Below are 573,607 nucleotides of genomic sequence, written 5' to 3'. Positions count from 1 at the left end.
GAGTAGGGAGGTTAGCTTTGGGAGCACATGGCAATACACCAAATCAGGGGGTACAGGGGGATATGGGATGGGCGTCTTTCGAGAGCAGAGAGGCTAGCAGTAAGATAGCATTTGAGGAACGATTGAGAAGGATGGAGGAAAAGCGGTGGGCTAGGAAAGTTTTCAGACACCTGTATATAAAGAATGTTGACACGAAATGGAGAAAGCGAACTAGAAAATTGACAAGCAAATATCTGGACAGCAGTAAGGGGGCAAATCAGCATTTATCGGTTAAGAAAAAGGTTAAAGGAACTGAGAGAGAGTTGTGGAAAACAGGGATGCTGACGAAATCGGCACTGGAAACATACCGGACCTTTAAACAGGAAATTGTCAAAGAAAATATCTATGATAATTGTAGGGGAAGTTCTTTGCTGTTTGAGGCCAGGACTGGAGTTTTGCGGACTAAGACGTATAGAGTCAGGTACCAGGAGATAGACACTTTGTGCATTGCGTGCGGAGAGGAGGAGGAAACGGCTGAACACTTGATACTTTTCTGTAAAGGGCTTCACCCTACAGTGGAAGGCAGCGGGGCTGACTTACCCAAGGCATTGGGGTTTAGGGATAGTGAAGGGAAAGTGGATTTTAAGAGGTTAGAAGTAACCAAGCGAAGGTTATCTGATTGGTGGCTAAAAGCAAGACAGGAGTAAAATTTCACAAGACATGGCTAGGTGGCTTGAGCCACCGCCCGATGTAAAGGGTTCAGCCGTATCCATCCATCCTTCGCAAAGTGGATAGGCTGATTACCTGGATTTCGAAGTTGAATTTCTCAACTCTTAAAATGAAAGAGCTCTGACGAATAACTAGCTTATTATGAACAGGGTGATGCAGTGGTTGATGGATATCGCTTGACTCAAAATTCCTGGCAAACGAGGTTCTAGAGTCGCAGAACAAAATAAAGAACGCACAGCTGACTTCGGGCCGGCGGACAGCACAGAGCGAGGTTCAGAATGCCGGAGCAGTCGAGCATGGTGGCGTTACCGTGTATCACGTAACGCATTTAGAGTGCAGTCGAGAGGAGGGGGGGGGGGGGGGGTTATCCGCCGGAAAAAGAAGACACCAGTCTACATTTTCGAAGAGCAGACGATGAACGGATAGAGGAATTATACTACAGAAAAAAAAAATTAAAGAAAAAACGCCTTTTTTGACGCCACTGCCAGCTAGCTAGCCAGGTGGGAACGTGAGCGAGGAAAATTGGGGGAAAAAAATTAATAGCGTCCCACCGACGCATTCAAGGCGAAAACTAGAAAGCAAAAGGAGCGGACGCCTGGCAACACTGGTTGGTGGCTGTGGTGTCGTCTGCTCGGCGCTCGTCGTCTGCCGTCACGTAATCGGGTCGCCTGCTTTTCGACGCGGGGCTTTCGAAAGGGGAGTGCTAAGCCTGTTTTTGGAAACGCTTCGGCCTTTTCGTTTGACCTTTTATTTCACAGAAGAAAAGAACAGAACAAAGAAAGTGTTACACTTTCGTTCGCTTGGACACGCATTTTCGCTTTTCTTATTGTTGTCTCCACGAAGCCTCTCATTTGCACTGCTGTTTTCCTGTTTCCTGACTCTGCTTTGCCACGTTGTCTAGTTGAATGCTGCGGAATTGCATAAGTTAGCTGCGGGTTGTAGCTCACTGAGCAACTCTCAAAACATAAAAAGATACAGAAGTTCGTGGCTACTAGTTGCAAGGAGGGATGTTTGCGTTCTTTGTCTTAAAATTGGCCTTTTAGCCATGGGACTTCGTCTTCGACTACATGCGGCGCGAGGCTTAAAGCGTATGGCATCAGTTGCGTGGCCGCTACTTGAGTCCATTATATCCGAGGTGGCACACTAAGGTTCGTTACATCGCAGGTACTAGACTAAGTTCGAGCGTGGCCCGGTGGGCAGGCTTCCCCCTGCCGCTGGCTACTGACAGACGGCGGTCGCCATTTCCGCTCCCTTACAAAAATGATATATAGACAGTCTATAGACTTCTTATCGATTGTATTGCCGTCCTATAGACATTTCTATTTATCTATCCATAGTCTATAGACTGTCTATGGACAACAGTCTAATCAAAGTGTATGACCATAAATCTAGAGATGGTCTATAGACTGTCTATAGAATCTGTATTGCCTATAGACTGTCCTCCAGGGTTTGTGTATAGAAAGTCTGTAGACATTACAGACAGAAGCCTATGGACAGTCTATAGACTGTACAAAGAAATTTTTGTAAGGGCTCGCAAACACCCTTCTGATGCTAACACGTCAATAAATAATAGACGCACTTACATTTACTAGGCAAGAAGGCACTCGCCACAGTCCCGATTCAAAGTGGATGGCAGTAAAATCCATTCATCCATTCAGGGTTCAATGGTGCCTCTAATGGACTTCCTAAAGGCCCCTGAGCGAAAACCATGCGAATACTGCACTCAACCGCTGGGGAACATTTAGGCAACACCTAAGTCTGCATTATATATTCCCCATTGACCATATTGAACCTCGGTTCTGTGTGACTTCAAGAATCAGTGCGGTACCAAAACTTTTCAGTTACATAACTTTTCCTATAACAGTCGCCAGCAAACACCCTCTCGACTTCTCGACTACCACCTCCCCCCCTCCCTTTCTCGCCGGGACGTACTCTAGAAACACGTACCTAAGTCACGTGACCACGAGCGTCCTATTCTCATCGTCGAGCAGGCCGCACACTGCAATGCTGTATCCTCATTTGTCGCACAAGGGTATATAACGTGATGTGGCAGTGGCGACTTCATTTTTTTTTTTACTGCCACATGCGTAAGCAAGCGTAGGAGGGGGCGGCAGAAGGTTAGGTGGGCGGATGAGATTAGGAAGTTTGCAAGCATAGGGTGGGTGCAGGTGGCAAAGGACAGGGTTTAATTGGAGAGACATGAGAGAGGCCTTTGCCCTGCAGTGGGTGTAGTCAGGCTGCTGATGATGATGACGTACTGCAGTTAGTGCGGTGACAACGATTCTGCAACCCCTGCAAAGCCTTCCTGGTACTTCTGTCGCCCTAAACGTTCACGTCGCGAAACAACATTCGAAACCTCCGTCGAAAAATCTCTCATCTTTCTCAGACACTACGGCACCTGCTTCTTCCTTTCTTCTTTCACTCCCTCCTTTACCCTTCCCTTACGGCGCGGTTCAGGTGTCCAACGATATATGAGACAGATACTGCGCTATTTCCTTTCCCCAAAAAAACCAATTATTATTTCTCAGACAGGTGTAAACGAAACAGCAGGAACCTTCGATCATTCGAAAGTGAAGCCACAATGGCTACGAAGAAAGACAAAAACAACCGTTCAATTTATTTCCATTAGACGCAAGCGAAAAGGTTATTTACTGCAGAAGCAAAACACAAACATCGGACTAAACTGAGCCCCGTCGACCTTCGCGGCCATCCATTAATGTGCCTCTCAAAACCAGAGCGTGAGGCATGCAGGGACGCAGCCTCGCCAGCGTTACGCGCATATTGCTCGGGGTTTCCTTGCTAAGTATCGCCGGAGGAGCGTTATATTGGGAAAGCAATATGGCTAAAAGGCTTCGCGTCCATGTCCTCCCGCGCACGGAGTGTTGACGTCGACGGGCTCCTTCGGGGCGACCCTGTGCGAGCGAGAAACAGCCGGCAAACTTGACCTGGTAGCGATCGGGCCAGCCTTTGCCCACGAAAACCGGGGACCGCCAGCGTTTTGGGTTCGAGAGTAGCGGCCGCTATGCTTATGGAAGCCCGCGTGCACGTCCTAAGCGCTCGCTGGCACGCACACTGACGGTCGATGCGTGTGCACGAGAAAGCGTCCTTTATAATGGCCCCGCGTCCTAGGAAGCCGGTTGGTATCGAGCAGAGGTCGGCTCTGGTGACGCGGTGCTTTGTTCCCGATCCCATGTATACGCAGCTATGAACTAAAAGCCGCACGGACATGCATCAATCGGTTGGGTCTCTTATGGTAGAGTTTTTTTCTATTTTCTTTTTTCTCTATTGTGTGTCAACAAATGGTAGTATTTGGACAGTCGACTATTGATTCTAATAATTTTAATGGGTCCAAATGTAGTTCATTATGCAGAGTTCACATTAATTTACACTCCTGTCCCGGTAATATGGACACTCTATAGTTCCCGAGAAAAACTGTCCATATATCGGCTCGTCATTAATAACGAAGCGTGAAGATATATAATTTTAAAAAGGACACACGCCGCGGTGGCTCAGTGGTTAGGGCACTGGGCTACTGATACGGAGTTCCCGGGCTCGAGCCCGACCGCGGCGGCTGCGTTTTTATGGAGGCGAAACGCTAAGGCGCCCGTGTGCTGTGCGATGTCAATGCACGTTGAAGATCCCCAGGTGGTCGAAACTATTCCAGAGCCCTCCACTACGGCTCCCCTTTTTTTCTTTCACTCCCTCCTTTGTCCCTTATGGCGCGGTTCAGGTGTCCGCCGAGATATATGAGACAGATACTGCGCCATTTCCTTTCCCCAAAAAACCAATTATTATTAAAAGGATGGTCTGGAATTCGGGACTACTTTTATGCGTAGTGTGGTCAGTGAAATCAAAATTAAACAATATCTTCAAAGCTCCACGAGGATAATCCGGGTATCCATTTAATGTATTACGGTGCCGCTTAAGAACCTAGCAGTCCAAGAGGCACGACATTGAGTCTCATAGAGTGATATTCTATTAGGACTGATCGCATCCCATGAACCACTAGTACATATTTGTGCTTAGTCGGCTGTTAGCTGCCCAATACTCCTTTCAACGTGGCAGTTTCCTTAGTGTCATTCGTGCAATACAGCAAATAAATAAGGCGCCTTGAGCGGACCGGCACATTCCCACTGTAAAGCATGAAACCACAAAAAAGTATTATCACTAACTGCCCCATTTGCACTTTCGCATTGCCTTTCTCTGGTGCCCGTGTGTTGTGCGATGTCAGTGCACGATAAAGATCACCAGGTGATCGAAATTATTCAGCAGCCCTCCACTACGGCACCTCTTTCTTCCTTTCTTCTCCCACTCCCTCCTTTATGCCTTATTTTATGGCGCGGTTCAGGTGTCCGCCGATATACGAGACAGATACTGCGCCATTCCCTTTCCCCAAAAACGAATTCTTCCTCCACTGGTGAATAGGATGACAGGTGACCAGTGTGCGTGGGATAGACGAGACGCCTCAAGCGTTTTTATGGAGGAAAAACGCTAAGGCGCCCCTGTGCTGTGCGATGTCAGCGCACGTTAAAGATCCCCAGGTGGTCGAAATTATTCCGGAGCCCTCCACTACGGCACCTCTTCTTCCTTTCTTCTTTCACTCCCTCCTTTATCCCTTTCCTTATGGCGCGGTTCAGGTGTCCAACAATATATGAGACAGGTACTCCGCCATTTCCTTTCTACACAAAAACCAATTATTATTATTATTATCCTCCACTGGTGTCCTCTCAAAATTCAGGGAATGAAACTTCTCTGTTTGCGGTAGTGGAGGTTTTGTTCTCATTGCTTTCCGCATTAACGCGGCAAAAAGTACATGGGTCCCAGTGTGCTCGGTGCAGGTTCCACTTAAACGAACCGTAAATACACTGAACAAGTCTTGTCCCCAAGCAAATCATTCATAATTCCAATTGTGTATATTAATGGCGGTCGTGTTTAACGGGGCACGACTGTAAACTTTCTCGATGCATTTGATGCTGATGGCGCCAGAGCATTAGTTCGTATAAACCGGTTGTTCGAATTAAGCGAGTTCTAATGATCGGGAGTGCACAGTAGGATTTGTACCGGCAGGAATTGAAGCAAGACTAGTGGATTGTCCGGATTCGTAGAGTATCTGTTACGGGTCCAAGTTCGAATTATTTTTGGAAGTGTGGCGGAGAGTTTGAAGGATGCTTCACTCCCGTCACCGGTTGGCCCGGTATTGCACTACCTCCGGGATCGGCCTTGTCTTTAGCGCGTCTTTACTATCCTGTCTTTCTATCCCCTCTTTCAACTCTCCTACTATCTGCACGTGGTCGCGATTGTGGCTCGGCTTGAGCCAGTGAGCAGGCCTGTGCACTTTCTTCCTGGCAGCATCAGACAGACAGACAAGACTAGTGGAAGTAGTAGTGGTAGGATTTGCAATATCAGCGCAACCAGAGGGTATATAAGAATATAAAGATGCTTTCCACTTTAATTTCATTGCGACTGCTTTGTTCATAGCCTTTGGCTGAAGAAAAGCCAAGCTTCCGCTTCCGTTAAGACTGGCCACTGGGCGAGTCAAATGCTAGGAATGGAACGCGTAAGAAGTGCTTTGAAGCCATTCGATCCCGGCGAAAATTGAAACCACAGATCTGGAATCTTTACCTGCGTTGGGGGGCGCTAGTCTACACGGGGCTGTGTTGCCTCCAGAGGCGCTCATCGTTCATTTTTCAAGCGGGGATAGTAGCAAACCATGCGAGCTGTTCTTTTCCCACAGTCGTTTCAGGGCAGCCTGTGACGTCAGGATAGAAGCGACCGTAACCTTCTTTTACTGTACCCTTTATTTTTGGTAATATTATTTGAATTGGAAGAAAGCTGAACAAGCTCACAAAAAGCATCTGCCTGACTACGCCCACTGCAGGACAAAGGCATCTCCCATATCTCTCCAATTAACCCTGTCCTGTGCCAACTGCGGCCACCGTATTCTCGCAAAACTTCTTAATTTCATTCGCCCACCTAAATGTCTGCCGCCCCCTGCTACGTTGGCCTTCTCTTGGAACCCACTCCGTTACCCTTAAGGACCAGGGGTTATCTTGCCTTCGCATTACATGCCCTGCCCAAGCCCATTTCTTCCTCTTGATAACAACTAGGGCGTCATTAACCCTAGTTTGACCCCTGACCTACTCTGCCCTCTTCCTGTCTCTTTACGTTACACCTATCGGTTTCCTTTCCATAGCTCGCTGTGTTGTCCTCAAATAAAGTTCAACCAGTTTCGTTAGCATCCACGTTTCTGCCCCATTGGTGAGCACCGGTATAAGATAAAGCCGTTATGTACTTTTTTCTTGAGGGGTATTGGTATACTGCAATTCATGATCTGATAAAAGCTGCAAAATGTGTTCCACCCAATTCTCATTCATCTGGTTATTTTTCGTTTGATCCGGATCTACGGTCACTACCTGCCCTAAGTACACCTATCCCCTTACCACTTTCAGTCCCTCGTCACCAGCTGTGCACTGCTGTTCCCCGACTCTTGAATATTACTTTGGTTGTCTGCATATTAAATTTTAGCCCAACTGTTCCATTCTGCCTGTCCAAGTCATTGATCATGCATTGTAATTCGTCCCCTGAATGACTTATCAAGACAATGTCATCCGCGAATCGCAGATTGCTAAGGTTCTCTCTATTAACTATTATGCCCAGCTGTTCCCAATCACGCCTCTGTATATCTCCTGTAAACAGGCGGTGAATAGCATTGGCGAGATCGCCTCTCCCTGCCTGGCGCCCTTCCTTATCCGAATATCAGTGCTGAATTTGTGGAGGACCGGGCTAGCTATGCAGCCTTTACAGATATATTCCAGTATCTTTTGCATAAGGCTCATCTACACCCTGATTCCGCAATGCCTCTATAACTGCTGAGTTTTCGAGTGAGTGAACTGTTTTCTCGTAATTTATAAAGGCTATGTATAGGGGTCGGTTATAGTCTGCGCATTTTTCTACCACCTGATTGACAGTGCGAATATGTGCTTTTGTCGAGTAGCCTTTACGAAATCCTGTCTGATCAAATGGGTGATTGAAGTCTAAGGTAGTCCTGACTCTATTAGTGATTACCGACAGTAAGCTGTCCGTTGCATACAATCGGTAATCGGTCTACAATTTTTCAAGCCCTTGACGTCCCTTCTTTTATGAAGTGAATTAATTTTAGCGTTCTACTAAGCTTCCGGTACGCTCGAAAACATAAGGCATTGCATATACAAGGTGGCCAGTTTTTGTAGCACAATCTCCCCACCCTCCTTCAACAGATCTACTGTTACAGCGATAGCGTAGAGGCAGAGCATCCGCCTCGCGTGCAAGAGGACCGGGGTTCGAATCCCGGGGCCGCGCAATTCTCCAGCGGGTTTGAGAAAAAAAAATAAACTCCGCGTGCCGATAGAATTGCATAGCAAGGCCTGGAGTGCGGCCTGATTTCGGTGACCAGGCGCCGTAGTACGGAACTTTCAAATAACAATGTTGTCAAAAACTTGCCAAAAACGGGTCAATTAGCGTCGCTCCGATTGGTCGATCGTGGCCGGCGACCATATTGCTTTTTTTGCGTCATCGGTGGCTGCAGATTACGTCACGGATGTGGCAGAAGTGATGACGTTGCACGCCTAATTAGGCAGGCGCAAACTGACAGCTTTTTGTGATCCCCTCGAGGCGGTCAATTCGACCGTTGCGTTTGTGACAGAAAATGGCGGCGGTGTACGGGGCAATACGACTGAGGTGGCTGCGCCGCCGCGAGCAACGGCGCAGGAGGGCGCACGAAGACGCGTTTGACTTGACGGACGAGCTGTTTCGACGCCTTTTTCGACTGGAGAGACAGACTGTGGAGTGGCTGTGCGATCAAGTCGCCGATTAACTGGGACGTGCGCGTGCGAGCGCGTTGTCGGTGCTGCGCATGCGTACTGCGGTTCTTTGCTACCGGCGGCTTTCAAGCAGCCGCTGATAATGAGGCGTATGTCTGCATCGCACAACCGGCGGTGAGAAAATGCGTGCAGCGGGTGTTTGAGGCAATTTGTAAAGTTAGTGCGCGGAAGGGGTGGGTGCCGTCGTCACCTCTGTGACACACAGATACATATAAATAAGACACGCTTATAAATATATGCTGGCAAACCACTTTATTTTTTCCCAGCAAATGGCACTTCGCGGTCGTCTTCTGTTTCCCAAGGGAAAATAAACAGATAAGCACACATCACATGTTGCAACACCTCACCTTTTGGCATTTTGTCGTCGATCGAAAGAGCAGAACAACACACACTTCAACAAGTTGTCTTCGTCGATTTCGTTCCATGCGCTCCTTGCAAGTTCGCTCGGCAGGCACGTAGCCTTCACTGCATTCGTTCAAATTTTTTCGCGCACTTAGGTCAACCGCGCAGTAGCTTGGTTTCAGACGCCGCGTAAAAAACAATAAACACGGCGCGGAATCGGGTGCTTTCGTGCAAAGCGGCTTGACGTTTTACCGCCGTCAGCGCATCCCCGCGCCAGCAAAAGTTACCCACCAGCAAATTTATTCGCACAACTTGGAATGCTTTTTGTTTTGCTTAATATTTCCCAACTTTAAACGCAATGTTTTGACGAAGTAAAATATTAGTTATTTTCCTCGTCGCGTACTTCTTAAGTCTTTTTATAAAAATTTAGCAGACGGTCCCTCGCCGTGAAAATAACAGCTCTCGGGGCGTCGCCCTGCTGTAATTGGCTGATTCCTCGTTGCGTCACGCGGCGACGTCGCTTCGTTTCGCCATTTTGACGTGACTGTCAATAACTTTTGACAGAATTTGTGACAGTTCCGTAATACGGCTGCTGAACCGACAACGCACTCCCTCACCAGAACAGGATTTGGCCACCCTGGTGTAGTACTTAGTCACAACCTCCTACATGATTGCACCAAGTAGCTCACAAGGAGTCGTCTAATGCCTAGAAAAAACACACTGCGGGTCGTTACTACGTAGCAGCCAACGTAATGCCAGACGTTACCCACCATTTCAGCCAATGGGAGCACGCGTACCGCAGTCCATTAAGAGGCACTGACGTCCGATGCGAGCTCTTCTGAGACCCTTGTGTTCCAAACATAGTAAAGCGTTTGTCATTACCCTGTTTACACTGTTGCAATACTGACTGCTCTTGCGTTGCCAGGACTGGCGCATTGCTCCGGATCGCTTTTCGTTAAATGGCGAATGCTCTCTACGATGACGCCAGCAGTGACCGGGCGGTTTGTCGATGCCTGTCTGTTCAAAGCAGTGACGGAATTACGAAACGGCCGGCGATCTCCCCTCCGCGGGCTGCCTTTCGTGACCGCCTTGGGCCTGAGACGGTGACGTCGAGAAGAGAGTTTTTTTTCTTTCACGTACGGTATTTCTTTAGGAAAAGACGTGGGTGTGACGACGTTTCTCGGGCAGTGACGTGGCCTTAAGTCTACGGCGAGGCTGAGCTAGGTAGGCCGATAATCGCGAGGCTCTCAATATGGATCTGGACTGACTGTTCAGTCGACAAAGGGAAAAAAAATAAAAACGGCACCGATTGTTTTCCTTAGCTTGACTGATTAATTGGTTCATTGGATTATTAGCTGATTCGTTTACTGATTGGCTGACAGCCTGAATAATTCATTTATTCATTGCTGACAGACAGACAGACAGACAGACAGACAGACAGACAGACAGACAGACAGACAGACAGACAGTCAGAGTCAATCAGTCAGTCACAGTCAGTCACAGTCAGTCACAGTCAGTCACAGTCAGTCAGTCAGTCACAGTCAGTCAGTCAGTCACAGTCAGTCACAGTTAGTCACAGTCAGTCACAGTCAGTCACAGTCACAGTCAGTCACAGTCAGTCACAGTCAGTCACAGTCAGTCACTGTCAGTCAGTCACAGTCAGTCAGTCACAGTCAGTCACAGTCAGTCAGTCACAGTCAGTCAGTCAAAGACCGTGAAACCGCTATTCTAGCATGAATGACCAAATCTTGGGCGGTTTCTTCAATGAGGACGCAGCCTCAGTACTTTGCATAAACCTTTCTTTCTTCTGCTTGCGGTAAGGCAGCAAATTAGAGATACTACTCAAGGCCGGAGCTCTATGTGCGAAAGACTAAAATTCTCTCTTTTTGAACTGAAAGCGCAAAAATTCACGAAACCTGCTGCTAAAAATAATATGCCCGAAGTTATTATCAAAGCTCTTTTTTTTTTCGCGACAGCGATCGTTTGGACACGTGTCGTTTTCTTTTCTACCGTCCCTGTGCACACCGTACTCTCCGCGTCAGTTCCTAGCCCTCCAGGATGGTTCGGGTGCCCACTGGTCAGTGAGAGAGCTACCAGTGCCGGCTCCCTTTTAGCGCGATCCCCGCCGCGGTGGCTCAGTGGTTAGCGCGCTCGACTACTGATCCGGAGTTCCCGGGTTCGAACCCGACCGCGGCGGCTGCGTTTTTATGGAGGAAAAACGCTAAGGCGCCCGTGTGCTGTGCGATGTCAGTAAAGATCCCCAGGTGGTCGAAATTATTCCGGAGCCCTCCACTACGGCACCTATTCTTCCTTTCTTCTTTCACTCCCTCCTTTATCCCTTCCCTTACGGCGCGGTTCAGGTGTCCAAAGATATATGAGACAGATACTGCGCCATTTCCTTTCCCCAAAAAAACCAATTATTATTATTATTATTATTATTATTATTATTATTATTATTATTATTATTTTAGCGCGATAGCGTTACAGGCCCCGTTCGCCAGAAAATTCGGCGTCGGCGATGTCGGCGTTCGTGTTCTGAGCGAAAAATCACGAGTATGGCTCTGGCGGGTGGTCCCCAGAGAGCAGCCTGTAAGAGGCTGGTGTGCCACCTAGGTCACGTGACCTTGCGGCGTCATCACAACCTGCTCACGGAACAGTGAGCAAACTGTCCTCCCCTGGAATGTGGCAGTTAAATTAATGATTCGTCTCCCGGGAAGAGCACAGCCAGGGCAGCCCACCGCTGGGAGCCCCTGCCATCGCAGGGGCAGTGGCGCATCGCTTAGCCGCTGCACCATGGACTGCGCCAGAAGTGGTATTAGAACTCCCAGGGATGTGTGATTGTAGAGTAGAGAATGGCCTTGTGCATATATGGGAATTAATGCACTGCGCCATCGCGTCACACCCTAAGGGCAGAGCTTAAGTGTCTCCTCCAATTTTGTGCGCCCCGCCGCGGTGGCTCAGTGGTTAGGGCGCTCGACTACTGATCCGGAGTTCCCGGGTTCGAACCCGACCGCGGCGGCTGCGTTTTTATGGAGGAAAAACGCTAAGGCGCCCGTGTGCTGTGCGATGTCAGTGCACGTTAAAGATCCCCAGGTGGTCGAAATTATTCCGGAGCCCTCCACTACGGCACCTCTTCTTCCTTTCTTCTTTCACTCCCTCCTTTATCCCTTCCCTTACGGCGCGGTTCAGGCGTCCAACGATATATGAGACAGATACTGCGCCATTTCCTTTCCCCCAGAACCAATTATTATTATTATTAATTTTGTGCCAATTAAGGTTTTACCTTTGTGAAGGCACGCACGCATTTAAAGTGCTGCCAACACTTGCGGGCTGCCAGAGTGCCCTGTTTTACCAGCTGCTGGTGCAACAAGATTGGATTACAAGTTTTCTGAGCCCTAAAAAATGAAACCGCGAAAGAAAGAAGTGCCAATCACTTCACCCACAGGAAAGTAGACAATAAGTGACGCCTCGACCCAAGAACGTCAGGATACAAGAAAGAAAAACAAGAAAATAGACGGAACAACAAATAAGCAGCAAAAAAGAAAAAGCATCGCGGACCCCGCCCGAACCAATCAGCTTATACGAGCCCCGAGACAGCCAGGCAGTGACGAAACGCCGGCTATCGTGATCGATTTAATATGCAGCGAGACGTCGACGTCAACGGGGTTCCGCTTGCTATGTACACGGCTTCTTTTGTGTGGGTGCTTGTCCTCCCGAACTTCATCGCTCGACCTGCTAGTAGTGCTGGGTGTAACCACACTACGCAGTCCAGGCTAGATTCTGACACAAGGAGAAAAAAATAAATATATACGTACAGACAAAGCGAAGACAAGAAAAACCGCCAGTCTTATGCGGAGCATGTACTTCTTTGTTCACCACAATGGAAAGAAGAGGAGAAATCGCGCAGGGAGTAGGGGAGTGAAAGAGAAAGAGCGAAGAAAACCGCCAGTATTATGACGAGCGTGTTGCGCTCGAAACAAAATAAAGAGAGAAAGTGGGGGCAAATGTTGATTACCGCTGAGCCCGTTACCACGGTGGGTTTTTTTTTTTTATTCCGTTAACATTAAGTGGGGGTAGACTAATCAAATTTGTCTCTTTTTTTTTGCGCGAAGATGAAAAAAATGTGCAATATGAGAAAGTAGCAGAAAGGCTAGTGGTCTATATAGTGGGTAGGCGAGAAGGAAAGTGGGTGAGAGGTTGACCCCGCGAGCGCAGATTACTGGCGCGTCTTGCCAAACGCAGAGACGGTTGCTCCACCCGTGTGGTGAAATCAGCTCATTAGGTGCGCGTCCTCGTTAATCGGTGACCGCCCAAGGGTGACGTCATGGAAACTCGGATGGCTAGGCGTCGAGACGCAGTGGTGGCGCTGGCATCGCTGCGTGTGTTGGGACCGCTGGTTGTTTCTTCGCGTCTGTCTCCCATCCTATAGCCGGCTGTTAAGGATACTGCTTCAAGTGTGATTCTAAGCGTTAGTGTTGTATTTCCATTCCTTTTATACAGTGACTCCGCCGCGGTGGCTCAGTGATTAGGGCGCTCGGCTACTGATCCGGAGTTCCCGGGCTCGAACCCCACCGCGGCGGCTGCGTTTTTACGGAGGAAAAACGCTAAGGCGCCCGTGTGCTGTGCGATGTCAGTGCACGTGAAAGATCACCAGATGGTCGGAATCTTGCCGGAGACCTCCACTACGGCACCTCTCTCTTCCTTTTTTCTTTCACTCCCTCCTTTATCCCTTCCCTTACGGCGCGGCTCAGGCGTCCAACGATATATGAGACAGATACTGCGCCATTTCCTATCCCTAAAAGCCAATTATATATATACATCCGCATGGGTCAGCTCCCTCTTCTCCCGTGACTGTCCGCTGCCCGCGGCGCCGACGCTCCTTCCGCATCGGTTGCAATGCTGCCCTTAACCAACAATGGCGCCGTTGCTATTTGCCCCATAAGTAAGCTTAGAATTGACACGTGTCTTCCGACACGCTTTTCTCAATGCATATGAGATACATGGGGCCTCTGCTCAGATTTAATTACTCTGTGTTCCAGCCAATAGGGCTTCTCATCTTTGGTGACGTCACTGATGACGTCTCCGCCGACCAGGCAATCAGGATCTTTCTGGACGGCGCCGGGTTTTTGCCCCTGTGAGGATTCTATGCTATCGCGTAACAAATTAATGAGCCTCCGCGGTGGCTCAGTGGTTATGGCGCTTGGCTGCTGACCCGAAAAGCGCGGGTTCGACTCCGGCGGCGGCGGTCAAATTTATATGGAGACGAATTGATAGAGACCCGTGTATTGTGCGATGTCAGTGCACGTCGAAGAACCGTCCCAGGTGGTCTAAATTATACTGAGCCTTCCACTTCTGCGTCCCACACAGCCTGAGTCGCTTTTGGGGCGCTAAACCGCATCAACCATTGTCTATAGACTATCATTAGGATTCGTCTATAGTAAGCCCATAGACTTTACTCACAAATTTCTATGTAAAATCGACACACTATCCGAAGAATTCTTTGTAAGGGGCGATACTGTTCTTGTAACTACAGCCGGCTGAATTTGGTTGTCCGGGAGACAAGAACCCCAACGACGATGATTTTCCACTCTCAGGCTAGCCGAGTTCATCTTCATCACTACAATCCCCCACCCCCCTCATGAAGTGCACAAACACACAAAAAAAACACGAACATTGAAACCGCTTCCCTGTAACACCTAGGTGTCCTGTCAGAAGACGAAGCACGCATCATCGATCAGTCATCGGAAGCGAAAGGAAGTGGCGAATCGAAATCTCGGCCGTCACCGTTCATCGGGGACCACGAAGTAGGGCAGACCAATATTACGAAGGGATATGGTGAAAAAATAATGAAGCAACGAATTGAATCAAACGATGCCAGGTAAGGCCGACGCCAAGCGACACCGTATGGTCAAATGCGCGATGAGTCCACGCCCTGGTCAATCAGCTGATTTGGGTGAGCGACATCGGGGAGATTAACATAACCTCTCCCTCTCTTCATCTCCTTCTCACAGCTAAGAGCGACCATTGCGCTAGAAACTTACCCCTCGCATAACCGCCCTCTCCTCATCCGTTCTTATTTATCATAAAATAAGTGTAGAGGCAAAAAAAAAAGAAAAGACTAGGTATGTTGTGGGTGACCGCGACGGTCGGGTTGAATGAACGATGACCTGACGACGCACAGATTGCCTTGTACGATCAGGAAGCGTTCCCTAGGCCTAACCGAGGGGTAAGGGAAGGGGGGGGGGGGACGATAATGTGAAAGTGAACCTACGGTCGGCTAATTTGAATGCGGGTCATCGCTTGTGCCAACAGAAGGCCCTCCCGCTCATCCGTGACTGGAATTCCGCATATATGCGGGAAAGTCTACCCTCCTCCTCATCCTAACGAAGCTTGTAACAAGCGCGGGAAAATAAGGAAAAAAAGGAACTTTTCTTTGTTCCTCCGAGCGACGTCCCTAAAGACAGGCGAAAAAGAAATAATAAAACGAAGAATAAGAAACCTTATTTCAATAAAAGGATGTGACGAGGCAATAGTAACAGAAGAAAGCTCGGAACACGATGAAGCATTGTTTGAACAACTCGGCGACAGATTCGTAATGCCGGAACGTGATTTCATTTGCTTCGCCCGGGAATATTTGGGGTGTGGACCTCTTGGCGAGGCGGCATTGCAAGCCATGTGCGCTAATCTTTTAGCGGCAGACCCGATGCAGGACCACGCTTTGTAGTTTTGTATCCTTTGCAGTGGACCAGGACGTTTTGTTTGCCTGTTCTGTTATTATACCTTGCCGGGTTTGTACGAAACCATTCGGACTCAGGGAGAGTTTGGTGGCCTGCAATACGGCGGTCATTCAAGCCCCGTGACGCTGCTAACAGTGTTGCATAGGCCTTCTATGTATAAGCACGTTTCTTTGATTCTCTGTGGTTTCCGGGCTTATGTCTTGACTCCAGAGTCAGATATGTCTAAAAAGAACTCCCGATTACCCTCCTTCATCATCATCATCATCATCATCATGAGCCTAATTACGCCCACAGCGGGACAAAGGCATCTCCCATATCCTTTCATTTAACCGTGTCCTGTGACAGCTGCAGCCACCCTATCCTCGCAAACTTCCAAATCTCGTCCGCCCATCTGACTTTCTACCGCCCTCTGCTACGCTTGCCTTCTCTTGGAATCTACACCGTTACCCTTAACGACCATCCGTCATCTTGCCTTGGCATTACATTCCCTTCCCATGCCAATGCCTTCGTCTAGCTTTGGAATAGGACGTCATTAAGTCGTGCTTGTTCCCTGACCCACTATACTCTTCTAACTTTACCCTGATTTTTTTTTTCCTTTCCGTAGCTCGCTGCGTTGCCCTTAATTTAATTTCTACCTTTTTGTTAGTCTCCACGCTTCTCCACAAGCCGAGCTACTCGCATGCTGTCAGAACAAGGCGCAGTAATGCAATCAATGTAAAAGAAATGCGACAGCAATAGCAGCTGTCGATGCCTTTACCGGCTGTGACACCACTTCCCCCCTGGTAGCGTCGCTCCTCTCCAGGCATTGGGTGAATTACATAACCGACGATGGATTTCGGCATTAAAATCATTACCCCCAGTTACACTTGTGGTCAGTGAGCAATAAATACATTGTGCTGCGGAGCACCATATCCGAGGTTCAGTTCCTCACTGCAACGAATGCATTTTAGATAGGGCAGAGAACGTACAGAAATCTTAGTGACGTTTCTGCACCTGGAAAGGGACACAAGGAAGTGTAAATACAAACTTGCAGCTAACAAGACTGGCTCTAAGACCACTGTTATTACGTGATGAAGAAACATGATGCTTATTTAACACTGCACTGTTTTTACTGAGGGCACGCTGAAGCAAGATCCGGATTACGCTTTTTTTTAATTCTGAAATCTCGAATTTTGGCACACAATTATGTGGGTCCCAAAAGTCATCACCCGTGAGTTTTTAGCCAACGAAGTGCTTTGTCTGTTTACAGAACTTCAGTGTTCCCGCGTTTTTTTTTTCTTTCCTCGCAGGTGGCGCTCAGGGTACGGCCCATACTGCCGTCGGAAGTGGACAAGGGAATGACATGCATAGCCCACAAGATCGACGACAAGGTGAGCTGCTCGAGTGGACCGCGAAGCTTAGTGTCGTCCGCACTAATTAGATTAGCCTACCGTATACTCTTTCCAGTGCAAAGCATCCACCACTGTGTCTAACAGTACGGCTTTTTAGTATGACTTAACATTAAACTGCTATTTCCCAAGAGCTTGACCTGGCCTGTTTGCCCAACCTTGTACACGCTTTCTAATCCCACAACATCGGATTAGTTTTCCTAGTCTGAAGAACAGCTACTGAGGGCCCTTCTCTGCCAGCAGCGGTCTCAACATTGAGATGGTTTGAGCTGTCGAGATAGGTACTGCGCGCATGCTATTTTCTGTCACATTAGTTTACAAATGCGGAAATGAAAACCCAACAACCCATAAGGAGCGATTTAGCGCATGCACCCCGAATCTTTTAGATGTTTTGTTACGATGGAGGTTGTCGCTGGCCACGTTTGATTCATTCCGTTCTGTTATGCGGAGCTGTTGCATGACGAACTCTTTTATTTATTCATTGCATTCTCTGTGTGTTCTTAGCGCCTGGACGTTCTCGATGGATAAAATATGGATAAAAATATTGACTGATGGTGGGCAAAAAGGGCTGCTCAGGTAATAGTATGGGCAGCTTTTCCATACTGGTAGAGAAGAAGTGAACAAAAGTTGCATAAGCTTAGAAAGCTCCATAAGCAGCTCGAAAGCTCTCGCCTTCCTTGTGGTCAAAGTGGCGTGACACAAGCGCCGAAACGATATTTCGCGGTAACAAAATTTATGCAATCAATTTAAAAAAAAAAACCTACCTGATATTTATCTCAAGAAAATGCGCTATTCTTAAATGCTGCATACGTGGCCATACATTTCTGCAACTAAATTAAAAACAGACTTTTTTCTGGCAATTAACGTATATTGTTTCAAAAATGATCGCGAATCTTATCCCATGAACATAAAACAAATTCACAGCAGCTCAAATGCGCAATTATTATGAGATGTCTTAAGCGCAGAGCACTAATACCGGTGATACTGCAATCAAGAACTTCGCAGTTATTTAAAGAAGTGGTTCTTTCAGGTCTGTTAGCCTGCGCTTCATTATTTGTACTTCAAATTACTGCAAGTTTCAGGACGTCGTTAAAGAACAAGAACGTTGTAAATCCAAGCACTTCACCTCCGGAACAAGACGAATCTTTTGAAGTTGTTCAAATCTGCAGTGAATACGGAACGAAGCATAAGGACCAAACAGCTACACTGGGCACGCCGATATCGCATTGTGTCTTCAAAAAGCAGCCCTTTAAGCTGTCTTGAGTTGCTCTTTAGCATTTTTTATTCAATAATCGTAAGTATCAGAGCGCCCCTCCTGAACAACCATGCCCTGAGCCCAAACACTTAACCTGATCTGTGAAGTTTCCCACTAAGTTCACATATACGGCTGAAATCTTAAGCTAGATATATATGTTCAAGTTACACGTGTGCGTTCTCAACAACTACGTCACTTCGCAGCAAATGTGTCACTTTTCAGCTGATACAAGCATGACACCCACGCGCGCACGCTTCTGTCCGTTCAGTCTCAAATGAGTTGGCACGACTTTTCGGCTCTCATCGCATCTCCGCGCCTGCAGCCGAACGCCCGCCAAAAGTCCGGACTGTTCCTCAGCGGCAGATTGCACTTTTCCTCGGGCGAAGTCCACCCGGCGGAGTAGAGACTCGAAAGCTTCCGCGAACAGAAACAAAAGCAACGGTTCATGAAGAACGCCTGGTCGTCCGTGAACTCGCTCTGGCCCCGGCGCCTCAACCAGCGGGGCCAGGACATCGCCCAGACCAGCCAGGCCCACAGCCCTTCTCGGTTCTTGGCGGAGAATTCCAGGTGGCGCTCGTAGGCGGCGAATGAGACGGACGTGGCCACGGCGTCGCTAATCTCGTCCCCGATGAACCACGCGTCGAACTGGTACAGGTCTTCGAGGCAGCGGACGGCTGTCGCGAAGGCGTCCCGGGTGAAGTTGCTCCACCACGGCCTCAGAGATCCGGTGTCATCGCGGAGGCTACCCTTCTGGTCGATGGCGCCGAAGAGGAGGCGCGCGAAAAGGAACGTCAAGCCGGCGTAGTTGAAGACCTCCCTGTGGGCTCCAGTCGCCTGCGGTTATAGGCACAACCGTTGTCAGCGCTGTCGGCGCGCTGGTACACGGCGTAGAACAGCTTGATCAAGGGACTCGATTCGGCTTTCACTTATTGACCAGGGAAGCTATGCTAAGTAACCAAGCACCCTGTGTTTGGTGCGGACTCGGTGACCACACTGGATGAGAGCTGTTGGAGCAGAGGGACCGAGCACTACGAGATCCACTACCGTGAATATACCGTGACCTCCCTCTGGCTCCGGCGCCTCAACCAGCGAGGCCAGGACATCGCACAGACCAGCCGTGATTAACTACCGTGAATCTTGATGCGTTTCTGATCTTGAGAGTGCAGGAATAAAATAATGCCGTGACTGTGTTTCCAACCCTCGGCGCCCCGAACAGATCAGCTTCGTTGGCCACTGCACGAGAGCACTATAGGCTATCGCCGTAGCCTATCACGCCTCGTGTTAAACTGCAACACACTCTCGCGCTGTGCATTGCACGTAGTCTTCGCCAACTTCCGTCTGCGGCGCAAGCAGATCAGACCAGCTAAACCACGGTCAGGGCTTAACCTGAATCTAATATCGTCGCCAGACGTTGCGACGACACAGCAAAGAACCGACCAGGCTAAACACGTGCTACCCTATCACTCTCGTCATTGCAGGAGGCAGTAGAGTTTGAATTTTTTTGCCTACAAAGTTGCTCGAGTTAGCTATGGTAAATAATGTCACCATCTTATAATGATGCCGGCAAGCATCAGTTGCCTTGTTTTTATGCATTTGTCTGTGATATTTCTGGACTGCTGTGCATCCGACTTCTGGTACTGTTTACATGAGCATAGGAACGCTACGCTGCCCTCAGTGTTAATGCAACGTTTGTACCCGTCGTTATTCCATCAAGATTTTTTTGCCCTCACTGCTAACGACGCCGACAACAACGCTGGCTTTCTGGGACAAGGGACCCGTAAAGCAGTCGCTTTAAAACTTACACGCATGCTAATGCAGGCCATCGCTTTTGTGTGTGTGTCGCTGGTGGTATTTTCTACTGCGACCAACTACTGGCCAACTATTGGGATGGACTTGCTTACCTCAGAGTCTCGTTAAAATTAAGCTCTAGTATTGCGAACAACATTATGCACCGACACCTGGAGGCTGACAGAAAATCTTAAGATGCAACTAGCCACAGCGCAGCTAGGTATGGAATCGGAAACGTTAGGGGATGACGTTCAAAGGGGAAGTGATGCCAGTATGGGTGATAAAAAAAACTTTGCGTCACTGATAAACAACATTTCCGAAATAATTAGGAATAAATGCATGTGCGGGTGGAGGAAGGGCTGTAATGGGGAGACAAAATTATTACAAATACAACAATTTCGAGGATAATAAAGCTCCGCCTTTAAGGGCAAAAGCGTTAATGGGTTCTGTCACTGACTCCTATTGCCCACGCAGACACGGACAGTGTTTTATCTTTCACAATCACAACCAATATGGAAGAGATTACATGGCATAACCTATACGTACGAAAATGCCTGCGTAGCCCAACGGTAATGTGTCGACTTGGAAGCGTCAGGGATTCCATTTCCATTCCCGACTAATTACCTCAATTTTCTTTCCAGTGCAATTCATTTAGTTTGTGTACCTACATGTCATATGACGTTTGAGTCATGCTGCGACCTTCTAAAATCGGCTGTTTTCTGTTTCAATCACTTTTCAATTCCGCCGTTCCACATGTGACGTAACCAGGTTTTCGACCAATACGCAGTTTCTGGACACAAAACCGACGGACTATCTACGTCGGTCTTTCCGCTGCACGGGCCTCTAACAATTAAAAAGACGCAAGTAAACTTTAAACGCTGCATATTTCAAACTGTGCACCAGCACATTGGGTGCTCTTTAAAAAGCTCTAAGTTTAAAGCACGTTAGACTTGTACTCACCTGAAAGACGGGAGGGTATAGCACGGAGCCCATGACCACGGCGCTGTTGTAGGCGTCCAGGTAGCGCACCAGGTACACCGCGGGTGACGTCCACGTGATGGTGTCCGACGAGGTCCCTCCGGTGGCCGCCGTGCTCAGGATTAGTTTGTGCTTGCACCGCTTGGCCTCCAACACGGACGGCAAGAAGAACGCCTCGCGGTCTTGCGGCATGCAGCTGTGGTCAACGGGGAGCCAACCACACAGCTGAGGTTAAGCTCGGGCCCAAGATTCATGAGTACTGTTTCGGTAATGTCTCATCATTATCATCATCATCATCATCATCATCATCATCAGCCTTATTACACCCTCTGTAGGGCAAAGGCCTCTCCCATGTCTCTCCAATTAACCCTATCCTTTGCCAGCTGCATCCACCCTTTGCCTGCAAACACCCTAACCTCATCCGCCCACCTAATTTCCTGCCGCCCCCTGCTATGCTTGCCTTCTCTTGGAATCCACTCCGTTACCTTTAAGGACCAGCGGTTACCTTGCCTTCACATTACATGCTCTGCCCACGCCCATTTCTTTCTCTTGATTTCGACTGGGATGTCATTAACCCGCGTTTGTTGCCTCACCCACTCTGCCCACTTCCGGTCTCTTAACGTTACACCTATCATTTTACTTACCATAGCTCGCTGCGTTTTCCATAAACTGAGCTGAACCCTTTTCGTTAGCCTCCACATTTCTGCCCCGTGGGTGAGTACTGGTAAGATACAGCTGTCGTACACGTTTCTCTTGAAAAATAGTGGTAAACTGCCATTCATGAGCTGAGAGATCCTGCCATATGCGCTCCACCCCATTCTTATCCTTCTAGTTATTTTCCTCTCGTGATCCGGATCAGCGGTCACTACCTGCCCTAAGTATACGTATTCCTTTACCACTTCCAGCACCTCGCTACCAATTATGAACTGTTGTTCCCTTGCTAGACTGTTGAGCATTACTTTGGTTTTCTGCATCTTCATTTTTATACCCACCGTCTACAGGTAGATATAGACGGAGCTAAAATGCACTAGCGTACATGTTATCACCACAAACTTACTAATCCCAGAGGCCGAATTGGGGAATGATCACAATCTCAAAACAGTCACAAAACTGTAAAAAAGACCCGCTCCTATTGGTCGGCATGGACTGGCCGGCATATCGACCACTAGGAGCTGGACTAATTGGTTCGTTATTGATAGGTTGGTGATTTGATCGTACCGTAATTCGGCCCCTGGCCAGGTACTTCTCTGCAGCCCTCTGCTACGTTTATCCTCTCTTGAAATCCGCTTTGTTGCCCAAAATAACCATTGGTTATTTTGGGTTATTTGGCCAACTAGATGACCTTTCAGTGTCAATTTGCATTCATTGATTTCTCTTATGGGATATGATTACCTCCCGTTTTCCAACCCACTATGATCTCTTCCCAATCATTTTCTTCACCATAGCTCGCTGCGTTGTCCTACTACTGACTGCACCAAAGTGATCACAAGAGATAACGGACAAGAACGCTTGCTTTCCATCCATCAGATGAAATGATCCGGTGTCTAGCGATAAGCAGTCAATACATCTGTACACTAAAAACTTCCCAGCTTTGGTCTACTGGAGATAAGCTCTCCTTCATTTCCGAATGCGGTCAATACCTCTCAAAGCCAGCCCGCTGTCACGTTTAAAAATAAACCTAATCGATTTTTCTCTACTTTGGTTAATCTTCCTTTTTCCATTTTTTGCTCTCTACTTATTTTAAGGCGCACACGAGGCTTCATCAAAGGCAGAGGAAAAGTTAAAGGGATTGTCTAGTCATGTATGGGGTACGTTTGTGCATTTCACTTCCGCCGCAAAATGGAGCTAAAAAAACAGGATAGGAAAGTAAATTTAATGGGTCTGCATTAAGTCAAACCAGTGTCGTGCGCGGCCTGTCAGGCACGTCGAAGTGAGGGACTTCGGATCGGTTTATGTAGACCGCTTGGCGTTTAACACGCAGCGACACCTGGGTACACATTCTTGCATTTCATCGCTACGGAAATGTGGCTGGCGCGTCCAGAATTAGACAACGCGAATTTGGGTTCAGCAGCCGAGCGATCACCCGCCGCGGTGGCTCAGTGGTTAGGCGCTCGGCCACTGATCCGGAGCACCCGGGTTCGAACCCTACCACGGCGACCGCGTTTCGATGGAGGTGAACCGCTAATGCGCCCCTGTGCAGTGCGATGTCAGTGCACGTAAAAGATAACAAGGTGGTTCAATTTTTTTCCGGAGCCCTCCACTACGGCACCACCACCTTCATTTCTTTCACTCCCTCCATTATTCCTTCCCTTACGGTGCGGTTCGGGTGTCCGCCGAGATGTGAGACAGATGCTGTGCAATTTCCTTTTCCCAAAAACGAATTCTGAAGGTGACCCGCAGGTCACGCTTGCGAGTCGCATAGGGCATCCGGCCAGCAGCAGTATGTGACCATGCAGCAGCAGCTCGACGATAATTATTATTATGATTCTCACTTGCGAGTCGCATAGGGCATCCGGCCAGCAGTAGTATGTGACCATGCAGCAGCAGCTCGACGACACCGTTGTTTACATTTACAGAATCATCAGCAAAGATAAGTTTGTTGCTCTCAAACATGCAATAAAACAGCATTTTTCAATAATAATAATAATAATTGGTTTTTTGGGGAAAGGAAATGGCGCAGTATCTGTCTCATATATCGTTGGACACCTGAACCGCGCCGTAAGGGGAGGGATAAAGGAGGGAGTGAAAGAAGAAAGGAAGAAAGAAGTGCTATAGTGGAGGGCTCCAGAATAATTTCGACCACCTGGGGATGTTTAACGTGCACTGACAACGCACAGCACACGGGCGCCTTAGCGTTTTGCCTCGATAAAAACGCAGCCGCCGCGGTCGGGTTCGAACCCGGGGACTCCGGATCAGTAGCCGATCGCTCTAACCACTGAGCCACCGCAGCGGGCTTTTCCTTCCCCAAAAAAACAATTTTCAATTTTCTTTGCAACTATAGTTCCTATGATGCGGGGCTTGTGTTCGTTTCCTCACTTGTGTTTCCGTCCGTTCCCGAGCTGACGCCAAGCAAGCAAACACAGGGGGCTCATTTTGCAAAGGCCACTCACTCGTAGACGTGCTGCAGAGCGCTGTCGTTCCACACTAGTCCCGGTGCCGGGAAGACTCCGCGCACGGATCCGATCTTGTCCTGGGCCGAGTGACGCGACGCCTCGTCCATCCACGGACAACGCCTGATGCGGTTGACGTACTCTCCCTTGGCTGCCTCGAAGAGCTCCTCGATGGTGCCCACGTCCCAGTTGGCCGAGTCGGCGTACGGCTTCCCCGCCGCCAGGGGCATGAGATCGTGCACCTAATAATAATAACAATAATTGGTGTTTGGGGAAAGGAAATGGCGCAGTAACCATCTCGCATATCGCGGTGGACACCTGAACCACGCCTTAAGGGAAGGGATAAAGGAGGGAGTGAAAGAAGAAAGGAAGAAAGAGGTGCCGTAGTGGAAGGCTCCGGAATAATTTCGACCACCTGGGGATCTTTAACAAGCACTACATCGTACAGCACACGGGCGCGTTAGTGTTTTGCCTCCATAAAAACGCAGCCGCCGCAGTCGGGTTCGAACCCGGGAACCCCGGATCAGTAGCCGAGCGCCCTAACCACTGAGCCACCGCGGCGGGTGATCGTGCACCTGCCAGGAGTGCGTTCAGAGTGGCACTCACGTGATCTAAATCATCACCAGCCGGGGCGGGAAAAGACTCTCCCGTTGAACTCATTGCTCATCATGTCTTGTTCTCACACCAGTGACCTTTCATGAGCCCTGCAGTCCTTGCTCTAATACCCATTACATAATAAATTCATTTCTGGGGAAAGGAAACGAAGCAGTACCTGTCTCACGTATCGCGGTGGACATCCGAACCGCGCCGTAAGGCAACGGATAAACGAGGGACTCAGAGAAGAAAGGAAGGAAGAAGTGCCATAGTGGAGGGCTCCGGAATATCTTCGACCACCTGGGGATCTCGAACGTGCACTGACATCGCACAGCACACGGGCGCCTTTTTGCGTTTCGCCTCCATTGAAACGCTTTAATTTCCCGTAATTATCAGTCCACTTTGCCAACGACGACGATCGTTTTTTCTCCGGTCGGTGTTCACTCTGTTATGCTGATCACAATCAATCACCAGTGTACCATGGGTGATCGGAGTCTCATTCCAGAACTTGTCATTCTCTGATTTACATTCATGGGTCCATGGGAGTCCCCTTCTTGTCCCTTTCTTCTCTCAGTCCTCCTTTATCCCTTCCTTCAAGGCGCGGTTCAGGTGTCCGTCAATATGTGAGACAGATACTGCGCCATTTGCTTTCCCCCAAAAATTAACCAATTCAATCAGTATTCATTGACAAGTGTGCGCTCGTACACATGCCACCATTCCTATCCCATACTCGGCCCGTTGTGGAGACAACAGCGCAGTCCTGTTTTCAGTCGCACATGCGCAGTTCCCACGTCAGGACACCGGTTCCGGTTGTAATTAAACTCTATTGCAGTTGTTGTTGAAACGTTTATTTCCCAAAAAGAAGACGGAAAATGAGTAGAATGGTCTTCGAAGCAGGTCAGGGTGGCACCCCTACTCCAGGACGTTACTGATTCACGCTGTCGATCAACGGAGGCTGTTCAGCCAATGGGATCGGCATATTGTCATGACGTCACGGACAATTGGCAACCACATTGTACGGCACCTCTTTCTTTCTTCCTTCTTTCACTCCCTACTCTGTCCCTTCTCTTACGGCGCGGTTCAGGTGTCCGCCGAGATGCGAGATAGATACTGCACCATTTCCTTTCCCCAAAAAGCAATTTTCAATTTGTACCTGTCCCGCCCGCCGGCAGGTGCATGCTCGCAGGTGCAGGGCGGTTGACTGCGACGTCATTACAATGCACTAACGCCATTGGTTGCAGATCCTCAGTTGAGTAACATTTCCTGCTTTGTTCCTGAGTAATATCCGAATGCAGTGTGTCCGTACCGTGCGGAAGCAGCGGTCCTGTCGCTCTGGTTCACTATCCAGCTGTAGTTCCTGCGCGTCAGGCGCTACCGTCCACGCGAGGGTGCGCAGCACGTGCCAACTGAGGTACAGCGGAACCACGTGCGGCTTGCGCGCGTTCATCTCCCCTAGGAGGCGCTGCAGCGCCACCAGGAAGCGCGCGTTGGAAACGGCGATGACTTCACTTCCGTGAACCTTGAAGAAGCCGCGCGTCACCTCGTTCATGGCGTGCATCCACAACTGCGTCTGCGATGCAAAGAAAAAAAAAATTAAAATTGGTTTTTGTGGTAGTGAAGGGCGCAGTAAATGAATCATTTCTCGGTGGACACCTCAACCGGGATACTGAGCCCACGCACGTGGGTTCGATCCCAACCGCGGCGGCCGTATTTCGATGGAGGCGAAATGCAAAAGGCAATGCTGGACAAATACAGGATGCCCCTAACATTAACATATCCAGGTAATGGTCTTCGCGCCATCGAACTGAACTCAAGTGCTCTAGTAATCATCCTCTTTCAGGTAAAATCTCCTAGCTTTGCTTTCGTTGTCTTCGCGTTTCATTTGACGTTGACTGTATCTGTAAACACGCAAGAGGCTCAAATGAATACTTTTGCAATGTCTAGTTGCAGGCTATTTCATTCAGCTTACCTTTATGAAATCAAATGATTGCAACGCTTTAAGTAGGATGGCTTAGTGGCCTAGTTATTGGGAGAGAGGAAGTTGAAAGGGAGGTCACATTCAGCCTCCGACCCCGGTAGCGCGCACAAAGGCCCACAAGGATAGGAGGAAGTTTCTTTGGCACAATCATAGTTCCAGGGCATAATGCAATCCTGCAGGCAGCGGATATCCGGGGTAATCTTCTGGGCGGTGATACGTTGTAGACCGACATATTCCTGTAAAAGGTGATACGTGGTCGGGCTCGCGCCCGTGTCGCATGTAAAACAGGTCGCCTGTAAATGCAAAGCATCATGATGCGCATTAATCTTTGTTGAACTGACGCCGAGAGCAACCGATTTTTCGATTTAAAAAACGGAAACTCGTTTTTGGGGAACGGAAATGGCGCCGCGTCAGTCCCACATATCGGCGGATACCTGAACCGGCCATAAGGGAAGGGATAAAGGAGGAGTGAAAGAAGAAAGGAAGAAAGAGGTGCCGCAGTGGAGGGCTCCGGAACAGTTTCGACCACCTGGGGGTCCATAATTCGTTCTTCGCACATCACCATGTTACCGTTTTTATCCCTATCCTCAAAGCCGAACATAGAATACTGCGAATAGCGAAGCCCACCGATTACCCAGAGATTACCCGTTTATTGGTCCTCTCAGAAAAAATACAAAAAAACAATTAAAAAGAGAGCCCGGACCAGCAACGCTTTACCGGGCTTAAAGCCAATAAAAAAAAGAAAAGGAGCTAAACGCTAAAAAAAATCTCGCCTGGAATCCCGGCGCGATCTCGGCTAGTTCGGCTATGGGCGCCGACTGCGGTCCCGCCTTGTAGACGTTGGTGACGCGCAGCACTTCGTCGTCGGCCTCGAACACGGAGTCGACCAGCGACCGCGTCACCTCGGTGGAGGAAAAGGCCTCTACGTGCCGGCGTATCCGCGTGAGGTACTCAGGCCCGAGGCGCTTGCGTTCATCTCTCCACGAGGAGAGCTGGCCGCTGGGCGACAGCCGCCAGCGGGGTCGGCCTCCGGCTGCCTTGGGCGTCGGCAGCAGTTCCAGCTCGAAGATGGCACTCAGCTCCCAGCTGCGCCGGAACGCAGAACGAGGACAAGTACAGGACAGGTCTTCGAGGGGGCTACCGAAGGGACGCGAAGTGATAGATCACTGTCCCAAGTCCCACGCGGCAGTTTCCCGCGCGCTGTACGGTGTCAGTGCATGCTTAACAAGGCTCTTTCTTGGGCTAGTTGGTTGCTCATGATTTTAACAAGAATGTTAGCGCACAAGAAGACGAGGACAAGTGAGAGATAGACGAGACTGCTTAAGGCCAGTTGGTCGAAATTATTCTGGAACCTTGCATCAAAGGCGACTCATTGTCTTCCTTCCATATTTCACTGTCTTCTTCATCCCTTGATTAGTTGTTCTTGTGGAAGGAAAGACCCGCCGCGATGGCTCAGTGGTTAGTGCTCTCGGCTAATGATCCGGAGTTCCTAGGTTCTAACCCGACCGCGGCGGCCACGATTCGCTGGAGGCGAAACGCAAAGGCACCGGTGTGCTGTGCGATGTGAGTGCACGTTGAAGATCCCCAGGTGGTCGAAATTATTCCGGAGACCTCCCCTGCGGCACATCTCTCTCTTTCTTCTTTCATTCCTACCTTCTTCCCTTCCCTTACGGCGCGGTTCGGGCGTCTATCGAGATGTTATAGTTACTGCGCCATTTCTCTTCCTCAAAAACTATTTTTTTAATTGGTTTTGGGGGAAAGGAAATGGCGCAGTATCTGTCTCATATATCGTTGGACACCTGAACCGCGCCGTAAGGCAAGGGATAAGGGAGGGAGTGAAAGAAGAAAGGAAGAAAGGTGCCGTAGTGGAGGGCTCCGGAATAATTTCGACCGCCTGGGGATCTTTAACGATGTCAGTGCACGTTAAAACTAATTTTCAAGAAATTAAATTGCGCAGAAACGGTCTTACTACTCGGTGGACACCTCAACCGCGCCATGGGGGAAGCGGAGAAGGTGGTACTGAAAGAATAGAAAGATATACCGCAGTGGAGGACTCCGGCAAAAATTTCGATCGCATGGGGATCTATAACGCGCACTGACATCGCACAGCACATGGTCCCCTTTTGCGTTTCGCCTCCGTGAAAGCGCGTCCGCCGTGGTCGGGTTCGAACCCGTGTACTCCGGATCAGTGGACGAGCGCCGTAACCACTGAGCCACCGCGGCGGGTCTGTGCACACCTGCATTAACTAATAATGGTTTTGAGTAAAAAAAGAGGGGGGTTGGGGCTCGGTCGCATTTGGAAATTAGGGCCCATTTAGGAACTGGAGTAAAGAGTCGCCTAGTGGCAATCGCTGCTCACCTGAGCGATAGCCGCACCATGAGGTTGATAAGATCCGGCGTGGCCATGGGGGTCGGTTGAGGCCAAGTGAGCCCCATGCCGGCCATGAACTGCAGCAGGAATTCCGGTCTGGGAGGCCTCCGCGATAGCAGGAGGCATTTTTCCATCAGCAGCGCTGCCTTGTGAACCGCGTCGATGGCCCCGACCGCGGGTACCTGGACGTGTCTCAAGAGCGTGGCTGCACTTCGTCGAGCAGTCAGTGCCAGCTGCATCCAAATGTGGCAGAGGAAGACGGGGATATATAGAGAAAGGAAAGGTGCAATAGCTGCGATAGTTAGAGGGGACACTTCAACCACGCCGCGAAAAGAGGATGAAAAGAGCGAGAGGGAAAGAAAGAAAATGGTAGCTTTTATACAGGGGGTTCCCAAGGACATGACAGGAATGTTCCTATGGTACCGTGTGAGGAACACACATCCTGAAACTTTTGCCGCCTTATCACCGGTCAGCCTGAACAACGAAGACGGAGCAGGATGAATCGAAAAACACTAAGTAGTCGTAAGCGTGTCGCACCTCTTCGATTACAGACACCTTCTCGCCTTCCTGTGCCAGCCAGCCGTCACAGACGAAGTGGTAGAAGTTGTGGCATGGCTCCACCGACCTGTGATCAAGCAATAAACGGCATGTTATGTGTGTTAACCTAATGCTGACAGTTTCCATGCGACGAGTCCCATAATTCCATTCTTATAGAGATTATATGAAGTACATATAGTGCATATGAAGTCGATATATACTGTGTGAAAACCGCGTATGGAAACTTACGGACTACAAAGGTGTCATGCACACTATATGGAAACCAAATGAAAATTGTATAAAAAATTATGGAAACAATACGGAAAACAATTGGATTTTCGTATACAGGGTGTTTCACCTAAGACTACGCAATTTTTAAACATAAGTTTTTGAGTTAGAAGAGCGCTTTTTTCGGCGTGGCATTGTCAGCGGTGTAGTACATCAGAATACAGCTAAGATGTGCTAACAGGCTGTTTATTTAATGTTGAATACTTCACTTTTTAACTATTGTTGTTAGGCTCCTTAATTATTGAGGCCCACATCAGATTTTAGAATTTAGAAAACGCGGTTACGCTCGAAGGCGTGGCCCAACAAATTTCGGCTAGATCGGACCAAAATGCACGCGTCTTCGAGAAGCTTACAGCCAAAGCAACCTCTCCAGTGGAAGTAGCTCGTCGAAATAGCGAAACTCGATGAACAGGTTACACCTCGTGAAGTAATGCTTTCGAGCTTAAAGGAAGTGTGTAAGGACAACACCCAGTTGCAAAGTGTACACTAGCGGAATGAGAGTTATCTGATGAAGAATGGAATGAAGACAGTGAAACATACGTGGACAGCCTGCACTTTTGCACTGCTCAAGGCAAGTCTAAAGAACAGTTGTCCAAGGAGTTCCTTCTCAAGTCTAGCTCTGTCTTCTATTTCTCTGCACTGACCTGTTCAAGGACGCGGACAGCGCCGGTTGCTCCGTGATGTCGACCGTCAGGGCGTGGTGGTGGTCACCCATGGCAAACGGCGGTTTCCCGCTGCCGGCGTAAAATGCCACGAGTCCGGTGAGCAGGGGCAGCGCGACGCAGCATGCGGTTGTACCAAAGCAGCAACAGCCGAGCGAGCGCTTGAAAAGTCGAGCGTAGTGACCGCTGGAGGCGCCGCTACTGGTCCCACTGCCACTGCTGCCCCCACTAGAATACACAACAGCGCTGAAAAAACATTGCAGTGGCTTAACTTGGCTAACCCTGGAATTCAGAGAAAAGCATGGACGCTTGCTAAGCGTCTGAGGCTCGTCCATGACAGCTCCGCTACACGCTCGCGACAGCCGTTCTGTATACACACACACACGACCACGTAGCTATGACGTGGTATGACTTGGTCTTACGACACCCCCACCGGATGTCATCACGTGGCTTCACGCCACCCCATCGGATGTTCTTAAGGTCAAAGATCAACCCGAAGGACACCCAAATGTGAAAGGTCTACTATAGGTCATGGGTCAAGGTCAGGGGTCAAGGGTTCCACACCATAAATGTACCACATATGGTCATACCTAACTTTTGTACGACCCCAGTTGTAATTCGTCTCATCTATATAGTCGCCCCATCAAATGTATCATTAAAATGCTTGAGACTATCCAAAACAGAGCTGCCCGGTACATTGTTAGTAATTAGCCGCCGCGGTGGCTCAGTGGTTATGGCGCTCGGCTGATGGCCCGAAAGACGCGGGCTCGATGCCGGCCGCGGCGGTCGAATTTCGATGGAGGCGATATTCTAGAAGTCCGTGTGCTGTGCGATGTCAGTGCACGTTAAAAAAACCCAGGTGGTCGAAATTTCCGGAGACCTTCACTACGGCGTCTCTCATAGCCTGAGTCGCTTTGGGACGTTAAACCACCATAAACCAAACCAAACCAAACATTGTTAGTAATTATAGTCCCCTCTCCAGTTGTCTCCCAGCTTAAAACCCTTAATGATTTACAGATACTCGAAATTCGTTGTTCACTTTCACTTCAGTGTTTATTTCATAAATATGTTTACACCCGCCCCTCGTTTCTGCCTCTGGAATCACCTTTCCTCTCCTCAGAGCGCTTGAATAATCGTCTCAGCTTCAATCGTATATATGGCGAAACTCAATCATTTAATTCGTCTGCATTACCTAAAGCAATCAGGCTCTGGGATGATCTTCCTGACAACATAATCTCCTGTCCTGAAATTATAGAGTTTAAAACGGCTCTATGTACGCATTTATGCCTTATGTTGTTTCAGATTCTTTTCTACAGTTTCAGTTGCTTTTAGGTTGTTCTCTAATGTACCACTGTTATTGTTTGTACATGTCTGCTACCTCTTCGCATATTAGTGTTTCGCAGTTTTTTTTTCGTATTTTCTATTGTTTTGTTCAGATGTTATTTTTGCTCCGTTTTAAATACCCGCCGCGGTGGCTCAGTGGTTAGGGCGCTCGACTACTGATCCGGAGTTCCCGGGTTCGAACCCGACCGCGGCGGCTGTGCTTTTATGGAGGCGAAACGCTAAGGCGGCCGTGTGCGGTGCGATGTCAGTGCACGCTAAAGATCCCGAGGTGGTCGAAATTATTCCGGAGCCCTCCACTACGGCACCTCTCTCTTCCTTTCTACTTTCGCTCCCTCCTTTATCCCTTCCCTTACGTCGCGGTTCAGGTGTCCAACGATATATGAGACAGATACTGCGCCATTTCTTTTCCCCCAGAACCAATTATTATTATTATTATTATTATTATTATTATTATTATTATTATTATTATTATTATTATTATTATTATTATTATTATTATTATTATTCCGTTTTAAATCATCTGTGTTCGTGTCCTTTGCCTTGTACCGCGTTCATGGTGCCGTTATTGTTGTTTATTATTTCTGCATATTTCTTTTCCTTGATGCTCTCCTCACTAAATGCTCTTCGGGGCCTGTGAGGTACCAATAAATAATAATAATATACGGCTATCCTTGGCTGGGCTGAAGGTCGTCTAAGGTCGTTGTGCTTCCTACCCGAAGACTGCTTTACCTAGCGCACTGAAGATTTTCGCTTCAACAAAAGTGGCAGGGTTTTAACGTAGTTAAAGCGAGCAGGCGTGCGAAGGTGTTTATCCTGCGTGGCTAAACGACTAGTTCGAACAGTGCCTTCGTGCAGTGGCCAGCGAAGCTGATGTTTTCGCGCCACCGCGGGTTCGAATCCCAGTTGCGGCAATATTCATTTTATTCCTGCATCCTCAAGGTCAGGGATGTCACAACATCCTTGGTTTGGTTCGACCCCTCGAAGTAGTGCTTTTGCAGTAAAAACAGCCACATGCCGCCACTGGGATTCGAACCCACGACCTATGTATGTCGCGCATGGGCGAGTGAGGAATATCAGCCACGCCTCCGCCAACCCAAGAAGGCTGTAATACATTAGACTCTGTCTACCACGCGAAGCTGCCCACCGGTAGCTTACAAGAGCAGGCTGTGTGGGATGGCGTTCAGCCGGTTTAGTTCTCTTCACGAAGCGATCTATACTCTAAACAGAGAGGAGCAAAAAGGGAGTAAGCTCCAGATGAAAGGGAGTGCGGTAGAGTACAGCTTACTCTCCTTTCACTCCCATGTACGTGTATTCGTATTTAGAGCGTACTCCAGCCCAGCTGCACGGCAGCTCGCGTGGCACACCGTTTCAACCTGGAACAAATAAGCGTCGTTTCGTGCGGATCTTCCTGTACAGCGTATACACATATCCGGCACATCATTGAACTCTCCTCTTGTGTTTACTCCTTGATTCGATAACCGCTCAGCTCTGCTCACAGCGCCCCTCCACAGAGGTTATGTTTTGCGTGAGCCACGTGGTTTCCATTATGTGAGTACTATAGCCGTTTTTCCACCCCCCGTTCCCCCGTTTCGGTTGTTGCTCCAATTCAGGCAACAGGCTGTCAAAACTTGCGTGCTATGTGGGCAGTGCCAGAACATATGTAATGCGGTCTCATCGTATACACAGTGATCGAATATCGAACTTTGTTACAGGGAGGCTCTCGTGACCACGGGGTCACTACACCGCATCCCGGCGAGCATAAATGCACTGTAAGCATTTATGGCGTGGCGTGCTGGCGATAGAAGTATTTATTCAGGGTCGATTCCTTTGCGGGTAGCAAGTGTAAATAGAAGTGGCCGGCATAGCGAGGCCATGAATGGTACATGCTGAAAGTGATCAGGAACGGGAAGTGAAAATACAAAAATACGACGTGACTGAAAAGTCTCGGCTATCCTGCTTGGAGAAGTGCGAGCGATAGATGTGTTGCATCCTATCTCCATGAAACAGGAATGTGTGCTCCCTCAGTGCATCTATTGCCGGACCAATGAGGACTTTGGAGGTCGTTAGGCGACCTCCTGTGCCTTTTCCGCAGGGTAGCAAACAGCACCCTCTATATAGGGTGTGTCAAACGTTTCCAGACCGCGGGCTGCTTTTTCAGCCATGTATTGGGACATTTACGGCACCCCTAAATCTCGGGCCTTTGCAAAGGAATAGAAGAAATGCAGTCCTCACCTCTGGGAAACTTAGCTTTATGAGCTGCTAAAGTGCTGGAATATACTGCTGAAAAGCAGACCCTCTGGCCTGTAAACTTTTGACGCACCTTGTATTTCATGCGCATTGCGTAATAAATGCCCCTTGTCTGTCACCGCCTGCACCTCATTTACAGCACCTTGTGTCGTTAAAAAATGATATATTGTGGAAATTAAATCAAGGACTGGAAAGAAGGAACGGTGTAAAAAGAAGTTATGGCAAGGTCACGTGGTCTCTGGGGAACTAACGCTAGGCCAGCACGAACCACCCGATCACGATAGCAATTGCTCGAGGTACCACTGACCATTCCACAAATGTAACCCCATATAGTTACGTCCACATGGCCGACATTCCTTTTGGTCAGAAGGTGCAGAGGCAGTGGAAAAAGTTAAAAAAAAAGCTATCGTCACCATCACCATCATGAACTGTTCAGTTTTCAACTGTATACGACCATAAGGTTTCCTCTCGACCGACTAGGACGCTTATGATGGAATCCATAAGGCCCACCCACTGTAAAGGGGACAGTCTCAAAAACGATCTAATCCAGTCTTCAGTTATGACGCCGATGTCGGAGGAAGTCCGTCATATGGATATCGTTTACTTAAAAGCCTAACTACGCTGTGCTATGCACGCCCCAGTGAAGACAGCAAAAGTTACCTTTACAAGCAATGTCCGAACATGAAGCAACAAACGGTCTTCTGTTGCCATCATTTCCTGTTAGGTGACGCTTCCTAAACCGGTTCTTACATTGTTACTCACCTGCCGTCGGCAGAAGATTCTTGGTTCAGCGATTTGTTTTTCCGCTTGGACATCTTCTTCTTCTCCTTCATTCCGCTGTTCTGGTACCTCAGAAGACGCTATTGAGCAGGCGAGGTACTCAGGCAGGGCCCCTAGAACGTATACGCAAAAATTGCCTTTTGTTTACTGTTCATACCATGTTTTTTTTTTCAGTCTTTTCAACACTCTTAGACTGATCCAAAATCTTCTTCACAGCTTCTGCATGGACATTTTCGAATGTGACCAGCATCATCACCATTGCCATACATGCGCCTCGTGCGCTTAAGAACAAGGCTTCCTGAGGAACCCGGATGCACGGCAGTACAGGGCGATCGAGACCACGTCTTCAATAGCGCCTTCGTCCGGCACGCATCTGCTGTGTTGTTAGTGTGAGCACGTTAAGCGAAACCAGCGTCGCTGATATGAGTGTCGCTTCATCCTTGGCAGCACAGCGTTAAAACGTACTCCTCCCTACTGTTCGACTTCATTTGTGGCTTCAGTACTTCACGAGCAGTACATGTCAAAGTCGTTTTGCGTCCACATAATAATTATCGTTCAAAGTCTCCGAAAGCCGCAGAGAAACTGGCAGAGATTTCTTGTGCGAACAGAACCACGGGCTTCTTTTTCTAAGAAGGCGATTTGCGGCCTGTCCAGCACAGAGCGTCATGGCCCAAGTGGCTGCGGTGACCAGCAGTGGCGACAGCACCATGGATGAGACGGAAACCGCATTTGTGACCGCCGACTGCACGGAGGTTTTCCTGGTCGGGCTGGGCCTAGTCTGCCTTGTGGCTCTCGCGACAGTCCTGGTCTGGTACTTGTTCTTCTACGCTCCCCCTGAAGAAAATGGCGGCCGGAAAGAGGTGAACTTCACGCGACTCCTCGAGCAATCACTGACCCGATCCATTCCACCGTGCATGAACTTTTACCGCTTCGTCTGCACCGGCTGGATCAATGGACGCGCCAACAGTCACCTCAGCATCGCCGAGACCGTGGCAAAGCAGACCATGCTGGACGCGCGAGACGCTCTCCAAGACTCTGCAAGACACCTTCGTGAGAAACAGGCCGCCAGGGAGTCGCTGCTCAGTCGTACCGATGACGACACGTCGATCCAGAAAAGGGATAATGTGTCTTATGAATTCCTCAAGCGGAGACGTGAGCAGGCCGGGGAGCTTTCGAGTAGAAGAACGAGACAGCCGGTGCCTTCGGAGACACGGACATCGAGCCGCTCAGCCGTGCTGAAGGCAGCCACCATGTTCGAGTCCTGCACCAGAGTCGTCGCGGAAAAGAAGTCCGACACCGAGAAACTGGCGCAGTTCATGAAGCAGTACACCAAGTTTCCGGATGTACAGGCTGCGGACGCGGCCACGCTGATTGCCATCATGGTGGAACTCTCCCTCACCTGGAAGCTGCACACAATGTTCGCGGTTGATCTCTTCGTCGACCATGACGAAGACGGACGCGTGACGGTGCACATCGGCAAGAATGACGAGCTGCTCTCCTGGCTCCTGTGGCGAAACATTCTCAAGGACTCCGGCAAGCTGGAGGAATTTTTCCTGATGCACCTTGCGGCACTACCGGGATTCCAGCTGTCCGAAGCCGAAGAACTGTCCGCTGCGATAAGCGAAGCAGACTCGAACATAATAGCGGCGCTTTATGTGGATGAGAGGCATCCGGAAGCCCTCACATACAACCAGCTACCGGCACTCGTACCGGATGTCGGGGCTCAAGTCTGGGTCGAGGCCGTAAACAAGCAAATCGAACCGCATTTCAGGGTCCAGCGCGAGCATTACGTCAAGATTGGGAACGCTGACGCCTTGAGACAGGTGGGGAAGCTGATGCAGCACGCCGATAACGCTCTGACCCTGTTTATCGGGTGGCATATTTTGCGCCAGCTCGCACCGAGAGCTTCGTACAAGGCGGCCAGCTTTGTATTCAAGGACAAGGAGAGCTACGTCGACGACTGTTTTCGGCGCGTCGTCGAAGTCATGCCGCTCGCTGCCAGCTACCCCTATCTGATCAGGAAGCCGACACCTAGTGCTGAGGTGAGGCCGAATGAGTCTCCATTGTACTAATATTTGGCTGCGCGAATAAGACAAAGAAAGAGGACACCCTATTCAAAACTGTTCATTGGTATCAATGGCTCATGTCCAACATTCTTGGACAAAGTTTTTAATATTGGAAAATTGTAAAATACTTTTGCGAATTATTGAAGGTAATGGTTCATTTTTGTTTCAAACTTACAGCGATAGTTGTTAGGCGTCCATCCCTTGGTTTCGCGTCGTCGATCCCGCCGCTGTGGCTCAGTGGTTAGGACGCTCGGCTCTTGATCCGGAGTTCCCGGGTTCGAACCCGACCCCTGCGGCTGCGCTTCTATGGAGGCGAAACGCTAAGGCGGCCGTGTGCTGTGCGATGTCAGTGCACGTTAAAGACCCCAATTGGTCGAAATTATTCCGAGGCCCTCCACTACGGCACCTCTTTCTTCCTCTCTACTTTAACTCCCTCCTTTATCCCTTCCCTTACGGCGCGGTTCAGGTGTCCGCCGAGATGTGATTCAGATACTGCGCCATTACCTTTCCACCAAAACCAATTTTCATTTTTACTTCGCATTTCGATGAAAGCGAAATGCTAGATATCCGTATACTATGCGATGTCAGTGCACGTTAAAAAACTCAAGAAGGTCGAAATTATCCAAGCCCTTCACTACGGCGACCCTCATAGCTTTAGTCGCATTAGGACGTTAAACCTATAAAACCAAACCAAATGTGTCATAATCTTTTTAGTTCACCCATTCAAACCAATACACAATTTTCAATTAGGGAAACAAGCAAGACTAACGATTCATATTTTTTTTTACTTTTCTGCGTCATTTTTCTATTTGCGCGGCCAGGTACTATTCTGTGCAAAAACTAGCCCGCCAGAAAATGCTACTTCGGTGCGCATGTCGACTGCAACTTCCTTCAATACTCAAGTATGGCAATTCCAGTGTACGCCACGGCTAGAAGTACTTGTTGCTGGGCGCGTTGAATCATGGCTACCAGTAACAACAAAAGGCGCAAAAATTAAAGACACACAGGAGGCGAAGCTGACGGGACGAGCGCAAACGTCCAATTGATGTCACTGCTTTCAAAGTTACGTCTTGCAAAGGCAGTGATAAAAAAAGGCCGCAATCACTGCCTATATAAGCTGTTACTTTGAGGGCAATAAAACCAATTGAAAGTTTGTGTTCGTGCCGTCAATCTAGTCTTCTGTGTGTGTCCTTTACGTGTATGCATTTTGTTCTTAATAGAAACTACTGTGGGGCGTATGGTTCTATATAGTATGGTTCTGTATGTCGAGGTGCGCAAAAAAAACTAGGCAGTGGCTTAGCTCTGGTTAAACCTGGATATACAAGCGAAAAGCTTCAGTTATGTTTGGTTTGACGTCATGGTTATCCTTCGTAGCTTAACCATGACGTGATATCCTTTGGCTACGTTTAGCTTTGGCTTTATCATTTTTTCGCTGTTGTGCAGTCAACTCTCAAGCGAGTGCTTCTGGATCGGACAAATTTAGTTTCTCAGCTTTTCTGCGTAGTCTAGCAGCAGCCGCACTCTCCTTCCATTCCATGTCGAGTGCGCACGCCTATTCCCTGGCAAGTACATTATACAGCCTCCCTGCGCATGCACATGACGCACATGTGCAGTAGCGCGCGGCTGCGCCGAAAGGTCAGGCGACGGAGTCGGCGGCGGCCACCTGCGCCGTTTGTGACGTCACTCGTGCTCCGACATACGCCGGCTCGCGCGAAGCGCGGTGTTGACTAGCGTAGTGAAACTTTTCGCTTCAAAAGATATGAGTTCGTGCAGCCTCTGGCAGCACTAATAAATTGTCCTACAGCGCAAACGCGCACCGCTGCCTAGAAATACCAGAACAGCAATCGTTCACTGGCCTATGCAACTGCCTTGCTACCGTACCGTTGTATTTGCTCCGAACCACGCAGTGTACAACACTCGTATCCTGTATCTTTGTCGCTGCGTCTACATTTAGGCCCAGGCGAAGAAGGTGATCAAGGATCTAAGAAAGGAGTTCACCGCCATCTTCAAAAACGTCCCGTGGATGGACAACCCGACCAAGAACTCTGCCGATCGCAAGATGGACGCCATGGACGAGGTCTTGATCAAGCCCGTCTTCCTAGTCTCCGAAGACGCGCTGGACCAGCACTACGTCGACTTCGCAACGCACGAAGACTACCTGACCACGTCACTGCAGGCTGCACGGTCCGCGACTAGGCTGTCTGTGAGTAGCCTTGCAGCTGGAGTAACCAGCGCCAGGCTCTCCTTCTCCCCGCTCGAGGTAAACGCTTTCTACGAGCGGGAACTGAACGCCATGTTCATCGCCGCCGGCATCATGCAGTCTCCGTACCTGGGCGAGAAGGCGTCCATCGCGTTCAACTACGCCGGACTGGGAGCGGTCGTGGGTCACGAAGTGATGCACGGCTTCGACGACCGCGGCAAGGACAGGGACGCCAAGGGCCGCCTCCGAGACTGGTGGTCTCCGGCGGTCCTCGATTCTTACAACGACAAGGTTGAATGCATCCAGAAGGCCTACGGCGCCCAGCAGGACTCCTCGGAAGAGATCGTCGCGGACTTCGCGTCTTTGCCGGCCGCTCTGGGCGCCTACAGGCACCGGGCGTACATCCAGGAACGCGGGCAGACCCCGACCTTCTTGGAGTTCTCGGGCGAGCAGATCTTCTACTTGAACTACTGCTTCAAGCTCTGCTCCCGGGACGTCACCGGAGGCCCGCTGCGGCAGCGCGGCCATTACAGCACCGACGAGAGCCGATGCAACGTTCCGCTGAGGCACTTGATAGAATTTGCCGACGCTTTCGATTGCTCGCCGCAAGATGAGATGGTTGCCTCGGGCAAGTGTTCCTTCTGGGACCTCGCCGTGGGCCAGGTTCACATCAATGAGGAAGTGCTGCATGACCCTGAGGCACCCCTGCACGAGAGTATAGTTACCGCGAGTGATTAATCTTTGTTCTACTCTGGGGTTTTTATGTACCAAAACCGTTTCCTGTGTGACTGAAGCAGCGGCAGCGCTTATGGTGGTTGGTCCTGACTGCGCTATAGAACTGCGCTTTCAAGTCAGCTTGATATCACGAACGTCCTCGCGCCTTGTATTATTTTCATTCGTATTAAGGGTCTTGTGTATCAATAGGTATTTGTTTGCTTTTATTCATCGCATCATGTGAAATGAATCAAGCCATACAGCTGTCGTATTTGTCTTAATGTTGTTATACCACTGTAATTACTTTCTGTGCTAATCTCTTCGAACGTTTGGACTGCATTAATGCGTATGAGCGGAGAAATATGTCACGGACTGGTCTTATCACCCCACCGCTACCGGCACCGGAAGTTTAGCGAACTTAGCTAGCATGCCTCCTTACGTACTTGTGAGCGCTCGTAACCGAAAAAGGAAAGTATGCAAAATAAATGCGTCTGTTTACAGATTGCGCGAGCTCATCTCCACTGAGCTAGTCAATGGCATTTTGTGCGCGAAGTACTTAGCGGCTTCCGGAAAACGCGTTTTCGATCAATAGCAGGAAGTTTGACACACTACCCTGTACATCTCGTGCCAGGCGCGGGGTTTCGGTCTCCAATGACGTGTCATTAGTCGTCGGGTCGATGAATCGAACCTGCCACGCTTGGCACGTTTCGTGACTGGGAGGTTCGCAGAAATTCTGCTTCTTTCTGGGACTGTAGAAGCGATGTGCCTACTTAGGTACGTGCACCACCTACACGGGCTTTGGCGCGTATAGATTCGTTGTTGTAATCCATAGATTCCTACAACTGGGCGCCTCCCTTACAAAAATGGTCTATAGACAGTCTATGGATTTGTTATAGATTCTATTGCCTTCCTATAGATGTTTCCTTTTGTATATTCACAGTCTATAGACTGTCTATAGACTGTCTATGACTGTATACAGGTCTACTAAAAGTGTATGTCCATAAATCTATAGATTGTCTGTAGACTGTCTATAGGATTTGTATTGCCTATAGGCTGTTCTCTAGGGTTTGTCTATAGAGAGTCTATAGACTTCATACAGTAGTTTATGGAAGTCTATAGCCTGTCTATAGGATTTGTATTGCCTATAAACTGTTCTCTAGGGTTTGTCTATAGAGTGTCTATAGACGTTATAGACAGAAGCCTATGGACAGTCTGTACACTGTCTAAAGAAATTTTTGTAAGTGCTCCGCCTCCAGGGTAATTTGCGATCTTTAAAGGAAATTATCGAAACGATGTCATCTAAGAAGGTAACGCGAGAGTAGGGATTCAATCACACATGAATGGACATTTAGTCTTGGAAATGTTTCGTTCTTGAACTCATGAGGGCATCTGGAAAATTTTGCCGAATAGCTACAATTCTGTTCTCCTGCTTTTCCACTAATCACGCACACAACCTGGACACATTTCTTATTGTGTAAATAGTTTGTACATATTACCTCTCCCCCTATCCTCTCTTCCTGTCCCATCACCTCTTTCATTTCATTTTTCCATTCTGCCTGCTGTCCTTTATTTCCGCTGCCCCAGCTCAGGTGCTTCAGTATCGATGGCAGATGCCGGGGCTAGCAAAAATCTTTTCCTTCCTTTTTGCTATTATTTTTAATAAAACCACTACCACCACCCAGCGATTCCCCAATTCACTTCAATTATTTACATTAAGGGGGCACAGAAAACAAACGAAATATTGCTGCAAGAGGTCCCGAAGTGTAAGATTTCCAGCAGGACTATTAGGAAAAATCGCTATTCCAGAGAAAGAGGAAGCTACGCACTGCAGACACGCTCTGCACAATACTATAACTACTTTTCCCATCAAAACGTTCCTGTTTCCAGCAATTAACCGCAAGTGTCTTGGCCACTCCCCCGTAGTGGGTATGTGCCAGCTTTATTTGAGTTTAACCAACCAACCAAGTTTGACGCTGACTACTTCGACAGAGGAAAATTTCTATTCGTATTTAATTATACGAAAAATCTCAAGTGATGAAAACGCGTAATTAAAGCCGACTGTCTAAAGCACCATGCCTCAGTTTAAATCACCATTACATGGTGTAAAGCAAAATCAGTACTGCAAAGCTTAGCACACACTATCCAAAGCCCCGTGATGCAGCCAAATTACTGGACATATTTCGATGTCGATATCTCCAAACCTTTGGTGTCATGTCTGCCGCCATTATAGGCAATTATTTCTACTGCAAACGTTCAAGTTAAAAACAAACGAACCTCTACGGCGCGATGGGAAGCCGGCAAGGACACGCATGAGTCGGAAATGCATGGCTCTGAAGTTACCTTATGGGCTTCATCGCGCGTCATTTTGCGAAAATGGCCCTTGGCACTAATGACATTTTGGGCGCTGGCATTGCTTACAGTGAAGCCTGATGCGACATACGCTTGGGCGCCTCGAGGCATGTTTTGCTACTCACTCTCGCCACTTTTGTTGATGTTTTTCAGCGAATGGCGAGGCCGATGTCTCCTCTAGCTTATATCTGTGCATCGCCATCTTTGTAGTCAGATATGAGCTTAGTCAGTCCGTTTGTCATGCACTTGCTGCTGACACGTCCGAGAGACCCGGTGGTGCTATCGGAGTGGTTGAAATAAGCCCCGCCGCGGTGGCTCAGTGGTTAGGGCGCTCGACTACTGATCCGGAGTTCCCGGGTTCGAACCCGACCGCGGCGGCTGCGTTTTTATGGAGGAAAAACGCTAAGGCGCCCGTGTGCTGTGCGATGTCAGTGCACGTTAAAGATCCCCAGGTGGTCGAAATTATTCCGGAGCCCTCCACTACGGTACCTATTCTTCCTTTCTTCTTTCACTCCCTCCCTTATCCCTTCCCTTACGGCGCTGTTCAGGTGTCCAACGATATATGAGACAGATACTGCGCCATTTCCTTTCCCCCCCAAAAAAACCAATTATTATTATGGTTGAAATAAGTGAAGTCCTGGATGGCTTGAAAAGGATCCCCAAAATATACAGTTTAAAAAGTAAAAAAACGTTAGAAACTAAATGAACCCACGCGTGGACATTGTACAGCTACAAATACCTTATTTCGATAACTTCAGAGGAGAACGTAAAAACTGAACATTGCGTCAACATAGCCTAGCACTGCCTCGTGAACACGAGATTATGGAGAACAAAAAGAAACTGCTCGCTATGCAGTTTCAAAGAAAGCTTGTTTATTTGTTGTACATAAATATTTGTGATTTTCTTAAACATAAATATGGTCATAGACATTTATGAAGTGTAAATAATTTCTCGGGTTTTCGGCTGCCTGAATAACAAGGTAAAACTTACGGCGTCCGATGGTTAAGCGACAATTTACTCTGCGGCAACTTCAGCAGCGGCATTTCTCTCGATGTTTCGTGCTCATAGTATCGGTCGAGAGGTCCTCGGGTGCAGGGTTTTCTGTTGAACAGTAGAGTGGACCTCTTGAGGCATCCGTGAGAATACCATACAGCTTCGGAAGAGTGAGAACTTGAGTTCTAGCACAACATGGACATACAGCGCTAGGCTTAGCATTCCAGCTGTATTTCACACCAAAGCAGCACTGAATTAGAAATATTTGAGGGCGTCTGAGAGTGGCTCAGGAACACAGGCTTGAATTCTCGGTGTTGCCAGCTGTCAAGGTTCGTGTGTTATCCGCGTAAGCAAAGTGTAGTGGTCAAATTACTCCGATGTCCACTGAAGAGTATTTGTACCTATCACCGGCGTGAATAATTCACGCTGAAATATAGGTGACCAACAAAAGCCCTCATCGGTTGCCTCGACACCGTTTATGAAATCATCACGGTCACACAGCTATTCCATTTCTGAAAAAAGGGTCACCGCGATGACACCAAAGCGCGAGGTTTAGCTATGACATTCGGTAAGCTGAGCTTTGGTCTTCGTACACTGTGTACACAAACTGTAGCCTGTATAGGAGCACAAAAGGAGTAATTTGTCTTCTAGCGGATTCCTTTTAAGGAGTTAAGCATGCCGCCTAAGCCCTGGGGTAGATTTTCATCACTGAAAATGCAAAAACTTATGGCTGGCAACAGAAACAGGTCAGTTCCTTCTTCAAAACACGCGAAGTTCTAGCAGTTCCGAAAATCTTAACCAAGGTTTTAATAATAATAATAATAATAATAATAATAATAATAATAATAATAATAATAATAATAATAATAATAATAATAATAATAATAATAATAATTGGTTTTGGGGGAAAGGAAATGGCGCAGTATCTGTCACATATATCGTTGGACACCTGAACCGCGCCGTAAGGGAAGGGATAAAGGAGAGAGTGAAAGAAAAAAGGAAGAAAAAGGTGCCGCAGTGGAGGTCTCCAAAATAATTTCGACCACCTGGGGATCTTTAACGTGCACTGACATCGCACAGCACACGGGCGCCTTAGCGTTTTGCCTCCATAAAAACACAGCCGCCGCGGTTGGGTTCGAACCCGGGAATTCCGGATCAGTAGCCGAGCGCTCTAACCACTCAGCCACCGCGGCCGGTACCGAGGTTTTGAATCTTCTCTATTTGCTAACCTTAACACCTCCGGTGACGCTTTTAGAAACCTCTTCCTATTCCTAATTTCATCAAGTCGCTATGCTTTGCAGTGGGAATAATGCCTCCATTGCCAAGAGTAAGCATTTCGTATATTTAGTGATTGAAATCTACTGCTGGGCTTGGAGAGCATACCCCGCTTCTGAAAGGGACTGCGCTTGAGGACAACTTCCTTCCTTTTTACTTCCATTTAGGCTCATTCGTGCTTCGAGCGCGCAAACTAGTTGACTGGGATTGCTTCTTGCTCGTCGATCTCGTCGCAGCAACATTTTACTTTCCTTTCCGTGTCCGGCGCGGCAGCGGATCTTCATGAATCAGTAACCATCCTCTCGTACAGCACGGGACGCTGTCGTCTGCCCCTGACGTCAACGAGGAAAGCCATGCAGACAGCAGGCAATCCCACTGAACTCTGTGCAGTGGTGCATGTCCGTCTGCCAGCTTCCCACTTCCGTTCGGCACGGTTTCACGTGATCACCTCGTAGAAACACGCGCAATTAAGTCACGCATTCTCAGATACCTCGCAAAGTGCCTGTCACGTGACACACGTCTTCCCCGAAGCCTGTCACGCCGGAACGCCGGCAAGCGACATCTATCGTCTCAACCCGGAAACTGCTCGTCGTTAGTTATGCACAAGCATCTCTCGTTCCCACTATAAACGAGACAACGAGAACGCTGGTTCGAAGCTCAGACGCGCGGCCCAGCTACACTTCTCCATGTCCTCGTCAAGGAATTCCTGTACCTGTTTATACTTCACTGTGGTCCGCTGTCAAATGAGTGTAGAACAGTGTTGTGATCGCTCAATTTCATTCCACCGATTGAGCCGTTAACATACGTAGCCGTCTTTCGAAGTCACTCGGTGCGGGCGGCACTGTGTCCCGAACGGTCACTGGCGCTGCATTATTGACGACAGTGACCAGCCATGCAAGACTATGGGCCGTCACCGCCATCTGGGGGCGTCTGCGCACGCTAGGCGAAGGAGGTGGGACCCCGGTGTTTGATCGGCCGTTGGCCGGCTCTGATACGTGATCCGGGTTTAGAGTGTACGTGTACATGATCCGGCGGACGACACCGCAGTGTTTATGTGCGCGGACTTGTTTTGTTGAAGTTGTTTTTTCTCCTGTGCGGACTGCTGCGATGCCGCGGCCACTGTTTCTGTTTGCAATGCGTCCCTTTTTGTGTTGTGTGTTTTTGCCATCGTCGTTGAGGCTAGCCTTTCCTGTGGACGTCCGGCTTAGGTATTGAACGCACGGCGTTCTGACACGTCACCATCGAGAAACGAAAGGGCAGAGCGCACTGGACGTCAGTGACATAACTTAGGTGGCGGTTGAAAAACTTCCGTGTAGATTGATGCCGCATCCGGTTGCCCTAAAAAGTGAATTTCAGCAAAACTTGCTGCTGGGCTGGTTGACCTTTCATGATTTTGATGAACCAGCGCAAAGAACAGAGCGAACTAGACGGGAAAGCTTCCGTCCATGTCGTCCTCCTTCATGTTCAGGTCGGCGCGCAAACCAACTAGCCGCCATTACAGCATTGCTTGATTCTCCTGCCGTCTAGAGTCCGTTGTGTTCTTTGCACTGTTTCACCAAAAACGCTCAAAAAGTGATTGCACGTCACTTATGTCATTCGTTCTGACCGCTTTTTTTGTGCCGTAACATCACGAGACTAGATGGCCGTGCTTCTGTCCAGGAATAATTTCTAAGCGGAAGGCTTTAAGATCATAGCCACGCAAGAATTCTTGAAGTCTGTGCACTAAGGAGCCTAATTTTTACAAAAAATGGACAGAAACGAGGCGTAGCTTTTTCAATTCAGTTCAGTTCATTTATTTTTCAGAGCAGTTACAAAGACAATTCTGAGTGGTCCCCTGTACGTAAAGGTATTCTTGGTAACTTGGCGACTGCCCAGGGGCCATAGTACAAGACATATCAGCCAAAGCAGCTGATAAACAGGCAAACTATAGAAACTGCTTCACATCAAAATTGAAAAAATATGTACAAAAATATTAGCATCAAAAACGCACATCCATATGAAACAACCATAAAAAAGTAAATCTGTTATAATATGGACGCACACAATGTAAATACAATTGAACTCATTTAATAACAATAATTGGTTTTTTGGGGGGAAAGGAAATGGCGCAGTATCTGTCTCATATATCGTTGGCCACCTGAACCGCGCCGGAAGGGAAAGGATAAAGGAGGGACTGAAAGAAGAAAGGAAGAAAGAGGTGCCTTAGTGGAGGGCTCCGGAATAGTTTCGACCACCTGGGGATCTTTAACGTGCACTGACATCGCACAGCACACGGGCGCCTTAGCGTTTTTTATGAAGGTCGAAATTATTCCGGAGCCCTCCACTACGGCGCCTTTTTTTCTTCTTTCACTCCCTTCTTTACCCTTCCCTTACGGCGCGGTTCAGGTGTCCAACGACATATGAGACAGATACTGCGCCATTTCTTTGCCCCCCCCCCAAAAAAAAAAACTATTATTATTAAATGAGTTCAATTGTCTTACATTGTGTGCTTCCATATTATAACATACCTCCTTTTTCATGGTTGTTTCATATGGATGTGCGTTTTTGATGCTAATATTTTTGTACATATTTTTTTTTCAATTTTGATGTACGGCAGTTTCTATTGTTTGCCTATTTTTATCATTTAACAATTCATAATCTTACCTAGGCAGGGCACACCAATAAGAGTTTTCGTTACATTAAGTTATGTTTCAAAGACTGAAACTGGCATTGGGTGCGGAAATAGGGAACTGTCCAATATGAAAGGTTTCTAATGCACACATCTGTTGTTCTCTGTTGTAATGATGCCAGGAGTTTAAGAAGATTTATAGCTCCTGCGGAGGAGAAACAGAGCCCGCTTAATAGCTGACGTTCGTAACTGTGCGTGGATCGAATAATCTCATATTTCGTAAATAGGTTTTTTTGTGGTTTTCTCTATGCCAACGTTCTCCACATGGCGCGAAACTTTTTTTTCTGGAGCACATTGATTTTATAGCTATTTCGTTTTGTGGCAGAGCTCCAAACAAGTCTACAGTAATTTTTTGAGGTGATAATAGCGCATGATATAACTGCAGTTTAATTTATTCTGATAGCATCCCATCTTAGATGAGGATTAAGAGAACACTAAAAATCTTATGCTCATCTACTAAACAGCACCAATAACGATGTTGATTACTCTTGACGCTACCCTTTACAAGGAATAAGCTTAAGAAAGCGATCTTGATTTTAATCGTCTGCGTAACTATGATATTTGAGCGCTTTTATCTATATTTAATCCGCGAAGAATCTTTACTTTCTACAGCCATTGAAATACTCCGGCACGATTAGGAAACTAGCGCGGCGGCGGCGCAAGCAGATAGGCGATGGTGTGGATTGTATTAAAAAATTGGTGGGACCTGCGGAGGAAAGATCGTCCAAAACTTTCATCTAAAAGCAACATCTATCACCTAATAATAGAAGTTGCAACCCAAGATGGAAAACTCGTTGAGAACCGTTCGTGTAAACAAAGAGATTCCAACATCGCTTCTGTCCTGGGGGCCAGTACACTGTAAACAGAGAGGTGTAAATAGGAGTAAGCTGTCCTCTAGCTAGAATGCAGTTTACTCTCTTTTTTACTCCCATATAGGTGTACTGAAGTTTAGAGTGTTCATCTCTCATTCTGGTTTCCTCCTCCTCAGACGGTGCTCCTGGTGGATCCCCAGAGCTCGGAGTCTTCCGACAAGAGCCGCAACGGAAGCAGCCAGCGCAAGGTGGTCAGCCACCGGTACACCTTCGACTGGACCTTCGACGAGAGGAGCTCGCAGGCACGTAACGTATACACAGTCGTATTTAATGAGAAATCATATCCGGAGCCCTCCACCAGGGCACCTCTTCCTTCCTTTCTTCTTTCACTACCTCCTTTATCCCTTCTCTTACGGCGCGGTTCAGGTGTCCGCCGATATATGACAGATACTGCGCCATTTCCTTTTCCCCCAAATAAACAATTATTATTATTATTATTATTATTAAATGAGTTCAATTGTATTACATTGTGTGCTTCCATATTATAATAGATTCTTTTTTGTGGTTGTTTCATATAGATGTGCGTTTGTTATGCTAATATTTTTGTACATATTTTTTTTCAATTTTGATGTGAGGCGGTTTCTATCGTTTGCCTGTTTATCAGGTGCTTTGGCTGATGTCTTGTACTATGGGCCCTGGGCAGTCGCCAAGTTACCAAGAACACCTTTACGTACAGGGGACCATTCAGAGTATTATTATTATTATTATTATTATTATTATTATTATTATTATTATTATTATTATTATTATTATTATTATTATTATTATTATTATTATTATTATTATTATTATTAAATGTGCTATGTCGGCGAAAACTGCCAGTTATTCCTCTGAAGCCTGTGTAGGTGACGTATGTGCGCGTGTATAAGGTCAAGAGGTGGAATCCAAGTTCTGATATGACTAACAATCAGTGGCTAGTAGTAAAGTGCATTCGAGCGAACTTATAACGTGAATTTCGTTCGTTAGGTCCAATGCTCGAAGTAAGTGGATTCTCTGCTTAGCAGCCAAAAATAAGTCCGCCAAAAGCGACGTTTATTTCATAAAAGGAACTGCGTTATGAACGTCTATTTCTTCACCCTAATAATGATGTTAGTTGGTTTTGGGGGAAAGGAAATGGCGCAGTATCTGTCTCATATATCGTTGGACACCTGAACCGCGCCGTAAGGGAAGGGATAAAGGAGGGAGTGAAATAAAGGAAGAAATTTCTTCATCCTACCGCTACTCTTTTCGGCTCTCCACGACGCTCATGTTCTCCGCGGCTGAAACCCTTGCTGTTAACTATCGACTTTAGGGACAGGATATATCTTATCGTGGCTGAAGCGCCCACTGGTGGCAGGTGAGCCACAGTAATTAAATCCCTACCGATAGAAGACTGCGAGTACTATAGGCGTTCAACGACTTCGTCAGAGCACGTGGTTCTGCGACATCGTGGTCCGCAGGAACGTAGTCATACTTCAGAGACTGAACCCACAACCAACTGATAAGTGCGGAAAACGGAAGCCTAATCAGTCTCTGCACGCTGTTTTCTATCCACGCAGGAGGAGGTGTACCGTCAGGTGGGCAAGCCCTTGGTGGAGAACCTCCTACAGGGCTTCAACGGAGCCGTGTTCGCCTACGGGGCCACGGGTGAGCATTTCCAGCCGAGCCACACTATAGTGCTCGCGTGCTTAATGAAAGAAACCATTAGCAAGAGAGAGAGAGCAGCACGAGGAAACTGTTGTCTTGTGAAATGTAACAAGGCAAGTCGTGCTGTGTAAAAAACAGGAAGTTTGCATCAGAGGATTGCGATGTCCACGCTAAAATGTAAGAGACAGTGCGCCAAAAGAAAAAACTTGGAGGACGCTTAAGCTTCGTCTTTAAGAGTGAGACGCGACAGCGTGTCGCAGCTAGCGTTCCCGAGGAGTTCACAGAACGCCATCGGCCGTTCCGCGTGACGCCGGCCCGTTGGACAATTTAAGGAAAGGACGCCTGTCTCGCATATCTTTGTGGACACCTGAACCGGGCCGTAAGGGAAGGAAAATAAAATGAACAATTGCTTCTAAGGAAAGGAAATGACGCCTGTCTCACAATTCTCGTTGGACACCCGTACCGCGCAGTAAGGGAAGGAAAATCCCTTCCCTTACGGGGCGGTTCAGGTGTCTACCCAAGATGCGCCATTTTTCGCTCACGGCCAACGCCGCCGACGACACCAGCTTCTCTGCGACACGAGCTCCTTAACACTGTCACGTAGGCCGCCGCGGTGGCTAAGTGGTTGCGGCGCTCGGCTGCCGGCCCGAAAGACGCGGGTTCGATCCCGGCCGCGGCGGTCGAATTTCGATGGAGACGAAATTCTAGAGGCCCGTGTACTGTGCGATGTCAGTGCACGTTAAAGGACCCCAGGTGGTCGAAATATCCGGAGCCCTTCACTACGGCGTCTCTCATAGCCTGAGTTGCTTTGGGACGTTAAACCGCTATAAACCAAACCAAACCTTAACACTGTCGCGTTAAAAATGGATGGATGGATGGATGGATGGATGGATGGATGGATGGATGGATGGATGGATGGATGGATGGATGGATGGATGGATGGACGGACGGACGGACGGACGGACGGACGGACGGACGGACGGACGGACGGACGGACGGACGGACGGACGGACGGATGGATGGATGGATGGATGGATGGATGGATGGATGGATGGATGGATGGATGGATGGATGGATGGATGGATGGATGATAATAATAATAATAATTCGTTTTGGGGGTAAGGAAATGGCGCAGTACCTGTCTCATACATCGTTGGACACCTGAACCGCGCCGCAAGGGAAGAGATAAAGGCGGGAGTGAAAGAAGGAAGAGAGAGGTGCCGTAGTGCAGGGCTCCGGAATAATTTCGACCACCTGGGGATCTTTAACGTGCACTGACATCGCACAGCACACGGGCGCCTTAGCGTTTTGCCTCCATAAAAACACGGCCGCCATGGTCGGGTTCGAACCCGTGAACTCCGGAACAGTAGCCGAGCGCCCTAACCACTGAGCCACCGTGGCGGGTAATGTGAGGCAAATTATAATAAAAAGCAACAGGAGGCCAGGGTGCAGGAATTAGCGTAACGTCGGTCCTGATACAATTAAGTCTGACGCTGCGCCTGAGCCGCTTGATAGCTCCTCTCATTTTGTGCGCATGCGCAGATGTATCAGTGGGGGTATACATATAACGGGGCACTTGCCAGTGTGGTATAGCCATGGAGAAGGAGAGCGAAATTGCTGCTCAGCGGCAATGGATGCTCAGCGTAGTTCACGCTACATATATCCTGGCATAGCCGAGCTAAACCACTGCTAATTTTTCCCATGATAGACGCTGAATTCTCATCTATTTTTCTCATGATACACGCTGAATCGATAAAGCGCACATGTAGCAAGCGCGCATCGCGTGGTACAGCGAGCCTTCTGCGCGTCTAAGTAGCACGTGTTCCGATTCTGCTATAAAGGCAACGGAAAGTATTATGGCGCTGCGTATACGCGTAAATGGCCAGTGTGAAATAGTAGCAGGGGTAATAAAGTTTATTAATGTCTGAGTATTATATGGCTCAGTTTGAGGTCATTTGTCCGCAAAACGTGCCTGCAAAATGCGTCCGCAGAAAACGGCAGCATGTCATGTGAAACGATATAATGTGGTATCATGTCGAGTTACATGACAATGATGGACAAGTCACGACACAACTATCTAATGTGGCGTCCTACCAGGTCATGTGACAATTATGTAATGTGACGTCACTACAAGTCACCTGACAACGATGTGGTGTAGTTTCACACCAAGTCACGTGCCAACAAATGTAATGTCACGTCCCAGAGCTCTGAAAATTCCAGAAATGCTGAAATAGGAATATAGGAAAAGAAAATGGCCGGCATTGGGGTTCGAACCCAGGCCCTTGCGTGCCAGGCGGGCGCGCACCCCATAGAAGGGCGCCTAGAAGGTCACCTAGAGAACGCACTGTGGTGTGTATGACTTGGTAACGTGTGTTTTTGATGTGTACCGACGTTACAGTAATGAAAACAATTAACGTGCTAATTAGGCGTCAGAAATTGCCCGTAATAAAAAGGCGGTGTTATGGTACTTTATTGTACTGAAACAAATAGAGTGGATATGTATGAGTATATAGTGGCGTAGTATGCCGTTAAGTGTAACCTAGATAGGGATTGGTCGTTGGTGAATGGTAATAGGTAATTGGGATTAATTAGTGGTAATCGGTAATGTGATCAGTAATTGTGATTGTAATCGATGACCGTGATCGGTAATGTGTTTGTGGATTGATATTCGGTGAGAAATGAGAAGGAAAAGGAATTAAAAAAAGGAAAAGGAGGCGAAGGATTTATCGCGTCTTAAGCAGCTTAAGCGTCTTCCTAATTTTCAATGCAAAGGCATTGCTGTGGTTCATTGGCAACGACCCCCCACACTGTTGATGGCAAACGTGGTCGCGAAAAATCCCAAGTGACGTCGAAGTAGCGGCGGTGGCAGAGCGGTTATGGCGCTCGCCTGCTGACCCGAAAGACGCGGGTTCAATCCCAATCGCGGCGGTCGAATTTCGATGGAGGCGAAATTCTAGAGGCCCGTGTAGTTATCCGGAGCCCTTCACTTTTATCCGGAGCCCTTCACTTTATCCGGAGCCCATAACCCGAGTCGCTTTGGAACGTTGAACCCCCAATAAACCATTAAACATTTTTCCACCGCCCTCGCACGACCCCACCAAGGCCCGTGTAGTTGTTATCCGGAGCCCTTCACTTTTATCCGGACCCCTTCACTTTATCCGGAGTCCATAGCCTGGGTCGCTTTGGGACGTTAAACCCCCAATAAACCATTAAACCTTTTTCCACCGCCCTCGCACGACCCGACCAAGGCCCGTGTAGTTGTTATCCGGAGCCCTTCACTTTTATCCGGACCCCTTCACTTTATCCGGAGCCCATAGCCTGGGTTGCTTTGGAACGTTAAACCCCAATAAACCATTGAACCTTTTTCCACCGCCCTCGCACGACCCCGTCACCTGTGCCCAGGCGCCGGCAAGACGTACACCATGGTGGGCGCGGACAAGAGTCCCGGCCTGATGGTGCGCGTGTTCGACGACATCTTCCAGTTCGCCAAGAACAACGACGCCACCACACGCACCAGCGTGCTCATCTCCTACATGGAGGCAAGTACTCCGACGACTTCTTCCCCGTGCTTGCGTGGTGCCTTTCGCCACTCGCCATGTTTCCCCGTTCAACGCGGAACGCCAACCGTTCGGGTGGTCTCCCTTTAAAAAAATGGTCTATAGACAGTTTCTAGACTCCTTATAGACTTTATTGCTTCCCTGTAGATATTTTTTTGTCTATTTACAGTTTATAGACTGCCTACAGACAAAAGTCTACTAATAGTGTATGGCCATAAATATATTGATTGTTTATACACTTTCTATAGGATTTCCATTGCCTATAGACTGTTCTCTAGGGTTTGTCCATAAAGAAGTACGGAAAGCTGAGCAAGTTGGTTACTGTTATCCTCTTTCAACTGGTGATTTATTACGCACGTGTGTACATATACTATTCCCGCCAAACACTACACAGAACAAAAAATATTCAAGAAACACTGCGTCATCACTGAACACATTAAATCTACCTTGCTGCAAATGCATGCTCCAAACAGGTGATTTCGTGGTTAGCCAATGATAATGAGGGCTTGCTATGCATGCTGCACCCCCCCTTGTCAATATGATATGCCTCTACTAGTTCCCTTACTATCTGATCTTTATGGTTGAAGATGACGGATGTCTGATGAATCAACGGGGCGCACGTGTGCTTAGGTTGCCTGCAGTGCAGCGCCAAATTCGAACAGGCTGCCCTGTCCAAAGAATTGTGATGCTCCCTCAGCCGTTCGTTAAGACATAATTGGATAATTGTCCATAAAGATTCTATAGACTTTATAAACAAAAGTCTACGGACAGTCTATAGACTGTCTAAAGAAATTTTTGTAAGGGCTGTTTTCTGAAGAGTGTCGGTGTGTCGCTTGGTAGCTGGAGCGAAGTTGAAGTGATCGATTTATGGCCATCGCTTGCCTCAAAGGCCTCAGCGGATACGACGCTCCTTACGCAGTGTAAACAAACACTTCAATTAAAATTGTCCCGTTGGCAGAGTGGAGGCGGCACTGGTAGTGGTTTATTTATTCTAAAAACCGGAGTGCTGGCTGCGGATATTTGCCGCGTTCGGGTCGGGCGTCCCAATGGCGGCCAGCGGAAAATTAAGTGATATACTGATGGCGATTAAGCAAAAAAAGGCAGTAGTTAGGAGGAGGATGGAGGATAATGGCGAGAAGTGGAGACTGCGTAACCTTTGGAAGAACACACACACACAACTCACACGCATATAAGGGCTCCATCACTGGCCGTTATGGAGTGCCGCTTTCCGATACCGCTTGTTTGTTTCTTTTTTCACAACGTCAGTTTTTTTCTCCGAAAAGTAGCAAATCATTGTGATAATAAGTAGAAATGAATAATTGATACATGCCATAAAAAAATAATAATCGTAAATACCAATTCGAATCAATTTTGAACATGGTAGCAACAAAAGCCTCGCTGGAGAAAAACATGGCGGCGTTCGCGGGTTAGTCTGTCAGAATTCGCTGATTGGTCGACGGGTGTCTGTGACGTCATGAGACCACGTAATATGGCCGAGTAGCAGGTGCGCCAGCAGTTGGCAGTTGATAGCAGGCACGGTCGTCACGTGACATGGTCGAGCGTAGTGGCAAGCTCGTATGTCAGGTTGGCATGGAGCCAGAATCGAGGCTGCGTATGAATGAATGAATTTTTCTACTTAAAAGGGGAGGGACTACAGACGGAACGCCACAACCTATGTAGCTTGAAAGTGTCTGTCAATCGTGGCCGCAAAACACTGCTATGGTAGACCCGACCACGGATGTATATGGCGCTGCCGATAGAGTATGGGCGGCTACATAAGCTGTGCGTATGCGGCGAGCAGCAATGACATAGGAAAAGAAACAAGCAGAGAGGACTTCAGGTTTCATCTATCGCATTTTCAACACATACTCTAATTAAGTGCTCCCTACATTTTTGATGACAAGCGTTAATTTGCTTTACAGAATCGGGTGAGGTCATTAATTTAACATAGCGGGTTCATCTTAATTACCTAGTAATCTCTTAACAGCGTCCAGCGAGCTGCTGCTTATTAAATATTAACAATTATTTCCATTTTTTACTAATGGCTGAGGTTTGGAAAATCAAGCACGAGCTGGACAGCGGACTGTCTTGTCTGTTGGTAAGACTGGTAGGTGATCAGCCACGGCACGAACCCAGCACTTTCTCATAGATGAAACACCTTCTGTAACACTGTCGCCGTCAAGTCTGTAGTGGAGAATAGTTTCGTGGCTTCAGGGAATCGTGCTTTCTTTTTTTTTTTCGCGCCATTTGCCATACGACGCACTGCGGACGAATATTTCAACCGCAATGTTTTTTTCTTCATGCTGAAAATTTCACCAGTGACCGTCTTCATCTCCCAAGGAATCCTGAACACATTCATTTTGTTTAGTGCTCTTCTAGGACGACACGACGTCGCAACAGTTTATTTTTACTTTATTGTTTATGATTAGCATCTGTCACGGCTAAATAATAATACACTGAAATTGTACACAGTCGAACCTCGTTATAACGAAACGGTTTAAAACGAAATACTGGATGCAACGAAGGAATGACGATTCCCGTTTAGAAGGTCGATCAACACGCTCTATAACGAAGCTACGACTATAACGAAGTAGTCGCTGTGCCCCTTCAGACTCGTTATAACGAGATTCAACTGTATGCGTACTACGGTGCCACCATCGTACTTGCGTGCTGGAAGGAGCCCGTGCCCTAATTTCTGTCTTTTGTGGCGAGCAGATCTACAATGAGAACATCCGGGACCTGCTCAACGCCTCCAACAACTTCCTCGAGCTGCGTGAGGACCCGATGGGCGGCAACCAGGTGCTCGGACTCTCCGAGGTCGAGGTCACCAACTCCTCCGAGGTGAGAACTACGAGCCTCCTCTTGTAATAATAATAATTGGTTTTGGGGGAAAGGAAATGGCGCAGTATCTGTCTCATATATCGTTGGACACCTGAACCGCGCCGTAAGGGAAGGGATAAAGGAGGGAGTGAAAGAAGAAAGCTAGAGAGGAGTGCCGTAGCGGTGGGCTCCGGAATAATTTCGACCACCTGGGGATCTTTAACGTGCACTGACATCGCACAGCACACGGGCGCCTTAGCGTTTTTCCTCCATAAAAACGCAGCCGCCGCGGTCGGGTTCGAACCCGGGAACTCCGGATCAGTAGCCGAGCGCTCTAACCACTGAGCCAACGCGGCGGGTCCTCCTCTTGTACCGTTTTTTTTTTTTTTTGACGCGATAGCGTTAGAGCGGACGCTCGGCGGTGAAAGCCTTCCGCTTTGTCACATTAATTCGGAATTGGTCGGCAGATGTCGCGACGTCACGTTAGAATAAACCAATGAGATGAAGACGCCGCTCACCACATGTGAAGACGAATGGCAGAGGAGGAGTTGGCGCGGTGGCAGTTGCGCGGCAGTCAGGGTCTGCTGAAAGTTTCCACTGCTCTACTAATCACGCGCGCAACCTGTACACATTTCTTATTGTGTAAATATTTTTTGTGCATTACTTCTCCCCCTGTCCTCTATTCCTGTCCCCTCACCTCTTTCATTTCATTTCTCCATTCTGCCTGCTATCCTTTATTTCCGCTGCCCCAGCTCAGGTGCTTCAGTATCGATGGCAGATGCCGGGGCTAGCAAACATCTTATCCTTCCTTTTTATTATTAATATTATTTTAGTAAACCACTTACAACTGCTCTGTGCTTGGCGCATCGGGTAATGTGACAGGGTTAGTGAAAGAGCTGTGGGGATAGAGGAGCGGCGAACCGGGGCCGTTTATGAGCGGAATTTGAGAGTGCAAAGCTAACAGGAGTCGCATTCGCAAAACGATCTGTGAAATGCATTTAAAGGTACGTTTCCTCCTCTTTTAAGTCGAAAGCCTTTAATGGCTCATCGTTGTCCGTTCGTCGGTCCGTCCGCTAAATCTGTCAAAAGATGACGTCATCAATGGCAAAATTGCTATAACCCATATATTCCTAGCAATTACTAAGTAATGGGCTATTCGTAATTAGTAATTATATTTTGTCATTAATTTGTAATTAGACATAATTAGCGATTAGATGAATGAAAAATAACGCAACTAGAATACAAAAGAAAATGAAAGATATTAACTGTGTTCAAATTATTTTCCTCTATCCTCCTCTCTTCGTTCACTGCCTCCTTTTCCGTGCCCTAACGGCGCGGCGAACCGCGTTACTGAGTCATTTACTTTCCTAAAAAAACCAAACCACATAAACCACAGTCGTACTAGCTATGCATGCCGTAGGCCTTACAAGAGGCTTTGATAATGACGAATAAGACCTACAGAATTTGTGCCAACCTCGGCTACCACAATGATCAGAGTGGTCACGTGCCTCGCGCTGGTCACGCGACTGTCATGTGACCAGAGGTTGATGGTCTATCTACAGTGCTCTAGAACCCAAGGTTCTTGAGCACTGTAGTCTATCCGGAGACCGTTTGCATCCATATTGGTGATAGCTTTCGCTGTATGAACAAGTTTTTTGGTTATGTTTGGCGTCTGACAGGCAAAGTATAGCAATAAAGAAATGCAGTGAAACCAGACAAGCATAACGAGCACACTACAGCATAGCGAAACGTTTATGTTGGGGGCGTTTTCCCGCCTATCGTAAAACGGACGCATGCAGTATACGAGGTAAACAAAAATGGCGTGTGCCGTTTATATATAGCGTCATATCAGCGTGATGCTTGCACGTATTGACCGGTCCCTTTGGGGAAGCACGCACCTAGTACGCCTGCCCCATGCGATTCCTCTATGTTACACGCTTCATTGTCAGAGCTGTGTACGTGTTATACCTGTAAACAAAGCACGACACGAAAATAGCGTGCCAGGGTGGCATTAAAGGCGTCACCGTGACGTCATCGCAATGATTTCTCTAAGCGCCTTTGCATTCGTTTCAATCCTACAGCTTTATAGTTCGGCCGCCGCGGTGGCTGAGTGGTTATGGCGCTCGGCTGTTGGCTCGAAAGACGCGGGCTCGATCCCAGCTGCGGCGGTCGAATTTTTATGGAGGCGAAATTCTAGAGGCCCTTGTACTGTGTGATGTCAGTGCACGTTAAAGAACCCCAGGTGGTCGAAACTTCCGGAGCCCTTCACTACGGCGTCTCTCATAGCCTGAGTCGCCTTGGGACGTTAAACCCCCATAAACCAAACCAAACAGGCCTTTATAGTTCATGCAGCGAAACAAAATAAGGAGCTATATCACACGCTAGCCCTCCAAACAAAATTTTGCATTTCGGTCAAAAAAAAAACCTGCCCGCAGCTGCAAACAAAGAAGCATAAATTTGCGTCTTAGTATGCAAAGAATTGAAAGCCATAGGTTTGCCATTTTCGTCATACAAGGCGGGACGTCGCGGAGGTGACGTAGCACAGTGTTGTGACGTTAATGATGATTACCTCGAGAGAGAAAGGAGTTTTCATTGGTCGGCATGTGGTCCATGATGTTATGGCGTCACGAATCCCACTTTTATTGGCTGGAGAAAAACGCTCCCTTCTTTAGCAGTACGGTGGCCTTGGGATGTGGAGACGTAGCAGAGGACATTCGACTACTGACTGCGACAGAGCCGCAAGTCCCCAAGGAGCTAATTCAGCTATACGTTTCTGATTAAAGCTTGCTGGCCTTGGAAAATTAAGTTCAAACGGGCCGGGCATTTTACATGTGTGCTTCCAGTAATGATCATCATCTTCAAGTTGAGTCCTCTCGTGGACAAAGGTCTCTCCCTCGGCCTTCAGTCATTTACCTGTCTATAAAGCCAGCCACAGTATTCCAGTAAATTTGACTCCATCCGTCCATCTCATTGCCTTCCGGAGGAAGTTTTAATGCTATGCAGTGAAAGCTTCTTCGGGAAAAAAAATGTTCCGTCGGTAATAAAATTCGGGTGATGGGGAGGTGACGTCATCGGACCGGATAAATATCAACCGGCCGGAGGGACGTTACGTCATTTCAGTTAAAGGCATGAACAGCGGCAAATATGCTATCGAATTGCCAGCGCATAATGTAATTAGGTGTATTAGTGATTTTTTTCTTTTTTTGGTATCCACTGTCTTCCTGCTGTAAACCCCCGGTTTAGGCCCGCGACCACAGACCTCCAGCTAATAATCACAACCATCGGGACCCTATGGAGAGAGTGGTGGCGGGTGTCACCTTGGCGTGCTCAGATCATCCGTCCACGAAAAGTGATGATGATGATGGTTCTTGCCTGTCGTCCATACTTATTCTCACTTTCTCCTCACCTCTTTCATTTCACTTCTTCAAACTGCCCGCTATCTTTTATTTCTGCTGCCTCAGCTCAGGCGCCGCCGCCACAGTGATGGCAGATGCCGGGGTTGGCAAAAATCTTTTAACTTCCATTTTTATTGTTATTTTTTAAATAAACACTTACGACTACTACTACTAGATAGATGCTCATTAAACGGTGTGTCACCAAGTACGGGGTGTCGGTAATGGTGATAGTGAGATGCAAGCGGGTTAGCACTAAAGTGATTACTATGCCAGCAGTCGGTCCGCTTGTGCCTCGTATTCCAAATAATATTGCATCCCACCCACCCGTCACCGCAACCGCCACTGCTTAACAAGGCCTATGTTCTCAAGGAACTGCGTACTCTTTATACTCGTCAAAACAGCAGCACACGACAGTGCACAGTGGCGGCGTAATGCCTACGAGCTTATCATAAAAATGGGTCTTAGTCCTACGTACAGTACGGCACACGGGGACACGACAGGACTAGTTTTATCGTGTTTCGTTACGCGTCGCTAAATCTCGGCAATATACACTCTCTATAGCTTGCAAGTTACCGCCTCGTAGCTTTCACGGCGTTTCGCTATTTTTAGTGACGCTGTACGGTATCTACTCGTAAATTACCTGCCCGTGTGCAGTCAACCGTCTGCGCAGAGTTACAAGAACAGCATATCAAACGGGGTGCGTCGTTAACTGTAGTCGTGACTTCTGTCCTCTTACTACTTCTGCGGACTTTCTGGGAGATTAGCCACATGTGCGCAAGCATAGTTTTGACTCAGGCTTATGCGAGTCGTTAGGTCGCAAGTGTTAAAACTTGTTTTATGGTCTGCATCGTCCCGTGGTTACACGATTCTCAGGACAGACGACACAACGTAAGCGCTTACAAGTCGATCTCTACGCCCGAAAGCGTGGTTTGGGGGGAAAATTGAAAGCGTTATATGTGTAATGGGAAAATGTGCAGTCATTATTAATACGTCTTCTTTACTGTGGTCTGTGACATCAGCGCTTACAGTCGTCGAACAGTGAGCATAGTTATGTCTGTCCTAACGGGTAGGTACTGATTGTGAAGTAAAGTGGTTGAGGTTGAGAGAATACTTCATTTTGCATCTTAGGTCCGGGTCGCTTGTTCAAGTGGGTGGCTGGGGCTTCGACTCGGTGTGGGTGGTTACCGTGAAGAGAAGTGCAATCACGTCTGGCCACTTCCTGAGCCCGAAAAGCCCGTAGGTAGTATCAATACGGTTCGGCCAAGCGCGTGCAGTCTTCCCCTTTTTTCGCGGTGCACCTTTTCTAAGAGTGGTTCTTCATCGGCTGTTCGGCAATAAATAAGGTGTAGAAAAAAAAAAGGATAGGGTTTTAACGTATTCCTGCCCAACAATTCTGCTGCACAAAAGCATTTTTGAACGGGAAAGAGTTTATGAACGCAGTTTGTTTTTTTTCACATATTTCAAATTTTCGATACCAACCATGACTCACCTCAGTTCCATACAACACCTGTAACTTTGTTAAAATTCCATGAAATCGGTCTGTCCGCGCACAGTGACTCTGAATGACTGTAGTTGAATGCTTTGTCAAGTTTGCGACTGCACGAGCGAAAGAATAATAATAATAATACTAATAATAATAATAATAATAATAATAATAATAATAATAATAATAATAATAATAATAATAATAATAATAATTGGTTTTTGGGAAAGGAAAGGCGCAGTATCTGCCTCACATAACGGCGGACACCTGAACCGCGCCGTAAGGGAAGGGATAAAGGAGGGAGTGAAAGAAGAAAGGAAGAAAGAGGTGCCGTAGTGGAGGGCTCCGGAATAATTTCGACCACCTGGGGATCTTTAACGCGCACTGACATCGCACAGCACACGGGCGCCTTAGCGTTTTGCCTCCATAAAGACGCAGCCGCCACGGTCGGGTTTGAACCCAGGAACTCCGGATCAGTAGCCGAGCGCCCTAACTACTGAGCCACCGCGGCTGGTACGAGCGAAAGAACATTTCACTTTTCAGAAATCCTTTAGGTGAGGACACAAACCGGAAATATTTTTTTTTCCCCGAAAAGCCGGTAGCCTGCAGCGCCACCTTGTGGGGCACTCTGTCGCAGGTCCTCCGGCTCTTGCAGAAGGGCAACAAGCGACGCACCGTGGAGCCGACGGCGGCCAACCAGACTTCGTCGCGCTCTCACGCCCTCCTGCGGGTCTCCATCCGCCAGTCGAGCAGGGACCTCCGGGACCCGGACTCGGCGAGGCATCGCGTCGGCAAGCTCTTCATGGTCGACCTGGCCGGCTCCGAGCGAGCCTCCAACACAAAGGCAAGGATATCCCTTCCAAAAAATTTTTATACTGTCTGTATACTGTCCATAGACTTCTGTATATGAAGTCTATAGACTGTCCATAGACAAATCCTAAAGAACGGTCTGTGGGCAATACAAATGCTAAAGGCAGTCTATATGCAATCTATAGATTTATTGCCAGACACTTCTAGTAGACTTTCGTCTATAGACACTGTACAGACTATGAATAGACAAAAAGAAATATCTATAGGAATGCAATAGAGTCTATAAGAAGTTTATAGACTGTCAGACCATTTTTATAAGGAATGAGCACTCCTCCTTGTATACAGTTGTGTAGAGAAGCGTCATTAGTCAAGCAGCATATACAATATCGGCACAATATTGGAAATATAATGGCAAAGGCTGGTCGTACAAAGGAGCATTGGGAAAACATCACTTTCCAATATTGGGTCAATCACCTGTGCTGCTTGGGTACCCGATTCCCGTGGCCAGAACACAGCAGCTTCTCCTGCCAATTGCGCTGTCACATAGCAATCATATATCAATGGCCTCAAGCCATAGGCTCTTCCCGGGGTGCAAGTGCGAACTATGCAGGGGTGTATTCGTGAGAATATATATTTTTTTATGTGTGTAAATGCAGCGAAGTGTGCATTATACATGTTTTACGCCACAAGAGAAATTTCCGCAATATCCGGAATGTGCTTGCTCAAGAATACTAAATTTCGTTTATTCATAAAAACGCGCACGCACCTAAATAGGATGAAAAAAAGTCATGCAGCAAGGGGTCCCGAAGTGGATTACTGCAGAGAGACCTGTAAAAAAGTAAGAAAACGAGGTTGTACCAAGGAGAGGCATCCCTGAAGACGTCATCGCAGCTGATAGCCCTAACGGCCGCTGCAGACGCGTGAAAACACACATTAAATGTTTCGAAACCTCGCATAAACTCAGTAGTGCGTTTAGCTCCAGTAAGGATGTGAACACTGTGTAAGCATTTAAGCAACGTTAACTCCGTTAAGTCTGAGCGTGGAGAACAATTTTTCCTTTGCTGCGAAAAAAGTATTTCCTTGAAGGAATAAGATCGAAACGACATTTTCTACTTCAATTCAGAATTACTGATACAATTCATCTGTGCAAACTGTCCCCCTTTTATATTCGACCTATCTGCACATGAGTGAAATTGAGTTATGTGGAATGCAATTACAAATGGCATTTTAAGAAGGACAAAAGCCAACGCCCAGAACAGGCATTCGTAGGTATTGTCAAAGGTGCCACTTTATTTGTATTTACAATGCGAAAAGATGCAGGGGGAGTGTAGGCAGAAGAATGTACAGTAACCTAATAGCCCTGCCCCTTGTAATCAGGGCTGTTTTTATCGTAGCGTAAATATTTTCGAAACCCGTTCCATTGCAGAACACCGGGCTCCGGTTAAAGGAAGGGGCCCACATCAACAAGTCTCTCCTGGCGCTTGGCAACGTCATCAACGCCTTAGGTAAGTTTCCGCTGTTTCCTCTCTTAATCTGTTATGCTCAGTTTTCTATTTCTGACATCACTGAAAGTTTATCTCTCGGTTTAGGCCTACTCCATTTTGGGGTATGAAATTTATGACGTGGAAGTTTCATCAGTATCTGCGGCGAAAACTAAAGGTTTTTCCAAATCTGGCGCATATCGGGCACGTCCTACTGTGATCCAGGGGTGAATTTAAATGGGAGAAAGAGGCCGATAGTGGGCAGTGCTCGTTCCTTGAGCGAGCAACTTTTCCTGGGCAGACAACAGTGGCCCCTATCTTTCTCGACCAAAAACATTGAGAAATTCGATGCAAGCACAAAACCGCTCCCCCCCCCCCCCCCCCCTTTAAACTCCCCTCCATGAGCTGCCCATAAATCCGCCCTTGCTGTGTCCTACCGGTATGTCGCACAACTCCTGCTGGTTCTATAACACTCCAGGTTCCGTTTGCTTTACAGCTTTTCATACAGTGGTTGCATTTTTTGTTTTTACACTGTGAATCGTGTGTTTGGTAGTAAACCATCTACAGTATAATGGCTGAGGTTTCACTCACCCAACCTGCTTCTATCGCTCAGCTGTGCAGTAAAATAGAAGCATAGGCTAATGAAGTTTTACTTGTCAAAGCGAATATTTATTTATTTATTTATTTATTTATTTATTTATTTATTTATTTATTTATTTATTTATTTATTTATTTATTCAAATACTCTAAAGGCCCCAGCGGGCAATACATAGGGGGAACAACAGTAAAAACAAAGCAACACAAGTTTGCGATAAGTACAAAATTCTTTGGCCGGGAACACCATGTTGAAAAGCATCAAACACTCAAAATATAAAGGCACATGGCAACAAACATTCAAGTTTTCTTGGAAAGCAGTGCTTCAACAGAAATGCAAAAGAAAAAAAGGAATGGAAGTACGAAGGTTACAGCTCGAAGTGGCGCTTTAGGGCGGTTACAAATGCTTCGTAATCATCGACAGTTCGTAATCATATGACAGTTCTGGAGCTACGAAGCAAGAGGTGATTGTCTCCGACCTTACAATGACCACCTGGCGTTCTTCAGCGGCCAGCGCAAATTTAGGGTACAAGGGCGTTTTCGCATTTCTTTTGTCTACAAATGGGGCCGTCATTACTGGGATCAAACCCACGGGCTCGCGCCCTTAGGTAAAAAAAAAGTGATGGGGGGGGGGGGGGGGGGGGGTGGGGGATAATAAAGGCTCTCTCAAGGTTGCCAAGTTTTCGTGTACAAGGTGGGCGAGCTAGCTGATGCGAGACCGAAATGAGTAAGGAGCATTTGTAAAGGTCTTTGACTTGCAGTGGAAGTATAATTTCGGATGGTGATGTTTCTGGTGGTGATGACGACTGTGATGATGATGATGAAGGTCGTGGTGGTGGTGGTAAAAGGCTCCTCCTCGCAGCTGCTGTTGCACGCACCGCAGCAAAAACCCGGGAAATGTTTGGAGCTAGACCAACGCGACCCCAAACGATGGCACCAACTGATATTACATCGTACTTTCTGTCCTGTAAAGCTTTACAGTGACAGTTGTTAAAGGCTCGTTCCTTTGGTTCCGCGTCGTTGCAAAAGTAGTAGTAGTAGTAGTAGTTGAATTTTAAACAAAAATAATAAAAAGGAAGTGCGCTAGAGCACAGCTTACTCCCTTTTTACTCCCATGTGGGTGTACTCGTGTTTAGAGTGCGTAGGTAGTAGGGTTAGAGCAGTTGTAAGGGTGGAGTGGTAGTAGTAGTGATTATGGTAGTAGTTGTGGTGGTAGTAGTAGTAGTAGTAGTACTAGCAGCAGCAGCAGCAGTAGTAGTAGTAGTAGTAGTAGTAGTAGTAGTAGTAGTAGTAATAGTCGGCGTAAACTGAAGGTGTCTGCCACAGGCTGCTGCAAAACGCGGCACCCAAGAATAGGCTCAGCGATGACAGCGCGGAACCGCCGCGGTGGCTCAGTGGTTCGGGCGCTCGGCTAATGATCCGGAGTTCCCGGGTTCGAACCCGACCGCGGCGGCTGCGTTTTTATGGAGGAAAAACGCTAAGGCGCCCGTGTGCTGTGCGATGTCAGTGCACGTTAAAGATCCCCAGGTGGTCGAAATTATTCCGGAGCCCTCCACTACGGCCCCTCTTTCATCCTTTCTTCTTTCACTCCCTCATTTACCCCTTCCCTTACGGCGCGGTTCAGGTGTCCAACGATATGTGAGACAGATACTGCGTCATTTCCTTTCCCCCAAAAGCCAGTTATTATTATGACGGCGCCCCGCGTGTGGAGCGGCGGACTGGAGAGGTGCGCCAGTCGAAGAACTTGTGCGTGTGGAAAAATATAGACTGCTCTGCAACCATGCACAAATGCGTGTCGCTCTGATATTCTTTACCTCAACATACCGTGATGTGAAAATACCTCAACAGCTTTCAGTGAATCTCGCGTTACACACAGGTAGCCGTCCTGTGAGTTTTTTTTTTTTAGTGCGGAAGCACTGAGTCACCGGCTCAAGCCCAACCAAGAACCTTGTGGCGTCCCTATCCTTGAAGGTGTAGAAATGAAATAAACATTGCCGCGACTGGGTTTCGAACCCGCGAAGGAGCGAACAGATCAGCTTCGCTGGCCACTGCACGAGAGCACTATATATTGCTATAGCCGCAGCCTATCACGCCTCGTGTCAAAAAGCCACACTCACTCGCGCTGTGCACTGCACATGGTCGTCTTCATCAACCTCCATCTGTGGCGGGAACAGATCAGATCAGCTTAACCTCGGTCAGAGCTTAACCTGAGTCCAATATCACAGCAAAGCAAAACCATGAGCCAACCAGGCTAAACGCATGCTTTCGCACGTCTGCTTGGTTTAACTACGTTAAAACTCTACCACTTGTTTTGTTCGGTTATCTTTGTAGTTGTATGTTAGCATATTTCTCTTCCAGATCATCTCGCTTGTGTATCTTGTTAACATATACTACCTGGCTACATTTTTCTTCCCAACTATATGCGATCCTTCCTTCAGTGTATTGGGGGCAAAAAATGTATAAGAAACTAACGATACACGACCATGCTGCAGACAGTCTCGTACCTTACTTCTTCTTTGCGTGTGTTTTTCTTTTTCTTCGGTTCTCTTCGCTACTATGGAGCGCTTGTAATCGAGAGGCACGCTCATTTTCTTTTCTTTTTTTTTTCAGCGCGAACCTCTCAGGGTCGCGCACGTGCTAAATTCACCTGATTTTCGTTAGGCAGCCACCACCGCCTCTTGTGTGGCCTGACATTCAGGAACGCTGGTGCCAGTTACGCACCACGTCATCGGCAGCGCACCCAAGCGTGGGGAGATTTTAGTTTTGCTTCTGCCCTGCAGCTTCTGCTGCGCCTTGCACGAAAAAAAAAACCACATGGCACGTGCGCCACCCTGGAACATGTTGCAGCCCACCCCCACCCCCTCCCCCTTCCTGCCTGGATTCACTTAATAAAAATTGCTGGCAGGATAGGTGGTTCATGATTTAAAAACTAGTAAATCGCTGTAACAAACTAACACAGAGGAGGGAAGTGGGCACAACACAAGCGCTTGCTTCGCGCACGGCTTTCCCTTACTATGCCCAGTCGAAAAGAAATGCTACGGTTTTAACGATGTTAAATCGAGCAGACGTGTGAAAGCATGTGCTTAGCCTGGCTGGCTCATGGGTTTCCTTTGCTGGGTCGTCGGCACATCTGGCAGCGATATTAGTTTGATAGTAGTATTAGTTGATGAAGACGACAATGTGCAATGCACACCGCGAGAGTGTGTTGTTGTTTAAAGCGAGGCGTGATCGTCTGCGGCGATAGCACAGTGCTTTCGTGCAGTGGCCAGCGAAGCTGAACTGTTCACGCCGCCGCGGGTTCAAAACTCAGTCGCGGCTATATTTATTTATTTATTCATTCAAGGTCAAGGTCAAGGATTCAGCGATGAATCGGCTTTTGCGGCCTTAGTCGAGAAGTAGAGCTTTCGCTCTAAGACTAGTAAAGCGCAGTACCAGCCCTATCGAAGAACGAAAAAAAATATCTGTTGTCGCAGCATATTTTCCTGAAGTATTTCGAGACGTTACAACAGAACCTCTTGTAGTAACAACAGGACTTTCTCGAGTACTGAGCACTCTTCTGTCGCAACGACAGTGCCAGTTCTGTCGCAACAGCAGAACACTTATCTATACTGCAGAAAAATCTGTCGTAACGACAGGGCAAGAAACATTTCTGTTGTAATTTGGGACCGGCTGTGTAGTATTTTTCAACACAAACACAGGATGGAAAAAGCCATAACACAAGCCCTTGTTCCATGCACGGCTTTCTCTTACCCTACCCAGTCGGAAAAAACTACAGAATGGTGTCAAAAATACAGCAAAATGTTTTCTAGTTCTGTCGTAACGAGAGATTTTTCTGTTCTTTAGTAGTATTTTGCTAAAGTACCGTAGTTTCCGTGGTACTTTTATGTAGTCTGTTTGGAGTACTTTGTTGTAGGAACTACACAAAAATCTGTTGTTAGAACAAGTTTATGGGCAAAAACATTACAACAATGTGTTGTGACGACAGAGACATTTCCGTTGTGTTTTTAGACCAATTTTTAACGCCTGGAGTCGGCTTGGGGCCGAATTCTTCGCGCCGTGTTAGCGGGAAAAAATAGCATTTTTCTGAAATATCAAAACGCACACCAGAATCGAGAACTTGGCGCGTTGTAATTAACTCAAATGTTTTTCTTATAGCTCGAAAAGGGAACCACTAGAGAAATTCAACAAACACGGATACCGCAGTCGGAAAAACGGAGAAATCGTGTCATAAGTACGACTAAATGTTTTGTTGTAGCGACAGACTTTTCTCATGTTTTGTAGCATTTTTCTGCAGTACTGTAATTTTATCTGTCGTAGTTTTTTGTAGTCTCTAGTTTTATATACTTTTCATAAGCAACTACACAAAATAATGTTGGTACTACAAACATTTCTTTTACTACAAGTTCACACGCAAAAAACATTATGTAAAATTTGTTGCATTTTTCTACTGAAGCGCTGGTCAAATTATTGTTCATTAAAGAAAAATAAAGCCGGCCAAATTTGACATGCAATAAATCGCAAGCAATCGAAGGCAGAAACAACAATGTCTAGCACAGAAATCGTTCTTATCTGATATATCCATGGCCGGATACACCAAGCTGGTTACACTGCGGTTCCCAATTAAGATACTTTGAAAGGTTTACTACGTTTTAGTTAACCACGTTGCTAATCAACAAGTTTCACCAATTTTCCACGTCCACCATCACTAGTATTACTCTCCCTTATAAGAATGGTGTATAGATAGTCTATAAACTTGTTATAGACTCAATTGCCTTCCTATAGACGTTTCTTTTTGTCTATCCATAGTCCATGGACTGTCCATAGACAAAAGTCAACTAAAAGTGTATGGCCATAAATTTATAGAATGTGTATCGACTGCCTATAGGATTAGTATTGCCTGCAGACTTTTCTCCAGCATTTGTCTATAGACAGTCTATAGACATTATAAACAGAAGTCTATGAACAGTCTATTGACTGTCTAAAGAAATTTTTGCAAGGGTTGCCGAAGAAGCTGTCATTTTGCCTCAGAATACCTGCTTCCGAATAAGCCCTGCAATTTCCGTTAGAACATCTAATATGTTCCGCGGCACTGCACGTAATTATAGTACGGGGGTTGTACAGGTTCCGTCGGTTCCGCATCGGCAGTCCACTTTTCCCAGTGCGGAGTTCAGGTGCTCTGCGCGGTATGGCATGCAGCGCTGTGTGTGTGGGTGTAGGCGTGTCCACGGCTGAGCTTAATTGTCTATTGTTGCCTCTGGCTGGGAGACCTAATGGCCCTACAGAGCACGGCTTTCAATGGCACGTGGCATTCTGTGGTGGCGCCACTGCGTAGAGCCGTCCTTCGGCTCTTAACAGTTAGGCATGTGCGATGCGGTGAAAGGTGCCAGCCTTTGACAACTGGTCAGGGTACTGAATTCACGAAGCTGGTCACAGTTAACAGTGGTCAACGATTCGTTGGTGTTTTGCGTGGTAGCCAATCACGACGCGATGTGGCCGCATGCAAGGGCATTAACTCTCGGTTACAGCTGACGCCAGTTCTAGCGCTTAAAACACTGCACCCTATTGCTGAGTCTTTCAGTAGGACATGCCCGAGCACCGAAGAGTTATTGCTGCGGCTTTTCGCTGTGACAAAGCGACCTCGGCGGTCTTCATGGACGATTTAACGGCCGTTCTGAAATGGGAGACCATGTTTCAGGGCCGCTTGTAACGGAAAACCCAAATGTGGTTAGTCAGGTTAGGCGGAACAGAACAAGCACATGAAGGCTGCTGTTCCCATTACCAGTGCTCACCTCAGGCGCCAAAGCTTGGAGGTTGACTAAAAAGCTTGAAATACGAGCAAAGAGGGCGCAGCGAGCTTTGGGAAGCAAATTTACGGGGTTTGCGTTAAGAGACTGAAATAGAGACGTGGATTAAAGAAAGGTGAGTTGGGGATATTCTGTAGAAAATGTGCTTGGGCGAGACATATGTAAGTAATGCTGCGTACAACGGATAACTGATGGCTCGCTAGTGTTGTTCAGCGGCGCAGTCGTGTCCTATGCTCTTCGCGACCTGACCACAGTACGCAAGGATCCCCCCCCCCCCCCCCCCGCTGTCACTCGAACCTCAGACTCATGTCAGTTGCTTTCATGACACTGTCAATCCATCTCATGCTGTGCCTTCCCCGCCTTGTACCTCTCCCATCGCCAGGTCGTTTCCTAATGAATCAGCTGCCCTTTCATTACGTGTCCGCCGTACTGGAGCTTCAGATTCAGCATTCGACCTTCTGAGAAACAGTCAGGGTTGGTTTCTTTTAGGGTGCATCGACTCATTTCGTTCGGTCCACTCCGCTAGGCTAGCTGAGTGCAAGAGATACGAGAGAAGTAAATTTGCAAGTTCGGGGTAGCCGCAGCTGCTCCAGAGCAGGGCTGCTGCTGCTGCTGTTGTTGTTGTTGTTGTTGTTGTCGTCGTCGTCGTCGTCGTCGTCGTCGTCGTCGTCGTGGTTGTTGTTGTTGTTGTTGTTGTTGTTGTTGTTGTTGTTGTTGTTGTTGTTGTTGTTGTTGTTGTTGTTGTTGTTGTTGTTGTTGTTGTTGTCCTCATGCTATGGCGACAGAGCTAATTGAAGACCAGTTGGAAAGGACTTCGTTCTTACGTAACCGGGCTCATGATGGCGATGGCAGTGGAGATGGCTGTGACGGTCGTGATGGAAATAGCTTCTTACGGAGCATTTACATTGCGTTTTCCTTCTTTCTTTAGTGGCAGGTGGTAGGTGGAGAGAAGGGAGTCCCCTTAAACACCACCTGCCACGTGTGGCAGGTGCAGGCTTCACAGAGATTCCGACGCCGACGGACAGTTCTCGCCTTCGTGGCCCTCCTAGGTCTATATCATTTATGAATAAATAAAGAACGTGAAAACGACGTAATTCTAACCTGCACATCTGTCCGTAAGGCATCTAGAAGGCTCTGCAGCTTATATTGAAAAAATTTTCTCGGCGAATTAAATGTCACCGCCACAAGAAAAGATGAATGTTCAACGCATGTCAGTATTCCAAACGGCCAACAGGCCAAGCGAACTGATATGCTTTCCAGCGCGAATGAGGCGCAAGCAAGTTTGTTTTTAGTGCGCGAGCACTAAAAGTAGTAGTAGTAGTAGTAAGTGGTTTTATTAAAATAGTAATAAAAAGGAAGGAAAAGATTTTGCTAGCCCCGTCATCTGCCATCGATACTGAAGCACCTGAGCTGGGGCAGCGGAAATACAGGATAGCAGGCAGAAATGGAGAAATGAAATAAAAGAGGTGAGGGGACAAAACTTTTTGTGGGACGATAAAAAGAACGAAAAGTGTCCCTGTCCGTGCCACTAAGTATAACGGGCTTGAGGTGAGGGGACAAAAATTATTGTGGAACGATAAAAAAGCTAAAAATAAATGGGGCAGGAAGAGAGGATAGGGGGAGAGGTAATATACACAAACTATTTACACAATAAGAAATGTCGCACTAAAACCTCTAATCTCAGATTTCGCCGACGTTTGCGTGTCCGAAGGCTCCCTAGGTGATCTTGTGACGTCATCACGACCTTCCCACTGGATTTCAAGCAAACTGCCCAACGTGGCAGGTGGCAGTTGAACTAACGATTAGTCACGAGAGGTTTTTCGGAAAGAGCAGCCTGGTTCTCACGAGCCACACCAGTGGCAGCACTTGCCATCGCAAGGCAGTCGGGTTTTGTACTTTTACACACCATCGAGGCTGTGCATTAAAGAGAGGTGTAGGTAAAGCGATAAAATAATTGAAACATGCAGCGATAATAAACGCAGTATGTTTAAGTTACGTTATCGCTGCACGTGAATACAAGCAGCGAATTCACGCTATGTGGAGCAACGCTCAGTGTATAGAGCACACGGCAGTAGAGCTGCAGCGGTTGTACTGTGCGCACGGTAGAGACCTGCAGCGTTAAACACGAGAGGGCGCTCGCTCACCTGCCTTCTCCTCCCGATTCGCAGCGACGCGCAACCCCAAGTACGTCAACTTCCGGGACAGCAAGCTGACGCGGCTGCTCAAGGAGGCGCTGTCGGGCAACTGCCGCACCGTCATGGTGGCGCACATATCGCCCGCATCGACGCACTACGACGAGTCCCGAAACACGCTCGTCTACGCCGAAAGGGCCCGAAACATCACCAACAAGGTAGTCGTATAGGCGTCGGCTCTGTAATCTTTGCGCCTGTCTTGTTACTATTCTTTTCACAAATAAGCTAAGTGGCCTCTACAAAGCAGTGTAAAGAGTGCCTAGACCACCCATGCCATCCCCTCGTGTATCAATAGACCGCTACTTTTCCCTTCCTTAACAACCCAATTCCCCAACAGCCTTGAGCCTCGCTTTAGCAGTGTAAAGAATGCCTAGACCACCCATGCCATCCCCTCGTGTATCAATAGACCGCTACTTTTCCCTTCCTTAACAACCCAATTCCCCAACAGCCTTGAGCCTCGCTTTAGCAGTGTAAAGAATGCCTAGACCACCCATGCCATCCCCTCGTGTATCAATAGACCGCTACTTTTCCCTTCCTTAACAACCCAATTCCCCAACAGCCTTGAGCCTCGCTTTAGCAGTGTAAAGAATGCCTAGACCACCCATGCCATCCCCTCGTGTATCAATAGACCGCTACTTTTCCCTTCCTTAACAACCCAATTCCCCAACAGCCTTGAGCCTCGCTTTAGCAGTGTAAAGAATGCCTAGACCACCCATGCCATCCCCTCGTGTATCAATAGACCGCTACTTTTCCCTTCCTTAACAACCCAATTCCCCAACAGCCTTGAGCCTCGCTTTAGCAGTGTAAAGAATGCCTAGACCACCCATGCCATCCCCTCGTGTATCAATAGACCGCTACTTTTCCCTTCCTTAACAACCCAATTCCCCAACAGCCTTGAGCCTCGCTTTCTAAATAAGCAGCTCATTCATTTCACAACTCATTCTTTCTATTGCTCAGACCCAATATCGGCCCGATATTGAGCCAATTGGACCCAATATTGGCCCGATATTGGGTCGATTGGGCCTAATATTGGAAATGTATTGACAAAGCAATGTCCCACACAGGGCCAGAATAAGACCATTCTTTTTCATTGTTGGCCAATGTTGAGCCAATTACCTACATGGGCAGCTTGAGGGGCCTCCCCACTTCCATATTGGAGCTGGTGAATGGCATTGCTTGTTTCGCGCTTAATGACGTCACAAGGGGCAGCTGCCGGCTGTAGACGGGCGTAAGAATGTATCGCGAAAGAAAGCGTAACAAAATGCGGGAACCTGCGCTCTCGAGCGCATGCGCTGTGCTGTCACGTGATTCGAGCGGATCTAGCCCACTTGGTACTTGTGGTAGGGGCTTGGTCACGGATGAGCTCTAAAACATATGTTTACAGCGGCAGCTGTTATGGCACGTTCCCTGGGTACGTTTGAAGTCCACTCATGTCCAACATTCTTGGGCACGAATTGTGAGTATTAAAAAATTGCAACATTCTGTTATGTGGAAATATTGAAGGTAATGGTATATTCCGTATGTATAACAACATCTCTATTTAACATGTTTCCGTAGATCACATCGAGCAGCTAAGACTGCCATAGAAAACAAATGGGAACGCTTTTGACGATAGAAAAAACGTTAAAGCAAAAAATAAGACTGCGCCGTCGGATGGTCTGCGGATATATTGATTGTTATAGTGAAATCTTACATTATATGACAAAATTGCGTTCATAAACTATTTCCCGCTCAAAACGCTTTTGCCCGGAATTTTCGGGTATGGACATAGCATAACACACCGGAGGTATCGCTCCCGTCCGCATATCGTGGAAACACTAAACGAAGGGGCACAGCGTCATCCGCGAAAATGACATCGCTGCAGGCAACAGCCTGTGGCGACGGCTTCCATGACACCCTAGTGTACTTACGGCAAGAGTGTTTCTGTATCAAGTCTGTCACCTTCGCCTATATTATGCGGAGGCATCGCGTAATTTCTGATATCAGTGCTGGCGATAGCCTGCTGGGGCGCCTGTACATACTAAACACCAATACACCTATATGGGAGTAAAAAAGGAGTAAGCTATCCTCTAGTGTAGTCTGTTCTATGAAGGGAGTGCGCTATAGGATAGCTTACTCCCTTTTGAAGCGGAAAGCTTCACTACGCTAAGTAAAGCAGGCGTCGCGTAGGCCGGAGAATGACCTTTAACGACCTTCACCCCAACCAAGGATAGCCGTGTATGACCATATGTGGTACAGTTATGGTGTCGAACCCTTGACCACTAAACTTCACCCATGGCCTTTAGTTGACCTTTGACCTTTCACATTGGGTGACCTTTGAGTTGACCTTTGGTCTCAAGAATAGTCGATGGGGTGATGTGAAGCCATGTGATGACATCCGATGGGGGTGTCGTAAGACCATGAGATACCACGTCATAGACACGAGGTCGTGTGGGTGTATATAGAACGGCTGTCGCGAGCGTGTAGCGGAGCTGCCATGGACGAGCGTCAGACGCTTGGGAAGAGTCCTTGCTTTTAGCTGAATTCCAGGGTTAGCCAAGTTTGGCTGCTGGCAATTTTTTACTCCTCTTTTGTTTACAGTGTAGTGAGGCCAAGGAGTGACGTAGGCTCGCCCTGTCTTGTGCCGCGCATGCGCAGGTCCGCTGCAACCTCGTGGACGTGTCGCACCACGTGAAGCAGTACCAGAGCATCATCACCGAGCTCCGGCAGGAGATCCAGAAGCTCCAGGACAGGATCGAGATGAACGACTCGGCCGCTTCGAGAGAGCCACCCTCTCCCTCGGTGTCCTCGCCCGACGACGCGTCAAGCGACCCCAGGACGACGACCAATGGTGTCCAGGGCCACAACGGCAATAACAACAGTTCAGTGCTTTTGCCTGTATTCTTTTTCAGCTAATGTGAAACTGTCCAGAGTAACTCTATAGTTCGTAGTAGATCGTCTACAGGAACTCTTGCATTCATCTATAGATGACATGCACTGATGTCGTGTTGGACGCCATGTTGAAGAAGCAGGAGCATGGCAAAATCCTCCTTAGTTACTAGTCGAACCTCGTAATAACGCAACAGTTTACAACGAAATAATGGATGTAACTAATGAATGACGATTCCCATTGGAAGCTTGTGGTCAACACGGGCTGTAACGAAGTAATCGCCAGACTCCTCCAACTTCGTTATAACGAGTTTAAACTGTATAACATTACTGCCCTGCTCTGCAAAAGCTTGATGGAGGCTTATGCGGGGTCCACCGTGACGCCAATGACGTCACATGCGAGCCATTCATAATTACCAACGAGAACGCGCTCTATATGTGCCATGAAGTGGGCGCTTTCATGGAGGGAGGGGAGGTCCATTTATTCCTAGTTCGTTAAACCTACCAGTTACGGAACGCCGAACCAAACTCCGGCCAGTTTCTGCGGAGTAGTGTGACGTCACCTGCGCTGTGACGTCACCGCGATCAGGCTGCCGTCCAAGCGCGCTTCCCGCTCGTAGATTACGCAACTGCTCGACGCTTCACATTGGTTGGGATATGTGTGCCCCCATTTAAATTGGTAACGTTGTTAAAGAAGAGGTCAGAACAGGCGAAAAGATGCTCGAGGGCACAACGGACTCCAGGATGGCGCAAAAGCATGCGACAGCTGCACTGGTCATATGCGTTAATAAGAAAGCATAATCGTAGATTTTTTTTTCACAGCATTCATGTTTTGAACAGCCCTGGGCGATTCATTTGAACTAGTGTTACAATCACGTAACCACGGTGTATTTAGGTGATCGAAACGACTATTAGTGTCGCAGCTGATATGGTCAGTCTTTCAGTCTGTCAGTAACTCTTTATTCCCGTCATGTACTATGGGTGAGTGAAAAGGCCATGCGGCTTGGTAGCCCTCCCCTCTCCCTTCCTTAGTGTTTCAGGTCTGCAGTGACAGGTCTAAAAAAGCGAAGTCACTTCTTCGCCTTGCAGGAAGGTGAAAAGTCAAACAGCTTTTCATCGTGCACTCGTCACGAAGGACTGCTGTGCCTGACATGGAAGTTACAGCCTTTACCGTCCTGTGGTTTGTTGTTGTCAGATGTAACCACCCAATGGGCACTGAAGCTCCCTTGGATGTCCTGTGGATGTTTAGGACATCCATGGGACGTCCAAGAGAGTTCCAGTGTCCATTGGGCAGTCACCATCACCTTTTGTTATCCTGCCGTTTTCTAATAAGCGCACTCTATCGAGAGCCCTCCTATTCACGAGTTCAATAAAACGCATCAGAAACAGTATATTTGTGTTTGTACTTTCTGCAGGCCATCGATGAGGTGTAGGCTGTAGTGATCCACCTTTTTGGCGGCCGCTTTATACGCATTTAGTCATGGAGGAAGGTGCATGCGGACCTCTCCTCTTCTGCCCGCTCTCGAGGTTCACTGGTTCTACACTGGTTTACGCTAGTTGATAGCAAACCGCTCAACGAACGCTGGTATCACGCATGTGCATTTCGAGTTGGCGTCAGGTGCAAGCAACAGATGGCGCCAGCTGCAAGCACGCACCTGAATAATAATAATTGCTTTTTTGGGGAAAGGAAATGGCGCAGTATCTGTCTCATATATCTTTGGACACCTGAACCGCGCCGTAAGGGAAGGGATATAGGAGTAATAATAATTGGTTTTTGGTGGAATGGAAATGGCGCAGTATCTGTCTCATATATCGTTGGACACCTGAACCGTGCCGTAAGGGAAGGGATAAAGGAGGGAGTGAAAGAAGATAGGAACGAATAGGTCCGTAGTGGAGGGCTCCGGAATATAGGAGGGAGTGAATTAAAAAAGGGAGAAGGAGGTGCCGTAGTGGAGGGCTCCGGAATAATTTCGACCACCTGGGGATCTTTCACTTCGCATGCTCATCTGACGCTCACATACATTTGTTTTCAATCAGTTTTCTGTGCACCGGCGAATTTACGCGCACTCCCCAGAGGCCGCTACATATTGTGAAAGGCTAAGTCCTTATCACCAGTGTCGTGAGGAGGCACCTGCTCGAGCTAACAGGCATGCGCGTGAAAGAAACAGGGTAGAAATAAACTGCCGGCGTGTGTTGGCTTTTCGGCCGCGGCGTTCGATACGGCGCGTGCCGAGAGAGGACACCACCTGCTTCGCAGTGTAACGACCATCTATCACGAAATGAGAGTCCATCGGCAGCGTCCCGCACATATCTTCCGTCGTGTAGTCGAAGCGAACGCGTGTGCTTGGTGGAGATTTAATGCGATTGATTGCCCGTATAAGCACATCACTTCGGGGCCTCATTCTGTTCTCTTTTTTTTTCTTTGGCATGCCTGTCCTCGACTTCATCGATTTTTGTCCAATGCTTCACGTCTCTTTCTGCGAACTGGGGTTCCTCCCTCCCGGTTCATGCATGCGGCGTCACGTACGCTTACTTATCGGAACGCCGGGTTGCCTTGGAGACGGAATAGATAATTATTTACTCGTATAGTGCTTTAGAAACGCTGTTTATGCCTTCTTGTTTACGAATCCCAATGTTCGGCCAAGGACACACGCAAGCGGCTTCTGTGAACGGAGTACGCAGTTCCAACGGAGTTGCAAATATAGTGCATCCATATCGTAGAACAAACGATCGACGTAAACTGCCGTGCAGAATGATGTGTGCTGCGTTTCATAAAATGGCTGCTTTAATATGTCGGACCACCATAAGCTTAGAATGACCGCAAAACACAGCGGAAAGAAATAACAGTCGGTGACGTTATGCGTAGGTGAAGTCAAAATATAGATGTTTCTTTTTCTTTTCCGTAAACAGGTGTATTGAACAACACGAAAAGTAGGCCTGTTTAAACAGTAAACAAGCAAATAAACGATATGGAGGAAGCGCACATCAGCGAAAACACTAAGCCGTGACAGCGGCCTTTCACGTAAGGCGTATGCAGTTCAGTAACAACGCTTCACAGATTTGTAAGTCGTAGACTACGAACGCCATAAAGTTCACCGAAATGGCAGTAAAATTCTGGTAGCAAAAATACACCATTCTGTTTTATATAAATGCCTGTTGTGCCCTGTTTCTTCTCTTGTCTTCGTTTCATTAAATTTATCACCTATATACACTTTAATCTATCTACGAAAGACTGTTGAATTCGACGCTCTGAAAAAATAACATGCAAGTCGACGTGCCACTATACAAAGTCACCACTGGCACCCAAAGTTAAAGGTAAAGCGTTCATATGGCATTCTCAGGTCTTATAAAATTAGAGACTTTCAGGGCACTTAAGGCACCTTAAGAGTAGAGTGCGATACGCATTGTTGCTACTTTGGAGTAGCGGAAGCCAAGAACTGGTTCTAACGGGATTTTCCCGCCATTTTTTCTTGCTTCTGTTTCTCAATTTTCTTGCTCTTCCTGCCTTCTCTTTCTTTCGTGGGCAGGTTGTGATGACGTCAGCAGGTAACGCGACCTCTCTCTAAGAATCATTCATACCTTATTTTGTTAATACCCTCTTTTCCTTTGATGTAGTTTGTAGTCTGTTTGTGTTTATTTCGAGCGGATTTGTATGCTGAGAACCGCATTGTATGTAACCTCATATACTATATGTGTAGTTTTACTCATCCACTTCTGCCATAGCACTTTATTGCGCGACAATATGTAGAATCATCAATTTAATTACCACCCGTCATGGTGGGCAGGTTGCTCACAGTCCGGTGGGCCGGTCGCCACCCGCTCCCATGGGCAAGCTGTGATGACGTCAGAGTCACGTGACCTCACTCGACCAATCAGCGAATTTCATGACACGCGCACCATTCTTGCTGAATGTGCGCTCTAATGCTAACGCATCAATGTCTTGAAATTAGAATATTTTGCAGCGATAGCCTTTTGCTTGAGCGTGGAATGCTCTATATGGCTACCCGGAGGCACCTCGCTTCGTTTTAACGGAACGTGCGACTTCCGCGCAGGGTCGACAGATGACGAGGACGACGCGCAGCGGCAGCAGCGCCACGATGCCGGCGGCGGGAAGAACGACAACAGCCCGCACCACAACGGCAGCGGCAACAACAACAGCGACCGGACGGCCAGGGAAGAACAGCGGAGAACCGACGCGGCCGTCAGGGAGCGCAACCAGCAGAACGACAAGAGCGACAACGACCGGGAGATACGCGAACTACGGGCGGCCCTCATCGACGCCTTCAACCGGCAGATGGAAGTCAGGTGCGGGTTGGCCTCAAGGAGCTTTAGGTTGTCCTGGTTGTCCATCTTTACTGGTATATCTAGTGTAGTATGTGGTATGGTATGGTATGGTATGGTATGGTGTGGTATGGTATGGTATGGTGTATAACATAGTATGTATAGCCATTTTTATACCCACTGGGATGCGTGGTATTGGACTATGGGAAAGACCGGTATGGTATGGTATGGTATGGTATGGTATGGTATGGTATGGTATGGCGTGTAACGTAGTATGTATAGCCATTTTTATGCCCACTGGGATGCGTGGTATTGGACTATGGGAAAGGCCGTGAGGGACCCCCATCGTATCCTTATTCTATCCTGTTCAAAGAGTAGGCGTTGGCAGTTGCCTTCACAGTCCAGTTTTCAATATGGCGTATGCCCTAGACATCTCTTTTCAATGCGGCGTGAGCCGTAGAGCACAGCGCATGTAGTATAGTGTAGTGTAGTATAGTACGGTATAGCAAGCCCGTTATACTTAGTGGAGAGAGAGATAAAAAAACTTTGTCATTACAATAGAATATTAAGAATAATTTGCATTCCGTCTTCTCTTGCGCCATGGTCTGCTAAAGAGAAAATTACTGGCGCTTTAGCATTTCTAAACACGAAATGCTGTGCGAAATCACGGTTTTTGGCAGGTGGACACCACCGTCACGTGCCTGAAAGCGGGACAGAGGTGCTCACTGACCCAGGAAGCCAGTTATGCGCGTGTTTAACTTTTCCATCGGCAATGCCAATTTACCCAATATACGCCGGCGGCCGATGCTCCAGTCCCGCGGTTTTGGAGCAATGTTGTCAACACCAACGCGTATTTCTCTAGTGCCGTGTTTCTACCACAACTTTGGCCACGCCAACGCATGCAACGCACATATCTCTCTCACTACCACCACATACCTCAAAGCGCGAATATTAGTTTGATGGCAGTATTAGTTGATGAAACAGACGATGTGCAATGCACAGCGTGAGAGTATGTTGCAGTTTAACGCAAGGAGTTTCGGCTGCGGCTGTAGCCTAGTGCTTTCGCGCAGTGGCCAGCGAAGCTGATCTGTTCGCGCCGCCGCGGGTTCGAATCCCAGTCGTTCATATTTATTTGATTTATATATTTCACTTTGCACAAACCCACAAATATCGCAAGATCTCGCTCGAGGTTTACCCATCGGAACAGTGGTTTCGCATTAAAAGAAATCAGTTGCTGCAAGCATGTCTGTCGCGACTAACAAACTTCTCTCCCTTTTCATTGATCTCCAACAGGCGCAAGATGATGGAAATCGACAACTTCCTGCTAGCTCTCAGTACCGACCTTGAGAAGCTGAGCATCGTCATCAATCAGTAAGCGCACCATTTCCTGCACATGCACGCTAAGCATCAGCTTTTACTCGCGCCCAAGCGTTGCATGAGAATGACTTAACCGACATGGTGGTAACGATTCATCATGAATTGTAACACGACGCACATAAACAGGCAAAAGGCAGGAAGTATAGTGGGACACGCAGAAGCAATTAAGCATATCATGTCCCCGTCCGCAAAGGAGGAAGACAAATATTATGTTTAGGCGTCCCGGAAAGAATCAAAACTGAATAGCCTCAGCCCGTAAAGGCACAGCGCAGTGTGCGTATTCTGCCTTTGTCCTGTTTGTGTGTGCGCTGCACGGTTTTGCGTTTTATAATGTGCCCAATGGTTTTCCACTGCAAAAATGCATTCATTTTGTCGTTTGTCCCACACCTATTAAGCTTGTGTGTGCATGCAAAGTAATGGAAAAGTCGATTTGAGCTCCACCTTGCGTGTATAACAGGCATTACATAGACCGGCAACGCAGCGGCTGTCACGAAAACGCCGCGGCGTGCTCGTTAAGAGACAGCGCAGAGCTCACGATATACGCACCAGTTCAAGCTGACGTATCGGCGAGTCTGTAGGTCGCGATTTGCCGACAGCTTCTACATTTACCTCCGTCTGTTTGTGACGCCTTATTCAGCGACAGGTGTACGTGAAGCTGCTAGTGCATTGATCGGCTGCGCCGTCGTAATATGTCTCAACCAAAAACTCCCGCGTTCGCCTCCTGCTCGAAAAAATGTGGCCAGGTAAGATATCAGCCACAAGGGAAAGTAGTGTTGTAAGGAGTGTGTCCCCTATTGTCATATGTTGGACAATTAAGTAGGGAGATGGATGCGGTGGGGCCACATAAATAGCTATTTAAGTAGCCTATGGTGGCAGCACATGCGGCACAGCGTTTGCTGTCCTTAACCCCCCCCCCCCACCCACCCACACACACACACACTTCAGGAAAGGCGAAAAGTCTGCTCACTTTGATGGTTGCTAGCCTACTCGTTATATGCACTGCTTTTTGATACACTCTATGCCGATTCCGAACGAACGGAATGTAGTACGATAACACCTTGGTCCGGCATGACGGGAAGGTTGAAGAGGCATTTATGTAGCCAATCATGGTGCCTCCGATATGCACACGAGTGCACCATGATGGGCTACATAAATATTTACGTGAGACCGCATAAATAGCTATTTGTATGGCCTAAAATAGTGTACCCAGGCGCTATATCGGAAGGACCATAATGGGCCCCATAAATATTTACGTGGGACTATTTGTATGGCCTATCATAGTGGACCCAGAAGCTACATCGAAAGTACCATGATAGGCCACATAAATAGCTACTTATGTGGCCTGTCACGATGGACCCATGGACTATTTATGTGATCCATCATGGCGCACCCTACATGTACCGTTCGTGCTGGGCCCGTTTATGCATGCTCATGAGCGAGCGTGTGTTATAGTGATTCAACGATCGCTTGTCTGTTCGGCAGCTTCGGCTGTCCCGAATTCTCCCACAATTTCAGGCCCGAGATTCACACAGTGAAGCTAAAGTGATGCAATGGCTTTGAATGAGCGTGTGGAGAAAGGCCTGATAGAACGTGCGACGCACACACTGACTAATCAGCTTTCGACGAGCATGCGGTGATTCTAATTTCAAGCTTCGCTTTTTCTTCTTCCTTTTCTTCAGGTGGGAAACTCAGAAGGCCAAGTATGAAGCGGCAGAAGGTGCAGGCAAGTATGCGAAGGAAAAATAGAGCACATGCTTCAGCTCTTATGCCACCTGCATTATGCTAAAACTCGCTGTTACCGTACCTGCGTAGATATAGGAGAACGAGCATGCCGAGCTGTTGGTGGATCTCGTTTTATTCAAAGTGGTCATAGCATCCGCCTCGCACTGCATTTGCCCACGCCTTCAACGTCACGGGGGCGTAATGCGGACGTTTTCTACTTCCGGTTTACCGCGCAGGCTCCCCGGAAGAGGAACCGGGCTACATCCGGCAGGCCTGGGAGGACATCGAGTACATCCAGGGCGAGCAGCAGAAGTTCCTCGCCATGCGCGAGGACGTCGAGAAGGAGTTCGAGGAAGCCAGGGAGCACACGTACAGGCTTACCGAGGTTGGGATTGATTGATTGATTGATTGATTGATTGATTGATTGATTGATTGATTGATTGATTGATTGATTGATTGATTGATTGAACTCGTTTCGCTATTCAAAACTTCCTCCGTCCACACTGACAATTCGGCTCCTTTATCACGATCTGAGAAACAGATGTCTGTGTTGATCCTTATAGTTCACATTCCTCTCTGTTCCATTTCAGAATCTGCCGAACGTGGCGAGTTCCGAGGAACAGCGAGAGCTCCTGAGGCTACTGACTCAAGTGCACAAGCTTGAAGTCGAAAGTATCCTTCACTTCCGGAAGCAGTTTTCGAAAGAGCCTTCTCTAATTCAAACAAAGTGGCCATGCAATTATGCACACGCCCATGTTCGTACCTTGCCGGATAAAATGAGATGTGATCAAAATAGAGTTCTAGAGGGGGTGTTTTAGAAGTGGAATAAAAAAAGTGAAAAATTCGCCTGACTATACTGAAAGAGTTTGGTTTCGCTTGATTAGCGTCCAGAATGTAAGCTCTCGTTCACTGTGTTAACTTCGTCTACATATTCTGTCTTAAGTGTCGGTGAAGTTAGCGCAGTGCAATGCTCGTGAACGCGGATACATTGTTTCCCTTGACTGGAACCGCCCTCCAGAGATCGAGATGCAGACTGATCAGCTGATAAGGGAGCACGAGCTCAGGCAACGAGACCTGATGATTGTGCGTTTCGATCGCCAGCGGTTGCTGTGCGACGAGATAATCGGCAAGCAGAAAGTTCTGATCGACGGTGAGTGTTCCTCAGCGCAGAATGTGCGGCAATCATCTGCTTTGCGAAGCAATTCTCGTGGGTATCTATGTCGCTAATTAAAAACTTCGTCGGAGGCACTTAGATATCTGTTAACTGCGGGAAGGCGAAAGCCATTTGCGATTCATTGCACTGATTCGCAATTTTCACCCACATTATAGGTCACGTGAGGTCACTTGACCTTAAGATCACGTGACCTAGGTAGCGATGTGATGGGCGGACTGTCACCGCGAGTATGAGCCATTAAAGAGATATCGCCTTAATATTAGTATACAATGCAGCTAACGACGAATTTTGAATTTGAATTGAGGACAGCGCAGCGTGCTTTAGAAAGGAGAATAATACGTACGTGTAACGCTTAGAGACCGGAAGAGAGTGTAGTACTGGGTGAGGCAATAAACGCGGGTTAATGACACCCCGTAATCAAGAAGAAAGCGGCCTAGGTAAGTTGCGGGGATAAGGGAGCAGCAACTGGCACAAGACAGGGTTAATTGCAGGCCTTTGTCCTTTCGCGGGGCGTAGTTAGGCTGATGATGATCGTGCTGTAATAAACCAAATATCAATAATTAGAACTCGACGAGGACCAATAATCTGTCTGAAATTATTAATAGTTTAAGTTAAGTCGAGTCAATGCGCATGATGCTGATGAAACAGAAGCGCCAGTTCGAATAAACCGATAGTTCGAGTTAGACGAATTCGAGTTAACGGAGTTTCGCTTACTGTAACCATTGGCACAACATCCCCCGTTAGTGAAAAAGGTTGGGTGGCATGACGTCGACAAATGGGGCACCGAATAATGTAGAAAGAAGCCTAGACTCCTGAGTGCTGGCGCTTGTAAACCGGAAGGTTCGTGGGGCAGGAAACTGTCCTGGAGCTGAAATCCGGTGGAGACAGACACAAGGACACATAAAATGAAACTGGTGGCAGTTGCCACCAGTTCGCTATCCGTTAAACGTGGACGCAATGTCTGTCGATGGGACGCAATGTCTGCCTGCTCCAGAAAGATCTTGGTCTATGCAAAAAACAGAAGGAAAAGAAAGAAAGGCGTATAGAAAGAAAGGAAAGGTATGGAGGCACTGGCACCCCAATAAAAAAATCGAGGCTTGCTACAGAAACTGATAATGTATAAAATTTTGAATTATCTGCATTAAATGAATGTTTGCTTCTGCTTACATGAAATTCCAAAGAGTAAATGTGCGAAACAGCTGCCCGCGAATCCTTAAGAAATATCCCACGCGGCTTTTAGCGACTGTCGTAAAGGTTAAGTGTTGCACCGACTTACTAACTGGCCAGAACTGGGGTAACAAATAAACAGGCGCATTCGTTAATGATTAAGAACTGTCGTATTTTAATTGATTTTTTTTCTAATTTTCACTCTCGTAGAACTGTCTTCCGGAATGCGACGGCGGAAAGCAAGGAATGGTAAGTTCCATCTCGAATTCTGCTGGAAATATTTCAGAGTAAACTATCTGCATTTATTCGTGAAAAAGTACCAGCTTTATCTTCACCTACATGTGTCTGTCTTTTTTTCCGCATCGTTCACTTCGAGCAGCCCAAGCCACCAGGGAACTGAACGAGCTGTACCGCATCTACCAGCAAGAGATACAGGACCTCAGCACCGGCCGTGACTCGGTCATGAAGCACCTAAACGTCAACCCCTACCGGGTGAGCATCCTCGGTTTATTCTCCATCAGGTTACAGAGTAGGTTACTATAGTTAGCTTACTCTCACGGGGGTTAAGGAGAAACGTAGATTTATCAACCATTTCGCCAACAGTCATGGACCAGCGGCCACCTAACACGGCCCTCCGGTCACCAAACTCTTCAGTTCAGAATAACCTTATTGTTTCAACCGCCCCCCACCCCACAACCTGCCCTCTCCGACACGGCACGAAGGCCTCCGGGAGAGGAGTAGGGGGTTTATTTACTACTAGACCAACACTTAAATTTAAGTGATGCTGCAGCTGCTAGTTTGGTCAGTTCCTTTTGCACCCTGGAATCTGGGCTTCTCAATGCTTCATTCCATACTCTATCATCTTCATACTTGTTTTTCCTTGAAGCTTCTTTTGGATGAAATTAAATGTTTTCCACTCGCGCGGTTGAGTTCAGATGAGAGACGACGCCGCGGTGGCTCAGTGGTTATGGCGTTCGGCTGCTGACCCGAAAGACGCGGGTTCCGACCCTGGCCGTGGGGGTCGCATTTCTATGGAGGCTAAATGCTAGAGGTACTGTGCGATGTCGGTGCACGTTAAAGAACCCCAGGTGGCCGAAGTTTCCGGAGCCCTCCACTACGGCGTCCCTCACAGCCTGAGTCACATTGGGACGTTAAACCCCCACAAACCATAATTGTACCATATGAGAGACACTAAGTCCCGGTGGCTGTCTCGTACAGTTTAAACAGAAAGGAGTAAAAAGGAGAGTGGTCTAGGTGACAGCTTACTCTCTTTTTACTCCCATGTAGGTATATTTGTGTTTAGAGTGTAGAATTTAGTCTGGGTGGAATGTCATTACTCGTTTTATAAGCTCAGTAAAATTTAAAGGAGCACGGAGTGCTAATAGAAGTTGGTCTGTATCAATACAGCACCGCGTTCACATCACAGAGGCCCCTCTCATCAAAAACTGAGCTTTTATAAGCTACAAAAGGTCACAAAATTAGATACAGGTGTCGCCACCACCGGTCGATTTCGCAAGTAAAATGCGCTCGTGGGCTCCAATCTTTGAGCTGATCCCGGGGGCTACGTTTTGCCCTATTAGCTTCAAAACGGTGGCAAGCCGTCCATTTCGGTATTGACGTCAGGAGTTTGAATCGACCCTCGGGAGGATTTCTAAATCCCACTTTCTTTGCCTTTTGCGGCTGAACAAACGTCGAAATCGTCAGAAAGAGCCTAAGAATAAATTGTTCCCGAGAACAATAATTAGATGGTATTTGTCTCACCTGTATGACTACTTCTTCAGCACTGGCTGATGTCATGCCATTTATGGCTAAGAAGTACTTGCAACTGGGCTTGTTGGTGCGTATTCGTGAAAAACATGAGAGCGCAAAATGGCAACAAGGACAAGTAAGGGACAAGTACACACCAACAAGCCCAGTTGCAAGTACTTCTTAGCCATATTGCTTCTACATCAAGCTCTCTGTTTTGTGTTCAACCCTCGCCTTCCCATGTTCCAGCAGAGCTCGTCCTGTTCCCTTACTTGTCCGTGTTGTCATTTTGCGCTCTCATGTCTTTCACGATCATGCCATTTAGGTCCGAACATGCAGGGCAATATGTTTCTTTTTTTTTGCACGCTACGAAAGTAATGCTCTAATGATGCCGCTATACTTCTTCAACACCTCTGAAGACCGGCATAACTCAAGTCAGGTCGACCAAAACAGCAGCACCGATTAGCATAAACAGCTTTTTTAGAGTTAAGCGAGATATTCATTCGTGCATTTTAACACCCACGAACCAGGCATTGTAACGAAGCGGCTGAGCTGGCACAAGGCAGAACCACCTACGACAAACGTCCAGATTTCAGCAGTCGTCGCTCTCGTGTCAACTTTACGCGCGATTCGCCGTGAGAAGTGTCTGCCAGTTTGAGAGCCTCGTGCCAGCAAAGAACTCTTCAGTGCTCACGTTTCTCAATCAACAGCGACTAAAGACAGTACAGAAGGAACGTACCCTATTGATTAAAGCGTAAAGAAAAGCTGCAGTCTCACGGAAAAATTGGAGGGAACACTTAAGGTCCGCCTTAAGCGTATGCAGGACGTCATCCCTGCCGTGACAGGTGCTCCCGGAGGTAGGCCTTGTGCGGCCCAAGATGCTCTTCCTGAGCGACTAATCATTATATTTAACTGCCACCTGCCACGGTGGTCAGTTTGCTCACTATTCCGTGGGCAGGTTGGGCTGACGCCGCGCGGTCACATGACCAGGTGGCTCACCTGCCTCCTAGGTTGCCCTCTGGGCACCCCGTGCCAGAGTCACGCTCGTGATTTTTCGCTCACAACGCCAACGCCGGAAGTTTCTGAGTAGCGGGGACTTGAACGCTGTCGCGTTAATCGGAGTCGTGTAGGGCACTGAACGTCACCTTCACTGCAGCCCAACTCTGTCCTGGGTCTTCGGCCTCTGGGTTCGAGCGAGAGCATGTGGGACCTGAGCCACATGGAGCCGCTTCGAGAGGAAGATGACCGCGCCGACCAGCAGGGTGCGCCACTGTCCAGGTTAGCCCTTCTGTTGGCGTCGGTTGTATATATGTAACTCAGTGAGCGTAATCAGGCTTACGGTGTTTCACAACGACAGCTTTGAGCGCTTCGTCTAATCCGCTCATCGCTGACTGCACCGTGGCAGCTTGGCGGAAATAGCGCATGACGCACCGATCATAGCGCCAGTGATGTGACGTGCGAGAAATCTGCATGGTACTTTGTCATGGTGTTAACTATGTCAGCTAGTGGCGTAGTGTCACCAAAAAAGAAATTCACCTGACGTTTACCACTCTAATATACAATGCGAACCTAAGCGATGGGTTGCGGTCCGAAATGGCGATACGATATGCCAGTTGGAGAGTTATATCTCTTTATACAGAAACAAATATGAGCTTCTTCAGTTGTTAGACATGTTTGCTTAGAACTCACTGTATGATTACAGCAGCTCTGGCATACTCCTTTCTTGAGATAAAGTCCTGCATAGTAGACAAAAATGTTCCTTGGGCCAGCTCGATCAATTTCGTTTTAAAAACTATACTTTTAGAACATAAAAATAGCAAGCTGCAGATTAATAAATCACATACAGTTTCAGTCTAAAAATTTGCCAGTGCCTATTGCTAATATATTTCAATTTATTCAAACCAAATTTGGCCAAAACAGCAGAGTGCGTAAGCGCGACACTTTAAATCTTCGTGATCAAAAATTTTCTTTGCTTCGAAAATTGGGGATGGGGTGCAAAACCAATTGCAGATCCCTTTATTTCAATACTCAAGCCAAGTAAATTTAAGAAGTCGATCAGCCGCCCTGCGGATGATCTTATGCGGAGCCACCCAGCTGGTTCGTAAGTTATTGACACATGTCACGCATGACTGTCACTCTCACTGAACAAGCATAAATAGCTGCATGCCTATCAGCAGTGACTGGGCGGATTCATGGCCGACGGGACTGCATCGCGGTCTGAGGTATAGGGCTTCCGGCTGTAATTCGGTTGCCCATGTGCCAGAGGCTGGTGTAGAGGGAGGGTGTACAAACCAAGGGCAGCATTTTACATACGTATGCTTTAGTTATTAAAACAATGACGGCGACTCGGGTCCATCTAATTTTCGCTGCGAGTCTTCTTACGCTAGTGTTTTCATACGCTGGGGGAAATAGGATGCGGACAGAACAATGACACCGATAACTACACGAAAGAACTCACACTAAACAATTTCGCACCCATAAGGGTGCAAATTAGCTGTCCCCAGACGAACACCCTTTTGGGTGCTAAAAAGGGTGCAGAGATCAGCACCCTTCAGGAAAGGAGCACAGCATGCAAGTTTAGAGGGTGCGCATCAATCCAAGGCTTTTGCTTCACGGGTGAATCAATGTGGAGCACCCTTCCAACATCCATTCGTAGAGGTGTTGTGGAAAAATAGTGCCCTTTTATAAGGGTGCAACTTATGCCCTCTGAAGTATCATGAAGTGCACCCTTCCTTAAGGGTGCTGATCTCTGCACCTTTTTTTAGCACCCAACAGGTGGCAATGGGTGTTCATCTGGGGACATCTGATTCGTACCCTTATGGGTGATAAATTGTTTAGTGTGCAGGCTAATACATTTAGCGCTGTAATGTCGTGCGAAACAACAAATAGCCGATGGTCCCTTATGTTAACAGTGTGGACCGGAAGAGAAGGCTAAGTAGAACTAGGCAGATGAGATTAGGAAGTTTGCAGGGACAGGGTGTTCGCAACTGGCGCAGGACAAGGTTAACTGGAGGTCAGTGGCAGACCCTGCAGCAGACGTAGTTTGAATGGTGACCATCTTTCAAACTGCGGAACAAAAGCCTCTCAACGATTCGATTACAGGCTACATATCGCCGAGGTCGTTTCAACAAACAACGAAGTGTATATAGGTGGTGGCGTATCGCTGACCACTGCGCCCCGCTGTGCCGGCCCCTCTTCCAGTCAGAGCGACAACATGGCGGACAGGAGACACGCAGCTGTGCGTGCTCACGGAGACGCCGGAGGAGGACGGAGAGGAGGAAGAGAGGGAGGAGCGCTCCGTAGCACCCGCCATGGCCAGCACCAAGGCCCCAACGGGGGCAGCAGCAGCAGCAGCAGCGACACCATCTCGGAGCCCCAGACGCCCGGAAGTCGTCTGCTGTCACACCTGCCTCCCGTGGAGGTATACGCTAGTCCATAGGTGCAGGGTATCCACCTTTTCAGTGTGTTTAGGAGCAATCCCAAATATGCGGTAGGTTTCTCCACATTGGGAGTAGGCTGTGACACCATCCGTGACGTAAGAAAAGGAAAATAGGCACTTTTAGGATAGGGTGACTCTATCGGCTGGGGGCATATGGGAATAGCGCGAATGCCCAAGACAATGACCGGGGGAGGAGGCGCTATCCTGCGCCTGCACACTGGCCCACCGCTGTTCCTCTATGCCCTTAACCGATAGCGTCACCCTGTCCTAAAGGTCTTTAATTACCAAGCGGCTGCAGAACATATAGCGTGATAAGCTGCAGCAGTGTTTTGCGCCACTGCCAGGCCGCTGTCCCGCATTCATGGTAAGGTGTGGCGTACGTAGCTTCGCATCTCCACCCAGTCGAGCTTTACAAGCAGGCGTGGGAAACTGCTCGCATAGTTCAACACTGACCATGACAAGTGATCCGACCCTAACCGGAGTGCCGTTCTGTGGGCGCAGTTGACCAACTACGTCAGCCACCGGGACGACATCGAGGCCAGCACGCGGCGCATCTCGAGCCTGGCCGCCCAGAGGCGGTTCCTGCGCACGGCCGAGCGCTCGCGCAGCCAGTGGCTCGAGAGCGCCGCGGAGCCGGGCACGCCGCAGGTGCGCCGCTACGTGGGGTCGGGCGCCAACTCGCTCTCGCCCTCGGGGCTGGCCAATGGGGGCATGTCGTCTGCGCTGGACCGCCGCATGCTGCACCCGGCATACAGGTGTGACGTCAGCAGCCGAGCTCCAAGTCGATGCTTACACACGTCGAGGAAGAAAAGCTCAGCAGAGGAGAGGTTCTTGCTATCTGAGCTGCACGCCGAAAACTGTGCCGGAAGTCACGAGCTTTTGCAAGGACTACCGGGAGTCTTTGGCCGACGGCGCGCAGCCAATAGTAGCGCTTGGCGCATCGGCGTCGTCTGCTGCATTGTCTGCTGCGCATGCGCAAGCGCGCTGAGACGGCGGCCATGTAGGGGGGAGGAGAGTGGATGCATGAGAGAGCCTTCATGGCCGACTTCAAAAAATTTGACGTAACCGCCTCTCCTGAGTTTTTTCCTTCTTTCATGAGTATACACCATTTCAAATGCGTCTTCTGGGCGCAGCCATATTGAGCTTTATCATAGCGTGTACCGCCTACCGTCACCGCTTACCGCGGCCGCCTGTCGCCAATGAACAATGAGGAGGCTCAGATGGAGCTAGCTGCCATCTAGCTGCCATCTGTCAATGCACACGCACAGATGGTGCCAGGTGCCTGCACCTGGCTCTTCGCCACCATCTGCTCACACGCACTGGCGGGTTGCGGTTGCTGTAAACGGTCGCGGCAGGCGGTACATATGCTACATGCTAAAACTCTCGAATTGCCACTGGGCTGCATCAGGAGAGTTCCAAGGGTGGATTTCACAGAGGCAGCTTACTGATGATGATGATGATGATTAATTTTTATGGCGCAAGGACGTCTATGGCCAAAGAGTGCCATGGCAGAAGGTATTTTTCGATTGCTGAAGGTGGGGTCAAGGACCCATTTTCTTACTGGGCATGTGCGGAACAGTGCACGCAAGCATACAGTCAGAATCAATATGGATGTGATGTGATTGGTCTAAAGCTGCCAAGTTTAGCCGTGACTGTTGTGCGACTCGCGGCACTCAAGGAAACTTCTCAACAGGGCCGCTCAAATATTGTTACAATAGAAAAAATAAGTACGATAGTTCTTTAACCGTAACTACTGAAGCATTACTTATGCCTTTCCCGTCAATAAACCCTCTCTCTGTACGGAAATTGTACGGAAATCCACATGTTTTCTGCATTTTATTTGTGCAGTTTCAACACGATGGGCATGTCATCATATGTAATCCGTGGGGGTTCTAACCTTTCGGAGAGTTGATCCAGTTAGTAAAGCATCTGGAAATTATAGAAAACAGACGAAAGGTGAAGCAAGCAACGGGCACCACTAGCATTGTGCTGTTCGTTCTTTGCTTCTTTTTTCTTCCGTTCGCGCTGTTATCCTCCTATATGCATTGTCCGCTTAGTCCGCATAGTTTCTGTACTTTCATTCTGAGTCATACCAAAACCACTCTTGACTAATAAGGAATTCCATGTAAGCCACCCAGAAAATATGCAGACTTTTGGCGGTTGTCATATGGAACGTTTCACCAGGAATACCAGTTAAGAAGCAGTGCATGAAAACTATTGGCCCCCAAAAAATTTTTATTCTGTTTCAGGAGGGACTCACTGGAGTCACTGCCCCAGCTGGAGGACAGATACCAAAGATCACAAAGGAAAAAAGGTACGACTCAAGCGTAACTTTCAGTATTGTGCACATGCTGTTAGGACTTGTGCATTGTTTGTGCAAGTGTAAATCTAAAAATTAATGGTGATCATCTAGGACATATATAGCTAAATTGGATTGTCGCCATAAGTGCAGCCTCCTCAGGAGGAGTATAAAGATAGTGATGCTGAATTTAGCTCCTTGTATATAACAAAAGTGTCAGTTATGAGCAGCGCATACTAGTTGCTCATCACGGTTAAAAAAGAAATAGAGCAGGGAGTTGTAAACAGCACATTGTAGTTCATTATTTTCAAACAAGCCGCAAAGTTCTGCCATCGTACAAAGTGCAGTAGTATCCTTTAATTATTTCGGTGCTTGATACATTAACCTTGTGTTTTCAAGAAATTGAATAGGAGTCTTGACTTCTAAAATTCTGTCGCTTCAGGCTCCTACATTACATGAATGCAAAGAAATTGGTAGATTTGTATTAACGCACACCAAATTATGCTAATTTTTTTATGCCCATAAAAGATAAACCTTCGCAGATGTACCTGGGTCCTACATCAGATCAATGGGATGAGTAAAAAACATTCCTCTGCATTTTGCTATATGAATGATCCCTTTCAATTTTTCACCTCAAGGTATAGCATTTTTGCTTAGTAATGAATTGCTTCTGCATCACTAAAAGCTGGCGACATTTACTTTTCTTTGAGTCAAGTGTTGGTGAATGCTGTGCGTGTAATAATACTATAAATATTAATTATCTATTGTAGCAGAAACGAAAATTACTAATTTTAGTGCTGTCTGTATCTTGTGTGATTCACAGGAAATTTCAAGGTAAATATTATCTTGTCAACAGTACATGTGACGTCGTACTGACAAGCGATCATTTTAATACTTTCAATTTGCATTTCGTCAATTGTGATGCTATCACTTGTTCACAATGGCACCTTATCGCACGAGCACACCGTATCAGGACAAGCGAAAGCATTCAGGTGCACTGGAGCACATGGCATGCACGCAACATTTCAACATCTCTCTCCGTAGCTGCGAGCAGTCACTTTTCTGTCAATTATTCATGTTGTCTTTTAATCAACTTTCTCTCCGGGAAAAAAAACAATGTAGCAAAACAGAGATTTAACACTGAAATAAGCATTTCAAAATCCTAGCTGGTGAATAGCAAGTATTTTGTTCTACAAATGACATGTTTCGCGGATGAAAGTGGAAGGCACATTTGGACCCAGTGTGTATAGCAGAGTAGTTTGTGTTTGTTGTTTTGCTTACAGGGAACTGCATGTTAGATATGCAGCCTTTGCTAATATCTGACATAAGATTCTGGTTATTTCAAAAAGACTCGCCGATAGAAAATTCGCTGTAATCTGCAAGTCCTCTAAAGCTAGCTTCTTTAATGACATAAGACTGAGGTGTAGACGACCAGGATGACCTCTTCGAAGTTGTCCTGAATAGTGTCTTCTGGACTCTACCAGGACAAAGTCCTCTGAGGTCGTCCAAGCACAATGTCTTCTGCATCTTCAAAAAAGTCAGGGCACTGTAAAACCCTGTAAGCGAAGAAGCGTTATACCATACCTCTTCTTAGACCTTCTTTAGCCATCAACACCGAGCTGCAGTATACCGTTCCGTTATCACTTCCTAATTAAAATGTTCCTCTTGTGGAATGTCTCAAGTCTGAGCACACGGGCAAACCAGACACCTAAACTGTGATAGCTGATTTAGCAAGCTGTGCCAAGTCAGCATAACATTGCGATAATGCCAACGGCCTGTCTGCACATTGCACTGGGAGCACGTTAATTTCTGCAGCCCGATCTGAGTCGTCTCTTGTTCAGTGCAGTCCAGCTGGCAACCTTCTCCGAGTTGGGACCCGCAGGTCCACACGATGTGTACTCTCACTCACTGTAACTTCGTACAGTACGTGTCGCACAAACTGGAGCTTGCTTCAACCAATCATGAGCTGAATTGATGAAACCGTTCACATGTAATAACATTGCTGATAGGCCAATGTCATCATGGTGCTGCCAACTGAGTATTCAGTGTAAAGGGAAAGTTGTCCTGGACAAGCTCTTTCAAGTTTGCCCAGCTAGAGGTTGTTCAGGAAATCATCCTGGCCATTGTCTCCTTGGTTGTCTCAGAGCATCTGCAATTGGCTGTAGGGATAGCTAACAGTACTGGACCGAGGGCACCGGACAAGCATGACCAGGTCCTTTGTGGCTTTGTAACACAAGAGTACCTGCTGACTTCCTTTGCCCTCGACATTGAAGCAGCAGGGCTGGTATAGCTATCGACCTTTCCACAAAGTGGCCAAAGGCCACCACCATAGTCGGCACTGGGCTGTGGGAGGCACTTGCCAACACACACTCGCAGAACTCGAGGGAACTTGGGTATGAATCTTCCCCACGTTCTTGTTTAAACATCACATGACCAGGCTGTCTTAAAAGGTCTTTCGCTGCCACTTCTTCGTAGCGCAGGAGAGTAAGAAGTTTGGGAGCGCTTTTTTTTTTCTTCTAACGAGGAACAGAGCATTAAGATTGCATGTATAGAACACGAGGACAGGAATAGCACCCAGTCTTAACGTTACGGTCTTCGTTGTTAAAGTATGTCTGACCAACTGGCCCCTCAGTCTTTCCTGTTAGTGTTTGTTATCTTGTTTGTTTTCAGAAACAGCGTTGTGAATACGGCGCACGAGTAAGATGGTGCGAGGTCTATATCTTCCTCGAAGGGGTGCAGTTCTGGTGCGACAGAGTACACCAAGTTACCAAGCGAGCTCTAGCTGGCAGCTACAGAGACAGATGGAAAAATGTTTCTTGCTGCAGGTGCTGACCAGTGTGTGCCTGTGTCTCTTTTCTCCCTTCCTCTCTTCGGTGTGTTTCCAGAGCAAGAGTCGTGTAGCATTCAGTAGACACGGGGCATGGTCTGTCCTCGAGGACCCATGGCGACAAAAACCCATCTAGCCGGTGGCTGGCAGCTCGCCCTTCTGTGTGTGTCTGCCTGTGTTTCCACCTCTAGATGCGCTGATCCTCCGCTCCCGCGTCCTGAGAACTGTCAGCAGCACCAGGTCTCTGCCGGCCAGGACCGCGACTGCCACCATCCGGCATCCTCACAACCAGCACGCCCACCATGGCGGCATCACGCTGCAGGATGTGCTGCGCTTCTACGTGGAACGCTGAACATTAATAATGCGGACACCTCCAGGAGAGTTAAAACACAGTGTATAGTTACTCCTTTGGCAAATGCTACTCCAGAGGAGTCAACAGAGAGTGTATAGTTACTCCCTTGGCAATTGCTACTCCAGGAGAGTCAAGAGAGAGTGTATAGTTACTCCCTTGGCAGTTGCTACCCCAGGAGAGTCAACAGAGAGTGCATAGTTACTCCCTTGGCAAATGCTACCCCAAGAAAGTCAACAGAGAGTGTATAGATACTCCCTTGGAAAATGCTACTCCAGAGGAGTCAACAGAGAGTGTATAGTTACTCCCTTGGCAATTGCTACTCCAGGAGAGTCAAGAGAGAGTGTATAGTTACTCCCTTGGCAGTTGCTACCCCAGGAGAGTCAACAGAGAGTGCATAGTTACTCCCTTGGCAAATGCTACCCCAAGAAAGTCAACAGAGAGTGTATAGATACTCCCTTGGAAAATGCTACTCCAGAGGAGTCAACAGAGAGTGTATAGTTAATCCCTTGGCGATTGCTACTCCAGACGAGTCAAGAGAGAGTGTATAGTTACTCCCTTGGTGAATGCTGCTTCATAGACCATTAGAACTGGCTTTCCAAGCAAACCCACTGCGGCCTGGGTGGTGTGTCTTTACACACTCCACGAGACAATTTCGAAGGCCGTGCATGAGATCATACGGGTCAGAACGAATGTATGGCTGACATTGTCGGTTGATCACTGTGCGAACCATTCATCGCAGCTGAGTATGATTCAAGGATACCCTCAGCCTGCCTACAGTGCTCTGTAATGGACAAAAAGTATGGTGGGGCAGCCAGAAAAAGAATGTAAACCAATATGCAGTGAATAATGCAAACTTGATGAGCGGTGTTACTTTACTGAACCCACCAAATCGTATTTTGGCGAGAACTTGCAAAAAATAGAACCGCAGTGTTTTTCGCTGAGATTTTTGTAACACAAATGGGAGTAACATACGCACAGCATTAATATGCACAAAGTGTACATAAATTTCCTTAGCTGACTAAACCAACCACTGCGAAGTGATTGATCGAGTGCTATTCAGCAGTGATCAAACGACTGTAATTATAAGAACACAAAAAACCCCTTTCGCTTGTTTGGCTCAGTGATTTACACTGCCAAGAAAGCGAAGACAACACATTATGTCAAAACAAGAGCTTTCTTAGACCATTTGAATTAAAGGGATGCAGCTGAATGATATGCAAAGGATTATCCGTGCTGGTGTCCCGTCTGCACGCTTTGTATGATACGCACCAATCACAATGATTCATCTCTTTGTAATGCACGATGACGTGCCCTACACTGTCAACGTCTGCTTATGTAGTATACGCTGCACATGGCTCACTGTCGTGCAAAATCATTAATACGCAGTATCGCTGGCTTCTTGACAAGGCTGCGCAACACCACAAGCAACTGTGGTGAGTTCCTCGAGTAATTGTGAATACATATGCAGATAACTGTTTATTAGCGTTTCTCACATCTTTTGCAAACGTTGTACGAAAATGCATTACCCATGCAACTTTTAATGGCCGGTGAATGCACAGCGACTTCAGAGTGATGAAAAAACACTAAAACGAGTTCACACGATTGAAGTTCAGTAAGTTTTGCCTTCGGGGCTGAAAGTTTGTTTTTGTATTGAGTGGCAGAGCTTAAAAAAAACTGAAGACTACACTTAAGCTCTGTCTTGAGAGCATGGCACGATAGGGTTAATGCCCATATATGCAGAATGGGTCATTCTCTACATTACATTCATATATTCTTCATACCTCCTGGCGCGGTGATGCAGTGAGTAAGCGGTTAAGCGATGCACCACTGCACTGCGATGGCAGGTGCTGCCACCACTGGGGCTTATAAGACCCAGGTTACTCTTGCTGAGCAACCTCTCATGACTGATCACTGATTTAACTGCCACCTGCCACAGTGGGCAGTTTGCTCACAATCCTGTGTGCAAGTTGGGATGACGTCACAAGGTCACGTGACCAAAGTGGTCCACCTGCCACCTAGATGGCTTCTCTGGGGATTTATTTTGGATTTCTCACTCACGGCTGGCATTTCTGTAACAAGGTGTATTGTTGGGCAAGTTGGCGAGTCTGTCTTTCTTGTCCTGTGTTTTTTGCGGTTTTCCTACAGAATTTCTGTTACTCATGACCCTTAATACTATCGCGTTAGTATTACATTTAATTGAAAGTTACAAATGTCATCTTTCACTGGAGTTTATAAGTTTTTAATGCAATACCATTAAGGAGCCCGTGTCGCAGAAAAGCCATCGTTGTCGGCGGCTTCCTTGGCCACGAGCGAAAAATCCCCAGAGAAGCAAGCTGGGTAGCAGGTGGGCAACCTAGGTCACGTGACCGCGTGTCGTCATCACAACCAGCCCACCGGATTGTGAGAAAACTGCCCACCATGGTAGGTGGCAGTTAAATTAATGGCACATCGCGAGAGGTTGCTCGGGAAGAGCAACCTGGGTCGCAAAAGTTCCACAGATGGCAGCACCTTCCATCGCAGGGCAGTGACGCATCACGTAACTGCTGCACCACTGCGCCAGGAGTGGTCTGACGACTCCCAGGAATCTATGAATCTAAAGTAGAGAATCATCAATTCCGCATATACGGGCATTAACCCACTAACGCTATCGCACCATACCCTTAAGGCGGAGCTTAAGCGTCCCATCCAATTCGGTGGCATAGCATTTCTTTCCAGCGGCAGTGCTCACATGCCAACGGTGAACAAGCTCACGGAAACAGCACCGTACACTGGTCCTTTTCATAACACCAAAACATCAGAGCCACCTCACACTGGTGTCTTTTTCGTCAGATGCAAAGCATGTACCCTTCAGACGTTCCTTCATCTTGAGACGGAGCTGAAAATTTGGTAGCAAGCTAGAGGTCTGGGCTGTTGCATGGCTGAGGCAAAACAGTCCCCTAATTCTTCTATAACAGCCTGCAGTGTGATAGACTATAGTCAGATACAACCATCAAAAACGAAGCGACGGATACCCTTCAAAAAAAGGCCCCCCAACCAACGGCATCGGCATATCGTCTTTATTAGGTTCTATCTGACTTTAGCACATTCCTGGCTTAAATGAGTCACCACGGGTAGAGAATACTGAAAATTGAAGTGCCCCTAAAAAAAAAGGTGATATTTCAGTCCTACACTTGAATTTAGCATCTTTCAATTCCATCACTCTAATGAAGTTACAGCCTTGGAGGCGAACGTTACTGAACACCCACAGTAAGGACGAGCTCTCATCAGGAGCAGGCAGCACTAATAAGGACTGCGTTTCAGTACAGAACAGGGTTTTGTGTGCTTTTCATGACATATACCTGGGAGTAATATTAGCATCAATGTACTTGAAAGTAAGCTGTTTCAATGTGAATAGTTGCTTTGTGTAAATGTGGGTGTTCCGTCTGCCACTGCGGAGATCCCTAAAACTGCACTTGCTTCTGTGGCAATGGTGATCTCAGCGTACTGAATGTTGATGGGAAACATTACAAGCTGTCTCTGACCGTCCCCTCAAAGTCTGTACCACTGAATTTTTGTTAATTATAGAAAGCTAGTTACTGAATACACTTCAGGTGGCGCTATGTATCCACCCGTCCAGTAGATTTACTGCCAAAAAAATGAAAAGGAGCGGCTGTCCAAGTTTTAAGTATATGTGCCTCTCAGGCTAAATGTTTACAAGTTTCTAAGCCTAAATTCCGGCCTCTAGTGTCCACTGCCACTTGCACCGCCCGGCAAGTGGCCCCAAAGGTTGGATACTCTGGGCAACCCACTCAGCAGCCTCAATATATAGGTCCTAATATTGTTTTTACTAGAACCAGACAGGGCCCGTATTCTTGTAGTGTCCACAAAGCTTACATATCCAAATAAGCATAAACTGGGGTGCGTTCTGTTGCTTCAAAAAAACGGCATATGCCGCCGCTGCTGCCCTATCGGATCGCATTGGCTGCGTAGAAGCTCCCAACCCCTCTACATCAAACATAGCCCCTATAGGAAGTATTCACAGACGTTATAGCAGCCGCCATTTTAATTTTTACAGCATTAGTAGCCTCATCGGAATAAAAATATGTCCTCGGTCACTGAACTCACTGATTTGCTGTAAAAAAGTGACGTCACCACACTGGAAGTGACGTCACTTCTGGTAAAGGCATCAACAATCGGCTTATGGCCACCTGTTTCAGCTTGCAGTGCAGACACTACGCGCTTAAAACATAAAAGAACGTCTTGTTGGGCTAGTTGGTACTTGTCGGTTAAAGGCGCGAAACACACACAGGCACAAGGAAAGTAGCCGCGACTGAACGCAACTCGCAGCTGCTTACAACAAAATGGCACCTGCGACGTCACGTGAATACCTCCTATATCTGCTTCCTAACACTTTAATTAATAAATATTCTAAGCTGATGTGTATTATTCACTTCTGCACTGAAATTATTGATGCAATGACAACTGCAATTTCTGCCGAGCTGAGGTAACAGGAAAGACGGGTGAGCTGTCGTTCCTCAGTCGTCTCCTCAGCATTTGGGCCTTAAACCAATTCGCGCAGACCAAAGTGAATATTCCAGTTTAGTGGACACTTCCAAAATACAGGCTCCACCCTCAACCAACTTGTGCATCTCTGCTGCTGGGCTTCTGTTTGCAATCTTATAGCCTTAAGTGTTGATAAGCCTCGTCATGTTAAATAGAAATAAGCTGTGTTATGTTTGCAAGTGAACATGCGTACTTAATTGCAAATTAACTCTACAGAATATGCAATGTCATTCACAGCAGCAATGAGCATCCATCACAGACGTCTCGTGCTGCTCATTAGCAACTTGTACGTAATTTTGGGGGGAGCAAATGCTTGACTACTGGTTAAGTGACTAGTGACGCGCCACTATTCACTCTTCATTGATTGCACTTATTATTGACAACCTTATAGGTTACTGCAAATCATTCTTTCGATCGTGTTTGGGGTATTATAGCCTTAAGGGCTGCTGCACCACAAAACCGAGAATTATACCATAACAGCTATTTTGATCAAATCATTGATTTGTTGCTTGATTAAATGTTTCATATGTCAACTTACAACTATCAAACTTTCAGTTGTTAATTGGCAATCATTCGGTGAACTAATATCGAACCAATACGTTATATGCGGCAAGTTAAAAGGCTTCGTGTTCATATTTTGCCTTGGGCAATAAAAAGCTGGCGTAACTGTGAAGAAATCAAAGTGATAGCGTCATATCACGGAGAAACAAACTGTACCAAGCGATGAAACCAATCTGAGAACTTTTTTACTGTTGTGTTACCTTATTAGAAAAAAATGCCTGACGACCAATAGTGCGTGTACGCGTCTATCCTGGAGCCACAATTATCAAATCGTCTTGCCAGCAACAAACTCTAGAATGAAATCAGACCAAGCTGAAGGCTTTGCTCTCATGTATTATAGAATAAAAAATGCAGCACTCGTCGCCACGTCTTGCGGTCAACGCTTGTGATGTACAGTGTTTGTTGGGACGCAATAAAGATTTGAAGTTCCTTTCACGGAGTCAAAATGATAAAGATAAAATCATATCTTCAGTGTTATAATTCTTGCGAAACAAAGCATTACGCGAGTCAAACCTTAGTTGTGGATGCATGGTGTTAAAAAAATTAACCGACAATTACGCTTCTCGATAATGTGATTTTTGAGTGCAGCTGCTGTGGTACTCCAACTGAAAGCGATCGTGTACGGAACATGCAGAGCCGACTGAAGGCGGTTCTGGGTTTTGAATTGGGCAGCACGCACAGCGTTCTGCCGCCAATGAGCCTCAGCTTGGATGAACGACCAGCACGCTTACAAATGCGCGCTACTCTGGCGCCATCTCTTGCAAGCGACGCATACCTTACTGATGATGTCATCAGCGAGCAGATGACGGCGCGCGCTACTCTGCTCAAACCGGGAACGAGCGCCCAAGAGCTGTGCCCTAAAAAAAAAAACGCACTGGTTTTATTTCATGTTGAACCCATTATTCAATAAGTGTTTGTTCCTAGCTTGTGCTTGTCAGCAATTAAATAACAACTGTTGTCGCAAAGTCCAAATGGTAAGAAATTACGATGTTTACGCAATCACTGTAAATCTTCACTCAGCGAACCTTGGTACGCTGAGCGTAAGAGAGCGCTGCACAGGGCACTTCATGTCTACAATGCCTCGTAGCGTTCCTTATTATCCGTTTCGTGACGTCACCCTTCTGTCCCGACCTAACCTATGTCGCCATGCAGCGTAGACCAGCGCATCTACATGGCTATTCAAACTACTTTCGTTATGTACGTATGAAGTGTAACCAAATTTGGCACAGATGTATAATCTTTTATGCTGGTTTCAGAACAGCATTTAATTTTAAGCTAGTTGGCATAGTTTTTTAAATAATTACAATTATGGTTTACGCCTTATGGGGGTTTAACGTCCTAAAGCAACTCAGGCTATGAGGGACACCCTAGTCAAGGGCTCCGGAAATTTCGACCACCTGGAGTTTTTTAAAAGACTATAGACACCAAGTTTTTGTTGTGTGTTTTCTTCTTTCAAACGACGCTCTAGACATCGGTATACACATGTACCCTGCGGTATTCACCTGCGAGCGCTAAATAATTTAGAATTAATTTCCTTCTTGACGCTGTTTTTGTTCTGGTTTCATCAACCGAACGATGGCTGTGACGTGTAGTTGATGTTTAGGTCACGTCAGGCACAAAAAAAGGCAATATATATCTGATGATACGTCGTTTGTTTTAATTCTAGCTATTGAAGCAGACTGGTTTATGTGCTGTAGTGAGTTAAAACTATGCAAAAAAATTACTGTTACATTAAAATTCTCTTTAGTTAGATGCCACTTCCACTTCCACTTTACAACCAGGATCATACCAACAACGATGACAAATCCAACCACAGCCAAGAAGAGCAGTGAGAGGGTTGTGCATAAATGTTGCAACAAATTTTAGCATAATTTGAAAGCTTGCTCAGATATCCCAAACAACACTGACTCATCAACAGAATAACAAATGTAATCTTGATGTAATAACAAATGTAATCTTAATAACAAATGTAATGTTAATCAACAGAATAACAAATATAAAATAACCAAAATATATTCATCCTTTACTAAAATCTTTGCAGACAGTTGCTTCCAAAGTTGCTCAGTTCATTAAAAAAGAGTTTCAGAAATCCTGAAGCAAGTTTTTGATTTGATGAGATACCCAATATGTTCGATACCGCAGTTAGAAAAAAATCATCGATTTCTGTATAGCACTTAATGAGAATATATCAAATGGGGTGATAGCTTGCACAAATGGCAATTAAAATACACATTTACAAACATTCTCAGCTAGACACCAGCACTTTAAATGCTGGCCATAAGTTTGTGCACCACAAATGAAAAGCCCTCCTAATGAAAGCACGAAAATTTTCATGCTTCAGAGTCACTTCCATGAGCTTCTAAAGGTCACCTGCAAGTTCATGTGACCCTCTCATCTTCAAGTTATACTATTATTGTTTTAAGATTACTATCATCATTAACAAAATTGTTAAGTTCACAAGGTCGTTATTAAATAATAATAGGTTAACTATTATAGTTATTCTCCACCCTATCCTCTAGTTGCAGTCGATAACAACAATGCCTTGCTTTTTATCAACTTCTCCGGGAAATTTCTAACACGGCAACTCTAACTCCCAAACATTGCGAGTTTTGGGATTCTCATAACAACTGTCAGTGCAGCAAACCACAGACACGCAGCTGCGTGCTTAGGACTGAGCGTTTCAAAAAAATTTTGTTGTGAAACCAAGTACAGTGCGATTACAGTGTCATATGAAAACATTGGGCAACTTCCTTCACAGCAACACAGTGCTTATAAAACACTGTTAGGTGCATGCCTGTGCCCGAAATAAAGGGAAAAGGTCGAGAACTTGCAGAAGAAACATTTAAAACAAAGATAAATGCACAAGTCTAAATACAGCATACTAACACAGACTCAACATAGTCCTGCCACGAAAGTGTGCACCAAACGTGAAAAATTGTCTTGATGAAATTATACAGCAACTGTAAAACAACTGAGAGTTGTTCTTATGATTTTGAAAAGCTGTTTGCACACAACAACCTCACCACCTTTACACATGACAAAACTGCCATTTAAGAATTCATAAGTTAACCCTCTTTCGTCTGCCACGGGTTGACGTCGACGATGTGTTTGCGGCAGAAGACGACGACGCTCTGGCTCTTCCGCGGCCTCTCCTGTTTGATGACGCTCCCCTCCCACGCGGTGGCCTCTTTTCCACGACATCATCAAGATCATCATCAAAGTCTTCGATCCGGCTGACTTCCTCGTCCTCGTCATCCGAATCTCCGCGTGCTGCTCCACGATTCGGTGGTCGCACGACCCGCTGTTCAATTTCCTCCGCGCTGATGTCAGGTTGGCTCGCAAAGCGCACTTTGAGCTGAGAGATCTCATCAATCAGCTTGCCCTCGGCAACGTCTCCCAGTTCGGTGAGTGCACGGACCTGTACAATCAGAAGCCAAGACGGAGCACACCCTTCAGCATCAACATAGAGCAGTTATTTGCTCATCTAAAAAAACACTCAACACCCTAGAAAAGAAAGGGCAAGCGGGTGCAGTCCACTGGGCTATGTGTGCAGCTGCAGATTAGTTATTGATGATGATTTACAGACACCGCAAGTGGTACATACTGACTTCCAACTGAAATTCAAACCAAAAAAAGGCTGGCTCACATCTAATAACATCAAGCTGCAATCCACAGAAACTACACTCGGTGCACAGCATTGCAAACCAGACTTGGTTTGCTGCTCTGCACTGAGCAGGCACTGTGAACCAGATAGGATGATTGTGGAAGCTGTGGAGATATGAAACGTCGGAATTTGTGCACTTGCCGTTCCGCTGCCTCAGTGAAGGTCAAACTACTGTCTTTGCTGGCTACAGTGAACCACGTGTGGTCTCTGTGGATTGTTGTTTGACATAACCAAGCTTGACCCAGCTTTATAAGTCATTTTCTCAATTAAATTTCAGTTGGAAGTGAGCATCCGTGATCACTCTTTTCGCGTCATCCTTCGATTATTTGCACCACTGCAGAACAGCATGGAGAAGATGCGGGATATTCAAAGTGCGTAAATAGCCAAATATTGAAATTGTGGAGAGCAAAAATCAAATCCGGAATGCACACTCAGTGAAAGAATGATTGAGATGCAATCCCTGTGTAATGCTTTATCACAAATACTGTATTTAACTGAGCCCAGAACAACCCCTTCTTTCCAAAAATACTGCCCATAATTAGAAGAGCGAACTCACAACCATAGCCAAACAAGGTAAACTTGCAGTTATGATTAAAGAAGGGCCACTTGCAACTGTGACCAAGCACAACCTGGCAGCATCCGGAGTTATTATTATTATTATTATTATTTAGTGTGATAACAGAGAAACAGACACATGAGATGGGGAAGAGAACAGGCCAGCAACTGCCACCTAGAGAGGTACAACATGTACATGTGCTCTTCCAGAAAAGGGAGGGGGGATGAGAAAGAATACAAAATCAGTAAAGAGGGGAAAAAGATGCTATGTGACAATGGTTGAACCACGACAAACTAGAAGGACCAAGACAGCAGCACGAAGTGCTGGTAGTATAGATTGCTCTACATTGGGAGTGATGCCAAAAGAGGCAGAGAGTACAAACTAGTACAAAAAGCACAACCTGCAGCACACAGTAACGGATGGAGGAATGTTATTAATGAACAGACTAGAGCACTCTATAAGGTTCAAACGTGCACAATGTAGTTTTGCAAAGTGCACTGGGGCACACCAGGACACAAGGCCATGTGGGAAGGAAACGTTCTCTAGGCTGGCACAAGGTGGTCCTGTAGATGCCAGCGGTGCAAAGGGCTGAGCGTTTTGTAAGTAAAATGCGAAACGCTAGAAGATTAGGTGAGTGAGCGTCTCGAGAGGAGAAGCAGTGAGGATTAAGTGCCCGCTAATGCCAGTGTCAATCTTTGTTCCGCTGCTGAAAACTTCTACCAGCACCACATTTAAAATACACATCGAAACTCGAAGTTTCAAGAAGTACTGCATTTCCAGCGTATTAGTTACGATGAAGGACTGCCTTCCTTTGGGCAGATGAATATCAAAGGGGTCTGACGCTAGCAACTTTGAAAGATCTGATCAAGCTGTCACCTATGATAGGCTCTGATGCCGTCCCAAATTCATGTCAAAGGAAAGTTTTCGAGCTTTAAAAAAAAAGCCTGTTTTATCCTCTAGAAAGTCAACTATATTCACTTTTTTTTTCTTCTTTGCCTTCACACAGCTCCTTAACTACATTCATGGCCAAAAATATGGTGCCCATACTCATTTGGGACAGTTCAGCATACATATTTGAAAATTTTCATTGGTATGCTTCATTTCGATAACATACCAGTATCACCTGATTCAAACTATGTTTCTGACTAGTCCGACTGGGACATGCAAGCACTCGGGCCAAGCCGCATGTGTGCACGTGCCACCCTGATGACAAATTCTGGCTCCGAGAGCTCTTAGCTAGAGTGGTATGTCAGTGATGAAAAGCCTCATCATGTCTGACCGTTCTTTGTGTCTGCTCGCCCTCATAATCAAAAGTAACTTCAACTCGTGAGCCATGAAAAGTACTAAAATTACCAGTGTAGCATTAAGAGACAGGAAAAGAGCGGAACTGGTTATGGAACATGAGTTGATGACATCTTGGTTGAACTCAAGAAGAGAGAATGAACATGGGCAGGGCATATATTGCCAAGTACAAATAAACCATGATCCCTTATGATTATGGAATGAATTGCAAGGGAAGGCAAGTGTAGCAGGAGGCAGCAGAGGATCAGGTGGGCAGATTAGAGGAAATTTACGGGGATAAGCTGGCGGCAACTCGTGCAAGAAGAAACCTTTCTTCTGCAGTGTTTGCAGCTGGGCTGATGATGATAAGAGGAATAGAAAGATGAAAGGAAGGTGAACCTCCATAGCCCACCTCCTGCATTTTGAGGGCCCCATTGATGGCATCCGTGCAGTCCTTGGAGACGAACAGGTTCATCGCCTGCTGCATGGCCGAGTCGGTCAGGATGGTCATGTGCAGCTCTTCGTCAACCGTCTCGAAGTACTCGCGCACGAGGTCCTCGACGCGCGACCGTGCCAGCGCCTCGGGGTTGGCCACTTCCTGGAGGCGCTCGACGTCCACCGCGCCTCCGCCGCGATCGACCGTGCCCCGGCGCTTGGTGAACAGCACAATGTCACGCGGGTTGGCCACGCGGTCCAGGAACTGGCGGGCCAGCAGGTGCGGGCTGAACGTCTCGTGCTGGTTGCCGTGCTCAACGCGGAGCCGGATCAGCGGCAGCTGGGGCTGCTGGCTGTTGCCTATACAGAAGAGACGGTGTTTTGTTAAACGAGAAACACTAATAGCGGGGCCAACCAAAGCAGTGTTCTGGCACAACGTTATATACAGTAGAACACCACAGTAACATTTTTCGTTGGACCACAGAAAAAAAAAAACATAGCAGCCGAATACAGAGAGTGAAAAATCATCGTTCACGGCCATGTTTCCCGTAAGCACAACGTGCTTCTCTGGAACTTGCATGGCACTGCTGCTCTCACGATGGCTCCACAGGGCTCAGAGGTTCTCTCTCTGCCTGAGCAGCTGTCGGTGGAACTGAGGCAGCAGCAAGGAAGAGCTTGTGGGCCTGGCGAAGTTGCGGCAAGCATATGCTTCTGCACTGTTTAAGCAGCGGCCGCTTTAACCCTACACAAACCATGCCTGTTCGAATCTACGAACTGTATATTGTAGTGATACCTACATTATGGTAGCATTTCGAGCCTTCAGCGTGGCGGCGCCGCGGCGGTGGCAGCACAGCCACCCCGTGGTTGGTCACGTCGTGCGGAGCAGCTGCCGGCGACGCAGCACTGTGGCTGGTCACGTGGTTCGTCACGTGGTTCGTCACGTGACCAGCCACGTGGTGCAGAGCAGCTGCTGCTGCCGGCGACACCGAGCTGCCACAGCTGTGCGCATGCGCCGTGTCAAGTGGGACGAAGATGAAGAAAGAATGCCCAGCGAAACGGAGCGGCGAAAGACTGACTTTGCAATTCAACTGAGCAAGTTCCACTCAGCCAGCTGTAGCTATCGCGTCACTCCAGAGTTAAACCACCAGCAATTTTTTAAGCCACACAAGGCAAGAAAAATGTGGACGATGAAAGCAAAAGGCTCGGAGACAATCTGCACAATCGTATTACATAGAGCACTGCCCGCATGCCTTCCGCCACATCTCTGGTCGCTCACGCTTGCGTCGCAGTGGCGATGGAACTGCACTCACAGGTGCAACCTCTGGAAATTGCTGGATGGGATGTTGCAGCAATTTGACATTAGGAAGGTTTGCTAGTATTTCATTCACAGTTTCCACCTACTGTCAGTTCAGTAAGTCAAAACCAAGGATTCAATTACAATGAATGCGATCCAGCTATCTGGTTTGTCAGTCAAGAATGCTGAATGAGAACACAGTTGCACTCAGTACGACTGAGAACACGCAAGATGCAGTCAGAGATTTCCTCAGGAGGCCATGAGAGCCCCATGTTGGTAAATAGCTATGAGTCTAGCTGTCAGTCAAACAGGCAAGGGCTTGCTGCGATGTATACCATGACACATTCAACTGCCATGAAGCGCGAACGGCATTAATGACACCATTTGGGTGTTGCAAGTCATAATTGCTGCAACTGTACCATTTGTAGTAAGAGTTATGGTCTGGGGAGTTTTTTTGTGATAACCCTAAATGCTGATAATTAAAATGATTTTAATTTAATACGCTTACTAGAGCGCTCGCGGATGCTCTGGTCGATTAGGTCTTCAACGTGCCGTACGCAGAAGTCGAGCGCATGCTCGGCAAAGGTCTTGTCTTGTCCTCGCCTGCCCATGGATGCGATTCGATCTTCAAGGTCAAACAGTGACACTGTCTTGATGTAGAAGGGCCGCACAGTCTTCAGAGGAATCTAGGCAGGAGAACAGAGCATACAGTGCTGTTGGTTAGTTTCAAGCATATCGAGACATGATTTCTTGAAAAAAATCGCGAGTGCTGATTTTTCGAAAAAACGTTTTTCGCATTATGTATACCTCAGACTAATATCTCCACAAAATATCAACCCTCAAAACGATCAGAAAGTGCAGAAAAAAATGAGTATTTTTAGAGTCGCAAGGCTGAAAAATGAAGTGCAAGCTTCTAAATGACATTCCAGTTCTCGCAATCGCAATTCGGAAATCGCTCCCCATATTGCCACCGTTTGAAAGCTTGTTTCGAACCCTTTCGGTTGACACTTTCCAAGGTGGCATCAGAGCAGAGCAGCCAACACTACAGCCACTTCCCCTTGACTCAATAAGTGCACATTGACTTCAAGTTTCTTTATCTCCATTTATGATTTTATAGCTACACACTCTGCTTTACGGGCTTTTTCTCTGGTTTGTCGTAGGCAACTAAGACGAGCTTGGTATCGATTTGTTCGGAAGGAATAGAGCTGTGCAGCGACGCTTTTCGCACCGGCTTTTACATTGTGCAATAAATTTATTTCGTTATATTCGTAAATTACCAGCCAAGCCAATTTTTACATTCTATTCATATAATTTTTTACCACTATATTTTCCCTGCAGCGAGTGTAATAATAGCATCACTGCACAAAGTGCACCTCGTGATGCAGTTCTGTAAATATTTCTAACAATTTATAACATTTTTTGGCTACGGAACCAAGAGCCAAATTAAAACCACAAGACACCTGATAACTCAAATTCTAGTTGAGCTATTCGAAACCTAATCGCATATTTGGACTCTAGATAAAAAAAGCACACATTCATAGTAATTATGATCAGGACTGTCCGAGAAAAAAAATTCTGAAGCCATTTAAGTCTGCTTATGTGGAGAAATGCAAAAGGATGTTTTTTGACAAAAGGAAACGGCACAGTAGCTCTCAGATCTCCACATCTCCATGGACACCTCAACCCGTACTTATAGGTACTCAGCAGCACTGGGGATTGAATCCTACACCTTCTGCATGCAAGGCGGATGCTCAAACCACTAAGACACCACTGCAGTCTTTAAGTACTGCAAAATATCATGTCTTTACAATACAATACACACTGCGTTGTAAAGATGTCATAACCTGATCAGGCTTTTTGCACAGTTTCCTGAGGCAATTAGTATGAATTTATCTAACTTAAAAAATAAAGAATAAAGGAAGAAGCTGTGACTGAGGCTTATGGCATATTCCAGTTGGCAATCCGGATCATGTCTTCTTGCTCCATGAACCGAAGAGCATGCTTCAATGGGTGATTTGGATTCAAATCCTGACTTCTTCTAGACCAGGACACGTTTTGTGCTCCTTGGCGAATTCAGGGCTTTGCTACGGATCGGCGATTAGAATACACCATTCGAAACATGCAAGCCAAGAGTCGGCAACAGCCTTTTACGCCTAACCAATCACCGTTCCTGCTCTGTTCACGCAATGGACTGTCCATGTTTCACGGACTGCTCATGCTTAAACATCAGGCCTGAACCAGTTTATGCGTCTGTGAGGCCAGCACTTTCAGCCACAAATATCACATTTCCAAACCACCATCTGTGGCAAGGAAACAAGAAATTTGATTTGTTTACTGGAAACACAATTTGTACATGACTCAACGGACCCGCCGCGGTGGCTCAGTGGTTAGGGCGCTCGGCTACTGATCCGGAGTTACCGGGTTCGAACCCGACCGCGCCGGCTGCATTTTTATGGAGGGAAAACGCCAAGGCGCCCGTGTGCTGTGCGATGTCAGTGCACATTAAAGATCCCCACGTGGTCGAAATCATTCTGGAGCCCTCCACTACGGCCCCTCTTTTTTCCTTTCTTCTTTCACTCCCTCCTTTATCTCTTCCCTTACAGCAGGGTTCAGGTGTCCAATGGTACATGAGACAGATACTGCGCCATTTCCTTTCCCCAAAAACCAATTATTATTATTGTTATTATTATTATTATTATTACATGACTCAAGAGTACAAGTGTACCTCTTCTGCCTGTTTACAAACAATGTGTCACGCACACCCATTGGTTTGGCCCCCCTCCCCCCTCGCATAGGTAGAACGACCACTGCGTATGTGTCGTGTACGAGTCGGCTGTTCAGTTTGGGGAATCAAGCTCTGAAAATCGCCTTCTTTGTGTAGATGTGTGCAGAACAGCAACGACAAGGTAGGCACAGTTGACCACAGTCCCTGCCGGGGTGAGGAGGATTGCAGGAAAGGAGGTGGTGAACAAGGCAGTCGAGTGCAGACAATGAGAAACGGGGAAAATGATGACAGGTGGTGTGCAGAGGGCCTGCACCCTGCACAAGTTGGCGTAATCATCTTGTGTGTGTACAGTGCAAGTAAACTTTGTTGTAATCAGTGAGTGACCTGGCTGAATTGAGATGATTGAGGAAAGAGTTCAGAAGAAGAGGATTCGACCCAGAGCAATGTTTACAACAACAGGAGGGCAAAGGCAAGGAACATGCACAATATTTTCTTTTTTTTCGTGGCCTGCACTTGGTTCCTTCTCAAGGAACAATATTTTGATAATGCCACGTACAAGAGTAATGCATCAAGCGTCTGAGCCAGTTGTCACAAGAGAGTCTTGCCCCAACGTACCTTGGTGAGCTTGTGTGACTTCTTTCCCTCAGTAAGGGTGATCTCCACGACGCCCACGTGCTTTGGGGCAGCTTCACCCGGGCACAGTGACGTGGCAACAGGGCTGCCTGGTTGAGTCACAAAGAACCTACAAGCACATGATAAAGTCAAAAAAACTTGTGGGCTAACCCGTGCAACACCTCGATTACCATGCTGCACAAGATGCAGCAGGGTATTTCTCCATGCAGTATAGGGAACCTTCTCATTACAATTCTCTTGCCAAATCTACTATTCTTCAAACCATTCTTCAAGTCTATCATCCATGCTCACTAATATGATGGTGCTCCTCCATTTTCTGGGTAAGCTTAGACCTGTACTCGTGAGGAAGGGGACTTCAACTGAAGCCCACGTGTATTACAGCGTCAGCTGTATTATGAACGTTGGCCCATTTCACGACGTTCGGCATCCGCACAGGTGCATAATGTTATGTGTTATGTGGGGTTTAACATCCCAAAGTGACCCAGGCTTTGAAGAGTGCTGGAGGGCTCTGGATTAATTTAGACCACCTGGGGCTCTTTAACATGCTCCGACATTGCACAGCACACAGACACTTCTCATGTTTCGCCTCCATCAGATCGTGGCTGCCACAACCAGGACTGAACTCAGGTCCTCCGGCTCAGTAGCCGACCGCCCTAACCACTGAGTCACTGCACCGGGTGCACCTGTGCACAAGATAAGTGCAGGTGCAGAGGACAGGTAGACTGACCTTTGTAAAGGTTCACATGTGCATCTGTGCACCTGAGTGGATGGATGGACAAATAATGATTGCAGATGGAAAACTGGACAAGAGAAAATCAAAATGCCACATGTAATTTTTTTTTTCAATTTTTCAATCCATTACACAGATTAAACAAACCCAAAAAATGTAGGAAAAGACAAAAGTAGAAAGTCACCCCACAAAGAGTTTAGGAATGTGGAACTCAGGGATGTAAAGTACAAAATAAGATAACAATGGCCTGTGGGACCTTTAATATTTAGCTAACTTTAACAAGCCCCTCATCCTACTATCTAAAATGAGGTACAGTGAGATTAAAGTGTTCCATCTGATTCACAAAAACTCCTGACAAGAAGAAATATAAATGGGTGAACGAATTTTTTCCACACACAACTACCTAAGAGTCCACTGAAATAAAACACCCTCTCTAGTCTTTCTTCACCGTAACGGGAAAGTGAAAACAATAACTGCACCACCCATTGCACCCTCCCCTACCATGATTGCACCGATTGCCATTCCTATTTGGAGCATAAGACCAAGGGTGGCGTATGTACAGATCCCATCAACCTTCAATTAACCCCGTCTTGCGCGAGCTGTGGTCATCCAATCCCCGCAAACTTCTTAAGCTCATCCAGCCACATGGCTTTGTCTGCCTTCTTTTAGAATATACTCAATTACTCACAGGCACCAATGAAGGACACGAATTCATCGAACTCACACACCTGCCGTTAAACTGGCAGTCTATGAGGCACTCGTGCTCGTGTCCCCAGACAACGAGGTCGAGGAACTCGTCCAGGAACGCTTCAGGGATGTAATCGGTGAGGCCGTGTTTTGCCCTGTTCTGGTGCAGCACCAGCAGGTTGAACCAGCTGTCAGTCCACTCCCGGGGACGCAGCATGCGTACCTTTCAACAATGAAAACGGCATGCTGTGTTATGACCCAAGCCAGCCACCATCTGCACCAGGGGTTCCTCATTATTTTAGCCACAGAGAACCCCAAAGCTTTCAAGAGGTGCTAAGCAACCCCAAACATGTTGGCTTCTTGCCTAACGTGTGCAAAAAAGAGCACTTTGACATACAGCCCTTAAAAAAATGTCAAAATTGCTTAACAACGAGCGGCTGTAAATTGAGAACAGTGATTCAAGCAATTATACAATATGGTAAGTCGCAAAATAAAGTGGGTGAAGAAATGGTGAGGTTTGATGCGTGCATGCATCTATGTGCTTGGGGAAGCCAGCACTTCAAGAGCCCAAGGGCTCTGCGGAACCTAATTTGAGAACCCTTGGTCTGCAGTGTTCCTCTTGAATGCAGAAACTCAAATGTTCCTTTGTTCCTGTCAGCACTGTTCTGTTCACGCGTGAAAATGTAGTGCACATAACTCCTGATCACAATCACTGTCATCATCACAACCAAGTGAGTTTAGTTCATTCCGGAACAAATGCTCACTAGTGACCGCCAATGATTCATCGTTTATGCTGGCCTTGACCTCCCTATACAGGCAAATTTCTAAAGTGCTTGCAGATGTCAGTTAAGTACCGCAAGAGGACAGTGATCCTAAATTCAAGACTAATGTCATGCAGTGTCTGCCAAGCTATTCTACATTCCTTGAAAACTCCCAACAATTTCTTTATTTTCTTACTCTCATCACTTCATTTCACCTGTTCATTCACTCACTCACTCATTCATTCATTCATAAACTAAGTTGTTCATTGATTCACTCACTTGTTCATCGACTCACTCACACGTTTGTTCATTCCTATGTTCAAATGTCCGCACAGGTTCTCTATTAAAGGGCACCAACTATTAAACATAGAGCACAATACATAACGAATTTGGGGATTATCACATACTATACATTGCACACAATGCTCCTGTATTGCAATCATGCAGTACAATACCTGTGGGGAAAAACATGGTGTACAATAAATCCTGAGCTACTGCCATGGCATTCGCCGCAGCTTATGATTCAGACTAAAGCAGAGCACCATCGTTACCTTGCCTTCACGAAACAGCCGGTGCAACCGCTCGTCCCGGATCCAGCCCAGACCGTAGAGTGCCAGAAGCATGCGTCCTTTGCGCATCAGCAGGGGTGACAGCCTCACATTCGTCAGATCCGTCACCTGAGGACGAAGAAGCAGACTTATTGACTTCTTTATTTCACCATTCTGTTATTCTCTAACGGCTGTACTACATGACCACTGCGTTAACCACACAACAAACCAAAGCTAAAACACTGCAAAAGAATAAAAATTTGGTTATGCAAGGCTTCACTCATAGTAACAACACTTTTTCAGAACAACTACCATATTTTCCAGCGGTCTATAAGTTGCATCCCCTCCCCCCTCGCAACCGGTAGCTTTCCCCCAAAAAAATCACAAATAAGTCAAAGCAGTATATAATGCACACCTGTTCACTCGGTAAGCACTATAAAAACATGCTTCCATCAGACAGCGCAATGAAAATACACGCTTGACGCAAATGCCGTGCGCAGATGATTTTCAAGCTCAGGCCAGCATGCCCTCTGGTCAATGAAGACCTCCTCAGACAGGGGCTTTCCCCTGTCTGAAGAGGGTTTCATCGACCGGACGGCCCTTGCGGTTTTGCGCCAGTCCCGGACAATTTCTTAGCTCATGTCAAACTGTTTCCCTGCCGCCCGGTTCGCATTCCACAGGACATGTTCAACAGTCCGCTACTTGAATTTTGAATTGTAGCTTCTTCGCCTGGCAGGTGGCATCATGCTGAGCAAGGACACACGATGTACACAAAGCAAAAATGTGACACTGAAATCAAACCTTGCGAGAATATGGCTGCACAAGATGTGGCAGTGGCACACACTTCGCGCTGCCGTTCGATTCACTCTGGTTGCAGCAAAAGCATGGAATTCTGTCAATTTTTTTATCGGTAAATGTCGACTGTCTAGTTCTTTCTGGCTGTGTTGACGTTTGTTCAGCAGCCAAAGATACATTTACTGCTGAGGAAATTGTACATAAAGACGGAACATTCCCGCCATTCCAGTCAAACTCCTGACATCGACGACAAAAAGGACTCCATGACTACCGACTGAAAAGTGAATGCCAGGGTAAACCAGCCGCAGAGATTTGTGCAAAAATCAGTCTTGACATCTACGCAGTTTGCTTACTAAAATGGCCAATGGCCATTACAGTTACGAATCTGTTAGTTTTCCAATGTAAAATACTTTTGACTGATTTTTTTGTTGGGATGTGCAAAATTTCATGCAAATTATCATAGCTGATGAAAACAGCAGCGTCGAAATGCCGCGACTTCTCAAATAAACATCTGAAGGACCGTGCAAATAACCGCTGTTTCGAAGGTATATGTTACAATTGAAATTGTGAGAAAAAAAAAAATGATGCTACTGCTGGTAGCAAAATATGTTTGCACAAAAATGGCAGACGATGTGTTACCCTGCTCACTGTTTCATGAAATATTATTTACTGTGCTCACCGTATGGCATAATAAACAGCTTATTTGTGACACGAAGGATATGAAATTCATCTGAAACAAAGGAATCAATGCTACGTGTAGCCCATCCTCAGAAAACACTGCACGTTCACTTTCTTTGTACACAGTTATGTATATAGCACGTCAAAGTTTAAATACACAAATATGTGCTGAATAAATTACATACGAACCCAATTCTATTCCAACCATTCAGCTACTTGGCACACATCACAGTAATATTTGTCTGACCCAAGCACAGAGAACTGGTTGCAGCACGAGAGGGAGCTACCTTTCCAAAATAGTTGACTAGCCCCGACGTAGCCAGTACGTCAATGATGCTGAGGTTCTCTGAGCCAGTTGGGTCATCGTGGTTGCCGTGAATGGTGAACACAGGAAGGGAGACATTGAGGTTGGCATCTTCGTAGTTGACGTTGGGGAAGGCACAGAAGCCAAAATTCTCTGCCTGGTCACTGAGGACCTCAAACTGCACAGGCTTGTCACCCAGACAGTACTGCCGTAGCAACCTGCAACAACAAAAGAGAAGCATTCAGTACAAGTGGCGCACAAGCAGCCTGAAAGGTCATTCAGAATTATTGTTATTTAATTTAACATCCATCAGAGCCAGTAAAGAGTAATATCGCCAGCTCAGCCCGACTCAGGTGCACTGCATGGTGCACTGACGGCTTTCTGTCTACACGAGCAATATTTTATGATCATTCATACTCATCTGAACAGAAAAAAAGAGAGGAAACGCTAAACAATGTTTCTGATGAAAAAAGACATTAGTTGGCATTTTTCTTTCTTCTGTTGAAATGAACTTACTCGCCAACCAGACGAAACTTCGTCAAACCTCAGACTTCAACCACTCATACGGCTTGTCTACTACCATACGGGCACTAAAAACAACTGCACCATCTCCTATTTATTGGCTATGTTGATGTTTGTCCAGCAGCAAAAGACATATACATAGCTGTGCAAATAGCACATAAAGATTTTACTGTCGCTCAATTCAAACTAGCGACGCCCATGTCAAAAAGGATTCCGTGACCACCATTTGAAAATTAACGGTAGAGTTGCTTAGCCTGAGGAATCTGTATGACAAATCTGTCTTGACGCACTGCAGTTTGCTTGCGAAAGCAGCTTGTGGTGACACCTGTATTTCATGTTTTTACTGCTTCCAAGTCATAAACCCTCAGTTTTCAGTGAGCCTAGCATCTTCGTCATTACGAGACGGTAGTCCACAAATACCGGTGCGGTGAAGTGCTTGACATTCACCGCCCCGTCTGTTGAAGTCATTAAACAGGCAGTATGTATATGTGGCCTTTCTACGTAGTCCTTTCTAATCCTGTGCACTGCTTAACAAATAGCTCCCACTTTGTATAGTAGCCTCCATACAGCCACATTTCTGCGAAAGCATTTTTCCCCTTCATGGTCAACACGCAGAAGGAACCAGACACAAAATGCACTGGTTTCTTCTTGATAGTGCTGAGGTTTTAAAGGTAACTCTTTACGCTAACCCCTGCATATCAGTGAACATTGAATGAAATAGGAAACTTTTGCCCCAAGCTGCTAGTTCCACTTCAAAACTCAACAGCAATGCAATGCCTTCCAACAGCGCTTTGGGTAGAAGCGGCCGTTCCACATCTCGCAGACTATGTGCAGATACTCTCCTTGAATCGCAGTGGAGAGCATCGTGTCAAAATGATAAGTTAATGAACAAATGAATAAAATGTTTTGTTTGAATGAGATCTCAAATGTTCGCAACTACTGTCAACAACCTCGCTACAGATGAGAACTATGTGTTGAAAACTGAAGTGGAACCCGTGAACCAGTCAAAAACACTATGCACACATGTGAAATCCAAAATACAACTATGAGGACTGTAATCCACATTAATGGTAATACAGCGCACACAGCACAGAGCCCCGAACACATCAAGCAATCACATACCGCAACGTCTCGTGTTCAACCCAGCGTGGAGGCTTGTTCTCGTGAAACATATCTCCGCCAAGCAGTATGAAGTCAACATTTTGTTGCGTTGCAATCTGAAGTATCTCTTCGAATGTTCTGATGGAGTCATGTTCTGAAGCAGAAAAAAGAAATACACATCGAAGTGGTTGACAGTCCCATCTCCAAACGTCATCGCGATGCCGTACGTTGCTGAAACTTTTTTCCCGCCCGATACACTACATCCGTCTATCCCGTTGAGTACACGACATGTCAGTAAGTCGAAGTTATGCATGACATGAAAAATGTTTCGAAATGTAGGCAACGGCAGCAACAGGAACTGCATTTGCAAGCCAGTACGCGAGAACAATGAACTGCGCCATGCGATCAACAAGTTTGCCGCGAACTTCAATGCAAAACTTGACGATAATACCTGCGCGATCATAGTTCTGCGGTCGTAAGCACAAGATCCTAATTTTTTGTCTGCATGAAAGTATGCCAAGCTGACTTTCAAGCCTTTTGATCGAAGCGGTGGGTTATCCGCACAGCAAGACCGGGAAAAGCATGCTTACTTCTCTCCGCGTCCTTCGCCTCAAAACCGAGGTGCAGATCGGTGGCAACGAGGATTTTGAAGACGTCGGAAGAACTCATCATTTATACTTTCGAAAGAACATTCGTAAAAAGCGGAAATATTACACGCTTTATAGAGTTGAGTCAGTGGGTCAACACGCTGCGACAAGCCTTTAGAAATCGCGGCAACCAGCAACTGACGTGTGAATAGTTCGGGTCAACATTTTGACGTCTTTTACAGAGCAACGCGGTGCTGCCTACCTTACAACGAAAAATGAAACTTTTGGCCGCATGGCCGCATCTGCAAAACTTTCGGAGGTAACGAACTTTACTGGCGCAAGCATGAAAACTTCAAAAAAATGAGTTTAGTCGGTCATACAGAAGGCACCAAACAATGGCTGGGTTATATTCTGCGTGCATTCTAAAGTTTCATAACGAGCTGGGCTTGTAAATCCTACAATCACTCCTGTGTTTTACACTACAGCGACAGCCTGCGTACCTACAAGAAAACTTTGCACTGTTTGTTTTGTGTTGGAAGGTGATCAGAACAACGCAGACAGACCACAGGATGAACGAGAGTGCTTTAATGAATAAAAAAAAAAAACGAAAACCTCCCCTCCCATCAGGCGTAGTAGTTGAGGTTGGCCTTTTTCTTGGCCTGCACTTCCATGATAGCGTCCATGTAGTCCTCGTGCGTCACTTTCTCGCCTCCGCGCCTCAGCGCAATCATGCCGGCTTCAACGCAGACCGCCTTGCACTGCGCGCCGTTGAAATCGTCCGTGCAACGGGCCAGCTCTTCAAAGTTGACGTCCTTGTCGTAGTTCATCTTGCGCGAGTGGATCTGCATGATGCGGGCCCGGGCCTCTTCGTTGGGGTGCGGGAACTCAATCTTCCTGTCCAGCCGCCCCGACCTGAGAAGCGCGGGGTCGAGGATGTCGACTCTGTTGGTGGCGGCAATGACTTTGATGTCGGCGCTTGAGCTGAAGCCGTCGAGCTGGTTGAGCAGTTCCAGCATGGTTCGCTGGACTTCTCGGTCTCCGGCCTTCTCCGAGTCGAAACGCTTGGTTCCGATGGCGTCCAGTTCGTCGATGAATATAATGGCCGGTGCCTTCTCCTTGGCTAGCGCGAACGCGTCCCTGACCAGCTTGGCTCCGTCGCCAATGAACATCTGAACGAGTTGAGGACCCGCGAGTTTGAGGAAGGTGGACTTGGTCTGCGCGGCGCAGGCTCGGGCCATAAGGGTCTTTCCCGTGCCCGGAGGTCCGTAGAGTAGCACTCCCTTCGGAGGACTGATGCCGAGGTTCACAAACTTCTCCTTGTGTGTCATGGGGAGCACGACGGCCTCGACCAGCTCTTGAATCTGCTTGTCGAGACCTCCGATGTCGCTGTACTGCTCCGTGGGCCGCTCGTCCACCTCCATGGCCTTGACACGCGAGTCATATTCCTGCGGCAGAGTCTCGAGAATGAGGTACGAGTCCTTGTTGACACCGACCAGGTCGCCTGGGCGCAGTTTCTCGGCGTCCACGAGACCGATGACTGGCAAAAAGTAGGTCTGGCGCGTCGATGTTTTGATGACGGCGCACTTGCCCTTACGCAGCGAGTCAAGGTCCACGTTGGCGCCGTCCTCTTCGCCAAGCTCCTGCGGGTCAACGTCGAGCAGTTCGATGACGTTCGACACCAGATACGGCAGCGTCTTGTTGACTTTGATCTTCTCGTTGTTCTCCTTGATCTTCTCCTTCTGGGCCTGCAGTTCGTGCGAGATGCGCATCACCTCGCTCTTCATGATCTTTATCTCGTTGTCGAGAAGCCTCGTGCGGCTGATGATCTCCTCCTGCGACATCCGCAGCACTTCTTCGCCCAAAGAATCGTCATCTTGCCACAGAGACTTGTCATCGAGCGACGGAGGGGCAGCCATTTTCTCGCCGGCAACACAAAAATTTCACGATTCACACTGATGTTGATGGCAACGTGTGCTCCGATTTACGACATCATCGAGTGTCAGTTGAGTATCCACAATGTTATTGACATAAATAAAAAAGATGTTATTTCAGAGTTAAAAAAAGTATTTTATAGCAACAGGGATGACATATACTTAGTCAGTGAAGATTAAAAACAAACTGTTCCTGGTCTTCGGGTAAATGGTTTCAGTTTCGGTTTCTGCAGCGGCTTACATGTGATTTCATGTTAATACGTAGTTTGAGGACATTAATTAGTCAGCATGATAACTTTGCTTCTTACTTTTTGTTTATAGAGTCCCAGTCCTCGATGCCCGGACATACAGGCCGTTGCAACGCTAAACACACACCATAATGCTTCTCTCGGTTAAACCGCTCGCTTATTCACGCCGGAATTTGACGCAGATATGGCATACGACGGTCTTGTTTTTTTTTTTTTTTCAATGCCAAGCTTGGTGGTGTACTTTCCTGATTTGATTAGGATTAATTATAAATTGGCGTCGTCTGCAGCATTGGCACCCCCCCCCCCCCTGACAGCAGCTTTCGTATCTTGCGCGTTAAGCGTTGCAACAGTCTAATTTTCCTCTCTCTCTCTCTCTGTGTGTGTGTGTGTGTGTGTGTGTGTGTGTGTGTGTGTGTGTGTGTGTGTGTGTGTGTGTGTGTGTGTGTGTGTGTGTGTGTGTGTGTGTGTGTGTGTGTGTGTGTGTGTGTGTGTGTGTGTGTGTGTGTGTGTGTGTGTGTGTGTGTGTGTGTGTGTGTGTGTGTGTGTGTGTGTGTGTGTGTGTGTGTGTGTGTGTGTGTGTGTGTGTGTGTGTGTGTGTGTGTGTGTGTGTGTGTGTGTGTGTGTGTGTGTGTGTGTGTGTGTGTGTGTGTGTGTGTGTGTGTGTGTGTGTGTGTGTGTGTGTGTGTGTGTGTGTGTGTGTGTGTGTGTGTGTGTGTGTGTGTGTGTGTGTGTGTGTGTGTGTGTGTGTGTGTGTGTGTGTGTGTGTGTGTGTGTGTGTGTGTGTGTGTGTGTGTGTGTGTGTGTGTGTGTGTGTGTGTGTGTGTGTGTGTGTGTGTGTGTGTGTGTGTGTGTGTGTGTGTGTGTGTGTGTGTGTGTGTGTGTGTGTGTGCAGTCTCATGTTTTCTTTCCTTTTTAGTGCGAAAACACTTCTAGCCGCACCCCCCCCGGGTTTCAGCGCTTTATGTCTGTGTATGTGCGTGAGGCCTCTGAGCAGTATAACTCGCTCACTGGGACAGTGGACACCTCAATCGAACTTTGAGGTGTCCGCCACCATTTTTCTTTTTGCAGGTGGACACCACCGCCACTACCTCAAAGTGCGATTGATGACAGTGCTCCCGACCGCGGCGGCTGCGTTTTTATGGAGGAAAAACGCTAAGGCGCCCGTGTGCTGTGCGATGTCAGTGCACGTTAAAGATCCCCAGGTGGTCGAAATTATACCGGAGCCCTCCACTACGGCACCTCTCTCTTCCCTTCTTCTTTCACTCCCTCCTTTACCCTTCCCTTACGGCGCGGTTCAGGTGTCCAACGATATATGAGGCAGATACTGCGCCATTTCCTTTCCGCCTAAAAACCAATTATTATTATTATTATTATTATTATTATTATTATTATTATTATTATTATTATTATTATTATTATTAATATTATTATGTGCTCAGCTGACCCAGGAAAACATTCCTTTCTTCAAAATCAACGGTCTAAACCTTCCGCTAGTTTTGAGGAAAGGAAAGGCGCATATATACTACCTCAAATTTATAGCTGGACATCACGCCTACTCACAGAGCGATTAAGTGGACACCTCTGGGGTCAGTGGACACTGGGTCGACGGCCTCTGAGCAGCAAGTGTGTATACACTTGTTGCTCAGAGGCTTTCGCTCGCTTACACAGACACAACTGAAACCCGGGGAATGCGAGAAGGGCTTTCGCACTGAAAATGGCTGGCGGTGTACATTGCTATGCACTAAATATGTTGTGCGAAAGCACGTTTTTTTTTTCGGAAGTCGGACACCACCACGCGCAATGTGAAACATTAAAATGAAAATTGGTTTTTGATAAAAGAAAATGGCGCAGTCCAGCGTATTCAGCATATTGTACTGACATCGGCCATACCATGCTGAATACGCCGAACTGCATGGTATTGCAATCGGCCATACCCACCGCGGTGGCTCAGTGGTTGGGGCGCTCGCCTTCCGGAGTACCCGGGTTCGAAACCCACAAAAAAAAATTTCCATCCGCCATACCATGATGAATACTAATAATAATAATTGTTTTCTTGTGGAAAGGAAATGGCGCAATGTCTGTCTCATATATCGGCGGACACATGAACCGCGCCGTAAGGGAAGGGATAAAAGAGGGAGTGAAAGAAGAAAGGATAGAAAAAGGTGCCGTAGTGGAGGGCTCCGGAATAACTTCGACCACCTGGGGATCTTAACGTGCTTTGACATCGTACAGCACACGGGCGCCTTAGCGTTTTGCCTCCATAAAAACGCAGCCGCCGCGGTCGGGTTTGAACCCGGGAACTCCGGACCAGTAGCCGAACGTCCTAACCACTGAGCCACCGCGATGGGTTGCTGAATACGCCGGTTCTCGCCACGTGCATCAAAGCGCAATTGAGGTGTCCACTGACCCAGGGAGCCAGTTATGTGCCTTGCTTTTCTCAAAATCAACGGTCAAAACCTTCTTTGTGGTTTTCAGAATTAAAAGGAGAGGAGCATAACTTGAGGCCTGGACGCACTGTATATAATCTCCCAGCGCGACTAGGCGTCCACTGGTCCAGTGAGTCAGTTAACAGTTGATACTGAGGCTTCACACGCAGATTTACACCGCTAAAACCCGGGGAGTGCAGCTAGAAGTGCCTTCGCACTAAAAGCCATTATTTCGTACAATATTTCGGGCTTAGCAATGCTAAAACCGCCGGCCACTTTTTTCGCGTTTCATCCCGAATTCCAGGCTTCACTGCGTGGTTATTCGTCATGCCGCCTTTTGAGCCATTTTGACGGGCAATGCGCGTCTCCCCATCGGATATGTATTATTTTTCGCAGCCTATATATGCAGCTGAATACGCGAATGAAAATTCGTATAACATTTAGAGTAGCAAATATGCAAATATATGTGGATATATGATGTTTCGGTCGATGCTTTAGATTCTAGTCGCTCAAGGCAAATTACATTCATACATATCAATTTCTGGAAAATGACAGGTTGGCGAAGGCATGGTAAACAAGCATCGCACACACGCTTCTACTGTAAATGTATCAGCTTGCTCAGTTCACGTGTTTGTCCTTAATCCGGTAAGCGCACTACACTTGCATGGGTTACAGTTCTTTCATATAGCCATTTTTCATTTATCCAATATCATATTCGTTTGACAGTACTACATAACTTGCTTTTCAAGTTACGCCTGCAAAGTTGTAAAGTGCGTAACGGTGTGGCAAAGGCTCAACTCCGTGTTTGGTTTCTCAGAAAGCGTCGGCGACGTCGGTTTAGCGGCGCCCGCTCATTTCCCGTTTCCGCGTAGTGCGCGCGTCATCCGCGTAGACGGCGCCCGTGGCTCAATCCGAACGTAACAACATGGCTGCCGTGTGGCTTAGGGACGAATTCCGGGAGCCCCGTGTAGCGTTGAACAAGCGACAAAATGGGCCGTGCGGGTGCGCCGAGCATCGATGAAGATCGCCGTAGTCCGTCGTCGCTGAGTGCCACGATGCTGGGCGAACGGTGCGGATAGGAAGCTGACCGCCGAAGTGCGCTTCCTAGGTCGGCTCTGTCCGCGCGTTCCTGTGTATGTGCGTGCGTGTGTTTGTGTGTGTGGATCGGTGACATTTTGGAAAACACTGGCTCCCGAAACCCGAAAAAAGATACGCAGTAAGAAAAAAGGAAGCAGCGAGTTTCACGAAGAGATGCCGCGCGGCAAAGCTGGCCCGTGGAACGTAAGCCTAACGTGGTAAGTAGCCCCGTTTTTATTTTTTTTTACTCGCAAAATTCGCGTATCCCCCCCCCCCCCCCCCCCATCGCCCCCCGCGCCTCCTCGGCTAATCGTCGACAGTCTGCGGTAAAACGGGCTTGCTCGTTCCACGGTGCGATCTGTTTAGAGGCGTGGCTGATCGCGGGTGAAGCAGTCGCGCCAGGGGCCGATAGGCGCATGTTGATTATGTATTCCGCTCTGTAACGCTTGCTTTTTCGCCCGTGTTTTTGCCTCGGTACTTTCTTGCCCCCTTTTTTTTTCTTTCGAGCGTGCGGATTCCCTGTCGCTTTGCGGAGGGGCTTCCAAGAACGCGTCTAGCTTGCGATCTTGGTATATTTGCGCGTCTAGAAGACGCGGTAGATGCGATTTGCTTCTTCTGAGTACCAAAAAAAAAAAAAAGACATCGGGCTGCGATCGCCTTCGAAGCGTTTGTGCGCGGAAACACCTGACGCTTTCTGGTCGAGGGAGGCATGCATTTTATTTGTGCGTGACCTCCGGCCGTTCGGCTCTCTCTGCATTTGATTTGAGCGTGAATGGTTTTCGGCGCGTATTATTGACCTTTGCATAGCGAAACCATTGCAGAAACCATTTGTAATTCTCTGACGAAACGGCAGTATCGACGCTGCGGCACATTGTGATCCTCTCCTGTAGTGCTTGCTCGCCTGCCGCTCGACGCCTAAGCGGCATCCTCGGTTTAATCCGTAAAGGTGCGAGCAAGGTGCGCTTAGGAGAGCCGGACTATCCTTTAGGCCTAGGTGATTCTTCGCGCTTGTTTTGGAGAGGTTTGCTTTTCGGAACAGCGGTGATCCTTGGCGCGCGCAGAAAACAAAACCGAGCTCAGTGTTTATTTTAGATCTGCCGGTGGGTGTTTGCATAAACCTTGCTGTGAAGGAGGCGCTTGCGGTTCGTCAAAGTTGTGTTGTTTGTGGCGAAGGTGGCGGTGGTTAAATATAGGAGCAACCCCCACGAGCGGTGCTAAGCTTCGCCTGCTTGGCTCTGCGTTTCCGGTTTCTAGCGAGTTTAGAACGTTGCGTGGTGTTTGTATGGCCGACCGTTGGCGCTGATTCGATCAGTCACTGGACCGAGCGGCGCAATGAATCTAGGTCAGGTGTGGCAGGCTTGTGCGAGTGGAATCTGGAGGGTGTCGGCGGTTTATCTTGGAGGATATTGCCGAAAGGGCTCGATAACGTTTCTGCCGCGGCGCTTGATAACCGGGGGCCTTGCACCTTTCGATTGCTCCTTGACAGTGTAACGGCGTAGTGTAGCGTAGGCGGAGATATGGCTTCGCATGAAGACCGTGAGGATATCCATCGCCGCTAAAGTACCTGTTGGGTGACCTAGCCGCGGATTTCCTTTTATTTTATCTTGTTTCTTTTTCGGAGAATCCTCCGAAAGAGGAACTTTTTCACTCTCGCGGTGTAATCGTGTAAGGGCTCGAGCCAAATTCGAGGGCAGTGCCATTGGAAGTGCGCGTCAAAAATAGTATTTTTAGCTCGCCGCAGATTTGCAGAGGACATTTGTCGTGTGCGGAGCTGGTAAATAATATGTTTCATATTTTTCTCTTTTTTGTTTTGCTTGGACTAAGAAAGATTTTTTTTTTTGTCTAGTTAGCGGTCTTTCGCTCGTTAAGAGCAGCTTCGTCTCAATACAGACGTGCTTAGCAGCGAAGACAGCTTGCGGTTTGATTTTGATTTTTTTTTTGTAAGGATCAGTTATAATTACAATATTGCGCACAATTTCTTTTGCGTAAAAGACGTAATAATAAATGGCAGTGCTTAACGTGTGCGCTAATTGGCTGTCGTTTCGTGCTGACCTAGTGTTTTCGAGAGTAATGTTTCACTTACAAATCGATGTGCCTTCCCGGCAAAATGCAAATGGCAGAAGCGGCGCCTGCGTGCATTTTGTGCTTTTCAGGGAATCAATTATTGACGCGTAATTTTTTGCTCCCGTGTCGCTTTTAGCGCTCGGGGCAGTCGCTTTGGTTTAATGCGCCTCGGCATCACACCGTCCTGCCTCGGCGTGCCGTTGTGTTGATTGATTTTGGAAGTACGGCACCGTCGTGCGATTTCGCCGCAGTTGCGGTTGCTGCCGGCGTTGCGATTGCTGCTTTTAGTTAAATTTTTTCTTTGCTCGATAATGTTCTCTTAACCGCGCATTAATTTGAGCTTATCGTTCTGCTGTTCCTGACGTGCAGTGCAGTTCATCCCCCGATTTTCCTTGGTAGGAGTGTGTCATTACCAAATTGGAGATTGCTGAGGTGTTCTCGTTCTCTGTTCTCTGTTAACCTTTATGTCTTCGCCGCTTAGAAACACCGCTTAGAAGAAATTAATATGAGGAAAATGTACGAGAAATGGTTGACAATATGTAGCGAGGTCCTACCAGTTGTAAGAGAATAAATCTGCCCACAGAAGAATTTCCGCCATCTGCCTTGGCCAGGCAGGGACCACAGACCCTCACCATGGGAAAGAAACTATCGGGAGAATAAGGATGGGTTCGAGCACATTTTTTAGGCACTCTAAGTTCATTAAAAGCAGCCTACTTATATCCCTCAGAAGGAGAACATTTGGAACTGTTGTATCCTGCAAAAACTTTGAGGCTGATGGGAAAGCTTGATGTTAGATTGTAATGGCAGCACAGTGAACTATGATAGTTAAAATAGTAGAGCTAACATTAGAGAACACAATGGGATCTGCATGGATTACGAAACAAAGCTTCAGTCAGTATCCATCCTAATATAAATAAAGAGGAGAAAATGGATTATTGATGTTGTTATGCGTGGATTATGAAAATTATGGATTGGGGAGATGTATGTAAAACCAGTTGTCTGTTGGGGTTACAGACAGATGCCAAGGGAAAGGAACTACAGGTGTAAGTCAGAAATTCGGGTAGGTTGATGGGATTGGGAAATTAGCTAGAATAGGGTGACTGCATCTGGTCCAGGACAGCTGATTGGAGGTCGGTGGGTGAGGTCGTTGACCTGTAGTGTTACTTACCTGGGCTGATGGTGATGAGAATGAACTGCACCTTCTGCATGGTGCCACTCACACTGCTGGCAAGTTATTTTGCATGTAGTTTAGCTCAGTTCCTTTTTTCTAATATATCCGCAAACCAAAGGGAAGCTGAGAACAGAAAGCTAGTGATGTCGTTACTTCTAATTTTGTTACCGTTTTTTGCATTGTTTTATAAAAGAAAATCTTGGTATTGTACTCTTTAATCATGAAATTTATTGCACGTATCAAAATCTGTGGCATGTATTAAGTGATTTGGGAGATGGGTGGAATTTTAACTGCTGTACGCCTTACATGGTTCAATTTGGTAAATTTCATGGAGGCCATGAAAAAGAGCAGGCACCTCAACAGAACATTGGTTGTGCCGTCAGCTGTGGTGACATTTAACATGTAGTATGAGAGCAAGCTACTGGTTTGGCTGTATGGAAATGTGGGCACTCTTGATGCATAGTGCAACATGATTAAGAGTCCAATGGCACATCACACCTGAAGAGACTGTATAAGTAAATATATCTGTTGTGGGGCAAAATATTGCTGGACAGGCTTTTGGAAAACATGTGGAATGCTGCCCTTCATAATAACATATCCATTGAACAGCAGTGTAGGTGCAGGGTTCGTCAAAGAGCCGCCACGGTGGCTGAGTCGTTATGGCGCTCGGCTGCTGGCCCGAAACACGCGGGTTCGATCCCGGCCGTGGCGGTCGAATTTCGATGGAGGCGAAATTCTAGAGGCCCGTGTACTATGCGATGTCAGTGCACGTTAAAGATCCCCAGGTGGTCGAATTTTTTTGCTCAGTAACCTGACTTGTTCCCGAATTTGTGCCAAAAAAGAATCGCGTGATTTTTACCTTCAGAATTCCAGAAGACATAAAACCAAAAAACGAAGGGTCCTAATTAAATACCCTCTCAGGTGCTAGTGATTATCTAATGGGGAGAAAATGTTAGTTTTTTTTTTAATTTTTGAACACGCATACCCAGATGGCACACAGAAAATTTTAATTTTCCCAGGCGCCTAGTTATAACATTTCTTCTGTCCAGCCCTCATATCTCCACAGCATGGCTCGGCTCCAGTTTCAAGGTTTCAGTTACTCTGAGTGTATTGATGCCTGTTATAAGAAGTTGAGATGTAAGCAAATCGGCACATTTTAGACATTTTAAAGTGCATAAGTTTGCTGAGCAAGCAAAATAAAATATATATGCAGTGGTTCCTTATGAGAGCTGTTGTAAAATGCAGAGGCACCCATCTTAAAATGATTTTTTTTTTTCATTAATATTACATGCCTGGCTTAAAATGGCTGTAAAGAAAATTTCACGCACTTTGGCACCTTGTAGTCTTCACATTAATGGACATTTCCCCTTGTATACAAGCATTTAACTGTGTTCAGATTGTGTGTACAAATGTAGACACAGCACTTGAAAGGGATAACGCACATCTGCCTTTCACAACATTTTTATAAAACTAAACCATCACTTCAGCAGCCCAAGTGACATGGGCAGTAGTAGAGGATACTTTGTTTGCTTTCGCATTGCCATCTTGCTGAAATTGTTTAGCAATATGGGAGCTCTCTGAGTAACCTGCAAAGCTGGTAGCTGTGTTTAAATCAGCTTCCTGCACCAAGGAGCAACATATCTGATAAGTTTCTGTCACCTTTTCATGAGATCATTTGTAATTTTGATATAGATATGTGTTCTGTCATCTACATATCCAACTATAAAAGTGTAATAGGATCTTTTCCCATGCTTCTGAATATACAGAGACTCAAAGTACAGAGAAAGGTCATAAACAGAAAAAGCCGCTGGACCTATTCCTGCAAAATATTTTGTCTCCGTTCATGGGAGCACTCAGATGTAAGAAATTTGTTTTAATTAATACCATAAACTAAGCTTTTGCTTTGCTTGGAAGAGGATATAAGGATGCATAGAATGGAGAGTTGAGAAATAATGAATTTTTTATTTTTTTTCAAGAACTGTAATAATAATAAATTTATAAAGAAATTTTCAAGAACTGTAATGAGAAATTTTAGTTATCATCAAAAGCAAACATGAAGGAAAAATAAAAAAGTTTAGTAATGGCACAGTAAATGTGAGAAGTCTGCTGACACCATAGTTTGTCCAAGCCCCGTTGACAACAACTTGTCTCCATCGTTTCATTTTCAGGCGAGCAACAAAATGTCTGTCGAGCCGGCTTTGTGCGAAAAGGAAGCAACATGCAAAAGTGCGTGATCGAAATAAAAGCAGTAAAGAGGATAGCCAGCCCTGGCTGTTCTGACAGCCCCGACAGAAGAAACGTTTCATTTCTGTCAACAGACTCCGTGTCTGTAACAGATGTGCTAGTGCTAACTGACATAGTAAAGGGACTCGTCAGAGTGAGTGCCGCTGCCAGCCGTGTGACATAGCCGGACGTGACACTTGTCCCAGCTGTCTTTTATTCATTCATTCGTTCATTTATTTTTTGTAACTGCCTATTTGCTCTGGCTCACCTGTTGTGGAGTGGGTGGAGCCGAAAGTGTACTGCTTCTAACCTAGATTAGGCTGGGTTCTTTTATTTGTACAGCTCTTATTTTTTTTTTCGATTCAGTCAGCTTCCGTTGCATTGTGCAGGAATTGGTTCAATACCAGTGACTTTTGAAACTCTGTAAACTTAAGTCCCTAGCGGACTTGTACAAACCAGGCTCGTCATAAACCAACTGTAATTTTTTTCATAATCATCGACAATAACAACAACAAAATACATGTGCTGATGTGGGATGCAAACAAAAAGTCGATAGTGTCTTGGCAAAGGCCAGCAGCTCAATCACGAGACAAAAGCAGTAATGGCTAAAAAAAAATGCTTATGTGCAGACCTTGCAAATAAGAGCGAGAACATAATTATGAAATTGCATTCAGGTAATAGACATCAGTACCTACACAACAACAAGAGCAAATAAGCGAGTTAAACGCCTTGGACCTTAGATTATCTTGAACTAGCATACCTAGATCTGAAAAGCAAAGCCTTGTCTATATTCAGCCCAGCTCACTTTCTGCATTATGATGTGACAAACCTGTTCCACACAGGTAAGAAAAAAAAATGGATACTTGAACTTTTAAGGTTAGTTTGTCGAGTCAGATAGCCTGTTGGGATTGAGGCTACCTAAAATGGATTTCTCTTCTTTGAAAATGCAGCTTGATTCCATGACACAAATGACTTCACATTCTAGCTAGATCTCCTGCAACAGTTGTGGTGTAACTATAATTACTGACACTTAATCAAGGAGTAAAGACCACAATCAGAAGACGTTAGATCCTGCAATGGCTACCTTTTCTTGTACAACCATTCTGTGTTTAATTTAAGACTGTTCTTTCTTTCTGTACATGGTCTTGCTTCTATTCTAACACACCGAGTTGTTTTTAGGATGCAGCTTCTATGTAGCATTGAGTGGTGTGTGTGTTTATGCTCTTGAGCTCATTGCGTGCTGTTTTGACAAGTCATCATGCCTCATGGGCTTTTTTTTTTTTTTCCTGGGTGGTGAATGTATAATCACTTAAGGACAAGCTAGCATTACATGAAATCCAGCAGACACCATCAGCAAGGCAGTGCTGGCTGTACTGGCTGGAAATGTTTGGTGTGTGGCATACTTTCAGTCTGCAAATTTTTGGGTAAATTCTGCGTTTTCGGTTTATTATGTATTTGTGGGTCGTCTTGTCCACACGTGATTTATTTGTCATGGTATTATCTTGTATACATAGAGCTTTGGAGGAAAACGACCTTTATCAGTCATTGCCCCCCAGTCTCGGCTCTTCTATGTCCTCATCTTGAGCAAACACTACAAAACTTGCGACCTTTGTCTGGCTGCATGTATTGTGTGCTTGCTTCTGCGTGAATGGAAAGGGAATGTGGGAATGGAAACTACAGTGTCAGCGATTCTCACTTTTCTCGAGCTCCTATAACATCTGTATGCTTTTCTGTCCTGTACTCATTTCCCTGTGTGTGAACGGCGCGAATCTTCTCGATCCTCGCAGGAGGCCCAGAATCCGGGGTCACCATTGACGGCGCGGCGACTTGTGCGGTCCCCTTGACATGGAGTGCCCCCCGCGGGGCCTCCGGAGGGGCCGTCTCGTTCTAGGGGGCCGACCGCCGACGCTAGACCTCATCGAGAACCCGTTATTCGAGGGCGCTCAGCTGCCTCCCGTGCCCGCACCGCGAACCCTCCCACCGGTGCGGTCGCAACAGAGGCAGCCGCTGCAGCAGACACAAAAGCCACAGCAGCAGCACCAGCAGCAGCAGCCAGCAGCCATGCACCACACATACCCACCACCATCTCAGCAGCCGTACGGCTCTCACGTGTCTTCGGCGCACTCATCAGTCTCGTCTGCCTTGGCACCACACGCGGTGGCGGCTACGTCTGCAGCGGACGATGACGACGTTGAAGTCCGAGGGAGACCCAAACTTTCTCGTAGTGAGACCATCAAGAGGCGAGTCAACTTTTCAGGTTTTTTTAGGCAGCCAACAAAGCTCAGACAAGATGTGATTAAGCATCACTTTGAGAAGTTGTAGATTAAGCCGTGTTGTCATGAAACTGGGTAGTAGTGACTCATTAGCACCCGCCTGCGCTCGCCTATATGTCTGGAAAGGAAGGCTACAGAGCTTTCTCAGAGGCTTTGCAGTTTAACAACAATTCATTCTGGTCCGAGCGTAGAACCTGGGACCACCACCAGTCCGCGGTAGTCGCTCCACCAACTAAGCTAACAGGACAGCCAGTAGATAGTAGGACCAGTTCAGTTGAACCCTCGAATCAGGACAAATTTTTTCTCACCTGTGAAGCTTCTGAGAAAGCAGTATAGTTTTCCTTTGTAGCCGTACGGCTGCACTCAGGCAAACGGTAGCGAGTAATTATGCCCTCATTACAAATCTAGTCCACCACGAAGGTTTTCCTTAAACACATTGAACCGCCATGAAACTGATGCCTTTAAAATAATGCTTCCTTCTGATAGTGGTTGAAGGCTTGAATAAGCTACTATGCCTGCCCTGTGGCATATCATGTAGTCACTGTCCCAATTTAGGCACATAAAAAGTCATCAATTTATTTTTGCATTCAAGCTGCATGTAAAGGGACTGAAAAAGCATGTGAAAGTGGTGGACAATTAAGAGTAACATACTTTCTCAAGGTCTTCTGTTCACATTGAACAAAAGACGTAATTTAGGCAACTATGCCTGACAGTTGAAACAGTGCAGTCAAAAGTACGCGGTGTACCCTCATAGCTTTCAGGAAGTCAGACAAAGATAGGCAGATATCACTAGTTTCTTTTGAAGGCTATGGTTAGCAGTGACATACCTCCTGATTGTACTTTATTTTTATTCCTTTTTTTTCTGTTTTGAATTTGTTTGTGGCTGTTAGTGGAAGCAGTTACTATAGGACATCTAGGTGAAATTAATAGCAAAAAAGGTTCTCGTTTGTGACTCTCTTCTGCCGTTTATATATCTCGCAGGTACGTGAGGAAAAGCACGGCTTCGTTCTTTGGCCTTGACGAAGAGTCTGCACCCGAGAGCTGCCAACGATGGACGCTGCGACGCAAACGGCTGCTGAGCAAGCGCTACGGCGAGATCAAGGTGGGAATCAGAGCTTGATGAAGTTTTATAAATTAATAGTTGAGGTTATATCGAATGGTAGCGGACGACTGGAGGCTGTGCAGTCAAAATATTAAATGGGACTTCCTGTGTTTAGTACTTAAGAATAAATAGGAAAAAAAGAATGCAAACAATCAGCAGTTAATGAAGAAGTTATTCTGCAAGCAATTTGTACCACCACAGAAATTAATCGTGGACGTCCAAGAGGCTGCTCAGTGTGGATTAATCGCCAACAAATTCAGAGAGTAAATGTGGAAATGCGTGTTATCTGCCCACTTGTTTTGCCCAGGTTGCAAAATACTGTATCCGCAAGTAATTGCAAAACCTTAGCTTGGAATCCAATAGCCAGGGTCAAAAAGTTGCGTAAAGTTCATTTATTTATCATTTGCTATTAATAATGTTTTAATTAGTTGGTCATTATTGATAATGAATAAAAAATTCGGTATTATTTTCCTTGATATTGAATCATTTATCATTTTATCTTCCTTATTGTGAAGTCAAAGCATAATGCAAGATGTCAGACATTATTATATGTACAGAAACTGGTAATATTGCCTTGTTACATGCACAATTCCAGTGAAGCAGAGCAGAATTAGAAGTGTATAAAGCACAGTGTGTGAACATTTGTACTTATTTAATTGAGGCCATTTTTGTATTTCTACGCTTTTGGCCAATCACCCCATATCGTCAGTAATTAAGCTTGTTAAGTAGATTTCAGCTCTTTAACCACCAAATTAATTCCTGAAAACCGTTTGAAAACCGGCAAGTTTTTTGGCGATTTTTTGTGAATATGGCATTTTTCAGGCCTAAAACATGTGCTAAAAGTTCAAAACATTTCCCATGGACAACTACCGCCCTCCAGTGTTGAAAATTGCAACGAATGCAGCTGCCAACCATAACTCATCTTTGGCAGTGGAAGCAGTGCATCATCAAGCCAGACGATTGTATCTTATCATTGGCAATTAAGCCGCCGCGGTGGCTCGGTGGTTATGGCACTGAGCTGTCGACCGGAAAGACGTGGGTTCGATCCCGGCCGCAGCGGTCAAATTTTGATGGAGGCAAAATTCTAGGGGACCATGTGCTGTGCGATGACAGTGCACATTAAGGAACCCCAAGTGGTCGAACTTTCCGGAGCCCTTCACTACGGCATCCCTCATAGCCTGAGCCTTTTTTTGGTCTTTAGACCCACCTAAACTAAACTAAACTCATCATTGGCAATTTTGGTACAATCTTCCATGACGAGTACTGCTCAGGGTTGGGGGTTAAAGGAGGGTTTTTGCGCAACTGCAGCAGTGTCACTCGCAAAACTATCCCCAGAGAATTCTTAGCGGTGGTGGCTTTCGACTGCATATTGCCTGTATGTTATCTCTATATTATCCATCCACAAATTGTGTGCCGTACTCTGTCAACAGCGGCATATCTCTGCACACTCTCATGGTCTCCTTGCTCTCGTTCAGTCTGAGCGCAAGTTCCAAACAGGAAGTTTTAAGAGAAAAAAAAACCGGCCTGCTCGTATTCCTTTTTGCTTTTTTTCGCTGCCCGTCTGTCATTTATCAAGCAGTTGCACAAAAATATTAACCGCACTGCAGCTAATACCACGTAAACCACATTTCCTTTCTCCCATCTGTGTCATTGGGTGTTTTGTTGGTGCCATCTGTGTACTTCGTTTATTACTGGAGAGCTTCACTATGCAGGTGGCAGCTGTTCAGGATTTTTTTTTTTTTTTTTCTGTAGCACCCTGTGTATGTTGGTCATGTGTTTCCGGGCTATATCTGGAGGGGTGGCAGGCATATTTCATTTTATCTGCCACCTGTGTGGCCGAGTTGTGACACAGAGAGTTGTTGTAGAGATGTTTGTGCTATGAGGAAGTGTGCCTCTTGAAGCGCCTTTTGTCCTGCGTGTGCATTCAGCGTGTGCAGTTTAGGACTGCGGCGAATATGTAACCCATAGTCGGTTTTTACCATTAAGCTGTTCGCTGTGCAAAAGTTAACGTTTTGTGGTCTACATTCTGGGAGTAGTTTCCAAGGTTGCTGTGCTGTCCTGACTCCACACTATCATTTTACGGTCTCCCGACTGTCGCTTATGTTGCAGCACAATTTACAGGGTAAGGAGCCATGTTTAAGGCCTGTGAATTTTTAAAGAAATTGAATTGCTTGTCATGAATGGGGCAGCTGGGACAGCTTTATATCTGTTTGCAGCTGCATGCAGTTGTAACCAGGAAAAGAAAAAAATGGGGTTTGGATTAGGCGTTGAAAAAGGTGCTAAAAATGTGTTGAGGTGGTGTTAGAAAAGGTAAATAAATGTGATTGGTAAGAAAAGATCTGCTTATCAGGCTAGGATGAATGCTGAAGGAACTTATCTAACATTTATTGTCAGGCGAGACCAGCGTCTGCTTGTGTGTTAAATGCAGATCAAGATTGCTTTATGTTCTAGGCTACTGTGTAGAGGCTTGACCAGAATTGCATGACATCATCTGACATCAAATACTGCTACTAACAACAGCCAAGACCTAGCAGTTCAGCGCAAACTTTAAACAAAATGTGCAGCCAGTTTAATCAATGTAGTTATAATCCTGTACTGGTATTTGAACTACATTCTGTTGCTTCCCTATTGGGCGGATTTTTTAAAAATTGGTTCTTGTTGGAATTTACTCAGGATGTGTTTTTTCATGCTGCTACTATTGACTCATGATTTGACTCCCCCATGTTGTATTGTTGGGAAGGGGGAAAAATATTCAGATACTAAGGGGACATGCGAGTGAAAAAAACTGCGGTTTGTTTGGAAAAATCACATTTTTGGTGTTTGGTTGTTTTATTATGTGCAGCAAGCCTTTCACTTTCTTGTCCAATAATACCAGCACCAAATATAGATGCGAAATTACTGAAACCTATGATGTAAACACGCCAAGTGACGGAAAAGCACAATTTAGCTACTTTCACAATGCCAACAAATTTAAATAGCGGCTTATCCCGCCTTTGTGGTGCCGCACACAGGTAAAGGAAGCCTTCCTGATTCAGATGCATTCACTGGCAGTTTCGTAGCTCGAAAACAAAAATTTAATGCATTTATTTTTTATGTCCCTAGAAGGTGCATTGCTACTGTCTCTTTAAATCACTTCGGATATGCAGCCTCAGTGCTTGTACATGACATTATTGCAGTTACTCTCATTGAATCACAGTGAAATTTGAATGGATATGCTTTACTGTATGTAAAATGCAGCTACATTATTTTTTATTGAAATTTATGATGCGAAATGGGAGTAAAATTTGCTGCAGCCATGGTAGTCCTGTCATAAAGAGGCGTTATAGAGAGTATTAATTTTTGAAAAATTCAGAAATTTTATACATTGCAAACTTATTCTCATTGCAGAAAAGGAATCATAGTGAGCAAAATGAGATATTTCTCAGAACTGTCGTGTGTCTATACTGGCAACAAATAAGCGCACGAAAGCGCTCCTATATTTCAAATGCATGGCTTGCAAAAATTGTACCAGGCAAGATAGGCAAAAATTGACAAAAGATTTAACAAAAACTGGTAAAGATCTCTCAACTATGAATTCTTTGTTGTGGAGCATGTCCCCTTAATTTGGACACCCAATACCTCATGTGTGCATTGTCCTTTTAGCATGAAGAACAGGAGCACAGCATAAAAAACTAATAAAAAGATGCCGACTTTTACTCAGCCCCTTTGACCTTCTGCTTGTCTTTTCTTGTTTTGCCAAGAAAACGCATGCACTAACCCGTGCTGCTATGCATGTCAGGCTCTTTTGAGCTTCACATTACCTTTTGTATGCGGGAAACTTCGAGTATACACTATTTATTTATTTATTTATTTATTTATTTATTTATTTATTTATTTATTTATTCAGCTAGATGAAATTAATAATAACTGACTACACCATGAAAGAATCCGATGATGATGGATATTTTTAAAGCGCAAAGGCAGCTTTGGCCAAAGACCTCCATAGCACAACGTAGCTTTAAATGCCAAAGAAAGAATCCGGTATGAGTAACTGCACTGTAGTAGGATTATTAGTCCCAAAAAGACCCACGGAATCCAAGAGCTTCGTGCAGCTCAGTTTAAGGACCTCGGATCTAGAGGATGTAGGATCAGGATTGCTGTCGGTGGAGGCAGAAAGGTGTCTCCAATTGGGCGTCCTCTTTGGTAAAAAGGTGTTAAGGCACAAGTTATTCAGTTCTAATTGTTTGCCAATTTCTGTTTCTTCTTTTCTTAAATCTTTAATCCCATGTTTAATAATTCTGATGGCTACAAAAATGAAATTATGCTCTGGGATCTGTGTGCTGACATATCTTGTTGTCTGGAAACCGCAGGAGCAGTACATGCGGTCCAAGGACTGGCACCTGTCGCACCTGCAGCCGCTGCGTGCGGACGACACCCAAGACGCGGCTGTCAGACGGAGCGCCTCCGCGAGGGAAACAACGGCGGGGCCCTTTCACCGCGACCCGGTCTACAAGATGACTTGGGATGGCCTCACCTTCCTCACAACGGTGAGGACACTCAGTGCTTTTCAAGAAACTGGTTCAGACGCACCTCACGTGTTTTGTGTTTTTGTTCCCACCACACTTTCTAAGCAAGCTCGTTTCGTTACTCTAGGTAGCTCACAAGCCTCCCTTTTTGTAAATTCATATATCACGCAGTGAAAAATCACCGGATGACCCCTCTTGTTGTGAATTGGGTACGGTTGTATTACCCTGGGCTTTGAGGATTAAAATTGGTAAGAAGAAAGCGAAAAGAGAATTACGGAAAAAATTTTGGGGTAAACTAGGTAGCCTACGACTTAGTCAGACGATTCGACGAGAGCCGTCATTGGTTGCAAATGTGACACGGAAGTGGCGGCTGCTTACTGCTAACACTTCCTGCGCTCTCACTACTGTACGACCCGTGAACCTCGTTTGAGTAGGCGAGGGTTGAGATCCGTAATAAAAGCTCATTAGAAGAGGCATGCCAATACCATATTAGGTAAAGTAGAAGGACGCCGTGGGCTAGTGTCTCACAGTAATGGTTAAGACAGAGTGAACCAGGTGCCCTTGCACAAGTTTTGAATGTTTTTTAGTTTCGGAAATGGTAGCCTGCCACCATTCACCAAGTGTGCTCACGGCGCAATGTCTTTTTTTTTAGGAGGTGCGGAAGCGTCTTTCGGGCGGAGCGCAGCTGACAAGGCGCGGTTCTCGGCGCAGCTTCATGCCTTCAATGGAGGACGTCAACATCCCCGAAGCTGTTCCCATGGACGGCAGTCTGTCTCAGGTTTGTCCGTTTTCTCTGTGGGCATGGTGCGTCCTCATGTTGCGAAAAGCCAAGTCATCATAACATTTTGGCATTGATTGAATTTTGGCCACAGTGGCTTAGCGGCTTTGGCATAAGGCTGCTGAGCCTAAGGCTACACTGTCGAGTCCTACCTGTGGAAGCCATATTCTGATTTTCTAGAAAAGCAGCGCTGAACAGACGAGGACAGAGACGAGGCGACAAGGACGGGCGCCTCGTCTCTGTCCTCGTCTGTTCAGCGCTGCTTTTCTAGAAAACTATGTACCAACACGCCCAACTCGCCGCATTAACCATATTCTGATGGAGACAAAATGCCAGATATTCCCACGTGGCATGCAATGCAGATGCACATTAAAGAACCCCAGGTGGTCAAAACTAATCTGGGACCCCCCATCTCACAGTCTCATAGCCAGCATGCAACTTTGAAACATTAAACCTCACATGTCGTACTATTGATTGCATTTTCTTTCGCTGCAGCAGTTGGTGCAGAGTCACTGTTTGCGGATTGCAGCATGAAATCTGCCGGCGTGTGATAACCTAAGAAAAACTTCTTTTTTTATTATTATTTTCTAGATAGTGATGTTGACTCTCTAATGTTTCGAGCCTCCTGCAAATGACATGGTTTTGCAACATATGGCACATTCGTAGACTATTGTCTCACTGTCGCTGTCTAGAGTGGTGATGATTTCGTTTGATGATTTCTTTGACTGGGAAGCCCACTCCTACTCAGTCGCGTTTCACATTGGCAAAGCTGAAGCTTGCGCTGCATTTGTTGTTGGGAGGAAAGCGTGCGTGCACCACGGCTTGGGAGAAATGGTCCCAGTATGCAGAGAGACGACGGCGTGCTCTGTGACCATGTCACAAAGGTGCCACAGGTGCTTTCACCCTTCCAAAAATGCTGCTCTGTCACACTGACTGCCCAACAGTTGCCTGTAAAATTTCAAGGGCTACATATAGAATACTTGCTGATGCCAAGTCTTAGCATCTCCAGAGCTATTGCTTGCATTTACTAATTAACTATGGGGCCATCGTTATTGAAATTGGAGAAAGCTGACAATGTTTAGTACAAACAAATATCCCGCAGATCTAAGCAAGTCCAATTACAGATCATCTCCTCTTACCACCTTGTATATCTTGTATATCTTTTTTTTTGTGTTTTTTAAATTTTCTTTGTGATGCTAAGATGAATAATTTTCACATTTTGTTTCCTTTTCCATATTTTGTTTCTGCAGGAATTTGTAAGAATATTAGCTAATTTCTCCTGAAAATTTCTATCTTATTGCAGTACTTTTTGTAATTGCAATGTTGTATACTGTGTAATAGGGGCTCAAATTTCTTTCAATAGTTATGGCTTTTTTTTTTTTGCCTTTACCTTCTCAATTTTCTGCAAGTTATATTTTATTTCACTCGTATATTGAGCTCCTTTCACGATAACAGGAAACAGGCGTCTGGTCTAATCTCATCATCCCCAACCGCCTTGTTTCTGATGCAGCTACCTCCTCCATTAGACGAGCTGGTAGACGACGTGTTCTTTGACAAGACACCGAGCGCCACGCCATCAGTGTCGGCCGTGGCAGCCGCGCCTGTCTGGCCGGCACCCCGCACACCCATGGAACCTCCGTCGCGCTCGGCTGTCCACCCAATGACGGCAACGGCTGCGTCCCTGTCGGGTCGGCGGAAGGACTCCACCCGGTGGAAGAGGCCGGCCTCAGTCCACGAGGATGTCACGGATGGCCGCCTTTCTGTCGGGATGAACCGCATTGGAGACAAGGTGCGGAACAATTCCTAACGCCTCACCACGGTGATGGTCTGGTGCGTTTCTGAGCGTCCATCTTGTATGGGCTGGGTTCTATCACCAGTGCCATTGGGTATCTGGCAGGTTTTTCGTTTGCTACAGGCTTTCCCCTGGCCTGGTGCTCGGCTCTTGTGGAGCGAAATTCTTGGAGAATGGGTCCTTCGCCCTACTTAGACCAATAGCTCGTTATTCATGGCGTTCTTTGGCCAAGCTTCCTTGCACCATTAAAAGTCATCATCAGTTGCTGATAGCTTCAAAGTATGATGCTGCCTGCAGCTTCTTTCCTTCGCGCAGAGATAAGATTGGCAGAAGACGACGCAGTTACAAGACGTGTTGGTTATCGCTATCTATTTATTTGCAGTACCTCAAAGTCCCCTGTGCAAAGTATTGATGAGTGAAAGGCATTAGGACTGAGTGGTGTATCCTAAAAATGCTACAGTAATTGAATAAAGAGCAACTGAGTAGTGCACGGTTCATGCGGAAAATAATTTTAAAATGGCATAGTGAAAAGTGGCTGAATCATCATAGTTGGTCCTCGGTAAGTAAAACATCATGGAACCACGTCCTGTTGTTTTCAGGAAAAGTTCTGCATATGCTTATAAGTACTGGTGCACATGGTAACGCTTGCATGGCACCTTTTTAGCAAGGGGAACACTTTAATAACTTTTATGAGTCTGCGATTGCCCCATTTAAGTCTTCCTTTCTCTTGTTGTGTTTTGCACTGCACTCTATTCAGCTTAAAAGTGTCGTTGTGAATTTTGCAAATTCTTCCACCCCGCTCCTTGCAACCTCTAATGCAGTGTGATGAAATGGTCTAAGGATATTATTACAGGAAATTACCATCTCTACTACTTAAGGCTCTTTCACTGCCTGTTCTACTTTCTCAACATACTGCGCTGCTTTCTTTCTAAGTTTGTAGCAACTATTTCTGGCCAGTGTGGGCCGTGCACTACGCCTCTAGGTCCAGGGTCGTTGAGAATTTGACTCTCTCTCGCAGCTTACGAGCCTAGTGGGTGAGTTTGCTGTTAGTGTCTAAAAAAAAAAAAAGCCGGAAAAATTGCACATGGGGAAGCATGCAAGCATGTCAAAGCATCAACAGAACTTTGTTCGTTTTTAGGTTGTACCCTTGAAGAGAATTTGTTTGAGTATATTAATCAAAATTCTCATCAACATGTCATTCCTAGTACAGTATCATAAAAAAAAAAAACGGTTTCTAACACACGCAGAATTCGGTGAGAAATACTCAAACCCCGATTTTTGGGGAATCGCAGTAATCTAGGGGCCTGCGCCATAGCAGTACGAACTCGTGTGCCGCGGCAGAGCTTCTAAGTGTGGTGTGGTATGGTATTTGGTGCTTACTGCTATTTCTGATGACGGCGTTGACAGGCAGGTTTAATTGTCATCTTCAGGTGCTCGACTGGTGTCTGGAGAACTCTGACCGACGCCAGTATGGGATGGGTGTGATAGGGAAGTTGCTACAGAGGAGCTTCCGACGCGACCGCATCACGCGTGATGTACGACAGCAACTAGAGGACATCGAGGACCATAGGTACGCCAACCCCTGCGCTCGTGTTTGATTTCCTTGTTGTTGTTTTTGTTACACTCGTTACTCGATTTAGCAGCGCAAGAAAGTGGTGAATGGTTTTCTGGGTATCGTTAGCATGTTTTCGTGTTTCAGTTAGAAAAACGGGAGTATGGTGGTATGCAATCAGTGAATTGTATGTGTGCTAGAACTGCAGCAGAGGAAATACACTGGAAGGTACACGTAAATAATTTAGCACTAATTTAAGGAGAGCTGTTGCATTTCTGACTAATAAAGTACCGTAGTGAGAAGGGGGTGTTTGATTTGCTTTTATTTTTTCCTCTCTGCACTCTTTTTTGTTTTTTAACATCATGAAATCTTTTCTCTTGCTTCAGCTGATTTACTTGTGAGGTCATGCAAAGCAGTCGGCCCCTCAGATCAATTTAAGATGAAGTGAAGATGCTGCTGCACTATTTCACTAGCTGCATGAGTTTATGAGTTGGATGTGAAGTATTTTGCATGGAAAATTTGATTGCTTTTGGTAATTTGCTGGCTGGATTTTTTGTTGGAGGCCAGCTTTTGGGCATACAGTGTTCTAAAGCTGTCTCTTCTAATCATTTTTGCTGGATGAACACGCATAAAGTCAACATATTAGACTGATTGTGTGTAAGTTATTGTTCATTTTGTTAAAGCTGAACGCTCCAGAACATACTGCATAGTTTATCTAGGGATATCAGCTCTGGCTTGTTTATCATACTCCCCAGGAGTTAGTGTTCACATCAACATACCTGTTATTTTTATTTTTTATTTTTAAATTCATTGTGGCTATATTTGTCACTGGATAGTATGGAAGGGCACATAAGCACTTCTTGGCCATAATCGCTTTTTCTCCAGGTGTGGGTACACTATAAGTGTTCTAAACTGCATAGATAAGTTGCTGATTAGTTTGTAGTCACTTAATTTTGGCCACAAAATTTCGGGCCCCAAATGGCCAATGCTGAAGCTTTTCAAAATGAGAAAAGTCGGTAGTGAAGCTTCACCTATTCAGGACCGGTGCACAGAATTCCTTCACAGCAAGAAAGTAGTCTGTTGTTGAAATTTGTCTTGTTACCTAAACAAGAAGCTAACCGCATGAAAAAAAATTATGAGCTCTAGAATTTTGATGGCTTGTTTAATATAGTGTCAAATATAAAAAAGCTGATTTCATTTACTGTTGTGATTGGCCAGCAGGACGTTGCAGACCGTGGTCCAGTGTTATCAACTTCTGTTTTTTTTTTTTTTAAGTTTTATCCTACCATAGATGCTATGCATGCTAGTTAAGTACAAACAGTCTGCAGACACTAAAGCTGCCTGTTTGTTCACCGGTTAATTTAAGGCACATCCGGGACCAAATGAAGTTACAGAAGGGAATGAAAATATCTTTACTGGCATAATAACCGCATTTTTTTTCTCCACGAAAACTGGGGATGTGCACTCATCGCGTAAGGCAGTGTGTTCAAAAAAGCTTATATTTCTTGATGAGCAAATAGTGGAGGCATCCTTTGTGCAAGTAAATAGGATAAATTTGAACAACAACAACAACAAAATTACTTTGAGCACAGAGTTGTCTTAAGTGCATTGTTCTCCCAAACCACCACTCTTTGTCCAGACCGTACTTCACCTACTGGGTGACCACAGTCCAAGTGCTGATCACCATCATCTCCTTGGCTGTGTATGGCTGTGGTCCCATTGGCTTTCACAAGACACAGAGGACGAGCTTGGTGAGACTTTTCATTTAGATTCTTCCCCCCCCCCCCCCTCTTGTTCCCTTTGTATACCCATTACACATGATCTCTTTCAATCGGCATTAAACACAGTGCCTTCAGAATCTTCAAACTTGAATGAACTTGGAGTAGTGTCGCTGTTACGTAGCAAGGTTGATCACTGTCCAGAAGTTCAGTAATCTCTCACCAAGCACTTGTGGCGCCACTGTCACTGCAGGTTTTGCACTTATGATAACAATTCGTTTTTTTTTTTTATGGGTTGTACTGTCCTGTGGGCAATGTGAAAATTTTTTTTTTTTTGCTACAGAGAAAACGGGTTGAAAACAAAACATACGAGGGCACTTCATGTATTACATGTTTCCCGGAGGCGCCTACTGGGCATGCAAAGTGGCAGGCTTGTACTTACAGCTGTCGCCATCCGTCACTTGCGCCTGTCACCAACACGAACTGCACATGCGCGGTACAAGTTGGCAGTTTGTTTTCAGTTGGCAGTGGATCTAGCTTAGGCGAGGGAAGAGGTAGCCATCCATCTGACCAGTCCAAAGTACCGTATTTACTCGAATGTAACGCGACCACGATTGTAACGCGAGGGTCGACTTTTCGGGTGTGAAAAGGGGGAAAAAAAAACTAGGATTGTAACTCAAGGGTAGACTTCGGGCGTGCAACAGAAAAACCGAAAGAACCCGAATGTGATGTGAGGAACCGACATCGCACAGTTCTGAGGGTCAAAGACAACTTTATTGAAATGCAAGCCAAACAGGCATTCCTATACACCCTCATCCTCACGGCAGTTGTCACCGTCGCAGTCATCATCACAGCTTGACTCTTCTTTGTCACTAGCTGCCTCCCACAGCAGGTCGTCCTCGCTTCCGTCTAGAGCATTTGAAATTGAGCATTTCTTGAATGCACGGTAGCCCAAATCATGAGGCAGCCCGTACCAGGCTCCTGAAGCCCAGTGGGCAACGGTAGACGCACTTGGGCATTTCAGCCTACCTGCAGGTGTTGTTGTTGATCCGCTTTCAATCCACTCCCAGTATAATTGTCACAAGCGATCCTTGAAGGGCTTGTTCATGCAAATGTCCAGAGGCTGGAGAATGGAGGTCATGCCACCCGGTATAACAACGAGATGCGTTCGGCCATGCTGTAGCTTTTGTTTGACACCGGGTGTCAGGTGACCTCGGAAAGAGTCCGGAAAGAGTCCAGAACCAATATTGCTTCCGGATGCAGCAATGCGCCTGGCCTTCGGTCCCACACACTTTGAATCCAATCTATGACAAGATTCGAGTCCATCCAACCTTTTTCGTGACAGCGCACGATAACGTCTTTCGAGAAAGTTTCCTTCGGGATCGTCTTCCGGCGAAAAATGATGAATGGAGGGAGCTTACGGCCGTCAGCCAAACATGCCTGCATAACGGTAATCCGATTTTTTTCGTTGCCTGTGCTTCTAAGGCAAACTTCATGCTCACCAGACTTGTGCACTGTTCTGGACATAGGCATGTCCAGATACAGGGGGTCTGGTCGGCATTGCCGATATGTCCAAGTGGCATGTTGGTAGAGTGACGAAGATCGATGACATAGCGCTGGAACTCTCAAAGTTTTGATTCGAAGTCCCCGGGCAGCTTCTGGCAAATAGAAGTCGTGCGTCGAAGGGAGAACCCGGCCCTTTGCATAAACTTCTGCACCCAGCCTTGTGATGCCTTGAACTGTTTTTGGGTCAAACCCGTGTCCCGCGCAAGCTCCTGTGCTTTGCACTGAAGCATTTCAATGCTTACTCCAAGTAGTCAGGAACATTGCTCGCTAATGAACTCTGCAAGGGGACGCTCCAACTCCGGGAAGCGGCCTTTCTTGGGCCCCCGAAAGCCTTTTCGCAGGCTGTTGCAGTTAAACAATTCCTCGCGATGTTTCCTCCATCCCCTGATCGTCGATTCGTTGACGTCCTGACGTCTTGCAGCCACTGAATTTCCCACTTTCTCAGCAAACAGAATAGTGTTTCGCTTGAAGCCAGCTGTATACTGAGCGCGTGAGCACGCCATTCCGCTTGAAGACAACTCGACCGTTTGATGGGGATAGGCCTAAGACTCGAAGCACGGAACGCACAAATACCGCACTGGCACCAAACACGAGAAAGAGCGAACAAAGCACGCTGCTCCATGCCCTGCTGCCTGTTAGTCACGTGGCCACGTTTTTGCATCTGTTGCAAGGATTAACAGACAGATGGCGGTGGGATCGCTCGCTCCTTTGCTGGTGCCTTGGCGGCGATTGCGAGCGCTCGGTGCCTCCGAGATGGCTGTTTCATTTTGCGGTCACGGAGGCCACACAACCTCGCTACAGGTTGCGAGCATTCGTCAGCGAGGTGGCGCCCTCTCATCGCGCCAGTGACTCTAGCTGGCGTCGACTCTTGTTGGCTTGTTCTGACTTGCGTCGTTCTTTTTTTCTTTTGCGTTTGCGATTAGGTTGCCGCTTTGTCCTAGTAGTTGTGACCTGTGGTTCGTGTACTGGTTGACCGGCGAGTTGGAGTGCGTGATTTCGAATGACCAGTACGATCAACGCACACGTTTGACACATGAAGTGATTTTAATAGTGTGTGTTTGGTGCTCTTAATCGCGCTTTTAAACCTAGTATTCGATTGTAACGCGGGGGGTGACATTTCCTTTCCACTTTCGGTAAAGAAACTCGTGTTAAATTCGAGTAAATACGGTACCAATTTGGCTGTGTGACATGGCAGGCATGCAGATAAGTTGACATTCAGTTTACTGCTTGTCCTACGATGAAGTCAGCGTAGCTAGCCAAAGTTTAGCATCGTCTCTTGCCTGGCCCACTTCACTGACTTCGATGTCCAAGGCATTTCAATGAGAGGTTGTCCTGTTTTTAGCGTACTAGTGTCAAAAAGAATGAGAATTCTTGCTATCGGTAGTGGCTGTTTGCAGTGCACCATCTTCTGAGGCTTTGATGCATAGCGGACTAGGCCTAGCTGCACCCAGCGAGCGGCACACTGCCAATACGCTTGTGGTGCGATGCGCTCACGGAACGTGTGTCTGCGAGTGTGTTCCAGACAAATCTTTTCCTCCTCTATCTTCGGCAGGCGCGGCGCAAATGCTTAGCATTACTATAGCGGCTTTACAGCACCTAATTTGCGCGATATTGCTACCCCACAGGTGATGGTGACAACGCTGACGCTGCAGCAAGTAGATTTCTATGAGCCAGACAACTTCTGGGTAGGGCCCAGAGCGGTGAGTGCACTGTCCGTTTGATTTCGTGCTTGTTCAGTTTACCTGTGTGTGCGTGCATCGCACACCCTGTCATTGTGTGGCAGGGTGCACAGGTTTTGCAGTTGGGAAAGTCTTCTTGAACAAGTATTGAAAATTTTATTCCATTATGTCAGTCTTTAGCTCTGTGACTGTAAGCAGAAAATGCCGTTAAGTGCTACTGTAGTTTCTGTAACATTGTCCCTTTCACAGTGTTAAGAAACTATCTCTCATATCAAGTGCATTTGAGACTTTTCTTTTCAGTAATCATTCTCTGTGGAAGAATACAAATTGTTTTATTTTTATTGTTTGTTATCTTATTACTCATTTCATTTCTTTTCTATTTTTGATCGTTTAAAAGGAAGACCAAATAGTCAGCACAATCGCATATGACTTACCGAGCATCTGGAGCATTATACACTCGCAGTCAGAAGTTTATGGAATGCAAGATTGGTGAAAAAACCTAATTTGATCACAGTCTTTCATGAAGCCTTCTATAGATATATAGAGCCTAATCTTGGAGATGTGAAACACGCTGCAGATAATTTCTTCACCAAGGTCATGTTCCGTAAACTTCTGATGCTAGATGCGCATGCTACACTGGGCCTTGTTCCTTGTGGAGTGATGCTGGTGCTATAGGAGAGGGTCGCGCATTCAGAAACAATGGAATGGTAGACTTTCTGCCAGAAGGTGCTTCGAACCCATTGCTGGTGCTTCCCTGACGTCTAGCGCCCGGTGAATGATGCTTGCAGGCGGACCTGGTTCACCTAGGGGCCAAGTTCACGCCATGCATGAGGAAAGACCGTCGCATCCACGACAGCATAGCCAAGGACCGACGGAAAGAACGTAACACGGCCTGCTGCGTCCGCAACGACCGCTCGGGCTGCGTGCAGACTTCCCGCGACAAGTGTTCGGTCAGTTTGGTCGACCCGATTTGTGCCCCTTCCATTTTGCATGCGTGAATTGAATGCCTGGATGCAGTATTCGTTGGGTTTTGGTGAGCAAGGCTTAACAAAGCTGTATCAAACATGGTAGTAAAGGTCAAAGTCCGTCTGGTGTTCTTGGGCAAATGAAGGTTGCTGTATGGAAAGCTTTTGTTACAAGTGTAAACTGAGTGGTTCAGTGAATCTGGCTGCACAAGCTAGGGAACCTGAATTCTCAAATCAGAAGAGCATGTACAGTCTTTGTCAAAAGTGTTAAGGCCAAAGACTTCGCTTCGGCCGCATAAGAGAGCCATTACGGCGCTATTAAAGACTGAATGGCCTTGAAAGGCTAGCAGAAGGTTTTTTCTTGCGGTAGAGAAGCTTCCTGCTCTACTTGTGCTTTGAATGATCCGCTACACAAAGCCTTCTACGAACATTCGTTTCGCTGCAGCTGAACGCTGTGGCCTTAAGACTTTTGACCAAGACTGTACATGCCAAAAACAAAGAAGCGGCTGCCACTTTATTCAACCCAGCACACACATTTGCCGCTAGTAGCATCGCTAGTAGCTAGCTACTAGCTAGTAGCATCTAGTAGCATCGCAGGCTGGCTAATAATTTCGACAAGTTTCAAGTGGTCAAATTGAAATCGCTGATTGCACTGTTGAAACTAAATCTTGAACATCAATAGAAAATGCACAGCTAAGTTGTATAGTGTAATGCTGCATGGCCCCAGGCTATTCACTGAAGATATGTCGCACTAAAATTTGGTGGTCAGCTGAACTTGGACGACGGGAAAGCCCATCAAAAACACCAGGGCTGACGGACAGCATGCTGTACAGGAGCAGGCACCACAGGCTAGTGAGAAAATGGATGGAAGGACGGGACAAAGCGCACGTCGTTCTGTTTCTGTGTTCTCTGGTTACTTCGTAGCACCTATTCGCGCAAAACATTGAGACCAGCTAGTCCATGTTTCAGCCTTTTTGTCTTATCTGAGTTTTGAGCTGACACAGTCAAATTTCAGTACTGGCACCAGGTAGGTCGGTTAAGACACTCGTTAGAAATATCGAGTACTTTTTGTGAGAAAATAGGAATTTATTTTCTGTGTCTGTCCTTCTCTGCTAGTGGCACATTTAGAAGCGTTTTTCCGGCTTTGTGTGACCTAGTTTTGGATTTAGGGACTCATTCGTCGGCTTTCTGTTTTTGCGGCAGTAGTTGTACAAGAAACTTTCTGTGGGATAAGCAGCTGCCCAAAGACAGTGTTGCTCGGATGGAAAAGTTTCCCTTGGAAAAGTGCAAAAAGTGTTGAATTCCTTTTCTGAAAGTTTGTATTCACACAGCGTGACGATGAACACACACAGCGGAGAGACACCACAAAGCCCTTTTCATTCAGAGCACTGGTGGTTTGTCTGCGGATAACTTTCTGGGATTACTTGCGACATACCGAAATCCATTTTCGCAGCTTGGGAAGGCGGCTTCGTGACTCGGCAGTACTTTGTGGTGTCTCCCCCTTGTCCGTGTTCGTCGTCGCGCTGTGCGAGTGTAAGCGTGAAATGCCAATTCGCCCAGCAACAGGTTTTAAGTAAATGTACGTGTTGTGCTGTAAATGTCGTGCATCAGAAATTGCTTTTTCTGAAAATCCAAAGATTAATGCCGGACGTTGCGGTGCGTATGAACTCATCTTGTATCAGTTCTCCATCCCTTGTCTCTTCGCAGTTCGGCCTTTGCGGTGTTGTATGAACAAAAAGACCTTGTGCGTGTGTCATTTAGGTACCAAGCAGAAAGGTCAGAAAAAAAGGGTCATGTTGTGTTTTTCCTGACAGCTGTGCTCTGTGTGTAGCCGAGCCACATGCATGCATTCTTTTATGATGCAGCCTTTTAAAGAGCTTAACATAGACGACTTCAAATAGTAACATGCAGAAAACATCTAAAATGATGCATGATTGCTTGCAAAAATTTATTTATGAGGGATCGGCTGCTTCTTTAGCTGAGGTAGTAATTAGTGTCAACCAGAACTCTTTCCTGCTTTAACGAACTGTTTTCCTGACTTGTTTGTTAAAGCAGGAAAGAGTTTTGCCTTTGAAGGACGTTGAAGAAAATGGCAGAGGCATGCTAACTAACCATTTCCTTATTGAAATCTCAGCCTTGTGAAGTGCCAACTTCGGTGCTCAAGTAGAGTTGCTCAAGAACCTATATATCATTGCCTATGGCTAACATGGACAGTGTGGTTGAGAATGACCATGCAGGGACGACATGAGTGGCTCATCATAATCAGCCTCTGATAAGTGCTAAATACATTGTGAACCCCCTGGACATATTTCAAAGGGTATCAGAAATATTCTCTTCGGAATCATTTGAAGGCCGTGACACTGTGCCTGGAAACAAAGCCGTAAATTGACGTGCATGGAAAAACGACCTCCAGGTCTTGGCAAACCAGTGACTATATGAAGTAGAAAGCGAGGTTCGGCAAGAGAGCCAAGAAGCTGCCAGTGTGCATCTCAGTCTTTAATGTGGTGCTCTGTGTTGCTGATAACTCACTCTGTGTCTCTCTTTCTCTCTTCCTTTTTGTCCTGTCCTGGCAATCTCTCTGGTGCCCTTTCTCGGCTCCCGTCCTACATGCCTTTTCCCAAAACTCTCCCTTGACCCCCTTCTTTTATTCCCTTGATGCCCCTTATCTATTCTCTTGGTGCCATTCCCTTGTTCCCTTTTTTATGCTTCCTTGGCACTACCCGTCATCAAATCCCCCATCCACCCCACCCATCACCTTCCCTCTGTTCGTCCTACGCTGCTGCTGTTAGACACGAGGAATTATGGCTGGGGTAGGCAAACATTTTTCTGTCACATCTTTTTCTGTTGCTCCAGGGGTGCACAGATGTGTCTTTGCAGTGAGCAGTCAAACTACCGAGAGGTTCTCTTTTTTTTTTTGTGTGTGTGGTAGAAGATGTTATCACCTTGAAATTTTTCAGCTGCATTTCTTCACAGTTTCTGGGCATTCCCAACCAATTTGCTATTTCTAATTGTCTATACAATGTTGAAGAGAACTCCTAGCTAGCTATTGCAGTCGTACTCTAGCTTAACAAATTCTGACAGCCACGTGTAACATGCATTCATTGTTCTGCTTATATTTTTTTTCCTTCTTTAGAACTTCACATGTTTCAGGTGAAATCTGTGCACCCCAGTGAGTCCTTGCAGTGCAGTTTGCCGTGCTTACTAACGTGCTTGGCTTCTGTGAATGCTTATTGACGCTGTCTTCTTGCATGGGCTCATGGCAGTTTATCTCATACTATACTTGTGCTTGATGTGCTGGCTTCTCCATCCTTGGCTACTTCTCAGTGAATGCCGATGTGCTGGCTGAATACATCTACTGTATATTATTGGGGGGGGGGGGTGCTTGGAGGTGCTGGCCTTGCCTTTAGATTTAACTGAAGTCAGTCGTAAACAGTGCCGAGATGGCAGCCATTTTTAAGCTCTTTATGAGCATGACTAAGATGATTTAACTGCCACAATCAGGCATTGTTGCAACAAACAAGGAAAGAATGTAATACTCCGATAAAAAGTCTCATGGGGGGAAACCTAATGTTTCGGGGCCGGCTTGGCTCGTTGTTCAGGGATGACAAGATGGGGACAAGAGAGGTGCTTTTAAGCCTTAGTACAGTCTACCGCCACAATTCCAGGACAGAGGTCATTGCCGTGTGAGTCACCCGAGTGGAGGTTGGTGGGAGTTACATGTGCACAGTGCGTGCTTGCAGGGTGGTAGTGAAGGGACCTTGCTGCATCATGAAGGCTGTGTGCATACACAAATAGTAGGTAACCATGAGACCCCTTTGCATTTTCAGATGTATTATGTGTATGCCAGGACTCTAGAAACTGTTACTTAAGTGGATTGGGATTGGGCATGCTTTCAAGTGTATTCTGTAAATGCCAGGGCTCTAGAGGTGTTACCTGAATGGATTTGGATAGGACACAGAGTCCAACCTGGACTCCGAGGACAAAAATGAAGTTGGCCTATGTCGGTAGGGTGCCATGTTCTAATAAAAAAAAGACCATTCTCACTGAAAAAGAGCTTTCATATAAGCTAGAGAAGACCAGAAAACAAAATAAAGGCGTCACCATCACTGGCTGATTTCACTTGTAAACTGCGTTGAAACCGATGTCACGAGTTTGAATCGAGTGGCAAGAAAGTTTTTAAATTCAGTTTTCTCAGCCTTTAAATGCATCTTTAGGTGATGGAAAAAACTTCACCATAATCACAAACAGCGAGAGAAGCAATTCTTGCCGAGAACATTAATTCGATGTAGTTGACCTCAATGACCCTTTAAGCAACAAGCTTTAGTCCTGGCATATCGAGAACACTCCCGGAAACGGGAACAGGTGTCAAGGTTGCCTACCATCTGCGTATGTACATGGCCTTCACAGTATAGCAAGGTTCCAATTCCTGCTGCCCCGCAAAACATGCATTGTGTGCTTGTGACTCCCACCTGCCCCCACTCGGGTAACTCACACGGCAGTGACCTCTTTTCTGGAACTGTGGCAGTCGACCAGACAAAGGCTTGATAGTTTGTCTCTTGTCCCCTTGTTGTCACCCGTGAAGAACGCACCAAGCCAGCCCCAAAATGTCGGGTTTCTTCTCATGAGACTTTCGGTCAAGGTATTACATCCTCCTCTGTCTAGTTCACATTCAGAGGAAGCACTGATGTAGCAAATTATCAGGCCTGCAGGGTAAAGAAAAAATCAAGTTTAGTTTGCCTTACTTAATTTCTGTGGGTGTTTCTCTTCTACATAAGGGCCTAAGATGTGTTAATAGATATGATAGTATAGCAGTGCCAGTTGAAATGTTTCACATTTCCATTAATATGAATGCTTTTCAAACTTTCCATAAATTCTCGCTGAGTTTTTGAGTGGTGCTCAGGACACAGTCAGATGAATTTTGTGTTGCCTCTTTGCACCAAGGCACGATCTGCGAAATTTTTGGATAAATAACAAATTTCCCAGGGTGTATCAGTCAGAGTAAAGCAGCATTTGTGTGTGCACAGTTTTTGTAATTCATCAACAAAGTCCTTCATACATGAAATCATCCAGTATACTGAAGTGCAGTCTGCTCGCAGCCACTGCGTATCCCTAGTGCCACCCTAGTGGTTACAAAGAAATGCACTGTGGGGCTTAATGTGTTATGGGCGTACCTAATGCGTTTATGGGCACACTGATGTATCAATAACATGTTTCAGTATGTTTGCGCTTTAAAGCGTCTTTTGCTGGCCTGATTCCAGATTTGAGTGCACCAATAGTCGTGCCTGCTTTTATGACAAATACAGGACTTAATGTAGCCATTCTTCCTCTGTGTAGTACTTCATTGCAACAAGGCTCTACAGTATAATTAAGGTATCTTTAGCACCTTTCTACAGCAGCAGGAATGCTTTAATGGGCCTGATGGGCAAAGACACTTGCTAGCTGTAACTACAGTTATACATTATGTGTGCCATGGTGAAACCCTTGTGGTGTGAACTTATCAAGATTACTCAGATGTTTTGTATTAAATAATCTTTTAGTATATGGAAATCAATAGGTCATTAGTTTGTAGTCTTACAAGACATGGATCAATGTATCTGTTGCTAGTGGTTGTTGCACAGACATTCATGGGTTGTTCACCTGGCAGTTTACTATGTTCTTAATGTTCATTTATGGCTAAGCTTTAGAACAATGTTAAAAATATGCATCTAGAGGAATTTCTATAACTTCTGCAAGATCCTTTGAGAATTAATTTTTAAGAATTGAATGTTGTGATTAGCCAGCATTCCCTTGTGAGTTTCGTACTGTTTAACCTGTGTTCCTTACTGTTTAACCTGTGTTCCTAAACCATATGTTTTAGTTGTTCGATTTTGTCTGCTTTTTGGTTTCTGTCAGGCCACTGACCATTTCTTTGACCTTTCTGTTTGGTTCCTGCACATTGATAGCATGAAGCGGTTTTTCTAATGCTCTGATCTGGCTGGATTCACTGTCACAAACTAAGGTTTTGATTGCCTTGATTTGTGTGCGTTGATTTATGTGCATTAATTTGTTTACATTAATTTGTTTGCATTGATTGTATACAACAGCTGGTGACTAAACTTTGTGCCCCAACCGTGGATGCTGCTCAGCAGATTGTGACAAGGCATTTGGCATTTTAGCATGGCTGAGAGTGTTGTGTCGAAAACTGACTTGTATTTTTGTATTCATCTGTTTTATACTTCGTGTTTGTTTATGTAGCGGCATAATGTTTGTTTCATATACCGTAAAAACCCGCTTATAATACGAACCCGAATATAATGCGAGGTGAAGTTTTAGAGACGCGAAATGGAAAAAAAAATTTGCCCGCATATAATACGAGTGACGAAAGCTCAGAGAAGACGTGTATTTAAATCACATCCCGCGCTTCACTTCAATCACTTTCATCTTCAGCACTGCTTTCTTCGGACATTTCTTTGTCCAACAAATCATCCCAAATGTACTCATCTTCCGTGCCATCGAGGGCGTTCAAGATGCCGCACTTCTTAAAAGAACGACGCACAGGATCTTCTGGGATGGCCGCCCACGCTTCCACGATCCATTTGCGCAGCATGGCTGGCGAAGCCCGCTTCAGCCACCCAGTTGGCGTCACTGCACGCTCACCTGAGCGCGTCCACTGTGCGTAGCAATGCTTGACTGCGTCCTTGAAGCGTTTGTTTACATGAACATCAAGGGGCTGTAGTTGTGGTGTCATCCTACCCAGAATCACAACGAGTTGTTTTGCAGTCGCGTAGCAGCCTCTTCACCGAGTCGGCCAAATGGCCACGAAACGCATCCAGCACAAGGATGGACGGCAGAGACAACAGTGCACCACGTCGCCTACACCACGCGGACTTTACCCAGTTCAAGACTAGATCCTCATTCATCCACCCTTTCTCATGACATCTCACGATGACATTTTTCAGCAGCTCCTCACCTTTCGGCATTGTTTTCCTCTTGAAGATCATGTAACGGGGGAGCTTGCGGCCATCTGCTGTGCACGATGACTGTAATTCGCGTCTTCTTGTAGCCAGTGGACCGGGCGCTAACTTGTTTAGACCCCTTTTCGTGCACGGTAAGGGGCGACGGCATGTCCAGGTAAACCGGCGCCTGATCGGCATTGCCTATATAGGCCAACAGAAAGTTCTTTGACTTGCGCAAAAAAATAACATGGTGCTGCAAACTCACAAGCAGATTCGAGCGCTTCAGGCAGCTTCTGTGAAATTGAGGTCCGCCGGCGTAGTGAAAAGCCTGCACAGCCCATGTAGCGATGGATCAAGTGCTTGCTCGCTTTGAAGGCAGAGTGCGGTATCCCTTTTTCTTTTGCAAGCTCTCTAGCTTTTGCCTGCATAAGCTCCACGATCACAGCTAGATGTGTGGCTCACTGTTGCTGTACGAACTCCGTCAAGCCAAGTTCAATTTCTGGGAATGCGCCAATCTTCGGGCCGCGAAAGCTTCGTCGCGTTCCGCTGCACGCGAAAAGGGCTTCTTCCTGTCGTCGCCATCCACGAATGCTTCCCTCAACGACACCAAACTCCGCAGTTAAAATCACTTTTCGCTTGAAAGCAGCCGAGTACTGTTTTCGAGACCCTGACATCTTGCTCCCCAAAAAAAAACAGCCACTCCACGAAGCGTGGATTAGATGTGAGCACGTGCATTGTCAACAGGCACACGGCACACCACGACCCCCCAGCACACCCAACGGATCACCAACGAAGAAACGAAATCGTGACTTTGTTTGTCGAGCGTAGCGAAGCCAAGCTGTAGCCACGCCGCAATAACAAAACCAAAACTTCAAGCAACTTCGAAAATTTTTGTCCAGATCCGCAAATAGTACGAGGCGGAAATTTAGGACGCTAATTATGGGAAAAAACCTTGTATTATACGCGGGTTTTTGTGGTAGTGCTGTGTTTTTATATTTGTTTTTACATTTTTGTGTATCTTATCAGCAGTACATTACTGTGCAGAAGCAAACTGCCCTTGAGCAGTCGTCTTTCCTGGAGTTGAATTTCTCCTAAAGTGTTGGGAATTGCTCCAGTCTTATTTTTAGCCTGCTTAGATTTATTACAGAGAGGATGAACATTAAATGCAAGAAATTGATCGTAGTTGCTCTTTGCATTACGAGAACAGTTATTTAAGAAAATAAATTACTAGCATTTTTTGTTCTGTTTATTTCTATCTACAAAGATATTTTGAACGTGGCTCTCCATGGGCAGTTTTAAATTGCTGCCTCTGAAGGAAAGCTGCCCCAGGCGCCTTGGGAGATGGCGTAGGTGATATATACTGTAGACTTAACGGAGACAGTTCTCTCTCTTTGTTGCTATGCCTTTTTTTTTTAACATGTTGGAACAAGCCAGGCTAGAACATGTGTGTTTCTTAGACTTGAGTACTGATGCCAACTTTCTGGCCCACAGGAAGTGATCTCGACGTGGAGGAAGTGGAATGTTAGCCAGCCGGGACCACCACGGTGGGTTGCCGACCCATCGGCCGTTGGTCAAGACCGAGGCATGACTCAGCGCCGCCTGTCAGGCTCCGTTTGCGGTCAGGACCCAAGGTCAGAGCTCATGAAGAAAGCAACTGTGCAATTTGTGTCAAGTGTGACGCTGAACTGTCTGCTTGCATGAGTTGTATCTCGGTGTATTGAACACGGTATAACGTTCTTAATTCTTAAAGCTGCAGTATTGCCATGTCAAGCATGAAATGCCCAGAGGTGATGCTCTGTATGTTCTAGGAATTCATCACAACCAGAAAATACGTTCACAACCTTCCCTCGAGACTGTAGTGCGCAGGATGTTGTTTGTGATGATGCTGATAGTGTGGCCATCCTTTTGAAACGGGCGAAAAAAACAGTAGAGGGAGCAAAGTGGCTAACACACACACACAGACAGCAACGAAACATTATCAATTGGAAACAGTCAGTTAACATCGCACTAGTGTTCACTACTCAGCCAAGTGGCACTTTGTCGCTGCGACTGCCGCTTCATTTTCTGTGCCTGTTGTGCCATCCTCTTTGGGCGAGCAGAAACCCAGAGCCTGTAGGAACAAAACACCCGCCTGCGGTGTCGTTGGTAGCTTCTCGCAGCACTGGACAATGTGTTTCGTTGTTTCATCCTGCATACCGCACACCCTACACAGGGTACATTCAACTGCAGAGTCAAAGCACTTGCGCTAAACAAGTGTTGGCGTGGTACCCGCGCATGCCTGGAACAACAAGCAGGTGCCGATGTTGTCATCATGGAGGCTCTCGATGCAGACTTCTTGCTTGCCTGTCTGGTACAACTCCAGCATCGGTTTTGTCTCCAAGGCAGCTTTTCACGATCATCATCATCATCATTTATTGATCCCTTAAGGACCCTTCACAGGGTATTACATAAGGAAGGGGGGGCGACGTACGTAGGACAATACAAGAACAAAGCCAAAGGGGTTGAAAAAAAAGAACAAATCTAGTAAAACATATATACAAACATACAATGAGGCCAATTAGGACAACGAATACAATTAGTAACATCAAATGAGAACACAATTAAAGCAGTTACGAAAAGATCAATCGAGTAGAGAAGGGGATTTACAGACGAGTTGCTCAAGCACATCAAACTAAGGGCGTTGCTCTTGCGCTCGCACTTGGGCGCCAACCGCCTTGGCTCTTTGCTTTGCGCTGTCGGCCTGTACCACATTGCTAAAGAAACCAAACTTGCGACAAAGGTGCTGGAGTTGTTTAACCAACTTTTTCTGCAGGCAGTTCTGGCTTACATGGCCAGAAACTTTGCGGGCCACTTATGCATGCGGCATAGCTTGCAGTCATAGGCTCTCTTGATCCATTTTCGCATGAGCAAGTGTGAACAGTGGTCAGGTGAATGTTGTCTTCTTTGATAAAAGGTCAAAGTGGGCAAAGTTGTGAAACAAAAAAGCTCATGTGCAGGTACTGCGAGGAGCCAGCGTCGGTGTTCCCCTTTGAGTGGCCCGATGACATCACCAAGTGGCCCGTGTGCCGCCGCTCGCATGCCAGCCGCAAGGTGCCCGACGCGCACATGTCGTGCGAGGTGGTCGGCCGGCCCTGCTGCATTGGCGTGTACGGCGAGTGCCACATCACCACCCGCGACTACTGCGACTTTGTTGGCGGGTTCTTCCACGAGGAGGCCGCCCTCTGCTCACAGGTCAGCCACCCTGCACCCACTCGAAGGCGGAGTCTCTTTGTACCCTGACTCGTAATCTGGCAGAAGGAAAAATTTAATGGCGGCTACTATCTGCGTAACGCAAGATTCAGGGACAGCTATAGTTTGCCATGCTGCATGAGCCGTTCGCTGGTCATTGAGTGTCATAACAGCTGTCGCTGTAAAACAGAGACAAAAGCTACATTCTTCTGGATACGGAAGTTGATACTGCTGTCACAGTTTCATGCAGCAGCCATGGAAGAGTGCTGCCACAGACAGAGTACAGGAAGACAGTAGCAAATCCAGCCGAATGCAGAAAGAAATGCGGTCAGTGGCGCTACAGCCATTGAGCACTAAGTGCGTGCCTGCATTGCCTCTAGCCATCAATAGATTGTCAGTGACGGCAACATTTATTGAGGAGTGAGCATTGGGGCAGTTAGTTGCTTGGTGAGAAGCTTTCCTGTGTTACTTGTTCACTTTGGTGTTTCATCACTGTTGGCATTTGGTTGATCATGCAGGTCTCCTGCCTGAACGACGTGTGCGGCATGATTCCATTCATCAACCCTGAAGTGCCTGACCAGTTCTACCGGTTGTGGACTTCGCTGTTCCTCCACGCAGGGTGTGTAGACAACCCTGCCGTCTGTCAACTTTTCTGCGCTAGTTTTACTGCGGAGTGTTGACAAGCTTAGTCTTTGTAGATGTGCAAATGCAACAATGCAGCCCATAAGTCTAATGCATTTCTGGTGCATAAATTCAGCTCAGATTAATGAAAGCATAAAAACCGGCTCCACCAGACACGGCTGTTGTGAGAAAGTTTAACTAAGGGAGGGCCACAATGAAATGCAGTTTTCTTTGTAGCAGTAATTCTGTATTTTTGTACTTCGTGTCATGATTGTGTTTACTGAACTCCCCATGCAATATTTTACTTTTGTTTTACATTTCTGCTTTATTTCCTCATTGATGCAGGTGTATTCTGTGGTGTATCTGATGCAATTCCCTGATGAATTTAAACCGTGTTTGTAAAGTTTGCCAGAGTGAGTAAAATTAAAAGATAAGCTGTACATATGCAAATGACAAAAGAGCAGTGTTCCACAGGACACTCAAAAGCCTGCAGGTATGTTTCAATGCACTGGCTAGGCATGCAGCAGAGCTGACTTCTGTTGTATTCTGTTGTGTATCTGTTGTGTATCTGTTGTGTATTCTGTTGTGTTGTATTCTGTTGTGTATCTGATGCAATTCCCTGATGAATTTAAACCATGTTTGTAAAGTTTGCCAGAGTGAGTAAAATTAAAAGATAAGCTGTATGTATGCAAATGACAAAAGAGCAGTGTTCCACAGGACACTCAAAAGCCTACAGGTATGTTTCAATGCACTGGCTAGGCATGCAGCAGAGCTGACTTCTGTTGTATTCTGTTGTGTACCTGTTGTGTATCTGATGCAATTCTCTGATGAATTTAAACTGTGTTTATAAAGTCAGCCAGAGTGAGTAAAATTAAAAGACAAGCTGTGCATATGCAAATGACAAAGAGCGGTGTTCTACAGGACACTCAAAAGCCTGCAGGTCTGTTTCACTGCACTGGCTAGGCATGCAGCAGAGCTGACTTCCATCCACTTTCTCTGGTTACAGGATCTTCCACCTGTTGATAACTGTGATAGTGCAGCTGTTTGTGATGCGTGACCTGGAGAAACTGGCGGGCCCCGTGCGCACAGCGGTCATCTACATGTGCTCCGGTGTTGCTGGCAACCTGGCCAGCGCCATATTTGTTCCCTACAGGGCCGAGGTACGCCACTTGTTTCTGCTTTTCTCTGTTCCTTCTCGATGCCTTTTTGCCTCCTTGCTTCTTGTAGAGGGGACACCTGATGGCGACTTCGTTCAAGTTCTTCTTGTTCTTTGTGAAGTTTGGTTGTTAGAATTGTTGCAGCTTGTTGACGTTCATCCGGCGGCAAAAGACATACTTACTGCTGTGAAATTTGGAGTTGAGCACGGAATTCACCGCGTGTAAAGGGATGGACTGTGGTGTAGCCCGAGATTCTCAAAACAAAGAATTACTAGACGTCATCATAGCTTGTGTGTGAAAATTCCCAGTGCCAACAATACCTGTATTCCATTTTTTGGTCTTTTATAGCTTATAAACGCTCTCTTCAGTCGCTTTGTCATTAGAATGTGGTAATCAGTCATTATAGACCAACTAGTCCCAAGACCAAAGCTAGCCCCACCTGTAGCCAGGAACCACCTCGGCCTCAATCGCAACGCATTCCATATCATTGCCCCGCAGGTGGGTCCGGCGGGCTCCCAGTTCGGCCTGCTGGCCTGCCTTTTCGTCGAGGTGATCCACTGCTGGCAGATGCTGAAGCGACCCAGCGCGGCACTGCTCAAGCTGGGTGTGGGCGCCGCCGTGCTCTTCCTGCTCGGCCTGCTGCCCTGGGTGGACAACTACGCGCACGTGTTCGGCTTTGTGTTCGGCTTCCTGCTGTCGTACGCGCTGCTGCCATACGTGTCGTTTGGCAGCTACGACCGGACGGCGAAGGTGGCGCTCATCTGGGCCTGCCTCATCGTGTCAGTGGCGCTGTTTGTGGGGCTCGTGCTGCTCTTCTACGTGCACCCCATCTACGAGTGCTCCTTCTGCCACTATCTCAACTGCCTGCCGCTCACCCGGGACCTCTGCGACAGCCACCGCATAAACATCACCCGTCAGGACACGTGATCATGGCCCCCCCTCCTCCTTTTGTTGAGCCACCGCCGCGGCTGGCAGTGAGGTTTACCGCGACTCCGCGTGATCACCGGAGCCTGCGTCCGGACGATGTGTGGCAGCACCCCCGCACGGGGGGCTCCACTGAGGGCCACAGTGTGAAAACGGGGCCCACACGACGGCACCCGAGCAGCAACTCACCTGACAACGGTCGATGAAAGCATGCGTGGGGTGGGACGACAACCGTTACTTGTCTCTCTCTGCCACGCATGTGCTTGGGTGCAGCAATATGGCAAAAGCATTATGGGAAATAGAGAAGATGCCTGCCTGCCGTCAGGGCCAAGCTACCATAAGCAGCTTGTGCAACTGAGTAGCTCTGGGAATCGACTATGACAGTTTGGACATGGGCTTTGTAGTGAAAAGACAAGAATCATAGGGCCAAACAGTCTGAGTCAGTTTGAAGATGATCCGTTTTTTTTTGCTTAGTCTGAAGGGGTTAAGCTGCTCCATCATCACAGCTTATTTTAATGAAGAATGTCATCCTTACACCTCCTCCATGTTGAACCATCGCTTTCATATGCCACTAAAAATACGTCACTCTTTCACGATCAAAATGCACTGGTAATCTTCAAATTGCTTCAGACTGTGCAGCCTGACGACAAAAGAGCCAACAGGTACCACCTGCCTAGATAGCGCATTGGTGACCTGCTTTGCCCTGCCTTCAGAACGTTCATGGCTTGGCTTTGCCCAATAGGGTCTTGTCACCATTGAACATGAGCCAATTGTTTCAAACGAAAGGAAAGGAACTCGCGTGAACCTCTAGGAAGCAGTCAGGAGAAGTGTTCACAAGTATGTTCAGATACTAGCAGTCATTTCCTTGCTTTTAAGCAGTATTGGTGTTGCACACAGGAGCGCAGCTGTCGCCAGAAGGTAGGGAGAGGTCTTTGGCCATTCTTCGTTTAAGGCGGAGTCTTGGCAGGGGACGCAAGTTGGTCACATGCTAGAGAGCAAGCTCGAGAGAGCGCTGTTGGCGAGATTGTTGAGAAGGGAGTTTCTAGAATCCCGAAGAGAAGAGGAGGAACAGTTTGCACCTTGTGTTCAGTATTTCGGTTTGAATGAGAAATGCCGCAAGGAGACGTTGACAGACCGGTGTCACAACTTAGCAGTGTTGTAACTAGTTTTCCACCAGCATCCACGACTGACAGGGTTGCATTCCAGACTGTTTGATGGACAGGCAGTGATGGAGTCTGTGTAGTTGCTGTTGTTTACGCAGTGTGTGATGGTGAGTCTGCAAAGTGGATGGTGTTGTTGTTGTTTTCGTGGACTTTTTCCATTGCTTTTTACTTTTGAGGAACTGTTGTTTGGGGAGCCGACAAAAACTGCTGGTTAGGTTGACAAGGACACGGAAGAAAAAAAGAAAGAACCCCTGCACTAGCCTGCTGCTTTGAAGAGAGAGTTAGTTCAGGCTAGAACGACGCATGAACCGTCAAGGTCCTGAGGCAAGGGAAGTGCTTTTGATGTCGAAGACGATGATGCAATTCGTCTTCCAGAAAAAAAAACGCCATCCAGCAGTTAACCGCAGTGAGAGCAGCTGTTGCTCGGCTGAAGGGTGTGTGTGTGAGAAGGGACTTGTTGCCGTGGTGTTTTTCGCTGGGACGTGCGTCTCTGTGCAAATATTATTGCCTATAGCTTTGTGTTCAGGGGTTGAGAGGGAAATGTTTAAAAATCCCCTCTGGCTGTCTGCTTCCTTCATTTTTTTTTCGTGTGGTTGTGCAGAGCAGAAGATTGTAGTTGAGGAGATGATGTGGTGCTGGGTTTAAAAAAAAAAAGAGGGAAGAAAAACTCCATGATACATTACTCGTTTTTCTCCTCTTTATTTTGCTGCGGATGTTTTTTCTAATGTGTGGTTGACATGTTGGCTCTTATATTCTGCGCTTGTTTTGAGAGGCAGTGGTGCTCCTTCATTTGTAATGACGTGCTGGCGTCAACACATCCCGCGTTGTGGTATTGCTTGGCTCAACACCTGTGAGCCGCTTTTTCTGTCTTTTTTTTTTTTTGCGGATGAATATAATGTGCTTTATGGGTGGATTGTTACTTTCCGTGCCTGCCATTTTGATTTCTGTCTTCCTAGTGCGGATAAACAACTCTTTTTACTTTTCTTTTATGACAACTTTTACTCTATATTACAATGACTCACAAGCGAATTGTGGCCACTCTCCTTTTCTTATCCACCTGTACCAATATTGAAAAGAATTTAAAGTCTCGTTAAGTGTCAAATTAGGTCACATGAGTGTGATTGTTTTGCATTATTGTTTAGAGTGTAGTTGTGATAGTGTTTATTTAGTTGATGTTCCCATCTTTTAGATGTTTATTTAGAACTTTTTTTCTTTTAATCTAGTCAGACAAACACTGACCTTGCAATTTTCCCCGATTAACATGCCATGTCCTGGGCGTCGGTATGCATTGTCAATCATTTGTCTTTTTGAACGGTGGTTGGGTTGAACTTTGAACGCGGAAGAAAGAAAAAGACTCGATACTATGTTTTTCAACTTGTCGCACAGCAAACTTTACAGCTGTAGCCATCCCATTCCATTGCTGAAGCAGTAATTTTGGCTTCTAGTTGTTTTGTTTTTGGGAGAATTGGTTTGTATTTGCTAATTAGTGTGGTTTGTCTACCTCATACAAGTAGTTTGTTTAATAAGCAGACTAGCTACTTATCCGGAGGGAGCCCTGCTTAAATTGTCGCCCTGCTGATTTTCAGAATGCTTGTCAAGGCATCTTCAGTTGCATCACAAATGCTTTGCGTACCATTTTGTACAAATGTGTTCAAATTTGTTCCTTAGTTTCGTGTTCACACATGGTCTATGAAATGCATGCTCCTTTTGAGAAATCTTTTCAATTGTAGGCCCTGCAATTTTAGTTTTACTAGTTTTAGTCATTTTTTATTATTACGGTGTTTTGTTGAATATGGCACGAGGATGGCATGTGAAAATGGCCTAGCTGTTCACACATTTCGCTTACTTGCCGTGTGGTCATGACTTTGAATAAGGATTTTGGTCTGAACTAGTTGGTTCATTGCTATCAACGTATTAAACTAGCTACAAGGAATGAAAACACGAAAAGAACGCACACAACACAGGACGGGCACTGTGTCGTGTGTCCAGTGCCGGTCCTGTGTTGTGTGTACTCTTGTTGTGTCCTTGTTTCTTAGCACTGGTTTAATCTGTCATCATCACAGCTGGGAAATTAATTTACATGGCGTGTTCACGTGAAGGGCCATTACCAAATGTAATCTTGCCCAGTGTCGACAGTTTGGTGTCAGACTTGTGAGACATTTGCGCTCAAGTAAGCGAAGGGTTTAATCAGCGAAAGCATTTATGGTTGCTTACATTGCCGTCACAGGTCTCGTTACAGCATTGCTATTCGGTGGATAGATTACATTTTGCAACCATTAGCGTCTTTGTTTTCTCTTGTCACTAGCTGCAGTAAATTGTTGTTCAACAGAAATACTGATAAAAATATGTTAGCATTGTTGCTTGTTTCTCGTTAACGATTTATTTACTCGGGTAATGATATTCCGACTTGCCAGTATATCGAGTGTCGTACAAAATGTCACAGATACGGAAGCACATATGGCTGCTCATGTGACCTGCGCTCTTTATGATGGTTGTGCCCTTTGTCGTGACAGATTGTTGAAATTATCAATGCCATGTTTGTTTATGGTTATCTTAATATGTGTGCAAGGCACTGCACGATGTACAGTACACCCAAAGGTGTTTAATGACAAGGCCTTGTTGCGGGCCAATGGCAATTTAGTTACAAGACCTGCAAAAAGGGAGGTGGCCTTTTTTTTTTAATATATATTCTTCTTGTGGCATTAAGGAGGGACCCTAAAGAGATTTTTTTAATGTTGCAGAGTAGTATGCGCATTCAGCTTACCTATACTCTGCTTTTGTCCATCTTGGCCATCAACGACCTAGAGCCACAGGCTAATCCCACACTGGAAGTATAGTTTCTCAACCTTTGCGTGTTGTCACTCAATACTTTAGGTGTACTCTGATGATGGACTATTTTTGCCAGAAGTTAAGCGGAAATCATTACTTTTCACATTTTTCAGTGCATCTTTTTTTGTTGTGCAATGACTGTGCCTGGCTGGTATCTCAGTGAACAGGTTTTTGCTGGCTGGCATTTTAAGACAGTTTTCAAACAATCCTTGGAGAATCTTTTCAGGGTGGTCCCTCTGACAGAACCTGCAGTTGTATGACTTTAAAGGGGTCTCAACCGATCCCCGACCTCGTCCCTATTCCTGCTTGCCAGTAATCTTTTGTTACTTTTTGTTTTTGTTGTCCCAGTGTTGCTTCATACCAATGACCTGAGATTGAAGCTGTTGTTGTGATTGGCTATTGGAGCACGGATGTAGACGCAACGATGGCAACGTTTATGTTTACCCCGTTTTTTTTTTTTTTTTGCGGCAATTGTGTGAAAAGATGTGATTGGCTCTTGGAGTAGGGACATAGATACAATGTTGGCAACGTTTCTGCTTGGCCTTTCTTTTTCAGCAATTGTGAGAAAAGGAAATGTTCAAAGATGGAATGGGGGAGCAAGAAAGAAAACAGTTGTTTTTCTCTGTCGTGTGAATGGGATGTGTGGTGGGTATGTATAAAACATGTACACAGTGTAAATAGTGAACCGACGTAACTAACCAAAGCGAGAAAAAAAAAAAGAAACCTTTCTCCCTTTCCCACCATCCCACAAGGGCACACCAGAGCAACACGACGAAAGCCAGTTGGCGTGCCAAGGAAGCAACACGGACGACAAGACTGCGCTGGTGAATGTTTTTTTACCTTTCTATGTACACACGGCAGCAAGGAAGCGTGTTGCACTTGTTGCCTAACAGTGACGATGACCTGCACTGATGATGATGGTGACGACTCTGCATGTATTTTTTCCCCCCCCATCCAAGTTGTCTGGCTGTGTACCGGCAATTGCTAGCAACAACAACAAAAAATATTGGGCAGAGGTAAAAATGCGATGCTGGTGAAAAAAAAAAAATCCCTCTTCCCCGAAAACCGCCTCTCTCTCTCCTGAGAAATGTTCTCGGTTGTAATAAATATATTTTAATAAATGCACACAATTCAAAGCAGCACTGGTGACTTGGGGCTCCCGTGTGTCATTATTTAACTGTCGCTGCCACCCAAGAACAAGAAGCAAGAAAGAACAGGGCTGGCAACTTGACTTTAGGTTCGGGTGCCTGGATGTGGTGCTAATATCTGCCATGAGCTATTCAACTAAGAATGCCTTTAAGCACACAGAGACACCATGAAGCATCTAACGTTATGTTTTTTCTACTGTTCTTGGAATGAAACCAAGTACTGGAGGGTTGCATCCTGCACTGGTTTGCGGTGCACCGTGTGCCATACTTATCTTGTCGCAGACCTCGGTTCATCACCATGCAACCTGAACAAGTGTGAGGCCATGAGTCTGTCCATGGCACGCATGTAGAGCTGCATGCCATCATCACTGCTGTGTAGATTGGCACAGACTTCACTTGAACAGTTTAATGTAGCACTACCTATTCCTTGACCGTCAAACATTTCATGCTTTTGGTCTCCATCTGCCAAGGCGGTTCCCCTTGAAGGAAAACGCCTCATGAGCAAAATGTACTGTTTGAATGGTTACCAGCCCCAGGTTTTTTGAAGCCAAGAAATTTTTATTCAGTGTGCAGATAGCATAAAACAGAGTTCACAGCCACAAGCGGCACTTCTTAACACAGCAGTGCAACGGTTCAGGCTAGTGGGTTATCCATTTGAGCATCACTAGCACTAAGGGAAGAATACTCGTACGGGTGCAAGAAATATAGAAGGAGACAATCTCTTCTTATTCGCATGCAGAAAACGGTTACTTGCCATATAAGATTAGGAAGTGTTTTTTTTTTTTTAACATGGTTTTTCTCTCTGAAGATATCCATTTCATCTCCCTTGTACCGGTACATTTTCGATTAAACAAAATATTTGTCATGGTAAATACTGCACTAGAAAAACTCGAATAAGATGCAGTAATTTCTTGTGGGGGCATCGACATTTTTCCAAACCGGCATGCAATATCCTAGTGGCTTTGGTGTTATTTCCCTATCATTGTACTTTAAAGGCACCAAAATCACATGCGCACACACACACGAGAGAAGAGAATGGGACAGGGTGCCAATCACAACTGGTTTCATTTGCAGAAACCACATACATGCATATATATACAGCCAGCCAGTGCTTGCGCAAGGAACATATTCACACATCAAGTCGTACACAGTAAGCATCGCTCAAAAAATTGTTTTTCCGCCTTGTGCAAAGATATTGATGTTTCGCTGATGTACAAACTGCTTTTTTTGCTGATATAGAACGCTTCGATCAGTCCTCTTGCTTTTACATTGCTACTCCTGGCAAGAATCCGCACCATTGAAAAACATGGCTCACAAGAGCGTGGAGGGCAGGATCTAATATGCTTAGGTAAATTTGGGCCCTCTTTATTTTGTTCCATGTTTCTTTCATGTTCCCTGATTCGCTCATTGACACAGCGCCCGGTTTGTCCTATATAGGAACGATCGCACGAGAGGGGAATTTCATAAACTACCCCTTCGGTACATCTCATGGATGATCGCCCATGCTTGGTTCTGCAACCTCTTTCTTTTTGCTTTCTTTTTTGCATCGAGGGCAAAGACTTCCGAGCTTCAGGGGGGGGGGGGGGGGGCTGAGAAGACAAGCGGAACACCATGACTGCTCGCAACCTTTTTCAGGTTTTGGGCCAACTTGTGCACATACGGCACTAGTGGCCACAGGTCTCACCTCTTCTCGAGGGACCTTTGCCCCAGCTTTCACTGCCCTAGACCATCTTCTGCAAGAGGCTTTCGGTGACCCCTGTCACGAGCGAACCAGGGAATCCGGCTGAAGCCAGCCAGGCCAATTGGTTGTCAAAACTCTGTTGCATCTTGTGAACGCATGACTTCCTTACCGCAGACTCGAGACACAGTGAAGCAATGCTTCTTTTCACTAACTTGGAATGCGAGGAGTCAAATGGCAGGAGCTAAGCTCGACGCACATGATCCATACAGAACTCAATCTTAAGATCTAAAAACTAAAAAATTTTCCACAGGCAGTTCACATGTGAAATCCAAGCCTTTTCCATGTTGTCTAAATAGGGATAAAACAGTGGGAGCAGCTTCAGCAAAGTTCAAGCTTGCGTCCTTGGTTAAAGTAATAAAAAAATCGTCCACGTATCTAAAAACTTTGTTAGCTGGTAAAAGCTGATGAAGGACTTCGACCATTTCTGAAAGAAAAATGTTACATAATACTGGCGCGACACATTATCCCATACAAATGCCCGCATTCTGCAAAAAATCTCGCTGGCCAAATGTTATAAAAGTGGACTCCAAGTAAAACTTTAAAATAGTTAAAAATCATCAGTAGAAATACCGGCAGAGTCCTGGAAGGAAACGGGATCATTTCTTTCAATACATTCCCTGACTGCAGTAAATAGGGCAGCGTGGGGTACAGAATAAAATAAATACAACATCCACAGAAAAGGCACTTCCAACCTCAACTCCAGAAATTCACAAACTTCTTCGGATATTTTCATTATAAACGGATCTCCTACATCTAGTTCGCTCAAATGCTTCAACAAAAAAAAAAGACTAATCTGCTTCTGCCACGAACCCTTTTTTGTAGCTATCGTTCTGAATGGGAAGCCTTGCTTGTGCATTTTAACCGCAAAGCGCTTTATTTTTGCTTTTGTCAATTTCTATAGCAAGGCTGACCAAACCCGGACGTTCACACATTGCCACTGCGCGGCTTTTAACTTTTGTAGACTTTACAGGGATAAGTGAAAAATTCTTCTTAATCGCTTGAGCTGCTCTTATCGAGAAGTTATCCTCAGACATAACTACAAAACAGCCCTCCTTGTCTGCTTGAAGGAGCGTCAGTGAATTATTGCTAAAGTATGAATGGCTCCAACTGACATTTAAATGGGTCACGTAGACCTTGGGTACCCATATTTAAGAAGACAGTCAACGCCCTCCAGAAAGCAGATTTCTTGCTCTTCTGGATCGGCCTTCCTTGCGATACGTCTATTTACAGCTACCAGTTCACGTGGCGGCACTTTTAGCTCAATGCCGAACTTGGGTCCTTTTTTAAGCACGGACGTCACCTTATCTGGCAAATCGATGTCTCCCACAACTACCAAACCACTCGCAGCTTTCTTCATGAGCTTTCCTGTTTCTTTGAGCAGCCTCTCCAGCATGCACATCCAGAGTTGTTCTGTCATCTGGGATGCCAACCTCTTGACAGACTGAATGTTCTTTTCAGCAAGCCAGGCAGGATACTGCATTAGACACGCAGTGCGTAGAAGGTCGTTATGCAGGCGAATTTGGCGCCACAGCTCAGACCTTAGAATCTTGCTTATACGTTTCACGTGTCCCCATAAAGGTAACACTGGGCAAAAAAGGGCACTCACTTCTGCGGGAACCAATCCATTCTTGATGCAGAAGGCAACGCTTCTTGCGCGACAGGTGTTGGCGACGACACGTGTAATCCATTCGTCAATAAAGCTTGGAGACGACACACAAACAGAAGGGCCCACTGTGTTAGAAATATAGCTTAAGAGAACTTCTTGTTGGGCTACTTGTTAATTGATCATTGTACATTAAAGGTGCCAAAACCACACACACACGTGCACAAGAGAAGAGAACGGGACAGAATGCCACTCACAACTGGTTTAATATGCAGAAACCACATACATATGCATATGTATACAGTTAGCCAGCGCCTGCGCAAGGAATATATTCACACATCAAGTCGTACATGATAAGCATCGCTCAAAAAACCGTTTTTCCACCTTGTACAAAGATATCGATGTTTCGATGAAGCACAAACTGCCTTTCTTGCTGATATAGAACGCTTCGATCAGTTCTCTGGCTTTTACATTGCTACTGCTGCCAAGAATCCGCACCATTGAAAAACATGGCTCACATGAGCGTGAAGGGCAGGATCTAATATGCTTAGGTAAGTTTGGGCCCTCTTTATTTTGTTCCACGTTTCTTTCGTGTTCCCTGATTCGCTCATTGACACAGCGCCCGGATTGCCCTATATAGGAACGACCGCACCAGAGGGGAATTTCATAAACTACCCCTTCGGTACATCTCATGAATGGTCGCCCATGCTTGGTTCTGCAGCCTCTTTCTTTTTTTTTTGCATCGAGGGCAAAGACTTCAGAGCTTCAGGGGAGCTGAGAAGGCGAGCGGAACACCATGCCATGCTCGCAACCTTTTTCAGGTTGAGGGCCAACTTGTGCACATACGTGCACATACGAGCAGATAACTGCACAAGTTGTGCACATACGTGCATAACTATATAGGAATTTGTGCACATATGTGCACAAGTTCCTATATAGGACAAACCAGGCGCTGTGTCAATGAGCGAATCGGGGAACACGAAAGAAACGTGAAACAAAATAAACAGTGCCCAAACTTACCTAAGCATATCAGATCCTGCCCTTCACGCTCTTGTGAGCCATGTTTTTCAATGGTGCGGATTCTTGCCAGGAGTAACAATGTAAAAGCCATAGAACTGATCGAAGCGTTCTATATCAGCAAGAAAGGCAGTTTGTGCGTCATCCAAACATCGATACCTTTGTACAAGGCGGAAAAACAATTTTTTGAGCTATGCTTACCGTGTACGACTTGATGTGTGAATATGTTCCTCGCACAGGCGCTGTCCGATTATATATATGCATGTATGTGGTTTCTGCAAATTAAACCAGCGCTCTGTCCCGTTCTCTTCTCTCGTGCGTGCATGTGTGTGTGGTTTTGGCACCTTTAAAGTACAATGGTCAATTACAAACTAGCCCAACAAGTTCTCTTAAGTTATTTCCTTAGTTTGCAAGTTGGGATCTCTCTTCACATGGTTTTCACATGACATCGCAGGCACCATGATAGCCAACTACGCATAGCTTCCGATTGCAGGCTGGACCAGGTGGCAATGCACAGATTATACAAACGCTCGGGTTCCCGCTGTGCCATCGGTGCCAGCCATCTACTGCAATGGAGTCCCCCAACAAGCGGTTTGCATGGTACATGCAGTAATGGACTGTGGACAGCTGTGCTCCTTGTAAACAACAGTGTGTGTACAAGTAGAGGTTGCAATGCTGGGTCAGTCATATGCATTCTCGACTCCAGCGATAAGGCACGTGGCGAAGTATACCATGCACAGTCTTCGCAAGGACGTATAAATTTGAAAACTGAGTAGGAATGGCTGTCACTTTGCTAAGTTTCTAATCAACTTTTTTTTTTCTAGTGTTCCCTTTTATTTTTCCCATTCTCCAGCACACTGGTTGACAGCTACCAGTCCAGCACCGTGAGTAGCCATAGCCAGTCTGCAAAAAGGACCTTTTAAGCTCATTGGAAGCATAGACATTGGCGACAGCGTGGCTCTCGAGGAGGGTGGCTTTCGGACTGTGGCTAGAATTCAGCAGCTTTATATCTCAGCTTTACCCACTTCTCTAAGTAAGTTGCAACTCGAGAACGGAGCAACAATTGCCCCTCAAAGCGGGCCTCCAAGCAATGGAGTCAATCCGTTGTCATGATGTCGTGGTCAACCACCTTGCACTGACCAGCATGCGCCCGTTAGTGGTTGCGGCAGGCAACAGCCGGCATGGTAGCTAGTGTTCCCAAACCAGTAAGACTCCAAGCAATGGAGTCAACTTGTTTTCATAACGTCGTGGCCAACTACGTTGTACTAACCAGCATGCACCTGTTAGTGGCTGTGGCAGGCGACAGCCGCCACAGTAAGACTCGAGCAATTGAGAACTGAACCACTGTGTGACATCACAACATACTTTATGCAACACGAGCCTTTTTGGCCCTGATATGCTGACTGGGGTCCACGAGGGGAAGCTTGAGTTCTAAGTACTTGCTCCCAATGCGAACGCCGGGCGTCTTGCGAGTGCCGACATGGCAGCCGAGCGCGTAGGCCAGCGTCGTCAGCGTCCTGTCCGAGGATTTGGTGTCCAGCTGGACCGTCTTGAAGTCGTACTTGTAGTCTTCGAGGACGAGCACGATCACCATGATGTAGGCGAGCACCTTGTCCTTCATCCTCTGCGGAAAGTTTCGCGACGTCGCACCGCGCTCGGTGCGCGACGTGATTGTGAACGTGTCGAGGATAATGCTCTTGAGCGGCTCCGATATGTCCGGCAGCGGGTCCTTCTTTTTCACGTCGTTGTACTTGAGCCTGGACACGGAGATGAGCATGCAGTAGAAGACGAGAAGCCTCAGCTCGATCGCCCTGTTCTCCGGGTCTCTGGACAGGCGCTCGAGGCGGTTGATCACGTACTCCGGATAAGTCGCGTCCGACCTCCACTGCGCGATCTGGTCGGGCGTCGCGTTCAGCAAAGGTTCGGCAAGCTCGTCGAGGTAGTCGTTGTGTTCGGGCGGGATGATGTCTTCTATCTGGTACACGTCCTGCGGGATAGTTGCGTCGCGGTTTTGCGGTGGTATCGCTTCAGCGACGGACGCTGGAGTCTTGCCAGCGGGTGTGTCGTTTCGAGCGGTCGCCAGAGTGTCTTTAACTGCATCCAGCGTGCTGGCAGCGGTTTCGCGAAGCGTGCTCTCGTCCACTTGAAGCCGAAGGCGCGTTTCAACCGCTCTGCGCTTGCGCTTGCTGCCGAAAGTAGTCGCCAGCGCGTCGACCTGTTCCCGGTACGACTTGTCCTGCGCTTTCGACGCGTCGCTGATGGTCTTCGCGAAATAAGGCCGCATGGTGATCAGGTCGGCCGGGTACAGCGCGACTCTGCCCGTGCTCACATTTTCGACGGCCACGAAGTGGTTGCAGTGGGTGTTCGCCCGCAGCCCGTGCTCGCCGTAATTTTCGCCGACATACTCCAAGCCGTCGGCTTCAGACACGAGAATACGACGCGTTTTGGTGCGACCGGCGGTCGTAACATTTTTCTCGTAGACGCTGACGGGTAGCCGAGTGCTGGCACTAAGCGAACCATGCGAGAATGAGACGACGGGGACGCAAGTTGGCGTTTCGCCGGCTTTCAAACGCCACCTCTTCGGTGCCATTTTGCGCTGCTCAAAAAAACGTGGTTCCCGCTATGACATGGCTGCGCCGTTATCGATAGATAGTTTCGGTTTCTAATTCATGCAAATTGTTTAAAGCAAGTAATAATACAATTTTTATGTTTTATACATATTTAAAATTACATTGTTTAATAATTTTTATGTTTCGAAAATTTTATATTGAATATTAAAGTTAGAGTGTGAGCAGTGCTGCCCTCTATTTCTCAATGACTACTTGCTGCTCGAGGAATCGTCCTCTTTCATCGCGACGTTGCGGCAATGGTAGGTGGATCTCTCCGACTCCTATTTCTATCCTATTTCATCGGTGTCTTACCTATGACAAATAGCGTTTACTATTCGCTTGTGTTATTTTAAGAGCCTCGAAGTGGTACTGGTAAAATAAATTTTAGGCAGTGGATAGAAATAACTGCGGGATTCTCAGTTCTTTTGCGGCATCTTTTACCCTCTGTTACTTCATGGCCTCGTGTTAGATCCGTGAAATATATGGTTAGTTAACTGGTCACTATCTATAAAGTTGATGTAATTGACTAGCAGATGTGTTCTTGTGGCAGTACTGCTTTTCCCTGTTAACGTCTGAAAGCAATTCACATATTACTGCGTTGGGATAGCTTACGGCAGCCATGCAATTGCTTGCAGTCTTTAGATATGGCTCGTACCGGCGTTTCGAAGCGTGCAGTCCTTTTATGCCCCGCAAAGTTACTAATGCGAAGCAACCGCAGTTATTTGAAGCGTGTCCCCACGGCGGCAGTGCCGGCCACGTGGAGCGGAAAGACCGCTAATTGCTCATCTCCCCAAGGGTACTAACTTGGTGGTTAGTGTGCTTAATTATTGGTTGTAATTACTGTGAACAGCTTATTTACTTTCGGAGATTGGTAAAGGCCTGCGGGGTAGCGTGCTTGGTTATTCGTTGCGTCTTGACAGTTGCATTTCATATGAATCAACGTCGAAATTAACTCAGCCTGTTTTAATACTCGCCACAGTAGCTTAGCTACGTTAGAACACCGCAAGATGTTCGAGAACAGATATGAAATGCATGTTTCCATTGCTCGAATTGTAGTTTGACTTGTCCGGATTGCAGCGTTTGTAATACCCCTGTTACACGGGCGTTTTCAACGGCAGTTCAGTTGATTCTCAGTTGAACTAAACGGCAGTTAGCGGTGTTACACGGCAGTGCGAACTGCCGTTGAAATCTCAACGGCAGTTGAGTTCGACTGAGATCAGGGGTCCCAGTTGAACGGCCAACTGACAAGATGGCGACCTACAGACCGAAAAACTTGCCCTCTTACTGGATTGTCTTGGCTCAGTGTGCTTCGAACCTGCAAATTTCTACCGCAAAGCAAAAAGTACACAAAAATAATTGTCACTATAGTAAAGAATATATACACTACGATCATTTACAACAAGAAAAAATGCACGCACCGCTTTTTTTCTTATTTAAACTTCGCTCTAGACGCGAGGACATGTGGTTAGAGTGCTAACTGAACTGAACGCGAAGTGCTCGTGTAACAGCTGGCGATTCCAGTTGAGTTCAGCGGCAGTTGAAATCCTCAACTGGCGGTTAACTGAACTGTCGTTAAAAACGCCCGTGTAACACGGGTATAAGGCACGTGTACAGGGTGTGAAAACTGCCGTCTCTCTCTCGCAGTCGCACCGCAAGTTTTCGGCCCCTCGCCATGGCTCCATGGGCTTCGTGCCCAAGAAGCGGAGCAAGCGCATCCGGGGCAAGGTGAAGGCGTTCCCCAAGGATGACCCGACCAAGCCCATCCACCTGACCGCCTTCCTGGGCTTCAAGGCCGGCATGACGCACATTGTGCGCGAGGTGGACAAGCCCGGATCGAGTAAGTGCCCGCCGGACGACCGGCGCGCCCGCCCATGCGGCGGGCGGCGCACCTCTGGCCCGATGTTCGGCCACGTGCGCGCCTCCTCGGGAGGCAGCTGGCGGCTGGGTCCCCCCCTGATCTGTGTGGGCTGAGCTCTGAGGTAAAGGCCCCGCTGTCGACAGCTTGGTCTTTTAGGGTTCGTGGGGATAATGCCCATAGCTTCTCAATCACGAGGGAAGCACTGTGCGCAGGTAGCAGCAACATGTGAGCCAAGGCCAGGGCAGTCGAAACAACAAAATGCCACCTTGAAAATTGGAATAGGCTCAAACGTTAGGTGCTGCTCAAAGTTGGTTAGGACTTTGGTGTAATGTCCCGTTATAAAGGGACAAGCCCCGCATCAAATCCAATCGTTGTGGGCCAGTCTGGTAACTGGACACGAGGCCCCAACGAAGCACGATGGGGTGCCCCTCTAATTTAGGAAGAGTATGAATTATAAAGACAGACATTAATTTGAAAACCACCACAAGCATACAATTTGCCCACATTGCTACCGGCTCACATGTTCTCCTGCATATTGCTTCATCCTGTGCATTGCATGAATGTTCAGCACACTGGAAATTATTTCAGGAATATGCACACCATTAACACACTCAAGCCGCGAATAGTTTGTTGGTCATCCTTGTTTTTTCCATTAGCCTGAACGGCTGGCTAACAAGTAGTTCCACCACCTCTACGTAACCTGTGCCATGAGGTGTCTATTAAGTGACACTCCAGACCTGCTCACTGTGTTTCGGTGCACTGCTATTTGGGTGCGAGTTAGCATTTAATGAAAGTGTGCTCCAGGAGAAGTTGAGGTAGGAAAAAGTAGGCTTGAAATGCATCTGAATATATGCAAGATGTGACAATGTTTTTGAGCACAGATTAGTACTAATTCTGTGAACAACTACAGTCTGCCTATTCTGGCAATGATTGAAGTGTGGGAAGGAAGGCTGTATTCAGGATGAAAAATTGTTCTTGCACTTTAATGCTTACAGTGCAGTGGCCATGTAGCATTAAAGGGGAGCACATGGTGGTTAAAATCTAGAGCCTGTCATGTTGCCCCTCGTAGCCAATGTGTTGCTTAGGGACATTAAGCCTGGTAGTTTACTATTCAATGCTTATAGCATTGCACAGGTTGTGTACTTGAAATATTGAAAAGCTGCTGCATGACTTCATGTCCAACCCCACATTGCATAGCATATAGCATTGAGGTTTATGCTTCCCATGTGGGTTTCCAATAAACCTGCTTAGTTTGCATTGGCAAGGATTCAGCTAGTTGGCCAGTGTTGCATTCTAATTCGCGACTGCGGCATTCCTGACAAGACTGCAGTTTTAGCCCTTGGGGATGGCATTTTGGGATTCTGACAAAATGGCTGCAGTTCAGTTTTCATTTCTCCTCAGCTGTGTTGGGGAGATTGTCATTTTGAGCAAAGCAGCTGAAGTTGGTTTTCACCAAGTTGTTGAAAGGAGATTCCTGGGATAGGTGTAATAATAATAATAATTGGTTTTGGGGAGAAAGGAAATGGTGCAGTATCTGTCTCGTATATCGTTGGACACCTGAACCGCGCCGTAAGGGAACAGATAAGGGAGGGAGTGAAAGAAGAAAGGAAGAGGTGCCGTAGTGGAGGGCTCCGGAATAATTTCGACCACCTGGGGATCTTTAACGTGCACTGACATCGCACAGCACACGGGCGCCTTAGCGTTTTTCCTCCATAAAAATGCAGCCGCCGCGGTCGGGTTCGAACCCGGGAACTCCGGATCAGTAGTCGAGCGCCCTAACCACTGAGCCACCGCGGTGGGGCGATAGGTGTATTAGCAAATTTCAAAATCGGTGTGCAGCAAAACTTTTGTTGCCCCATCTGAGTTATTATTTTGGTGATGTGATGGCAAGCTGTAGCCCTTGTTGTCTTTCTCCTTTGCAGAGGTGAACAAGAAGGAGGTGGTAGAGCCGGTGACCATCCTGGAGACCCCGCCAATGATGATCGTGGGCGTGGTGGGCTACATCGAGACGCCCAAGGGCTTGCGTGCCTTCAAGACTGTCTGGGCCGAGCACCTGAGCGAGGAGTGCCGGCGACGCTTCTACAAGAACTGGTACAAGTCCAAGAAGAAGGCCTTCACCAAGAGCTGCAAGCGCTGGCAGGAGGACTTGGGCCGCCAGGAGATTGAGCGAGACTTCAAGAAAATGAAGAAGTACTGCAAGGTGATCCGCGTGCTGGCCCACACCCAGATGAAGCTCATGCACCGGCGCCAGAAGAAGGCCCACATCATGGAGATCCAGGTGGGTGGTGCACGTCAGACCAACTGTTGCATCTCTTCCATGTCTTCTCTATGGGACTTTCTTGCGTTCTTCTCTCATTCTTCGATGGCAGTGCTTTTGTGAAGAGCACATGCAGTTTAGCACACCTAGATGGTTATCGGGCTCTGATCTGAGCAGGTTAAATTTAAAGTGGAGCCATCGCTTTGGTTACAGCTCGACAGGCCTTTTCAGCTCTTGTGAGGGATCCGCAACAGTGGCAATGATTCAGCTGTGACGGCATGTAGAATGCCAGGTTAGGGTTTAGGATGTGCAGCTCAAATTTTGCGCTGATGTTAGCAGGGCTGGCCTGTGCAGTTTTGCCTGCTCCGAACTAAAGATGGGAGTCGAGGCCTTGTCAGGCTCCATGCCTTTTGCCTCGTCTTCCACTTTCAACTGAAAGGAAATAAAATGATCTGAGCTGTGTTCAGAATAGTTTTGCAAATGTTAAGTTCCCAGGCACCCATTGATTTAAATGTCGTGTTCTTGCAGGTGAACGGCGGCAGTGTGGGCGCCAAGATCAAGTGGGCCCGTGAGCACCTGGAGAAGCCTGTCCCAGTGTCCCAGGTGTTCACCCAGGATGAGATGATCGACGTCATTGGTGTGACCAAGGGCAAGGGCTTCAAGGGAGTGACCAGCCGTTGGCACACCAAGAAGCTGCCGCGGAAGACGCACAAGGGTCTGCGCAAGGTAGGCTTTGCACTGGTTCTTCGTGGTACCATTTGGGTTCTCCTGTGTGTGTAGTTTGCAGATTTCGTTCACCTTTTGTCGGGGAATCCATAGCCCATTGATCTTGAGTGTAATCTCTGCGTACCACTTGCATGGGAATTCAGTTAAACTTGTTTGGTTTGTAGACAGTTGTCTAATTGGTGGAACATTCCTTTTTGGCAGATAGGGCCTAGCTCCTTGCATGGTTCATATTGTAGTTAGTGCATAGTAGTAATTTAATCTAAGGTGACCATTGGGTTTAAACTGTTCAGTTTTGCTTATTGTGTTGTGCATCGCCTACACAGGTGGCCTGTATTGGAGCATGGCATCCGAGCCGTGTCCAGTTCACCGTGGCACGTGCTGGTCAGAAGGGCTTCCACCACCGCACAGAGATCAACAAGAAGATCTACCGCATTGGCCAGGGCGTGCACAAGAAGGACGGAAAACTGGTCATCAACAACGCCGCCACAGATTACGACACTTCCAACAAGAGCATCACTCCCATGGTGAGTGTGCCCTTGGATTGTCAGCAGCCAGCTGGCATTGGATAGCTTGGTGGTTGTTTGCTGCAGCTGCGGCTGTCATCAGGGAACCTTTTTTTCCCCCTGAAATAACAAACAGTGCACACTTTGTTTTTACATTATGCTGCATAGTGTGGGCATTTGTTTGTTTTTGCGTTGTCTACCATGCCGTGCCTTAGTGGGAGCCCACGGCTGCAGCAACAACCACTGCGCTCTTCAGTTTACATTTGAGTGATGAATGTATCTGACTTGACTCCTGAGAGTTTTTTTGGTTTGAACTAGGACGGACTGACTGCTGCCCTTGTTAGCACTTGTGCTGCAGGTAGCTGTGTGCACTGGGCTAACCGTTGGATCCTCATTTTGCTTTTCAGGGCGGCTTCCCGCACTATGGTGTGGTGAACTGCGACTATGTGATGCTCAAGGGCTGCATCATGGGTCCTAAGAAGAGGGTAATCACACTGCGCAAGGTGAGAGTTGTTCAGGAGTACCTCTTTTGGCTGTGCTTACACGAACAACCGAATTGGGTGTGAGTTTAAGAGTGGGATTGAGCAGCTTTGTGTTGAATTTGGAAATTCAACGTTTTACCTCTCTCCTTGTGAAGTTGTACGCTGTGGAAGTTGCACTTGTCGCTGACTCCATTGTTGTATTGGATAAGTGTGAAAGGCTCTAGCTGCATTCGTACGTGTGTTCATGTAAGCACGGTGCATTCTGCTTGTGATGAATTCATTTGCCGACAATATGCCGAGAGATGTTGTGGTGGATCTACAATGATAGGCCTGACGTGTTCTCTCCCAAAGTAACCCGCTACCCTGCTAGTGTGTGGGCACTTTTGTAACAAGCCACCCGTTTTTCAGTCTCTGCTGGTGCACACTAAGAGGACTGCCCTGGAGAAGATCACTCTGAAGTTCATCGACACATCATCCAAGTTCGGACATGGTCGCTTCCAGACTCCAGCCGAGAAGCACAACTTTATGGTGAGTTGGGCTTGAGTCTTTTGTGAGCTCGTGCGGTTAACGGTGATGAGAAAGTGGATATTCATCTCTGTACACAGTTGATGACTGCACCCAAATACTGCCTTCCTTCTGATCCTTCTGACCTGCATTTGCATTTCTGCTTTCCGTGCTGTGCTTCCTTTGTGTAAAAAGATTTGTTTGTGTGTGTGCAGGGCCCACTGAAGAAAGACAAGCTGAAGGAAGAAACTGCTGCCTAAGCTTAACTTCTCAGAGGTGCAATAAATTGCATTCCTGAACATCACTTGCGTGGTCATTCTGGAAATGGCAATGCAGTGCAGCTGGATTGCCATTAAATTTGCATGCAAGTCATCTGCAGCTTTGCCCTTTGCAGTGGCTCGCTGGTTTCGGTGCTTTGCCTACTGAACACCAGTATGTGGGTTCAATCCCAATAGTTTTCAATGGAGGAAAAACTCGAGGCCAGTGTACTTTGCAATGAACCCAGGTGGTTGACATTAATCTGGAACCTTCCACTGTGGTGTTCCCCATTGACCACATCTCCTTGGGATGTTGCATCCCTTATACTGACTGCAGCAATATTCTTAGATTTATGAAAGGGTGTGGCACCTTCAAATGTCTAGTAAAAAGGTTAGGTCTGCAGCATTTTCACTATAAATTTTATTTCTCAGAACCTGTCCCAGCTTTGGAAAGCAATGAGCTGCCTCAAGAGTTGGAAAAAAACGTTGTGCTCCGTTTTAAAGCTGAATTACCTTGCATTCTTCCCTTGCACCCCTTTCAGTCGGTCCCCTTATGGCCGATTCATACGATGGACTGTTCAGGGAAGTTCAAGTGCCTCTCCCCGTGTGGGAATTAGCGGACTGGCTAGCAAGACTGCCCAGGCCATTGAGGAATTGGACACACCTGCACCATTCAATCGCGGTCATGGGTCGGGATGAAAAACCAGTTTGACCAGCGTTGCCACTCTCTTTAAAATAATCTGGCAACACTGGTACACCCAGTTTGTCGTCGCTCTTTTGGTCTGTCGCATCCGCTTGACGTCATCGGATCGCAGGCCAGTTTTTAGCGGCACATGATGCGTGGGCAAACGGACAGTCATGTGAATCGGCCATTACCTGCACTAGTAATTTGCAGTATTGTAGGCATTGCCGAAAATAACTACATGCGTTACCGTCCCAAGACTGCTACAAATGCAAAAGGCAACGCGTTGCTTTTACCAAAAAAGCTGTTTCTCCATGGTCATAAACTTTATTCAGCGAGTTTTCAAGAACTCGATAATTTCATAAAGCTCATATTTCCCATGAGAATGATTTTAGACTAAATCCTATTTAAAATGAGTACTTAGCAGAAATGTGCAGAATTTGTCCATGAAAAAGTAGTCTGCTGCTTGAAACGTTTCTCGTTGCCTAAACAAAAAGCTTATCACGAAAATTATGAGCATTGCTATGAAACTTTTGTTTGGACTTCACAAAGAAATCGCTGAACTCTTCAAGTTACAGTAATTCTGAAAAAATGTGATGTTCCAAAATGCTTCGCATGCTTCCACTCTATGTGGGAGTGGTTTGGGAAGGGGAGGTAGGTGAAGGAAAGTGTGTGAATGCATGTTCCTGCACGTGTTTTGTGTGTTGTGGTTATTGTCTTTTTCTTTTAGTTGGGTGCCTCTTCATGGGCAGGTGTTTTCTGGAATGCATGGGAACCGCAACAAGGGCCGTCGAGAGCATTCTATATTGATTATTTGCAACATCACTTCAGGTGCTTTGCGCTTTTTTGTTCTAAAAGGGGGCAGGGGGGGACAATTGGAATAAGAAGTAACTAGTAACGTGACACCTCAGGTTAGCGAAAAATGTTAACGCAAGTATGTTACAGTTCTGAAATGGTAACATATGTTAAGTTACCAAAAAAAGTAACGTGTTACCGCCAGCCAACATTGGTAATTTGCTGAGCCCCATGTTGCACCTGTAAGTGCTTAGCTTTAGGGTTCTGTTTGCCCATTTTGTTTTTGTACTTTATATGTATAGATACTTGTATAGCTTTTTTCCCCACCTTGTTTCCTCCATTTCATTCTCTTGATTGTATTTCTGTTCGCTAATTGCCTCTAACTTCGAACAATGCCGTGGACTGCCTCATTCAGTGTGTTCCCATGTGCCTCGAATGCTAACCTGCCTACACTTCGTTCTATTTCTAGGCTTGATTGCACTTCCGATTTCATGCACAGGACTGCGCTACATAATGTGAGGCCTGGTACCAATATTCCTTTGCATACACCTCTAACAACCCCATACCTATATCATACCTGAATTCCTTTGTCCTTGGTAATTGTTTCATCCTTATTTTTTCCGTATGGCAAGATTTGCTAGTGCACATGGCCAATCTAGTATTTCTAGTGGGTTTCCCCTCGCATTGTTTTATACCATAATGCTAGATTTCTCTCTAATGAAATGTCCTAACTTGTTGCCCTCCCCTCCAAAGATTTTAGCTAGTTCTTGCTACCTATCCCACTTGTGTGCTAGTAGTAAAATGTTGTCCACACACATCAGTCCCGCTTGCAATTGGTTTATGCTTGCTGGCCTCCCTGCATTTAACTCGTTGACTCCTACCTTCCTGTCTTCTACCTGTTCCATTTGAGTCTTCTAACTCCTGAAAAGTAGTGGTGATAACGGACAGCCCTGTCTTAGGCCACTTCTAATTTTAACTGGTTTTGTAATTTCTCCCTCCCGTGTTACCACTACCTCATTATATTAATATGCACATTGCAGAAACTCGGATTTCCATCTAAACCGTATCGCCTCAGTTGGCCCCAAAACTTATTCACGTCGTCATGCATGCCCCCTTGGGGGTAGACGTAGGTCTTGATCAAAAAATGTGAAAATTTAGATTTCACAAAAATGGCATATTCGGAATCGATACTCTCAAGGTCTAAATTTGAGCTCCAACTACTAAAATTTATATATTTCGCGCTTGCAAAGCTCGGAAATTGCTATTTCAGTGCGAAATGCGGAATGACTTCACACCTGTTGCTTCCCTCGACCGCATCCCCAATGGCCACCATATTGGTCTTGTTTGAAAACTGGACCCCTTCCCCACTACCTGGTATTACTACTGTTAATATTTTTGGAATGTCCGCATTCCGCTGTTTTTTGAGGCCTCTACAACGACCACCAAATGACTGGTAGGCGCATTTTAAATGCAATTTTCTCAGCTTCGAGTTTTTGGTAACATAACTAGCCTTACAGAAGTTTCTATGATGTTTTTATGGTGCAGTTTCAATTAGTCTTGTACTGTTGAATTCAGAAAGAACTCAACTGGAGCTATGCTGCCTTTTTTTGTTTGAGGCAGACATTGTCACCTAACTATACTTCATAATTATGGTGCTTGGACAAAATTTAACATTTTTATATGATGTACTTCAACAACAGTATAATTAATGTAGCTTCAGATGGCAGGTCTTTGGCTGCAGCCCCATTTCAATCAAAACCAAAAAATATAGAGTGTCAACCCATAATAATTTAATTAGGCTTCAGTTATTTTCGTATAATATGGGAACTGACAGTCTAATACTAATTGTATTTTTGAAAATATGAAAAAGAAACGCACACCTAATTTCATTACGATATCTTTAATAATAACAATGTTCATTTCAAGACCAGTGTCTTCCCTTAATGTCTAAAAGTGCTATCCATAGTATGTGGCCTCCGACTTTCCTCTGCTATCTCTTTACACAGAGGTATAACAGATGGATTATCCTCTAACCTTGTGTCCTTTTGGAAACCGTTCTGCAACTCTCCTAAGATCTTTTAATACCCTGTCCATTCTTCCTGTCTCATTTTTACCATCTGCATTGCTAGCCTTTATATAACTGATGTAATTGTAATTGGCCAGTAGGATTTGATGGTGTCCTTGTTTCCTTTACCTTTGTGTATCAGTCTCATACTGCTCAATTTCAGACTGTTTGGACCTCTCTTCCCCCTATTTTTTTCAATGACTTGTCGTAATTTCAATTCGCTTTTCTTGCCCAGTATGTAAATTAATTTAAGGTACGCCATCTGGTTCTGTCGCTGTTCCCATGGGAATCTTGCTTTCTATTGTGTCCCATTCCCTTGCAGTAATCTCCCCGAGCTCTTCCTCACCAGTCCTGCTGCCGCAATTGCTTTCTATTTCATTCACTTCAGGCTCTGCAAATGCTACCGAGACTGTTTGTCCGATATATTCCTGCAATTCCTCTCCCTTTACGGTTTTCCCTGCTGTGTGGTCGGTATTGGACCAGTCTGTCCTCTTCCCCTGTAATCTTATGTGCTCCCAAAACCTCATTGCAGCATTTCTATCTTTTTTTATTTATCTTCATCATCCACTGGACCCCTGCTAATGCCGATGCTTCGTGTATTAACTGCTGTGTTTTTTTCTAAGTTGTACCCTACTATAGTCGCAAGTTGATCGTAGCGTTGCGTGCAGCCAACAATCGAACGTATCTGTAGCATCCTCCCTCCAGGCTAAATCAGTGCCACTGGCAGCGAGTTTGTATGAGGGCTAGGAGACGGGTGCCATGCATTTCATGACTGCGGCAAAAGAATGCGGAGAACTTTTATTGGCAGTCTTAATTTATGCGCATAGAATATCGCAAGTCAGACCACGGCTTGCTGTAGTACTAGTAGAAGTAGTAATAACGTTAATTATTGATCTTTTGGTGTTAACCCGGGCAGTCTTCCCAGATGCTGGATCCTGTAGTGAATGAGCTGGCACTGTAATGGTGGCTCTCTGCAAGCCAACTTTGTCTCCCACTGCTCGTAGCTAATTTTCGTGTTGTCGTAGGGTTTGAGTTGCTCTTGACAGTTCCGTACCACGTGGAGGAGAGTAGATCTCTCCACAGGCCTGGCACTCGTCTTAGGATATTTGTCTGACCAAATCTTTGTGCATCGCCTCGAGGTTGGGGAACATTCGCACCTGCAAGTTCCTCCGAACTGAGGCTGCTGTTCTTGCGAGGGCTTTGTGCAGAGGGGCAAATTTCCAGCGACTGAGTCTATGAAACTCTGCTCGCTGTCGGCCCGCTCCGCCAGCAGGTAGCCCAGGCAGGGTCAAGATAGTGTGGATGTTGGGGGAGGCAATGGGCCAAGAGAAGAAACGAGCTTCTCAGATCACGAGAGATGGATGAGCGTGATCGATTCGCCTGGCCCAGTGTGTAAGTGCGATGGATCAATACGCGATAAAGTTTAATCGAAGCTAAATCATGTCTAACCATGCTTAACAGCGCTTTCACTCGTCTTATAGGTTCAGCCGGGTTGAACCACAGCTAATTTTTTCGCAAAAGTAGTGCTTGCCCATCATGTCACTGGTCTTGCGCAGTGCGGCTGCCGCCCGGGCTAATCATATAACAAATAATTAGTCTCGGGCAATATCTTTGCTCATCATGTCTGATGTGCGACTCGGCCAAAAGATGTTGCAAGTGGCAGCATGCTGCCAGGTACTTCTACAAATTCTGTGTACGATTGGATTGTAGCTAAGTCAGTTAATTCGAACTTCCGGTTCCTTCGAAACACCTCTTTAGTCCCTTCAACATTATGTAAATTTTAAAAGACTTTCGGTATCAAGTCAACCACACCACTAATGCTGAACTGCAGTTCTTCACTACCGTACAATTCATCCTTCTGAGAACCCTGTCTTTCAGAAAGACACATAGCATGCATGCTATGTGCTTCGACACTGGAATGAGCACACGCTGTACATAACATTCGCATTGATTTTTTATTAACAGCTACTAGATTTAATGGCAGCTGTAATGCCCGATTTATACAGGCAGTAGTCCAGGACGTCGTCGCCCCCATCGTCATACGGGACAAAGGTAATGCCACAAACTGAAAATGACTGGGCGATCAGCTCGGAGGAAACTGCGGCCCAGGCAGTAGAAACCAAGTTCACGATGTCCTGCACGGAGGCCATTTTTCGGTTGTTCGCGTTGTCTCCCTGCAGAATGAACGCATCCAACGAGCTCTGCAGAGAAACTTTGAAAGGCTCGGCCCATGAAGCAACGGCTGGTTGAAGGGTGCCGTTGCAGCCGACGGGCAAGAAGACTACGTCGACGCCAGCGGCATCAAGCGCATGTTTGCAAACGGCTGTATTGTGACTGGCCGTCTGGTCAATCACTAGCAGGCGTCTGCTTTCATCCTTTTTTGGACCCAGAATGTCCGTGACCCACTTCTGGAATTTAGGAGGCGTCATCCATCCATGCTCACTGGCCGTCAGTCGGATGTTGCCTACGGGAAAGGAAAAGAAGGAAGGAAGCATTGCTATGCGATATTGTTTGGAATAATTTGGTATAAGCAGCTTCTATGCAGGAAGTCCGTTTAATTTAGGCAAGTAGATTTCAGGTGATCCATCAATACTCCAACACATTTAACTTTTCAGGTATGCGCTTTTTAATAAAAAGCGACATCCAAATCAGCACAACGATGACCGACACCGATAGTGTACCCATGGTACAATGTATTCGGAGACGAGACCTCGTCAGGCGTGTACTGAACCCTCAGTACGAGATCAAAATTTTGCCGTGATATCTCGAGCACACAGTATGACAATAAGGGAGTAATTACTCATTGGCATCCACCCAAGCGCAGCCATACGGCTACAAAGGAAAGCTGTACAGCTTTCTCAGAAACTTCGCAGTTAAAGAACAATTCGTCCTGGTCCAGGGTTCAAACCAAGCACTACCGCTTCACCAGAGCAGTCGCTCTACCAACTGAGCTAAGGCAAGCTTATGGTAGGGCGAGAACGAGTTGATCAATAACTCGAAGTGGGAAGAGTTGGTCAAATGTTTAGGGAATCCTCCAAGGTGGTATAGATATTTAATAAGGGAGTAATTACTCATTGGCATCCGCCTAAGCGCAGCCATATGGCTACAAAGTAAAGCTATACAGCTTTCTCAAACTTTGCAGTTAAAGAAAAAAATGGCCAGGCTTAGCTTGGTTAAGCCAAGAATGCGTTGCATATTGCGCGGTCTTTTTTTTTTGAGGGCGAGGTATTGCTTGGCGGCACTCGATTCTCTCGGCAATACTTGGTTATACTTGGATTTACTCGGTAATACTTGGTTTAGCTATTTTAATTCTTGGTCATTCTGTGTGCAAGTACCAGTAGTGAGGCGAGAAGTGCTGTAGCGGCTATATACGTGGTTGCCGGTGAAGCTAATGCAGAATGTACAAACGCAGCTCCAGCACCGGCTACAACGGCGTTCTTGGCACCCATGGAAAGTACATTGGAAACACCCTTGGTTACCCCACTACTCCCACTCCCTGTAGACGTACCCCCAGCAGCAGCGGCGGCTGTAGTCCCAGCGGTTGTAGCCACGTTCCCCTTCGATGTGTGAGGATGTGGTTGTACAGTAGTTTCAGCCTCTCTTACGCTAGGTCGTGGCTGAACATCAGTTTCAAGCCTACTCGGTTTAGACTTGAATGTGTAAGGTTGTATTCTGACCGGTGCTGCAAATGACAACACAGGTATCACTTTGTCTCATCCTTTATTTTCACTTATAAATACGCTTTGATGGTCTGTAAAGTAGTGGCTCTTCGTTTGTACATCACTGATTTCATACTTTCTTGCCGCATTTCTATGCAGGATCAAGTCCAAGCTGCTTCCCCAATGGGTCGTAGAGTTTGGTTGCAATGAACACAGGTCGAGGGAGTACCTGGCATCAAGGGCTTCTATGAATGCTGCATCTCTTTTGGGGTCTTTGTTGAAATCTCCTGTGCAGAACAAAGTTCTCTTGTCCATTCGTTCAGGCAGTCCATTTGCCAGGATGTTAATGGCATCTTCATAGCCAGTCTGCGGTGATATGTAGACTCCAGCCACAACAAACTCCAAGGCTGGAATCTGTATGCACAACGCTTCTCCTCGTTCTGTTGGCACTGGGGGTGTTACAATGGTTTCTTGGAGAGGTTTCCTGACATATATAGCCACTCCAGCGTTTCTAGTCTGGTTGACACGATGTGCCGAACCCACACGATGGAAACCATCTATTATCACCATCTATTATCTATTATCATCACCATCTATTATCAAGGTATGTTTCTGCAAACGGTCAAACTCTGCTATGAGAATGTTATCCACATTGGGACCTCTGTGGGTAAACTTATGGCGCCCTTCCTTGTTAGTGAGGTACAGTCCTTCTAAACTTGTGGCCCTACTCAGGGCTACATATACAAGTTTCTGCGGGTGGTTTGACGCGTACTCATACACAACAGCATCGAAAGCTACCCCTTGAGACTTGTGTATGGTCATGGCACTGGCAGGTATCAAGGGAAACTGTGTTCGTTTAACTGACATATGCTTCAGCAATTTCCCCTTGAGTTGAAATTGCATGGACACCAAATCTATGGGTACCCAACCGTTTATGTGACGGCCAAACCCACGCTGTGCAAGTTTTTTTGCCTTGGCCATTACGCCAACACCAGCTGGATACCGCAGCCAAACCCTGCATGGTTCTGATTGTGCGTCATACTCAATTAGCTTGAGTGTCCCAACCATTCCATTCACCAATCCATCCGTGATGTCTATATTCCGGAGCAACATGTACGGTTTATCCATACACAAGACAACTAGTGCAGGCAAGTTGCCCGTCTCGGCTCGACTAAAGGTCTCCATTCCCCGATTAGCCAATTCTTTCTCTTCTTGCGACCTGTGGCCCAACACCACATCTCTCGCTGGATGTTCCACTTTGTTTTGACTTAAATTGGCAACCTTTTCATTGTATGAATCCACTTCGTTGTTGCTGTAGTACAAGCGAACTGCGTCGGGACACTGCGCTGCCCCACCTAGATCGACAAACCGAGACTCCAGTAACGCAACTTCAAAGTCCTCCAACGGTGCACTGTCTCCAATCTTGGTTAAGAGATTCGAGAACACCGCGTCGCTCTGGCGGACAACTTGGGTCAGAGGAAAGTATTCCAAGTGATGCCACGGTATAACTTCAGTGATAAACACGGATGCACTCGCCTTTGGTCGCTTGAACACCTCGGCTGCTCTAACGGGTGGCAGCTGCCTCAAGTCCCCACAGAGAATGATATCAAAGCCCCCAAAGGGTTCATCCATTCTATCACACCTTATTTGGCGAAGTCGCCGATCCACATGTCTTAGTAGGTCCGATGATAACATGCTGACCTCATCTATGATGACGCACCTCACTCCTTTAAACAGGAAGCGAAATGTGTTCAGGTCCGCTGCAGAAAGGCCCCTGTCTTGTCCGGACGTCGTGCAAATCTTGAAGGCCGAGTGCACAGTTATGCCATTAAGTGCAACAGCAGCCTTTCCGGTTGTGGCACACGCAATGTAAGCATTTACCCCGGATATCTCACTATCCCCGTAGCCAATCTTCTTACTTTTGCAGTACCGATTGTAGACATCCATAATTAAACGGAGTGTGAATGTCTTGCCACACCCAGCCGGTCCCGTGAAGAATATTCGAAGAGGCTTGGCGTCCTCGTTGGTGACGCGATGTATAACTTCTTCGATTATCATTCTTTGACGATGGTTGGTCATCTTCATTCTCGCATAGAATTCTTCTAAAGGCATACAATCTTCCCTTTTCTTCACGCCTGGGCACCCGGCAGCGACGACGACGCTTGTAACTGTGCTTTCTGGTACAATGTCCGTATCGTCATTTTCTTGGACCAGTCTAGCATGTGATGACTCCCCACCATCTTCCTGTGCATTCCTAGAAGACACTTCCTGGTTATTCTCAATGTTGATTTCACAAATCTTTTCCAGTAGCTCAGCTGTCGAAACCCCCTTGTTATACTTGGTTTTCACCTCCATGATTCTTTCTTTGTTGTCGTCAAAGATGGTTTCAAACTCATTGCAATCCAGAAAGTCATTCTCTTTTCTGAATGCCAAGTATAGCATCACATGCTCTCGTTTGTAGTTGACGACATCTGAGATTTCAGAGCCCCGGCACCGAAGTATTGCCGTCTTCCTTCGCTTAGTCAGCTTGTTGATGTTGTATTCTGTTACAAACTCCGCGAGCGTGATGTCTTCCATTTCAGGAGGCCGCTCTTCATACTTTTCCACGGCACTCTTACGCCATATATTTGTACTGGACAATTCCAACTGTTCTTCATCCATTTCGCGTTTAGTCTTCCTACTTCTGATTCACTCTTCTGGCCATACAGTGTTCACTAAGATTACATCTGTACTTGTTTGGCTCATTTCAAACTGAAGCAGCATCCACGCAGCTTCTTGGGCAGACATCTCAATGCCATTCAGTGCTTGCACACCCAGTTTCCGTATCGCCTGCCCGTAAGTCATTTGAGTCTCATTATCATTGAGCAATCTCCTGATGGCTTTACCGAGAGACGATACACCGCGAGCAGCCTTATTCACATACTCGACTACATAGGCTGCGCAAGCATATTCATCCAGAATTATTTGCAGATCCATGTTCGAGTTTAGCACTTCGGCTATCCAGGGATTGAAGGCATTGATGTTGCACTGGTCTAAATCTCGCTTTAACATCATGGTAGGCCGTGAGAGTCCAGAACGTATAACCCTCAGGTAGTGGTCAAAGTCTTCGATACCATGTTGTTCCCACATCAAACATACGTCTTATAAATCGTTGTGTTCAAGGCTTCGTGAAGCGAATCTCGTTTCTCCTTCAGGATTTCAAAACGCTTGGCACCCTCGGGATCTGTTTCCTTGTCTGGAGAAACCGTTGGAGTCAAAACTTTGGTGCAAGGCATCGGCCACAACGGATAATTAAATCTACATTTCCTATTGTACCCTCTATAGCAGGTGTGGGTATGTTCGTGCCGTTGACTTCTTGGTCTTTTCAGGGCATCATGGTTCAGTGAAAGGAGTCGTTCAGCTAATGCTATCGTCTCTGGCATGCCGTCGTTGGTGATCACTTCTTCTGGTGCATCGTTCAACCAAAGGAGAATGTGAGCATGAGCACTGCCTCTGTGTTGGAATTCAATACGCTTAAAGTGTTCCACCACATGATTGGGCTTAAATGGACTAAGCTGCTTGTTACAGAGAATTTGCATTATCACCCGCACCAAATGTTCAAAGTACACAGCACACACCACCGGATCTTCGTTCACCAAGACTGCGGCATGGTAGCTGTTCATCTCACCTTCGTCTATACCGAAATCAGATGGAGATGCCTTCAAGCTCTTCAGTAATTCTAGAAGCCGTGGCCAATGTACTTCCGACGCCGAAAGAGTTAGGAACGCCGTTGGTTTGCCCAATTGGCGAATCATCGCGAAGAGTTCGGCTTTACGGGTGCACCAATATTGTACAGTGTTGGGCACACCATTTGAGAATCCCATGTCCCTGTGAATTAAACTCTCCACTTTGTCGGGGTTCTCCACATCAGCTCTGGTCAACTTCTCCACTCCTTGTTTGTTCTTGAAAGTGGCATTCAGATTATTGCACACACGGTGACGAATTACCTTCATGGCCATATAAAGAACATGCATGGGTAGAGCTCCCCGCCTATCGCTTCTCCTAATCTCGGATGTTGCCATGGACGTAATTGTGGGCCTTGCCTCAGGCTTAATGTATCTCGCATGACCAAGATAAATCTGTGGAAATGACAACTCTTCTGCGTGCGTGTCAAACAGAATGCTTATAGGCCTCTGTCCTTCACCCGGGGCCATTGTCACTGTACGACAAGCTAGAATCCTGTCCTCGTCAAACATCACAGTATGCTGATCCATCGTTAATGCAATGGCATCTGATATGGGGTCACTTCTATCCAAGGCAGCAACTGTTGACGTGAAACCTCGTCGGCCAAATACACACCTTTATCAAAGCGGCGCCTCTTTATATTCACCATGATCTGCTGTTGGTTGTGAACATCTCTGGGCAACTGCTTCAACATCAGGTCAGTGTCCACTGGCACATTCACAATTGGTCCCTTGATGCCAAACTGACCGTTTGTCCAATTCATTAGTCTTCGGATTTGCACAAACGGTATCCGAGGAGACAGACGACGCTCGGCAGCGGGATTCAGGCGCGGTAGTCGTTCTGGCATCGGCGGATATTTATAACCATTGGAAGCACTGTACAGGGGTATCTTCTGCTCTCTAAGACTAGCCTTGCAGCACGTGATACACACCACAGCACTGTGTAATGTTTCTTCATCCCACTCCGGGTAAGCCCTCAGTAAAGTAGGAAACATGAGAGCAGTCACTGACGTAGGTTTGTCTCTATGCCATAGTTGGTCGCACACTGAACACGCATAGCCAAATGGATTGTTAGTGAAACGTTCGTTGAACTCACGAGTTGTAGACTCAAACTCTTGCACTCTTCTCATGTGTTCCTCACGACGTTCTGCTTCACGTTGGGCAACATCAGCATCAGTGAAACGTCCCTGCATTTCCAGAACTGCTTCTTCAGCACGCCGTTTTCTGCGTTTCTCCTTTTGCCTCTCTCTGGTTGCACGCTCCTTTTCAAGTCGCTGCTGTCGCTGTTCGGGAGTTTCTTGTGCACGCATCTGCCGCTTGGTAGCATTCCGCCGTTCCGAACTAGTAGAAGCAGTTGGGTAAACTCATAACTTCTTCCTTCACTTCCAGTGTTGCTTCAGTAGAGGAACGTTGCCGCCGAGCTGCATACTGAGCGCGCCGTTTAGCGAGTCGTTCTTCCCGTTCTTCTGCTGTCTCCGTGGCCCGCTGAAGCTTTCGCTTTGCGCTCTGTCGAACTGCTTTACCCGTGGGCGGCATCTGGCTGCAAGACTGTCCCGGCGAAGGAGCGCAGCTCTTTTAAACATATGCTGTGACGTCAATCATAGCGCAGCGCCCCTAGCGGGAGGAGCGGGAGTCAGGTGGTGGCTGCGGCCGCGCGCGAGTTGGGGTCCAGCTTTTTCTCCGTGACGTCACGCGCCGGCGCAGCGCCCCTAGCGAGAGTCAGGTGGTGGCTGCGGCCGCGCGAGTTAGGGCTCAGCTTTTCCTCCGGCTGCCGTGACGTCACATCACGTGGTTCCGCTAAAGGTCAATGGTGGCTGCCCGGCCGCGCCCAAGGGCTGAACTGAGTGATTGCAATATGCAACGCATAAAATTCGTCCTGGTCCCTGTGGAGGTGGTTGGTTCGACTCCCGCTGCCGGACGGTGACCCACCGGCTTCCTCTAAATGGGTGCAAGCTATGGCTCGGCTTGCTAGGGTTGCATGGCTTGGCAAAGGAGCCTGCGCCTTCAAATCCCGTTCCTGTGGGCTTGGAAAAGCGCCTAAAATGGGCTTCTACCGCACGAGGCGGATTTGTTTGCTTGACGGCGGAACTGATCTCTGATCCGTCAAGGTACCAACAGTACGACAACGCAGCACTGAGTGTCACTGAACTTACTCTTTTTTTTTTAATTGAGTTTGAAGCTATGCTGCAGGCCTACAGGCACAAAAGGTCAACCGGCCTACAAGATCCGTGACAAACTACCGCGCGCGGGGCGCGCGCGCGCAAAAAAAAAAAGAACATGTAAACTCTCGTTACATTCGCGAAGTGGCGAAATCGAAACGAGAACTGTGGCGGGACGGCTGAAGCCTTTTATTTTTTTTTCTGCCGATCAAATTACTGAGTAATTTAGTCGTGTAATTTAGCCAGTTTACGGTCTAAACTGTGAGTGATCCGATGTCACTTCCTTGATTACAGCAAACGCATACTAACAGCGCCCATTTGACGGTTTTGACTGCGCGGTTGCGAATCCATCGTTATCAGAATCGGCAAATGCCGCCAAATGTAATGAAAACTACATTGTCACAGCTATTTAGAAGTAATGTGGCGGCGCGTCTTCGACCATGCTCGGTTAACTCTGTACCAAGCAAGCCAACCAAGCTCTGAAACACCGATGGTGGTGCTGCGTATCGTCAACGCCACAAGCCGGGTCACGTGGCACACATTTGGCGTTGGGCGTCTGCATAGTTACAGTTCATGTTTTCACTCGGGCAGCACTGCTTAAAAGTTGAGACAGAGCAAATGACAGTGGCTTACCTGGTACGCGAAGTTCGCGGAGAGCTTGTTCTTGAATGTGGCCGCTTTCTTCTTTCAGAATCAGGAACGCGGGAAGTTTGACACCCGAGGCACAGGCGGCCAACGCCACTGTAAACCCTATCTCAGAGCCACTGCCGGTGATGCCGATGGTAGCACAGCTGTTTTTTCCAGCTGTTCCATCATTTTCGTCCGCGGTCGGGCTTGTGATGCTCACCATTACCTCGTCCATGGCGAGAACAGCATCGAGCCGATACATGTGGCGTCTGCTCAGCGCTTGGATCGAAGCGCGGGACGCTTGCGTCGCCTCTTGCATCTCTACCGGCTCCTTGTGGTCTTCGTTCGTGTCACTGAACGTCGTCGTGCCGTGCTGCTGTCTCCAGCATTCGATGTACTGGCCCGACACCAACGTAAAGGTGTCGAGCTTCAGCTCCCGGGCAATGTCCAGCGCTTTCTCCTCCAGCTGCAGGTTGTTCACTTCGCGACCAGCGTTCGCCTCGTCTAGGAAAAACTGGAGCAGTCTCTCGTCGATCTGTTGGCTGAGCTTGACAACTCCGCTGCTCATCCTCCTCTTCGATTTGCACACGCCGACTTTCTGCAGCAGGAGCGACTCGTAGCTCTCGTCCCATCGCCGAATCTGACGTCTGTCAAGCTTGAAATGCCGGGCGGTTTTGCGCAAGACTTTGCCAGACGCCCGGTGCCACTCGAGGACTTCGAGCTTTTGCTCTGCCGTGAAGGAACGCATGGCAGCTGCCGCACCCAAAAATCGACTCCTTCCGAGCAAACCAACCGCTCTCTTTGGAACACCTTGCTGTCTCGACGCTTTACACTTTACCGACCCGAGAGCTTGCTGTCCTTCCTCTGCCTTCCTCCAGTCTTCAGAATCAAGACCTATTCAACTAGAGACCTGCACACTTGGCGCGCACCTTCTAGTTCATGCCTTTTGCCGCTAGGAAAGGGCACCTACGGGCGGCGTGGCGCTACAATTATAACCTGTTGAGCAAGATGGCGTCGCTTATTTTACTTCAAGGTTGTAATATTTTTGTCATTTGTCTACGTTTTGAGTATTCATCATTCGTCCATTGTCTTAGCAAAGATGCCAGAAAGTCTCACGCATGCATTGAACTCATGAATGGAGGCCAACGACGGTTGAACTCATCCATGGAGGCCAACGACGAAGGGGCCACGATCGACAATAGCGTTCACACTCATATGCTATTTATTACACTTGCAATTAATACACAGAGCGAGCCAGCTAGCTACAAAAACATAAACGAGGCATTCCTCGGAAATAGAAGGCTACGTAAGAAGGACTTCCGAAGAATCGGCGGCGGACATTTGGATGCGCGGACAATGGCGACCGGGTTTTCCCGTGCGCGCCGCATTCTTGGGGCAAAGCCATTCCCTAGCATTTGCTGGGGAAGGCGACCAGAGTGCGCGTTTGCTGCGCTCGCTTCGCTGCCTGGAACCAGAAGTCCAGCGGCAAGGCACAACAGACCCCCGTGCGCCTGCCGCGTAAGGTGACGAGAGCGTGCAGCTGCAACCGCTCGTGACGCTGGTCGGATCACGAAGAGAGACTGTCCGGTCCCGCAGAATTCCGCGTAACCTACGAGGTGGCGCTCCCGTCGCTGTTACTTTTCCCCCATGAGGGAGACTTCCCTCCTTGTCCAACCGGTGCTGTCCTGACTGCCGACGATGAAGATGGGCCGCGTCGAAACGGAGGGGGTTACAGATTTCCCACAAACTCGGGAAAGGGCTGCACCACTATTTTTCTGCTGTGCAGTTGATTTTATGGGGAGGGCTACCCCTGAATGACACGGCTAGTTGTTTAGGCATGCACTTTTTGTCGTTCTGTCTATATCATGCAGCATTTCTTTTCCTCCAACTTTTGCCTAGCTGGCACATATACTTAATACTTTTGGCTCGAATAGCCAGCGCATCATTCAAGGACTGTGCGGCCGAGGAAGCCGAAGAGGCTGCCATCGCCCTGGCGGCGGCGGAGGGCTACCGTATCCGAAGGTCTCTAACAATATTAACCGACTCGCAAGCAGCATGCCGAAATTACATGAATGGCAAAATAGGACGGAAACCTCTACATATCCTTAAATCGGCCAAAATGCCGCAAACCGAGGAACAACAACTGCAACACGTAATCATGTGGGTACCAGGACACACCGGGATCGCCGGGAACGTAGAGGCAGATAGGATTGCTCGAGAGCACACAAACCGAGCCTCCACTCAAACTGACCTCAACAACCCAGCAGCAGACCCGGTACCCCTGAGCTACTCAGACATTCTAAACTACCAGAGGGGAATGCGACTCAAATATCCGCCACCCCATAACAGCCTACACCAGATGCAGTAGGCTGGAGGCTGCTGCAAACAGGGACTTTCCCCAATCTAAATACCTTACGTAAAATCTACCCCATGCAATACAGCAGCAAATGTCCGTGGTGTGGAGAAAAACCCACGTTAATGCACATAATGTGGGTGTGTCAGAAAAACAAGGATCTAGCTGCAATAAACAAAAACCCGAGCGCGGAACAGTGGGAGGGGATGCTCTCCAGCGAGGACCCGGCCGTCCAGCGCGGATTGGTGCGGAGAGCCTACCTGGCGGCATACCTCAGTGGAGTCCTGGACCAGGGGCCCCAACCCTGCTAAGACGGGCTGCAATAACTCCTCGGAAGATGAAGAAGACAGCCCGTGATCGCTAATAACACATTTTAATATCAAATATAAAGTTTTTCCTCCTCTCCTTCAGCAGTCCATTTTTGCAGATGTGTCCGTGGTACTGTTCACACGTCATGTGCACATTCACTTTGAGCATCAGCATTGCTTTAAGTATTGTCACTTGAAGCTGCGTCTTTTCTGCAGACCACAGCTTACTGATAAAAAGAAAAAACACCCTCTCCACTGCTTCATTTGTTTCTGGAAAGCACATGCAGTACTCTGTAATTGCCCTAATGTTGTCACAAGGCACATCATTCATCTCAAAGTGCTGAAGAGCATCCACCCATCGTTCCGCGACCTCGTGACCGGTTTCTTCTTGCTCTTCCATTCCTCTAGTTTTCCAGTTATGACATGACGTGAAACGTTACAGGCTTCGCCAAATAAAGCATTCTCGTCAAGACGGATGTGACTGAACTCTGAAGTTATGAGAGCCTGCCTATAGCTTGTTTCTTCCATTATTTAGGCTGGTTTGGTGGAGCTAGGTAGAGCAGGTGTAGCCAATGTAGCGAAGGCAGGACAAAACACCGTCCCACAAGCATGCTGGCAGGCCAGCGGGACCATGCCCGCAAAATAGGGACATGTGCCGCCTAAATCTGGATGTCTGGTTACTTTATACTAACCCCACCACTGACATGTGCTAATCAATGCAGTTGTGGTGCTTTATGTGACAGCACGATTATCAGAAGTTTAGAAATTTGTAAGGTAACTGCGTTTATTATGTGCAACAAGGTAGAGATACTTTGTTTACCAGTGAAAATCCATCAACGTTGTGAGGTTAAACAAATGCATGGATGAGACAAGAATCCTACGTAAACAAACGCAACAAATCACGTGCAGAGTGTGCAGCCTGTACTGTTTTTAAAGTCGTTGCGTGCTCCACAGTGGCTGGCCATGAATATTTTATCTGTGTGACTAAGCAGAGAACTTGAGAATGTATGGCCTGCTATGCACTTTCTAAACCCACACCCACAATTTTGTGTTGCCAGCACTTTGAAATAGCAAAGAATGATTCACAGGTATCAGACACAGAATTCTCCAATACTGTTGAGGTCTTTTCATCCATGGTATTTACAATTAAAAGCTGAAAGCAAGGCACCATCCATATTAAGTCCTTGGAGTTCATTTCACCTGTTCTCAAATGGTGCAAGCCTGGCTCCAATAAAAAAGAATTTATTTGATGCACCTTTTGGTATTTGTGTTCAATAGACTATGAACAACAAACTCAGTACAAACTAGTACTGGCACACAGTTTGGCCTCTAGAATAGTTTTTTTTACATTTACATTATATATATAAAAAAAGAAATCACAAACTTTGGAATATAAAAAGCACACACACTACAAGTGCCTTGATAGAAATTGAGCGCTAATATTCATTCCATGGAACACAATATCAAAAAGATGGACCAGCATTACGACATAAACGCTGTTTTTCAGCACCCCACAAGCTGTCAAAGCTCTGCAGAATGACAGACCCGGAGGCAACCCAGTAACTGATTGCGGCAAGAAGCACAGGTGGCCTTTTGTTGAATGCGCAGGTGTAGTATATCAAATTCCATTAAAGTGCGGAAATGTGTATGCTGGCCAAAGTGGGAGATATGTTAACGATAGGTTAAGGGAGCACGCAAAAAATGTGAAAATTGTGCTTGAAGGAAAAGATTTTGAAGCTTCTCTGGCAATTCATTGTATGACCTGCAAGGACCGTTCACCTGACATAGATAAAACCTCCCTTATTAAGCAGAGCAAAATGGCATGTCGCACGGGAAACCATAGAATCTGAACGGAATCCTAGACCTCAGGAGGGCTACGTCAGCATGGCTGCTGTCATTATTTCTATGGAAACATGGGAAGGACGAAGAGGAAATGGAGACTGTGTTCTGCCCAACATTAGTGCACTCGCCATGGAAACACTGAACATGCAAGGTGTACAAAAAGCTGTAGGCATTAGCTCCTGTTCTTTCTTATAAATTTGCACTGATTTTAGCTGGCGCATCCTTTTCTGTCGTTTCAGTGTCACTGAAAATCGGGTGTCGCTGAACGGGATGTAAGTTGGAACACGAGCTGAGAGGTACAGAGACGCCTGATAATAATAATAATAATAATTGGTTTTTGGGGAAATGAAATGGCGCAGTATCTGTCTCATATATCTTTGGACACCTGAACCGCGCCGTAAGGGAAGGGATAAAGGAGGGAGTGAAAGAAGAAAAGACGAATAGGTGCTGTAGTGGAGGGCTCTGGAATAATTTCGACCACATGGGGATCTTTAACGTGCACTGACATCGCACAGCACACGGGCGCCTTAGCGTTTTTCCTCCATAAAAACGCAGCCGCCGCGGTCGGGTTCGAACCCGGGAACTCCGGATCAGTAGTCGAGCGCCCTAACCACTGAGCCACCGCGGCGGGGCGACGCCTGATGCCAGAATAAGACATCAGTGCAGATAACAATCATCGCGGTACGAGAAATGCTTCCAATACTGTAAGCTGTGGTCTGAAATGAAAATGAAAATTTTTGATCCTCTGTCTGCACCTGTGCCAGATGTGCAGCCTTTTGTCAAAAACAGAGCCTGGGGAGAAGGTTAATTCAAAGCCGTGTAGTGGGGCTCATGCAGCATCCGTGGAATTCCTAAATTCAGGAGGGTTGATGAGGGTGAAATGTCCTTTCACCTTGAAAGAAGAGATCCGGAATGCTGGCAATGCACAACAAGCCCCACAGCATGGCCCATGTGTAAACACCTTGGCCTCTATAAATTTTTACTAGGGCCATTAATGCAGAAATGCAGCAGCAGCAATCCTCTGAACCTACCCGTACCTTATGCAACCCTCACTGTTCATTAACTTTAGTACTACTGCTATGTTCCTAAGGTAGCATCACACTTTGGACAGGCACACTAGATGACTTGCACTTACAAAAAGAGCCTTTATTAACAGAATAGTAAGCACTCTCACAAAAAACTGCTGCAGCTTCTACAGCACATAATGGAATACTGAGAAATTTACGCTTGGAACAATTAAAGCAGTAGCTACGGTGTGCATACAGTACAATGAAGAAATCAGGTGCTTTAACAAGAAGAGAGTGGTTAAGAGGAAACTGTCTGCAGTTAGCTGAGGATGTTAGGGCAGCAGAGGCACAGAGTTGACTGCTTATCTTTCGTAAATACCAAGCAAAGCACTGCCACCGTGACCTGCAGTGACAGTACCACGCTATTTTTAGCTGAAAGCAAAGCTGGCGCGGTAAACAACGTTAAAACTCGGCACCAAATCAGCCGTTTCAAGTTTTAATGTAGACAACAACAAACTACAGCAGCAGCCACGTTGGCTAACCTACACGTTAACAGCAGATCATGCACCACAACGCGCGTTAACATGCAGATCAAAAAAAGCGCTTCAACTAGGAAAGGCCGCGCGCAAGACAAGCATTAGGAAACCACGCTCACAAACGCTGTGCCCAGGGTTGATGCGTGTATTGGACAGGTGCAACGCTGTGGAAAACGAAACTTCACAGACAGGCTATGTCACGCTGTTGTGGGGAGCCGCCGCCGTCCGTCAGTTCTGGAACGGCGCTGTGCGCCCGCAGCTACGCGTCTTGAATAATCCACAGAGAGCCGCTCCAAAACGTGACTCCGCACAGATCGCGCTCCTGACGAGCACAACAAACCTCCGCTCACGTCGCCGGGATCTTGGGCAGGCCGAACTCGTCGACCAGGACTCCTTCCTGGTTGGCCGGAAGGCTCTCGGCGCCGGGCTCCTTGGTCGGGATCCTGGGCGTGCTCGCCTCATCCAGGTACGAGGTGTCCTCGTCCAACGCAATCTCGTCTCCCAACGCGTTCAGCTCCGCCTCCAGCTCCTCGTCGTCCACCTCGGGCATGCCGTAGCTACGACCCAGGGCCTCCTGCACCTCGTTCGCCTGGTCCATCATGTCCTCCAGCTCATCCTGCAGGTCGTCGATGCCGTCCAGGTTCACCTTCTTGTATTCGCGCTTCATCTCGCGGACGCCCAGCCGCATCGCATCCATGGTGATCTTGGTGTCTTTCAGTGTTTGAGTGGCGAAGTTGGCCTGCTCCATGTTGAACGACTGCTGCATCAGGTTGTCTCGCTGTTGCTCGTACATCTTGCGCTGCTTGAGAACCCGCAGAGCCTTCTGTTTGACCATGTTCTTGGACGGTCCGTCGCGCATCTTGGCCATCTGGTCCTTGTACTTCTTGAGCTCGGCGTCGAGCTTGGCGATCTTTTTGTCAACTGACTCGGCACGCCCGTCAACGCTGGCGATGCAGTCCGTCAGGTTCGGCGGCGGCTCCTTGGGCTTGGTGCGGCCGAAAAGCCGGTTCATCTTGGACGTACTCGCAGTGACTTCTCAGCTGACAGCAAAGTGAAACAACAGTCGCGCAATGGCGAAGAATGTCGCGCAGTTATCGAACGACAAGGGGAGGATGACTTCTCAGTATGCTTCTGCGCATGCGTTAGGAGAAATCGGCGAGGGAGCCGAGAGAGAAAACTAACCGGACATTACGCATGCTCCCTCCCCAGCCTTTTCTTCTCTCTCTTCACGACAAAAAATAATGAATATCAATTTCATAATTATATAAATAACAGCACTACATGTTATTGAAAAATAGTCATTAAAGTAATATTTTGGTGCAACAATGAACAGCACAATCAGCGCGCGCTTTTTTGGCAGCACCAGCACTAACGTCATCATCTTTCTGGAGCGCCAAAATCAGCTGTTCACAGGCATAGGAGGAAAGGAGTATAAAGGAGGCTGTGTGACAGGTAAGCACAATGTGGTGGTTACTACTTTATTGCCACAAACGGGAAGAGATTAGCTGGGGCTGGTGCGAGTTCAAAGTGGCCTCCAGTCGCAGGCGACCTCTTAAGCTCGTGTGATGAGGGCCAGCTGCGTTGTTTTTCTTTAACTGGCCAAGAGCCTGTCCGATTCCTCCGCCGAGGGAGCTCAGCCTTTTGGCTAAGATCAAAGTGTAAGAAAGCAGAAGAGAATATTATTCTTTGCAGTGCTGATTACAGAAGAAGTTAACAGAGCATTCATTACAAATAGGAAATAACTTTTCATAAGGTACAAGGAAAGGCAGCCACTGTAGGCTGTAGCTCTGTAGCTTGTGGGCTCAGCTCCCACCACAGCGGAACGCAACTGTCTTTTAATCTATTTATTCACCGTACAGGTATGCCTCAGTTAAAAACATCGCACAGAAAAAAAAAATCAGCATTTCCCAATGCTTTCCTAGGTCTTAGACTAGCTGTTCTTTCAAATACTTCCTCATGTACCGTATTTTGTCTTATCAAGCACAAAACAAGCTGCTGAATATGCTGAGACGTGCTACTACGTCGCTCACTGCAAAAGCTTGCCATCGGATTTCGAAAATTTTACCTGCCATACGGTTGTATTAAGCAGTGAATTATTCTCTCCATGTACGTGCCTGAGTAAAAAAAAGGGGGGGGGTGAGGGGGGGACCACTTGGGTTTACACCTGGTTTCAATTAGATAATTCAAATGGACTCCCAATCGGTCAAATTTAGTTCTCAAATGGTTACAGTTGGGATATTTGCTGCTCCATTTGGGACGTCTAAATAGACTGCCAGTTGGACACAGTGTTGGTCCAATCGGTAGGTCGTATGTTCCTACTGGACTCTCAGTTTAATCAGTCTTGGCAACCAGGTGAGGATTTGAACATTAGTTTATCTAGTTTATCTGACAAAAAAATGGAAAAACTAATGCTGTTCTCATAATAAGAACTATTCTCAGCATATTCCGCTGAATTGATCATTTGCGCTATCTCTGCAGTCATTTCTGTGGATATGTGTTTGGCTTGGATAGCAGTGTCAGACTGTATACTGCTCCTTGAGCATGATGTATGCTTGGCTTGATTTCCACAAAAGCATGGAGTTGTCTTAAGTTCGAATGCTTTCTAAAAAACTTGGCACAAGGTAGAGTCGAATGTCTCTGGGCAGTTCTAAAAAATCAGTTTTTCTTTTGCACCTTAATAACTCTGACAGTGTACATTTTGCACTACTTAATTTGGAGGTACATTTTATGAACGTTTCCATAGCTGCAACAATTGCCCGGATGGGACCTAATGGGTACAATGGGAGAGTTCCAGTTGGACTCAATGGGCCCAATTGTGTACTAATTTATCACTGGAAAATTCAATTGGTTCCAATTAAAAATAGCTCTTTTTTTTTTACTTGCTGCACATGTGCATAATATTGAATTGATATGTTGGGTAGTTGGTTCAGCTTGACAGCATTCCAACTCAGTGATACTAACACTTTAGTTCATTTATTGCATTGATTATACATACAATCTACAAACCACAAATATGTTCACAATTTTATTCATCTCAAAATTTCATCTCACACCATTTTATTGGTGATACAGTACCGAGGAACACCTTCATACAATGCAGTTTTCTCAAAAAGTTTCTCCTTGTGCCAATTCAACAATGACAGCTTTTAACAAAGACCTTGCATCCAGAATTCCCGACCTGCACAATGCACAAATGTTGCCCACAAGTGTTGCGCTGAATGCTAGAAGAACAAGCCACTGCTTTACGGAAGTGTGAATCCTTCAGGGTGACAGTTCTGCTTGTGGTGTTTCATGGCAATTTTGTGTGTAAATGCCTTAGAGCAAAAGTGACAGTGGAACTGTTTTTCACTTGAGTGGGTTCTCATGTGCTGTTTCAAGGCCGAGTTCTGTGCGAAGGTCATGGGACACAGGTGGCAGTGGTAGGGCTTCTCGCCTGTATGGATGCGAATGTGCTTTACCAGGTCATCTCTCTTCATGAAGCTCTTGCTGCATTGGCTGGATTGGTATGACTTTTCACCCGTGTGTATACGAAGGTGATTTGACAGAGAGGTCAAATTTGACAGAGAGGTCTCTTTGTGAAGGTCTTGCCACAGTGGTCGCACTGAAAGGGGAGTTCGCTGGTGTGAACCTTTTGATGTTCTTCGAAGCTGGTGTGAAAAACTGCGGCACAGTCACATTCGTCACACATGAACCACTGCTCTCCTCCTGCCTGCAGTTCTTGTAGAGGTGGCAAGAAAGCCAGTCAGGAGTGGAGACAGAGCCTGTGCAGTTCAAGATTTCATAAATTGCCTCAAATGGAAGGGATATGCCTCCATGCACAGGTGAGAGTGGGCACACCAACTCTGAGTTTTTAACTAATTTTAGCCTTTGCACTGTAGTCAGATACAACTCAAGAACACGACGGCTTTTCCCCGTCAAAGGACCCCCTTCCAGCCAATGGCGTCGGCTGATTCTCATGACCCTGCTAGCGTGGTAATGCAGGGAGCAGTGTCACAATGGAGAGAAGGGTCTCTCCCAAACCATGAAGGGAAAGTACTATCTGCTTTCATCTACCACTTTCCACTTTTTCACACTAGCAGGGTCATGAGAATCAGCCGACGCCATTGGCTGGAAGGGGGTCCTTTGACGGGGAAAAGCCGTCGTGTTCTTAAGTTGTATCCAACTATAAATATGTCAGCATTTTCTTTGTGTTGAATGTCTGTTCAATAAAGCTATTAAAGCCACATTCTCAGCAGCTGTACTTTCGCCCTGCTCGATGAGTCTGTCAAAGCATTTTTGAAGATGCTGTCGGAAACATATTAGCATTTACGAAGTATAAATGTGCAAGTAAGTTGTAAGCAATTAAATTATTTGCTCCTAAAATGAGGGACTAAAGATTCTGCAACATACACGCCTTGTAGGAACATCACTGCTGGTCCTTCACATAGCCTGACACCCTTCTACCACGACTGCCGCTGGTCCCTTCCTACTCCAGGCATAAAGATGCTCTTATTTTGCAACCACAAAATGCCCCACGGTTTCCCAGAGTTTGAATGCAGAGTATAGCACAAAACTTTTTCTAGACAACAGCAAGTCGTGCGGCTCCTTGACACAATTGCAAGCGTTGCGTCTCACTTTGTCAACAAAACTGGACAGGACACTTAGACTCCGCCTTAAGATAGCATTAATGGGTTAATGCCCGTATATGTGGAATTAGTCATTGTCTACTTGCAATCATAGATCCCTGGGAGTCGTTATACCACTCTTGGTGCACTGGTCGGCAAGGTACTCGCCAAGCACTAGGGACACCAGGTGATGTGCTGATGCAACTTAGCCTAGAGCCGCTTGTAGCACAATCCTACTGTCGGTGGCTATTAAGCTGAATGGTCCACGTATGACAGGAAATATTTTCACCATACATAACCAACTTGATGGCGATGAGCACAGTTGGACCTCAGAAATATTCTGGCGTGCAGTTTGAATGTCACAAGGAACAGGAAGCACGAAATGATGGCATAGTTACTCTTCACGTGAAACTGAAATGAAATTATCTGTAGCAAATGCATGTCAATATGGGAAAAATGGCAAAGCATCATGTCAGGTGCAAAACGAAAAAGCCACAGTCCTGTTGCATCAGTCTGTGAATATGCAGTGCATGTGATGGTGAACACTGCGAGCGGCGCTTTTCAGTGAGCTGTATGAGAAGGCCGGGTAGACAACAGTGGCTTGTTAATGAGTAATTCCCACGTTGGTGCAGTGGAGACTTGCATTTCATTGAAGTTAGTAGAATATAGACTTCCGATCTGAAAAACAAAAAGGAAAAAACGCATTCTATGCTATGACTTCTCATCTGTTGTCATGCTTCTGAATTTTTCCAGTACAGACACAGCAGATAATGCGAGAAACTGGGGTTGCTGAGTGCAACCGCAGAATGGAAGAGCAGAAGAACAATTGGCTAACTTGACTGTTTGCATGCTGAAGGGTTCAGACACCAAAAAAACTGGGTCAGTCCAGGGCACGTTAAAAGGATTCGGACATCTGTCTCATGTAGGCTAGCCCCTTCCAGGAACTTCACTCACTTGAAAACTGCCTTTCTTTTACATACTTGTATTGGCTTTTTTAACTCGCAAAATGCACACGACAGTGCGCAACCATGGCACTCTTGAGACCTTAGATGACAGGCACATTATATTTCAAACAAAAATGAGAGACAGTAAAAAAAAAAAGACGTCTAATTTGCCTCTTTCAAATGCATAGAGCATGACAGCTGCAAAACATTAAAAGCATTTGTCTCACTTGTGTTCATTGTTGAAGTGAAGTATTTTGAACATTCAGAATAGGTAATAAACACAAGTATGACACGAGAAGTGTTGGAGAAGTGTTGAAAATGAGCCACAACACAAGGCTTATCACAAGCTTATCAAGTCTTATCACAAGAAGCTGATACTCAAGGTAGCAGCTTCTGTGCTGTGTCCTTCACAACATAGGAGCTCGTTCTATCATGCGAGAGAAGTCCTCTAAAAGTCAAGGTCTTTGCTTTTCTGTGATTATTCACAAACTCCAATGTATACTTATTTATTTGTATCAAAGTTCAGAGCGTAAATATGAGGCGAGGAAGAAACTATCAGGACAATCATATGCAAAACAAACTTGGTAACAGGGTATGACAATCGCAATGAGTCAGCAAGGCAGCCATTTATGCAAATGGCAGTAGCAGCAGCAATACAAGCAAGGTAAAACATTTAAATGCAAATTGAGGACAAACTGATGCTGGTCTGTATCAATAGATTGCCATGTCCTCATCACAAAAAGACCACCTCTCAATGAAAACAGAGCTCCTGTTAACTAGAAAAAACTGAAAGGTGATTTACACGTATCACCACTATTGGTCGTTTTCGCAAGTAACTGCCAATGACATCAAGGCCAGATTGCACTATCAACTACCCTCAGGCAGTGATCACGAAGTACTTTTCAGTGCTCACATTAAGAGTTTAAATCGAATGGTGGCAAAATTTCTAAATTCAATTTCCTGGAAATAAATGCATCGTTCGCTACTGAAAAAACGTAAACATAGCCAGAAAAATTCATAGAATAGATTTTTACTCAGAATGAAAATTTACTGGAGTTCTTCTCAGTGTTTGTTTAAGCCAAGGCACCACCAAGACTTGTAATGCTTTAGGTAAGAAATACAAACACTATGAAAAACAGTGACTGACTGGGATAGTGTGCTATTCATATCCAAGAATAAAAGAATACAGAGCACAAAAAAGACGCTGGGTCATAGAAAAGAGAAACACTGCTGCGCTGACTTCAGATTATTTTATCTCGAGAAATGGCAAATAAATAGGTAGAAAAAGGTGGCATGAACAAAACGAAGACCACTGAGTTCACTTGATAAGACAGGAGGCCAGATACAGAAGGATGCAAATGGTGAGATAAACAATGATAACAAGTGTTGACCAGCGTCATTCCGTATTTATATATGCTAGTTTAGTGACCAGAATTTTCCCGCCGAAAACTTTGGAAGTTTAATGCTTTAGAATAATTTCATTCTATTATATTGTAGTAATCATAAAATAGTAATCATAAAATGTAATATTTTTCCGAAACAGCACATACAGCACACCCACAATAATGTAAGCATAAGGAAGGGAAAATCGCAGTGCACAAACAGGAAGCAAGGCAAGAGATTGCAGAACAAGCACTTGTCTTGCATCCTCTTGTCATATATATGTCCCGTTTGTGTGCGACGTTTTTCTCTCGTCCATGGGTCACCAACTGCTCACTCAATCTTGTTTCCTCTCAGCGGAAGAAGTTTCTTGCAGTAACTTATTCCACTGCTATGCATGAGCTTTGCTCTAGCAAAGGCGATGCTTGGTTACATTTTTCTTCTGTGGCTTTCTCAGGATTGGCCACGTACAGGCAGTTTTTTAGCTTTGCACAGACACATGACAGCGGTAGTGACGTAGGTCTGCTGGTAGTAGATCAGTCTAGTTGATGAAGGGCCACACAGCATGTGCAGGGACACAGGAGAAGCACTGACAATTTGTTTCACATGCATTGAACATCTGCACTAGATTCTGTGCCTTCAGCCTCCTCAGCAATCTGGCGCCTGGTCTCATCCAAATTCACCATCGGTTCACACTTCTGAAGCAATGTCTTCTTAAATGACAACTGCAGAGGTTAAAGGATTCAACGAGCTTAAAGGGGTTCAATATGTGAAACATGGAGGTAAAACGTGAAGTCCTTTTGGGTTAGCATTTGAAATGGCGACGTAATCGCGACGGCCTTCAAGTTTCTCCGCAGTGCACAATGACATCATCTAGGGTACTGGTACATTTCCGACACATAAACGCTCGCTTTGAACGAAGAAAACCGACGCCACCCAAAACAAAGTGTGCCAAGCGTTGTCTGACAGCATCCAACGATGCACGGCAGGGTGTGGGTAACAGCAATGGAGATTTGAAATATTAACATCCGTGATGTCACATTGAGCTTCTCTGCACTTTTTCAGTGCTCTGAAGAGAAGCCTAAAATTTAATCGTCGATTGAGTCTCCATTTTAAATGCTAATGTGAAAAAACCTGGCATGCTTTACCTACAGCCTATATGGATTTGAATCCTTGAATACCGCGGAATTCTCAAAAACTAGTGCGGTTGCCCATTAAAGACTGCTGTTCCACTTGGCCATCTCAAGTACAAAAAACAAACTGTGCGAGCTAAGCAACATGTGTAAACAAGTACCTTGGTCAAAGCTCCCCATTGCAAACAATCTGTTCTTATGCAAAAAATGAAAACCAGCTCACTAACGAAAAACCACTAGCTCTACAAAAGGTTGGAAAAGCTCAAAGCATCCAAAAAAAGAGCTTACCACTTGGTTGATCATGATTTTCCAACAGAACCCGTGAGGAAATACATCCATATGGCTCCGTGCCTCTGACTATGTCATAGTGTCATATACACGTGAAGCGCAACGAAACTTCGTGCTGCACCCAGATGAGGCACATGCTCCACTCCTGTCAGTTTTTCTTGATGGTAGTGGATAAACCTGAGCAACCTCTCTCCTCAGTGTTCTCATTGGAACATGTAACGCATTGTTACATAGAGGTGTTGCTAGTGTGACCTGCACATGAATGGAGCCCTGCACACTATGAAAATTAATGTGCAAACACCAGCTTGTAAGATACACTGAAGTTTTCAGATAGTTTAGCTATGCAACTATCATCCGTGGAACTGGATCATTAGGTTTGATTTATGGTTTATGTGGGCTTAACGTCCCAAAGCGACTCAGGCTATGAGAGACGCTGTAGTGAAGGGCTCCGGAAATTTCGGCCACCTGGGGTTCTTTAACTTGCACTGATATCGCACAGTACACGGGCCTCTAGAATTTCGCCTCCATCGAAATTCGACCGCCGCGGCCGGGATCGAACCCGCGTCTTTCGGGCCAGCAGCCGAGCGCCGTAACCACTCAGCCACCGTGGCGGCTCAACTGGATCATTAGGATAAGTCATATAAGAGTGCACCAAGTAGTTATGGCTTTTTTTACCAACCACGTAATATATATATGTAATGCACACAAGGAAAATGCAGGGACTTTAATAAAAGTTCTCTTTTATTGCAACAGTTTGTGAACAGCACTGAAGAAGCTACTTCAAACCATCTTAATCATCTGAAGCACTCACAACTACACAAACTGTGACTAAGAACTGCGTGCATAGAGATGCGTCCAACAGGCCAGAGACCTTGCCGTCATTAGAAGCCAGCACTACAGGACTTGACCTGAAACATGGGCATTCTTTCATACAATCAAACTGCAGATTGAATGACACAAGCTAGCTAGAACAAGATGAGCTGCGATACCAAAAACCTTCAGCAATGACCAGGATGTAAAATGTGTCAGCAAAACTGTAGCTTCATTTTAGTTGGGACAGCACGAGCAGTGAACAAATAACAGACACCTAAATATGCTAAGTGCAGAGTGGAAAAATAAGAATGGCTGCTTCCTTCTTGTTGCTGTTTATTAATACCGAGAAACTCCTTCATTATGAAATTAGGTAATTTCTTACGGGTCGATAAGACATTTTCCCTTAATATTTTTTGGTTCCAATCGAAATAGAGCTGCAGCCAAAGACCTGCCCTGTGAAGCTAAGCTATTTACATGTTACTGAGTTACATCCTCATATGAAAATGTTCAGTTATGCCGAAGCACCATAATTATGAAATATAATTAGACGTTGTTGATTACTAAATCTGATATGTTCGAATCGGCCATAAAAAAAAAATTAGCATAACTACATAGCTTAGTTCTTTCTGAATTCATCGGTATAAGATAAATTGAAACTGCACCATAAAAAACATGACGAAAACTTCCGTAAGGCTAGCCATGTTGGCAGAGACGCGAAGATAAGAAAAGCGCATTTGACGTGCACGCACAAGCCAATTGGAGGTAGTTGTAGAGTCCTCAGAAAACAGCAAAATGCGAACATACCTAGAGGATTTTACAGTAGTGGGTCATATCAGGAATGTTGAGAAGAGTGCTTCATTTCGAATAAGACCAAGATTGTAGCCATCAGGGATGTAGTTGCGGGAAGCAACGAGCGTGTTCTGCTGCACTTTCCTACAAAATCACCATTTCGATGCTTCAGAGGTGTCAAATATATTGTTTTTTATTAGTTGGAGGTCAAATTATACCTTGAAACTTCATAGGTAGGTACTTTAACGTACACTGAATATGAATATGCCGTTTCTGAAAAATCAAAACTTTCGGACTTTTTCGACCATTTCAAGGCCTGTGTCTACCCTTAAGTGAAACTCTGAATGATGGTAGAAGACATGGCATAGTTTATTGAAACAAAGGATGCCTTTAATGATTTTTCCATTCTTTGTGTTTCAGGTCAGCATGGGCACAAATTGCACTATGATAGTTTCCCACTCTTGTGGGACCACACATGGCGCCCAAGGTGTGCCTTCTGTGTGAAGGCCATGGGACACAGGTGGCATTTGTACGGCCTCTCACCCGTGTGAATACGAAGATGCTTTGTCAGGTCATCCTTCTTGAGGAAGCCCTTGCTGCATTGGCTGCACTGGTATGGCTTCTCATCGGTGTGGATGCGAAAGTGCCTTCTCAGGTCTCTCCTGCTTTTGAAGGCCTTGCCACAGTGACTGCAGCAAAACGGCCGCTCTCCGGTGTGAATCCTCTGGTGCAGCATGAAGTGGGAGTGAATAGACGTGGCGGCGTAGCTGCACTCGCTGCACATGAACGACAGCTCTCCTGCTTGCAGTTCTTGTCGAGGTGGAGAGCCGAGCCATTTAGAAGTGATGGGTGAGTCTGCGCAGTACAAAAAAAAGTATGTTTCCTCAACTTGTACTCAACATGTACAGGCATGTGAAAATGCATCCATGAAAGGTCGCCCACCATTCAAAGAGATTACAAACGGTAAGGGCGCTGTCTAACCCAGGACTTAATACGTAGCTGGCACACGTGATGTACAATTCAGTAAGACAAAGTTTAAGACAACTAGGCCTTGAAATAAAAGATTTTCTGCTAATGCAAATGCATGTCAATATGGGAAAAATGGCAAAGCATCATGTCAGGTGCAAAACGAAAAAGCCACAGTCCTGCTGCATCAGTCTGTGAATATGCAGTGCATGTGATAGTGAACACTGCGAGCGGCGCTTTTCAGTGAGCTGTATGAGAAGGCCGGGTAGACAACAGTGGCTTGTTAATGAGTAATTCCCACGTTGGTGCAGTGGAGACTTGCATTTCATTGAAATTAGTAGAATAGAGACTTCCGATCTGAAAAAACAAAAAGGAAAAAACGCATTCTTAGCTATGACTTCTCATCTGTTGTCATGCTTCTTTCAGATTTTTCCAGTACAGACACAGCAGATAATGCGAGAAACTGACGTTGCTGAGTGCAACCGCAGAATGGAAGAGCAGAAAAAGCATTGGCTAACTTGACTGTTTGCATGCTGAAGGGTTCAGACACCGAAAAAACTGGGTCAGTCCAGGGCACGTTAAAAGGATTCGGATATCTGTCTCATGTAGGCTAGCCCCTTCCAGGAACTTCACTCACTTGAAAACTGCCTTTCTTTTACATACTTGTATTGGCTTTTTTAACTCGCAAAATGCACACGACAGTGCGCAACCATGGCACTCTTGAGACCTTAGATGACAGGCACATTATATTTCAAACAAAAATGAGAGACAGTAAAAAAAAAAAAGACGTCTAATTTGCCTCTTTCAAATGCATAGAGCATGACAGTTGCAAAACATTAAAACCATTTGTCTCACTAGTGCTCATTGTTGAAGTGAAGTATTTTGAGCATTCAGAATAGGTAACAAACACAAGTATGACATGAGAAGTGTTGGAGAAGTGTTGAAAATGAGCCACAACACAAGGCTTATCACAAGCTTATCAAGTCTTATCACAAGAAGCTGATACTCAAGGTAGCAGCTTCTGTGCTGTGTCCTTCACAACATAGGAGCTCGTTCTATCATGCGAGAGAAGTCCTCTAAAAGTCAAGGTCTTTGCTTTTCTGTGATTATTCACAAACTCCAATGTATACATATTTATTTGTATCAAAGTTCAGAGCGTAAATATGAGGCCAGGAAGAAACTCTCAGGACAATCATATGCAAAACAAACTTGGTAACAGGGTATGACAATCGCAACGAATCAGCAAGGCAGCTATTTTGAAAATGGCAGTAGCAGCAGCAATACAAGCAGGCAAAACATTTAAATGCAAATTGAGGACGAACTGATGTTCATCCGTATCAATAGATTGCCATGTCCTCATCACAAAAAGACCACCTCTCAATGAAAACAGAGTTCCTGTTAACTAGAAAAAACTGAAAGCGGTTTACACGTATCGCCACTATTGGTCGTTTTCGCAAGTAACCGCCGGTGACATCAAGGCCAGGTTGCATTGTCAACCACCCTAAGGCAGTGATCACGAAGTACTTTTCAGTGCTCACATTAAGAGTTTAAATTGAATGGTGGCAAAATTTCTAAATTCAATTTCCTGGAAATAAATGCATCGTTCGCTACTGAAAAAACATAAACATAGCCAGAAAAATTCATAGAATAGATTTTTACTCGGAAGGAAAATTTACTGGAGTTCTTCTCAGTGTTTGTTTAAGCCAAGGCACCACCAAGACTTGTAATGCTTTAGGTAAGAAATACAAGCACTATGAAAAACAGTGACTGACTGTTATAGTGTGCTATTCATATCCAAGATTAAAAGAAGACAGAGCACAAAAAAGACGCTGGGTCATAGAAAAGAGAAACACTGCTGCGCTGACTTCAGATTATTTGATCTCGAGAAATGGCAATAAATAGGTAGAAAAAGGTGGCATGAACAAAACGAAGACCACTGAGTTCACTTGACAAGACAGGAGGCCAGATACAGAAGGATGCAAATGGTGAGATAAACAATGATAACAAGTGTTGACCAGCGTCATTCCGTATTTAATTATGCTAGTTTAGTGACCAGAATTTTTCCGCCGAAAACTTTGGAAGTTTAATGCTTTAGAATAATTTCATTCTATTATATTGTAGTAATCATAAAATGTAATATTTTTCCGAAGCAGTGCATACAGCACACCCGCAATAATGGAAGCATAAGGAAGGGAAAATCGCAGTGCACAAACAGGAAGCAAGGCAAGAGATTGCAGAACAAGCACTTGTCTTGCATCCTCTTGTCTTATATGTGTCCCGTTTGTGTGCGACATTTTTCTCTCGTCCATGGGTCACCAACTGCTCACTCAATCTTGTTTCCTCTCAGCGGAAGAAGTTTCTTGCAGTAACTTATTCCACTGCTATGCATGAGCTTTGCTCTAGCAAAGGCGATGCTTGGTTACATTTTTCTTCTGTGGCTTTCTCAGTCTCTCTACTCAGGATTGGCGACGTACAGGCAGCTTTTTAGCTTTGCACAGACACATGACAGGGGCAGTGACGTACGTTTGCTGGTAGTAGATCAGGCTGGTTGATGAAGGGCCGCACAGCATGTGCAGGGACACAGGAGAAGCACTGACAATTTATTTCACACGCATTGAACATCTGCACTAGATTCTGTGCCTTCAGCCTCCTCAGCAATCTGGCGCCTGGTCTCATCCAAATTCACCATCGGTTCACACTCCTGAAGCAGTTTCTTCTTAAATGATAATTGCAGAGGTTAAAGGATTCAACGAGCTTTTCATTTATTTCATTTCATTTATTTACCCTCAGGGCCGTTAGGCGTTACAGAGGGGAGTGGGAATAACATATAAGTACAAAAAACAAAAACAGCAGCTAAAAAATTTGAATATAGTTACAGCACACACTGATTTAAGATTAGTAACAGCACTAGCAAAAGGTAGCATTACACAAAACAAACCACAAAAGAAAACAGCAGCAAATAAAATAAAACATAGATATAGACAGAGACTTATATAAAATTAGTAACAGCGTTTCGAAAGGCAACAGTATCGGTAATTTCAACAATATCGTGGGGAAGGTTATTCCAGCTGACACAAGTTCTGGGTATGAATGAATCGTGAAAACATCTCGTGCGACAAGGAGGGATCCAAACTTTGTGGCGGTGATCCATGCGTGCTGATATATATGATGGTCTTTTTAACAACCTCTCTTTAAGATAAGGATTATGATAATTTTTGTGAAAAGTACATAATGAAGCTATTGACCTGCGATGGGAAAGAAGCGGTAGGGAAAGGTTAGCTTTCATGGCAGTTACACTACTAGTACGATGATAGTTGGAAAGTATGAAACGACAACCGCGGTCTTGAACTGATTCTAAGTCAGAAATGAGAGATTCGACCCCAGGGTTCCACACAGATGAAGCATATTCCAATTTAGAGCGGACCAAAGTTTTGTAAAGTAGTAGTTTTAATGAACTCAGTGCACATGAAAAATTTCTGCGAAGGTATCCAAGGATGCGGTTAGCGTTATTTATAATGTAGTCAACATGAGGTTTCCAAGACAGGTTAGAAGAGACATGAACACCCAGATATTTATAAGACGACACAGTTTCAAGAGTGATGCCATTAATGTAGTAGGTAGAGTGTGTAGTAGACAGACGAGAAATGGGCAAATGCTTGCATTTAGTAATGTTTAGCTTCATATTCCACAGGTTACACCAATCCAGTACCTTGTTAAAGGGGTTCAATATGTGAAACGTGCAGGTAAAACATGAAGTCCTTTTGGGTTAGCATTTGAAATGGCGACGTAAACGCGACGGCCTTCAAGTTTCTCCGCAGTGCACAATGACATCATCTAGGGTACTGGTACATTTCCGACGTGTAAACACTCGCTTTGAACGAAGAAAACCGACGCCACCCAAAACAAAGTGTGCCAAGCGTTGTTTGACAGCATCCAACGATGCACGGCAGGGTGCGGGTAACAGCAATGGAGATTTGAAATATTAACATCCGTGACGTCACATTGAGCTTCTCTGCACTTTTTCAGTGCTCTGAAGAGAAGCCTAAAATTTAATCGTCGATTGAGCCTCCATTTTAAATGCTGATGTGAAAAAACCCGGCATGCTTTACCTACAGCCTATATGGATTTGAATCCTTGAATACCGCGGAATTCTCAAGAACTAGTGTGGTTGCCCGTTAAAGACTGCTGTTCCACTCGGCCATCTCAAGTACAAAAAACAAACTGTGCAAGCTAAGCAACATGTGTAAACAAGTACCTTGGTCAAAGCTCCCCATTGCAAACAATCTGTTCTTATGCAAGAAATGAAAACCAGCTCACTAAAGAAAAACCACTAGCTCTACAAAAGGTTGGAAAAGCTCAAAACATCAAAAAAAAACTTATCACTTGGTTGATCATGATTTTCTGACAGAACCCGTGAGGAAATACATCCATATGGCTCCGTGCCTCTGACTATGTCATAGTGTCATATACACGTGAAGCTCAACGAAACTTCATGCTGCACCCAGATGAGGCACTAGCCACATGCTCCACTCCTGTCAGTTTTTCTTGATGGTAGTGGATAAACCTGAGCAACCTCTCTCCTCAGTGTTCTCATTGGAACATGTAACGCATTGTTACATAGAGGTGCTGCTAGTGTGACCTGCGCACGAATGGAGCCCTGCACACTATGAAAATTAATGTGCAAACACCAGCTTGTAAGATACACTGAAGTGTGCAGATAGTTTAGCTATGCAACTATCATCCGTGGAACTGGATCATTAGGTTTGGTTTATGGTTTATGTGGGTTTAACGTCCCAAAGTGACTCAGGCTATGAGAGATGCCGTAGTAAAGGGCTCCAGAAATTTCGACCACCTGGGGTTCTTTAACGTGCACTGACATCGCACAGTACACGGGCCTCTAGAATTTCGCCTCCATCGAAATTCGACCGCCGCGGCCGGGATCGAACCCGCGTCTTTCGGGCCAGCAGCTGAGCGCCGTAACCACTCAGCCACCGCGGCGGCTCAACTGGATCATTATGACAAGTCATATAAGAGTGCACCAAGTAGTTATGGCTTTTTTTACCAACCACGTAATATATATGTAATGCACACAAGGAAAATGCAGGGATTTTAATAAAAGTTTTTTTTAGCTGCAATAGTTTGTGAACACAACTGAAGAAGCTACTTCAAACCATCTTAATAGTCTGAAGCACTCACAACAGCACAAACTGTGACTAAGAACTGCGTGCATAGAGATGCGTCCAACAGGCCAGAGACCTTGCCGTCATTAGAAGCCAGCACTACAGGACTTGACCTGAAACATGGGCATTCTTCCATACAATCAAACTGCAGATTGAATGACACTCACAAGCTAGAACAAGATGAGCTGCGATACCAAAACCCTCAATAATGACCAGGATGTAAAATGTGTCAGCAAAAGTGTAGCTTCATTATAGTCAGGACAGCACGAGCAGTGAACAAATAACAGACACCTAAATATGCTAAGTGCAGAGTGGAAAAATAAGAATGTCTGCTTCCTACTTGTTGCTGTTTACTAATACCGAGAAACTCCTTCATTATGAAATTAGGTAATTTCTTACGGGTCGATAAGACATTTTCCCTTAATATTTTTTGGTTCCGATTGAAATAGAGCTGCAGCCAAAGACCTGCCATGTGAAGCGAAATGCGGACATACCTAGAGGATTTTACAGTAGTGGGTAATATCAGGAATGTTGAGAAGAGTGCTTCATTTCGAATAAGACCAAGATTGTAGCCATCGGGGATGTAGTTGCGGGAAGCAACGAGCGTGTTCTGCTGCACTTTGCTACAAAATCACCATTTCGATGCTTCAGAGGTGTCAAATATATTGTTTTTTATTAGTTGGAGGTCAAATTATACCTTGAAACTTCATAGGTAGGTACTTTAACGTACACTGAATAGGAATATGCCGTTTCTGAAAAATCAAAACTTTTGCACTTTTTCGACCATTTCAAGACCCGCGTCTCCCCTAAAGTGAAACTCTGAATGATGGTAGAAGACATGGCATAGTTTATTGAAACAAAGGATGCCTTTAATGATTCTTCCGTTCTTTGTGTTTCAGGTCAGCATGGGCACAAATTGCACTATGACAGTTTCCCACTCTTGTGGGACCACACATGGCGCCCAAGGTGTGCCTTCTGTGTGAAGGCCATGGGACACAGGTGGCATTTGTACGGCCTCTCACCCGTGTGAATACGAAGATGCTTTGTCAGGTCATCCTTCTTGAGGAAGCCCTTGCTGCATTGGCTGCACTGGTATGGCTTCTCATCGGTGTGGATGCGAAAGTGCTTTCTCAGGTCTCTCCTGCTTTTGAAGGCCTTGCCACAGTGACTGCAGCAAAACGGCCGCTCTCCGGTGTGAATCCTCTGGTGCAGTATGAAGTGGGAGTGAATAGACGTGGCGTAGCTGCACTCGCTGCACATGAACGACAGCTCTCCTGCTTGCAGTTCTTGTCGAGGTGGAGAGCCGAGCCATTTAGAAGTGATGCGTGAGTCTGCGCAGTACAAAAAAAAGTGTGTTTCCTCAACTTGTACTCAACATGTACAGGCATGTGAAAATGCATCCATCAAAGGTCGCCTACCATTCAAAGAGATCACAAACGGTAAGGGCGCTCTCTAACCCAGGACTTATTACGTAGCTGGCACACGTGATGTACAATTCAGTAAGACAAAGTTTAAGACAACTAGGCCTTGAAATAAAAGATTTTCTGCTTGGAAGTTGGCATACACTTTGCATCAAAATGACAGGTCACAAAAAACCAACCACTGCAAAAAGATATAGAAGCTTTTTGTAGAAGGGAAAAATGTTCAAACCACTATGTCATTTACAGTCAGTGCTGTCCAGGTAGAAAACCCCATACTGCAGCACACACAACTCTGCCTATCACATATGCACCATGTTACCAGCTCTATCTCACGAAAATATGCAATGACAAAAAACATCCGACAAGATTCTTTTTACATGTGAGAGGCATACATCACAATTTGTAAGCCATTCTATGTGCTCTTAAGACTTCTAGCTTGCAATGCATGTATTCCAGTTTGCTATATATGTAAAGGCAGAATTCCACTTAATAAACGAGAGATACGCAGCACGCTACCATAAAATATGAATCTGTGTGCCTCATGTAGACCTGAATATTAAGCGATAGCTTAAGGATCTTGTCAGCCAGCCAAGTTGACGTGCACCATAACTCTTGGTTTGGCGAAATGTACAGCTGCAACAGAGTTCTGCCGCTAAATTTAGCGGGCAAGGTGGCGCCCCCTAGAGAAAGCTTTACGAGCTAGTTGGCTCACCAAGTTGATGTGCGACGTAATATTTGGGCCGGTGCTGCTGCTCTGGCAATATGTCCGCTGCTAAATCTAGCAGGCACATGGTGCCCTCGTGGGCACTCCGTAAAATAGCGGCGTGCACCAAATTCAAACGACGAGACGCGAAACATCACAATTAATCAACTTCCATTCATGTGTGCAGCACGTATGAATGCGCTAGATTGCACTTGGCGAGCCCTGCGAGATCCTTGCGCTGTCGCCGAACCAGACTGGCCATTGCCTAGGCATCCACCGCCATGTAACTATGAATGCGATTTCAAGAAATACACCATCATTCCGATCAGACCAGTGTGGGCCACAACAACTCACAGCATTAGCCAAAAAACTGTGACGCAGAATTCAAATCATGATGGCCGGCATACAGGAAAAGTTGGGGATTAACAAAGAAGGCACAAAATGGCTTATTTTCACAACACACAAGCTGAAATTTTCATAATGAAGCCGAGTATTATCTTAATGATAATTTTTGCTTCAGGTTATGCCTAGAAGTCTGCTTTGCAAATGATACCAAAACAAAACAAATAACAGGAAAGCACAGAGGCAACACCAAGAAACTTGGAAAAGGCAAGAAAAGAAAAAAGTCAATTTTTCATATCTGGACGCCAGCAGGAATAGGCACTGCTCACACATCACAAGCATTACCGCTTGTTACTTTTTTTTGTGCAATGTGTACAAATGCAAAACATCAGGTAGGAGCGAAAACATCACGGGAATGACCACTTATAACCAATATCAACTGCAAATGCAACTGGGACCAATGGGTTTCAGTGGGGATTAATTGGCACCAAAAGAGACTTCAGAATATCATCCCTTAGAGGCATCATAAAATGAATTTGTAATCGTTACCATAAATTTTATTCTTACACAAACAACTCGTTATCAGCCAGTGTGGTCTTTGCACCAGATCTAACAGTATTTCCCTTCTATGAAAAATCTCTGCTCTTTAAAGCCATTAAGAGTGCATCTTCATGGTTCAGCTCAAACGTATGTGTGACTACAGTTTACAAGTGATTAAACATCAGCTGAAATGTATCTGTGACTACAGTTTACAATTGATTAAACAATCTAATAAAGCAGAGTAGAGTATTTCGATACCTATGAATTTACAGACTGAACAAACTATGATCACCTGAATAATTGGCAGGTACTATGCGGGCTAATATTCCGGAACGTTCATGTGCCGTACACAAGGGCATTTTGATAACTTTAAATCCACAAACTTCACACGCATTCAGAACAGAACATGCAAGACATGCATATTTCTTATACATCGGTATTATGACAACTACAAATGTGCTAACTCTACCAACTTAGACGGACGACTTAATATATTCAAATATACTATGAGGCATAATGGATTCTGGAACAAGCACACAGCAGGGCACCCTGCTGCTAGGTGTGGGACCGGTGCACCTCTGTCATATCCACAAAAACACTTGTTTTGCTTTCACAAAATCCCCTTCCATTTCCTGGCCACAAATGCCGAGTACAGCATGAAACCTTGCATGACAAGCCTCTTGAGAACCTTGATCAACTTTATGGAAAGCGTCACTTCTCACACCACACTAGGTAAAGATGCAGCCACCTTGCCAACACTTTTCTAAGAAGCATTTTTAAGTACATGATATAGACACTGCAACAGCAGACTCAGCAGCTGGGCGCAGGGCTATCAATGCAGCAAAGATGCAATTCAGCCAAAACTTGCACGTCCCGCAATCTTCGGTCTGGTCATTACAGATGCACTCTGGAGAGTGTTCAATGAATTCAGTGTCCCTGGTAGAAAACCGTGGCACAGTAATTGTTTGTGTGAACATACAGTGAGAGTATAAATAAGGGGAAAGTTAAAGCATTTATGTGAACGCAATACAGAATGGCCACATTTTTGGTGCAACACCCTATTAAATTGCAGTAGACATGATTGTAAGTGCTGAAGCACTCTTTGACAAGATGTGCTGGAGCGACAGCAGGAATGTTAACGACTTGGCCACGAGTATTCCAGAGATTGATGCAGTGCAGACTTGTCAATTTGTCGTAAATTCAAGAAAGTATAGATTCCAACCTGAAAGACAAAGAAAATATTTACAGGATGGTTACCACTGGTGAAGAAGAGTTTCAGCAACAGCTGTTCAGGTATTTGTACTTTATGACATGTTATGGTAGAGAATATGACACCGACCTCACATCTGCCAGTACAGTACTAAGACACTTTTTTCAGCTTTCCAACCATATAGGAATCAATTAGAGATTCCAGTTGGTTCCAATTGGATTTTCCACTTGGAACCAGTGTGTTCCAGTTGTGTTTTTAGCCACCCAATCAATTGGACCCATTATGCCAGGCAGTTATTACATCCAGAAAATATTTACAAAATATACCGCACATTTAAGTTGTACAAAGTACACAGTGTGAGAAACAGTTCTACAACTTAACGTATTATTAATATGCAAAAGAAAAACTGATTTGTGAGGATTGCAACGAACACTCCATCTGGTGCCAATCAACATTTTTACTACGGAATTAAAATTCACATGCTTTCATGGAAATCAAGGCCAACAGACAAGCACACATCACACGCAAGAAACACGTTCAGACACTGGTAGCAAATATTAGCTCGATATGTACTTACATCCAGAGAACACACTTCTGCACTCCAACTTATATACCCCATTTATGAGGTTCTCATACTGGGGTCAATGGTGCTTGCCCTCTGAGCACAGTTGTTTAATTTCAATGGCAGTGATGGTGCAGATGATTAATACAATTTAGTAATTTAAGCCGCTGTTAGCTCTTACAAGGCAGAACTAATATGATCCTTATAATATTATAAGAACCACATTATGTAGTTCTGCCTTGTTTGTCAAATACGCAAACATTCATATGGATACATAGGGTGCAGTCGGGCAGGCCAATTGGATTCAACTGGTATTGGTGCAACTGGAAACTGAACTGGTCCAATTGGAACCAGTTGGAAATCCAATTGGTTCCAATGTTGTTTTTTCACTGCGTAACTCTCTCGCCCGATGCCATTGTCTAGGTCCCAAACACGCTGCATCAAGTTTGCCATGCAGTTCAGAATATGAAACGTCTGCTGCTCAAACGACTCTGAAAATTGAAGGAATTCTCGCGGAGTGTTTCGAAATTAAGCAGCAGCAACTTAAAGCACAGGTTGCTTGCTTATAAAGCCCGCTCTTGGATCCGTTGAGCAAACTGTTTAACGCGCGTTAAAGCCAGCAATTGCCGCATATCGATTACCACATCAGAGAGGGACGTATTCGTTCACGCGACCGCAAAGAACCATCGTCGCACAAGAACGAGTACTCACTGCCATTGCAATTATAACAGCTATAGTCTACACAACAGTTAAACATGTTGCGTTTACGCGGAGAATGCGAGTGTCACATGAAATCGGCCACAAGCAGCTCGACTCAATCCCGAGTAAATTCGCGTCTTTTGCGCTAACATGCAATATGGCAACTCCACCGACATGCACTTTTGATTTCGCCGGTGTCCAGTGAGGGCACAGCTGGTTCAGTGACTTTTCATGCTGCAACCAAAGACACAGAAACCTCACCACTACGGCTGCTCTTCGCGAAAGTGTGCTGCTGCGCGTTTCGCGCGCTGTTCTTTTGAAGCGACGATGCGACGTCAATCGGATGTTTCGCGCGCGAGTGCCAAATCACTATTTCACTGCCTAAAGCTTTTGATATTCCCCTAAATTTTTGTAAGTGAAACTGTAAATGCTGTACAACAGTAATCGTTCACAATGACTTTTTTTTTTATCACGTAACGGAACAGTGGAGAGGAGGCTGCGCTGACCAAAGACGCTAAATTTGAACAAAATTTGAAAGGCGCTAAATTTACCGCCCTGTGTTGTCGCCTGCCTCAGTCCCGTCCTGTTTTGCGGTTTTGCTCTTCACGATGTCATACCAACTGGCCTACACCAAAGTCCTTCTAGGTTAGTTAGGCCGCATTTATACATACAACCGCGGCCGGATTGAAGGAAGGCAGCGTCATGGATCTAGAGTTTCTTTATATTACCAACTCTATGTCTATGAGGCAGCGGCATAGAGTATCTAAATATGTTAAACTCTAGGCAGCGGTGCTTTCTTCTAGAGTTAGCACGTATGGCTCCTCTCCAGCCTGGCGGTGACAACACGGATATATTATGATGAACCGAGAGTGTAATTAATTGCTGTCGCGAATTGGTAGCGCGTCCACGACCCTCCGAAGGGTTCAAACAAGAGAAGAGTTCAAAGAGATCAAACAAAACGAAGCCGTATTTATGAATTAAAGGAAAAGAGTAAATAATAAAGGAAAACAAAGAAAAAAATTAATGTGGATTAGCTCAGCCAAACCAGGATATACAAGCGAAAGATATCGGCGTTAGGGCGCATAACTGGCTCCCTGGATATGCGGACGCCTCATTCGTGCTTTGGTAAATGTGGCGGTGGTGACTGAGAGATGTGGCCTGAATGCATTAGCGCTGACAGCGTTGTGGCTGATATGCGGCACTGCAGCGACAGCTAGGCCGCAGCGTTCATTTAATGATCAATCTCTCGCGATCAACCATTAACTGCATGCCACCTCCAAGGGCGGCAGGGAGGGCGCGCTGCCTATCCAGTGTGCGGAACACAAAGCAGGCTTTTGCAGTTGGACACCAACGCAATGCACATGAAAGCGAGATTGAGGTCTCCACTGACCCACGTGCCAGTTCTGTTGGGAGGTGTCTGACACCTTCCACATGGTTTGGGCGTGTCAATCTAACCCATCTATCCCCCCCAACCCCAACCCCACCAGAGAGGACTGGGAGGCGGCCCTGCTCGGCTGTCAAGACCTGAAGAGCCAAAAGGCCTTGGTTCAACGGACGCGGGCGGCGTTGCTTGCCAATGGGGCCCCGGAATAGGGGCTCCACCTAGTACTGTGAGGGGAAAGGGCCAATAGGGTCCTACCCCAATCACCTTTCTGTAAAAATTTAATTGCTTATAAATGTTTTTCACCACCACCACCCACGGAGCCGGTTGTGCGCCTTTCCTTTCCTGAAAATGAACGGCCTTTGCAAAGTTGTCAACAGCAATGAACTCTAAGAACGGCCTCGGCTCACTTGTTTTGTTTCGGTTTTGAGGAAAGGAAATGGCACAGTAACCGTCTCACATATGTCGGTGGACACCCGAACCGCGCCGTAAAGGAAGGGATAATGGAGGGGGGAAAGAAGAAAGAGAAAATTGGAAGTTGGATTTTGAGGAAAGTCGCGGCGCTACGCAGCGGCGGAACACCTGTGGCTCGGTGCTACTAGTGGCGCATGCGCAGTAGTGACTAAGGAGCGAGATAGAAATAATAATTGGTTTTTGGGGAAAGAAATGGCGCAGTATCTGTCTCATATATCGTTGGACACCTGAACCACGCCGTAAGGGAAGGGATAGAGGAGGGAGTGAAGGAAGGAAGAGTTGCCGTAGTGGAGGGCTGCGGAATAATTTCGACCACCTGGGGATCTTTAACATGCATTGACATCGCACAGCGCACAGGCGCCTTAGCGTTTTTCCTCCATAATATCCGCGGCGAGGCGCGTGTTGTGACGTCATGTGCCTCCTCGAAGCACCGCCACGGCGAAATCGCAAGTTCGCGGCCAGTAAAGCGTTCGCTTTAAAACACACACTCAACACGCGTACAACACTACAGAGTAAAGGAAATTGTGTTCAGGTACTGAGCGTCCCACGTGAAGCGGGGATGCCTTGCAGACAGGGCGGACGCGGGTGGTTGTAGTGCGACGCTTCGCTAGCGCTGCGCCGAAGGAAGCGACGGAAGGGTGCCAGGTGGTATTAGGAGTGGAGAGGAACACAGGGAGACGCCGGTGGTCTCCCGCAAAGATCCCGAAGCACTTGGCAGCAGCAGGAAAAACGTAGCCAGGTCCCGTCGACGACGTCACGAAACACCAGAGGCTTAAGCAGGCTATACCAAGGGTGCCTTTAGGCAGCACGGACCCTTAGTCCATCGGCTGCTAGCTCCATACATTGCGAAGAACGCAGGAGGCTTACGTCGGTGATCCAAGGGAGGTCACGGCAGCATGGACCCAACGTCCGACGGCTGCCACTTCCACGCTTGAATGACCCGATCTCCGCTGCGCTGCCTTCCTTTACACCTCGGTTTTATGACACGTCAGCTTTTCGCTCCTCGTGCTCGCCACGCTTTGTAGCCGTCGCCTCGCACACACCCTTCGCACGCGCAACGCTGGGCTAGCCACGCGCAGCGCTCCGCTATCCGACGCACCACTGTCGACGCACCGCATTTACAAATCCTCCAAGGATCTTTTGTGCACATCTTAATTGCTCATCGTGACAACGAATGTTACTCTCCACGGCGACACAGTGGCAGATCGTTCTGCGAACGAGCACAGCCACCATAAAAATTAATTGCAGACACAGTCCATCAAATTACGTCAAATTTATTCGTATACCGACCGGCTGGACTGGTTTGGTTTGTCAAATCAGAATATCATATGCTTCCGAATGTACGATTTCTGTCTCTAAAAGCTGTAATTACAGTGGAAATAATGTTCACGTGTTCGCCGATGTCCGCAGTGTGCACGCGCTGATTGGTCCCGATGCGGCAGGTACGCGCCCGGCAGCCATCTTGCTCCACGAAGGCAATCTGCGCATGCGCAATGACCGCGCGCGGGCTCCCGCGGTTCTCTGGTAATCGTAACGGTAGCACGGCACACGGTATGCTAAAGGTGTTCAACGTCGTATTCGGCTGCGCTCTGGAAAAGACTGAAAACTACGTCGATCTAAGCTTTTCCAGGTCTCGCAAATACAGGAATAAGCTGAATATTAAAACCCTGTCATGAGAAATTTCCGCGCTGTGCCGTGCATAATGAACGTGTTGCACTAACGGCCGCAAAAAGATTAAAATAACACTGCTGTGGAGACCACTAGCACGCACCCCCGCATCTATAGCCGGCGCTGAAGTAAGGTACGTGGTGTTTGGTGTGTGTGAAAATTCTGTCTTTTTATTTACACCATCGACGATTTTTCATATTCCTAAACATTCTACAGACAACCAATTGAGCTTAACGCATGATGACCTTAGCTGCCTATGTGTCATAAAACCCAACACAAACACATCTTCTTTTTATTTATTCATTTATCACTTTACCCATAGCGCCACGTTGGGGGGGGGGGGGGGGGGGCTTAAAATAATAAAAAAAAAATGGTGGTGAATTGTCATGACACAACATTCTATACATTTAAAAAAAAGCATCGCAAGAACGAACCACAAAAATAGAGAGCAATATTTCTGGCATAAACACACACAAGTCACAGGGCGCAACAATTACAAAACACATTCCTTGAATTCAAGAGAACAAAAAAAAATCTTTTTCGCATATTCACTTTACGCACACACCTATGTACACTACACAGCAACGAAAAAAAAAAAGCGATCATTTCCAGTGCTGGTGGCGGTGCAGCAGCTCATAGACGATCTATGAAAAGCAAGCATAAATTTGCAAGGCAGCTCTCGGAAACGGTGGCATTAAAGCCGCGGTTCTAAAAACTCCCTCGACATTCGCACTCAAGTTATCCAGTAGCGACAGTAGCGTTAGTAGTGGTTGTAGTAGCAGGCATGTGAGGATGTGAGCGAGCGCACACCTCGTGCGCTCATAGTTTCTTAAAAATCATAGTTTCTTAATATGCAAAATATAGGTAAAAACTGGTCGCGTGACATGCCTGAAAATTTTTTTTACTGCTTACGTGAAAAACCAAAGCATCAGTGCGCAGCGCTCCACTCGGAACCGGCCGTGGATCAACCAAGTTAAACCAACTGTGCAATTCACTTACCGCCATAGATGGCACTACAATCTGTTAGGCTTTTTTCTTGATTGAATAGGTGTATCGGATTTTGGTGCGTAAATTAGTAGGTAGTTTCGCGACTGACGTTAAAAGAGCTCTAGTCGTCGGTCGTGTGGTGCGCTGTTACAGTAGTTTCCGAGCTTTCTTTACCTTGCAAAAATGGGTGTGGATGATCGCCCGCCTATACATGGGTTTGAACGGTTCATGAACGGGGTCCACGCTCTGTTTGAAGTCCCTGTAACTTGGGTCCGAGGTAAGCGTTGCGTTAAAGGTCACTCCAGGGCAGTCCTCTACGCTTGCTTCACGGAAGCATGTGTGCCGACCTGCACTCGTATTACGTTGGTTTCTGCCGAGAGAGCAGAAGAATAATGCTGCTGTAACACACTCCCTATAACCATGTTTTCTTCCAGAGACTATTGTTGCGCCAAACAGGGCTGAGTACAACTGGTACCACCGCAAGTACCGAAGGGTACCCACCATCGACGAATGCTACACCGACGACTTGATGTGCAAGTTCGAAGCTGACGAGCAGTACAAGAGAGACAGGTGCGTCCGTTCACTGTGATAGTTGAGCTGGTAACGCTTGCATTTGTTCTGCCGAATAGTATTCGTGCTTGTTCACTATGAGGTGACCGGTGGGTTCAAGATGAGGTGGTTGTGGTTACAGCGCGAGCATTCAAAACATCACGCTGCCTGCCTCCTCTCGAACTTTTTAATTAATATTGCATATTAGTCTCTGCGTGGGCACCAAGTGTGCTGGGCAAAAAGAAAAAAAAAATCTGAAAAGACGTCGGAAAATTGAGAAATAACGCAGCAATGGTACGTGGGCTGCACATATGCTAAGAAAAGGGTCTTTAGAATGCAAGAAAGGAGGAGGAGCTAGGTTACTTTCCTATGCTAACGTTTTCCAACCGTTTTAGGCAATCGCAAAACCAGTTTAAACTTTTAAGAGTACAGTGGAACTCTGCAACAAAGGAAAAAAGCATGATATGCTGACTGGTGTGCAGTACGTAAATTAGTGTAAAAGTAAAGCATGAAGGCTGATCTGGGATTAGGAAAGAAATTATGGCCCCTTCAACCATATTTATGACAAACGCTTGCTTCGTGAAAACATTTCTGTGGCGGTCCGTGCTGACTTATTGTCACGAAAAACGACTGCAAGTTGGGCATATTGGTATTGCTATTGGTAAGCAGTATCAATAATACGAAAAGGCTTGGATTCTCGCACAGTATGATGCTCTAGACATAAATCCCACATCTGGAAGAAAACCAACTCTTCTGCCCACTGCAATAAGATGTGATAATGGTGGATGTTTAATTCTTGCCATGCAGGATGCCATATAGCTAATGCTGATACCTGGATTACACTGACTGTAAGGTTAAAGCACATTCTGTGTCGTACCTTACTAGTGGTCGTGTGATGCCATGACGTAATTGTTTGCAATTGTGCTGCTTCTAGTTGACCAATAATCAGAAGGTGTCACATGATGTTATGATGTCATATGTCATATTATTCAGTTTCTGTCACTACAACCTGGGTCCTGCATGCAGTCTTTCACCTGAATTAGGTTAACTTGGCTGGTGATGACAGTGACAATTCTGGTAGCGCTTCACATCTTAAAAGCTTCTCTAATGTGGCTATTGCTACGGGACTGAAATTTTGTTGTATTATGCATGTTTTTTGTGTGCCTGTCTGTGTTCTTCACTTTATTTGAGTGCACCTTATTGTCATTGGCATAGGTTTTTTTAATTAGCAAGCCCAGGTTGTCTGCAGTGCTTATTCAAGGCATTTTGACTTAGTGCAAGTTTTGCTATTCTATTTTTTTATAGGGAGGTGGACGCAAAGATAGTCAACCTGCTTGCTCGTCGCCGTGATGACTGCATGATATACGAGTTTACGAGTGAAGAGAAGTGCCAGCCCATTATCGATCAGTACAAGGAAGCCGAGCTTAACTGGTTCATCAAATGTAAGATATATCCCGGGTTTAACTGCCTGAATTCCTGTTAAAGTTTTGAATTGGTGACTGCATTAAATTCCTTGGCATACCCTTTCTTCATTGCTACGATGTTTTTAAGGATACTGAGTGAAATAATGCTAAAACAGCGAAAAGAGTTCACTGAAATCGAAACTTGGCTTCATGGCTGGAGGCTGTGCATTGCTGACAATTCTTCACATTAGCACAGGGCACAAAATACAAGCACGGAAGAACAGAATGACACCACAGAAGCGCTGCTGGGTCCAGTCGGCTGTCGAATGACAGTCTGCTCAATGCTTCTGATGCGGAGATGTGTTATTTTGTTCGTGATGTGGGCTTATCACATAAGTGGTTCGTCACCGCTGTCAAGGAAGGACATGAACATCGCTTCAATCTTTGTGTTTTTTTCTCCTGTGTCTGATTATGCACTGACAGTGCTTTTGTGCTATCTTTCTGTCCATCCTCGTCAGTTTTTTGTGTGCTGTGATGATGTGAAGCATGTGGAACTAACTAGCCCAGAAATTCTTTGTCAGTGATGTTTCTAATGCAGTGATGTCACAATCATTATTGAAAAAACTCGCATACATTCTCCAAGTGGCTGAAGTATTGACTGCAAAAGATGGATGGCTCCAGTTATGAAATGTCATAAATGACCGTGTACATGCCTAACATTTGGTTGAACATCTGGGAAGCACATACCAAAGTTTAGGTAATGTTTGTGAAGTCACGAATGCAGTGTTGCTCATAGAAATCGCAGTAACTGATGTCACGAAAATGGCAAACTTCATAAGTATTTTGAGAAGCCATCTGTGCCAAAATTGGTAACAAAAATTAATAAAATGGAGATTAGAGCCCAAAAGTAAAGTTTGTTAAAATATATGAAACAAAGAAATCTTCTCGAGTTTCCTGGTAAAAAGACTGTGACATTGAATTGAATTTGCTTTGTATTGATTGATTACCGTGTTCTTCTTATGGCAGAAAGGCTCCTTTCTTTGAAAATTGAGCTTTTATAAGCCTAAGAAGATCAGTAAGTTAAAGGCTGGTATTGCTTTCACATTGGCATTCTCGCAATTAGAAGGGCTCTGGGCGGGGCTCTCAGTAATGCTGCGATATGCCTAGGGTGTTAAAGGAAGCCGCTTCACAAATATCCTCCAGCGAGAATTTCTTCAATGCGTCTTGTGGAAGCTCGGTTATCTGTGGCCAAAATTTGAATTCCCGCATCTTTGCACCTTTCCCTCTTCTTGAGTCACTTTTTGTGCGCTGAAATGTCGGCGTTTCTCCGCCAGCTGCAGATGCGCGCGAGAATTCCCCACGGGGCGGAGTTGGCGCGAAAAACCAATGTTAGCAGCCTGCCGCTGATGTAACGAGCGCTGCATGATGCATTGCGCGCAGATTCGGGCAACAGCTTGACACCACTGGTCGGCATGAGGCGCGGAATCGGGAGTTTCTAAAATGTATTGTAAATTATCAGCTTGCCTTTGTACGTGGTATGAACGCTTGGTCGCCTGTACTCTACATAATGGAAGCAGTTTATAGCCAACCTCAAACACCTTTTCCAGGACCTTTTAACTGTGATGATGTTGAGCGAAGTTTCTTTTGGAGATGATCTCTGAGGCTAGGCTGCATTGTCAGCCATGTCATGTTGCTGATCATAGAGTCCTTCATGCACTGTTTATAAAACCTCTGTTCTCAGTGAATCTAGCTTCTTTGTCATTGAAACGCGCTGAGGATGGCAAATGCCTGTCCTCAGGCTAGGTGGTGTATCGACGGCCATGCACGCAAAGCCCAGTAAACAGACTGTGATCATTGCTTGACCAGCCGCAGTTGTACATGAATGCTATTGCATCAGATGGCTTTTGCGATGCCGAGGAGCTGCATGACTTTTTCTTTATATGCCTGTAGCCCAATGGTGTCCTGTTTCTTCATTTTTAGATGGTGACCTGACCCCTCACTCGACTGTAGTGGCTGCTTTCATGAAGCAAAAGCATAGACTTATCGCCGAACGACGTCGGGCATTGAAGGCACAGCAGACTGCCGAGTTGGAGTGACTGAGCAATGTGCACAGGTGGTCGATGTTCTCTAGTTTCACACTGTGCTGTCTTGTTGGATGTAATAAAGTAGCCTGCCTTCCTATTAATGAAACTCAATCTTTTGTTTGACACTGTCAAAAAATGAACCAGGCGGAGTGGCTCACTGGCTCTGCCATTCGGCTTCTGGTCGCGAATTCGGCCATGGTCACAGTAGCTGCATTTCGATTGAGGCGAAACACAAAAGGTGGCTGTGTGTTGTGTGATGTCGGCATGTGATAAAGAACCCCAGGCAGTCTAAATTAATCCGGAGACTTTCACTAAGCCGTCCCTCAGCCACGCATTTATTGCTTAGGGACGTTAAACCTCACAATTTCTATGCAAAAATGAAAGGGCAGGAGATCTTGACTATGAAAGGAACACTTAGAAATGATTTCGACTTGTGCAGTTTCAGAGGAGTACCATAAGAACCCATTTATTGCCTGTAATAGAACATAATGTGACAGGTGACAGCAAACAGGAAAAACAATTTTAATGTTTAGGTTTTGCAGCTGGGAACACTGGGAACCAAGCATTTATTACTGCTAGCATGTCGAGCTAGATGCTTTACGGTCCAGGGAGATTCCGCATTGAGCTGAAAGATCAAAACCTCGCAAAATCTGAAGACCCACGTGTGGGTCCTAAAATCTCCACCAAGTCCATGTACTATGAGCAGATTATTACAATACAGTAGCCTCCCATTAAGACGAACTCGGTTAAATCGAATTCTCAGATAAGGTTAACAATGCGAGACCGTTTGGTTGGTTCCCTTATAGGATTCAATGCTTTAAAAAATCCGCTTAATGCAAACTGTTCCGTGTATAATTCGGTTGAGAACTTATGTGACCGCGAATGCCGGCGACCCTGCGCATTGGCACTCACGAGGTGTGCATGTCAGTGGTGAGTAAAGGGAAAATATAAAATCGTTTCCGCGCAAGAAAGCACATTCCATGAGATAGCTTTTGCGCAAATTTGTGCTGTTGTACGGCGAAGCTATCTTGTGGGGCCATGCCTCCTTGCGAAGAAGCTTTCTTGCCATGCGGAAAAGGCAGGACACCTTCGCTCCTGCCTGTGCGTGTCGCAGAGATGCCAGATTTCGGTATCGTGTGCTCGCTGCCACCGGTACATTGAAAGGCACATAGGCATGGATAATACCTGCTCGTTGACTTGGAACTTTAACAGTTGAGAGCCAAATTTTAACTGACATGAAGTCGCAATATGTTATTGCGATGTCGGGCACCTTCAGAGCACTCGGAGCCTCAAAAATAAAGGTAGAAAAAAAAATGAAGCAAATCACGGTCGCTGCAGAAAAGAGTGAAAAAGAGACGATGAAAAGTAGAAAATTAGACCAATGCTGCTTTAAAGTAGCATGACGGGACTTTGTTTCATGTCCTCACTGTTCAGCTCACCACACATAGAGCCATATATGTTCGATTTGCAATTATCCTCTCAATACAAGGTCATTTTATTTGTTGTTTTCATGTAGTGCATACTTGGACATGCATAGCATTCTTGAATATTTTTTTTTTTGGAGGGGGGGGGCAGACACTTCTGTTATGATGAACTCCTGATAAGGCTAACAAATTTTCTGGTCCTTTCAGGTTTATCTGGAGTCTACTGTATGTGAATATGTACAGAAGTTGTCAGTTGCAGGCTTCCCTTTTCCAACTTGAATATTTTCCTCTCCACGGCTGACTGCACTACCCTCATTCGAAGCCTAAGTTATGCGACGTATTTACTATTCAAAATTCAAAAGCAAACCGTGGCACCTGCTCAGAAACATGCGAATACAACTCAGTAAAATAGCACAGAGGCAATAGTATTTTCATAAATCATGAGGGTTATTTTTTATTTCTGCTTTTCATCTGCTGAACTTTGAGCTTGACTGAGCTGGCCAGAGAGGACAATGATTGCCGGCTCGGTTTAGGTGCTGCTACAGGTTCGGGCGATGGTGCCAAGTCAGGTTCTTGTGACGCTGGCAACGCCCGTGGTGCATTGCTGGTAGTAGCAGCTTTCGGGACCGCCTCCTCTGGGGCAGCCAGTCTCCTTTTCTGCTTCTCGGCCAGCAGTGCCTCCATGCCCTTGGTCTTCTTGAAGTGCGAATCAGTTGGGTCAACGTTGAAATGGTGAGAGTCGTACAGCGCTGAGAACCTGGGGTCAGCCAGATCCACCTGCAACAGGCGTGCATTTTGCCAGCGAGTGAGTGCTCTCCGTTTTCCACACATGCTGCATTAGCACAAACACCCACTATTCGCCAAGTGAGTCTACAGCATTCAAAACATGCTGTGTTTGCTCACGAGCATAGACGTTTACATGTGCAGGAAGTGCTCTCAATACTATCATCAGCCTGGGCTAACAAAAGCCTTTTCTCACCGAATGCCAAGTAGCCTTGTCTTGGACCAGCTGCGGCCACCCTATACTAAATACTTTTGTAATTTCATCTTACCATTCAGACGCCCATCCCTGGCCGCATTTTCTTTTTTCACTGAATCCACTCCACTACACAGACAGACTGATGGTTATCTGTTCTCTGTATTACATATTGCTATCTACATTTCACTATTTAGACCTTTCACTATCTCTGCTCAGCACTGTGCTCACTATCTACACTTTTCCAGCACCACAAGCAGCATCATAGGATACCCCAGTTTAAGAGGTATTCACACGGATGATGCAATCCCTCTCTAATACCCCTGTCACACGGGCACTTGTAAGGCCTTAGAAATTAAGGTCCTTTGCCCCAAAGGCGCGTGACGCGCATCTACACGGCAAAGCGTCGAGACCTTTGCGATAAAGTTCCGTAGCAATAAAGGCGGCCGTCAGCGGCCTTAAAGTTGCTTAAAGGAGCAACCCAGACGGCAGCGCCAGCTAGCGAGCTCAAAGAATAAAAAATTGACGCAATTTTTAGTTTTGAAACCGTAAGAAATATCTAATTTATCTTATTCAATGGTTAATTTTGCGTTACAGTGCACTTAACCGTAGAGGAGGCTATGACTAAAGACATCCACACTGCTAAGAAAGGACTTGGACGCTTTTCAGCAGCCGCATCGACACACACGTGCTTCCCCTTCTCGCTTTGCTGTTTTTTCTTCGTTTGCTCTTTGTTGAGTGCGTGTTTTGAGTTTGCTTGTGTGCACAAAGACACAAGCAACAAAGCACGCTTCTCAAACACAACGAGGAGCCGAACGGAAAAGTGCGCCTACCGTGGTCGGACCGAGAACGATGAAAAAAAAAAGAAACTTTGTTTCAAGATATCCGCTTCTCACCATCAGAACGCTCGTTTATTATCGTGATAGCTACTTTTTCCAACATAAACGAATGCACTCTTAGCTGAAGTGCTACCGTCTGCTTTAATTTCATAATGTTACTAGCGCCGCTTCACACACAGCGGTGACTTTTGGCATTCACAGAGGCCGCGTTCTAGCTCCTTTGGATTTGCCGTGTAGCAGCGTCGCTGCTCCTTTTTGGTTTTCCTCCTTTAGTGCAATAAGACTTTACGGCAAAGGCCGAGAAGAAGTCCCGTGTTACAGGGGTATAAGTGACCGCGGCTGCGTACACGCCACGCCTTCGAGAGTGCTCACGGGAACGCAGCTTCCGGTTTTGCTCCGGCGGCTGCCACAGACCCCTTGACAACTTAATCACTAAGTGGCTTTTGTACTTTTACTGAACGCTGCACAAAAGGCATGCAGAATAGCGAAGGAATTTTGCGTTGTTATCTTGCAAACAATTGGTGCGCAGGTGCACCCACCTGGAATTCGTCTCCGTCCGGTTTTCCCTGCTTGGATGCCTTGTCCACCTTCTCTGCTTTTCTCTTGCGTTTCTTGTTCCGTCCCGCCTGGTTCTCCTCGAGCAGTTTGTTGAGACTGAAGTGGTGTCGGCCGTCGTCTTCTTCGTCCATGAGGAGCAACTCGAGCTCCGCCTGCATTTGGCAGGGAGGTTGAGGTGGAGAAAATGCAATAAGGATCAATAAGAATTTCTGTCATCTACACTCCTTTCAGGAGTCTGTGAGAGACACTTGCCTTGCTTTTGGTGGTCTCTTCATCCTCAGCCTTCTCTTCAACGACGCCTTTGCGCTTCTTCTTCTTGTTCTTGGCACCTTCTTTGGACACTGCGTGTTGATAGTAGTAAAGACAACACAGCACTCTCGTACTGGCTAACATTTAAGGCACAAAAGATGCATGGTGAAAATCGCTGGCCACTCTCATCATCGGGTGCAAGTGTGAAACATGAAATGCCTTCTCCCTGTGGCTAGCACCGACTGCAAAAAGTTGCGGTATTTAACACGTTACAGCACCACCATCTGCTGCAGCTTGCACAAGACTTGTGACACCACGTACTAGTGAGGTTGGTGCAACTTGCAATGCATGAAAGGGGGGCCGCAGTGCTTCCTGGATGCATGGTGGCACCGACAAGTGGCGCACTTCAAAACAAAGAGGAAAAGATTGTGCCATTCCAACAACCAGCAGCCTCCCCTGCGTTGCCTGCTCTTCGCAATCTGATGGCGTCATTCCGCCCAGGCACCATTGCACCTACATTGTCGCAGGCATGCTTTCATGCTGAGGCTGAAGACCCCTCAAGGTAGTGACGGGGTTAGCCTTGCAGTTATACTGCCGGCAACTGCTCCACTGTAAAGACGCTTTAATATTAATTAAATGCAAGAGTCTGGGCATAGATCAGTGCCCTAGTAGTGCTATGCTGTCATACATACAAGCACCTACAACAGAACCGCTACTGTTACTATTTATAAAGTCCAGAACAGCGTCTAAGAAGGAGGCAGGGAGCCACATTGGCTATGCTTGCATCCTAGAGTGGACGTGCAAGACTGATCTGGCATCGCCACCGCTGTGTATATCGTGTGATGCACGTGGGGGAGGCGGGGGCAAAGTGATTTTTTTTTTGAAGTTCATGGATTTTTCAGATTGTTTGATTGTTTAGACTATTTTTGGGGTCCTGTTGACTTTGAAAAATTTTTCGGTGACTGCATAAGCCAGAAAGTCTGACAGCATATAAATCGTCACGCCGGGAAGTGATAATGCTTTGCTGGTACCAAAAGCTGATGACGCAAGGGAGGTTGCTGATTGTTGGAACAGTGGAATCCTTTTCCACTTGTTTTCAAGTGAGCCGCTTGTCTGCACCATCGTGCATCCGTGAAGTGCTGTGCCCACCCAGTCACCGACTGCGAGTCGCATTCAACATGACAGTACAAATGCTGTGCATTTCAAGGTTCTTGAACCGAGGTAAAACCTGTCAGGGATAACCAACATGAACTCCACAATGTACTGATGCTTGAAACGACTTGCAACAGAACTTAGTCATTAAAATGTTACTTTAAAATGTAAAAGAAGGAATCCTGCTGTTAATTCGCCTCAAAGCGATTCACCTTCACAATGCTTCAGTGACAGCACGGCAGTTCAGCCTTCATTGTGCATGAGAGGATTGGGTGAGCATAGCTTACTTTTGGGAGGTGCGTTTCGATTGAAGAAATCGTCACCCAGGTCCACGTCCGAGGGGAGTTCGTCATCTGAGAAGGCCTGCTCTGGTTGGCCGTTCTCAGCGTCATCGTGCTGTTCCTTGTCCTCACCAGAGTCCCCTGCTTGGGCACCCTGTTGCACCACAAGATGGTGATGTTGCAGGCAGGAAAACTGACTGATTTAGTTTCACCTGTGCAGTAGCTAGTCAGTGCTTAAGAGAAATTGGCAAACTATTTTCATGCTTAAGCACGTTATGGCTCAAAACAAGAAGTGGTTTGACTGAATTTGATGACGCAGTGCTTCAATGTTGCTAAACAACAGTTGGCAATAGACGTAAATTTTCAAGAAGTTTTGAAAGCTCGGAAAAGTTTATTTTCTCCAGAAAAATATGAAATTCTGGAAAAAAAAACCCCCGAGAATGCACAGTTTCATTAAGCACATATATTTCGTGACTCAGAAATAGGAAAACGGTCTTCTACACCAAAACACAGATATTGCAAAGCCTTTTTTCAAGAAAACATAACATACTGCAAACGATACAATCAATGCAAAAAACTGCATCAGTCTGATTCGTCAGAATGCAACGCTTGCTTGTGCACGTTTTATGCGCATTACCAAACTGCGAGCAGTTTCTTTCATATAACGCAGACGATGGGAGAATTGGGAGTAGCCGTGACATGCTACTGATGTCAGCAGTTCGTTGCTATAAAGGCCTTAAAATGCTAAGCTGACTCCCAAATGGCTTGCGTAGTGAGGTGATACTGTGGAGAAAATTTCGTTAGGAAATTCTTTTTTTTAAAATTCTTGTGGACAATAAAGAAACGCAAAAACATTTTCCCCCAAATTTTTCAAGGTCTTTTTTTAGGCACTCGCATCTCTAGTTGGCAATAGCTAGTCACGACTAAACTGTTTCTACAGCTGCCACATCAGCCCACATTTGGGAAGCACCTTGGATGCCAGGTTGTAGACTCCTACTAAAGGCTGTTCACCTTGATCTTTTGAACACAGATGCTGTGTTACCAAAGTATATTATAACCCTGGCTGAGAAAACAAACCCATAATTTCAGTGGCTTAAAAATACGGTAAAAACAAAGCACACGAACCCATGCTGGCTTGTTCTATTGCACAATCCTCAGTTGGTGAGGCTAAGGTTAATGGGAAAATGGCGACGCTGCCGCAACGCATCTAATCCCAAGTTTACAACGATACAGGCAAGTGGCCAAACTGCTGACCTGCTTGTTGAGGCTTCGTTTGAGCTTCCGCTTCTCCTTGCGTTTCTCGAGGAATTCCTGGAACGGAGTCTTTTCCTCGGGCTGCTCCTGTTTCTTCTTGATGAGGTTTTCAACCTGCTTGTTGAGACCTACGAGCATATGAGGGCATCGATGGATGTAGGCCAGATAATCAGGCAACGAGCTCAGTCCTCATCTCAAGACATCAGCACGAACTGCTCGAGCAGTTGTAAGAGTTTAAGTACATGATGAGACTTTGGTTTTCTTGGAATCTGTTATATCTGCGTTTGTGCGCACTGAACGCATTGACAAAATGTCAAGGCATTCAAGACTATCATATGGGAGGGGAAGCTGTTCCCTTTCTTTTTTCTTTCAAATAAGGCGATTTCATCATTTAAGTATTTCTGCTCCTTTTGTTTCAGCTATAAAGGATATACATATGTGGGCACCATGATTGCACTGTCGAGAAAGAATGCCTGTAAGTTGATAGAAGTGCGATTTGGTGGTCAGTGAAGGTAATGGAGAGAATATGGCATTTGGTGATGCGTTAATGATGCACTAATTCTGCACACATCTTGAGGAGCATGGTAGCATGGGAGAAGAAACACTATATACCATATTTACTCACACATAATAACAAGCATACATGCACAATAAGTCCACCCCCCCCCCCCCCCCCCCTCCCGCCACTCAACATTTTGGCACAATTTCGGGAAAGAAAGAGCATTCATAATGTGAGTAAACAGAGTAAACAGAAACAGCAAGGTGCAATGGTTGGCCGCACAAGGTGATGCACTCACCAGGATTCCACGTGACCTCCATCTCAACGTCGTCGTCGTCGTTGTCGGCCTTCTTTTCTCCTTCATCGATGCTCTTCAACAGGTCGCGGTACTTCTGGATTTGGGCTTCCATGGAGGCCTTTTTCCCTGCACCCTGCTTATCATCACCTGTCAATGGGGCATACACAATGGTCTACTTTACGACAAGGCAAAAGTGAGACAGACATACAAAAGTGTCAGGAGAAAAAAAAAAGCTGACCCACAGAAGACTAATGGATGACAGCCCCAAGTCTTTGAAAAACAAACAAACAAAATAAAACTTGGTTATAATGCAGGCTAGATGAATGGAGTGGCAATTACATGCAGCAACAGTGCAAACTTTAAGTGTCTGGCAATGTGCTACTGAGTGGTGTAGCTTGGTGCCACCTGGTTCTGCTTGAAGTAACTTGGCAGCACGGTGTCTGCCAACACTACTACACTGCATTTTCCACTGCTCAATGCATCAACTTTCTGCACAGCAGGTTAGTGGTTTGAGCCCACTAATTTATTACCCTAGACACCAACCTTACTTCCCTAGGTCTACCCTGGTCTCTCTAATCAAGCAGGCTAGGTAAAAAATAGGAATTGAATGCTAACGTCAAGTTCCTAGAATTTACCTTAAAATGATCCTTATGGCACTCCTGAAATGCCGTCTTTAGACATTCTACGCAGTAGGGGCTAACAGTACTCACCTTGTTCTTGGTTTTCTTCATCTTCTGAAGATGATGAAGCTAGGTATACGTTGAGGTCATCATGGTCGCCATCATCCTTGAAGGCTCGCTGCATAGCCTCTGACCTACGGGGGTCATCCTCATCCCAAGTTAACTCTGGGTTGACTGACATGAGTGCAGACGTCACAAATGTCAGTGGCTTGTAGCTCTGGGGATCAGGAAGGCTTTCAGCGACGCTGCTTGGTTCCTGCAACAGACAATTTTGTAATAAGTAACGTCTTGCAAAGCACAGCATCGCGAACAACCAGCGGTACAGTCCAGGCACAGACCAGAGGCAGCGTTCAGTCCAGAGCACGCACGAGCGACCGAGCATTCGGCGCTCAAGCTTCGGAGCATTCGGCGCTTCTCGTCGTCTTCTTCGTTAAGCGCCAGCCTCTGAAGATTCCAAAGCCGAAGGCCAGCCTTACAATTTAAACAAGTAACTGTTGTGTAAACAATTTAAACAGCAAACAGCTCCTGCACAAGGCAATATTATGCAACCACGTGCCCGAGCAGTGGCCTAGTGGTTTGAGCATCTGCCTCATATGCGGGAAGTGCGGGGCACACTCAATCCTCACTTCCACTGGCTACCCACTGAATTTCCGCTGGGTGCAAGGTTTTAATGCTCTTGCAGGAAATCTCCTATTATGCAGAAAATCCCGCTCTGCTGTCAGCAGTGGTGGTGCGACAAAAATAAGATGACAATCATGCTTCTTGTTAATGCGTTTTTGTGCGCAGCTGCTGCGGTACTTGCGAACTGTAGGCGACCGCGTATGGAACACGCAGTGCCGAACGGAGGCAGCTCTGGATTTCTGCTTGGGCAGCGTCCAGAGCAATCTGCCGTTGCCTCGCCTCGCCTTCGGTGAACGGACGACGCTGGACGCTACTCTTAGCAGGTTGTCACCACGAAGCACATCTTAATGCTGCCGCCTACTGTCACTGTACCCTCCTCCTCGTGCTGTCTAATTCTTTAATTCTTCTCCGCATTCTACGTTCACTTAGGGCTAGGGTGGGGAGGCAGGTGGTTGCAGAGGATGGGTGGGACGTGGCTGGTGCTTCTGAAGGGTCGAGGCTTCACTCTCTGAAGCTACAGACACATGCAGGCATTTTTGCCGGTACTGTTTTTGCAGTTAAGTAAAACAACAAAAGTCAACAGTGAGGATGAGCCTTTTGTCCGTACAGAAATAACAGACTCTGCTCCAGCATCCCGGATAATGCTGACCATGCAGGGCTGCGAAATTGCAAAATTTTTTGTAGTGCTTAGAAAAACAAGAAGGATGCTCTCCAAAGAAAACAGACATTATGCAACCTCATGACTTCATGGTTTGTACACTTGGTCCCTGCAGGTTATTTACTGGGTGTCGACAGTCTTGTAAAAAAAAAAATTTGGTTTTTCAGTGAGAACTGAGTTCTGCGAACTGTCATACGCCTTGTGTGGACTATAGTCCGGGAACATTCGGCACACGGCAATCCCAGAATAAAGTAAGCGGTCAGACTTCAGATTGCGCTTACATCAGTGAAGGTCATGTCGTCGGGTACAAAGCGCAGGTCCAAGCAAGTACCGCTGCTCTCGTACTCGCGGCCATCCAGCTCTCGGTACAGGTGGTCAGCCGTCTCGGCCGAATCACACTCTGCGATGGCGTAGTAGTATCGCAGTCGACTGAGCTGATACTGTCGCAGTGCTTCCCTGTCAAATAGTAATGAAAACATGGACACTTATGCCAAGCCAGATTTCTTTAATTACTCTCCAGACACACTGTTAACAACAAATAAAAACAAAAAAAGATCAGGTGTATGCAGGCCAAATTGACACTCTTGTATTAGTAATAGTCAGTTCTCATCTTGCATTAGGCAGCGGTTAATGCACACAGAAACACATGTAGCACGCACTGAAAATTGGTTTTCGAGGAAAGAAACTGTCGCTGTAATTGTCTCACATCCCGGTGGACACTGGAACCGAACCTAACCACACAGTAAGGGAAAGGAGGAAGGTGGGAGGGAAGCCTAGAATAGTTTCGGTTGCCTGTGGATCTTTAATGTGTACTGACATCGCATAGCACATGGGCACCTTTGTGTTCTGCCTCTATCAAAATGCGGCCTGTTTTTACTTTAAGGACAACTTCACCCAAGTATGACTCTCAGTAAAAATTTATTCTCTGGCTTTTTATGTTTATGTTAACATTTATCCTGTTAAACACCCCACTCACACCATCCAGCTTATCTGTACCCCCACACATTCCTCCCTCCCAGGAAATGAGGCGGACCCCTCACGCGCCCGAGGCATTACTATCCGGTCGGGGCCCAGCTCACACCCCCACCACGTAACGAGGTCAGCGAGGGACCAGTTGATCGCTTATCAGGACATCACCCTAAATTGCGGGCTTGACCGACGCCTTTACGCATCGGCCGACAGGTCCCTATCCGCTGCATGCACAAAATCTCCTGGCGCCAGCTTCAAATGCACGCCTTCCCAAATTCCGCAGTTCTGTCCCATATCTATCCTGCCCTCTACTATCCCAACTGAAGATTCTGCGGTGGGCACGCTACCCTATCCCGCATCATGAGGGCCTTCCCTAGCACCCTCTTCCGCTTAATCACTACTGAGGAGCAGTGAGAGACCACGGTGCGCAGCTCGGAGCTGAGTCTTCAGGCTCGGCTTGTCTAACGGGCTGACTGGGTCACTGAGGTGCAAAAGCTCTTGACCATCCGGCAGGGTTGACCAGCTGCGTTATGAGCGATTCCGCTCCTCCCACTCAGCTAATAAAGTTTACTGTCTGTCTGCAGAAAGAAAAAATGTTTTTGGCTGAAAAAATTGAATTTAAAAGTTTTCCCGCAATTTGATTCAAATTCGTGATGTCCACACAGAGAAGGACTGGTTGCTGTAATTTTGAAGTGAATGGTATTGTAGCATAGCCTCAGGGATCCACGAAGAATATCTGATGTCGTCACATGCAATTTACTTGCAAAACTGGGCAGTGATGGGAACATCTGCACCATTATTTCTTTTCTTGGTCTTCTCTAGTTTAGGAAAGCTCCGTTTTACGGCGAGAGTGGTCTCTGTGCAATCAGAATGCAGTGCCCTATCGATCACCAAATTGTAAGACTGGCCTTCGGCTTTGGAATCTTCAGAGGCTGGCGCTTAACGAAGAAGACGACGAGAAGCGCCGAATGCTTGGTCCCATGTGCGTGTTCTGGACTGAACGCTGCCGCTGGTCTGTGCCGGGACTGTACCGCTGGTTGTTCGTTACGCTGTGCTTTGCTAGACGTCTCTTATTACAAAATTTTTACTGCATTCTAATAAAAAACAGGCTACCTTCATTAAAGGCAGAGCTTTTAGGAGTTAGAAGAAGCCAATTAAATAAAGATATTGCTGCCACTGGCCAGTATCACAAGCAAACTGCAATGTTGTCAATGAAAAATTGAAAACTGGTTGTTAGGGACAGGAAATAGCGCAGTATCTGTCTCACATCTCAGCGGACACCTAAACTCAGCATAAGGGAAGGGATAAAGGAGGGACTGAGAGAAGAAAGGAAGAAAGCGGTGCTGGAATAATTTCGACCACCTGGGGATCTTTAACGTGCACTGACATCGCACAGCACACGGGCGCCTTAGCGTTTCGCCTCCATCGAAACACGGCCGCGCGGTCGGGTTCGAACCCAGGTACTCCGGATCAGTAACCAGTGAGCCACTGCAGCGGGTCAATGCCGATTTTTTTGTTTTAGATGTCTGAGGCTCTACACTGAAACATGACTATTCCCCATGGCCATATATCACAGAGGTTAACAGTCGGCGGCACCAGCAGGCAGTGGCAAATAAAAAATGCTGCCACTTGTCAATAATTTTGGAACCACTGCAACGTTTCACTTGTTCTAGCGTCTATCTGTCAAACTGTTATATGTAACAAATGTTTTGCTACTGCATCTCTTTCACAGATTCTGTTGCTAGGTGCCATGGCACCATCATGGTTATCAACCATCCTGGAGTCTGTAACCTGTTTATCTGTACCCAGTTTATCTGACTGCCCACAGGCATAGCTACAGTTAACTAATCTCCATGCTTGGGCTTAATAAGACAGCCAAATTTCGATACATGGGCTCTGCGAGGAGTTTAACCAACTGGTGTGACCAAAGAGCTCGGGCTGTGATAGGCACAAATGGCACTGCACCTCTTCTTCTTGGCGTCGACTTCCTCCTCATCCTCGGCAATCTTGGAGGAAGAGGCCTGCTTGTCACCATGATGGGCAGCCTCGACCAACTCCGTGGGACCACTCACTTGCTCGTGTGCCATGCGCTCCTTGCCAAACTCGGACGGGTAGACGCTGACCCGGTGGATGACTCCACCGGGTGGCTTGAACGAGTCGAGTAGCACGAACAAGTCCTGGGCACGCAGCTTATCCCAGTCGAGGTTGCACAATGCCAGCCGCCGGCTCACGTGGTCCGACTGCGGGGCATCTCGGTCGAGCTCTCCCCAGGCCACCTCGTCGTCATCGGCGCCCTCTGCCTCATCTGCACAAGAACCAGCACTGAGCCTTGGTATGAAGCACTGCTATATAAAATAACTGCCTTCTGGCACATGCAAACAGCGACTCTTCAATTAAAGGTGGGTTTCTTCCTTTCTTAATTTTTGAAAAGTTATTTTTAAAATAATTTTTGAACAGATATTTCACAACTGTAAATATGGGACGGGAAAATCTTTCAAAAACTGAAAAAGTGAACTTTATTGGTCTTTACAGAAAACATACTAGCACAGCAATCATTTTGGAACAGAATCCAAAATTGTGTAGACGCTAGAATGATCTTCGTGAAAGACATGAGAGCGCAAAAATGGCAACATGGATGAATAAGGGAACAGGACGAGCGCTGTTCCATGAGGCAGCGCTCGTCCTGTTCCCTTACTCGTCCCTGTTGCCATTTTTGCACTCTCATGTCTTTCACGAATACACACCAACAAGCCCAGTTGCAAGTACTTCTTAGAATGATCTTTTCTCAGTACATAAACTAAATGACCAGCAGAATTATTAGCAGGTTAGGTCAGGTTAGACATTGTGCCAGAAGCTATCCTCTTTTTATATCAACCACTGAATTCATAGTTCCAAGCATCTGTGTAGATCTTTCTGTGTTTGCCAAGAAAAGCAAGCCCAATGAGCATGCTACACAACAAGAAACGATCACAGCAGTGTCATACTGAGATGAAAGAAAATGAAAAATGCACTACTTTTGACACTTATGCCATAAAGCACTGTTTTTTTATGAGATACATGGCGTTCATAGTGGGAATTCCGTGTTTTCTTACCAAGGTGTATTTTAGAGTCCCGTTTAAAGGCACTATCAAATGATATCTACTCAGGTTAGGAAAAGTGCATCAGTGATCGGTATTCCATCTTAATTAAGGCACCACGCCGTAAAAATTTTTTTATCTAGCTCCATTAGCACCAAAGATGTCAGCGATTAAAAATGATGCTCCTCTTCTTCCCCATCAACTTTCACACGCCGAGGTGTCAAAAGAAAAAAAAATAAAGAAAACAGGTCAGGCCAGGACTGCACCCTGTCGTGCCCTATCCTGCCCCTGTCACTTGGACACAGGCAACCTGAAGGCTCCCCCAGACTGCCTGCCTATGTTATAGAGGTAGGGGTGGCCATGAACACATGATGTGGTGTCTCCCTAATTGGTTAGAAGCAGCAATTGCAGCAATTGAAAACAATTTTCTGTATATTATAGGGTCTATGCAGAGCTTTGGAATTTGACTCAAACACTTGCAAAGACCACCATTACAGATTTCTTGTTTTAGATTATGACCATCAAAACCATTTCAGTGTCCCCTTAAGATGTGAAGTACTTAACTATGTCCAAGCTTTCCAAGCAGTACTATTTAATTCAAAGCCTGAACCGAATCAATGTTACTGAATCCAATGTTTCAAATGTTAAATTTTTTCCGGCTTTGCAGGCATTACGTTTTGTTCTGTGATCTTGGTTAACAAAATGTAAGTTAAGATCAATCTAAGCTTGTGAAAATGGCCGATTGCAGCAACACATGTATTTAATCTTCTTGCCTTTTCTAGGTTATGAGAGCTCAGATTTTAATGAGAGTTCTTCATCACCAGAATCTGGTAATCTATCGATACATGCCAACTTCATTTCCCACTTGTTGTCCCTTTAAACACAATAGTACTTAAGTAAAAACACACAGGTAGAAGTGAAAGTTGCTGATTCTAAATACCTTCGCTGCTTTCGTCTTCCTCAGAGCTTGTCTCGACGTTGCCGATGCCTCGTGCTGGATCCCTCTCAGGCTCTTCTTCATCAGGGCTCTCCACTTCTTCATCAGGGCTCTCCAAAGATTCGTTATCTGCAGAGAAAACAAAATATGGTCCAACAACATGTGCGGGTGGTTTCAAGTCATCACAAGAAAGGAGCTCAAGTTGAATAAGCTGAAATGAGGATGTGTCTCAGAGCAAGGACAGAGTTCACTGTGCTGGTAAGGACTGGTTTATGCACACGGGAGAAATAAGCCATAGTTAAGGTTGTTGACGCTACTACAAGTGAAAGTTATGCTCTTGTGTTTGAAAAGCAGAGATGTAGGCTGCGACGCAGCCTGCCAAATATAATACTTGAGCTCATGGCTGACAGGAGCGGTCATAACAAAAAAAATTACGCACTGTTTGTTTCTTACGATTCTCTTTGTTTATTTCTGTCTCTAGTGCGTTGTGCAGTATGTGAGACAGTGGCATTACACATTTTTGTGCGATACACACTGCATAACATCAACTTTGTTGGCTATTGTCCTAAGTTGTTATTTTTGATGTGTCGTTCGTTTTCTGGTATTGTACATATATATCTTTCACTTACATTCCTGTAGAAGCCCTTCTGAAGGCTGACAGGATTACGAATAAGCAAACAAAAACCGAAAAGCAAAAGGAATATGGAAAGTATCTGTGAGATATGCAAATGAAAGAGAGGGGCAAAAATTACGCAAAGCAGCTGATCCAACGATTTTTTTTACCTTCCTCCTCATCTTCAGAATCTTCGGTCGCGTCTGTATCTTCGGCGTCTTCTCCTTCGGAAGCGACGTCCTCAGCTGATCGTGGCTTTGAATCCTGGTGCTCCACCTTCGACTCCTGAGGGTCCTCGACATTATCTTTCTCCTCTTCAGAGTTCTCCACATTCTCGACCTCGCCCTCGTTTTCAGACTCGGACGATGTTACAGCGTAGTATTTCTTCAGGTCCTCCGTCGTGGTGCTGTGAATCGGCCGACCGCGCTTGTCCATGACGTACTTGAGTTTGAAGCGCTTGTCGTCGAACATAGCAGCGAAGCGGCTGTCAATCTTGACCTTCCGTTGCGATCGCGGAACGCCGCGGAATCGCGGGTCCGTGGCGATGTGCTTGAAGCGCTCATCCTCGATTTTTCTGCCACCCTTGCGCCTCATGTTTAAAACCACTCACGTGGAGACCCGGTTAACCGAAAGTGCGTCGACGGGTCGCACGTTCTGCTGTGGATTCCTCTTGCTCTAAAAGCGATCACGTCCTCGACCAGGTCTGCACTGCCTACTGTTTGAAAGCTACATCAAAACAATCGTTTTCACTACCTTTAACAGCGCGAGGCAATCTGAAACAAGACACGAACTGCGCCGTACCGTCACGACTGTCACTGCGTGCTCGCTTTCCATGAGGGCAGCCATGTTCAATCTGCTTTGTTTGCTTTTTCTTGCTGAAGGCCCTTAAAAAAAAAAAGGTGGTCTCCAAAAGCAAACACGTTTTGTAAAAAAACTACAATTTCGTAATTTTAAAATACAAATATTTGTTATTTACTGTCTTTCTTAGTAAAGTATTGTTTCAATGAACAGTTAACGGAAAAGAAACCGAAACTAGTACTTCGTGGGCGCGTTTGTAGAGATGCCCATGTTCTAAGCCACCTTGTAGAGTCTGAAAGCTTATAATGGCGATAATTTTTCGTAGTTGAAGATAACGAAACGATTAATTGTGCTGCATCAGCCGTTGCCAGTGGGTCGATCAAAACCCAACGACAATGATCACCACCGTATCAAGGATAAAAAGAAGCAAGAAACCGCAGCTATTACCAAAAAAAAATTGTATAGCTCTGGCCTAATTTTTTTGCAGATAGTTTTAGGCTCACGGTTTTTGTGAAACTGCAAAACGTTAAAAATCCAGTTCAAAAGATGCTGACACTTCTTGTTTGATTTAAAACAAGTTTTTACATACCTTGCAACCGTTGGCCTGCTAGCTCAGTCGGTTAGAGCGTCGTGCTAATAACGCGAAGGTCGTAGGTTCGATCCCTGCGCAGGCCACTTTTTTTTCCCTTTGTTATTTTTTTTTTGTTGTATGCTTGCAGCAGCTTCGGAGAAAGGCAAGCATCAACGTAGTTCTGCCACTTTAAAGGCCGGTTAGAATTTCGGTCATACACGTCCGTCGATTCTCACTATCATGAACGCAAATATATCAAGGGATTTAGTGGGCCGCATGACCCATTAACGTGACCGAACGAGGGGTCCTACGTGGAGGGGGTCACGTGACTGATAGGTCACATGCTTCATTTACAGCAAGTCACATGAAAATTAAATAGTCACATAGCCCACTAACGTGACTGATGACTAGGGGTCCTGCGACCCACTGGTCACGTGACTGATGAATCGCATTATTCACTGACCGCGGTGGGCGACATGAGAATTAATGAGACACGGGACCGATGACGAGGGGTCCTGTGATCTATTGGCAACTGGATTGATGGGTCACATGGCTGACGATGACATTACAGGCGGTGGTCACATGATACGTCACTTCATGCGAACGACACGATAGCCGCGCAACGAAAGGGTTAAGAGCCGACGCCGCAAAACAGGTGTGACCAACCTGTGACCGTGGAAACGAGCCAGTGACAAAAGAAGACGATCAGAAACAGAAGAAGAAAGTGGCTCGCTTGACGAAAGGCCTACGCAACTGTCCTTGAACCGGAAAGTGAGTACGACTGCATTTCGTCGCACGCCCCTAACGTCTCGAATTCTCAGACCCACCGTGAAATCCACTGACCCAACTCTTAGCGACCGTTATCAGCAAGAAATCCTGAAGCAACCACCCTCCTTGTTTAGATCCGCCTGGCTGCTACCACTGGCGTGGAATCGCCAATAAGTACCACCTCAACCAGGGCTCGGAGGAAATCTTTGCGCCCGGAAAAGGCCTCCAGGCAGCCTTGGTTTTAAACATCGACTTACCTCAAGGCCCGTTGAGGCACTGGAAGCCTAGAACGTACGCGACAAATCTGATGGAATCTTCCACGAATCCCACCGGAACCGCACAGCCAAGAGGTTCACTAGACTCGAAGGCCACATCCGGTCGCAAGAACTCCAAAAGGACCAACAAACCTGAACTGCGTATTCGGAGGTCGATCAGTTCTTCCCAGTTAAGAGGATCGAAGTTGTCGACGATTCCCAATGACGCCAACGTCGACAAACGTCGGAAAATGATTGACGGCACATCGAGCCCGGGAGCTGTGACATATTTTCAGAAGGCTCACAAAAAAGCCAAAAGCAAGACAGGGATCGACAGTCCAGGGGGCTCCGATGGAAGGAACAAACGCCTAAGTCGTCGCAAAAAATCCGCTGGCTCAAAGCAGGCAAAGAAGCCGGACAGAACCGCAGCTGTCGCAAGCAACTGCACTGCCGTGTCGGGGACGAGGAACCAAGATCATGAAAGTGCCATCGGTCATGAAGGTCGCAACGAGTCGCAGTGTCGCGCGACTGGTGCCAGCCGGCGCTATTTTTCCTACGTAGATGCAACCAGCAATCCGGGTTCTTCAGCCAGCACCGAAGGTGCGACGTCCACCAAGCGATGTACTAACGAGGGAACAACCCCAAATCCCAGCGTCGGTGCCACAGGTCAAAAGAAGTCTCCCACTGCTGGAAGCAAAATGTCAGGTTTTCTAAAAGTTAAGAAAGCGTTGTCAGATTTTCGAAAAGCTAGGAAATCCCAGGAGCCCAAGACTTCTAAGGCATGTAGTGCAGAATGTCCCAAAGAAGATTACGTCCTCCAGAAGTCTGAAAAACAAAAATCGGAGGTGCCTGTCACAAATCTGCCTCCAGCTGTGGAATACACCAAACGCCACGACGTGCCTGAGGAAGCAGGGAAGCTTGTAACTTCTGAACGTCTGGAAGGCGCAGAGAAAGATGTAAAAGGAGAGGAGGCTGCCACAAGCCAACCTAAAGTAAGCCGTAAGACGCCAAAACCACATGAAGGGCCCAAGGACGCCACAGGAATTGCTGGCATTTCGAGAATACGAAGGGTTGCGCAAAAACCAGCGTCGCCCAAAAGGGGAAGTCTGATTCGTGGTACCTCCGCTTTGACTGGTGCTTTCCGGGTGAGTTCATCGAGCCGTGGCAGTAGTTCCTCTAGTGGCAAGCCGAGTCCGACTCGCCCGGTAAGGACTGGCCCGCCGGATAGTTGTACGCGCGAGCAGGTGACTGGTGTCCAGGAGGCAAGCGGCTCGAGTTCCACATCTGTGGCACCAAAACCGTGAGTCAACCTCGTCGGTCCTCTGCGGCGATAAAACGATTCGGGATCAACTAAGCTCCCCCTTAAGGGTATGACACTGTACTGTTCACAGGTCCCTTCAGAGGCCTGGAGTCCTTTGACACTTCGCAGATTGAAACTTTTTTTATCTCTCTTTCTCTCTCTCGCACACACACACACACACACACACACACACACACACACACACACACACACACACACACACACACACACACACACACACACACACACACACACACACACACACGCCTATGCGGTATGAGGTCATCGCATCAAGTCCCTAAACGAACGTTCCTCTGTGGTCGATGGGTAGTGCGCCCAGCTCACGACCCAAGGGGCAGCGGCCCGATTTGCGGCTCGAACAATATTTTTTTCAGCACAGTTGCTTTTCTTTCTTAGGCACTACGTATCCGACGGCGTCCCGACCTGCAGACCAATGAGGAATCGTGTAGTGACGTCATCACTCGCGTACTGTGTGATCTTTGTGGGGGGAGGGGTGTTGGATTGCCTGTGTGACGTCATGTGGTGACGACCTCCACGACCCTATTCTTATTATTAGTAAAGCAAATAAACATGAAATCAGAGTACGTACATAACACCATGCGAACTAGATGGCAAGCAAGATATAATTATATCTATTGTGACGAAGACGACGACGAACTGTGCAGTGGCGCGGGCAGCAGCGCTCGCGCTAGGCCAGCAGCCATTAAATCACCCCATTGCCATTGATCATCGTGTCTCATTCTTCAACTGGCCGCCACGTAACAGTATATACCTGCAGACCAATGAGGAATCGTGTAGTGACGTCATCATTCTTGTTCTGTGTGATCGTTGTGGCGGGAGGGAGGTTGAATTATGCGCGCGGCGTCATGTGGTTATGACGTCACGACTCTTATTGTTATTATTGAAGCTAAAAACTTGAAAGCGGTGTACACGCATAACACCGGGCGAACTACATGGCTAGCAAGATTTGATATCGGAACCGACGAATGACTCTGCTTGTTTATCTGCCATTCATGACATTGCAGTCGGTGTAGTGGGAATGCATTTGAGCAGATGTTATACACAAAGCTTTGGGTAATTGACTCTACTTTTTTTTTTCTACTTTCCATAATCCCCACCTCCATCCCTTCCGCTGACATGCAGCGGAGGCGTCCAGGATATGAGCACGACCTCTGTGGGCCAGGCCAACCGGCTCTGGCGCACCGGGGCGGGCGTGATGTTCGCGGTGGTGGTGGTGTCGTTGCTCACCCTGAACATGGTGCGCGCATTCAAGAGGCAGCTGGGCCCGCTCCACCTGCCGCCGGTGTCGCCAACCAAGATGGGTGTCTTCTCCAGCTGGGGAATCGTGGGCCACCGGGAATGCGCGAGCACCACTAGGTATGTCGTGTTATGCGTAGTGTTGTGTACACTGACCTTCGAAGCGTCCGTTGAGTGAACTTGCTGATGATTCAGTTTTATAGGAAAATAATGTGCCCTTATACAGGGCACTCAAGTTACGCAAACACTGAGCGTGCATTGTTCTTTGCATCAATGGATATATAAACGCACGCATTTCGAGCAGTGTTGGGCTGCCAGTGCTTCCAGAACTGACCTCCGGCCAAGCTCCTGTGTTGCAGCTAATATTGAGAGCGATAGTATGTGTGGAATGTTAATTAACGGTTAACTAAACTTAGCCGTCCCCCATCGCCATACCGTACCATACCATACCAAAGAAATGGAAAACCGGAGAAAGTGATTCGAAATAAGCGGTATTTCGAATGAAGTGACCTTGTTATAACGATACTCATGGGCGCGAATGCCATCGTACATGCAAACTGACTATGCAAACCGTCTTGGGAAGCTGCCGGAGGTGGCAGGTTCGAAACCCACCGACGGGTACCCACCGAATGGGTACAGGCGCACCCCGACCTGGCGACCAGTTCGTCCGTGGGGTGCAGTTCTGGGAGAGGCTCCGTATATCCCGCTGCGCTCTTGAGAGCACCCATTCTGTTTCTGTTTCGGCAAACTAACAGCGTGTAGAACATAGAACAAAGTGCTTCGAAATAAGCGATATTTCGAATGAAACGAGTTTATTATAACGCTACTGCAGTGCGCGAATACCTTCGTGTATGCGAAGCGACAAAGCGAACGGTTCACGACGCAGCGGAAGTATTGTGCTCACAATACAGCAAAGGGCTTTGAATTAGGTGATACTTTGCATGAAGCGAGATCCTAACCCCATACGAGCAGTGGGAGGCACAGATCTGGGGATCTGGGAGGCACAGATTTGGGGAGAACACATCAGGAAATACGCTGTGGCATTGCGGCCAAGACTAGCATGAGACAGGGATTGTAGTTAATAGATGGCTGGATTATAGAGGCATTTTTCTAGCGTTGCCTGGGTGTTAATGACGACGATGACGGTGGTCTGTGTTCGATGCAGGAACATCCTGCGCAAGAACGGCACCGTGGGTGACGTAGCGGTGGCGGTGACCCTGTGCATGTGCGTTGCACTGCCCAATCGCTGCGGGATCGGTGGAGGCCTCTTTGCCATCTACTACAAGGCGTCAGTGTGTCCTTCCTTCCTTCACGCGCTCAGCCCCGGCGGCCGCATATCTGCGGTGCTCGGCGAAAACTCCCTAGTAGCTGAAGTTTCAGGGCGTGCTAGTATATATACAGGTTAAGTGAAGTAGGCACTTCTACAAAGACACATTTAATTATTGTCGACGTTGAGACCGCTGGGCGGTCTTCTGAGTCCTGATGAACACTGCGTCGCGGTCGAAACGTTGACAATAAATGTGTCTTTCTAGAAGTGCCTACTTCACTTAACCCTTTCCCTGCGGAAGCCAGCGGAACCTACTTTCGTAACCGTATGTATGTATGTATGTATGTATGTATGTATGTATGTATGTATGTATGTATGTATGTATGTATGCATGCATGCATGCATGCATGCATGCATGTGTGTATGTGTGTATGTATGCATGCATGCATGCATGCATGCATGCATGTATGTATGTATGTATGTATGTATGTATGTATGTATGTATGTATGTATACATGCATGCATGCATGCATGTATGTATGTGTGTGTATGTACGCATATATATATATATATATATATATATATATATATATATATATATATATATATATATATATATATATATGTATATATATATATATATATGTATATATATATATATATATATATATATATATATATATATATATATATATATATATATATATATATATATATATATGTGTATATATATATATATATATATATATATATATATATATATATATATATATATATATATATATATATATATATATATATATATATATATATATATATATATATATATATATAGAGAGAGAGAGAGAGAGAGAGAGAGAGAGAGAGAAATTAGGTCGAAAGTCAGTCCGGAACGCACCACTGCTGCGGCCTGTCTCGCAGAATCAGAATTTTGGTCGTGGCTAGTTGGTTCATGGATACAAATTAATCCAGAAGATCGAAGGTTCCAGGACTGCTTCCAGAACTGATCTCCAGACACAGATCCTGTGTTGCAGCTCATGTTGAGCGCGGTAGTGCGTGCGGAATATTAATTAACGGCTAACTAAACAAAGGTGCGTCAAAGAACCCTGGTGGTTGAAATCGTCTGCAGCCCTTCACTTTGGCATCTCTCGACGCTCACGTGCCAGCTCAACACCTGCACACCATGCAAAAGGAAAACCCGAGAAAGTGATTCGAAATAAGCGATATTGCGAATGAAGCCACATTGTTGTAAGGATACTGGTGGGCGCGAATGCCATCGTGTGCATGCGAACTGACTACGCGCCCGTCAGTGCCTGCACAATCAGCGCCCGTTCTGTCATGCGTGTTTTGTATTGTCCTCGTACCTTAGTGCTGGATTAATTTGCTGCCTCATAGCCCAGAGGATTGCTTAAGCACGCCTAATTTCATTAACCACATCCCTTTTTTTGTGCTTCTTTTCCATCTCAACTTTGATGCTACCTCTCTTCAGGGTCAGTTGTGCCGCTTAAGTCTTGACCCGTAGCTGCCTATCCCTTACAAAAATTTCTTTTGACAGTCTGTAGACTGTCCATAGACTTTTGTCTATAAAGTCTATAGGCTCTCTATAGACAAATCCTAGAGAATAGTCTACAAGCAATACAAATCCTACAGACAGTCTATAGACAATCTATAGACTTATGGACATGCACTTTTAGTAGAATTTTGTCTAGAAACTGTATATAGACTATGAATAGACGAAAAGAAATATCTATAGGAAGGCAACTGAGTCTACAAGAAGTCTATAGACTGTCTATAGACCATTTTTTATTGGATATGCAGGGCGTAGCTTGTCCTTAGCAAAGCATCTAGTTTGGCGAGGACACAGGACAGCGCTTGCCCCGTGTCTTCCTTTCTTATTGTCCATCGTTCTTTTTTTGTGTGTGTTGCTTTGCCAGTGCGTAACATATGTTCTTCCTTGCTTTGTAGGGGTTGTGTCCAATTCTTTCGTCTCACTTCGTAACTTCGTCTTGTTACGTAATCACTGCTTCTGCTAATTATGATAACTGCACATTTTGCTCACATAACACTCTAATCACTGCAGCCTTTGAAGTGCTGAAGAATATACAAACAAAAACGATATAAGTACATGTTAAATCATCCTTATTTTATCACAGTGTACAACCTTTGTCAAAAGTATTTATACCACAAGATGAGGATTAGAGTTCTCCTCACACCAAGAGATTTAAAGCATCAGAGGTGTCTCAACTGCTGTCGACTGAAGACTTTATATTAAGGGTGTACAGTCTTGGTCAAAAGTCTTAAGGCCACAGCGTTAGGCTGTAAAGAAATGAATGCTCCTAGAGTGCTCCGCGTAACGGATCGTTCAAAACACAAGTCAAGCAGGAAGCTTCTCTACTTCAGGAAAAAACCTTCTGCTAGTGTTTAAAGGTCATTCGGTTTCTAATAGTGCCGTGATGGCTCTGTTATGCGGCTGAAGCAAAAAGCTTATGACCTTAAGACTTTTTACCAAGACTGTACATGCAGTCTGATACGCGTGCAGCAGCTTTTTACTTAAACGCCTGCAGGTGGACGCAGCTTGGTTGTTGTTGATGATGATGATGATGATGATGATCTGGGACTTGTTGACCATTACACCCAGTGAAAGAGGAGGGTCATGCGTTTTCAGCGATACTAAATACTTGCGATGCAGGAAGACAGGGCGTGCGGTCGTCATCGATGGTCGAGAAACGGCTCCAGCTGACACGAACTGGAAGGTCTTCGACAAAAAGTACAAACCATCCGAAGGTGACCTCCTTAGATATCTTCGGAAGTGACGGTGCAGACATGGAGGAAGGAAAAAAAAATAGGAGAGCCGGTGACGTCACTTAATGTGAGGCTGGGAAAGAGTGCGGAGCCATCTTGTCCTGGCACGTTACTCTCATCATTTTAAATCTTCTATAGCTTACCTCTCCCTGCATGCCAGCAGTGCCCTCGTATTCTGGCGTGGCGAGATGTATAGAACTTCTTCCGGAAGACGCTACAGGCTCCTATGCCATAGCAACAACAACGTTGCTACGAATGCCTGGACAAGATGGCTTCAAAAACCGTGCAAGTCGCATATTCGTCGCACTTTTTCTTATAAGTGTGCAGCGTTGGGATACGGCGTCTTTTCGTTCCTCCATGGATGGGTTGCCATGAAAAGAGTTACGGCCGTACTCTGATGAACACCCGATGCGGATATTTGCTAACCACGGGGGCAGCCGTTATGGTAACGCCTCTTGATAGCCAGCCGTTATACTCTGCGGGCAAAATGCCTACTGTTGCGTCGCTCAGGTCGTAGCCGAAGGCGGCAGGAAGTCAAGGGAGAATATGTAAAGCAGTATGCCGGAATAGACATGGACAAAAATTTTGACCGCTACAATACGGGGCTGAACTGGAAGTTGTTGGGAGGGGCATTTGTTCAGCAGCAGACGTAATCCTGCTGTTCTGCAGGCTTACGATCTGTACTGCAGTAGAATGCCAGCAGTGCAGTGCAATTTCGATTATGGTGATAGTTGATTTTTAAGGCGTAAGGGATCTCTGGCAAAAGAGCGACAGACACTGTCCGACTCAGGTCCATGACATGTGCTGTAGGTCGAGTTTCTAGCGCCTTCTAGCGGCGGGTAGAGGCGGCCGGGCAAGAAGTAGACGCAACTTAACAAAGGCGGGTTTACGATGTCTTAGCCGGAATCAAGAAAGGGAACGGGACTTAGGAGGGGAATGCAATGCAACGAATAGATAATCCATGATCCGTTAGGGTAGCGAAGAGGATTCTGAGATAAGGAAAACGGCAGGGGACGCCAGAAAGCCGGAGGAGATCCAGAATATATCGAGGGATACATGGTGGCAGCAGTTTGCGCAAAACTGGGCTAATTTGAGACCTGTTGGAGATGCCTGTGTCTTGCTGTGGATTTAAACGGGCTGCTGTTGCTTCTGATGACGATGGCGATCATTTGCTCTCCTCTGCGTCTTGCCGTCGTGCCCAGCCGTCTACGTCGGTGTGCCAGGCCAGATGATCGCCCTGGAGACACTGCTCAACCTTACCGGCACTGCCGTGCCTTGGGCGGACCTCTTCACCGACGCCATCAATCTGGCGGAAAGAGGCTTCCCCATCGGCCGAGAGCTGGCCGACATCATTGCCTCCGAAGTGAACATGGAAACCAGCCACCTGCAGTATGTGTGCGCAGTCGCAGTCGGACCAGTCCGTGAACTCCGCGTTGGTTTAGTTGTTATGGCGTTCGACCACTGGGAACGAAGTCGTGTTATCAAGTTCAGGTCGCGGGTTTGATCCAGGTTTGATGCAGGTGAAAGGCGAAATACGCCCGTGTGCTGTGCGGGATGAAGGAGGGAGTAAAAGAAGGAAGGGATAAAGAGGCTTCGCAGTGAAGGGCTCCCGATAAATTTTGACCGCCCAGGGTTGTTTAAAATGCCCTGTTGTCGCACAGTACACGGGCGCCTTTCGCGTCAGTGATCTTCAAAGAAACCCAGGTGGTCGAATTGAATACGGAGCCCTCAACTGCGGTTCCTGTTTCTCGCCATCCCTTCACACCATGTATATCTTCTTGGGCCCGGTCCACGTGACCGCCATGAGTGAACCAGTTATTGCGCCTTTCCTCTCATCGTAACCAATTATAGTGACAACATAGTCCATGGGTGTAGGACGCCTCCGTGCCAGCGCGTCTGTTTATGCTGGTGACTGTTTGGTCGAGAGACGTCATTTTGGGTCACAAGGACTCCGCAGGTCTTTGATCGAGACACGAAGCTTCTTAACGTCTACCTGAAACGAGACTTCTGTAGCTGGCAGCTGTGTTAGTTGATCTGGCTACCCAGGCAGCTGGAAATGCGTCCTTCAGGAGTAATAAACGGGCGCCTACAGTTTAGCTTATGAAACAAAATGGCGCAGTTGTCACCGCCCTAGGCAACAAAGATGACTCCATGATATCGAAGCACCCTACCATATTGTAGAGTCACTGGATCCAGTGACTCTGACATACTGATATACGCAGCGACATCTTCTGGCGCAACGGGCGGCCATTGAAGGCAGGCGAGGTGCTTGTGCAGAGGGCCCTGGCCGGAACGCTGCGAGAGCTGGCCCAGAAGAACGCTTCCGTCTACGGGGGAACGCTGGCCAGAGCACTCGTCAAGGACCTGCGAGCTGCAGGTAACCAGCAGAGACTACTGCGTGCAAGAGTTTTGAACGACAGTCAGCGCTGGTTACTAGTTAACTGAATTCTCTGGGTGGGGTTTTCGCTAGCTAGCGACAAAGCCTGTAAGGGCCGCGACTTCTTGAAAGATAGCGTTTTGTGTCTCCACGCCCTGAGCGAATTGCGCGAAACACTGAAAGGATGCATGGATGAAAGGATGCCTGCATGGATCAACATCTGCTTTCAATAAGTCATTTCTACCAATTGCAATACAGGAATGGAATGAATTGCCAGATTCTACTGTCATGGAAAGTGGCCCTGTCAAATTCAAATACCGGTTACTGTCTGTCTTTGAACATTAAATTTGTCTATATTTCTTTTATCGCCCTTAGTTTGATGTGCTTGAGCAACTCGTTTGTAAATCCCCTTCTCAACTCGATTGATTTTTTGTAACTGTTTTAATTGTGTTCTCATTTGATGTTACTGATTGTATTCGTTGTCCTAATTGCCCTCATTTTATATATATATATATATAAAAATGTGTGTGTGTGTGTGTTGTGTGTGTGTGTGTGTGTGTGCGCGCGCGCGCGTGTGTGTGTGTGTGTGTGTGTGTGTGTGTGTTTTACTAGATTTGTTCTTTTTTTCAACCTCTTTGGCTTTGTTCTTGTATTGTTCTACGTAAGTCGCCCCCCCCCCTCCTTATGTAATACCCTGTGAAGGGTCCTTAAGGGATCAATAAATGATGATGCTGATCCCAGGGTCGCCATCGCCGCAGGCAGCCACATGACCTTGGAGGACCTGGGCACGTACAGGGTCAACGTGACCGATCCCATTCACTTTCCACTGGCCGGGGGATATACATTGCTGGCGCCCAGACCTCCGGCTGGAGGCATCTACTTGGGCCTCGTGCTCAGTGAGTATAAACTAAATTGATGCCGGCTCAATTTAGGCGGCATTATTTCCAAAGAGCGAGCTTATGTCCTTATTACGAATTAATAGTTTATCTCATCACATCTAAGAAGCACTCGCGCACGTCTTGTCAGTACATCTATCTAACCAGTTCGTCCTGTGCAATCATCCTCTCGGTTATATCTCTGCTATTTCACACTACAAGGGAAGCATCGAGGTCAAACTGATTAGGCACACCGGACGAAAGTGCGCGAGTGTTATTCCTTCGATAACGGTTAAGCTGGATTACGGCGAAGTAACGTTTGACTGCAGAATAAGGTGTTTTACGCGGTAGCTTATACGCCCCGTTCGGTCGAAAAGCCGTCGGCGTAGTAATAGGGGGGCAGCGTAAAAAAAATGATTTCATGGTAATTTGAGGTCGTAGTGATTGATGATTTGTTGGTGTGTGATAGGCGATGACTTGTTAATGAAACCATTGTAATTAATCGATTAATGTAAATCCCTCAAGGGCCCTTGAGCTATCTATAATAAAAAAATAAATAAGGAAAGAAATTAGAAAAGTGGGTTCAGAAGTGTCAAAATGCCCAGAATGAAAAGCCAATGCTTGATTATGCTAATTAAGAAAATTGAGGATGCGTATGACCATATGTGGTACAGTTATGGTGTCGAACCCTTTACCTCAGACCTTGACCCATGACCTTTAGTTTAACTTTGACCTTTAACATTGGTTGACCTTTGGGTCGACCTTTGACCTTGAGAACATCCGATGGGGTGATGTGAAGCCACCTGATGAGTTGAAAAAAAAGAAAAATGTGTTCAGAGGTGTCGAACTGCTGAGAATAGAAAGCTATATAACCCACTACGCTATGGCGTCATATGCTTAAGACGGAGCTGAAGTGTAGGCGCCCGTGTGCTGTGCGATGTCAGTGAACGTTAAAGATCCCAGGTGGTCGAAATTATTCCGGAGTCCTCCACTGCGGCACCTCTTTCTTCTTTTCTTCTTTCACTCCCTCCTTGATCCCTTCCCTTACGGCGCGGTTCAGGTGTCCAACGATATATGAGACAGATACTGCGCCATTTCCTTTCCCCAGAAACCAATTATTATCATTATTAATTTTTGTGTAACTGTAAAATGTTTTCCGCTTTATGTGCAGACTTCAGTGTGTGTCGGTTGCCTGTAGGTGGCGCACTGTGGCGTTCTTTTTTTTCTTCACGTCTGCGTCCAGCCTGCGCTTGCCAATTGCGTTCGAGAGTAGGGTGATATCGCTTGAACAGCATCGAGGATAAAACGGATCGTCCCGAAACAATCGCGGCACACCATTTCTGGTCCTCTGCGCAGGCGTGTTGAGTCGGTTCGTGGAGCAGCACCACGACAGTGTGCTACCCGACGACGGCACGACAGCGCACCGTCTGGTCGAGGCGCTCAAGTTCGCCTTCGGACGACGCAGCGTTCTGGGAGACCCGCACTACACCGACATGGATGGGGTGCGATCGCACGCAGCGAAACACACGAAGCCGCCGGAAGCCATGCATTGTTTTCAGTCTTTCTTCCATGGGTTCTGATGGGGTGTAAAAAGCGGCTGACATGTGGCGAACACCGTTTTGGAGCGAAAGCTTTACTAGCCTAGCGGCTTCGATTTCGCCGTGGGCTGCAGTTTGACCTTGAACGTCCTTGCTGCGCCGCTGCCATAGCAACGCATAACGTGACTTCGCCGCGCCACTGAGCCGAGTCCAATGACCATGAGACCGCCTCCTTTCAATGGAGGTAGTGCCTTGAATGTACGGTATACCCGCCACTGGCACTGCCATAGAGCTTCTGAAAATTACCTATAGAGTAGAAAGTGGCGCCATCATCTATATATGCGAGTTTCTCAAAACACGCTTCATCCATCGCGGGGATGCCGGGATCTGTATTTAGTATTTAGCTTAGCCATAGTGCTATTGCTGAAGACGTGCATTCGGCCACCATAGCCGCGATGCTCTCCGCAGTGTGCAGATCAAATCCGTTTAATAGAGAGTTTCTCACTTATTTCACTTCACATGATGTAAGCGAATGTTCAGTATTAGGCTCGTAGAAATTATCGAAGCATTTATTCGAGGGTTGCCTTAATAAAAGTTGTGCCGAAACGACTTAATCCACGTTTTCGCTTCAACACTAGCCAAGGCAATTACGAAGCCACCCATTCACGGCATTCCTGCGGTAGGTGAGGTGCCGCGTCGTCATTTCTATGGTCGCTGGCGCAGATATTGCTCGATAGCGGTAATGATCACATAGTGTTTTGTTTTTTACATAAATCCCGCCGAGAACCGCTCGCTCTCAACTGTATGCATGCATTTTGTTATCGCCCGCTCTTTTGCAGGTGGTCGCCGAGGCCGCGTCTCCGGCGACCGGGGCCAAGATAGCGCGCACTATCGCCAGCCACCTGGGGCCTTCGTCAGAGCCCAGATACTATGGGTCGCCTTTCAGCGGCTCGCTGGGTGCGGGCACTGCACACTTCGGCTTCCTGGCACCCAACGGGGACGCCGTCGTGCTATCCTCCTCGCTCAACTCCATGTGAGCCGCGCACAACGAACTGCCGCTGTAACGAAATCGCGTAGTCAGAGAAACACACCTTTGCTTGCAGTTATCTTCGTAGTCCACGGATGTTCGCAATAGATGTCACTTCGATGTAGAGAGTTGCATCGCAGTCGAGACGTATTAGCATAGACAGGGAAGCCGTAGTGGAGAGCCCCGAAATTAATCCGGAACCCTCCACTACGTTGCCCCTTATAGCTCCTGCCGCATTGGGACGTTAAACTCCATATACCATACCGTATACATACCGGAGGAACCGGAAGCCTTTTGCGCACGAACAAGTTCCAGGCTGGTCCGGTAAATGTGTGCGCTAGTTCCTGGTCGCTGGTTCAAGTGTATGTGCTGAGGCAGCTGCTCGCCGCAGTGTGGTGATTATACCTAACACGTGGGTGATGTGGGCCCCCATAAGCGGTCATAGTGTTGGGTGTATAGTGCGGCGCGAGGAATGGCCAAACTCTCCCTGGAGTAGGGTACGTGGACGTGGATGGAGGGGGGGGGGAATATAAATTTACATTGGAGGTAATGCGACGACTATGCGGCGCATGGACATATCGAGTATGTGGGCATATTGCCAGCGTAGACACCACATATTTGACAGCGAGAGGGCAGGGGGGGGAGGGGTTACATCATGCCGGTTGAGTATATATGGAGTGGTTGTAGAGGTTACTAGGTAAGGAATTATACTGCGCTTGTGTGATTTAAGTAGATTTGCGGCAAGATGTGAAGTGGAGGGGGAGGCTGCGGAGGTGTGTTCGAGGTGAATGTATACCGCTAACACAGAAGACAGACTAAAGAAAACACGTCACTCTCGCATACCAGGTGGCAGACACGTACCGAAGGGGAGACCCGAGCTACATAGATAAAACAGCTGCAGGATGTCACCGATAGGTGGCGGCAGAACGCATTGGTGGCGCCCTCATTTCTCAAACCCCCGCACTAACCTCCGAAAGGTAGCCACGAGATATGCATGGCTTTTCAACTGGGTGTTTTACCGCTAATGTACGATTGAAGAGATTTTTTGTCGAAATCGCTTGTACGCTTGTCCATGACGTCCTCACAGGTTCGGCTCTGCGGTGCTGTCCACTGGGACTGGCGTGCTCTTCAATGACGTCATGCGTGACTTTGACCTGCCGCACGGGTTCGACCAGTACAACTTGACGAGGGGGCTGCGAAACCAGGTACGCCGGATCAGAGCTCTTTGATCCTAGTTGAAAAACTTCCCCATTGGCCCCATGTCTCAAAATCCCGCGCCTAATATACCGTGAAATCGTCCATGTGATTCTGTATACCGGGTGGGGACTTTACACTGGGTCCGGACAGCGTAGTGAAAATTTTTTTTCAACCCAAAATTGAGCCCCGCGGACTGTATTCCAAAATTGCGTTAGTGGTTGTTTTAATATGTCTTTTTGTTAAAATAATAACTAAAATAGACGATAAAAATTTGCAGCCTGTCGCGCAAACTGCCCATGTTCCTCGGACATCTCATATGCAGCAGGCGGAAATAGAACAGTAGTGTATAGTGAGAGAAATGATTGAGGGGGAAAAAAATGTCAGGAGAAATGACTGAGGGGGAAAAAATGTCAGGAAAAAAAAACAGAAAAAGGAGAGTTTGAAAAGTAAAGTACAACAACGACAACAACCCGCTGCGGTGGCTCAGTGGTTAGGGCGCTGGGCTACTGATCCCGAGTTCCCGGGTTCGAACCCGACCGCGGCGGCTGCGTCTTTATGGAGGAAAAACGCTAAGGCGCCCGTGTGCTGTGCGATGTCAGTGCACGTTAAAGATCTCCAGGTGGTCGAAATTATTCCGGAGCCCTCCACTACGGCACCTCTTTCTTCCTTTCTTATTTCAATCCCCCCTTTATCCCTTCCCTTACGGCGCGGTTCAGATGTCCAACGATATTTGAAACAGATACTGCGCCATTTCCTTTCCCCAAAAATCAATTATTGATATTACAACAACGACTACAACTCTTCGCATGCTATGACACCTTCACATAAACGGAAACAGACGAGCAAAAAGAAATTAAAAACTTCATGAGCATAAATGCCAAGTCACAAGCCTCTCTCGCGAGAGTTCACGGTCAGAATATATATATATATATATATATATATATATATATATATATATATATATATATATATATATATATATATATATATATATATATATATATATATATATATATATATATATATATATATATATACGAGAACATGTGGTTTCTTCAGAGATGTTAGTGTATGTTATATGCGCAATGTGCAAGTTTTGAGCCTTCGTAAAGCTTTTTGAATATATTTTAGTTCAGATGACAATCCACTCCCTGGGAAGCAAAATTTAATTTGATTTGCATGGTTCTCTGCACGGCATTATGTCGCCGCCTTTAGTGCGACTTGCTCTCTAAAAAAGCTTGCTGGCAGGACATAGTTTGGCGGAGCTTTAGCACGGCGTCACGTCCACGATGAGCGCGCTGAGAGCGACTATGCTTAATTTCAGCTTGTTTTCCCACGTTAGCGAGTTAGTCACTTACTATAATTATTTGCGAAAACGAATTATGTTTTAGCAACATCTATTATTTTTTATAAATAGCTTGAAATTAAATTTTAACCTTATCTGCCACGGAAGTCAAGGAGGAATTTTGGATATATTTGCCCCTAGATCCACTAATTCGATCAAAAAAAATGAAATGAACGATTGCTGGGATTCGAATCGCGTGGCAAATAAACCAAGCTTCGTTTCGATGGAGGCGAAGCGCACAGAAGACTCCCACTCCCTCATGTAATGTCTCAACATGAGACCCTTGAGGAAACAAAGACTCGCATGTTCTGTGCGTTGTCAGAGCACGTTCAAGAACCCCACGTGGTCGAAATTAATCCAGCTCCCCCCCCCCCTCTTCTGGCGAATCTTTCTTTTATTCTATCCTTTCCCTCAAGGCGTGGTTGAGTTGTTAACCTAGAAGTGAGACAGTTGAAGCCGCGTTCAGATGTAGGCGAAACGCAAAAGGCGCCCGTGTGCTGTGCGATGTCAGTGCACGTTAAAGATCCCCAGGTGGTAAAAATTATTCCGGAGTCCCCCACAACGGCACCTCTTTCTCTCTTTCCTCTTTCACTGCCACCTCTGTCCCTTCCCTCTCGGCGCGGTTCAGGTGTCCACCGGTATATGTGTGACAGTTAATGCGCCGTTTCCTTTCCTCAAGGCAACAAAACCAAAAAGAGACATTTGCTGCACCTTCGCTTTTTTTCATAAAATATCTTCATTTTTTTAAAATCAGTCTTCTCCGCAGAGCACAAACGCGCAAAAACTCACTTGCAATCTCAAGTGTCCTTAGCACGGAGGAAGGGAAAGCTCAGGAGAGGCCCTCGCTATCCGAGCTACACGCCACAAGGTGTGCCGGAAGTCACGCGCTTTCGCAAGGACTACTGGGAGTCTTTGGGCGATGGCGCAGCCAATGGTAACGCTGGACGCAACGGCGTCGTCTGCTACAATTGTCTGCTACGCATGCGCAAGCCTTCTGATACGGCGGCCAGGTATGGGGGGGGGGGGGGGGGGAGCCGCCTTCATGCCCGGATTAAAAAAATGTGACATGACTGCCTCTCCCGAATTATTTCCTTCTTCCATGGTCCTTAGTAAGAATACAGTAAAGAACCGTACGGCCGTTTACGCCATCTTTCTCGTGTACAGTCGCCGAAAGTAGCCAGGCCGCACAGTTTGCTTCTCACTCGTATAGTGCAGCCCCTACGGCTTCCCTAAAGAGGAAAAGGTATTCGAAGGTGAGGAAAAGGGTTCTCCTTACCTCACGGAGATTAACAGCTTGATGGATGCAATAAGTGTTCCGCTATACAACTGAGAAGCAAACCGGGCAGCCTGGCTACTTTGGCAGACGGTACAAGTAGTGCAGCAGAGGTATCGGACAGAAATGGCACCTAAGGTAGTTTTGAAGTAGATCAATAAAAAGCATCGCGCACGTAATCAATCAATCAATCAATCAATCAATCAAGTGAAGTGCGTGACCGTATCCTGCAGGCGGCTCCTGGACGCAGACCTATCTCTTCGCTGGCACCGTCCCTGGTCGTCAGGGAGGGAGAGGGCGTTGTCATGGCCTTGTCTGCCAGTGGCGGTGGACGCATCATCTCCGGCATTGCGCAGGTGACGTCAGAGCACGCTCGGTTCTCAAATCACGCCAGTTAAGGAACCTCGTAGGCATTACGTGCTGAAATCCGGCGCTCTGATTAGTTTAAATATATGACAACCGCCCATAGGTGATGCAACGATGACATACTTTCATCTTGAGTGATACTGATGACGTGCTCTCAGGACATGAACGACACGTTAGCAACATTCCTCAGGAGGACAGTATGTAATAGTTATATCCTGCCAGTAATCGCCTATGGGGCAGAAACGTGGAGGCTAACGAAAAGGGTTGAACTTAAATCGAGGGCAGGGCAACGAGCTTTGAAAAGAAAAACGTTAAGGGGCAGGAAAATAGCAGAGTGGGTTAATGGACAAACTCGAGTTGATGACATCCTAGTTAAGATGAAGAATAAATTGGCATGGGCTGTACATGTAATGCGAAGCCACGGTAGCCGATGGTCTCTGAAGGTAACGGAATGGTAGTGGAACGGTAGCGGTGGCGGCAGAAGGTCAGGTGGGCGTGTGAAATTAAGAAGTTTGCGGAGATAAGGAGGCCGCGGCTGGCGCGTACGACAGGGTTATTATTGAAGGCCCATGGGAAAGGCCCTTGTACAGCAGTGTAAATAGTTGGGCTAGCGATGGTGATGATAATGACGGAGCCGCTCGTTATATCGGGTGGTCGGTTATTCGTTTTGTTTCTTTGTGCTTTCACGGGGCAGGTGGAATTGAGCGCGTGCGCATGTACTCATGAGGGGGAGTATGGTACAAAAATTCTCAATTATTCGCCCCGTGGTAGCGTTAAAAGTTCGCTCATTTTTTTTTTCTTGGAGTGAAGTACCCCTAAATACTAATAAACCGCGTACCGCGACCACTGACACTGTGACGCTCATATCACGACTTGCCGGCTGGCAGCTTCCGCAATTGCGCAAGAGATGGCGCTATAATTGGGGCCGGCGTGGCCGTCGCGTAGGCGGCGTAGGCGCAGGGAAGCCTTGCTGCACACCCGGTTTACATGGTGTTAAAAGGCGAATGATGGTGTCAGGAAATTTTAAGATGTGTCCTTCCCGTGCGCAGGTGGTGATGCGGGTGTTGTGGATGGGCCAGACGGTGAAGCAGGCCGTCGACTGGGGTCGTCTGCACCACCAGCTCATACCGGAGACGCTGTATGCTGAGAAGCTGGTCAGCCGCGTAAGTTCCGTCTCAATGTAGAAAACTTTTTGAAAAGAATCGACACTGAGGTAGGCCTCACAACTAACTTATGCTTTCAGTAAACTTCGATGGCTTGTATTTTCGTGACTCATTTGGCGTTGGTCCGCACAAAAAGATATATTTTATGGCTGAGAAAATTAGTTGAATTTTCAATACTTTTTTTTTCTTGCCGCTTGATTCAAGCTCATGCCGTTGATAATGACTGATGATGACGTCGAGTGCGTTAGCGACTTTGTGATCGCCACGTATAGTTGGCGGCACGTTTTAGCCCCCGAGATCCTCGTTTAGAGTATTTGACGTCACCGCAGTTTAGTTAGTGGAAACGGCTTGTTGTGGCCACACCTGTCTTTCAGGTTTCGATAGTTTCTAGCTCACAAAGGCTTTGCTTGCAGCGAAAGCAGTCTCACCGTCATCAGAAAGACAGTCAGTCCTCAGTGTCCCTTTAATTGTTCGAGGCGGTCGTATGGGTATTGAGACTGTTCAAAATGAAGTGCTGAATACACGGCTGCGCGCATGCGCACTCCACGCGCAGGAGATCGTGGACACGCTGAGGTTCCTCGGCCACTTCACCGAGTTGCAGGATTCGTGGCCCAATGACGTCATGGCCATGGAGCGCCGCTTGGGGCGCATCTACGCCACCTACGACTACAGGCGCCAGACGAACAACTTTGTGGACGGGGAGTGAGCTTCATATGAAGCGATCACTTTCTTGTCCACTATCTGCTATACGTGTAAATAAGGACTATGGGCGCTTCTGACCACCACCAGAGACCGCCCTAGTCGGTGTATCCCTTCGAGGAGCACTTATGCACATGCTTGAGAAATGCCGGAATATAATTTTCCCGTTTATTTCTGGACGTATTTTAAAACTATCTATTTGTCTTCAAGCGGCCTCTTTGGTCCAATGTTTTGCGGGGTCCTTCAATGTGGAGTAGATTTATAAAAGGGAGCGATTATTCATTAGCGTGTTGTGTTGTGTTTTACGGCACATAGGCAGCTAAGGCCATCATGCGCCAAGCACAAGGTATAGAGTTGCTTTTCTACAGAATGTTTTGGAGTATGAAAAAGAGGCGATGGTGCAGATGACTTAAAAAGATTGTACTGCCTAGTAATAAAAGAAGGGAATAAATTTGGAAATGGCTAATGGTAAAAGCCTTAAAGAAAGTTAGGCAGCCTTAGTGACTTTCCTTGGCTAGCAAGGATCCTGAGGCTCCCAACCAATCAAATAAACAGCCTCAGCCTACTTCTCAAGAATGAGAAAGTGGCTGAGGTGTATCATGTATAAATGCGATCCAGTGGTTAAAAAATTACAGCTTTTCAAGTACGCCTGCTTTTTTTAAAAAGCTAAAAATGGAAGGTATGTTAACAATGGCATTATCAACTAAAAGCAATGTACGGTGGAAAGGAATGCATTCACGATAAAATCCAGTGAAGTACATTTTTCTTAGTTTTTCTAGTTTCATATATGAGAATAAAATGTCGTTAACCGTAAGTTCATCTCCGAATTCTTCGCAAACAGGTTCATCTTGTTTTGTTAGCAGGAAGTTGTGCGTAAGGTGCGTGTGGCCTATCTGAGACGGCATAAAATCACTTCTTTAAAACGTTCTTGGTGCACACATGACTTAAATTCACCCAAAATCGGCTTTACTAAGTGTAGTTTATTATTCAATTCGCTGTTCCAAGCCGATTGCCATTTTTTCTTAACTTCCTTTGTACTAATTTCATGCATTATTATTCATTAGCATACACCCACACGCAGCCATTCGATCGAGTACAAAGGAAATCTATGTATAGTAGCTATGTATGTACATAGCTATGTATATATGTATGTACATGTATGTACGTGGCCATTGGTAAATGGCGTGAAAGTAGAGCATCCGCCTCGCGTGCAAGAGGACCAGGGCTCGAATCCCGGAGCCGGCAATTCTCCACTGGGTTAAAAAAAACTCCGCGTGTCGATGGAATTGCACAGTAAGGCTTGGGTTGCGGCCTGATCTCGGTGACTACATCCGCGACAACGTACTCCCTCCCCAGAACAGGACTTGACCACCCTGGTTGTACTTGGCCACAACCTTCTATGAACAAACCAATTAACCTTCGGCCCTCAGTCCCTAGCGGCCGAGGAGCAACTGACCAAGGCGGCAGTCAGACCTGTAACGAGCGGAGGGTGCTAAGAATCTCCGGCTCCGGACAGGCCGCCATTGGAAACTGAACCAAGCAACGTTCAACGTTAGAACCTTATCCAGTGAGGCTAGTCTAACAATGGTGTTCGAGGAACTAGCGGGTATTAAATGGGATGTCGGATGTCGATGGAGTGAGGTTAGGAGGACAGATGAGGCGCATACATTACTAAGGGGCGGGCACGTACTGTGCTAAGATGGATGAAAGGACAGACGAGAACTAGGTGAGGGACGTCATCAATAGGTGGGCGGATGAGATGATTAATAAAACTTGTTGCTGGGCTAGTTAGTGACACATACTTGAATAAAATGTAGCGCAAAAGAGAACAACACGGGAAGAAGACACCACAAACATGAATGCTACTAACAACTGTTTGTGGTGTCTCCCTCCCGTGCTGGTCTCATGACGGTCTCGTGAAGGATGAGATGAATTTGCGAGGATATGGTGGCCGCCGCTGACAAAGGACATGTTTAGTTGGAAAGACACGGAAGAGGCCTTTTTCCTGCAGTGGGCGTAGTCAGGCTGATGATGATGGTGACAAGGTCGGTTTGATGCAACTATTCTATCCTCTTTCTATTACTGTCATCTCTTTGTATGTGCCTGCAGCGCCACCAGGTGCTAGTTATCGCCTGGATCGGCAAATCTTCGGGGCGATTCTGACGAAGTGTAGAATAGAATAGAATGAACTTCGACTCAAATGGTCGAAGCTCCTTCAATTTCCTTCTGTGAAGTCGCTTTCTCCACCGTCTTTTTTTTTCCTTTATATCGCGTAGGTGGCGCTCGCATCGCAGCTAGGAAGCCAGTCATACGTCACGGGCGATACGCGAGCACGGTATCTCGTATAGAGATCATATTGCCTCCGTTCTTGTAGTCGAGGAATCGTGGCGCTTTCTCGAGGAAGCCTTGGTATCTCCGTCTCTCCATTCTCCACAGGTTGCGGAGAGCTGTTTCTCTCTAAGACAGATGACGAGGCGCTTTTCTTCAAAAAGACGAGCTTGAAAGGCAGCAGCGGGGATTCGGAGCTTGGGAAAGCGTCGCTGAAGGAGGAGATATTTCGACCTCCCCGGGGATAATCGCGAAATTGCAGCCGCCACCGCCGCTGAAATCGAAATTCGATCCGCTTCTTCGAAAAGAGTCCGGGGGGGGGGGGGGGGGGGGTTGTTTCTCTTTCTCCTCGAGATGAATAACAATAACAATGAAAGGAAGACAGTATCTTCCGCAACCGGAACAACATTGTACGCGCGAGACGCCATTGCAAGCCTTCGTTGCGCGGACCGGTGACGATTGGGGCCGGCTCAAAACTCGTTCACACAGGCGCTGTCAGCGGCAATTCTTTCTTTCCTTTCGTTCGTTCGCTCATTCTTTGCTGCCTTGCTTTCATCGTTCTTCGCTCTTCGCTGTCGGCTCCCTTTCAAGTCGCATCCCGGAACTAGTTTCGATACCAGTTCACGCGTGATTCGCCGCTGTTGGCGCGCGCAGCGTTCCGCGAACGCCGCCCGGTAACGTCTTCGGCGGCGGCGTTGGCCTGCGACTGTATACAGAGCACCCGCTTGCGCGGACGGCAAAGTTCACTTTCCCACGGCTTGGCCCGTTGTAGGCGAGGGCTGTCAGGTCAGCGTCGGTTCGGCTTAACGAGCATCCTGAAGAAAGGCAAACACAGGGATGACCGCTGGTGGTCTCCCGACTGAAAGCATGTAACCTCTTTGAAGGTGGCGTGGAGTGAATAGCGAAGGTCATGTAGGATGTTACCGACTGGAACCATGTTACATGGGGGCAGAGGAACGCTGGTTTACTGAAGGTCCCGCCGAAATTCGTCGAGTCATGTGACCGCATAATTTATTTGTTTAAGGACTGGCGGTTAAGTGGATCAGATGCCGAACGCGGCGTCTTTGTGCACTTTGTACCCGCCGCGGTGGCTCAGTGGTTAGGGCGCTCGACTACTGATCCGGAGTTCCCGGGTTCGAACCCGACCGCGGCGGCTGCGTTTTTATGGAGGAAAAACGCTAAGGCGCCCGTGTGCTGTGCGATGTCAGTGCACGTTAAAGATGCCCACGTGGTCGAAATTATTCCGGAACCCTCCACTACGGCGCCCCTTTCTTCCTTTCTTCTGTCACTCCCTCCTTTATCCCTTCCCTTACGGCGCGGTTCAGGTGTCCAGCGATATACGAGACAGATACTGCGCCATTTCCTTTCCCCCAAAACCAATTATTATTATTATTATTATTATTATTATTATTATTATTATTATTATTATTATTATTATTATTATTATTATTATTATTATTATTATTATTACTGCGCACTTTGTCTCCCGCACACATACAAAAAATATAAAAAATCTCAGAAAGTAAAAATATCAGGCACTGAGGAGAGGCAGCGCTTCGGGCACGAAACGGGCAAGGTTAAGCGGAAGTAAATATATGCCAAAGATGTGACTGATTTTATTGAGAAACATACAGGATTTATATACGGTCGGACGAGCATGACAGTGGAGAGTTTTAACATAGCGTGATCTGTGGTACGGTTTCATGTGTGGTGTGGTGGACCATGCGCACGTGTGGTGGACCATGCGCATGTGTGGCTCGCGCCTCGCGGTAAAGGAACCTGGCATGTTAAAACCGGATTCATGCGATAAAAATCAACTGTGGTGTACCTAGGCAGTTATTCGTATGCCTTCTGAGGCACGGATTTCGCATTAAAGCGTCCCTGAAAGTGTTAATAGCGAGGGTAAGAAAAGCAGGAAACTGATAGAAGTTGTGTGATCCATCGTAATCCCGCAAAAATTTTCTATCTTGCTCATGCGGCACCAGATGTATCGAAGATTAAATATCACTAAAGGGGTGTGAATAATAGCTGTTGAAATGAAGTTGAGTACGAATAATATAGCCTTGTTAGCGAATTGAATACGAATAATGTAGCTAACATCCTAGTCGAGTACAAACGGATTAAAGAAAGAATCGAATCGAATACGAATAGAATGCTTTGGAGGTAATGTTCATATTGCTTTTAAGCTAATTATGAAAGATGTAAAATGAAATAGAATTTTATTTAAAATGCTGTGTGATAAATAGTTGAGAGTACTACTCCGTGATGCTTGGCTGCAGATTAGATCAAATATCAGAAAGCAGTAAGATTGCGCACTGTCGTAATGAGAAGAAAACAATATTCAGTAATGTCAAGTAGAGTTGACGAGGGTTAATAGCAAAATTTCAAGAAGCTTGGCTAGATCCAGGCTGGCACACTATAGAATGCGCCACTGTTAAGATGGGAATGTCATGCTGGCGTCAGTCCAACAACATAACCTCAGCTAAGGCAATGTTTTCATAGACTACCCATCAAAAATAAACAAATGATTTTGATTAAAATATTAGCACTGCTGAGATATGCCAGAGAAAACTTAGAGACAAAACTATAATAACGTGCAGCTATTACTTAAGCAAATGAATAGGAATATAACTTCTTATATGGGTTATGAGAAACGACCGTTTAAAAAGAGTAACATCTGGTGTCTCAAAAGGTGGAATATTAGAGGTTTTGCACAAGTTAAACAATGCACATTTCAAAAATGCTTTAATGGGCGGATCCGGACTTCCCGGGTTCGAACCCGACCGCGGCGGCTGCGTTTTTATGGAGGAAAAACGCTAAGGCGCCCGTGTGCTATGCGATGTCAGTGCACGTTAAAGATCCCCAGGTGGACGAAATTATTCCGGAGCCCTCCACTACGGCACCTCTTTCTTCCGTTCTTCTTTCACGCCCTCCTTTATCCATTTTCTTACGGTGTGGTTCAGGTGTCCGCCGATATATGAGACAGATACTGCGCCATTTCCTTTCCCCAAAAACCAATTATTGTTATTATTTTAATGGGCGTACGGAATACTGCACATGTTTTGAAGGCACCACTGTGTACAAAAAGAGACTTTCAACTATGACAACAGCGCAAGGCACCCTTGAACCTCATAACAATGCAACAAGGGATATTCAGCAACAAGTTGATCTGGCCTCCAAAGTTGCCCACCTGTATGCCTGTTGAGAGATGTGCATGCAAGATGAACATCCCCTTTGAAACGGAGTAATGGCAGTTGCCACCATGCTTGGCTTTTTTCTTTATATTTCTTTAACGGTGTAACAAATTGGTCTATAAATGCTATACTATACTATAATGCACTATGCTATGCTACACTATAGTAAACTAAACTATACTATACTATCTATACTACCTATACTATACTAAACTATAACCTATACTATACTATACAATTCTACACTATAGGCGAAATTCTGGAGGAAGCCCGTGTACTGTGAGATGTTAGTGCACGTTAAAGAAGCGCAGATGGTCGAAATTTCCGGAGCCCTTCACTATGGTGTTCCTCATAGCCTGAGTCGCTTTGGCACGTTAAAACTACATAAACCTATACTATACTATACCATACTATACTATACTATACGATACTGTACTATACTATACTATACTATACTATACTATACTATACTATACTATACTATACTATACTATACTATACTATACTATACTATACTATACCATACTATGCTGTACACAAAGTATATCTTGTTTCACCACACTCTGAGTGTTAATCCGCTGATACTGTTCACGACGGACAACCGATCAGGTTGCTTAATTGTCACCAGTTCTGCAAAAATGTCTCTAACGATTCACTGTGTGTTGGGTTAATTTCTCTCTTGACAAAGGCTATGCTTTGAAATGCCGGCTCCCTGGGCGTCGCCACGTTGCACGCTGGACAGTTGCCTGCACCTGGCGATAGCACGGTGTAATTGGCAGCGAAGGCCTTCTGCATCTACTTGCTTGCAAAGGTATACAAAGTCTATAGTTGTTTTGACATATTCGTGTGCCCGATAGAACGCTCTACATTGCCTTTAAACAGAACAGCATAGTCGGTCTACGCATTTAGGTCGATTCATTGCTTGCGTAACAGTTAGCGGGGCATGAAGAGGTATTACGTGTTCAGAGTCAGACTCGATGGTGAAGCAATGTCTTACGCAGTCCAGCGGGCGGGAAAACAAATATTGCCTTCTATGAACGGTGAAACTGCTCGGTGTATTGATTCATAATGACTTTCCCCGGATGGAATGGCGTTGACGTTGTGGTATTTAACGCAACGGGAATACCACGGATGCCAATAATGTCCGCCCCGCCGCGGTGGCTCAGTGGTTAGGGCGCTCGACTACTGATCCGGAGTTCCCGGGTTCGAACCCGACCGCGGCGGCTGCGTTTTAATGGAGGCAAATCGCTAAGGCGCCCGTGTGCTGTGCGATGTCAGTGCACGTTAAAGATCCCCAGGTGGTCGAAATTATTCCGGAGCCCTCCACTATGGCACCTCTCTCTTCCTTTCTTCTTTCACTCCCTCCTTTACCCTTCCCTTACGGCGCGGTTCAGGTGTCCAACGATATATGAGACAGATACCGCGCCATTTCCTTTCCCTCCAAAAACCAATTATTATTATTATTATTATTATTATTATTATTATTATTATTATTATTATTATTATTATTATTATTATTAATAATGTCCTTCTGAGCGGTTTTCTGAATACTATATTTGGAATTTCAGTGTTTGTTTCCAATTCACAATTTGCAGTGTATAAAGGCTTAATTGTCTGCATGTTTGTTTGGGAGCAGTATGTGTATAAGATTTTATTATTATCCCCGCTACCGACAGCAGTGGCTTAGTGGTTAAGGACCCGGGTTCAATCCTGGCCGCGGCGGCCGCGTTTGATGAAGGCGAAACGCAAAAGGCACCCGTGTGCTGTGCGATGTCAGTGCACTTTAAAAATACCCAGGTGGTCGAAATTATTCCGGAGCCCTCCACTATGGTGTCCCTCATAGGCAGATTCACTTACGGGGAGTTAAACCTTGCATACCACTACCATATTATCACTCCTATAAAGTAAGACCGGTTGCCTAAAAATTCAGCGCTTTACCAAGTGCAGGAACAACCTTGGGAAAAACGGGAAGCGGATGCACGTAGGAATATTGAGCAAACAGCTCCATCGCGCGGCTTGTAGCAGCGAAACCTCGTGGTGTCTTTCAAGTACATAGGTACAAGACAAAAACTTCGTCAACGAGGAAGGCATAGAGGACCTTTCAGAGAGACCCTGGAAACCATCTATACCCTAATGGTGGTTGCGCAGCTATAGCGTGTCTTTTGAGCTTACTGATACGACCACGCGGACCGACGCTAAAAGCATGGCATTTGCTTCAAACGAATATCACGTTCCCCTGTCGACGCGGACTCTTCCAATGCATTCAACATCGTGAAAAAAGGTGTATGGCAGTCATTGTGTCTGCGAGTACCCATGTGCTGGTATCGAACACACAAGAAAGCGAGAAGCATACTGTTACGTGCCATTTTGTACCGTCCTCTGAAATCCCTACAAAATGCCGTCACGAAACATGACGTTTAAGTTATACTCCTGGTCCGCTCTCGCCTTCAACGCGACAACTACGGCCTGCGAAGACATTCCGCCGCTCTTTTTTTTTTTTTTAATTCCAGCCGCAATTTGTCTACTTATTCACCGGTTTTGTATTTCGAAAGTCACGACCACAGCCATCCATCATCCGTTCCGTTCCAACAGAAAACGCACTGCAACGTGAGAGAAGATTCCAGCCAATTTCCACCGCGCATCCGCCAGGCAGAGCACCGATAATGACCGCGCCGCACAAACGGCGACCTCTGCGGCCAGCGCCGCCTGGCGAACACAACAGAGAGATAAGCGCCCCGAGATTTCATTCTCGAAGTCAAGTCTGGCATTCTGATGCTGACTCTCCGTCGGCGGCGGCGGCCTCGAGCCCGCCAGAGCGTGACGTGCGGTGTAGCGTGTGGGTTGCTTAGCGTAGCGCGACGCACGCCGGCGCAGCCGCGAGTAGCGGGTCGCGTCGGGCAGCAGCTCAGTTTTCGAAGGCAACGTACTTACGCGAACGGGCGCCGGATCTCTTTTTATTTTTTTCAGCTCCGAGAGCCTCTTCCTACTCGGAATGATATCGTCCGCCGCCTCCCGTTACGATGCAAACCCTCCTTTCGCTTTTTTCATTCTTCCCTCGCGCTCTCGTTATTGTTTCCGCGAGCAGCGCGCATGCGCCATGCGGCGGGCACCGAGCGCGCGCTCTTGCATTGTTCCAAAGGTATAGTGAGACAACGGAGAGGAGCGCTTGCGCTTGTCGCTGAACGTGCCGCTAGAGGCGCCGCAGTCAGTTAGACGAGAAGTGGCGGTCGCTAAGGTGCTCCGCTGAGCACTTTGCAGCGAGGTGTTTATATTTCTTAGCTATATGTTACTTGAAGGAAAAAATATGCGTTAGCTTAACTGACAATGGGACCTAACACAATCTATAACGACGGCGTCTGGGGCGAACTAACTAAATGTGTGCCGGATAGTTTTTTCCTCCATGGTTTAAGTTGGTTAGGTATGGTTTACGTGCTGCTTCGGTACGTTTGATGCTCTGTCATTTCGCGTAATTTTGTTTTTTCGTGTTTGCTAATTTTCCTAGTAATTATATGCGAGCCAGTAAATTATAGATATTTTCTTCTGCTTTTCATGGGAAAGAAAAAAAAATAGCTAGGTGTGTAGCGGCTTCAAAAAATTACGTACATACGGGTGGCAAACGCAAAACAAAGCGCCGGTTCTTTGCCGGGCACTTTCCGAATTAGATTCAATTGGGGATACTCGTGATACTGGTGATACTTTGTTTGAAGCAGAGCGCGCACACTTTAAGAACATTTCAGAGCTTGTGCACACTATGCCATAAGAAATATGGTTTAGAAACAGCGCTTGTTCTGTCCCCTTCTTTTGTCCGGTCTTTCGCGCTGTTTTATGCATGAACCTTCACCGACGAGCCCAGTTCGCCACACTTGTGAAGAAATATTGATTTACAAGCCGCCGCGGTGGCTCGGTGGTTATGGCGCTCGGCTGATGACCCGAGAGATAAGGGTTCGATGGAGGCGAACTTCTAGAGACCCGTGTACTGTGCGATGTCAGTGCACGTTACAGAACCCCAGATGGCCGAAGTTTCCGGAACCTTTCACTACGGTGTCTCTCATAGCCTGAGGCGTTTTCGGACGTTCAGCTCCCGTAAACCAAACCAAATATTGATTTGCTGGCAAGTGATATTATATGCAAAAAAAAAGATAGAAAAACGACGGTACTCAAACGAAATGGAGTTAAACGGGAAAGCAGTGTTGGGTAACCAGATCGAGCATGGAATCTGGGTCCCAGGTGTGTACTCAATTACCGGTGCGTCCTTCGGTCCATAGGTCGAGCCCCCACCCCAATCTCCCTTAATATTATGAAGCACTAGCTTCTGCTGTTCGATGCATCTCCGCGCATGTGTTGGTTACAAGAGAGAAGTTTAACTGCAGCGTGAATCCATTTAATTTAATTTCTTTATTTCAGTTTTTCGAGTAATGCACCAGGCTGAGAACGGCAAGAAAAAAACAGTGTTGCACCATTGCTTGAGCAGCGTCGGCGCCCCTGAGGGCTCTGCAACGAGCTTTTATGGTGAAATTTGTAACAGATTATGAGTATTCTCAGACTGGAACGTGAACTCCCGTATGAAGGACGGCATTTGCTCACGCTCATAAACTTGCACAATACATCCGTGAATGTTTTTTTTTTAAATCTTAGCTTATGCGCTAACGCTCACTTCCTCCGTAAGAAAAGCCACGTGAGCGCAGTGGGCCCTTCCGCTTCCTGGATGATAGATCAATGCAAGCAAAATAACCTTGTCGGCCTTCTTTCACCCTTTTTTTTTCACCTTTCATACCTTCCGTCAAGACGTGATGCAGGTCGTCACCCAGAGAAGGCAGTTATTGCACTTTAGCATTTCTGAAATAAATTCATTCATTCATTCATTCATTCATTCATTCATTCATTCATTCATTCATTCATTCATAACTTACCTTCTCTTCCTCGTCTCATGCAGAAAACCTCGTCCGTACCTGGACACATTACTTATTGTGTAAATAGTTTGTACATATTACTTCTCCCCCTGTCCTCTATTCCTGTCCCCTCACCTCTTTCATTTCATTTCTCCATTCTGCCTGCTGTCCTTTATTTCCGCTGCCCCAGCTCAGGTGCTTCAGTATCGATGGCAGATGCCGGGGCTAGCAAAAATCTTTTCCTTCCTTTTTACTATTATTTTTAATATAACCACTACCACCACCACCACATAGAATGCTCGCTAGCGACTGTAGCGCCAATTCACGCCAAGCGGAATTCTTTAGCAGCGCTTCGTCCCGACAACGCGCGCCGGTTGCGCCGCTGAAGTACTGCACGCACACAAATAGGCCACTCGCCCAACTCGCATCACGCCGTCTGCGGCGAGCGGGTGCTCTCCGGCGGCTGCTCGGGCGCGTTCCCTTTTTGTGCTTGCTTGGAGCTGGGATCGGCTCGGGGCCCTGCTCGCAATTTGGCTTCCCGAGGGCCTGCACCGTCGCTGCTGCCATTAAATTATGACTCACGCCGAGAGGAGAGTTTGGTGCGGGAGCAGCCGCGGCTCGGGCGAGCTGCCCCTGCTGCAGTTTTCCACGACGTCCTCGCACGGCGACTCTTCCACCACTGACTCTGCTTCGCATGGCATCCCAGTTGGCGGCGGCGCGCGCTGGCAGTGAAGAGAGCCAGTTGCGGAATCCGCGCCTTTGATTTGCTGTCCTCGCGTGTCGGTGCTCGTGTGTGTGGTCCGCGAGTGAGTCCCCGCTTTTCGGACGTCGCGCGGACCTTGACGAATTCCCGCCGTCCGAAGAACCCGCGTGTGGAGGTGCCGCACCAATGCTGCCATCGATTGTGACGGGATGTTGACGGAAGAAGCCTGAGCGGTAAGTGTGGGAGCGCGATCGGAGAAGATGCGTTCCATCATCCTCTTCGACCCTCCTCCTCTTGAACCACTTTCGCCGCTCCCGGGCTGTGCTGCAACAACTAGCGCGTTTCGCTGTGCGCGGACAACCCTGTGTCTGTTTTCGAGCATTTTGCGCGAATGTGTTCGCGTGAACTTTCTAAACGGCGACGGTAAAAAATCTTGCTCACGCATTTTGCTGCGACGAGTAAGCGAGCTTATGGGTTTATCGCTGTTTCAATAAACGCTATCAAGGCCAAGTTTCTAGGCTTCCCAATGGGGTTTTGTCCTTGAGGTCGATTCTCTCTTAAGACCGTGACTTCCCGAATTTGACTGTTGCAGCTTAAATTGTTGCGATGACAGTATTGCGTTGCGAACGTTTATCTCTCGTTAACGCAACGCAACAAACTTTCGTGTCTACATATGCGATAGACAGGAAGATGCTTTATGCATGGACGCTAATGTTCGAGTGCCTGAAGGGAACAAATTCAAAAACATTTTAAAGAACGAGCAATAACTGGGCGTACGTGCATATTTTCCTATACACCGCGCGCTCACGATCATTTTTTTTTTTGTGATCATGCAGAGGTTCCTGTTGCAATGCAACACTTGAAGGGGCTTTCGGGAAATGTTCGTTACTAACAAGCACATTTTTTGTTGCTACATAGCTTACAATGACTACATTGTTCAATCGTTCGTTTACGATATATGTAACGTGACGTGTCGACGGACCCATGTTTCTGTGGTCTTTGTAGCAATTGGGATGACACATGATCCGGGACCGTGTACTTTGTGTTTGGGAACTTCGATCTGGTGCAGGTATCAGTGTTGATCGATGTCTTTGGGCGCGATTGATATGGCATGGAAGTTGGCATTTAGCCTTCCGCAGGAGCAGATCTGTACCACGAGGGACGCCTTATTTTCGGCCATCTGGGGTTGTGCACTGGCATTTCGTACGGGTTATGGGTGCTTTTACATTTAACCCCTCTCCCCCTCCTTCCCTCCCTCCCTGTTGTCGCAATGTGGCCGCAGCGGCCGGAAGACGTTCCCGCGACCTTGAGTTCATTGTTCAAAAGAGCGAGGTGTCGGGCTAGTTGGTACTTCGTAACGAACCAAGCAGCGCTAGGAACGGAGTCAAGCACTAATAATTAGACACAGACGAGCGCTCGTGTGTGCCTCATTATCGGTGTTTGCCTCTCTCTTCCTCGCGCGCTGGTTTGTATCATTATCGAGTATGATTGCTATACTGTGTTAGAGCAGTGGCTGAAGTTGTGCCCGTATTACCGATGAATTAGCACGGTGCCACGATGATGCACATCGTCAGAGCTGTGACAAACTGCATTGGAACGGGAGTTAAAAGGTTATCATTCTACACTGACAGGTGTGTATGTATTTTTGAAGTTCATTTTGCGGCACCCCCTGGGTCGAAGCATTTCAGTGGGGATTTATCTTGGAGGGATAACGGAAAAACAGCTGAAAGACGTATACTTTTTGATATAGCGGGAATGTTGAGTGGAATAGGAGCAATTAACAAATGACAGGAAATGTAGCAGGTCGTACAAGAAGCAAAAAATTCAATCAAAAAGGGGGGGGGGGGTACTTTCCTTGGGCTAAATGAAGGAATCGGCGCAGTAGATCGTAACGCATAACTGCTTAATAATAATAATAATAATAATAATAATAATAATAATTGGCTTTTTGGGGAAAGGAAATGGCGCAGTATCTGTCCCATATATCGACGGACACCAGAACCACGCCGTAAGGGAAGGGATAAAGGAGGGAGTGAAAGAAGAAAGGAAGAGAGGGGTGCCGTAGTGGAGGGCTCCGGAATAATTTCGACCACCTGGGGATCTTTAACGTGCACTGACATCGCACAGCACACGGGCGCCTTAGCGTTTTTCCTCCATAAAAACGCAGCCGCCGCGGTCGGGTTCGAACCCGGGTACTCCGGATCTGTAGTCGAGCGCCCTAACCACTGAGCCACCGCGGCGGGTCCACCTTTCAGTTTGCACAGACGAATTTTAGTCTTATTCGTGCATTGATGGTGAACATCCCTAGTCGATTGTTCTTCATCCGGACGGAAACTATCTAGAAAAGGGGCAAAATCAATCCCGTACTTAGGGACTAATCGTTCCTTGAATGCTCGTAATGTGTCTGCGTTCATGTCGCCGCTAAGCGCACTCTCAGTAGGCGTACCACACAGTTCGAATTTCTCGCACTGAGAAAATATCCGCGCGCGCCCAGCCCTCTAAAAGCTCTGTTCGCAGAGGAACCGTACGGGCCTGGCACGCCATAAAAGCTCGCGGAAGGCGGTGTGCGATGGCAGCGCAAAGTTACGGGGCTCGGCACGCCGAAGGGCGCTGGCTTGTAGCGTGCCTGCGTGCGCAGTCTTCCTTACAATAACACGTCTGGCGCGGCCTTTCCTCGGCGGTCTTGGTCATCGATAAGGAGGGGGGTTGTAGAAGCTTCCGTGTTTCTCGGCGGCGCGCTCGGTGTGGCACGCATCCGGCCGGCCTTTTTCTTCTCATACATTCGGTGCGCTTTTCAGTACGGCTCTGCTGCTGTTGTGGGAGGCCGACTACACGGGCAGGGCGCGGAAGGATCGGACAGCGCGCGTTTGTCACCGGGGCGCGCGGGCTCGGAGAGAGTTGTCTTTACTTGTCCCTTTCCTTTTACGCCTTTCTTTATTCGGAGGCAGTTACCGCGCCATTTCGTTTCCTCAAAACCACTAATTTCTTTCTTTCCTTCCTTCTTACTCTCTTTCTTTCTTTCTTTCTTTCCTTCTTTCTGTTTCTTTCTTTTCTCTTTCTTTCGTTCTTCATTTCTGTTCTTCTTTATTTCCTTCTTTCTTTCATTCTTTTTCTTTTTTTATTATCCTTTCCTTCCTTCCTTCCTTCCTTCCTTCCTTCCTTCCTTCCTTCCTTTCCCTTCCTTCCTTCTTTCTTTCCTTCCTTCCTTTCTTTCTTTTCCTTCCTTCCTTTCTTTCTTTCCCTTCCTTCCTTCCTTTCTTTCCCTTCCTTCCTTCCTTTCTTTCCCTTCCTTCCTTCCTTCCTTTCTTTCCCTTCCTTCCTTCCTTCTTTCCCTTCCTTCCTTTTTTCCCTTCCTTCCTTCCTTCTTTCCTTCCTTCCTTCTTTCCTTCCTTCCTTCCTTTTCCTTCCTTTCTTTCCCTTCCTTTCTTTCCCTTCCTTCCTTCCTTCCTTCCTTTCCCCTTCCTTCCTTCCTTCCTTCCTTCCTTTCCCTTCCTTCCTTCCTTTCTTTCCCTTCCTTTCTTTCTTTTCCTTCCTTCCTTCCTTTCTTTCCCTTCCTTCCTTCTTTCCTTCCTTCCTTTCTTTCCCTTCCTTCCTTCCTTCCTTTTTTCCCTTCCTTCCTTCCTTCCTTCTTTCCTTCCTTCCTTCCTTTTCCTTCCTTTCTTTCCCTTCCTTCCTTCCTTTTCCTTCCTTTCTCTTCCTTCCTTCCTTCCTTCCTTCCTTCCTTTCTCTTCCTTCCTTCCTTCCTTCCTTCCTTCCTTCCTTCCTTCCTTCCTTCCTTCCTTCCTTCCTTCCTTCCTTCCTGTCTTTCTTTGCATGCTTGTGTTTCCAATCTTTCCTTGCGGTGGTCCAGATGAGCACCATCTTCTTAAACGAAAGAAGCTTGGATTGTAAGCCAACTCGGGATGGATATATCTTGGCCCAAATTGAGGGGAGGGAATGGACTTAAGAAGAACATGTAATGCGGAGGACAGATAACGGACAGCCTTGTGTTCGTAGTGGGGTGCTTAGGCGGGAAACGGCTGGCGAAGAACAGGGCTTACCGCAAGTCATTGGGAGTGTCTTTGTCCTGCAGTAAACATCATCTGGATGATCATAATGATGACGACGAGGAGAAAGGATCGGGCGGCTCAGATATGCTTCCCCAGCCCACTCCATCTCACTTGATGTTTTAGCTGGATACGAATTCTCTAGTCTTCTAGGGTTGCTCGCAGTGCGTAAGCCTCAATGTGCATTTGAAGAGTGTCGTTACTGATCTGCGCCGCGTCTCCGGTAGTGGGCGCTACTCAGCTGTCGCTGACATCCCCCCCCCCCCCCAAATTCCTTCCTTCTCCCGAGCGAAGGAAGGGGGAGCAGCAAATATTCGTAAAAAAAAAATAACGTTCAGTTCGGCTCTCTCGATATTCGATTTGTATTCGATTCGGTGTTAGGCTACACTGTTCGTATTGGGTGCGGAAGCAATGCTACTCCATCCGTATTCGATTCGATTTTGATAGAGTACTATTCGCACACCCCTACGAAGTAGTAGTAGAAAAAAGATAGCCTCAGTAAAAGACACATGGGAACAGGGTACAGTACTGCATACAAAAATACCACACCGCATTTCATACAGAAGCGTAGTACAAAATTGACCGCAAGCTTCTTTTCCTGTCGACTCGGGGACGTCGTACCCCCGCTCCCCTTTCGACCGCCAAGCGCGAAACGAGAGAGAGAGAGAGAGAGAGAGAGAGAGAGAGAGAGAGAGAGAGAGAGAGAGAGAGAGAAAAGAGGGGCCCAGAAGACTCGGGAAGAAGCAACGTGGTTTTCCCCCTCAGATTTGACTGCACGTAGCTCGGAGTGCATCGTTAGGGATGGTAGGGAAACGCAGCCGGCTGAGCCTTTTTTTTTGTGGAGTGTCTTCGGGACAAGCGCAGGACTAGCTCGAAATAACTGGGACGAGGACACGAGAGACGACGGGGCCAACGATCGATTGTGCTCGTCTTGGTGGAGCGGTGGTTTTGGCTTGTATGCTTGGATCGTCGTATGGATGGGAGCTACGTTTTCAAGAGTGAGTGAGTGAGTGAGTGAGTGAGTGAGTGAGTGAGTGAGTGAGTGAGTGAGTGAGTGAGTGAGTGAGTGAGTGAGTGAGTGTGTGAGTGAGTGAGTGAGTGAGTGATTCAGCCAACCAACGATTGAATCACGAATCACTGGATTGACTGAATGAAATAAGGAAACAGATATAAAGGAAGGAAGGAAGAACGAAAGAAAAGAAAGATGCCGAAAGAAATGACGAAAGAAATAATGAAAGAAGGAGAACGAAGAAAGAAAGAAAGAATGAAAAGGGAAATAAAAGAAAAAGAAAGAGAGAGTCGATAAATACGCTGAGTGAACGATTACAATGAATTACTTGAGTGAGGGAATGACCAAGTTGATTGATTGATTTAATGAAGAAATAAATGAATGAGTTTAATCAACGAATGAAATAAACCAATGGAAAGAAGGGAAGAAAACAGAATTAAATGAGGAAGCAACTGGACCGAATGAATCCCAACCAGGAGAGCCGCATAATCCCATCCCACGGGCCAAACCATGCACGAAGCATCGAGTGCATTCTCGGAGGCAGCGCCTCCGTATAACGGCCTCTGGGGAAAATAAAAAGAAAGAAAAAAAAACCCTCCGCCAAATCTGCAGGCTCACTTCGTTCTCGCTGTGCAGCCGTTGTTAACCAGGCTTCCCCCCCCCCCCCTTCTTTCCTTCCCGGGTTGACGGCCCCACTCCGTATATAGTTAACGTGGCAGCAGCGAAACTGTGTAGCTTTCCTGCGCGCGGAGTCCTTGCTTGGAGCGCTCCGTGTGCCCTGCCGTTTATTCCTGCGGCCTAACCGCCTCCCTTTCTTTCTTCCTTCCTTGCCGGGCCGTTTACACGCTCGGCTGACCCCCGGTGACGTTCACCTCTGCTCGAGGCGGCAGCAGCCGGTGGCAGCAGGAAACTCCGCTGCGTGTGCACCTGCCCCCCTCCCCCTCCTCCTCCTCTTTCCACTCCCCTCTGTCGTCTTCCGAAAGACAGGGGCCCGGGAAGAAAACTAAAGAGAGAGTAAGGACCAGTTGCTGCAGAATGAGGTCATAAATAGCTCCTTTCTCCTCTGCGTTGCCCCCCTGGTGGTTCCCGCGGGATCTTCTTTTTTTTGTTTTTTTTTGTACCGGCATTGCCGCGGCGAAGAAACCCGAAACCTCGTTTGGTAATGCGATGGAATCAGAGTTGTCGTCGCGCGGAAGAACTCCGCCGATTTTCGAAAAGAAATTCGCTGATTGGTCGAGAGGAGTCACGTGAGCTCGTGGCTTCATCGCAACCTACCCACCGTGGCAGGCGGCGACCTGCCTACCGGATGGTGAGCAACCTGCCCGCCATGGCAGGTGGTATTAAATTAATGATTGGTTGATGTGTGTCACGTGACCTTGTGACGTCATCACAACCTGCCCACCGGGTTGCGGGCATTCTAGTTTCCAGGGAGCAGCCTATATACTGAATCGAAATTTAAAAAATCAGAAAGAAAAGTGATGTATGCCCAGGATTTCACGCACTGCCACTCATTACACTGTGAAGGAACTGCAGACAGGGGAATGGAAAGAGGCGCTCGTTATGACATATATGACCGAAGCCAACAGTCGTCGAAAATCACGGGCTCGCTTACACTACACATAAATACCCGCGAAGGCAGAAGATTGGGCAGCCGTCGCCGTGGCTCACTTGGTAGAACACCGGACGCGAAATTAGAAGGTCGTGGGTTCGGATCCCACCGAAGACATGTGGTTGTTTTTCCCTCCGCTTTCAAGGCGAAAGCCTTTAATGGCTCATATATACTCGCGTCCGTCCGTTACATCCTAGGTCACGTGATCACCACCTGCCAACTGGACTGTGAGCAAACTGCCCACTGTGGCGGGTGGTGTGATCCGCCGCCAAGCAACAACTGCGCATGTGCAGCGTGACGTCACCGCTCAAATTCAAATCAGTGCAATGAGTCCCAAACGGCTTTCGCCTTCCCGCAGATATCTAGGGGCCTCCGACGAACTTTTTATTAATCTCCCATTTATAAAAGCTACAAGATTAAAAACAAAGACATCCACTATGCTCCTTGGTTTCGGTGACTGTTGGCTTCCGTCATGTGTGTCAAAACGAGCACCTTTTTTCAATCCTTTGTGTACTGTTTCTTCAGTGGCACGGCGTGAAATCCTGGACAATACATGCGCATTTCGATCGAGCTTGGAGCGAAAGGCTAAGCAGCTGATTAACTGACGCGGAGTTAAAAAGACACGCACAGTCTTTGTCGCAAATGAACAGCCCGAGGGATTTGCTCCCAGGCATCCTAGTGACTCTTCTGTAGCATCCCTTGAAGTCCCATTACCCGCAGTGGTGAGGACAAGAATTCCTCTCAACTTCTGTAGCATCCGCGGAAATCCAATCAGCTTTCGCTGATTAATGCGCTAAGCCGGTAAGCTTAGATCTAATGATTGTTTTCTTGTTTTTCCTGAATACGCGATAACAAGCTCCGCAAGGACGCAACGAAAAAGGGCAGGGACGACGGACTGAAGGTGATTATTGGCTCTAATGCTTTCCGCAGAACTGAGTTCCCGGGTTCGAACCCTGCCACGGCGGCCCATTTCCGATGGAGGAGAAACGCAAAAGGCACCCGTGTGCTTTGCGGTGTCAGTGCACGCTAAAGATTCCCAGGTGGTCGAAATTATTCCGGAGCCCTCCACTACGGCCACCTCTCACTTCCTTTCTTCTTTCACTCCCTCCTTTCTCCCTTCACTCCCTCCTTTCTCCCTTCCCTTACGGCGCGGTTCAGGTGTCCAACAATATATGAGACAGATACCGCGCCTTTTCCTTTCCCCAACAACCAGTTTTCAATTTTTTTATATATGCAGTTGACAGTCACTGCTTGTTGTTTTTACCCTCACACATTCCTGCGTGTTTCCCTCTTCTGAGTATTGTCATTACGCTCAAAAATGCCGCCCTTGCTAAGCTGCAGCTTAGCGGCGGCGGAGGCGATGATGGTGATGATAGTTATCATTATCATTACGCTGGTTACGTCCATTCTGTCATGCTAACCAGCGATCTTCTCTCCTCCGCATTACATATTACACTCAGTTCAATTTCGTTTTCTTAATTGTCCCATAATCACTAAATATTTTGTAGTAATTCTCTGTCTTCTCCAAAGCACAGGTTGTTAGCGGGGCCTGTAGTCAACTGACGTACATTACTGAGTGTTGTAAAAATAAAATACAAAAATACGAACGTACAAATACCCGCGGTTCCTTTTTCTGTCTGTGGAAGGGAGTGACAACAGAGGGGGCTAAAGACGTCCGGCTGCCTAACGAGACGCAGTCTTAGGTCTCGAGGAAGGTAAGGACCTTTGTTTACGTGTTTTTTTTTTCTGGTCCTTTCTGATCATGGTGATTTTTAACGGGCATAACGGCTCTAACGAAGCTAGCTGTGCAGGAACAAGTTTATGTGCAGGAAGTTTCTGGCACACGTAGTAACTGTCAAGTCTAAAGCAGTCTTGTGTAAAGCGGGCTAAAATGGTGTGACGGCGGAACAGAGAAAGGGGAACCCTAGCCCAGCTGCTGCGTCACTGGTGCCGTCATGGAGGAAATAATTGGTTATGGGGGAAAGGAAATGGCGCAGTATCTGTCTCATATTTCGGCGGACACCTGAACCGCGCCTTAAGGGAAGGGATAAATGAGGGAGTGAAAGAAGAAAAGATGAAAGAGGTGCCCGTAGTGGAGGGCTCCGGAATATTTTCGACTTCCTGGGTACCTTTAACGTGCACTGACATCGCACAGCACACGGGAATGAAATAGAAGAGAGGCCATGACGTCACTGTTCGCTAAGTCACCCACTAGCCCCGCTTCCGGAAGATGCGGTCGCGCCATCTATGCATAAGCAGCTCCCTCCATTCCCTTGCCTCTCCGTTGCTTGCGCCGTCCGCCATGCTGCCCTTTAGCAGCAGTGACTCCGTTGCTATTTACCCCATAAAGAAGGCTTAGCAGTGACACGTGATTTCTGGAGGAGGAAGAAAACGTAGACAAGGTAGATTCCTGTGCTAGAATGTTAATTTTCAACTTTTTTCATTTCTGTTTTCTTTACTCTATTTTTAATCAAAATTCGAGTCTTGTTCACAAAATTATCCGGTTACTCCACTACTTGTGTGCGTTGGTATCTGCAGTGCACCCTGGCTGGCCAATCCCATCATCATCATCATCAACCATAAGAGAAAATTGCTGTGGATCTTGGCAGGTGGCTTCCTCGTTCCGGGACTCCACCTGCCTTGGCCGCCCGGCAAACTTGCTGAACAAGTGCTTCTTGAATATGTGCCAGGGTATCGCCGGTCAGCTGTACCTCCCACCGCTCAAATGACGTGCACTGCCTCCTATTTTCTGGCTTGCTCCAGCACCCACAAGAAATGTTAAACAGTGTGGAATGGCCCCGCACCAGGGACAAGTGCTGCAATATTTTGTTGGGTATAATACTACATCCGTAGACATATAGGAAGGTGTTTGTCTGTATTAGTCCAAGTGCTACTGCATGCTCTGTCCTGAGCTTCCCATGAGATGTTTTATAGGTCCTCCGGTTCAGCCGCTGCTCCTCGCGGTGGACAAGAGGGGTAAATAAGTGGGTGATCTGGTTGCCTTGCTCGGTTGGTTAGCGCACGGGCTAAGGCGTTCGCTCTGTCGTACCCCTCATAGTACCGCGTGGCCTGGAGTCTACTCTTCCAGCGCCGGCCCTAGTATCTGAGTCTTCTGGCGTGCTTTTTGCAATGCATCCGTGGTGCATTGGGGCCCACTTCTGACTGTTCCTTTCTCCGTGGGTACGGTGCTTATGCCAGTGCAGTTTGTATGTATAAGGGCATTCGCTCCAGCGCAAGATTTGTCTGGGGAATCCTGTACAGTACGGTGCACTGTTAAAGGAAACATGCGATCGCGTGGCCTTTTTCGCTTCGCGAAGCCCTGCTGCCTAGATTCGGCGAGAATGGGTGGCATCAGGCGCATGCGCGGAAAGACCAGCCGCCATGCTTACGGAGCATGCGTCTTGTGCCTTCAATTACGGCAAGTCCTCGGCGGTAGAGCTTTGCGAAGAGTGGAGGCCGCGCGATCGCATGTTTCCTTTAACAGGGCACCGTACTGTACACGCTTGAATATTTCGCTTGCGTTCCGCCAGCGAACGACACTCAAGCTCTCTACGTAGGTATGTGAAAACTCTATTGATGAGCCTTATGGATGAGTCACTGCCTAGGGTTGGTCTGGCTCTTGATCCCGGGTGGTGGCCAACAGTCCATGACGTGCGGCGACCTCTCCAGCCCACTCTACCAGCCGCCTTTGTGAGGCCGGTTCGGAGCTGGAGACCGCGATCTCCCAACCCTCTTTGTCCGTGAGGTTCCAGCGAGATGGTGGTTGGAATTCTCGGCAGAGAATTCAGACAAGCTTAATTTATTAGCGTTTTTTTTTAATTGGAGAAGTAACTGTCTCACTTTTCGGTGGACACCTTGACCGCACCGTGAGGGAAGGTAGGACGGTGGGAGTTAAAGCACCCGTAGTAGAGGGCCCCGGAATAATTGCTCGTGGCTGCTCGCGTTTCTAGTTGAAAGGAGCATTGAGTGGTGTATGAAAAGCGATTACGTCTCCAGCGCCATTCTATAAGGCCAGTGCTCTCCATAAAAACGGGAAGACTGATCGTGACACTTATCATCGAATCATGCGCCACCCGCCGCGGTGGCTCAGTGGTTAGGGCGCTCGTCTACTGATCCGGAGTTCCCAGGCACGAACCCCACCACGGCGACCGCGTTTCGATAGAGGCGAAACACAAAAGGCGCCCGTGTACTGTGCGATGTCAGTGCACGTTAAAGATCCGCAGGTGGTCCAAATGATTCCGGAGCCCTCCACTACGGCACCACTTTCTTCCTTTCCTCTTTCACTCCCTCCTTTATCCCTTCCCTTACGGCGCGGTTCAGGTGTCCGCCGAGATGTGAGGCATATTGCACCGTTTCCTTTCCCCCACAACCAATTTTCATTTTCATTCGTGGCTGAACTAAGCCCACACGCAAAGCGGTGACGCACGCACACATTATTATATATCCGTTGGCTCTTCCGTTCCAAACAAGAACGATCTAAGAGAGAACACAACAGAGAGAAAAAATTATAAAAGAACAGCTGAACGTGACGCGTTACCTCGCCAAAAAGTCGACCGCACGTGCGGGACAGACGACCCGAGATTCGCTGTTCGAGGCTCGTATAACAGCAGCCAGCCTGCAGCATCTTTACGTAAAGGATATCGCCGGAGAACACGTGAAGAAAAAAAGAAGGGCGAAGCGTACACGTGTTTCGTAATGACCGGTGTCCGATTTCGGCCCAACCGTTTCCCGTCGACGCTGTCGGCGATGGATTGAACTGATTACGGCACGCAGACCGAAAGCTGGAGACGCCGAAGCCACGAGGGGAGGTTGGAAGGGGGGGGGGGGGGGGTGCATGGCGTGCGGCTGAGCGGCATCTTCGGTTTCCTTGGGGGGGGGGGGGGGGGGGGGGGTGCGCGGAAAAGCGTGGGCACTGTGCTTGCCGCACGGTGATCGTGACTCATGGCGGAGTGGTGCACGCGACCACGCGGGCGTATCTTGCCTGACTCTGTGGGCGCGATTTTTATCTCGTGCAGCGCGTCAGGGTAGACGGTTGCAGTATGCGTCGAAGCTGCGCGCGTGTAGGCCCCGACGTCTGGGACGGCAGAGCACGTGGTTCACCAAGCCTTTAAAAGGAGCCCTGCATCTGCGTTCATCTTCAGTGGGCTCGGCAGCAGCGCATCGGAAACGATGTTCAGGAGCCATTTTTGCTTCATTCTTCAGGTTTGTTCTTATATGCCTACTAAATGCTTCCGCAGCGATAACCGCTGCCTATTGCTGCTGCCTTGCCCACTATGCATTGCGTACTTTTTATCTGATGTCCGGTCATTCACAGAAGATCTATTGTCATGCGGTGACATTGAATCTAACCCCGGTCCAACACAGGAGGATTTGTTGCTTCAGCTTGTTTCAGGCCAAACTAATATGACTGCCTCTATTAACCAGTTGCTGGAAAAACAGACTACGCTGGAGGATAAAATCGGAGGTTTATCTGTTCGCATTACCAACCTGGAAGACAAACTATCCTGTCTGGCATCTATAAGCAAAGTGGTCAGTGATCTAAAAGAAACGGTAGCTCAACTTGAGCAAGATAATTCATACATGCTAAAAAAAATTGATGATTTAGAAAACAGGAGTAGGAGAAATAACTTGATTGTTTATGGTTTGGAGGAGGGTGACGAAGAAACTCCTACCAGTCTTCAGAATGCGATCCGGAAAGAACTCTTTGAAGAAAAATTGAAAGTTGAAATCAATAGCATAGAGAGGTGTCACAGGCTGGGAAAAAAGAAGAAAGATCAAAGCCGCCCCGTAATTATGAAGTTTCAGGACTACAGAGAAAAACTTTCGGTGTTACAGGCTTGTTCGGGGCTTAAAGGAACCAAATTCTCTGTGGCTGAAGACTTTTCCAGCCGAGTTCGTGAAATTAGAAAAAAGCTGTGGCAAAGCTGTGCAGTGGAGAAGGCTAACGGCGCTAAAGCCAAACTGATATTTGATAAGCTGGTTATCGACGGTGCTATGTTCGGATGGGACGAAGTGAAGAATGAGCCCTATCGTATATCTAAAAAGAGGGAATGACAGACGCATATTATGAACAAAAGGTTCACACTGATAAACGTCAACTGTCGAAGTATTGTCTGCAAAGCTACGCAACTTGAGGGCCTGCTGTTGACGTATGATGTAGAAATCGCTGCACTCACTGAAACCTGGTTGGGAAAAAATATTTTTGACAGCGAATTCGTACCACAAAACTACAAAGTTTTTCGCAAAGACCGAGATGGAAGGGGCGGTGGAGTGGCCATACTGTTCAAATCTTCACTGCAAGTCTTTAGAATGCCAGATATTGACGATGTAGAAGGCATCTTTTGTAAATTTTACAAAAACAATGTTCGTTACGTTTTAGGAGCCGTGTACAGGCCACCCAATTCCTCTGTAGCACTCCTAGTGAATCTAAAAAAATATATTGAGCGCCATATAAAACAGAATGATAGGCTAATGTTGACTGGCGATTTTAATTTACCAAACATAGACTGGACTGCCTTTTCGCATTCTAATAACATCATTGAGCAAACTATGCTTGATATTTCTATTGCCTTTGACCTGCTTCAGGTAGTTAAAGATCCTACTAGAGTCCACAATGGTTCATATTCAATTCTTGATCTATTTTTTGTAAATGGTACTGTCAAAGAAAATGTCGAATGCTATGTAACGACCGGTATTTCTGATCACAAAGCTGTTGTACTGACATTGATAAATGCAAACTTTTATCGCCGAAATACTGTCTGTTTCTTTCCTAATTTTTCTCGTGCACATGATGAATCTATTCTTGATATGCTCGACTTTCATTATGACCGCTTTATGAATTTTAATGGAAATGTGAATGACTTATGGCTATTTTTCAAAAGTGTTGTCTTTCAGTGTATTGAACGCTTCGTTCCAAAAATTGTAAAAAAGTCCCCAAAATGTAACCCTTGGATAACACGAGAGACATTACGCTCACAACGAAAGCTAAAAAGAATGAAAAAAAGGTTAAAAGCAGGAAACTATTCCCAAACGATCATTGATGAACAAACAGAAAAACTCAAACAGCTGATTGCCCATGACAAGGAAAAGTACTTTTCTACTCAGCTACCTACCTTCATTAAAACATGCCCTGAGAAATTCTGGAGGCAGATAACTCCAGCTTCACGATCTCATGATACTTTCAAAGTAAATGGAATATGTGAGCGTGATGATGCTTTGGTGTCCACGGCTTTCAATGACTACTTCAAATCGGTGTTTACGCAGGATGACAGCTCTCTTCCCTGCTATTCCGTGAATTTGCCTTCAATTCCTGATGTTGTGATTTCCGAGGCAGGTGTTCTCAATTTATTATTGAAGCTTGATGTAAAAAAATCTCCCGGACCAGATGACATTCCCAACGCATTCCTGAAGCGTTATGCAGAATGGTGTGCCAAGTACTTATGCATCTTATTTAACAAATCACTAAATGAAGGATCATTACCGGATGACTGGAGAACGGCAAGAATCAAACCAATTCACAAAACTGGAGACAAAGCATCTATTCAGAATTACCGTCCGATATCGTTAACATCTACAGCATGCAAGGTCTTGGAACACATCATTCATAAACATATAGCAGATTTTCTTGAACAAAACAATTTTCTAACTAATGCACAGCATGGCTTCAGACGAGGATTTTCCACTGCCACTCAGCTAGTACAAACTATACATGATTTTGCGCAGGCAATAAATGAAGGAAAGCAGACTGACGCTATATTTATGGACTTTAAAAAAGCATTTGATAAAGTTTCGCATAACAAACTTCTTCACAAATTAGGTAATGTACTAAAAAATGACAAATTACTTGCATGGATTACAGCCTACTTAAGAAACCGTCGTCAGTTTGTAGTAGTAAATAATTCCCCTTCCCCTCCAGTTCCTGTTGATTCCGGCGTTCCCCAAGGATCTGTTCTTGGGCCACTCCTCTTCTTGATTTTTATTAATGACATTGTCGATAACATCTCAGTTTCTGTTAGATTATATGCTGACGATTGTGTGTTATATGAAAAGATTACTACTACTGAGGACCAAGTACGGTTAAATAACGATTTCACTAAGATAATAACATGGTGTGACCAATGGCAAATGTGCGTTAATTATGATAAAACAGTGTTCATGCGTATAACCCAGAAAAAGAAGCCTCTTTTGTTTAACTATACTGCTAAAAACAAAGTTCTCTCTCAAGTGAATACTTACAAATACCTAGGTCTGCGGATCTGCAATAACCTCTCCTGGACAGAGCACATTGACAACGTTACAGCTAATGCCCTACGCAAACTATTTTTCCTCCGACGTGCTCTGAAGCTCGGCCCCCCCAGTGTACGTTCACTTTCGTATAACACTATTATTCGCCCTATGTTAGAATATGCCGTCATAATCTGGGATCCTTTCACTAAATCTAACATTGCTAAATTAGACAGAGTCCGAAAGAAAGCAGCACGGTTTATTTACAATTCATATAACCGCACATCTATCACTGCACTTCTTAATCAAAGTGGTTTGCTTCCAGTCTCTCATAGAAATCGCATCTGTCGTCTAAAATTTTTATTTCAGTTAATCAAAGGTCAGTACAATATTGACACATCCAATATTATATCGTTCTCCTCAGGGTACAACACAAGACAACGCCATGATTTTACAGTAACACCATTAAACGCACGAAATAACACCTTTAAGTACTCTTTTTTCCCCAGAACGATTACAGACTGGAATAATCTAACTAATGATGCAGTAACCCAAACTTCACTAAAAAGGTTTGAAAGCCACCTTTAACTTTTTTTATAATGTCGTACCGCTACATTTCTTTGTTTCATTGTTTCTTGATCTTAAATTGTTGATCAATTGTTCTTGACTGTTTGCTTGTTCCTGAGGTCGTTTTTGTTGTTTCCAGAATTTATGTATTGTGTGCCCACCCCTGCGAAGGTCTTGTAAAGGATCGCAGTATCAATAAATAAAAATAAAAAAAAATAGTTGAAAAATGAAAACTGGTTTTGGGGGAAAGGAAATGACACAGTATCTGTCTCGCAGCTCGGCGGACACCTGAAGTGGACCGCAAGGGAAGGGATAAAGGAGGGACTGAGAGAACAAAGGAAGAAAGAGGTGCCGTTGTGGAGGACTCCGGAATAATTTCGACCACCTGGGGATCTTTAACGTGCACTGACATCGCACAGCACGTCTGTCGGTGTCGTATCCCGCCTAAGTTTAATAAGAGTAATAATTGGTTTGGGGGGGGGGGGGGGGAAGGAAATGGCGCAGTATCTGTTTCATATATCGGCGGACACCTGAACCGCGCCCTAATTGAAGAGATAAAGGAGGGAGCGAAAGTTTCGTTCGAAAGTTTCAGTTTCGTTCTTTCTGCGCGCTGTATATATTGTGGAGGTCGCCCAGGAGGGAAACCGCGGCCACGTTTATTGAGGGCTGCCGTAGAGGAGACAGCTGTGGAGCGGCAGCGGCAGCGTCCGGCCCTGGCCAAGGTCCCGAGCGTTCTCACCAGCGCGTGCTGGGGAATAATAATAATAATTGGTTTTGGGGGGAAAGGAAATGGCGCAGTATCTGTCTCATATATCGTTGGACACCTGAACCGCGCCGCAAGGGAAGGGACAAGGGAGGGAGTGAAAGAAGAAAGGAAGAGAGAGGTGCCGTAGTGGAGGGCTCCGGAATAATTTCGACCACCTGGGTATCTTTAACGTGCACTGACATCGCACAGCACACGGGCGCCTTAGCGTTTTTCCTCCATAAGAACGCAGCCGCCGCGGTCGGGTGCGTTTTTATGGAGGAAAAACGCTAAGGCTCCCGTGTGCTGTGCGATGTCAGTGCACGTTACACTTCGTCCTTTCCGGCATCACGCGCACTGCCAGCCGCGCGGGTCGCTACACTATCATTGTCGAAACTTCTGTCTCTTCTCTGGAACCAACGCATTCTGCTGGAAACAGTCTGCAATGAGCAACCGTCAGCTGCTTTTCCTTCCATCCGTCCGGGGTAACTCCATCCCACTGTTTGCCACGTACAGCCTGCTACATTTTTCCTTCTCAAAATGCCCTTCTTTGATAGGCTGTCATTTGTCAGGTCTGCTCGTTTCATGTCTTGCCCATGTCATTTTCCTTTTTTCTTCTTTTATTTCAGATAATCGCCAGTTGAAGTGTGAACACGAAAAACAGAAGGGGTTAATTTCAGCGAGATGAATTGTTCACTAGGATTTAAAATAAAACGAGGTAATAATCAGTCGTTATTATTGCTCCCAGTGCCGACGAATGAAGTCCTTGTACTGCTCACTGGCTCACTGAGTGCGGGCCGAGGCTGTCGAAACTGGGCGGTTACTAGCCTGATCGATGCGCGAGACACGTCGCCATGCGTACTCGATCGCGATGAAACCACGCCTGCGTTCTAGGAAGGAAGGAAGGCCTCGTTCTTCGCGTTAACTTGCCTTACGCTCTCGCCTTTCTTCTTCTTTCTTCTTTGGTTTGTGCAGATCTGGTGGTGCGATAATGAAATGGCTGAACGTGCACTTTCTTTCTCACTCTCTCTCTTTCAGTGCGCGTGCACGCTTGCGCCGCGCGGTGGCGTGCGTGGCTCCTTCGTTCGCTCTGGTCCTTTCCCCCGTTCACGAAATCGTGCGTAGAGGAAGGGGCTTGTTGTGTCCGCTCTGCTTTGGGCTGCGGCGGTCTGTCATTATTACCGTGGAAAGGTGAAAACGCCGTGTCGGATGGGAGCGTGCTGGAAGAGGGTCCCTTTGTCTGCGGCTAGTTTTGATGGTGCGATTTTGCCTCGTCGTTTTGCAGGAAAACCAAAATAGGAAGGGATAGCATTCGGGGGGGGGGGGGGGGGGGGGAACCTGAAAGAGGCCGATAATCGTGAAATCGTGGGTGCTCACGGTTCGTCATGGGCATATAGTACGCCCGCCTTTCTCTCTTTCTATCTGTCGTGCTTTGACCTTTCCGTTGTCTTTTTGTTTTTGCTTTTTTTTGTCGTGAAGATGAGGTCTGCGGTGGGCGCTAGCTTTCAGGTCCAGCTGAAACGCGAGGTATATCCCCGACGCTGTCATTCGAGCTGATTGGCCGCTTACGTGGTCGTCGCCGTTGTAATCCCAGCGTCTCTCCGACTCTGTTGTTTGTTTGTAATTCCAAACGCGGCTGCGTCCTAGTGATTTGAGCGTCTGCCCCGTGCGTGGAAGGTGCGGGGTTCGATCCCCAGGGCCGCCGCCGGATACCCAGAGGTTCTTCAGTCGATGCGAGGGAAGGGCGTTTGAACAAACTGTTGCTTTAGTACAAACCGTTTTTCAAGTGTTTTGTCGATTTAAAGCTGAGCACCGGGCAAAAAGAAGGTTTGTGTCCATTCGAAATCCGGAGCGTACCCGGAGGCACTGGGTTCGAACCTGGTAAAGCTATTATTATTATTATTGCCGCCTGCGATCGAGGCGGGATAGGCTGAAGCCACTAGGCCTCCGCTGCCTCATTTACTAGTCAAATAGTCGTTGGAACAAGCAGCATCTTGCCGAACAGACAGAACTATGTAAACGGGCTCGATTTCCTCGTGGCTCATGTTTCTAACATCCTGAACTAACACACAGAACAACCTAACTTGGCAGCTCAAGTATGTTTAAGGAAGCTCAAAATTCGGCAGCCGCCCTTCCGGGCCGGCGATAACAACCGTGGAATGAGGAAACGCTAGCGCAAATATGGCTACAGCTCGCTGCCCACATGCTAAACATTGGGTGGTGCATTCGCGGGGACATTTTTTCGCTAAACGTCGGAAAATGCACGAAGCAGAGAGGCTAGGTAATTGCGCTGAATTTCGCCTCTGCTACGTTAACACCGCCGTGGTGGCTCAGTGGTTAGAGCGTTCGGCTACTGATGCGGACTTCCCGGGTTCTAACCCGACCGCGGCGGCTGCGTTTTTATGGAGGAAAAACGCTAAGGCGCCCGTGTTCTGTGCGATGTCAGTGCACGTTAAAGATCCCCAGGTGGTCGAAATTATTCCGGAGCCCTCCACTACGGCACCTCTATTTTCCTTTCTTCTTTCACTCCCTCATTTACCCTTCCCTTACGGCGCGGTTCAGGTGTCCAACGATATATGAGATGGATACTGCGCCATTTCCTTTCTCCCAAACCAATTATTATTATTATTATTATTATTATTATTATTATTATTATTATTATTATTATTATTATTATTATTATTATTATTATTATTATTATTAAGTTGAGCTGCCCCGAAGCTAATCTACATTGATTGAAAGAAGTGTTTTGGCCAATCTTTCGGCCCAGCTGTCGCATAACATAAGATTTTCCGGCTCGAATTTTTTGCACATCGGAAAGGAAGTGTTCTGGCTGATTCGGAGTGTCCGCCAGAGGCGCCAGCGGAGTGGTTTGGATGCGACGTTGAGATAGTGCCGGAGATTGGGTGATGTTTATGGATGCCGATACGAGCAATGACAGAGCGCCCCCGGGACACGAAACTGCGCCTGTACGTGACATTTGTCGTAGTTACGGTACATATGCAAAAACACTCATGCGTACAGAACAAGCATAAGTACGTACAAAACAGTCACAGTTACACTATACTTACGCACAAATACTATGGCAGCTGCCGGACGTGTTAGTCATAATATATCTTCGATATCGCGCTGACACACGTAACTTGTGTCCAGCGAAGTGACCCGCCGCGGTGGCTCAGTGGTTAAGGCGTTCGGCTACTGATGCGGAGTTCCCGGGTTCGAACCCGACCACGGCGGCTGCTGTTTATGGAGACAAAACGCTAGGGCGCCCGTGTGCTATGCGATGTCAGTGCGCGTTTAAGATCCTCAGGTGGTCGAAATTATTCCGGATCCCTCCACAGCGGCACCTCTTTCTTCCTTTCTTCTTTCGCTCCTTTATCCCGTCCCTTACGGCGCGGTTCGGGTGTCCAACGATATATGAGACAGATACTGCGCCATTTCCTTTCGCTTCATTTTTATTTCCCAAATTTTTTTCTCCTACTTACGCGAAGGGGATCCGGGCCTTTGTGCTGCCAGGACCGACCACGACAATGCCTACATACTCCGGTTCGAGAGGGCATTGTGCCGTGCGGGACGTGGTCCGAGGAATGCGCTTCGAGACGCCCGAGGGCACCGTGCGAATCATCGTGCCTCGGGCGTAGTCCTCATTGCTCGCTCGAGGGAAAGGGTGAGTAAAGGAAGGAGGAGGGGGGACTCGGTCGCGTGGAAGACGCGTGACGCACACCGCCCGCGGGGCCCCCAGAGCAAGCCCGGGGCTCTCATCGCGCGCATGCGCGGTCGGGGGGCGACTCGATTAGGTACGCGTCATTTCGGACCGCACCACTGCCTGGCGCAGGGCGCGTTTTTGAAAAGAACCCCACCGCACGGCGTCGTTTGTGGTCGTGCGATATGCGCATCGGCTCTGGAATGCGCCCGGGGCCGCTCTCACGTCGTCATATCGCCCTTTCCTACTCCCCCCCCCCCCCCCCCATCCAAATTTCTTCCGACATTATTCCGCCTTTGTCGGTCCGTTCTCGCACGGTTCATTTTGGAGCGGACATTAATCGCTTGCCGTGGTCATCGTGCGTGAGCAAATGCATCTGTTATTGTTCCGCCCCTCGCGAAACGACCGCGGCACGGACGCGGGGTTCATCGCCCCGATGTTGTCTAGGGCGGCGGCACGCGTTTCATCTTTTGTCATCATCGGGCGCGAACGACTGAGGGTAGGTGTCTAGCGTTGTAGATGACCGCCGACGCATTTTGCGGCGATGGCGTGTGTGTATAGTCGGATACAACTCAAGAATGCTGCGGCTGGCTCTTACAAAAATATTTTTGCTAGACAGTCTACAGACTGTCCATAGACTTCTGTCTATAAATTCTATAGACTGTCGATAAAAAACCCTAGAGAACAGTGTATAGGCAGTACAAACGCTATAGACAGTCTATAGAGCCGCCGGGGTGGCTCAGTGGTTATGGCGCTCGGCTGCTGACCCGAAAGACGCGGGTTCGACGACGGCCGCGGCGGCCGTATTTCTATGAAGGGGAAATTCTAGAGGCCCGTGTACTGTGCGATGTCAGAGCACGTTAAAGATTCCCAAGTGGTCGAAATTTCTGGAGCCTTTCACTACGGCGTCTCTCATAGCTTGAGTCGCTTTGGGACGTAAACCATAAACCCCTAAACCATAAACCAAACAGTCTATAGATAATCTATATATTTATGGCCATACACTTCTAGTAGACCTTTGTGTATACGCAGTTTATAGACTATATAGAGGCAAATAGAAATGTCTATAGGACGGCATAGAGTCTATAAGAAGTCTATAGACTAGTATATAGACCATTTTGATAAGGGAAGTACCGCTCAATAGAGGCCGTCCAATCAGTGGCGTCGACCGATTGTCGTGATATTGCGGTTAATAACGTTTCACGAAGATCCCTGTCAGTTACGTGCGATTTCACGCCAGGGGATTAACCGGCGATATCGTGAGAACGGCAGCCGAAGCCATCGGCTAGGGAGGAGGGGGGGGGGGGGGGGGCTCCTTTGAGCGGCATTTGCCGCTGCTTTCTTGAGTTGAATCCGATTATAGGGGGCCAGCAGTGTCGCCAGTTGTCATATGTCTCAATGTCTCAAGAAAAGTCGGGTGTTCACCTCAAGCCTGCCGACGCGGGTCCTTTGGTACCCTGCCCTTATTAATTGTCTCTGCAGTGTGTTCTAGAGGGATCTTTAGATCTGTCTGTCTGCTGTACCCAGGAAGAAAGAAAAGGAGAGTGCACAGGCCTGCTCACTGGCTCAAGCCGAGCCACGATCGCTACCACGTGCAGATAGTAGGAGAGTTGAAAGATGGGACAGAAAGACAGGATAGAAAAGACGCGCAGTATAATGACCAAGGCCGATCCCGGAGGCAGTGCAATACCGGGCCAACCGGTGGCGGGAGTGAAGCATCCTTCAAACTCTCAGCCACATTTCCAAAATTAAGTCCAGTTGGACCCGTATCAGATACTCTACGGGGTCCGGACATTCGCAGTGGGCTCTGAAGTGGTCCCCAGAGTGTCCCTAAAAATTGTCCCTAGAGGGGTTCTAAAGTGATCCCCAAAGTTTCCGTAGAATGGGCATTAGAATTGTTCCTATAGTTGCGCCTTATAACGTGTTCTAGCGTTCCCTTTACAGTAGATGGGTGGTCCTGGAGGAGGTGTGGGGCTCTCTGGTGTGCGTGAATATTATTTTGGACCAGTAAGGCTTGAAATAGGCTAATGAAATGGAAGTCAAGTGGGACTGGCCACATTATAGGTGGGAAACTTGCCTCATATGCCCCCCCCCTTCCCCCCTCCGTCCCCCCGTCCCCATTCAAGTGAGAAATATTGTATTGTGAGACCACACGGCGCTTCGTTCCTCTTTTTCATCGAACAAGGTTCAAGAAACGTGTTTAGCTTATGAGATCCCTTCCAACTGGCATGTTCCAGGTGGGATTGTGCCCCCATCTGTAAATTTACAGGGTCGCTCAATATGAGAGGGAAATTGGGAGAGCGTGGACTCCGCATTTCGCGAAGCGCTAGCTGCCGGCGAGAGCCGGCGAGAGTGAGCTGCACCAGGCGCATGTAGAGCAGCCGGCCGTGCTTACCGCGCATGCGCTGCCGATTCTCCACGCGCATGTTCCAGGTGTGTTAACTTTCGTTTCGTGTCGCGATGGTGAACACTCTCAAGGTTCGCTTACACGCAATAAACATAAATACCAACGAGAGCAGCAGATTGGACAGCCGTCGCCGTAGCTAAGTTGGTAAGAGCACCGGAAGCGATATTCGGATGTCGTGGGTTTGGATCCCACCGGCGGCATGGTTGTTTTTTCTGCTGCTTTATAAGAAATTGTCTTTACGCGATAGATTAAAATAAGTATTATTATCCCACTGATCAGCACTACACATTGAAAAAATATATAAAGATTCCCCTATGCACCTTGGTTTCGGTGACTGTTGGCTCCCTTCATAAGTTTGTCAAACGAGCCCCTCATTTCCTTAACATTGTCTGCTAATATATATATATATATATATATATATATTAGCAGCATCTCTATTCTGTTATCTTCACATAACTTCAGTTACCTTATTTCATCGTGATTACATGTTCCACCCAAGTCTATTTATCGACCTTGATTTCCGCAAGGATATCATCAACTCGAGTTCGTTCCCTAATTCAAGCTGCTCTCCCTCTCTTTCCTGGTTTAGACTTTACACATCTTATCATTTCTATTGCCCGATTCGCTGCCCTTAATTTGATTTCGTTCTGCTTTCCTCCGCCTTGAAGTCACCGCCGTGCGGATGAGTCAACGTGCCCATGCATTCCCTATTGCAACAACAGAGAATGCATGGATATTCTCGGAATATGCGCGCCTATCCGCCACGGCATTGGCCTAAAGAAAGCAAAAACAAAAGCCACATTATTCACTTTATGGGGACCTTTTTTCTCCTTGTCCAAGATAATCGTTGAATGTGCCCGCTCCGTGACCTCGCTGCAGTGTGGACACTTTCACCGCAGGCGCGAGCTTCACGGCCTTGGAAAACTCAATTAGGCGCCTCATCGTTCAGGCGCACGCTTTCGCCGAATGACCGCGTTGGGCTCGTGCGCTGCGGTTGTTTGGGGAGGAGGCTGGAGCGCGCTGCTTTGGCGCCGCAGTTTGTTGAACTTGGAAACTTTGTGAAGGCGACTCTCCTCTTGTAGCGCCTTCCACTTCTGCTTCCCTTAGTTCTGCATGTTTCTCTCTCTCTCCCTTTCTTTCTTTCTTTCTTTCTTTCTTTCTTTCTTTCTTTCTTTCTTTCTTTCTTTCTTTCTTTCTTTCTTTCTTTCTTTCTTTCTTTCTTTCTTTCTTTCCTATGGAGAAAAGTTAAATAATAATTAATCGAATTTAAGATTTATCATCGTTGCACACTTGAAGTTGGAAACAAAATATAACTAAGGTAAATGTTTTCAGTCCTAACTGCCCACATGGGAACCATAGGTGTCGCAGAGTGTTGTATAAAAAAAAATTGGTTGTTGGGGAAAGGAAATGGCGCAGTATCTGTCTCATATATCGGTGGACACCTGAACCGCGCCGTAAGGGGAGGGATAAAGGAGAGAGTGAAAGAAGAAAGGAAGAAGAGGTGCCGTAGTGGAGGGCTCCGGAATAATTTCGACCACCTGCGGATCTTTAACGTGCACCGACATCGCACAGCACACGGGCGCCTTAGCGTTTTGCCTTCATAAAAACGCAGCCGCCGCGGTCGGGTTCGAACCTGGGTACTCCGGCTCAGTAACCGAGCGCGCTAACCACTGAGCCGTGGCACGCGGCGGGTAGCGTTGTATACTATCTAACTTCTCTGCAGTATCCGCTGTTGTGGCTTGTGAATATTTTTGTTCGTCGCTGCCGTTCCTATACTCTGTTTCATACTTAGCTGTCTACGCAGCCAAGGCTACGGTGCCTGTTTGCGATCCTCGTCCGCATCATAATATAGTGCGTCAAAAATAAAAATAGAAATGAATTGACAAGCAAAGTGAACAGTAGTTGATATTATAGTAGACCGATGGAAGTGTTTTATTTTGCAAATAGATTGATTTTTCTTTTATGTTTTCCAGAACCGAGTGACGCAGATTTTTCGTTTTCTCAGGCGCCTGCTGTATCAGGTTTTCGCAGCTGAGCCGGCAGGTCTGTTTGTGAAAATGGCGTCGCTGTCACCTGCTCGCTTGTTTTCATCCCCCGCTTCGACTTCGAAAACATCTCCTGTTCGCCTCTTTTCCAAGGTGAAGTCTCCAAAGTTTTCTAAAGACTGCAAGGCGGTGATAGTTAATGTCTACGCAAGCATAAGGAAGCTCCACCCCGAGAAGACTGTGCGTGACGTTCTCGCAATTGTGGGCGAGATGACCGGAGTGAGCCCTCGGACAGTTGTGAGGTTTAAGAAAGAAGCTCTTTCTGGCGGAGTAAAATAATTGAAGCCACACTGAATTCTATCACCCCACAATTAATGATTCATTGTGTGCAGCATGCGAAAAAATCCGTGAACACCGAAAAACAGCGCCTCTCAGCACGTCCGTTGCCAACTCTCACTTCACTTTCGTTTCCCTGCGGAAAAAGTTAACAGCACGCTTCTTATTAAAGAAGTCATTTCATTTTGATAACAAAAAAGGCCACTTATATATGGCTCGCATTTAGACTTTCTATCTAGAGATTCGCCGAAAAAAGATAAAAAAAGAACAAACCTACGCTGAGGATCGAACCTGGGCCCCCTCACAAAATGAACAAACATGCCCGCGCTTCGTACCACTTAGCCACGACGCGAGGCGGAGTGACACATTTTGTTAGTTTTTTTTTTGACGGACTACTTCCGTACCTTTGGCTGTGTAGACAGCTATGTATGAAACGGAGTATAAATTCACGAATGTTTACTTTTTTTTCGCGATGAACGCCTAATGATTTTCAGCCACAATACCTCTTATTGTATTTGCGTACCAGTTATCTCTACAAATCCACCACACAGTGGTTGTTGTAATGCATAGCAGTGCGGCTGCCATTCCAATTAATCCTAGCCTTTCGGATCTTCCAAAGCGCCGATGTACTTGCGCCGTCATATCTCCGGAGCTTCGCAGCGCGTGGGGTCAAGTGGGAGAGAGGGCGCTGTAGAAACTCCACTGCTCGGCTCGGCAGCGAATACTTTGGCTTGGAGACTTTTCACCAACACTGTCTATGACTCGGCGTATTTCCAAATGGACACAAGAGAAAGAAAGGCATCGCCTGATTCATTTCGAAGCGAGATGTAACCTCGAGACGCTCCGCTGGAGGCGCTGCTCGCCGTAGTTCGTTCGCTGCTGCAGGATTTCGCCGACCTGTTGCAGCTCGCAAGAAGCTTAAGGGATCGAATTTCGTGCTTACCGCGTATTTTTCTTTCGAAGACGCGGTGTTAGCGCTAAGCCGTTTCGTTCTGTTCCAATTACCTGACGGCGACGAGGCTGGGAGCTTAATACTTTTTTTTCTACGAAAAACAAACACCAAAACAGAGCGAGCGAGAAAGAAAATAACGCGCTAAACTCGATGTGCGAACCGAGTTGTTTCAGAATCCGGGCCTTTCATCACCGGCGCCGCCGCCTTAGGTGAAGGGGAGTCGCTGTTTTCCCGCCTCGTTGGAAGCGCGAGGAAATGGAGAGAGGGAGATAGAGAGAGAGAAGAGAGAGAGAGAGAGAGGTCGGAAGATAAACGCAGGCCGAAATGGGGTCACGGCGAGGCCAGTCCTTTTTTATAGTCACCGGACTGGCGGTCGCCGCGGCGGTGGCAGAGGCAGGTGTTTTCCGAGGCGCGGCTCCATGTGTCCCGAAGGAAGGGGGGGGGGGGGGGGGGTCGTTCGTTGGGCTCGAATTGTTCTGTTCATTTTGCGCCACATTCTCTTCTCGTCGGCGTCCCGGGACGGCCTCGTCACGAGCGGCCGGACAAAATTGTGGGCGCTGTGCAATGGCCCGTGCCTCCGAGCTTTAAAACGGTGCAGCGTATTAGAGGCTGCATACGTCGCTCTAAATACAAAGGAGTAAGAAGGGAGTAAGTTGTCCCCTAGCGCTCTGCTTTTTAGCCTACTCACTCTTTACTCCCATATGGGCGTATTTGTGTTGAGAGTGGTATACTCTGTGCCACAGTTTCTTGCCACTGAAGCGGAGGCTATGGGGTGAATGACTGGTTAAGTTAGCGCTGCCTGTGTTGTAAAGTAGGCAGCCACGAGCCGGACAAGACGCGAGACGAGAATATATGTTGGATTCGAGCGTCAGCAGCCGTCGGTTGGAATGCGCGTGGCATTCGTGTCAGCTTCTCGGCCTTGATTGGCGTCGTCTACTTTACAAGGTCTGGGAGTTTGCAGCGGTAGCGGGGCAAACTGGAGGTCGATTCAGGCAATAGGGTGTCCAGCTTAAGCCGACTTAGTGCAATAAAAAGACAGGACGCAAGAAGAAAGACAGCACGTTCAGAAGCGAGTTGTTTTAAACATACGCACATCCAACTCGCCTAGTAGCATATTTTGCTGAAAAGTTTTCTGAACACTCCATTCTAATGTTTATAATCAGCCGAACTGAGAGTTCACTTTAGTACAAATGCTTTTCCAATTAACCCTCTCCTGCGTCAGCATTATCCCATTAGCCGCCAATAATGACAGCCTGTCAGCGTGGCTAATATCTTAATGAGCTCGTTATGCTTGGCTCCATTTTTAACCTGACGGAGTTAAGGGTCCCTTTCAGCAGAAAACCCAACGTCTGTCGGGGGTGGCATGTGCGAAAAATTTCTAGTAAAGCACCTGCCACCTAGTTCACGTGACGTCATCACAATGTGCCTCCCCGTGGAAGGTGGCAGTTAAACGAGTGATTGGTCGTGAGAGGTTGCTTAGGGACAGCAACCTGGGTCTCACAAACCCCATCGGTGGCTGTGTTTGAAACGGCCAGCTGCCGGAGAACTGGCGCATCGCTTAACGCTGCACCACTGCGGCTGTAGTGGTGTGAGGACTGTCCACAATGTATAAATGCAAAGCAAAGAAGGAACAATTCCTCATATATGGACACTAACTCCAATTAAGTCTATCGAGTCATACACTTAACGCCGACCTTAAGTGTCCCCGACAGTTTCTTTTTTTTAGTTTGCAAGTGCTGTTGAGCGTAAGGCGACCGTTACCGGGGTAAGGCTCAAGCCAGAAAGAACACTGCAAACATTTCCGTATCTTATGCAAAAGGGACAAATTTCACCATAGTTCTCTAATGTAAGTTTCATACCCGTAATATACTGCACATTGTTTGTCATTGCTAGTTTATGAATGCGTGGTTCATAAATTCAACGCTTCAAAAAACTGTCGTAAATAATGACTGGGAAATGAAGAGCATGCGAGCACCTAGCAGGTAATACGTGATAATCATTATTTATCTCTTCTTTGTTTTATTTTTCTTGTGCCATCAGCTTCCTTCGAGCCGGTGCGTGAAGGTTGTCATTTGGAGTCTATTTACGGGTCTGGTGCTAAGCTCCGCTTATTGAAATTAGTTTTAACCTTAATTCATTCTTCACTGAAAAATTCTTTGCGCCCTGTTAGCGCCGCTGTGACCTTGCAGCTGCGGCGTTTTTCTCCTTAGCACGGTGTCGCGGGTTTGGTGTTTATTATGCCCTGCAGTAACATAATTTCTGCTCTTGTTTCGCTGTCATTTGAACAACGCAGTGTCATCCACTCTTGCTTGGTTGTATGACAAAGGTGCTGTATTAGTTTACCGGCATTCGCGGTTATAGATCCATGAACCAGAAGGTAATTTGCTTCGGGCATTCGTAAAAAGTGTACATCTTTCCTTTGTACGCATAAGTGCGAGTAACGCCAGAGGTAGCATCAGTCTGAAGGTAACTGCGATGGGGCAGACGCTTTTAACATCAGCCGGGTGTTAATTTTATTTCGTATAGCCACTGGCACGCAAGTACCGTTTGTGACTGGTAGGCAGCGTATTGCCTTATGATTGGCTTAATAGATATGGAATTGTTTTACGGTCTTATGGCTCGGCTTATAAGCTGCGACGGACCGGCACTGGCCAGTGAATTAGGTGGCTCCAGTTTCGCGCCTTCCACAAGGCTGCACGGTTATAGCTACAGCAGGCAACGCGGCATTCGCCCGTACACCGGTCTGAGGTCGTCGGCGCCGCACCCGTTTGGAACAGCAGGTGGTTTTTCTGTTTCTGACCCCGCTCTCTCTGTCGTTCACTCTGTGTTTATCTCGTCCCTCCGCTCCGCTTTCTTTTTCCCTCTCTCTCTCTCGAACGCGCGTCGGGCGTCGCTGCGTTTTCAGCCACGGACGTCATTTCCTGTCTCGCGAATTGGTTCACTGCCCCTCGCCTGCGTTCCCTTCTCCTCTCTGTCCTGTTTCCCCTTGGACGTTTTGATTGCGCTTTGTCGCAAGGCCTCTGTGTCGCGCAGGCAAAGCACGCTCTACAGGGGAGCGGTCTGAAGGCCGGGATGCCCTACTTCGTTTTTGCTTGTGACCGTACGCGTGGAAAGTGATTTCCACCTGTAGCTGCAGGTTACTGACCACAGTGGTAGAAGGGCAGGTACTCCGAAGGTGGCGACGAATACTTCTAATTTTTTAGCCGTTAAGAGGCTGTAGGCGTTCCGAGAAGTTTGGTGTCATCAGGAGAGCGGCATAGGAGAGTGTGCACTTGCCTGTATTTATTTCCTTGCAGTTGTTTGTTTTTAGGGAAATTATGAAACGCGAGCGGTATGATAGAAACGTGAACATCTTAATTATGGTATTCTAGTTGAGGGAGCATAAATAGTTGCCTGCTACTTCGAAATTGCCAACGGACGTGTTTTCCTGAACTGTAGGCTTGCATCACCGCCCGCAATACTTTTGGCTTGTAATATCGGTTGCCCGGCCGGCCGGCACTGCCGATCTAACTGGAATCTCCGATGACTTTGAAAAAAATAAAAAATCAGTGCTCAAGAGACGAAGTACACAAGAGAAGTACACGGGATGCAAGTATGTATATATATATATATATATATATATATATATATATATATATATATATATATATATATATATATATATATATATATATATATATATATATATATATATATATATTTCTTCCCTTGCGTCTTTCGTCTTTAGTGCTGTGTTTATTTCCCAGGATGAATCCTAAACAACCAGCTCGCTCCTTCAATCTCCCGGAGTTTTGAACACTTTCTTGTTGCGAGATAGGGCTGTATTGATTAGCGCTTTAAAAAAAATCCGCCACGCGGGTCGTTGTCGTGTATATATATCCCGTCGTGCCCCTTCCCCTCTGCGTCTTTCCTCCTGGAACGCTTACGCGATGCATTTTTGTGCCGCGTGAGTAAAGCTCTATAGTGCTTAAATCCGAAGAGATTACGGCCGCAATTTTAGGCCTTTTCCTTTCGCTGGAGTTTTCAGCGCGCGCGTCCCGCGTGTTGGGGATTACGGTTTGGGGAGGAAAAACACCGCAGTTTCCCGCAGGTGCCTCTGCAAATTGGATTAGCTGTCGGTGGACGCACGCGGGGGTAATCGATGTCACCCTTAGTTGGGTCCCGTAATTAATGCTGTTAGTTTTGCGCAGACCAAGTTTTTTTAGGAGAATGTCAGTTTGCTTAGCTTTTATTGATCGCTTGTCGCAGTTTCCCATCGCCTGATCGTGAATTCATCTTGTTTCTCTGTGCGCTTTCTTTGGAAATAGGCGCGACTTTGGAAGATCAGGCCGGTACTAGGTGAGCGCTGTAAGTGGGCTTAAAAGATGAGAACGCTTTAATGTAACTTCGAACATGTTCGGCTGTAGAGATGTACGACATTAGGGATCAGACAGGGAGCGTAGGGAGCGAAACGGAAACAAGATTAGATCGATGGAGCGATCAGACTGCAAAGAATGGTAGGGGTGGTGATCAAGCCGGTGATGACGAAGGGGCCACGGACAGCATGGCTGTAACAGGACATACACAGGACATACTAAAAAGAGAGGTTGTTGCTGCTGCCGCACGAAACCCTACAAACCCCTTTCGTTGCTTTGGCCTTTCCGCATCCTGTATTCTGGTATTAAAGTTAATAAAGTATTATTGTTATTTGCTCTTACTTCACTTACACGCACTCTCACTGTTGGCTGCACTTGTATACTTTTTGCATGTGCTAATGCTACTGCTACAACAACAACAACAACAACATCAACATAATCAACATCATCATCATCAACAACATAATCAACATCATCAACAACATAATCAACATCATCAACATCAACAACATAATCAACATCATCAACAACAACATCAACAACAACAACAACATCAACAACAACAACATCATCAACATCAACATCAACAACATCATCAGCATCAACAACATCAACAACAACATCATCAACAACAACAACAACAACAACAACAACAACAACAACAACAACAACAACAACAACAACAACAACAACAACAACAACAACAACAACAACAACAACCTCACCGAGGGGGAGGGGGGATATAGGCGGTATAGGCGGGGTTGGCTGCAAAAGATGAGCACTTGCTGCGACAGTGTTCCGAGTAGGGTCTTCCAGTTACTGGAAGAGTCAGTGGACTCTAGTTACAAGCTACGGTGCCTCTATTTACGAGCCAAACGTGTATCTTCTTCGGATTTCGCCCTGGAACAACTTCCTCTGTAGAAAAGTGCATACGCACAGGCGACGAGAGTTGCGTTGGCCCTGTGCATATGAAGCACCGCAGCAGGCGTCACGTTGCTCTTTGTGCCACTCATCGATCACGCTGACGCTGCTCGTATATGCTGATAATATTACCATGGCATTTACGCGTAAGGTTATTTCGAGCGTCACAGACTCCGCAGAGATATTACGCCTTTTGTAGCCAGCATCCCTGCCTGAGAGAAAAGGAGAAGGCGTTTACGAGCCTGTCGTAAACGCGCGCAGTCAAGGACGCGCCGTTCTTACTCGTGATTGGCCCACCTCCGGTGGGCACGTCACGCGTGCCGCGGAATGGCTGCGGTGGGCGAGCTCCATTGGACGTAAAATGGGGCAAAATTGGTTGTTAGGGAGGGAAAGTCGCAGTAAATATTTCACTCTCGGCGGACATCTTATTTCGTGGCAAGCGAATGGCGCTCTGTCTCACTTGCGGGCTGGCTATATTATAGGAGTGCTCGCTTACGCGAGATTGTGGCCTTTCGGCTATGCAGCCTGTGTGAGATAGTTGAAAGGCTGAAAACCTTCTTCTGGCGCCTTGCAAACAACGGTAGGCTACAGGGTAGGATAGCCTTCGTTTCCCAACTCACTTGTAGAGTAAGACAAAGAGTGTCGGACTGTGTCAGCATAACTCTGGGTACTTATGTTTATGTTGTCAGGTGCATTTATTGGTGCGCTTTATGTGATGATTCAGGCCTTCCCAAATGTGTGCCGTGCATGGTCAGTGTACGCGTTTCTTTTATAGGCCGCTAACGTCGCCCTTGTTCGTTTTTTTTTTTTTTGTGCGCAGGAGTCAAGCGGGACCCGACCGATGGCTGATGATTGAGACAACACTGAGGAAGCGGAGGTATTCGAGAGTGCAAGGCCCAGCCACGAAGAATGCAGCTAGTGCACAATTAGCGGAGCTCGGCTGGCCAGCCACTGCTTCTATGGCGTGAGGGTTTTAGCGTCGCTGATGCACTCTGCTACACAACACTGCCCGACGTATTTTGAAAGGTGCCCTCGTCCTAGAGAGACCATAATGCGGAGACCGCTTCGGTTTTCATCGTTCATCGACGGGGAGCAGTGCTGCCCGGATGTGGAGCTTCCTCTGAACGTCAACATCTGGGAGTTGGATGCGTTCAGCAGGGCCTCTTCGTTTTTCGAGGGCGAGGCTTGAGTTCCACTGGGCTTGTAAACGTGCGCAAGAAGAAGAAGAAAAAAAAAACGAAGGAGCAAGAAAAGCGTGTTTTGTTTGTTGAGTGGATTTGCAAACAACTCTTCACTGCCAGCAGCCACATTGTTTGCTGTCTCCTGAAGCGTTCAGGACTGTGAGCGCCGGTGAAGTTTTTTCCATAGACCTCCTCGAACCAACGCTGCGGCTTTGATCGTGTCCTAGAAAGAGCAGGAGCCTTTGAGCAAGGTCCAGGGGAAAATAAATAAAAGTAAAAGGTTGTGGCCATCACCCTTTCAAGAAACTTCCTTCGACTTCCGGTTCGAAATAAGTGCTTCCCGTCGCTTCCTTCCCGTTCTGTTTAGAGCGAGGATTCTTCAGCCAGAAACCGGATGTGGAAACTTCCCAGGACTCGTCTGATGGTAGCGAATAATTTTTGAACGCGGATTTGGGTCAAGTCGACGACCTCAGTGACTTTGTTGGTGAGTAGTAACAGCTGTTCACGCTGGAGCGGAGCGCAAGAAAAGAAAAGCTAGAACGCTGACGTCATCCGCGACAGATCACCCACGTAATCAATCACTTCAGTGTGCAACTTGGAAGTGACGTCCACTAGTATATCCCAACCTCTGACGTCACCGCGGCGTTCACGACAACTTCCGGTTTGACGGGACTCGGAGAGAGAAACAGCCCATGCGGCATCGACGGCGAAGCTTCCAAGTAATCAATCAAATCAATCACTTCCTGTGCAAGTTCTGGTAGGAAACGTGTCTATAGGTTCTGCAGTTGTCTTTAGCAGAAGGTCTTTAGCAGAAGGATCACAAGTGCTGACGTCATCGCGACGTCAATCAAAGCGACTTCCGGTTCGACGAGACCCCGTGGAGAGAAGACGCCCGTGCATCGCCTTCCGCAGCGCTGGGTCTCGACAGGGGAGAGCGCGGTCCCTGGGCAGAGGCGACGACCGGTAACGCTGTCGCGTCGGCGTCGTCTCCGCCCTCTCCGCCGTCGCCTCCTTCGTCGGAGGGCTCTTCGTCGTCGACAGCCGTGGTCGTCGTGGTCGCGTCGCCGGGCCCGGGCCGGCGCCCGGGACCCGCGCGGCGACCATCGGGATCGGTTGCCGTCATCGGAGAAGGGGAGCTCGACGCTGGCGGCGGATTGCAGCGGGGCGCCCGCGACGACGTTGGCGGCCATGGATGCGAGGACGAGGGCCTGTTCGTCGAAGAGGTGCTCGTTGTAGCCGGAGAACTCGAGTCGCCGTTGCGCCGCACCCTGCTCCTGAACGATGTAAGTGCGCGATGGCACCTGCAGAATTTACTGATCAATGCGATAGCATTAGATGGCTATGTCGCGTCAGCAAAAGCTTCACCACACGATTTTGTCATTCTGCAAAGATATATGTGCAAAAGTTTGGTTGCGTTAGGTAGTGTGTGATGAGATCTCGCTGTGGGAAAATTTCGTGGTTTAATTGGGTAATTGAACGGGAAAATTACACTTGGACGTCACAATAGCCATGGACGTCGACATAGCACCTGGGCATCAAAACTAAAGTAAACAAAATTAAAAATAAAATAATTGAAAAATAAAAATATGAAAATAAAAAATGAATAGAACGCGTACTGGCGTCGTGGAAAAAACCCGCGTTCTAGAAAGTTCCATGACTTCGCATCCGCTGACGTCACTGCATGTCTGTACATAAAAAGCAACGCTTTCGAATTTCTCCAGTGCGGGTCGCCGCAGTGATCCCAGTTTTTTTTATTTACTTTCTTGATCGTTTATGACACCGGGACGACTGCGAAACCAATAGGTGTCAAAGTTACGATTGACAGGCTCAGTTCGAAAAAAGGAAATGAGCAGGGATCGCAAGAGCTTAAGAGTTTCAGTTGTCGGGCCAGAGTGTCAGAGGGTCACGATCGCGTAGCTTAACCTTTCAAGGCGCGTAACGCTCAGAGCCATTCTTTCAGTGGCTTGCGTTCATTGTCTGCGTTTATCTTGCGTGCGTTGCTTGCATTTGTGGCGGAGACTGTCAGGTGCTCGAGCAGGTTTAGGCAAGTTGATTCAGGGTGTTAAAAGGACTAGTGGTGCCGGCGTACGCACAGATGAAAAAGTGAGAGGTGAATGTGAACCTTTTGTTGCCATTACAGCTGACATGAAGGTGGGCTATTGCAAGCCATGTCGGGCATGGACGCACTGTGGTGTTCATGGCGCTCCATTCAGTATTCAGCGAACGTTTTGGCTTTCTTTTCTCATGGCGTCAGCAGCAGGAAATGACTTGATTTGACATCTCACGAATTGGTGCATTGCCTTTGATGTTTTTTTGCCACACTTTCTCATCATTTTTTCTACGGCCGTGTTTAAGGAAGTCGAATTTTCAAGAAATTTAGTCAACGTCAATTTGGGTGTTGCTTGACAGTTATGACGGTAAGCTGTATTCTGCTTTTCCACATTGGGATGTCAGAAATAGATCGGTGTTAATTAGCACTGCGCGTTAATTAATTATCAGTCATGCTAATGACTTTACGGCTGGAACTCATTTCGCAAGACTAGTATGATGCGGACGAGGGGAAATGACATTCGTTATAGTAGGCGTACGGCTGTTTACAAGGAGCATGCACCGTAAGTGTGTGTTGTTCGAACTTATGACATGATTTCAGTTAGCGCTTTGTTAAATTCTGTTCTAATTTTTTGTAGTTGTTATGGCATATTATATTATAATGATATTTTTTCGTTGAGTTTGACTTGATCTGTTCTCATTTTTTTCTCCTTCTCTTACAGAAATGGCGCAGGCTCTTCGACAAAGTAAGTTTCCGGTTACACTGGCGAGATTCGTGTTATCTGGTCGGAGCACGCTTGTTTTATGACTCAAGCGGTGGAGGGGCCATGACCTATGAATTGTCATTAGAAAAGTTCACCTCTGGCCAAAACGTATATCCGCATAGCACTCCATTTCTGCCCCTTTCCTTAATACATAGAGGCGAACTGTTAACACTGTATGCGCGAGTCCGGTCGAAGGTCCTAGCCTGCGAGGTAAAACTGCATTGCAACTTCCTCGAACTTCGCAATGTGCGGACTAAAACTAGAAATCGTGGTTGATCGGCATGAACTGCAAATATTGGATATGAAAGTTGTCTACCCGCCGCGGTGGCTCAGTGTTTAGGGCGTTCGGCTACTGATCCGGAGTTCCCGGGTTGGAACCCGACCGCGGCGCCCGCGTTTTTATGGAGGCAGAACGCTAAGGCACCCGTGTGCTGTGCGATGTCAGTGCACGTTGAAGATCCCCAGGTGGTCGAAATTATTCCGGAGCCCTCCACTACGGCTCCCCTTTCTTCCTTTCTTCTTTCACTCCCTCCTATATCCCTTCCCTTACGGCGCGGTTCAGGTGTCCGCCGATATGTGAGACAGGTACTGCTCCATTTCCTTTCTAAAAAAAACAATTATTATTATTATTATTAAAGTTGTCTACTTCGGCGTTTTCACACACTCTGATCAGCGGTCAAAATCGGACCGGAAATTTTCAGACTGTGATGTTTGGGCCCAGGAAAAAAAATGTGAGAAAAATTTTTTCGAGGAGGAGAATAGTCACTTCATCGCTTCGTCGAATATGAAGTTGGTCGTGCATAATGAGATGTTCTTTGAGATGTTCAGAATATTTACCTCGTTGGAGGCAGCGCACTAGCTATCTGAAGCATGGATCGATGTTTATATACTGCCACGTAGTATTGCCAAGTTTGTTCAGTTGTCCTGGAAGACGTAGGTGAAGTGTTTGCGCTGTCTCATAACGGTCGTCAGCTACTGGCCATCCTGCCTGATGCAAGGTGTTGAAATAGGCTGTTTGACAAGTACGTTACTATATTTCAAGGCCACACCAGGGCTTTGAGAGATGCTAATAATAGGGCAAAGTGTGAGTATATGAACATTCCAGCATTCCTTTTTCATTAGAGGCCCGTGTACTGTGCGGTGTCAGTGCACGTTAAAGAACCCCAGGTGGTCGAAATTTCCACAACCCTTCACTACGGCGTCCCTCAGAGCCTGAGTCGCTTTGGGACGTTAAGCCCTCATAAACCAAACCAAACCTAATTGAGACTGGCAACTGTGGTGTGTGCAGGCTAGTAGTAGACGATAATTCGCTTCCTCATGAACAAATGATGTTTCTTCATGTCCTATAGGAAAGGGGAGATTGCAATTAGAACGGATTGGAATGCTACGTTCACTTATGTCCGCGCCTGCACGTACAACTCTGGTAATCCTTCTCTGTTGTGATACGAAAAATGCCTAAAGCTGATAGGCAACCAGATTTTTATTGATTTTCCTTTCATTACCTTATAATTGCCTTTTTTTTAAAGCTGCTTCGGATTGCATTCGTGACCACTTCCGATTTCACGCCATGAGAGATCATAGGAGTCTGCTCGTATTTGCAGGCAGCTAGCTGGCAGTGCAGACTTGACCTTGCTCTCGTAGATGAATGGCTCTCTGCCGTGTCTTGTGCTGCTTTTCTAGCGGACGCCGCCACGTGCGCTGCCCGGACATCGCGCAGGCACGGTAATTACTGTCGACGGCCTCGCGAAGACGATGACGAGCCGTAAATGGTTGGACACGGTTTAGGACAAGGCTTCGACCCCTGCCTCTTCTTCTATCCACACGCTTCCGATAAGACGGCAATTACCGGTACTATTCCTCGCTGAGACGAGCCATTCGAGTCAGCGCGATAAAAGCCCCTCTCCGATGGCCCCTGCGCCGTCATCGTCATATTCCTGCTCTACACATCCCTAGCGGGTCGTTATTGAAGCGCGAGCCGTGTTATTGCATTGGGCGCGGCTGTCGTAAGGCGGTGCAGTTTGCGTTCAGGGTGTTTGACGTCTCCTATTTTATCTGTCATTTTGCGCGGATCACGCGATCAGGACCCGTTTATATCTTAGCTGTGCGCGGGCCGTCACAGCCGCGGTCGTAACTGGAGGTCGGTCGTCAACGGGTCGTCGATATGAAAGGAACGATATCAAGGGGGCACTCCCTTACATGAATTTTGTTAGACAGTCTATAGACTGTCCATAGGCTTTTGTCTATAAATTCTATAGACTCTCTATAGACAAACCCTAGAGACCGTCTATAGGCAATACAAATCCCATAGACAGTCTAGAGACAATCTATACATTTATCGCCATACACTTTTAGTAGACTTTTGTCTAGTCTATACACTACGAATAGACAAAATAATAATAATAATAATAATAATAATAATAATAATAATAATAATAATAATAATTGGTTTTTGGGGGAAAGGAAATGGCGCAGTATCTGTCTCATATATCGTTGGACACCTGAACCGCGCCGTAAGGGAAGGGATAAAGGAGGGGGTGAAAGAAGAAAGGAAGAGATAGGTGCCGTAGTGGAGGGCTCCGGATTAATTTCGACCACCTGGGGATCTTTAACGTGCACTGACATCGCACAGCACACGGGCGCCTCAGGCCTCTGCTCACTCTATACGTACTAATAGACAAAAAGAAATATTTATAGGAAGGAAATTGCCTATGAGAAGTCTATAGACTTTCTATAGATCATATCTGTAAGAGCTGAGCGAAAAAATAATGACGCTGAAGGCACCGCGCGGCTTGTGAGGCGCTGCCTGGCAGCGTTGTTAACTTTCCATAGATTTAGTGTTTTGCTTTCCACCATCTCTTTATCTCGAGACATTCACGCAGTTTTTTTTAAGCCAGTGCTGCTTAATCGTGCCATTTTCAAAACCCTCTTTTCGGGGGCTGCGGCGGTCTCTTTTCGGGGGAATTCATTTAGCGAGCCTCCGCTCTTTATTCCGAGCGCAGCCCGGAACATAGAGCGTGGTCCGAGACAGAGACGAGCGATAACTTTAACAGCGACAACATGAGAGGCTGGCTGAAAATTCACCTCTAATTCCCTTACTTTCTATTAATTCTCATTGGTTGGCAAGTAACAAAGCAGAGAGAGAAATATCCCACTCTCCACTTCTAGGGGAGAGGAGGGAGAGGGTAGTGAAAGAGAGGGTGGAAGGCGACAGGTGGTGACAGGTGGCTCGGCCGTATGACTCGGCTGGAGAAGGTGGTTGGTTCGAATCCCACCGCCGGACAAGGATGGGTACAAGCGTCTCTAGGCCCGGCTCCCGGCTTTCTTGTGCGTTTGGAAGTGGCTCCGCAAACCCCGCTGCAACCTTTCGGAGGCAAACTCAGTTTCGAACGCCGCAGCATTCAAAGGTGGTTCGTGCTACCGTGTTCACGTGGGCTTTCAAGTTCAAGCTCGTAGGTTTAAGCAGCATGTCTAAACAGGCGCGCATGTTAAACGTCAGTGCTGTAAGTGATCTTTCTAAGTTTAACTTCCGAGTATCACTGCAGTCCTGTGCAAGTACGGATTCACCTACAGCTGTTTGATTTTGGGAGGGGAAAAAACAAGTCGTCTGTGAAAAATTCTTTGCTCTGACACCACAGCTAAAGCTCAAACATTTGTGTTACACACTCGGAACCGTCCTTCAAGGTTTTTATTTTTTCTTTGCTGGGGTGTCTCATAGAGGCACAGACATGACTTATATGACCCAGCACTTCCACCAAACGTGAGGTCGGATTTATTGCCGATTATTGTCGTTCGCAGGCGGAGCGATGATTTAACTTCTATGGCCATGATCAGCTTTTGGTACCTTGCGTGAGCGACGCTTGCTTTCTTCGTCTTGGTCACATGCTGTAGGCCAAACTTCGATAGTTTTCTCTCATTTTTGTTTTTTTGTTATGTATCGACACCTGCACTTCTTGTTTTCCCATTTGCTTCACAAATAAGCTTGCATGGTAAATTTGGTGAGCGTCCTGTAATTTCTTTCTCCCCGTTCCTGTTTTCGTGGTTTCCTGAGGTGAGCATGTACAGTGTGAACAAGTTCGATGATGCTCACTTTAAGGCCAGCCTACTCGGATAAAGGACTCTACAGCAGTTCATATTTGCGCGAAGATCAGATGAAATACGTGAAAATAGCTGGCTGTGTCGCATTTTGCCGGCACTTCAATCTTTTTTTTTTTACAGAATGAGGGATGGTCACAGCAGAAAAACATTATTAATGCGAAAGCATTGCTAGGCTATCTCGGCATCGGAAGTGTCCGAAAAAAGTGTGTCCGCAAAACGAGGAAGCAAGAGTGGTGTAGTGAAGTATATAATATCATGAGTGATTAAACAATATCGAATCAGTCATTAGGCATTAACATTAGCCATTACTTAATGACCCTAATTAACCTTCATAAATATTAACACTGCGCAGTGGCATTAATTATTTAGAATAATCACTGTGGCAATCAATAAGTGTAATAAACGAAGTTGATTAGTTATGCTTCCGGAGTAGCATGCCAGGCCGACAACCAGGCAGACCTGTCCTGTTCCACTAAAGTTCTTTTCCTCCTCCTAGTTATGCTTATTAATGAGTGTAATTAGTGACGTCACGGGTTGTGACGTCATCTCATACGTCTGATGATGTCACGCCTACAACTAATTAGAGTAAAGCAAATAATGGAGCCCTGAATGTCGGTGTCCGAGAAGTAGGATGATATGCAGGTTTTCAAATAGGTCTAGAACATTCCATATGACGTCATATGGACAAGAGCTGTACCAAAATCGTCTAGGAGCCACCAACGTCGCGGCAAACACTAACGCTTTCGCATTTCTCCAATGCAGTCTCTGCAGTGCTCTCTAAGTTTTTTGGGGGGGTCCACCGGCACAAAAGCGACCGCCTTTATATTGACGCTGACCGCACCAATATAGGCGAAATCGCTGCTTTACGACTACAACTGGGCTGCGTGCACTAAGCCACTGCAGAGAGCCCGAAGGAGCTGTTTCTTGACCACGTCCTCAGGCTGTGCCGTGGCGTGTTCGCAGTTCGACCCGGAGGGCTTCGGCGAGATTCCGTGGGCGGATTTTCTGCGCGCCCTGGAGAGTCCGGAGTTCTGCCAGGCCGTGGGCCCGGCCAAGCGCGAGATCCTAACTGCCAAGGCGCACCGCAGCCGCACGTCGGCTATCACCTTCGACGACTTCGTCGCAGTGGTGAGTCCTTTCTTTCTCCTCCTCTTCCCGAGCAGCATGGATGATCGGCCCAATATTGGAGATACATTGTTTAACAATGACCCTTTGTAGGACCAGCATTTGCCAATGAACTCGACTGCAGAAGGTGGTTGGTTCGAAACCCACCGCCGGATGGGTACAAGGATGGGTACAAGCGTCTACCGGCCCGGCTCCCGGCTTTCTTAGCACAGATAATTGGCCCAATATTGGAAAGAGATATTTTCACAATGGTCTTTTGTATGGCCAGCATTTGCCAATATATGTCCAATATTGGGCCAATTACCCGTGCTGCTTGGGTTCTGCTCTCTTCACAGCCGTCAATTCTTTCCCGAAACCAAATGATATGCCTGCACCGCGACCAACCAGTGACCGGCAACAACTCGATCTCTCGCTGACCTGCACGGCATCTTAGGTTTGGTGGACAAAGGGACAAGGACTCCGTCATCGTTTTGGGCTGAACTTCGTTCAGCAGACTTGCTGCAACATATCAAATTCTTTTTTTTTACAGCGACTTTTGTTAGTGAATCATTTCTCACGCAGCCGGCATAGTCGTCATCGGCGTTGTTGAAGCATGAAGCGCCACTGGACGGATGTGACCCGCTTGACGAACGTTCGTTAAAGAACCATCTCCTCACTCGGCGTCTCCAACCGAACATTGCGCGCTATTTTCCCGGTAAATGGCTCTTTGCTCGGTGTGGATGACGTCTTCGTGCGTATTATGATGTTTCCATGACAAAACCTCGACACAAGAAATTCGCGGGAGTTTTATGATACAGACAAATGTTACGGGATAAAAAAACGGCAGTGTGTCTCCGTCCGCGCTGCTTTTACGACCTGGACCGGTCGCATAGAACCACTGAAGTACGAAAATTGGGGGAGGTTCCTCTTTCCCACGCAGACCCGGACACTTTTTCCTCTTTCACAGTCGCAGTCACTGTGTGTGTGAAAGACCACATGACATACATATAAAGCACGAACGTGTCTGCGTGTAGTAGTGGTAGCGTGTCTGACTCGCATCCCGAGGGCCCGAGGGTCAGAGCTTTCCGATGCGTCGCTGGTGTGGCTGGCGCCATCTATGGGAGCCTCTTCTAACTGATTAGTCGTAACTTTTATGTCACGCCAACGCCAACGCCGACACTGACTTTTCTACGGCAGGTGGCCTTCACTCTAACGCGTGAAAATGCGGCAGCTGTCACGCGTTTTTCACAACTGAAAGCCACGGGCGAGCGGTGGTATCGGTGGTCATCATCATAATCGCCGGCCTGACTACGCTCACTGCAGGGCAAAGACCTCTCCCGTGTCTCTCCAATTAACCCTGTCTTTTGCCAGCTGCGGCCACCGTATCCTCGCAAACTACTTGTTCGCATACGCCCACCTAACTTTCTGCCGCCCCCTGCTACGCTTGCCTTCTCTCGGAATACAGTCCGTTACCCTTAAGGACCAGCGGTTATCTTGCCTTCGCATTAAATTGCAACAAAGTAATATTGGATACTATTTTTATTATGTGGCAAGTTTGACAGAGAGACTCATATAACTTGCGTGCAAGTAATGCGAAATTATATTCTCCTATTCTGTTACCATTCTATAGCTTTTCTATTTTAATTCTATTCCCATTCTGTTCTAATTTTATTCGAATTCTATTCTAATCCTTTGTAGTTGGTGTAGTCGTAAGTGCTAGCATTGACTTTTACAGGTTAACATTTCGTACTTTCCCGCATTTTATGACGTCACATCGTTTCGACCAGTCGCGAGCTTTGTAGCGCAGCCACTATTTTGGCGACGCCGGATTTTCGTGTCGGTAAGGTAGCTAATGCTTTCGCATTAAAGACCGATTCGTAGTTGCTCTACGTGCGAACTTAATCTTCTGCGTCTGTATGTTGTATTTTTCTGTCAAAACATAGCGCATTACTAATATAGTGTTTAGTACAGCGGTGTACACCAGTGAATTGTCGCCGGTCTAGACCACGTTTCACTTGTTTCTATCTTTTTTTAGCGCACAACTCTTGCGTGCCATCGCGATAAAGTACGGAGGCACTTTAGATTCTGTATGCTATATCGGCCTGGGCGGTAAGCTTCCACTAGCTGTAAAGCTTGTCCTTATGGCTAAGTACTGAAAGAGAATTGATGTATGTATGTTGGACTCCCGGCGTAGATTTCTGCTTGTCTATGATTGCGATGATTAGCGGGATGGTGTAAATTCGTTTATTATTGTGATAATTTATTTCCTGCTGTGCTGTTGTTGCCCTGCATATAGAGGGCTGTGGGTCCGTGTCACGCTGCGGCTCTGTTCGCGCAACTTTTCCAAGAGCTCCATTGGATTCGATGAAAATAACGGACATATTGAATTGTTCTCATCACCACGATTTATCTATCATTACAAGGCTAGACGTGCGGGCTAGTTGGTGGTTCATACTTCTTTTAGACAGCGCAAAACACGCGGACGCAAATGGGACTGACAGGACACACACACCTATCATTGGGGCAGACAGATATCGGGTGAAGATACATTGTCGCATTTGTTTTTGCTATTTTTGCTTTCTTGGCACTGTTCTTGAAATTTCAGATAGCGCCTGCTCTTTAGTTCAATGAGTTTTTCCTGTGTAATATTGGAACTTCATTATTTGTGCATTTCTCAACTTTGTCGTTTTTGTCTCATCACCCGTCGCGGTGGCTCAGTGGTTAGGGCGCTCGGCTACTGATCCGGAGCTCCCGGGTTCGAACCCGACCGCGGCGGCTGCGTTTTTATGGAGGCAAAACGCTAAGGCGCCCGTGTGCTGTGCGTTGTCAGTGCACGTTAAATACCCCCCAAGTGGTCGAAATTATTCCGGAGGCCTCCACTACGGCACCTCTTTCTTCTTTCACGCCCTACTTTATCCCTTCCTTTATAGAGTGGTTTAGGTGTCCGCCGATATGTGAGACAGATACTGCGCCATTTCCTTTCCCCAGAAAAACAAATTTTCTAATTTTTCATCTTTAGTGCCGCCCTACTGACGCTGGCTTTTCCGCATCAAGTGTGCTTTTGTGGCAGAGCACGCTTTCCAGGATGTTGCTCGCGTCCGTTTATGCCTCGTGGATGCGGTGCCCTTACAGACCGGTGCCTTTGTCGTTATTATCCATCACCATGAAGCCTTTCTAGTGGCCCCCAAGCAACAATAGTTAGATCGTAAAGCTGTCAGAAGCGCGCGCCAGCGTCAATAACCGTGGTTTGCCGTTGGCACTGGCGCCATCTCCCGCCGCCCCTTGTAACAGCTTGGGTGCAGCGGCTGCCCGAGAGATGGCGGCACGAGCGGAGGTGCGGAGCTCGCCGCAGTTTCTCGCCGAAGTGGGACTCCCGTACACGGAAGCTGCTTCCGGGCAACGTTTAGGGCTTGTGTATGGCCTATGTAGGGCTGTTTTCACTCACAAAATAAAATCGCCTGCTCGCAGCTCTGTCACTCTAGAGGGAAGCTACACCGACTCATGAGTTTCGGAGTTGAAGAGAAATAAATAAACGTCTATCAGATCCGGAGGGCGGTGATTGAAACAGAAAACAACAACAACGACAACAACAAGCGGGATTGGTGGGTCTATCAGTCCAAGACCTCAGTGGCCCTGGCTGACTCGGTGGCGATGGTGATGAGAGCCTCCTTGGTCTCCAGGGTGGCGCTGGTCAGCTATACCTCCTAAGTCACTTCCCGTTCCGGTGACTTTAGTACCTCTCACTGCTCCAAGGCCATGTTGGGCGACTTTAAGTGTTGTGGTTTGCGGGGTCATGTCCAAGTAATGTGTGTTACAGTAGGCATGACTCCACGCCATGGGAATGTGTCAGAATAGTGTGTAGGGTCGATATGGCCTGGTGTATGGTGGATATGGACATCGGCATGGTGCGAGTGGTGATTTTGTAATCTTACTCTGTATGCGGCGGTCATAGGCTACCGCAGAAGATTGGTGTTTGGGGGGGGGGGGGGGGATATAGGCGGATTTTCTTCGGATTGACTTGTCTTCACCTTTGAAACCCAGCTGAAAAATTAGACCGAGAAGAATTTTCCTTCTTCGAATATTTGAGGAAGTTGCGTAGCGGTCATTTGCAGCCGCACAGCAGCGCTCGGGTGGGTCTTAAATTTAAATATTTTCTCGTGGGTAGTGAGATGTAGCCCGGATGGTAAGCACTTCGCGGTTACCCCTGTCACGGCTCACAAGGAGAAGAAAGGTCCAGAATTTTTTTTCTAGCCTCTAGGCTGCTCACCGTGAAAAGACCTGCGCTTTTCAGCTGTGATAGCACAGTCATCTTTGGTTTTGTTTTCCTCGGCTTATATGGAAAAGAGCGTAAGCGTTTACCCCCCCCCCCTTCCCCTGTTGCACTGTGTTCCGCTGGTGTTCCAGTTCGTAACACTGCACTTCTCATACTGGTGGTCAACTGTAACCCACTCTTGCACAGATACTGCACAGATGCTCCTCATGTGTTACTACTCTGTGTCCACTGAAATACACTCTTTTATGGGTGTTATGGGTATAACGGTAATTGCGCTGCACAGGTGAAAAACAGTGAAATTTTAGTGAAGCAGTGAAGAATGATATAGTGATATGATGTTTAACTTATAAGCGGCATCGCGGAGTGTATTTCATACAATTTCTCCACGCCTCAGATGCCAAAACTTCAACCCAACTGGTTGGTTGGTTCTACGAAGACTGCTTCATTTGCCGGGTCACTAATCTCTAGCGTAGTGAAGCAGAAAGCGTGAGGAGTGGTGGTTATAACTTATACTTCGTTTTCTGTCACGACCTCTGCGACCACTGTTCAAGGTTAAGGGCATACGCTTCTACTTTTTGCTTCATCTCGTTTGTCACGTCTGTGGCGGCGCTAACGAGACCAGCGGGGCGGAAGTGGGGCTTGCGTGACGTCACCCGGCGGCGCGTGTCTCCGGTTCCTGTGGCCCCCGGCCGGAACACGCTCTCCACCCTGCGGCAATGACCGCTACGGGGCGCTCTTCGCGGTCCACTTCACCTGGCGGCCTCCTGGGCGTGGTTGGAGTGTAGCGGTCGCGCCGGTCGAAACTTTTATGGCTTTTGTGTCTTTATTCGACGATCTTGTCATCATAAGAAAAGGGGCATGAGTTAGGCGTAGGTCAGGAAGGGTGAAGTCGATGCTGGAGAAAGTTATATAAAGGAATATAGTTAGGTTTCAGGAAGAAACTTTTGGAGGCACTTCGTGGTGTGTGTTTTTTTGCGTCCGTTTATTTGCAGTCAAACAGCTCGTTGTGGAAAAGGTGCACTAATGAATAATGGGCAATGAATTACGTGGACTGGCAGTAGAAGGGTTTTAAAATAGCTAACGCGAGTTAGTGATATTCTGGCTGAGGTCAGGGAGAGGAAATGGATCTGGGCAGGGCATGTAGTAATGCGGAGAATAGTGGTAATAATAATAATAGTAATTGGTTTTGGGAAAGGAAATGGCACAGTATCTGTCTCATTATCGTTGGACACCTGAACCGCGCCGTAAGGGAAGGGATACAGGAGGGAGTGAAAGAAGAAAGGAAGAAAGAGGTGCCGTAGTGGAGGGCTCCGGAATAATTTCGGCCACCCGGGGATCTTTAACGTGCACTGACATCGCACAGCACATGGGCGCCTTAGCGTTTTTCCTCCATAAACTGGCGTGCCTTATTAATATTTTACGCCTTTTTTTTGCAGCCTTATGACAAGTCCTGTATTGTGAATTTCATTTTTGTTTTGTAGCGACTGCTTTGTTGATGTGTCTAAGGCTTGTTACGCAACTTTCTTATTATCAATGATGTCAAATCGCCGAGTATGAGGAATGGGTTCCAAGAGCAGGTAGATGCAGCAAAGGGTGGTAGAGAGTCAGACGGGGCAGCATGAAATTAGCAAAATCGGCAGCGTTAAGGCAACCGCAGTTGGAGCAGGACAGGGCTAATTAGTGGTAAGTGGGAGAAGCCTTTGTCCTGCAGTGGACCTGGTTTGGGTGATGATGATGAATTTCCTCGGCTAAAATATTGAACAGAGCAACTCTTCACGATGCGCAAGCTTATCCTGACTTCGCGCTTATATCGAAGCACCCTTCGAAGCACCCTTAGCAATTAGCCTTTGTAACTAGCGTGCAATAAAAAAAAAAACCACCGGAGTGATGTCCTTCGGCTGGGAAATAAAGTGATGCAGCTGATCGTGCTCCATTTCCAGCATTCATACCGAGATATGGCTTGGACCGGCTATAGCTTCGACATCTTGATTCGTCTATACTGACACTACTTGGACAAACACAAGGAGGTGATAGTTACCCAGAGCTTGTTTCAGACCTTACGCTTGTGCTTTGAGTTGTATGTTAATGAACTGCCTGAGCATTAGCATCTGGTATTTCTGCTGAACTGAGTTACTGGAGCGACTTTCAGTATGTTTGACTGTAGTTCCGGGTTTTATTTTCCGGGCCAATGCAAATTTTCTTTCTGATACTAAGTTTTCGAGGAAGCTGGACAAGTTTCCTAGTATCCGTAAGCTGCGTCCACTTAGGCCTGAAATGCAATCGGTGCCGGACTGAACATTCGCGTCCTTTATTCATTGAGTTAATTATTATTTTACAGGCTGGGGCTACAATATGTGAGGAGAACCGTTGTGGAAAGCTCCGGATAAATTTCGACCTGCTGCTGCGCCCTTTAATTAATGTGGTGGTGGTAGGGGTGAAAAACTTTTGCTTCATTAAAAAGGAGGGTTGACTGGGCGACCGGTCTTCACGGTCAAGACCCTTAGCCCAGTACTCCGATAGCGTCTGCTGTTATTTAACGTGCTCCTGCCCTACCGTGTCCATGCTGACCTCCAAGTCTGCGTGTCTGTACTAACGCGCCTCGCCTCTGGAACCCAACAGCTGCGGATACACTCCAAAAACAGGAAGGAGTAAAAACGGAGTAAGCTGTCTACACGCGGACATATTACTTCCTTTTTACTCCTACATAGGCGTATTAGTGTTTAGAGTGCAACACGGCGCTCGGGCACCATTCCCAAGCCCTGACGGCGCCAGTACATTTGCAGCTCACGGCGCCGTCGTCGAATGCGTTGCCGTTGCGTTTGCCGGAAGGGTCGTGTAAACACTGTTTCCTCCAGGACAACGAGGGAGGTTGGAGGGGGGGGGGGGGGGGGGGGTCGGTCGTTGTTTGTGTTTATTTAAACGGCTTTGTGTGTGTACGCGTGCGAGTCGACGCGTCCGGGCTTCGCAAGTGTAGCGCGCCGTGGCGAACTGTGACCGAAAATCGGTTCGACGGTCTCCGCCCCCCCCCCCCCCCCCCCTCCCCGTTGCTCGCGGAGTCATGAGCACTAGGCCGGAACGGTCGTTGGTATAAGCGTTTTACAACCTGCGCAAGTCAGGGGGGGAAGGGGGGGTGGAGGACAGGGTCGGCGATGTGGGTTGGTCGGGAGGAGAGCTCGTCGTCACGCCTGTGATACGCTTGTTCCGGTTAACGATCCCCGAAGCCACCGATGGGTCGGGGGGGGGGGGGGGGGGGGACCGTGTGGTGCAACGGTGAGGTGGTGAGCTGCACGCTGTGAGTGTGCGCGGTGCGTGAATGAAGTTGCGGGCTGCCTTGAGAGTTGTATAGTTTCTGAGATTGATACGGCGTGGCGCTGTGGGCGGGGCAGAAATGAGCGAACGTGTGTCGGGTCGGTGCGCATGTATAACATACAGTTAGGGGAGGGAAAGCGGACAGACGGGGGAGGGTTAAGCGGGTGATCGACTTTTTCACGGTCGACTTGGTCGTAGTAATTAGCAAAGCAGCTTTGCGGTCGCACACCTGCGCGCGATCTCGTGGGAACGTGCTGTATCGTGCATTGCAGTTGACGTTCTATGATGCTGTAATATCAGAGTTGAGTTGAGGTGTTGAATGCTACAGGTGGGATTAGCCTTGTTTATTCTGCCGGCAACTGCTCCACCGTAGCGTCACTTCTATGTTAATAATGTCTTAAAACCTGTCGGATCTACCCCGCTATGCGCACAGTCTCTTATAATAGCACATACTCCACTCTCGCAGTCACCATCTATGCACACAATCACTCCACACAGTCCACATCACAGTCCACTCCAGAAGTCACCATCTATGCACATATTTAGTCACAGTAGAACATAGGCCATTGTAGTGCCACAATTCATACACACGTTCACTCACAGTATAACGTAGTCCACTCCGGAAGACACCATGTACGCTCACATTCAATCACAGTAGGCCATAGTCCGTTCCTGCTGTCAGCATTTAGAAACAAGATCCGTGTCCTGCAGAAATGTTAAAAGAAGGCGTGCAGCCTCCCTTCTGCATGTCTGGTTTCCACTCGGGTAGAAAATGTCCTGAACTGTACTGTGAAGGGTTCCTGTCTTCTTGAAGGAAGCGAACATCACATACCTTTCCGGGTTGTGCTCTGGGCAGTACATAATATAATGTTCGATATCCCCGCACACACCACATAAAGAGCAGAGCGGAGACGATGCTATGCCGGTCTTATGCATCCAAGCAGGAGTGCGAGCAGAGACCGTGCGAATTCGATGTAGTAGAGTGGCCTGGGATCTTCTCAGTTCCTTGGTCACACATGGCTTGTGGGGCGCACTCCACAGGGTACTGAAATGATCGAGCACCGTTTTCTTGTAGAGACTTTTTCTATCTTGAGGTGCTTTTTTTATGGGTTCCTTGACAGAGCTTTATGGGCGAGACTGTCTGCCACCTCATTGCGTCTGACTCCTATGTGAGAGGGCACAATTGGAAATGTAGAGTAAAGCCTCTGCTGTGCAGATTCTGCACCAAGCGCTAAGAGCTTAGAGACAAGGCGTCAGTAGGGAATCCGCGCTCTAACCTCTGAAGGGCAGATTTCGAATCAGTTAGGATGACAACAGGTTGAGCCGGACAAGACCCTCACTTCCGTAAAGCCGCCTCAATAGCGACACTTTCAGCTGTTGTGAAGGATACGACAGCAGTAAAGCGTACAGACCACTTACAGTCCAAAGAAGGAATGTAAAAAGCCGCTGCGCTAGCTTGTTTGACCTTGTCCACAGAACCATCCGTGAAAATTTGAAGATGGCGGGCATACTCTGTTTCCAAATGTTCAAGCACGAGCGAACGTGTTGCTGCCAAAGGAGAGCTGCGCTTTGCGCTCACATCGTCCAGCTGCCGCCTCTCCTAGGCGGCCAAGATGCATTAGTAGTCTCTGAGAAGCGACAAGTCTTAAGAGGTTTCGACAGAGACTCATGAAGTACTGCCTTGTTCGCAGCCGCCTGAGGAACTCCAATGGCGCTTCTAATAATTGTTTTTTTTGGGGAAAGGAAATGGCGCAGTATCTGTCTCATATATCGTTGGACACCTGAACCGCGCCGTAAGGGAAGGGATAAAGGAGGGAGTGAAAAAAAAAGGAAGAAAGAGGTGCCGTAGGGGAGGGCTCCGGAATAATTTCGGCCACTTAGGGATCTTTAACGTGCACTGACATCGCACGTCACACGGGCGCCTTAGCGTGTTTCCACCATAAAAACGCAGCCGCCGCGGTCGGGTTCGAACCCGGGAACTCCGGATCAGTAGTCGAGCGCCCTATAGCCACGGAGCCACCGCGGCGGGTCCCAATGGCTCTTCTTAGGCCCTTTCTGGGGGCAACTTCGAGACGTTCAAGCTGTGATGCCGAAGGGGAAATTAAAGGCAATTGATACATATGCGACTGACCACCAGCGCTTCATGAAGTTTGTCTATTGAAGAAGGATGGTTTCCCCATTGCTCACGTGCAATTCTACGGATCACATTGAGACGAGAAGATACAGATGAAACAATCGCGTCGACAGCTTTTCACCACTGTAGACGGGAGTCAATAATGACGCCCAGGAAACGCGCGTGGTTGAATTGGCGGATGCGAGAGTGACCGAGGTCTATCTTCAACTGCGCTTGACGTCTTCCTACACCGAGACGCTATCAAATTCAATATCACTGTAATATCAAATTCAATTGTGCGAACTGAAGGCACGCCACAGGACACATGGTAGATTGCGTGGACAACCTACTGTGTGTTGTGTGGTATGCCTTCAGTTTGCGCTGTTGGATGTTCTACTGAGTGTTCTATTATAAGTTCTGTTATGAGTTTCCTGTGTTGGGTTTGATATTTTATTTCGGGGGCCAACGGCGTGCAGTATGTGGTAAAGGGGTAGATAAATAAATGACTGCAACTTTTCGTGAATGGCGGGTTCTGGAAGGAGGGTGCAATTGCGGTCAAAAGAGCAAGTTTAAAATTTCAGCGCCGCTATCGAATCTCCTGAAATTTCTAGAAAGTGCTCTAAACGAAAGGCTCCTGCAAGCAGTAAGAGATGAAAGGGATAGAAGCATCGCGCGCTTAGACGCAGAGCGTGGCAAATCGAAAAAGGTTTTAAGGAAGAAGAGGGGTATTTATATATATTTAACGTACTGCTCGTATTCACGCGTACGCCTTCGATAAACAGGAGCAATATGGTGATTATTACAAAGAACAGTGTTGTACAAACCTGGAAGACAGGCAATTGTTCAGCGTCAGGCGTTTTATCGATTGTTTCTAAATTTACTTCGCTAGAGTCTAACTGAAGTATTATGACAATACTTATTATGACGTATTATGACAATGTATGACTACCGACCGAGTTAGCTTTATAAACAGGAAATAAAGAATGGTGGTACATTCTTATAACAGTTAGCGAACCTATAAAACAACACACCGAGTCACGTCACGCGTTACAGCGAATACTGGAATGTAAAAACATACCGCTCAACATATGGCCATCAAACACTTCAAAATCGTTTGCTGAGGTTACTATATAAACTGAACAGAGAAAATGTACGGTTAAAATTATATGCATTTAAAGAAATCAGAAAATACCGCGTGTCCAAATGATCATGCCTGATTGTCACTGACAATCCGCAATTACACTTCTTTTTTTCTGTTTCTTAATACTTGAGTTTGTTTCTACACCGATATCCTTTTCAATTGAATCATTTCTCATTGCTACAAGGGACCATGTTTACCTACCGGTTTTTTATTGTATTGCACCCATGCTATTTCCCCCTGGCGAGTGAACTGTAATTATGACTTTCTTTTCTTGCCTTACTAGACTGTAACCGCATATGCATTTTTTTTTCTTATCAGTTCATAGAATTTGATTTGTCATTGTTTCATGCCTTAAATCACGATAATTTCATGTTCTATCCAGCAGTTTGTATGTTCTATTCTATGTTCTATCTATTAATTTAGGCCGTATATCACAAAACGTTATCTTGTATCCTGTCTTGAAAAATTGAATTTATTTATCAGGGTGTGCTGTGAGCTGTACTGCTTAAGCATTGCATATAAGCATTGCGTATAAGCATTGCGTATAAGCACTGCGTATTAGCACTGCGTATAAGCACTGCGTATAAGTATTGCATATAAGCATTGCGTGTAAGCATTGCCGCTGCACCGTTGCCAAGTGCATGCGGGCCTGCGGCTCTGTCAAGCTGTCGTTTGTGACAGCTTTTACTGCCGGCCTCCAGTGTCCATCGTGTACCCTACGACACAAATAAAGGCATTATTATTAAGTCTGGCCTATACAAGTGAAACATCAGGTTAGCGCCAACAACCGCCACCGACGTCAAAGCGCTCGAACGAACTTGCTCGAATACTAACCCCCCTTTTTTGTTGGTTTTTGAAGTCCGACATCGTTAAAGTATGCAGGCCGGCGTTGTTTGCTGCCAGTTCTCGGAAACAGCGAACACAGGAGCACCACCTCCGAGCACAGAGAGAGATGGGAGAGAGAGAGAGAGAGAGAGAGATGGGAGAGATGGGAGAGGAGGAACGAAAGAAAGAAACCAGAGCCTTCGGAATGTCGGTGGCAACACCGCGGCAAGGTGCTGCCCGAAACTGTACACTTTACAACGCCTCACCAAAGAGCGCTCGAAAGAAGCACAACTCAAAACTGCCAGAGAGAAAAGAAACAGAAGGATGGAGCGATCCCCTGAAGAAGAAGCACCACTTCTCGTGGAGAGATGAGCCTGAAAGTGCTTCGGGCACTGGACACCACCGCGGCCACCAACAACCGCGGCTGCTGCTGCTGCTGTTGGCGCGTGCTGACTCTCGCGGTATCCCGCGGTGCGCGCGACGGCGCGGGTTCTTTAGTTTTGTTCGCTCTTTTTTTGTCGGGTTCTCGTCCCTTGGCGGCGGGCTTTGGTCTTTTTCTTCGACGGAGCCAATTAAGTCCTGCACTAGCACTGACCGACCGACCGCCCGAGATGCCGGCAGATGGCTCTGCTTAGTACAGCCTCGTCTGAGTCGTCTGCTCGGTGCTGTTTGCGACTCGGTCGCAGGTGGAGCTGAGAACGAGTTCGTCCCTCACGTCTCTGAAAGCCCCCGGCTTGGAAACATTGCCTCGTGCGCGTAGAGCTGTAGTTATTCGGATGACGTGCTTCACTACTTTAGCCGATTTGAACGATTTCTCGCTGCAGGTTAACGTACTTCACGAAAAATACGAAACACACCAAACGATACTACGTGATGCGGCCTTCAAGAACGCGTTAACAGCGCAGCCAATCGGGAACGACAACAACAACGATAGAACTTGTGTGTTAGGACAGGGTTCGGTATTTCAAAACGGCCGCACCTATCGACTGAAATCTAAACGATTTGTGCAATAAAATAACGGTGTAAGCGCGTGCGACCACTCTATACCCCCTTCGTCTTTAGTCTTCGTACTCGCGTAATCGTGCGTGGTTGTAATCCACATATCGGAAGAGTTCCCACGGAATTTGAGCAACTTTGGGTTTCTTCAGATCGTTGCGCCACCTATGGTCATGGAATAAACTTAATGAATCTGCATAAAATCTACAAGGAGCCGCTACTAGCGGCCGTTTGAAGAACCCGCCGCTAATTTTTTAGAGATAGGCTTGGGAGGCTTAGGATGGCGTCTGCAGCATGCTAATACCAGTGCTTGTGGACATCATAAAACAGGATAACCATGTTAACTAGTAAGCTTGTTAGCTAATTTCTGATAGTTAACTTGTTAACCATTGCCGTTAAGCGCCTGGTTGCAACTGGAGATTGTAGCTAACCGTTAATGACAGCCATGTCAGCTTTTTCGACTAGTTACGTGCACTGGAGGGGTTGCTTTGCCTGGATGCTTTGGAAAGCGCATGTATTTTCGCACCATGCAGCCTTTATCTCCTGCTTTATTGCGCGTTTGTTACCTGTTATCAATGAATAAACTTCAAACTTCAGATTTTGTTGAGCCACAGCAGTGAGGGTAATCGCGTTTTAGAAATTCTAAAAACTGATGCGGCTATTACTAACCGGCTGCGTTTCGATGGAGGCAAAACGCTAAGGCGCCCGTGTGCTGTGCGATGTCAGTGCATGTTAAAGATCCCCAGGTGGCCGAAATTATTCCGGAGCCCTCCACTACGCCACCTCTTCGTTCCTTTCTTCTTTCACCCTCTTCTTTGTCCCTTCCCTTACGGCGCGGTTCAGGTGTCCGCCGATATATGAGGGGGATACTGCGCTTCTTCCTTTCCCCCAAAACCAATTATTGTTATTATTACTATCACTAACGACCGTCTACAAGTTTCTAATTGCAACTAGTAGCCTAAGTGTTAAAGAAGTTAATTATCAGAAATCAGGTAAACGGTTAACTAGTTACAATTATTTACGTGTTTTCTGATGTCTGCCAACGCAGGTATTATTGTGTCGCAGAGGCCTCCTTCATGCTTGAAAAAGCCTATTAAAAAAAATTGGTTCACTTAAGTTCAAACACCTGGCATAATAAGCACTTTTCGAGCAGGTACCCAGCTCCCCCCAATCTAAGTACATTCGCACGAGCGACCGTAACGTATATGGAAGTAGTCTGTTGGCAACTACGCTGTTTTGTTTCACAGACCCAGTTTTTCGGCTGCGTAAAATTGTTCTGCTTTCTGAAAGGCTGCATTTTCGGCTCCCTGGGGGCGCCACGAAGTCATTCAGTAGAGATGCGAGACAGAGAAGTTGTATTTCAAACATAAAATTTACCAGAGTGATAACCGTACTAGTGGTCTGCGCAATCACCGAAAAACAAGAGGGCGTTTCCGAACCGAACAGCGACGTTCCCCCCCCCCCACCCCACCCCCCCAACCGGACGATCAGAGCTGCAATCTCAGCAGCACGGAAAGCAGCTTGCGGCTTCGTCCAGGACTTCAGTCTCGCCCACAGTGCCGCACAGCTGTTCCGTCCGCTCGCACTGTTTGTGAAGCCAGCAAAGAAGCAGCCTCAGAGCAAGGGGCAGCCGATTGTGCAATCTCCGCTGCAGCAAGGCTGCTCCTTCGAAACCACGCGAGGCTGCGGTAAAAAGGAAAGGGGGTCCAAAAAATGGAGGAGGAGGGAAGAGGGCAATAAAAGAAGGCGATCTTTCGCAAAGGTGTGGCGTGTAGCATTCGTCCGCCGTGTGGCCGTGATTTAGGGATTTGTAGAAAGGATGTGGCTCTTATTCTTTTTCTAGGTAGGTCGGAGGGGGGGGGGGGGGGTGAGCACAAGGAGAGGGGAAAGGAGGACGGGGAGAGTATCCCCCAAAAGAATCGGAGGGAACCTCTCCCCTTTCTTGCGTTCGTGACAAAGGGATTCGTATACCGAGGTGGTGCATTTCGAAACTTGGAACTGCTGTTGGAAGGAGAGGTGGAAAGGATAGGGATGTGTGTTGGGGGGGGGGGGGGGGGGCGTCGTCGAAGGGCTGGCACCTATATAGAATGGGGAGATGGGGAAGGTATATACTACGACTGTTTGCAGTAGCCACGTTCGCCATATGCGCGGCGTCGCAGCAGCCTTCGTGGGTCCTTGTACGCTAGGGGGCTCTGGTGGCCGTCTCATTTCCGTCGTTTTTATTTTTTTTTCTTTCGGATCGTGGCGGCGTACGTACGTATATATCCCGGGACCCGAATCTCGGCTCCGGCGCCCCGTACATAATACGCGACTCGCGGCGGAAGGAAGGACGGCTGTTCTCCTCATCTTGGATCTTTCTGTGCGCGCGAAATCCGGGACATCCGGCCTCTCTGTTTCTCTCCTCCTCTTTCCGTTTTCTTTTCGTCTTCTTTTTTTCTGTCCTTTTGACTCGGAAGAGAAAAGCTTGGCGCAGTGTGCTTGTGTATGGTATAACTATAGAGAAAGGGGGAGGGGGATTGTGGGATGGACCCCGGATTCCGTCGGTCCTCCCGACTTCCGGTCGCGTGTCTCCATCTGGCCCAAAGGTGTGTGGAAGGTGTGGCCGTGGGTCGTGAGTCCCTTTGCACGGAAGGCTGGCGCACTTCTTGCTGTGTATGGTACGTGGCGCAGGGCTCGCGATGAGTTTGTACTCGTCGCCCGGGCCTGTAACGGCGCCTGGTGGCTGTGGGTGCTATTACTGGGGGGTTGAAGGAGCAGCTACAGCGTCACCCAGTCCCCCCCCCCCCCCCTCTTTCCCCCCTCCCCCGCCACCTCCTCTTCTTTTTTTAGCCAGCTTTTCGCCGCCTTTGTTTCTGAGTCGGTTTTTTTGTGGGCTCGCGCTTTGTCTAGACGCCGGTGAATTATGATGTCTTCGGATTGGGAGGACGTCCTGCTCACGCGTGCTTCCGAAAGGTGAAAAAACAAAAAAAAAACGTGGCGTTGGGTTTTTGTGCAGATATGGAGGTGAGGTCGCCGCTTTCTTTGTTTAAGAAATGAGGTTCCTCGACATCTTTGTTGAAGGCTTGCGGTGCCTGAGCTGGATGCCGGCACCCGAGTTGGATTGAGGTGTGCTCGAGTTTCACTGCGGACATGGTCCTTTCGTTAAGCCTGCTTGTTGTGGACTAAATTTGTAGTGTTCGTTGCTTGGCGCCGGTGATTAGTTTGCATTGGCTTGGCTTTGCGTTGAAGGTGCAATTAGGAGGGTGAATGATTTTAATCAGTTTTGCTTCGTTATAGATTGCACATGCGCGTACACTGTTATCGTTTGTCAATTTCTGCTGCACCATTGTTCTTAAAAATGACGATCAATCTTGGACGAATTGTGGAGAGGAACTGCTGCCTCTAGCTTAACGAACAACATCCACGAGTCCTTCACATGTGCCCCGTGTTGAGCTTAGATAATATTAATTTCGCGCGTGATCGCATCCTTTTTACTGTTTGTTGTAAATGTATGTTTTGGTGGCTGAGGTAGAATAAGTTCGCGTTATCGTTAGTCTGTTCTTTTAATACAGGGCCGACTGTACACGAATAAAAAGAAACACCAGGCTGTTATAGTGGCTAAAGCAACATATTTTGAGTAACAATATTTGCGTTAGCAGAGGTACAGGTTGCCGGTGTGGGAGGTTACTCGCAAACTTGTCGTTTGTTATTAGCCACTCCGCCGACCGAGTCATTTCGTAGCTGTGTGAAAAAAATCGCTCTGTTGCTGAAACCGTGATCCCGGAGCTTTATTCAGCCATCTGCTGTTGTGCTTAGATACCGATTGCACCGGAGGTGCACAGCACTACGGTGAGAGAAAACGACACATTAGGACTTCGCCATTGCAAAGCGTGATTACTGCCGATCAAGACGCAAACAGAACATGACTGCATGAACTCCCTGCATCGTCCTACCTGCACCCTGACCTGTCCGGACCTATTTGCATCGTCTCCGAGTTACCCTAGCCTGTCCTAACTGGCCTGGACCTTACGCGAACCTAGAGCGTTGCCTCTGCGCATGCCCGATCGCGTACAATCCCCCTTCTCCTTTTCCTTACCAACCCCCGCCCTCCTGGAGTGCCTGGTTGGCCTCGGATCAGTTTGAGGATCGACTGACACTAGGGGAACAAGGTCGTTCCATCTTCGGCGGCTAAAACATTGTTGCCAAATAAAGTGCCGTCTCTTTCTCTCCTCTTCTCTTGAAGAAACTAGAATAGACGACGGCGCCAGCTTTCTGTCTGGGTAGGTTTAAAAAACTCTGTGACTTGAATGACCTGTCCGTTTACCGACGCGGCCGTGTATGCAGTTCACGCATATGCAGACATTGGGGAGTTTTTATTTGTTTTAGGAAGTGAACGGCGCGGTAAGTCTTTCACTTGTTGGTGGACACCTGAACCACGCCTTGGGGGAAGAGAGGAGGGAGGGCGTGAAAGAACAAATAGAGATAGAGGCCGACGCGGCCATAGATACAGTTCACGCATATGCAGACAGGGGGCAGTTTTTGCTTGTTTTAGGAAATGAACGGCGCAGTAAGACTTTCACTTGTTGGTGGACACCTGAACCACGCCTTGAGGGAAGATACGAGGGAGGGAGTGAAAGAACGAATAGAGATAAAGGCCGACGCGGCCATAGATGCAGTTCACGCATATGCAGACAGGGGGCAGTTTTTACTTGTTTTAGGAAATGAACGGCGCAGTAAGTCTTTCACTTGTTGGTGGACACCTGAACCACGCCTTGAGGGAAGAGAGGAGGGAGGGAGTGAAAGAACAAATAGAGGTAGAGGTGTCCTGGTAGAGGGCTCCGGAGTAAGTTCGACTATCCGGGGATCTTTAAAGTGCACTTACATCGGACAGCACACGGGCGCCTTTTGCGTTTCGCCTCCATCGAAACGCAGCCTCCGCAGCCGGGGGTACTCCGGCTCAGTAGCCGAGCGCCGTAACAAACGTGTTATCGCCTGAGTGCGGACCCAGAAGTAAGTGAAATTCGAGTGTGAAAACTCCCAGAATGCACTAAAGGTATCGCTCTGCCAGCATTGTTGTTTGTTCTTTACTGGTCGATGACGTTTCATAAGGAGCTTGGTCTTCTGTAGAACTCTTATCGTTCGGTCAGTACGCGCCTACGGCCTAGGAGTTATGAAGCTTTAAAGGAACAAACTCAAGCGTTAAGAACGGGCACTAATTGTTTCCAGGTGCAACCGGGGCAGAAGAGGGCGCCGTTTTCAGCTTTCTAAAATTAAACGAACATTACGTCTTCTCGAGAAGAAACGGAGACGTTTCTTGCGGGAACGGCTCGGCTGCTCCAAGTTTTCGTATGCATTTATTTCACAACGTGCTCTTCATCCTTTTGAATTCGCACCGACAGGAAACAGTGGAATTGTCGACGTATCTCTCTCCCTCTCTCCTCCTGTACATTTTCCTTTTGTTTTTCTTTTATATTCTTAGTTTTTTTAAGTTATTATTCTGCTTCTGTATACGATTTCCTGGCGAGTCTCAAGGTTCTTCTCTTGCCGAGTTTCCGTTTCCGCTTCTGAACAATCCAATCCGAGCAGACGACGGCCGACCAACCGACCCCGCGTAGCAGACGACACACAGACGGAAGCACTCTCGACAGCAGACGGCGACACTGCGAGATGAAAAAGAAAATATTCAAAAGGAGGCAAATAACCGAAAACGTCTGCGTACGAATTTAAAAATCCAAGGCTGAAAGAGAGATTTCTCAAAACCCGAAAGAAACGTCTTGCGGGTGGGTGCAAGAAAGCGGCACGGCGTCTCAGAAGGGGCCGGGGAGGTGCAAGAGCCGCAAGAAAAAAAAAAATAAAAGCAGATATGAAGCAATACGAAACCTTAGCTCCAGATTAGGGGCGGCGATGCGCAAACGAGTAGAGGTGCGTGCGGTGGGTCGTATCTGATTCTGTAGAGGGTGGGGGAGGGGGGAGGGTGCAGGCGCGGGGAGGGAGCTTTAGCAGTTAGTCTTAAGGCACCTCGGCGAAGTTCCGCTTTCGACCGCCAGGTGCGCTGCCAGCCTCCTGGGCGCCAGATGGCACTGCGGGCTACCACTCCTGCTGGTGCTTTCGACCCCCCTCCCCCCTTCCAAAACGCCCCCTTCGGCCCCCCTTTCAAACTCCGCCTTCCTTCCAAGGCTTTTCATCGGCGCGCGCTTCGGCGCGTGCAGAACTCGTGCGGGGCGCCCGCCGCTTCTTCTTTCTATTACTTTCCTTTGGATCCCCCGACCCCGCGAACATTTTTCTCGAAGCAGGTCAGGCCCAAGCTAGCTTTCCTAGGCTAAAATTTTGTTTTCTTTTTTTTTCTCCGGCTCCAAACTCGAAGGAAGCTAGAAACTAAAAAAAAAAGGAAAGGAGGGCGCCCCTAATAATAACGTTGTCGTCTGCTGTTACCTGCGCGCGCGCGCGCTTCTGTCGTCTGCGTCTTTTACTTGGTCGTCTGCTACGGTTTATTTCCCCTCCCTTCCATGGCGCCTGCTTCCTTACGCATCGATGGTAGCAGGCCTTGGTTCGCGCGCTGCTGTGTTCTTTTCGCTGTCTTTACTTTCTTCTGGTTCTTGTAAACTCTGTGGATATGCTTGATGTGAAAGTATCCCCCCCCCTCCCCCCACCCCAGCGCCCCTTATTCTGAGGGATGCCGGCACTTGACTCAAGCACTGAAGGCCGACCGACGTGACCGAGATATATGAGCCTGTAAAAAATTTGACGACGGCCCGCAGTGCCGAGTTTGCAGAGCCCCTATTTCGGGTCTTTTTTAATATTAATTCGCTTTTCTTCTCTTTTTTTTGCCTGTCTTTCGCCGCACAAGCCCCGCGCGCCGCTTGCTCTGTCAACAAAAATAATTGATGACGCGCTTTTAAAAGCACTCCATTAGGGAAGTGAAGACAAAAATGGCGACACTGAAAAGTTTGGGTGTGTGACGTGTTAGTTTGGAGAGGAACGACTCCAGCGCTTGCGTTGACGCGCTGACATGTCGTCAAGCGTCCTGTCGTCGGGGGTTGTTTGTTGTTATATGGTGGCATACTTGCGAGCAAATAATGTAGGAAGGCGAAAACGGTCGATTTTTTTTTCTTTCAAGGATTGCATTGGAGAAAAGAATTGTTTTCGTGCCTCATTCTTGAGGTTCGCGGAAAATATTGTCGTCCGGAAAGCACTCTATCAAACTGCGCCTCTTTAGAGAGTCGGGAACAATATTTCGAAGTGTCAATTACTTAGGATGCACCGTGTCATCCAGTTTCATTTTTTCATAATTTTTCAAATGTCCTGCTGGTGTTCACTTTGAGTGGAAATTGTCGTTATTTTTGTAGCTGTCCTATGCTGAAACAGCGCAAGCCCACAATGTGAGACTGGAAAGATCTGGTTCTATAATCTCGAAGAAATTGACTGAATATATAGCTACTTATATGTGAAACAGTAATAGTAGAAGTCACAAAGAGGAATTTTGTTGTGAAGTTTACATAATTCTGAAAGATGGAGACAAAAAGTCCGGATGAAATTTTTAAAGAAGTTTGGACAAAGTCAGCAAACCGATCACTTGGAGGTACTGTCGTTGCTGTCAGGAAACTCGCTTGGGTGTTTCAGAGCCTAATTCTATTATTTACAGCGAAAGAGCTAAGAGCTTGTGTTAAGTGCCTTTCGACCAAAGTTGATTGTTTCGCGTCAGTATATCGCTTTTGCGGACGAAATTCACCGCAACGATTCTTTTTGCGTTAAATAATAATTAATAATTGTTTTTTTGGGGAAAGGAAATGGTGCAGTATCTGTCTCGTATATCGTTGGACACCTGAACCGCGCCGTAAGGGAATGGATAAAGGAGGGAGTGAAAGAAGAAAGGAAGAATTGGAGGTGCCGTAGTGGAGGGCTCCGGAATAATTTCGACCACCTGGGTATCTTTAACGTGCACTGACATCGCACAGCACACGGGCGCCTTAGCGTTTTTCCTCCATAAAAACGCAACCGCCGCGGTCGGGTTCGAACCCGGGAACTCCGGATCAGTAGCCGAGCGCATCGCTACTTTTTTATACGTCGCCTCATTCATTGCTTGCTTTGTTGTGACACCACGCGGACGCATTTTGTCGTCTCATTTATCCAGTTGTTTTTCTGCCTAATTTTCCATCATTATCAGTGCATGTGTCTTGAATGATTTTCTTGGACTAAAACGCTCGCACTCGAGTCACCCGACGAAGAGCACAGATATAATTCATATTGGAAAGTCCGGAAGGGGGGGGGGGGACGGTTGGTATACAGCGAGAACCGTCATTGACCGTACCCGTGTGTTAATTGCGTCTATCTAACCGTCACAGCATTAGCCATGCGGGAAGGTGAATGATAGATTATTTGCCCTCACATAATTCAATCCATGTTGTTCGAATCTGATAGTCATTGTCTCGTCAATATCGAGACAGTGCGCATTCTCATACGCCCCTTATTGAAGAGCAGGGGGCGTGTAAGCTCATTTCCAAGTAATACAAAGGTTTTGTGGTTGACCATTAAGGCGGTCAGATGTCGTAATGCCGTCACAGAGAGCCGTCACCTGCATACTTTCTTGGGAGAAAGCTATTGTCATTGCGTTTCTTTTCACCCAATGAATTTTATATGCACGCACAGCTACCGTTATCGTTGGACCGAAAGTTATCACGCGTTTTTGTGACGCTAACGAGCAGTCGGTTACCAGTGCCAGCGATGTCGTAAACGCTGCCGCCCCTATAAAAGCGACCGGAAATGTGTTCGAATTTCGCGGAATTCAACATAAGGGGAGTCTGTTTAATCCACTTGGCGCTACGCTTGCCTATTGCCCGTTCGAATAAACAGGAAATTCGAAATCAGCGAATTCGAATTACCGAGAGTTCGGTGTATTGGAACGAAATAACGTTCGTTATTGAGTTGGAGCTCCGCCGTATTGAAGAACAGGATGAGCAGGCGTCGATGAGTAACGTGAATTGACTTGTTATTAACGCACGACCATATGACGAATTAGTTTCGCTAAATTAAAAATTGATTTAAGAAAGCAGCAAAACACTCATGCCAAGGGATGCGACATCTTCGGAGGCAGTGTTCGTTGGCAGGAACGCAATGGTGGCTTCTCGCCGAAAATCCTCACCCCCCCCCCCCCCCTCCCCGCTCGCTTGATTGCCGTACGGCAGCACATCTGGAACCTTTTTCTTGACCCATCGACAAGCCGCTTGTCGGGACCAATCAGACCAATCGTCTAGATTGCATTTGAACTTAACGGTCAAATCAGAGTCGGCCATTTTCTACCCATGGATGAGGCGCTGCTCAGGGCTCACAAGGCTTTGAGTTGAGGTGAAATGTGTTGTTCAATATACAAATGCTATCCCAGCTGGAGGGATAGGAGATGAGAGACGCGTCCACACCAGGTCCCCTCTTAGATCTAATTTGGAGCAGCCGCGCTGGTACAGAGAAGCACAGGCCGCGATCCAAGCTGGCGACCTTGCGGCAGTCATATTTTTATTTAATGAAGAGCATATTCGCTGGGTACAAGGAAGACTTTCCACACCCCTCGGTCAGTGCACTGCGCATTTCACTTTCTTCAGGAATCGCGGGTCGCCTCAGCCGCCCATTTAGAAAACTAAAAACATACGAGCCACGGAAAAATGCGGAATCCCGCTTCACAACAGTCTCTTAAACGTATGCACCCCAGCGCTTCAAGCATCACTACCTCGTCAGTCGAACTTCGTTATAACGAAATGGTTTATAACGAAATAACCGATATAACGAAGGAATTGCGATTCCCCTTGATAGCGCGGTAAACGCGGGCTATAAAGAACAACGGCTATGACGAAGCAATCGCCGGTCCCCTCCAACTTCGTTATAACAAGATTCAACTGTATATTCATCACCGTCAGTCGAACCTCGTTATAACGAAATGGTTTATAACGAAATAACCGCTATAACGAAGGAATTGCGATTCCCCTTGATAGCTCGGTCAACGCGGGCTACAAAGAACAACGGCTATGACGAAGCAATCGCCGGACCCCTCCAGCTTCGTTATAACAAGATTCAACTGTATATTCATCACCGTCAGTCGAACCTCGTTATAACGAAATGGTTTATAACGAAATAACCGATATAACGAAGGAATTGCGATTCCCCTTGGAAGCTCGGTCAACGCGGGCTACAAAGAACAACGGCTATGACGAAGCAATCGCCGGGCCCCTCCAACTTCGTCACTAACAAGATTCAACTGTATATTCATCGGCGGACACCGAAGATAGCCTATAACCTTCGTACTGCACCCCTGTTACAGCCTCGAAGAGCGTGCTCCACAAACAGGAGCCGATTGCTACCGCTCGCCTGTGCCGCTAGGTGCCGCTCAGATGAAGAGGGCCAGCAGAGCACGCAGTGGGCTACCGGTGCTCAAGATAGCTCGAGGCGCCCTCCCACCACCCCAACCTTCTGACGCGGCCGAAGAAAGCGATACAATCGGACGGACGGAAGGCGCTCCCGATAATGGCGTCATCGAAGTGCTCGAAAGGAGAGAGAGAGAGAGAGGAGAGAAGATGGTGAGGGGGTGCAGGGGGGGTCCCGCTAATCGCCCGGCGATTTCGGGGAACGGGCCCTGCTAATGACCCTCCCGCTGCGTTCGGCAGCGGCAGCCTTCTCTCTTTGGCTTCGCGACCTTTGCCGCCGCCTCTCATAACCGTACACCACCGCCACCGGAGGCAGCTTCAGTGGGTAGAGGGGGTGGGAAGAAGCCGGCAGGGATGCCCCAGGCCGCGTGATGCCCTGACCAGCCGCTCGGTTGCGTCGGCACGCAAGCCAATACCGGAATCCTGGCGGCAGAAGAAGCAGGTGGTGGCGGCGGCGTTGTTGTTGCTGTCAGGGTCAGTTACCCGCGTCGTCTGCTGCATGTGGTGCGTGCGTGGAGGGGGGGTGAACGCAGACGGCTGGCCGGAAAGCAGAGGAGCAACAGTACCATAGGCACGGAGTTTAGCGCACCTTCTTGTTTTTGGCATTACGTTTTCTTTCCTTCTTTTACTGCAGATGTGCAGTGTATATCTTGTCCGGCTGATTTTTTATCCTCTTTTTTCATCTGCACTTCGCGGATATGGTCTTGCGTGTTAACCGTGTACCAGCATCATAGGAGTCGACCGAGTCTCCGTATCCCATGCAGACCGATTCCCAAACAGTTTTCTCAAATTATAGCTTACCACCGAGCAGAATGGCTTCGATAGCAACCGCCGCATCGACGCCTTATCCGTGAGGAGGTTGTGGTATGGTGCCAACTGCTGACAAACACAGACAGTTCGGCCTTCTGCACGAATTCTACCCGGCGAACTACCCCGCGAAATGCCCGTACTGTACAGCATATCCACCAACTCTGGACTTAAGATCACTGACTGCATGGTATTGAATAACGTTCCGCCTGCCTACTCACCCAATCACCCACCCACTTCGAAAACAGTAGGACTACCCAAGAGTTTAAAGCATGCCAGGTATTGCATGCTGCCCAACATAAGTTAGGAAGAATAGGATGAAGTAGTGAGTGAATGAGTGAGTGAGTGTTGGTGGCGCTGTTGATAGTGCTGAGGCTGCGAGCATCAACTGCCGTTGTTGCCATGATTGGCGGGTGATAAGAAATCATGCGAGTCGGCTTCAGACAAATATAACCTTGCATACCTGGAGGCACAATAATAATAATAATTGGTTTTTGGGGAAAGGAAATGGCGCAGTGTCTGTCTCATATATCATTGGACACCTGAACCGCGCCGTAAGGGAAGCGATAAAGGAGGGAATGAAAGAAGAACGGAAGAAAGAGGTGCCGTAGTGGAGGGCTCCGGAATAATTTCGACCACCTGGCAATCTTTAACGTGCACTGACATCGCACAGCACACGGGCGCCTTAGCGTTTTTCTTCCATAAAAACGCAGCCGCCGCGGTCGGGTTCGAGCCCGGGAACTCTGGATCAGTAGCCGAGCGCTCTAACCACTGAGCCACCGCGGCGGGTCCCTGGAGGCATAAGAAGAGCATTTGCGTTGCACCTAAGATCTTGTATTGGCTTCAGCGCTTTTGTTTGAAAAAAAAAAAACCGGGAGAGTGGGACTTGTCGAGTGCATCTTCGATGCAGGTTGATGATCTTTACCATGGTTTGGAGCTGAGCATACTTCGTAGCCTCTCGTTCACCGTTGAATACGGGTGGTTTCAATGTGCCCCGTTGGGCATGTGCCGGCGTAACTAACTGTTAGTTATTCTATCTGCCAGGATGCATGTGATCGACAGGATTGGCCGTTGACGTCCACAAAACAAAAGGAAATATAATTATCGAAAAATAACGCCCTGGTGATGCTTCATTTGAGGTCACGTAACAAGGGTCGGCTTGACTGACGGCGGGCGCTGTCATGACGTGGGCGCTCCGGTTTCCCGCCGTTTCCTCGCTGCCAGTCACCGACGATGGCTGCTGATTGGCTGCCCTTCATCCCGTAGCGTCGTCTGTGACGTCAGTGTCCGAGGGCAGTCGCTGACTGTTCTCAAACCAGCTGCCCCGTTCGGGGCCGTGGGAGGCACACGTTCTCCAAGGAGGTTAGCGCACGTGTTCTCACCAAGTGAACGACAAAGAAAACAAGAAAAAGTGAGCAACAAGCATTCGTGCCAGAGGAAGAAGACCCGGAGGCAGGAAGGGACGGTGGTGCTGGCATCCATTGTTTACACAGGTTATTGCGGCTTGGCAAAGGGGGCCGGCCGTAATTGACTTGTAGTCGTACGTGCGCGGCGGTCGCGTATATTTGCGTGCCGCGGACTATAGGCGCGCCACCTGGTATACCGTCCCGGCGCTACTATTACGGGAACCGCGCGCACGATTTGCACCGCTGCGCTTGACTGCGATTTGGCCTGTGGCTTGGCTTCGGGCTTCCTGCTTTTGTTATTTTCGCTTCGTCGTCTGGTTCGTTTTTGTTTTGTCGTCTGCTCCGACCTTTCTTTTTTTTTTTTTCAGGTGTCGTCTGCTTCTCATCCTTGCTTTTTCGTCTGCTTTGTTTTGTTTTTTTTCTTGTGTCATCTGCTTCATTCTTTTTTCTTACTGTCGTCTGCGTCCGCGAGCCCGTCCGTTCCAACCGGGCTACCGTGAGCGCGCTCGCTTCGATTAATAAATATCCCGCTGTGTTTGTCCTAGGTTTCGGGGTTGCGGTGCTCTTTTGTTTAATTGGACGTAATAGCTCGTCGTCTTTGACGTCGTTTGGCTTTTGCACGCCCTGGCTGCGCAGTTGATTGGCTCCTCGTGTTTCGTCATGGGAAGGTGGTCTTGTCCGCTTCTCGTCTGCTTCGCTAGCTGTCCGCGGTGCAGGCTGTTTTTTTTTATGATTTTGCCGCAGGGAAGCCGTGGTATTCTTTTTGGCTACTGCAAATAAGACGGATGACGTGTTTTCTTTGTTGTCTGCTTTGCTTTACCCTGGTTCATTCTCGTCGTATGCGCACAACAAATCGCGTTTTTGTTCTCTGGGTTGTGGTTTCTTTAGGCCTAACCACATGCTATCTATACAGTCTAAAGGATATTGAAGTGGCGGTGGACCTGGCTTCGTTGAGGGTTCGGACGTCAACATTCCGCCTACATTGTTCCTTTTACTGAGCCTCGCGCCCTTGGCATTGATGTGGATTGAAGTATTTACAACTCTATCAGGATACGGCGATTTATGCTTCTTGTTGAACTGTCATCAACTCAAAAGCTCGATATCGGGTTGGTGCAAGACGTTCTCTAGTAGTAACTTGTTTGCTTTGTATCGCTGCCTGTTATTTAGACAAAGGATCCTTTCACTTCTCGGGCAACTCGCCTCAAAGCGTCGCCCTAGCTTGTGTGGAAATCTTTTGTCGAAATGTTCTGTAGGAAATTCCTTTGGAATCTTCTGTAGAAAGTTCAAATCGCTCGTTCGAAGCCAAATGTTTTTCTTCAGTAACTGTTGTATCCTGTGTTACTTCGTTGCTTGATCATGTGAGGTGCCGTTCGCCTTGTTCTACTGCTCAGCGCGGTTTGTTGTTGTCAAGGCTATTCCTCGTGATTTTTCTTTGCTCTGCACTTTTAAATGACCCCGCATTTTGTTTCCGCACTTTCTTGGCGGACTGCGCCAGCTTATCTAGAAACAGATATGCACTGCTGGTATCCCGGTGTCGTCTGTGACGAGCATTGCCGTGTGTCTGGACCGTCTGCGTACACTTGAAAAACCGCGTTTATATGCAGCGACACCTCGAGACTCCCAGCGCTGCCTTAGAACGGGACAGCAACATAGATAACGCCTATCTTTCCCTCTCACTTGCGTACGGCAAAGTCTTGCTTTCCAGCCGTCCAGTCGTCGGAAAGGCGACATATTTACGCAAACCGGAAGTCAGGCAGGAAGGCAGGCCTGGAGGAAAAGAGAGGGGCGGGGGGGGGTGTACATTGCGCCCTCTACAGTCGTCGTCTGCGACTGACCGCCACGCACTCGTGCTCATTGCGCGGGGCACGTGAAGTATGTGTGTACCCCACCAAGAGAACGCGGCCGTGTATAACGGTGCAGAGAGCGAGGGAAGTCATTTTTTTTTTGTTATTAGGCTTCTTTCTCCTTTTTTTTTTTTGTGCCTCCGCCGTTTTGGAAACCGACGGAATCGGAGCAGGAGGACATCCGGTTCGTGCCCGCCTGCGCCACGCGTCGTCTGCTATACAGAGGTGAAGCAGCAGACGACGCGCGTGGATGCACTTCTTTTTTTTCCCTTTTGTCTTTAGTTTGGCTTCGGGAGCTTCTGGCTCCGAAAAGAACTGTACGTGCACTGGGGTCTCTTTAGCCGTTTAGTGTCGTGCCGCACTTCCTTTCGGCTCCGGGTTATGTACTGCGCCCTCTCCTCGCACCTTTCTTTCTTTCGTTCTTTCTTTCTTTCTTTCTTTCGCGTCGTCGTCGTCGTCTGCAATCAGAGGCAGCAGACGAAACGGAGCGTGCCTGTCGTGCTGCCGTTTTGTCGGCGCCTTCTGTTCACTCCTCTTCTGCATAAGAGGGGGCGCCCTCGTCCACGACTCCACTTCCCCCGCGAACTCCGTTCACCGCCTCGGGTCTTCTGGCGCTTCTTTCTATTTCTATGCACCTTGTTTTTTGTTTTTTCTTCCGTTTCTTGATTTTTGTATTCGTGCGTACGCTAGTTTTTGCGGCTTTTCACTTCCGCCTGAGCGAGCGCACTGCGTCTGTCTGTTTCGCTTGCGATGGTGGCTTCGGCCCTTATGCGATTGTTTCTCCCGCGCAGGAAGACGGGACTTTGGGGAAAGGAAAGGGTGTGTTCCGAAAGGGGGCCTTTCAGTAAAGGTATACATAGGCCGTGGTTTTTCGAGAGGCAGGAAGCGTGTATACGCCGTCGAGGTCGGGATTTTCCCCAAGCCGGTGCAAGTGTTCTGTTTGTGTTCCATTAACTTCCGCTCGTGCGGGGGCTTTCTTCGCCAGCGTCCGCTGTGGTGGTGGTGACCTTCCTGCGACCTCTGTCTGACCCCCGTCGGGGTCGGGGGCGACGGGGCGGAGGAAAGGCGGCTCAGGAACGGGAGACGAGGGGTCGGGAGTCAGCGGTCCGCGACTCGCATGCGACTGCTGTCTTCTCCTGAGGGGAAATGCGGCGGAGGGACGTTGTTTGGGCTGACGTGCGCACGCGTTCCGTAGATGGATGTATGGATGGATGGATGGATAGCGGATGCGGCTTGGCTGTTCCCTTCCCTTTGAAGCTCGGAGAAGCGCCGCATTGGCTGTGTTTTGTATTCTTCGCCGCGCGCTTTTTTTTTTGTATACGTGTGTTTGCTCTACGTATGTCAAAGAGTGTATCGACCCAACTGGAAACGGAAAATAGAAAAACAAAGATGTAGAAAACAGAGGCTGCAGCTTTCCAGTGGTCATACAGCGACAGGACGCGTATGCTTGGCCGTTTTCGGCCCGTTTCCCTCCCCGGTGTTTCCTGACAGTGGCCTCTTCACGTGCCGACCCCTGTCGGCAGATGTTGTAAGCTATATAGCCGCTCACAGACGACGTGGTCCGGCTGTTCAGCGAGGTGCGGAGAAGCGACCTCTGCGCGAAGGAGCCGACGACAGCAGCGGACGTTTCGGCAAGCGCAGCTGACCGCTTGCACACGCACCAGTCAGGACCGTGGGCCATACTTCCCGTTTTAACTTTGACCGCACTTGCCTGTTAGTCAGTCGCTTGCAGCTTTAGGAGAATGCTGGTGCGGGAGTATCATTTGTTTGTGGTCTGCATTTTTTTTTATTGAACGATACAAGTGGAACGCGTTGCACATTGAAATAAAATCCTTATTTCATTTCGCCGCCACCGAAACTTGGTCCCCGTGACAGTGATTCGATCGAGTGACCTTCGCGTTCTGCAGTAGCAGAACGTCCTAGTTGCCGCGTCACTGCGGAGGGCATATAGACGTCGTATCTTCGGAAGCGCACAGTCCAAGTCATGCGCTGTCCCTACTGGGCAACTTGCTTGCAGGGCTGAAGACTCAAAGCTTGTTGCGATCCCGGCCGCGGCGGTCGAATTTCGATGGAGGCGAAATTCTAGAGGCCCGTCTACTGTGCGATGTCAGTGCACGTTAAAGAACCCCAGGTGGTCGAAATTATTCCGGAGCCCTTCACTACGGCGTCTCTCATAGCCTGAGTCGCTTTGGGACGTTAAACCTCCATAAATCAAACCAAACCATCAAAGCTTGTTGCTCAGTTTTGCATTCTTTGGAATGATGCGCAAACAGTGCAGACGATGTGGTATCCACCTGCGGTCGGCTAAATAATTTATAAGTAAATTCCTACTCCTCTGTGATTTCGATGTGGACTTGGGAGCAGGCATACGTTGGTGGTGACGTCACGAGTAGCTCTGAGATCACGTGACGCACACCGAAAAAATAGTGTAATCGCTGCTTCGTCCGTTTAATTTGCTCAAACGCTTGCGCCAGCCTGCACATTCAGCCGGAATATGACAGGGAAGGGAGACAACGATCAGTTGTTAGCTGTGATATTTTTTGCGCACCTTACGTCATCTTGAACCTAACTGTCGCGTCCCAGCCACCGTTCTTTTGCTGAAACCAAAACAGAAACTGTAGTGCCGAAGAAATTCAAATATAAATTATTTAGGTGCTGTATGCAAATTGGTTGTTTAGTGATGTCTTGTGCATTGTCCCAAGACAAGAAAAGCTCAACGAAAAAAAAAAAGTGGCGTCTCTACCCCTTTTCAGACCAGCGAGTGGTCACCGGAGTTCCAGGTTACGACATACACGACCGAAGAAAGCGCCACGTAAAGCTAACATGTAACATCCACATTAGAATCCACCACTATGTGTAGACAAGCAGGTGTGTTGCCCTCTGAAGTGAGAACCTCTGAATCCGTCGAGCAATGAAAAAAGAAACAGCAGCCAATCTCTCTCTCCTCTCGCTCTTCGATTGGGCGCTGCTACCCTAACCACAAGTCTTTCATTCGGTCAGTGATTAATGCTCTGGGGAGAAAATGGTGACCAGTACAAACCGTACTCGTATGCGCAGTGCACACGTGCAACTTAATCAGTCGGGTTCGTACGCTCGGTTCGTTCCGTGAGTGCACCATCGCTCAACCAGTTGGCGAGGAGGTCTCTCCAATGGTTTCTGGACAGCTGTAGACCGCGCTCGTTAATCACGTATCGAGGGGAGCGGATATTAAGTTGGAGGATTTCTGCCACGGAGATGACCCGAGGGGTGTGCGGGAAAACTCCACGGGTATCCTCTGCGTCCGACTCTCTTGCTATTTTCTCGATGTGGCCAACCGATACTGCGAAGTACCGCATATGAGAAAAGAATTAAATCTATATGCGAGGAGAGAATCGGGTTCACTACCCTGTGCCGAGCTATAAGTTGTTGAAGACAAAGAATCGGTGTCGATGAACTGGAACGCTGCGTTCGAACCCCGATGAATCTGGCATGGAAGAAGCGGCGAGTTCTCAGTTGTTTTATTGATTTTTACGCGAAAATATACATGGACGGACGGATGGAAGATAGGAGCGTCGCCTTTGAAACGGTGTGGTGGCAGCTGCTGCCAACATGCTCGGCTATTTAGAGCGAGAGCACTACTCCTCGGCGTACAACTTCCGATTTCGACGTGAATGAGACAATGACCTTCAATTCCTCACAAGGTCAAACCAAACTTAACAGCGCGGTGGTATGGCCCAACCTATGATGGTATGATCAAGTTATCATATGACTATGAGCATTGGGTACCTGACATTGATCCTTGACCTTGGCATTTGATTTGAGACAGTGGGCACCACATCGACAATGACCTTCAATGCCTCACAAGGTCAGACCGAACTTAACTGCGTGGTGATATGGCTTAAGCTACGGTAGTATGACCGGGTAATCATATGACTATGACCACTTGGTACCCGACCTTGACCTTGGCATTCGATTTGAGACAGTGGACACCAACCACATCGACTGTGACCTTCAATGCTTCACTATGTCAAACCGAACTTAACTGCCTGATGGTATGGCCCAAGATATGGCAGTACGACAACGTGATCACATGACTATGAACATGGGATATCTGACCTTGACCTTTGATTTGAGACAGTGAGGACCATGCTTAACATAGCTTTCGCTCGTATAGCTAGGTTCAACACACGCTGAACGCCAGCCATTTTTTCTTTATCTTTATTTAACTACATGCGTTATAATTGGTCTTAAAATTTGCCATTTTCTTTAAATGTGTTTTCCAGCCCTACACTTCTGCCTCAAGTCACCTCTCTGCTTTTGAACCACCAATCTTCCAATCGCTTTTTGCTAACTTCCACCGCATGACCATTGTTATCTCTAAACCTCAGGGAGAGTAGTCTATGAGGCGCGCCCTAGCGGAAGTCTCCGAATTTATCTCCGTGCAACCGTTTTTTAAATTTTTTTTGCCTTGAAATGCGGCCGCCGCAACGGATGATGCATGCGCGAACCAGTGGTCGAAACTGTAGAACTGACAGTACTCTCGCTCGAATATCTGTAAAGGAGCTCGGTGTATTGCCAATTGTATCCGACAAGTTGCAGGAGAGCGGTTTATTATAGGCTGGGTAGCCAGGTGTGAGTCGCCTGCACATCTTACTCTCCTTGATGTACACAAAGTGAACAATCAGTCAGTCAATTCTTTATTTTTCCAGAACGAAAAGGTACATCCTGGAGAGGTTCATGGGCTAAAAGCTGTTAGCAACAACTTGACAGACCTGGGCCCATGAATCTCTAATTGGCAGACAGCGACAAGGCGCACATAAACCTAATTAAACCATACAAGGAGTTCGAGAATAAAGAACCAGCATAATCAAATAATCCACAGATACCAGTAGTATATTTGCAAACCTAAAGCAGGCGTAGATACAATTACAAAAGCAACAAGGGAGAGGAAAGCCTGTGGGTGCTTGCCAACGTTTCGACAAGGGGACCTGTCCTCGTCTGGGCAGAGCGTTCATCATTGGCGGGGTTTAAATAGGGCCCCTCACTACGAGGAGGGAGGCCCTGTGAGGGGGAGGAGGGCATGAAATGGGAAGGGTGTTACGTTGGGGAGTGTGAACCTTGTCCGGGCATGATGACAGCTAAAGAGGAGGTGCCGATTGACTTGCAAAACTCTAAAAAAAAGAATACGCCAGTCCAGTAGACTCTAATCCGGAGGCGCAGGCGAAGATAAGGAATGGATAAGGCACACAAGGGTAAGGAGGAATTGAGGGGCTCGTTAAGACACAAATGTCAAGAAAGCTATGAGCGCCACTGAAACCGAGGAATTGCGTTGTGGAATGTTCTGATTTTTTTTTTATTGGGGGGGGGGGGGGGGGGGGTTGATTTTTGGTGTTAATCAGGTTGAGGGTGGCGCTGGCGAACACTCTCAAGGTTAAGTCACATGCGACGTAAATGCCCCCGAAAGTAGAAGGTTGGACTGCCGTCTCCATAGCTGAATTGGCATAGAGCACCACAGGCGTCATGCGGTTGTTTTTTCTTAATTTATCATTAGGTAAAACATGGTTATGCACTACTAATTTATCTGATTAACACCACAAATTAAAAAAAGACAAAAGCATCCCTCTGTGCTTTCCTCGGTTCGGATGCGTGTTAGCTTCCTTGATATAGCCATACAAATGGAGACATGTCTTAAAGCTGTCTCCATGGCTCGATATAACTAAGAGCTTCGTGCACAAAATTGTTAGGCTTAGGCGCCATGTTCTGTATGTTGCCCTCGCTAATTGGACGTAAATTAATACACTCATCCGATAATTAGTGGCCGAAGACGAGCTAGGTAATTAAGTTAGGCTCGTCCAAGGATCCATCTCGCTCGACGATCTCATACGGTCCCGCCAGGGTTTGGCACTTGCTAATTACAGCGGGCAGCGCATTTATATATCCCTTCGCCTGTCTTCCACGAGCACTGGCGCCAACCTTGCATAGTCGGCGGTCAAAAGTCAAAGCATTATTAACTCGCTTCTCCGAGCCGTGCCCACGTGGGCTCCCGGGGAGGTGGCTATGGACAGCTCGGAAGAATGGTTCGCCGAGCCAAATAATCGACACCGAAAGAGGAGGAGGAGGACTTCTAAGACAGAAGAAGCAACGAAAGCGGAGGTAATGCGAAAGCTTGAAGAAAGAAAGAAAGAAAGAAAGAAAGAAAGAAAGAAAGAAAGAAAGAAATAAATAAATAAATAAATAAATAAAGAAAAGTTACATCGGAGGCTCAGAAGGGCGAGGCGCCAGGGCACAGTTCTACTTGTGCCACGCGCACAGCAGTGGAATGAGCGGTGCAAAATCATTAAGGGGTCAAGAATTTCGGCAGGCTTTGAGCGGGGCGCCGAAAAGGCCGGCTGCTGAATATCGGTGAAGGGGCAAAAGAGGCCGCAGAATGCGCGTGTCGGCGAGGGTAAAAGTGGAGAGGAGGTCCAAATGAGCTCCGGTGTTGCGTGCGCTGCTGTTCTTGCCTCACGAGGGCAAAGGGAGAGATGGTCGGCTTCTTCTCCTTTTTATTTGTTACCGCCGGTGGCGTCGTCGGTCGTCGTCTTCTTTCCGGCGGCGCCCGGGAGTCTGCGTGTCTGACCACGACCACACTTTCGCCGCCAACGCGGACGCGCCGCCGTCCACTGTCCAAAAGACGTGCGCAGCTGGCCGCTGCGAGATGGGAGGGGCGGTCGTTCTGTTTCGGAGTTTTGCACGGAGCGGCAGTACCGCTGTTTTCACAGCGCAGGACCAAGCAGAGGTGAGGCCTGACGCACTGAGTTCATGGCTGAGTCAGTTTAGCACTCATGGGACGCGATCAAAGGGGGATGGCGCATATCACACTAGGACACTAGGGAATAGCGGAGGTCGAGCGACCGTGTTTGAATCCCGACGGACACATGATTGTCGGTTTGATTGATCACTAGGCGACAGTTTTGTAGGGTAGTCGCTCACTGCTGTGGATTTTCCAGCTTTGCGAATGAAACGAGCTGGCGCAGCGACTCCGCGGACGTGACGCGCGCCACCTGTCCTGCATCCGGCTTCTCATTTCCGGCACTGTCAACCTTGGTTATTCTCGTTCTGAACTGGAGCCGGAACGGCCTCTTGCCTGTCAGTGTCATTCGCAGAGTTGATAAAAGTGCGAGTTTAAACGTGGCTCTGGCGGCGGTACAGCGAATGGAGTCTGGAGTTCAGGACGCGGTCCTAGCGGCGGTCCGGGCTTCCGTAGTAATTCTTCGAGACGATGCAGTAGCTCGCAAGTCTCTAGGTGCCGTAGTGGAGGGCTCCGGAATAATTTCGACCACCTGGGGATCTTTAACGTGCACTGACATCGCACAGCACACGGGCGCCTTAGCGTTTTTCCTCCATAAAAACGCAGGAACCCGACCGCGGCGGCTGCGTTTTTATGGGGGCAAAACACTAAGGCGCCCGTGTGCTGTGCGATGTCAGTGCACGTTAAAGATCCCCAGGTAGTCGAAATTAATCCGGAGCCCTCCACTAAGGCACCTTTTTCTATCCTTTCTTCTTTCACTCCCTCCTTTATCCCTTCCCTTAAGGCGCGGTTCAGGTGTCCAAAGATATATGAGACAGATACTGCGCCATTTACTTTCCCCCCAAAACCAATTATTAATTATTATTAAGTCTCTGCCAAGGCTTCGCTTATATCTTTAGCAGTACGCACTATTGGGCGAGTTAGCTTTTGTTCAGCATATTGATCCAGCGCGGCGAAGACAAGGCATGGAAAGAAATGATAGAGTCGCAGGTTGGGCTTGTTCGTTTATTGTTTGACAAGAGCCGAAGCACAACGAACAAAGACAAGGCACGGATAGAAGCGATGTGTAAGGGCAGTTCGTGCTAGTTCGTAAGTTGATTAATGACTAGGCCTCACGGAAATAAACGCTGTACAGTGGCAGTTCGGGCTAGTTGGTTGTGCGTTGTCTTTACTTCTGGCGTCATTGTTCGTTGCGCTACTTCGCCTTTTGTTAATGAATAAACGAACTAGCCCAAACTGCCAATCTTCGTCATTTCTTTTCGTGCCTTGTCCTTGCCAATCTGCATCATTTCTCTTAGCTTCGTCCTGCTGGATCAATATAATGAACTAATGTCTAGTTGACGCTGTCTATAGTGTGAGCGTTTCCACTGCCTCTAGCGTAACGCATGCGATAGGAGAGAAAACAGCGTGACGTTCAGAGAAGGAAAGAGATCAGCGCTGGTTAGATTAGGTATCCAGGGTTACAGTTCTTTTTCGAGCATCGAGCAACGTGCCAAACCCCTCCTCCTCTTGAAGGTTAGAGGAATTCTCGTCCTCACCCTAGGGAAGCTTGTAGTATATGCCGACGTCTGTAAGGAGGGCGCTTGTTGGGCTTCTGCAGGTCTGTACGAGTGCCCTCCAAAATGACTTAGAAACAAACATCATGGGGTGTATATCTTGACAGATGCTTTTATAGACGAGCTGCAACTATGTTTGGTGAGACTAAATGCTGGATTATGATCATAAGAAATGATTTATACATCATTTATACATGTCTGTATGAACATGAATTGTTAAGGGGCACAGACCCCGTCAAGCTCTCTTCAACTTTTTGTCTGTGCTCCAGACCTCTGTAAGGATGTCGAATAAAGATGAATGAATGAATGAATGAATGAATGAATGAATGAATGAATGAATGAATGAATGAATGAATGAATGAATATATAGACTACCCTTAACTCATTATGATGAAACGATTGAACAAGAATTCCACGTAGAAGCTCTTTCCACGATGTCACAAGCCATTACAAATTGGAAAAGCGCAAATTTTCACCACCTGACAAAACGTTGGATAAGGCTCAAGAGACCGCCTGGAGGAGACTCCAAGTGAGGTCCTTTCTTAGCCCCGATCTTTTCGCAAAGATGTACCCGGGTGACTTAACCTAGAGTGCAAGTTCTTTGGCGAAACAACGACATATGATCACATATTATGGCAATTTAAAGAAGAACGTCCACCAGAGGATCTAGTACAAACTCCTTCTCTTGAGCAATGGGAGGCCGTTCTGATAATAATAATAATAATAATAATAATAATAATAATAATAATAATAATAATAATAATAATAATAATAATAATAATAATAATAATAATAATAATAATAATAATAATAATAATAATAATAATAATAATAATAATTTGTTTTTGTGGAAAGGAAATAGCGCAGTATCTGTCTCATATATCTTTGGACACCTGAACCGCGCCGTAAGGGCAGGGATAAAGGAGGGAGTGAAAGAAGAAAGGAAGAGAGAGGTGCCGTAGTGGAGGGCTCCGGAATAATTTCGACCACGTGGGGATCTTTAACGTGCACTGAAATCGCACAGCACACGGGCCCCTTAGTGTTTTGCCTCCATAAAAACGCAGCCGTCGTGGACGGGTTCGAACCCGGGAGGCCGTTATGGTCAGCTCGAACCCGGGCATTCAAGCCTTGGCCACCGAGTGGGCCGCTAAGGTCGCAGCTAGCCATGGGCTGGAGGCCATCTAGCGCGGACGGTCTGCATTTCTACGAAATAAACCTGTTCGCAATCCAATCCAATCAACGTGCGACATAGGCGCCGAGCACCTGTTACTGTAAAGGAGTAAAACACAACGATCGGTCGACCGCAGCTCCGTGTGGTCATTGCTCCCTCCGCCTCACAGCGTGTGGCTGCGCCCGAGCGGAGCCGCCAGTGTGGTGGGTGGGGCCCAATTAAAAAAGCAGAGCGGCTCCGTGGAACGCGGACTCGCGCCCAGGGGGGTGGTGACGCCTGCTGTCCTGCACCGTTTCTTCTTCTTTTTCTCTCTCTCTCCTTTCCTTTTCTTTTACCCTGGTTGCTCACTTCGGTGGCGATGAGTTTCCGTGATGTGATTACCTGCCCCGGGGTGCCGTCCTTATGCACCACATGTAAGCGTGTGCCGCAGTGGTCGCGCACAGGCGCGTCATTGGACGCGCTCGGGCGAGCGCGCGGTTCCGCATTCCGGGAAAGCTCGTTCGTAGCGGCAGCCACGTGTGGGCTATGGATAAGCGATCGCCTGCCACGCTGGTCAGCTGCTCCTAATTATTCCCAGTATACGTGTTCTCTCTCTCTCTCTCCATCTTGTCGAGCGGGCTTTGCAACGATAGTCGTATGAGGCGCACTTTCTCCGGAGTTCACGGCGGCTGTGTCGTAATATGTTGAAACCTAAAACTATCGCCTTGGCACCTGACGCCTGAAGACGAACCCGAAACTCTCGCCATGGCACCTGGTGTCTGGAGACGAACCTAAAACTCTCGTAACCTAAAAACTCTCGCATTGGCACCTGATGCCTGAAGACGAACCCAAAACTCTCGCATTGGCACCTGATGCCTGAAGACGAACCCAAAACTCTCGCATTGGCACCTGATGCCTGAAGACGAACCCAAAACTCTCGCATTGGCACCTGATGCCCGAAGACGAACCCAAAACTCTCGCCTTGGCACCTGGTGTCTGAAGACGAACCCAAAACTCTCGCATTGGCACCTGATGCCTGAAGACGAACCCAAAACTCTCGCATTGGCAACTGATGCCTGAAGACGAACCCAAAACTCTCGGATTGGCACCTGATGCCTGAAGACGAACCCAGAACTCTCGCTTTGGCACGTGATGCCTGAAGGCGAACCCAAAACTCTCGCATTGGCACCTGATGCCTGAAGGCGAACCCAAAACTCTCGCATTGGCACCTGATGCCTGAAGACGAACCCAAAACTCTCGCATTGGCACCTGATGCCTGAAGACGAACCCAAAACTCTCGCATTGGCACCTGATGCCTGAAGACGAACCCAAAACTCTCGCATTGGCACCTGATGCCTGAAGACGAACCCAAAACTCTCGCATTGGCACCTGATGCCTGAAGGCGTACCCAGAACTCTCGCTTTGGCACGTGATGCTTGAAGGCGAACCTAAACTATTGCTTTGCATCTGATGCCTGAAGAAGGTGTTGTCCATGCGGGCCTGAATTCGAAGTGATAAGTTCGCCGGCTCACGTTACTGCTATCGACGTTGTGCCCTATCGGCGAACCTAAAACTAATCCGAGTCACTTGGGTGTGGGTGCATGCGATGAGTGTGGGGATGCAGTTCCAGCGATCGTTACCACTTCTTTGCAGCTGGGGAAGGGTCGTAAGTCTGGAGGTAAGTCTTTTTCTTTTCATCTTGGTCAGATATATCTTTGTTCAATTGCATTCACCTAGCGAGACCGTACTGTTTAGCCCCGATTCTTCCGAGCTGCTGTCTAAACTACAGCTCCAGGTAAAACTCGATCGGAATTGAACCAGAAGTTGTACTAACCGCACTTTTCAGTCTTTGCGATGAACGGTTAGTCCGTCGGCAGATGAACTGTGACTGATGTCCAATTAGTCTTTGAAGGAGTAAGTGTTCTGGCAGCGCAGTCAATCGCGAAATGACTTACCGCTGCCGCAATTTTAGTTATTTCTGGGTTGTGGCGTACAGACCTGCTGACACGAGATGAACCGCTTTCTTCCACACTACCCGCAGACAGTGAAGGTCTTCTCACGCCCTCTTCAAAAAGGGCAAAGATGCAGTAACTGTGGCCATCAACCACAAACATGATGAATTGTTCAGCGCCTCGGTTGGAAGCTCCCCGCCCCATAAATCAGACACTGTTGCGATTGCTCTAGCAGTGAGAGCAGGCAGCGGGAGAAAAACTGCGGGGGACATTATTTCGGACTCTCAGGAAGCATGCCATATTTCTGGCGCGCAGTCGATCCGCCGAGTGATGACCGTTACCACGTCATGTGGGACCCTCGGAATGGGGACCTAGGAGGGAACGAAAGGGCGGACCATATTACCCGAGATTACACCGACCGAGCCAGTCCGCCCACGTTCCAACCCCTGACCTGCAGTTCTTCAAGGAGAGGTTAGAGTTCATGCGAAAAAGTAGAGGGATGTATACCCCCACCACACAGAGCACCATGGAGGAACCCGTTGCCTGGAGAAAATTACAAACACCTTCCCGTACTTACTTATGCGCGCCAAAGTATACCGGGACGCAAACACCAACTTTATGCCACGTTACGTGGGAATGCCATCGAATGAGTGCTACTGAATCAATAGCAAATGCGAATTGGGAGAAGTAGGAGGCAGAAATGTCAAACTCGGACTTGGATGTTCAGCGGAAGTTAGTCACCCGAGTCCAGCTGAGAGCTCGGGATCAGGGGTGGTGGATTAAGGACCTGACGACTCCAGCACCAACCTCTCTCTATATATAGACCCCAGTTTCCTCACGCAACTGAGATCACTTTAGGAGTCATTTTCAATACGCTTGAACGATCGTATAGAATTACTTAAGCAAAGAGCGACTATACGCAATAATTTGCTCAATTATTTATCTGTAATGTAAAAAGTGCACGTATGGCGTGCGATTTCAGCGCACGTTAAAGATTGTCAGGCGGTCTAAATTAATCCGGAGCCCTCCACTACGGCGTTACTGGGTGTCCTGTTTGTTGCTTCGCGACGGTGATCTGTACATACCAAAACAATTGTTTTGGTATGTACAGATCACCAAAGCAATACACCAAAGATCACCAAAGCAATACAAAATGGGGGACGTTTAAGCTTCGCTTTTAAGGGTAGAACTCGGTAGCCTTTAATTTCACATAATTACCTGATTGCTAATGAACATATACCCATTACATGATTCGTAATTATCATACTCATAATTACTCATATAAGCATCATCACAGCCGCCGCGGTGGATGAGTGGTTATGGCTCTCGGCTGCTGACCCGAAAGACGCGGGTTCGATCCCGGCCGCGGCGGTCGAATTTCGATCGAGGTGAATTTCTAGAGGCCCGTGTGCTGTGCGATGTCTTTTCACGTTAAAGAACCCCAGGTGGTCGAAATTTCCGGAGCCCTCCACTACGGCGTCTCTCATAGCCTGAGTCGCTTTGGGACGTTAAATCCCCATAAACCAAACCATAAACCAATTATATAAGGATCATGCGCAGTAGGCGTCTCTAAGACACTTCACGAAGTTAAAGATCACAACACATTCATTCGGTCGGTATACCTCTATACAGCTTGCTACGCCGACGCTTCGTATAAGTTGTTGGCAGCGTGCTCGTCTGTCAATGCAAGGTTCGTGCTTTGGATTCCCGCCTAATTGATCGCCCAAATGCGATTTTCACTGCCATTACTTTTCTTCGCATTTTTAAACGCTTCCAAGACGTTTGAAACCAATTTCAATGCTCTAGCACTAATTTATCAGACTTTTCAATTGCTTTGCCTGCTTGCCGTGACTTTTGTGTTACAACAAAAACAACCACGACAGCAACACCGGCGCCAGCTTTCTGCGACGCAGGGCCCGTAACGCTGTCGTTTCAAAACGCGCGCGCGGAAAATCTGTAACTTCAAAAGAGGTGCATACGCCGTGGAAGCAGCGTTTCAACTCTTTCATCGGCAACCGAGCTTCTTCAAATCGCGTGTGTACACACACTTCGATCGTTTGCGGAAGTGTTCGGTTCAGTTTAGAGCCGAAGCACGCGCGTTGCTGCTGCCACTGCTTAACCCTCTCGGCGAAAGGGGGCTCCTCGGGCTCCCAAAATACGCGCACAGACGCACGCACAGAGCACGCCGGGCGAACAGAGAAGCGAGGCCTGGCCGAAATCCAAGAGCCCGACAGTGACGGAGCAAGCGCCGATGGTTCGTCGAACCCGAGGGGCGTAGGAAGGCGCCCCCGCCTGCGTCGGAGTCTTCGAGATGTGATTGCACCCGTGGGAGACAGTGTCACGGCGAAGAAAAAAAATCGAGGACAGGCACAACGTGCAAATGTATTCTTATAAGCGTGCTTTGTTCCGCTTCGCTGTAGTACATTAGTGTAAAAATAGGAGTTCCCGGGTTCGAACCCGACCGCGGCGGCTGCGTTTTTATGGAGGAAAAACGCTAAGGCGCCCGTGTGCTGTGCGATGTCAGTGCACGTTAGAGATCCCCAGGTGGTCGAAATTATTCCGGAGCCCTCCACTACGGCACCTCCTTCTTCCTTTCTTCTTTCACTCCCTCCCTTATCCCTTCCGTAACGGCGCGGTTCAGGTGTCCAACGATATATGAGACAGATACTGCGCCATTTCCTTTCCCCAAAAAAACCAATTATTATTATTATTATTATTAGGCTACTGCAGCGTCGTATACACTCTAAACACAACTACGCCTTTACGGGAGTAAATATGGATTAATCTGTCAACTAGCGCACTCCACTAGAGGACAGCTTACTCCTTTTTTACACCCATATAGGTGTATTTGTGTTTGTGCGCTAGAGGGCAGCATATACACTCTAAACAAAGGGAGTAAAACTGTCATCTAGCGCACACCCTTTTATAAAAGAGTATGCGCTGGAGGACACTTTACACCTTTTTTACTCCCATATCGATGTATTTGTGTTTAGAGTGTACTCACTTTTTACTCCCATATAGGCGTGTTTGGAGTGTACTCCACTATATAGGGACTCACTTTAGCTGTCCTCTAGGGCACTCCCTTTTATAAAATGGAGTGAAATAAAAGGACAGCGCACTTCTTTACTCCTTTCAAGGACAGCCTATACTTCCTCTTTGCTCCTTTGAGTTTAGGGCGTACCGTGCCCCAGTTGCCTTGGAAGCGGTTGATGTTGGGACGATGGGAACGTATACACGTTCCAAGGGTAGGCACTGTAACGCACCTAAAATACGGCCTCTTGGCACACGGCTGCGAAAGAGACAGTTTTTGGCGCAAGCAATATAGCGGTCATTCTAGTTTCTATTAAGTTTCCATTTCTATTTCTGTTAAGTTTCGCGCGGGAAACAGAAATGAAACGTGGATTTAGAGATGATTTTCGCTGTATCTCCGTCTCCACGTTTATAGTGTCCATCCACAGGAACTTATGGGCTTTGTGTCTACTGAAAAACTCTCCTGGTACAATCACAAAGTGAACAAGGAAGGGGAAAGCGTTCGTCATTGTCGGGGTTTAAATAGGGCCTTTACTCCTGAGGAGGAAGAAGGCCAGGTGAGGGAAAGGAGGGCGTGAAAGGTGGCCGGGTTTAAATAGGGCCTTTCTCCTCTTAGTGCGGGGCCCTAGTTAAACCCCGCCAATGATGAACGCTTTGCCCAGACGAAGACAAGTCCTCTTGCCGAAACGTTGTCAAGCACCAGCTGAGGCTTTCCCCTCCCTTCTTCACTTTGTGAGTGTCAAGAAACCGTCTACTTGCCCCTTCTTCTGGTACGGAGGTAGCTATGCACCAAACATTCAACCTGCTACCATTTGATCCTGATGATGGGGTTCTTCTCATCTGCGCATGCCCGCAGGAATTAGCCGAAGTGATGTGATAGGTTTGATCTGCGCATGCGCGCAGGAATAGCTGGCTGCTCCGCGCATGCGCAAGAGGGCTCCAGCCCGTACCGTGCGCCTTCGGCTCAACGTCCTCTCTTCTTAGTTTAGTGCGGGATGGCGTGGAAATTGTGCGCTTAGTATTGTAGGCAAGCGGTCTTTGCGAGAAGGTCGGGAACTAAGGTGACCCATATCTCTTGGCAACTCTGGCCAGTCGGCTTATGGGCCTTCGTGTAAGCGGTGATCGTCACCGTAAATCTATATTTACCACGAGCGTCATCGCCAAAGAGTCTCACTGACCGCCACTCTCAATCAGTGGCGAGCGCAGAAGAGTTTCGGGGTGGGTCCGACCTCGTTTCTCCTTTGATCTTTGCTGGCTTTCCTAGGCGAAAAGACGGTAAGCGGCGCTTTCTTCAGGCCGCGTGCGTCGGCCACTGCAGCCAGGTTGGGCGAGGCGGCGAGTCTTGTTTCTTCCTCTTTTCTTTCCTTCCTTCTTCTTTACTTCCTTCATCTTTTATTTCGTTTGTTTTTCCTTCTTTCTGTCTTTCTTCGCTTGCATTCTATCCGTTTCTTCTTTCTTTTGCCGTGCTTCTACGCGAGTCCTTTCCACTTACACCCACGTATACACACACTGCTCACCGACTCCTTGCGGACTGCGCGCTTCTTTCTATCTCTTTCTCCTCCTGTCTGCCCCCATCATCCCTCCGTCGCGGAGCTGATGCGCGGCAATGGCCCACCGAGAAGCAGAGCGGCGGGGGGGGGGGGGGGGGGGGGCGCAGCTCGGCGTCGTCGTACCGAAGAGCGACCGCGCCCTGGCGTTGGGTCAGCGGGGACGTGGGAAAAAATGCCGCCGCCGCCGAAGCCACACTACCGACGCCCCTGCCGCTGCCTTGCCCTCCCTTGCCTGCCTCGTCGGTCGGAGCGGCCGGCGACGACTGCTGCCGCCGAGCCGCTTCTCCTGTTTTCATCCCTCGCATCGAGAACCGGGCTCGCCGCCGCCTCCGACGCTTCGTTCTCTGCGTGCTCGCTGGCTGACAACCGGAATGCTCCGCGAGCGGCGAGGTGGCTTATGCGTGCGCGGCGCCCTCTTCAGGCTGTTCTGTTGTCTTCGACGAGGACGTCTTTGCGCCCTCCTCCTTTATGCCCGTGTACAAATGGTCTATAGACTGCCTAAATAGACTTCTTGTAGACTCTATCACCTTCCTGTAGATATTCCCTTTTTGTCTATTCGTAGTCTATAGACTGTCTATGCCCTTTATGCCCTGTCTTTATGCCCTTATAAAGATGGTGTATAGACTGCCTGACTGCCTGAAGGCAGTCGATAGACTTCTTGTAGACTCTATCACCTTCATATAGATATTCCCTTTTGTTTATTCGTAGTCTATATACTGTCTATGGACAAAAGTCAACTAAAAGTGTATGGCCATAAATCTATAGATTGTCTATAGACTGTATAGAATGCGTATTGGCTATAGACTGTCCATAGACTTCTTGTAGACTCTATCGCCTTCTTATAGATATTCCTTTTTGTATATACATAGTCTATAGACTGTCTATGGACAAAAGTCTACTAAAAGTATATACGGACATAAATCTATAGATTATATTGCCTATAGACTAGACTAAGATTTGTCTATAGAAAGTCTATAGACTTCATAGACAAAAGTCTATGGACAGTCTATAGACTGTGTAAAGAAAATTTTGTAAGGGTGGAGCGGCGAATCGTGCGGTGATTGTTTTGGCTCAGCGCAGTCCGCTTCGCAATTGGAAGTGTTGCATGAGAAAAGGCGCATTTGCTGTCTCACTCCCGCTGAGTGAGCACTTTGGGGCTTCGTGCATGGCGTCCTAATTCTGGCGAGTATTAATTGTTTTTGCACCAATAACTGGATTTCGTAATATAATCGGGATAAAATGGCATCGAAGTGGGTCTGTAGGTCGAGGACACTTGCCTCAAACCGCCGGCTAGTGACAGAGTTAACGATACAGATAAGCTGGAACCGCAAGGTTCATGTGGGCAGGAGAACGCCCCCTTCCCCCAAATCTTTCCATATGTAAACCCGTCTACCTTCCTCCCCGCCTCATATGGGTACCCATATACGCATCTCCTTGTGCCGTATGGGAAGGGTACGTGGGATAGCTTATGGAAACGTGCCATCTGCGGCTGGCATGTATCCATATGAAGCGGGCTGGGGGGGGGGGGGGGGCGATCAAGGGGGCAAGCTCTATTATGAAGCTTCCCCCGTCACCCGTCGAATACAAGAATTATCATGGACCCCTCCAGAAAAAAAAAAATAAAGCCTCCTATGCGGTCATGTGCAATACAGTCTTACCCTGATTCCATTCAGGGAACTCCGGAGCGTCCAGGCGAGTGCATGCACACATTTAAATCCGCAGTCCGACTGATAGAAAAGGTGCTTCGTCTGCAAGCTTTTTCTTTATTTCGGTACAGTGTCAATTCCTCGAGAAATTCCTACAGTGGTGGACGCAGTTGTTACAGTCGAACAGAATACAACTTTATTACGCAGCGAACAACGTTGCAGAATAGCATGCACACCGTACTGCACCGTGTCATACTGCCACGTTGTATCATTCAGCAATATATACAGCATTGTGCCACACCGTATCATACCATACCGTATTCTACCGTGTACGATGTATCATACCGTACTGTACCACGCCACACCATACCGTACCATACCATACCACACCATGTACAATACCATACCACACCATGTACCATACCATACCATACCGTACTATACCATACCATACCATACTGGCATTATTCGTAATGCAGACGAAGCAAGGCGGTTGCTGCCCTGCCCAATACCATACCACACCATGTACCATACCATACCATGTACCGTACCATACTATACCATACCATACCATAGCGTACCATGCTGGCATTATTCGTAATGCAGACGAAGCAAGGCGGTTGCTGCCCTGCCCAATACCATACCACACCATGTACCATACCATACCATGTACCATACCATACTATACCATACCATACCATAGCGTACCATACTGGCATTATTCGTAATGCAGACGAAGCAAGGCGGTTGCTGCCCTGCCCAATACCATACCACACCATGTACCATACCATACCATGTACCATACCATACTATAACATACCATACCATACCGTACTATACCATACCATACTGGCATCATTCGTAATGCAGACGAAGCAAGGCGGTTGATGCCCTGCCCGACTAAGCAGGTATACACTGCACATAGGGTCGCCCTCACTGCGTGAGGTCTCCATCGGGCGTTGGCGGCGGGCACGCCCCCCTCCGGGATGATATGCAGGTCGGGCCGCGCGGTCGAAGAACGCAGATGAAGGCAGCCCCCTCGCGGGCTTGGGGCGCAGCTTACAGGTATGCTCAGCGACGAGTTGTAGAGCGTGTGTATTACTTTCCTGAAGGTACTGCCAACTACGTCTGGGCGAGGTTTCAGGTTTTGTTTATTCCTCTTCGCAACCAGAATACAGTGCACAACAGCTTTGTACGCAGAAAGGGCTTCGAGAGTTAAGCATTGTCGGGGGACATCTTGCTAGTAAATGTACGGAGCGCAAATTGTAAAATGCAGCAAGAGCGACCATACACATATTTGGCTCTCCGATTTAAACTTGTCAGATGTCAGTTATGAATCAAAGGAATTAACTGCAAGCAAACATGTTTGCTTAGTAAGTTCTTTTTTAAATTTCAGTATCTTGTCATTTTCTAACACGAATTATTACAATAATGGATGCACTTGTAACAATCAAACAAAACGAAGTGTTAATATTGATACGCTGTAAATCGAAACGATAGTCCAGCAAAGTCGTGGCGTGGACGCCTAATAAAGAGCACTCAGGTACGCGAAAATAACAAAGTGATGTATGGGCAGCTTGCTCTAAATTCTTGAATATTTTCATTGTAAGCTTTCTGTCTCACACACTGGTGTTTATTCCACCAGAGGCACGAGTCCTGCTTCAAAGCTTTAGCCTATAATGACATTGCAACTACGGGCTGTGAAGGCAAAATAAACGGGTCATAATCAAAACAGTGTAAGAAAGGAACCGTTTTCTACCCATCTTCTAACCCTTAAAAAACTGGCCTATAAACAGTCTATAGACTTCTTATGACTCTGATTGACTGTGACTATGGATAGATATTTCCTTTTGTCTATTCACACTCTATAGAATGTCTATAGGCAAAATTCTGCTGAAAGTGTATGGACATAAATCTATGGATTGTATATAGACTGCCTATATGATTTGTATTGTCTAGACTATTCCCTAGGATTTGTGTATGGACAGTCAGAAGACGTTATAGACACAAGCCTATGGACAGTCTGTACACTCTAAAGAGAAAGGAGTAAAAAAGGGAGTAAAACTGTCTTCTAGCGCACACACCCTTTTATAAAAAGGTGTACGCTAGCTAGAGGATAGTTTACTCCCTTTTTACTCCCCTTTAGGTGTATTTGTGTTTAGAGTGTAGACTGTCTAAATAAATTTTCATAACGAAAACCAAAGAGTTGACTTGGTGGCTGATTCGAATTTCGGAACAATGGATCCAGCGTGAAGAAAGTCAGAAGAGAGAATCACCGGAACGGCTGTATGTTACAGAAAAGGTGTGCAGAATGGTGCCTCGCCGTCACGTGCCTTTATAGTTATTGTTTGTTTTCCTGCAAAACCTTTTTTCGCCAGCTGAATTTGTTTTCAGCCTTTTGTATCATGCCCAACCTCGACGTTAATCGCGGCAGCGTACTCCTTTGTGGAGTGCATCCTGTTGACCGGCGATGTAAAAATTGTCTATCGACTTGTTATAGACTATGTTGCCTTGCTATAGATATTTTATTTTCTCTAGTCATAGTATAGCCCGTCTGTAGAAAAAAGTGAACTAAATGTGTACGGACATAAATCTATAGATTGTTTATAGACACTCTGTAGAATTTTGTATTGCCTATAGGTAAGTGTATAAAATTTTTGCATAGAAAGTCTATAGAGTTTATAGACAAGTCTATGGACACTCTATAGACTGTCTACAGAAAAAAAATTTCAAAGGGCGACACGATGCGCGATGTGGACGCGCTCGCTGCGGCATGCCATCTCCGACGCTGGACGCTAGCGCTCAAAGCGCTCGCGTGCGTAGCGTCGCGGCACGATCATACCCCCCGTCCCTTCTGGAGGCTCGACGTCGACGCTCGCTTTGTGCGCCTTCTTCTCTGCTTGAGGCGCCATGATGAAAAGGGCGGGACAGCTAGGCCACGTACGATGAAGAAGGAGCAACGCGATTGTCATCTGCAGCGCGCCGCTGGTGGCAGTGGCCCGGATTCTTTTTTTGGACACTGGCAGCAGGGAGGGAGGGGGCGGTGGTGGGCGATGCGCATCCGAGCAGGCCGCTTATGCTGCTGCTGCTGCTACGCGACGATGCAGCGCCGCGGGCCACGCTGCCGCTATGTGGGAGCGCGCGCGCGTGCGTGTGTATATTGTGTGCTGGACAGACGGCGTGGCATTGTGTGGTCGCGCGCCTGGCGTCTTCTTCAGCTGTGCGTGCATGCCCCCCCCCCCCCCCCCCCCCCCAATCCCCCTTGTCTTGCCTTCTGTGGACTGGGTCGGGCACGCACGTGGCTTGGAGCAGACCGTCGTGAGTAGGGTCCTTCTCCCCCCCACCCCTCCTTCTCCTCCGTCCACCTCCCGTCTAGTCATTGTCTTGGCAGGCTGTAAGGGTACAGAGAAGAGCCCTTGATACATATACTATAAGTGTGCCCGCAGCTAGCCGGCATCAAATCGGGGTATTGGGAGCGATGCATCACGGGACAGCTAGCACAGCCTGCTGGCGCACTATATGTTCCTCTCGTCATGTTTCCGTTTTTGCGAAGGCGCCTACGCTGACGGACGCGAGAATGATGCCGCTTGGATTTCCAGGCGTTCATAGCTCCTTTTGTCCTTCGTCGGACTGCGTTGCTCCTCTTGTATCGATCTTCGAATGCAGAGTTCGAATGCGGAGAATTAGAAGCCTTGAGCACGCCTTGAGAGCGATTAATCTAGGTTTGATTTCTTCAACTATGTCCGCTGTCTCTCTAGTCGGCAGTGTAGAGCTGGACGAGCTGGTGGGACATCATGTCGAGGGAGCAATGCGGAGGTTCTTGCGTCAGTCTTCCCCTAATATGCGTCCTCTTGTTAAGTTGTTAACACGATGCCCCGCTGACCTCGCCTGTAATTCGCCAGTCGATGATTTTTCAGTGACGTGTTGTACTGCGCGAATGAAAAATTGAGATCCTGTGTATATCGTGTCGTTTCCCCTGTTGAGGTTGGTTCCTGCTGGTCGTTCAAAGGGCGCGCAATCAAATTTGCTTCTGGTCCTCAGCGAAAGGTACGACTTCGTCAGCACTTATAGCATGCTGTGAGCTATTGCCAGACGCTGTGAACAAGAAAATATTAAAAAAAACTTTCAGTCCGATTTGCTCCTGCTGAATCTTTCCGGTACTGAATGAATTTCTTTCAGGCAGGCCGATAGCGATGACGATAGTTGATTTATTGATTAATGGGCCCGAAACGCGCACATTCGCCATTACCACGTCTCATCTTAATTACGCCATAAAATTAGCCCAAGCCTAATTAAGAATTTACAGATTGCATGTTTGGACAGCGATATGAATAGACTTTATGCACATACCAGCAGCGACCACTTATAGGTATATTGGTATATACATTCCATTTTTATAGGGCTCAAAAGCGGGCACCTTTCTTCAAAACTTTCCGTTCTAGAAAACTGCGGATACCTGGAATAGAGGGCGGAGGAGGGCAGCTTATTTTTGCATTCTGTATTTAGAGAAAATGAAAATTGTTTTTTGGCGAAAGGATGGCGCAGTAACTGTCTCACATATCTCGGCGGACACCCGAACCGCGCCGTAAGGGAAGGAATAAAGGGGGGAGTGAAAGAAGAAAGGAAGAATTAGAGGTGCCCTAGTGGAGGGCTCCGGAATAATTTCGACCGCCTGGGGATCTTCAACGTGCACTGACATCGCACAGCACACGGGCGCCTCAGCTTTCGCCTCCATAAAAACGCAGCCGCCGCGGTCGGGTTCGAAGCCGGGAACTCCGGATCAGTAGCCGAGCGCCTAACCACTGAGCCACCGCGGCGGGTAATTCGGAGATAAAAATGAATAAACGCCCCGAAACGCTATAGTTTCCCCTGCGACAAGCGGAGGCGTTCTTTGCCTACCGTCAACGCTCAGGTAGCTCGTTTCCCTGCTAAGTAGCCTTCCAGGTAAGCGAAGAAAAAAATAAAGACTGACACCAGGGTAAGGGGGAGGGGTGAAAGAATAGGAGAGCGAGTCAGCCGGCCGGTGCACAGAGATAGGCTTGTGTGGACCTGCCCACTTTTGTCGTCACCCACGCTTTGCCTCTCGTCGACCGCTCCGTCTGCTTGTTTCTCCTTTTTGTTTATTCTTCCTATTGTTTGTTTGTTTACCTGTTACCTGCGCATTGTGGGCTTCTCTTCGGGGGTCGTCACGGCGGTGAAGCTTTTGATGTGCGCGCGCTCCGGCCTTCCGCGAAAAAGCCGTAAAAAATTTGCCGCCTGGGAGGACAGGATTTCGGCAGAAAGAATCGTTGGGGCGGGTCCACTGGTGTGTGTGGGAGGGCTACTGTTTTTCTTTTATGTTTTTTTTTTCTCTCTCTTTCTTTCACCGGTAGTTTGACATAGGCCAGCACAAAAGCTCAGTTGCTTTCTGGCGAAAGGACTGTAATAGCTTTGGTGTTTGAAGCTTGAAATTTCATTCGAACCCGACCGCGGCGGCTGCGTTTTTATGGAGGAAAAACGCTAAGGCGCCCGTGTGCTCTGCGATGTCAGTGCACGTTAAAGATCCCCAGGTGGTCGAAATTATTCCGGAGCCCTCCACTACGGCACCTATGCTTCCTTTCTTCTTTAACTCCCTCCTTTATCCCTTCCCTTACGGCGCGGTTCAGGTGTCCAACGATATATGAGACAGATACTGCGCCATTTCCTTTCCCCCAAAACCAATTATTCTTATTATTATTGAAATTTCAAACCCGTGTGCAGTGCTCCGCTCCGGACCATCGCCCTCAGGCAACGTTTCTAACGCGTAAAATTCTTCTCGTCTTTTTTTTGTTCTGTTTGCACAGCACTACGCGCCTCATCTCCAGTCGGCAGTAAAAGTTAGCGGGACGCTGGTGTTTGAGCGAAAAAAATATTTTGCCTCCGTCACGCTAACGCAATACCCCGAAATGCGTGAAAGTGTGAGAATACTCATATGCTCCATCTGCTTCACGGCCAGGTGACTCTTGCGACTCAGTGCTTAAGGAAAGTTGTTTCGAAGCGTCCCGTAAGTTTTTGCTGGTCACTGTACGCTATTCTGTTGCCAGAGCAGAAAAGCCTGTTTTAGAGTCGACTACTGATCCGGAGTTCCCGGGTTCGAACCCGACCGCGGCGGCTGCGTTTTTATGGAGGAAAAACGCTAAGGCGCCCGTGTGCTGTACGATGTCAGTGCACGATAAAGATCCCCAGGTGGTCTAAATTATTCCGGAGCCCTCCACTACGGAACCTATTATCCTTTCTTCTTTCACTCCCTCCTTAATCCCTTCCCTTACGGCGCGGTTCAGGTGTCCAACGATATATGAGACAGATACTGCGCCATTTCCTTTCCCCAAAAACCAATTATTATTATTATTATTATTATTATTATTTTAGAGTAGTAACACGTGTACTGTCGGAGTTTTTGGAAAGCTGCGGCAATGTGGATTTGGCAAAGAAAAGAATTTTTTTTTACTCTACTCGTAAACGAAAGAACGATAGTCGTACCGGGCTCCTCTTTAAACTTTGAAAATTTAGAGCACCTTCGCCAGTGCCCACTTTCCTATCCATGTGGATAAAATTTTCACTGGCCCGTAATGGACGTCGGAATTTTCAGGTACAGAGTGGAGCACACTTAACGGGAACACTTCAGCCCGTGGTTGTATACGCCTCGCTGAGCGCCAGCTGGGGTTGCATCGCGTAGACAGCGTGACCACGCTGTAGTATGGCATAGCCTAGATCTAACGGTGCGCCAGCTGTGCGATGCACCTGCAGTATGGCTCTGCTCGAGCCGCAGGAACCACGCGCTCAACTGTTCCCGTTAAGTGTGTTCCAGCTTGTACCTCAACAAACTTTTTGCACACACACACAAAAAAAATCGATTTATCTGGTTGTTTCTCCGTTGAATTTGAGATTGGGTTCTGAATATTACACGCCAAGAGGAAAATAATTAGAAAGCAAAAAAGAACTGCGCTTGTGTCACATAGTTATGGAATGACCGATAAATGAATGCTAAAGCTTTGTTCCCTAGCTCCCATATCAGTGTTCACGACTGTATCTACGGTTAGTCAAGTCTAGAATAGAAGTTAAGTTCTGAAATGTGGACCAGAGTAGTGTGAAATGCTACTTCAAGTAACCTTGTGGGGCACAACTATATGTCATCGGCCGGTTGCCAAGCTATCTGATGTAATTAAATGAGGGACACTACTACCGCTGCTAAGATTGCATGGAATGTATCATCACTATTAAATGTGCAGGCAGGGACGGCATGCGGTCTGAGTAAGTCTCGCAAAAATAATTAAGTCTTTTAAATAATTTGTGACATGGAGTGACATTAACTTGTGTACGCTCTTTTTCCCTTTCTTCTCTCTTCTTGCAAGATAAACAAAAAAACTTATTTTTATTTCCGAGGTCAGTTTGGTGAGAAAGGCCCGAACGGAGTTATCGCTTTAAATTAAAGCGCGGCTTCTCGCTGTCGACGCCCGTGCCTGACTCACGACACTCGTCTTCGAGTCGCCGTCCACCCCGGGCAGCCCAAATAAACGCGCATGACGTCATACGAGAGCACGTAAGAACGCAACCAAACGTATACCGTATCCATTCCCTTCTCCGAGCGTTCGCGCTTCGTCGAGGGCGTGTCACGAGGCGGTTTCCTGACGTCACGGGAGGCGTGGCTGCGCCCGCGAGCACGGTTAAACATCGTGTACGCTTTTAAGGACAGGAAGGGCGAATAATTTCCGCTCCGACGGTTTGACGCCAGGAGGCTGTACTGAGAGTCGCCTGCAACGCCCTTTATTGACTTCCTCCTTTTTTTATTTTGTTATTAGTCTTCCTTTCTTAAAAGCCGGAAAGGCGTGATTCCCTTCTTCAAACAAGTGCATGATAGAGCAATGTTGGTCGTTGTTTTTTTTTGCTTTTCGGAGCGAGAAGTGGTTTGGTGGGGGGGGGGGCAACATCCGGAATGACGTGGTGACAGCGGGCAATGAATGTTCGAGGCATTGCGTCAACCGGATCGTCGCTCCGAGCACTTCTTTACGACCCCGGGTCCTGTTGTATAAAACCTCCCGACGAATGTGCGCCGGAGGATGTTGGGGGCTGCTAGGCGCCTTTGTCCTGAACATCGATCGCTGAAGACCTCGGCCAACGTTCCGTACAGAGATAGACGCATGTTCGGTACAGATGAGCGTTCCTCGACCCCTTTGGTTGCTCATAAAGAAGACTCCTATAAAGATGCGTACTTTTTTTTCGAGCTTCCATATAGAGAGAGTGGGGCTGTCTTGCGGGGAAGCAAACGGAGTACGAGCAACTTCGACTGCGCCGTGTGACTCAGCCGCTCGCCATTCATTGCGCACGAACGGCTTTTGAGAGTTATACCCCTTGGAGATGAGATGTGCTTGAGGACTGATATAACCACTCAGTGCGACGAGGAAAGGATACAAAACTTTCCATCTTCGACGACTTCCCGCTATGAATGCGCTCGAAATAACTTATGGAGTCATTTTTCAGTGCCGAGCGGAAGCGTTTTTTTGGCTATATTACCGTTAATATGCCTGCCTTTGTTGTCTATTTTACCGTGTTGTACTGCAATGAGTCATCCACGGGAATTCTTTGCAGACGAGCGGGTTGTTCTGAAGTTCTAATACCCCTGTCACACGGGCACTAGTAAGGCCTTAGAAATTAAGGTCCTTTGCCCCAAAGGCGCGTGACGCGCATCTACACGGCAAAGCGTCGAGACCTTTGCGATAAAGTTCCGTAGCAATAAAGGCGGCCGTCAGCGGCCTTAAAGTTGCTTAAAGGAGCAACCCAGACGGCAGCGCCAGCTAGCGAGCTCAAAGAATAAAAAATTGACGCAATTTTTAGTTTTGAAACCGTAAGAAATATCTAATTTATATTATTCAGTGGTTAATTTTGCGTTACAGTGCACTTAACCGTAGAGGAGGCTATGACTAAAGACATCCACACTGCTAAGAAAGGACTTGAACGCTTTTCAGCAGCCGCATCGACACATACGTGCTTGCGCATCTCGCTTTGCTGTTTTTTCTTCGTTTGCTCTTTGCTGAGTGCGTGTTTTGAGTTTGCTTGTGTGCCCAAAGACACAAGCAACAAAGCACGCTTCTCGCACACAACGAGGAGCCGAACGGAAAAGTGCGCCTACCGTGGTCGGACCGAGAAGGATGAAAAAAAGAAACTTTGTTTCAAAATATCCGTTTCTCGCCGTCAGAACGCCCGTTTATTATCGTGATAGCTACTTTTTCCAACAAAACGAATGCACTCTTAGCTGAAGTGCTACCGTCTGCTTTAATTTCATAATGTCGCTAGCGCCGCTTCACACACAGCGGTGGCTTTTGGCATTCACGGAGGCCGCGTTCTAGCTCCTTTGGATTTGCCGTGTAGCAGCGTCGCTGCTCCTTTTCGGTTTACCTCCTTTAGTGCAATAAGACAACTTTACGGCAAAGGCCGAGAAGAAGTGCCGTGTGACAGGGGTATAAGACAATGGTAAACTCTAAAGAGGAATACGCCTGTATGGAAGCACCACGGTATAAAGCTGTCTTTTTGCTCCCGTATAAGCGTATTACAGTTTAGGGTGTACCCGTTCGCTCTCTCCTTTGTGCGAACTTTTTCTTGTATCTTGAAACTTTTAAAAAACACCTTGGAACCTGTACATTGTCTCCTCGTCTCTTTTTTGTGTGAGAATTTGTTTGCGCCAAGGTTTTTTTTTTTCATGTTTCAAGATGCTAAACCAACAAGCCCGGCAACATGCCTTACTGACCGCTTCCTTGTAGCCTTCGAGTTCTCTGGTCGCTGTCGACGGTGACGTCAGGCGCGGTTCTTGTAATACGTATGTATACTCGCTGTTTGCCTTTCGAGTGTTTATCTAAATCCCTCTTTCTCGTGCGGTCGCGTTCCCCGCGAGAAACCCCGTGTCGTCGGCGGGCGGCGCCTTGACACGGACTCGGCGCCCTGCCTCGGCCGTGCCGGCATCGATTGCTACGCGTCTGCGCGCGAAGGATGTACGCGGCGACGAGTTCCTTGACTCCCGGCTCTCTCAGTGTAGCGCGTGCCACCAGCGTTGTTGTTCACATACATCGCGTAGTCGTCGACGTGCCTCCTTTGTGTTCGGTCTTCTCAGCCTCGGATTCGCAGTTTTTGCGCTGCTTGTTCTGCTACCGAGGGCGCTTTTGTTCGCCGATGTAAACTTCCGCTTGCTGTTTGTCACTCTCGCGTTTTGTTCTGTCGTCGCCGTTATTTTTTTATTTATTTCTGTATTTTCTTACGGCATCGTTGGCTGTAGCGTGCGCGGTCACCCCTTCCAGTTCACTCGCCCTGTCGGGCTGCGCCTGAGTTAGTGGCTCCTTCGAGAACCCGCCTCGGACTTGGCGTCAATGCCCGGATGGATGTTTCCTCTTTTTTTTTGTCTTTTTTTTTCTGTCTCTATTTTCACCGCGTCCTTTGGTGTCATTCGCCTTAGTGCCTCGTTGTAAGTCCGGGAGTTGACCAAGGCCAGGGGCACTGTATTCTTATTTCCTTTCGCTCTGCAAAAAAAAGAAAGAATATTCATTCGAAGGCCTGCGCAGTATTGTTCCTTTGAGAGACAGACAGACGGATGGACGGACGAGAAAGACCCTCAAACTATACCGCCGCAGAAACAAACGCAGATTTCATTGTTAAATGCAACGTTCTTTTAGTGTGCAGCCAACGAGTACTCATTAAGGAGTTGGGGACAAGTGGTTTTAGTTTCCTTGGCGGCCGTCAAGTGGCGCATTGCTCTGAACATTAAAAAAAGTATCGCGTCGACGTCATTCGTGACGTAAGAAAGGAAGAGAATGACCGAGCGGCTGCAGAACAGAACGTGATGGGCTGCTGGGCTTTGGCTGGGCGCTGTCTCGAATTCGTGGTAAATGACGTGCGTAACGGAGAAAAGCATATTTTTTTCTTGTTTTCCACCAGACGCACAATCACTCTGATGTGCTCTCAAGTGCGCTGCGGAAGTACTAAACCCGATAATAATAATAATAATAATAATATTAATAATAATAATAATAATAATAATAATAATAATAATAATAATAATAATAATAATAATAATAATAATTGGTTTTGGGGGGGGAAAGGAAATGGCGCAGTATCTGTCTCATATATCGTTGGACACCTGAACCGCGCCGTAAGGGAAGGGATAAAGGAGGGAATGAAAGAAGAAAGGGAGAAGGAGGTGCCGTAGTGGAGGGCTCCGGAATAATTCCGACCACCTGGGGATCTTTAACGTGCACTGACATCGCACAGTACACGGGCGCCTTAGCGTTTTTCCTCCATAAAAACGCAGCCGCCGCGGTCGGGTTCGAACCCGGGAACTCCGGATCAGTAGTCGAGCGCCCTAACCACTGAGCCACCGCGGCGGGTAAACCCGATTCCTCAGTGTGGACTAAATGTTCCCGCTAATGCTGTTCGCACCAGTACCCGGAATCCGACGATGTCGTAGGCAACTAGGCATACCGTCTGGAGAGGACCTCGCCGCTCGCTGATGCGCGCAGCCGTTGGGTGGTAGCATCACCGCCGACCGGCCCTGCCTCCGAAACGAGAAGGCGCGGCTTCGGCGGTCTCTCTTCGGCGCTCGTAAAAGCGCCGGCGGTCGGTCGGTCGTCCGCCAAAGTCCATCGTGCCCCCCCCCCCCCCCCCCCCCCCCTGCCACACACGCCGCCCCCTCCCTGCAGCGGCAGCAGCAGTTCAACCCGGAGGTCTTATTTAGACGAGGCGCCCTCCGGACGTCTCTCCTCCGGCCCGTCGTCTGCTTCTCGGCCCGTAGGTACTGCGCGCGGGGGAGTCTCCTCCTGCGGCAGCAACTTCGACTGTTCGCCGAAGATGGGCTTGGAAGAGGAGGGAGGGAGAGAGGAAGACGTTTCTCGGCTGTGGTCCGGAGAGAGAGAGAGAGGAGGACTGGGAGAGGAGGTGACCTCGTACCTGTTTCCTGCTCGGTGTACGCAGAAGTGCCCGAGAAAGCCGCTTCGCCAGGCCACTGCGATACCTGTGTGTGCGTGCGTGTCGGTTTGTGGTGTGTGTACCGCTTTCGCTCGCGTATAAGCCGCTGGTCCTCGTCGTCATCGTTTTGTGTTGTTTTTTTTTAATGAGAAGGAAAAGGAGGGGGGGGGGGGGCTCTCTGCGATTGAAAGAATTCGATATATTCTGCGCACCTTGCAGTGGAAAGTGGTATACGGGGTTTATATAGGAGGCGTTATTTTGGTCAATTTGTTCAGTGCACATTATTTATTACAATTTAATTACAGGCACGGGGCACAGTTTCTGAACTGTCGTTGTGTGGCCAAGCGCATGCCTTGTTTGGGTACATTTGTAACTATCAGTTCATTGCTTACGTATACCATCGCTTACTAAATTTCTGTCCTTTTAGGCATAATGCACGTATTGAATAAAAGGAAACGCCAGGTATAGTGGGGGCGATATCGCGAAGCCAGTTGATTCAATCGCTGAAATTTCGCACTCGTGTGCCGAATAAAGTGAGGAACGTGGTGCAACCCCGTTTCGAGTCAAAGCAGCGCGACATTTTTGAAGGGCACTTTATGCACAGATTGCTTACCCGCCCCGCTTAGCTTGTCCTGTGAACTACTTGGTGAAGCACTCTGCAAGCGTTCTTCTGACGCCAGCTGTACTTGTATATGAACGCGATAGCGTCAAGCCTCCCGTCCTATGGAGAAAATACTGCGTCGTCATCGGCGCTGAGATCAAAAATCCCCAGAGAAGCGACCCATGGGGACCACCTAGGTCACGTGACCTTGTGGCGTCGTCACAACCTGCCCACTGGATTGTGAGGAAACTTACCACTGTAGCAAGCGGCAGTTAAATTAATAATTAGTCGCGAGAGGTTGCACGGGAAGGGAAATTCGGGTCGCGCAAGTCCTACAGGCGGCATGCAGCGCCTGCCAACGCAGGCGCATCGCTTAATAGCTGCGCCTCTGGGCCAGGGGTGGAATGAGGACGAGGACTCCCGGGGGTCTATGATTGTAGTGTCGAGAATGGCCAATTCAGCCTATATGAGAATTGGCCCGTTAACGGTATCGCGTCATATCCTCAAGACGGAGCTTCAGTGTCCCCTGCAATTTTTGATTCAGAGTTGTAGGTGTGGCTAAAATCAAAAGTCGTTCTTTTTTTTTTTTTTTTGGCGAAGGCAATACGTAGACTGTCTCCCTTGAAGCCTACGCAGAATTTGCCTACGTAAACTTTGCACGTAGCTGTGTAAGCTTCGCGTACGCGTACAAGGATCCTTCCTATCTGGAGTTTTCCGGAGAAGGCCTCGCAGAGGCCTCTGCCTTCACAGCCAAAGCTATGGCTACATAGATGGCGCCTGTGCCCGCATAGGCATTTCAATGCCTGCACTGACATTGCCGATGCCTTTTCTATATTTTATCTGTGCCTACAGAGACTCTGGCACCGCGCACGCAGAATCTGGCTGCGCCTACAGACACTTTGACTGCGCCACGTACTCTGCTTATGCCTTTGTATACTTTGGCTGCAGGGTTTCTCTATGCACACTGCGCATTCAGAACGGTGCCTTAACCTCCGCCGCGGTGGCTAAGTGGTTAGAGCGCTCGGCTACTGATCCGCAGTTCCCGGGTTCGAACCCGACCGCGGCGGCTGCGTTTTTGTGGAGGCAAAACGCTAAGGCGCCCGTGTGCTGTGCAATGTCAGTGCACGTTAAAGATCCCCAGGTGGTCGAAATTATTCCGGAGCCCTCCACTACGGCACCTATTCTTCCTTTCTTCTTTGACTCCCTCCTTTATCCCTTCCCTTACGGCGCGGTTCAGGTGTCCGCCGATATATGAGACAGATACTGCGCCATTTCGTTTCTCCCAAAACCAATTATTATTATTAACTGTGCCTAAACCTAAACTTTGGGCCCACGCAAGCAGGGCAGTCAGCGGACGCCTCGCACGCTTTTCCCTCGTCGGTACTGCGAAGGGCGAAGCGGTACGCACTTGTCTCCTCCACGCGTTGCGGTATACCTTTCAACGTCGCCCTCGCGTCCGCAAAGCCTCTCTCTCTCCTCCTCCTCCTCCTCCTCCTCCCGCCTTCGTTCCGTGTGGTCCGCGCTGATCGCACGTGCGGTGGTCCCCGCTCCCGGTGGGATGGACGTCTTCAGCGAGGGGCCGAGTTCGTCCGGGCGGCGCGGCCGAATGCGGTCCGCGCCCAAAAAGAGCTCCGGTCACTACCGCTGCTTCACAAATTGACGCCGGCTTTCCCGAAGAGCGCGGCGGTTGTTGAGGCCCGGCGCATCATCGGCGGCGGCGGCGGTTGGTGGTCCTCTCGTGGGACGGAGTGGGAGCTGCCCTCAGTTCCGGCTGTGCGCCGCTCCTCTCGCGGCTCCTTCGAGAGTGGAGCGCGGCGATCGCGTTGAGTGTGTAGGAGAGCGTCCGTCCCGGAATTCGTCCCACATGGCACTGACGACGACCGGACGGACGTCGGAGGAGTGGTGTGGGGTTAGGGGAGAGGTGAAGCTGTGTGTGTGTGTGTGTGTGTGTGTGTGTGTGTGTGTGTGTGTGTGTGTGTGTGTGTGTGTGTGTGTGTGTGTGTGTGTGTGTGTATATATATATATATATATATATATATATATATATATATATATATATATATATATATATATATATATATATATATATATATATATATATATATATATATATATATATATATATATATATATATATATATATATACCGTTGTGGGAACGGAGGCCCGCCCGTGCTACTCTGATTTACCGTATACTGCCCACGCAAGGTGAACGTTCGTCAGGGGCTTGGTCTGTTCAATCAGGAAAGCTTGATCCGGGGATAGGGTGGTCGCAGCTGCCACGGGACAGGGTTAATTGGAGGGATGTGGGAGAGGCCTTTGTCCCGCACTGGGCGTAGTCATGCTGATGGTGATGGACTGCGAGACAGAGAGAGAGGAGCAAGAAAACCAGGGAGGTTACCGTAGGGCGTACATGCCGCACATATATGTCAAGCTCGAAGGAGCTGACTCTTAAGTTAAGTATTAAGCAGTATTATACGCTTATGTGGTCATATGCATAGCGCAAAGGAGACAACAACGAAGTATAAGACGATGGTGTTTACAGGCGCTACTCTGCCACGAGTAGCTTGTACCAGGAGTAGCCTGCCAGATGTAATACCAGGCAAACATCTCCAGTAATCATTACAGTACATGTAAAGTCTTGGTCAAAAGTCTTAAGGCCACAGCGTTCAGCTGCAGCGAAATGAAAGTGCCTAGAATGCTCCGTGTAGCGGATAATTCAAAACACAAGTCAAGCAGGAAGCTTCTCTACATCCAGTAGAAACTTTCTCCTAGAATTTCAAGGTCCTTCGGTCTGTAATCGTGCCGTAATGGCTCTGTTATGCGGCTGAGGAGAAAATCATTTCGCCTTACGACTTTTTACCAAGACTGTACCTCATTATCATCGCGATCCTCAAGAAACAAGCAGTAATGGCTGCAGCATTACGCTGCTACTGGCACTAACGAAATCTCGCATTAACGCGGCATCTGCATATGCCTGATCTGCAGCCAACTTTCCCAGAACCATAAGACCCGCTGACTGCGCCATTTTACGGAAGCAACACCTTTTTACCGCTAAAAAAGACTAGACAGCCAGCTTCGAACGCTGCCGTGGATATCATCCCCATGCCTCCAGTGTTTACCGGAAGTCGGGCGATTTTGCTTCGCGGGAGGTGGTATATAGCTCCGCCGAAGGAAATCGCCCGTTTCCTTCCGCGTTTCGCTTTCGGCGAAGGCGATCCTTCGCGAGAACTGCATGCTTTTTTTACACACTGCGCCGACGGGTGTGAACGCAGATCGAACCGTGTTTTCCTATGTCGGCCTCCCGCCCCGAGACCCGTTTCCTGTAATACTGTGCAGTACGCCAGAAGTTAGGGTAACATGCGCGGCTCAAGAATGCGATTGCAAATGCCACTCTAAGGAAGTCTTCCAGTCAGTGGCGTCGACCGGTCGTCTTGATGTCGATGATTAATTTCCTTACACCTGCCAGACACCTACGATGTGACCAGCCTGGAGTCTGGTTGCATGTTCGAAATGTCTACCGCAATAGGGATGCTCTGGGCAGCTTTCCGAGATTGGTTACTTTGTTTGACTCAGTTTTAAATTGTTATATTGGTGGCTATGCCAGGCTACATTTCATGCGCTTCAGTGTGAAGTGCTCTGAAAGCCTTGACAAAAATGAGTGTTTTTACGCTTGGTTGATCTTTTATTTCTTTTTTTAACGAAATACGAATCCCGATAAGTTATAGCGCGAAAAAACAAATTACGGAGGGCATTTAAAACTACTTACGTGTGCTTTTAATGCGAAAACATTCATTTACATTTAATTTTTAACTGTATTTACTTTTGTTTGTTCTATTCGTTTCTAATCACACACCTACTCATTAGGATAGAGTCGAATTGTCCTCCTAACCTGGAAAATGCCGGTGTGCGGTGAAGCCTGTGAAGTTTGTCACGTGATGCGGGAAATGGCGATAAATAAACGAGAGTTTGAATGAGGGTGACTTTGGGCAGCCTGGAGAAATAAAATAAATATTGCCGCGACTGAGTTTCGAAACGCCCTCCTTTGGTGTATCCATTATTTCGTTATTACGACGTTGATTACTTCGTTATAGCCGTAGCTTCTTGATAGGCCGTGTTGACCGAGCTTCCAAGGGGAATCGTTAGTCTTTCGTTGTATCCATTATTTCGTTATAAACAGTTTCGTTATAACGAGGTTGATTACTTCGTCATAGCCGTAGCTTCCTGATAGGCCGAGCTGACCGAATTTCCAAGGGGAATCGTTAGTCTTTCGTTGTATCCATTATTTCGTTATAAACAGTTTCGTTATAACGAGGTTGATTACTTCGTCATAGCCGTAGCTTCCTGAAAGGCCGGACTGACCGATCTTCCAAGGGGAATCGTTAGTCCTTCGTTACATCCGATATTTCGTTATAAGCCGTTTCGTTATAACGGGGTCACGTGCGTTACATCCAATATTTCGTTATAAGCCGTTTCGTTACAACGAGGTCAAGTACGTTACATCCGATATTTCGTTATAAGCCGTTTCGTTATAACGAGGTTCTGCTGTATATGAGGCTTGGATGAACTCCTATACGGAACAGTGCCTTCGCTAATAATAAATAATAATTGGTTTTGGAGGGAAAGGAAATGGCGCAGTATCTGTCTCATATATCGTTGGACACCTGAACCGCGCCGTAAGGGAAGGGTAAAGGAGGGAGTGAAAGAAGAAAGGAAGAGGCCACCTGGGGATCTTTAACGTGCGCTGACATCGCACAGCACACGGGCGCCTTAGCGTTTTTCCTCCATAAAAACGCAGCCGCCGCGGTCGGGTTCGAACCCGGGAACTCCGGATCAGTAGTCGAGCGCCCTAACCACTGAGCCACCGCGGCGGGGTCAGGCCTGAAGACCGCGTAGCGGACTAGCTACACGGGCGGCTCTTCAGGCTGCCGGGGCGTTGCACGGTTCAAGCGAGACCCAGCAGCGGCGGGTGTCGTGACGCGTTCGTGTCCCGCGACTGGCATCCCAGCAGCAGCAGCTGCCCATCGCTCACGCTGGCAACGAGGAGCCGCCCGACGGCTGACGTGCGCGCGCCCTGCCTCGCCACGCGTGCCGAAGGCGGCGGCACGCCGCTGGGATTCCGAGTCACGGGGGAGGGGGGAGCCTCCTGCAAGGCCGGCGGACTGTCACGGAGCGCTGTGGGAAAGGCTGGATACTCGGAAAAGACGTGCAGAGCCCTTAGCTGCAGCCATATTGGTCTGAAAGGGCCGCGCCTTCATAATTGTAAGCTAACAGAAACATAAATCAGCAATAAAGCATACTGATCCGGAGTTCCCGGGTTCGAACCCGACAGCGGCGGCTGCGTTTTTATGGAGGAAAAACGCTAAGACGCCCGTGTGCTGTGCGATGTCAGTGCACGTTAAAGATCCTCAGGTGGTCGAAATTTTTTCCGGAGCCCTCCACTACGGCACCTCTTTGTTCTTTCACTCCCTCCTTTATCCCTTCCCTTACGGCGCGGTTGAAGTGTCCGCCGATATATGAGACAGATACTGCGCCATTTCCTTTCCCCAAAAACCAACTAATGATAATAATAATAATAATAATAATAATAATAATAATAATAATAATAATAATAATAATAATAATAATAATAAAGTATAACAAAAATTAGCACTTATTGTTTCTGAACCCGTGTAGAGGAAGAAAAAGCAGGGAAAAATTTTGGTAACGGAACAGACAGAAGGAACTAGCGCAGATTGTTTTATGTTGTTGTTTTCCTCACAAAATGGCACATACCCACAAGGGAAATTGGCCATAACCAGGCGGTGACTATTTGCAGTGCATATTGCGTGCGGCAAGCATGGGATGACCTAAAAAATTCGGCAACTCAGTTTCCGTGACAGAGGTGGTTGCAAGATTGTTTTAAACAGGCATGCTGAGCTATATTCTTTATCATCTTCTCCTGAGCTATAATCCAATTAATTTGCATAGACATTCCGCACGGGTATTTGCCATGATCAGTCTTTGGATTAGGTAATCCCTAGTTGTTAAATGCAAAGCGCATTCGCTTTAGATTAAAACCCCTTGTATTGGTGAGGGAACGAGCAATATTTTCTTATGAAATTTACTTACTATTATCACGAGGGATTTTGAATTTATTAATCGGCAGCGTTTCGTGTTCAAAGAGTAACGAGATCGCACAAGACGTGACATGGCTGAAAGCGATAGTTCCGAAAGGCTTTGTTGCCCGCACCATCTATATGAGCGTCTGGCTTCGTGCAAGACTGTCTCCTTCGAGTACCTCCGCTTCTTTCCCGCCTATGTATACCGTCACGCAGTGCGCTTGCGTGTAATAACCCCGGGTCATTACACACCACTTGTGTCTCGTTTCCAAACGGCCCTCTGCAGCCACCAGCTCCAGATGACCGTTTAACGCGAACCAGTTCCTCCAAGCGGTTCAAGGAGCGTGCGGGGACCGCCCCCACAGTTTACGCCTTCTGCTGCGGGAGGTCCTGCGCACGGCTTCGTCTGCTGCTTTTTTTTCTGCGTCGTCTGCTTTGGTTTCCCTTCTCGCTCACCGTCGTCCGCTAGGCCTCGGTTCGTCTGCTGCGGTCCTGCTTCCCGTTGTTGACCTCCCGGCGTGCATGCACCCGCTATACGGTGCATTGTCGATGTATCGGTCGGAAAGTACAAAAAGGATTCGGAAATAAATTAAAAACAAGCAGTAATGGAAGAAAAAAGAGATAAAGGCGCAGTAGGGCAAAGCAGGTCGGGTACTGAACAGAAAGGGGGAAGAAAGGATTGGGGGAACGTACGCCCCGTTTCCTTTCGGTCGCCGTCTGTGTACCGTCTGCAAGCCGCTGGAGCACGCGCCATTGCGGCCTGCTGACCGTGTGTCTCGGCTTGGCTTTCGGCTCTAGCTCGTGGCCCCACACAGAAGCCGTGAAGGAGTATGAAAAAAGGGGACGAAGCGCACAGGTACACACATAACCCAACAAAAAAAAGGGGGGGGGGGATAGAAGGGGAAATTTGGGGAGGTGGGGTTAGAAGCAGCGGATTGTCCGTCGTACCCGGCGCTTGCCTTATGCCGCTGCAGAGCTCGCGTGCTGGGCGCGCGCCGCGCCAGTCTTATTTTTTTGTGCTTCTTCAAGCCGACGTGGGGCCTGGGCCCCCCGTCGACCTCTTTGTCGTCAATTTCTTTTGTGCGCTGGTCTCATTTGTTATGCCGCACAGTTTGGGGGCCTCAAAAGGAGCTGCGGCCCGTCGACCTTTTGAGGGGGCACGAGCGTCAGTTTGGACGCCACGCCTCCCCCCCCCCCCTTTTTTTTTTCTTGGAGGGGAAAGGTGGAAAGCAGAGAAGGAGAGCGGCCCCCTTACCCTCGTGTTTTAAGCTCCCTGTCTCCGTATAATTTACGTGCAACATGCATCGTGCGGTCCTGGCGGTGCGAGCCTGTTGCTTTTGATCCATGTTATCTGTTGAGGTGTCGGAGTGGACACGAAGCCAAGGCAAACGCAATCGAGGGACGGCTGCGGGTTCGACGACTGAGCTCCGGATTGGGACGTGGTTCGAGTTTCAACGGGTGGTCCGTCGGTGTGACTTGATAATTCTGAAGCTGGGCTAATTGGTGAATCGTAAACATAGCGGAAAACGGCGCGCACAAACGGTACAAGAAAGAGACGACACGCACTGGGTGCCGTGACCGTGAGCAAGGCCCACAGCATGCGCAGTCTTGGTCGAAACTCCTGAGGCCACAGCGTTCACCTGCAGCGAAATGAATGTCACTAGAATGCTCCGTGTAGCGGATCATTCAAAACGCAAGTCAAGCAGGAAGCTTCTCTACATCTAGAAGAAGCCTTTTGCTAGAATTTCAGGGTCATTCGGTTTCTAATAGTGCCGTATTGGCTCTGTTATGCGGCTGAAGCGAACAGATTTAAGACTTGTGTCCAAGACTCTATGTCTCAACTTCAAGCCTTGCTTCTTTTGTGAACTGTCTTCCCTTTGTATGTAGCGAGGTGATTCCAAGCGAGCATTGTTTGAAAATTCTCCAGGATAGTAAGGAAGCGTAGTATTTGGGCTCTGGTTGTCGCTGGCTTCTTTGTCCTCCGGAGGTTGGACACCAGGATCTTTGCTCTCTTCATGGATGCTGCTAGCACCGACGAAAGTGGTGGCGTGTCATCAAATAGCCTTGCAGACGGACATCTTCTGATGCGTGAAATGTTACATCTCGGTGTAGGGTAGAAGGCGGATACCGTGGGTGTACCTTTGAGCGCGTTGCACCCAATTTCCGCGGGCACTGGTGTGGATACCTACCTGGGCGAATCGCTTTATGGTGGTCCGTCACAATGGTCGCCCCTGTCCTTCTGCAGCGCGGTCCCTCACAAAAAAGAGAAAAAAAAGCATAAAGGGGAGAGGGAGTGGGGGGGGGGGGGAAGGACGAGCAGCAAATGCTTCTTCTGTGTAAACCGCGGCACGAATACTTGTTGCGGCTTCTGTCGACCCAGCCTCCTCTTCTCCCTACGGTTCTCCCCAAAGGAGAAGGTACAGGAAAAGGTGGAGAACAGAGCCAGCCAGCCGTCTAGCGAGCCGCGGGGGGAAACATATATAAGAGCGATGGAGTTTTGAAAGGAACAGCAACACCCCTCCCCTTTTCTTTTCTTAGCCCCTTTGTCCCTGATGCCCATTGCCCCGTTGATAAGTGACACCTGGTGGCGGGTCTTTGAAAGAGCGCCCCCGGCTAAAGAATGAGCGACGCCGGAGCGTGCGCCCTGTGAAGCTGCCCGCCGACTATTCTTTCTGCTCTCTTCTTTCTTTCTTTCTTTCTTTCTTTCTTTCCTATGTTCGTTCTGTTCGCTGGCACCGGTGGTGGTTCTTGATGCCGGCTGCATGGGGGAGGTGAACAAAGGTCAAAAGAAGATGGAAACGTGTAGAGGAGGAGACGGAGAGGTGAAGACAACAGGAGTTGAATGAAACAAGATGGAGATGAAGAATCGAGTGCTGAAACACCGGTCGTTCTCTTTCGGTTCGCTTTTTTTTTCTCACTCTCCCAAATGCGTTCTTGTACTCCGCCATACCTGGACGTCCGAAAGCCCTCGGTGGTGGCCGATCCGAAGTTTCGAACAGGCACGGGTGCAGAGGGTAAAATTTGTCTCCGACGGGACTTTGAATTGTTCCTCTTTCCTTTTTTCTTTCTGCGATTATTCTTTTTTTTTAATTCAAGCTACAAGAACTTCTGAACTGTTCCGACTGCGCACACATGGGTGCAAGTTTGGACGTGCCGTTGACTTTATCTCCTATGTTTCGTTTGTCTTTCCTCTTCTATTCTCTCTATTTTTTCATCCAATCTGGCAGAAGTCTTCGAACTTTCCAAGCGCATTTGCGAGGTTCCTATCTCTTTTTGACGCGATGGCATTAGAATTGTCGCATCAAAACTCCGTCGATGTCCGGTGTCACGAAATTCGCTGATTGGTTGAGAGAGGTTACCTGACCTTGTGTCGTCACCACAATCTGGCCACCGGGTTGTGAACGACGTAGAGTTTCTAGGCAGCAAGCTAGATAGAAAATCGAGATAAAAAAAATCAAAGAAAACATGTGCTGCATGCAAATGTTGGCACCGTCACAGCATAGCGGATGCCTGCTACTGCAGGCATTGCCAGAAAATTGCAAGCCACTGACGCATACGCACGCAGAAGTTGCAACAGAAGCTGCAACAGATGTAAAATCTAATACTATCGCGTTTCATTCTTAGCGTGACTTAAGTGTCATCATAGTTGTTTTTTTTCGATTTGTTCTTACCGGTTCTGTGGGCGGTTCGGAAGTCGCCACCGCCAAGGGTGACCAACGGCGTTGTTGTATGCTTCGTGCGTCCTTCACGCACGTGGGCTGTTTTTGCGTGACTGGGTCCCGTTTCCTCCCCCCCCCCCCCCCCCCCCCCCCCCCCCAACGTCCGTCCGAGCTCCCGAGAGCCAAGAATCTCCGGCGCCGGGACTCGCGGGGCGAGTTCCCGAATCCTGAGACCCGATGGAGAGGAACTCGACTAAGGGGGAAGGGGGGGGGGGCGGTCAGGTGAAGGCGAGAGTGAAGGCGTGCACCTTCTGGCCGTCGCCTCACGATGCTCTGCTTATTTGTTGGTGATTTTTGTTATTTTTGTCATTACTTTCTTTGCGTCTTTCTTAAAGAACTCCGTCTCCGCATCCTATCCGCATGCGTGCGTGCGTGCGTGTCGCCCCTGAAGCGAGAGGGAGAGAGGGATGTTGTGAAAGGCTGGGGCGGCGCTCCGCCCTCTGTCGGCGGCTGCGGCAACAGCTGCGGCAGCTGCAGCGCCCCTCGCGGCCACCGCCTTGCTTCTGTCGGGCGCGTGCCGCGCTCGCGACCGGCGCGCGCCTTGCGCATGCGTGGTGCGGTAGTTCGTCACGCGATGCCGTTGCCTGCGGGTCCGTTGGTGTTGTTTTTAGCTCGTCGAGTTGTCGGTTGCATGATGTTGCCCGGACACGACCGGTACTTTGGGAAGAGGGGTCAGTGACGCCTGGCTGTCAAGGTTGCGTCAGCGCAGAGCTTTTTGAATCGCTGAAGTCGAAACTCGGGCAAAGCGCTCGGTACTCGTGTCAGGTCACCTAAAACACTACTTAGTTCTCACAGTTCACTAATGACCAACACACACTGTGTACAGGTTCCTCCTGGTCGTCGGGCTACTTTTTCATGCCGAAAACCCGAACTGCTTCGAGGTCTCCTCGCCTTTTTATGATGAAAATATTCGTATTTACGGAATACTGGTTTTACCCGCCGCGGAGGCGTAGTGGCTGTGACGCTCGGCGGCTGAGCCCCAGGACGCGGGATCGAATCCCTGCAGAAGCGGTTGCATTTCGATGGAGGCGAAGTGCAAAAATGCCTGTGCGTTGCCATGGGCTCCTGTGAAAGCTCACCCATTTTGAGCGGACCCGGACAACAGCGCACCGCTTTCTGAAAGGTCACCACACCGAGACCTTGTATTTCGACAATATGGACATTCATAGTTGAGGTTAACTTAGAGTTAAGGTTAGATTATTTTTGATACCAGGCAGCGTAAGCTTATGGCTAGGTTTAAATACTGGTTCTCACAATTTGCCGAAGAAGTTCCTACCACCGAGCTTTTGTTCTACGTTCGAGAAACGAATAGCTAAGAAAGAAAGTGGTAAAGAAAATGGGGGGAGGGGCTGTTACGCTTACCGCCGGAAAAATTCGTTAAACTCTGGTGAGCTGGCTCAGTAGATATAAGGACATTGGCGGTATTTTTTTTCTGTTCGGTATAGAGACTGGCAGGCTTTGGTGCAAAGAGCTTTTATCCTGGTTCACGAAATGAGCTATGCGGTGTTGTCCCAGTTTGTTCAGTATTGGTGAGCGTTTGTCCGCTCAACTCTTGTTCGAAATTTCCGATGTCACCACGTGTTACAGAACCTCAGGTGGTCAGAGTCACTCCGGAACCGTCCACTACGGTGTCTCTCATAGCTCATGTGCAGCTTCGAGGCGGGGACCGTACCATACCCTACTATACAGTATACTGTATACCGTACCGTTCGGTTCCGTACCATGCCATGTCATGCCATATAAATGCCATACCTCGCCATACCATAGACATACCATACCATATCAACCATACCATACCGCCGCCGCGGTGGCTGAGTGATTACGGCGCTCGGCTGCTGACCCGAAAGACGCGGGTTCCATCCCGGCCACGGCGGTCGAATTTCGTTGGAGGCGAAATTCTAGAGGCCCGTGTGCTGTGCGATGTCAGTGCACGTTAAAGGACCCCAGGTGGTGGAAATTTCCGGAGCCCTCCACTACGGCGTCCCTAATAGCCTGAGTTGCTTTGGGACGTAAAAACCTCATAAACCGAACCATACCATACCATACCAGACTATACCATGCCATACCGAACGTTGCTTTTAGGAGAAGATACGTTTGTAGGACCCCCTCCTGTCTCCAGGTTCTCAAGAGACGCGATTGTTTTAAATGGGCTGTGTACCACTTTTGAAAACGAGTTCTCTTCGAGCCCTGTGTTTGGCGTACGATGGCCGTAGTTGCTCGAGCTCTAAGAGTACGTTGTGTAACACTAACTGTCCACCTCTGTACACTGCGAGGACATCAGTGAGACCGAGGGTCCTTGCCGAACGACATGAAAGGGGGATCGAATCACAAACGATGCCGGCTGTTAGACGGTCGGCTCAGAAGGCGAGACACGTTCGGCCGCAGAAACTGAGCTGAGTGAGCGGTGTAGGTTGCGTGGCGTGACGGCAATTTGCATAGATTAAGGGCGGAAACGAGGGCGACACACCGGCCACTGATGGCAGCCGCGTCGACGACAGGTCGTGGCTCATCGGAGCGGCCGCGATAGCGGGCGCGTTCGGTTTGCATGCTGCACAAATAATAATAATAATAATAATAATAATAATAATAATAATAATAATAATAATAATAATAATAATAATAATAATAATAATAATAATAATAATAATAATAATAATAATTGGTCTTTGCGGAAAGGAGACGGCGCAGTATCTGTCTCATATATCGGCGGACATCTGAACCGCGCCGTAAGGGAAGGGATAAAGGAGGGAGTGAAAGAAGAAAGGAAGAGAGTGGTGCCGCAGTGGACGGCCCCGGAATAATTTCGACCACGTGGGGATCTTTAACGTGCGCTGACATCGCACAGCACACGGGCGCCTTAGCGTTCGTGTGCTGCGCGATGTCAGCGCACGTGAAAGATAGATGGTCAGAACTGCGCTGATCACTGCTGACGTGGAAGAGCAACTGGTTACGTGGGGGCGACCCGGACCAGTCGGTGTTCCGTGTACCAGAACTGCTTGGCGAAGACTACATAGGGACGAAGGAATCGTGAGAGTAATTAACGAGACACCCTGGTTCGAACCCGACCGCGGCGGCAGCGTTTCGATGGAGGCGAAACGCATAAGGCGCCCATGTCCTGTGAGATGTCAGTGCACGTTAAAGGGGCTGTGAAAGGGGGGTCTCAACAAAGATCAGATGTGCCTAGGATGCCGAAGGACGCCGTTTCACAAATATCCTCCAGCAAGAGTTTTTTAGATGCTCTTCGTAGAACCAGAGTTATCTGTAGTCAAAATTTGAATTTCCGCGTCTTCGCGCCTTTTCCTCTCGTCTCGTCACTTCTTGCAAGCTGGAATGCCGGCCCCTCGCACTCGCCCCCTCCGCCGGCTGCCGACGCGAGCGGACCAATGCTAGCAGTCCGCTGCTGACGTAACGAGTGCTGCTTGACGTAACAAGCGTGGATGCTGACGTAACGAGCGCGGATTCGGGCGAAAGCGCAGTACCGCAGGTCGCCGCTGGGCGCGGAAGCAGGCAGTTTTAAAATTTGTATTGTAAATAATAATAATAATAATAATAATAATAATAATAATAATAATAATAATAATAATAATAATAATAATAATTGGTATTTGGGGGGAAAGGAAATGGCGCAGTATCTGTCTCATATATCATTGGACACCTGAACCGCGCCGTAAGGGAAGGGTAAAGGAGAGAGTGAAAGAAGAAAGGAAGATAGAGGTGCCGTAGTGGAGGGCTCCGGAATAAGTTCGACCACCTGGGGATCTTTAACGTGCACTGACATCGCACAGCACACGGGCGCCTTAGCGTTTTTCCTCCATAAAAACGCAGCCGCCGCGGTCGGGTTCGAACCCGGGAACTCCGGATCAGTAGTCGAGCGCCCTGACCACTGAGCCACCGCGGCGGGGCGTAAATTATCGGCTCGCTTTCGAGGTCTCGTCCGCGGCATGAACGCTCGTCGGCCTGTGCTCGACATAATGCGGGATTTTATAGACAACCTAAAGCACACTTTTCAGGGAGCCTTTAATGATCCCCAGGTGGTCGAAATTATTCCGGAGCCCTCCACTACGGCACCTCTTTGTTCCTTTCTTCTTTCACTCCCTCCTTTATCCCTTCCCGTACGGCGCGGTTCAGGTGTCCACCAAGATATGTCAGACAGTTGCTGCGTCATTTCCTTTCCGCAAAAACCTGTTTTCATTTCTTCAATGTGTGTTGGAAGTAAACGCTGGTGCTGGTTATGGAGCGTGTTTTAGGGGAAATTCCTTAGATGGAATAGTTGCTGACAAAGAGATAAGTACCGCCAGCATTCACCTAAGTGCAACCGTGCGACCACAAACTGAGAGCTGTACAGCTGTCTGAACTTTTGAATAACATTGCTTTATAACCTTTATAATTAAAAGTTGGCCTGATTCTACGCAGTACTAAACAATTCTTCGATTCATTCATTCCCAACGGTCCAAATGCCCTCTTATTGCAATTAACGAATAACAAATATTCACTATTTCTGTCTGGCGCACGCAATATATAGTGTGCTAATAATTCTTAATATTGTGTAAAATTGCGTCGCTTTATTTGTGCGTTTCGTAAATAGATTTTGCCTTCACCCATTGTGCACTCGGAAATGTGGCAGCTGGACTTATTGTGTTATGATCTTCACCTCGCTCCACATCACGAACACGCCTAGGCATTCCACAATAATATGCATTATTGCTTATAATCTGACCCCACCTGTTATTTATGCTTTTTTATGTTTACGTTTCTTCCTGCGCATATTCTATTCAATCATCTCCCGTATGTGATGTTTATACCCTGAAGGTATCAGAAATTAAAATAAAAATAACCGTCGCTTTTGTATGTTCGAATCATCCACACTATTGTAAGGACTGCGAATGTCACCCTCAGCTGCAAAGGACACGGGTAACCGGTAGTCACGCAGGAACGTTCGAACGTGAGTTGTTTGAAGCGACAAAGATAGCTTAGAACGGCCATTGCATTAACCATGTCCTTACTGCGCCTATTCAAATCGTTCTGTTTGAACGATGGCGCGGAGTGTCCCATTCTCAGCTGTCCGGGCCGCTTCTCAACAAGTGACGTCATTCAGTACGTTGCGTTTTTCCTCAGATGATAACTCAGACGTCACGATCACGATGACATGAGACGGCCTTGATACCTATCGCGAGATCACTGAACATTGCGGGCTAGAAAGGCTAATTCCCATCTCCGCATAAAAACCTAACCAAAGAACAGGAGGTCGTGTGGAGACAACTCCAAACTAAAGCTCTCCCTAACCCCGCGGTCCTAAGTCATGCGTATACGCTGATAGATTTAAACCGGAGTACAGCAGATGCGGCTGCAAAGCCGCCGTAATGAGGCACATATTCTGGGACTGTCCTACAGATCCCCCACCAATATCAGTTCAGAGACTGGCGCATCCGGGCCTGTGGGCGACCTTGATGAGCTCTAGTCCTGAGCTGAGCTGGCTAGTGCTATGATTACGCTGAAGTAGTCCGTGTAGGCTACAGACTATTGCATTACAAAACCCGTACATCTTTCCTGCGCACGTGTCGTATAAGTGCGCATGGGTGAGTGCTAATCGTAATTATTCGTTCGATTGCGGTGGCTGCGCCACCCTCATTTGCCCCCGATTGTGCGTACTTTGGCGCCGGGCATCTCGAGCAACAGGTGGCTGGCCGGGCAGGCAACAGCCATAGAAGGAAAGAGGAGGATGGGGGGGGGGGGGGGGGGCGGTTCTGTTCCGGATCTGGCGGTTGGAAAAATCTCGGCCTTCGTCCGCTCCCTCGGCGTCTGGGTGTCGGCGGCCGCAGCTTCTTCTTCTTCTTCTTCTTCTTTTTCTCGCTCCTTCCTTTGGAGGTGGTAGGAAGAACTGCCGAAGAAAGAGTCTGCGGCGCAGTGGGACCGCTTCGCCCACGCTTCTATTTCCGCGGGCCGACCAAAGGCAAGAAGACATGCACGTGGGGAGGCAGGCAGAGGGCTGCTTGGGTTTGCCTCCGGACACTGCCGCTGTGGGGAGCCGTCGTCTCCTCCTGCATGACTCATGCCGGCCTCGTTTATTCGTTTATTTCGCTATAGTAAGGGCCGTATTCGACCTCCTCAAGCTGGGGTGGAATACGTAACCGGAAGAAGCTTTAATGAGCCGGGATTTAGAGATGATGAGGAGGGAGACATTGTGCTGCAAGCAGTAACACTTAAACCTAACAGATGCACTCGGATGGGGTTGAAGGAGTTCAGACACCTAATTTTCGTGGCAGGTTTTCTTCTCCACAGTGATGCTGAAGACACCACTACGCATGAATCACCATGTGATGTTCGCCTACGACCGCTAAATTATTTGTAATCGAATTTTTTATCTCATGCTGTTTCGGTTTCGGTTTCAGCATCCGAACGATGGCTGTGACGTCAGAGTGTGCTTTTGTGTCACGTGAAGCATGGAAAAACGTCCATATAATCTCTGCTTCATCGTTTTAATTTACCGCATTGCTGAAGCCAGCCTTCCTCAAGAGCAGGAATGACAACGAATGTGAAAGCAGCTATTGCATTTTCTCATGCCTCGCGTGACCTGTAAGCACACGTTGACGTCACAGTCTTCACCCGGCGGTTGAAACCGAAACGGAAACAGCACGAGAAAGAAATGCGATTATAAATTATTTAGTGGTCGTAGGAGAATATCAGGTGGTAATCAATGTATAACAATGGCTTACGCATCATTACAAAATAAGAAAACACGCACCCAGAAATTAGGTGTCTATACTCCTTTAACTCAGAAGCCTATGGTGCATGTGGCTCGTTTTCCCCTTTCCAACGGGAACTGTAGTCTTCGCGGGAAGTCGAGAGGGGTCAGACCAATGAGGTCGCGTCGCGCGCTTCGGACGCTGTCCAAGGCTCTGGGTTCGAATGGGAAGTGAGACCGCGAACGACCTCGTCAGGGTCGCAAAGGCCTCTTTTTTTTTCCATTGAGGAGGGTCGAGCTCTCAAGTGGGGTCGTGATTAAAGTCGACGACTTCTCAAACGGCCCGCCTATCCAGCTAAGCGATGGGCTTGTTTTCACTATCGGCGGAAACAGTAAACCCGCCGCGGTGGCTTAGTGGTTAGGGCGCTCGACTGCTGATCCGGAGTTCCCGGGTTCGAACCCGACCACGGCGGCTGCGTTTTTATGGAGGAAAAACGCTAAGGCGCCCGTGTGCTGTGCGATGTCAGTGCACGTTAAAGATTGCCAGGTGGTCGACATTTTTCCGGAGCCCTCCACTACGGCACCTCTTTCTTCCGTTCTTCTTTCACTCCCTCCTTTATCCCTTCCCTTACGGCGCGGTTCAGGTGTCCAACGATATATGAGACAGATACTGCACCTTTTCCTTTCCCCAAAAACCTATTATTATTAAACCTATTAAACAGTAAAACCGGTGCGGGGGCGCCTCGATAGGTTGCAGGTGTAGCGAGCTGCATACGCGCGAGCTACATACGCGATACCTCGCGCCCTGCACCTTCCAGGAGGTGCGGGTTCCACTGAGTCGCGCTCTGGCGAGCCCTGGACTCCGCCCGCTTGTATGTTCAGTGCCATTGCACTGCTATTAGTCGAAATTTGGCGACAGCAGGAATAGTAAAGCTCCGCCCAATTATCAGTATAATTTAAAGCCAGCTGAAATCAAGGAAGTGGAGGAGCGCGCCGGATGGCATTCTCGGCCGGATTTAAACAGCCTTTTTTTTAAACCGCCTTTTTCTCAAACCGCCTTGTGTTTTGGTCCCGTTCTTAATAAACCAGTTTTGTTTGCTTAGAAGTTGGAGTTCCTGCCCCCTACCGGCAGCGTGTCGCCGGACGAGCGGACGAAGTGCTCTTCGTACTGCTAACCGCCGTGTATGCGATGGCCGGGCAACGTGCCATCGTCATTCGTCGCTCGCGACGAACATCCGACCAGCCCAAACCGGCCATCCGACGTTCGAAAGTTTAACTGATGGCGTCATTTGGAATTAACAAGCGTAGAATGTAGGGTTAGCTGGAGTGAACTGCGGTCAGAAATATCCCCCCCCCCCAAAAAAAAAAAAAACGTGGTGCCTAGCGCTCGCCGAAATTGGGTGCAAACAAAGTTGGTGAGAATGGTGGTGGTGGTGTAAATGCACAGGCAGTATTACAGTGGCCTGTCAGCAATTGCTCTGTTTGAGTCACTGGTTTAAGTGATTGCGTCTCTACCACTGTTCCACAAGGTCAGTGTCCTCTAAGAACTGCAAGGGGGGTCGTCACACTGATCGCCCGTCAGTTCCAAGCGTCCAAGGGAACGTTCGGTCTAGACAGGTTCTCCAGGAGTGTCTCATGCTGGGCACAGAAACGTGGGCACGTTAAAAAGTAATGGGTCACATCAACCACTACATTGCAGTGTACGCACGCAGGTGAGATGGCGCAGTGAATCTCGTGCGTCCGTACCGGCATCTAGGCAGAGTTCGTGCGCAGTAGGTACACGAGAGTATATAGCTCTGTCGCGTAACGCAAGGGAGGTGCAGAGGTGGCCGAAGGGCAGAAAAGTGATGCACCACCCTTATAAAAGTGGTCTATAGACAGTATATAGACTCCATTGCCTCCCTATAGATATCTTTGTCTATTCGTAGTCTATAGACTGTCTATATACGAGTCTACTAAAAGTTTATGGTCGTAAGTCTATGATTGTCTATAGACTGTCTATAAGATTTGTATTGCCTGTAGACTGTTCTCTAATATTTGTCTATAGACAGTCTGTAGACTTTATAGTCAGAAGTTCATGGATAGTCTATGGACTTTCTAAAGAAACTTGTAAGGGTACTATAGCTGCCTAGCGAAGTTCTCCTTTGGGACAGCCACCCAACATGGATAAGACTGGACTTCTTGAGCGAGAAGGTCTGCCTCTGCTATCAGCGGCTACAGCGTGCGATGCTAGCCACTGGAAGCAAACAGTAAATCCTTTCACCTGTAGCTTCCTCAGCCAGGTGAGATTCCAGAGCTAAAATTTATTATCGAGGGTCCCTCGTTGCGGAATGGGGCGGGCACGTATTGAGATTTTTTTTTTCCGGGAGGGGCCTAATTGCCTTTTGTGTTGGGGTAGGGAAAAAGGAGAAAGCACCTTACCAAAATTTCTTTAGACAGTCTATAGACTGTCCACAGACTTCTGTCTATAAAGTCTATAGACAAACCCAAGGGAACAGTCTATAGGCGATACAAATCATATAGACAGTCTATAGACAATCTATAGATTTATGCCCGGGCACGTTTAGTAGACTTTCATTTATAGACAGTCTATAGACTATGAATAGACGGCAATAGAGTCTATAAGAAGTCTATAAACTGTCTATAGACCATTTGTATAAGGGCATGCGCGCGCAACGTAGTAACAACGACGACGCGTTACCGTATTTGCAGTACGGCAGTCCAGCAGTGTTGGAACACTGTAATAACCGGGTACACGTAGGCAACGAACGGAGCGTACGACTCCTCGAAGTGGGGCTTAATTGTATATTTGGACGCTGACGCTAGCAACGCTGCCTTTTACGACGCTGCGCTGTTGTGGTTCATAAGTGGGGCGGCGTGCCAGTTGGCCGAACAGCGCTCGTGCAGTGCAGAGTGTCGTCCTTGGGCGTCTTTTTCCTGGCTTCCTTGTTGACGCGGACTCCTTTTGGGTGATTCGACGCCCTCTTTATCTCTGCGCTCTTTTTTCAGCCGCCGACAGAGTATCTTTTCCTGACCAGGCAGCACTCAACACCTCCTCGTGTTAAAGAGAGACTGTTTTAAAGAAAGAAACATCCGGGTGCTGCACGGGCTTGTTTTCGTCTCGATGGCTGCTGCCGCAGCTTCCGCAGTCCGAGCTTGCAGTTCCTGTGTGGAAACTCCGCGCGGCTTGTATTTGCGTATGGACGGCTCTTCGGCCGATTTGCTTTTCGTATTCTTTTTTAACTCGTGTCAAGCGCTAGTTCTTCGGGGTGACGTCAGACAGCCAGTTTTGTTCGCAAAACGTCCCCGCATTGGGACGTTTTCCTCGTGGGATGCCCTCCACGTGGGAGGGGGGTGTTAAGGAGGAGAATCGTCTATAGTCGGAAATGCCGGGAATTTCCGGAAGCTCGGCTTGTGGGAGAAAATTTGCTCGCAGATAGCTGACCGTCTGTTTCCTGCGCTGTTTTTAACCACATTTCCGGGAGACTGCTTAGAAGCAAGGTGTTCTGAATTTAAGCCTTGCATGGCGGTCAAAGTCATGTAGAGAAGAGTGACGTTGAAAGTTTCTATCCCACCTTGTCTGAGCCTTTTATCTCTACCCTGCTAATGCGCGGTTCTGAAAGGATCTTTGAATACGAATGGATCTATTCGGTAGGGTGTTACTGCTAATTATCCTGCTAATTAACATCATAATGCAATACTTTATTTGCTCTGGAAGTTAGCAGGTTGTTTGTAGAAAAGGCCTCACTCTTCCGGCCGGTACTTAATGGCGCTACTTTAATGAAGATTGCTGCGTAATAAAGACAGAAGCTTTAAATACGACGAATAAAGGTCGTTGATTGGACTGGACAGCAAGCACGTAGTATTTCTTAGCATTGCGCGCAGACGTTTTGTCTTGGCAGATTTCTCATGCCCTTACAAAAACTTCCTTAGACAGTCTATAGACTGTCCATACAGTTCTGCCTATAAAGTCTACAGACTTTCTATAGACGAACCCTAGAGAGCAGTCTGTAGACAATACAAATTCTATATACAGTCTGCAGGCAATCTGTAGATTTGTGGCCATACTCTTTTAGTAGACTTTCGTCTATAGACTATGAACAAGCAAAAAGAACTATCTATTGGAAGGCAATAGAGTCTATAAGAAGTCTATAGACTGTCTATAGACCATTTTTATGACGGCGGCATTTGCTCTCCCGCCTGGATTACTTCGGAATGCAACCCGAGATGACCTTTAGCTCCCGAGTTGCCCGCTTGATGGATGCTCCGTGCTTTCTCCCTCCAACAACTAGCACTTCTTCATGCTATTTCCGGGACATTCCGAAAAGAACAAGCGAGCTCTAAAACCGTTTTGGTATCTCTGTCTCGAACAGCTTTTTTTTTTTCACTCTCCATTCGTGCACGTTCTCTTTGAGTCGTCCTGCAGCTCATACGCATCCGAGACGCTTTGCTGTCTCACTTGAGGATGTCAGCCTCACTTTGAGTCCCGACTTTCTCGGCTCCTCGACTGGCGTGCATCTCTCTATTTTCGGCGTTGTTAAAAACCACGCCGCGTGCCGCATTCCACGGACGCGCTATCCCCTTCCTTTCCGTGGGCCGCCCGGATTACCGTTACTTCAGGCCCGAAGTGGGCCCCTTAAACGCGCTTCTTTTTCTGGTCCGGTATATATACGCGTCAAGTCATTAAACCTTTCTAGGGCTTTTCAGAGTCGTGTAGTTGGCGAAGCACGCATTCCACGGCGACTTTCCTCTGGAAGATATTACTTAGCAATCGTCGACGTATAGTTGGCGCCCTGAAGTCGTGCGTTCGTGCACAATCCTGTACCTATATAGCGGCTTTATCTTGTCGGTGAGTGAAAAACTGCACCGCTGTGGTCCATGTTTCCTTCCGCGCTGGTTCATTCAGGGCGAAAAGAGCGCGCGAAATTCAAACTAGTTCTTTCCTATCGTTATAGGCCTTGTAATAGAGCAGGCCATTCCCTGTCCATTGGTCACGGGCCGTCCTGGCCGTGGCAGATTATTAGTCTCACCGTGCCAGATGTATAGCCCCGAACACAGCGGCCAACGCTAAGCGGCTCCAATGTTAGCCCAAGCCACGCGCTCGAGCTTCCATGTTAAGTTTGATTTGGTTTTGGTTTTATGGGGGTTTAACGTCCCAAAGAAACTCAGGCTATGAGGGACGCCGTAGTGAAGGGCTCCGGAAATTTCGGCCGCCTGGTGTTCTTTAACGTGCACTGACATCGCACAGCACACGGGCCTCTAGAATTTCGCCACCATCGAAATTCGACCGCCGCGGCCGGGATCGAACCCGCGTAATTCGGGTCAGCAGCCGGGCGCCGTAACCACTTAGCCACCGCGGCGGCCCATGTTAAGTTTGAGGGCTTCGGTGTACGGTGATGGGAATACTATGACTTCAGAATTATATCTTGAGTAACGCCGCAAACCGAAATATTGCTCAGGTGTGAAGAAGAAATAGCTAGAGAAAGTGACTATATCCAGTCATTTCCTCTGGAATGAGAAGGGGTTTAGTGAGTTATCAAAACAGCGTAAGTATACAGCCGGGCACAAAAGTGTCTGGACCACGCGCTCCCTAAATGAAGCCGACAGCTCTGTTATTATCCGGCGGCTGGACTTAAACCACTTGTGGAGATGAATGTCAAAATCCTGTTTTTTCACCTGCACAAGAGTGGTCTCTGTAGCCGGTGGGTTATAACAGAGCTGCCCGCTTCACTTACGGAGTACGTACGCGGTCCAGAGACTTTTGTCCCCGACTGTACACAGACGAGCAGAACAGCACACAGACAGAGCGCTGAACTAAATGTCCAGTGTCCTGTATGTCAGGTTCCTTACTCGTCTTTGTCCTTGCGTCATTTCTATAATAGGGACATATAGAATAGGGTGACTCTAGATCGGTTAGGAACATAGGTTAAATAGCGGGGGCCAGTGAGCATGCAAGGCGCAGGACAATAACGCCCCTCCCTTCCCTTACAAAAAATTTAGACAGTCTATAGACTGTCCATAGAATTCTGTCTATGAGAGTCTATAGAATCTCTATAGCCAAACCTCAGAGAACAGTCTATAGGCAATACAAATCCCATAGACAGTCTAAAGACGATCTATAGATTTATGGCCGTACACTTTTAGTAGACTTTTATCTATAGATAGATAGATAGTATATAGACTACGAATAGACAAAAAGAAATATCTACAGGAAGGTAGTAGAAGCCCATAGACCATTTCGTAAGGGTTCGGTTATTGTCCTGCGCCTCCGCACTGCCCCCCCCCCCCTTTTTTTCCATTCCCCAATGCCCCTGGTAGCGTCACCCTATCCCAAAGGTCCCTAATGTCACACGAACTTGACTCGACCAATCGTCCCCGCTTTGAGTTTAGTGCGATCTCGCCGTCGGGGGAGTCTCTTCGAGCGGCTGGCCCTGGCGTATCTTGACGCCCGACCACGCGTCACAGAGCGTTGACCCGACCTCCTCCCGCAGTGGACGTTGCGCACGCCGCGTCACAACACGCGCTGCCGCCTATGGGCCCAAGGCCAGCACAGACGGCGAGTCGCGCCCTTTTTTTCCCAACTGGTCGCGACGCCGGGGCGGCACGCGTGTGCGGCTTTCGCTTTTCAGGAGGAGCTTTCGAAAGCGGAGTGTGTGCGCGGCCAGGGGAAACGGTGCGTCGTTCCGCGCACGCTCACGATCGCGTGGGTCGCAAAAGCGTTCGCGTGCCGTCCGGTGTATCGTGTAGCGGCACGCACTCCGCGCCGCACGGAGGAGGGAGCGGACGGTGGAATTGTTCGCCGCCGCGTCTGCTCTACGTCCGGAGTCAGCAGCCGTCAGCTGCTGGCGGTGGCCACGCGACTCGCAGAGTTCCGTGCTACGCGAAGAGTTGTGCAGGGTCGTGCGCTTCTATACCGCAGGCCTCCGAGTTGTGCGCTGAGCATGGCGTTTGATTTCAGTGCCTGCTTTCTGGAACTCTTGGTGGTATCATGACTGAATAAACCGTTACTGCGCGCAACAAAGATAAGGAGTACACACGTAAGGCATGGGACAAGCGCAGGGTTGTCCTGCGCTTGTCCTGTTCCTTACGCGTGCAGGTAGTCCTCGTCTTTGCTCTGCGCAGTAACGGTTTAGTCAGTCATGAAAAGACAAGGAAAGTTTGGTTTATGCGGGTTTAACGTCCCAAAGCGACTCAGGCTATGAGGGACGGCGTAGCGAAGGGCTCCGGAAATTTCGACCACCTGGGGTTCTTTATCGTGCACTGATGTCGCACAGCACACGGGCCTCTAGAATTTCACCTCCATCGAAATTCCACCGTCGCGGCCCGGATCGAACCCGCGTCTTTCGGGCCAGCAGGCGAGCGCCATAATCACTCAACCACCGCGGCGGCCTGACAAGGAAAGTGATGCCAAAGACACTCATCACAAAAGGCAGTCCTGTTCCTTACGTGTGTAGGTAGTCCTTGTCTTTGTTCTGCACAGTAATGGTTTAGTCAGATCATGAGCCAGTACCGACTAGCCTAACTTGCTGCTCTTAATAGTCTCCCCGCTCTCCCCACTTCCGCTTGAACGGATGCTCTACAACGGCCGGATTGGATGTGGCGGCCGCCGCCGCGTCCATACCGGACTGATTCGAAGAATGGGAAAGGGATCATGATGATAATGATAGTGATGATGAAGAAGAATTAGAACGGCCAGGTATCCGACAACGGGGCTTGTTATGTTTCGCCGTAGTCGTGTTGGAAAAGCGGCGCGGCTGCAGTGGACTCTCCCACGGGCTGCCGATGAGTCAGACTAAAGTTGTAGACGCGGGTTCGACTCTCGGCATAACCACGGTGGCGGCGGCGACAGCCGACGGCATCCTTTCTCCTACATGTCTACGGGAAGAAGGACCGGCTCCACCTCGCCGGCAGGCGAACTTCGGTAGCGCGCCCACGATAGCTGAGGACCGGACGGCGTCGTGGAAAATAAACGCCCTGCTTTTCCTTGCCGGAGAACAGCGACGGCGGGTGAGGCAGGTCGTCTTATCTCACGCTGCCTGTGGATAGCAGAGGATGACCCCGGAAGTGTTGACCTTCAAAGAAGTGGTGTTCAGGGGTCAGAAGTCAAGGTCCTGGTTAAGGTGCCATCATTGACGTGACCTTCGGAACACGGGCCCTCGCCACCAGATTTCCTGCGAGGGGGAAATGATGCCCAACCCTTCTAGAAGGATCCCCCATTGGACACTCCCCAAGTACCGAGATTCCTTAGTTGGAAAACTAGCGGCATGCGAGGGTATGGAACCCGCCGAATGATTATGCTAACGAGATCCCTTAAGATACCTTCAGATACTTCTTGCTTGCCACGTACTGATGTAAAGATGTAAATAAACTCGTAAAGTCCTCTTCGGCGCCCTGTGGCTCTCTGCCTACCTCTTTCCCAATTCCACCATCCTCCCTCCGGCCCAACCATGCTGCCTGAGTTCCAACAAGCTGCTAATCTCTGGTGTCGAAAAGTCTGGAACCATTTTTTTTATCTATTTGTCTTTTCACATTTATCGTGGGGATTTTCGCCGTGGGTTTAATGTAAAAGCGTGATTCTGTGGCCTGCATTGCAAATTTTTTCACCATTTTTTTTTGCGTCCGCGCTACCGCAGCCCATCTGGATTGTAGGGAAGACCAGACATTTATTTCAAGGGGCGCCCTGTCTACATACCGCGTGCACTACACGTAAATAATCGTGTTAGTAGCAGAACGGATTACGCTTGTTTGGTAACCTTAGGAGAAGAGCAAGATGAAGAAGAAGGTATTGCTGGATCGAATACGTGTCCTCCTGGGCGTTTTTTAGGGGCATGTCTGCTTCCCTTTGCGGGCGTATCTGCGCAACATTTTTTACATTACTTACACACACACGCACGCACACAAAACTTAAATAAACAATTCGACTCCGGCTTGGTTTTTGCGTGGTTGTGCAATATCCCGAGGTCGGCCGACGCTTTCTTACGCAATCGGACAAATCTTGTACCCTGCACTGTGAACAGAAAGGAGTAAGAAAGGGAGTAAGCTGTCATCTAGAGGTTTTATAAAAGCGAGTGCGCTAGATGACAACTTATTCCCTTTCTTACTCCCATATGGGGAACCTGCGCTGCCAGGGTGGCACTGCAATTGTTCCATTCGGTGACTCAAAACTGCTTTTGTCGGCCGCTTGGGCCGCTGCAAACGCGAGAGCACATTCTGCGCGATCAGATACCCGCGTTTGGCTGACAGCATTCATTGCCTAGCTTCTCTCGGCATAGCCCAGATAGCTGACGCACGGCACGTGCGCCTTCGACAGAGCGCGGAGGCTCACGCCAAAAGCGCCTGAAGGTGGCGCGGAAAAGTACTAAGAGTACTACCCAAAACTGCTTGATCTTCTCGCTAGGCAGTGTGTAATGGCGCTTCAATCGGCACCGCAAACTTCAGCGCAAGTTCCCCTGACGTATTCGTGTTTGGAGCGTGCGTGCTCAAACGCGCTGCATCCCTCGATGGTTGCGTGTCTGGAAATCCGTTTTCGCGCCGGCCATCGGGTGGGGGGTTGGGGGGGGGGGGGGGGGAATTGAGCGCTCGATGCTGCCAATTGCCCGCATCATCGTCGACCGGTGTAGCGACTCGTGGCAGGTTGCACGCACGGGCGCTGTCGGCACGCAGCGCGGCGCCTGCTTCGAATGCGTGTGCGTTCTTTGCACGCAGGAAACGCCAGCTGTCAGCTGCGCACACACGTGCAAGAAAAAATAAGAGATAATGCGCGCGCTGTGTCTCGTGTTTGGGCGATGATTGGTGCCCGATCCTTCTTTCACTGTTGTCAGCGCCTCGCTGCGACGACTGCGACCGCTCAGCGGATACTTGGCTGCTTGGGAAGCGGGCTTCATTAGCGGGGAGAGGAGGAAGGATAGGGAAAGAGCGAAACCCAGCGTGGTTGCGTAGTTGTAGACAGGCAGACATGCAGTATTGACCACCTGGGGAAAGCTTCTGTGGCGACGTGTGCGGGGCTGCTGTTTCCAGATCTGCAATGGACATGTATAGGCAGATAAGGGTTACATTCACAGTGGGCAAACAGCGCAACAAAGGCAGGACAAAGGAAAGACAAGCGCTGTCTTGTCTTGCCTTTGTCTCGACTTTGTTGCGCTGTTCACCCACCATGAATGCTTAGCAACTCGCCCAAATTTCAGCTTTACTCAAAAGAAGGGGTACCCATGGGCACTGATAGTACCCAGGGTCACACAGGAGTACCTAGAGGTACCTAGGTGTACCCATAGAAGGGGAAACCCATGGTGACTTCAAAGAGTATAGACACCTAATTTTAGTTGCATGTTTACTTATCTCTAATGGTGCGTAAGGCATTAGAATGCATGGATGAACAGTTGGTTTTCGCGAATACGACAGCGGAATAATTTGCAATTGAATTTCTTCCTTCATATGCCGTTTAGCTTTCGGTATCATCAACCGCACGAAGGCTGTGGCGCGTCAGGTGGTGTGTGTGTGCATCGTGCGAAGATAATTGCGCTTTCGAAAAGCATGCAGGCTAAGCAACCTTTCCAATGCATGTAACTGGTCAAAACAGCTGAATTTTGTTGAGCCACAGCGCCAAGGGTAATCGTGTTTTCGAAATTCAAAACACTGATATGGCTATTACTAACGACCGGCTACAAATCTCTAATCGCAACTAGGCGCCTAACTCTAATAGCTACAAAGTTAATTAAAAATTAGTTAATCGGCTTACTACTTAAGATGATTCGCCGGTTTTCTCGTGCGCGCCAACGTTGGTCATACTATGCCACAAAGGCATATTTTTTTCACTCCCTCCTTTATCCCTTCCCTTACGGCGCGGTTCAGGTGTCCAACGATACATGAGACAGATACTGCGCCATTTCCTTTCCCCAAAAACCAATTATTATTATTATTACCCCAAAGAGCCTATTTTTGAAAGTCTTCCTTGACACACCTGCATGGTATATTGAGCGCGCCTTACATGCGTTAGAATTGCTATGCAACTTTAGATACGTGCTGAAAAAAAAATGGAGGACGCTTAAGCTTCGCCTGTAATATAGAACGCGACAGCGTGTTGCAGCGCTGCCAGGGAGTTCACGGAATGCCGTCGCCCGTTGGAAACACCCTTGAATGCATTTTTCATTTTAATTGTTTCAAGTTAATTATGTGAGCAATTACACTCTCAAAACTTTTTAATTACCATTCTCAAGCATTGAATTTTTCATTCTCAGCATTTTGTCACCTTTGAACCCTCTCCGCCTCGCATGCGGAAGGTGCGGGGTTCGATCCCCAGTGCCGCCGGGTACCCACCAGTGATACAATGGGTACAAGCTTTCCCCTGGTCTGGTGCTCGGCTTCTTTAGGGTGAAATGCTTGGGAAATGGGTATTTGACCCCACCTTGAGTAGAAGAAAAATACCTTGTGCCATGGCGCTCTTTGGCCGCAGCTGCCCTTGCACCATAAGAATCCATCACCACCTATGAACCCCAATTTTTCCATTATTTTTTCTAATTTCTTTAATTAATCGATTAATTACACTTATTTCATTAAATCGTCATCACCCGTCGCACATCATCAATGACTAAAACCACAAATTGAAAAAAAATTAAAAACTTGGTTTTGGGGGAAAGAAAATGGCGCAGTATCTGTGTCACATCACGGCGGACACCTGAACCGCGCCGTAAGGGAAGGGATAAATCAGGAACTGAGAGAAGAAAGGGGTGTCGTAGTGGAGGGCTCCGGAACAATTTCGACCATCTCGGGATCTTTAACGTTCACTGACATCGCACAGCACACGGGTGCCTTTTGCGTTTCGCCTCCATCGAAACGCGGCCTCCGCGGTCGGGTTCGAACCTGGGTACTCCGGATCAGTAGACGAGTGCACTAAGCACGGAGCCACCGCGGTGGGTATCACAAATTACCATGGTGCGATATTTTTTTAACGCAGCCCCCCTATTATTTCCGACACGCAGTGCAACAACTACTACTACGCCGACGGCTTTTCAACCGAACGAGCTGTATACGCTGTCGCGTAAAATGCGTACGCAGAATGTCAAGCCACCCCAAAGCAGCTCAGAGTACAGAGGCTGTCTCCGCCGTGAACCTCATAGGGCTGCCTATGAATGAAATTGTTTTGTCACACACCGGACGTCCGTCCGCTACGCGGCGCGCGCATCCGTTCAGGAGTGAGTTTACACATGCGCACAGAAGCTGCGGACGCGCGGCATACGCACCGAGACAAAAAGACCGCCAAAGCGTGTCCTTTCGAGCGCATTCTGTCTCTTTTCTTCTGCTTTTTCGTTTTCCTTTCGCCACTTTTCAGCGCCAATTCCAGCCGACGCGGCATGGTTTGCGTCGTCTGCTCATCCTGGCCATGTGCAGGCAGGCGTGCTTCGACACAAAGGATTTCCTCTGAAGATGCGCGCATTTATATCTGGGCATCGTCTGCTCAATGACCCCGTCGATGCTTTATTTCGTCTGCCTTTCGTGCTTTCTATCTCTTCTTTCATTCTTTCGCATGGTGGGATGCGTCTCGTGTTTTCTATGTTCTTCTGCTCGACATGTGCCTCCTGGGACGTCTCCGGGACCTGCCGCCACCAGAGCTCTTTGTTCATGCATCCTAAACAGAAATGATTAAAAAGGGAGTAAATTGTCATCTAGCAGTGTGCCCCTGAGCACGGCTTGCTCACTTTTTACACCCACGTAGGAGTATTCGTGTTTAGAGAGTGCCAGTTGGGAAAGCTCGCATATTGAATGGATTACGGAGTATGTTTTTTTCTGACTCATTTGCAGCCTGGTAAGGCCGTAGGGGGAATAACGGACACTGGACAAAAAGTCGGAGGGGACATTCAAGCTCCGCCTTGAGGGTATGACGCGGCTGTGTGAGCTGTTAATTCCCATATGTGCAGAAGGTCATTCTCTACATTACATTCACAGATACCTGGTGATCCTCATACCACTCCTGGCGCAGTGGTGCAGCGGTTAAGCGATGCGCGGTTCTTTAATTAATCGATTAATTACTGTTATTTCATTAAATCGTCATCACCCGTCGCACACCAATCAATCATCAATGACTAAAACCACAAATTGAAAAAAATTTTAAAAATGGTTTTGGGGGAAAGAAAATGGCGCAGTATCTGTCTCATATATCTTTGGACACCTGAACCGCACCGTAAGGGAAGGGATAGAGGAGGGAGTGAAAGAAGAAATAAGTGCCGTAGTGGAGGGCTCCGGAATAATTTCGACCACCTGGGGATCTTTAACGTGCACTGACATCGCACAGCACACGGGCGCCAGAACTATACAGCGAGAGTGTGCTTTTACGCGAAACACGCTCAAGAAAGAAGAGGATGAGGAGGAATGCGGCGGTAGAGAGGAGGGTGAGGAGGAGGGCGGGGAGGTGTGTAGACGCCTACATATCGCCCAACACCCTCTCAATGCTAAGGCCTCTCCACCGGCCGCGTGACGTCACGCCAAGGGACCGTGCAGGCCCCGCGCTCCGCGATTTCAGCGCGCCGCGCCCGTCTGCACTATTCGGGTACTGCCGTACGTAGCTGCCTTATAAGTGATTCCTTCATTTTCATTTTTGTCGTTGCTGCAGAAAAGAAATTCGCTAGTTTGTGCGCGCCTTAGGCTATCATTTTATCTGCTTTATATATTTTTTTTATTGCAGAACACCTTATTGTCAAGAAAGTTCGAGCTGCTAATACAGTTTTTTATAATAAACAATTTAGCATACGGCCGCCAATTTCGCATTATTGGTCATTATAATAAAAAATTGATTAGTTAATTTCAATTAATCATCTAATTATTAGGTTCTATCACGTACATGATGTCTGCCGTGCGGTAAAATCCATCCGCACAGACCGCACATGCGTATATCTAGTTGTTAAAGTAGAAGTTCGTGAACATTGAAAAAAAAAACACCGTCTACTGCGCATTGTGTTAGTTTTATTCTGTATTGTGTTTTGCTTAAAGCTTTCACACACAGCAATAATGACACTCACAATAATGTTGCGCTGTTGAGTATTTGTACAGCTAATCTGACCCTTACAATAAAAAACGACGAGACACCAGCAATGAAGTGTGCGCAAAGCATTTTTATTGCTTGGGAATAAAACTTACTTCTTCTTAAGCGTTGCTGCTTTCCGGGCTGCGGCCTTCTGCTGCGCATTGTCTTGTATGGCATCATTTCTTAGTTTGCAAAAGTTGTTTAGAACAACGTTGGTTGCAACGCGTACTACCAAGCGCAGGAGAGTTTGTGCAGTGTGGCCATTTTCACATGTCTCAATGTCGTGTTCGTCCAGGAGGGAAATCGTCTGTGAAATCACGACACCACGTTGATTTCTACAGGAGAGAAAATCTTCCGCGGTTGCTCCAAAAGACAACTTCTCTGCAACTAGTTTAGTCATCAGTACCATGTGAACTGTGCATGGCTGGGGAAACTTCAGCCCTCCTCTCGACAGGTTAGCTATCATGGCAGTATTTTCCGCTTCGATCTCTCGATTTTCAATCACCAATGTGCTGAAGCAAGCAGAACATGAAAGCTTCTTTAAAGCAGCATGAGCAGCGTATCCTGCAATGTAGACAATAGCATCCATGTCAGAGTGGGCGTGTGTAATATCGTCGTCGCTGACAGCCACAGAAAAGTTGCATGGGACAAGATCCTCACTTACGTCTTCAAACTCTGTTTCCTCGCGTGGAAATGTCAAAAGTTTTTGAAGACGAAGCTTCTTCTCACATTCGTAGAGCTGACGCACGGAAATGTGGTACTGTGATCCTGCCAGCTGGCGGTAACGGCCGAACCGGTCTTCTAGCGCATCCGTCTGAAATTTGCCCAGCAGTACGTACTTGAAGTGAAGTTCTTCTAAGCAGTAGCGCGAGAGTTCTACCAGAGAATAGCATGTCAGTCGCAAAGCACTGTGAGTCTCTTTCGTCAGCGAGCCACTGGTGATGTTTATTCTTGCCCAAGCGTCCAACCAGTCCACAACGCCGCTCAGGAAAGCTAACTGTGTGTCATCAACAGACCTTACAGGGTCTTGCATGCTGTCCCTTAGCCTCTGGCCTTTGCAAGGGGTCTTAACATTGACTATTTGCCACCATGTGAGGATAACGTCAATGAAAAGAGCAGTCGACTCAGCTTGAGGAATCTTGAACGCGGAACCATGTGTCCTGAGGGCATTTGAAACAAACTGATTAATGACGTCGAGAGCGAGCTTTACATTTTGCCGCTCCATTGAGGTTGGATTCACGGCTTTTGCGTTCAGTCTGTAAGCAGCCTTCACAAGCGACGTCTTCTCTGAAGAATAAAGCTGCCGCACAGCTGCGAAAGAAGCAGCTTTCATACGAGGAGGCCCTTCGGGCATTGCTCCACTCAAGTCCATTTCAGGGAAATAGAGGCATGTTCCAGGGTTTTTCTGGTTAATCCAATTGTTCCTAATGCACTTCAAGAGATGCGCAGGATCGACCACGTAGAAAAGAGGGCGAGCGTTATCGGCTGGATGGGGATAGACAATGCTCACCTGAGGACTTGTAGCAAATAACGACATCATCTTGCGGTTCAGAGCATTGTTGTCCGTTATCACAGCGATAATTTTGAGCCCCATTTTCTCAACATTAATGATTATGTTCTTAGCATGCTCGTGCAAAATTTCTGCGCTCAGTTTGCTCACAGGTAATATGTGAATGACGTCCTTGTTTGCAGAAAGGAGTGATTGTACCATGAACACATGGGCTGTTGTTGCTGGTTCCGTTGAATGAACCGACGATCCTACTATTGTGCCCCCTTTGTAGTCGAAGTATGGTTTTATGTGGATCTCATCGATCATCAGGGTCACTGTCTTCTCGTGGTCTTTCATTGATTTGACTCGTTCTCGGATGTAGGAGAGACAGTGCGGTTGATTTTGCTCCACAAGAGGGTCAGCTTTGTAATTTGAGCAAACACGGCGCAGTGTGGAAGGATGGGGCAGAATGATTCTTGATGCAGCTCTTGTGAAGTGATATGCGTGAGGAGAAATTGAATTCAAAATACTGGCGAATACCAGCAGCTCTGCGCTATACACATGCTGTTTCGCGAGGAGAAGCTCTATCTGCTCAACCAGAAATTTCAGCAAAGAAGACTGTTCTTTCGTCGTATCACTGTCCTCAATGAGGTCTGCAAGCAGTGAACCGACAAACTGCAATACTTTAGTATGTTTCGACTCTTTCGTCACCTCAGGTATATTATGCAAGCCTATCTCGAGTTCTTCTAGCAGCAAGGACAGGCTGGAGGTGTCGCATACTTGAGCTGGCAGAATCCTGCCTGAAGGAAGCGACAGAAGCTTCACTCCATTCAAGAAAACAGAAAGTGACAGATCAGGGAGAACTACCAAGGCGCATTTCACATTAGGTGAAGGATCATTCTCGATGAGAAGGAACCTAACGCACTGCTCATCGACAGAAACGGTCCAGAATTTCGTGTTGCAGATTCCAGGCAACTTAGATTTGAACTCCTCGTAAGATGAAACTTTGTTTCTTTTCTGTTCAAGCTCATTAGACTGAAGTGACTTCCTCATAGCCTCCTGCAAAGCAGCGTTTTCCCTTCTTGCTTTTTTCGTCTCTGGCGATTCACTCCGTCCAGGCGTTGAGGACAAGTATTTTGGGCAGTTTGGAAAAACAGAAGGCGCAGCATCAATCTTCAACTGTAGCCTGTCACGCTTCACCTCTATTATTTTCCCTGTCAGTTCATCTTGGTGTGACAACGTCGTAATGAAGTCGCCTGCGTGGAAGTGCAGTTCACACACCTGCACGAGAAAATGAAGCAAGGCCATTCGCCATGACTCTCCATTGCCTAAAACACTAAGTAAAAAGAGTCTGAATAGTGAACAGCTTTTACATATTTACACAGCTTTTACACAAGCCTTATGCACATCCACAGAACTAAATGCTTCCTGGACAATTCATACATAAGTGTAAGAAGTGATATCATTGCCTACAAAGACAGCATGCCTTTCCGGGAGCGACAGCTCACAACTAAGATAATTACCAGCGCCTATTAAGCAATATTTCAGAGTCTTACCCTCGAATGCTCTGTAGGTGTGAAATCCTTCCGTGGAATGGCTCGCAACCAGGCTTTTCTTCGTACTTCGTCTCTTGGGAAGCAATAAACACGTACTTTGGGACCATTCTGGTAGTTCCCGCGGCACCCGGGAACACAGCACCGGCCCATGTTTCACGAAGTTGCACTCGCTACACGGCAGGCAATCAGTTTCCCATTCGTGCGCTAGCACAGGTACGCACGCCACACAAGAAACGGCCACACGAAACAGACACAGCCGTGCGAGGAGCGAACGGAAATGCACCCAACGCCAGGCTGAAAGACTCAAGCAGCAGCTAGACGCTCACTGCAAGACTGCGTTCGTGTCTGTGCTTGCCCGGGCAAGCGCGAGCACATCGAGGGAGACAACCGAGCGGAGCGGAGCCGCGCTTGGTGAGCAGCCTGACCGGACACTTGGCGTGACGTAGCGCGTGTGGAAAGGAGGGCCTGGAGAGGCCTGAAGAAAGTATTTAGAGGGTGTTGTATCGCCTCCGTCGGCACGCGCCATGCGCGCGCGACGGCTTCGCCGTCATCTCCTTTCCCTCATCTCTCTCTCTCTCTCTCTCTCACCTCCTTCTCTCTATCTGAGGGTGTTGCGTGCCGCTGTGCTGTTGCGTGCCCCGACCAGGCCGGAGATCACGGAAGCGTGCTTCCGACTCGGCGGAAGCCCTACCGCTTTTTGCCTTCGCCCTCTCCCATTAAGCTAAACGTACTGCATGCCCCCTTTAATCGCTGTTATTCGCTTAATGTGTGTTTCAAGACTACGCACCCCAGAGCTGCGTCATAAGAAGCAAACGTGAACAGTTCAGCTGGGTGGGCAGGCAGCTTAAACAGCGCCGACATGCGATTTGGATTGGGGAGTGTTTCGAAGCAATTATACTATTTTTAAAACGCGAAGCATTTTTGAGTAAAGAACAAACAATCGACGTGTTTAATGCTTTATTTAACACAAGAACAGCACAGGAGCTGCTTTGTTTTGCACTGGATGTAGTTAAAATGATGATGATGAATGTTTTGAAGGAGTATTCAGTTCACGAGAAGGGGCACTGCAAGTATAAGTAGCAGCTTGTGATTTCTTCTTTGCAGTCATATTTCACGTGTGTAACGTGGTGTCGGTTCACGCATGACAGCATCAACTGCGGTTGCATAGACTACACGCTTCTCCAGGATGGGAGTCCGTGGAGCACGGGACCGTTGGATCGCTTTTGGGGTATACACTCGTCAGGGTCAACTAAGGAGAAAGCTTGTGACTTTCTATGAACCGCGCCTTTGTCTAAAATATGCGCGGCCCAGGTAGACTATTAGACAGGTCTTTGAGGCTCTTTTAGCTCCTCTGCCACTGCTAATCTTCTAGGGGGGGGCAAGGGGAAAGGAATAATATTAAGGATGATAGTTTCTATCTCCCTTGAGAGATTTGAAACTGGCGTGGACTGTATAGTTTTCACTAATACGGTACGCGCGCAGCAGGTCAGCACAAGAAACGGATTCAGCTCAATTTGTACCCGACTGTGCGTCTCTGTGTCTGGACAGGATAGACAGATCTATGCCACGCATCCCGGCGTATCGGTATAGGCGCGTGACCGGCAGGAATGGAACGAAAGAACATCGCGAGAAAGAAAAAAGAAAGTCAGAAATACTGAAAGACGCCAGAAACAAGGAAAACAGGAAAGGGAGCGAAAGGAATAGAACAGTCAAGAGTGAAACAAGAAAGGACGGAAAGAATCGAGGAGGGGGTAGAGAGCTGGTGACGGGGGCGAATTTATTGTCGCCGTCGCCTCCGGGACGCGGAGGACGGAAGCTGTGGCGCCGGTCGGGGGCATGCGGTCGAGCAGGCACGCAACACACAGCGCCACGATGACTGTTGCGACTGCGGCCGCGCGTCTGAGGCGCGCGATTCACCGGCGCTCCCGAAGTGGCGCACACGCGCGCGCATATGGACTGCGTTGGAGAGGGGGGAGGGGGGGGGGGAGGTAGACCGAGAGAGGGGCTCGACGTTGTGCTTGCGTCCCGTGGGCTGCTGTTGCCGCCGGCGCCGTTTCCGGGACTTTTGTGGCCGCATCCTCCCCGCTCCTGTGCCTGACGCTTGCCGTGCTTGCCACGAAGCAGTGGTGCGCTTTTCGTGGGACGTCCCGTAGCGGAAACCAACGACGAAAAATAAAGGAGGGGAGTGCGTATTAAGCACAGGGCACTACGTTAATTGTATCGCGATTTTTGAAAGGAAGGGCGATTTCCGATTCCTTGTTTTGCCGAAATGGCTCTACCTAAGGTTGTTTACGGGGTTAAATAACATCGCTCTAGAATGTCCTAATGGAGAACTCCCGCGCTCAGAAAGTAGCGTTGATGATGGCGTGATCACGATGGCGGTGTTTAATAATAATAGTAAATAGTTTTTCGGGAAAGGAAACGGCGCAGTATCTGTCTCATATATCGGCGGACACCTGAACCGCGCCGTAAGGGAAGAAATAAAGGAGAGAGTGAAAGAAGAAAGGAAGAAAGAGGTGCCGCAGTGGAGGGCTCCGGAATAATTTCGACCACCTGGGGATCTTTAACGTGCACTGACATCGCACAGCACACGGGCGCCTCAGCGTTTTTCCTCCATAAAAACGCTGCCGCCGCGGTCGGGTTCGAGCCCGGGAACTCCGAATCAGTAGCCGAGCGTCCTAACCGCTGAGCCACCGCGGCGCCACTATATAAAACAGGGCCCCCGAAATGAACGCTTGCATCGTACCGCTGAAGGAGAGCGACCTGTGCCAAGCCCACCTGGATCGCTTGAAGACTGAGTGACACGTTCTTAACAGTGCCCAGTCTCTTATGCATATATGGTGAGTGCGGTTCAGGTTATACCTGTACCGCACTCTCACTGGCCACCGAATTAGCGCGAATCTCGTAGCCTCACGTCCCGACCTGACTTTCTGCCTCCCCGTTTACCTTCCGCAGTAATGCACTCTTTGGTTACCCCAACAGATCCGATCGGTCGTGTTCATCCGCGTTTTGATGTTCCGCACATATGTACAGTCAGGGACTAAAGTCTCTGGACCACAAGGCCCACGAACTAAGCCTATAGCTCCACTATTATCTGTCGGCTGAAGGCCAGACTAGCACAGGTAAAATAACTTGATTCTGACTTTCATCTCCACAGTTGTGGTCTCCAACCGGCAGCTAGCGATGAAACTATAGACTTCCTTTGCAGATGGCATGGTCCACGGACTTTTGTCCCCGACTGTACGCCCACTGTGTCCTCCTGTTTTTAACGCAGAATTCTATCACACTACTTTCACCCTTCTATGTCCTCGCAGCCTTGTCCGTCCACTCTCAACTGGGAATAAGTAAAGCCCGTCTACGTCTTGCAAGCATACACTTTGTTCTCATATATGGTGACACATAGGTCACACTTAACAGCGTGTAGTCCATATATATGGACACTCGGGTAGTGGGGTAGGTTTCCTACGGTATCCAGTTGAGAGTGGAAGGACAAGAGAAACAGACAGTAGGCGAAAGAGTGGAAGATAGCCCTGTTCAGATACATGCGGCTTCTATGGAAGCTCCCGTTAGAAGAAAGACGGGTTGTCGCAATGTATTCCAGCACCTCGAACCACTGAATATACATTTCGTCTGGTTTACAATATCCCGGCGTGAGCGCGGATGTGAGAGGACGAAGAGTTCTTTGAATCATTACCTGATTCTTTATAATAATAATAATTGTTTTTTTGGGGGGGGAAAGGAAATGGCGCAGTATCTGTCTCATATATCGTTGGACACCTGAACCGCGCCGTAAGGGAAAGGATAACGGAGGGAGTGAAAGAAGAAAGGAAGAAAGGGGTGCCGTAGTGGAGGGCTCCGGAATAATTTCGACCACCTGGGGATCTTTAACGTGCACTGACATCGCACAGCACACGGGCGCCTTAGCGTTTTTGTGCTGTGCGATGTCAGTGCATGTTAAAGATCCCCAGGTGGTCGAAATTATTCCGGAGCCCTCCACTACGGCACCCCTTTCTTCCTTTCTTCTTTCACTCCCTCCGTTATCCTTTCCCTTACGGCGTGGTTTATCGCGATACGATATTTGATGTCATGGCGATCTCACACGACATGTTCGTCTTACTCGAGATCGCCGGCGTAGCGATAATCGGGGTCAAATGTGCACGGTGCAGGCCTGGCTTTGAGGTATACCGAAACACAAGATCGTGGTGGGATGGTGTGCGCTTTTTTTCCCCACATCCCTCCGTATTCTATTCCTCCAGCCGCCGCGGTGGCTGAGTGGTTATGGTACTCGGCTGCTGACCCGGAGGACGCGGGTTCGATCCCGGCCGCGGCGGTCGAATTTCGATGGAGGCGAAATTCTAGAGGCCCGTGTGCTGCGCGATATCAGTGCACGTTAAAGAACCCCAGGTGGTCGAAATTTCCGGAGCCCTCCACTACGGCGTCCCTCATAGCCTGAGTCGCTTTGGGACGTTAAACCCCCATAAACCATAAACCGCATTCTATTCCTCCTTCCGCGTCTGACTGTATGGTCTCCTCCGTCTTTACAGTGCCTCACCCTCTCCCAACGAAACCGTTTATTTCAGTGACGAAAACACGTGCCCAGCCACCCGTGGATACGCCCCAGACTAGCGGCTCACAGGCGCCCCCACTCGGCTTTAATAGGCCCTTCTTCGTTGAGAAAGAACGGTACAGAGGCAGGCACACCTTGTGCGCTGTCCGCAGCTTGCGTGTAATAGCCCCTACATAGCTGCCGGCCTCTTTCTTCGGGTTCCCACGCAAGTTCCTCAACACCGTCGTTTCTTGAATTCCTACTCTTAACTCTTTTATATTTTTTTCTCTCTTAGAGATTTTTAAGTGCGCGGCGCGTGTTTCTTCTTCTCCGCCTCACCCAGATATTCGCCCGGTCGGAGATGCCCTCTTTATCCGTCTTACTTTAGAGCGGCGCTGCTCAAATATTTGGAAGTGCGCGATAAGAGCGGTAGCTACAGCGGTGTCAGCAGCGGGTCGTCTGTATAGTGGCTCACCGCCGTGAGCTCTGTCTGGGCAACTCGCGCTTGAGGAGAACTCGCGAGATCAACACGCTCCAATTTCTCGTGTAACGAGCATCTATCGCGTCCTCCGCCTCGCCGCCGCCTTATTTTACGCGCGTGAGGAAGTAGCTCTTGCCAGGGCGTCTTTATTATCTCTCTCATTGTGCTTCTTTCTTCTCTCTCTCTCTTTCTCTCTCTCTCTCTCTCTCTCTCTCTCTCTCTCGCGTTCTCTCGCATTCTCTCGTCTGTCGGTCCCTTCGCTCCCGTGAACACCGTCACTGGACTGTGTTGTATTCACTACGCTGATATTTCCCAGCCTCTGTTATTGCGTGTTGTGGACCTTCCAGCGTGTTCCATTGTGTGGCGTTGGCCGTGTTCAGGTGTTCTCAAAATCTGTTTTTGTTGTTGTTGTTGTCGCTGCGGTTCTTTGCCGTCACTGGCCCGTCACCGCTAACACAGCATTTTGTTTACAGCATGAGCCCTCTTTTATCGCCTAGTTGCTCGCCTTAATTCGTATCTGCCCTGCCTTGTTAATTGGGTTTTTGTGGTTTGTTTGTACTGTTATTTCTTTTCTATTAGTGCGATTCGCTTCGCTCGGTGCGGTGCGTAGTACATTATTCATTCATTACTTCTCCTTCGGCATTTACGTTGAACTGCAACACACTCTCGCGCCGCGCATTGCGCATCGTAGTCGTGACCAACTAATACTATACTATCAAACTAATATCGTCGCCAGAGGTGCCGACGACCCCGCAAAGCAAAACCATGAGCAAACCAGGCTAAACCACACGAATTCGCACGTCGACTCGGTTTAACTACGTTAAAACCCTGCCACTTTTTTCTTCATGTTTATTTATTTCAAGCCCTTTCTTCTTCGGCTGCTAGGAGAAACGCCGTGCGCGCCTTTCTTAAAACTCCCGCGCACACTCACACACAGGCGACTGCCTGCCACCGCTCAGTCCCGCGCTTGTTTTCCGCGCTCGAGCTGCTGGGCGAAAGAATCGCCGTAGAAAGGATTCCTCATATATTTTTTTCTCCCTCTCGCGAGCGCTGTATTATATGGCTCGGCGAACGCGGCGCTCTGGCGTTGTATGCTCCTTTGTATGCTCCGACAGCAGCACCGGTAGCAACGGTATGGCGCGCGCGCGCTGGCTCAAACAGCGAGCGCTTCCCCCCCCCCCCCCCCCCCCCCTCCCCACGCCTCCTGGCCGAGTTCGTTTGGGGCCCGCTTGTCTGTGTATGCCGTGTGTGCAAGACGCGGCGCTGATCTCTGGCGTTGTTTGCGCCGTACCTCCCCCCCCCCCCCCTTCCCCCGTCCCCTTGTGTTTTGGGTGCGCTGCATGCCGGGAAGAAACTGGGCAGGAGAAGGAGAAGGGTTTTTTTCTCATTTTTCTCATTTCTTCTTTCTCTGAATCAGTTGTATCGTGTAGCACATATAATATACGGCGTTATGTTTATTTCCCTTTTTTTTTTCGCGTGTTCAGTGTTATGTTTTTGGGTCCATGCCCCTCCAGCAGCTGAGCCGATTCTGCGCGGCAGTATTGTGAAATAAAAATTACATTAAAAAACCCCATTTTTTCTTTGTCTCTCACTCTCTTTCTCTCGATTTGTCTCTCTCTGTCTCATCTGTTTCGCGCCTTTTTTTCTTCTGTTCTTTCTTTTCTACCGAGCTAGGAGCGTGCTCTATTGTTAATTTCCAGCGCGCAAACAGACGCGCCGCGAATATAGGTGAGCTGGCGGCTGTCTGCTTTGTCCACACCTGCGCAAGACTCGCATGCGTTGTGTATAACGCTCTTTGCACCCGCAGGGGAGTAGCCAGTGCTTTAAACCTTGCTTCCGAAGCATGTTCAGGCAAGAAGAAAAATACCCACTTTGGTTGCAATTTGCGTCGCTTTAATCACATTATTCTTATGGGTACTCTCTCTCTGTGGGCTTTACAGAATGACTGACATAGTAGGTCCTCTCATTACTCTAAATCGGGATTTGGATGTAAGTTAGGTGTAATGCACTCCAAACACGAATACGCCTGTATGGGTGTAAAAAGGGGAGTAAGCTGTCCTCTAGCGAACTCCCTTTTATAAAAGCTCTAGAGGGTAGCTTATTCCCTTTTTACTCCTTTCTGTTTAGAGTGTAGCCTTGTCACATTAGAAGGGTTGGCAGCTATGCCAGATAACCGACAAGGTTGCCATGATGGGATGGAGCAGCGCAGAAACACGACGTTGAAGATAAGTAATCCAGGTACTGTTGTTCGTGTTTTATCTCGCTCGTGCTTTTTGGTGGACCGTCTTGGTAAACTCTCTTGCAGAGGCCTCTAAATTTGTTTGACGCTGATAAAGCTACTAGGACTCCGAGTTCAGGTGCTTCAGTATCGATGGCAGATGCCGGGGCTAGCAAAAATCTTTTCCTTCCTTTTTGCTATTATTTTAATAAACAACCACTACCACCACTTCGAGTTTCCTGGCAATCTTGTTGATTCTCTGGCCGGCTTCACGGGGACCACCGCTGCCCCTGCGAGTCGATAGATATTCCGGGTGGTGCGATGCATTTTGCGCAGCTCGACAACAGCTTCGTTAAAACCGTCCGCATCCTTATCGTGTTCGTACTGGAACTGTTCCCATCTGAGCAATGCAGAAACTTCAGGAAGAACACTTTTGGACAGCTACACATATCTCGTTGTAGCGTTCGTAACTCCTTGGGGTAAATTGGTTGGTAAGCCTTACCAGCGTGGTCGTTTCGCAGCATGCGTATTACGGGGAATCCTGAAAGGCGACGTTGGGTTTTAACCACGCAGTAATCATTACCACCTGCCTGATCTTAGCCGCAAGACACATGTAGGAACCCGTAGATGTTTCTCGACTCTTGGTTTAACCGAAGGAAAATTTTCTTTGTCCGGAGCTCGAAACTGCCGGGGAGCACTGTTTTTGGGAATAGGCGGTTCCGGGGTTCATATAGCTGCTTATTTTTTCCTTCGTTCGTAAACCGTGTGGCCGTACTCAGATTGACGTCAGTGTTTATTGGTTTGGTTTATGAGTTATGGGGGTTTAACGTCCCAAAGCGACTCAGGCTATGAGAGACGCCGTAGTGAAGGGCTCCGGAAATTTCGACCGCCTGGGGTTTTTTAACGTGCACTGATTTCGCACAGTACACGGGCCTCTAGAATTTCGCCTCCATCGAAATTCGACCGCCGCGGCCGGGATCGAACCCGCGTGTTTCGAGCCGGCAGCCGAGCTCCATAACCACTCAGCCACTGCGGCGGCTGTCAGTGTTTTATTATTCCCGTCGTTCGACACTTTCAAACTTTCAATCAAGCGCCAGCAACGCCCTATTCAACTTGCGGCGGAGCGGCGAACTAGGACGGCGGCACGACGCCTGTCCTCTGTGCACACGTGATACGACGCGCTGACAAGCATCAGGATGCGTGGGGGGGTTTCGACACTTTGCTAAGGGTTCGGAAATGTTTTGTGCTGCAGCTAGCTTGTCCTCTCACAGTACCCGGCTTTCCGCCCCCCCCCCCTTTTCCTTTTGTTTTCTTTTCTTTTTCCCAGACAGTCTTGCCCCCTTCCATACCTCTTTGTGTATAGTGAAAAACACACGTGTACTACTATAGGCCTTTTTCTCCGTGTACACACGAGTACCGAGCCACCACCGCCTCGGCCATTGTCAAGCTGCAGGCTGCTGTTTTAAACGCCTACTGCGCAACCGCCTCCCCCCCCTCCCGTTTGGTGGCCCCGCTGCTACCACTGTTCCCGTGCAGTGGCCGTGTGCCGCTACTTACGGAGGAGGAATTGTTCTCCCAGGAGGCGTGCTTTATGGCCGCCACTCGAGGAGCGGCCGCCGCCACTTCGTGCGGAACAAAAAGGGCCAGGTATTTCGCAAAGCTGCTGCTGCTGCTGCTGGAAGGGACGCTGAGGGCGAGGAGGAGAGGGAAAGGGGGAGAGAGCGGCGGCCACTGGGTGAAACTCGTGTCTCTCTCGTTTCGCATGCGTATAATGTGTACACGCTTCGACCGCCCGCCTGTAGCCCTAGCGGTAATTGTGTGCAGTGCAAGTGGCGTAGTGTACAGGATCCCGAGGTGGTGGTGTGTGCGGGTGGTAATCATCATCATCATCCTCATTTATTTTCTCTTTAGAGAGTATTAATAATAATAATAATAATAATAATAATAATAATAATAATAATAATAATAATAATAATAATAATAATAATAATTGTTTTTTGAGGAAAGGAAATGGCGCAGTATCTGTCTCATATGTCGTTGGACACCTGAACCGCGCCGTAAGAGAAGGGATAAAGGAGGGAGTTAAAGAATGAAGGAAGAAGGAGGTGCCGTAGTGGAGGGCTCCGGAATAATTTCGGGCTTAGCGCCTCCGTAAAAACGCGGCCGCCGCGGAGGGAGTATTGTGATCTAACATTTGGGTAATCAATGTATAACAATCTATGTATAATGTATATATATACATATAATCTATGTATAACGAAGTAATTTATGTATAACCATGCCTTACGCATTATTACGAAGAAGAAAAAAACACGCACAGAAAAGTGAGGGAGTGTTGACAGCTAACTTTTGGGTACGTGTTTTTTTTTCTTTGCAATAATGTGTAAGGCATGGTTATACATAGATTACTTCGTGGGATTCTCATACGACCGCTAAATAAGATATAATCGAATTTCTTTCTCGTGCTGTTTCGGTTTCAACCGCCGAACGATGACTGTGACGTCAAAGTGTGGTTTTAGGTCACGCGAGACGTGAAAAAACTGCAATATAATTTGCTTATTCTGCATTCGCTCTCATTCCGGCTCTTGAGGAAGGCTGGCTTTTGCACTGCAGTGAATTAAAATGATAAACCAACGATTATATGGACGTTTTTCCATGCCTCACGAGACACAAAAAGGCTCTCTGGCGTCGCAGCCATCGTTCGGCTGTTGAAGCCGAAACCGAAACAGCATGAGAGAAAAAATTCGATTGTAAATTATTTAGCGGTCGTAGGCGAATACCACATGGTGATTCATGATTAGTAGTGTCTTTCGCATTGTTGTAGAGAAGAAAACATGCCACCACAATTAGGTGTTTATTCTCCTTTAAGGGCCATGGGTGGGGCATTGCATAAGGTGGGGGTGGAGGGTGGGAATCAACAATGTATGTTCGCAGTCATATTTTGATAAAATTAAAAGCAATCAGAAAGGCATGGTAACGTTATACGTTACTATGCAACCTTGCGTAATGTAAGTACAGTGCGATAAACATACGGACGACTTGAATGAATCCTCATTAATGCGATGCGTGCCCGCATACGTTTACAAAAAAAATTCTTACAGGCACAGTATGCACAAAATAGTACGCAGTCGATCGAATATCATGAAAGAGTTAATTCTACTACGATAATTTGATTCTAATGGCCAGAGGGCATCTGTGGCTAAAGAGCTGAGTCGCACAAATTGTCGCACGAGAACAGCCGAGCACTATAAGCGGAGCACTATAAATGCATGTGGCTGGCTGTTGTTTGGAGCAAGTACCACTATTTTTACATTCTGCTTAATTGCTTAATTAGTGAAGATTAATTCACCTACTTCGCAAGCGCAAAGTTGGGCAAAAAGTAATAATTGGAAGTTTTAGGACGGCCCACAAAACGTCCGACTGAACAGTTTCTAAATTTCTGTTCATTACTTATTAGTTGTGAACAGAAATCTAGAAACTGCTCAGTCGAACGTTTTGTGTGCCGTCCTACAACTTGCAATTCTGTTCATTACTTATTAGTTACCCGCCGCGGTGGCTCAGTGGTTAGAGCGCTCGGCTACTGATCCGGAGTTCCCGGGTTCGAACCCGACCGCGGCGACTGCGTTTTTATGGAGGCAAAACGCTAAGGCACCCGTGTGCTCTGCGATGTCAGTGCACGTTAAAGATACCCAGGAGGTCGAAATTATTCCGGAGCCCTCCACTACGGCACCTCTCTCTTCCTTTCTTCTTTCACTCCCCCCTTTATCCCTTCCCTTTCGGCGCGGTTCAGGTGTCCAACGATATATGAGACAGACACTGCGCTATTTCCTTTCCCCCAAAACCATTTATTAGCCGCCGCGGTGGCTGAGTGGTTATGGCGCTTGGCTGCCGGCCCGAAAGATGCGGGTTCGATCCCGGCAGCGGCGGTCGAATTTCGATGGAGGCGAAATTCTACAGGCCCGTGTACTGTGCGATGTCAGTGCACGTTAAAGAACCCCAGGTGGTCGAAATTTCCGGAGCCGTTCACTACGGCATCTCTCATAGCCTGAGTTGCTTTAGGACGTTAAACCCCTACAAACCAAACCAATCCAGAGCGAGCCAAACCAAAACCATTTATTATTATTATTACTTATTAGTTTTTTTCTTCCGCTTACTGTAGATTACCGCGAAAAATAAGACACACAAAACGCGTGGCATGCCTGCTTGCGCGCCGCGATTGCATGCATGCTCCCAAAGGTTCACGCGAAGCTGCAGGACGCCTTATGTTTCGTGTGACAACGACCACGTCGATGCCGCGTACACCCTTAAAGCGTGCAGTGCACAGCGGGGCTGTGGCGGTGGAAAACGCGTAACCGCGCAGCTGCACACAAGTACGCTGTGGGGCGCGTTAACTGGGGACACGAGCGAGGCCCCGCAGCGATGCACCGGCGGCCGCGAGTTCGTCGCCGAGCCACGTGACGAAGCCCCGCGCGCGCCGGTGTACGGGCGGCCGACTCGGAGGCGACGCTGTCTCTGAGCGCGCACTGCGGTCACCGTCTTTGGTCGAATATACCGCGTTTCCTGTCGTGCAGCCAGCCGGGTGCCGTTGCGGGCACACTCTGAACAGAAAGGAGTGACAAGGGATTGAGCCGTCCTCTGTGGTTCACTTTGCGGGAGAGGGAACTATCCACACTTTTCGCCTTTCTTTGTAGCATTATTAATAATAATAATAATAATAATAATAATAATAATAATAATAATAATAATAATAATAATAATAATAATAATAATAATAATAATAATAATAATTGGTTTGGGGGGAAAGGAAATGGCGCAGTATCTGTCACATATATCGGCGGACACCTGAACCGCGCCGTAAAGGAAGGGATAACGGAGGGAGTGAAAGAAGAAAGAGGTGCCGTAGTGGAGGGCTCCGGAATAGTTTCGACCGCCTGGGGATCTTTAAAGTGCACTGACATCGCACAGCACACGGGCACATTAGCGTTTTGCCTCCATAAAAACGCAGCCGCCGCGGTAGGGTTCGAACCCGGGAACTCCGAGTCAGTAGCCGAGCGCCCTAACCACTGAGCCACCGCGGCGGGTTTTCTTTGTAGCAGAGAACAGATTAGGAAGACAAGAGGAGATTAGGAAGACTTTGTCCTCTTGTGCAAAAGAGAGGCGGAAAGTGTCGGTGATAAGCTGTCCTCTAGAGCCCTTCATTTTATAAATGGGAGTCCGACAGAAGACAGTTTACTCTTTTTTTTTACTCCCAAATAGACGTATTCGTGTTTAGAGTGCTGTGTATAGCGGTTGGGCTTCAACCACCGCTAATTTAGACGAGGCAGGAGCCTCTAAAACGGAATCACCGTCGGTCGGTTTCTGTATCGACAGCACTCCACTTCACAAGTGAGACTCTTGATCTGCTGCTGTTGCCCGCCTCTGCCCTCCCCACTACACACTATAGCGGTGACCCCTGATCTTCCCTTCTATAGAGGGTTGTAACCCAAAGCGGAGGAATCCATCCTTTTTTTTTTTTGCACAGTTAAACGTTTTCTATCGACCAAAATATTGCCATCACCGACGGCATCTGCAGATTCCCACCCGGTAAATTTTGCATCCTGGGGTTAATTATAAATAATCACTGGACATTAACGGAAAGAAAGGCGGAGTAACTGCTGCCTTACTTCTCCGTGGACACCTTAACTGCGCCGTGAGGGAAGGAACGAAGAAGGGAGTGAAAGAAGGTAGAGAAAGAGGCGTGCGTCTTAGTGGAAGAGGGCTCCGGATTAATTTCGCCACCCTGGGGTTCTCTAACGTTTCCCGACATCGCACAGCACATGGGTAGACGCCTTTAGCGTTATTATCGCCTTGGAAACGCTGCCGGGATTTTTATTCTGTGCACCCATGCTCAACCAGTATCTCATAGAAAGAAAAGGCTTCCGCACTCGTCCTGTGCCTTGCCAGGATGATCAGTCGTGCCGTGGTATGATCAGCCGGGCAAGGTACGTGACGTCACAGTATACGAGTGCAGAGGCCTTGCCTTGGTATGATCAGCTGGGCAAGGTGCGTGATGCCTCAATAGGAGTGCACAAGCCTTGCCGTGGTATGATAGGCCAAGCAAGGTGCGTGGCGTCGCAGGAGGAGCGCAGAGTTCATGCCGTGGTATGACAGGCCGGGCAAGTGCGTGACGTCACAACAGGAGTTCAGAGGCCTTGCCGTGGTATGATCAACCGGGCAAGGTGCGTGACATCACAGGAGGAGCTCACAGTTCGTGCCGAGGTATGATCAGCCGGGCAAGGCGCGTGACGTCACAGGAGGAGTTTTTCTTTCTAGGAGGCACTGGTTCAGCAGCTGAGCGCCTTAACTGCCAATTCACCGCTGCGGGTCATACTCCGCTTCCAGACGAAGATAAAGCACGCGAGCAGGCAGGCTGAATGAGCGGTAACACGGTACATTGCCGAGAGCCGCGCTGGAGACGAAGAAGCCGTGGAAGGCGCTCAGCTCGGCATGCAGGGTGACCGAAACTGGGACGATGAACGCGCGCGCTCCGCCGGTAGTGGCAGCAACAGCAGCGGCTTCATTCTCCACGCCGTGAGCGACTTGCCGCTGTTTTGTGGCGTGCTGTCTCGGAGGACCCGTGTGTGTGTGTCACGCGTGCGTTTACACGTGCTCTGTTTGCGCTTGGGGTAACGAGTTAGGGGGGGGGGGGGGGCGTGAAACTTCCTGGCCCGCTTCTGTGTCGTGTTACGCATTGCGTGCTTCTCTGGAACGCGCAGTCTGCCACGCCGCTACACGGCTGTATACGTCTCAATGCTTGTGCCGTAGTCTTCCACTGCGAAGCAACTCGCCGGTAAAACCCGTTATAACGAAACGATAAGCTGTACACACTGGACAAATCGAACTTGAATAAAACTGATAAGCACGCAAGTTAAGGGAAAAGAGGTGCTCGTTATGGCATAAATGACGGAAGCCAACGACCACTTAAACCAAGAAGCATAGGGGCATGTCCTTGTTTGTTAATTTGAAGTTTTTATTAATGGAAGATTAATACAAGCACAAGAAAAATAATCATATGCCGCCGGTGGGATCCGAACCCATGATCTCCGAAATAAAACTTATGATTAAAACTCCGAAGTACAACTGATAAATAAAACTGATAATTTGTGTTAGTTACAACGATTTCGAAATGAAGAGAGGCTTCTTTTTTTTATGCTCAATGTTGACGAGACGAATTGTTCAGTTCTCATGAGCAGGAAGTTCTAGTTAACGACGCGCCTGACCTTGAAACGTGGTTTAGCGGAACAGCTAGTAGGGCGAGTTGGTAACGGTTCAAATTTGGCTACCAGCACACAGGACGAAATACTGTAGAAGCGTCTTGTCTACTCCTTTTTCGACTCTTTTGCCATCTGCGCTGTTTCCCACTATGTTCTGTTGAAATGTAACTTGAAGTACGCGTAGCTTACTGCCTATAACAAAGCAGTGGTTCGAACGAACTAAATACACAACGCTTTTTCAACTTCGTTAAACTAGATTACCTTATAGTTAAGCGCCGTTTAAATGAATTCAAGGTTTACCTGCAACACTAATCTAAAGGGGCAACGCAATGGGGAAGGCATTTTAACGAACATGGCGTGTTTGGTTTAACTTACTTGTATGAGTACCACAAACTCTTGGACTAACAGCAGCAGCACGGCTAATCGTCCAAATATTGGAAATGTATTGGCAAATGTCGATCCTACAAAGGAACAAAGTGAAACCATGTATGTGGAAATGTGTATTGGAAATATTGGAAATGTATCGGAACAATCTATTTTCAATATTGGTCCGATTACCTGTGCTGCTTGTCCCTGCTCTAAACAGCGAGCGCTGGAAAAAATAAGTTTTAAAGTTCAATTTCCTGGGCTGCCCCGCCGCGGTGGCTCAGTGGTTAGGGCGCTCGACTACTGATCCGGAGTTCCCGGGTTCGAACCCGACCGCGGCGGCTGCGTTTTTATGGAGGAAAAACGCTAAGGCGCCAGTGTGCTGTGCGATGTCAGTGCACGTTAAAGATCCCCAGATGGTCGAAATTATTCCGGAGCCCTCCACTACGGCACCTTTCTCTTGCTTTCTTCTTTCACTCCCTCCTTTATCCCCTCCCTTACGGCGCGGTTCAGGTGTCCAACGATATATGAGACCGATACTGCGACATTTCCTTTCCCCCCAAAACCAATTATTATTATTATTATTATTATTATTATTATTATTATTATTATTATTATTATTATTATTATTATTATTATTATTACTACTACTATTATTATTATTATTTCCTGGGCTGAGGGCTCCTCTACCACATCGAGAGATTGATATCTGTTTAAACTCAAGTCATTAATGTCTCCTCCTCCTCCTCCTTCTCCTTCAAAGGCAACTGCATAGGTTTTAGAATTCGACAAGCTTGAAGAGTTCCAGTGTGTGAAAGCTGCTGCTAAAGCGCGCGAAGTCTTTTTTTTTTTTGCGCTAGCGCTTAAAATGCTGACGTAATCGCCGAAAAACGGTATTGCGGCGCTTAGGATTCTCCGCAGTGCACAGCGGTGGGTCGGGAGCTGGTGATGACGTCATCAGCAGCGGCGGTGCGCTTCCAGCGCCGAAACATGTGCTCGCAGGAAGAAAACCAACGCCACCGAAGGTAGAGGCGTCGCGAAGCGTTGTTTGGCGGCATCGGACGATGCACGGCAGGATGCGGAGGCGGAGGCAGCGGAAATCTGTAACGTCGCGAACAATAGACGTTTTTAGCATACCGAAGACATATTAGCGGAGACGTATATTGGCTTACCGGACGCCTCCGACGCGTGCGCAGTGGCATAGGCGTGCGCAGCCGGCGTACGGTGAACAGATATCCAACAAGCGATATACAATACGTCTCCAGTACGCTAAAAACGTCTAATAACGCCATCGTCTATTTTCTCCGCATTCCTCCGATGCTTTGAAGAGAACCCCGAAGATATCGTCGCGAGTTTAATCCGCGATTACGTCATTAGTTGTATCGCTATAGCGCAAAACAACTTGAACTTGGTATGCTTAACCTACAAGCTTCGTCCTCGCACCTCGTCGAATTCATATAAAAGCTTTTCAGGTTCCCTTTAAGGCCGGTCAGACCATGGGGGGGGGGGGGGGGGGGGGGGGTGTCCGTAGGTCGACTACGGCGAAAGAATCTCAGGGAGGCAAGGCTTGAGAAAACGGCGCACTTAATTCTGTGCAGAGACTAGTAAAACAAGGTGAAATGCGTACAGGAAGCAAAGGGGATTTACAAAGTTAAAAAAAATAAAAGGTGACAAGGAAGAGGGAGAACACTGCTTGCAAACTTGAAACAGCGATGGCATTATACACATAGAGCGGATACAGAGTACAGAGGCACAGGTTTACAGCGTTACAAACAATAAAGAAAAAAAAAATGAAATGCCGGGTGAACAGCCGTCCCGTATGGGGTAGAGGCGACGAGGGGTAGTGTGTCGCCCGGAGGCCTCCCGGCGCCTGCTACAACTCTCTCCCCTTCGTCCCTTAAGGCCGTTTCACATGATGCGATTGTTGCCGCAGCGCAGTGCGATTTCTGCCGCTGTGCGACAGAAATGCGCGTCGTTCTCGTCGCAGGGCCACTGCGACAGACTTTCAACAAGTTGGTCGCACTGTCGCAGCGTCGGTGCGGTCGCAGCGATGGCCACAGTAGTCAGCCAATAGGAGTTCAGCGACATGACAGGAAAATCTCGAAAACGTCTTATTGAACTTAGTAACACATCACGGCTCAATAGTATTACCCATGATTACGAAATCAACGCCTGCCACGATGTTTGACATTTATTGCAGCCGAAGAATTTTCGGCCACTGAAAGGCCGCACCGACGCTAGGGCGCTGGTGCCGACGGCACCGACTGAATTCATCGTTGTCATGTGAAACGGCGGCTGCGATTACCGTCGCAACGACAGTGCGACCGGGCCGTAATTTTTCGTTCCCGTCGCACCATGTGAAACAGGCTTTAGGGGTTAATCGGGGACTTCGAGGAATGAGAGTAGTCTGCCACTCTGCGTCCTTGCCTTACCAGCTCGGATAATTGAGACCAGACCGACCGGTCACTGAGCACTGACAAGGTCGATCCGCTGGGGAAGCGAAGGACTCCGCGGTCTCCTCGTGTTTGTGGTTGCGAGTTTTTGAGAGGGGGAAACTGTACACAGGGGAAACGCATAGGGTGCCTCGATGGCCATCTAGGCACCCTCCTAGGGAAACGTGCTACACCCGTTCAACCACATGAATGAATGCGACCGGAAGAGAAAGAAAAAAAATTCCTTGGTCAGTGACATGAACGGAACTCATCATACTGCTGAAAGCACTGAGGATATATGAGTGAGTGAATAAATTTATTTAAAAGAGCAGGGCTGTGACGGTTGGATGTTTGTTTCCCTCTTCCCAGACGGGATTTCTTCACTCAGTTATAGGCTTCTATTTAAACTAGAGCATACGGATTTCTTCACTCAGTTATAGGCTTCTATTTAAACTAGAGCATACGGATTTCGTCACTCAGTTATAGGCTTCTATTTAAACTAGAGCATGGGAAGCACGCCTTTACGTACCTCGGGAAACGGTGTCAGCCTGAAAAAGTACGATGGTATCGAATCTGAGCACCAAGACTAACTTGCAGCATGCGAGCAGTCAACATCAATTTTGCTCCCTTAAAAAAATCTGATCACCGAAAATAGTATCACCGTTTTAAATTCACAAACTTCAAATTTTATGCCTCCTGTCTTATTGTCCAAATACTCGCTCTGGGAAGCAAACGTGTAGGAATGAATAAAACGAGCTTTCGGGCTAATTGGTCGCATGCTTGTATCATTACTGCGGCGAAGAAACATGTTCACATAGAGAAGAAACGAAAACCGTGTTTCTTCGCTGCAGTTACGGTACAAGGATGCGACCAACTAGTAATAATAATAATAATAATTGGTTTGGGGGAAGGAAATGACGCAGTATCTGTCGCATATCTCGGCGGACACCCGAACCGCACGGTAAGGAAAGGGATAAATAATAATAATAATAATAATAATAATAATAATAATAATAATAATAATAATTGGTTTTGGGGGAAAGGAAATGGCGCAGTATATGTCTCATATATCGTTAGACACCTGAACTACGCCGTGAGGGAAGAGATAAGGGAGGGAGTGAAAGAATAAAGGGAGAAAGAGCTGCCGTAGTGGAGGGCTCCGGAATAATTTCGACCACCTGGGGATCTTTAACGTGCACTGACATCGCACAGCACAGGGCGCCTTAGCGTTCTTCCTCCATAAAAACGCAGCCGCCGCGGTCGGGTTCGAGCCCGGGAACTCCGGATCAGTAGTCGAGCGCCCTAACCACTGAGCCACCGCGGCGGGATAAAGGAGGGAGTGAAAGAAGAAAGAAGTGCCGTAGTGGAGGGCTCCGGAATAATTTCGACCACCTGGGGATCCTTGACGTGTACTGACATGCACAGCACACGGGCGCCTTAGCGTTTTTCCTCCATAAAAACGCAGCCGCCGCGGTCGGGTTCGAACCCGGGAACTCCGGATCAGTAGCCGAGCGCCCTAACGACTGAGCCACCTCGGCGGGTAAGACCAACTAGCCCAAAAGCTCGCTTTACTTAAGTACATATCGTTTGCAGTGGCCGCATCTTTCTGTACCAACCAAACGTTTCCTTCCGTCAATTTACTTATCACCAATATTGTTTTCACGAAGTGCCGTGCCAGATACATACGGCAGCGTTCGTCCGTATGCAGGAATGAAGTCAGCAGTCAATGCTACTTCTGTACCGAGTGTCTGCAGCGCCTGTGGTGTCCGTGTTTTCGCGCCGTAAGTATTTGACGAATAATTTCCATCTCGTGGAACTTCACTTGTCGCGATTTGCTCAGTAGACAGCGATACAAGTACTGCGCCAGTACTTGTGTCTGTAGGTACTTGTCTTGTGTCTGTAGGTAGAAGGCCTGTAGTACTCCTTGCGAAGCCTTGCAGCATTTTTCCTATTCGGAGCATTGATATGGCCACCTTCGCCACTTGAAGGCAAGCCACTCTACAACTGTCACGCCTACCATGGGGCGGGGCAAAAAGGTCATCAACGATGCTTATTGCTATACGCAACAGTGTCACAGTTAAATAGCCGTGACACTCAAGCCAGCGTTCGCGCTACAGCTGTGGCTGAGCTGCTCTGTGCATGTATTTTCAGTTGTCATAGTTAGCTTGGCGCCATGCCTTTCCTCTATGCTGATCGCGTGTCTAGTCTAGTTTCTTCTATACAGTCAAGAGCAATTTGAGAGAGAACAAATTTTGAGGATTAATTTATTGATTGCTCTGTAGCTTTTCTTGACATGCACAGTGTTTTTTGTCTGTTTTATTACTGGTTTTCTTCTTGGCGTATAGTCATCAAAATTAAATCTCAAACTTAGCGAAAAAATAACCTGAAAATTCGCAATTTTGTGAAATAATGTTTGTTCCCTTTCATGTTGCTCGCGACTGTACGTATCGCTACTTTTCTTTGCTACCTTGCTTGACACCCTGGCGAAGTGCGGCTTTTCAGGTCTCAGCCGTTGGGGAGGGAACGTTTTTTTTTTTTCGTCATTCTCCTTCCTGTTATTTTCCCCCTTCCCCTTTTATGTTTTCATTCGCACCGTTCCACATTTATTCTTTGTTTTTTTTCCCTTGCCGGCAAGCGGCGATCGCTGAGATTCCTGAGCCAGCCCAGTTGTTCGGGAAAGGTGTATACACACAGTGCCATTCCATGCGTTCCGTACAGTAGATCGGGGCCATAGCTGCCAAAGTCGGCAGCCCCAGTAGGTCGCCCTTTGAAGCTTTTATGTATGAAACTGCCTTTTAGTAAACAGCCGCTCAGACCGGCTACCTCAGCAGGGCCTGTGGGTCGGCAAGCAATGTGTGTTGTCGGTGTTGCCCGTTTACAACGTTAAGCCGTAAAGTTGTTGAAATTTGACGGATTGGTTTCTCATTCCATACGGTGTAATCGCTGGTCACGTCATCGCAACGAACGGTCGCTCCGTGACGATACTAATTGTGGTTAGAGAGATTTAGCACAGCGGGCGACTTAGAATAATAGTAATAATAATAATAATAATAATAATAATAATAATAATAATAATAATAATAATAATAATAATAATAATAATAATAATAATAATAATAATAATAATTGGTTTTTGGGGAAAGTAAGTGGCCTAGTATCTGTCTCATATATCGTTGGACACCCGAACCGCGCCGTAAGGGAAGGGATAAAAGAGGGAGTGAAAGAAGAAAGGGAAAAGGAGGTGCCGTAATGGAGGGCTCCGGAATATTTTCGACCACCTGGGGATCTTTAACGTGCACTGACATCGCACAGCACACGGGCGCCTTACCTTTTTTCCTCCATAAAAACGCAGACAATACCGGATCACCGCCTACCTTCTGTAATCCGGTACACGTCACTCCTACTACGTCTCAGCTATGCTAAATCTCCCTGCTGATGAATGCTTTTCGGTTATGTGTGACCCTTGCGGTACCACTGGATGTTTCATGTCTGCCGCTATGGCTGGAGGTGGCGCTGGCGAACACTCCAAAGATTAGAATACAGGTAACATGAATATATTTGAAAGTAAAAAGGGGACACAGCCACCGCCGTAGCTCGGTTAGCGAAGCAGTGTACTCGACATGCTGAGGTAGTGGGTTAGGATCCCATTGGCGGCATGTGGGTGTCTTTTCTGCTTACTGTGAAATTATCGTCTGTCTAAATGATTACGAAACTAATTTCCCAGCCAAGTCAATGCTGCTATGAAAACAATTAAATCCTTCTTGCTTTACTTCGTTTCCTGACTCTTGGCTCCTGTTGTATGTATAGCGTCTAAGCGAATAATGTCGCTCTTTGTCGGACTAATCGTCGCAGCGAGTCACTTATTTGATCCGGTACAAGCACTGCTGGAGTTATTCGACCAGCTTTTGCCTTCTGCCTTTCCCTACCTCATGCCTCTGTCTTTATCGTTGGTTTACCAGTTTCAACACGTTGCACTAAGAAGGCCATCATTCAGGCTTGTCAAAACGAAATTCGCTACATCCGGAAATTTCGGCATCGACCTCAAGCAGGTAGTTCACTTCTTTCTGGGGTGAGTTGCATTACCCAGCATCAAAGAACGCACCCCGAACACTCCCCATTTCCACCCGAAAGGGCGCGAGAATTCGATGACACCGCCACTGCCGCGCCCTCTGGTAAAGCAGTGACCGCTTTCCGGGCCTGCCACCCACCACTACAACTCCTCCGGCTCCTCCATTCCCCTCAGTTTTCTTCTTTTCTTTTTTTTTGTTTTTGCCCTGAGTAGCACTCCCACGCCATCGAAAACGCCAACGGCCGATAAAAAACTCCGCGCAGACCCCGTCTGCGATTCGGCTGCTCATCGCACCGGAGCAGCCCGAGTCGTATGTAGTAAACGAGTTTCTCCTCCGCCTTGCCAGCGAAGCACTCTCGTTCGAAACGCCGCCACAACCAACACCCACTACATATCCTCCCTCCTCCTTCAAGCTAACCCCCCCCCCCCCCCCCCCCCCCACCCCCCTACCTCCTGTTTCTGCCATGCCTGCTTCCTCGGCCCCGTGTTTGATCTGGTAGCCGGTGCGGCGGACGAACCTACTAATGCGATTTGTTTCGTCTGCCACTTTGACCTCGCCTGTCTTGTCTCGGCTTCGGCGGCTCGTCGGATCCACTGGCCCGCGTCAGTTGTCTCTCTCTCTCTCTCTCTCTCGCTCAACGAGCTCCGCCTTTCCTCTCCGCTCTCCTCTCTTTCTTTCTTCTTTCATTTGACCTCCCCTCCCTCACTTGTACTTTCGGCTGCCTCCCGGCTCACCTGTTTCTGTTTTAGCGTTGATGGGGGTGTATGTATGGCCGCGGCGCCTGTATCAATGGAAGAAGAACGGCCGACTGACTTTCATCTCGCCTCCGCGCTGTATTCCCTCTGGTCTCTTTTTTTTTTTACGTTATTAGAAACGAGCCTCTCTTACCCGCTTTCTTCTTCTCTTCATCATGCCTCCTCTTTCGAGACGGAAGCGAAGAATAGGGGAGAAAGAAGATCGGAAAAGGGGAAAGAGAGGTGCGCTCGTTGTCTGTATTGAGGGGAAAAAAATAAACGAAAAGCATCAGCAGGCAGCCGCCTCTGGTCAATTGCTCCGGTCGTCTTGCGGCACCGCAAAAGCGAAAGGTGTGCCCGGTCTTCGTTCTATCTTTCTCCCCTCCATCCTTCCTCTCCTGTTCCTTTTCACCGCTCCTTTCCCTTGCTGCACCGTACATGGGTACTTTCTTTCCCCGCTCTAGTACCTGGGTAGTTCTTGTTTCGCGAGTCTGTGGTGCATAGGTACTTTTTCTCCTGCTCTTTAGAAGAACCAGGATGGCGCTGCCGTGTGTCGGGAAAGGGTAGGACATCGGAAAGGGGGAGGGAGCTCTCTTTCTTCTTCCTTCCTCTTCTGAAGCGGTGGGGAGAAGGAAAAGGGAGAGAGAAGCGAGAGCGACGGGCGCGCGGCTTTACCTTTGTCGCCCCTCCTTGCCGCAACCTAGTTTGGCGATAAAAAAGCGGCCCGGAAAGAAAGAACGAACGAAAGGAAAAAAAAAAGAATGCAACGCTGAAAGAGCAGGGCCGCGGCGCGCGCGCCGTACCGCTTTCGCGATCAGTTTAGTGTTGCAGTTTGTTCTTCAGTCGACGGCGGGCCGTCGGCAGACGAGGTTGGGTCTGCACCGCTCCGTTGCCCCTGCGCTCGGCTAGGCTTGGCTTCGCCGCACGACAAACAACGAGCGGAGTCAGCCGGCGCGCCGCAGTCTCGCATCCGTTTTCGGCGCTCGCGGCTTGTGTCGTCTGCTCCACTCCGCCGGCGACGAACGGCGCGGCGTGTCGTCTGCGTTGGGGACGGCGCGCGCACGAAGACTTTTCATGTCTCGGCGTGCTCTGCCGTGCACCACCGACTGACGTAGTCGGGTGCAGTTGTCCTCCGTGTTGTTTTCATTGAGAGTGCTCAAGGTGTCGGCGGCTTCGACGAGTTTTCCTTTGATCGCACGACGGATCAGCGATCGCCAGTTTCGATCAGCGAGAAGAGGGCGACCCCGCTGTGAAAGGTCGAAGACGCGGGTGTCCTCCGATACGACTCGCGTTATACTGCTCCCTGGTGTGGTGGTGTTGCGAGTGCCGAAGGCTTTAGCGACGACGACTTCACTCATCGTTTCTGAGTGCGCGTAGAGAAAGAACCCCTTGTCCCGGTCTGTCTATTTTTCTGTGTCGTTTTTTTTTGTCGTGCCGATAATTATCCGCCGCCATGATTCGGATTCAAACGGAGTGCCGGCTACGACTTCTGCGACCTGTCGGCCGATGTGCCCGATCTCCGCTCTGCAAACGCCGCTCTGCGATGTCAGGTGAGCGGCCGCTCTGTTTTTCGCTCGAGTTGTTACATTTTTTGTGCATGCCACCTTGAGCACTCGTGCAACGCGTTGACATTGACAGGTGTGATTTATTTATTTATTTTGCAAAATGCTGATAGTTTGTTTGTTCTTCACATTTATTTGGTTTTGACTCGTTGCTATCCATATAAATCGGGCTTGCCGAGTGCTCAAATATAAAGAGCTAATTTCCTCGCCAGTGCGTTTGATATCACGAAACTATAGATTAGTAAAATAGCGAACCGGTACCGTTTTAACACATAATGGTCAAATAGAGGCGGAAGACAGCCTTACCTTTGCTTCTTAGCATTCGAAATTTTTTTTTTCGTTGTTGTTGACCCTCTTTTTTGCTTGACCAGGTCGCGATTCCGAACGCTTGTCGCCCGAAATGCAAGTGTAAGCAATGAATTTCATTTTCCTTTAATGGGGACATGTTTTAGAGGTATCGCGGGTTCTATGCCTAGCGCCGAAATCGTCTCTCCCGGCCAATTTGACACCCCTGGCGAGCCAGGTAAATGTGTTGAGAGGGAAAAATGATTTAAAGTATGATACATATTTTCTGACCGATCTGGCGGAAGAGAAGTATCAAAAAATAAAAATCACGCGAGATATTTTTTCAAATTTGATTTGAGCACATTTTTAGTGCGCGTCCACGTGTTATCGCGCGTAAGATTTAACAAGTGTTCACGTCGCGCGCCCAGAAACCGATCATGATTGTCTTCGCCGAAAGGTGCAGTGGGGGTGATAAAAAGAAAGAAATCATTGCAGCTTCAACAAACCGATCGTGATTGTCTTCACTGAAAGATGCAGCGGTGGTGATAAAAAAAAGCAATTATCGCTGTGTCCACAAATGTTGACCCTGCAGTAATTTGCTTTCTTTTTATCACCACCTGTGCACCTTTCAGCGAGGACAATCACGATCGGTCTCAAACTCGCTTGCGTCCGAAAGTCGTTCGATTTGTGACCACCGTATCGCGTGGAATCAATTTTACCGAAGCATCATCGGCGCTTTTCGACACTTCTACGTCACTTGTACCACGGTACATCCCTGCTTCCTCAAAGTCCCCCTTCGACGACACGTGGTGGCAGACGACCGGCATTATAGCAGATATAGCAAGATTGCAGACGACCCGATGGTCTCTGATCGAGAGGTGAGAGCGCCTCGCTTTAAACCGGAGGAGAATGGGTAACGGGAGAGGGAGGGAACCGGCGTACAACACCGCCGTAGACAGCGGTGAAGAAATGCCCGGGCATGCCACTTCTCCGTTCCGCCGCGGGTTCAAGGTTGACCTGTTTTCTCTGCTCGGCTGCTGTACGGTACGTCCTACCAGGGCAGAGGCAACCGGGCAGCAAGCAGTCGTGTTACAACCGTTGCGTCATGCGCGCGCTGTGGTCTTCTGCGAGCCACCGGTGATCGGCGGTAGCTCTCCGCGACCATTTTTTCCGTCATGTTTTCTTTTTTTTTTTTTTACCCCGTCTTGTCTAGTGGGAAGAAGGCAGAGAAGATATGCAGCAGCTATTTATTTACTGGCCGCACTTTAAATGTAAATGCGGGGTTTTTACGGATCGCCGCGCTGCCGCGGCGATTCGGTTGTCGTCTGCTTGTGCGCCGGACTTTCAGCACGGGTTGTCTGCTACTGAAAGGCGCTGTCTTGCGAGCGCTTCGCGGTTCGTCTGCTACTGCGTACCGTTTTCTTGAAGAGTAATGGCGCGCCCGGACATGTGGCGATGAAGGCTTCGGCAGCGCTAACTTGCAGCTAGATTTATTGGTAGAAATGTAAACCTTGTATAAGCTCTAGGCTAAATAAAAAAAAAGAAGGGAGCAGACGATCTTAGCAAGCGACGACGAGAAGTGAGAAGATTCAATCATGTCTGCATGGAGCACTTTTCGAAGTACGCATGCGCACCGTGCAGTAGGAAGGTTGATTCTTGGCTTACGCAAGTTGGTGGCACGTTTGAAGATCGCACAAACGAACTAGCGCAATTAGCTGTTGGTAAACGTACTGACTGTCTGCTTCCAATTTTGCGCTTGAATCAGTTCTCGATTTGGGCAGATTTTGCGAAGGTCTACAACTCGTCTATTCATCGATGATTCTCTAGGGCTGTTGCGAAGGTAATGAGTACACTTCTGTAATACAATAAAGAATGATTGATTGATTAATTGGCTTCCATAAGAAGTCTGCCCAGGATGTCTCTTTTGTGTGGCTATGACTGAAATTGTTTTTTTTTTGTGCGATGTCAGTGCACGTTAAAGATCCCCAGGTGGTCGAAATTATTCCGGAGCCCTCCACTACGGACCTATTCGTTCCTATCTTCTTTCACTCCCTCCTTTATCCCTTCCCTTACGGCGCGGTTCAGGTGTCCAACGATGAGACAGATACTGCGCCATTTCCATTCCACCAAAAACCAATTATTATTATTATTGTTTTCTGAGACTGTTACGACACAAATCACCGCGCCGCTCTAGTGCAGTATTTATTGACTGATTAGTGACTTTTGCCACCCAAGACCGCACTGGCGGTTCCGAGAAAGTTCGTAATGGTTAACTGGTTTAATTTCGGTCACCTCGGCGTTGTTTATTGCCGAGTTCGGGATTCGATTTTACGACCAGCAGCCGATAAATCTCCTGTGCCCTCCCCACGGCAAGCTCAAAGGATGTGTTTAAAGTCGTAGATCAAAGCGGGTGAGCATATAAACTGCTCCACCTCTTATGCGTGACGCAGCTGCATACACCTTGCGGAACTCCCTCACGTCGCTGAAAACGCAGGGAAAATTTTCATCCAATGACGCAGGCCCGCGTCGGAGACTTAGGTATAAAGGAAGTCCGAATGCTGTCCTTGCTGACGCACGACAGCAGCCGCTTCCAGCGCCACCTTTTTTCTTTACTCCGCTTTTTTCCGGTCGAATTTGGCGCTGCTCGCTGGCAGGAAACCCCGCGTTCGCGTTGGTCGTTCCCTGCGAGAACCGTCGAATTTTTAAACGAGATGCAGCCTCAGATATCTGCGTTTTTCCCATGCAGCTCGTTTCTTCGTCGTGTGCTAATCTTTGTATTTATTTATTTATTTTCCGCGGACATCCCGTCTGCGCGCGCTGTTTTCGGCGATTGGCGCCAGAAAGCGTCTTCCGGTCCGCCTCGGATGCCAAGGTTTGCGCAACGAACTGTTCGCAAACACAACGCTTCACTTTTGCTTTCATTAAAACCGCGAGCAGTGTATACATATACACGAAGCCCGGAATAATTGGCGGCTCGGTCTGCTCCTTGGCACTGTACGCGTTAGGCAGGGACGCGATAATAGCCGCAAGTGCGCATGCAGGTTCCAGTGGAAGCGCTGCTATATAGGGCGCAAGGTCGTCTGGCTAAAGAGTGCTAATAACCCTTATAAAAAGGGTCTATAGACTTCTGATTGACTCTATTGCCTTCCTATAGATATATCTTTTTGTCTATTCATAGTCTATAGACTATCTATTGACAAATGTCTGCTAAATGTGTATGGCCATAAATCTATAGATTGTCTATAGACTGTCTATAGGATTTGTATTGCCTATAGACTATTCTTTGGGGTTTGCATGTAAAGAAAGAGTCTACAGACTTTACAGACAGAAGTCTATGGACAGTCTATAGACTGCCTAAATAAAGTTTTGTAAGGGAAACGCGGCAATATAATAATAATAATAATAATAATAATAATAATAATAATAATAATAATAATAATAATAATAATAATAATAATAATAATAATTGGCTTTGGGGGAAAGGAAATGGCGCAGTATCGGTCTCATATATCGTTGGACACCTGAACCGCGCCGTAAGGGAACGGATAAAGGAGGGAGTGAAAGAAGAAAGGAATAAAGAGGTGCCGTAGTGGAGGGCTCCGGAATAATTTCGACCACCTGGGGATCTTTATTGTGCACTGACATCGCACAGCACACGGGCGCCTTAGCGTTTTGCCTCCATAAAAACGCAGCCGCCGTGGTCGGGTTCGAACCCGGGAACTCCGGATCAGTAGTCGAGCGCCCTAACCACTGAGCCACCGCGGCGGGGTAAAATATACAAATGCTTGTCGGTGAGGCGCGGAACTTTTGGACTGCGCTGTATGTATTTAGCACCTCCGATACACAGGGACTTGTAAAGTACTGAAGGTCGCGTTCTCCATGCGTTTCTCAAAGGATGAAATGCTTGTAAAAGAATTAACACCACCTTTCACAGATCAGACGCGTCAGCCGTGGCGCGCTTTGGCCTTGCATCATTATGATCGAATCATTATCGCGATGTTTCGGACTTTTATTTTGCGGAAATAATAATAATAATTGGTTTTGGGGGAAGGAAATGGCACAATATCTGTCTCATATATCTTTGGACACCTGAACCGCGCCGTAAGAGAAGGGATAAAGGAGGGAGTGAAAGAAGAAAGGAATAAAGATGTGCCGTAGTGGAGGGCTCCGGAATAATTTCGACCACTTGGGGATCTTTAACGTGCACTGACGTCGCACAGCAGACGGGCGCCTTAGCGTTTTGCCTCCATAAAAACGCAGCCGCCGCGGTCGGGTTCGAACCCGGGAACTCCGGATAAGTAGTCGAGCGCCCTAACCACTGAGCCACCGCGGCGGGTCAATTATTTTGCGGAAAAAGGAGAGGTTTCAGTGAGGCTCATTAGAAAAGTAGCAATACTTTCGCCGCGAAAGTACTTTTATCACCTCACTCACTTTTCACACCTCACTTCCTCTTCTCACTTCCCAAGTATCCCCACTTCATATGTGTTGACTGATTGGTTGGCTGCCTAGAAAAAAAAAAACAATACGTAAGGGAATCGTCACTTCTGACTCACATTTTACTCCACATTTATTGCCGTGTTTCACTCCCCAGCTGCTCGCACTTCGTACGTGCGGAGTAATTGGTCTTCTGCATGTAATGAGCGTTGCGTCGCTCACAGAAAATAAAAAAAATTCTTTGAAAATTCCTTCTTTCAAAATGTCACAAAGGTGACATTTGGTACGCTTTGTTTTCATCGGGCACTTGCCTGAATCGGCGATAATGTGTGTAGCTGTTATCGCCGGCAGGAGGACAAAAACAGACGAACTTGAGAAGGGACCCTCGTAAAAATGGTCTACAGACAGTCTATAGACTTGTTATGGAGTCTATTGCCTTCCTATGGATATTTATTCGCGTCTATTCATAGTCTATAGACTGTCTATAGACAAAAACCTACTAAATGTGTATGTCCATAAATCTATGGATTGTCTATAAACTGTCTATAGGATTCGTATTGCCTATAGGCTGTCCTTTAGAGTTCGTCTATAGACAGTTCATAGACTTTGTAGACAGAAGTCCCTGGACAGTCTATAGACTTTCTGAAGAATTTTTTGTAAGGGGAAACGAAGTGCAGTCTCTGAGGGTTCACAGATGGCGCTACCTGGACGGGCGTTTTAATAAGATATTTAATAAAAAAAGCTTTAAACGACAGGTAAGAAGCGCAGAAGGTAAGAACTGTACCCGATGAACACATATCGTAAAACAAAACTTAAGCTAAATAATGCCACCTCTGTTACCGCGAACGAGCCATTGGTTTGGCCGACATAATTTTTTTTTCAACTTCTTTATCGACGCAACGCTGAAAAAAAAAGTACTCATTACTTTTTACTCCTCACTCACTCCCCAGGTACTCCTATTTGATACGATGAGAGTAAATGGTTGGCCGTATCCTCTGCAACTGTCCTTCCTGTTGATTTGTCCCTCACCTGCGTATCTGGTTGAAAATCCCTCGGATCCAAGACGGCCGATTTCTTGGAGCGCTTTAGCGTGACTTCTCCTGTAACGAGCGTGTTTTAGCCCGCATTCGTAATCTTATCTTCACCAAGTTTCTCTTGTTGTACAACACAATAATCTATCGAATTATATTAACGCTTCAGAAACGTTCAAGGTGCACTGTAGTGTTTCGCTGTATATATCTCTAAAGCGGAAGGCCGTGAAAGACGGCACCCTTCGGAGCCAAGGATTAGACCTTCGATTCGATTACACGCAGGCGACCGTGGGGGTTATCAGAAATTTCAGTAAGCCTACGCCAGTCTGGGGCTTTTTTTTTTTGCACTTGTCTCTATATATGTCCTCGAGGATATCTTCGATTAGGTAAACCTATTTACAAGTTTGTCTTATTTCACCGATAATCTCCATTGTTTTTTTTTTTCAAGATACGCGAGCTCAGTCGACTCGGAACCCTATACACCCACTCGTATGACATTGATCTGCAGTATTCTCTTTGTCTTGTGAGGAGTGAGATTAATGCAGATGTCCGAGGTCGAGGCCCCGATGCGAGTCGCTCACAACAGCCTTCTCAGTACTGGTGACCCCCAGAGATACCATATATGCTGAGGCACGATGTAGTCCCAGGAATCGTTTTTCGGTAAACAGATGTTTCCTGCACAGTTCTAATACTATTAATTTTGTTTACTGGCATGACAAACAAATCCGCAGGGTATTTACGAGCCAGCAACGCGAATTGTTGTCACCTTTATAGTTGGAGCATCAAAAAGAAAATACTGTCTTCTTATTGTTCTTAGTCTTAATCCTATTTTTGTTCTTCGTTGCGGTGACATCATACGTGACGTCACTACCATGCATGACGTCACTGTCGCAGTTTGCGCGGCTGCTTCTGGTGCGGACGCCGATAACGGCGCCGTGTAAGAGCAACTAACAGCTAACGCTGTAATGCTTAAAATCAGGCTGAGATCGGAAGTGCAGCAGGGAATGGAAATCAAAGTGATAGGTCTACCATTATTAAGGGACCCAAAGGGTGGTTAAGACAGCAAACGCGTGCTGAGGTTAAATATAGGCGAAAGTAAAAATAAACAAAAGGGCGAGGCACGCAATGCGCACCATTCCGCAACCGATATATTTACCACAATGTCAAAGTTCATACCGAGAGACTGATAAAAGTAATCAGAGGCGGCCCTCGGTAACATGCAGGGACTGACTTGGGAAGTTGATGCGGTAACGTAGCCGTCGTCAGTTCAGAACAAGAATTGTTGTAAACTATGCAGAGAGGTATTTTTCCTATAATGAACTGCACTCAGATGTGGATGGTTATGATGAAGAGTTATATGTGCGTGTATATTTTAGCTTAGTTGTCCTTATTTTCTGTCCCTGTGTCGGCTCTTTGCACGCAGCTTATCGCATATTTGCCGTTTTCTGCGCTGAAGCTTAACCTCGACCTGAGCGACTTGATCTCAAGGTACATCTCGCTACTGCATGGCCTTTAATTATGTCTCTAGTGAAGGATGGGGTTGCATCGGAAGGCCTCTAATTTTTTTCTTTAAGCTTACTTCCCGGTATCTAGGCCCTTCTCGTAAGCTAATGATCCTTATCTGACTAACGACCTAATATGCATATTCATTTGGACCACCGTTCCCGCTACCACTTCTCAACCAAATAATAATAATAATAATTGGTTTTAGGGGAAAGGAGATGGCGCAGTATGTCTCATATACCGTTGGACACCTGAACCGCGCCCTAAGGGAAGGGATAAAGGAGGGAGTGAAAGAAGAAAGGAAGAAAGGGGTACCGTAGTGGAGGGCTCCGGAATAATTTCGACCACCTGGGGATCTTTAACGTGTACTGACATCGCACAGCACACGGGGGCCTTAGCGTTTTTCCTCCATAAGAACGCAGCCGCCGCGGTCGGGTTCGAACCCGGGAACTCTCAACCAAACGCGAGTTTGGCGTTTGTAAGGACTGACTTATTGCGAGGCAGCTGGAACTGCGTAGCGTTGCTCTTACACTGCGCTGAATCTTGCCTCGAAAAAAGAGAAAACAAGAATCACTTCCTTGAACTTTCGTGACTCATGTAAAGCGTTTCTATAAGCGGTCCGGATGACAAGTCCGGAAGAATATCCTCGTTGTTCAAGGAACGACGCGTTCACGTTCATTCGTGGTGCATGAATGTACACAGGCACGCACCATTAAAGGGAACACGCGACCGCGTGCGAAAAGCGCGGTGGGGCGTGCCTCCATTCTTCGGAACAGCCAGAAGAGTGCGCCTCTGGTGCCCATCGGCACGCGCTCCCTCGTTCCCTTTAATGCCGCTTGAGTCTGTACCTCTGCCAGCTTGTGGGAGATAACTATAAACAGCGAGGCCTACTACTAGGTGCCGCTGTGTTGTTGCGTCCTTACACCTTTTAATTAGCATTGCTAATTGCGTACGCAGCGAAGCGACCATGCTGCGTTGGCGGAGAGGTTCTCTGGTACCCATATTAACAATACCTGCGCTGCTGGCGAGGGGATCCCCCTTACAAAATAGGTCTATAGACCGTCTTTAGACTTCTTATAGAGTCTGTTTCCTTCATACAGACATTTCTTTTTCTATTCATTGTCTACAGGCTATCTATAGACAAAAGTCTATTAAAAGTGTATGGCTATAAATCTATATATTGTCTACAGACTGTCTATAGGATTTGTAACTATAATAATAATAATTGGTTTTTTGGGGAAAGGAAATAGCACAGTATCTGTCTCATATATCTTTGGACACCTGAACCGCGCCGTAAGGGAAGGGATAAAGGAGGGAGTTAAAGACGAAAGGAAGTAATATGCGCCGTAGTGGAGGGCTCCGGGATGATTTCGACCACCTAGGGATCTTTAACGTGCAGTGGCATCGCACAGCACACGGGCGCCTTAGCGTTTTTCCTCCATAAAAACGCAGCCGCCGCGGTCGGGTTCGAACCCGGGAACTCCGGATCAGTAGTCGAGCGCCATAACTATAGACGATTCTCTACGGTTTGTCTATAGACTTTATAGACACAAGTCTATGGGCAGTCTACTGTTTAAAGAAATTTTTGCAAGGGGAGGCGCCAGGTAGTGTACCCGTACACCAGGTTCTTTCGCATACCAGCGCGTTGAAAAAAAATTCCTGCGCGGAGTAATAAAAGAAAAACTTGGTCGCCCTTTTGGATCCGAAACGTCCGGGTGGCGCTGTTGCTGCTGCGCCCCCGCTTCGGGGTTGACCGCGCTCGCCGCCGGCGTCGCAGCCAGCGAAGGCCGGGCCTCTCTGCGTAGACATCCGGATTCCGTATCGCGTCGGTTATACTAATTCCTTTGTCGCCGGTGCTGCGGCGAACGTCCTTGGAGCTAGACAAAAGGACGCTTGGAGAAGCGAAAACAAAGAGCAAATAGTGGCGTCGGCGTCGGCGGCTTCGTGATGGAATCCAGCTGGCGTGGGGACGAGAAAAAAAAAAGAAATAGTCGAAGGCGAGGTCCTTGTTTGCGTGTCGCTGTTTTTTTTTTTCTTTCTCGTGAGCTAAGTGGTGAGGGAGGCATGCTTTGCCCGCCGGTTACAGGTGTAATTGATTCTGAACGTCACAGCTGGGATTCGTTCCCCCAGACCGCCCCAACCGTGCTTGGTTTTGCCAGGTTTTGCCCTTCTGCACTCCTATCGCGGAGAGTGCTTATCCGCTTCTGTTATACGGGTGCCTCTCCTCTTCTTTTTGTGGTTGCTGTTTAATGTTGGCTGGAACGACCCGGCGTGTTGGGTACGTTGCTTGCCCCTTTAGGGCAGCCTGCGAAGACCTTTTTACGCATGTTTGGTGAAAATGGTATACCTGCTGGGAAAAACTAATACCCCCCTCCACGCGTAGCCGTTACAAATGCTTGCCACGTGGTGGCGTTGTTGAGCTGGAGGACAAACACTTGCCATCGCTGGGTGGTGCGTGGCAAACAAAATCTACTTTAACCGGCTCGAGGTATCGGCCTTGGCGAGATATTATCTCGACTCCCTCGCTTGCATCGCGTCGATCGACACTCAGTACAAGAAAGCTTGAGGAGCATCGGACCATGACATGTTCGATCGAGTGAGGGGTTTCAAGGTTGTCGTACACTCTTTTTTTTTAATTTAAGTATATGCTGAAGAGGTGTCGCTGTCTTTTATCGGGGAGCCAGGAGAAAAAAAAATCCGTAAATCTCAGTTTTGAAAGGGTTATTACGGGCCCTGCAGACCACGACAGAGTAGGTTGACGTCTGTAGAAAGTGCGCCGAGTTCTCGAAGTCCGTGAATTCTCGTTCTGTTGAGTGCCTTGTGGCTGCTGCCACCTTGGCTTGCGTGCTTGGCTTGTTTTCTTGTTGCTTTTCCATTGTTTAATCCACTACACAAGCTGCTCACCTTCAATGGTTCCAAAACGCCACAGATACATTGTATACAGCGGCCAGTTCTAATGTGACCCTTACAGAAATCTATTTAGACAGTCTATAGACTATCCATATACTTCTGTCTATAAAGTCTATAGACTCTCTATTGACAAACCTTAGAGAACAGTTTATAGGCAATACAAATGCTACAGATGGTCTATAGATAATCAAATAGACTTATGTCCATACACTTTTAGTAGACTTTTGTCTATAGACAGTATATAGGCTATGATTGGACTAAAAGAAGTATCTATAGGAAGGCAATAGAGTCTATAAGAAGTCAATAGACTGTTTATAGACCATTTTTATACGCGGAGATTCATTCACAGAAAAAGATAAAAAACTGCGCCGGTGAAAAGCTAACGGAAGGCAGCCGCATCTTCAGAAACACGTAAAAGCATTTCCATCCCCTTTCACAGCTGCTTCGTTAGCTCAGAATTATCATTCAGCACTCGTCTGAGCAACTCTTTTTTTTTCCCCTTTTTTCCGGGCAATTTCGTCTCGTGCCTTACAGCCCGTAAAGCTCGTATTGCGTCATCGTTGGACGGTATGCTGCGCACATTTCTACCGTCTGCTGCCGTGCCGTAACATTTCGTCGTCTGCTCGCCGTCTGCCGCAGACGACAGCCTTGAAATGCCGCGTCGTCCCGCGCATAGAAATCGATCCCAATTTGTTACATGTGCGTTTGCCTTTGCGGCCTTTATTCGTGGGCTATAGGCTTTATTGCGGGCTTTAGGAAGGCAGACAGATGCGCTTCCTTTTCTCTGGATGGATGCCCTTCGTTATGCGAGAGCTGGCAGCGGTGATAGCCAGCCTCATAAATTCGAGTCTCCCGTGTCGTCGCGTTCGGGTCTCAAGGCCTTTCAGGCAGAGCGGTGGACAAAGGGTTGTCGAGGAAGTTGAAGCCCCGACTTTCGTATCGCTTCAAGTTTGTCAGTTTGTTTCGCGCGTCTGATTGCTTCTGTTGCGTTGCATATGTAATGTGGCTTGACGAGAGATAAACACCGGTATGTCATCTGCGTTTTCGCCCGTCCCTTACAAAAATTTCTGTAGACAGTCTATAGACTGTCCTTAAACTTCTGTCTATAAAGTCTATAAACACTCTACAGACAAACCCTAGAGAGCGGTCCATAGGCACTACAAATCCTATTGACAGTCTATGGACAATCTGTAGATGTATGGCCATACACTTTTAGTAGACTTTTGTCTATACACAGTTTATAGACTGTGAATAAACAAAAAGAAATATATATAGGAAGGCAACAGAGTCTATAAGAAGTCTACAGACTGTCTATAGACCATTTTTTGTTAGAGGTATTTCATAGCGCGGCCGTATCTCGCTATCATGAACCGACATGCAAACCCCGAAACAATGGCCTTGATTAGTTAATGGAGAGATTTGGCTTAGCAGAGAGGTATTAGGGCAGACGTATACCGGGTTAACGTATGCTTGCTGTGCAGACACAGTAGCAGGATTCCTCGGCTATGCTTAAACCCTTATATATACAACCTGCCATGGAGAAAAGGAAATATGCAGGAATTCAGGGAAATGCATGAGACAATTGCGTGTTTTATGTTTTATGGCAACCCCCGGCATTTATTCGTCTGTTACCGTATGCAGGCGTCTCGCGTCGTCTGCTTTTTTGTGCGTCGTCTGCTGTCCTGTTCCGATCGCAGACGACGGCCTTGAATTACCGAGTCGTACCGCATATAACCGACCCCTAGCTATAGTTGGACGCACGAGCACTCATTACAGGCGCGTGCATTATCCGCCTTATCTATTCCTCCTTATCAGGGGGGCTTAAACCAACGCTTCCCCCCCCCCCCTTTTTTTTTCTTTCGTTTGAAAAGAAACGGTGCCTGCGTGTCACTTGGCGTAGGAAACTGGCGGCGGGGCCGAGGAAGCCGGCCTCTAAAAAGTCGAGTCTGCGTGCTCTGTCGTCGCGTTCTGTTCCCAAGGCTTTCTGGACAATTAAAGCGATAAATAAAGGGTGTGCGGCGGAGGCGGTTAGTACATTGAAGCCTACTAAGGAGGAGGAAAAAAGTTGCTTGAAGCAAGAAGGAATAACGGGCCACTAGACAGATGTACGGCGTAGAAACAATGGAAGCCCTTTTCTTTTTCTTTTTGTCGTTATGTTGAGCGAATATACTTCTCTAGTCTTTCCGGCTGGCGCAAATTTGTTATCAGCGCTCGCCAGGTGGTGTCTTTTGTGTCCGCTTGGTTGTCTGCCGCCCGATTGTGTCGTGTGTGTCACGAATTGTATAAGAGCTGTCTAGATGCCTTTTAAATTAAATGCGGTTGGGGACTGACGGCCTTGAAAACCGGCTTTATGATACAATGTTCCAGTATACGCCTCCTCCCGTTCGTGAAACTGGTTATATCGGTGTGTAAGACGTAGTGGTTGTCTCAGCAATGACTGATACGTTATCTTTCGCCCAGGGTTGTCTTGACTGCATTAAATAAGTACGCGGTCATAGAAATGTCCACACCGCCGTTTTCAGGAGCCATAGCATAGCATAGCATATGTGGCTTGATTTTACCGCCTTCGTCTAATACTGCTACTACTACTAATAATAATAATTGGTTTTTTGGGGAAAGGAAATATCTGTCTCATATATCGTTGGACACCTGAACCGCGCCGTAAGGGAAGGGATAAGGGAGGGAGTGAAAGAAGAGGCGCCGTAGTGGAGGGCTCCGGAATAATTTCGACCACCTGGGCATCTTAAACGTGCACTGACATCGCAAAGCACACGGGCGCCTTAGCGTTTTGCCTCCATAAATACGCAGCCGCCGGGGTCGGGTTCGAGCCCGGGAACTCCGGTTCAGTAGCCGAGCGCTCTAACCACTGAGCCACCGCGGCGGGTCGTCTACTAATTGCAGAATTACGTAATGAGATGTTTCGATTATTAATTCCCGCAGTTATTTTCATGGACATTTCTAACCCATAGGCTTATAAATGTTTTTTTCTCTTTAATGTGTGCTTTTGACGCATTTGTACATCTGATTACTTAAAGAAAAAGAACTGAATAGGAGGAAACAAGTTAATGTTTCGCAATCGATGTTGTGTGATTGACGGCTGCGCCCTTTGTCTGAGATCGAATTCCGCGGTAAGATGAATGCTGTGCAGATGTATTTCCACGCGTCTGAATGTTAAGCAGTTACCCGTGTAGAGCTTCGACTTGCGTAGCATGCAGTAAGTGCGAATATGTTGCACACAAAGTCGTCTGTCAAGAATGCGCCTTAGTTCCTGAACTCATTGAGTCGTCCCCTCTAAGAGGCCTCACTCAATGCATTCCTCACGGCCTGAGTAATAAACGGATTTTAACGTGCATGCAATGTGCACTGCAGACGATTTATCGTATGTGCCCAACATACTCAGGATAAAACGCAGACGTAAAAGAAAACGTGTATTAGTTGTAGCGCGTGTGAGCTAGTTGGCTTATACACATGATTTACATGATTTGCATCATGTGATAGATTTGATGATGCGAATACTAGTCGCAGGTTATCCGGATCGCACCTGTCGTCTGCTAACTCGACCGCTGTTTGGCAGTCGCCAGCTCTGCAGCACTCCCAAAGCAGCAGTTTCAATAATGGCGATACACAGTGTATCTGAGAATGTGTACGGGTGCCCACAAAAGTTTTCGGAACGCCGAAATGACACAAAAAGAGCTGAATTTCCTTGCTACGTAGAGGCACAGCCAAGCACTCAGAAGTGCATTGTTCAGGTCGCGTAGAAAAGTATACGGAACACATCCATCAGTTCGTGAGTGCATGCCTCTAGATTGGCCAGAAATGGAGCCTTCTCGTAATTTTTGCGTTCCGAAAACTTTTGTGGGCGCCTGTACGTTCGGATTTGACTATTTAGTCACATATTGAGCGCACTATTTTTCAGAAAGTTCGGTGTTAATTTCGCAGGTGCGTATGTGTTAGTCAAAAGTTTATCTTAATAATAATAATAATAATAATAATAATAATAATAATAATAATAATAATAATAATAATAATAATAATAATAATAATAATAATAATAATAATTGGTTTTGGGGGAAAGGAAATGGCGCAGTATCTGTCTCACATATCGTTGGACACCTGAACAGCGCCGTAAGGGAAGGGATAAAAAATTTATCTTCGAGAAATTAAATTTTCTCCAATTCAATGATGTCAGTGCGCGTTAAGGATCCCCAGGTGGTCGAAATTATTCCGGAGCCCTCCACTACGGCACCTCTCTTCCTTTCTTCTTTCACCCTTCCTTACGGCGCGGTTCAGGTGTCCAACGATATATGAGACAGATACTGCACTATTTCCTTCCCCCCCCAAAAAAAATACCAATTATAAAACCAATAATTCAATGACTGACGTAAGGGGGGCCTACTTATTTTGACGGTGGGGTACGCTCGTTTTGGGAGTAAACGCGCTTTATCGTGAGAGTTCACGCCAGCAAAAGACGCTGATGGCTCGCTCGTCCACCGCAGCTGGGTCGCGAAAAGGCGCATACCGGAAACGCCGGGAAAGGAAGCCTCCAAAGAAAGGCGAGAGGGAAAATGACGCCGTAGTAGTAGTAGTAGTACGCTGACGCTGCTGCTGCTGCTACTTCGACAGCGAGAACTGCTTTCGCTACTGCGTGCATACCTGTATATACCACGAGAGCGTATGCACTTCACGCCCCTCCTTCTCCTGCTCGGGGAGAGAAGTGCGTTTAGATAAAGATAGAAAGAAGAGGAGAGAGCAGAAAGAAAGAAGTAGGAAAGAGATCAGAAAAGAGAGAAAACGAAGGAGCCATCGAAAGACATCTAAAGAGAGAAAGAAAGAAGAATAAAGAAAGCGAGTGAGTCGAGAATGCAGAGTAGGATGGAGCAGGTGCAGCAGGCCTTGTGCGCCGACGTCGGCAGGCAGTGCTGCTGCTGTTGCAGCCACCGCTGCTCGCCGGCGTCTTCGTCGTCGGGGCATGCATGCGGAATGAGGCCAGTAAGGCGTCGCCGCTCGCGTCCGGTGCGATGCGGCCGCCTCGGCATCTGCCGCTGCTTCTTGTTGGTCGGCGAGGACGACGACTTAGCGAGGAGGCATTCCTCGCGCCGACGCCGATCCCCACGTGGAATGCAGCGGCGTTGTATGTGCAGCACAGTGTACGCGCGTACACCCACTTGAGATCCTCCGAAGGGGTGAAAAAAATAAAAATTAAAGATAAGGTTTTCCCGAGGGACAAGGAGGGGAGAAGCTGGAACGGTGGTTGTGACGTAGACGTGAGGAGGAGGCTCCGGAACGCTTTGCCAGGAACGCGTGATTCAGCGTGCGAGCACGTATACTTGGTATACTATGGCCTGGTTCGTGAAAGCGCTAATCTTTGCATTTGGCAGCGAAGGCGACGCCTGGTATGCGCGTTCCTCTCTGCGATGCTCGTATTGATTGATAGAAGGCTATGCCGAGTACGTGCGCCGCTTCACTGATGGACTTGGCGTGGGTCAGGGGTGGGGGCGGGGGGGGGGGGGGGGGGGGTAAGGAGTGGTGTTCTTGCTGCTTTAAACCGAGGCGACGTGCCGTAACGCTTAGCAAGAATAACGCGATGGCATGGTATCCGCAAAGGGGTGGTGAAGTGGCAACAGAAGTTGTTCTGATGCGGTCTCACCAGAGACTGCACCCTCCCTCCAAGCCCGCCAGGGTCACGTGATACCCCCTTTACCCCCTCGGCCTTGCATTCCCCTTATGGCTAGACCGGGAATGCCTTCTTGAGAAATATTTCGTTGGTGTGCTGGAGAAGTCTGCATTATTTGTACCCATAAAAGGTGACCACATGCTTGCCATCTGAAACGGATTTCGTGATTGTCATACATGCCGGCCTTCGTGCAGGTAACGGGCTCGATTTTGGCCGGACGTGTAAAGCTCCGGACGACACTGCAGAAAGTAGCGTAAAAGGGGTGTAAAAAGGGAGTGAGCTGTCATCTAGCGCACCCCTTTTTATAAAAGGCAATGTACTAGGAGAGGGCTTACTCCCTTCTTACTCCCACACTCTAAGCAAAAGGAGTAAAAAGGGAGGAAAACTGTCTTCTAGCACACACACACTTTTATAAAAGAGTGTGCGCTCTTTTTACTCCCATATAGGTGTATTTGTGCTTAGAGTGCACATAGGCATATTCGTGTTTTGGCATCATATAAGATGAACGATATCTGAGAGTCCCGTTTCGAACGGGCCGACAACGAGCGCCGCTAGGTTATCTTGACAACTTTTATTTTATCCGCAACAAGCACAGTCATAGAATTAGCCCTTCTTTCAAAGGCAAATTCTAATTACTCTTAGGCTACTCTGAATTTCAATCGTGGCCTCTGAAATAATTTTTTCATTGTTTGCGAATGCCTTCACATTTATCTAGCACGCTCCGTGTGCGCGAAATAGCCCCGCTGGAAGAACTCGGAGGGGCTCGGACAGACGCAACTCTTTCTTCGCATAATCGCTCTAAAGACGAATACCCTTTATATAGGTGTAAAAATGAGCCGCCGCGGTGGCTGAGTGGTTATGGCGCTCGGCTGCCGGCCCGAAAGACGCGGGTTCACTCCCGACCGCGGCGGTCGAATTTCGATGGAGGCGAAATTCTAGAGGCCCGTGTACTGTGCGATGTCAGTGCACGTTAAAGAAACCAAGGTGGTCGAAATTTCCGGAGCCCTTCACTATGGCGTCCCTCATAGCCTGAGTCGCTTTGGGACGTTAAACCCCCATAAACCAAACCAAACCAGGTGTAAAAATGGGAGGAAGCTGTTTATGTGGTAGTAAAAAGAGAGTAAGCTCCTACGTGGGATTAAAGAGTGTGTTTACGTGGTTGTAAAAAGGGAGTAATTTGTATGTGTGGGAGTAAAAAGTGTTTACATTGGAGTAAAAATAAGTATACGCGCTCACCCTTTTAAAAGGGTGTGCGCCCGAGGACAGTTTACTCTCTTTTTGCACCTTTCTGTTTAGAGAGTAAGTGCAGCGCTTGGGTGTTTTTTTTTTCTTTTGTGCATGCTTTTATGGCATGAGCGGCGGCGGACGCGCTGGTAAATAAATATATTTGCATGCGGAGGAGGATTCGCGTCGCTGCCGTGAGAGACGCGTGGTGCTTCGGTAAACCTGGGAAATCGATTTAGGATCGGCGAGTAATTGTTGAGTGCACCACGGCTGAAGCTACGCCGTGCAGGATCATGGGGCGATATCTTTTAGCGCAGTATACATCGCCATCCGTGATATCTTTATGGCCGTCGTCATTATAGCGACCAAGTTGAGTGCAATGCAGAACACAGTGGTCTCACCCATGACTTCTCATTGCCCCCATTACGAATGAACAGTGGCCGCGTTTCTCCAGGTCTTACCACTGTTGGGAATATTCCGCTCCAGGTGGTCGAAATTATTCCGGAGCCCTCCACTACGGCACCTCTCTCTTCCTTTCTTCTTTCACTCCCTCCTCTATCCCTTCCCTTACGGCGCGGTTCAGGTGTCCAACGATGTATGACAGATACTGCGCCATTTCCTTTCCCAAAAAAACCAATTATTATTATTAGGATGTCGTGTTCGTGATTGTTTACAGTTTCTTATTTCCAGCAGCGTATTTAAGTGAGACTTCATTTTTTTTTCCTGGCAAAACTGCATTGACCTTGATTCTGCGAGTACAGACGCTCTAAAAATGCATTCACGGAAAAGGGAACATTTTTTTCTCGGTGGAAAAAGAGTAATCATGCCTTGCTGTTTATTTATTTCTTTATTTATTTGGAATACTGCTAACCCCTCAGGGGGGTTGTTGCAGGGTGACAAATACTATAACAGCGACGAAAATATAGAAATGAAAAAAATACAAAAATTCGCGATACACAAATTTCCAGGCCAAGAAAGAAGGAACGTTATGCAGAAGCTATATACAAGCCAAGAATACAAAGAAACAAGGGTTACGCCTGAACCAGAGATGATAATTTTTCATTATCGTTTAGCTTAGGTTATATCGTCATCTAGTTTGTTTCAATCAACTACTTTGCGATAAAAGAAAGAGTATTTAAACACATCGCCTGGCAAAGACAATAGGTGTGTTTTCCTCACATTCGTTGGGTTAAGAAAACGACACGCTACACTGCACCTTCCTTGCGTGCGCTGCACGCAATTCCAGAAGGTACACACTTGCGGAGATTTGCTTCGGGTATGCGGGGAAGACACGCCCGCAGTGCAGGTGCATTGCGGCGCGACTCGTAGCAGATATCCACTTAATTACGTAATGGAATGCTCCGTCCCACTTTCGGAGCCCTGGGCTTTGTTCTTCTAGCCTTCCTCTCCCCCTTCCCTTCCGTCTCTACCCTCCTCCACCTCCTCTTCCCCTCCTCCTTGAAGCTGCGCCTTTTACAGCGCCGCTCTTTTGCAGTGCCACCCCTCCTCCTCCGCTTTCGTCATTAGGCCCGCATAGCGGAGTCATTAGCGGCGTCTTCTTCGTCGTCCCCTTTGTGTGTCAGTTGTGAGAGCTACCGTGTGTGTATTACCGCGTGCCCCTGTTTTTTCGACTCTGCCTCGCAGCGAGAGGTATTGGGAGCGTGTGTGTGTGTGTTGCGTCGTTCCTATTCGGAAGGTATACATTCGCAGTCGAGCGTAGGGCCGAGAGTAGCTCGCAAATTAACCCGAATAGCAGGTTGTACGAGCTAACGAAGTATTGCGCTTTCAAAGCCTTTGCTGCTTTTGCATCTACTTTACACGGCTTGGCAGGTCAGCCCGGTTATAGTAACAGTCTAAAATGTGCAAATAGTTCCTCGACCCGATTCCGATATATATATGTGTTCGTGCGTGCGTGTGTGTGTGTGTGTGTGTGTGTGTGTGTGTGTGTGTGTGTGTGTGTGTGTGTGTGTGTGTGTGTGTGTGTGTGTGTGTGTGTGTGTGTGTGTGTGTGTGTGTGTGTGTGTGTGTGTGTGTGTGTGTGTGTGTGTGTGTGTGTGTGTGTTTAAGGTAATGATTAATTACTCTGGTATGTAGCAAAATCTTTTCTTTTAAAGCGTTTCCAGCAATCGCTTCGAACAGTGAAGACTGCCATAGAAAATCAATAGAGCACTCTTTTGACGATAGCAAAAATGGGAATAGAAAACAAAAATACATTACTGCCGCCGGGTTATTTGCCAGTATATTGATTGTTATAGTGAAATCTTACATTATATGAAAAAATTGCCTTCATAAACGGTTTCCCGCTCAAAAATGCTTTGGTCCAGAATTGATGGGTATGACGAGGAACAAATGGGCTTGGGCAGGGCATGTAATGTGAATGCAAGATAACCGCTGGTCCTTAAGGATAACGGAGTGGATTCCAAGAGAAGGCAACCGTAGCAGGAGGCGGCAGAAGGTTAGGTGGACGGATGAGATTAAGAAATTTGCGGGCATACGGTGGCTGCAGCTGGCAAAAGATAGGGTTAATTAGAGAGACATGGGAGAGGCCTTTGCCCCGTGGTGGGCCTAGTCAGGCTGATGATGGTATATAAAGTGATAATTGAATGAAGGAAGGCTTTATAGTTGGCCTGAATGTAATCTGGGCTTCCTGCCAATCATCGGAAATGAAAGCTACAACATTGTCATATGACAGTGGTAGTGATTGATATATGTTTATTCGACGGCTGTACTAAAGGGACTACCAAGTCAATCTTGCATTTTATCTATTTTTTTTTCTTTACGCAGTCAAACTGTAAGTCCTATCGTGTTTCCCCGTGTTTTTTTCAGAACGGAACGCTGCTGTTACAGCGAAATGAAAAAGAAAAAAAACTAGTAAGTGAACGAAAGAATTAGTGGTCCGCGCCAGAGCGGTCGAATTCATTACGCTAAACGTGGCGTCACAAAACCTCGCGCCGTGATTGGTCCGGTCGTATGTGTCGACACCACTGCGTCTTTTCGTTTTCCGGCGCTTTGAATCCTGCCGGACTTTTATTTTCTCGGTCCTTCAGTGTGTCGCCTTACGTCAGAAGCTTATAGTTACTCATGCGCTGACGCTTCTCGTCCAGTCCGATCGCCTTTGTTTCACGGCCACGGAATAAATCTCATTCCTCGGACCGTCTGCGACCGTCGACAGGTGTCAGCACCGTTTAGCATATATATTGCCCGCGTCGACGTATACGTCTATGTCCTATAGAAGGAAGAAGAAGACAGTATCCATGTGTCTAGCAGTCCGCAAAACAACTGTCCTCGAAGGAACCATGGGCTATACGTCTCCGGTAATTCCGTTCCCGACCGCACTGACATACTTTTATATACAGGGTCTCTTCTTCGGCTTAAGCACAGACATCCCACCGTTGCGGCAAGAGACACTTAGCCCAACGCGTGCTTGCCTACCTGCCTGCTTTTCCTCGGTGTTTTCCTTGGTTCAAGGAGGAGGAGGAGGCCACTCGAAAAAACACAGGGGGAGACCGAAGGCGGTACGGGACGCATACGATCCACCCGCAAATGGCTCGCCATTTGTTGTCGCCAAGGTTTTCTTCGCGTCGGCCTTTCAGGTGGTCCACGCAATTCGTAATAAGCCCCTGTTCTCCAGCAGCGGTCCCCGAGGTATATAGACGTCGCGGTATACAGGTACTTATAACGCCCCCCCCCCCCCCCCCCCCCCTCTTGTTTGTCAGGGAAAAATGAAAGCTGTATCGCGCCGTCCACAGGCCGAAATAATGGATCGTTCCTGGCGCTTACGTTGTGGCCGACTAATGCTCATAGGCTGGCTCCGTTTTTATTATTTTCCCCCTTTCCTTCTGTTCTCATTCTTTCCCTCCCTCTCTTTTTCTTCGTCGTTTCTATATTTTATTTCTTCTTTTGTTCTTTGCTTTCGCGTGGGGCTTTATTGTTTACCTGCCTGCAGGAGTGTCCGTGTGTGCAATCTTCGGCGCCGAGCCGGGTATTATAATGGCGACGGCTTCGGCGGTAGACGGAGGAGGCTTCGGAGACCGGTGGCGCGTGTGGATTTGGGAGGTTTTTTTTTTTCTTTCTGTCGCTCGGCTTTGGGCGCTATATAGCTATTCGGTGTCGTCGCTGCTCGACGGTTTTTTCCCGCCGTATATCGTGCGCATTGAGCGTGGTGGCACGTGTGCCTTCGATAACTATTACGAAACGGCGGTTTTCCTCACTCCGTGCGCGTGTTTGGAGGCTCGGAACCTTCCCCGGGGTTTTCTACTTCTTTAATTGTTGTCTCTTGCATAGATTTTCTTTCCTTTTTTTCCTGGTGGTTTATGTTTTTGGTCCTATGCCCTGTGCGGGAAATACGAACCGCGGTGGCTCAGCGGTTAGCGCGCTCGGCTACTGATCCGGAGTACCCGGGTTCGAACCCGACCGCGGCGGCTGCGTTTTTATGGAGGAAAAACGCTAAGGCGCACTTTTGCTCTGCGATGTCAGTTCACGTTAAAGATCCCCAGGTGGTTGAAATTATTCCAGAGCCCTCCACTACTGCACCTCTCTCTTCCTTTCTTCTTTCACTCCCTCCTTTATCCCTTCCCTTACGGCTCGGTTCAGGTGTCCAAAGATATATGAGACGGATACTGTGCCATTTTCCCTTCCCCCCCAAAAACATTTTTATTATCATTTACTGTGGTATTACCTCCTGAAGTATACTTCGAAGTTGTGTAGAGTTTTTTAAAAACCTGCTGTTTGTCTTGTGTTTGAAATCATTTTATGGTCATTATTTGTTGTTGAAATTGCGATATACTTCAGATGGTTTGCTTTCGTTCTGTGCGTTATTTTAATGCGACAGCATTACTTGGCTCATTGTGCGAAAGCCCCACTGTGATCAGAAACCCGTGGCTGAAACGCGCACGCAAATGACGTCATCGATTGAGGTGTCCACTAACCCGGGGACCCAGTTATGCGCCTTTCCTTTCCTCAAAATCAACGGAGATGCCAGTGTACGTTAAAGATCCCCAGGTGGTGGAAATTATTCCTGAGCTCTCCACTACGGCACCTCTTTCTTCGTTTCTTCTTTCACTCCCTCCTTTATGCCTTCCCTTACGGCACGGTTCAGGTGTCCGCCGAGATGTAAGGCAGATACTGGGCCATTTTCTTTCCCCAGCAACCAATTTACTATTTAAACCACCGCTGGTTTTGAAGAAAGGAAAAGCGTCTGACTGCTTCAACATGTAGATGGACGCCACTGCCTGTGACGTCACAGCGCGATTGAGGTGTCCACAGACCCAGTGAGCCGGTGAGCTCTCGCATTTACAAATCATGGTTGCCTAGGTGTCCCCGTATTATTTTTTTTTGTTTTTTCGACTCTTGCGTGGTCGTACATGCGTGAGCTTCCATTCATCGAGCTGTTTTTGTTCGCCTCCAACAAAGGGCCGAAGGTATGGGGGTGGGGTGCTGTTTCGTTACCAACAGAGGCGGTCGAAAGCACTATATATACTTGCCATGGGCTTTTCGTTCTCTAACTGTTTCTTCACAGCGCCGATTTCGTCCGTCTGCGAAAACAGGCGAACCAAGGTCGTCCTCAAGGGCAGACGAAAACATCACGCCCGTCCGCTGTTTTGCAGTCTGCTTAACTATACACGGCAGTTCGTTGCCTCGGCGGAACCGCATTCGTCTGCGACGTTGCCTCGACTTGACTTTGTTTAACGTCTCGGGTCAACTCTAAACAGAAAAAAGCTTTAAAAAAGGAGTAAACTCTCCTCTCTCCCTTTTATAAAAAGGAATTCACTAGAGGACCCCTTACTTCCTTTTAATACCAATAATAATAATTGGTTTTTGGGGAAAGGAAATGGTGCAGTATCTGTCTCATATATCGGCGGACACCTGAACCGCGCCGTGAGGCGAATTCACACATAGGCGAATTCATAGGCGAATACCACATAGGCGAATTCATGTTTAGAGTGTACGGATTCAGCAGTCTTGTCATTTTGTATCTTCACGAACTTACCCGGATGTTGCGACCGAATTTTTAAATTGCGTACATATTCACGACCAGGCTTTCCTTTCGTTGAGATTCGATGGTCGTTGAGTCTCGATAAAGCTGCAAACATTTTAATTAAGCAGGGATTGAAATTAACGAAATACTTTTCGGACTATTCAGCCTTGAGGAATGCTATATTTGCACCGCCTGATCAAAAATGTTTGAACCGAGAACAGTAGCCAGTTGTAGCCAAACACCAAGTTCGCAATCCCCGGCGGTTGCCATGTTGGATGAACGATCGCAGCGCCGGTTTTCTACTGCGGTGCCTTTGGGAAACTGAGATGGTTATTTCCTGTTGAGACATGTTTCCCCTTGACAATGTAACCGCAGCTGTGCTGCTTGTGTCTCTAATTCGCCTCTGCGTTGTCGCATTTCCTCGTAAAATACGAGGTAGTCGCGCACACACTGTGTGGTGATACGACGCCGCCGATGGGAAAGCACCTCCTTAGCGGAGTTGAATCTGCGTGGTTTGCCTCGTAAGTTACCTCGCAGTTATCGATCACCTTTGGCCCCTGCAGAGTACAGCGACAGTGATGCATCACTTACCTTTGCGACCCGACTCCCACACTCGCATCCCCTGAAAGGTAAATTCCGAGCCCCCTCACCGCGGATCTGTATCGCATGATGACACATGATGCATTCTTACTCGCAACACAGCGGACATGGCAGCTGCTCCATTCTCGTTGGTCAGAATGCGATGACGTGATCTCTGAACGGTTACGTCATTGAGTTTTCTGTTACGAAAGGTAGATACCCTTATAAAAATGGTCTGTATAGTCTATAGACTTCTTATAGACTATATTGCCTTCATATAGATATTTCTTTTTTGTCTATTCATAGTCTGTAGACTGTCTATAGACAAAAGACTACTAGAAGTGTACGGCCATAAATCCATAGATTGTCTATAGCCTTTCTATACGATTTGTATTGCCTATAGACTATTCTCTAGCATTTGTCCATAGACGGTCTATAGACTTTATGTACAGAAGACTATTGACAGTCTATAGTCTGTCTAAAGAAACCTTTGTAAGGGTACTGCTAAGGCGCCCGTGAATTCCGAAACATTCCCTCTATACCAGTATCGTGGTAAAATCGTGAATACGTATAGAGAAGCCTTTCTAGAAATGTCCGTACAAAATCGTAGGCGCACATCGGTCGTGATTTATTTCCGGCGATAAATCAGTTGTAAATCAGCAGCGTCTGTGTTGAGCGTACTGTCGGCAGTAAAAATGAAGGGACTGCGTCAGCGCATTTAAAAATTTTGTTCATTACATCTGGCATAGCGGTAAACATTCGGTCTGTCGGTATATATTGCAAGCCATGGTAAACACAGCGCTTACCGTGTCCTTCGTTTTCTGGTTGCAGTGTTACAGTAACACGTTCCAAGTGGCTTGCATGGTCCGTTTGCTGTTTCGACTTATATTATGTATACCTTACAAGTTGTCCTTTCCGCCACAGACCTACAGTTGTGCTCGGAATGTCCGGATATGTTCTCGCTCTCAGGCGTCACTTCCTGTGTCTCATGTCTCCGCGTGCTTGACTGCTGCCGTCTGGCAGTCGTCTGACGTGGCGTGAGTCGTGCAATCCCTGCGACGGGACTCGGTACGAGGGAGGAGTGGTGGTGCTGGTGGTGGGTGTCTGCTGTGGGTGCCGTATTTTTAGCCCTACGACTCAGCCAGACGACGGCGTTCGTGAGTGCCGGGCATGTCTTCTTCGGCCCGGCGCGACCTGCGAGTCAGCGAACCCGGCGTCGGCGGCAGCCCGGAAGGCGACGTCGCCGACGTCTCGTCAGAGGGAGAGGAGGGAGCAGAGGGCCCGTTAGTGCGACGTCAACGGCATGGCTCGCGCTAAGCCACTGAGCCGCCGAGACCCCAGCGTCTTCCTCCAGACCCCCACACTGCGTTCATCTCTTGGGCTATATGACCATTGCCCGGTGGTCCGCAATCACGGCCGGCATAATGCAGTGAAAACTCGTTTAATGCGAATTTACGGTTTATTCGAAGTGACGCCTTGGCGTTATCAACATCAAGTGCAGCGAATCTGTTCCCAGCCCGGTAGTTAGCGACCAGGGCCAGTGTAGTACAGTGAAAACTCGGCTAATTCGAATTTCCGGTTTATTCGAAGTGACGCCTTGGCGTTATCATTATCAACATCAAGTGCAGCGAATCTGTTCCCAGCCCGGTAGTTAGCGACCAGGGCTGGTGTAATACAGTGAAAACTCGGTTAATTCGAATTTCCGGTTTATTCGAAGTGACGCCTTGGCGTTAGCATTATCAACATCAAGTGTAGCGAATCTGTTCCCAGCCCGGTAGTTAGCGACCAGGGCCGGTGTAATGCAGTGAAAACTCGGTTAATTCGAACCTCCGGTTTATTCGAAGTTATGCCTTGCCGCTTTATATATCAAGTGTATTGATGCTGATCCCAAGGTTTCGGAATCGAATATAGGCCACTGCGATCACAATTTGATGAAGGCAAAATGCAAAAACGCCTGTGTCATGTGCGATTCCAGCGCATGTTGAAAGAAACCTCTGGGGGTCTAAATTAATCTGGAGCCTCCCACTACGACGTCTGTCATAGCTGATGTGTCGCTCTATAGGGGACGTTAAACCTCACGTATAACCACATCAAGGACATATTGAAAAGGGTCCGTTTAATTCGAATTCCGCATAAAGCGAAATACCGTGAGATTCCCCTCGAGTTGAGAGTATAGAGAGTCGACAGTGTGGCAGATCTTTTTCACTCTGTTCTAATATCATCCTCTGTTGCATCGACGTCGCTGGTGGCAGCGATAAGAATGGCATGGACGATAACTGAGGAATCGTCTTTCCTTCGTTACGTCCATTATTTCGTTATAAACCGTTTCATTATAACGAGGTGCGAGTGTATTAGGAGCTAAGCGGCGGCAATTCCGGAGAAAGTTCTTCACAGAGCTGTCGATGCAAACAAGAAAAGAAAGAATGGTCAGAACGGTGTGTCAGCAGGAAACAAAGCCTACTCGAAAGACGTGCAGTCAGACAGGCAGACAGACAGACCGGGAGCGTACTACGACCACCCGCTGTGTCCTACCCCCCCCCCCCCCCCCCCCCCCTCCTCGCGTTCTCTTTTTTTTTTAGTTGTCGCAGCCGTGTACGACGGCGCTTTTGCAAGTGAGGCGTAACTAATTCCCGAGAGTCGAATACACCGCAGCACCCCCCCCCCCCTCCCCACCCCCCTTGCGAAACAGCGAAGAGACAAGGGCGGTACGATGCGGCTTCGGGCCGGTCTCTTGAGTCCTTTCGTAAAGAGCTCGCGGAGAGCCGTCACACACAACCTTCTTCTCCGCCTCAGCTCAGCTTCTGTCTTCTCTCATTTTCACCCGGCCGTGCTCCGACGACGGCCGTCTCCTGCGCTCCCCCGCCGCGGCTCATCGACGCGTCGTCTCCCGTTCTTCTTCTTGTTCTTTTTCGTGGCGCTCCCCCGCCGCGGCTCATCGACGCGTCGTCTCCCGTTCTTCTTCTTGTTCTTTTTCGTGGCCCCTCGGTTGTTTCTTCCCCTTTTGTAACTTCGCTGACGAGGACGCCTCATTGAGAAGACCGTTAAAAAGGGGGGATCCTCGCAGCTCGAAACCACTCTGCGAGCGACGGAAAAGTCGCAGCCGTGGTTGCTGTGTTTGTCGGACCGGAGAAGGGAACGGTAAAGGCCAGCCGCGAAGTACGCGAAACGCGTGTGAAAACGATGGAAGGAGAAGGGGGGGGGGGGGGGGGGGCACCGGTGTACGGTGTGAGAACGAATGCTACGCCGTGCCCAACCTTAGTGGCCAATGACCCAACCCGCCGCCTCCATCAGCGCAGCCAGCCATACCCCGGAATAGTTTCTCAATATTGCCGAGGGGCAAGAGAGGCGCCACCGTCTATGCGAATTTCCTAAAGGGCGTTTCGGGAAGTGCGCACTTCATGCTACTTCATGCTTCGTGCTTCTTCTTGCAAGCCGCCGCGGTGGCTGAGTGGTTACGGCGCTCGGCTGCCGGCCCGAAATGCGCGGGTTCGATCCCGGCCGCGGCGGTCGAATTTCGATGGAGGCGAAATTCTAGAGGCCCGTGTACTGTGCGATGTCAGTGCACGTTAAAGAACCCCAGGTTGGTCGAAATTTCCGGAAACACCAGGTGGTCGAAATTTCCGGAGCCCTTCACTACGACGTCCCTCATAGCCTGAGTCGCTTTGGGACGTTAAGCCCCCATAAACCAACCAACTTCAAGCTTGGCTTAATAATTGGCTGTGGTGTTGATGAGTCCGAAGCGCGTCAATTCTGCTTCGGAATAATATATATGCTCATATATAGCGCTCGGCTACTGATCCGGTGTTCCCGGGTTCGAACCCGACGGCGGCGGCAGCGTTTTCATGGAGGCAAATCGCTAAGGCGTCCGTGTGCTGTGCGATGTCAGTGCACGTTAAAGATCCCCAGGTGGTCGAAATTATTCCGGAGCCCTCCACTACGGCACCTCTCTCTTCCTTTTTTCTTTCACTCCCTCCTTTATCCCTTCCCTTACGGCGCGGTTCAGGTGTCCAACGGTATATGAGACACATACTGCGCCATCTCCTTTCTCCAAAAACCAGTTATTATTATTATTATTATTATTATTATTATTATTATTATTATTATTATTATTATTATCATCATCATCATCATCATCATCATCATCATCATCATCATCATATGTATCTGCGACGCAGTGCTCTCCACTCTACCAAAGCTTAAATTCTTCTAATAGAGTGTTTTTCCCTTGTACGATTTATTTAAAGCGAGCGATTGTTCGGCAGAGGATTGTTCGGCATTAGGTCCGCCTCGAGAAAAGTATTGTCACGGCTGAACCCACGTGTTCTGACTAGCGCTGATAGCTAGACCAAGCGCGAAGAGTCTACTTCCAAGTCATTTCTGCGCTGCCCACGGTAGACGAACGACCGCAGCGCCTCTTTAGCATTCAGGCAATTTTGAGAAGCTCTGTGCTCTGAGTCACACGCGAGCGCTGTGTATATGATGCTTTAGCCAGCTTCGCCCCCGTTGCTGTAAGGCGAAACGAAAGACACTGTCGAAATTAATGAATGCAGAAATAAAGTAAAAGGGGGGGGGGGGGGGGGGGCTGGCAGTGTTTTCACTTTCGCACCCATATACCGTTCACGATCCCGCATGTGTCAGGCACTATATGCCTCGCTATAGCCTATGTACTATTCTCACACGGCGCGGCGTATTCAAAAGGCATCTGAAACGGAGTCCCGTTAATCACGATAGATCCGCGTTCTAGAGACACGCACTCGCACACCTCCCCCCCCCCCCCCCCCCTGCTCTTTTGTATGCCTTTTGTTATACGGAGGAGGCCCTGTATACTGCGCGTCGTCGTCGGGAGGAGGGGGGAGGGGGAGATGCCTTTTGTTTCGAGCCAGTCTGGCGTGCCCGAGGGGGGGGGGGGGGGGGGGGGGGGGGTGATTCCTTTTCACGTCGGCACTCCGCCGCCGCCGCGTTCTTTTCTTGCCGCTGTCGCGAGAGAGAGGCCTTTTTTAATTCGTGCCTGCCTGCGTAGCAGAAACGCTCGGTAGGTCACGTTATGCACCGGAGGCTTGAACCTTCTGTTTATCTCTTTCCCTCTCTTTTTTTTTGTCCCCTTCCGTGACTCGGATTTTCTTTTCTCTCTCTCTCCCTCTCTCACTGGTCGTATACACTTCCTCAACCCCCCCCCCCCCCTTCCCCCCCCCCCTCTCTCTCTCTCTCTCTCTGTCTTGGTCCGGCCGCCCGCACTTCCTAGTGGTGGCAATCGGAGCGCGTCTCTTGGCATGCCGTGTTCCGGGCCGCGGGCGATACCAGCCGGAGCGCGACTGAGGCAGGAGGAGGAGGAGGAGGAGGAGCAAAGAAATGACTCTGCCTGTGCAACTCGCAAGCAGCCTCCTCTACCTTCGTGTTTGTAAACTTCTCCGGCGGTGTAAACTCCTCAGTTCTAAATATATAAACTGTGCAGCCTTGCATGGATGGGTGGATGCATAATAATGGCTTTACCCTTTGTCCGGGGCGGCTGCTTGCGCCACCTTGCCTACGTCATCCCCCCCTCCAAACTCTGTTATCTTTTTATTTTCTCATTCAGCTTTCTCTTTTGAAATGTCTTCTAATTTGACTATCTTTTTCACATTTCTAAGAAAAGCGCTCGATTTCGATGCCTGTGACGAATACTTAACGACTTGTATCAATCCTTCCTTCCTTCCTTCCTTCCTTCCTTCCTTCCTTCCTTCCTTCCTTCCTTCCTTCCTTCCTTCCTTCCTTCCTTCCTTCCTTCCTTCCTTCCTTCCTTCGTTCCTTCCTTCGTTCCTTCCTTCGTTTCTTTCTTTCTTTCTTCTTTCTTTCTCCCCCGCAGCTGCGCTCCTAACTCTCGTTAGTCCTAATCAAGTTTATTTTCTCAACTCAGTTCACGATGCGGCTGTCCTTCCTTCCTAATTTTCTTTCTCCCTCGCGTTCCTCCTTTCTCTCGTTCTCGATCGTGTCGAGCAGCCCGCCCTCTCGCGGAAGTCCAGCCACATTTCTCCACCGTCTTTCCCCCTGTACTACTTCCTTCCTTCCCTCCTTCGTTCGTTCCTTGCAAGCCTTCTTGTTCCTACACCCCTTCCTTCGAGCCCCGCTCTCTCGAGGCAATCCACAACAGAGCCTGCCCTGTTCCCGTGCATTGCGAAGGAAAACCGCGTGGGAATCCAAAGCGCCGTCCGCGCTTCTGGAGCGGGTAACGTCGCATTTCCGCGTTGCGCACGTAACGACCAAGGCGAACGGAACGAGCGAAAGACCCCGGACCTGGCGTCAACGTATAGACACCTGCACGGCATACACGCCTTAGTCCGTCTTTTCAGAGAGCTCCCATTGAAACCCCGGAACGCAAACGCAGCTTCAAAAGGTGCTTGCGGGTCGTTGAAATCGCATTAGAAGCTGCGCGAGGGGTGAAGGCGTTGAGAAACTCTCTCTCCGTTGTTGCCCTGATAGGGTTCGTGATTGTTTTTGAGGAAGAGCGGATGTCCCTTGTCCGACCTGTCTGTGAACGCATTTATTGATCCCAACCGTCTCAGCCGTCACCGCGGACTAGGAAGAGAGATGTTTGGAGTTGTATACCCTGCGGGCACGTTCTCATACTTGACCTTTCACTGCCTGAAGAGCTCTGCGAACCGGAGGAGGTGCTGTCTGTGAGCGCCTGTCGAAATGGGGCGAGGCGTGTCCGGTGTGAGAGTCATTACTGTTAAACGGCACTGGGAGCGGCTGGTGAGCCGCTTATCACTTCGCTTGTCATATCGGCGCCATCAGTGCAGTCATCGTCAGACGGGTGACGTTTCTGAAGGACAAAGACCTCGCTCAGCTATCTCCGGTTGCCTCTATCCTGCTGCTGTAATCGTGGTACCTTGTGATACCTGGTGACCTATGGGCTAGTTGTTTATTTTAGTTAGTATTTGGGTCTATAGTTAGTGCAGATTCAAAAGCATGAGAAGAAAACAGCAAGTTGGCACTGGATACATGAAGGGGCGATTACAAGGGGCCTCTTTTGTGTCCATTGTTGACTCACTTCAGTTCATGTTTTCGAACTTGTCGATTACAGCACTTCTTTCTTGATAGCGTTTAATCAAACCAATTAATTAATCGATCGATTACTTGTCATTCAGCCAGCCGATAGATCAATCCAGCAAGGAATGGATCTATTAATTACTAACTTCATAAATCGCGTGGCATTGAATAGGTGAATCAGTGAATATTTCAGTTATTCACTCAATCCCTAGATCAATCAAGGCTCACTTTCCTGGAACAATTTGTTCTCTTTACCGGTTCAGACAGAGTAGTAAATGTAACGATAACCGCAATCATGGGTGTGTTATTGAACAACAGCCCTGTTTCTCAGATTGAAGCTATATACCTGTAAGCGGGAAACGACACGCTGGCGCAGCTTATTGCGGTATATATTCAATATGATACGTCGCAAAATAGACACGTCTCGCAATGCGATCACCGGCTACTTGACCCAGATCCCGTTTCCCACCTGTGGGGAAAGTAGGTGCGTAATCACTATAATGACCCCAGTCCATACAACGGCAACAGCTGTCAAGGTACAGAGGGGGCTGACAGAAACGAAATAAGCAAGAATACCTGATAGTATAAAAAAAGGTAAAAAAATATGCTCCACGTATTGTCCGCGGAAACAGCGCCGCGCATCCAGAAAACAATGGGCCATTTCGAGATTCTATCGCCGCCTCCGTTTTGCGCGCATACTCCCCGCTAGTGGGGGAAGGAAAACTCTTTTTCTTCCTAGTAAAAACGGTGCAGTATAGCATACGCTGTTCGGTTCGCGTGATTCGCTTTACGGCTGAGCTGCAGCTGTTTCGCAATAACCGGTGTTTCGTTATACCCGTGGGAAACTGCGTTATACTTATAGATTACGTTTAACTTAAACCACTTTCGCTCATAGAGATTTCTTCGATATAGACAGTTTTCGTTGTAACGAGGAGGCTTGACTGATATTCTATTGTTTTTCCCGTCTGCGACTAATTGCAGCGCTTTTGGTTTTCTTGATCGGCTGTATAGTGCACTTGGGAGTCCGCCAATCAGGATTGCTTCCGACACAATAGGCTTTATTGCACTGGGTCCACTGCTGCTGTCTGTCACCCCTGTCCCGTGACGCCGATGTGGGCCATTTGGGGGCGATAACACTTAATAATAATAATAATAATAATAATAATAATAATAATAATAATAATAATAATAATAATAATAATAATAATAATTGGTTTTTGGGGAAAGGAAATGGCGCAGTATCTGTCTCATATATCGTTGGACACCTGAACCGCGCCGTAAGGGAAGGGATAAAGGAGGGAGTGAAAGAAGAAAGGAAGAGAGAGGTGCCGTAGTGGAGGGCTCCGGAATAATTTCGACCGCCTGGGGATCTTTAACGTGCACTGACATCGCACAGCACACGGGCGCCTTAGCGTTTTTCCTCCATAAAAACGCAGCCGCCGCGGTCGGGTACGAACCCGGGAACTCCGGATCAGTAGCCGAGCGCCCTAAGCACTGAGCCACCGCGGCGGGGCATAACACAACTCAAAAGCAGAATCAGCCTTAATCTTGGCGATGTCAGCGCACGTTAAAGATCCCCAGGTGGTCGAAATTATTCCGGAGCCCTCCACTACAGCACCTATTGTTCCTTCTTTCACTCCCTCCTTTATCCCTTCCCTTACGGCGCGGTTCAGGTGTCCAAAGATATATGAGACAGATACTGCGCCATTTCCTTTCCCAAAAACCAATTATTATTATTATTAATCTTGGCCTTGGAATGCGCAACGTTATATAGGCGCGTTGTTTCACAGCTCAACTTCCACAACACTGCACGGTTTTAACCGGACTGGGACCGTCTTTCAACGCGTATACATTATACCGTCACGGCTAAGCCTTGCTCCCTCTTTCCCAATTGAATGCATCTCCGCTAGCGGTGATTGCGGCACCGTTATCGAGAGCATGGTGAAGGAAGTTAGGGGGGGGGGGGGGGGGCGCTCTCCGTCTATTGTGCGTATAGGCTATCGGCGCTGCTCTTCCTGTAATTACACGAGCTACGGCGCCATTGCGGCGGGGTCCGGTTGGGAGGGTGAGGTGTGGGGAAGGGTATAGGAACACACACCGATATCTCCCCTTCTTTATTTCTCGATCCTTCTCTCGTTCCCTGTCTGCGTAGGGCTCCGACTGTCTGTCCTTCGCTCCGTAACGGTGTAGCGACACCTTCCTGCGTTTCTCTCGTTTTTTTTCGCCCTTTGTCTTTGCTTTTTCTTTGCGTCGCGTGCATCGATGCACGTATTACACGCTTGTTCGCGCGCTAGTCGCGGAGTTGATTGTTTCCACGAGTGTGCGTGTGTGTGTAATGTGCCACTAATGAGGCCTCCTCCTCCTCACGGAGGATTGCACCTGCCGTTATCTTTTTTTTTTTTTGTGCGTGTCTATCTACTACAGCTAATAGCGCCATTGGCCTCGAAGCGGTGATGTGATTGAGGGATGTGCGCGAGTCTGCTGCTGCTGCTGCACGCGCCGTCAAGCGGTTCATTATGTGCATTATTATACGCGTAGACAATCGGCGTGGTTGACTGTGTCAGTGCAGCGGGACAGTTTTCGGTTCCCACGTTTTCGTCCCTGTATATATATACTTTCCACTCCTTCAGTTTTCTCTCATTGGTGCTCGCTGATTGCACACATTGTGTCGGCGTATTCCGTTCGCGTCACGTCTGTGGATTCGTACTCGCTCAATTCGTCCGCTGTTTAGTCGTGACTCGATTGCGGCTGGATGGAGGGATATGTCGCGAAGGCGTGGCGTTTACGGTCGTGATTGCAGCGCTAGCAGATATGTTGTGGCAGCTAAGTGCGCTTTGGTGAATCTTTATTGTTGCGTGTGCAACTGTGCGGAGTTGGCGTTCGCATTGTTTAGGAAGCCGGGTGGGGGGCTGTGGGAAGGAAAAGACAGAAGGTTCAATCCGCTCTGAGACCAACGTGAGCCAAGCCGGATACCGTAACCACATAGGACACATCGTGGAGGACACGCTCTGTTCACGGTGTAGTATTGATCCAATGCGGGTCAAGGCAGGAGCCGAGATTCAGCTGCCGACGTAGGAGGAGGAACAAAAAAGCCTGGTTATTAGTGACAGGTTGGTCTTACGTATACAAGGGGATCACGTGACAGGTGGGATGGCATTCAACCAGAGGCCATCATCGTCATAAGACACTACGCTAGCAAGTATATAGACACCAATCCACACGTTCTGAAACTAAAGCCCTAAGCAATGTTTCATGAGGAATGAGGAATGTTTCGAATGCAATAAGGGGTAACTCTCGCTTGTATAAGCTTTATAATAATAATTGGTTTTTGGGGAAAGGAAATGGCGCAGTATCTGTCTCACATATCGTTGGACACCTGAACCGCGCCGTAAGGGAAGGGATAAAGGAGGGAGTGAAAGAAGAAACAGGTGCCGTAGTGGAGGGCTCTCGTACCTTTTCTGGGAGTTGCCTTGTGAAGACCCCAGGAGTCGATTGTGCCGCTTTTATGTCTTCTATACTTTCTTTATTCAGTCTGTACTAACTTCTGTGCCCACTCCTGTTACAATCTCTTGTGGGTATTGACAGTATCTTGGAATAAATAAATAAATAAATAAATAAATAAATAAATAATCGAATGAACGACCAGTTTTTCGGTGTTTGGTTAAGGCTTACTCCGACGACACGTTTTTCCAAGGGGAAAAAAAAAAAAAACCTCCGGAAAGAGCAGTTATCGTCGTAAAAAATAAATAAAACGAGATGGTTATAATAGTATAACGGACGCGGTCGGAGTATTGTCCTCCCTCGCCAGCCCCCAGATGTCACTGTTGCATAGCGTGACGCCGACGAACGGAGCACACACGTGGTGCCAAATGTACAGACCCGCGCAACCAAAGGCGGCGCCGCGCGGCTTGGAAGCCAAAAGCCACCGCTCGCAACAATGTATCACTCTGTGTGCTCCCCACCGAGAGCTAGGGCTAGCCAGCTACACACTCTTGTATACTGCCACCGCGCAAATGTCACCAACGCCGGCTGATTTACGACGCCGTTGCCCCGCGGAGCAACGTACGGGCCGACGGCGTGCCGGCAACCTTGAGCGCGTTGATCGACACCAACGTCGCCGTCACTCTCACGGGCGCGGCGCCGAAGCTCGCTGTGTCGTGTTTGCGCGCGCCCCGTGTTCGCAGTCCAGCTGGCTGCTGTTCGACGACACCGCCGACGCGGCCACGACGAGTGCGTCAGCAGCCGTGTGCACCCCTTTCTTGTCGCCGCCTCGCCGGAATGTTCTCTCACTAAGGAGGAATGGCCCGGACGCGGTTCATTTCTATTTCTTTCTGTCCACTCTCTGATTTCTCTCGCTCTCGCCGCGTGGGCGCGGTACGACCCAGAACACGAAGGCTCAGAAACACGCGGTGCAGAAGACCCGCCGCGGTGGCTCAGTGGTTAGGGCGCTCGACAACTGATCCGGAGTTCCCGGGTTCGAATCCGACCGAGGCGGCTGCGTTTTTATGGAGGCGAAACGCTAAGGCGCCCGTGTGCTGTGCGATGTCAGTGCACGTTAAAGATCCCCAGGTGGTCGAAATTATTCCGGAGCCCTCCAGTGCGGCGCCTCTTTCTTCCTTTCTTCTTTCACTCCCTCCTTTATCCCTTCCCTAATAATAATAATAATAATTGGTTTTGGGGTAAAGGAAATGGCGCAGTATCTGTCTCATATATCGTTCGACACCTGAACCGCGCCGTAAGGGAAGGGTAAAGGAGGGAGTGAAAGGAGAAAGGAAGAGAGAGGTGCCGTAGTGGAGGGCTCCGGAATAATTTCGACCACCTGGGGATCTTTAACGTGCACTGACATCGCACAGCACACGGGCGCCTTAGCGTTTTTCCTCCATAAAAGCGCAGCCGCTGCGGTCGGGTTCGAACCCGGGAACTCCGGATCAGTAGTCGAGCGCCCTAACCACTGAGCCACCGCGGCGGGGTATCCCTTCCCTTACGGCGCGGTTCAGGTGTCCGCCAATATATGAGACAGATACTGCGCCATTTCCGTTCCCAAGAAAACCAATTATTATTTTTAGGAGATAAAGAGTGGATGTTTCTCAAGTCCCGTGTCTTTGTCTGTCTCCGCTTTTCGGTTAAACGTCAGCCGAATTATCCGGCTTCCCTCTGTGGAAGGTAGGCAGGACCTCCGTACGCGAGCTGGATTGGTGGCTTTTGAAAGCTAGGAAACGACCTAACGGTGGCTTTTTAGGCAGCATGTTTGGTATTTTATAAAAAGAACCTGAATTTTCATTGCATGAAGGCTTGCTATTTATATAGTATACTTGTGTATTATGTTATGTTGTTATGTAGTATACCTGTATACAGGTTTACTACCGTAAAGGTGGGGAATATATTTTCGTTTTGTTTTTCAGTGGGGAAATTGCCGAGGTTCGTGGCAGCCGCCACCTGCCCGTTTAAAACGGGATCCCTCATACCACCCGTCCTAGCTAGACATTTATGTCGCTGCAGTGTTTGACATCGCGAAGGCTGCATGCTGCTGGCGCGGTTTCGTGTGAGCGCGCCCTGGCAGGAGGACTCTGCCCCGGTGTCGTCGCCTTGTGGGTGACTCAGCGTCGCTGGTTGTTCGACTCCTTTCGAACTGCTCCCGCTCACTCACTTTCTACCCTCCTCTCTCTTTTATGGCCTCTCACTCACCCTCCCCCGTCACCCATGCGGGCGCGCTTGCCTGCGTTTTTCCCACGCACATTTTGGCGCGTGAAACCCCGGGCGGTGACGGGCGTGTTAATGAACCCGGGAGCTGGCAGGCAGTTTCGAAATGCCCACTGATGCGCAGCCATCGTCACCACGCGACGAAAGAAAGACAGAAGGAAAGAAAAAGAGAAAGAAAGAAAGCAGACGCAAGACAGGAGGAAGGATGTGCCTGTCGTGAACCCGTGTTCGTTTTGTTGAGAAAGTGACTGGAAATGAGGCTGTGGCGTCAGTGTGATACAAAGAGTGCGGAAGCACGGATTCTGTTTATACCCGTGAATAGAAAAAAAAACGAGCAGTCAGCAAGAAAGGATTGTCGCGTCACCATTTCCCCGTTTTTAACAGGAACGACACCAAAGGCGGCGTTGTGTGCACTCACCACACTTGTATGTAGAAGAAACTTTTGCGGAAACCCGGCGCGCATCCGTGTGTGAGTGAAGGATAAAAACATTTCGCGTGCAGTGTTGTTTCCACGTGTCGCACCAACCGATATGTATCCGGTCTCTCCAAATGCTCGTGACAGGCCCTGCGAATTTTGCCTGTCTGAGCTTGGCACTGCTGAACGAAATAAATAAATAAATAAATTAATAAATAAATAAATAAATAAATCGTTTCATTAACTTACTAAACGGTTGGTTAGTCATTCACGCAGTCAGTCAAACTAACCAATTAAATTAGCTTTATGGGAAGACATGATCAAATGCTGACTGACAAATAAATGTTGGTCATTGACGGGACATAAATCTAGTCTTGAAATGAAATTGAAATAGGTTGTTGGGGAAAGGAAATGGCGCAGCATCTGTCTCATATATCGTTGGACACCTGAACCGCGCCGTAAGGGAGGGGATAAAGGAGGGAGTGAAAGAAAGAAAGAGGTGCCGTAGTGGAGGGCTTCGGAATAATTTCGACCTCCTGGGGATACTTAACGTGCACTGACATCGCACAGCACACGGGCGCATTTGCGTTTCGCCTCCATAAAAACGCAGCTGCCGTGGTCGGGTTCGAACCCGGGACCTCCAGCTCAGTAGCTGAGACGGAAGCCACATACCCGCCGCGGTGGCTCAGTGGTTAGGGCGCTCGGCTACTGATCCCGAGTTCCCGGGTTCGAACCCGACCGGGGCGGCTACGTTTTTATGGAGGCAAAACGCTAAGGCGCCCGTGTACTGTGCGATGTCAGTGCACGTTAAAGATCCCCAGGTGGTCGAAATTATTCCGGAGCCCTCCACTATACGCCATCTCTTTCTTCCTTTCTTCTTTCACTCCCTCTTTTATACCTTCCCTTATGGCGCGGTTCAGGTGTCCAACGATATATGAGACAGATACTGCGCCATTTCCTCTCCCCCAAAACCAATTGTTATTATTAGAGGGAGGCCACTGTCATTGAAAAACAGCGTCGCGCACTCTTCGCGCCTTTTCCCAGGGCAAAAGTGTTCGGGCGAGTACATGGAGCCCACAGTAAGCCAAAGTTCCGCCGACCCTTCCGGCTGTCTGTGGCGGCAACCCACGTGGACTGCGCCGGCCGGACCCGTAGCGCGCTCTCTCCTCGAGGCACACATGTGCCGCCCTTCGGCTTCGTGGAAGGGCCGCGTCTCACCTCACGCACGCAGCCACTCACCTCCTCCTTCCGGCGGATGCGCCCGTGGTCCCTCTCCCCTTCTCGACCCGTTCCTCCGGCGTCGGGCGCACGCCCATCGAAATGACGACGTCGCCGCGGTTGCCCCCGTGGGTCGTCGTTTTTCGGCGTTTGGCGGTGGTGAACTCGCGCCCTTTCGTCGTCGTTGGAAAGGAGCTCCCTGTCGTTTCTCCACTCGCGTGGCGGCAGCTTCCTCCTTTCTTCCTTCGTGTTGCACTTATACAACACCGCACGCGTAGTCGTTGCATCACGCGAAGATACATGGCGAGGACCACCAGGGGTTTGCTTCCGCCGTCCTCCTCACTGGAAACCACGTGCAGGCCTTTCGGTTAACCCGACCGCGGCGGCTGCGTTTTTATGGAAGAAAAACGATAAGGCGCCCGTGTGCTGTGCGATGTCAGTGCACGTTAAAGATCCCCAGGTGGTCGAAATTATTCCGGAGCTCTCTTCTTCTTCTTCTCCACTACTACCTCTTCTTCCTTTCTTCTTTCACTTCGTCCTTTATCCCTTTCCTTACGACGCGGTCCAGGTGTCCAACGATGTATGAGACAGATACTGCGCCATGTCCTTTCGCCAAAAACCTATTATTATTATTATTATTATTATTATTATTATTATTATTATTATTATTATTATTATTATTATTATTATTATTATTATTATTATTATTGAAACTCCGGCGCAGTAACGATGGCATGGCACGGAAATCTGAGGCTCAGTTCCCCCGTGAAAATCACGACGTGAACTTGAACGCGAACGCATATCAAAAACTCTCAATCAAATATTCATAGCGGCTTCCCTGGCAGGCGCATCCATGAGAGGTGCTTCGAAACTGTATTATCCCAAAGAAAAGCCTATTTTATATATCCCCCCCCCCCATCATGCATGCCACTTCATATACCTAGTGGCATGAGAGGGCTCACTTGTACGTTTGCTTTCTTAATAATAATAATAATTGTTTTTTTTGGGGGGGGGGGGGGGAGGAAATGGCGCAGTATCTGTCTCGTATACCGTTGGACATCTGAACCGCGTCGTAAGGGAAGGGATAAAGGAGGGAGTGAAAGAAGAAAGGAAGGAAGAGGTGCCGCAGTGGAGGGCTCCGGAATAATTTCGACCACCTGGGGATCTTTAACGCGCACTGACATCGCGCAGCAGACGGGCGCCTTACCTTGTCCAAATTATGGCGTTTGTCTCAAAGAGCGATGAAACCAACCAGTATACATAGCTATATCCAGACACCGCATCAGCAATTCTCTTCGTGGGAAGACACCACAAGCCGTGCCCCGCATCGCAACGAGTCTGGAAGAGCTATAGGCAAGCCCCGTCCTCCTCCCTGCCTTGTCCTCCCTGTCCTTGGCGGCCGGGCCTTTAGCTATACCGCAAAGCGAGCATCGAAGCGCCCGAAAGACACCGCGCTACCACACGTCTACCGCCCACCGCAAACACGCTCAACGAGGAGGCAAGACGAGCACGCTGTCCAGCAACGCCAAAGACAAAAGCCAAAGCCGCGTAGCTGTGCAGAGCGGCTCGCGAACAAGACGAAATAGAAAGCGGGAAGCGGCGACAAATACGTTTCGTGCCTCCACATTTCCGAAGGCGGCGGCGTCGTCGAAGACCCGCGAACAAAAGGAACCGAAACGAAAGGGGGGCGCTTCGGTTCCTTTGTTTCTTTTTTGTGTGAATGACTCGCGCGAAACGACGCGCAGAAAAGATTCACAGCAGCGTCTTCGCCAGCGCACTCGGGAGCCCGAAGAAGAATCCGACGACGTCTGACTCCCTGGTGGCGCCTTCTTCCCAACAAAGCCGCTGCCTGACAAGCGGCAGCCTGCAAAGCGGCGAACAAAAGCGCTCCCATAAACAAGCGTGCTGAAGAGGCGACCGCTCAGACGAGCCGACTGTTAAACAAAGAGTGGACGACTACTTGTGCTCCTTCTGTTACCGCCTTCTGTGTGCACGGGGCTTCTCGGCAGCTTGAGTCTCGATGACCATTAACCCCGAAAAGTAGGCCTCGTCCAACAAGAAGCGTTGTTTCGGTTTCGGCGACGTTCCGTTCCCACACACGAGTTCACAAGCCTGTTCTAAGTCAGGCCAACCGAGGTGTCCCGCAAGATGGTGAAGGTGGCTACGGCTTCGATCCTTCCTGCAGCCGTTCGAATAGGCGCCTGTCTCCTGTGTGTACTTTGACGCGGCGCCGGTGGTGGCGCTGCCAGGCTGCGGGAGCGTTCTCAAGGGAACCACGGTGCCCCCTCGCGGAGCATGCACAGCAGGATACCTCTTCAGTGCGCGCCTGTGCGCGGGCTTTGCGGTGTGGACTAGAGCGTGTTTGACCCGTCGAGTGTCGGGTCATCAGGCTTTGCTCCGGTCGTCGTTCGAAATGATGTTTGCGTTTAATATAAACCTCGGGATGGCAGAGAGGCCAGCGACGCTGCTTTTGCTACGCACCGAGATTGTGCAGCACCGTGGCCTTGGTCGGAAGCCTCGTTCGAGTTCCTTCGCTTGGAAGCTTTTATGCTTTTCGTGGGTTTGGAAGGAGGTCTGGTGGAGGTCTTTTATGGAAATCCGGGATCAGTTAGTGGTGTTTTTGTGGAGGGGGGGGGGATGCGTGGACTGATAGATGGTCGCGTGAATAACAGAGCAAGTGAAGGAATGAACGACGAAGGATACAAGTGAACGAAGGAATCAAGAAAGATGTGCAGGGGACAGCGAGCAATTGAATGAATGAATGAATGGGAACAGATGAATGAACGAACAAATGACTGAAAGAACGAATGGCTGAAGGGAGGAAGAAACAGATGCACGAATGATTGTAATCAGTAGCATATAAATGATGTAGGGATGAAATCAGCGAATTAAGGAACTTTACGCGAGTGAAACCTGTAGGGAGTGTCCTCTTTTAAAAAAGGGGGGCCGGGGGAGGGGGTTGTGGAATGCGCCTAACGTACATCGTTACGAAAATTACAATACGCAGTCCAATATAGTCTGTAAGACTAATGAAATTTTGTAAGGGTACATCGCCTGCTAATGATTTCTGCGTGTTGATCGTCTTGTTAAACGTATACTCCTCTGCTTGTTGCTGCTGTCTTTCGCTCATCTAGCGGCTTCCACTCGAGAATCTGCCAATAATCTAGAGGTGCAGAAAGGCAAAGGGGTCAGTATATTTGGAAACTAACCCGCACGTAAGTCGTCTCCTCAGCCGCGCAGTCACTGCTGCCTCATCGCCGGGATGTTTCGGAAAAGGCACGCGCTCTCAAGCCTCACGACGCGGCGAGAGGCCAAAGAGAAACGTGCTCGATCGGGCGGATGAAAATGCAGCCGAGCTTGCTTGGTTCACCGGGGTCTCTCAAAGCGTATAATACAGTCTCTCGGACGACAAGAGAGGTAGGCTCTTGCGTGAACGACGGCGAGATGACAGAGGTGAAGGAGAGAGTGCGACGCAGAGTCAAAAGGAGAAGAACGCCTGCGACCACTCATGAATGTCTTCACGATTCGGACATTCTGCCCTTCCTTCCTGGCGTGTCGGTCCCAAAGCCCCCCAGAGATCGTCAGGCAATAGAGCTTATGAGCATATACACACACCGCCGCACGATCCACGGAGTCCTCGCCGGAAGACGAAGCTGGAAGCAGGCCGGGAGGTGTTGTGTGGGTATCTCAGATCGAGCAGATATCCCTGTGTCGGTGCACGAAAAGCGAGGGGCGGGGAGGGTGGGGGGGTCAGGGTCAAACTCTAATGCGACGGCGGCAGATTCTTTCCCACAAAGGAATGGTTACCATTGACATCCACATGAGCTCAGTCATACGGCCACCGAGGAGGTTCTCTTTCTTTCTTTCTTTCTTTCTTTCTTTCTTTCTTTCTTTCTTTCTTTCTTTCTTTATTTCTTTCTTTCTTTCTTCGCGCCTTATGCACGCATCATCGTCCGCGGCTGGGATGGAGGTGGGAGGGGGAGGGATGTGGAGAGGCGGAGGCGGTGTTTTTATCGTCATCAAGCGTTTAGTCTCGGCCGGGCTACAACAATAACACAGGGGTTGGAGGGGGCGATGCATTTCGGCATTCCACGCACCGTGGTGGCTGCGGCCGCTGCGTTATGGGGTCTCCGTGTTTGCTTTAAACCCGACTTTTGCCGCCCCCTTCAATGACCGCTGGCGGGACGTTACATAAACACACGAACACAGAGAACGAGCGTGAACGCTGCATAGCCCGGCCGCGGCGGCGCAGAGTCACAGGCGCATAGCGTCGGTCTAGATCGCTCCTCGGAGCCGGACAGGCAGGCAGGCAGCCACCGTGGGAACGGGCCGAAAAGCCGCCCGCCGAGCGTAGACACATCGCGGCCGCTCTCAATCCCACTCGGCGAAAGCGCTGCCGCGAGCACCTCTCCGCACAGCGCTGGCTCGCTAATCTGTCTATTCAAGGACTGCGCATATAGACACGGCCGCCGCATGCGCGGTCGTCGCTGTTCGCCCGTGCCCAGATTGGTGGGAATGTGTGTTCTACGTGTGTACCTGTATACGTATGTATGTAGTACCTATATACATACCTGTACACATACAGGAAGAACTGGCGGTAAGCGGGCAGCGCCGTGTGGGAACAGATAGGCATGATGGGACGGCACTGACCGAATCGGTGCTGCTGCTTCTCTCCTCTTAATCTCGTCGCCGCCTCTTCGTCGATGTACAGGCCGCGGTAGTGTTAAGGGGAACACTTTATTAGCGCGCAGCGTATACCACACCGCTGCCGAATTGTGAGTGAAAAGCACCCTTTCCCTCTAGATACATGAGCCATTTAAAGTGTTCTTGAGGTAGAGAAGTGAAAATGGTTCTTGAGGCCGAGCTGTGTGTTCCCTTTTATGTTGCTCGCGAGTGTAGGTAATTGCTGACTATACGCTGTCAGTGTTTGTCCTGCTCGCATGTGGCTTTATTCCTCTTATTGTCTCTGAGTTCTTCTGTGCTCTTCTATAACTGCCGCCCCTCGCCACAGGCGGTGCCCTTATGCTATTCTTCTGGCTGCGGCCTCGACTGCTTCGTATAGAAGAGGAGCGCCAATTGTTTTCTATGTAACAATGGCGTCTCTAATCGCAGCGTTGTTTTCTTATGTTCCTTTATATATTCGGTTTCTTTACTCGACATTAGTGAGGCGATTTGCGCGGCATGCACTCTGTATAACAGGACACTCTCTCACCATGCACCCTGTTTTGCTTTTCGCACTCTGGGCGCCCCGCCGCGGTGGCTCAGTGGCTAGGGCGCTCGACTACTGATCCGGAGTTCCCGGGTTCGAACCCGACCGCGGCGGCTGCGTTTTTATGGAGGAAAAACGCTAAGGCGCCCGTGTGCTGTGCGATGTCAGTGCACGTTGAAGATCCCCAGGTGGTCGAAATTATACCGGAGACCTCCACTACGGCACCTCTCTCTTCCTTTCTTCTTTCACTCCCTCCTTCATCCCTTCCCTTACGGCGCGGTTCAGGTGTCCAACGATATATGAGACAGACACTGCGCCATTTCCTTTGCCCAAAAAAACCTATTATTATTACTCTGGGCCGTTTTTCCCTTCCGCCTTTCTCCCTCTCCATCTTTTGACGCGAAATAGCGTGTGCCATTTTCCTTTCTCCTTTTAGAGGCATTATTTCTGTTTAGCTACGGTTTACAGCTTGGCTTAACGAAAGTGCACTCTTAAAGCCACCTGCTTTGACACCTGCTTCCGCGCGCCTTACATTGGCGGGCGGATGTTTGCAAATACGCGCACACGCACGCATGCATACACATGCAAATAAGCTGATTCCTCAAACCGAGAAACTTTGTTGACGTTCTACTGATCACATTGCACAAAGACGCAAGGAAGCGTGTCCGAAAAGCTTAGGTATTTGCAACAATTAATGAAGACGACGGTGGCCTAACAGCGCCACAGCACAAGGCGTTCTCAAGACGGTGTCAAGGACCATTTTCCGAGCCTTTCACTCCACAGAAGCCGAGCACCAGGCCAGGGGAAAGCTTGTATCGTTTGTACCACCGGCACAGTACCGTGTGTCACAGGGATCGAACCCAGCACCTTCCGCATGCGAGGCGGATGCTCAAAGGACTAGGACACTGCTGCGGTTGGGCAACTATTTCCCTCCCTGTGGTTGTATGAGTGTCGGAAACGACTTTACGTAACTGTATGCTATTCCTCGATTCCTCACCTGTTATGAACTTTCACTTTTTTCTCAGCCGCGTTTTCACTGCGCTATGCTGCGGGCGAAATCGCAATGTTCTGATTGATTGATTGATTGATTGATTGATCGATCGATCAATTGATCGATCGATCAATCATTTTAGCTGCTTAAATCAATGGTGTACCCGCATACAATAAACCAAGATGTATGGTACCCATACTTGGGAGCAACCGTGAGCATCTTTCGCATAGCTTCGACCTGTGCACTCAAAAGCCCGACTTGTACCTCGAGAACGCCAGCATCTAAAGCGTGCCCGACTCGGCAACAATGTAAACTGGAGTGTGCATTGCCCTCTTTGTGTAGCTCTATATGCCTTATATATAATCTCTCTCCCTCTCTCTTCCCAACCACGTGTCTTTGTGCGCTCTCCTCTGTGGCGGCGAGATGATACGGGGGCGCTGCCGTGGGGCGTGGGAGGCTAAGAGAGCAAGAAAGCGAGCAGAGTGGGGGGGAGGGGGGGGGCGAAGCTCCGCTTTGTGATCATTGCGTGGTGGACGACGACTGCCGCGGCCTGCCCTCTTTAATTAGGCGGACGGCCGCCCGCTTATGGAGGCACTCCGGCCGACGGGGCGATTTGTGGTCTCCCCCCGCTCGTGGCTAGTGTATATATCTCTCTCTATTGTGAGCCGCCGCCGTCTATGACCCCGTAAGATGTGAACGCCATGGGGAAACAAGTATGTATACTTATACGTGCAGGTGGGTACTGGAGCGAGGGTTGACCGCGCGGTTTTCCTCCGTCTCATACACCGGTGTGTACCCGCGGAGCGGTCACTTTTTTGAGGCTCTTGGCCGACCACTCCGCGGCGCTGATGCTTTTCTTGCTGTTTATCGTAGACGGCTCTTAATCCTTTCAATTAGTAGTTGAGTTGAGGTGTTGAAAGCTACAGGTGGGGTTAGCCTTGCTTCTTCTGCCGGCAATTGCTCCACCGTAGCGTCACTTCTATGTTAACAATGTCCCAAAGCCTGTCGGATCTATCCCGCTATGCGCACAGTCACTTATAATAGCACATACTCCACTCCCGCAGTCACCATCTATGCACACATTCACTCCACACAGTCCACACCACAGACCGCTCCAGAAGTCACCATCTATGCACATATTCACTCACAGTAGAACACAGTCCATTGCAGGGCCACAATCCATACACACATTCACTCACGGTATAACGTAGTTTACTCCAGAAGACGCCATCTACGCACACTCAATGCAATTAGTAATGCGGTGCGTTACGTCGCGTTTTGCTAGGCTTTGTACGCTTGCGCAGGGTGCGCTCCGTTTTTCCGGGTTCTCTCGGCTCGGCTGCTGATCCCGAGGTCTTGGGATCGAATCCCAGACCAGGGCACTGCATTTTCCCATCGGAAGGTCGGTAAACACGTGATGTAACGAAGCTACGGCTATAACGAAGTAATCGCTTTGCTCCTTCTACTTTATTATAACGAGGTTCAACTGTACAGCTGTCGGCTACTGAGTTCGAGGTCGTGGGTTCGATCTCTGGCACACATGTTACGAGTAGGGAAGACTTAGGGAACACGTCAACTAACTCCCTTGAGGGTAACCATTGAACCCATCTTGCTTGTCATCAACGCCGATGGTGTTGCGTTTAGCGATTCAGTTCCACCACCACTTCTTATTTCGTTTTAGCGTAACGCGTACTGTGGAGAACTGACGCAACCTTTACTTATTCGCAAGCACACACACAAAAAAAGGAATCGGGTTAGTCGTGTCTATCAGCCTGTTTGGTTGTACTTTTAGATGGACAGATGACCGTAGAGTATATTAAATGGGGAGCGCGTGCGCTTCTAAGAACAGTGGAGTTGCATGTATGGTTGTGTTTTTCAATAGGGGGTTCATTTGTGAGTGTATCCCCCTTACAAATATGGTCTATACGCTGGCTATAGACTTCTTATAGCCTCTATTGCCTTCCTATACATATTTCTTTTTGTCTATTGACAGTCTGTATTCTGTCTATAGACTATAGGCAAATGTCTACTAAATGTTTGGTTTATGGTTTGGTTTATGGGGGTTTAACGTCCCAAAGCGACTCAGGCTATGAGGGACGCCGTAGTGAAGGGCTCCGGAAATTTCGACCACCTGGGGTTCCTTAACGTGCACCGCCATCGCACAGCACACGGACCTCTAGAATTTCGCCTCCATCGAAATTCGACCCGGCCGCGGCCGGGATCGAACCCGCGTCTTTCGGGCCGGCAGCCGAGCGCCGTAACCACTCAGCCACCGTGGCGGCTAGGTCTACTAAATGTGTATGACCATAATTTTATAGATTGCCTATAGACTGTCTATAGTATTTGTATTGCCTATAGACTGTCCTCTAGGGTTTGTCTGTAGAGAGTCTATAGACTGTCTAAAGAAATTATTGTAAGGATAGCGCAGTGTGTCTCTCTCGCTTTCCACTTGTTTAGTATTGATGGGGTACGGGGGTACCGTGACCCTATTATAAAAGAACTGAATACAAAGAAAATGAAACCAGGGCACAAAGGATCCCTCCGAGCGAGCATCGAGAAAGAAGCCTGCAGTGCGCGAGAGAACCCGGCACAGTCGCCAGCCGTCCACACTGGCAACCATAGGCGCGCGGCCTTCCCGTCTCGTTTCCCGATGCCGGTCGCGTCGCGTTGCGCGCGTGCGGAGGCGGTCAGTTTGTCTTGCTCGGCTGCGTCCGCACTAGCTGCCACCACGTCTCGGCGTCGTCTTCGTCGTCGGCATTCTCGGCCCGACGCCGGGCGTGGGCGGACGACGTGGGTTTGGCTCGTCCCGCTCACGTGTGCGTGTGTGCGTGCAGTATGCGTGCAGCGTAGACCACAGCGTGCATGATATGGGTAGCCTATGGATGTGGCATTAGGGCAGCCGCCACGAAGCGGCGTGCTTGGTGTACGAGCGTAATCGGATTCTGGGCCACTCAGCCGCGCTGCGGTGTGTCTCCGCTTGGGGTGGGGCAGTAGAAGCGAAGAAAGAGTGAAAGAAAGATTGAAAGAATGAAATAAAGAAGGAAGGAAGAAATGAAGAATGAAAGAAGGAAGGAGGCAGAATGAAGGAAGGAAGGAAGAAAGGAAGGAACCAAAAAAAGAAAGGAAGGAAGGGAGGAAGAAAGGAAGGAAGGAAGAAAGAAAGAAAGAAAGAAAGAAAGAAAGAAAGGAAGGAAGGAAGGAAGGAAGGAAGGAAGGAAGGAAGGAAGGAAGGAAGGAAGGAAGGAAGGAAGGAAGGAAGGGAGTGAGGGAGGGAGGAAGGCAGGAAGGAAGCAAGGAGGAAGGAAGGAAGCAAGGAAGGAAGCAACCAAGCAAGCCAGCTAGCCTGCGGAAAATAAAGGAATGACAGAAGTAAAAAAAAACAAATGAACTAAAATTGGAAATTGGTTTTTGGGGAAAGGAAATGGCGCAGTATCTGTCTCACACATCTCGGCGGACACCTGGAGAGCGCCGTAAGGGAAGGGATAAAGGAGGGATGTGAAAGATAGAAAGAGGTTCCATAGTGGAGGGCTCCGGAATAATTTCGACCGCCTGGTGATCTGGCATTGCACTGCACGCGGGTGCCTTTTTGTGTTTCGCCTCCGTCAAAACGCGGCCGCCGCAGTGCGAAACAAGAGGGAAAAGAAGAAAAACAAGAAAGTGAAAAAAGGGGAGAGGTTTACAAGGAGCGATAGGGATGACAACGACGACAATGATGATTTCGCTTCGATGGCGCAAGCACGGTGTGACCAAAAGGCGCCTTGGCTGACATGTGTTTTGGTCTGCTTAAATGGAGGGAGGAAATAAGGAAAGCATGAACGAAGGAAAGAAGGGAGGAGGTTTGCAGTATAACAGTTTTCCGCCTTTGCGCAAACTAGCGAAAGAACAACGACCGCGTCTTTTCCCAGGGTGGACTCGTACTTCCCACCTGAAGGATTTGGAAGCGCAACATGATAGTGTTGCTGGACACTGTCTTCGACTTGGTCCTGGAGGCGCGTCCACGGCGCTTCTCCGTATCAGTGTACGTGCGGGCCAGGGTTCATATTAGCACCTAGCTTAATAATAATTCGTTTTTAGGGAAAGGAAATGGCGCAGTATCTGTCTCATATATCGTTGGACACCTGAACTTCGCCGTTAGGGGAAGGGATAAAGGAGGGAGTGAAAGAAGAAAGGAAGAGAGAGGTGCCGTAGTGGAGGGCTCCGGAATAATTTCGACCACCTGGCAATCTTTAACGTGCACTGATATCGCACAGCACACGGGCGCCTTAGCGTTTCGCCTCCATTGAAACGCGGCCGCCGCGGTCCCCGAGAACTCCGGATCAGTAGCCGAGCGCCCTACTGATCCGGAGTTCCCGGTTTCGAACCCGACCGCGGCGACTTTGCTGAATGGCTTTGCTGAAGCTAAGACAGCAGAAACAACCTCATTTCCTCTCTCTTTCCCTCTTCTGCTAACCGACTCCGTTCTTATCGCTCGCTGCGCTGACTTGCAGGCTCTGACGGCCTCTAAGCAGTGTCACCGGTTGAGCCAATGGCAAGACGAAAAATAGAAAAGAGAATTGGAATAGAATGTTTACATTTGAGGTTGTCCATGTTGTTGCGTTTTGCCTCAGCAGGCTTAACGAACGCGCCTTTGATCTGACGATCGCTCATACACTGAGCCGAGGTTACGAACGTTTCGAATACAGGAAGCAGCAATTGCACTCGCCATCACCCAGCAGAGTGACGAGCCCCATGCACACATCATTACAGACTCGCAAGAGGCGTGCAGAAGATACAGCAGTGGACGCATATCCAATGCAGCCATTCACATACTCAAGGCGAGGACAATCACTTTTACGAGATGCTTCATCACGTGGACACCAGGCCATGAGGCTGTCAAAGGGAACCAATGTGCGGACGCCAATGCCCGAGCATACGCCAACCGGGAGGCGCGCACCGAAGGGGAACTGGACGCAGTCACTAGACGGTATGGAGCCATCTTAGAACACCAACGAGCCCTCCGGAGGACCTACCCGCCTCCCCACAAAGACCTTAGTAAACAGCAGTCGGTTGCCTGGAGACAACTACAGACTAATACATACCCCAATCTGAGTTTACTCAGCAAAATCTATCCATCCACTTATGAAAACAAATGCCCGCTATGCGGTGAACACGCAACGCTTTACCACGTTACATGGGCCTGTCAGAAAATGCAGGCCGCGCCGATAAACAACACACCTACACCGGATCAGTGGGAGGCTGCGCTGTCCAGCTCGAAGCTTGAAGAGCAGCTCAAGCTGATCGACAGGGCTCGCAAGACTGCAAAGGCCGCTGGGGCCCTGGACTGAGGGCTCCACCTACGCTGCGAGGAATAACCCTTATACAATAAAGTTTTTCATTCATTCATTCATTCATTCGAATACAGAGCAAATGCGTCGAGAGGAAAGGAAAAGCGCAATAACTGCCTCGCTGTACGTGGACACCGGAACCGCGCTGTGAATGGAACGGAGAAACGGGTTAAAGGAGGCAGAGAGCAGTAGGCACCGCAGTAGAGAGCTCCTGACAGAATTCGCTCACCTGGGTTTCTCCTAAGGTGCTCTGACATCCCAGTGAACAACATGGGCTTCCTTTCCCCTTCGCTCTCATCAATATGCGACCGCGCGGTCGGGATTCGATCCAGAAACATTTTGTTCTGCAGCCGAACGCCATAACCACTGATCACCGTGGCGGGTCAGCGCGCCTTCTAGCCAATGACGACCGGCTCCGCGGGCTCCAATACTGTACCCAACTGCTTACGGACTCTATTAATAATAATTGGTTGTTTTTTTTTTCGGGGGGGGGGGGGGGGTAAGGAATGACGGACTCTATGAGAACGTTAAATCGCAACTTTCGGTGATGGGGTGAATGTTGTTGTTGTTGCCTCAAAAACGATGGCGCATACCCACGGTGGGGGATTGGCCAGGGTTTGGTGCAGATCCAAAGAGGAAAAAACATCCAAGTTTATCTCAAGCGGTTCAAAAATATGGAGGAATCTGAAAAAAAAAAGAACACGAATTGTTGTTGTTGTTGTTGTCCACATACTATGGCACATGCCCACTTATGGGGATTGGCCTAGAATTTGGGGGCACAGAGAGTTTTTTAGGTAAATAATGCCTGGACGAAATTAAAATGAATGGTAAGGACGGAAGAAGTAAACACAAAGAAACAACGAAATGAAACGGGAAATGCATAACGCACGCAGGAGATCGAGACTGATGTTTATAGCCGAGTAGTTAAATGATAATGATAATTGTAAGAATAAAAATAATATTGGAAATATAAAAAAAAATTAACACGAATTCACCGCTCAGGCAGCAGCGCGCGCATTGCTTCTCCTTTGTTTTGATTGTAGCAGCGCGTTCTTCATAGCACGTGAGACGCTGGTGCCCATCGGACGATCCGCCGGCGACCAATGGCCGGCAGCCAGCCTCCGCTGGCTCGCGGGACACGTGTGTTGTCTTTTCTGTCGCGGCTGGCGATCCCACGACGACTGACCGATCTGCGGTGACCCCCGAAGCCCCCTCCGGTCTACTGGACCGAAATGTCGCTCTTGTGATCGGAGAAGCCCTGCTCTGCCAGTCCACGCTCCGAGGTTCCGAGCGGCGTCTGTGTGCATCTATTCTCCCGGAACTGTTGTTTGTGGTCGCTGCCTCGGCTTGTTGTGGTTCCACTGCTTCGCTCGCCCTGGCAGCGATTGTCGCCCCTCGCATATGGTGTGGTGGTGTCGGGAACTCGCGCGATGATGGTCGCATCGGGGCCAACCAGTAAGTGCTCGTATTTTTCGAGGACTGTGTTTACTTCGCTGGTATGCAAGGTAGTTTGCAGATAAATGTTGCCTGCCTTGTCGCTTATATCTGCCGATGGTTATATAGTTCGGCTGCATTGTTGTTGCCGTGTCTGGGTGACCGTATCTGGTGCAGGCTATCTGGAGATCAGGAGGAGTGGCCTCTGTGATGAAATGGGTGTAACAGGACTGCTGCTGATTCTGATGATTATCGGGTGGGAATAGTCATGATGATGTTTGGTACCCGCGAAGGGGACCGTGAGTTTTTTTTTACATCGCTATTCGGAAACACCCTTAGGTAAATGGCGTGTCACGCTCTTGGTGAAAGGCGGGCATTTTTACTGCCTTGTGAGAATGGCGCGCCGACTTCGAACTTGTATGAGGCGGAGCTCTCGAAGCTGAGGCTCTCCGGTCTGGAATATAGGCCGCATCATGGTTTAGCTTTTATATGCAGACCTTACTGCGGAAGAATTGTCAGGAACAGCGTGATGTGTTCTCTGCGATCTCTCGCGTATTCGAGCCTGTGCTGAGATCAACTTTGTTCTCGTTGCTGAGGCAGGGTGAGTTTCCTGCTCCTGTGTCATAATCGGGGTATCCGCATATCGAAGGATGACTGACGTCATTGATGCTTAAAGCCTGTTGGGATTGATCTTTTGGTTGATTGATATAGTACCTTAATGAGTGTGATTGATTTGTTGGTAGAATACCTTAATGAATGAAATTGATTTGATTGATTGACTGACTGTTTGATTGATTGATTGATTGAATGATTGATTGATTGATTGATTGGGTGCAAAGGCTGGATTTCGCGCTCAATCTAGGTGCTCGGTTACGGCAGTTCCCGGGTTCGAACCCGACCGCGGCGGCTGCGTTTTTATGGAGGAAAAACGCTAAGCGTCGTTTCACATGCTGCGAATTTCACCGCGCGGCACTGCGAATTCGGTCCCGCCGTTGACGCCGCAATGCGATTGCCGCTTAGTCGTTTCACATGCAACGCAGGACCTGCGAATTCGTTCCGTGTGACAGCAGGGTTGCTAGATGACTGCTCATGGAACTCGTGATTAAACGTGGCATTAATGCAACATGGAATGTGATCGTGTTGTTGTAGTCATGCGTGTTTTTAGACACAAAAAAATATTTTGAATGTTTTTTTATTAAAGTAAACAGTTCTGAATTATTCAAAAAGTACGTTGGTGCGCTGAATGAAATCATTGGACGTGAATACCAAAAGACACTGTGTTTGCCGCGGCGCCGCTTCAGCTGTGGCACGTGACCGCAAGTGACGTCAGACCCATGAGGCGTGAGTGCAAGGACAGCCATAGCTGGCCAAGCCAAGCCTGGCGGGGAGCCAAGCAAAGGTTGCTGCCTATTGGTCAGTCGCAGAGCGAACACACCGACGCTGCGTACGAATTCCAACCGGACGGAAATCGTTCGCAAGCCGTCTGCGGCAAGAGCGGCGGCCCTCTCCGCCCCAGAGCGAACGAATTCGCAGTGCCGCGCGGTGAAATTCGCAGCATGTGAAACGGCCCTAAGGCGCCCGTGTGCTGTGCAATGTCAGTGCACGTTAAAGATCCCCAGGTGGTCGAAATTATTCCGGAGCCCTCCACCACGGCACCTCTTTCTTCTTTCACTCCCTCCTTTATCCCTTCCCTTACGGCGCGGTTCAGGTGTCCAAAGATATATGAGGCAGATACTGCGCCATTTCCTTTCCCCAAAAACCAATTATTATTATTATTATTATTATTATTATTATTATTATTATTATTATTATTATTATTATTATTATTATTATTATTATTATTATTATTATTACGGCAGCCACGACGATGCCTCACATGCGACAGGTCTTGAAGCCGTATTGGCCAGTTTCAACCAACTACCGCATGTATATATGTATGTATATATATCGAGTCCATTTGCGTTCCGGGACGTAACATGCTTGTCCCATTAGCGATACCAGCTTCTCCTGCAAATCGATCGCGATGGCACCGATGATTTTTGTACCTTTATCTGTTTGGGGGGCCTGTCCTTCGACGGCAGCGTCAGCCATGGGCACGGGGACTCGCACTCTTGGATCGATTGGCACTGACCCCGATTGGTTCTGCTTCCTCCTCGGTTCGATTGCTTCAGGGGTAGGCATGTGCGCGAATTCTTCCAAAGCGATGCACACACACTCGCACACTGCCGCGCATTCGCTTGCCTGATTCCAATCTCGTATACGTTTAATGGTTTCTTTGCGCGGCTATTTTTTTTTGTGATTTGCCATTACTGTGTTCACCTTCTGCTCGGTGTAACCTTGTATTGTCCTCGAGGGGTTGTTTGTGCGTCCTCAAGAGGTCTGTCTAGTTGCTTGCATTTCTTTCTCTTTTTTGTACCTATTTTTCTTTGTGTCTTTTATCTCTCCTCTTTTTCTCCTTATTTGAGTTCGGCTGATTTTTTTCAGGGCGTACAGAAGTTAAGTCGGCCTATATATTCTAAACTGAAAGGAGTAAAAATGGTGTAAACTGTCCTCGAGCGCGCTCCTTTTTTTAGAGTGTGCTCAAGAGGTCAGCTTACTCCATTTTTTACATTTTACACTCATGTATCCGTGTTCATGTTTAGAGTGCATGGATGCAACAGTCTGCCATTTTCTATCTTCACGAACTTACCCGGACGTTGCGACAGAAGTTTTGAATTGCGTACATGTTTACGACCGGAATTTCTTTTCGTTGAAGCTCGATGAAGAAAGAGGCCTGGAGGGGAGGAGGGGGGGGGGGGGACAAGACATATGCTCTCATTTAGCTCTGTCTGAACTGACTGTCTTCCATTCAAATACAAGACTTCGCACTTGAGAAGTTGTTCCGGCTCTATACAACGCTTTACTTTTCTCATGTTAAAAAAAGCACGCGATTTACGCATGCCGTAAATTGCGCAGAGCCGTTTTCCCGTGCATGCTTTGGGGCGCGCTGTAAAAATCGCGGTAGGCTACACTGCACACTGTGCGAACGTCATTGAGCGAGCGATACAACTAATAATCAAACGAGTGGATGTCTTTTCGATTAGAGCGGAGCGAACGTCTCTTAACCTACTTAGGAGCATATTGTACTATCTCGAAGATATAAGGGTGGAAACTTGGACAAGTTTGTATCTGCGATCCGTGGCATGAGGGTTAGTGCAAACTAATACGAAGGACAAGACGCCTGTGTTGTGTGTATCTGATGTTTGTCCTTCGTCTTTGTTTCAGCTATCCCTCATTCCACGAACCTTGCTGATAGCTTTGTAGGATACAATAACACGCATATTTTGTTTACCGTCTTCTTCTCTCTGTCTGTCTGTTGTCGCCAGGAAGAAAGAAAAGGAAAGTGCACAGGCCTGCTCACTGGCTCTAGCCGAGCCACAATCGCTACCACGTGCAGAGAGTAGGAGAGTTGAAAGATGGGGCAGAAAGACAGGATAGTACAGACGCGCTAAAGACAAGGCCGATCCCGGAGGTAGTGCAATACCGGGCCAACCGGTGGCGGGAGTTAAGCATCCTTCAAACTCTCAGCCACATTTCCAAAAATAAGTCCAATTGGACCCGTAACAGATACTCTTACGGGGTCCGGACATTCGCACAGTCACTATGCGAAACCCTACCGTCTTCTTCGCCCTTGACTTGAGATGGAGTTGAGGGACACACTATTTGCTGCCAAGTTTGTCCAAAAGTTGCCACTGGTCCAAAAGCTGCCTATCCCTCATTCCACGGATCTCGCAGATAGTTTTGTGGGATACCGTAACAGGCGTATTTCTTTTACTATCTTCTTCGTCCTTGACTTGAGATGAAGTTCAGTGACACACTGTTTGCTGAAAAGTTTGTGTGAGCATGCGCCCGGACCGGCTTCGGCTACTGGTCCAAAGCTGCCTATCCCTCATTCCACAGATCTCGCAGATAGTTTTGTAGGATACCGTAACAGGCGTATTTCTTTTACCATCTTCTTCGTCCTTGACTTGAGATGGAGTTCAGTGACACACTATTTGCTGCCAAGTTCGTGTGAGCGTGCGCCCGGACCAGCTTCGGCTACTGGTCCAAAAGTTGCGCGCGCGTGTGTGTACGTGTACTGTTAATTAGTAGAATGGTGTATGATAATTCGAGGAGCGCGCATGTGTATTGATCCTCCTTTTCCCTTCGCCTTTCTCTCTCTCTCAGATGAGCGGCAAGCGCACTCGGAGCTTTAAGATCGCCGTGCACCGCCGAGACGAGCGCGACATCTGGCACCAAGCGCGGGGGCCCGGAGGAGGCAACTGCTGCCAGCGGCACGGCACGCTCAGCGCCGCCACCACTCCCGGAAGGGGATACCACGGTGAGCGAACATCCCCCCTTTATTGCCTCTTCCTTCCTATACGTACAATCCCATTATGGCAGATAGTCCGTGATTTCTACTCACGTGGATGGAGAAGGCCGCATTGGGAGCAATCCTCCGCATTGTCCCAGTCTTCCCCGGGCCGTCGTATACCGATACCTGATCCCTAGGACCACTGTAGATCCCCTGGAAAAGGGTAATGGGGTCTTTTAGGATAGGGTGACCCTGCTGCGGTTAGGGACGTAGGGGAACAGCGGAGCGCCAATGCACAGGCGCAGGACGTTAACGGCCCTCCGGTAATTTTTCTGCGCCTCCGATCTGGCACCCCGATGTTCCCCTATGTTCCTAATCGATAGAATCACTATGTTCTAAATGTCCCTGATAGTTTCCGGGCGACTATAAACACGCTGTGACGACATCTCATGACGTATAATGACATATGACAAGAGGTAATGGCGTTGAAAGCTAGGCTAATTGGAGGTCAGTGTCCCGTGGTCCTGGTGATGATTCTAATGAGACCATACACTCTAAGGTGTCCTCTAGCGCACACCCTGCTCCGGAGGACAGCCTACTCCCTTTTTACTCCCCATAGTCAGTTCCTATGCATATAGTCTAGTGTGGAACACGTGGCGTGGCATGGCATGACATAGCACGCAGTTCGGTGCAAACGACTTGTATACTCCTGGGTGCGTGCAGGCTGCGGCTCGTCTTCGTCGGCGGCCGACGAGGAGGAAGGCCCGTGGCGCCGCCCTGGCGTCGCGGAGGGAGGCGCAGGAGGCGGCTCGCTGTTCCGCACCATGGTGCGCGCCATCGCCACCGAGTTCCTGCCGGACGGCAGGGACCGCAAGTACTACGCGGACCACTACACGTGCCGGCCGCCGCCACTCTTCGTCTTCGTCGTCACGCTCATCGAGGTGAGCTGGCCCCCCAGTTTCCGTAGATGGCCTATGGAGACGTCGTCCCTACAGCTCACGGGGTGTATCTTGGGGGTCAGCCGACCTTTCTGGTCGTCGCGCCTCCTGTAGCGGTCGCCTGGAACCTGCAACAGATGGCGCTACCAGTCCTTGACCGTTTGCTCATGGAGTGTAGCTGTAGTGTCAGCCGGCCTTCTCGTTGTCGCGCCTCCTGTAGCGATCGCCTGGAACCTGCAACAGATGGAGCTACCAGTCCTTGACCTTTTGCTCATGGGGTGTAGCTGTAGTTTCAGCCGACCTTTCTAGTCGTCGCGCCTCCTGTAGCGACCGCCTGGAACCTGCAACAGATGGAGCTACCACTCCTTGACCTTTTGCTCATGGGGTGTAGCTGTAGTTTCAGCCGACCTTTCTAGTCGTCGCGCCTCCTGTAGCGACCGCCTGGAACCTGCAACAGATGGAGCTACCACTCCTTGACCTTTTGCTCATGGGGTGTAGCTGTAGTTTCAGCCGACCTTTCTAGTCGTCGCGCCTCTTGTAGCGGTCGCCGGAACCTGCAACAGATGGTGCTACCAGTCATTGACCCTTTGCTCATGGGGTGTAGCTGTAGTGTCAGCCGGCCTTCTGGTCGTCGCGTCTCCTCTGGCGGTCGCCTGGAACCTGCAACAGATAGCGCTACTAGTCATTTGACCCCCTGGTGGTGGCGAATCTAAGCCCTCTAGGAAGTTTTGAGAAATCGCTGCTATGCGCCCCCGGGCCGTTTACTGCATGAACCACTCAGCGGCAAGGAGCTGGTGCTGGATCTGTTGTTCATTGCGATTCTTTGTAGACCCGAATTAAGTTCGTTGACTGCACCGCTCGGAGACTACCGCAAACTTGGCGAAGAAAACAACGCTTAAGACGGCCGGTTATTCAATGAACTCAGAACGGGCGCTGTTCTTTTACTTCGCGATCTCATGCGCAGTTTTCTTCGCCTTGAACGCAAACCAGCTGCCCCAAATCTCGATTCCACTGCACTGCAACCGCCCGCGTAACACCGTATACTTCTAACAGCACCGCGAAGTTCACGCTGACCCGTGCGCCAGCGCACTCGAATCCGCGTCCTACGCAACTCGACCTGGCGTGGTCCGCTCGCCTATGTTTACGCGTGCAGTGCGTCTAATTAACGCTGCGTGCTTCGCCCGGTGTGCGTATATATACGACACGCTGTGTAGCTGCCGGGTCGACTTGCCTCAGTTTTTTTTTTTCTTCTTCCGGTTAATCTTCATCTTAGGCGTATACGCACCTGGCCTCCTTGGTCGATGCAGATTTTTTTCCCCTCTTCTGCCTGTCCTTTCACCGTGTTTACCCACGCACGCGTACACGACGGCGTGGTGGTTAAAGTTACTCGCGCCCACTGCCTCGGAGGTCCGAGCGTGGGCAGCCGCCGAGATCCGTTCCGTATTCTCGGCCGCCCACGGGGACCGGCCGTTGTATAACGCTCTCGGCGGCGTGAATGGGGAACGCGTACACGTACGCTCGCACAAATGCGCGAGGGCATTCCGGTTTCCCCCGTCGCCGCTCGCGTGTACGCCTTTCACGTGGCTTCCTATTTTTTGCGCCGCTTTCTGCGAACCAGAGCCCGGCTGGGTCGCGCTGGTGTATAAAACGCGGAGGTGGCGTGGTTTGGGCGTTTCGTAACCCTTCTGGAATTCAGAAAGCTGAGAAAAGCGACCGACTTTGAAGAAGATGAAGCGTTGAGCACACTGGGTAGGTGTAGTTTAAGCAGCATCGAAAAATGTTTTCTTTAATTTGGCGTAACCCGTCGCGGTGGCTCAGTGGTTAGGGCGCTCGGCTACTGATCAGGAATTCTCGGGCTCGAACCCGACCGCGGCGGCTGCGTTTTTATGGAGGCAAAACGCTAAGGCGCCCGTGTACTGTGCGATGTCAGTGCACGTTAAAGATCCCCAGGTGGTTGAAATCATTCCGGAGCCCTCCACTACGGCACCACTTTCTTCCTTTCTTCTTTCACTCCGTCCTTTATCCCTTCCCTTACGGCGCGGTTCAGGTGTCCGCCGATATACGAGACAGATACTGCGCCATTTCCTTTGCCCAAAAAACAATTATTACTATTATTGATTTGCCGTAACAGCAGCAAGCAAGCCACGTAGTAGAGGGTGGCTGAGGGTCAGGTGGGCTGAGGGTCAGGTGGGCTGAGGATCAGGTGGGCTGCGGAGATTGGGAGGTTTTCGGGGGTAATATGGCCGCAGCTGGCGTAGGACAGTGTTAATTCGAGCGATATGGAAGACGCATTTGTCCAGCAGTGGCCTTATTTAAGACGACTGATGACGATGAGCTGTAACAGACAGGTTTTTCTGGTGCTTACCGCGTCGACGTCATACGCGTCGTGTACTAATAGTCTCCGACTTCACCATTATTGTAGTTAGCGTAATTATCCTCTGGTCAGTGGAAGCAGAGCATTGCGGTTTTTGTGCGATAGCCGGTGATAACGTTTCATCTCTGGCCACGTGTCCCTAGTCTCAGATATGTGCTCGAGCGGAGTGAGTATTTTCACATCACGCTGTAGGATAGATGCCACTGCTGTCTGTTGACTGTCGCAATATTTAAGGCCCGCATCTAGCCACCCCTCCTTGGGTTCAGTCTGTGGTCGCCTACTCGAGGCGCAGCGTAAACATTGTAAACGGGAACTTCAGGGAAACACCGTTTTTTTTTCTACTTAAGTGAGCTATGCTCCGAGTACCGCTTAACGTGAGGAAGTGTCTTTCCCTGCCCGCCGCCACATATTCACAAGCCCTCGACGTGCCCGCTGCATAGCTGAGCGGAAAGTCACTGTGTACAATAATAATAATAATAATAATAATAATAATAATAATAATAATAATAATAATAATAATAATAATAATAATAATAATAATAATAATAATAATTGGTTTTGGGGGAAAGGAAATGGCGCAGTATCGGTCTGTTATATCGTTGGACACCTGAACCGCGCCGTAAAGGAATAAATAAAGGAGGGAGTGAGAGAAGAAAGGAAGAAAGAGGTGCCGTAGTGGAGGGCTCCGGAATAATTTCGACCACCTGGGGATCCTTAACGTGTACTGACGTCGCACAGCACACGGGCGCCTTAGCGTTTTTCCTCCATATAACGCAGCCGCCGCGGTCGGGTTCGAACCCGGGAACTCCACTATGTATACAATTCGAGCGATCCGGAGCCAGAAAGCTTCAGTTCATTGACATGCCGAGTGCGTGTGAAAGAGCTATGCCTGGCTCAAGCGTGCATGCTTAGCTTAGACAGGGAAGGCGGCGTCTGATCCAACAGTCGGACCATGCGACCGCACAGGAAGGGAGGCGGCCCTATACACTCGGACGTTTGGTCAGCGGTGTCCGCATCCGCTGGACTCTGCTTTGTCGCGCGCTTCTTCTATGTGCTGCCCCGCGCCATATCCGCGCGGGGCTTCTGAGCAAACTCGGCGTCACTTCCGGCCGCCATTGACTCGCTTTTTTTCTTCTTTGGCTTTTCGTTCGTCTGCAGCCGCCGCTTCCGGTTGGTTGTTGTCGCACCCCCCCCCTCCCCCCACCCACACACACACACACGTCTGTGGCGATGTGTATGCATGTGGCAGTGGCGTGGCCCACACACGCCTGCGCGTCTCACCCGTGTGTTTGACCGGATGGATAGCTGCCGCTCTACCGCCGCCGCCTCCGACGGACGGGCGACAGGACGATCTAGCCCACGCCTGGCGGAAGTCAACACCGAAAGCGCGGATGCGTTCTTCTTCTTACTTATTTTTTTTTTTTGAGCAAGGGCACGAGCGCGGAATATGTCGTTCCCTCAAGCGCGCATTTCCCCAATGAAGATGTTAACGAGCCGTGCAGAACAGGCGAGAGGGTTGGTGGTAAAGAGAAAAAAAAAAACAGCCTGCGTTGTGGCAGCTGTGGTCAGCGCTCCCTGCCGGCGCGGACTCTCGGTGGCGTTTGCGGTGGTGGAACGTTAGGAGTGAACCGACAGAAAGGTCGTTTCCCCGATGTCCGCTTCCTTTGGCCATCACTCCCTTCTGCTTAGGGTGATGATGATGACGAATTTTTATGGCGCAAGGGCTGCTTTGGCCAAAGAGCGCCATGGCACAAGGTAGTCTTCATTGCACGAGGTGAGCTGAAAGACGCATTTCCCAAGCATATAACGCTATCGTAAGCCGAGCACCAGACCAGGGGAAAGCTCGTACCCATTGTATCACCGGTGGGTACCGAGTGGGGATCGAACCCCGCACCTCCCGCATGCGAGGCGGATGCCCAAACCACGAGGCCACCGCTGCGGTACGGCGGTGCGGTACCCGTCGGTTTAGGGGTATACCGGGTACTTTCGGCCGGAAAGTAAGTAAATGGACTACGGAAGCAGTTATAAGGATTTATTTCTTGAACCTTGGCATGGCAGTAAAGGATTACACGGTTAATAATAATAATAATAATAATAATAACAATAATTGGTTTTGGGGGGAAAGGAAATGGCGCAGTATCTGTCTCATATATCGTTGGACACCTGAACCGCGCCGTAAGGGAAGGGATAAAAGAGGGAGTGATAAAAGAAAGGAAGAAAGAGGTGCCGTAATGGAGGGCTCCGGAATAATTTCGACCACCTGGGGATCTTTAACGTACACTGACATCTCATGGTAGACCGCGCTTGTCGTGCTTGTCTTTCGCTGACTTGGTGTTAGCTGCCTTGCAATAAGGTTTTTGAAGTGACAGCCCCGGTCGGTTTGTTCCTGGCATTTGTTCCTCTTGATCTGGTCGATTTGTTCCTGTCCCTGGTCGACGTCCTGGCATGAACCCCCGCGTTTGAGGAAATGATCAAGCGCAAGTCATCAAGATTCTCCTCCGCAGTGTTTAAGCAACCCCTCCTTTCTCGAAACCGGGCAGCAGAGTCCGTCCTTTTCATCCATTCATTAATTCATTCATTCATTGCCGCCACGGTGGCTGAGTGGTTATGGCGCTCGGCTGCTGACCCGAAAGACGCGGGTTCGATCCCGGCTGCTGCGGTTGAATTCGGATGGAGGCGAACTTCTAGAGGCCCGTGTACTGTGCAATGTTAGTGCACGTTAAAGAACCCCAGGTGGTTGAAATTTCCGGAGCCCTTCACTACGGCGTCCCTCATAGCATGAGTCGCTTTGGAACGTTAAGCCCCAATAAACCATTCATTCATTCATTCATTCATTCATTCATTCAGGTCGGATAGTCGCACCACCGCACTCCTCGGAAATGCATTTTTTATTCGGTTATCACTGCTAATGATAGAAGTGAAACTTCAAGCGCTTTCCAACGTGATCAATTATGCCGGCGTACAGCGCTTATGCTAACGCTGCGCGCATTCATCGCGTCGTGGGCGTCTGTTTTTGCCATCATTCACTGTGTTTATGTTGCGTTTGATTGTTTTTCGACTCGACGCTCTTCTCACCCGAGCCGGGTAGTAGTAGGTGGGCGTCCGTGGGCGAACGGGGGGAGGCTGCTAGCGCGCACTCTACTACAAACGGGCGGAGGTCCCCCCCCCCCCCCCCCCCCCCCCCCCGGACCGTTCCTGGTCTCACCCAGTGTCGTCGTCGTCTGCGGCGTTAAGCACACTTCCGGCACATCCGGTCTCACGTTACCCCGGATGTTACGCGCGTCGCCTTTTCTCTACTTTTCCTTCCGGCCCGGTTCACTTCGCGCACACCTGTTGCGGCAGCTTCGCTTCTTTAGTTTTGCTTTAAAACAGCTTATACTATATACACGCGGGCAGCCGCCTTTCGGGAACCCGGATGTAGAGAAGCAAAGCTTGGACGACGGTGTTGAACTGTGCGTGTGTCGTCTGTTAATTACAAGGGTCGAAGCTTCAGGGCGTTTCCTATATGTAACGTTCGTTCGTTGGTCAAGCGTGGCGTTCTTAGGGTTACTTATTTATTTTTTTATCCCGCTAACAGCGAGTCGTCTCACTTGAGCTGATTCAGAGAAGGGATCCGCGGTGCACGTGGCTTGTTCAAATGGCACGTAGTGCAGCACTGCGCAGCAGTTGATTTAAATCGAAGCGCAGCCACTGATGCGAAGATTGCTGGGTTGTCAACAGCATTTATCGGGTGAAAAAGACGCATCGTTTCCTTGGACTAAATTCGCCTTCTTCGGAAGGCTGCGCGTACTGCATCTGCTTTTCTGTTAATCTTCGCTGATTATGGCATCACTTTTTTCCTGTATCAGTCAAAAGGCGGATCATTCAGCTCCGGGCATGTGAGAACCTATCCAGCATCGTCATCATCATCATCATACGTGGATTGTTCTCCATTTAATCCTGCACTGAGCCAGCTGCGGCCGCAGGCGCCGCAACATGGATGATGGTGACATTAGTACGATCTATCTAGTATGACTCTGCCGAGATGTATAGCGTAATTGAAGCGAGAGAAATCGCATTTAGCATGCAGCCTTACTTGTCATCTCCTTCGTTAGCCATACACTGCTGAACCTGCGTGACCTTCGAGCTAAAATTATGCCGTCGTTTGCTTCGATGACTTCTGTGCAGGACTCCCATGGGGAACCTGCGCTGCCAAGGTGGCTCTGCAATTGTTCCATTCGGTGACTCAAAACTGCTTTTGTCAGCCGCTTGGGCCGCTGCAAACGCGAGAACACATTCTGCGCGATTAGATACCCGCGTTTGGGTGACAGCATTCATTGCCTAGCTTCTCTCGGCGTAGCCCAGATAGCTGACGCACGGCACGTGCGCCTTCGACAGAGCGCGGAGGCTCACGCCAATAAGCGCCTGAAAGTGGCGCGGAAAAGTACTAACAGTACTACCCAAAACTGCTTGCTCTTCCCGCTAGGCAGTGTGTTATGGCGCTGCAATCGGCACCGCAAACTTCAGCGCAAGTTCCCCATTGCAACCAAGAGCAAGGTGTCGCATAGATGCCGGAAACAATCGGTCCCTTGAGAGTCGTCCCTCCGTCTTGGGGGGCCCCCGGAGACATCATTAAGGAGCTGCATTCTACGTGTATCCAACGGTCGGCACGTGGCGCGCGGGCGGCGGCCACGTGTAGAGATGACTTCGGCTCCCCCTTTCTCCGTCGCCTGTCGTTGAAGCCGTGCCCGTGTTCCGGGCCGCTGTCTTGTCCCTGCACGTGTCCTCCCCTCCCACCTTCCCCTCCTCCTCCTCCTCTGGCAGTAACGGCACATAGTTGCCGGTGTTCCTGCCCGTGAAGAAGGAGGGGCGTTAGTTGACGGCTAATTGAATTCCTGCGCACGCGCCGTGTGTCGAGCGGCGCATTTGGCCCGCGGCTCATTCCTGGGCGCCAGCGCACTTCCGGTGCGCGGCGCGGGCCGCGCACGTGTTATGACGCCGAGCGCCCTGTTCCTTGGCTGTCGGCTCTTTTCATTGGGTGCCTGTGTTCCTGTGTGTGTGTGTGTGTGTGCGTGCGTGCGTGTGTGTGTGTGTGTGTGTGTGTGCGTGCGTGCGTGTGTGTGTGTGTGTGTGTGTGTGTGTGTGTGTGTGTGTGTGTGTGTGTGTGTGTGTGTGTGTGTGTGTGTGTGTGTGTGCGTGTGTGTGCGTGCGTGCGTGCGTGCGTGTGCGTGTGTGTGTGTGTGTGTTCTACTCCCTCTTCTTCCCTCCCTCCCCCTGTCTTTGTCGCGTCGAACGCTGAATCTGTCGCAACACTTCCCCGGAATAGAAAACGTTGAACGGCGTTTTCGTCGAATGGGACGGGGACTGCGAGTTTTTCTTTAGTCCCAGGTCACCCGAGGAATGTGTAGAATTGTAGGGTCGTCCAAGCAGCGCCCTTTCTGTACGCGATGTCATTCTGCAGTGTTGGTGCAAGTGGCATAAAAATAAGGACAAATAATAAAACTTACAATATAGTGCAGCAGTGCGTTTTCTAGACGACATACGCAAGTTCCTGTTCCGATTCCACGGTTCCAGCACGCAACGTGAATCGTTGCGTGTAAAAATGCGTGCATTGTACACGGGCCTTTTTTCCTGTTCGAATTGAAAGTGTAACGTACACCAACAGTACTGGTCAGTGTCAGGCGGGATACTTGAGTGAAATATGTGACAGTCATAAAAAAAGTTACCAGGGGCAATTAAGGAACTTAATACCTGTAACGCGAAAGCATTTCTATTACAATTCTGTTTCATTTGCATTCCAATTCTTTTATGATTCTAATCTTATTCTATTCTAATTTTATTCTTATTCTGTTCTTATTCCTCTGTAGCTGGTGCAGTTGTAAGTAGTAGTACTGACTACTACTGGTCAACATTTCGTATTTTCCCGCTTTTTTGATGCGACACGGTTTCGACTAGTCGCTAATTTTCTAAAACCGCAATATTTTGGGCCATGTTATGCTTTCACTTTAATAAAAAAACACAAGTTGTTCTCGATGCAGCTCTGCGTGCGCGCCTAGCTTTCTCCCTGCTCCTTCGCCGAATTCGCGCCCTGGCTGTTACGACAAAGTCGTCTCCTATCTTTTGATTCGCTGGGCTCCACACTTGAGAGGCTAATGTATGTATACATACACCGTACGCCTTGGGTGCCGGAAGTGAAAAGGGCTGGCATCTTCGTCTGTGCACGCTTCGTTTATAGCGATTCCGTTTTTAGTCCCGGCATTCTCAGTGAGGACCGACCCGGGAGATATCGGAGACGGCGCCTTCGTTCTGTAGAGGGGCAGACAGGGAAAGGAGGGGGGGGGGGGGGGGGTGTACTCGCCCACCTTTTACTATTGTGGGAAGAGACGAGTGGGCGGAAGGGGTTGTGTGAAGCAGCCCTCTTCAACCAGGGCGGGCCGGCTTGCCTTCTAATCTTTCTCACCCCCCGTCCCACTCTCCGCACACGTACACTAGGGAACAGTCGAATTAGCGTCTTTATAGCGCGTAAATGGGCTATGTTTAGCTCAGTCGTGGCCACGTTCATTCTCCATTTGCGCAGCTGGGACACTTTCGCCCGCGTTTATTTATTACAGTGCTTAACACGGTCCCAAATCAAGAATATCGTGTGGAGCCTCGGAGTAACTCGGGTAAGTTCGGGTTTGTTCGGAGTAACTCGGGTCAGCTCGGGTTTGTTCGGAGGAACTCGGGTAAGCTCGGGTTTGTTCGGAGGAACTCGGATAAGCTCGGGTTTGTTCGGAGTAACTCGGGTAAGCTCGGGTTTGTTCGGAGTAACTCGGGTAAGCTCGGATTTGTTCGGAGGAACTCGGGGACGATGCGGAAAACGAAGAGCGAGAAAGGCGGTCGCGTGCAGATGCCAGAAAGAAGAGGCGAAGAATGAACACGTGCGTTGGCAAGTCTACTCGGTTCAACTACGTTACAACCCTACCCCTTTTTTAAGCTTTGCTGGTTACGCTTGCGCCCGAGCCTATCGCTCTGTAACTAGCAGCCGCGGACTAAAGGAGCCATATATGTGCACAGTTATGCTCCGGCCAGTTGCTCACTCCGCTTTTAACCGCGTTACGAAGTCGCCTCTCGCGTATAACACCATTATATTACGTCTTCAAAGACGCCCGATCCGTCACCACTAACCCTGCTCGCCAATTTTTCCGACAACCCGGAAGAGCGCGAAACGAGCTCTCTGGGGCACGCTGAGAAAAGGAAAGGAGGTGAGGAATTATGGGATCAATAATGAAGAGCGGAACTGAGTTACTAATGCGTCCTTGATCCCGCGTGGCGTGCGCGCGCGGGACCCGGGGTTCCGCTGTCTGCCTCCTCAGGGTTGGGCCCCGGGTCCCAGAGGGCGTTGGCCGTCTGGCTCTGCATAACGAGGGCGAAGCACACCCAGCATCCCTCCATGCTTCTCTCTCTCTCTCGCCTGCCGTCACCAGCGCCCTCTTTGTCTTCGTGGCGAGAGTGGAGGTTGGTGGCAGTGGAACCACGCCTCGACGTCCCAGGCCGGATGGGAATTATTCATTCAGACCGCGATAGGCTGTGGATGCGGTGGAGCGGAGAGGCGTGTATACTGAAATAGTTGGGTGCAGCGCGTTGTCAGCAGTTCTGCCTGTCGTCTAGGTGCACTAAGACAGGTTGTCGGGCTGGTTGTTGCATCCATGTGTGATACTGCTCCATTGGTTCAGTGTGTCGTGAGTATGGTGCTTCGCAAATTGGCGCATTGCAGTGCAACGAAACGCTGCACTGCATAAACCGACCGCGGCGGCTGCGTTTTTATGGAGGAAAAACGGTAAGGCGCCCGTGTGCTGTGCGATGTCAGTGCACGTTGAAGATCCCCAGGTGGTCGAAATTATTCCGGAGCCCTCCACTACGTCACCTCTCTCTTCCTTTCTTCTTTCACTCCCTCCTTTATCTCTTCCCTTACGGCGCGGTTCAGGTGTCCAACGATAAATGAGACAGATACTGCGCCATTTCCGTTCCCCCCCAAAACCAATTATTATTATTATAAACACGCGCGGGTCATCTCTGTTCGGTGTGTCGTCCTTTAGGGCTTCGGTCTTCTCGCTCGTCAGTGTACAGACCAATAACAGTGCCTCGCGAACTGCGCACACGACAGCCCCGAGGCCGAAGTGAAAGTGTACGTACGCAAGCTTGGGAAGTTCTCCGAACAATGAGTGATGGCTGTGCTTTCACACTGCTGTCATAAGTGGGGCGTGAGCCGCGATGCCATTCGTAAGCGACAGTGTTCCGGAACAATGCCAGGCCTTCCTTTCAAGACGCTAACGCCTCGAGGCATTGAACGTGTCTGTTCGTGGGGTGGGGTGGGGGGGAGACAGACTTTGGTAACGGAACAGTGAGCTATGTGAATAGAGTCAAGCGGCCAGTTCTCTTCGTCGATGCCTTCGCTTGTTGTGCACCCCTCTTGAAGAGAACTGCAAACTGATCACCCGACGCAGTTTGCCTTCTTTCTTCCAATTGCTGCTAGACTCGCGCACACAGGCGCCGTGGGAAGCGGAAGGCGGTGTATTCTGAGCACGCACTTGAGTGTGCATTACGGTGGACCCCCGCTCCAGGTCAGCATAGATGTATCCATCCACCCGGTGCTGTTGCCCCAGTGGTCGTCTACGGAGAAGGCGGGAGAGGGCGAACAGCACCGCGCCCTTTGGATAAAGAAGAGAGTATGGGGGGGGGGGGGGGGGTTAAGTTCATCACTCGGTCGTTCGCGTGTGTGTGGCCAGCAGGAGGCGTGGGCAGAGGGCGCGATGGTGATGATGATGACGACCTGGTTTCTTGCGTTTATTCGCGTCGCCCTGTCGGAGCGGCCGCGTTCGCCTCAAGGTTTACCCAAACGCCGGTTTGAGGTCAGTGCGTTCTCGTGATTTTGACACGCCAGCCTTGCCGGGAGCACATCGTGCGCTCTCGGCACTGTCACCGTGGCTGATCATCGTCATCATCATCACTGCTGGACAAAAAAGGGGATCTGCCATATTTCTCCAATTAATCCTGTCCTGCGCCAGCTGCAGTCACCCTGTCCCCCCGCAAACACTGACTCATTAACTTTTTAACCCGCCGCGGTGGCTTAGTTGTTAGGGCGCTCGGCTGCTGATCCGGAGTTCCCGGGCTCGAACCCGACCGCGGCGGCTGCGTTTTTATGGAGGCAAAACGCTGAGGCGCCCGTGTGCTGTGCGATGTCAGTGCACGTTAAAGATCCCCAGGGGGTCGAAATTATCCCGGAGCCCTCCACTACGGCACCTCTTTCTTCCTTTCTTATTTCACTCCCTCCTTTATCCCTTCCCTTACGGCGCGGTTCAGGTGTCCAATGATATACGAGACAGATACTGCGCCATTTACTTTCCCAAAACCCGAAAAACAATTATTATTATTATTATTATTATTATTATTATTATTATTATTATTATTATTATCTTTAACGTCCACTGACATCGCACAGCACACTGGTGCCTTTTGCGTTTTGCCTCCATCGAAACTTAAAAGACCAATTATTATCATTATTATTAACTTTTTACCTCGCGCAAAAAGATGCATTCAACGCACTCGATAGGGGAATGCATGGTACCACCTTCTGCTGTCATAGCACAGTGCACCGGCGACGGCATTACTCAGAATTGTCTTTAGCGATATGTTTTCTTCTTTGCTGTTTCTTTTGTCCCCCCCACCCCCTAGAATTGAATAAATAACTAAAATAGGTATGCTCAGGGAGTGTTGTAGGTACTCTGCGTCACGTCACCCAGCATTCATGAACGCGGATGACAGGTATGACGGAGTTAGGGGGCGCACTCGCAGGTAGGGTAGCGGCAGTGGTCGCATGCGCAAAAAGCATATCTTGAACTTTCTTGGTAGCCGCCGCGGTGGCTCAGTGGTTAGGGCGCTCGACTACTGATCCGGAGTTCCCGGGCTCGAACCCGACCGCGGCGGCTGCGTTTTTATGGAGGAAAAACGCTAAGGCGCCCGTGTCCTGTGCGATGTCAGCGGACGTTAAAGATCCCCGGGTGGTCGAAATTATTCTAGAGCCCTCTACTACGGCACCTCTTTCTTTCTTTCTTCTTTCACTCCCTCCTTTATTCCTTTCCTTGCGGCGCGGTTCAGGTGTCCATCGATAAAAGAGACAGATGCTGCGCCATTTTTTCCCCCCAAAACTATTTTATTATTATCAGTCAGTGATTTCCGCGGGGGCTATGTTCGCCTTCGTCGGAGTTTGTGGGGAGGGAGCCATGGCCTCCATATTCGCCATGTCTTTTCGCTTTATATATACGCCTGTAGGTGCGAGTTGATCCTTTGCGTTAGTTGAAATAAAGTGGAGGAAGCAGGCACCTGCCTGAACTTGTAATACGGATTTGCCGCAACATCTTGCAGTCAAGTGGGAGCTCCTCTCTAAACACGAATACATTTATATGAGAGTAAAAAGGGAATAATCTGACCTCTAGCGCAATCCCTTTTATAAAAAGGAGTGATCTAGAGGACAACTTACTCTCCTTTACATAATAATAATAGTTGTTTTTTGGCGAAAGGAAATGGCCCAGTATCTGTCTCACATATCGTTGGACACCTGAACCACGCCGTAAGGGAAGGGATAAAGCAGGGAGTGAAAGAAGAAAGGAGGAAAGAGGTGCCGTAGTGGACGGCTCCGGAATAATGTCGACCACCTGGGGATCTTCAACGTGCACTGCACAGCACACGGGCGTCTTAGCGTTTTTCCTCCATAAAAACGCAGCCGCCGCGGTCGGGTTCGAACCCGGGAACTCCGGATCAGTAGTCGAGCGCCCTAACCACTGAGCCACCGCGGCGGGTACTCACTTTTTACACCTCTCTGATTTGAGCGTACGAACGTGAGACGCGTCTTATGCTAGCGCGTTTCATACCTGTCCCATTAGTGCAAGAAGAAGGCGTCAGGTGGAGTGTGTAGCTGTGCCTTGTTTGGTTGGTTGGTTTTTTGGGAAAGAAAATGGCGCAGTATCTGTCTCACATATCGGCGGACACCTGAACTACAGTGACAGCCACTGTACCTGAAACGCGCCGTAAGGGAAGGGATAAAGGAGGGAGCGAAAGAAGAAAGCAAGAAAGAGGTGCCGTAGTGGAGGGCTCCGGAATAATTTCGACCACCTGGGGATCTTTAACGTGCACTGACATCGCACAGTTCGCTAGCGTGTTTTTGTAGTACGCAATGTTTCGATTGGGCTAGATTTTTCTCGTTCGTAGAGATTTTAGGCTCAGGAACGAAACGTGGAGTTCTCGTGAAGCCTCGTATTAGACGAGGAATTTCGAAACATTGTGCTACCGAGCTGTGTTGCGTAAGTGGTATTCTTAGGAATTGTGCGCTGCGAAGAGCCTGCACGCATGTGTCTGGTCGGCGTGTGTGTATATATATATATATATATATGTTACGAACGTAGGTTGCGTTGGCTCCGCAGAATAAAGATTTAAGAGAAGTGGGCACTTCTACAAAGACACTTTTATTTATCAACGTTTCGACCGCGGTGCGGTCTTCTTCAGTCCTGAAGAAGACCGCACCGCGGTCGAAACGTTGATAAATAAAAGTGTCTTTGTAGAAGTGCCCACTTCTCTTAAATCTATATATATATATATATATATATATATATATATATATATATATATATATATATATATATATATATATATATAATATTGCCACACTGCTCACATTCTGCGAGCATATGTTGCATATATGATATTTATATATTGTCGCCCTACGTTTGTCGGCGACGATATATAAATATCATATATGCACATTCCGACCATACATACTGCCATATATGCCGATATATATGGAAGTATATGCCTGGCGCGAAACAAGCCAACGCACGGGGCGGCGAAAGCCATCTCTGTTGTCCGGATCTTTCTTTAGAGGTGAACAATTTCATGGCCTCCAGACAGTAATCTATAGCTGTCTACGCAGTTGTTTTCTTTGCTTCTCTTTTCATTATAATTTTCTCTCTAATTTTTCCTCTTCTCCGGTAATAGGTATTGCCCCAGGCACTACGTCTTTCTTTCTTTTCGTCCTTTTTGTCTCTGTTTCTACGTCTCTGGAGTGTATAGTGGACATTGCGAGATGGGCCCCGGGGCAGCAGGCGTCCGTGCGGAACGGTGCTCTCTCGGCGAGCCACACACGCGTTGAGCCTGCAGCGAGCGGACGCGCGAATTAACCGTGGCTCTCCATGGGATCACGCTGCCCCATGCCTGGCTGCCCGCGCGGCTTTTTGCTTTGTTGTCTGGGCTGCTTGGCTGCCTCCCCCGCGCAGCACATCTGGCGTCTTACGCCATCGCCAAGGTCCCCTCCGGAGAGAGCCGTGCCCAGACGTGCCCGCTAGCTCGTGCGATAATTGGTTTTTTTGGGAAAGGAAATGGCGCAGTATCTGTCTCATATATCGTAGGACACCTGAACCGCGCCGTATGGGAAGGGATAAGGGAGGGAGTGAAAGAAGAAAGGAAGAAATAGGTGCCGTAGTGGAGGGCTCCGGAATAATTTCGACCACCTGGGGATCTTTAACGTGCACTGACATCGCACAGCACACGGGCGCCTTAGCGTTTTTCCTCCATAAAAACGCAGCCGCCGCGGTCGGGTTCGAACCCGGGAACTCCGGATCAGTAGTCGAGCGCCCTAACCACTGAGCCACCGCGGCGGGTCTCGTGCGATGCAGGCGGGTGATCTATGAAGGGAGGAGGAGGAGGAGGGATTGGGCGGAGAGGAGGAAAGGGAACGGAGGGAAAGGCGACGGGCGGCTCTCCTGCTTTCCCTGCTCCCTTTAATAATAAACGGGAGAAAAGGGCGCGTCCCGGCGGCCCCCTCTGTTTAATTGAAATCCCGCCTGTCCGCCGTCTTTGACTGGCATTGCACCACACGCACTCCGACCTCCACCTCAGTTGTCTCTTTGTTCGCTGTGTTGCTGGGTGGCCGATATTAAACTGGAGCCCCGCGCTGTGTAGATGGCATGCCTGGTAGTTTATGATATATAGTGTTGAGGCGTGATATGCCGCTGACTGTCATTTAGCACTATGGGGCAGAAACTTGGAGGTTAATGAAAATATGTGAAATTAAATTGAGCGCATCGCATTGTGATATGTAAATGGACATAAGGGTAACGGTAAGATACGGGAGGACAGCAGAGTGGTAGCATTAGGGAACAAAGGAGTTAATGACATCCTAGTCGAAATCAAGAGGGAGAAATGGGCTTGGGCAGGGCATATGATGCGAAGGTCAGACAACTGCTGGTCCTTAAGGGTAACGGAGTGGATTCCAAGAGAAGGCAAGTGTAGCAGGGGGCGGCAGAAGGTTAGGTGGGCGGATGAGATTAAGAAGTTTGGGATTGGGTGGTCGCAGCAGGCACAGACATGGGACATGGGAGAGGCATACGTCCTGCATTGGAAGTAGTTGGACTGATGATGATGTTTATTATTAATGACCGATATTGCAATGCGCAAATGATGACAACTCTTAAAGGAGTGAAGGGCCTTCACCACATGGAATTTCTCTCGTACAGCAGCAGCTGTCGCTGTTTAAATGGCTTACGGAGAGGGCTACCACTGTCAGGTTATTATAGCGACGTCCGCTGTTGCTGTTCGGTATTTCTCCCTTTGTCGCCTTCTGGAAGACGCATCGCAGCTAGACCGCACATCCGAGCCAGGATCGAAACCAGCGCTAGAGAGAGGGGGGGGGGGGGGGCGGAGCCATGTTCTTTCGCCGGGAAAAAACAAGCACGCACAAAGAAAGAATGGGGGGAGGCGGACAGAGCAAGGAGATGAATTACTGCCTCCAACTTGCCGCCGGCGTTCCTTTTAAAGAGCGGGGGGAACAAGGATGCTTCGGTTTGCTGCCTGCCTCGGCGGCTGAGCCTGTGCCGCCGCCGCCGCCGACAGATGGCAGGCGCGAGCGGTGCCGGCTCACTCGACACGGTGTTGTGCAGGGATAATGCACTCGGGACGAAGGCCTGCATGCACGGGGAACACCGCTCGTGCTGTTGTTGCCTTGGTCACGTGAGCGCGGAGCCGTTCTCGCGTGGCTGGGCCCGTCTTGCGCAAAAACGTAGCTTGTTTATGTTATTTTCCGTCTTTAATTGCTCTTTGATGATCCGAGTGACGCGCTTAGTGAGCAAGGGTAACCGAGTGTGAACCTTCCGAGATGAGCCCCCCCCCCCCCCCCCCCCTATTATGCACCCTAAGTAGAAAACGCGAAGAAGAAAAGCAACGGCATAGTTTCGTTGCACCCTTGCAGCGGTAAGTGGTTTTTGAGGAACGGAAAGGGCGCATTAACTGTCTCACATACCTCGGTGGACACTTCAACTACGCCGCGAGGGAAGAGAGGAAGGAGGGAGTGAAAGGATAAAGAGAAGAAGGGATGGCGTATAGTGGAGGGGGTTCCTGAGTAATTAAGACCACCTTCGGATCTTTAACGCGCACTAATATCGCACAGCGTACGGGCACCTTTTTTCTGCATTTCGCCTGCATCGAAACGCGGCCGCCGCGGTCGGATTCGAACCCGGGTGCTCCGGCTCAGTAGCCGAGCGCATGACCACTGTGGAGCTCTAATTGTATCCACTAAAAAACTAAAGGTCTCGAAATATGAGTACGAGGGTTGTGCGATGTCAGTGCACGTTAAAGGTCCCCAGGTGGTCGAAATTATTCCGGAGCCCTCCACTACGGCACATCTCCCTTCCTTTCTTCTTCCACTCCCTTCTTTATCCCTTCCCTTACGGCGCGGTTCAGGTGTCCGCCGAGATATGTGAGACAGATACTGCGCCATTTCCTTTCCCCAAAAACCAATTATTATTCCTCTAAGCTTGCAAGTGCTTCGCTATACACGGCTGATGAACGAACCACGTTGCCAGGCTACTTTTGGCAAAGGCTACGTGCTGTGGCGTCCTTTTTCCGCGGCCGGCGTATAGCTGAATCTTATTCATTACTTACTCGTCGTCACCGGAAGACATCCGTGCATGGTTCTGCTTTCGTGTTGAGCCCCCCTCCCCCCCCCCCCCCCTTTTTTTTTTTTGTTCAGTCATAACGCAGCCCGTGATGCATGGTTCTGTTCTATACCTTCCTCACCTTCGCTTCGCCACCCTTTGCGCGTACCATGTATGGAGCGTCACACACCGCGCATTCTCGGGCATGTACAGTACTCACGGATTGAAATAGGACATTCGGAGCGCTAGCCTTGCAGTGCCACGCAGGCATGTGGTAAGCCACAGGCCGGCTCATTAGCTACTGGAAGGAACAATTCTGCTTTGTAGATGTTCTCCCTCTCGCGCCATACCACAATGCACCACCTTGGTTCCATGAGCGTCTACGGGCGGCGCTCCATGAAGCGACGGCCACGCGCTCCGAATGTCCTATTTCAATCCGTGAGTACTGTACACACGCCCTCGTGGCCTCCGCCCTGAAATTCTTGAGAAAAGCGCTGCTTTAAATGAGGACTCGCAGTCGCATGCTGATGCGGCGGCGGCTTCCTTTGGCACCGCTTCCGCTCCTGGTCGACACTGTTCCTATACTCGCAGTCATCGGGTCATCTCGCGCCCTCTGTGTACGCCATTTCGCACTTTAATATACGAATAGTAACGCGAACATGCCGCGGTCGCTACAGGGAGAACGCTTATAAAGGCATATTACCGGCCGGGGCATATTTCTGAATTTTAAGTAGAGCTGAAACGAAGCTCTTGAGCGTTGCATCTTCTCGTTCGGCATGTCAAAGGCAATGCTTCCCTATAGTGTATGTATACCTGTATATATATATATATATATATATATATATATATATATATATATATATATATATATATATATATATATATATATATATATATATATATATATATATCGATCTGTCGAGATTCTTCATGGATGCTTGTATGTCTAGAGTAGCTGCGCACTCCAAAACGCCCGATTTCGTGGAAGAGGGGGGGGGGGGGGGGGTATGCTCTTTCTGAACGAAGACGCGTCCAACCGGAAAGGCGTCAAGCAGACCCACCGCCGCGTTGACTGGAAAGATGAAGTAGCAGTACAGGAGGGAATGGTTATTAGAGTTTCGCTGTGTACTGAATGATTGGATCGCTTTCATACGTTTTTCGTGTGTATATCTATGTACTTGGAAGCGCTTCAGCGATGTGTGGGCTGAGAGAAAGGGGAGAGTACACAGGAGTCAATAATAATAATAATGGGATTTTTTTTGGGAAAGGAAATGGCGCAGTATCTGTCTCATATATCGTTGGACACCTGAACCACGCCGTAAGGGAAGGGATAAAGGAGGGAGTGAAAGAAGAAAGGAAGAATTATTGCCGTAGTGGAGGGCTCCGGAATAATTTCGACCACCCGGGGGAGTCAATGCAAGGGCCGTTTTCATTTTTTTTAGAGCGTAGTTAAACAGAAAGCCGCGCTCTAGAAAGATTTGGTAGGCTCGTTTGCATGGTCTGAGGGAGAGGGCCCAGGCTCTTTGAGGAACGCACGCTCAATACAGTGGACACATGCTGAGTGTTGAAGCGTAGGCCCCGGCTTCTTGCGCCAGAATCTTCTGAAAATTGGTTTTATGAGAAAAGAAATTCCGGGTTCGAACCCGACCGCGGCGGCTGCGTTTTTATGGAGGCTAAACGCTAGGGCACCCGTGTGCTGTGCGATGTCAGTGCACGTTCAAGATCCCCAGGTGGTCGAAGTTATTCCGGAGCCCTCCACTACGGCACCTCTCTCTTCTTTTCTTCTTTCACTTCCTCCTTTATCCCTTCCCTTACGGCGCGGTTCAGGTGTCCAACGATGTATGAGACAGATACTGCGCAATTTCCCTTTCCTCAAAGCCAATTATTATTATTATTATTATTATTATTATTATTATTATTATTATTATTATTATTATTATTATTATTATTATTATTATTATTATTATTATTATTATTATTACAAGAAATGGCACAGTATCTGTCTCACATATCGGCGGGCACCTGAACGGCGCCTTAAGGGAAGGGATAAAGGAGGGAGTAAAAGAAGAAAGAAAGAGGTACCGTAGTGGAGGGCTCCGGAACAATTCGGCCACCTGGGGATCTTTAACGTGCACTGACATCGCACAGCACACGGGCGCCTATGCGTTTTGCCTCCATCGAAACGCTGCCACCGCGGTCGGGTTCGAACCCGGGAACTCCGGATCAGTAGCCGAGCGCCTGTCTTCTGTGTCCTCGTTTCCGGGGTCTTCGGCTATCGCTTTGTATGCTAGCGTCGCCACTGTCATCGTCTTGTCCAAAGGGGAATCGGGTCAGACTAGGAGACATACTATGTGCGTGCCTCATCAGCTGCGTACGCGAGATGGTAATATTTGGCCGGGCGAGATTTTGAGCTTCACCGAAGAAAAAGTGTTCGTTTCCACGCTTTGCATCGTCTCTCAGCCTCGCTTGCCGTCGAGTCCGCTGCCGGTCCTTGCCAGGTAATCTAACGGGCAGACACTTCAGCGACTCTCCATATGTACTCACGTTTTGGTCAATGTTGTCAAGTGTTTCCGCTGCAAATGCACGGGGTGTTCTTGACGCGGTTCATCGGAGTACACCTCCGGTCCCGCATGTGTATACGGTTGTCGGCGGGTTCCACCTAAGGGTCATGCACCTAAGCGAGCAGTGGGACGCTGCCAACGTTTTCTCCCGTGTGTACGCAACCTTCGCCCTCTCCCTCTCTCGCTGTGGGCGTGTGTGCCGCGTCTGAGGAGCCGACGGCAGCAGGCCTGGCCTCCGAGGAGAAAGATGGAGCCGGGGAGGCGTGCCCCCGAGAGAGGGGGAGAGAAGATATACACACACCAGGGGTATGGCGTCTCCGGCCAGCGCCGGCGTCTCTCTCATTAGGGTCATTAGCGGTGCGTAACGCGTGCCGGCCACGCGGCTGCCAGGTGGCGGGCCTGTCCAGGCGTGACCACCGCCGTCCAGTGATCCTCGTCACGGCCGTCCTTCTTCTGCGCCGCCGGCGTGCCGCTGCGAGGAGCGACGTCTGGCGTCTGTCTTTGCGGAGCTCCGGCATGCCGGTGATGACCTCCGATCGGCCGCTAATCATCCTGCGCCCCCCCCCTCCCCCTCCTCCTTCCCTTTCGGTGTCGACCTCGGGAGGGATCATGTCGGACCAGACAAAGGACCCATCGCCGAGTGCGCGAATAATGTGTTTGCCTGTCTTTAGGAAAAGTATACGGGAAAAAACCCCGAGACGTGAGAAGAGGCACTGAAAGACTCGCCGACTAGCCCGCCAAGAAGTACTGCCTGTTTCACTTTAGGGTGAATATGCGTTCTCTGCGCCTTTATATTGCGCCTTGAGCAACGTTCGTTGAGTCGTATACGGAGGACTGTTGCTTGCCCTCTCGGGTTCTTTCTCAGAGCTGAGATTGTGTTCTGTTCTTTTACTCTGTGGTTTTGCTTTTTTCTTGATACGCGTTGTATCATGCCATGACCCCCATCACCCGCCATGTAATAGGACACGGGCTGGCCGGACTAGGCCGGCGCCTCGAACATAATGTTTTTCGTCACCTTGTCCGAGCTAAGCGGCTAAGAACCGCCGTGCGCAGCTGATGTCGTTCAATGAGGCTGTTGTCCATCGGATGGGGCCTTGGAGCAGGCGTTCTCAGAATACGAAGGGAGCTAGAGCTTACGCTAGCTTTCTCTTTCGTGAAAAAGGGAGAAACATTTGTGACTTTAGCTGCGGTGTACTCTTCGTTTTGGTGGACAGAGGAAAGCGCTTCGGCTTGGTGTCTCACTTGTAGCGGCTGCAGTCCCGGCCGCAGTCATTTTTGTTAAGTGTTACTAGGCGTGTTTGCTGCGCTATGGCTCACCTGTATTCGTATTCGTGCGGTACAGGAAGGCAGTCGCCGCACATTAAATCTTTGACTGCAGCTGCATTGTGCTGTCTTGATTGCCATGTAGACTACGGCTGCCATCAAGACGGCCTGTATACCACGCGTCATTGCGTGGTATATGTACTACACCGCTTGTGTACACTGTATGCGTACGCTCTAAGTACGTGTACTATACACTGCAACGTCGTCCTGTGTGTCTATACCGTGTCTGCATCCTTTCCGCTGGTTCTACTCTTCCAAATGCGCTGTTTAGTTGTGTGCTGTGTGTGGACTTTCAGCTGTGGCTGGGGGCGAGCGCTTTTTAACGTCGCAAGCGTCTCTCTTTCTCTGCACTTGTAGATGATGAAATACAATGCAGCAAAAGGAAATACCTAACGTCGACATTTCTTTTCTTTTTTCTTTTATCATGCGCAGCTGGGCTTCTTCACCTACTACACGGTGACCACGGGCGCCGTGACGCCCACGGGTCCGGTGCCCATCGACAGCTTCTTCATCTACAGGCCGGACAAGCGCCTACAAGTATGGCGGTTCGTGTTCTACATGGTCCTCCACGCGGGGTGAGTTCCCTCCCTTTTTCTTGCTGTTCGCGTGTGCATCAAGTTGCTGGTCGCCGGATTTCGGTACAAGCTGCGTTTCGATAAAGCGAGGTGGTGCTACAGCGGGGACTGACTTACGGGTCATTCTTGGAGGAAGCGGCTCCATGGGGGTTGATTCCATCTGAGTCATGCATTTCTTCCACTTATTTGGCCGAAAAAACGGGGTTCGGCATGGTTTCTGGATGTAAAATTTCTCGATTGTCGCCCCCCCCCCCCCCCCATCCCCCACAAATAAATCCGCCCCTATGGTACAATATGTAGTGCAACAGTGCAGCTTCCCCCGAAGACTTTGGGAGAGACACTCCGAATTGAGCGATCTCTTCTCAGCAAGGATTTGCTGCACCCGGATATGATAATCGTTATGAATTGTCTTGATTGTGTTTACTGTTTTAGGATGTAATTACTATATTTTCGACCCAGGTATTTTCTTTTGAACTTTCCAACGTTCATTTCACGTTTTGAATTTTCTCAACTTATTTGATAATTATTGGTGCTATAGCTGTGCCTTCTATTTGACTGCTACTGTCTTGTAGTGGTCTCTTGGGCCTCAGTCGAGCTGCTTGAGCAGCTTTCAGCCCAGGAGACCATACAGCTACCTTTCTGGAAAAATAAAATTGATTGATTGATTTATTTATTGAATAGCTACTCTTGATTTCTACTTTGTAAGATTAGTGAGAAATGTTTTAAAAACCCGGCAAACCTCAATGGGCGGTCCAGGTTGTTGACCTTTGTCGTTGACCCTACCTCACTTGCCCTTCAACCGTCTTTTACCCCCTCTTACGGCAACAGGTGGATCCATCTGCTGTTCAACCTGCTGGTCCAGATGTTGGTCGGCCTGCCGCTGGAGATGGTCCACGGCTCGCTTCGCATCGGCACGGTCTACATGGCCGGAGTGCTCGCAGGTGAGGGGGATCCTACATGCTCTCTCTCTCTCTCTCTCTCTCTCTCTCTCTCTCTCTCTCTCTCCCTATCTCTCTCTCTCTCTCTCTCCCTATCTCTCTCTCTCTCTCTCTCTCTCGACCTCCTCTCTCAAGAGGCGCCGTCCTGATTTGTAATCTCCATTTTCCCCTCTCGTCCCGAGTATAGAGTGTGCTGACGCTGAACTCATACCTCTCTTTTACCCTCCTTTCATCTACTATTGCCTCATTCTCTCGGGTAGCATCGTGTGAGGCTTTTCTCTCGCCTCGTGAAACGCGCTTCGCACCTGTTGCTCGGCGACCGCGACGAAGCGCGCTGGGACAGAACAGGTAGCGCCATCTGGTAGCCGCCGAGAGCAACCGCGCCCTCTGGCGGTCGTTAACACCGCGTGTCAAATCCCGGTTACCGCGAAACTATAGACGAAAAGAACGCCCGTTGCCGGTTTTCTAACTATAATATCTTAGCCTTTGGTTGTCGCTACTATTACTACACATATGTGGCGCTGCTGTGGAATCTTCGGTTACTATCAGTTCTCAATATCGGCATCCTGTCGACATTGTTTACTTTCTCGAAAATGTGCGGGCCACTTTAACGCAGGCGCGGATCTATGCGCCTCTCTTGGAGGGGCGTTTGCGGGGAGGGTGGGGGTGCTATTTTGAGTACGCAGATCTTGAGCTTTCTTTTTTTTATTGAGTTCTTCCAAGGTGTTTCTGCATAAAATTGGTCACTGAGGAGGAGGGTGACTGCCCAGCCTCTCTTCCACTCGCAAACCCCACCCTGCTTTGACGCTTACGTCGGTCCCAAGTTGTAGAGAGCCCGAAGTACAGTTGTGATCGCTATCTAGAGACACCCCGGAAACTGCTTACGTAGGTAGCACACGTATTTTGGCAAACAAAATGTGTGAAAACTTTTGTTTTTGTCTGATTACTTTGACCTTCCTCTCTCTGTGGTGCAGGCTCCCTGGGCACGTCCGTGTTCGACACGGACGTCTACCTCGTAGGTGCCTCGGGTGGCGTCTACGCGCTGCTAGCGGCCCACCTAGCCAATGTGCTACTGGTGAGTGCCACCTGGCTCCTTCTCTTCTTTCGCCTAACTGTACACCCTCGTTTGAAGCATAGTGTCTGCGGGTACTTTAAAGGGGATAGCTAAAACAATTCCGTCCAAGTGTAGTCCTCGGTAAGCATCGATTGCTGAACCGATGAAGCTCCGTCATCGCAGGGATAACTTAAAAGGAATGAACGTCGCAAAATTCCTGCAATCGTGTGCGAGCTCTGCCGCATGGCATTTTTGTCTTACAGTGAAGCGAGCTTGGTGTGCTCCTAGTGATTGTGTTTTAACATGGAGGAAGATGTTTTTTTAACCAAAAGTGAGGCTTCACTGCAATATTTTCGGTGCCTGAAGTGCTGATGTAATAAATGTGCGGCCAGTGGCTTCATCCGGCGTAGCCGTAGTCTTGTGGCTTGTTTGCCTGGTGCAGAAAGCGAGCGTGCCTGCATGCCTTGCGTACTGTGCAGTGAAGCAAACTGTACAAGCCGAATAAATCTATTGAACACTGTACATAGCAAAAAGTTGTCGACTTGCCGCTGTATTGTGCAAGATTTGAGTAGTGGCACGTCACTTTCTAGTTGTATTTTCAGCTCACTAATTTCTGCTTTCATCCTTCGTATCAATATTTTGATGGTAGGAATAAGAGAGGAATTTTGAGATTGTATTTTTGCGAGTGCAACCATTTATTTATTTTCAATTTGTTGTTTTGCAGAACTACAACCAGATGCAGTTCGGTCTCGTGAGGCTGGTGGGCGTATTTGTGATCGGTAAGTGGTGCCTTGTTTTTTTCTTTCTTTTAGAATAAATTGTGTCCCTCGCAGTCTGAAGCAGTGCTGTTGCTTTATTCAGCTCTGCGCCAGTCTGAGTCGCCTTGCATTTTTCTACGTGTGGTGGATTCCAAGCGCATTAACGTGTCAACGTTTCTGAAATATTATGGCTGAAATGCACCCTTCCCGCATCAGGACTTATCCGCACGGAAAGTCTCGCTGCCCTCACAGCTTTGCTTTGCTGTGTAAACAGCTGTGGAACTCTGGTGTGCATAATGCCCGAATGTACGTGATATTGGCAGGTTGTGAGAAGGAGGTCTAAAAAGAGAGACCTCGCTCGTACCACCTACATATCGCGGGTTGTGTTATCGGCATCACAAGTTTACTGGATTCGTGTCATAGGGGGAAAGCTTATTACAGCGCTCCCTCACAACCCATTCACTTGATATTATTCCCAGCGGGTTAATCATGAGCACGTTTCCTCACACATGCAGAAAGTTCAGGCAACTGGCTTACCTGACTGGGTCACAATAAATATTTACGGCTTACCCGCATCGCATATACTTTTTTCTGCAGATAGACAGTACAATGCTGCTAATTCTGCTAATGGTGCTGAATTACTTTACTATTGTCTCATTACTTTTAACACAGAGTCAAACTTTGGCTGTTTGTTTACCAACATTAGAAAACATAAACCGCCAGGTGGAACATGACTATGCCTCTAAATAATTAATAATCAAGTTTCTTCGGTCATGCTGTTTTCGTTTTAAATAGGCATACAGTGGCTGTGATGTCATCTTGTACTGCAGCTCACATGAGGTGTAATAAAACGGCGATATATCGCTGCTTACCCATTTGTGATCAATCAGGTTGTTGGTGCAAGAGTTGGAGAGTATCAAAATGAGGACTGAAGCAGTGACTGTACTGCACTGTTTTATGCTTCACATGACCTGACGGTCAAGATTACATCATAGGAACCGTTCAGCTTCGAAAGTGAAACGACACGAGAGAAGAAATTCGTTTATAAATTATTTGCTGCACGTAAGCAAATTCAACGTGGTGATCTTTATGTAATAATGTCTTACGCATCGTTCCAGAGAACAAAACGCGTAACCAAAAATGTCAGTTATGCTAGTCACTGGCTATCAGAACAACCTTAACATAATAATGCGAGCTACCATATCATGCACATCTCCGTCTTTAGTTTCCAAAATTCACAAACACTACTTGTAAATAACATCCAGCTATTCCACTGATCTTACTGCACAGCAGTATTATAATGTAGTAATGTCATTGTTTTTGTTTCAACTGCTGCTACAGCGCATTTGTCTTATTTGTTCTCTGTTCTTCCTTTATGCAGCCTCTGCGGACGTCGGCTTCGCAGTCTACGACCGGTACGCCGCCGAACCTCACGGGCCGCCGGTATCATATGTGGCGCACCTGACGGGTGCACTAGCGGGCCTCACCATCGGTTTGCTGGTGCTCAAAAACTTTGAACAAAAGCTGCACGAACAGTTACTGTGGTGGGTGGCACTAGGTGTGTACGCGGCCTGCACACTCTTCGCTGTGCTCTTCAACATCTTCAACTACTGAGTGCGCAAGAGTGGCAACACGGCTTTTTAACGACCTCAAGTCTGGCAGCTGCCTGTCACCAGCAGCTGCTGGTCAAGCACGCCCTGTGTTTTTAGAGCAGCTTTTCATCAAAACATCAAGCATCGAGGAAGCGAGGAAGACCACATGCTGTGGCTGGCAAAGATCATGGCACAAAAGAGCTCCCAAGACACGCACAAAGAGGATGCATAAATGGTGCTTCCTAACTTGTTTTCCAGTCACCAATGAAGAAATGTGAGCTCACATTTCAGTGAGTCTGAGGACACGAGAAAGCTTCTGAAGACAGTCTGTAGCAGTTTTCACTGTGCATTTGGGATTCATTCAAGACAAAACAGTGAGCTGAAAAAAAAATCGGTCATGCACCCTGTCCTGGAAACATTTTGAAGCCAGTTATGCAATTGGAATCATTTATGTCATACTATGATTTCTGGAATTGTACCATTTTGTGCACAAAGCAGTGATATATGCGTGTCTGTTTCATGTATTTCAATGACTTTAACGGATATGGGAAAGTGCTGCATGTCTTCAAAAAGCCAAGAATGAGCCTTCCGACGATGGCAACAGCACCAAGCCACAAGAAGCTCCAAACCAAAGAGTCTGAAAACTGTTTTTGCCCACATTTCTGGTGACTCTCATGACTGCTGTGGAAAATAGTTTCGTCGGATTAGATCATGGCTTGAACTTCACAGCTGTGTTGGAGTAAGGCCAACACCTGAGGCACCACCGTAACATGGATCAGCACACACTGCCGTGAAAGTAGCGTATGCGACGCCGGAGCACCAGCCACTATGGCTACAGAGGAGTTCACAGCACGAGCCCACTGCCAAGCCAAGACAAGACTGCCGCACATTTGCTCGCAGCTCAAATCCTGCCACATGAAAGGAAGGAGGCGTCGTACAATTGCACAATGAAGCTCCTCAGGGATCGACGGAGACCTTCTTTAGACACAGGGCAGCTACTGTACAAGCAGCTGGGACTTTTTACACTAATACACCCACTTGTGTGGGACAACTTCGTGCAGGGTTGTGCAAATGAAAGCAAACATACTGTACTTTGCCGGTGGCATTCAGAAAGATTCTGCAGGGAAAGTCAGCTGGTCCTCAACTTTGCAGAAAGAATGAGTGGCTCTTTACATGCTTGGCCACAGACCCAACTTCTGGCATCCATCTGTGCTCTTCTGGACTGGCACGTGTGTGTTTCGGTAGGCGTGCCCAATGCGTGTCATCTGGGACTTTTCTTTAGATGACAAATATGATCTGACTGCTTTAATGTGGCTTGTCTGTACAGCACCATTCTTTGTAAGCTCGTGCACAAATAGTCTATATTTCCTCGAGGCATGCTAGAGCAGACGGTGAGAGTATATTTATTTAGATGCGCCCAGATATCTATAGATTTTTTACAACCTCCATGTCATGTACTATTCCAGATTGTAGTTATAAATCGAAAAGACTCTGTAGTTAGAAGCATGCTGTGTATATTATATTATATTTATTTATGAATTGGGGCTTGCTTCGTTTAGGAGCATAAAATGTAAACACTTCATGTCCGCAGTCCAGTTTTTGTTATCGTTCCAAATGACGTAGCTGTGTTATTGGATTGTTATCTTTCCAAATGATGTAGCTGTGCTATTGCATTGTTAGAAGGGGACAGGTTCACAAACCATTTAACATAATTAGTTAATAAAGTGTCTCACTTTGGAACGTTGACTAAAAAGAAAGCTTCCGTGCATGCAATTGAAAGCTAGCAAATTTTGTCGTTTGCTGTGAATATGTTCTTTTTGTCGTTCAATTTTTTTTACACTTCATGCTTTTTTGCTCATGTCCACAACTTCAATTACCTCATTTGCCTTTTTTTATGGCACAACATTTATAGCTTCCACATGTGACTGCCCTTTGTAGTTATTCCTGAATTGCTGACAAGACAGCCTAGATATTTTATAGACAAGCATCAGGCCGTGACGTCAAAGAGATGCAGTGCCGCTGGCGTCAGCAGCGACTTTCATTGTGTAGGCAAAAAGCGGGACCTTCCGCATTGGGTGTGCCATGCTTGCGTGTTTTTGGGCACAATTCACGACGTGCCGACAAATCGTGGTGCAGTTGGTTGAGCCGCAATGCAGAAGAGAGGAAGCGGCATAAGTATCACAAGTTTACTGCAGTCATATAGGCGAGAAAGCTACGGGCAGGGTTCGAGGAGCAAGACAGGCTCGGCGACGGACCGGCTTCGCGGCTAATTATTACCGCAGAGCTCGTGGCTTATTACACCGAGCTCACTTCGCCCCTTGGGTTATTATATGGCGTGTCTGCATTCAAATCTAATAAGTTGGTTTGTGTCTCTGACTTCGCATCATTGCTGTTCGGTCGCGTGGTGAACTGTGCAAAAATCAAGTAATGCCTGCAACTCGTTCTCATTCTGTCGTGCTCTCAGCGTAAGTTTAGACGCAATATTCTATGTGCTTGGGATCGTAAGTTGAACACAGGGGGCCATTTTCAGACGATTATCACTCGGACAACATACCGAGCATCACTTCACATGCAAAAAAAAAAAACAAAAAGCTGCTGCCAGTCGCCTTCAGCGTTCACACCGTGCCGCACTTGAAGCAGCTGACTCGGGTAGTAGCATGCACGACGGTTTTTTTCTCCGTTTTCATTTTCGCGAATTTCAACAAGTGTGTCGTTTCAACACTGGCCCAACGACGCTAGGATCTCGGCAAAGTCTCGTAGTGTTATTTCCCAAATTATCTGAATTTTCACATTGTAGGTCAATCAGAACCTGGCGAACACAGCAGATTTCATGCAGATCTAGCAGAATGTGCACACATGAATAAATTATAAAATAAGAAGCAAAATTTTATAGCTTAGCATAGTAAGCTTAATTTCATATTGAGCTCGAGGAAAACGTCTATGCATGCATTCGCGGAGCTCTCGGATCACATTTGCCTTGTTCAAAGCAGCTATAGTGTTAATTTCCATGACCTCCGGAGTGAAGCGGCTCAGTGAAAATACGAAGCACATTAAAGTTCGAAGGCAGTTTCGCTTGGCGCAGTGTAAGCGTGCTGTGTTTTGCCTGCACCTCACGTCGGTGCCGACCGCAGCGCCACCTTTGTTTGCAAACATGACGCTTGTCTATAATATAATTGTTGAAATGGCTCATAGAACACTTCTTGTGTAGCTACCGGTTTTAGGCTTCTTCAAACTTTTGCCCAGTGCAAGCTTTACAGGCGAGTATAGCGTAAACTACAATAAACTGCTTGGCACTGAGTGCAAAAATTGGTCGTTTAATATGCATGAAATTTCAGGTGCCTGCATAGTGCAGCTGATAAGGACATACTGGTTTTCTAGAATGTTCTTGGAAAAGGGCGATTTTGCCACACAGTCACACACTTCTGATTTCGTGTCATTCCTCAGATTTTGGTGCAAGCAAGTTACCACTATAGTTCTCTCATTTTTCTCAGTGACTGCTGGCCTAACTGGGCCTCTTGTGCAGGTGGACGCAATTTTCACAAGTTTCGGCAGGAATCGAAAGCTGTTGCATGCTTCGCTCTGTGGTACACGACACTGCAGTGCCCGCAGCTTGGTGTACACGAGGAAATGCATGTCTCCACTGGTGTACATAATACAGCACCACGCAGTCTGTTTTGCACAGCGCACATTCCCAAATGTTCCATTCACCAGTATGTCCTGCACTTACTGAGTAAGAGTTACTATTCTTTTTGTCATGCCGTTCCATTTTATCTTTTCAAGATACAGACGTGGCAGGTTTTTTAGTGGTTTCCAAATGTACACTGGTGTCAGCCTCCTTCACAGCTTCTCGCACTGGTTGATACCACCCAAACACACCATTTTTGCAGAGTTAGCACCAGGATTACCTGGAACATCCCTCATTTGCCGAGCTGTCTTCAGCAGTACATGCCAAGCAACGTTGCCAACAGTTTCTCTCAGTTTCTTGCAATCGCAAATAGTGTTTGCCATAAGCTATGTACTTTATATATTGACAGCAACAGCCTGAGCATCCTAACTTTGTGATTCATTATGACTACTTTTGCACAGTTTGCAGTACATGCCAGAAAACAAATAGTTATAGGTCAGACAATCTCTTTTCTTGACACAAGTTATCATGCATTAGTTACAATTGTGAGATCTGTTGAAGGCAATGACAACAGCAGTGATCTGTGTACACTGAGAACGATAAGTTCTGAGTGGATTAACAGGCTGAACTCTTGGCAGTTAAAGAAGTGTACTGTCACAACTGTCCTAGGCAGTGCCGGCATTCTGTGGTGCCCTGGGTACTCTTGGCACTAACTGTGCCCGCACTTTGTTGCTGGAGTCACACCCAAAATGTGCTATTGAGCTTTCTACTACATTCTGTTTATTTGGGCGCAACTGCTACTGGAGCACTATTGCTTTGTCTTGGTGCTGCTGTGTGTTAGACCTTGCGCCCATTGTCATTCCAGGTGTTTTCCTCATGGCACTAATGCATTCGCTCATGCGTCATGTATGCGTCAATTATTTGTTCATGTGTGTCGTGTTTGTACAGCTGTAGATGACAGAGTTTTTTTTTTTAAGCCTATTGTACAAAGTATTTATTTGAAAAAAGATTTGCAACTTTATTAAAGTTTTTTTTTCCCTTAACATGATTCTTGTGTGATTTTGTTGTTTGCCCTGTGGGTGCCTTTCGACGCAATTAAAGGAGAAGTGTTTTGGAATTGGAGTGAGAAACTTGCTGAAAGTATTTTAAAGAAAAAATGCAATAAGTAATCCTAACTCCATTACTAACTGGATCTTTGGGCAGCATGTGGACTTGAAGTCAGTACTAGATGGCTCTGGGCATGATTGCTTTGGTAATGCCAGCATATGTGCATGGTAACGGCAAACCCACTACGTCTCATATAACCGCAGATGTAATATCAGTACAGAAATGCATGCTCTTTCACGATCTGGTGGACGAAAAACATGGGTCCCGAGTATGTCTTCAACACGCCTAGTACAGCCATAGGTATAAAGTAATATTTAGAGTTGATACATCACAAAAAACCCATTTCGCAGGTCGTGCAAGTCTGTGCTAAACATTCTAGGCAGTCACCAATCAGAGCAGGCGCGCGTATGCTCAATTGTTTCCCATAGCAGCGGTCCCGATAGTGTATCAAGACAGCACTGTAGATTTTGAGGAAAGGAAATGGCACAGTAACTGTGCAATCCTCGATGGACACCTCAACTGCGCCATGAAAGAAAGGATATAAAGCGAGTGAAAAAAAATAGGTGCCGAGGTGGAGGGCTCCGGTACAATGTCGACCACATGGGGGATCTTTAACGTGCCCTGACATCGCACAGCACATGGGCTCCTTTTGACTTTCACCATCGCGGCCGCTGCGGATGGGTTCGAACCCGGGCACTCGGCTCATGTAGCCGAGCGGCCTGCCCACTGAGCCACCGTTGCGGGTACAGCACTGCATGTGGGTCTGCGTCTTTTGCGAACACCTGCCGCGGTGACTTAGCGGCATGGTCACTGGATCGGTTGCCGTCTGTAGCGGCTCATTTCGACGAAGCCGAAATGCCAGAACGTTGTACGGTGTCCCTCAAAATTCGCATGTACGGTTTCGTGGCGCTAAAAGAGCTGTCTACTGGATTTTATCGACTATTTTTTCTCTGCGGCTGTAGTAAGATATTTGCCCAAATAAACGAATATACGCTGAGGGACCAGTCAGAAATTGAGACTTTTTTCAGGTTTTTTGCGGGGAAAGTAAATGGCACAGTATGTCTCGCATCTCGGCAGACACCTGAATCACGCCGGACACCTGAACCGCGCCGTAAGGTAAGGGTTTAAGGAGGGACTGAAAAAGAGAGAGGTGCAGAGACATCGCACAGCACACGAGCGCCTTCGCATTTCGCCTCCATCGAAACGCGGCCGCCGCAGTCGGGTTAGAACCCGGGTACTCCGGATCAGGGTACTCCGGACCGAGCCAACGCGGAGGCTTACGTTAAAATGAAAACTCAGGATTCAGAGTTGGTGTGGCATAAAGGCTGTGCTTAAAAGGGATAAATTTCCAATAGTATAGCTTCAGCACAGCCAGACAGCCGTAAGGCCCAAATAGTAACGCGCTGTCGTTGCTACCGCTGGCGTGTTTGCCTTTCGTAGTTAACGTTAGATGTGGTGCTACCCCCCCCCCCCTTCCCGCCCAGTAAAGATTCGAGAACGACAATCCACTAGACGGTTGCTCTTGTGGTAAAGCGAGTTTCGGCGAATCCTAGACTGACGCGAAATTCGGAATGAAACTCTACTTATCAATTTATATGGAACACAATAAAGCCATAGAGTGAAGTCACTGAGCTCGGTCCAATCAGCGATTGGCATTTTTGCCAATCAGTGCGGCGCGTTGCCATGACGTGACTATATATATATATTCTACCAATCACCGTGACTCATTGCAGCTGGTGGGCTACGCCGGCGTCAACGTCGCATAAACGGGAAACGTGGCCTTAAGGGGTAGACACACCAAAAACGTTTATAGGCTCCCCGCCGGGGTGGCTCAGTGGTTAGGGCGCTCGACTACTGTTCCTTAGTTCCCGGGTTCGAACCCGACCGCGGCGGCTGCGTTTTTATGGAGGAAAAACGCTAAGGCGCCCGTGTGCTGTGCGATGTCAGTGCACGTTAAAGATCCCCAGGTGGTCGAAATTATTCCCGAGCCCTTCACTACGGCTCCTCTTTCTTCCTTTCTTCTTTCACTCCCTCCTTTATCCCTTCCCTTAGGGCGCGGTTCAGGTGTCCAACGATATGGGACAGATACTGCGCCATTTCCTTTCCCCAAAAACCAATTATTATTATTATTATTAGGCTAGGTGGCTAGGTAGCGAAAGCTGCCGCCCGATACAAAGGGTAAAGCCATTATCATCCATCCATTCATGCAAAAGCATCACATGGCATCACCGACAGTTGGCCGCCCCTCGTTCGTGGAATGGAGCAGCAAACTGCGGGTGAGTACGTTACTCTGTTGCGAGGCCGTGTGGAAGCCCTTTTATTGTTTCACGACCGCAAAAATGGCGGCGGCGGCACCCCCCGACGGAAGCGCCTACAGGAGGCCCAACGTCGGCGTCGACAGGTGCGCTTTCCCGTCTCTTCCTTGCGGCTGTGCTTTGCTGCCCCGCGGCCACCGCAGAAAGCGCTTAGGACGCAAGCTCGCCTGGAAGCCACGCGTGGACGAAAACTTATTTCTTCATCTATTAACGCGCTGCCCTGTTCGCCGTTGCCGTGCTTCGGGCGGGGCAGCGACGTTGTAACGGCACACCCGGCGCCGCAGGGTTGCCAGGCAGACGGCAGGCATGGCGAAACGACGCGAGACAGGACGACGGAAAGGCGGCAGGGGTCGCGGCGCCTGGGAAAGCTGGCGATACTGGGCAAGAGAGATAGGAGGCGTGTTCTGCGGTCCCTCGATGGCAGTGTCCGGGCTTCGGGCAGCACCGTCCCATCCTCGCCCTCCTCTCTGCGACCCCTGCGGTGGTGGTGACGTGCCAATTGTCGTCGTCGCCGTCGTCCGTCGCCGTGCCAGCTCATCTGCGCAGAAGGAAAGATAAAATGATGTAACCAGATTGCGCAACATGGTAGTGATAAGCAGTGATTGGATGCTGGAACGGAAGAAAAAAAAATGCTTCCTCTAGTCTGGTGCGCGTTAACTTTACAAACGTTCTTTGCGCAGATCATTCCAAAATAAGCGCTCCTTGAATTGTTGCGTGCACCTGAGGGAAGCTGAGAGCGATAGCGCGAGCTCTCGGCACTTGTTTTCAACAGCCAAAAGAGAAAGTGTTTTGGCATGTGTGTGTACAAGATAGAAAAGTCTCATGGATGATGATGTTTTTAAGGCGCAAGGGCAGCTTTTGGCCAATGAGCGCCGTGGTACAAAGTATTTCTTTTTGTAGCGATAGCTACACTACGCTGGCACTTCGAGCCTTCTGCGTGGCACCCCTTGAGCTCCGTGGCGGTGCCGTGGCTGGTCACGTGTTTGGTCACGTGGTGCGGAGCAGCTGCCAGCGCACCCGAAACCGAGTGGGGGAGAGAGCGAATCCACGTCCAGGGACGAAGATGAAGAAGGAACGCCCAGCGAAACGGAGCGGCGAAAGACTGACTTTGCAGTTCGACTGAGCGAGTTCCACTCGGCCAGGTGTAGCTATCGCGTCGCTCCAGGTTTAACCAGAGCTAAACCACAGCCATTTTTTTTTCACTCTACACAAGGTGGAGACATTCCGAAGAGAAGCCGGGCAACAGGTCATGGGAAAGTTTGTACCCCCTGTATCGCCGAAGGAACCCTGCGGCACTGTGCATTGGGCCCCGCACTTTCGCATACGAGGCGGATGCTCAAACCACTATGCCACAGCTACGGTACAGTCGCTTACGTGTGTCCACACACGTAAGCGTCAGATGAAACTCGAACAGGATTAATGAAACCGAAAATCAAAAGTACAAAAATATTGGTCGCTGGATAAGAATAGAGACGATGTGCATTAAAACTTCGACGTAGTGGTCTTCACACCATAAAAGTGTAACTCTAGTGCGCTAGTGTTCATTTTCCATCGGCTAAGGACAGGGGTAACTGGAGAGACATGGGAGAGAGGCCTTTGCCCTGCAGTGGGCGCAGTCAGGCTGTGATGATGATGATCTTATTTTGCTATTCCCGCGGCAGTGTTCTCCGCGTTTCTTTTCACGTTGATAGCAGTGATGTTGAACTGTGAAGCACGCTGTATTCATATCTTCTATGTCTAGTGAAATTGTCTGCAGCGCTAGAGCGTCGCGTCACGTTCCTAGCAGTAAATCAGCTACTACTACTACCGCGAGCCACGAGGTTCAAGACAGCTTTCTGAGCGCATAGCGAACGCGTCGACTTGGATAGCCAATCATTCAGAGAACGCGTAACCCATTAAGCATGGCCGACGACAGCTTACGTCCAGTCTGTGATTATCATCATCAGCCTGACTACGCCCACTGCGGGGCAAAGGCCTCTCCCATGTCTCTCCAGTTAACCCTGTCCATTGCCAGCTGCGGTATCTCATCCGCCCACCTAACCTTCTGCCGCCTCCTGCTACGGTTGCCTTCTGTTGGAATCCACTACGTTACCCTTAAGGACCAGCGGTTACATTGCCTTCGCATTACATGCCCTGCCCAAGCCAATTTCTTCCTCCTGATTTTGACTAGGATGTCACTAACGCGCGTTTGTTCCCTCACCAGCGCCATGAAAACCTTCAGCGTGCAGTTGGGAGCCGCAGCGCTCCCTAAATATAAGTTCCTCTCATGGTAACTGTCCAGTGCAGTGACCTCTGAATTTCATCCACTCAACTGTCTTTTCTGGTCACACACATTTTCATAGCACAGCAGGGGTTTTTTCCACAAAAGAAAAGCAGTGCAATGCAACTCCAAGAGCTGCTCATAAGTCCTCGAACAATACCTATCTACTAAAAAAAAGAAATAGGAAGGAGCACCTGCGGGCGGTGGCCCTATGGCGCGGCGGACGGGGTAGCGGCGGGCTCGCCCGCTCCGGCGACGTCCACGGCGTCGGCCGTCGGCGGCGCTGGGGCGTCCTTGGGCGGCGCGCCGAGCCCCATGCGCTTGATATCCGAGATCTTGGCGAGCACCACCTCCTCGTCCTGGTCGCGGGGCACGCCCTTGTACAGGAGCCAGTTGTCGTCCTCGAGCACGGCCAGCGCGTACGCGGCCGCCACGTGCAGGCCCAGGTGCTTGCGCAGCGTGGTCGCCGCCTCGGGCAGGTTCAGCAGCTTCATGTACGGCCCGTCCGCGCCCAGCCGCTGGTACGCCCACAGGAACGCCTGCGCATCGCGGTGGACGGCACAACAGAGGCTGCAATTAAACGCGAGTCAGTGATACTCCACTTGAGTTCCAGAGGAGAAAAGACAACCGAAGGTCTGTGTACGGTAACAAGAAGGGTAGCAAGGGGCGGGCATAGCGTAACCGCGGACAGCAGAGTCAAGTGCGTAGGTGAGGGAATCATGATGGGATAAGGTAGCCAAGGCTGGTGCGGGACAAAGCTGGGTGCTTGTGACGAAAGCCCTCTCTTGCATCTGTAGCCAGTGATGACGTGTACTACATTGTGAGATAGCGTTGCTACAGAAAAGAGAACAGTGGATACTGTAGCTAAATATAGCTGAAGCAGGTCTTGCAAGTTTTATGCACAAAGGCGCAGCAAAGATTGGAGTTGACTGTCTCAAAGTCTACTCCATTGAATCTGTTGCTAAGAAGTCTCAGGGAGGAACTAAGGTCACCAGGAGAGATCAGTGTCTTGTCACCCTTTACGTGCCATGCACCCAGCCAGAATTGCGCACACTGCTCTTGATTGGCACCGCCAACGGTACTGACAGTTCGGGCACGCACCTGCAGGCGATCGCCCCTGGCGCGCAGCTCGGGGATGACGTCGAGCACCCAGGAGTTTCGTCCTCCCAGGAACTCGAGTATGAGGTGCACGTGCTTCATGCCCGCGAAGCGCCATCCCACGGACACGTACTCCTGCACCTGCTGCATCGGGCCCTGCGACCGGGACCAAAGGCAGAAGGGATATGTCACTCAACAAAACACAGCCTGTTGGCCGAGTGATAGATCCACAGAGGAACTGCATAACGAATGCAAGTATGGATCGATACATGAATCCATATAAGATCCAGTACAAATGGTTCTCTACACAGGATACGCGTGCCCTTTGCGGCGGGCGAGAACATACTGTGTATCTGACCGGAAAACAAATAACAAAGAAGGAAGAGAGGATGAGAAAAAAAAAAACTTGGACGTACAAAACCCTGGCTTCCCACGTGCTTGACGCCCGCGGTTTGTCAGGGTCCCTCACCGCGCGCTGAAAGCTCTCTCCTCCCCACCCCCTCCCCTTACTCTTACCCACACCACTACGCCACACTGCTGTATGCTTCCATTACTGCGCCAGAGTGAGAACTGAAAGATGTCCAATGGTCACAGACTGTACTGCCAGTGCTATAAGAAAGTACGAAACTCCTCCAGCTTGCTTGAGAAAGAGAAGTCCTCTTGTGAAGAGGTGCTCATCCTTCAGTGCGCATTTCTCGTATACTATCCCACCATTTGCTGGCGCGCGGGCAAGCGTAGCGGTGGGCGGCAGAAACTTAGGTGGGCGGATACGATTAAGTCTGCGGGGATACGGTGACCGCAGCTGGCAAAGGACAGAGTTACCGAAGAGACCTGGGAGAGACATTTGCCCTGCAGTGGGAGTGGTCAGGCTGATGATGATGATGCCAAGGTGGGCAGTTTGCTCGCAATCCGGTGGGCAGGTGGTGATGGCATCACAAGGTCACGTGGCTTAGGTGGCTTCTCTGGGAATTTTTCGTGGATTTTTCGCGCACGGCCAACGACGACGACATTTCGGTGACACGGGGCCCTTAACGCTGTCGCGTTAACAAGAGATGCCCCCTTTTGAAGCACCCAGAAGCTGTCCGGCAGCTCGCGACGAGCAGTGTGTGCGGCGTACATACGTATACGGACATACCTGGAACTGCGTCTTGAGCAGGGCCCTGCACAGCGCCGCCCTGGTGTGGGGCCACTGCTCGCCGAAGCGCGAGATGGCGTCCGTCTGCTCCTCGCCGTAAAGCGGCACACGCGGCGGCTCCGAGACGCCCGGAAAGAGCTCGACCAGGTCGTTGACGCGGTTCTGAAACCAGTCGGTGCACAGCCTGGAGCCCCGCGCCCGCGGCAGGTTGCACAGCATCAGGCTCAGCAGCAGGTAGAAGTCGTCCATGGTGGCCTCCGGCGGGCCATCCGCCCCCAGGGAGCGCAGCTGGCGCCGCACGAACGCCGAGCTCACGTGCACCTCGTCCAGCCACACGCCGTCCAAGTCGCTGGCGCGCAACACCTTGGAGCGGGAGCGTTGCCTTCCATGAGTCTCACTTAACCCAAAGCAAGATGGGTGGTCGCGCTCTGCAAACAATCGCAACTCAAGTGCACTGTTTTATTTCGACCACCTGGGGATCTTTAACGTGCACTGACATCACACAGCACATGAACGCTAAGGCGCCCGTGTGCTGTGCGATGTCAGTGCACGTTAAAGATCCCCAGGCGGCCGAAATTATTCCGGAGCCCTCCACTACGGCACCTTTCTTCTTTCACTCCCTCCTTTATCCCTTCCCTTACGGCGCGGTGCAGGTGTCCGCCGATATATGAGACAGATACTGCGCCATTGCCTTTCCCCAGAAACCTACTACTACTACTACTACTACTACTATTATTATTATTATTATTATTATTATTATTATTATTATTATTATTATTATTATTATTATTATTATTTGATCCTTCATAAATAAGTTTGCAATGCGTTTCAGGACGAGCATCACACCCTTTCTGATCGTACTGTAACCCTCGCACCTCTTTTAGTGAGAGTTGCTTTCGCCATTTTAATACGGAAACATTAGGAGGATCATGAAGGCGAGAACTGTCCGAAGGCGTCAGTGTGAAGCCTTTCTTTGAAACAGGTCAGCGCTAAAAAATACGAACGCAAGGCGAAAGAACGAAGACACGTGTTATTCTTTTTTAGCGCTGACCTGTTTCAAAGAAATGCTTAACCAACTAGCCCAACACCAAGTTTTACTAAAGTGTAAAGCCTGGTCCATAGCCTCCTATATTTGCTATGCCTGGACTCAATCTTCAAATTTCCGGGGGTGGGCCTGCCCAATTTTTGGATGTGGGCCAATTCCATTTTGAGACTAGGTCAAGCGCCTGTCGTCCACCCGAACACACCCAGATTCACCGGCAGTCAAATTCGGCCAAGGTCATGGCAAGGGCAAATTTCAGGTGTTCAGGGCAAGGGCCCCGTAGGAGATGCGCCACATACTACTTTTCAGGAACCGACCACACTTTTGTCGATTATTGCCAAGGTTACTTCAAGGTGAAATTTCGGGTGGTCCGTTCCATATCTGGGCTCGGGCCACGCTGGGGACGTGCCGTACTACCTCTAAGGAACGCACAATTCAAATTTAGTCGATTTCGGCCAAGGTCCCTTCAAAGTTTTTTTTTGGGTGGTCCATGCCATATTTGGACATGGACCACGTTGGGGACGTGCCATGCTACCTCCTAGGAACACACCATTCATTCTTCGTAGATTTCGACTTAAGGTCACTTCGAGGTCAAGTTTCGGGTGGTCCACGCCATATTTGGGCATGGACCATGTCAGGGTATGCCACAATCACAAGCCCAACCTTCAGAGCCATTGCCAAATCTCTGCACAGCTGTTTTTACAGCCGCTGCAAATTGAGTCGGTCACGCGTCAGGAGGCTTCACTCATCCCACGGCTTTCGCCGAGAACGCATCTAGAAGTCCTTTCGCACTAAAAAACAAGCTCGGCGCTCTCATACTAGTGTTTCCGTTATTAACGTAGCACGATTTAACTCTCTGTTGCGTCAGCGTTTTTAACAAGATCCCAACGCGCCAAGGTCCTGACGACCGTTATCGAACCAGATTTGATCGAGCGTCGCAATGCATTTACCTTCATGCTCGCGAAATGCCCTCCGCCTGTCGTTGTTGTGGGAAAGTGTGTTTCCAGACGTTTCCCGTCGCCACAAGGAAAGGAACGCAGTTAGACATGCCAGCTCGTGTCTCGTCGTCGTCCGGAGTGTACGCAAAATGCAAATGTTTAACAAGGAAAGAAAGGCCGCAGCAAATGTCAGACTCTCGGTGGACATCAAGCCATTCATAAGGAGGGAATGAAAGGAGGAAGAGAAAATTGTAAGTTGTGGGGTTTAACGTATCGGTGCGACACGTGGCCTAAGAAGGATGTCGCAGGAAGCATTTTATTAGCGCGACAGCGTTAAGGGCCCCGTGTCGCAGAAAAGCCGGTGTCGTCGTCGGCGTCGGCCGTGAACGAGAAATCCCTCCTCCTCCCCTTCTCCTCCTCGCAATGTACGCCACTGCCCCAACAGACGGCGCGCGACTGCAGCGCCTCCCTTTGCGCGCTCGCGGTGCTATCTGACATGACGTCACACCGCGCGGCTCCCCGCCGCCGTTTGGTATGACGTCACACCGCGTTAATCACCCGAACCGCGCGTCGTCGCATGCGCAGCATTGCGTATAAAAAGCGGAGATGTAATCGGCGGTTGTATCGCAACACTTGATATGGATGCACAGAAGGAGAGTCCAGCCGCTGCTAAAGGGCGGTATAGACAAGAGAACATTAACTCTTCCGATCCTGAGGTTGTCGCCTGGCAGTTGGCTACTCAACAAAGAGAGAATGAACGTCAAAAGGCGAAGAGAGCGGCGGAGACGCCCGAACAGAGAGAGGAACGCCTTGCCAAACGGAGACGCCAGACTGTCGAGCGTAATAGACGCCGCATAGCCGCAGAGATCGAGCCTATGGAAGGCGTCAGTCAACGGCAACCAACCGAAGAGGATGTGAAGGCCCGTCGTGTGACTGATCACACCATTCGAGTTACCGAAAGTGCATCTGCGACCCGGACATTTCAAGGGGACATGTCTCTCATTGCTAAACATGCAGTGCCAACAACAAGCACAGCCAGGGAAACGTACCTACCGCTACGTATATCATGGCATAGCATAGCTAAGCCACTGCCAATTTTTTTTACCGACCAATGGTTATTTAACTTGCGCTAATACAGCACACACAAGGACGCCTTTCGCCTCCATCGAAACGCGGCCACCATGGCTGCGGTCCGATCCTGCGACCTCAAGCCGAGCACCGGAACGCCGTAACCACAGACCACTCGCGTTACACTTTGGCTATAGTTGGAATACAGAAGAGAACCCGACCGCGGCGGCCGCGTCTCTATGGCAGCGAAACGCAAAGGCGCCCGTGTGTCGTGCGATGTCAGACCACGTTAGAGGTTGTAGCTTCACGTACGTAAAGAGTTCACGTACGCAAACGTGAGAAGTCTACGCAGCATACGTGCATGTAGCTTCAAACCCTTTTAGTTGCACGTACGCGGCAGGCGCCGCGCGTTTTTCCTAGCGCCATCTACTGAGAGATGCAGACACTGCTGTAGCCACTCTAATACAAGACGAGTCAAAGCTAAGCCAGTCGAACTGCGTCGGAGCGCTGCTTCGTTAGACTCAACAGCTGCGAAATCGCCTTTATATCTGAAAAACAAAAGCTATTTGTCCCTTGAAACTTTATGCAGGGTAATGGGCAAATCGAAGGCGTATACAACAGTTTAGAACACGATATCGCGTCGAGGGATTAGCGACGAAGCTGTTATCGCTGTGAAGCGGCGGGCAGGGCGCCGCCATGTTTGTCAACGCTATGTACGCAAGCAACGCAAAGACCGCAACGTAAAAATCCGAATGTCACGTACGTACGGGAGGCTCGCGCATACCCTTTGCGTTCTGCGCATGCGCACTGGTCACCCGTAAGGGCTCTACGTACGTGAAGCCTCTACGTACGTGAAACTAAAACTCTCTAATGATCCCCAGGTAGTCGAAAATATTCCGGATTCCTCCACTACGGCACTTCTTTCTCCCCCCCCCCCCTCATTTCTTTCACTCCCACCCTAATCTTCCCTCACTGCGCTGTTGTGGTGTCCACCGAGAAGTGAGACAGTCAGTGCTCCATTTCCTTTCCTCAAAAACTTAATTTTCTGGACATTTAACCCCACAATTAGCAATTTCTTTAGGATAGAACACAGTACGGGTACCGTAAAAAAGTGTGATGTGCTATTGTATAGTATGGCACGGTCCGGTATGGCACGACATGCTATGGTATGGTATGGAATGTGAGATATCACGCCTAGAAGTTGTCCTTGGCTATTCGAGATGCCTTAGTGGGAGCGTATACGAATTCCAGCCGCCGTGCACTGGCATCTCCCAGTACACGGGTAACTAATGTATTTCACCCTTCACGTTAAATAACCTCACACCTGCCAAGGGAAATCGAGCGGCCGTGCTCAAACGGTCGAAATTTCCGGAGCACTTCACTATACGGCGTCCCTCATAGTCCGAGTCGCTTTGGGACGCTGAACCCCCACAAACCATCTGCATTTCGCCCTCGGTGGAAACGCGGCCGGGATCGATCGCGCCTCTGTGCAGCTCAGCAGCCACCGAATGCGCAGAATCGGCTGGTATAGTAGTGCCACATACCTGTCGGTAGCCGGCCTCGCAGACCACCTTGAAGAATCCGAGCAGGCAGGCGACCGCCGTCGCCGGGTCCCGACCCTGGGTGACCAGACGCACGCAGCGCGGGTCGAACTTGCCCAGCGGCGGGAACACGTACACGGTCTGACGGGGCATCGCGGGGGCCAGCATGTCGGCCGCCATCATCGGAGCCGACATCATGGCGGCGTCCTCTCCTTCTTGTCCCGAGGCGAGGAAACCCTCCACTCCGAGATACTCGCAGAGGTACTGGTCCCGAGATGCTCGCCCTACGACGAATCCAGCGCGGCTACTTTTCAGCGACATAATCGCCGTCCGGCCGGGACTCCGCTCTCAACGTGTACACGTCTTGCAGGTCAGCGAGGAATAACCGCCTCAAAGAACGGGACACGCCGCAAAGAACAGAGCGCTGCCGTACGCGTCGACTGACCGAGGCTCAAGAAGCGTCGCAACTGGCGCCCTCGCGAGGCAAGTCGCGTCTCTAGCGTTCGTCCAGCCTTGCGTTCCAAACTCGGGACGCCGAGAGCCTCTTGCGTAGTCCCGGCGCAGGCAACGCGTTAAAGGTTCCTTGCAGCCTTAACAGGCCGCCGCGGTGGCGCAGTGGTTATGGTGCTCGGCTGCTGATCTGAAAGATGCGGGTTCGATCCACTAACGCTATCGCGTCATATCCTTAAGGTGGAGGAAGTACCCCAACCAATTTTTCTTGGAATTTTGTAATGCACTGATTACTTTTAAGGAGAAAGCTTTATTGGTCGCAAACTCGCGATTTCGCCGTGGCACACCATCGAGGCACGTGACGTTACAACGCGCGCCTCGCCGCGGAAGGTTACTGCGCTTCGCGCGCTCGCCGCGCCATCTGGCATGACGTCACACCGCGCCGCTCGCCGCCGCCGCCGTTTGGTAGGACGTGACACCGCGTTCCTCGTCTTTGCGCTCGCCTCCACTCGCTTCGACAGCTGCGTCGCATGCGTGATAAGACGTCACAGGATTGAAAAGGAGAGCGGGCGTGCGCCGCAACCACAGTTGAGGCGACAGTATGGACGGCGACCATTCTGATAAGCTGGAGGAGACCTGGAATCGACAGACGAACGAGGTGAAGAGGAAACGATTCGCCCAGGAAACAGACGAACAGCGCGCCGAACGACTGGCTAAACGCCGCCGTGAATACGCAGCCGCGAGACAGGCACGTTTCTCGACCGCTAGCAGCAGCGACAGCAGCCGGAGGAGAGACCTGAGTCCTGCTTCACTGAAGACGGCCCGTGATGAACGATGGAATGCGACCAGGAGACTTCAGCGGCGGGCTCAAGAAACCGAGGAACAACGTGCCGTTAGCCTAGAGAGTAGGCGTATGAGTGACGCGACCCCTTCACTCCGTGGATAGCCTCGGTGCTGAAATCAAACATGGACCTACAGGTCATACTGGATGTTTATGCCTGTGCTTCATACGTTGTGGAATATGTGAACAAGGCCAACCGGGCAGTTTCACACTTGCTTTCGCTACGTATATCCTGGCATAGCCGAGCTAAGCCACTGCCATTTTTTTGCAAGGGGTAGCGTACTCAGTAATCCAATATGGCTATTGAGCACAAAGGCGTTTTCGCATTTGTTGTTGTTGTTAGTGGCTCCTAATTATTAAATAACAGTGGAAGGATAATTTGTTGCTAGCCGCGGCATCTGCCATCGGAACCAGAGGCACCTGAGCTGCGGCTAGCGGGAATAAAAGGACAGGGAGAGGGAGATGACAGGGGGAAGCGATAGCAAGAAAGGATAGCGGTATGGGGGTAATATACACTATGTGCAAATGCACAATATTTTTGCATTTAGCCTCCATCGAAATGCGGCCGTAGAGGCCGGCATTCAATCAGACGTTCTCGTTCTCAGCAGCCGATCGCGCACAAAGTTTCACCAAATTCCAGAAACGCTGCTGCCCATCAACGAACAGGACAGCTCCGAGAGCAGGGCAACATTGACTTTGTTTTGATTACCTAAGCAGTTTTCACAACACCCGTGCCTGCCCAGGTCCCATCGCAACAGGCTACCGACTACAAACGCTGCGTCTAATCTTACCGGTTTCCTAAAGTGAATGTTTTACTGGCCTATAGTCAAGCCAAGGTCATCGGCGCCGCAATTTGACCTTCAAGTGGAGGAGCGGTGGAGGTGTGGCAGCCACGTGACATATCACGTCACTCGCCGCAGCTGAAACCGCGCGCTGCCGCCATGCCGACCGCCGCCTTGGCAGCTGCGGCCACGTGACTAACCACGTGACTAGCCGTTTGCTGGAAAAAGGAGCCGGCGCCTTCTCGCGGCATTCGCATTGCAGTTCCCGCTATGGACGGAGGGAGTCAGCCGGAGCCGTCTACGTTGTCGGGACGATTCCGCTCGCTGAACCACGCTTAGCTGAGCTAAACAGCAACCATTTTTAGCGCAGTGGAACCAAACATGCTGCACATGCAAATGATTTTCGCACTGAGCATACCTGACCATGGGGCTGAAACAGATTCGAGACGTGTTTATTTCTACACGCAACTGAAAAACTCGCACTGCCAGCTGTCTGGGATTGCGTGCGAACTAAAACAACTCGCGTGCGTATAGCACTTTTTTTTGAGCTCACAAACACAACATGAACTGCCTCCGACTCGCCCGGTTTTCTATGATGTTCACACTCCGTTCAGGCCTGGGAGTGTCGGCGATTACTCAAAGCACCTAGTGTTGAAATCAGTCGTTACGGGCAACGACTCGCCTTCTATATGATGGAAGCCCTTGCGCATGACGACGGCCTTTTAAATACTACTCTCACTGCGGGTTAAAACAACTTCGCAAGACGATCTCGGAAAAAAAACAGCGGCTACTCAAACACTGAGGTGGTTGAAGCCGCAGAAGAGTGGGACACACAACCTCCAGACAGGGCTTCGGATCATCGCGAACAGCAAAGGAGGATCGAAATTAGCCCAACACCGACAGAACTAATCACACAACACCACACGTTTAGCGTAAAAGCGCTCGTTGCAACGTTGGGCAGGTTGTGCACTCCGCCTCAGACGCCGCTCTCACAACATGCACGTATATACTACATAGTCTCGCCCAACTAGTGAGAACTTGCCAGTGGGAACCTGGTGCGGCACAGGCGGCTACAGGTCGAATTCCCGAAACTCTACGATATTACCGTATGACGATATTGCGTTGCTTAAAGCGGGAAACATGACGGGAAATGGTAAACCGGTTTTACAGAACCGAAAACAGCGTCTCCCCTAGTTGTCGTCATCTCTCATAGATGGCGGAAGGTTATCTCGCGCCGCTAACGCTTCCGCAGCATTTCCAGTTTCGGTCTTCAACTGCTCACCGCGAAGGCGCCCGTATGCTGTGCGATGTCAGTACACGTTAAAAATTCCCAGGTGGTTGAAATTATTCCGGAGCCGTCCACTACGGCACCTCTTTCTTCCTTTCTTCTTTCACTCCCTCCTTTATCCCTTCCCTTACGGCGCGGTTCATGTGTCGGCCGATATGCGAGGCAGATACTGCGTCATTTCCTTTCCCCAAAAACCAATTATTATTAACGGCTGACCGTGATGTCAAGAGCTCGAGCCTAGGGAAGTTCGGTGTCAGTGCACACCAGGCCCAAGCCGGCATCGCTGTCAAGCGAGTGTTAATAATTGGTTTTTGGGGAAAGGAAATGGGGCAGTGTCTCGCATATCGGCGGACACCCGAATCGCGCCGTAAGGGAAGGGATAAAGGAGGGAGTGAAAGAAGAAAGGAAGAGAGAGGTGCCGTAGTGGAGGGCTCCGGAATAATTTCGACCACCTGGGGATCTTTAACGTGCACTGACGTCGCACAGCAGACAGGCGCCTTAGCGTTTTGCCTCCATAAACACGCAGCCGCCGTGGTCGGGTTCGAACCCGGGAACTCCGGATCAGTAGCCGAGCGCCCTAACCACTGAGCCACCGCGGCGGTTCAAGCGAGAGTTCCATGCTTACCTCGTACGGCCGGCGCGACGCTGTGCCTCGTCCGAGAGCTTCTCCCGAGGTTGCGAGGACGGAACGCTGACTCGACAGCAGCGCAGCCGTGTCGAAGCGAACCACTGGCTCTTAATGGACGGGCCCTGTTCCTTGCTCGAGCTGCGTGCCGAGCGAGTGACCAGGCAACGGTCGCTCTTCTTTCTCCTCATTTGCGGGGGTGAACTAATTTGAAACATCGCTGCGAAAGTCTGCCTACTTTCGTGCGATCGCGTTTCGGTTGCTGCAGCAGTGCAGCTAGCGGCCGGGGTTAGTTTCTTGCCAGCATAAATATCGCAATTCTATTACACAGCGCGAACGCAGGATGTGGCTATGTGTGCTGTGACATGTATTAGCCGATTTTATGTTCATCCGGTCACCGCAGCTGACACTAGCTTAGCTGTGTCCCTATTTTTGTTCTTTAGGTAATGTGAACCCGCCGCGGTGGCTCAGTGGTTAAGGCGCTCGGCTACTGATCCGGAGATCCCGGGTTCGAACCCGACTGCGGCGGCTGCGTTTCGATGGAGGCGAAACGCTAAGGCGCCCGTGTGCTGTGCGATATCAGTGCATGTTAAAGATCCCCAAGTGCTCGAAATTATTCCGGAGCCCTCCACAACGGCACCTATTTTCTCCTTTCTTCTTTCACTCCCACCTTCATTCCTTCCTTTACGGCGCGGTTCAGGTGTACAAAGATATATGAGACAGATACTGCGCCATTTCCTTTCTCCAAAAACCAATTAAAAAAAGGTAATGTGACTTAGTTTTCTCTATAGCTGGCGTAATGAATGAAATGAACTTGGTTTTTGTGAAAGGAAACGGCGCAGTATCTGTCTCATATATCGACGGACACCTGAACCGCACCGTAAGGGAAGGGACAAAGGAGGGAGTGAAAGAGAAAAGGAAGAAAGAGGTACCGTAGTGGAGGGCTCCGGAATAATTTCTACCACCTGGGGATCTGTAATGTGCACTGACATCGCACAGTACACGGGCCTCCAGAATTTCGCCTCCATCGAAATTCGACCGCCGCGGCCGGGATCGAATCCGCGTCTTTCGGGTCAGCAGCCGAGCGTCATAGCCACTCAGCCACCACGGTGGCGGAAGGGTGGAAGGGTTAAATATTTATAAGAAGAAGAAGGTGGTTGGAGCAAAACAGGTTGAATCTTCAGTCCAAGACCTCAGTGGCTCCGGCCGGCGCCGTGGAGGTGGCTATGAACACCTCATGGGCTTGCAGGTTTGCGTTGTTTAACCGCACCTTCCACTGTTTCAAGGTGACATTGGACTGCTCCTGGCGGTGTTGTTTATGGGTGCATGTCCTCGTGATGTGAAGAAAGGTAGAGGTGGCGCTGTACCATGGGCATGTATCCATATATAGCGTTGGGCGGAGACGGTATGGTGGAGGCTGAGAAAAGTAATAGCCTGGATTCGGCGGAGCTTGTTGGCATCCTGCGAAGAAATGTATTTATGAGGAGGGTGCAGATGCGTCGATTGAGTTGTTAGGTCGCAAGGCGCGAAGTCGTGGTTCCAAACGGGGTGCACGTCTGGGCTGCGAGTCCCCGCTCGATTGGAGCAGTCGCGAGCTAGGGTGTCAGCCTTGACCTTGGCTTCTGGGTCTTCGTGTCCGTGGGCACAGGTGATGACATGATCTCGATGGAGGGTGGCACCGAAAATGTGGAGGCCAAGTTTGGGAACTCGGCCGTTGGCACACAGCCTGCGAGTCCGTGGTAATTTGGGGGCTGCGCATTTGTTCGTCCTGTTTGATGGTTAGGGCGATAGCGATAACGCTTCCCCCCCCCCCCCCCCCCCCGCGGCGGGGTCAGGGGCCTCAAAGGATGCAGCTGTGTAGGGGAAGGAGTGGTCGACCGCCGCAAAAGCGTATTTGGAGAGTAGTGGCCGCCGCGGTGGCTCAGTGGTTAGGGTGCTCGACTACTGATCCGGAGTTCCCGCGCTCGAACCCGACCGCGGCGGCTGCGTTTTTATGGAGGCAGATCTCTAAGGAACCCGTGTGCTGTGAGATGTCAGTGCACGTTAAAGATCCCCAGGTGGTCGAAATTATTCCGGAGCCCTCCACTACGGCACCTCTTTCTTCCTTTCTTCTTTCACTCCCTCCTTTATCCGTTCCCTCACGGCGCGGTTCAGGTGTCCGCCGATATATGAGACAGATACTGCGCCATTTCCTTGCCCCAAAAAACAATTATTATTGTTATTATTGTATTATTAAATGACTTGGAGCGGGGAGCGCCACAACACGGGCGTGCTGAGATTGTCTCGTAGCCTTGCATCGCGGAGTGGCGCGATTTGATTGATGTCGCTTTGCGCCCTCCCGCAGGCGAGCTGTTTTCGAATGTCATGAGAAATGGACCAAATTAGATGATCCACAGTGGCGAGGGTAATCGCGTTTTCGAAATTCGGAAAACTGATACTGCTATATTCCTATTACTAACAGACATTTCTTATTGTGTAAATAGTTTGTGTATATTAATTACCTCTCCCCCCATCCTCTATTCCTGTCCCCTCACCTCTTTCATTTCATTTCTCCATCGTGCCTGCTATCCCTTACTTCCGCCGCACCAACTCAAATGCTTCATTATCGATGGCAGATGCCGGGGCTTGAAAAAATCTTTTCCTTCCTTTTTATTATTAGTTTAATAAAATCACTTACTACTATTACTAACAGGCGGCTACAAGTCTCTAATCGCAAATGGGCGCCGATCGATAATAGTTAAAAAGTTGGATATTAGAAATTAGTTAATCACTGTACTAGTTAAGCTGAATCGCCTGGTATTACTATGCGCCCAAAAGCTTCTCATTAGCTCCAGAACCCTATATTTAAAATTTAGTCGCTGGTTTCCCTGAAACACGTGGCGTATGTCCTTGTATCTGATCACTTTATATCCTCATGTATGTTTATTTGTTTTTTTATTTATTTAACATACTGTTAGTCCGACTGGGACTGTTACAGGAATGGATTTATAAGCAAGATACAAATTAACAGAGAGTAACCCAAAGGTCAGCAATAAGATTCAAAGGAACAAGATATTACAACAACGAGATATTACGAACAATACAAACGGTCGCATCGAGTGCGGCATATTTGACGGAAGATAGTCCGCAACTCTGGTTTCGGAAGCATGCGTTCAAACCCCCGATATTGCAGCCATTCCTGATAATAAAATCTTTCATGACGCTGTAGCTAATATTGTTTATTCTGAAGAAAGTTGATTGTGTGTTTTATCTGCCTGCACTGTATTGTATACATTGTTTCTATACTATTTACGTTTTCCGGATGTTGTTATTTGTTTTATTCTGGAGGAAATTTATTTTGTAATATCTATTTTCACTGTATTCTATTTCATTGTTGTTTATGCTAAACCCACTCCCCTCTGTAATGCCTTTGGTCCTTAGGGTACAATAAATAAATAAATAAATAAACACATCCCAAGCAGCACAGGTAATTGGCCAAACATTCGAACCGTATTGGCAAAGGCCGGCCCTACAAAGGAGCATGATGGAACCATCCTGTTGCATTTCTTCATACAATAATATAGTATACGTTGTAATATAATCAAGAAAAGCAAAGAATCCTGGGCAGGGAATCTAACACGAAAGTAAGATAACCGATGGGCCCTTACGGTAATGGAGTCGATTATAATAGTGGGGTTAAAAGTATCCGCCCGCTGAAATTAGGAAGGTAGCCACATTTGGGACAGGACAGGGTTAATTGGAGAGGATTGACAGAGGTCTTTGTCCCGTTTTGTGTGCAGGAATGATGATGATGATGAGTACATATAATAAGGAGAATAGATAATCGATGGTCATTTAGAGTAACGCAGTTTATTCCACGAGAATGCAAGCGCAGCAGGAGGCGGCAAAGCGTCGAGCGGCAAGTGATATTGCAGTTGAACCCTTTCGTAAGGAAGTTGAAGGGGCCACGTAATTTCTTCGTTATAGCATTTGCTTCGTTATAGCGGAACGCGACCTTGGTGGCAACTGTCGCACGCCGATAGGCTTACCTGCCATTGTGCAGACCGAGGACATCAAAGTCAGCATTTAATTTTGCGTCGCTGTGCGTTGCGGGCGCCTTCAACACTCATACCGACAGCCCTAAATGTGCCCGACTCATAACGTACTACCTCCATGAAAAGAACGCGAAAAAACCGGCGCCAACACGCCCCGCTGTTGGAATTTCTTTTCATCGCGCTAGCTTTTATTTGGTTGATACGAAAAAGACGTTAGAGTCGTCCTAGAATGTATCATGGACGAGTCTAGGGTCTTTTTGCCACCACCGAAGTAAAAACACGGCGAAAAGAAATCGAAACAGAGGTGGCGCAACCTCACAAGGTGACCTTAAACTCACGTCGTGAGGTGAGGTCGGCGACGGCTCGAAACTTTGTGAGAGAGGTCAGCAAATCAGACCTCAACCTCACGCGTGAGTTTTGGGGTTGAGTGAGGTCGTCATTCAGTGAGGTCGAAGTTTTGAGGTCGAGAATTTTTCCAGTTGTCACGTCTTACTCCGACGAGTGCCGCTTCCGAAGCGGAGTTGCAGCGCATTAACGCAGCGTTCATGCAATGCCGCTTGGCGTTCGGTTTCCGCTGTTTGGACAGCAACCGGATGCCACAGTTCCCTCTTAGCTTCCAGTGCTGCGCCGTAATGTCCGTTCAGTCCGAGCCTACAGGAAGACGCACCCCTCTGGTCTTCCCGGAAGGACTGTTACACAGCACGTCATTCTCCCTCTCCCTTGCCCCGCTGGCGTAGCACCCGTAGCTGCCTGCCGGTCGGCTCGAACTCCCGGGAGCGCGCAAAGCACGTAACTCACGTTGACCCGCGGTAGCTTTGTTTGATGCCGCAAACAAATAAGTTGAGTCCAACAAGCAAGCAATAAATTCGTCGACGCGCGGATGACCGCAAGCAAGTCTGCTTCGTGTTCATGCTCGTTGCCGGCGCTGACGTCACAGCTCTTGCCTTGCAGTCGAATAAAGGGGATCCTGGTGTACATTACAAGCGGACTTAACAGAAGCTGGAGTAGTCGGCTCAGGCGAGAGAATGTGATTGTGATTCAGGTGGTTCCGGACAAGGAAACCTGGTGATTTGATTAAAAAAGCACGAAGCCAGATAAACGTGTACAACACCGTCGAAGCTTCTGATCGGTGACTTCCCCTTTCCAATCTCACACTAATTCTGTATGTTCCCTTTCCGTAATGGAAGCAGACATAAATATAATTTCACTTTTATATCCTTCCGAATAACCTCTCTTTTCGCTGCGGGGAAATTTGAAGGGAGAGCCACGGTGCTCTTGACAGGGAGAGCAGTTCACGCTGCCCACTCTAGGCCAGTTGTTTTGAGCCGTATGATTTTAATAGTTGGCACATTGTTTGAAGACGTAATCTAGCCCTTTCTTTCAAAATGCCGCGGGTTCACCGAGTCATCGGAGAATTCTCAGTATTTCGAAAACATTACCATCGCCACCTGGAGGGAAGTGGCGGAAACGGGGGAGGGTCTTGACCTCCCAGGAACATCATCATCCTTAATTATTAGCTGCAGGGATTCCTATTTTCCCGCACAATAATTGTTTTCGGTTGCTGGGTAATGGGCAATATTTAACCAATATTCTGGCAACATTTAATTTGGTAGCGGTATATCAAACTTCCCCGGGCTCATAAATATACTGTTACCATCGTCATCATCATCGCCATCATCTGGAGCGTCAAAGGCATGTGTCGTTGCATGATCTTTGCAGTATGTCATACATGAGAACAGACGCGTTTACCTGCTGGACAATCCGAATGTCTTTAACGTGGACTGGGTTGTGGGCACTCTTTGTAATGCGTCATGCGCGCATGTGTAGTAATGTGGGATCGATATGGATCTTGAAATGGGGGTGGAAGGGGGGTGGATGGGGACCTGGTACGACGAGAAAGTACATCGTTGTCACGTGAGTAGGTGTGATGTCATATTACAGCGTCGTCACGTGACTAGGTTAGATGGCACATTACGTCGCTTTCACGTGACCTGGTATGACATCACACTCACATGATGTCATCACTAATACTAGTCAGTATCAGCGTTACCTAATCACAATATTTAGCATTAATTATTATGTGACGTCATCACCTTCGTCGCGTGACTCGTAGGCTCGTGACGTCGCATGGCGCCGTTTCTTGCGGACTTTTTTGTGGATATGACCTTGAAAGTGAGCCATCTAATGCTTTCGCATTAATAAAAGAAGCCGCTCGCTTGTTGAGTGTTTTCGAAGGCAACATACGGAGGACTGAAAAGAGCATTCTCGCTATGCCGGATGGAGCTAGAAAACCGAAATATACTGATATGCATCGGCATAACCGTCGCATTGGAAAGTACATCGACGACCAGTTTATTTATATTGGGTAACTATTCTCAAACCTGAAAAGACTATCATGAATACCTCCGCCCTCCTCCCAATTCCTGGTAGATGGTGTAGAAAGGCTGTGTTTGTCGATTGCCGGTTCGTGCGTGAATGAGCGAGAGGCTTCCAATACGAACAAGTATACCCGAACCAGGTTTTCAAATATTGACACATATAAAGTAGTCACCGACGTACTGGTGGTAACCGCGTAAAGGACACCCCTGCCCGCAGGCCATATACTCTCTGAGGGTTCATCCCAGATTATAAGCTTCTGCTATTGCGTGCACTTCAATAGTGTCTGTACACACCTTATTAAATAATACCATCATCATTTTGGCAATCCTGTCTCACCGGATTCTCAGAATTGTTTTTAACTGGAAAACTTCTTAACCGCTTTTTGTTTTGTTTTTCCTTTGTTTTCTGAGCTCGAGCAGCCGAGCTCAACCTCACAATTTGAGGTTGAGGTGAGGTTGAGTGAGGTCAGCAGTGGCCTCAGGAAAAGTGAGGTGATGGCGTCTAAGGGGACCTCAACCTCAACTGAGGAGGTGGAGGTCGAGTGAGGTCGGCGAATTCTTTCTTTAGCTTGAGGTGAGGTCCTGATTTTTGAGGTCATATGCCCACCTCTGCAGCGAAGGGTGTTGGCGCCGGGTTGTTCGCGTTTCTTTCCATCGAGGTAGTACAGTCAAGGTCAAAAGTTTACGGAACGCGGATTCACGGAAAAATTATATGCATTTCTGCGGTTTCAGGCAAATCAGAGTAATGAAAACATTATTAAGCATGGAGGGATATATGTGCTCCATTCGCCAGATTGAATCGCATCTGAATTTCTAGCGAGGCAACACAGGAACTTTTTTTTCCCCACGAATTCGCATCCTGTAAACATTTGTCCATGACTGCACACGAACCGAATATGTCAGCCTTGTAAACCCGAGCCCACGTCTTGAGCAGCCCGCATGGGCTTCGGAGCACACAAAACGGGTCTTGGAGGAATACTGTCGTGAGAGTACAGGGAGAGACATATTCAGAAGGCTTAGCTTCGTTTTCCAGGTCGTGTGAACGTGCGTAGAAGCGATTTCGTCGCGAGTGCCTTTTAAAGTTGGCTTCGCCGCACAACTCAAGTGCACGGTGGCCACAGCGCTTCTTTGCAGGACAGAAGTGTCGTGTGGGGAATGCGTAATCCAGACCGAAGGCTCTGATGATTGCCGCCTCAGCGGAAATCGTTTTGCGCTTCCGTTTTCCGCCGCTTCGCCCTGTAAAGCCGTCGGCATCCCCATACCGCCAAGCACAACAAGTGCACTGCCAGTCTGTTTTAACCAATGTGACCATGTTGTGAAAACGAAAACTAAACAGCACATGGAACCAGAGAGGCACAGTGGACCGTGTGCAGAGGGGAAGAGAGAGATAATAAATTTTATTGAAGTCGAAGAACCAAGGAACAGCAACTTGCCACATTCCAATCGGCGGGGAAGTGTTGGGCACCTTTACAAATGCACATATTCAGCACGAAATAGACAGTGGGAATCGCTGGAGGTTCGCTATATATCCCGTTATGTGGAAATTTTACTTTAAAAACAAATCAACACATCACATATCAGTATTTTTATGGGAACTTCCAAGTGGTATGCCAATTATTTTGTTATATGTGTTATTTCGTAATGAATCCTTTCGTTATAGCGAGGTTCGACTGTAGAAGGTTTTGAAGGATAAAATGGCTGCATCTGGGACAGGGCAAGGTTTACTGAATAGGGCCAGCGTTCCTGGACATTCAGAAACTGGCGTCATCTGTTCGCCGCCAGTAACAACTCAGTCAGGATATACTGAAAAAAAATGAATATTGTTTTTTGGTGAAATGAAATGGCGCAGTATATGTCTCACATATCGGCGCACACTTGAACCGCGCCGTAAGGGAAGGGATAAAGGAGGGAGTGAAAGAAGAAAGGAAGAAATAGGTGCCGTAGTGGAGGTCTACGGAATAATTTCGACCACCTGGGGATCTTTAACGTGCACTGTCATCGCACAGCACAGGATATTTTAAGTTTGTAATTTTGAGAAAACGAGGCAGTCCTAAGAGATTCTGCGCGAACATGGTGCTTACATCACGGCCGACAAAACACATCACATATCTGTGTTTCTATGGAAACTTTTAAGTGGTATGCCAATTTTTTGTTATATGCGTTATTTCGTAATGAATCGTTTCGTTATAGCGAGGTTTGACTGTAGAAGGTTTTGAAGGATAAAATGGCTGCATCTGGGACAGGACAAGGTTAACTGAGTAGGGCCTCGATGCAAAATATGACCCATAAAATGCATTTTGCGCTCACACCAACTGTTTCCGACGACCATTGGATTGGATTGGATTGGATTGGAAAACATTTAATTCGTCAGAAAAATCAGAATGCAGACGATCCGTGCTAGGTGGCTATCAGTCCACGCTGACAGCGACCTGGGTAGCCCATTCAATGACCCGGGTTTGAACTCCCAAGTCTGAGCTGACCAACACGGCCTCCCACTGCTCGAGAGTAGGAACCTGTATCAGAGTTTCGGAAATCAGTGGGGTCTACCGACCATTCAAAATTCCCGCAGTGAGGTTGAGTGTATAGCAGCGCCAAGCGGCACATAGTGGCAGCCATGCAAACTAGACGCGTTTGTCCGAGTCCAGATTTCCTCGGCTTGAAGTCAGTGGGTGAGGTCTTTGTACTTTAGTGGACGTTGTTTGGCTGGCGGATTATAATGATGATGATACTCACTTGGAATTTTTTCTCTTCATTAATTAAAGCACACATTACAGCTTAATTTATAATTGCAGCTCCCGGAGCACTTCAAACGCTTTTGGCGGATACGTAAGTCTTCAAACAGCCTTTTTCCGTCTTGGCTTAAACTGGAATGTCCGACAAGTGAGCAAGACAATATGCCGGGCAATCCTTGGGCCATTTTGCGGTTGACAAATTCTTTTTTTACCAGTTCATGCTTGTTCTTGTTTTTTTTATCACTGAGTAGTTCGTGCCACACGGTGTCGTCAGCTGTGTCGAAACAGTACATGTCTTTCCTGTTCGGACGCATTTTCAATCTTCTGTTTCAATCATTATTATTGATTTCTTAGTTTTCATAATTCCTAGGCAGCATTGTTTGGTATTATATTTATAAATATCACTGTGCCCTGCAGGGTATGCTTTAAGTAAATAAAATAGCACTGCCATTTACTAGGAAGACAAAAAAAAAGCAACACGGCTGCGTTCCACCCCCATATCTCAATTTTCCTTTCACCGTTTCTCTTCCCATTCATGAATTGCGATGCGGTTCCAATCGGTTTTTATATGTTGCTTCATGTTTAAATTCTATAAACATAGGGGTTTTTTTTTCTGAGCTCTTTGCACCTAAAATCGCGTTACGTCGTAATTTCAATTCTCTATTGTGTGGCAGTCTTTCCCGTGAAACGGGCTGTGCTTTCAAGGACACAGCAGCAGCAGCAGCAACAACAACAACAACAACAACAACAACAACAACAACAACAACAACAACAACAACGTTCCTTCCCCGTCTCTCTCGTACCGTAACCTGAACCGTCTTATTCGCGCCGAAGAGTCGCCGCTGCGTCTGCCTTCCCACGTGCGCAGCGCAACCTACACGTCATCGCGTGAACGCTAGCGATGACGTCACGCGTAGACCAAGAAGAAGAAGAATTCGACGAACGTGACGTCACGGGCAGACTCAGGAAGACACCCCATATGCGCTGGTATCTACGATGACGCGGCAGTGGCGATGGCTCGCGTAGCAGACGACGGGCGCGAATCGCGTTTCTGTGTCTGCGACGAATGTACGATGACGCGGTAGTGGCGATGGCTCGCGTAGCAGACGACGGGCGCGAATCGCGTTTCTGTGTCTGCGACGAACGCACAGTCGAGACAGCTGTTCGCCGCTCAAGTTCCACAATGGAGACGCGGCGAGGAGGTAAAAGAAAAAAAAAAGTGGAAGGAAGAACAGCCGTGTATTCTGACGTCATGCGGGAAGGCTGCTTTCTCCCCCCCCCCCCTTTTTTTTTATGCGCTCGCTACACGCGGGAGTATGTCACCGGCACACAGGTGCGCGGACGGAGGGGTTGTTCCGTCAGCTGTTTTTGCGGGCGAAGAGTGACCGCGTCATCAACGGTCTTTCTTTTTAACGGAGCAGACGAAGGCTTGCTTTTCCTCAAAGGCCGTTTCTGCCGAATGCACCTGCACGAGCTGCGAAAACAAGACAAAACGAATAAATGGCGAAGAACTGGATAACCTGACGTCATCAGCTGTTCTTTTCCTTTGTCGGTTCTTTTTTATTCTTCTTTGATTATCCGTGGTCTCTTACACGAAGACAAATGCGAGAGTGGAACTCATGCCGTCATTTATATCCTGGCAGGAACATACGACATCGTCAAATGTCCTTTGCGAGTAGCTGACGAAAACAGTATTCACCCTTTTGTGAACGCTTGTTTTCGTCTGACCAACGGTTATTCTCTATTTCTCACTGCTTAAAAAAGGGAGATTGATTTTTTTGCTGTTGTTGTAGCTGTGTCGGCTGTGAGAACCTTTCCCAGTCCATCTGGTTTATGAAACAATTCCCACTTGGCTCCAGTTGGTTCCAACTGGTAAACAACAATGAAGTACCGGGAACCAAAAGCAAGTACTTCGTGCTTAGCTAAGCGAATAAGCATAAACATAGCCTTGCACCAGCATCCTGCTCAGCGAGGAAGTCGAGAAGCAGGAAATTACAGGAAAGAGGAACTTAAGCGTGCAGAAATGGAGAAGGCGCTTTCAACCACACCCGAGAGTCAAGTTGCACAAATAACGACGGGCGGATAACGGACTGTAGGAGCTGACGTCATGCTGGAGCTTTCATGTTTTTCAATGGCTGTCTCGCCCGATCTCTTTCTTACAAGAACCGTACCGACGGAATTCGTGCCTTCATCTATTCTTGAGTCGTCTGTTACGCGTGGAACAGACGAAAACTTTCGTTTTGACAAATGCTTGGCGAAACTATTTCATAGTTCTCCTTATGGGGAGTTGTGGAACGGCTCGACTTTGTTGATGTTGGTCTGTGATTAAACGGCGGACACTTCCGATGGGGGATCGGCCGGAGTTTGTCGGCGTGTCACCCCCCCCCCCCCCTCCTCCCACTCTTTAGCTTAAGTAACAATTGCAAACAAAAAAGACGGAACACGTATACTTTGACATACTTGAGACGATTACAGGATAGATGGCGGAGTGAAATTAAAACAAAAAAAACATTACGTTATTTTCAAGAAAACGGGAGGAGAATCTTGGATTAGTTTTGAAAGGATTGTGACAAAATTTTTAAAGAAGTACAAGTAACGTTACTGAACATACAGGTGCCCACAGAATTTCGTAGCTTCTGTGTTCCAAAAACTTTTGTGGGCACCTGCATGTGCTGAGTGCAGTACGTATCGTCAGCAGCAAGTCGTACAAGTGCAATGTTTTTGTGGCTTAGAGTGTCTACCGGAAAAGATGGCGTAACGGATGAAACAGGCAGCCTCCTAACTACTTTCCGGCCCTGAGAGGTTGTCGACAAACAGAGAAATCACGGAAGGTTCGAAAATAAACGAGACCCCGTGAAAACGAAGACTGCGCATCAGCAGCTCAGAGGAAGAACCGGGTCGTGCACAAAGACGAACAGATGAGGTCGAGAACAACTGCATAGAGCCTGACGTCACGCGCGGCTTAGTCTGCTCTATATATCTTTATTTTGCCTTCTTTCTCGTTGCCTGCGCGTTCATCAGCCTGGCATACAGATGGTCCTGTCAGCTGCTTTCGCTCGCAGGAAGCGACTACGTCATCAACCGGAGTATAATGGTCGAAAGCTTTTATGCTGAACGGCCTCTCCGGGAGAAACCATCGATCTGTTGGTTTTGTCCTTTTTTCCTGTTTTTGTGTTTGGTCGACATGCTTCTGGAAAAAAGTCGATTAATGACGAAAGCTGGGTGAGTTAGTGCCAGTTCATTACGAACCAAAAGCACTCAGGATGAACGCAGGCGAGGACAAAAACACACGGAAGAAGCACACAGATGCCTGGGTGTTAAGTTGGTCGGTTTGTTTTTGATGTTTGTTTTGTCGTGAAGTCTGCTTATAGCAGGCGCGTTCGTCTTTCAGTAACTTTCGATTGAAGTCAGTGCTTCCCTTATCCTCATCTGTTTCTTCGTCTATTAGTGTTCTTCGCTTCTTTTCTGACGAAATTTGATAAGCCTTCACCAAGACTAAGCGTAGACAGCTGGACTAGCTGGTCGTTTGTAACACTAGAGTAGGCGCCACTATACCAATCCACTGTGGTGACGTTGGTGCCTTACGTGCGTTGTAATTAAGCACGGAGGAAAGGAAGAATTCAGCAGAGGCCATTACGTCACATTTTTTCAAAGCCTGGCGTGCACGGGCTCCCTTTCGCCAGTTGGCTGCCGTCTGCGCTCGCGCATGCGCAGCAGACGATCTCTCGTCACGCCGGGCCGCCGGCAGCTGACTGACGCGCCAGCGATGCAGACGACGCCTCTGCGCCATGGGCCAGACTCCCAGTAGTCCTTGCGGAAACACGTAACTTCCGGCACACTTTTTGTCATGCAACTTACACAGCGAGGGCCTCTTTATGAGCTTTCCTCCCTCCATGGAATTAAGCACACGCCGTGATTGAATTCCCTAGTGGCAGAAAAGCAAACTATATCCGTGCACCTAGAGTGTTTGCGCGTTGTGTATAGAAGTCTGCGATCGACGGGAGCATTATTGCAGAGCGAGGGAATAAAATAAAAGCCTGAGAATTACGCGGTATATCTTTTTCTATCTCAAGAACGCCCGCCGCCATGCCAGCCCAAAAACAAGAAGGGTGATTGCCAAAATCGGTTGCATGTAGCACATCCCTATGCAATCTACAGCCTTGACTCAGCGCAGTCTTGTTCTCATATTGCTTGGCGATTAAAGGCTACGCTCCGCAGATTCAGATCGGAGCACAAAAGCGTAATTTGTTTTTCGAAAACACGGTTACGTAAGAAAATAATCTCTTAAAAGTAGGTTATGCACGCATCTGTTTCGCGCTATTTTAAAGTCGTAGGAGTGGTCGGAGACTAACGCATGTCCGGGAGGTATGTGGAAGGCACTTCTTGTGACTGGCACGGATTTTGAATGAACAGCGCGAGCGCAAAAAAAAAAAAGAAATAGGGTGTACTTTCTGAGCGCCTCTTGTGATACAGACGCTGCATATGCGTCATTATGACCGGGAAGCTGTGCAAGCCGCTACAGACGGTGACAAAAGAAAAATAAAATTAACCGCTCTAATGGGCGCTCACAGGCCGAGAGTGCAGCTCGCGAACACGATCGCGTACGAGCAGGGTTATTTGCAGAGCCTGATTCACGTATAGTGTTCCAGATGAACGCCCCCTCACGGACCGGCGCGGGGGTCCATTGTGGGCCTTGCCTGACTCATTGGCGGCGCCATCGCCCACAAACCGGAACCGTCTGCGAATGTAAAGAGGAAGGCATGGTCACCAGCTATAGGCCTATTTTCGGAAGGAGGTATACCGGGTGTTTAAACAAACACTTTGAAAAATTTTCAAAGAAAGGCTTTTTGGGGTAAAAATGTGCCTTTTGCGGCGTAGTATTACCAGTGCTGGCGGACACCGGAAAACAGGTGAATCGTTTTAAGTATAGTAAGCTCGTTAATTAATTTTTTATAATTAACTTTTTAACTAGTAGAGTTAGGCCTAGTTGCAATTAGAGATTTTTAGCCGGTCGTTGGTAGTAGCCATATCAGTTTTTAGAATTTCGAAAACTCGGTTACCCTCGCCTCTGTGGCTCGACAAAATTTGGCTGCATCGTGCTAAAATACATCGCTTTCGAAAGCATGCATGCAAAGCTAGCTGTCCAGTGCACGTAACTAGTCGAAAAAGCCAAAATTTGTCCAGACACAGCGCCAAGGGCAATCGCGCTTTCGAAATTCTAAAAACTGACATGGCTATTACCAACGACCGGCTACAAATCTCTTATTGCAACTAGACGCCTAACTCTACTAGTTAAGAAGTTAATTATAAAAATTAGTTAGCCAGCTACTACCTAAGACGATTGACCGGTTTTCTGGTGTCCGCCAACACTGGTAATACAATGCCAAAAAAGCTACATTTTTACCCGAAAAAGCCTGTCTTTGAAAAATTTTGAAAGTACCTGGTATATACTACAGCGTTTGTCGAAATTATACAGACCAAGGGATTTGCTTCAAAACCGTATTGTGCGGCCCTCTAAGCACCGCTGGCAGTGGTAAGCTTCAGGGAGGTGGGGACGAGAGTTCCTCTTAAATTCAAGACATCTGTAACGCTGACAACAAAATTAAACTAGCCACAACACGTCCCAGATGCGAACACGATCATCCGCATAATTTTAACATAAGGTGTACATATCTTGAACTTCACAGTATATGCGATGGCGATCAAAAGTCTACGGGACGCGTTTTCTCGGAAGAAAATAAATGTAATAATATCCCTGTCGTGCATTCCATTCGCGTCGTACTGCTAGCAATGGACAGAGCGTGCACGTCCTCTAATACCTTAACACATTTCAGGCGACTGGATCACGTGACTTCACCAAATTTTTTTTCCCCTGCACACTGGCGTCCTCTGCACTCTTGATCGCGATAGTACAGTTGGTGAGAAAATTCTTCATGACGCGTGAGCCGTAAACGAAACCAATAATTTAGTTGTATAATTCAATAAATCTATAATTAGCTGCCGGATCTAGAGCACACTTGCGGTGGTGAAAGTCAAACTCACATTCTTTAACCTGTGGCAGTGAACTGATGTAATAGCTGAAAAAACATGGCGCCTACTGGCCTAAATCGCTTACCAAGTGTCCTGGAGTGTTTTGTCCCCGATAGTACACATGTTACGTTGTCCAGCATGACACTGTCATGTTTGGGACAGCGACAGTACTGTAGTATTTGTTCTTCGAGCACGCAATACTTCGTTTAAAGTTTTCAAACCATGAAATGTTGTAGCCCATTATGGAGGGGGGGAATCGGCATGGCTTTTATGAGTAAAAATTCCCGCTCAGGCGGGCAGACCCCCCCCCCCCCCCCCCTATAAATCCGCCCCTGAATGAACTACTAAGCAAGGGCCGATTCAGGTCACCTTTCTTGGCATGGGAAGAGAGTAATAGTCTGTAAAGACGGAAACTGTAGCCTAACGTTTATACTTTATTTCCTGTTGCTTCTCTTTCTGGTTTTTGTGCAAACAAAAAAGCATGGAGGCAATCATGCGACTCTTCCAGAAACTCACATTTATTGCAGATTCGTGTGCACATTAAGCACGACCCAGCACAGTGCTGGAGGGAAAGGCCGAATTAGAAAACAACTATAACTAATCGGATAAGCACAAAGGGGAAGTTAGCACGCACCATGAAGACGCCTGTGGCATCTTAGGGGTGTGTGTACATCCAACTCCGTATCCAACTCCAAACACGTAAATTTTGCGCTGGGCTACCTTCCTCCTAACGTACGCCATTACTCAGGTGCCACTCAAGCGTACCCATGTACCACGGGTACAAGCCTATATACATATGCCCTCGGATCCTGTTCTGCGCTCTAAACACCAATAAGCCTATATGGGTGTCAAAATGGAGTAAGCTGTGCTCTACCAAACTCCTAATAAGGGGCAGGGTATACTGTCCAAGTCCTGGAGTAAGTATACGGAATGCTTTCTCTTGGCAACGGAGGAATTATTCCCAATTCAAAACCCGACCGTGGCTGCTGCGTTTTTGTGGAGGCAAAACGCTAAGGCGCCCGTGTGCTGTGCGATGTCAGTGCACGTTAACGAACCACACGTGGTCGAAATTTCCGGAGCCCTCCACTACGGCACCTCTCTCTTCCTTTCTTCTTTAACTCCCTCCTCCATCCCTTCCCTTACGACGTGGTTCAGGTGTCCAACGATATATGAGACAGATACTGCGCCATTTCCTTTCCTCAAAAACCAACCAACCAAGCATAGCACCTTATGCAGCTAGCAATGGGGGGAGGCTTTCAAACGGGCACCGGAGGTCCTGAGGTTAGCAAACAGAACACATTGAAAGCTCGGTCAAAAACCTTCGTTAACCGCTGGAACTTAGCATGTTTCGAAGAGAGAATCTGTTTCCGTTGCCAGCCGTAAGTATTCCGCATTTTCAGGGATGGAAGTCTACCCCAGCATACCCTGTCCCTTAAAGTGACTGCGCTGGAGGACAGCTTACTGTCTTTTTTTTCTTTCGCTCCTACGTAGTCTAATTCGTGTTTAGAGCGTGGCGATTGTGGCCATAACTTCCTTACTTAACTCGCTTCATTTTTACCTTCTTTTTTTTCCTTCCCTGTGCAGGGAAGCGAGCCGGAACCTCCTTTGGGTCATAACCTCCTCGCCTTTCCTTCTCTCCTTCCCCTCTCTTTGCTTAGCTACGCAGCTACACTCTAAATACAGAAAGGAGTAAAAAGGGAGTAAGCTCTACTCTATAACGCACTTCCTTTTTTAAAATGGAGTGCGCTAGGGGACAGCTTACTCCCCTTTTTACACCCATTCGTATTCGTGTTGAGAGTGTAATTTTACTTAGGTACATAAAGCATGAGTTTCAACTACATCAGGCGTTAAAAACCCCGAACATATAGCCTCCACATGGATCAGAGTAGAAACATTTATTGTTAAATCAAAATAAACACAAAGTCTTCTGCTGCGGCTGGGGTCCTTAGTTCTGGACTCCATTGGCCATGGCTGTTTCTTTTGCCCGGACAACTGCAGGTTACGCTGGATCGTCAGGTCAGAGCTTGGCAGAGCGGCCTCCCACTGCTTATTCGTGTAGTGTATTTCTACGTTGTCTGTTTTTTTTTGTCCCCCCTGCAACCCCACGTGACGTGGTATGCTGTGGGTCTCTCGTCGCACCACGGGCATGCGTCATTGTGGTGTATCTGATAACGGCTCTGCTATCAAATAAAGCTTCCTTCTTGCGGGAGGTTGGTCGCAACGGCACTCCGCCTCCTCCACGATCCTCCTAGATGATGTCAGGACGGCGCGAAAAGAACAAAGACAAAAGAGGCACAAGAACACAACAGGACAGGCGCCAACTCGTGACTGGCAGATGGATGCGGCAATAAGGTTGGAACATGCAGTGACAGGGTCGGTGCGGAAACTTGTTTGAAGGAAAGGGCCCAATGCAGGAGAACCAACTAGCCCAAACCAAAGTACTTCTTGAGCATATTTCTTCTGCATTGGGCCCTTTCCACCAAACAAGTTTCCGCACCGACCCTGTCATTTCATGTTTCAACCTTATTGCCGCATCCATCTGCCAGTCACGAGTTGGCGCCTGTCCTGTCGTGTTCTTGTGCCTCTTTTCTCCTTGTTCTTTTCGCGCCGTGCTGACATCATCTAGAAGCTATGCACCAACTAGCCCAAACCAAAGTACTTCGTGTCCACGATCCTCCATGCCGTCGGCAGCAGAGTGTCACAGCTCGGTGACGACACCATCACCCCGGGCGCGCCCTGACCTGTCCCTGATACGGCCTCCTCTCATCAGAGCGCGCACAGCAGCGGGTTGTATCCTTCTCCGCGTGTGGAGTGTTTATCGCACCTGCCCGGAGTGTAAACTTTCGCCGCTCGGACGCAAGCGGGCCGCTCCCCCTCGTTTATACGCTTGCATGTGTGTATATCTCGTTCCTCTGTCCCAGAGTGCAACTGCACCCCAACTGGGTTTCACGGTCAAACAGCACAGCGGCGCGGAAGCTGTGTGCAGGGCCGGCGCCAGCTCTAGTGCGATAAAATACGAAGCAATTAAAGAAAGAACTCTGGGACTCCTCTCTCGTTGGAGGTGGAAAGGCAGCAGTAACAGCTGTACCTCTGAGAAAAAGCAGGAGATTGTGCTTTGGACGCGGGGAACATAAGGAAGTGGCAAAAGGACAGCACTGATTGGCTACCAATATTTATTGCTTCATCCGAAAAAAAAAATAGGATAAGGGATCAGCCGCGGAGGCTCAGTGGTTAACGCGCTCGGCTACTGAGCCGGAGTTCCCGGGTTCGAACCCGACCGCGGCGGCTGCGTTTTTATGGAGGAAAAACTCTAAGGCGCCCGTGTGCTGTGCGATGTCAGTGCATGTTAAATATCCCCAGGTGGTCGAAATCATTCCGGAGCCCTCCACTACGGCACCTCTTTCTTCCTTTCTTCTCTCAATCCCTCCATAGTCTCTCCCCTTACGGCGCGGTTCAGGTGTCCGCCGAGATGTGAGACAGATACTGCGCCATACCTTTTCCGGTTCAAACAAGGAAAAAAAAAAGAATGCCTAAGGAAAAAAAAGCGAATGTCTGTGTTTTCATTCATTCTGGTAGTGACTGGTGGGGCTTGTGAGACCCATGTCGCCCTTGCCGTACATCACAAATGAACCTGGTCTGGTGACGCCACTGCCCGCCAGACAATCAGGATTTTTCTGGACGACACCAGACTGCGCCGAATTTTTGTTCTGGTGATGTTTGTACGCTATCGCAGATACGAACAATTGATAGCGGTATGCGCGAGAAAAAAAAATATCAAACACGCTGCAATATCCGCGTGCATTTTCGGGCAGCACTGCATTTCAGCTATCGACTATACCTCAGGAAGAGAAACGAAAGGAAAACGTTAGCTATCACTGAAAAAAAAAAACTGTTTTTTTTTCTTCTTCATATTGCGGATTACGGCGTCCCTTGCTTCGTCGTACAACTTACTGAGTGACCTTCTGAGCCTGGGTCGATCTCCCAATGTAATCACCCTTTCTGGGGAGCGCTCAGAGCGATACGAGTTTTGTTTTTTGTTTATCTACTTCGTCATTTGGTGGCCACGTATGCTCCAACGAGACGGCTCTGGCGTGGCCCAGCAATGAGCTCTGCAGCTTGCGCAAATCGGGCGCCTATTATTGCTCCTTATGTCCTGTCTACCCTGCTCAATTATGCTGTTATCGCTGCCGAATCTACTTGACGCAACAAATATACACCCGCAGCGATGGCTGAGCGGCTTTGGCGTTAGGTGTATCTGACTACAAGGTCGAGGGAGCGAATCCCGGCAGCGACAGCTCTGTATTCGGATGGAGGCTAAGTGCAGAGACGCCTGTGGGCTGTGAGATGTCAGCGCATGCATATTATGGCGTCCACTACGTCATCCCTCATAAGATATGTGCCGGTCTGGACCGACTCGAATATACAGTCGGCAGGCAAAGTGTATGGGATGTGAGCTTGGGAATAATTTTACTGCAGCGCTTTCTCTCTACCCATTAGCCTGGTATTGATACCATAGATACAGTGACCGCCGCTGGCAAAAGACAGGGTTAACCGGAGGGACATGGGAGAGGTCTTTGCTCTGCAGTGGGCGCAGTCGGGCTGATGATGATGATGATACCACAGGATGAATCATGTGCGTCCTCTCAGGCATTCCTGTCTTTCTTGGCTTCACCGAAATGTTGGTTTTGTTCGTCCACACGCACCCTGTGAACTTTTGCTGCCGACTGTACAGCCTTCTTCGGTTGCAAGCATTTCCAATGTAATGAGAGCCACGTCGCCTGGTAAGTGCCCCGCTAACACAATGTCGCCCCATGCGCAGAAGGCTACGGAGAACCCAAGTAGCTATGCATAGCCACTCCCAGTTATGAGCCCCTGACCCGGTGAGTGCGAGGTCGAGGGTTCAAATCCCGGAAGCTGCGGCAGCATTTAGATTATTTATTAATCCAGAGACCTTCACGTGCGTTACTCATACAAACTCTTAGAGACGTGAAAATCCAAGAACTATTTGTTGTCTAATGGCCGATCACCTAGTAGACGTCACTTTTCTGGGATTACTGTCCCATGGTATATTGTCCACGTGACTTTCCCTTCTCGGTTGGACCACGTGACGTATATCTACGTCATTACGCCGCGTGACGTTACGTTATGCGCCCACAAAAAGTGCTGACGAGGCGCTTTATTTGCCGTGATATTGACGAGGACTAGGATATAAAACAGAAAATAACTGGTTTAAGAAACGTTTGTCTTGATTCTCAACGCTCAGTTAACATACGCCGGTCAGTTTTATAATTTTTGTACCCACTAATCATCCCCACATTTTTTTTTCCTTTATGACGCGTGGTGAAAAAGAGCAATAATATGCGGTCTTTAGTAAGCACTACGCTGTTACGCCAATTTAAGAAATATAGAAATGGAAAAAAGAGCTAAAATGCATACGCACGTCCGTTTCAAGCAGCATAGTCGGAACTGTGCTTGCTGACGTTTACTCTGTCACAACTTGTCGCTCAGACCCACACAATACCCAAGTTACTGTCCTTGGTGCGGAGCCCAATGGGCACTGAAACTCCCTTGGATGTCCTGCGGATGTTTGGGACATCCATGGGACGTCCAAGAGAGTTCCAGTGCCCACTGGGGAGCAAGCCCCACGTTCGAGCATACATGCTGGGAATGCCAGGACAAACCGGACAAAAAGTTCATAGTGCCATACCCGGCACACGAGCAGTCGGAGGAGGCCCTGACCAGTGACAACCTGGACCAGCAAGCTAGCCTGGATCATCCAGATAGTCCGCAAGTAAGCTGTCGCCAGCGGAGCAACTGTACTAGCTAGGGGCTCCGACCACCCTGCTCCTGCGAATTAATCACCTAAATAAAAGTTTCTCTCACTCTCTCTCTCTCTCGCTCTGCAGAAAAAAAAATGGGGAAGGGGAGGGTACGGATGACGAAAGAATGCTCGAGCCCTTTCCATCTTTTTTTAGCAGTTACAGCGGAGATTACCACATTTGTCATGATATCAGCCATGGTTACCAGATGTTCACGTCCGCACTATGGTAGAAATTAATAAAAAAAGGCCCGAAATTTAATTTATTATTTATAGCAAGTCATATACATGGACACACATGGAAGCGACTTCAGCGCGAAGACAGGAAACGGTGTTCATTTACTGCTTCGCTTCACGCAAACTGATCCGCCAGTGGAATATTCAGGTAAACAGACCGAGAAAACGCCTCCAGTACGCCGGAGGCGCGAATAAGAATCAAGAAAAAATAAAAAAAGGAAATATCGCTGCTCGTCGCCTCTCCAGTTTACGCCCATCCTGGAAATCCTACGCTAATAATGTGCTCTCCCAGAGCTTGTTTGTCTCACGGCAGGAACAGCGGCCCATCCGTCGGTTCCTGAGCGCTCGCTCGCCCTATCTGCATGAGCGCGAGTCCGCGTTGCCTACAGACAGCAGCAGGCTTCCTGTCTCTCGTTTTGTTTATTGCCTTCTTCTCCTTTCTGTTTTACGAGCACCGCTGTACTACACGCGCGATATTCGACGCGCGAGGTGACGGATGTCTCGAGTGTCTCGAGGAGGAGTGCACATACACACAAACACACAAAGCAAAAGGCCTCTCCAACGACGTAGCGCAAACATGTGCTTCCCGAGTGACGGCTGCGTGACGCACTGTCGATGACGCAGAGTCCGGACGGAGGGCCGCCGCTTTCGACGGCGCCGCCGGCTCCGCTCCGAGCAGTACGCAGCCGCCACAGCACTGACGCAGCTCCAGTACTACGTCGGGCCTGCTCCGGCACGAGTCGCCGCCGCTCCGCCTTGGCCGCTCTCGGAGCGAAGTGCTGCCCTTCCTCTGGCAACCGCCGCTGCCGCCAGCCGCCAGACCAACAAAAACTAGCTACCGTCGTTGTCTGGCTCTTCGGGGTGCCTTGTATTTTTCATTCATGCAGGCAGACCCCGGCTTCGTCGTCTACTGAGCGCGCGTCGAAAAAGAACAGGAGAGTGTACTGTTTTGTTTTATTTTTTTTCCCCCGCACCCTCGTGCGGATGCGTTCGGCGGGTGTGTTGTGTGTGTGGTTGTGGTGGTGCCGGCACCTGTGCTTTCCCGTCGTCGTGGTGCCCGCGCCGTGTTGTTAAAGTGCGTGCGAGAATCGCCGGTCACAACGTCGTTGGTCGCCGTACTTGTGAAACGGGACTCGCCCCTTCGTCACCGTAGCGGCAGCCGCAATGACTTGCAGCGGTTAGTAGTAGCAGGACCCGGAGCCGGTTCGCCCAAGCACCCCCCGGAGAATGTCTGGGGCTTCTCCGACTGAGGTACGAATCGGCGCATTTTCGGGCCCCGGTTTTGAGCTTTGTTGTTGTTGTTGTTTTGCCGTCTTCTGTGGGCAGTGGCGTGTCCGTGGCCCGCGTGTGCCAACACCGCCGGCAGCGTCGAAGCGATGCTGGGCGCTCGCAGTCCCGTCCGCCGACGATCGGCGGGCCCGCGGTGGGGTTGGCACGGGCGTTAGGCCTAACGAGGAATGTCACTGACCTTTGTCTAGCGGGCCGGCTAGCTTGTTGTTCGTCTGTGGGTATGTGCGTGTGCGCGATCTCGGGGAAAGTCCCCACGGCCGCATCTCGCGGCGGCGTCGGAACGCCGCCCGTAAGCGTGCTGCTTTACTTTACTTTTGTTGTGTACCGAGGAATGTGCACGGGTTTTCGAAGGTCCCGAAGGACGGTCGTCGGCCGGTAACGTTGATGGGCTCCGCGCGAAGCAGCCAGACAGAAACAATGTATCGTTCGAACTGCACCGCTACCTCAGTACGTATGATGCGCTCTTCGTTTTCTTTGACCACTCTCTATTGTCTCAACTGACACTGGCGATGTCTCTTCTGACGTTAGAAAGTAGGATGTTTTTCTGTCCAGCATCCTCGCTCGGCAAATAGTTCAAGCTGGCTTACTTTCGCTTGTTTATTCGCGCCGACAGTAGCGAGAGGCAGAACAAAGTGCCATTCTGTTATGATCCACTCACTTTAGTTGTTCCTAGGATCAGTGCCTGTTTTTTTCCTATCCAAGTTAGTTCTGGTTCGGAAGTGCAGGAATTTCAGGACGAGTCGGCGATAAGTTCGCTCCGAGATCATCTGTCGACACTCGCGAAACAGGAGATAAAAAGAAGAATAACGAGAAAAATAAAAAGGGACTTTCCTCGTATTTTCGCGTCGTCAGATTGGCGTATCATCGCCAAACTTGCTCGCTTTGCGGACTTTCAGCAGTCCGCCGATAGTGCTGAAGCGCGAAAGTGTCGCGCGCACAGCATTTTTTTTTTTGCTTTTCTGCGGTCATGACCACCTTATCGATTTGCCTGCGTCGAAAAAAAAAAAGGAGGTCTCGAGAGGAGCAGGGGAACAGCTCTCACGTTTTCAACAGCGTAAACATCGCGGCTCGCAGTCCCCGATTGTTGAGAAATACGCAGTCCGAGAAGAAAGAGGAATAAAGAATGCTGTTTTCGGTCTCGTCTGCGTGTACGTCGTCGTGTCCGAAATGCGCAGGCGATTCGCGTCATTTTTTTGTGCTCTGCTGATTCGGCTGCCCTTTTTTCTCGCATGTTTGCTTTTTTTTTTCCTTGTGTCTCGTCCCAGACCGTAAGCGAGGCGCGCACTCGAACCATTCATTTCGTTTGTGTCGCGACATCCGGTGCAGCCTGCGTTCAGTGACTTTGTTGTTATGTGCGGGTGATTCGCGCGTGGCGCATTTTCGTCGGGCTGTTGACGCGGACTCATGATCAGCAACTGTTTTCGTTCGCTGGACATCTTTTGACGTCGCTTGTGCGGTGCTCAATGACGGAGGCTCGATCGCCGTTCAAAGCTCATCGTTGAGGTAGTCTTCGCTTGGCGTTGTCCCGAAGTGCTGGCGGGACTTCTAGCGCCTCCGCTTAGCTCACCTCTTGGCTGCAACTGCTTGAATCACCGACGTTGGGATTGCTTTGAGACCGCAGGTAACGTCTGATAACTCGGTGAAATTTCGCTCGCTTTCTATAGCACGCAGATTATTTCTTGATAGCTGGCGCAGTCGGGATTGTGCAATTATTGGTTGTTATTGCAGTTGTTTCTGTTCCCGATACGCTACGCACCAGGCGAAGGGGAAGGGGTGGGTGATGAGGTTTTTAATATGTGCTTGATCAACATGCCCAGATTGCGGTTTGTTTCTGATATACGGCGGTTCATTCATTCGGGGTGCATATTGGGTCAAGGTTTCTGATTACGTGCCATTCGTCAGTCGCATCATTGCAGCAGTTGGGAATTTTCACTTAGCTGCTGAATGCAATTATATTAATGGAGAGGCTATTGTTTGGAAACAAGCGCTCATCTAATCGTAGTTTTCGAATGCAGAGTCCCAGGTTTCAGCAAGACAAGCAGTATGTATACATGACCCACCTCCTTCAGGACCTGTTAGGGACAGGCACCTCAACTTTTTTGCTGTGAACAGATTGCAATGCCTGGACACTGTTGCAGTTTTGGCATGTTTTGCTCTTTTGTTAAACTTCCCTCTTTGTACTGCTGATATATTTATGGTTAGGCAGCTAGTTTGGTTTGCTGTTAAAACTGCGTTTGTGTGAGAATAATGCTGTGATGTGTGTGTACCCTGTCTGTTAATTGGAGCAGCTTGTAGAATTCCTTGCAGTGGTCTTCAGTTATTTCAAGGACGTTGAATGAACCACATGCATAATTGTTGCCATTTAATGTAATACAAGACCGTTAATGCCAGTACACGATTGCTGTACCAAACACGCAGTATTTGTGCACATGTATGGAGGAGAGTCTTGTGTTACACAAAGGGCATGCACGAATATGGAGCATAGTCTGGTTTGCCTGACAGGTGATGCTATGCTGCGTACTGCTTTGCACGCCAATGAAAAGAAGCAGATGATGCTGAGGGAACAGTTTTTGCCTGAATATGCCGAAGAAATGAATTAGTTGCCAATATTTTTAAAACTCTAGTTTTCCTAAGGTAGTGCACTCACTTGATCGTGGTGTACACAACTTTTCTGACGGTCAAGACACAGTGTTGAAATTTCGGTTATGTTCTAATGGCATAAGGATGCATCATCCCTGAAGGTTTCATCATTCAGCGCTGAGGTTCAAAAGTTGACCTTACAGCATAACATCACCCCCCTGAACTGTTTACTTGTGTCTTGTTCACGTGATTCAAAGGTTGAACTCTATACCATAAAATTGTCATGGCAATTTAAATGACTGACATTTAAATGAAGTCTAATGGCATTTAGAAAGTCAAACTGTTGCCTACTTGGAACTGCATTTAAAACTGTGTTATGAGTACAGTGATAGCTTTGAGCAGTGGTCTTGCATTAGACGATTGAACCACTTAATGCCTGAAGCAATGACATTGGATATGTTGCAGCTGTATATCTGTTGCCAAGCTACCCACTGCTAACATGTTGTGCTAACAGGAACTACTTCTATCGAGACCATAGACGTGCATAATTTTAATTGAAAAATTAAATCGATTGAGAAACAGAACTTGTTGAATTGATTGATTTAGAGATTTTGGTTAGGTTAGGTTAGGCTAACTTGTTGAATTGATTGATTTGGAAATTTTGGTTAGGTTAGGTTAACTTGTTGAATTGATTGATTTAGAGAGCAGAATTGAATTTTCGTTTTTTTTCATCTGTGACCCATGCAGAGGAGCGTTAAAGAGCCTGTGGACGCCCCCCAAGCCGGAGCTGCCGAGATGCCCACACCTGTCACTGCTGCATCTACGTCGGGAACCACATTACCCAATAATGTGGCCTCCACGTCCAAGGAAGGCGGTGAGGAGGAGTCCAAGCAACCTGCAAAGATGAGCGCCAAGGACTTCATCTTTGGCAAGCTCATTGGCGAAGGCTCCTTCTCCATGGTTAGTCACCCTCTCCTTTGTGGTGAATTCCCAAGGGCGGTGGTGAATTCCAGCTGCTCTGAATGGTGCCACATTCACTCTCAGATGGTGCAGATAGTTTGCCGCTTGGTGTGGCGATTTGTTGGGTTAATTTTTGGGAATCATTTTGCAGTTTTTTTTTTAATGGGCTGTTTTTAGCATTTATGTATGCACACCCTTAGCCAGAGGATTAGGTCCGAGGGGGTTGCTTCTCGTCTGTGTCCTGTGTCTCATTATGCATCTCCAGCAGTCTGGCTCTTCAGAAAGAGGAATCGTGATGCTACCCTCTCCGAAGGCTAGGACTTCTGTGGATACCTGGATGCCGCAACAGCTCCAATACACTTATAGAAGCAGAACACTCTCAGCTCTTCACTTTTGCCAGAGGCTGTGCCTTATCGCACACGCAGGTTGCAGCCGTTTCCCAGTCAGTGCTTCTTTTAGTCTAGGCCTATTACCAGGTATCAGGAGAAGGAAATAACGGAACGGGGTAGGTTGGCCGCATGTCATGTAAAGTAGTGAGATTAGGAAATTTGCTAATATAGCTTGGCCACAACCGATGCGAAACAGGAGCAGTGAGAGGCTATTAGGTGCGGCCTCTGTCCTGTGGTGGTCCAAACTTATGGGATCATGGTGACAGTGATTTTCCCGAGGGCTAACTCTAGGATTAGTAGCACTGTTTTTTTTAGGAGTTTATTATAGTGCAAGGCCACACACAAACTAATGCAGTGAACCAGAGTTGTTCACAAGCTCTAAAAAGGCACAGCATGCCAAGGCTGTAGCGATTTATTACAGGCTCCTAAAAGGTTCTTCTGTGCTTTAATGGTGCGTCGAAAACTTTGTAAAAGAGGTTTTAAAGTTGTTGACAGACCTTTACATTCGGTAAAGCATTTAGGGGTCACTTTTTAAAGGAGCACTTTATCGGGCAAGTCGGTCGTTCATTAACACATTGTTAACTACGCCCACACAGACAAGGATGTGAAGGGAACACAACAAGTGCAAACTCGTGATTGGTTTATATTTCTGAAACATACATTTTTATAACCTCCAAGCTGCCATACCCAGACTACACGCTGCCCAAAGACTTGCTCTCCCTTAAGAATGTGTGCTGGTTTGAACAAAATTCAGTCGTAAGTCTGCGGTAGTTCTTTTCAGGTCCTTGTTTCTGTGTGTGCAGTTAGCTATGTGATAGTGATCACTGTCCTAACTGCATCCTAACCGAACAGGAACGCATCTCACTGTTGTGCTAGGGACAGTTCAGTAGCCTGCTGAGAAGCTATTAATAGTATTTCCACCCTTTTTTTGACAATCTTTTTTATTGAGGTGTTTCTTGGGAACAGCAGAAATGGCGGGATGTATGATCATTTTGTGTCGGCGTTTGAGGAAACTAAAAATATCAACATTTTTCTTTCACAGGTCACTTTTCTTTCTGTGGCTCGTGCATTGCAACATTGCTCGACCCGTGTGGTAGTGGCCCTTTACTCTAATTCAAAATTATTGTATGCAGTAAGGTTTTGGCGCTAGTGCTAATGCAGTCATTGACTGTTAATCACATTGCAAAGTCTGCCAATAAGGAATAGGTACACTTTAGCAGTGGATAAGCAGTAGCAGTGTATGCTGTTTTCTTACAGTGTGATTGAGATGTCTCCTATTCGGGCATCTGCCAAAGTGATTTCCTGATGATATAGAATGTCACTTAGTAATTGCAGTCACACGGGAACGTTTGTGCACATTTGTGCAGTACAGGTTTTTGACTAACACATGGCAATGCTGCAGACACTGTTATCAGTGTTAAAAACATAACATTATATTCTGCTGGGTACCTAGCCATGTTGAAATTGTCGGTAATGAGAGAGCAGATGCATGCGCAGCACAAGCTCAAATTGGTCAAATAAAACAAGTTAACGTACCACACAGGGATTTTTTTGAAATTAGTGCACAGTAAACTGAGAAATAAGTGGCAGGTTGCATGGGAACATCAGGCAAACAACCCACTGCATTCTATAAAGCCCGTTTTAGGAGAATGGAAATCATGTAGTCATCAAGAACGTTTCACTGAAGTTACTTTGTCGGCTACGCATTGGACACACACACCTTACACACAACTTCTTACTGACAAAACAAGACAAACCTCTTTGCGAAATGTGTGGCGATGAACTCACAGCAAACCACATTTTAATTTCATGTGCAAAACTGGAACAACTGAGGAAAAAATATTTCACAACATTCTACAATGAATACATCCCATTGCACCCCAAGTTCCTTTTAGGTGATCAAGCATTGGTTGATTTTTCAAGTAGTTTTAAGTTTCTTAGAGAAGCCAATGTTTTAAACAAACTCTAGGTATAAAAAGCGCAACATTTAATGAAAGCTCTAAGCTTGTGTTTGGCACATCATAGCCTCAGTTGCTTTTGCGCCATTAAAATCAATACAACTAACTGTTATCAGTGTTATCACTGTGGTCACTGTCATCGGCAAGTGCACTTTCTGCGAGGCTCACTTGAGCTTGACGTAGATGTGATGAAGAGATGTGAAAGGCAAGGGGGTGCAAGCTCACGGTTGCAGATGTGAGCACAGTTGCCTTAAGACATGAGCTGCTTCTGTGAAACAGTGGTTATCATTCTGCAGGTGCTACTATGCTTGCACGGGGCCTTTTCACCCTACCTGGACGTCACACCAAGCGTAGCAGTTAAAGTTGCATGCTTTTCTGAAATAAGCTGCAGCATTAGAAAAAGAAAAGAAATCTGGGGTGTGTTAAGAAAATTTACATTATGTTCTAGGGTGACTGACTACTGCCGTGGTAAAAACAACGGATGTTTCTCATTCATCTATATGTGCTCATTTCTTTGGCGTTGCCAGCAAGTGTCATATATGTCTGCCAGATGTCCTTAAGTTTGTCAGTGCCTTGGCAGGCCCAATGCTAATTGGCTAGTGAGGTCTTGAAAGCACTGCCATGTTTTCTTAATTAAAACAACAGGCCTGTCTGGTTGCATTTGACCATGCGCTGAGATTCATTGAATGTTTATGTGCCCGCTGCATCTGGCCGTTCATTTATCTATAAGAAAGTCTGGGAAGACTATCTAACCATATGGTTAGCGCTGTTCAGGATGGGCTGTTTTTGCACCATTAAAATGAATTGTCATCATTCTTTCATCTATTTCTCAGCCAAACTTTAAGCTGTGCCTCAAGGAGTGTTTGCCCATTGAGTGCAGATAATCAATCAAGGTGTTGGTGCTGCCGAGAGTTGTGATTCAGGATAGTAGCGTCACGCTTTTGTTTGCACTGAGAATTTCCCTTTCAGTTTTGGCCAGAGCTTTGTTTTGCCCTCTTAAGATTTCACAGAATTTGAGGAGTGTTTTCCTTGGGCCCATCCTGACAAGTGTGGCTAATCTAATCTCTCGTAGCTCGTCTTGCCAGCTGCACGCCTTTGTGTTCCGACTTCTGAGAGCTATTTGCTTGCTGCTGTGAGCACGGCAGACCTAGCTCAACAATAGCACTGCTTTTATTTATGACTTATGTACTTAAGCGTCCGTCTTTTGAAGTAGTCGGATGCTGGCATTTTAAGTGGATATCTGTCGTTCTGGGCAGATATGAAATTCTTATAGAAAAACTCCAAGTATGCTTTCGAACCTGCAATCAGGTTTGTTTTAGCCAGTTCTTTTTTTTTCTTAAACTGATAATAATTTCTTCAGTGATTGTAGTGTTGCACATACGTAAAGGCTGCCGGTACTGTTAGGGACACATATAGGGGGAAAATAAAGTGTCTGATGCCCATACTTGTCGCGCTCCTCGTCGTGGCTCACACTGCCAAAGACTACCTGGATTACAAATATTTGACTGCACACTTTTCTTGAACAGATCACCAATGTGGACCACTTTCACTGGGTAGGGGGAGACACTGTTCGGTTTTCGGTTTCAGTGGGTACTTCGAAGAACTGAATTCTTCCGAGAACCTGTTTCTTTGACTTTTTGCAAACAGACTCCAAAGTCTTAAAAAATTTTTCGTGAAGCTTGTATACGTGAGTGCTACTCTTCGTTTGGCCTTTTGCACAAAAATAGCCTTTATGTTAAATATGGACTATGGCAAAAGTCTCTTGTGCAGTTGTATGAAGAGCACATTCCTTTCAAGCCTAGTTTGCTCCGTAGAAAAAAAAAATGCACTTGTAGATACCAAACAAGCCTTGATGTTTCAAACAAACTACAGCATGTACTTTTAGTTCTACTCCAGCAAGCAGGAATTGCTACAGTGCGATTCGTGCAATAATAGCCTTAGCCGCTTGCATACCACAAAACCAAATAAAGCATAGCTCAGTAACTCTCATTTGGCATTGTTCTTGATTTGATGAAAGATGCATTCGGAGATTCTCACATAGAACCGTGTAGTCTTCATCATAAATGTGTCTCATAAAGTGGCAAGAACAATAAGTATGTAGTGGTAATGCAAAAGACTTATTCAGTGAAGCATTTGCGCAATAATTGCTGCTGTGTAGCCTGTTTCAATAGCATTTTTGTGGTTTTTGAGATCGGTTTATGGGAATAATATTGTCATTGTTGCTTTTTCAGGTGCTGTTTGTACTGAATCATTTTATTTTCATTTCTGCAGGTTTACCTAGCCAAGGAGATTCGTACCAATAAGGAATATGCAAGTGAGTGTCTTTTGTCTAGCTTACTCCTTTTGTTTTCTGGGGCTTTGTGTAGCTTGTGGTATGTAAGAAAGAAACAATAATGGCAGTTTTGTCTTTTCGTTAGTGCTATACGTTAGACAGTGGTTGAAGTCATCTCCACCAACTTCATGCTTCACTTAACATTGCGCACAAAAAATGATTGCAGAATGACAGGAAGACAAAGGGGAAATTCTACCGCACCATTAGCTGCCTTGTTTCGAAATGTTCCCCTGCGTCTTGGATTGATATCACACGGTGTTAAGACTGTTGATTCCTGCTTCATAAGAGTGTTCAAGTTCCCTGTTGCATATTTAATTGTGTATGACCTGTATGAGAAACAAGGTATAGCTTATCTGGTCATAATTTGAACTTGAAGGGGACCAAGAAATAATTTGAATTGTTCGAGATGAAATTAAAACGGAGTTTTTTCTAATGCACTTACATTACACCTGAAGTTCGAATTACAGGAGTCACTCTACTGGATCTTCCTGTGAGGTTACATAGCGCAAAAAAAAAAAACAGTGAAGGGACAAGATAGAAGCGCTAACTTCCACTAAGCACTAAGGCTGACAGTGTGAAATTTGATGACAGACATCTCAACTCAAAATCAAAACTAAACCATTTGCAACCAAAAGAAAACCAAAAAACTGGTATGCATATCTCAAGTGCGCACACTGCCCTGCATTCAGGAAGGCGAAGTCTTTTCTTGATAGTGATCCTGGTTTATGCCTTTATAACTCCTGTGACTGCCAAATAGTGCTTAGGGAAAGTTAGCGCTTGTGTCTTGTCCCTTCGTTGTATGTACGTTATGGAACCGTATGTGAATTACCCATTAGCCCGAACCATCACCCATCTTGGTTTTTCCTGCGTTGACCTGGTGCATCATCTGTACTACGTATTTGTCATATTTACCGAAATCTAGACCACTGGAGCACTAACTTCACCCTACAGGAAAGATTTGTAGCAGCCGCGCATTTGTGTGAAACAATGTATGGCCCCGTGATGTGTAAGCAGTGTCGCCTCTGTGTCGATCACTTGTGCAGTCAAGGTGTGCTACAAGCAGCACATTCTCCGCGAGAAGAAGCAGCGAGCCATCATGCGAGAGAAGCAGATCCTGCGGATACTGAGTGCCCGGCCGCACCCGTTTTTCATCCGCCTCCACTCCACTTTCCACGATGCAAACAAGCTCTGTATCCTTCCTGGCCACGTGTTGGTAAGAGAGTGGGAAACTAGGCTGAAAATTGAAAGCACAGTAGCGAGTCATGGTGTGCAAAGCTTCACTGTTTTGCTTAGTTTTGCTCAACCTAAGTGGACTACAGTGAGTGAGTGAGTGATTTAAGCATCCACCTAATATGCGAGAGGTGCGAGGTTTGACCCCCAGTGCCAAGTCGGGTACGTGCTAGTTTTTGAATGGGTACAAGCATTTCAGTGGCCCGGTGCTCGGGTTCTTTGGGGTGAAATTTTTGGAAAAGTGGGTCTTGAACCCTGTCTTGAGCTGGCCAAGGGACACATTTGCCGTAGTATCATTTGGTAAAGCTGCCCTTGAGCTGTTCACACCAAATCATTGTAGTGAGGTTAGGCGACCCCTATGTTGTTATGCCTTGACCTGCACTGCCACAGATTTTGTGGTTACCTATGCAAAGAACGGTGAGCTCCTGCCGCACATTGTCAAGTATGGGTCGTTTGACGCCGACGTGACGAGGTTCTACACGGCCGAGATCATCTCGGCACTGGAGCACTTGCATTCGCTGGGCATCGTGCACAGGTGAGCTGATTGCGAGACCACCCCAGGCTCGCAAGAGGTGTCTTTAGAAGTTTGGAGGTGTACTTGCCTTGGTTGGGCACTTGTTTCTGTCGTGTTTACAATGAAAGTTGTAATGCTCTTCATGCAATTGCTGTGACTTTGTAAGTTGTGAATTTTATTGTTAAAGGTGTTTCATTTTTTTTCACTATTCATCTGGCTTTGAGTTTCTTCTTGTTTATGTGAGATCTGCTGGTTTCTTTCTCTTGACAGGGACCTTAAACCAGAGAACATTCTTTTGGACGAACGCATGCACATTCAGATCACAGACTTTGGCTCCGCGAAGATCATCTCCCGGGAATTCTGTGGTGAGGCTGCACTCTGTGTTTACTGACTACACCTTTGTCACTCCTGGCTTCTGTGGATCTAGTGAGGCTGTAGTTGGAATCTTGCATTTTCTGTGCCCCCGTTGTCGATTTGGTAGGTGTCTAAGTGGTCCGGTGGTTTTGGTGGGAGGGCTGGATGTGGAAGTAAACGGGTGTTGCCAGTAGCAGTGGTGGGTGTGGGAATGAAGTGGTGTTGTTCCTGCATTGCAGATGAGGTGGACATCGGCGAGATAGAGCTGAACGGTCACAACTCCTTTGTGGGGACAGCGCAGTACGTCTCACCGGAGATGCTGTCGGACAAGAGCTGTTCGCCCAGGTAAGCAACAACGCGCTGTTTTTTTTCTTTGAGATAGCATTTCACGCTGACACTTGCTGACCCTTAGTGACAAAGTAGAGCTGAGCTTTTCTTAACCCTTTCAAGCAGCACTCGCTACTTCTTACTTCTTTTCCACCTGAGTAGTCTATGCAGGTCTCAAGAAATCTACCTAGTCTTGTGTACAATGGAGAACAGTAACAGTTCTTTTTAAGGCGAAAGCCTTTAATAGCTCATACTCGCGGTGACCGTCCGTTACATTTTGCCACCTAGGTCATGTGACGTCACGTGTCATGTGACTTAGGTCACGTGGCGTCACGCTTGCGCCAGCTGCTCTTCTTCTCTGTCATGAAATGAATTCAAGCACGGCAAATTCAAATCAGTGCACTGAGTCGCAAATGGCTTTCACCTTCCCGCAGTAGATATCTAAGGGCCTCCAACAAATTGTTTTGAACTACAAAATTTTGTACAAAGTATCACAGCGGTCGGAAGTTTTAACATCTAAAAACCAAGATATGTCAGATGAGTGCTAAAGGGATCAGGGGATTACATAGGTTTTTTTTTGAAGGTGCACATGTTGTTAAAAACATAGAAAAAAGGGTGTTACAGGTGACAAAAATCGATCCACACATGGAATCAGTCCATGTCACAGGATGTGCTACCAAAGTAGTTCACTGTTTTTAGAAATGCTATTTGCTGCATTCACTAGTGAATATGAAAACAAGCCTCATGCTGCAATGTCAAGAGTGCAAAATTCATCTGAATTAGAGAAGTCACCGCTAGCTGCAGGATACTCCTAGAAGAAGGAAGGCAATTTGCAGTGCATATACATAGTGCCTCAAACAGTTAATGTGTGTATTTCTTCTATCTTCTTTGTATTTTGTTCATGGAGTTTTCTTTGTATACAATGTGCTGCACATAGTGAGATTTCAGAGGCGAAGCCAGGGGAGCAAAGAAGAGAGTCTGCACTTTTGCATCTCAGCTTAGTGCTGGTGTGGTGAGCAAATTAAGTGTTGCTTCCAGTAGGCTCACTTCACCTCATGGAGCATTACTTTGGTGTTGTGACGCTACACAGTAAAAATAGAAAGTTTCCTAATTAATGTGGATGATGTCTGATAAAGCAAATAGGCATTTAGAGTTTTTAATAGCATTTGCAAGTTTTTGAAATATATTTGTTTATAAATAAGTTCAATAAGCATCCTTCACAACTTAGAAATATAACTAAGCACGACAAGTGGAGTTTGGCATCAAGCAAATGTAGCACATAGACAGGCAAAGTGGAGGAATGATGGGTTTTTATATTTTTCATGCCTGTCACAAACTTCGGACGTGTTTTTATCAGTCAGCTTCTAGTATAATACATTTCTAAATATGGCAGCATCCCTGCTCTTTAGTAAGCAAATTTTTTTAACATTTGAACCACTGATGCGACTGCTTTGCATGTTTACTCTGTGAATGTGGCCATGGGTTTATTAAAAACTCTTTAAATGGTCGAGTGATGAATTCACTCTGGTTTGAGTGTGTTTTACTGTAGGTTTCCCTGAAAAGTTCCACATATTTGTTTCTAAATGACCCAAACTTCAAGCGGCACCTATAATGGCGGGGAATTTGTTCCTGATTGTGGTACTAATCATCACTAGGAGGAGTTCTAACCGTACATGGAGCCTAAGTGGGGACCGTACCTTTAGTTTGGGGTGGATTTTCATTTGAATGCCAAAAAGGCTTTCCCTGTTAAAGTGTGCTGCTCTGCGCTGCGCATTGCAGTTTTCAAAGCCGCCACGGTGGCTCAGTGGTTACGGTGCTTTGCTGCTGACTGAAAAGATGGCCTCGGCAGTCGCATTTCGATGAAGATGACATGCTAGATGTGCTGTGCGATGTCGATGCACATGAAAAAGCACCATGTGGTTAAAATTATCCAGAGCCTCCCACCGTGGTGTCCCTTCTACCCTGAGTGGCTCTTTGACGTTAAACCTCATAAAGTAAACCAATCACATTTTCTAACTTTTGATTCAGCCTTGCGTTTGTGCGTGCGCACATATTCTGTGAACATAGCTTTGGAAGTTATGCTTACTTCCAGTGCCACTCTTAATTAAAAACTTGAAACATTCAAGCAGAAAAAGCATGCAGCTCACCTTTTCTTGTTTCGTTTATGGGGGCTTAACGTCCCAAAGCGACTCAGGCTATGAGAGACGCCATAGTGAAGGGCTCTGGAAATTTCAACCACCTGGGGTTCTTTAACGTGCACTGACATTGCACATGGAAAATGGTTTTTCTCGCAACTAGGAATGGCTGTAATATTATCATTGTTATTCACTTTGTAGTTGGTGATGTCGGAGCTAGCCACGTCTAAAATATCTTCTGTTCAAAAACATATTGATGTGTGATAAAGTAGTTTTATGTTCAAGCTTGTTTTCTTGTGTATTTATTTCGGGTTGAATCTTGCTGCAAGTTCTGTTGACGACCTTTAAAAGTGAGAGACAGGTCAATATTCGACAAGCATACACTCTAGAGTGCTCAAAAAGGGAGTTGATTTTATATTGCCGCATTTTTTTCAGTGTCGTGCTGGTAAATTTAGGTTTTTCCTTCATGACTGCTGTTATTACTGTTCATACAGCCATAAGCTGCGCTAATTTGTTACTGCTTTATGTGTGAGTTCTGGTGCCTGTGTTCCGTAGTGGTAAGGTTATAACGATCTCTAGTTAATCTCTGTTTGTTCTCCTTCCCTACCTCTAACAGCACTGACCTCTGGGCTCTGGGGTGCATCGTCTACCAGATGATCTCTGGGCTGCCTCCGTTTCGAGCATCGTGAGTGTGCTGCAGTTCGGACATGGCCATTTTTGTCCGTTGTTGTCTTGTAATGTTTTTGTGTTTTGGGAACCTAGAGCTATTTGAGAGGGCAGTATGCCTGATAGCAAATTGTGACTTTGACAAGGCCACATTATGAAGCATACTTTGTTTGGTAGTGGCTAGCTCACTCAATAAGCCTCAGCCAAGGGACACTAAGGGGAAGCTGAAGTTGATGGAGTTGTCGTTCCAGCCAGTTTTACACCAGGAGTCTTCACTGCAGGATATTTTTGTGTTGACATTATCTGGCCTTCTGCTTGCCGTTATGCGAGTGGAGCGGCTGTAGTCTTGCACATCCTATTGCGACTCAAGAATATTCCAACATAGAGAAACGTGGTTGTAATATTGTGGTTGTGCTTGGAGCATTCATCACTATTCTTTGCGACGTGGTCAAAACATTTGTGCTGGCGGGTACCTATTGAAACATTGTACCAGTGGAAAGGGCAGGGCAGAAAGAAGATCCAACAGGATGATTTCTTCACAGAAGGATTGATCCAGTGATCATCCAGATTACTGTTCATTTCCGTGCCATCGTTAAATCTGGTTTAGTGTTCCTTAACTTGAATTGCCAAGTGGCCCTTCTGTCTAATTAAAGGGGCTCTGAAGTACCTTCTGAGGAGAGTACATAAACTCGCTCAATCAGTGTGTTGTGATGAACACTTGATGCACTTCTACACGCAGCAGAGAATATATAATTGCGCACGAAAGTTGGCGAGTCCTTTCCGGAAACTTTTTCTTGAGATGGCTATTGGTTACGGTTAAATTCTCTCAGGCGTTGCACAGCTACCGTGGCCACGGCCAGTCAGTGGCGTCGCTGCAACGAGTTGGGGGCCGGCAAAGGAGTGCCGACCTTTGAGTGTGCAAAAAGTGATGAGAGGAGAGGGAAAAGCCCAAAGACGCTGATATTCGGATTCTGACTATGGATAACTCAGCTTTTACAAAATGCATTAAAAAAATTCTTGCTGGAGGATATTCATTAAGCGGCATTTTTTTAAAATCCCAGGAATACAGCATTTTTATTTGGAAATACCGCATCACCTTTAAAAGGGGGTATGTGGGGTTCGGAGGTGAACTTTTTATTTTTTAACGTAGAGCAGTGAAGCTTGGTAGATTTTTTGAGCAATGCACCAAATGATTAAACACAAAATTTTACTGGTATAACGTCAGTAGTTTTGATAAATTTTGATGTGGTTCATTGCTATACCAAACTTGTAGAAAGCCTGACATGACAACAAGGCATGGTAGGAGCCCGCAGTCAACTTTCAGTCAAAGGAATAGTTCATGCAGTGACATTCTCCAAATGTTTTTATCGGCCTGATTTTTTTCTACACAGAACATTATATTCATACTTGCATAATGCACTCATTATCGTCACGTCAAAGTAGTTGCAAAGTAAAAAAATTGTCACTACAAAAGTAGAAATGTCAATGCATAAAGAAGCTATCAAGGAACACAGTACAGCAAACCGCATGAAAAATCTGTGAAGCCATTGTCATGCTACGCTTTCTGCAAGCTGGGAAGTCTGGCCAAAAAAACGCTTGAACTGGGACTGAAGTTGCACGAGCAGTCACTTTTTTGATTGCTATCTACGGTCACAAAAACATTTTTAAGGCCCCTTTGGCCTCTTTTCAGAGAAATTCTGTTGGGATGCGATTAAAAATACCTTATATATACCAAATGTGATGTTTTCTAAATTTCCGGTTTTTTTTTTCCGAGTCCCTCTGCCTTAAAGGCGCGCAACAGCAAACTTTGGTTGTGTGCTCTTTCTTTGTAATGATGCTCAAGCTGCTAGTAAACTTATCACCACATAGATTTCAGCTGCACGCGGTACGTAATTTATAATTAATTTTTTCTCCTCATGTTGTTTCAGTTTGTTTCAACAGCCGAACAGTACTTTTGACTTCAGGTAGACTTCAGGTCACATGAGACATGAAGAAAACGGCGGTATTATAGCTGGTTGTTCATTCGTTGTAATTCGAGCTCTTGGCGGTGGTGGTGGTGACAGAGCTCTTGGAGCAAGCTGGCGTAAGACTTGGAGTTAGTTAAACCGACAAAACAGCAATTCTAATAGCAGCCTTTTCTGCCTGATTTGAAGTCCAATTTGACAAGTCACAGGCACCGTTCAGCTGATGACACCAAAACCGAAACAACACTAGGGCAGAAATTCAATTGTAACAAAATATTGGTGCATCATTCCAAACAAAAAGCAGGCAAGTAAAAAAATTAGTATCTGTACTTCTTTAATTAGGAGCGTATTCTGTAAATTCTTTTTCTGTACTTGCATTGCACCGTTAACTTCGAGCTGCGGCTCGTAAGGATCTCACATGCTGCTTTTGGTTTTTCATCCAGGAATGAGTATCTAACGTTCCAGAAGATTCTCAAGCTGAAGTACGAGTTTCCTGATGGCTTCAACTCTGTCGTCCGAGACCTCGTCGAGAATCTCTTGGTATGTGTTTTTGCTCAGAGGTTGAGCCCCGAGTGGTACCTGTTTGAGTTTTACGGATGCTCTATTTGGTGACAGACCAGGTGCGTGTAGCATAAGAGGCAGTGTCTGCTTTGCCATAGTAGGGATCCTTGAAAGCATATTGTTTTCTGTAATACACGGTACATAATGGTTTTGATTCATGCATGTTGGGAAATAGGCAAATAGCGTATCTAATGCCATGCTGCCGGTTCTGACACTACAGTAACAAACCAATAGTTCGGACTTTGATAATTTCGACTTTGTTGGGGAACTGTCTTGCACTTCATACGATTGGGTGCATAATCGTGACCAATATTTCGGACTCTGTGGAGTCCAAAAGTTAGATTTTTTTGGACAGAAACATAGATACCAGCAAGACTTTGTGGAATCCTAAAGTTCAATTTTTCAACCAGACATGGAGACAAGAGTGAGCATCACTACAGCATTGCTGCGACAGCCAGCCAGCTCTTTCACCTACATGAAAGGTGTCCTTTCGGATTCAGATGGATTTACTCAGACAGACTGACTTGGATAGGCTTGGCATTCTCTGTTTCTAGTTGTTGCCACTCACTAATGACATGCTCTTCAGCCTCATTGATGTGGCCTACAAAAAATGCATGAGCCTGGACGCGCAATCAGGTTTATGATGAGAAATCGGGAGCGTCCTCCGTGGCTGAGACGATGCTGACTGTGGTTTGGGGAGGGGGGAGCCGTTGAGGCACTTGTTTCTTCCCGTGAGTAAAGCAGGCCTCACCCGCGAGTGCCATCTTTCGGCCTTTGTGGCCGCCATTGCCGAGGCAAAGAGGCTCTGCCCGCACCAAACCTGGAAAATTGTTTTGTAGTGCATCAGACATGGGTACAAGGAAGCGCTGACAGTGTTGGTACTCTGAAAAAGTTGCACCAGCACACCTAGATTGTCACAATTCCGCATTCCAGAAAATACCGCATCAATCCAGCTCACTAGTTAATCCATGCATTGTGTCGCTACATTGTCGACAGTGTGCATTTAAGCAGCTGCTTGCGAAGTGTGCCAAGTTACTGAACACCAGTGGTTCAGTTCACGTGTACTTGAGTGAGCAGATGTGGTGTCTCCGTTGGAGTGTGTCATCGAGCCAAGAGAAGTAGGGGCTGTCACAAGAGCTCGGAAAGAAATAGATATCCCAGAATCCCAAACATGTGTGGGTGTCTCCTGTGCATTTTTAGCGGCTCACCGATGTAGGACTTCCAGTGGAGTCGTGTTCAATCTGTGGGCCCGGTGTCATGCCCCAGGTGATCGACCCGAACCAGCGGCTGGGTGCGGCTTCCCGGGGTGGCTACCCGGCCCTCAAGGGACACGAGTTCTTCACCGAGGTCCGGTGGGAGAAGCTTCCCGAGATGGAACCCCCCAAGATGCTTCCTTTCCTTCCTGGCACGTCGAGCAACGAGGAGCTGCGCTCCCACTACTGCGTAAGGGCGATATCTCACTCTCCAAGAGGGCTTTGGGAGGGGTGTAGGTAGCCCATAGAAAGTGTACCCATCCAATCAGAGGCACTTTTTTTACGGCCACAGGCGTTGATGGGAGGACGCTCCAGATCCATGACGTTGACGTAGATGTCCGTATAGCGGCAAGGGTTGGAGAGTAGGATGGAGATAGGAGAGGGGTAGGGAGGGAAGAATATAGCAGAACCAGCAGTGCAGCATGGGGCGGACTGCTTGCAGTGTAGGGTTGCAATGGCGAGAGGCAAGCACTGCGTTGTACCGTGGCATAGTGCAAGCGCTGAGGGTTCGCAGCTACAATGCAACGGGGTGGGAGAGGATGAGGCACCGCAGCTATTGCTATGGCCGGGTTCTTGCATTATACAGCATAACGTAGATGTCTCGGTATATTGCGGAGAATAATGGGCGTCTGCCTGCTTTTTTGATGTTTTCGATGACATTTGATTATTGGAAAGCCCGCCGACTTTCAAAATGTGCCCACATTTTGGGAAGCTCCTACGTTCTTGGCTCCCCGCCACCACATACACGATACTTTTACTTGCGTGGTTGATGCGCTTGCATAATGAGTGCGCCTGCTGTGCTGGTTTTTGAATTACTATGGAATGTGGTTATTTGAGGCTCGGCTCATTTGATGGATGAATGGATGGATAAACTTTATTTATGAAAAGGAGGTAGAGGTCTTTGTGACTTGAGGCGGTCAGGTGGTCAGGAACTTTTGTGCCTGACGACCTGGATGGCTCACTCTGTGGCCCGGCGTTGCATACCCGGGTCTGAGCTAAACAACGTGGCCTTCCACTGCTCGAGATTAAACTTCGGTTTACTTGAACTGATGCGTTAGTTGCATCAACATCAAGTGTGTTATTGTTGGGAGAGGCTGTGAGTGCTTTTCGGGCCGCCGCGGTGGCTGAGTGGTTATGGCGCTCGGCTGCCGGCCCGAAAGATGCAGGTTCGATCCCGGCCGCGGCGGTCGAATTTCGATGAAGGCGAAGTTCTAGAGGCCCGTGTGCAGTGCGATGTCAGTGCACGTAAAAGAACCCCAGGTGGTCGAAATTTCCGGAGGTCTTCACTACGCCGTCCCTCATAGCCCGAGTCGCTTTGGGACGTTAAACCCCCATAAACTATAAACCAGTGCTTTTCGGTTTCCCCTAGCCATGTGCTAGTAGCAAGCGGACAATTTTTCAGACCTCAATAATTTGCACTTGCTCAGTATATCAGACTCATAGGAATGGGCACATATTTGCAACCAATATTTCGGGCTCTGGGTTGTTCAAAAGTTAGTTAGCTTTTCTTACACAAAAATAGATAGCGGCATAACTTCGTGGAGTCCAAATGTTCAGTTTTTTTCAACTTAACATAGGCTAGAGTGAGCATCGCTGCCAAAGCAAGCCTGACTCTGCCGAGGTGAAAGCTGGAAGATGCCACCTTCAGTTGAAATGGATTCAATTGGGCAGGTTGGCTTGGCTAGGATTGGACGTTTTTGGACCTTGTTGTTG

At 47.9% G+C, this 573,607-nt stretch overlaps 17 protein-coding genes, 2 long non-coding RNA genes and 2 other non-coding genes across 37 annotated transcripts in view; 11 read left to right on the top strand and 10 right to left on the bottom strand.

The window, feature by feature from the left end:
* The window catches only part of LOC144100121 (kinesin-like protein KIF19), a 105,287-nt gene extending 10,088 nt beyond the window's left edge, over positions 1-95,199 (top strand). The window contains exons 2-23 of one of the 2 annotated variants that reach the window (XR_013307527.1): positions 16,936-17,016; positions 48,220-48,345; positions 49,642-49,729; positions 53,132-53,268; positions 56,002-56,127; positions 61,622-61,828; positions 63,221-63,299; positions 71,842-72,023; positions 74,503-74,725; positions 78,786-79,038; positions 80,308-80,385; positions 82,071-82,114; positions 82,350-82,498; positions 82,704-82,785; positions 83,132-83,263; positions 84,665-84,703; positions 84,834-84,946; positions 87,357-87,478; positions 89,406-89,621; positions 90,141-90,394; positions 91,889-91,953; positions 94,957-95,199. Coding sequence is in view for 1 of the 2 variants with exons in the window: in XM_077633155.1 (XP_077489281.1) it covers positions 16,936-17,016; positions 48,220-48,345; positions 49,642-49,729; positions 53,132-53,268; positions 56,002-56,127; positions 61,622-61,828; positions 63,221-63,299; positions 71,842-72,023; positions 74,503-74,725; positions 78,786-79,038; positions 80,308-80,385; positions 82,071-82,114; positions 82,350-82,498; positions 82,704-82,785; positions 83,132-83,263; positions 84,665-84,703; positions 84,834-84,946; positions 87,357-87,478; positions 89,402-89,621; positions 90,141-90,394; positions 91,889-91,953; positions 94,957-95,117 (2,961 nt within the window). In the remaining variant the exon portion in view is untranslated. Of the gene's footprint in view, positions 1-16,935; positions 17,017-48,219; positions 48,346-49,641; positions 49,730-53,131; positions 53,269-56,001; positions 56,128-61,621; positions 61,829-63,220; positions 63,300-71,841; positions 72,024-74,502; positions 74,726-78,785; positions 79,039-80,307; positions 80,386-82,070; positions 82,115-82,349; positions 82,499-82,703; positions 82,786-83,131; positions 83,264-84,664; positions 84,704-84,833; positions 84,947-87,356; positions 87,479-89,401; positions 89,622-90,140; positions 90,395-91,888; positions 91,954-94,956 lie in introns of both variants that reach the window. The other variant, XM_077633155.1, reaches the window with a different exon arrangement.
* On the bottom strand, positions 18,509-35,019 carry LOC144101473 (neprilysin-1-like). The gene is made up of 9 exons (XM_077634655.1): positions 34,949-35,019; positions 30,578-30,823; positions 29,646-29,733; positions 29,097-29,341; positions 27,511-27,823; positions 26,066-26,329; positions 24,166-24,407; positions 21,038-21,251; positions 18,509-19,123 (listed from the first exon to the last, which is right to left on the bottom strand). Exons 1-9 carry the CDS (start codon positions 35,017-35,019, stop codon positions 18,560-18,562), a joined length of 2,247 nt encoding a protein of 748 aa, XP_077490781.1. The 3' UTR covers positions 18,509-18,559.
* On the top strand, positions 35,632-39,970 carry LOC144101472 (neprilysin-1-like). Its single transcript, XM_077634654.1, has 2 exons — positions 35,632-37,008; positions 38,987-39,970. The coding sequence occupies exons 1-2, from the start codon at positions 35,632-35,634 to the stop codon at positions 39,968-39,970; spliced, it is 2,361 nt and encodes a 786-aa protein (XP_077490780.1).
* Positions 95,200-101,857: 6,658 nt separating the features above from the next.
* mre11 (double strand break repair nuclease mre11) lies at positions 101,858-117,731 on the bottom strand. Its single transcript, XM_077634058.1, has 9 exons — positions 117,525-117,731; positions 116,956-117,088; positions 115,295-115,529; positions 113,538-113,663; positions 112,267-112,448; positions 110,791-110,917; positions 107,959-108,136; positions 106,134-106,516; positions 101,858-103,638 (listed from the first exon to the last, which is right to left on the bottom strand). Exons 1-9 carry the CDS (start codon positions 117,604-117,606, stop codon positions 103,279-103,281), a joined length of 1,806 nt encoding a protein of 601 aa, XP_077490184.1. The 5' UTR covers positions 117,607-117,731; the 3' UTR covers positions 101,858-103,278.
* Positions 117,732-118,091: 360 nt separating this feature from the next.
* Positions 118,092-119,480, bottom strand: Rpt5 (26S proteasome regulatory subunit Rpt5). Its single transcript, XM_077634057.1, has one exon. The coding sequence runs from the start codon at positions 119,435-119,437 to the stop codon at positions 118,145-118,147; it is 1,293 nt and encodes a 430-aa protein (XP_077490183.1). The 5' UTR covers positions 119,438-119,480; the 3' UTR covers positions 118,092-118,144.
* Positions 119,481-123,023: 3,543 nt separating this feature from the next.
* rho-5 (rhomboid-5) lies at positions 123,024-164,597 on the top strand. 2 transcript variants are annotated; one of them, XM_077634055.1, is made up of 16 exons: positions 123,040-123,421; positions 130,449-130,901; positions 131,916-132,036; positions 136,386-136,562; positions 137,194-137,319; positions 138,830-139,108; positions 140,542-140,681; positions 142,303-142,414; positions 145,573-145,647; positions 146,415-146,576; positions 149,381-149,401; positions 155,018-155,157; positions 156,523-156,757; positions 157,273-157,373; positions 158,382-158,535; positions 159,031-163,956. In XM_077634055.1, exons 2-16 carry the CDS (start codon positions 130,507-130,509, stop codon positions 159,457-159,459), a joined length of 2,667 nt encoding a protein of 888 aa, XP_077490181.1. In that variant the 5' UTR covers positions 123,040-123,421; positions 130,449-130,506; the 3' UTR covers positions 159,460-163,956. The 2 variants fall into 2 exon arrangements, with proteins under 2 accessions (XP_077490182.1, XP_077490181.1); XM_077634056.1 differs by lacking the exon at positions 149,381-149,401 and having other exon boundaries at positions 123,024-123,421; positions 159,031-164,597.
* A 5,709-nt stretch (positions 164,598-170,306) lies between these two features.
* Positions 170,307-171,601, bottom strand: Polr1E (RNA polymerase I subunit E). Its single transcript, XM_077634054.1, has one exon. It carries the CDS (start codon positions 171,545-171,547, stop codon positions 170,324-170,326), a length of 1,224 nt encoding a protein of 407 aa, XP_077490180.1. The 5' UTR covers positions 171,548-171,601; the 3' UTR covers positions 170,307-170,323.
* Positions 171,602-171,753: 152 nt separating this feature from the next.
* RpL3 (ribosomal protein L3) lies at positions 171,754-178,200 on the top strand. Its single transcript, XM_077634052.1, has 8 exons — positions 171,754-171,826; positions 173,211-173,403; positions 175,347-175,702; positions 176,210-176,407; positions 176,731-176,931; positions 177,318-177,413; positions 177,801-177,920; positions 178,112-178,200. Exons 1-8 carry the CDS (start codon positions 171,824-171,826, stop codon positions 178,154-178,156), a joined length of 1,212 nt encoding a protein of 403 aa, XP_077490178.1. The 5' UTR covers positions 171,754-171,823; the 3' UTR covers positions 178,157-178,200.
* Positions 178,201-185,178: 6,978 nt separating this feature from the next.
* LOC144101471 (ATP-dependent DNA helicase PIF1-like) lies at positions 185,179-188,015 on the bottom strand. Its single transcript, XM_077634653.1, has 2 exons — positions 186,308-188,015; positions 185,179-185,252 (listed from the first exon to the last, which is right to left on the bottom strand). The coding sequence occupies exons 1-2, from the start codon at positions 188,013-188,015 to the stop codon at positions 185,179-185,181; spliced, it is 1,782 nt and encodes a 593-aa protein (XP_077490779.1).
* Positions 188,016-197,490: 9,475 nt separating this feature from the next.
* Positions 197,491-199,058, bottom strand: Vps60 (vacuolar protein sorting 60). Its single transcript, XM_077634053.1, has one exon. The coding sequence runs from the start codon at positions 198,918-198,920 to the stop codon at positions 198,255-198,257; it is 666 nt and encodes a 221-aa protein (XP_077490179.1). The 5' UTR covers positions 198,921-199,058; the 3' UTR covers positions 197,491-198,254.
* Positions 199,059-199,200: 142 nt separating this feature from the next.
* LOC144101043 (uncharacterized) lies at positions 199,201-215,952 on the top strand. 2 transcript variants are annotated; one of them, XR_013307922.1, is made up of 3 exons: positions 199,201-199,360; positions 201,624-201,729; positions 214,905-215,952. It is a non-coding gene; the product is annotated as an uncharacterized LOC144101043 (long non-coding RNA). The 2 variants fall into 2 exon arrangements; XR_013307921.1 differs by lacking the exon at positions 214,905-215,952 and adding an exon at positions 208,280-208,407.
* Positions 202,050-219,910, bottom strand: LOC144101042 (uncharacterized). The gene is made up of 4 exons (XR_013307920.1): positions 219,744-219,910; positions 215,976-218,233; positions 208,403-208,714; positions 202,050-203,190 (listed from the first exon to the last, which is right to left on the bottom strand). It is a non-coding gene; the product is annotated as an uncharacterized LOC144101042 (long non-coding RNA).
* A 4,163-nt stretch (positions 219,911-224,073) lies between these two features.
* ND-PDSW (NADH dehydrogenase (ubiquinone) PDSW subunit) lies at positions 224,074-228,134 on the top strand. Its single transcript, XM_077634051.1, has 4 exons — positions 224,074-224,269; positions 224,427-224,562; positions 225,847-225,983; positions 227,925-228,134. Exons 1-4 carry the CDS (start codon positions 224,176-224,178, stop codon positions 228,038-228,040), a joined length of 483 nt encoding a protein of 160 aa, XP_077490177.1. The 5' UTR covers positions 224,074-224,175; the 3' UTR covers positions 228,041-228,134.
* A 1,741-nt stretch (positions 228,135-229,875) lies between these two features.
* LOC144101038 (ESF1 homolog) lies at positions 229,876-243,968 on the bottom strand. Its single transcript, XM_077634050.1, has 11 exons — positions 243,284-243,968; positions 242,504-242,629; positions 240,452-240,791; positions 237,799-237,973; positions 236,269-236,494; positions 235,559-235,705; positions 234,762-234,889; positions 233,514-233,661; positions 232,078-232,166; positions 231,807-231,977; positions 229,876-230,229 (listed from the first exon to the last, which is right to left on the bottom strand). Exons 1-11 carry the CDS (start codon positions 243,705-243,707, stop codon positions 229,900-229,902), a joined length of 2,304 nt encoding a protein of 767 aa, XP_077490176.1. The 5' UTR covers positions 243,708-243,968; the 3' UTR covers positions 229,876-229,899.
* A 544-nt stretch (positions 243,969-244,512) lies between these two features.
* TRNAI-AAU (transfer RNA isoleucine (anticodon AAU)) lies at positions 244,513-244,586 on the top strand. Its single transcript has one exon. It is a non-coding gene; the product is annotated as a tRNA-Ile (tRNA).
* Positions 244,587-247,984: 3,398 nt separating this feature from the next.
* On the top strand, positions 247,985-259,197 carry LOC144102194 (glutathione hydrolase 1 proenzyme-like). Its single transcript, XM_077635507.1, has 9 exons — positions 247,985-248,202; positions 249,248-249,370; positions 252,039-252,133; positions 253,354-253,540; positions 254,374-254,528; positions 255,287-255,424; positions 256,760-256,905; positions 257,781-257,974; positions 259,056-259,197. The coding sequence occupies exons 1-9, from the start codon at positions 247,985-247,987 to the stop codon at positions 259,195-259,197; spliced, it is 1,398 nt and encodes a 465-aa protein (XP_077491633.1).
* Positions 259,198-262,019: 2,822 nt separating this feature from the next.
* Positions 262,020-264,398, top strand: LOC144100120 (scoloptoxin SSD20-like). The gene is made up of 3 exons (XM_077633153.1): positions 262,020-262,139; positions 263,199-263,312; positions 263,866-264,398. The coding sequence occupies exons 1-3, from the start codon at positions 262,089-262,091 to the stop codon at positions 264,016-264,018; spliced, it is 318 nt and encodes a 105-aa protein (XP_077489279.1). The 5' UTR covers positions 262,020-262,088; the 3' UTR covers positions 264,019-264,398.
* Positions 264,399-274,828: 10,430 nt separating this feature from the next.
* Positions 274,829-515,100, top strand: LOC144101037 (protein rhomboid-like). Of its 3 annotated transcripts, XM_077634047.1 has the most exons (11): positions 274,829-275,358; positions 306,801-308,444; positions 309,933-309,956; positions 315,033-315,197; positions 484,856-485,009; positions 485,706-485,923; positions 507,553-507,695; positions 508,524-508,636; positions 509,608-509,708; positions 510,412-510,466; positions 511,827-514,610. In XM_077634047.1, exons 5-11 carry the CDS (start codon positions 484,856-484,858, stop codon positions 512,057-512,059), a joined length of 1,017 nt encoding a protein of 338 aa, XP_077490173.1. In that variant the 5' UTR covers positions 274,829-275,358; positions 306,801-308,444; positions 309,933-309,956; positions 315,033-315,197; the 3' UTR covers positions 512,060-514,610. The 3 variants fall into 3 exon arrangements, with proteins under 3 accessions (XP_077490173.1, XP_077490172.1, XP_077490174.1); XM_077634046.1 differs by lacking the exons at positions 274,829-275,358; positions 306,801-308,444; positions 309,933-309,956; positions 315,033-315,197 and adding an exon at positions 429,160-429,703 and having other exon boundaries at positions 511,827-515,100; XM_077634048.1 differs by lacking the exons at positions 274,829-275,358; positions 306,801-308,444; positions 309,933-309,956; positions 315,033-315,197 and adding an exon at positions 480,560-480,670 and having other exon boundaries at positions 511,827-512,184.
* Positions 277,294-277,365, bottom strand: TRNAC-ACA (transfer RNA cysteine (anticodon ACA)). Its single transcript has one exon. It is a non-coding gene; the product is annotated as a tRNA-Cys (tRNA).
* A 3,982-nt stretch (positions 515,101-519,082) lies between the features above and the next one.
* Positions 519,083-528,639, bottom strand: LOC144100119 (uncharacterized). Its single transcript, XM_077633152.1, has 5 exons — positions 528,170-528,639; positions 523,578-523,940; positions 522,446-522,598; positions 521,539-521,883; positions 519,083-519,622 (listed from the first exon to the last, which is right to left on the bottom strand). Exons 1-4 carry the CDS (start codon positions 528,485-528,487, stop codon positions 521,554-521,556), a joined length of 1,164 nt encoding a protein of 387 aa, XP_077489278.1. The 5' UTR covers positions 528,488-528,639; the 3' UTR covers positions 519,083-519,622; positions 521,539-521,553.
* A 25,442-nt stretch (positions 528,640-554,081) lies between these two features.
* Pdk1 (Phosphoinositide-dependent kinase 1) overlaps positions 554,082-573,607 on the top strand; it is a 33,791-nt gene continuing 14,265 nt past the window's right edge. For 3 of the 12 annotated variants that reach the window (XR_013307917.1, XM_077634043.1, XM_077634039.1), the window contains exons 1-10: positions 554,092-554,632; positions 557,999-558,211; positions 562,830-562,872; positions 563,934-564,080; positions 564,511-564,655; positions 564,905-564,999; positions 565,228-565,333; positions 568,067-568,135; positions 570,524-570,620; positions 571,908-572,084. Coding sequence is in view for 9 of the 12 variants with exons in the window: in XM_077634043.1 (XP_077490169.1) it covers positions 554,609-554,632; positions 557,999-558,211; positions 562,830-562,872; positions 563,934-564,080; positions 564,511-564,655; positions 564,905-564,999; positions 565,228-565,333; positions 568,067-568,135; positions 570,524-570,620; positions 571,908-572,084 (1,116 nt within the window). In the remaining 3 variants the exon portion in view is untranslated. Of the gene's footprint in view, positions 554,633-555,001; positions 555,119-555,671; positions 556,293-557,998; positions 558,212-562,829; positions 562,873-563,933; positions 564,081-564,510; positions 564,656-564,904; positions 565,000-565,227; positions 565,334-568,066; positions 568,136-570,523; positions 570,621-571,907; positions 572,085-573,607 lie in introns of those variants that run through there. The other 9 variants (XR_013307918.1, XM_077634044.1, XM_077634037.1 and 6 more) reach the window with 8 other exon arrangements.

The sequence above is a fragment of the Amblyomma americanum genome, chromosome 8, assembly GCF_052857255.1.
Source record: "Amblyomma americanum isolate KBUSLIRL-KWMA chromosome 8, ASM5285725v1, whole genome shotgun sequence".
Taxonomy (NCBI): domain Eukaryota; kingdom Metazoa; phylum Arthropoda; class Arachnida; order Ixodida; family Ixodidae; genus Amblyomma; species Amblyomma americanum.
Note: the sequence above shows the minus strand (reverse complement) of the source record. Positions and strands in the feature narration are given on the sequence as shown.

Excerpts from the sequence above, each read along its gene's own strand:
- LOC144101473 (XM_077634655.1), bottom strand. The coding sequence starts at position 35,019 with ATGAAGGAGAAGAAGAAGATGTCCAAGCGGAAAAACAAATCGCTGAAC. Across the intron at positions 29,342-29,645 it reads AGGTGTCTGTAATCGAAGAG|CTGGCACTGACTGCTCGACG; the intron begins GTGCGACACGCT and ends ATTTGGATGCAG. Across the intron at positions 27,824-29,096 it reads ATGGTGCGGCTATCGCTCAG|CTGGGAGCTGAGTGCCATCT; the intron begins GTGAGCAGCGAT and ends GTTCCGGCGCAG.
- LOC144101472 (XM_077634654.1), top strand. The coding sequence starts at position 35,632 with ATGGCCCAAGTGGCTGCGGTGACCAGCAGTGGCGACAGCACCATGGAT. Across the intron at positions 37,009-38,986 it reads AGCCGACACCTAGTGCTGAG|GCCCAGGCGAAGAAGGTGAT; the intron begins GTGAGGCCGAAT and ends GTCTACATTTAG.
- mre11 (XM_077634058.1), bottom strand. The coding sequence starts at position 117,606 with ATGATGAGTTCTTCCGACGTCTTCAAAATCCTCGTTGCCACCGATCTG. Across the intron at positions 113,664-115,294 it reads TAGTCAACTATTTTGGAAAG|GTGACGGATCTGACGAATGT; the intron begins GTAGCTCCCTCT and ends CTTCGTCCTCAG. Across the intron at positions 108,137-110,790 it reads AGTCACACAAGCTCACCAAG|ATTCCTCTGAAGACTGTGCG; the intron begins GTACGTTGGGGC and ends TCTCCTGCCTAG.
- Rpt5 (XM_077634057.1), bottom strand. The coding sequence starts at position 119,437 with ATGGCTGCCCCTCCGTCGCTCGATGACAAGTCTCTGTGGCAAGATGAC.
- rho-5 (XM_077634055.1), top strand. The coding sequence starts at position 130,507 with ATGGAGTGCCCCCCGCGGGGCCTCCGGAGGGGCCGTCTCGTTCTAGGG. Across the intron at positions 140,682-142,302 it reads GAGGACATCGAGGACCATAG|ACCGTACTTCACCTACTGGG; the intron begins GTACGCCAACCC and ends CTCTTTGTCCAG. Across the intron at positions 146,577-149,380 it reads CTTCCCGCGACAAGTGTTCG|ACACGAGGAATTATGGCTGG; the intron begins GTCAGTTTGGTC and ends TGCTGCTGTTAG.
- Polr1E (XM_077634054.1), bottom strand. The coding sequence starts at position 171,547 with ATGGCACCGAAGAGGTGGCGTTTGAAAGCCGGCGAAACGCCAACTTGC.
- RpL3 (XM_077634052.1), top strand. Across the intron at positions 176,932-177,317 it reads ACAAGAGCATCACTCCCATG|GGCGGCTTCCCGCACTATGG; the intron begins GTGAGTGTGCCC and ends TTTGCTTTTCAG. Across the intron at positions 177,414-177,800 it reads GGGTAATCACACTGCGCAAG|TCTCTGCTGGTGCACACTAA; the intron begins GTGAGAGTTGTT and ends CCCGTTTTTCAG.
- LOC144101471 (XM_077634653.1), bottom strand. The coding sequence starts at position 188,015 with ATGGATGAAGAACAGTTGGAATTGTCCAGTACAAATATATGGCGTAAG. Across the intron at positions 185,253-186,307 it reads GGCAAAAAAACTTGCACAGC|GGGAACGTGGCTACAACCGC; the intron begins GTGGGTTTGGCC and ends CACACATCGAAG.
- Vps60 (XM_077634053.1), bottom strand. The coding sequence starts at position 198,920 with ATGAACCGGCTTTTCGGCCGCACCAAGCCCAAGGAGCCGCCGCCGAAC.
- ND-PDSW (XM_077634051.1), top strand. The coding sequence starts at position 224,176 with ATGGGTGTGGATGATCGCCCGCCTATACATGGGTTTGAACGGTTCATG. Across the intron at positions 224,270-224,426 it reads CCCTGTAACTTGGGTCCGAG|AGACTATTGTTGCGCCAAAC; the intron begins GTAAGCGTTGCG and ends GTTTTCTTCCAG. Across the intron at positions 225,984-227,924 it reads GCTTAACTGGTTCATCAAAT|ATGGTGACCTGACCCCTCAC; the intron begins GTAAGATATATC and ends CTTCATTTTTAG.
- LOC144101038 (XM_077634050.1), bottom strand. The coding sequence starts at position 243,707 with ATGAGGCGCAAGGGTGGCAGAAAAATCGAGGATGAGCGCTTCAAGCAC. Across the intron at positions 242,630-243,283 it reads TTCTGAAGATGAGGAGGAAG|ATAACGAATCTTTGGAGAGC; the intron begins GTAAAAAAAATC and ends TTTTCTCTGCAG. Across the intron at positions 233,662-234,761 it reads AACGAAGCCTCAACAAGCAG|GGTGCCCAAGCAGGGGACTC; the intron begins GTCAGCAGTTTG and ends GTGGTGCAACAG.
- LOC144102194 (XM_077635507.1), top strand. The coding sequence starts at position 247,985 with ATGAGCACGACCTCTGTGGGCCAGGCCAACCGGCTCTGGCGCACCGGG. Across the intron at positions 253,541-254,373 it reads ATGGAAACCAGCCACCTGCA|CGACATCTTCTGGCGCAACG; the intron begins GTATGTGTGCGC and ends TGATATACGCAG. Across the intron at positions 256,906-257,780 it reads ACTACACCGACATGGATGGG|GTGGTCGCCGAGGCCGCGTC; the intron begins GTGCGATCGCAC and ends GCTCTTTTGCAG.
- LOC144100120 (XM_077633153.1), top strand. The coding sequence starts at position 262,089 with ATGGCCTTGTCTGCCAGTGGCGGTGGACGCATCATCTCCGGCATTGCG. Across the intron at positions 262,140-263,198 it reads TCATCTCCGGCATTGCGCAG|GTGGTGATGCGGGTGTTGTG; the intron begins GTGACGTCAGAG and ends TCCCGTGCGCAG. Across the intron at positions 263,313-263,865 it reads CTGAGAAGCTGGTCAGCCGC|GAGATCGTGGACACGCTGAG; the intron begins GTAAGTTCCGTC and ends CTCCACGCGCAG.
- LOC144101037 (XM_077634046.1), top strand. The coding sequence starts at position 484,856 with ATGAGCGGCAAGCGCACTCGGAGCTTTAAGATCGCCGTGCACCGCCGA. Across the intron at positions 485,010-485,705 it reads TCCCGGAAGGGGATACCACG|GCTGCGGCTCGTCTTCGTCG; the intron begins GTGAGCGAACAT and ends GGGTGCGTGCAG. Across the intron at positions 507,696-508,523 it reads TACATGGTCCTCCACGCGGG|GTGGATCCATCTGCTGTTCA; the intron begins GTGAGTTCCCTC and ends TTACGGCAACAG.
- LOC144100119 (XM_077633152.1), bottom strand. The coding sequence starts at position 528,487 with ATGTCGCTGAAAAGTAGCCGCGCTGGATTCGTCGTAGGGCGAGCATCT. Across the intron at positions 523,941-528,169 it reads GCGAGGCCGGCTACCGACAG|GTGTTGCGCGCCAGCGACTT; the intron begins GTATGTGGCACT and ends TCCCGCTCCAAG. Across the intron at positions 521,884-522,445 it reads CCAGGGGCGATCGCCTGCAG|GCGTTCCTGTGGGCGTACCA; the intron begins GTGCGTGCCCGA and ends CGCGATGCGCAG.